Source organism: Diorhabda sublineata, chromosome 7 (assembly GCF_026230105.1).
Source record: "Diorhabda sublineata isolate icDioSubl1.1 chromosome 7, icDioSubl1.1, whole genome shotgun sequence".
NCBI lineage: Eukaryota > Metazoa > Arthropoda > Insecta > Coleoptera > Chrysomelidae > Diorhabda > Diorhabda sublineata.
In genome coordinates this window covers 16,552,488-17,054,387 of record NC_079480.1, presented here as the reverse complement: position 1 = coordinate 17,054,387, position 501,900 = coordinate 16,552,488, and the positions used below count along the sequence as shown (strand labels likewise).

Below are 501,900 nucleotides of genomic sequence, written 5' to 3'. Positions count from 1 at the left end.
GTTTACCTTCAGTCTCTGAAGACGATAGTTTGGTTATCGAAACGCGCTTCAAACAGTGTAATTATGAGTGTTGCTGTAGTGGTAGTGTAAACATTGTATTCACTATGGAAAAGTGTATAACACTTTTTTTGTACATGTTAATTTTTGAAAAATAAGTGTGTTAAGCAATTAAATAATCATGTTTTGCTTCTCAAATATAAAGCTTCAGTCATAAAGTATAAAAATACCAGAAAGCTTTTTTTTAATATCGTCGTAAAAATAGCCAGACTATAATGGAATAAATATAAGGCTAGAGAGTTTCTACCACCACTGTATAAATAAATAAACCTTCTAAATGACAGAATCAATGATAAATATTTGTTTTATTATAATATTATTGTGAATACATCGACTTTTCATTGAATAAGATACATATAGTCAGCTAAATTATCCTCCTTAAAATTATGTCATCCTCCTTTCGTTCCTGGAACAAGAGAAAATAGTATAAGTAAATTCTTATAGAGTGAAATGAATTGGAAAGATCAGTACCATGTTTAAAATGACTTGAATTCTGAAAGATATGAACAGTCTAATTTGGTAATAAACCTGGATTTACTTTTTATCAAGTATTCCCTAAATTTAAATTATTAGTTTCTGAGATATTCTGATTTTTCTGTATAATTCAATGATAATCTACCTATATTCTATCATATAATAATTAATTGTGAATTGGCTATGAATTATTTCCTAAAAAATGATATTTTATCATTACTGTTTGGTACTGTAAAGGTTGAATTGGAAATACAAAGAAAAACGAGTATATTACAAAAAAATTACAGAAAATAAACAATAAAAAACTCTCCTATTCACTACATTATATGTACACGTCTTGATGTTTACAATATGTGTTCGAAATGACATCGAAAGACATCGATGCATGCTTGAAATCATGTCATCTCTTGTTGCTGGTATTTTGTATACTTAATTTTTAATGTGACCCCAGATAACCCAGATAAATGAGTTCCTTCTATTGAAATCCGATGGAAATAGTTCATTCAGTTCACCATTAATTTAGCGTCGCACCATCTTGCAAGAGCCGCATCCTTTGACGTGTACGAAGTGAAACTTCTTCCAATACTAGAAGTGATTGGGTCACTAGAAAATCTGAATACATCTCAGAGTTTGATTGCTCCTCAATAAAATTATGGTCCTACTACATATTCTACTACAACTTGCTTTTGTAGGTTGCCGCCTTTCATAAAAAACTTTTATCATCCATAATATACTCTTGCCAACAGTGAAACGTTTTTATTGCATTCTACCAATATTCACATCATTCATTTCATCAATAGTGAAATTCATTTTTGCCCTATCAATTTTTGATAAATAACTCGCAACTAATTGGTAAATGATTAGATATAGGTACATAATCATTGTTTTGTATGAAAAAAAAACTGAGAAAATAATGTATTAGTATTTAGATTCACCCTATATTAGACTCAATTAATATTAACGGAATAAATAAATTTACAAAATCTTCAGTACCATTCGAATACTTAGCTGTAACATTCTTGTATTACTCTTACATTGTATAGGGTATTGAGTTTGTTATGATTTTTTGAGAATATTGGTTATATCTTTCTAAGAAGTCAAGCTGATTTCAAATTTGCAATAAAATATAGATTTTTCTTTTAAAAAAATGTAACTTTGTAACGTCTCAGCTAATGAGATCATAATTTTATATTATAAAAAAGGTCTTTTTGGTTTTAACCTTATTTCCATTGCTTTCACTCAAATAAATTATCATACCAAGCTGAACTAGTGAACCAATTTCTACAATTTCCAAACCTCATAATTTTTATTTCCAAGACACAATTGGTGCAATCTTTTTAGATAGAGAACGTAAATAAAGGCATTATTGGAGCATTCATTAAGTAGGAAGACAAGGATACCATATTCCACCTAAATTAGGTGAGGTCCACATCGTCAACCGACGCTCAGTATACTCGGATACTAAACAAGAAACTAAAGATGTCTTTAATGAATGTAATCCTGAAGTGAATTTCAAATATTTATGTGGTATTGAAACCAAGATCAAGTGGTTAGAAACATTAAATGATTCTGCTGTTCGTAAACGTATATCGAATATTATTATTCATCTGTTAGCTCCTGAACAAATAACTATAGGTACTCAAAAATACACTATCAAAACCCAACAATTTATCAAAGATATCAAACCATTGCTTGCTGACATGCATAATATTGATCCTGCTCGTGCCGATAGATCCCTCAAAAATAGATTTACAAGAATCACAAAAAAATTGAAGAAGGCTAGCGAGTTGCTGATTTTTTTCCAGTTGAAACTTACCTTATTTAAGACTTCTCTAGAATTTCAGCTCAATGCACTCATTACTTTGGTAGATGTGATTTTTTGAATATTTGTATGTTTCATATCGATATTTGTCCATACGTATTTCCGATAATTGTTAAGCATTCGAGTTGCTGATTTTTTTCCAGTTAGGCCTTACCTTATATGAAACTTCTCTAGAATTCCAGCTCATGATTTGTATTCAGTAGATGTTACACTAATAATTCCACTGGAAGCTGTGGCTGTCACAGCCTGTGCCCCTCAAAAAATCACAATTTGTACCATTTACATCCCTCGGAGCTACAGCCTCGATGAATATGACCTAATTGGATTCTAAACATTCATTTCAATCAGTAATGTCACTGGTTTCATGTATTATTACATTCGTCTTCTCTTCTACTGATTCTGCCAGTAGGAAACTGAAGAAAAACAGGTGAGATTCTATACCTATAGTGTCTCAAAGAAATAGTCGCTGGAAGTCACTGACTTTTTTTTATTATTAAATTCTATGGCTATCAATGATTTATTCATTTCCAATAGAGCACATTACGAATTTCTAGAATAATGATCAGCTTAAAGTACAAAATTTCCGACTTGACTGATACTTCCATTCCATTATCCATAGGATATTATCAAATGAACGTACTCCAAGGAGTAACGATCGGAAGTCTTTTTATACGTAGAATGTGCCACGGATTTGTGTGCATGAAACCAATCAAATATGTGATACGTGCAAGGCCGCTGGGCAATAAAAATTATGATTACAGTTATTAATTATTTTCGCATGTTATATTTAGTTCCCAAATTATAAAATTATGAGCTAGAAGATTCCTATGTTCATTTTATAAGTAGTTTTAAAGGACTTTCTTGGAATTACAGTCCCTATGAACTTGATTTTTGAGGGATTGATTCTAAATTTGCATTTCAGTCAAACATATTACTGGTTTCTTGTATTATTACTTTTGGTCTTCTGTTCTACTGATTCTGTCTGTAGGAAACTGTAAAAACTGAACAGGTGCGATTCTATACTTATAGTTTCTCAATATTAATTTTTTTATTATTAAATCTTGCGGCTATTAATGATTTATTCATTTCCAATAGAGCACATTACGAAATTCTAAAATAATGATCAGCTTAAGGTACAAAATTTCCGACTTGACTGATACTTCCATTCTATTATCCACAGGATATTATCAAATGAACGTACTCTAAGAAGGATCGAACAAAAGTCTGTTTATACTTGTAGAATATACCGCGGATTTATGTGCATTAAGGGACTTTTTTACAGAATAAAATAAATGTGCCAACATTTAAGGATAGTTAAGTAAAATCACTCTTGATCATATTTGTTATTATTTCCCCACTTCATTAACAAAAGCTTCTAAAAGAACTTTTCATTATATGCTGAAATACGAATATAGGTTATCAGTTCATAGCATATCAAGAAAGTTATGCTGTTTCAAATAATTGTTATTTAATATGTCACAATTATTTCCTTAAAGTTCACTAATGTAATGATTCGCCATTATTCCATCCCCTTATTATCATCAAGATACTGTTCAGATAAGTATATATGTGAATGTGACATATAAATCTAAGGGTACATAACCCCTGTCAACAAAAAAGCAGGTAAAATCACTATAGATCCTTTTGAATTCGAAAAATAAAAAAAATCACTCCCTGCTTGCTACTGTGTCTACTGTAAGTACTGACACTTCGACAATGTTGAAAAGCACTTTTTTAAGGTTCCTGTGAAGGAGTCCAACTGTTTATTCACTGACATTACTTGAAAAAGTTATCGAGAATGTTTTGGCTCATTGGACTTGAAACTGATATGTTTAAAGTTGTCTCAACGTTGAATGGGGATCTATTTTTCTATTTTACATGTGATCTATACCGACAAAAGGGAATTTTGGCTATTATGTTTTTAGAAAAGCAAACAGAAATTGACACTTGGATTTTTTCGGATGGATTATTTGTAAATTGATCGGTAAAGTCGAATAACAATCCTGAGAATTATTCTAAATTAAATAAAATGTTTTCTATAAAAGTCACTAAATCTATACAAGAAATTCATATGTTACAATTGGGAATTTTTAATATAACCTTCTAGAAGAAATTCGTAAATCTTTTTCTTTCGTAGGTATTGTCACTTTGCTTAAGACAGAGAGAAAACGCTTTATTCTCAAAAAAGTGTTTTTTCTGTAAACACACAAATAACTAAATAAATACACAAATAGAATAAAATATAAAGTATACACACTAAAACTACAATGATTATGACATTACACTTTAAAATGTACATTGTAAAAATTTCTCTATTTAATATCCACGGCAACCCTAAAATATGTTATAAGTTGTATTAAAAATCAGTATTAACATTAAACCAGTGTGTATAATGCTCGGAATAGAATATATTAGTCTTTTACACCGTAGGAAGTACTTTCCAGTGAATATTTCTCAAAATTCTTGGGAAATGCGAGAAAAGATGTTAAAGATTTCTTTTAAGTTGGCAAATTATTGTGCACTTTTTTCGAATTATACAATATTGAGCTCTTAACTAGTTCTGAACATAGATAAAGATCGTGATCCGCGTTCCTAAGTGGACAGTAGTGCAATAACCTTTCTGAAACATGAGAAATGTGCTTATGGATTAGGCAAACGGATTCAATGATGAATAAGGAAGGAAGAGTCAATATTTTGAATCTTCTAAAGAAGTGTGGGCAGTTAGTGCTACTGTTTAGTCTGATTAAATATTTAATAGCTCTCTTTTGTAGTTTGAAGATTTGCTCAAATTGAGGGCATATCGGGTTGTGATTCAAAAAGGACAAAATAAACTGTTATACAAGGTTGATAAGTTAAGTTCTTTAAAAACTGATCATAGCGCAAAACAGACAGAAGAGGCAGAAAGCAACGATATGTATTTTAAAGAATTGTCTGCAATAAGCCCTAAGAATTTTATAGATTCAAGCCACGTGAGAGGTCTTAACCTGAAAATATAGTACTGCAATTTGTTAATTAAAATAAAATCGACAAAATCGAAATCAGCGAAAGTTGTTGCAGTGGAGTGATGATTGTTTAGGCTAGTGAATATTATTAAGGATGGAGAATGTAGCATAATTTGTACATTTGTTACTTAAAAATCCAAATTGATGGGTAGTAAGTATTCATTATTTAGACAGAGATGATAAAAGATTGCATGTTCTTTGCAGATATACATTAACCTTTAGTGGACCAGAGTTTATTTTGTTTATTTTTAATACGTAAAACGTTCTAAATACAATTTGTCGTTATTGCAGATGTTAGTTTTTGTTGGCAAGTGTCGAAATTATCCAAAGAAGTGAGAAATGTTAAAATAAGTGAATAGACCGTGAGAAAGTGATTTCCTACAGATAAATTATTTTACATGAACAAGCGTATATTGCGGAGAGTCATCCAGTTTGTCAAAAATCACTTATGATACGAGAAGGCATAACCTTTGAAAATTACTCGGTGTTAATGTGAGTGTTTATCTAAAATGGGTCGTTGAATGCGCATAGGTACCTGGCAAAAGGTTCTAGAAGAACATGTTTTATCGTTCATGATTATTCTTGGAGAAGATACAATCTTTATGTACGAAAATGAACTGATAATGATGGAATAACTACATTTATTAGTTTTGCTTGCAGTCCAGGTGTCTAAATCTGATAGAACCTGTTTAGGAAGAGAAAAATTCAGGAGAATTTCGCGACATATTGATACACATATGGGAAAAGGTTCTAGAAGACCATGTTTTATCGTTCATGATTATTTTTGGAGAAGATACAATCTTTATGTACGGAAATGGACTGATAATGATGAAATAATTACATTTCTCAAGTTTGCTGGCCGTCCAGGTGTCTAAATCCGATAGAACCTGTTTAGGAAGAGAAAAATTCAGGAGAATTTCACGACAGATTGATACACATATGGGAAAAGGTTCTAGAAGATCATATTTTATCGTTTATGATTATTTTTAGAGAAGATACAATCTTTATGTACGAGTCCAGGTCTCTGAATCCTATAGAATCTGTTTAGGGAGAAAAAAATAATTCGATTTATTCGGAGGTTTAATTTATCATAAGGTGAAAAAAGCGAATTGTTGGTTATTCAGTAAATAATAGTTAGTAGGGACTAGGAAGTGAAGAAACCCGGCACTAGTTATCGGTTTCTACGTTACTGGGACAGATGGTTAAGATGTTGTTTATGTTTGAACGACGTAATAGGCAGAATCAGAAAAAAATGATAGCTTCCTTTTCAGATCTACTTCCACATTTTATCATCGCGCAAAATGAAGGTATAGTAAAGAACTTTTCGATTCACATGAGATTGGCAGATTAAATGAAAGTTGGATATGTGTGTCGTCCATCAGCCATATTTGTTTTCAAGTAACAGCTATTTGAAAAGGCATATTCTTATGGTATTGTTCCTGACCTCCTGATATTTGTTTATTTCTGTTGATTATGATTTTCTCTATTGCCACTTTGACTTCTTTATAACTGATTTCTTCTACGTGGCAATTTCATAAGTGTAAAATTCCTCACCTACCCACATCAATCCGTACAGTTTTGCTGTAAGCTTCAAAGAAGATAAATATAATTCAAAGTGAACAAAATATTATTTATTATTGTTACCTATTTGATCCATAGACAATCTTATTAAATTATACTTTATTGTATATTATCTATCTATCAATTCTTTGCTTTATCTATGAATTTTTTTCAAACTAAATATGAAAATCCACAAAGAAAACATTTCCCCCAATAATTTGCTATTAAATAACTTTGTAATATTTTTTTTTTGACAAATTGTTTTTACTGGGTGTTTACAATTTACATTGTCTTTAATACTAGGAAAATCATTTACTATATTCGCTAGTGGGATTCTAACTACTTCATAATTTTCTCATATGATAGCTTATACTTAGCTGTTAATTATGTTAACAATTATAATGATTAGTATTTTTGTTAACAATTAAAAACTGATATTCCACATTACTCAGACAATTGCTATAATTCACATATTGCTTTTCCTTTAATATAATTCCTCAGGTAAATCATCAATAAATACCGCATAATGTGTAGACATCCATAAATAATTTTAAAGATTTATAGCTTTATCATATTTCTAATTTCGAATGCTGAGGGTCGTCTCTATTATTGATTCATTGATATAGAATGAATGAACTAACATAAGATTTAAATAATTTGAGACATCTGTTTACAAGTTAATATATGTAACATGTTAACGAAAAGGGCCTGGATGAAATGCGCATCGAAAGATATGCAAAAAAGGGCACAACCCTTTGTATGTAAAAGGGACACTGCTGCCATTTGTTTCAAATGACCTTTAGACATTTTTTGTTTTGTTGCTGTATCACTCCCCTTACAGACGGGTTTAGTATCGGGATATGGAACGTTAATCTTTAAAGTCATTTAATTAATTTAGTTCTGAATATTTCAATTTTTCATTTAGTGATTACGTCGTTTAATATTTGATCATCAATTATCATATATAAATTATATTAACATAAATATTAATTCATCTAAATGTTCTTGATTTTAGGTCTCTTCTGTTTCAAAATTGGTTTTTTTGATAATTTTTAAAAGAAAGATACACTTTGACGTTTCGACTTTTCTTTAAGTATTTATCAAAATATATATTAAATATAAGCAAAAAAAAAATAATTTTGTAACAGAAGAGACCTAGAATCAAGAACATTTAGATGCATTATCATATAATATTTGTAGGTACCGAGGTTGGGTTTCATTGTTTCATAAAATTTTCTCGTCAAAAAATATGCCGTGTGTAGTAGATCTGTTCTTATCCAGGAAACAAAAAGTACCATGAATAATAATAAATAATTTATAATAAATAATAATAGAATTTTTTAGAATCATCCTGATATGTACGATTTTTTGATTCAATACTTTCTCATCAATGCGATTATAGTCATTGACTCCTAACCTAGCCTAACCTAACCTAATCTAACTCAACCCAACCTAACCTAACCTAACGATTCTTAAATTAAAAGGCTTTTCGTGGAAAATTCAAAATACGCAATTTTTCGTTTTCGTCTTCGTTTTTACGGCGGATTTACGACAAAAAATATGGGAAAAAAATTGAAAAATGTTTGTTTATTCATATTTTATCTCACTTAAAGATTTCATATGGTTTTCTGACTTTAAATGTTATCATAAACGCTCTAGAAAATCGAAAAATTATCCGATTTCGATGCATTTCCAATTTTTCAAAGATAATTTTTACTATTGTAGGTACACTTGATTACAATAAGTGATCTTAAGAATTTTTTTGTTCATATAATTTTAATGATTACTTAATAAAAAAGGTACAAGTGATTATATGGGAGAAAATTTCAATTTTAAGAGAAAATTTCAACATTGTTTTATAATTTTTTCTCAATTTTTTCGTTTTTTTTTCTGTGTAGATTATGGAAAAAAATATAACGTGCATGAGTGCATTTTCATGAACACTTAAAGCGCTGAAACCAATATAAGTTCCCATAATTTTTTTCGTAAATCCACCGTAAAAACGAAGATTTAAATAAAAATTCATCGAAATCGGATGATTTCTAGAGCCAAAAAACGAGGAGACCGCGAAAAAATAAAATTACCAAAGATCTAGAATACCGATTTGAAGTTTTTCTCCCAAATTTCAAAATGACTCTTTTTATTAATTTGCAACCCCTACTTAGAGGATATTCTCAAAATAGTCTTGATTAAGATTAAGGACAGTTCAAAATAACATAAATCGAAAAGAAAATTCAGCCAAAATTAGCATTTGGACACTCATTTTCTTAGAAACACAAACTTGAATATCAAGTAGTCTAGTCTTTGATTTTGTGGACATTTCTTAAATCCACCTAAAACCCTTTTGGAAATAATCAAATTAAAAATAACTGATGAGAAATTTACTATTACATTTGCTTTGTATATTTTCAAACTAACTTTGCGTTTAGTAATAATTCCCAATCCGAGAACTGTCAGTATGATGTCACTGAAAATTAAAAATGTTAGATTTTTAAAGCTATAATTTAGTTGTAGTTCAACTAAATTTCTAAGCACGTTTCTCGGAGGTTTTATTTTGTATTTCATTTTTGGCATTTTAATTTAATTTTTATTTCAAACCCGTCTTCAATATATACAGATGTGTTGATGGTTGCATCTTGGTAGTCGTATAATAAATATAGTTCACCTGATAATCTTAATAATTACTTTGTGCATATAGACAAAAATGCCCATAGTTTTAGCAAATTTACAAAAAAATACTCATCTGGAACTGATGAAAATGTTTTCAAGTCTGTTTGACCACCCATTCTCCCTCTTAAATAATGTCTACTCCAGCCTAAACAGCCATCACTGCACATCAATATAACTTTTTGTGACTTTTCTATTGTGTTAATCATAATATTTTAAATAACAATTTGCAGTATTACGGCTTCAGGGGAACACCTCTTGTATGGTTTAAGTCAACTTGTACAGCTTAACACAACGATGTCATCTTGCAAGCCAAAAGAACGTGGAGTGCGACAAGGTTCAGTACTAGGGCATGCTGCATACTGGTTTAAATTTGCTATGGACCTATATACTAATTATTACCTATATATTTATTTGGTAATTTTTATGTTTTTTTTTTTAGTTTTTACAAGCTTTTGTCTACATGTAACAATTTTTTGACAATAAAGCATTTCTCCCTATTTTTAGCTTTTCAATTAAATTTTTTATTTCAAACCTGTGCTTAATATGTACGGATTTGTTGATGGTTGCATCTTGGTAGTCGTTTGAAAAGTTATACACAGGTAAAGCTGATAAAAAGGTATTAAAAATATCAGTAGGAATATAATGAGTAACAATAATGAATCCTCAAAAATATAAAATATTTTATAAAATAAAGCTACTACAAATTTATTAAGGTAACTTCAAACTTACATATTTGTCGGTGACAAAAACCTCAATCATTTTTACTGTCAATAATGTAATTCATTTATAAATAAACGTAATGTGTATTGCGAAGTCGAAAATATACAAATATTATTTTTCAATATAACCTATCTGGTTCCATTTAAAATTCGATTAATAATAATTATAATATATCTTTGTTTTCTATTTCGAAATAACAATTCCCTGATGACTAATTTCACAGATCAGTTCCTCATTATGCCCCAACCGATCATACAATAGTGAAAATCCCGACAAGTGCCAAAGTAAATAATACGAAATTGCGGTTGAATCTTTCGGCAAATATTGACCTAAGACTAAGCCTAGTCGGCTACGAAAACAGTTGCGATTGTCACATAAACTGTTGAGTAGCGAATTATGGGTCACGTCAATTTTGCACGTGTCTTTAGTCGGTCCTAATGACAGTTTGATGACAGGTTAGTTGAAAAGTAGTAGAATTATCATTCAGTATATCATTATTGAAACATGTAGCCCGAAATTAAAGGACTGCCGAGAGGAAATTGAGAATATATTTCGATATAGCAGGCGTTCTGTTATAATGAAAATTAGGGTGCACATTATTATTTTTTTTTTTTTGGTAATATAAAACAAGTTGTACCATTCAATATATTTTTAGATAACTATTTATGCTTACCTTGGTGGTCCATGGCACCGAGCTGCTACGCCATGGTGTACATGATGACCATGAATGTTGTTGGACATCCGTAACTGTAAAATAAAAAGAATTTAAAATCGAAAATACCAAAAACATTCTTTGTCTTTTTATATCTGAACGAAGACAATAAAAAACGTAGAGATCAAAGGAAATCTATCGCATTTTATCATTATAACGAGAATCGAGGGTGGCATTGATGCTAAAGGGCGCGACCCTTTACAAATGCCACGTTAATAATATAGGAGAGATCAGATGCATAGGGACCAAACAATCTTTTTATCATAGCGGATAAAGACTTATTTTACAAAATAACTTTATACAATCTGCATTGGTGCATATATAAAATATACTACTTTGGTGTATATTTACACAGAAGTAAATACATTTTGATGACTCTACGATGTTGAAAGCAAAAACTGGTCAAATTTAAAAACTTCTTTATGACTATTATCAACGAAAAGGTTCGTTTCAACACATCAAAAACCGTCGTTCCCGTAACTGTCTTTCCGATACTTGGTCGATAATACTGTTACGAGAACCTTGCATAGCAGAAGATTGCTCATAAAATATCATTTAAACCTTTTCAAGAATGGTCCATACTAACAGGTTGGAACAAACCTAAACATTAATTATGTACTGCACAGATTAAAGGTCGATCAAATACTATCTTTTCAATGGCGAACGTTGTGGCAATGGTATTCCGGAAATCACTTAGATCGGTGAACAAAGTAGACAGTATAAAATGGGAAGGAGAAGTTTATAAATGGACATTAATAGATACATAATCAACACCACATGAGCCAGTTACTATCGAAATCTAAAAGTAGACAATGTATCGGTGCACCTGCATTCGTTACTTAAAAATCCAAATTGACGGGAAGTGAATATTTTATATTTAAACAGAATTGATAAAAGGCGGTCTTTGGCCAATCTTAAATGATTTTAGATAATGTGGCGCTCTAAGTACTTGCATCCTTATTCTAAATTCCCCCAAAGTGGGATGGAAGTAATTGCTAGAGATTTTTGCCATCTATTTCAGGCGCTCCCAGGTGTAGTGCTCTGGACTTCCTTAGTGTATCACACTTAAAGAGAATGTAGATAGAGGTTTCGTCCTCTGTGCAACAAAATCTGCACACCGCATTATCTGCTAGGTCTAACGTCTTCAGGTTTTTTTTAGGCGACGGTGCCTCAATAGAACTCCTGTGAGTATTCGTAGATTGTTCTTACTTAGGTTGATACATTCAGCACATCTTCTCTGCTTTTAGTTTCCCAGAAGAGTCTTTACCTATCTCAGCCTCTGCAGGTTGTCCCAATAATTGGTTTTGCTCCTATCTACCTTATTTTCCAGTGTTTTTTCCATTGTTCTGTAGCTGATACCACAGAAGGGCTCAGGACCCATATGAAAGGATTGTCTGTCCCCTCTTTATCGAACTCATTAGATATTTCATTTCCCTTCGCTCCGGTGTGTCCCGGAATTTATTGTAGGATATTTTAATTTTCATTGCCCAGCTCGTTTAATTTTTCTAGGCAATCTCAAACGATTATATGATATTGGAACTTAGAGCTTAATTACAGTTTGACTATCGGACAGGATGATGATCTCCTGTTTGCGGTAGTTCCTCTCTAGACTGCATATTTGATAGATTTCTGCTTGAAAAATTCTTGGGGTGTCTGCTCTTTTAGATCCGTCCAAATATCATTTAATGGCATTTCTGTTCATTTTTTGTATGGTGTTTTGATCCCATTTTTTTTTCACAGTTCATTATTGAGAAGTTTTTCTCGAAGCTGAACTTTTTCGATGCAACGTCCTGAGGCATGTTCCAGGGTTGGTCATTATTTAGGAAAGGGTTTTCTTTGATGATTCCGTGTCCTAACATTCTAAGTGATATTTTCTCTACCACGTTTTTAAGTGCTATGTGGAGATTTAAAATCTTTTAATGCAGCTGTTGGGCAAGTTTTCATAGCCTCAATTGCAAGCCAGTCTTTGTACCTTTGAGAGATTGTTCTTCGTGGTAGTCAGTCGAGTTCTAATACCCCAAACCACTGCCCCATATGTGATGATTTGTCTCACAGTGTCCATGTACATCCACCGTAGATTACAACCCCAATTCCTCCCTGCAAAGTTTTTGCACAACATCAGTGCTTTTGTGGCTTTGGTGATTATCCCTTTTTTATGTTTGTTCCAGAGTTCCAGTTCCAGTACCAGCTTGATGGACTTGAAGTTGATTTTTTTTCCTAGTGAAAGAAATTAGGTAGGTCTTGTTCGTATTGATGTTTAGCCCCACTGATCGACACCACCATTTTGTATAATTGAGTCGTCTTTGAGCTAAGTCACAGAGTTTACTACTAAGCTCTACATAAGTGGGGATCCGACTCCCCCTTGCAGTAATTATCTTCTAAGTAATGTTATGTGCCAAGGAACTTTTAATGAACAATAGATCTAAATATGAATATGTCAGTAAAGTTAATTAATTCATTTATTATAAATATATGATATAAGTATATTGGAAATGCGTTTCAATGTTTGCCATTTTCATTTTATTCATTCCTATCTATATTTATTTTAGAGATAACGTCTCTGTGGTGCCTTATTGTTATTATTTCCAATTACGTAAATGTGCATATTGAAAGATTATTTAATAAGATTCAATTGAAGGAAAAATAATTAGTGATTGTCCTGATGAATTATTAGATATGATCCAAACCCTAGAATTTTTTTCATTCTTATTATTGTTAAACTTATACTTATTCATAATTAGTAACCAATCTCAACCTATAAAATAATTTACTCAGGTATTCAATTCCTGACAATTGTATGCTATTATCAAGATTATAATACCCAGTGAGATGTGAAATACACGTGTAAAGGCACGTTTAAAGTGACCATTACGGCGATTTACTCTAAAAATTTCTCATTCCTAACGATAACATCTGAAATCAGTATCCATGACGGTGCGCTTTATAAAAAAAAGGAAAATATTTTTAAAAGTTTAAGGTTAACAAAAGGGCCGTTTTCAAATACGAACGGGATTAAGTGAAATCTAAATCTTATAATAACACCTTTGAGAGCGCTCTCTACTTAAAGTACAGGTGGATGAAAAAAAATACATTTTATGGATTCCTAGAATTCTAAAACAACAAATAAGATTATTTAAACTGAAAAACAGTTTTTAGGTCTGAAATCATAAATCATAACGAGAAAAATTCGAGGAGCAGACAGCAACAGATAATATTGATTTTTTACGGAAAGGAACATATTATTTGATAGATGTTGGTGGTTTGATAAAGTTCCAGAATCAGGTTATGTAGATCGATGTCCTTGCAAAAAATTGGCTTAAACTTTTTAACGTCACTGGGTAAACGTTTGCCCATATGTTTTCATCTCGGACGTGTACGTGCTGGGCACTTACCGATGACCAAATGGCTTCATTAGTCAGTATCGGGGGCTTGAAGTACCATGCTCACTGCTCTTTGTTAGCAATGTGGCTCTCTTAGGTCTCAGGCACTATTTGACTCCTGTCAATAAAATTGCCAGCCTGCAATCAGATTTTCGCTAGGCCAAATACTCCAAACATCAAATAATTATCTATATGCGATGGTCATTACTTCAAATAGTCATGCGGAAATGCCAATAGGAGTTCAATTGCTATTGAAGTCGTACGTATTGACCCTGCGATACTAAAACACGTAAGACGTCTGTTCAAATTCACTTTGCCCCATGTACATTCGAACGTCCTTCTGCATGCCCAAAGTGCACATAATCAAACCATTTGCTAATGCATTTATTGCCTCTTCTGGTGAAAACAAGAAGCTCAATCTTTTTTTGGTTCAATTATTAGCACTTTAGATGGAAACTATTGATCAAGTTAGATAGGTTGCTCTTCTCTACCCAATAAATTGGTCTTTGCCTAGTGTATTACGCAGTGATAGAATATTTTTGAGAATCTTTAAATGTTCTGGAGCTTTTCTAAAAAGCTTTCGAAAAAATTACGAGATCTCCGATTGAATATGAAAGCAGCGCATGACAAGAGAGAGTAGATATTTACAGAAGATGATAGTAGTGGACTTATGAGTATCAAGAGAATGTCAAAAGTCATTTTTCAGTACAAGGTTATAAACCTTAATTTTTAAAGTGAATAATTTGACTTTTGTATTCCAAATGAGTAACAGGTGTAGGGTTATTTTCCAGAAAAACTGTTTGGGAAAGTCTTAGAAAAGAATTGGAAGAAAGAGCTAGAATTCCGAGGTACTAATACGATAGAAATGAAGAAATCGCTGTCTTATTTCTAATAATTCAAAGTGGAAGATCAATTTAGAACTAAAATTGAATTTCAGTTGTCAGAAATAGTAGCATAAGAAGGATAATATATCAAATAAGGACAGTGGAGGAGTCGATCAAGTATAAAGAAGTGATTATAGTTCCATGAATGCTATTAGAGCGCACGTATTTTAGAAGACCTTGGTCAGACTTACCTGCCAAATTAATGTTTTCAACAGCGATACGTTTTCTATATACTACTTCTACTTTTTTGTCAATACGAGGTCCTGGCTATTAAATAATGAAACTGCGCGCCTAGAGAGCGCCCTAGACGAGAGGGGGGAAACGAGCACATAACAAAACACGTTTCTATCACTATTATAGTATTTATGCAGTAGCAATTTGAAACGAACATATCAATCTCAAATTTCTCGTTAAATTGAAAACAACTGCCACTGAGTACTATAGGCCTATGGGGACGATTCTCTATCTCTTGCGCGTGTTTTTGAGTGGTCTAAGCGCCAGGGCTGTAAATGCCTATAAAGAAACAGTTAGAAAAATTTTACACGAGGAATTACATACGACAAAAGTCTGTGTGAAGCTGGTGCCAAAACATCTGACTCCTGACCAAAAGATCTTGTGTTAATGGATCTGTTCAGATTTCCTTGAAAGATCTGCTTTGAAAGAGACTCTATTTGAATTTTTGGAAGCGGTAAAGCAAAAAACAGCAGAGCTTCTAAAGGTACTCACCAAAGAAGACTTCCAGTACTGCTCCAATGGAAAAAACGTCTGGAAAGGTGTGTGGCGAGGGGACTATATTGAAGGGGAGCATTTGAACGTAAAATAATTTTTATAATAAAAACCCTTCTTCGTTACCAATCTCGTTATTTTATAGCCAGACCTCGTATATACACGTGACATACGGACACATTCTTTCTTCATAAAAATCGAATCAGGCTTCTATTTGAGATCAATTTTTCAACCATTTAACACTTTCAGTCGCCTGTGAATTTTGTTTTCTTATCTATACGCCAGCTGTATGACTTCTTGAGGAAAAGAAGTTTGTGCACAATATATAATACCAAAATATTACAGCCGTAACGTTTTCTCCGATCATCACCCTTGATGTTAATCAAATGAATTAAGCAATCTTTTGTTGGAGTTTCGAAAACTCCTGCTCAAATAAGAATTTTGTTTTGGAATTTGGGAAAAGATGAACCTGTTACTTGCACTTACTATAGACCTATGGTTGTAGCCAGAAACATTTTTGGGTCTATAATTTAATTCGTGCAGTTTGATAAGAGATGGCGTAACTTGTATAATATTATATCGTTCCAATATTTCGAACCTGCGTTGGAAAGCAACTGTTATTGTACGTCTTTTCAGTATATATCATTAATTTGAAGCGTTAACAACAATATTTTTTTTCACTAAAATATGTCGAAATTTTTTCCTAAAAAAGTGTTTTTGCGGGGAGTACTTCTTCATTACTTTAATATGAAGAAAAATCATTGTATTTTGGTAGAAGTTTATGGTGAACATGCTCTAGCACCAAAAGTGATTTGCACGATTTAAAAGTGGTAATTTTGGCTTGGAAGACGATGAACGTTCTGGGCAGCTAGAAAAGTTTGAAGATGAAGAGCTGGAAGCATTACTCGATGAAGATTGTTGCCAAACACAAGAAGAATTCGCAGAATCTTTAGGTGTCACTCAAACAGCCATTTAAAAAGTTTAAAAACAGCTGGATATATTCAAAAGCAAGGAAATTGGGTTCCACATGAACTCAAGCCGAGAGACTTCAAAAGCCGGTTTTGCATGTCCGAAATGCTGCTGGAACGCCACAGAAGGAAGTTTTTCCGCACCCGCCTTATAGCCCAGATCTTGCCCTTTCTGACTACCAGTTGTTCCGGTCGATGTCGAACGTCCTCACTGGAAAACGGTTTACATCAGAGCAAGATATCAAAATTTGGCATGATTCGTTCTTGGCTGCCAAGCCGGCGCAGTTCTTTTGGGATGGGATCCACCAATTGCCAGAAAGATGGGAGAAGGTGATAGCTCCAGATTGGCAATACTTTGAAGAATATTATTGTACATGTTTTTCTTAAATAAACGTTCAAATTTAAAAAAAAAACGCATAAACTAAGTTATAAATCACAATACTTGACATAATACATTAGGATATATAGTACCTACATTTTCCTTAAGGAATGACAAGGATACGTCGAATAGTTCGGAAGCACTAGGAGCGAGTTTTTATATTTTCAAATAAAACACACACACAAATTGAACAGTCGAGATATTATCAGTTATTAATAGTTAAATCCCTGTGTCGTATTTGTTAGAACATTATTCTATTAATAAAGTGACACATTTCGACTGAAATACACTTACATATTAAGATTTTCCAAGTTTTTTGATGAAGAAATTCATTCAAGAAATAATGAATTGACTCGTACTACGTATATATTTATTTATATATATATGCCTGTATCCATAAATCCTGAAATATGTTCCAGAGGCGACGATCTGCGACGATAAAGCCTTTAGTCAACAATTGTCAGTAGCGTTATTCGTTATCCCTGAATGTAGCCCCGAGACAACACTTTAATGTGAACAGAATCTGTTTATTCATGCTGTCGTCTCCCACGCTGATTTCCTTTCTCCTGGGGGGATGCTTTACCGTTTCATTTCAATGATTTATCTCAGCTTACTATTAAGGGATTTTCGTTTAATCCGATTTTGTATTTAAAGTGGGTTATTCATGTTATATGCACCTGTTTGCACCAATTCACAGAACTAAGACTCTGATATTCGAAGGTAAGAACCTAAAATCTATTCGATTTTTTGAAGATAAGGGATCATTTCGATTTCACTTTGATTGTTAAACATTTTTAAGTCTTAAGTTTAACTATCCGTTCGTAACATTTGTACATTAAACTTAATTCGAATGAAGTTGAAATTAACATAGTAACAACAACATCCAATTGTGAGAAACAAAATAAGTCAAATGAATAAAAAATGGAAATGGAAAAGCGCTTATTAAAAATGATAAAAAATGAATATATTATTATCATTATTATTATGTGAAAATGATTACTGGTTGAATCTCTACTCTGCTTACGTTTGCAACTCAAATTGTAAGAGACTCTGTTTTACAAGTGTTTCAATGTCATATAAGTTTGAAACTTCCAGAAATCCTACATTTTCCCGAATTTTTGAAAAATGCAATACAATTTGTGCTTAAAAAGCTCATTTCATTCATAAATACAGTTATTTGTCCAAAAAATCTTGACTTCATGTGTACGACTTGACTTTATGTGTACGACTTAACTTCATGGGTACGACTTGACTTCATCTTTTAAGAAAAATAAGAATTTTCCTGCGTAGAGCGAGTATTAGTTACAATAAGTCACCATATGTAGCCTAAACTACCATAAAACTTTCTATTAGTGAAAGCTATGATCATTCATTTCTCATATACAAAAAGTATTACTCTCAATAACACAATCTTGAAATCATGACAAAAGTACAATTATTTATAAGGACAGCTGTAAGGATAGAAACCTAACAGTTTTTGTCGTTAAAATTTTTGCTTGGTACTTATTGCAAAAGCAGCGCCAATGGACAAGGCATTCGCTTGGAAAGGACCGTACTAGGTGCAGTTTTGACACAAGTCTGTTCTGAAGGTCACACTATCATGCGTGAACCTCTGGACCGATTTCATTATTTTTTTTGTTGTGTTGGTTATTGACAGGAGAAGGTTCTTATGAAAGAAAAAGTTTGAAAAATAGCGCCGAAAACTAGAAATTTTAAGAATACTTTTTTAAGAATACTAATTTCTAACCCAACCTTAGCGCTTTGGACAATATAAACGTTTTTAGTGTAATATTATGACGTTTGACATAGAATTGACAGAATGCGTGGGGTAAATATCATTAAAAAGGATGTAAAAAACTGAATGTCGTTGAAAACAAATGCTTCGATCGTATTTATTGATAAAAAAAACATGTAAAATAATTAATTTATTATTTCCCACATAAAGAATATAAGAAATCTGAATTTCTTAGTGTACATCACGTTTAGTTCAGAGTAATTACGCCTAATATTAAAAGTTCAATTTAATATGGAGTTTTGGTAAATTTGGATAGACTAACATGAACGTTACTTACATAATAAGTGATATACTCGGTTATGAAGGAGAATACAATAATTTTTTTTAACTTATAGTTTGAATTTTCGTTTTTGGAAATGCCAGCAATTAGACTGCGAGTCAAAGACATACAAGAGCAAGTCAAACTGATGAGCAACACGAAGCGCGGAATGAAGTTGAACGGAATCGATGGAATCGAAATAAACAACATAGAAATGTTGCGTTCAATTCCTTTCGAGCCGCATTTAATTATAACGTAGAAATCAAGTACAGTTCACAGCTCATCGTTGCTATTGGACCAATGAACGTTCTATGTCAATATTGCAAATCAATTAAGTTTAAATATGAAGCTCATGGATTTTGTTGCGCGAGCGGTCATGACAAATTGACACTATTGGTACCACCTGCTCTGGTTATTTCCCTAAAACTCCATAACATTTAGAAAAATCTTAATTCAGCCAAAACTGGCAACGCTGAGTTTAAAATTTGCGTTAAAAACGGTTGAGTGGCCAGATTCGTTTTTCAGTTTGTAGAGTAAACATGTGTCAATTTTATACTTTGTACAATTCTAATATTTGGTAAAAATATAGTGAATCAGTAATTTCTTTTCGTTTCAATAACTACAGTCCACTTAATAACACCACCACATTACATCCATTGGTTTCTGTAAATGGACCAGATTCTAAACCTTTTTAAACTCATATTCAGCAGTATAATAATTGTTTTTAAATAACTTCATGTAGTACAATAAAAGTTATTCATGAAAATTTTATGTCAACTTTCAAAATTCAGAGTCAAATATATCATTTAATAAGTTCCTTATTGCCAAGACCGAATAGTGACTAAATTTTCTTGCAAATGCATTTTATGGTCTATTCAAGTCAAGTCGATCAGCGTTGTGCACACAATAATTCGGTGAAACGACCAATTGTGCAACCACTCCGACGTTTTTTCATCTACATAACGAATTGGTTGCATTATTCATGACAGCTTTAGACCGCATGCCATCTGATAATCACAAAATTGTCATCGAAGTTGATAAGACGACAGCAATTGACGAAGTTGCTATTGTCGTCTTCTTCTTCTTCTTCGACATCCTTACCTCCTATTCTGCTTCACGGCTGTCGTTCCACCTTCGGCCCAATGGGTATTTATCGCGCGCTATCTTGACCAGTCTATTGTTATCCATACGACTTATGTGCTCATTCGCAGGTGAAAATCTAGAAAACTGAGATATTGTTTCACATCGACGTAGCAGTCAACTGCAGCGTATGTCCGAAACACATCGATCCAATACCCTATCGTATTTTGGCGAAAATGGTGAAGATGGATATCATTTTTCAATGAAGATGATGGTTGGGATTAATGAGGACAATCATATCTTAAAATGTCCGCTACTCTTCCACAAATATGCTGTGGATACGTACGTGAAAGTTGAAACTGACATTTATCAGTTTGAACAAGAAAAAACTGCGTTCTGAAGAATACATTCATCTGAGGAATACTATCAATGCTGATGGAAATGCACTGAATTTAAGTGGAACAACTATTCTCCCAGCAAACATACGTCGGAAGTCCGCATGAATACGATCAGGATATTAAGTCATATATACGCACACCAGATTTGTTTTTAACGAAATGGCTTGAACAAAATTAGATTTTGAATACAAATTAGACCGAATCGGAGCGGTAGATATTGAGATATTTAAGAAAAAAAATAGGTTTTTTGTGGAATAACTTTTAAACGGCTTTACTGATCGATTCTAAAACCAATTCGAATTCAATATTCATCGTAAAGACAAGACAATATTTGTCGGGTCAGCTAGACAGCTAGCGCTAATATAGAAAACTATATTTTCACATCTATACTAAAAATGTTTAAGCTAATATCATCAGCTATGAAAATGTAGATAAACTTGAAGAGTTGACAATTCCTAAGTATATTTAGTGCCGTCTCAGGATGTTACTACTGATTGCAGGAAACAAGGAAATGAATGGTCATCGTTACTTCAAAATCTATCACTCTTTCAATCATAATTATATCTAGATTAAAATGGTACCATAGGCTCATATTCATGAAATTGGTGCGGTGCGATCACCCAATGGCATCTAATATGATGATATAAACTATTTGTTCTCAGTCTCTTCTTTATAATAAGTAGGACAAATAGGAATATACCTACTCAATCTGATAATAAAGTTTGATATCAATATAGAAATCATTCTATTATCCCGGTTACCAAAGCCCCCACACACTTTCATAATACTTATTTGACTTTATGATTTTCCACACAGAGCTTCTTGGTGGAAAATATAGTGTGTCGCAGAAAAAACATTAACCGAATACAAGTAGTCTTTTTGTATGGTTTTTAGTGTTTTTACGATGAATACTGTGTTTTTTTAGTAATAGCTTAAAATTTATATATAATTAATTTTTTTGTTGAAACTAACGATAGCAATTGATGAAAAAAGCACTTTAAGCACCAATTAGTCTATGAATATCAATTGACATATTGAATTTTTGTTACAAAAAAGGATATTTTCAATCGATTTTTCACAAATAATAGAAAAATTTTAGAATCTATCGAAAAAACTGCGAAGATATTAAATTTAGTTTTAAAAAAAAATAGAAAAAATGTAATTTTTTTGGTCATATACCTAAAACAAATCGAGTTATGATTTATTAACCTTATTTAATGAACCGAGTTTTTGAAAAATGGTAAAGGGTCACCTTCACGAAAAAAATTTAGGAAATCTTTCTTCGAGGGCTTTATAAAACCATTTAAATGACATTTTATAAGACGTAATACAGGAAATAAGGGAGTTATGATGAAAATAAAATAGAATCCCTTCATTTCATGGAAAAAAACTATTTACAAATCACTTTTATTGAATACAAATAATAGAATCAAGCAGATTGAATGCTTGATTCTGAAATAAATTATGTTTACATTGGATAAAGCATTTTCTAATATTTTAAAAAAATTGTATATTATCAAAAATAGCTTTAAAAATATGAAAGATACGTTGAAACTGCCAGAAAAAAAGGAAGTTAGGTTTTTTTTTCAACAAACCAACTTCCATTGCGGCTTTTCTGATTTAAATAGCTTTGATTTGTGCTAATTTTCTAAATTTGTTCTTTGACTTCTTTGGACTTGGGAAATGATGAATATTATAATAATAATATTATAATTAAGTTATTATATTAACGATTCTCAATCGATAGAGTAATATAACTATGAAAGTTCATTTTATTTACGAAAGGAAAAATAGGAGTAATAAAATTATGGACAGAAGCCTTTAGATAAATTTCTGATTAAAAATAGAAATGAGATTATTTAAAGAATTCACATAAATTGTGATAAAATAATATCTGTACATTCACAGAAATTTTTGAGAGTAAAGATGGGTATGAATTTTATAATGAAGATTTAGATATACAAACACAGCAAGTTATTTAAAATATATTCGAATGTTTAAAAAAGGTAATTACTCAATAATCTGATAATACAATCATAATAAGATTTGCTGAATTAACTAGAGTGAATAAATTTTCTATTTATCGAGTTGTCACGAAAGGGGTTGCTGTGGATCATTCACAGAGCATAAAACCATGTAAACAAAAAGTTAAATCAGTTGACAAAGCTAATATGAGCAAACGCAAAATCAGAATGTAATCTGTCTACAGAGCTGAGTAAAGAAGTTGTAGAACTCGTAAAGAAACTTCTAGCAGCCGACCGCCAAGAGCTTTGGAAAAACTTTGTTGAAACATGTTATCATAGAAGATGAGTATGTGGTATCACCCTCTTTACAACCCTTAATAATTCAATCAAATGATGACTCAAGTTCAGATTATTCTGACTACCATGATTATTTAAAAAGATACTTTGGAATTGAAATGTTTTTTTCTTTTGTTTTATTTACAAAGAATTTATTTTTCTTTACGGCTTTTGCTTTTAAATTTCGTTTTCCAAAAAAAAACAAATGGGGTACAAACCACTCAGTTTACGTCTGGTACTCTGTTTAAGCCAATCGCCCTTACAGGCAGGTACACTTTACTCGTCTATCACGTTTTATAACTTAATATATTAATAACAGCGTATAATGCCGTCCAATTTATAATGATTCGATTGACTTTTAACGAATACTTTATCGCTTAAGATTAAAATTATTTACATAAATAATAAATTTATAAAATGTAGTATCTAAGCCTATGGTAGATCAAACAAAATTTCCGGCAAGGGTTTTTATAATCTGCAATTGATATTGAAAGTACTATAAGTAAACTTCAGCTCCACATCGTTTGAGGATTGCAGTTTTTGGTTATTCAAAATGTATAACTGATCATAGCAAGTTATAATTACCACTATTCGTCTCAGTGGAAATCGCAACAGCTGATATATTGGAACAATTGAGAATATAGTTTAATTGATAAGGGTATCGAATTATATTCGTCGAAATATATAGATATTACTGCACCCCTTCAAAAATAAAATACATAGCAAACAGCTCCAATTTTTATATCATACGGTTCATCTATTTACTATGATACCTAAAAAGATTTAATCCCTCTTTTCAAAACATCTCCATTGTAGGGATTAGATTTCCATTTTTTGCCGTGATTACAATCTTGAGACTGCTATAAAAATCCTATTGCTAATAGAAAACAGGAAGATGTCGGTACTTTGTTGTTTTTTAAAGCCCCATAAGTAAGAGATGTAAAAACAGAAATGGCGTTAAAAAGTTTACAATGAAAACTTTGTAATTCTACCGACTTAGTTTCGATGATTGAACATTCCTTACATAATATGTTTACTTAATGGAACTGATATACTTATATACAGAGTGTTGCGTTCGTAAGGTGTTATTTTCTCTTTCCATAAAATACATTTCTTATAATATATATATATATATATATATATATATATATATATATATATATATATATATATATATATATATATACAATGCCTGAATTAAAATATATATATATATATATATATATATATATATATATATATATATTTTAATTCAGGCATTGTACGTGTCGTGTTGTCTTCTTGTGACGTTACCTCTCCATATAGCAACGGTCATATCTTCTATCTATCTAGATGGATACGCGTAGATTGCGTACAGCCCGCCAGGATGATGTTTGACGAGAGTGAGACCTGACCCTTGGGGCAGAACCTAGACATTTTCGTGACTTTACTATAAGTATTTTGCCATATACAGATAGCTTTAACTTGTTGTGGGACACCCTGTATATTATTTGTTATAACTGTTGTGACTATTAGTTGTTAGTTACACTACTCAATGTAGTAAGTTTCATGTAATCTGAAAGAAATGATTTCTTGTTGAATTCAAATGTTGCTAGTGAACATCTAAGCCTAATTCTTGGTGATCTACGCTATCTTCACATATCATATTTCACTGCCTCAATGGTCAGGCCTTATCTCACACTTGTCTTATCAACGTGTTGGGTGTTGGACTGTGTACAATCTTCGCTAAACTCTAGCTGTACGCAATCTTCACTATAAGCAATTCTCTCGACACTAACTGGGTAATTCTTTTGCTGTTCTTTTGGTCATCCTAACTCATGAAAACTCTCCAGTATTGGGGAATTCCCCAGACGTCGTTGGCTTCAAAGCACGGCTCTTCGATTATGTCAAAACCTAGGTTTTTACCCTGTGTTAATACGAGCTTGACAGTTGCAGAAGAAATGGATTAAAATTTCCTCCTTCACTACACAAAACCCAGTGCTCTGTATAAGGATGGGGGGTCCTATCAGCGATTAAGTGGCCCTAAGCTTAGTCAATTACATAGTCCCCGATCAAGGAAATCATGAGCAGCTCCTCCGCTCTTTCGTCAGGCCGCGATCAAATTTTAATGTGGGGTCGTATATGAATGGCGTCCCGAAGACCTTCCAAGTAATATAGTATTGAATACTTCTTCAACCTAATTATACTTCCCAGGATTATAGATAGACATTTTTTTCAAATTTCATTCTCGACATTTTAGTATTCGATTTACCTTTGAAAAGTTTTAATTATACTGTAACAATGCAGACAGAAACCGAAATGTTAAATGGAGAAGAAAAAGTCCTGTATATTGTAGACGGTTTTAAATTTAGATTTGCACAAAGTGGTAAAGTACCACGATAAACATGTACAAAAATAACACGTAAAGCTTACTTTAAAAAACAAAATAAAATAATTCTAACTAACCGAACCTAATCGAATCTAACTTTACCCAACCTAACCTGATCAACCCGGACGCAACTAGTATAGACCTTAACAAGTCTGGTTAAACTCGGGACGCAGTGTTCGTCTGCCTGCTCTTAGAGTATGTTGTAGCATTCCTGAATCGGCTTTTTCCATGCTTCTACGATTCATGTAGTTGGTGTCCATTGTAGGACCAATACTTTTGACTTGGCTTGATGCTCCACCAATGATCTCCAACAGTAAACTGGATTGCATGAAAGAAATGATAACGTAACGGTAAGCAAAGTGATTCCGCTAATTAGCCGTGTCTGTGAAATACTGGAAAACATCAAACTTTAAAATGGAATAATACGTCAATTAAAGAATTAAAGAAAGAACTTTCCAGAAGATTCGATAGTTAAGAGCTTTCCTAAAATCTATCTATCTCAACTACTTTTGATCCTAGATTTAAGTTCATACACTTTACAGTTGCGGTGGCCCAAAAGTAAAGTATTGACTCACTTAAATAAATGTGAACGGGAATATAATAGATCGCTTGGAACTACAACAAGGAGTGACACCTCTGATGAATCTGATAAAGATGTTTCTGAATTTGACATTTGGAAGTACCTTAAGCAGCCGACATATTAAAATATGAAAAATAAATCATCTGCTACATCTATGCCACTATCGGGCTACATCAGAGAAACCGAGATCCAGATGTACCTTTCAACTCCTGTAACACCAATAAAAATGCCATTGAAATTGGGAAGAAATGAATTCTCTAGTTCCAAAACCAAAATCGCAATGTATCTTTGTAAAGTCTGCCCCAAGTGAGCGATTGTTCTTGGAAGCTGGTACAACCATTATTCAACAACGAAATATGCTGTTAGGGTCTATATTATATAAACTTCATTTTCTTAATTCTGTTTTAAGATTATTAAATTCAAAATAAATAATGTTTATGGAATCAAATGTGTTTTAATGTAGTCAAATACATTAATGCTAGGGTTGATAAAGCATTAAAAAAATAAAATATCGGAAATAACATTGATGTATCTCTCATATCGACGATATTTTTGCCCGATGATGTTTTTTATGCAAATATAGATGTTTTTTCAGAACGATTTTTAATCCCTAGTGACATACCGTGAGTTTGAGGCATACTTGGGCATTAGTTCCACTCGCATCCATTTAATATTGCATGAACATTTCGCTATTAAAAATATTGGTTCGCGTTGGATACTGCATAATAATCCTAACAGACGACGAATTATGGACCTATGCATATGAACCCGAAACTAAACAACAATCTGTATGGGTCGCCTGTTTTTTCGGAATAAGTGTACATGATGCCGCAGGTCCATAAAAGCAAGTAGAACTGTCAATTCTGAATGTACATCAGCATTTGTTTACTAGAAATGTTCGAAAAAATCTGGAAACCAATTGTAGAAGACGAATCATGTTCTCCACCATGACAATGTTAGCTCTCACATATCAGTTCAAACAAAAATCTTTTTAACAATCAAAACATCAATATATGGGTCCTTGTTTCCTCCAGATCAATAATAAAGTCAACGTTTTTCTACATTTGAAGAGCCGGTTGATGCGTTCAACATGTTTTGAAGGTACCTATATCGGAGTGGAAAATACGCTCCGACAATTGGTTCTATCACATGCAAAAGTGTATTGATCTTAATGGAGAAACATATCCAATTATAAATATTGGTTTTTATTTGTCAAAAATTAAGCAGCAACCCTCGTATTAATATTTTTTTGAAATTTCTCTAAATGTTTGTTCAATAATCTAATTGACTATGTTAAATTCAATCAAAATTGCATACACCGTTTTGAATTTATAATCAAAATAATCAACTCATCAACTCAAATTTCAACTTCACTGCCGCATTTCGGGACTTAGGACTGAGGTAAGTTCACTTAAAGCGGCTTAATTTGTTCTAGGGAATAGTGGTAGACACGGGAAAAGACCTTTCACAGACAAATTGTATGAATAATTTTTAAAAATCAAGATTTCTTATATTTTATTCATTTATAACAAATTTTTCGTTTTCCAGTTTGTGTACTTTGGAATAATCTGATACAGGCAGCTGACTTATCTATAACTTTCTTGGTGGGCTACCGTCGGTCACCGATCTACAAAATTGATTGATTGGTATTTATCTGATTACTTTTGTTTCTGTTTTATTATTGTTTTTATCAGTTATTATTATAAAGTACAATCACCTTTCTATAAATGAACTCACAGGAAACTACAATTAAAAATTATTAATGCACCTATGTTCATGATTTTAGGTCTATTGTGTTTTAAAAGTAATTTTTTTAATAATTTTTCGAAGATAAAATTTGACGCTTCGACTTTTCTTATGATATTGATACTGACAATTTGCATATTTATATTAATCAATAGATCACCTACATCATGAAAATCAAAATAAGAATAAAATCAAAATAGAAAATGTTCTAATAAGAAAAAAATAATTTTTCCTTAGTCCTCGCATCTTAATTATGTAGCAGTACTTAGTCAATCGAATTATTGGTAGTTTTATTAAAATTTACAAAATAGAACTATAAATTTACTCAATTTATTTAGGTCTTTTTTATCATTTATAACTTTTTCGTTTTTATGAATGTGAACCATTTCTAAAAATTCTCTTTTCCTGTATTAGATTCCGTTCCAAGAATTTTTGAATATTTATAATTGAAATTTTTTGTTGTATTGATGACCTTTTAGTCTATTTTCTAAATACTGAGACATCTGCCCTATGTAGATAGCGTCATAATTAGTACAAGGCACTTGATATATAATATTATTTCTTTGGTTTTTTGGCATTTTAGATTTTAATTTAGTGAAATATTTAGATAATGCATTATGTCCTTTATGACTTATACTAATATCATATTTATTAAAATAATTTGAATGTTGTGGTAAGGAAAAATATTTTATGTTTTGATGTTTCGTTTCTGTTCTATTTTTTAATTGATTGTAGTGTCTGTTTATCCTTTTCTTGAATATGTTGTTTATCATTTTTCCCGGATAATTTTATTTCTTTCAATGCAGTTTTTGCTTTTTGAATAGCTAAGCATCTAAATTATTATTAGTACGGTTGGAAAAAATACGTTTGAAGGAATTTATCCTCTTGAAGGTATGATCTGGTAAAATTTTTTTCTCGATATTTCCCATACCCTGCTTAGCTTATTATTCTGATATAGTCGCATATGCTTTGATTAAAATGTAAAATACAGTTACAAAAACGTGTCTAAACTTCAATCTCCATGGGAGGCTCTGTAAACACAAATATCGGCCCCCTTTTTATGATTTTTCACCTCGTCACCTTGTCAGATGTCAATGAGAGACCCCACAGTGAAGGATATTGTAGGGGAAACACCCCGGGCCCCCCATGAGGCGACTAATAAGGGCGTACGGCTCCGTTCATGTGATGAGGAATTTAATTTTGGAAAAATAGGAGGGAGATTTTTATTATTGCGACAGAACAGAGTTTATTATTTTTTATAGTAGGCATTGTATTTTCGGAATGTGCTACTTGAAATGTTTAAGTAATTAATATTTTATCATCTCAATAGTGAAATACGTTAATGATAGTGGAAATATTTATCTGCAGAAATTTTTATTCAGCAAAAATTAGGTTAATTTTTCCCACACCTGTACCAAACTTTCTGGCCAACGTATCCCGCTGAAAAGAGATCCAGTGAGAAATTAAAAAAAAAATTAAAAAAACTACTGCATGTCAATATATTCCGGTTGATTCTTTTCATTTTATTCATCATTAGATGGCTAGCACAGCCAGTTATTCACTTAATATTGGAAGGTTTGATATAGCAAATATTATTTTCTTGAGAAGAAATTCTAAAAAGTAGAAAAAGAAAGGGTAGATTGGATTGAATAGCTGCAAAGAAAATATGCGAATAGACAATACCAAATATGAACTAACAGATGGAAAAAACACATAGGTAGAAAATTGAGAATTTTGGCTATAGATAAGAAGATTGAGGAAAAGTGAAAAGAAGAAGAATGTGATCCCTTAATTCAGGAAGAAGGGTTCAACAGAGAACAGAAATAGTAGCAACACATAAAAAAGGACACGAAAACCATGTGTAGAAGATAGCGTAGCTCTAGAAATGATAATATAGATTCAGGAAATAGAACAAAGAATATGTAACTGGGAAAAACTTTAATAATAAGACCATTATATGAAAAATTTAGGAAGACGCATAGAGCCATAGTATACATTATAAGCTAGAATTTAAGAAAAAGATTAGAAGACATAAATTGAGGCAAAGATAACCTGATGAAGATATAATTATATTGAATAACGTAATTAAGAGGAAATTAGAAAAAGATCAGATATTTGTAGATTTCTTGATCTAAGAGTATCCTTTCGTAAACTAGAATGAACGAACCTTGATAAAGACCTCAATAAAGAAAGGAATAAAACAGGAAGATAATTTAAGCCCATGAATTAATTAGTTATGGGTCAATCTGAAAATATATGCATATGATTTGTTATAGATGAGAAATATTAGAAATAAGGAGCAGAAGATAGTAAAAATATGGACTAAAGTATTAGAAAATATAGAAATGGTGGTGAATAATAAAAAATTATTAATTGTGAAGAAAGGAATCAAAATATAATAAAAAACAAAGATGAAGTGGCAAGAATTACGAAGTATGGATATCTAGAAACTATATTAACAGAGGGCGGAAAGACATAGGCAAAAATATTAAATGCGGATAATAAATCACACAGGCATAGAGAAATATGGAAAAGGAAGTGAAAGAAGATCCACAATACAAAGACGATTTCAATGATGAAATTAAAAAATGGGACAATGCGAAAGAAGAATGAGACCAGCATTTAACAAATCTTGGGATATATATATATATATATATATATATATATATATATATATATATACAGGGTATCCCACGACGAGTTAAAACTATCTGTATATGGCAAAATACTTATAGTAAAATCATCAAAATTTCTACGTTTAGATATTCGGATACGATCTTTTTAACTAAAATATTTTCAAAGTTACAGTCGGCCTCCGACCGTATCTTTGTTATTTTAAATGGATACATCCTGTATATTAATAAATTTTTGTAATCTACGTAAAATTTTAGTCTAAAAACTTTTTTCGAAAAATATATACTTCTTGAGTTATTAATTTTTTTGTAAAAAATTTGACCGTCGCAGACCCTTATAATTTATTTTTTTACGAGAATACCTTTGAAGATATGAAAATGGTTTCTATTTGGTTGCTTTCAGCAAGGTCAGACATATTTGAATCTATGTTGGAAAAGTTTCCATTTTATACAAGGTTCGTATAAAAAGTTTTCAAAGTTTAGCTTTATAAATATCACAATTTTTCATTTTTTTTTATAGAGACCATCCGGTTTTATCTATTTTAATACATTAAGGGGTGAAAAATAAGGCAAATTCCTATACCTAAACCTTACCTTTATTCAGATATTAAATGTTTTCTGTAGATTTTTAGAGATGCGGGTGTAGTCTAAATTTTATTTTGACCCGTTGATACAAGCTCTAAGAAATAAAAAAATATTTTTCTTTATCTTGTCAAGGTCTGTAAAAAATTCAAATCAAATTGTATTTACTAATTTAACTTTTAGTCGTTTCCGAGATATTTGATATTTAAATTATTATTTTATTTCTTAAAAAGTATATTTTTTATGTATTCTTTTAGGGGGCTTTGTAATAAATGACACTTATTTAACTGTCATTAGTCAATTGTTGATACATTCGAAGATCGTTAAAATGGCTCGTTCTCAATTTAATAACGAATAAATAAAATTTGAACCACACCGGCATCTCTAAAAATTTACAGAAAACATTTAATACCTGGATAACGTTAAGGTTTGGGTATAAAGAAGTATATGTACATGAATTTGCCTTATTTTTCACTTCTGCATGCATTAAAATAGAAAAAACCGGGTGGTTTTATTTAAAAAAATAAAGAAATTTGATATTTATGAAGATAAACTTTGAACATTTTTTACATACAAATATCAAATAAAAAATTTTTCAACATAGATTCAAATACGTCTGACCTTGCTAAAAGCAACCGAATGGAAACAATTCTCATATCTTTAAGTAAAAAAATAAATTATAACCGTCTGCAACGGTCAAATTTTACGTAGATTCCAAAAATGTATTAATATACAGGGTGTTCTATTCAAAATAACAAAGTTACAGTTGACTTCCAGTAAAACCGGCCATCTTTGAAAATATTTTAGTTAAAAATATTTTCTCCAAAAACCTGAACTTAGAAATTTTCATGATTTCACTATATTATTATGTATTGTGCCACATATAGATAGTTTTAACTCGTCGTGGGACATCCTGTATTGTTCATAATAAATCGTCTTGATTTTATGTCTATCTTGATCGAAAATTAATTGCAAAAAGCAGGGAAAAAACTGACGTTTCCACCTATTTAAGTCTCTATCAAAATTGACTAATGAGAATGAGGATAAAAATTTGTTTTAATCACAAAAACATATTTCTACATTAGTTTTTGCACTTAAAAATATGTAACCGGTATCCAATTATTCATAGTCGCATTAAATTTATATAAAATAGAACTGTGAATTTCATTCATCTTGTTCAAATCTTTTCTTTAATGACAGATATCTCGTGTCTATATGTGAACTATTTCTAAAAATTGTCTTGAATGTAATTCCATTTCAAGAATTTTAAATTTATAAAATTGAATATATGTTTTTTTAACATTTCATAGTTTGTTATTGCTGTATTATTATGTTTTTAACTTATTGATGACCTTTTAATCTATTTTCTTAATACTGTATGTATGTTTCTTTGTTATCTCATGCTTAGTTAATGCAGTTTGATTTGTTGATTGTATTGATGACTTTTTAATCTATTTTCTAAGTACCTACTGAGATATCTGTCTTTGTAAACAGCTATTAAAATAGCAAAAAAGTCATTAAAAGGACAGAATTATCCTGAAAAAACAAATGATATATAGTCACGAAAAGGATAACCAGATATTATAATCAATTAAAAAACTAAACAAAAACTAAATATCAAGATATATAACATTTTTCCTCATAATATGTACAAAGGCTTTCCCAACAACTATGGGATTATTTTAATAGATATATTTGTATATAAATAATTAACTAAATTAAAATTTGAAGTACCCAAAAATAAAAGAATATTATATATCAAGTACCTTGTAAAGATTATTACGCTGTTTATATAGGACAGACAACTCAATATTTAGAAAATAGATTAAAAGGTCAACAATACGATAAAAAAATGAAACTGCATCAACAAACTATGAAATGTCGAAGAATCAGATTCAATTTTAAAAATTTTTGTACCGAAATTACATACAAGAAATTTTTAGAAATAATTCACGCAAGTACGAGACAGCTGACAATAATCAAAAACAGTTTAAGTAGAATTTCTCATTAATTTCAATGCAATTACGAATAATTTAATCGTTAGCTGATATCTATTTAGCATGTAACAACCAAGGAGAAATTATTTTTTGTAGTTAAAATAAACTGTCATTTCGATATTCATGTTGTAGGTGATCTACTGATTAATATAACTATGGAAAACTTGGGATGAAGTCCTTGCGAATAAGTTGTGAACATTTTATTTATGGGACAGTGGCAACACGAAAGTGTACTTTTTATAATATAGATTTCGAGTTTTCGGATACTTATATATTCATCATCCGGGAGTGGAATTATCGTCAAAGTGCAATGTAAAAATATTGAATTGAATTTAAAAATTATTCATATTAGTTAATTGAGAATTGCGATGGCCTGATATTTTCTTTTCTTTTCAAAACCAATTCATATAATTCCAAAACCAATATTTATATTGACACGTGACATAAATATGGTCTTGTTGCTATTTAAATTGTTGTGAATTTTTAATGGTTAGATTATAGATGACATCAAATTTTTATAGATTAGATTAGGTCGTTATGGATGAAGTTGGATCGGCAATTGCACATCTGTCATGATATACATATTGACAAATGTATTTTTTATTACAATTTGAACAAGGAATTTCATTAACTATGTTAGTCAATTTACTGGTTGGTGTTCTATCTTTGATTATAGTAAATGGGTAATCAATGTTACTGTTAGATGTATTATATAGAATTCGTTTCAAAAGATATAAAGAATATAAGTTTTCATAAAAGAGTTTGAAGTATTTTTATGTTCTTTTTATGAAATATTGGATTAGAAATGTGAAGGACTATTTGATAGAATTAATCTTGGTGTTACATGGATGATATGAATGATAATTGATATATATTTAAGTACTTGTTAATTTCCTATATCAGTCAATTAAAATTTTATTATCTTCGTTTCTAATAAATCTAGTGCCATGAAAAGTATTTCAGTATTTTCCTTTTCTATAATGAATTATATATGAGGATCGAAACTATTGAAGTAAAATATTAAATTATCAATTTAATTATATGTAAGGGGTAAATTATATCATCCACATAATTTTTAACGAAAAATATCTCAGTTATAATAAATTCCAAAATATAATCCATTACATCATTTGCTAATATAGGGCACATTGAAGAACCCAAAGATTTGTTGAATTATTAAAAATCAGTCGATTTGTGTTTTAAATATATTTAAGTGAACATCACTGAATTATATTACATATAAGCCTAAGAAAACATAATTCTGTGGTAATACCACGTTATTAAAAGTTTCATTAATTATGATAAGTTTTGATATAATATTCATTGTTATAAATATAAGATTTTGTTAGAATTTCACTTAACCATAGTGAAAGAGGTTCAATTGGTGTTTGAAGTATGTATTAATGCAAAAATTGGTCTAGCTGATAACATAGATTTATAAATTTTTGGTGTATTTCTACATAATTTGTAGTAATAATTATTGATAGCACTCAATATTTCTTTATAAATAAAATTAGACACGGATTTATAGAATTTAGTTGACTGTGTGGTTCAGAGGTATAGTTCATATTTGAAAAGGAAAATAGTCTTAGAATTATTAATATAGAGAATGCCATGGTATCTGGTAGATCAGGAAAATTTGTTTAATTTCGAAAAACTCGTATAAACTTATATCGAAGATTAAATATTAAAATATGAATTCTGCAGTTTGAGGTACTCGGTATCTGTTTATATAATTGATTACTTTCAGACGATCACACGTAGAGCGATATATTTAGCACCTAATTTCACTCCCAAATAACCTAATTAAAATTTTTCTGTTTATTCCAATAAATAAGATTTATTTTTATCATTCATCGGTCTAAAATGAAAATTAGCATTCAATATTGGATATGCCACCTATTTTATTAGCAGACACAATATCTGTAGTAGTAGTAATAAATAATTATTTTTCAGTCTGTGTGTTTATAATTTAAAAAAAATATGTATGCATATCATGTTCTGAGTATCTACTCACAACAAAAACATGTAGAAGGTGATTAAACTGGAAAAAATACAAACGAATGTGATGAAAAGAAAAGCAGGATCTGTTCAGAATTGTTTGCTCATTAGCATGGATCAAGCGTTGTTTTGAATATAACGCGAGGGTGTGTCATACACTATTATTCAGACGATTATGGTGCACGCGGCGCTCCTTTTCTCTCTTCCTTCGATGCCAATGAATAAATCGAGCTGCACGTTGTACGGATACGATACGTGATCTTGCAATAATTAAAACTGGTTCGTTCCGAACGAGGGGACAAAACAGTCTAATTAACTGCGTTTTCACAGTTTACTAAAAGATAATATACGACTATAAGGAAAATAATAACCAAAAAAATAGGTCTATTAATGACATAGGTATTTAGTCAAATATATAAAAATAATAATAAGTATACACAAAAATTTACTAATTGGATGAAACATGGGTAAACGCTGGACCTACTAAGGATAAGTTTTGGGTGGACTCCACCAAACAATAATTAGAAATAAAAAATCAATTAACATAAATAACTAAATTTTTATTTTATTTTTTTAATGCTGAGATGTGTGGTTTTGGTTTAACCCTTGTACAGAAGTATCACCCTCTTGTATTAAACCTTTGGATTCTTCCACTTCCAATAAACTCTTCCATCCACCATGCCGTTTTAAAACATTGATATCAGCAACAGCGTTAGCCAACAGCGTTGACAAAGTCCTTCTGAAGCAATGTACGTTGTACTTTTTTGGATACTCAAGATTGAGGAATTCAGCAGTTTTTTTAGGTGACCCTCCAACAGTGTGTCTTCCAGGCCTTTGACCTACGCATTTTCCTTGTCTGTAGCCTACCAAAAGTGCTTCTAGTGCAAGACGTTTTCGCAAATTTTTATATTTTCTGAACGCATCCAAATATTGCACCGCATTGCTGTTAATCACAGTAAAAATCCGTGGAACATGTGTTTTTGTGTGATTAATAAAAACCACACTAACTGAGAACCAGTATCCTCTACATCGTCTACTTCTAAATTATAAATGTCTTCCCTTCGATAACCTCTTTGTCTGGGGCGTCTCTCATAAATGTTTCAACTCCTTCCTCCAACTCCGACTGGTTTGGATGATAGTCTAAACCATTAATTTAAAATAACGGGAATTGTTGACATTCTCATTAACCATAATCATTGATTTGACCATCGAGTATTTATACCATAATGGAGAGCTATTTAATGTTTTTGACTGGAAATTTAAGGTTTGAAAAGATTGAAGAATTTGAAAAAATAATAATAAAGAAGCTAATAATCCACATACAGTTTTTTATTTTATTTGAAATATACACCTGAGAAATTTATTTCTTGAAAAGAACATCATTCAGGTGTGCACCATCGCGCCATCTTGTTGAAACCATGTCGTAAGATTGTAGGCCTCAAATTGTTGCAGTTACGGAAAGAAAAAATCTTACATACTACTACACCTACTTAAATTAATGTGGCGGTGGAGTGGCTCAGTAACTTCCTCCTTTCCCGTTCCGTGATGACGGGGAAGGAGGAGTGAAACTAAGTAACTGATCAAAAAATCAAAGGAGTAAACCTGGATAAAAGAATCCGCAATCCTACGTTGTTAGCCACCTTGGCTATGGGATGAATGGCTGCATGTCAGACAGTCTAGAACGGTGCCACTGGAATACCAGGCGACCTCCCAGAGTATCCAGCATTAACGAGATAAGGGCGCACTGCCTCGCCGGACCTTTTTTGCGGCACTACTCGTGGGAATCATATGAATTCTATAAAAATTAAAAAACGCCGAAGAAGGAACACGTTTTCTGGGACAGGTGCATCTCTGTCTAATGAAAATAAGAAAAAACACGTTGATGAGGAAGTTGTGTCATCGGATAACGAATTGATGAGGAAATTAAAATAGTAATAGTTAACTGAAATACCGGAAGATACCATTATTGGAAGATGGCTTAATGCGAGTACCGTAGCCAAGGTGAAGTCGGGTAAAGAAGCGATGAAAAGTTGGTTCTAGAGAAAGATGTTGTAATGATTAATTGACATTAATTAACCTATTTGAATCTGTGCTGCTTACGCAACAAACCTTTCATTAGCTCATCTTACGGCATGTAGACGAATTAAAGCTTCGGATTTGAAAAACTGTACAAGTGTTAGGGAAGCACCGCTTTCAAATAAGTGCAAACAATCTATAGTTGTGGTTGCATTTAATTATATATGTCGTGATATGAACTTTTGGGAACGAATTGTCTTCACAGATGAAAAAGCATTTAAGTATAACGGATGTATTTGCGTTTACAAACCACCAAATTCAAGAATTAAAGTATGTTGACGGTAGTAATATTCAGTAAGTTTTTGGGCTTGGATGAGTATCAATGGGTCTGGCGTTTGTTGGAGATTTGGTGGAAGGTTTGACTCTGAAGCTTACCTCAATATTCTAGACAATATTATGTTGCCATCATCAAACTTACGATGGAAACAAGACTATTCATCAACATGATAATTATCCTGAACACACCGCCCGCATATTTCATAAATGGTTTCAACAAAACAATTTATTTTTACATTCTATGGGTTAATTTACTCGCGAGTGTTAGATAATCTAACATCTATAATACCTCATATTAGGTCTATTGGCCAACTGACAGAGCAGTATTCTTTGTTTTCCAGGGCTTTATTTATTTTCTGCGTGAGGCGGTGAATTTGTTGCACTGTCAAATGTTTTTGTATGAATCCTTCTGTGGAGGAAAGTCTTCAGTTATTCTTTGTAGGAATAATTTTTCAAGGAGTGTGGACATTGTAGGTAGAAGGCTTATTGCACGGTATGATGACAATATTGAGACTTTATCGTGGCCGGCAAATAGATAGTATCCTACGTTTTCAATTATTATTATGAAATTTTTAAAACTAACTCACTTATGACGCGGCCTGTAATATAAAAGGTCTTGGGAAGCTATCTAATCCCTCCAATACTGGAGATGGATGTATCCTCCAAATCATTACAAGGTCTTTACTGAAATCAGACAGAAAAGCAACGGATTCACAGCTTTAGTATGAACTAGTACAATTTTTTCCAATGTTTTCATTCTGTAGCTCTGTTCGGTAATAACATAATAACAATAAGACCTCATTGTTTTAGCTTGTTGTTGTCCAGGTGTCGATATCTACATAATCTCTTCTAGGTCGATTCAGAAAAAGAAAAGAAAACATTCTATAGTATCTTTATAAATCATAATGGTAATCAGAATGATCTGAACTAGAGTCATCATTTCATTGTATTATGAAGGTTTATAAAGAGGGTGATACCACAAGCTAATCTTCTTTCATAACATGTTCAACACAGTTTTTCCAAAGCTCTTGGCGGTCTACTGCTAGAACATTCTTTACGAGTTCTACAATCTCTTTACTCAGTTTTGAAGACTGATTACATCAACACACATCACACAACACACATCAACCCCTTTCGTGACTACTCGATAAATGTAAAATGTATTTACTCTAGTTAATTCAGCAATTCTTATTATGATTGCATTATCCAATTGCTTAATATTTTCCTTTTTTAAACTTTCGAATATTTTTAAAATATCTTGCTGTGTTTATATTTATGTATTTGAATATTTTAGGTAAGTTTTTGAATCAGCATACATATGTTAACGGTTGTTACCTCGAGGCCTGCCATTATTTGAATATGTTTCAGTATTTTTTATAAATCTACCATATGTGTAATGATTCATGTTATTACCAGTAATTTTGTAGGTATAATTTGTCAGTTTTCTCTTTAATATTCTTTATAACTAAAGGCTATTTTGAGTATTTAATGTCAGGTTTATTAAATGTAACCATATATTTTAAAATAAATTCTAATATTCAACTTGCACTACTATATTCTCTGATATTATATTATGATTTCGATTACTGACAAAAAACTGACACATTTTTACAGAAAGTCATGTACATTGATATACTAACTCAAATTAAAAAATGTGAGCTGATTTTTGATGGGTAAATAGGTGGCGCTGATTATAGAGGGTATTCGCTTGAATTTTACGCGCTGATTTGAAAATAACTGTATAGTAATGCTTTAAATAATGCACCGTGATAATGAAATTAGTAGTATTAAAATAATGAAACGATTAACAAAACAGAATCTCGTTAAATTAACTTTATTATTTAGCTATTTATTTGGTTTAGATAATACATATATTCTAATATGAAAAAAAAGTAGAATCATGTAACAATAATGAAATAGTATAAAAAAAACATTTTGGTTGATTAAAATAAAATATTGAATTTTATCCGTAACAAATATAATAATTATAGCGATATAATTAGATCAATAAAAATATTAGAATAATAAAAAAAATATTTCGGTTCATAAAAATAAAATATTGAACTTCATTAGCAACTAATATAATAGTTATAGTCATATAAAAATATCAATAAGAATAATAAAATAATTGAAAATAAAACATTTTGGTTCATAGAAATAAAATATTGAACTCTATCCGCAACAAATATAATAATTATAGTTTTGTTCCAATATCATTGGTAATTAGCTTATGCAAGCAGGTACAGAAATATATCAAGTTCTTAATAAAAAATAAAAATCTAATAAGATATTAAGGATTGCACAGCTTTTCACATGAATATAATCAAACGTCAGTCACAACTTTGATAATTTCTTATACAGTAAGTGTTTAACTTCAGATCTCAATCCCATAGTACAATCAGCGCCACGTATTATCCCTACAGAATTCAGACCATATTTTAAACGTACCGTCCATAAGAGATGTTCCTCCTTCTCTACACTCCATACCTCGAAGCTAAAAAGATTAGTGATGGCAACACAGCATTTTAAATTGATATGATACAAATTAGTGGTACAACCAGACACTTCACATTTTTCTTCTTAAAAACTAATTTTCAGCAAGTGTTTGTTTTTTTGGGTATTCTAGTTATTACAGAGAATGTAGGGTATAAATCCATTGAACTAATCCCTTCAGGATTAGTAAACAATTAGATAAAACTCAGATTTGATTTATTTGTCTTGACATTGAAATTGAAATTAAAATTTTTTCAAATGTTGACATAGCCCGAGCTGATGCCTTGGCCAGAGAATGCCGGAGCTTAAGATGATATCAGAAGGTTCACTTTTCGGTTCATTCGGATGAATGATCACTCAATTGAATGTTTTTTCATTCCACGCTCCCAAGACACACACAAAATGAACTTTATTCGCTCATTTCCTCGAATATGTCATCAAACGAACTCGAGAGAACGTTCTCTTCATGTTCATAAGATTCATTTTTCGTTCATTCGGAATGCGAATGATTGATGCCGAATGTCGAAATCCAACATCGCTGGATTGGTTCACTAATAAATTCATTTATTACTTTTGATTCATTTAATGCCTAGACGTTTCATTCTTAATGAAAGATGCTGAATGAAAGACAGAAATGAATAAAAAGTGAAACATCTGATATCACCTTTACGGTACATTGCCGAAACGCTTGAGGTAGCAAAGTCTACCATTCACGATGCACTCCGGCGTTTTCAGGAGACTAGTAGCTACGATAGGAGGGCCGGCAATGGGCGACCAAGGGCAACAACGGCAGTAGACGATAAATTTATTACGCAGTAGGTATTGAGAGACCAACATTTAACGGTACCTGAGGTTCGGGAGACTCGAAAAACACGTCTAAGTGCAGACACAGTACAGCGGCCTCTGCTCCTGGAAAAGCATCGAAGAGAAAGGCGATTCTTTGCCGATCAGTATTCTCCTTGGACTTCGGAGCAATGGAGAACTGTTTTATTCACGGATGAGTCTCGATTTGGTCTATACCACTCAGACGACTGAGATAGAATGTGGAGACGACCAGGGAGCGATTTTATCAATGTACCATTCATGAATCACGGTCGTTGGAAATAGATGAGTTATAGTTTGAGGTGGAATTAAATTCCACGATATAATGAGATGCTATGCTCGTGGAGTACGTCCAGATTTTAATTTCTTTGATGCTTGACAGGGTTATAACCCTTAGCCGTAGCAGAGGGAGTGAGCGATACCACTACATAAATTGCTAGAAAGCCTAATAAAAATGAAGTTTTAAAAATGTGTTCATTTATCATTTTTTCCTTATTTTGTATTTTTTTGTAAATAATCAATACAAAATTAACTAATTCCTATCATAAATTACAAAGATTAATATATTTAACAAAATTATAAGACCAAATCTAAGTGTACGGTTTTTTTGTTGTTGGGTTTATAATAAAAAGGTCGGTTCAATTGAATGGCAAAAACGGCTGTATCCTGCCTAAGCAGAGTTAAGTTCTTGTTTCGCTAGGATAGCGAATTTAAAAGACAATAGGTACCTATGACTTTCAAAAATTTTGATTTTATGATTTTCAAAAAGCAAAGCGGGCTAGAATATGGCGAAATGTAAAATAATTGTTGATATCGGATACTTCCTAAATCAGTAATAGGTCATAATATTTCCACCCGCCAGGAGAGTCAAATCTATTTCCACGAAGATTCAACAACAAAGACAAGAAAGTAAAGGTCTATCAAGATACTTATGTTCGCAGTTTTCTGTCTTAGTACACGATTAGTGAATGCAATTAAGTTTGTAGATTAACGTACTATTACAGCAATATGGTACACTACAAAATATTCAACTGCAGTCACGTCATCCTTGTATTATAAAAGAGTTTGCACGATTTAATGAGCTAATCTCTGCTCTTGCTCTCTCTCCTCTCTCTCTCCTCTCTCTCTCTCTCTCTCCTCTCTCTCCTCTCTCTCTCCTCTATCTCTCCTCTCTCTCTCCCCTCTCTCTCCTCTCTCTCTCCTCTCTCTCATCTCTCTTTTCTCTCTCTCTCCTCTCTCTCTCTCCACTCTCTCTCCTCTCTCTTTCTTCTCTCTCTTTCTTCTCTCTCTCTCTTCTCTCTCTCTCTGATGAATTTTTAATGTATTTTTTTTGGATCTTACTGTTTCTAAAATATCTAGATTTTTATGATATATGTTTTCTTCTATTCCATGGTTTGTTAATGCATTTTCATTTTTTTTATCGTATTGATGACCTTTTAGTCTATTCTTTGAATATTGAGATATCTGCCCAACTTTAAGAGCATCACAATTATTACAAGTAACCTCATATATAATACAAATTTTATTTTTTAGTGTTTTAGATTTTGGGACAACAGAAATATTTTAATAATGTCCTTTATGACATTCTAATATACAGGGTGTTTAAAAAAAGTGATCCTGTATCTAGGATGGATAGAAAACTGAAAAATCTTTGGGGTTTACTCAATAAAAAATTTATATATACACATTTTTTACGATTTTGTCGCAACTACTAGCAACGTTGAATTGAAATTTTATACGAATATGTTTTGGAAGCTGATACATCCAATGAATTTGTTTTTATGCCTGACACAGGGCTGTAGTTACACGGTTTGTACCAAGTAGTATTGAACATAACTTTTTCAATATTAGACTTATTTAGGAAAAATTTCAAGGGAACTTAAACAACATTCAATTTCACACCAAAATGTACTCTTAATATTTGTATTAAATTTCAATAAAATATTTCAGCAAAATTGTGAAAAATATTTATTGAATCTTGAAAATTTTTCACTGAGCAAATCCCTAATATTGTTCAGTTTTCTATTTATCCTAGAGACGGGATCGGTCACCTTTTTTGGAAACACCCTGTAAAGTTTTCATACATACCACATAAAATGTGTTTTCTATTTCGATGTTTCGGGTATGTTCTATTTGTTAATTGATTATAGTATGTGTCGATCCTTCTTTTGAATATGATATTGATTTTCGCACAGAATTATTTTCCTCCAATATAGTTTTTTATTTCATCATTATACATTCATAAATTACAATCTTGTGAGATATGTGCATATTATATGAAATTTTTCTTCTACGTGAAAAAAAATAGAAATTGTGTTACCCATATTTTATATGATCAAATTGTCAATAATTGCTGTGTATTAGGAATATTATTTTGACCATCCGATTCGAGAAAATTTTGTCTCTGGTTTAGACAAAATATTGTCACCTATAATAACTTGAAGCTGAAAATTTCCTTGACTAGATTTGTCTTCTTTTATTGAGTAGTATGTAAACTATTAAGTAGTTACTTATATACACCAATCAGTTATGTATGAACAGAAGATAAATCTGAATCATTCTATATAAATAAGAAAATGTGAGTTGCATAAAAACAATAATCCAATAATGCATCAAATTGCTCTATCGAACTTAACGTACTTCATCCTGATAGAGTCGAGGGGTTGCGAACCCTTCCTTATATAAGTTCAGCGTATGAGTTGATATTAGCATTCCTAGGGGGTTAATTCAATAAAACACTTTAATTGAATCCAAAATATATCAGTGTACAGCCCTGCTCTTCAAAATCTCAAAAAATTCTATTCATTGTTAAAAACTTTAATAATGAATTTGGTGTAAGTACAGCAAGAATATAAAATTAAAAACATCTGTATTTATGACTTATGGTGGTACGAGGGCTGCTACTTAAGTTTCGAGATAAATGAAAACAAATATTTATAATGGGATATGGCTTTATTGTTTTTTTTTTTTTATAAATATTCTCCATTGAGATCAATACACTTTTGCATGGAGATCTGCCAAAGTGAGTCCTAGAGTTGGACAAACATACGAACTTTTGAATAATTATTATCATTAAGACAAAACGAAAAATCATCAGCAACATTTAAGATTTTCTAAAATGAGCATATTATATGAAATATTGAACAAAAATTAATAGAAAAAAATATGTTTTCTAAGAATTAGTGCATTCTAGGTGTTACATTGAAAATAATTAAAAAACTGCGTATTTTGAATTTTCCACAAAAAAACCTTATAATTTAAGAAAGGTTATGTTAGGTTAGGAGACTATGACTATAATCTTCTTTTATTTGCGGTAATAAATATTTCAAGATAAACACAGGGATTGAAGATACCGTCTTTTTACCTGCAAATGTGCGCTCGATGCACCCTCCTATATAATCTGTGTCCTTTTGCAAAAGTTTGAACCAATTGTCGAAGCAGTTTTTCCATTACGATTGAGGTATTTTTGATCTGCGAAAATAATAAGAAATCAATGGGTGCCAAACAAGGACTATACGACGGATCAATTCGATGTTTTGACTGTTCAAAAACGAACTGTTGTGTGAGAGCTCGCATTGTCGTAATCGAGAATGATTCGTGGTCTACGATCTATCTATCTATATATCTATCTATCTATCTATCTTTCATATGCATAGATCCATGATTTGTCGCCTGTCACGATCTCATAGAGGTCTGAAGCATCGCGATTAAATTTTTTCAACATTTCTTGGCACCAATCGACACCAGTGTTCAAATTTTGTTCAAATTTTTATAGGGGATATCCATTACATTATTCGGAGTCACTATCTTTGCGGATAAGGGAGGTAATTTCTCATTCGTGGGCTGGAAATCAACTGCGGTAATTAGAACAACCAAGTTAGTTGATAAAAAAATGACATTATTATCGCTGTAATATAATAATCCAAATAGAGTCAAATCTACTTAACGCAGAGAATATCAGCGAGCTTAAGAAAAGAAAATCATCTACAAACATGTGGTAAGTGTATGTCACTAAAATCAGTGAAAATATAAAATTGGATTGGTAAAAAAAAAAGAATACAGAAATATTCGAGTATAATAAAATGTATATTTCCTAGTTATTTTAGTGTACGTTTTTTCAACTAGTACGGATTGCTTATATAGCCATCATATCAACACTAGTCGCATAAACTACTACATTTATGGAGAAGTGTGGGTTATTATAAATAGCATTCAGATTTTATAGTAATCTTATTTTAGGCAACAGCGAACTTTCTAAATAATTCAAGACAATCTATTTTGTATGTAACCTTTTCAAATCGTCATCGTTCACAAATTAACACATCACTGAATACGGAAATCATAAATTTTCCTGAAATGTCTAAATATTATACAGAATAATTCAGTATCGCCTCTTTATAAAATTTTAGATGTATGGTGCTTTATAGGGCCACACTCGCCAATAAATCATCTGTCGATAGATTGAAAAAGGGCATTATGTTATTACAGTTATTTGCAGCATTGATTTCAGCATCCTGTTTAGTCAAACAATCATACAATAGGGCGAAAAAGGCCCCTTTTGCACCGGTCAGTTCGTACACAATAGTGATGTTCGGCCCTATTTATTAGAGCCCTACATAGTACAATTACTGTGAAGTTAAGTACCTATGATACTAACTGACGTTGTAAATTGAAAGGTACAAGTGATCTTTGAGCTATTTTTATGGTTCATTGAAAAATTTTCGTATATTCAGACGTTCAAAAATTGGAATTCTATTTTTTAAACATTGAGCAATACGTAAGATCTATAAAATATAATGATTTATGAACTCCAGTAATTTGGTTATTTCAAATTTATATTTTTTTTGTTTATAGGCATATTTTAAGAGTAAAAAAGTATAATTATGTGCTCATAGAACAGTAATCATTAAACATGTTAAAGGTAAATAGGATATAAACCTTAGTGATTGAAGTTTCGGTGATGAAAGTATGATTTACACCAAGATTAAATGATAATGGGTGTTTGTCCTTCAATGGGACTAATTTATTTGGCAAGTTTCAAGACAATTTACAGGTGAATATTACGTAAAAATTATATTATCAGTAAGCAATACAAGGTAGCCCAAAGAAAGCGGAATGGGAAGGTATGATTAGCAGAAAAAAATTTATTGTCATGAAGACAACTTTTGACGCAGAAAGTATATCTTTATATATTTATGTAACTCCGAATGTCTAAATTGACCTTTTCCTCATACACGGAAATGATGGGGAATATTCAAATTTTATTTTCAATTGTATTTCAAACAATTTTAGTGATTTTCAACTTGGTCTAAATTGATAGATTAAAAATTAACAATTCATAATCGAGGTAATCGAAAATTTTTACGGTTTCGTAGACAAAAAGCTGCACTGGCGTCCATAAATTGAGTGACACCTCATAATTTGTAGTAGTCTTAGAATTTTCTATTTTGGCCCGTTATTTTAAAACTTCAATTGCAGTTTACTGACTGATTAAAAGAGCCAAGAAATATTAGTCTGAAATCGAATGAGAAAGTGTTCCGAGCGAATCAAATTAGGTGATTATAGCGAAAGATTGACTAATTGTTCTGCAACAACAGCGAAGGAATGGACAGGTACTTTGACATCATAGAACAAGCCGTTTTCTATCAAGAAATGCTGTCCTTTTTTCACATCAGAACATCATAATATTGACTAGTTATAGTATCATCCCCTTTTTTTAAATAATCAATGATTACACAAATGGAATCTCGAAGCACCGTTGCTATCATCTTATTAGCCGGAAAAAGCTGTTTTTGCATTATTGGAAGCTCGTGCGTCCTTTATACTCAAATTTCAGGTATATAATCGTTTCAGCTACTTTATTGCCGAAAAATTTCACTTCACAGATTACATTAAAAGATATCGATATATTCGGTAGAATTTATAATACTAGCGACATCTAACAAACCGTCTATTCACGTGGACTCATCATCTTCACTGTTCACCAATGTGAACATCGAATCGTGAACATAAATGCATTTCTATTGATCGAAGCTGTCGGAAGGCGTCTGTACATTTTTTTCGAAATATTTCTGCCAGACAGCCTGCGATAAGCAGTGGCGTGGCTCGGTGATATTCATTTTAGTCATAAATTTCTTTAAATAAACAGAAATATGGCGTTCTTTATTCCTGTCAGCGATCGTAAAGAAGGTCCAATAAACAAATTGCTTACTGTTATTAAAGGTCTGAAGTTAGAGAAAATTTATTATATTGAGAAGCTGTGCAAAGAACAGGGTCATACTCTTCTCGGACTAGTTCCTTACTATTTCTTATTTAACCCTATAAAATTCATATGGGCAAACGTAAAATCAGAATTACGAAAATGTAATCAGTCTCCAGAACTGAGTAAAGAGATTGCAGAACTCGTACCCTTACAGGCAGATACATTTTACTCGTCCACTTACGTTTTATAATTTAATATGTTGTGGCAAGTTAACGATGTATAATAATGACTTTTTTCCAAGTCTAAATAACGGCGTAAAATGCCGTCAAATTTATAATGATTCGATTGCCTATTAACGAATACTATCTCGCATAAGATATAAAAATTTTTTAAAGTATTCATAAAAATATTAAATTCATAATCTACGCCTATGATAGATCAAGCAAAATTGTCGGCAAGGGTTTTCATAATATGCAATTGAAATTGGAAGAACTATAAACGCAGGCATCGTTGTTAACTCAAAAAATCCGTATGGTTAAAATTCCTTATTCGGTTTCTGCGTTAGTTTTTAGATTTGACAACATTATTTCAAAAGTCTCTTAGACTAAGCATGTTCTTTCGTATTACTTCTAGTGGCGTCACCAGGAGAAATAAATTTCACTTACACTCAGTACTCATTTGTTACAAGCAATGCAACACCCTGTATCTCATTGAGGACAAGGCTTATCACACATTTTTTGTAGGAACTTCTCGACTTAAAATGAAGTGACAAAGCGACCACTACAATATTTTAGATTACTTAGGAAACACTTATAAAATTTCATTTTGATCTCTAATTAGATTTTCACAAAATTTCATTTGCTTGATGTTGTTTTCGGGAAATATTTACAGTTTTTACTCTAAATATTCCAGTTCTATCATTTACTTCAACTTCTCCAGCTATGAATTTGCTAGAACCAGGCCCAGAATTTTTAATACAACAATATTAATAATAATGGATTTTATTGATGATATAAGTGACCACCAAAATATCATTTTATTATGTCTTTCCGTACATGTTATAAGATTAGCTTAAGACGCAATAAGAAAGAACCACAAAAATTTAGAATTCATTGTAGTGTTTTATTTCAAATTACACTCGTGAATTTTTAAAAATTAGTTGACGAAAGAGTTAACGTGCCGTAGTCTTTTTTTCAGTGTTGTGTCTTGTCTTCATTTTTCCTTTATGCTTAAGCAAAAGAAACAAGTGAAAAACTGTAAATAAAAGGGCAACTAAATAAAACTGCAAATTAAAATCTAACCATTTATTCGTATAAGAATTATAACATAGATTTAGGTACTTGACACAAACTCAAAACAAGCAAAACAAAAATTAAAATTTCAAGTTAATTTCTATGCATGAGCAAAATAAACAGTACATACAAAACTAGGCTAAAAACAAACACGAAACACGATAATTATTAAAATTAATTAAATATAATATCACTATTCAACTTGTAGGCATAGCCACACAATTTTCAAATATATTCAATAATCGCATAGCATGTTGATCCTAAAAATCCCTTATCTCTAGAACATGAGAAGATATAAAAAAAGTTTTAAATAAAAATATCTAGTAATCGTTTTAAGTTGCTTTCAATGTTTCGCATAGAAGCCAAGATATTTACAATAAACGTTATGCAGCATAATAAAAGATTACTAAGTTTCCAACCATATCTACAAACTGTACTGAATAATCAGAAGTACGATATTTTCTTTTAATTCATATAAGAGTTATAAACATTCACTTTTATAGAATAGAAATATTCTACTTCGATACTATTACTTTTTTCAATTTTTATAAATTTCTTAATATGCTGCATGGTTAGCTATAACTTTAAATCGTTTATTGCAAATATCTCTGTTTCTGAATTTTTATCCCTTGTTTAGGTAATTTTATACTTTCGCGGTCCCCTCGTTTTTTGGCTCTAGGAAATCTAAAAATCATCTGATTTCGATGAATTTGTTTTATAAAATATTCGTTTTTACGGCGAATTTACCAAAAAAAAAATTAGAATAAAAAAATTAATACTGATATTGGTTTCAGGGCCTTAAATGTTCATGACAATGTACTCATTCACTCATAATTGTTGATAACTTTTTTCCAAATAATCAAATGAAGTTGCTATATTTTTTTTTTCATAATCTATACAAAAAAATGTTATGTTATTACAATTAAAAATAATAACAATTTCTCTTAAAATTAACCTTTTCTCACTTATATTCGTTTGTACCTTATTTATTAAGTAATCATCGAAGTTAAATGAACAAAAACATTCTTAAAATCACTTATTGTAATCAAGTTTTCAATATCAAAAGTTAACTTTGAAAAATTGAAAATTTTCACCATTAAAAAATGGTATCATACTAAGGTTTACTGTTAGAGATAAAAAATGAATAAACAAACATTTTTCAATTTTTTTTTTTCAAAATGTTCGTTTTTTGTGTAGATTAACAAAAAAAATATATAAACTGCGTTTTATGATTTGTAAAAAAGTTATGAACGATTACATGCGAAGAAATGCCTTTGTGATCACATTCAAAGTCATAAAATTAAATGAAATCTGAAGGTAAAATATTTCCCATATTATTTTTCATAAATGCGCCGAAGATTGTAAAAAAAATCATCGAAACCATGTTTCGATTTTTTAGAGCCAAAAAATGAGGGGACCGCAAAAGTATAAAATTACCCTCGAATCAAACTTTTTTATCAAATACATGTTCTTGAAATTTTCAAAAAGACAACTTTTGGAAATTTTTATTCTTTCCACCCACCCCCAAGTTTTATTGAAATGTATAAAGACAAATATATTTTGGTTCATAAATATAGTCAACTGACAACCAAAGCCACATCAGAATTTAAAATTTTTCTAACGCAAAGGTGCATAAGCGGAGCGGCATCAGTTAATATCAATTAATACCTTGAAAAACATACCGAGAAGAGGCATGGCATTACCTACAGCCATCATCATTGGAAATGTGAAGATCAAATATTATATATATATATATATATATATATATATATATATATATATATATATATATATATATATATATATATATATATCAATTGAAAAAGCGTAGATGATCTTACTAAAGAAGAAAAGTTCCTGCATAACTACAGGCTCATTCATCTCCCCCTCCCCACGATATGACTCCTAGAACTAACCACGATCCTACCAGAAAATAGTATGGATTTAGCAAGTAATGAAGCGCCGAAGATAAGGTTCTCAAGATACTCGGAAGCACCACTCAAAGATTCAACCGGAATCAATAACCTGGAGCCATCTTTTTAGATGTCAGCAATGCCTTCGATGGTGCCTGGCACCAATGACCGATATTTAAGATAAGAGAAGCCGGATATTCCTAAATTAAGCTGTTTCACTTATTAATTCCAAGAATGTATTCGTGTCTGTCTAATATCTGTTCTCACCCCTCTGTGTGTTTGCTGCCTTGCAAGCACATTTGTGTTCGTTGTATTTACCTCTCTGAATGACAGGATTTGATGTTATCTAGACATTTAAGGTGAGACAATTATATTTTCCTACCATGATTTGATAAATTTTCAAAATTTGGTAACGTGAAACATCTTATTTCTTAATAGTTCTTCAATGAATTCCAATCAGCAACTCGTATCCAGACGATAATGTTAAGAAAATTAATAACAATTGTTTGTACAATATTATATCGGAATGGATTTAATTCGTTTAAAATCTATATGAAATCAAGATTTCTGAAAAGTGAGTAATATTTTTCTATCATGCATAGAAATATACTTATTACAAAAAATAGGTATTTCTGTGAATATTCGCAAAATTTTTGTTCAGTTAGTTTTGTTTTGTGGTTACATAGTTCTACAAATTATCTTGTATGGATACCAATGTGAAAACAGAAGCCTACAACCTCATAAATCACACTATTAAGCTAACTGTCAAATTAACAAACAAATAACCGGCCAAAAATTTTTCTATTAGAATTGTAAACATTGAGACAAATCCATGTCTTATACGATAGGAATATCAATCTTAGCTTACTAGTATAGTTAGGTGGTAACTTATATTTATTTCTTTTTCACTTAACGGAATTAATGAGAAATTAGTTATTAACCCATCCTCGCTCACGGTGTTAAATTAATTAAACGCAGATTTTGTGCAAATCTTGCCCAGACTCCATGATTGCCTCAAAGATTCGGCAACGCTATCATTTACGTGGTTGAAAATATGCATTTATTCAAAACTAACATGTCCATATGCCCCACGGGGAATAATTTACAGAAAATTCTTTGTATTATGAACATTCCTATTCTACTGGTACTCTAAGTAAAGCAACGAAAAAAATTATTTCAAAATTTTTTATTTTACAATGCGTTTCTATCAGCGGAGACAAAAATATTTATAAATACATGCCGATATCTAGGAAAATTTGGAAAATTTATAAAAAATAAAAGTAGTGGTAACAACTTCATATAGAAAATCAATTTTTCATCTACTTACTTTCATTTAAAAAGTATAGGGAAGACTGGGAGGGGTTGATAGTTTGGGAGCCTTGATACACTTTCAAATTTGGCGGTTGATTTGTTAGCGTAAAACTCATTATTATTGTTTTTTGTTTTGTCTTTGTGTTATTATTATAAGTGATGTTAGGTAATCTATATTCACAACTTTTAAGAGATCGAGCATGTATGGGAGGCTTAATAATCTTACTATAAGGGAGTGTTGATACGTATATCCGTGGAAAAGAAAACACCGATAGAAAGCCAACCTCTCCAGAGTGGGTGAAAGCGGCAGTCATAGAAGTTATATATAGATGCTCTCTAAAAACTACTGCAATTAAATAAAATGCAATTAACTTATGAAATATTGGACTACTGTAGTCAATCAATTTTTTAATTGTGACCAAACTAGTGTATGTACATATTGGCAAAATAATTACACGCTTAGAACAAAAGTAGGTTTTCAAAAGTTACAACGTTCACAAAAGTGAACGGGATCAAACGATGACCAAGCTTTGCCCTTTTAATGCACTCAATTGTATACCTCCTGGTTTTGAAGTTGGATATGGCTCAAATAATTTTGCACCTGATGATAACGATAACGAGTAGAATAATTTGAAACTAAACGTGAAGAAAAGCAATTTTTAAACGGCATTAAAGACGTAAAAAAACCTGATATATTACGTCAGAAAAGTAATTGGAATTATATAAGAATATTTGGTTATTTTTATAAGACGCGAAAAGCCTGTCTATCTCTTCGTTCCTTCTGATATCACCAACCAATCAATGGCTCAAGCTGAAGATATTACCAGATTTTGTAGATGGAACCGCAAGAACTAGCAGAAATTTAGTTAATGCTCTAAATAGATAAGCCAAAGATTTATATGACATTTTAGTTAGTTAGTGGTTTCGTACGGATCGTTTTATTGGAATTTAAAAACTCTTCAAAATTATGAAACATAAGAAATAATAAAAAGGTGTGGTAAATAAAGCTTCCCTTGATGTAGGAAACTTAATACTCCTTGCATTTTATCATAAAAAAAACGAATTGTTCAAAACCTGTTCAACGTTGAGTATTTATAATGGTTTATAATAGTACCTAAAAGTACTTATGTACTTGTTCAATTCTTACATGTATATTATTTAGAGTTTCCTAGCATTTTTGTGTGAATTGCAAAACCAACTGTATCTTCAAGGGAATTTCCAAGTCCACCAACTTGACATATCTACATAGAGAATGATAAATTATGCTTCTAGACCATTAGGTTTCATACAAGATAACTTATAAACTTTATATTTTGAAAAATATTTACACTTACATATATGCGCAGAATCCAATTTTCACAACACACAAGAAGTATGATTATATTCAAATATCATGCTCCATAAAATATGATAGATATATAGTTTAAGTTAATGACACAATAATATACGCGACAATAGAACAATAATAATATTGATACAAAAAATATGTACAATATAAACTCATTTCAAAATAAAAACATAAAAATATTTACATATTTAGAAAAGCAATTCAAATTTCAATAACTGTGAACAATAGATAATTAATCATAGTTTTTACTTGTTGATGAAATTATTTATGACTCATTATTCAAACAAATTACCAAATTATATATAAAAATATTGAACAGTTGTTTAACTGGATTATTAAAGAATGATTCAACATGTATTTGTACATAGTTATTAACTTTTCATAGTGTGTCCAATTCATATAAATTAAGTGATATGCTCAAGCAGCATCAACCGAATTTCCTGTTATTTTTTTTTTGTAAACTTTTCAAAATAAACAAGCTGCAATGTGCAGTTGGGTAATATTATACTATAACTTCTGTAAGTATAATCAAATTCATTGCATTTTACATCATAGAGACTTGGAGAGATAATATATGGGTCTACATCACATATTATAAATTGAACTTTGCGACTTGCCCTTCTCCAATTGTCTCACTAGAATCATAGCGCTTCCCCACAACGGTTGTAATAGAAAAAAATTAGATAAAAGTAATATCGCACTTCACAAGCACTAGCAAAAGATGAGTATATATGGAATATGATTTAATTAATTGTTGATTATGTTAAATAACATACAATATTCTCATTATATTCACGGGGTGTAATCTAAATACTGCCTTTTTGCAAATACATGTCCCAAACAAAATGGATTCAAATTGTAAATTTATAGTTACTTACTTGCTTCAAAGGAAACAAACATTTCTGGATTCAAAATAAGTAACACAATTTATTTTCACTATTATTTGGTACATGATGTAGCATTCTCGTTTTTTAAAATATTTATATATACAAAAACAAAAATATCACCAATACAAAACAAGTACTTTGATTATATTTCTTTTTGAGATTATTAGCCTTCTTAGATCATTGTTTTTTCTAATAATCATTACATAAAAAAAAAGTTAAATTTGAAAATGAGAATTTCCAAAAAAAAATATTTATTCACCTATAAGTTCTGCAAGTTATTTACTTGATATTATTCACTCTCTAATTACCAACAGTCAAAAATTAAAACTAGAAAATACTTGTATATATGATACTACGAAGAGTATTTTAAATTCAAATTTTGAAAAAACTAAATATATCTACGTATAATTAATTTTTTCGGTTATTTGAAATTTCACTAAATCGTCTTTATCAACAATGAAAAATAGAGAAATTTATATATAAATAATTAAAAGAGTTTCATATACTGTCTCTGCATCCCGTGACGTACCTCAAGATCCTGTTCGGGTCGGTCTGGTCTGTAGCCCCTCTGTTTATCTTCGAATTCTCTGAGTCTCTGATTGTATCTTTCTATTTGCTCCCTTAGAATTGCATCTTCTTGTGCAGCTCTCTCTTCATGAAACTCCAAACAGCCGACGCCATCCAGGCGCTCAGTGTCTATCCAACCGCGCCACCTGACGCAGACGCCATTCATAATGAAACTGGATTTGATATGCACCTGAAACAAGGGAAATAACCATTCAACACTTTCAATTAAAAAACTGTACTTGGAAATGAAAAATTAAGACAAAATATAAATACTCAATTTGCAAGGAATAAGACGCAAGTAGGTAGTTGTTCTCAATAATAAAAAAATTAAGTGATTGTGTTGAGAACTGTCTTAAAGTAAACAGGATTTTTAAAGTGTTGCATCTATCTTACATCTAACATAGACAGGGGTGCATATTAAGCAAACAACTCAATAAAAATTCGACTTTTTTTATCCAAACAATCGATTAAAAGAATGAAAGAACAATGTTAACATTTAGTATCTAGCAATAATCTTTTAGCTTTAAACAAATACGAGGTCTGGCTATTAAATAAAGTGACTGGTTACGAACAATAGTCTTATTATAAAAATTATTCTACATTCGAATGCTATACTTCAATATATTCCCCTTCCCTCGCCACACACCTTTTCATACGTTTTTTTCCATTGATCGAAGCAGTGCTGGAAGTCTTCTTTGGTGAGAGCCTTTAGAAGCTCTGCCGTTTTTTGCTTTACCGCTTCCATCGACTCAAATCGAGTACCTTTCAAAGCAGATCTTTTTTTAACCTTTCAAAGAAATCTGAGCAGACCTGTTGCCGCAAGAGCTTTTGATCAGGAGTCAGATTTTTTGGCACCAACTTCGCACAGACTTTTGTCATGTGTAGTTCCCCGTGTAAAATTTTTCTAACCGTGTCTTTATTGGCGTTTACAGCCTCGGCAATCATCCGGATGCTCATTCGTCGATTTGCACGGACAATTTGGTTGATTTTGGTCACTGTTTCCGAAGTTGAAATAGTCTCAGGGCGACCTGGGCGCTGGTCATCTTCAGTACTTTCTCGGCACTCACTAAAGCGCTTACACCAATCAACCACATGCGCACGAGATAGAGAATTGTCCCCATAGGCCTCTTGCAACAATTTATAGCACTTTAACAAGAATTATGAGATTTATACGTTTTTCTACATACATTCGTTCGTTTCAAACCACTACTACACAAATAATATAATAGCGACGGAAACGTTTTGGGACGTTCATAGACAAGATATCTAGATACCCAAGCACTACTCGTTTTTTACCTCACCCGTCTAGGGCTCCCTCTAAGCGGGACAGTCTCGTTATTTAATAGCCAGACATCGTATTAATTATAAAACGTCTTCCAATAGCAGATAATGGCACGGTACTATAAGCAAGCATGTTGGACGCGACGCATACATAAATATACCCGTAGTATACTTTTCGTATTATATTTTGTTTTAAATGCTGTATGCGTTTATCTTTAATGTCAATCATAGAATGAATTATATATTGTACAAGAGGAAAAAATTAAATTACAAATTCTTACAGATCGAAAATCAGGTGAAGATAATTTTATCATGTTTTCAGTTTTGAGTCCAGTTCTTTTTTTGGTATTCATTAATGATGTCACAGACTCACGAATTAATGGTAAATTCACTTCATTCTGCAATGGGCGAAGATCTCATTACAATTAAGAACAAATTTGGACATTCACTCAACAATACCCAGCTCTGATCTGATAACAAATTTCATCATCTTCAATGCCAAAAAGTTATTCAATCAGCCACCTTCAGAATTAAACATGGCAAATACATTTAATAAGTTCCGGAGATTGACAAAGGCATATCTGCTTAAAAAACCTTATTATTCAGTGGCAGGATTCTACACTCTACCATAGACTGACATATATCAATTTAATATCGAAACAATTTCAGAAAATAAATCTAAGTATAATCCATGTCACTTCAACATTAATTAATATTACCAGGAACTAAAAACTTTTATTTCATGTCAATTATTTCTTTTAAGATGATGCCCTTATCCCAACGTTGCATCCTTGACTGGAAACATTTATGTATTAGCCTTCTCAATATCAGGAATTGTGTGAATAAGCCTGAAGTCGCAATATCTCGTTGGTTTTCCATTAAGGACTTTGAATTTCGTGGTGCCAGGATATAGCCAGAGCCAACTTCCATCTCCAGCACTATCTAGATCTGCATGAAGACAATCAACGAAATTCAAACACTATTTCAGTTCTGTTCATGCGTCATAATACCAATTGAAGTAGATGCAGGCTGCTAAAAAATATTCAATCATACCTTGTTTTTTGAATTTGTGTTCTTATAACGTGTAATATTTTTCGAAAAAACCAGCAATACATTTCTGGTCGTCAATATGTGCTTCGTAGTCCTTTCTGTCACTTTACCATGCTTCGAAAAGGATCGTTTGTATTTACCGTTCTCGAATTTTATCCATTTATCATCGCTCGCTATTAACCTTTAGAGAAATGACATTGAATAAAAAAATATTTCACAAATATTTAATCACTAATACCACATGTGAAATGTTCATGTTGGGTAGATCGAACTAGTAGTACTCTATATACCGCCTCCAACTTTCCTAAGTTGGAATTTCTGGAACCTTTGGCGTTATTCATACTGGTTAAACTGTTCACACCAACACTCACAATTACACTGTCTGACGCGCGTTTCGATAACCAAGTTATCGTCTTCAGAAACTGAAAGTAAACTAAAATCTATCAACTTGATTTACCTATTTTATACTAAATTTTCCCACCAATAAACCATCTCCCGCGAAAATTAATTCCAGCGGGAAAAAACTCCTTGGCGGGAATATTCATATTCATTCTTTGACTATTAAACTATAGAGTGGGCCCTTTGTCTCTATTTAAGTTACTCTTACATCCATATTTCAAATGAGCTATGTGCTCTTTAAGCCGGACAATAACGGATATCTGATTCTGCCCAATATACGATTTACCGTAAAAATATTTTTAAGATAAACTATCATATATCGTTAATCCAAATAATTGATATTTACTTGATATCCCAAAAAATAACTTTTTTCCAGAGTCGCGAATTTTCTGTTTACTCTTATTCATAATCTTTAAATAAGGATTGCATTAACCCAAATGGATATTAATTTAACATATGTAACTTTCAATTAATATGACGTCAACGCAATAAAAGGCCCCGTATATAATCCAATACAATTAAGGCAAACGCGTAATAATTACTTAGAAACAATACATCTACACATACACCTAAGACGTCACAATTTTTTTCGAAGAAAAAAGCATCTGGAATTTCCTTCAGACATAATTACTATTCATATAGAATACGACCTGACGACCTTGAAACGTTCTGTCATTAGGTCACCTTTGATGAAAATGTATTTGTTTAGAACCGCATTCCGAACTGTCAATTACAGTTGGCCCAACTGGCAGTAAAGAACTATTAAGTTGTAGATATGGTTAGCGAATAGTATTGGGATAATGTTTTCATAAATGATAGAACGCGTGTTGACGAATCGAAAACAAAAAAAAAATGTTAATATTTATATACTTATAGTGATTCATGGTGTTCTTTGTAAACGGGTTTTCAGCCGTGTTTTATTAGTATGAGTAAGAGAATATGACACAGTGAAATATGCGAACAATACAATTTATCGTGTACGGTATAAAATACACTGTGAAAAAGCCAAATGAAATTATATAAAATAAATATGATATTGATAGTCGTAGGACTGTGGAAATCAAGATTAAAGTTTTAATATTTAGTCTGAAATTTCGAATATTCAGGCTTCCGAATATTGAAAAATAAGGATAAACAATATTATATTTCTGCTCCTAATTACCTGCGCACGAAATGACCGCGATTTTCGACCTTGCGAGGTCGCGGGAATTTCAAAAATATCGACGTCATCTGTAAAATTTCATTGGCGTTTTTCGGAAGTGCAGCCAAAATTACTTACATTAATTAATCGAGAATTTTAGTGTCTTGAAACCTTGTGTAAATAAGTTTTTAGATTAAAGAAACTCGAAATAAAATATTCAAAATAACACTTGACATAAATCGAGTTGAATAAATTTTTATAGGTTAGATTATGAATAAGGTTTGGAAACGAAATTTCAAAGCAAAAATTATAAAGGAAAATAAACTCTTTGCAAATAGCTGATTTCAGTTTTTTTTACATGGTTTTCGGTTCTGTGAATGATCCACAGCAACCCCTCGATAACTGTAAAATTTAGTTGCTCTAGTTAATTCAGCAATTCTTATTACGATTGTATTATCAGATTGCTGCATATTTTCTTTTTTTCATTTGAATATATTTAAAATATTTCGAAGAAATTGTGTACTTACGCCTTACGACAGCTTCAGCCAATAGAAATGCATTTATAACAAAATTAAATAAATCAAAGACATCCTGAACATATTAAGTCTCAATTGTACTTAATTTAATGAATGATTGCTTTAACTTTCGTTGAATTTTCAATGTGATTGCAAAAAAATGCCGTACATTTTAAGTGCGTGATTGCAGCTCCCGTATATTATGTTTCACTTCAAATACGATTCTTCAGCTATCATAAGCAGATAGTCCTACTAGTAAAGAAAATTCATCACAAAGTGTAAAGGAAGACCACATCGAAATTAATCAAGCTTATGAGATAGTAAGGAAGAGGTTTCTTCTTTAGCATAACATCCATCTCCAGATCCAGACGTTTACGTAAATAACTATGCATCTCCATGAAGCGAGCATCAGGTAGAAGGTACTTCATGACAGGATCCTGATGAATTGGTTAATATACTACCGTTAACATAAATGATCATTACTAAGGTCACGAAGCTGAACAGCCTCATGAAACAACATGCACATTAGACCTAGAGTTATACGTAAGTGCAAAATATGTTACATATGTTGCTTTTCGTCTTTTATCAAAGATGATATGGTGAATCTATACCAATCAAAGATCAACAGTTAGTTTTAAGTTAGCCAGAGGAAAAAATATGGTCTCGGTGAAAATGACAATTAAGAGGCTGTGTTCTAGAGTTATTCAAAGTGGAATTAGGAACCAAAAAAACAACAAGTTTGATTTTTGGGGTGTTTAAGTACAAACAAAATTGAGACGCGAAATTGTGGATTCACACACTCACAAAAAAACAACGAACCAAAGTGAAAGAGAGAATGTGAAAAGGATAAACATAAAATCACCCAGTCCGCTATTATATTCTAAATCTAATTCCCGAATCCATTTCAAGTAGAATTTGACGAAACTAGGTTTTCATAATAGTTGTAATATAATTTTGTTTATTTCTGGTTTTATAGTCATGTGTTCGTAATGTATCTTTGGTTAAATATTCTCTTAGATTTACAGATACCTAAATAATATATTTGTCGAATTTATTAAATACTTCCGATTCGGATCAGTAAGTTACCTGTGGTTCAGAAGTAATTTAAAAAAATTATTTTGGGACGCTTATATTGTATTTAGATGTAATTCCACAAAACTCTGATAAACTATAATCTACTCAAGAACCCCAAATTTTTTTAAAAATATACGTTCCTTAACTTTTTATCAACAAATCCACAATTTTTTTATATCTAAAAAAATAATCAATCAAAATTTACAAAGAACCCATTTCTATTGCTAGTTTCATTTTGAATAAATTTTGAATGCTAAAATTTCGAAAAAGCTGCTTCGGGGTTACCGAATGGTAAGTAACCTGTTTTTTTTATTTGGCCGATAATGGTCTATAGTCCAAGAAAGTTTCAATTTCGCGAACATAGTTTTTAATTTGTTTTCAAAAATTATAGACATCCACAGTTACATGAACAAAGTTGATGATTCCACTCATTTCCTTTAATAAAAATATATTTTTTATACAAGTAGTGAATAACAAAGGGCTCAAAATGCTCAAAATCGTTCCCTGGGGCACACCACATGTCAATTACTCTGTATTACTTATGTTTTTTATTCTGATCTGTTGTTCTGGATTTTCCATATAAATTTCGGAATAATTCTTTCTATGTACTCTAAGGTTTCTAGTATAATGCAATGGTAGAAGGTGTCAAAAGTCTTTTCTAAAGCACTGTTACTGATTCATCTTTGTTCGCATTCGTAAATAGTGTTTGGTAATAAATTTATTGCACTTTGACTTATCATTTCTGAACTCGAATGTGGAATTTGACTCTTATACTAGATTAGTTTGGTTTCATTATTTCTTTAACAAAACAATTAAATTACTTGTATTGAATATCTCTCTTCAAAGAATTCAAAATATTTTCAATTTTATATACATATTAACACACACAATATATATTATTTTATGAATCTCTCAGGTAAAAATTTTCCGCTAGGTAAATTTCGATTAAATTCAAGTAAACACAGATGATTCTATGAAAAGTTTTTGGGTAGGTTATGTTAAAGTTACCCCGTATAAATACCATAAAATTGCGTACATATGGTAGCAATTAAATGAATTTTTGGGGCTCAACCGGAAGTGACCATTTGACCAATTGTTACGTATTTAAACTAATTTTGAGCTTTATTGTTGTTTTTGTGTTAAAATTTTAGTTACCGTGGCGATCTGACTGTTCAAAAGATTAGTAGCCGATAAAGGACGGTTGTTGTGTTTGTGTAGGTGTTAGGAGTCAGAATTATACAACAATGAAAGACTGGTGATACATGTTTCCGGAATTTAGTTGAAAAGGGAGATACAAAATGAATGTAAAACTTTAATGAAAAAAATTTTACGAAAGATATCCTAGATTAGTTGTACACTCGTAGCTCAATTTTGTTCAATCTCATTTTAAGATTGTGTGGAATACACCGCCAGCAAAACGCCGCTTAGACCCAGTCCATGCCATTAATCATCGAATGTTGGACAAGCTACGACGAGAAAATAAATTATAATTTAAAAAAATTAAGAAGCACGCTTTTAGCAATAATTATACTGAAAAGTGAAACATTAGACTCAGATTAGTTACAAAATGATAGTGACATTTACTTTTCATTCTTATGATAAGAATTATTTTTTATTTTTAGTATACGAGGTCTGGCTATTAAATAACGAGATTGCGCGCCTAGACACGTTTCCGTCACTATTATAGTAAAAAACTCCGACTGAGTGCTATAAATTGTTGCAAGCGGCCTATCGGGACAATTCTCTATCTCGTGCGCGTGTTTTTGAGTGGAGTAACCGCTTTAGTGAGGGCCGAGAGAACACTGAAGATGACCAGTTAAAAGTCTCTCTCATTGTTTGTTTTTTTCTTTAGTTCAAATTTTTGATACGTACAGACGTGTTGGTTGGTTGGCATCTCCGTTTTCGAAAAATGTTTTGTGTTCAGGCTGGTAGCCGTTGGAAAGTCAGTTATAAACGTATGGATAAAAGTAATAAAAGCACGTTAATAAAAAGGGAATTATAGCGAACCAAGGCCGAACCATCACCGACTAGTTCAGTTCCTTTTCTTGGTAAGATACACATCCCCCAGAAAGTGTTATTTTTCCACACTTTAGCTTCCAACTTATTGGGGAGTATTTTGGGTATTTTCGAAAATATTCGTATCACTTGGCTTAATGATCTATGAGATGAGGAAAACCCGTATGAAATCCTCCCTTAGTAGGGCTTGATTTCCATGCATCGTTGACCCTATAACTTTCTTCGTCTTGTTAAAACTTCTTCGTTATCTTCTTTGATAGGAGCTGAGACATTCATCTTCAAATCAATTTCTCTGACATTTTTAATATAAGATTCAGACAGAACGCTGAGAGGATAGAAACATGGCTGTTGATCAGCGATGAAGCATGTTTTCTATCCACTGTCACCAAAAATCGTCCACGTCGAACTGCGCGGTGTGGACTTTGTGTAGTTATCTGTGTCCTGACTTTTAGATTCGCCGTTTAGAAGAAAGATTGGAAAAACTGCAAACAACTCCAAATCTTATTTCGGTGTTTTTATCTCATCTACAGTCAAAATAAAACTGGATACTATAGTTAAGTAATCCAAAAAAACTCTAGCTTCATTAAGTTATCGTTGCTATAAATTGTCTGTGTTTACTATTTCTGACAGTTTTATAGATTCAACTTCAACCCCATTAAGGTATCGTTTTCAATCATTTATTATTTAATTATTATTAATGTGACTATAATGAACCATAAATATATTTATCTAATTTTATAATTATTATTGTATAACTTAAGAACTAATATATAAGGAAGTCTGTAAAACTAATACTTCGTTCATTCAATTTGATATTCGTCTAATACGCCCCAGTCAGATTGATGTATCTAATTGTTTAAATTATTAACTCCTCAGTTTGCTAAATAAATTGTTTTTAAAAAGCAAGTTGGTGAATTGAGTTATTTAATTCTATTATTATTCTTTATCTTCCACCTGAGAAGACGATGATAACTTGGTTATCTAAATGCGCGTCATACAATGTAATTGTCAGTGTTGGTGTAGTGGTAGCAGTAAACAATATGATTCAGTATTTTTATTGTAGAACTGTTCATTAAGTCTACCAGAAAAGTTTGGACAAAGTTGACTTATGACTTCCCAGGCAGAATGATCTCTGAAGCTAATGTTATGACTAATAATTTGTTATTTTTTTCGAAGTTCTAGACTATATAGAAGAAAAAAAAAACAATTTTTAGTAGTCCATGTGAACATATTTTTCTTTTTATACCTTCGCGTTCCTTAATCTCAAAATCTAGACCAATATTTCAACTATGTACATGAAAATCAAATCCTTTCAATAAAATCCGTTTTCTAATGTTGTTGCCTGCGGCCAACCGTGAGCTAGACAGATCCGTTCGCAGTACATAAATTGCATTAAACAGTGGTTGGCTAACTAGGTTTAGACATGAAAAAATATGCGTTTGAATATTATTAAGGCATATTGAAAAATTATTTGTTCTGAAAACACAAGAAACTTCGCCGAAACTTTCGGGTTAGATTGTCAATTAAAAGCGACTAGCGTTAGTACTCAATGTCAAGTAAGATATAATATAGCGAGTTGTTATACAAATTATTTTGTTTTGTATTTCATTAACTATTCAGTTTATTCAATAAGCAACTTGAGTAATGTTATGAAAGTTAATTTTTTTTCATTAAATATTCAATACCAAAAATCATGAACGCCAAATCAAATTTAAAACTTCACAATAATGATCCAAAACGTGACAATCAGAATCAACCCTAAATACAAACCCTTTTAATACATTTTTTTATAAACTAGCCTCATCCCTTGTTTCACTTATTTTTAACAAAGTAGCTGTCTAGGGATTCAAAACCACCCTTTATTCATCAAATGCTAACAAAAAGGGTTCGTGGGTAGCCGTTGGCTATCGTGGACATTCAAGTAACGCCCCTAAAGACCCACATGCAAGCTCTTGGTGTTTTATTATGTAAAATTCCAGTTTTTATGAATTAAAAAGGGCGTTGGCACATAAATTGTTAGATAATAGGTGATGTACCGACCAATGAGCTATTTACTGCACACCGGCATATCATTATTTGAATAAAAGCATGACGTTACAATATATGTTCAATGAAGGCTATTTATTTTATTTTAATACTCGTATATGTCAAGAATCAATTTGACTAATAATTTTTGTAATTAGATAGTTTTATTAAGATTTAAGAATCAAGATTAACATGCCACAATCCTCATTCAATTAATTCCTTGATGATGATTACATTAGTATTTTACATAAGGAGCTTGGGCAGTTATACACTTTCCAACGAGTTTTGTACACTATTTTTCTTAGGACCACGTAAAAAGTTCTTCAAAAAACCTATTTTTTAAATGCGAAAGTCAATTAAACAGTATATAAACACGTTTGCTGAAAAGTTAAAAAATCCTACAAAATATTTTATAACTAAAGAACAAAAACAGAACCAGTAGAACAATAATTTTTTGTAACTATATTAGATACCTAACAAGAACTAAATTATTATTAATGAATTTGTTTTCCTTTTTTTCTAAGACGTTATAAAAGTTAAATGTAAAGTTGTTATTATAATAATTACAAAATTTCAGTGGAATTTGTAAGTGATATTGTCTACTTCTTCAGTCTTCTTAAATTTGTCGTTTGGTCCTTTGTTATTTTTTAATACATGTGTGAAATAAGCTACTTTCTTCTTAGGTAAAAATGAGTGTGCAATCTATCATTTTCATAAGTGGTCGTAGGAAAAAGTATTTTAAAGCTCGAAATGTATTGAACAGAATACACTTTAGTATGTTTGTCACACATCCACTACGAAAAAAATTTATTTTATCACTGAATTGAAATTTTTAAATGTAATTTGAAGCTAGTTACCAAACAAAACCGTAGTCAATAAACTTGATATTTATCCCAAACGTTAAATATGAATATCGATTTCTTAATAATTCTTTTAAAAGAAAAATTAATTTTTAATTTTGATTATTGTTATACCTCCATACATATTTTTACTTTGTGCTTTGATGAATGATGATGAATACATAGTATTCGAAAGCTCGGAAAGAACATACGAGTTTTGCTGCAATTTCACTATACACATATTTAAATTAAATCAAAATATTATTATATTTCGGTAATAGAGCTGATTTTTTAAATAAATACAAGCTTGAGCTAGCTGGAATCGGGAATAATATCAGTGTCAACCGATTACCATGATCCTTTATAAAAAATCATTTATAAATTCCAATATATCTCAGACATTTTGACACTTATATAGTTCACACTACGTTCACTTTCTGAGAATGTTGTAAACAACTTTATTTGTCACGAAAAAGATCTCATTGTCCTTTGTCAAAGACCCTATAAGATAAGCCGGTAAATTGACGTTTTTCGCTTGACTTTTTGTGCCCTTTTTGCTTTGTTGTACTTTATAGACAACCTTTTGAAACAGGTAGCTGTAACCTAGATGTTTTAAAAGACGCCGTAAATCAGTTTAATGGACCTATTTATAATTTTGGCAATTCTAGGATTTTGGATGTAATAACAGTAACGTACCTTCCGATAGATATAAGGGATATACCATATTTTATATCAGATATAACAAAATGGACAAAAGAAAAGTCCAATGCGAGTATAAAATATATACAAAAAAGCAAATGATTAGTACTGTTCCAATTTAACGTTGTAATATTCATAATACTATGAACCTTACTGATATAAGACATTGATTCTACCCCATAAAAGGCTAGATTTTTAAAAAATTAGATAAAGAACATCAATTTAAAAATGGTTACCTCTTCTCAAGCGTATTAATTAATAAATAACAAGACTGGAAAAATTTTTGTCATCACAAAAAACTGTTTGTTAATTAGCAATAAAATTTCTTAATCGTTGATAGTACGAGAAATATACAGTCACAGTTCTCGTAATGTAAAATGTAAATTTTGATTGTAGTTCACTGGTCCATTCTTAGTGATAATTTTGGTAAATTCTGAGAAATTTTGGAAAATAATTTTTTCGAACTTTCTAATTCCTGTTTTTGCTCCATAGAAGTGTATATTTTGAGTCTTGAAGAAGTTTCTAAGACCGATTCTTACCCAGATATTTAAAAACGTATATGTGTGTTAAGAAAATTATGCTGAAAATAAAAACACCTATTTTTCAAAGAACGTAAATAGATATTCAAAAGATATAAATTAAATCGATTTTAATAGTTATAGAATACAGAAAACAAAAATTTTAAAAGTATTGGAAGAATATATATTATTTATTTCTGTTAACCGTTGATTTCCAAAAAAATTTCTTATCTTTTTTTTATTTTAGAATTGATTAATAAACTAATATAGAATAATAAAACAAAAAAATTTATTGTTACCCAAGTTACCCAATAAATTTTTGTACCATTTCTACGTTGTGAAAGAGTTTTAAGCTCCTGTAACTCTTTAACTGACTCCAAGCATGCTCTATGGGATTAAAATCAGGTAACTTAGGTGGAAATATTATATGAAGAAAACCTATATCTTCTAAAACCTCCGTATTTCGATGTGATCTCAAATCATCAGTAAAATTGAACTGAGTGCCTATAAGCATGAAATTGTGGCGGTATGATGCTTATCACTTGATCTTTATATAACAGTCTTATAATGTTTCCAAGGTATACGGCCACTAAAACAAATTCCTATCCAGACTATAATTGCACCTCCTGAAAAGGGATGAATTTCTTGGACAAGCAAAGGTGTCAAAGATTTATCCATAATCGTTCTCGTCTACTATCTGAAAACAATCTAAATTCATTATACCAATATTGGTGCTCCAATCCAGTCTTTCTAAAAGTTTCATGGATATTAAATTGACATTAGAATTATTTTACTTATTATTGAGATCGATGTAGAAACACCTCTAGCATTAGTTTTCTTTCCAGGATTCCTCAGGTTTTACGAGTTTGTTTACGAGTCATAAGTCACAGGTAACTATCTGGGTCTTCCAATTTTTCGTCTTTTGGCAACAGGTCCAGCTTCCTGATACCGTTTAAACATCCTCAAAATGACGCTATGAGACACATTTAGTCGATTTGCAATATGCATCTGGATTGAGACCGTATCGAATAATCCAATAACCCGTGAGGAACTTAATTTTCTTCTTAAAATTATCACAATCAACTATTTGGAAATTTTCTATATCTGCTCAGTTTTTATACGAATAAACAAATCTGAAATCCGACCGCTTATCACAGATTTAAAAATCGTATAGAAAATTTCTAAAAAGCAATACAAACATTTATTTTTTTAATTATCAAGTTAAGGGATTCCCTAAATTTTGTGTCACAAAATATGAAAAAATGTTTACTATTTTCTGGGAACATCCTTAAATTATTTCTGAAACGTTATATTTCAATATTTCCAAATGTTATAATCTCCTTATTACAAATACTATGTTTGTTATTAATGTAGTATGTGTTTCAAGTGATAGTTTAAATGTTTCTGTGCTACAGATATGACCAACTGCGTGTCGTCGCTGTAACTCGAGCTATGAAACAGTATAAAACAAGTTAAGATTGTTTTTTCCCTTTTCAGTTTAAAAGCTTTTAACAACTTCTTTTAGATATTCCCAATTAAAGTTCTGACTATATTGTTTTGGTTGCAAATCAATAAGATTTAAATAGAGTCGTTTCGTCTCAAATATCCCTTTTATTGAAATTATTACTTGATTTAGACTTTAATGTATGATATTTTTTTCAATAGGTGTGCGCCAATGCCATAAATCTCGTACCAAATCTGAAATGGATTTCTCAAGAAATAAATGAGATATCTTCCAAGCGGAACTTGGGACTTTCTTATAAACACAACGGTCAGAAAATTGATTTTTTTGCTGTTCTCTCGTTCATTCAAGTTGAAAATTATAGTCTGAAGGTAATTGATTTCTTGGATATTTAGTAAGCGATGAGTGTTGCGTTGTTATTTCTGGTTTTATGATTATAATAATCGAACCGGTTTTTGCTCTGTACAGTTTCCATTCAAGAAAAGTGATTATTAGGAATATTCACCGTGAAAAAGGTTTATTAAAATGAGAAGAAAAGATTTTATTTTTTTTTTTTTCAAAAAATATTATATTCAGATGATATAATAATCCAGATTTATAATTCTAAGTAATATAGCTTTAAAATCAAAAAATAAAGTTTCACAATCAAGATATAAAGACAGTAATTTTTTAAGATTAACTGTCTTTCGATAGTTAATTTATCTTCCTCAGAGAAGGTTCTAATACTTTATAACCTCCGAAGATAACTTCACTATCGAGACACATATCTGACAGTATCTACTTTCATTTTTTCGCAATTGTCAGGAAATTCCATTTAGAAAATGCCAAAATTAAGTGCTTTTTAGGTGTTAATTGGGTGCCAAGTTCAAAAATTAGGTGCTCATAGCAACGGAATACTCAAAGCTGCGGTACTAGGAAAACGTTTTAAGGTCTTCAAATACAATAGAAATATTTCTTGACTGTCTCCTGATTATTTAGTGAGCACCTATTTTTAGTACTTAATTCTATGTCAGTTTTAGAAAGAAAAAAAACCCAAAAAGGACCTCGTACATCAGGCCTGGTGGTGTCCAGGTCTACAATCACTGTAAAAATGATATTTCTCGACTGTGCTCTGATTATTTAGTGAGCACTTATTTCTGTCAGTTTTCAAAATGGAAAAAACCTAATAGGACTTCGTACATCAGGCCTGGTGGTGTCCAGGTCTACAATCACTGTAAAAATTATATTTCTCGACTGTGTTCTAATTATTTAGTGAGCACTTAATTAGCACCTCATTCTTTATCAGTTTTGAAGATAAAAAATCATCCCCTGGACGTATTGCATAACTCATAGCGGCTCTATACCTTTTATCACCCACAAGCACCTAATGTTTCTGCTTAGTTGATACCTGATTGAGTCTTGATATTAATTTTAGAGATATCTGATTTTTAGATTTGTTATCTCACAGAAATTAATTCGTTTATTAATTATTTGGGCACTTTCACGATATTGACTCTTCGGCACCTTATTTTATTACCTCAAAAATCAATGTATTGCACTTATTTTCATTGCATTGCTAGCACCACGTTTTCCTAGCACCGCAACATTGAGTATTCCGTTGCTGTGAAAATTACAGAGCATCTAATTTTTGAACTTGGCACCTAATTTTGGCATTTTCTAAATGCAATTTCTCGACTTTGCGTTGCTGGCTAGCCTGAGCTCAATTTTTTTGGCACAAGCAGCTGGTATTAGCCAGGGCATAAAGGGGCACAAAGTATTAACAAATAAACAAAAAAGGGGAGAAAGGTGAAGTTGCAATATTCCATACCAACCAGAAAAAATCAAAAACATCTAGAAATCGCGTTTTGCGAAGAACTATTCCAAAAATCAAAAAAAGTGATGTCGAGGAAGACTTGGGGTCATAAAAAGACATCTTTATTATTGAAAGTTTGAAAAGATTTTATTATTTTGAGAAACTTTTACAGACACAACGCAAATTTATAATAAAATTTTACAGCCCTAAAGTGAAATATAGCTAGGTTGAAATATATTTACAATTCTTTTCAAATTATCAGGTAGTTTCCAAACATAGTTTATTATATAGCTAGTTTTTATAGCTCTCACTTCATATTTTTTGCCACTCTTACTTTGACACAATTAAAATATAAATTTTCTACCCTCGTTTGTCGAAATCCTGGACCTTAGACTTATGTTAACATTAAAGTAGTAAATTTTGTTTTGATGTGAGTAGGTATGAACTATAAAGTCTCTTCAAGTGATATACTCTACTCAGAAAACAGAAAAGTAACATCGAGTTAGTTTATAATGACAGATATTACAGTATATTTTTACAAACAACATATGTAATGTGTTTGCAAATCGTTCTCCAAAGAATATGAAATGGAATGCCATTACATGATAAATATTTTCAGCAATGTACAAAGAAGTCAAAAAAGGTTATTACAACAGATTATAAGAAAATACAACAACAAACACTTTTTCTTGTGCATTAATGGAAATAATTAGAGCACGAACCTTGAAACCCTAATTAATAAAGGGTAGTTTGCAAGCATTTCTATATACATAATGTAAATTTAATTAAAAAAAAAACGTTTTTGTAGACATGCCGTAGGTAGGTCAGAATTTTGAAACAACTGTAAGAAGTCGGAAATATATTGCCATATGCTGTTCTTGCATGTTACAGATCACGCAAGTTTTCAAAAATAATTTTTGAGCAATTATCTATAACACGTGTTTTTTAGTTATAGAACAAGGCCGTTGTGTATTTTGAAAAGGGTAATTTCATTATACAGAGTATTGGATACAGTGAGTTTGAAAAAATTCATCACCAAAGATAATGTTGGTAGTTCTTAATTAATTCAGATGATTCTGGTGTTCTGAAATTCAGTCAATCAAATGTAAATTAATAATTTTGAAGAACGTGGATTAATAAAGACGTGTACGTAATCATTAGATCTTCTTTATACTCAAATTTTTTAAAGAATTCTACTGAATCTCAAGACGGTTATTGGAAATTGAATACTTGACTACAAAAAGAGAAAAAATTATCTCAATGATCTCTACAGCACAAATAAGAAACTGTATGAAATAATTCAGAAGAATGAAGTTTGCGAGAGAATTTGACAGGTATTTTGTAAACAATGTGGTATAATTGGAGCAGAAAGGAATATAATTTAGGATGACATCGCATACTTTAATTTTGAATGCAATATTAAGGAACAAAAAGATTATATCAGAATGCTGAATAAATTTGTTATAGCTTCATTAATGAACGTAACTTACGAGGATATATTGAAATATTCTTAGCCTACTATAGAACCAAACAAAATTTCAATGTCAAAATATTTTATTACTCAACATATTCTCCTCTTAATTGGATATATTTATTACAGCGAACCTGCAACGTCTCTAGACCTTCCAAAAAAAATGTTTCTTCTTGCTCTGCAAACCAGACCTCCACAGTTTTCATTACCTCCTCGTTGGAAGAAAATTTATGACCTTTTAAACTTTTTTTCATTTAAGGAAAGAGATAATAGTCAGACGGAGCCAAATCTGGTGAAGGGGGGTGTTCTAGTAATTCAAACTCTAAATCACGAATTTTATGTATGGCAGCATGAGATTTGTGTGCAGAGGCGTTGTCCTGCAAAAACAAAACACCTTTGGATAGCTTTCCGCGTTTTTTCTCTTTAATTTTTTCCCGTAGAGTGGTCAGTGGTAATGTCGAATAGTAATCTCTAGTAGTTATTGTTCTACCATTTATTCAAAAAATCAATCATGGCAATCTCAAAAAACTGAATCAAGAACTTTTCCAGCAGATTTTTGGACACGAAACTTCTTAGGTCTTGAAGAACCAGAGTGTCGCCATTCCATCGATTGTTACTTTGTTTATGGATCGTAGAAATGTACCCATAGTAACAATTTGGTTTAAGAAGTCTACACCGTTTTCAAATCTAGCACACATCGAACGCGATGCTTCTACCCTTGCACGCTTTTGGTCAACACTCAAATATTTGGGGATCCATTTTGCAACAATTTTTCTCTTGTCCAAATTGACGTGAACTATATGATGAACGCGTTCGTATGAAACATTCAGTGTTTCAGATATCCGTTCAACCACAATTCGACAGTTTGATAAAATCATGTCATGAACTGCATCGATATTTTCGGGGACTGATACAGAAACTGTCCTTCCCGATCAGTCATTATTTTCAATGGAAAATTTTTCTCTTTTAAAGCTTGCAGTCCAATTTTTGACGGTTGCATACGAAGGACACATTGATCACCAAGGGTATTAAGCATACCTTTGTAAATCTGCTTACCTCTTAACCCTTTTAAATACAGGTACTTGATGATGGCTCGATACTCCAATTTTTCGATTTTCACAATTTCGGTGGACATCTTTTTTCTTTTAATTTATTGCGTAACTTTAGTTTTCTTTTTTGACGTCAAACTTTACACTGACTAATAATTTATTGTCCGTTGCTACGATAACGCAATATATTGTTTATGCATGGAACTGGTCTAGGCTAACTGGATATCAATACATCCTCGTATTCATAAGAATATATGAAACTGATATCGTCCAAAGCTATGGTAATATTGCTGCATACTGATTATTCATTTGATATAATTTGATGTTATTAAAAAAAGAGGAACCGGATAGAATAGACGCTCTTTGGAACTAAATAAATGTATTTTTGATCAATAATCTTTGCATCTACGGGTGAATAAAAATAAATTGGTTTTTTAATTAAAATTTCGAGAAATGACATTTTAGGCATTATCCAAATTTTCAAATTTTTTGCCGCCAAGAAACTCTTCTAGTGGTTGGGATTCGTCTTGCTCAGTGCATGCAATTCTGCGAGATTCATTTTGAGAGAATAACTGCTTATTGCGTTTTGAATTACCATATAAGACCCATAATTCGTGTCCAGTGAACAAGTAATCAAAGACGGCTTCACACTCTTCCGACACATGGGGTACCAAACAACTGCTCAGCTTATTTTTCCAATCTGTTGCAAATATTGTATCGGATGGCCGATGGATGTATGAGAATTCCTCGATAGTTTGACATGGCGTAAACGTTGGTATTTACAAGAACTTGAATAAACAAAAAAAATGTTTTTGGTCACAACCGTTGCATTAGTAATTAATGCAGGTCTCTCTGACCATGAAGCTGTCATGTCGAAAACAATTGGTAAGAGCTAATGGTAAATTTTCAAGTAAATTGCCAGCTAGCAGTGGTGTACCTCAGGGTTCAGTAATGATGTCATAGACTTACGAATTAATGGTAAATTCACTTTATTCGCAGATGACACACCAGTGTAACCTGGAGGGTTCCAGATATACAAGGTTTACATTCTACCATAAGCAAAGATCTCAGTACTATTAAGTTCTGGTCTGACGCGAGCGGTCTCTGTTTAAACACTGAGCTAAACTTAACTAACTAAAGTTAAACATATAAAACTCAACAGTGACTTAATGCGATCCTTAAATTCTATCAAGTTTCTTGGTCTTTACATATAGAGAACTTGTCCAAAAAATTATTCTCTGCTTGTTATGCGATTAAATCTGCGTCTGAACAGCTCGATTCTCGTACAGCTTTAACAACTTACTACTCGTTGTTCCAATCGCATCATTGGTATGGTTTGATTTTCTGAGGGTCTTGTAGTTTGCACCTCTTCGAATCTATTTTCAAATTACAAAAACGAGCTAGTCGTTATATTTTTGGTTTGAGTAGTAGAACGCATTGCAAATTCTATTTTTTAAAATACAAAATTCTAACTCTCCCCGCTTTTCTCACTTTATAATCTATTTGTTTGGTTCGCAAACACTTTCACAACTCACCTGAGAGACCCATTCATGCCTACCCTATTAGAAGAAAGAATTTTTACTCAACCACTTCTGATCTGGTGAAAAATTACATCATCTTCAGCGCCAAAAAATTATTCAATCAGCTACCAGCTACAGAATTAAAAATGACAAATACATTTAATAAGTTTCGAATATTGACAAAGACATTTCTTCTTGAAACACCTTATTATCCTGTAGCAGGATTCTACAATTTACCATAGACTCAATAGAATAATTCAAATTAGTGTGAAGTAAGGTATTACTTATATTATATCAAGTCAAATTATTATTTTATATTTTTTATATTATCTAATATAAAATTGTGTTTTCATTGTTGATAAAATTCTGATATTTCTATGACCATTTGACTCAAAATTGCATATTTTCTTAAACACTCGTAGAGCGCTTATAGACGTCCGTTTTTTTCACCGGACAACAGACCGTGTTTTTTGCCGGATTCGCGGTGGTGTCTGATTTAGAATGGATGTGTGTACATACACCGGTCTGTTGTCCGGTGAAAAAAACGAACGTCTATAATCGCTCGTATGGTGTTTGATACCAATGAAATATGAATTGGAAAATAACTAGAACTCAATTTTTCAATGAATAAAAAACGAAATAAGAAATATCCATATTTTGTTTTGATGTTTTCCGAAAAAAAGTTATTGTTTTTCTTGTTGTTTTTGTGTCTAAATTAAATTCACGGATCTATGTAAATCCTTTAATCTTCCGGAATATAGAATTACAGTAGCACACATGAGAGTGATACATTAAAAATATATAAACATCACTAATACGGTAGAGCATTCCTTGACAGCTGCCAACTTTTAAACACTTAAGAATCTTGTTCTTTTATCCCTAAATAATTCAACCAATACAAAAAGAGGATAAACGTATCCAATTATTTTTAGATAATATTGAAAAATGTGAAAAGAACAACTTGATAAAAGTTAAAGAAAATTGACAACATTTCGAGTTTATTATGACCAAACATAAAAATCTTATTATCAATTAAAGTAAAAAGGTTTTCATTATAATTTTGATATAGAAACAGAATGTTCCTACAAAAATCCTACATCTAACAAATGAGATTAGATGATAATTAAGTAGATTAAATTGTGGAAAGATGCGATGTTCTACTACTCCAGATTCATTGTTTTGTCACCTATCCAATCTTAAACTACCGTTTCCAATTCCATCTCATTAATTATACTCCACAGACATAAAACTAGCCTCTCCACGTAAAATTCAAACTTGGAATTTTATTACCTGGTCTGCATACACACATTTAGGCGCAGAGGCACATAATTTAGAAAACATTTCGTGTCTGTGTCAAATCGGAAAAATCGTTCGACAAGCGAACAAGAAAATTTGATCTGCTGAAGTGAAGGTTAGGTTAGGTATACACTGTTGAAACGTTACATGAAGTACATCGTAATTGACTGCAGTTGTTTCTAGTGAACCTTTACACTTTCCCGAACACACCTTCGGTAAATAAACTTTTCAGTTTTACGTCCAATTCGGTAATGGTGTTCATCTAATATAAGTAAAGGTTTTTCTTTGAAACTTGATATCACTTCCATTATAAAAAATTTATTTAAAAAGAAAAATCACAAAACAACCATATCGAAGACGCAAGAATATTAATATATCGGCGCACTAAAAATGCAGGGATTGAAGCACGATGCACTCTTCTGTATAATCTGTGCGCTCGAACCACTGTGCCCTCGACTCACGTGCGCTCGATGCACGTATTCGTATAAGTTATTTTCTGCGAAGTTCATGCCCCCCAGGTGCTTATAAAATTTGAAATGCCCTGTACCTCAAGTTACTATTGTTTTTCATAAGGTTTAACGTGAACTTAGGTGCATCCTTTGACTGCATCTCCTAAGTTGCATTTATGGTCTGACACCCAAATTATGGTGATTTTATTGAACAGGTTTGTCTTCTTTAGGGTATGTATACAGTCCCATCATTAATAAGATGCAAAAAAGAATGAATAATAAGAAAAAGTCATTTATACTGCAACTGCTGAAACAACATAGACCTACGAGTTGCTAGTGATATATCTTCTAGAAGAAGTGGTAATTCATCCCTTATAAAATTTAGGTAGCGTTCTCCGTTGTCAAAAATAAAAGGTCCAATTATCTGATCATCTACAATACCACACCATACATTCACCGACCATCGCCCTTGATACTGAACTTCTTCCATCCAGCGAGGATTATTCTATGACCAATAGTGCATATTATGCCGGTTAACCGTACCATCACTACTAAATGTAGCTTCATCTGACCACAAAATACAGTAAATGCTTAAAATTTACACATTTCTTAAGATATCTCGTAATACAAAAAAGATATCGTCATGCGGTTTTCGCTATTATGTTGCTAATTTGGTCTACTTTTATATCCCTTAATTAAAATTGCATATTTCCATTCAACATTTTTCAAGGATAGCTACCTTTAAAAAATTAAATAAATAGCACCCTCTAGCGTATACGTTACTCATTAGGTTGTTTCGAAATTATAACTCTTACATTGGTAGAAAGAAGCTCTCTTCAAAAAGACTAAGTTTGCATAGATAGGTTAAGTAGAACTGGCGTTTTTTCATAATAAAGTCCCCGCTTTCTCCCACCTCTTATTTGAAGAGATAATCATAGTTTAAATGCATCGTAATTAGGCGGAATTAGTAAATTATTCATTTTATAATTTTTGGTATTTAATTATGCCCTCTTGCGGTGGACCTATAACTCTGTAAATAATTTCCAGGTTTTTCTCGAGATCACTTTTGTTATAATTTTTTTCCCAAAGCTGTACTATAAACGGTTTCCGAGATATGGCCGGGAGCCATTCTTCTCGGGACACCCGGTACATTGTCTATTCGGTGAAAGGCCATGTGAACAACTGGAAAAAGTACTTTGCACAGTATTTTAATGTGCCATTCATGTAAAATGTTGCAGAGTTTTTTAAATAATTCAAATTCAGATCCAAATGTATTTAGTTAAATCATTGTCCAATAAAAAATATTCTTTTAAAAGAATTGTATTATTTATAAAATTGTGAATTTAGGTTAGGTAACCTAGGGATTTAGAAATTCTAGGTTTCAATTTTTAGATTCTCCAACTTTAGAAAGGTACTTAATTCCAAGTAATTCTCTTAATGAATCAGTTCACCTGAAATATTCCCGTCCCGAGTTGGTGGATCCTCATATCAATGGATTAAAAATTGTTGTAGCGCACCTCAATTTTTAAATAGAAGTAAAGTAAAAAGTGAAACTGATTTCAGTAAATTTCAAAAATTAAAATATTTTATAGTATACTCTTTTTAAAATAACAATGTTTTAATCAATAAAAAATATATCAGTTTTGTGATATCAAAACAATCTAATGATATATCAGAAAATGTTTTTTGGTGGAATTATAATCAACTATCTTAAATCTATCTCCAGATACTCGGAAGAGCACGAGTCAAAGAGGCTAAGGTCTTGAAATTGTGACAGGGGAGACAAATTTTGAAAACGGCATAAATTTTTTTAATAGTATTACAGTTGACAAACGAGGGTGGATTCCTTGAAAAGGTCAAAGTGAAGGGAACAACAGATGGAGAGGGGTGTTATTGTTTTCTTTTGGGGAAAGATTTCTATGTTATGTCATTTTCAAGACTGTTTGAAGTACCTAAATCGATTGGAACATCTGTTTTATTCTTATAAAAATATCGTCGAGAATAGAATTGAGTGATTTATGTTAAAAACTGGAACTAACTATTTAAATTATTTAATAAACAAAGATATCATGTTTCTTGACCACCAATAATGTTGTTTCGTCGTTTCGAATGGTTCATAGGCGAATTTGTTCAAAAGAATTTAATTTTAATTATTATAATGTTCTGTATTTTCTTACATATCTTCATTCAATAAGTTTGTATAACTAACACCTTGAAAAGACGTGTCCACACTGTATTATTTTAATTATTTTAAAAGCAATAAAACTTTCCCATTTATACCTGCTTACATTGTATGCAAAACTGTTTCAACTTGTTGTTGTCATTGACATTAAGTTGTTTTCTTCATTATTTATGTTCAACATAAAAAGGCTTTGTTGTTAAACGGAGATCATTTGATGTTTTAAAATTGCAAGTGTCGTCCATTATGTATTTTTAAAACTACCTTACGCTTTATATTCATAGACCATAATATCTACTCCTTCTCATGATACACTTTAATATCTCCCTGACGCCAATATTAACTTACGTTTCTTCTTTATGTCTGTAGTTTTAGCAGAGTTTCGTAGTACAATTAATGATATCAAAAATAAATACTCATCTGCAACTGATGAACTTTAAAAATGTTTTCGAGTCTACCAGGATCCACATTAAAATTACCTTGCCACTTTAATTAACGTTTAATTTTAAAATGGCACTTTTCCCAGTTGCCTTAAGATGGCTATTGCACTTCTTCCCACGTTATCTAAGATCGAAGAAAGATTGGCCAAAAATAGCCTTTTATCATTTCTGTTTAAATATAAAATACTCACTTCACATCAATTTGGGTCCACTGCAACAACTTTTTGTGATTTTTCTAAGGCTTTCGATTGTTTTAATCTTAATATTTTAATTAACAAATTGTAGTACTACGGTTTCATACCTTACCAACAGAAGTCAGCTCGTAAAGTTTGATAGAACTATGTCTTCTTGCATGCCAATAGCATGTGGAGTGCCCCAATGCTCATTACTATGCCCTACTCTGTTGCTTCTGTTTATAAGTAACATCTTCTATTTAGACATCGGTGGTAAAATATGTCATTTTGCAGACGATATTAGTATCTTTTGGAGTAGCCCTGATCTCACAGCACTTCATAGCACCATATCTAGTGATACGCATGGTGTGATTCTAATCTCCTGTGTCTCACCGTTTCTAAAACTGAAGTTTTATCATAAAATATACGTTGCACCCTTCTTTATTAAATAACACAACCATTGACGTTGTTGAATCTGTAAAATACCTAGGGCTTGCTGGAGACAATTCCTTGAAATGGGAGTTACATATTGCCGCCTCAAAAATGAAGTTCCTCTTGCTTAGCGCTGGGATTAGTTTTCAAAGAACTGAACTTATCCAGCTCCTTAACAGTTTTTATGCCCTTGTAGAGTCGAATCTCCGATATGCCCTTCCATTCTTGGGTACGTGTTGTGCGAACTCAGTGGAATTATGAACAATTATAATTGTTAATTGACGTAACTATAAGTATTATTATTTTATCATAAAAAAATACATAAGGAAAAAATTGAAAATCCAAAAACTATTTTTTTATGGTAAGAAAAAGATGTACATAATATTGTTCTTGTGTAAAACCTAACCTAACCTAACCTAACTTAAAAACAATGACCGACGGCTAATTCCACCTTTCATATATTGTATTTACCTCTCTCTAACACCCTCCCCCCAACCTCAAGTTAATAGGGGATGCGATAATTTTAGATAGTTACCAAATATTTTCAAAAATGACCTATTAAAGTATACACTTGAATCATGGATGACACTAACAAAAACAGTTAAGCTAGCGCTATGGTTAATGGGAACACTGAAGTAATTGAGTTTTTACATGATAAATATCTTTTAAAACGCCATTCTATTAAAATCCGAGAAAAGACAACCCTTTTTCTAATATCACCGATTATCAACGGCTATGCATCACCTGGCTTCGTTATTAATTTAACAAAAAAATGATGCTTAGTATCATATCTGTGCGATTTGTCATGCCTCGGAAGGGTGGACAAAAACCCAGTTAACACTCTTGTATATACAAGGCTTTATTCACTCCCCTTTAATATAGATACTTGATGATTGATGAAGTTTCATTTGTCACTTGTCAAAATTATATAGAATATTATTAAAGGCAGTAAATAAATATGTAAGGATAGCCAAAGAAGAGTCATTTCAACATTTTGGTATTTTATTTTTTCAACATCTCAATTTCGAAGCAAAAAATAATATTTATGTTAGATGTTAGAACGTTCATGTACCATAATATTTTTTTTTCATTCAATGATTTCTCCTAGTACACGAAATGCTGTTTTAGATCATCGAGTTTAGGGAATAATCGAGTTCATCTGGTATTTCGTGTACGAGTTGCAAACAATTTTTTTACAAACTTCAGGAATGATATATTATAAGTTATACGAATAGATGCCTAGATTTATAGTAAAACACCTAAAATTAGTAAACTCTAGTTCCTATAATGGTTATTGTGTTGAAAGAATCTATTTATACTTACAAAATATTATTAATATTATGAAACATTGATAAAACTAGGTAGTCTAAAATTTTGTACTAAATCAAATAGTTACAAAACCTTGATTATTGTTTAACATATAGAAATAAGTAGCTCGAGGGTTTTCGGTTTATTGTGGATCATAACACTCGGACAACAAGGGCAACGACGAAATTGGAATCAGCCAATAAAACAATGACTACAGAACCCATCCAACTCTGCGGAGATGGGTAGAGACTACTGGTATGACACAAGCTAAGTCCTTTTGCCTGCTCCACGTAAACAGGCGCGACCATCGTCGGATTAAGAGTAGTGGGGCTAAAATCGACTAACGGCCCACTTAAGGAAATCAAAATTTACTCTTTTAAATGTAATGGCTATTGTCGCACGAGAAAACGCAACTCTAAAAATATCTGTAAACGCCTGTTCTAGCCATCCGCGCAAGTCTTTCAGCCATGAATTTTGGCTACGGTCGACCGACCGGTTTTCCTTCGATCTTCCCTTCTATTATCAGGTGAAGAATATAATATCGCTCGCCTCTCATTATATGTCCTAAGTACTGCAACTTTCTCTCCTTGATTGTCTTGAGAAGTTACTTTTTTGATGTAGGACCTCTATGTTTCTCTTATGTTCCGCCCAAGATATCCGCTGCATTCGCCTGTAGGCGTACATTTCGAACGTATCAATTCGTTGTATTTAATTAGTTTCATTCTTTATAAAACATTTCTCGCCCTTTCACCCTTTTCAGGTATTTTACTTGTTTCCGCATTGCTATGGAGGCTAGGCCCCGGTCACACGATATCAAGATTACTATTGGACAAAGTGGTAAACACATAGATAACCACCAACCTACCCATGAATACTAACTCCTAGACTACAGATAAGAGCTGCACATCAATCAGTTTTTTCCAAATAAGCTTCCTCATCTTATCTGTTCATCTATTTTGTAATAGTTGCTTTTAAATATGCAGTAATTGAGAATCTTCTCATTGTAGTATTGCTAGAACTTTTTTTTATTGTTTTCGGCAATCCACATCAATTTGTAGAGGTTTTGCAAATAGTTCGTTGCATTTAATTAGCTTGATTCTTTATAAAACGTTTCCAGCCCTTTCACCCTCTTCAGGTATTTAAAAATCTGGTGGCGAAGGAAGAGACTCCTCCTGAGGATTGTAATTTTATAATGACAAATACTGTTAATGTTTAAATCCAGTGCAATAGAATTCCATATTTACTAATAATGATCATCATTATCCTTCCCATCAATTTTTTTTCCGGTACAACAAGCTGCGACATTCTTAATTATGAAAACAAAAGAACAAAACACCTATTATGCAATTAAACCAAGACACAAAGCGCCTGCTAGGTTGTTTTGTTTCAAACACCCACCCAGCGCGTGTGAAGTTCCCCTACTAATATTTACAAGTCATTTTCATGTCAATTATGAAAAGGACCTTTGAGAAGTACCGTTGGATGCACGTGACGCTCTGTTGTTTTCCTCTTGTTCTTAGCGTCTTTTGTTTTATAAAATCGTTTAGTGTACGACAGCGTGTGATTTTTTCTTTCAAACAATATTTGTAGACTCCAAGCTACTTACAATTATTAAAAAGTAGTAGATAATGATGGTTAAAAAATAAAAAGGACCTAGAAAACACAATAAAAATAGAAATAATACTTCAAAACGTCCACAAAGATAAAGTGATATACCTTTAGAATATCACCTAGAAATTTAACTACGACCACCAACGACATCTATAACTATCATTAAAATAATCATTTAAAAACTCATATAAAAACGTAGAACACCCAAAAGAGTGCAGATTAGCAAAATCTTTTTACACTCTTTGTTATTGTACGTGGTCTGGCTATTAAATAACAAGACTGGTTAGGCAAAAAGAGTTTCTCCTTCAATATACTTCCCCTCCCCTCGCCACACACGATTCCATACATTTTTTCCATTGATCGAAGCAATGCTGGAAGTCTTTCTTCTATGGTGAGAACCTTTAGGAGCTCTGCCGTTTTTTGCTTTACCGCTTCCATCGACTCAAATCGGGTCCCTTTGAAAGCTAATCTTTTTCTAACCTTTCTAACTTTTCGAAGAAATCTGAGCAGACCCGTTAATGCAAGATCTTTTGGTCAGTAGTCAGATTTTTTGGCACCAACTTCGCACAGACTTTTGTCATGTGTAATTCCTCGTGTATAATTTTTCTAACCGTTTCTTTATAGGCGTTTACAGCCTCGGCAATCATCCGGATGCTCAATCGACGATCTGCACGCACAATTTGGTTGATTTTGGTCACTGTTTCCAGAGTTGCAAAAGTTACATGGCTACCTGGGCGCTGGTCATCTTTAGTGCTCTCTCGGCCATCACTAAAGCTCTTAAACCACTCAAAAACATGCGCACGAGATAGAGAATTGTTCCCCTAGGCCTCGTGCAACAATTTATAGAACTCAGCCGTAGTTTTTTTCATTTTAACGAGAAATTTGTTTTTCGTCATACGTGGTTTTCGGTACGAGAAACAAACACGTTCGTTTCAAACCGCTACTGCACAAATACTATAATAGTGACGGAAACGTGTTTTGGGACGTGCATAGACAAGATATGTAGATACCCAACGCAGTATTCGTTTTTTACCCCAACCCTCTAGGCGCGCAGTCTCGTTATTTAATAGCCAAACCTCGTATTTTAATCAAGTTACCTTAAGGAATTTTACGTTGTGTGTAAAGTGTGTGAAACGTCATTGTCATTTTGCAAAATATTTTTAAAATTTTGATTGATAAAACACTGATTGTTAAACTGAATAAACATGGAAGAAGAATCTGATTGCATTCTCCTGAAATTGCCGATTTAACTCAAAACCTGCTTCCGGAAAAGTCAAGAAAAAGTCATATGGTGATTTTTTGGGTTGGTGTAAAACTGAAAAAATCAAAAATTGCACGGAAAATCTTCTTATTGTGTATTTCTAGAATTTTGTCGCAAATATGTTTATAATTCTATTTTCAACAAAAGTATTTTTTAATGTACATAAAAATGCACATAAAATATTGAATGATATATCCAAACATAGACAGTCGGAGAGCTGGTCGCCACTTCGACCAAGGTACTTTCATAAGGCTGAAACTTTTTCTTTGTGTGAAAAAATCAACTTCTTGTAGAGTTAGCGGGGTTGCAACAATATCCACTGTTTTTTGCATACGGCAAATTTTTTATTTAAAAAAATGTATCTTCACAAATCTGGCTTTCAAGTATATTTTTAATTAGACAATTTTGAGTATAAAAAGAAATTGCCAGATGATTTTCTCGCTTGAAGTATCCATACAATGTATCGAAAGTTGATAAGACGAGTAGTACCAGTGTTAAAATCCAATGAATTAGACAATACTACTTTGGGTGAGGAATTTTTAACATTAATTGAATTAAGTGTATAAAGATTTATGTGTAATATCACGTATTTATAATAATTTCTTTTTCAGAGAGCGAAGAAAATGTAGAGGACGACGATGTAATTTCGAGGGACGAGATTATTTTTGATTAAGACGGAGACGAATGATTAAGTATTGTAATTAAACAATTAAGCTTTTGTAAATGAAGAAAAATATATATGAAATTACCTGTATCATGATATTTTATTATAAAAGCCTAACTTTACAAAATAGTTTACAAGATGTAGGAATTAGATTTGGAAGATGGCACCACCCGTCTTTCGAACCATTATGTAGGTAGGTACTTGTAACCGAGCAAATCATCAGGCAATTTTTTTGTACTAAAAATTGTCTAATTAAAAATATAGTCGAAAGCCAGATTTGTGAAGATACATTTTTTTCAAGTGAAAAATTTGCCGTAAGCAAAAAACAGTGGATATTGTTGCAACCGCGCTAACCCTGCCAGAAGTTGATTTTTCTACTTTAAATATATTAAATAACATATAGGAAAAAGTTTAAGCCTTGTGAAAGTACCTTAGTCGAAGTAGCAACCAGCTCTTAGACTATAATGAAAATACTAGAAACAAACTAGAATATTATGGCATCCAAGGTGTTCCCTTAAAATGGTTCGAATCTTACCTTGCATGTCGAAATCAATAGTAAGAGCTAATGGTAAAGTTTCAAGTAAATTGCCAGCTAGTAGCGGTGTACCTCAGGGTTCAGTTTTAGGTTCAGCTCTTTTTCTGCTATTCATTAATGATGTCACACTTACGAATTAATTTTATTCGCAGATGACACCAGTGTATCCAGATATATAAGATAAGCTTTACCAACTCAACAGTGACTTAATACGATCCTCAAACTCTATCCAGTTTCTTGGCCTTTACACATAGAAAACTTGTTGGGGATCTTGTAGTTTGCACCTCTTCGAATCTATTTTCAAATTACAAAAAAGAGCTAGTCGTTATATTTTTGGTTTGAGTAGTAGAACGCATTGCGAATTCTATTATGATAAACAGAAAATTCTAACTCTCCCCGCTTTTCTCATTTTAGAATCTGTTTGTTTGGTTCGCAAACACTTTCACAACTCAAAAGAGAGACCCATTCATACAACTAGAAAAAAGAATTTGGACATTTACCTTAACTATACTTATTTCTGATCAGGTAAAAATTATTCAATCAGCTACTTTCGGAATTAAAAATGGCAAATAGTAATAGAAGTTTCTATAATTTACCATAGACTCAATAGAATGAAATAATTCAATTTAATTAGATCTATAATATAGATTATAGTAACTATATTAAGTCAAATTGTAAATATTTTTTATATTTTTATATTATCTAATATAAAATTGTGTTACATGCTTCTTGTATGCAGATATCGCTGCTACAGACGGACGGAAGTTCCATCTCCTGTATGAAGAAATTTATCTGTAGATTCTCAACATTTGTGTTGATTTTCTAATTATATTGGCTGTTAAATTTTCGTAATATATCTTTGTTTTGGTGTCTAGTGCTCACAATATTACAAATTAAAACGGTTATTATTTGGTGCTTTTTATGATTTATTTGATTGTGTTGCTTTATCCATAATCTAATGAAAATAAAGTTTATCTCTCTCTCTCTGGACGATAATATTTTTGAACAAAATTTGTGTATAGAGCAACCAACTATTAAAAATATATAAGCATGTCTAAAAAAGTTAAACCTTATTTGAAGCTAGGAATGAGAAAATTTGAAAAATTAGACTAATGGAAATTCGGAGCAACTTCTATTCTTTGGAAACTTTGAAAATATTTCTTTGTAGACATTTAACTTGGTGTTTTAATATATTACCAATAACAAAATGAGTATTAAAAAAAATTTGAATCATCCTTACCGTTTTACTTCTTATTTCCGTACTTATTTTAAATTATAATAATAAATGTATACGACTGCTCCTATTTTTCAACCTTTACCTAGTCATATTCCCATACAAGAAACAACAGTTTTTATCAAAGATATGACGTAGTGAAATATTCACAATGCCTTTTTAACATTTAACGCTTCTAGCATCTACCTTCTATTATCATTCAAATCGTAAAACAAATATTTGAACAAAGGCAAAGGAGGCTAACTCAAATTTTTTTCTTGTAAGACAAAAGCTGTGACAAATGGACAACCCTGTACATAATGGAATTAAATCTGGATCATTAATAAAGAGAACATGTCAAAAATTGACCCTTGTTAATGAGGGTATCATTCCCTCTACATGCTGTTAATCTAGTCTTAATAGGGGTTAGGACAAAAGGTTTTTAAAGGTCGAGTTTTTATACTCCCAATGGACAATGGAATAGTGACATATTTTTTTTATAATTTAATATTAGAATATTGTACTTATGTAAACATCTATTAGGTAACACCCGTAACAGGACTAAAAATAGGGACATAACGCCTAACCTCCTTTTTTTAGTTGCTGTCATATATATAATTGTACTCTGCTTTAAATTAATGCACATCTGAACATAATTATGTTTCAAATTTGTACTATATAACTATTTATCTAGTGCTAATTCATCTCACAACCTATCGTTTTCTCCTTTAAGACATTACAACTTCCTATTCGTCTAGATTCATATTAATAATACCACTTTAGTAGCCAAATCAGTCAATTCAACGGCGTTCTCAAGAGTTGGGCATCGCCAAGACCACTTTATGGCGATTTTCGTAAGGATCTTACTTTACACCCATACAAGATCAGGCTCACTCAAGAATTGAAGCCGATGGACCAGTCGAAGCGACGTACGTTCTCCGATTGGACTCTGGAAAAAATTGCAAAATCATCTTCAGCGACGAAGCTCATTTCTGGCTCAATGGGTTTGTCAATAAACAAAATATGCGGCATTTGGTGAGTGAAAATCCACATGTGCTTAATGAAAAACCATTTCATCTACAAAAGATAACTGTTTGGTGCGGTTTACATGCCGGCGGTATCATAGGGCCATATTTTTTCGTCGATGATAGTGGTCGCCACGTTACTGTGAATGGTGATCGTTATCGCAACATGATTATCGATTATTTTTGGCCCGAACTAGAATACATTCGATTTATTGAAGAACAAGTTTGATGAGCGTGTTATCTCAAAAAATGGACCAGTCGATTGGCCACCTCGTTCGTGCGATTTAACGCCTCTAGATTTTTTTCTTTGGGAATACGTCAAGTCATTGGTCTAAGTTAATAAGCTGACGACGTTGGAAGAGCTCAAAATCAACAATGAACGCGAAATAGCAGCCGTTTGCTGCAAATGTGCCCGCGGTTGCTATATGAGCGAAGTCAAGTTCCATTTATAAATGTTTTGAATGTACTTCAATTCCTTATTGGAAAACCCTTAATCATTCTTTGTATCAGCTTTGTTCTAAAAAAGATTCCCCTTTGAACAACAGAATAATTATAGTTCTACTTAGTCATTTTTGGTTCGGAATATACTTTTGTGGTTTAAGTACAGGATGTCTCATAACGATCCATCTACTTTAATTGGAAGAAAAAACATTATACCTATTTTTTTATATATTTTTTGGTATGAATTAAGAGATAAAAAAGAAAATTTTAAATGACGACCATCGTTGCCCGGCACTCCTGCTTCATTTTCAAAAACTTTTTGACGAAGTGGTCGAGGAATACTCGTGATCTTTTCTTCAATATTGTTTCTTAAATCTGTCAAATTTCGTGGATTATTCTCGAAGACCACGCTCTTAAGATAACCTCACAAAAATCACATGGGGTCAAGTCAGGGCTCCGAAGTGGCCATTCAATATCACCTCTTCATGAAATCACCTTTTCTGGGAACAACTCGTGCAAGCAGCTAAAAAGTGATGTGCGATGTTCCAGTTGAGACCCGAAAAAATTGCTTATCATTTCGACTCAGCGTGCAGAAGTTACAGTTACTGTAGGGTCCCGAGAGACCTACACGGTGACTTCTGAGTTATGCAACGTGCGTTTATGGAAGGTCTGTGGATTCTTTTCTCCCCAAAAACGACCATTTTGGCGATTTACGTATCCATCCAAATGAAAATGTGTCTCATCGCTGAAGAAAATGAAGAAATTGTTAAATATCTCTACATTGCATTCACAAAATTCAATCTTATAACGTAATCATTTTGTTTTCAGGCTTTACTTCTTATTCACTCTCGAAATAGTTTTGAGACACCCTGTATTGTGAATGTATGAATGTTATTTACTGAATACTGAAACGATACTGAATACACTGTTTACACCAACACTCACAATTACACTGTCTTTCGATAACCAAGTTATCGTCTTCAGAGACTGAAATTAAACAGTTTTCCTTTCATTCGTACAGTCCTTGTTTGGTACCCAATGATTTCTTCTTATTCCCGCAGATTAAATCATATGTTTTAGAGGTACCTTAATCAGTATGGAAAATTGATTCAAACGCATGCAAAAGTGCTTTGATTTTAATGGCGAATATTTTAAGGAACAAAACAGCCATATCAAGGTAGAAATATTTGTTTTTATTTGTCTATCTCAAAACTTACGCACCAACCCTCGAACTGGATCAACTCACCAACTCAAGTTAGCCGATGTATATTTTCATCGATCAGTTTCAACTGATTTATTATTCGGAGCTTGTACTACTATTTCAATTCATTCTACTAGGATTTCTAAGCAATGCAGAAAATATAATAAGGCCGATGGGACTACTATATGGGAGCAAGCGTGAATGCTTCAAAATCTGTCATACTAACGTTCAAGTCTTTTGCGCAGCCTCACTGTTCCAATGTGGAGCTACCAGTACATGTGGACGTCGCGTAAAAAAATCAAGTTTTCGCGTAACAAAACACCGACACAAATCAAGGAACTGGCGAAGCGTGAACGCATGAAAATTCTGTGAAAACCATCCAGTCAGTTTTACAATTAGTCTCAGTTTCAGTGGTTTGTGCCTACGTATATTCCATTCTATGCTTATTCGTGAGATAAAAAATTGAAAGTTTCATCAATTGGTACAAAAAAATTGTTGGATATGTGAGGGAAAATCGTTAATTTTAGTCAAGCATATTATATTTTGAAAATTCTAATTTTATTAAGAAAAGTTCAAGTATCATAAAATTGTTTGAAATGTGTAAGACATGCCCATTACTTCTCGATAACCACAAAAATAATATTCCCTCATTTGCTTTTGACTGCAATATTCGCAGATGTAAATCCAAAGCCATGAATACAATTGCAATGAGTAATTTTTTCGAAATTAGACTTTTTTCTATAAAATTAACTACATTATTATACCCAACATTATTTAGTTTCAGTGATTGTTCATTTTTAGTCATTTAAATCCAATACCCATTAAAAATTCAAAAGCGGAATGGTGGGCAGTTGGATACAATAGATCGAGCCCTAATTTGAAATGTGAAGTTTTTAATTTATATCCCCAGGCAAGCCTTTGTCGCCAGTTGTAAAGCGGAGAGCAATTTATTTTTTTAATGCTGTTGTAAATCTCTTGCAGCTTTTGTTCTAGTATTCAACATAGTTGTCGGGCCAGTTTCTAAATTTTATAAGAAATTAAATATATACATATGCAGTTGCTCATAGAAACCAGTGCGCTCCGATTAGGCCAGGTATTCAAGCATTTCCCCTTCGAATTCTTTAATGCAGCACCGATTTATTTGAAATTTTGACAGATGGTAGCGAGAGAACATTTTGAAGATCATCTAGTGTTCTTATTGGTGCCGAATGTTGCTGAATTTGCCATCCATTAAGGTCCGGGCTACATACAGGCCAATTCAGAGTGGGTATCTCGACCTCTTCTAAGTACTGCCGAACCATTCTAGCAACGTGTGGACAAGCATTATCGTGCATTAGAACAGAGTTGTCAACGATATGAGACATATAGGGCACTACATGGTGTTCTAGGATATTGGTTATGTAACTGTCAGCATTTAGTCTTCCATCATTCACTGGTACTAACTCCGTTCGACCCTCGAAAGAAATTTCTCCCCAAACCATGATAGAGCCACCACCGAAGCTTTCAGTTTGACAAAAATTAACCTGATCGCCTATATACTGGTACACGCCTATCTGATAAATACAGACAAAATCTTGATTCATCCGTGATTAAAAAATTGGATCAATCTTGATTATTCCAATTTGCGTGATCTCGAGCAAATTTCAATCTTGCTACTCGATGTTCTCTGGTAAGACGTGGACCTCTAGCTGGCGCTCTGGCTCGTATTCTTGCTTTTCTCGGCCTCTTTCGAACTGTTTGTAGGCTCAATCGGACATTACGAGCAGCCAACAGATCTGTTTGCAGCCTTCGAGCGGAGGTATGCCTAATTCTTAACGCCGTTAATCTCAAATAACGATTATGTACTACCGAAGTTACCCTTCCGCGTCATTGTGGGGGTCTTCTGGTTAGCTGCCCTGTTTCTTGGTAGCAAATAACAACTCAGGATATGGTGCTTTGTTGAACTCCAATTACCAATTAAGAAGATACCACCCTTGGTGAGTCAGTTCCGTCAATTGCTTAAAATTTCAGCTTTGCAGTCACTTCGCCTGGAACGTAGAAGCTCTAGTTTCCCGGAAGTTGCACGCCGATGCACCAGAAAAACGTCGGCAAAGCTCTAGATGGCATATTTATGGTTAAAGCCGTTTTTTGTAGCCTTCGAATTTCTAACTTTCGTTCTTGATTAATAAAAATGCTTTTGTAAATGTTTTTGCTTCTGTCTGTCTTACAATGAACGAAAAATTTCAGCGCCAAAATCGTAATACGAATGCCCACATCTGTTCCTCGGAAACCAAAAAAAAAATGAACCGAAATCTTATTTTATTATTCCATGCACACAGTCTCAGGCAAAATTTCGGAATGTCTTGAACACTTTAATTTGTGTAAAGCAAACATGTCCGGCCCACTTCGATACACCAAGAGCACCGCAATGAGATTGAGTTAGACCCCTCTTATGAGCTGAGGCCTCTAGTAGAAGGCGTTTGAGAGCTGCTCGCTTTGCTATCCCGAGAGAAAATGAGTTTTTCTTTGTTTCAAAACGTCTTGCATGGGTTTGTATAAGTGTGTTGGTTTTTCCTGGTATATCGGAGAAGATAAATACATGTTAATAGGATATTCAAAAGAGACTTGGAATTCCCAAAAGAAGGTAACTTGGAATTCCCTAGGTCAGGTATCGTCCAGTCAGGAGTAGAAGAATTAATGTTTTATTGAGGAAGTTATTCGACGAAATGTGTTTAGTATTATTAAATGCAAGACACAGGGCGTGGTCACCACAGATCCTCATTAAAAGATTTAGAGTCTAATTCTGATTACGGATGAGTCCTATATCGTTATTTTCCGTCACTACTTCCCCGTATGAAAAGTGGGAATTTTGTACGTATGCTGCCTTTCTTGAAAGTGATAACCGTTTTCAGAATAGAACTACGATTCCCGTTACAAACATAGTAGGTGCAGAGTCTACTACCAACATTTGAAGGGCAGATATTTGAAAGATACGTCGTCGGTGCGACAACGTGCGATCAGTCACAAAATTGTACGATTGTAGTAGAAATTTCGTTTTCTGAACAAAACATTTGTTTACTTTTTTTCGTTTAAAATAAAAATTGTTACATACAAATAACCCCTGTCATATTTTAGAAATTCATTTGCCAATAATTCAATTAAATGAAAAATTCCCTCTGAATGAAATATATAAAATCAAATTTCTTCCCTGGGGGACTCATTAGAACAAAAACTCACTAGTCCAGTGGGCACGGACCAAATCAGCATGAAATAATTTTTTTCAATTCTACCCTTCTTTCACACTGTTACTATTTCAATATAGAAAAGGCGTGCGAAAATTATGCCATTAACACTTTTTTAACAGAAGGAACATCTGTATGAAACAGAAAATTTAAGGGGTTCGAAATGGTTTCTAATAGTTGATCACGGGTGGTATCTGTCAATTCGACACCTTTGTATGTTTGTTATTATTTGAACTGTCGATGTTAATAGATATTTAGATGTGGGAATGAAGCAGGTAACAAACATATTTGAATATTGTTATTAAAATAACATCCAGCCAATGATGTAGTATGAAGACATCCTTATAAGACGGTTGATAAAAAATCAGAAAATGAAAAAAGTGATAAAACAGGTTAATTCAATGTTTAGTGGATTTTGTGAAAACTTAGTAATGACCAATCAATCTGAAATTAGTAGTTGTCGAACGCAAAGTCAGTCACTGAGAAAAATGGAGACTTTTAGTGTTTTTTTTTGATGAAAAATTTTTATTCAACGCGTAAAAAAATTGGTATATTCAGATAATTTAGCAATAATAAGATGAGGTGTAAATGCTTAAAAAAAATATTGAGTATTTAGCTGGAAGTTAGTCGAAGGGAACTGGAGTCGATTGAAGGAAAGACTCATTAATGGAAAGAAAACAAGATGTAGTCGAATCAGCAGACGGACTAAAAAATAATACAACCTAAAAAGGTAAGTGATGGAAATTATGGAATAATGAAATTTGAAACAAAGAAACTATAATCAGATTTATAAAAGCCAATGGCTGGACACACGAAACGGAAAAAAAATAGTTAAAAAACAGAAAAACTGGAGGGAAATAATGTGTAGTGAGCTTGAGTTAAGAAAAGAAGTGACATGCATTAACCCATAATACAAGATGTGTGAATGAGAATAATTAAAAATCATTTTTTTTTGATTTTGCTTTGTTTACCTGAGAGTCGTGACACTCTTTTACGTAATTTCTAACGTCTTCTTCCATGATTTTCCATCCAATGAATTGTTGATTCATTTCGTAAGACATTTTTTTGTGAAAGGTTTTTTTTTAATTCCGGAACAATTCTTGATACTTTAGGGACGATTTTTGATATCTATGTAGTGTAAACGAAATTCATACCTTCATATTGAAAGAGTCCGTAACGAAATAAATAACTCAAAAACTGATAAAATTACTGATTCTAATTTCAATATTGATGTAATTAATTGTTATAATTGTGTAATTAACAATCAAAAAATTATGTAATCATAAGACTGATTGTTATAGTATCTCTTGTAGGAGCCCCCAGATTTGAACGACGGGGCTTAGCTTGGGCCAACTCTAGGACGCCCAGCCTGTCGGCAAACCGATAATGGCCGAAGCCTAGTTGAAGTTTGGATGACTTAGCCCCGGTCATTCTATAGACAGCCAAGCCTCGCCGAACTTTATGTAAACTTATCTCGGCCATCCCATATTCACCCTAGCCTGACTAAACTTTGAATAACTATATAAAATTTTGTTCTAACATCTTATCCATAATAGGTAATCAAATATTAAAAGTAATATGAATAAAATTCTCTTATGCATAAAAGGCAATAAAAAATGGGATAAAAAATAGTGTCACCTCTATATATGTTTAATTATTTAACTAATATTTTTATGTACATTAACTAGTAGAGTGTATTAATAGAAATTTGTCATAAAATTATAATTTTATTAACAATATATTAAAAATCTATTTTTACAAGCAACCAGCCTGTCCCAGGGATGCAGACCAGTCTTGGGTTTATCTAGGCAACCAGGCCTGGATCAGGCTTGCAAACCAATCGAGGGACATTGTTATCATCCCAGAGTCCCACCAAAATAACGGCTTCAAAGCTAGTGCCAAAGTTGTACATACTTGGTGCAAGACTGGGCCCATCGTAAAATCTATATGGGATAGATAATTGTTTATTTTTTAACATTAAAAAATATTTTATAACACAATCCAAAAGTGATTGTACGTAACTTGTAGGGCTCTCGTAATCCAGCAAATTACCACTTTCTGAATTGTTACGTGGATTACTACTAAAATAATACTAATAGTGCCTCATTGTCCCTCCTGTATAAAGCTCTTACCATAAATTAAGGCATACTTTGCTATACGCTAAATCAGAGCTACAAGAGAAGAAAATTCATACAAAATTAATAAAAAACTTATTTTTCTCTAATGTGTTGATAAAATATATATTCGTTTGACCACCCTAACCTACTTCTCTGAATACCCATCTCGTTCATGTTCATTGGAAGTATTATCTGTCGATAGCGATACATATATGTGCATACTTGAGAGAACATAATACAGTATAAAGAAAGGAATATCACCCTTGGTATAGCATTACAATCTCCAGTCATGCGGAAGAATACTTTTGACGTGCTACTGCACCCGATACGGACCACCCTGTAGATTTTAAGTGGATCCAAAGGAGCATTCTTGCGATGCTTATTTTATTTTTTATAGTTTATTTATATGAGTTTATCGGTGTTGAAAATAGGATAAGCTTAGTACAAATAAATTGGAATAGCCTGAATGTTTATAAAGATAAATGGGTGAATGGTTAGATATGAGCAAAAGATAATGCATAAATAACACATTTTTATACTTCATTTCTCTCGATACGTTAGTTAAAAAAATTAAACTCGCAAAGTTTGGAATTACTTCTGGTTACTTCGTAGCCTTGCAGCACTCATATTAATTCCGTCAATTTAGACATTCGAAGTTACATAAAGCTGAAAATCAGTAAAATTGTTTAAAATACAATTTTCCCCATCATTTCCGTGTATGGAATAAATTTTATTCGAAGTTGAAGGTGAATAAAAAAATTATCATAAAAATAGATGAAAATTGTAGATCATAAAATTATCTCCAAAAAACGTATTAATACTTTCTTTCTACGAGCCACCGTTTCTGAGATATAATGATTCGAAAAGTTGTAAAAGTTGTATTTAATGGTTTCACCAATATATTTTCAGCAGTAAACTTTTCTTACAACATTGAAATGAACCAAGAGTTGTTGTGAGTATTTTAAGAAATTTCTGTTGACTGGTGGGAACTGTCATAAGTTCATCAAATAAATTATCAATTGACGAAGATGTTGCTAAAGTTCGACGATGTTGTTCTGTAGCTTTGGTATTTCTCGTGCAATCATTATAGCCATTAAATACGAAAGTAAATCTGAAACATTATAACTTTTTAAATCGTTATATCTCAGAAATGGTGGCTTGTAAGAGAAAAAGTAAAAATACGTTTTTTGTAGATAATCTTATGATCTACAATTTTGGTTCAAAGTATTTTCTTCATAAAACTTACCGTTTTGCTGAAAATTGCTTTTTTGACCTTTGACCTTGAATAAAAATTTTTCCATGCGCGGAAATGAAGGGGAAAATACAAAATTTAATTTTTAATTGTATATTAAACAATTTTAGTGATTTTCAGCTTGATGGGAGTTTATGTAGCTTCACTCTTATATTTTGATCTAATTTGATCGTACTATATATCAACAATTGCCATCATATTCTTTAGATTAATTTAATTTGGAATACTTATCAGCATATCCAACAAATATTTAACGAAAAATATATTATATTTAGTCGTCATGTGAATGATAGTCGATAATAAATATCGAAATTTGTGGTTAACAAGTAACATGTACGAAACAACAGATCCTTTTTCAGTGGTTTCCCGTTTCCTGGGAATGTTTTCATGTTTATAATTAATATTGGAGATCGAGTTCAGGTTCGCCGTTAATATCAGATGCCACCCAGGTGTGTGTTGTGTGTTGTATAAAACCAAAAATTGATGTCATTTTAATAGTAGCCGAAATCTTTCAGTCGTGTGATGAGTAATTCAATTTAAAAACAAAAAAATCTGTAAACATGTTTAATAAATCCAATAATAATGTGTTAGTTTTTTTTTTGAAAAAATAATGAGATCTGGTTGTTTTTTCAGGGGAGAAACAATGCACGTAATGTCACGATTAACCAAAACATTTGATCTAATCTGTTTATGATTGAAATATCTTTCAACAATAATTTTTCTGTTAGTTTTATAAATTCAAAAAAAAAAAAGAATATAGCCTCAGATATTAACGTGTCACACATAAATAAACAAGGAAGTTGCGGTAAATATGTCAAATATGACAATGACATCACAAAGTTCGACATTTTTAATGGAGAAAACACTCAGACGGTATTTTCATACGAATGTCATTTCAATTCAGTTATTCAGATACTTGAAACATTTAATTTGGTCAAAATATAGAATTAAATTGCGGACATTTTCGTGTTATGATTTCTTATGACTTTGACGTAGATTAAACTAACAGCGGTGTGCCGAGTTTTGGTGATGGATGAAGCACCATCTCTAGCCACTTGTTTTTCCGAATTCAATCGTGGTTGCACATTGCTACATGATGAATTTCATGAACATCCTCCAAAATTATCTGTTGTGCCAGAAATCATCGATGTTGTGCGTAAACTGATATTGCAAGATCTTCATGTGATAAACCGTGAGATTGAGGCATATTTGGGCGTTATTTCCACACGTATACATTCAATATTGTAAAAACATTTGGCCGTCAAATATATTTGTTCGCGTTAAATATTGCATAATTTCATTAAAAAAAAGCTCGTGTCTATTGGTGGAAAGAAATGCTGAAAAAATTCAACCACGGTACGTAAGAGACATTAATAAGGTCGTGGAAGGCGACTAATCATGAATCTATGCATATACACCCGAAAATAAACAACAATTGACTGTATGGATCCTAATCGCGACAAATAGCACATACAATTTAGAACACTAATTTTTCCAAACTTTTTCACAGCGTATGCGGTCGTATTTCGCCAATAACTCTTGGTTTCAGATGTTCAGTTATTTCAGGTTTATTGACGTTGATAAGTGACTATAATAATCCCGAAGACAATAATTCAACGGGATTAAACCACACGATCTTAGTGGTCATTCTTTTATTAAAATTTTCTTGGAGTAAATCAAATGTAGCGCGCTCTGTATGGCATGTGGCTTCGTTCGTTGGAAACCTCATTTCAGCAAGATTAGTGGCAGCTAATTGAGGTACGGAAAAAATTCTAATCATGTCTCTATACCGTTCACTATTAACAGTAAAATTTCAATCATCATGCACAATAGTAATTTTTTGTAGATGTAATACTCTTTCAACAAAAACTTGTGGATTATTCTCATTCGAAATGTGACATTTCTGCTTATTTACGAATCAATTCAACCAAAAATGGGCTTCATCAAAGAAGAAAATTTTCCAGGGATATCTAATATTAATATCAGTTTGGGTTTCAGCCCATTCGGCGAATTGGCGGCGCATGCGATGGTCGTTTCGCTTTAATTCTTGCATAAGTTGAATCTTCAAAGCTCTGAAGCGTAAATCCTTTCTCAAATTCCATAAAGTGGAAGGACACAATCCTAGTTTCTGAAAATGATGACGAATTGTTTGATTTTTGTCTTCAAGCTTCTCCGTACAGCTTCTTTAATCTACACTGTTTTGCATCGATCTAATGGACGATTATGTACATCATCTAAAGGAAGAAGTGCACACGTTTGACAATAAGAATCAATACTTTAATAACAAATTTCAACAATTTGTAAACGTTACTCTGGAGTAATAAAATTTCAAACCAAATTAAATGAAAAGCTACTATCACCTAATAAATATGTTATAAAATAAAGCAGTGTTACCAATTCGAGGTTGTGAATCTTTAGAAAACATCTTAATACCGTACCTATTGAATAATTGCAAATCTATTATTTCAATGGAATATTTGTTTACATATACAAGTGAATTTCTTTATATATTAATTAGAATATAAATTTCCACAACATTTTACTCCTTAAAACTTTTTATTGAGACGACGTTTCTGAGTTATAGGACTTTAAAGTTGCGAAATAAGAACTTACATTTAATTATAAGTTAACAATCCGTAACTTTCACAGGGACAATCTTTACAATTTAAAGATGGCAAAAATGAATTTCTCAATCGATTTTTTAACAAAAAGGTACTCTTTGTTTAATTCCATAAAATTCATCGTTTAGGAGATATGTAGATTTTTAGATAGTTGTGCATGATAAGGAAACTGTTCGCCATAAAGAGACATACTGAAAAAAATTATCATAAATTGTAATTATATATTGAAAAATACTTATAAATAAAACACAATCAAACATTTCTAATTGAACTGCCATATTATCGAACATTACCTACATAAGGAAAAAATGGAACAAAAACTATAATAAATGTTCCCAACACTTCTACATACTTCCAAAGTCTACGGAGGATATTTCTTTGAACTTGGAAGGGCATTCCAAGATTCTGCCTTATAAAAGTCATAATAGAACTATATTTTATCGATCATTCTGTTCCTTGTGTTTGCCGGTGTTACACATACCAAGCCATGCGAATAGACATATTTTAATTATTAATCGCCTTCATGTTTTTCCTTATGACAGTAATATGATCTTGGATAGTTTTATTTATTATTATAATTTTCTCAGAATGTTTCTTCATGGCGAATGGTTTTCTTGGCATGTACATTCAAAAATCTATATATTTCCTAAACCATTAATTTCATCGAGTTAAATGTTTCTTTTTGTTAAAAAATCGATTGAAAAATTCATTTTTGCCATCTTTAGTTTGTACAAGTAACCCTATAAGAGTTATGGATTGTTAACCATTGGGCATGAGCCGCCCCTGACCTTAAGATAGTATTGTACAATTATTTATTCAGTGAAACACCCTACATGGACATATGTAATCCTCCATTGAAAATTTATAATGTTCTAATGTAAAATCTAGAAAATATACTTAAAAATAAGATCTGATTTCATAACTTTAAATGCCTATAACTCAGAAACGGGAGGTCGTACGAGAAAATTTTTTTATATGACATGCAATCTATCTTTTTGGTAGAGGGTTGAGAAGAAGGGTCACTAAGAAAAAAGTAATATTGTTTTGATTGAATGGTTCAAAGTAAAAATATTGACAAATCAATCTATTATTGAATTTTCTTAACTGTTATAGATGAAACAATAGAAATTGTAGTTGTTCAAAATATCATCTTAAAAGCTAATGACTTTATTACAGCAGAATATGAAACAGAATGCATTCTTACTATTAATTTCAATAAAACTAATAGTAAGGAGTGAGTATGAGTAAGTAAACAACATCGTTCTTTTACTAATAATTGTTAAATGCCTTTTATATCTTCTTAATAAGAAGTAAGTCATAAGCAATAAATTAAATGTTGTCCTAAGAAGAAAATGATTTTGTGGTATCACCCTCTTTACAACCCATCATAATTCAATCAAATGATGAGTCTAGTTCAGACGATTCTCACTACCATGATTATCTATAAAGATACTTTGGAATTAAAAGGTTTTATTTGCAAAGAATTTATTTTCCTTTATGGTTTTTGTTTTGAAATTTCGTTTTCTAGAAAAAGAAAACGGATGGATGGCGTACAAAAGGGTTCATTTCACGCCTGATACCCTGTTTAAACCAAACTCCCTTACAGTTAGGTACATTTTACTCGTCTATTTACGTTTTATAATTTAGTATTCAGTTGTAGCAAGATAACGAGGTATAATAATGAGTTTGTTCCATGTTCCAATTAGAACTTCATTTAAGTTTATCTGTCTAAATAACGGCGTATAATGCCGTCCAATTTATAATAATTCGATTTCCTTTTAACAAATACTTTCTCGTATAAAATAATAAATTTATAAAATGAGGTATCTACGCCTATGGTAGTTGGATCAAACAAAATAGTCGGCAAGGGATTTTTATAATCTGCAATTGATATTTGAAGAACTATACCCAGTTTGTAAATCAAAATCTAATTGGCGTGTTGGCACAGAGTTCTTAGACGTGTTTCATATGCCATGGGTTATTGATTTTTGATAATAGGTCTGACAAATATTCTAAATATGTTGCGGTTGAAATGTTAACATACCCGGTAATTTTGATACCCCAAGTCGTCAGAAAGCTTAAACACAAGATGTAAGGATATACTTTTTGGCTATAAAAATAGTAAGAACAGTTTTGTGGCATATGTGACGGATGGTTGGGGTACACTATAAAGTGCGGCACCTCACAAGTAAAATTTGTGTATAGTTTAAAGCTTCATGTTTATTGTATCTGTGCCATACTTTGTCTTAACGAATCCTCGTAAAATCGGTTTATGATGCATCAGGCGCCTATTTAGCTCTAGATTTTTCACGTACGGCCAACAACACTAGATTTTCATAGTCAGATGAAAATAATCGGCGGTTTATCTTAACAATTATGTTTATTTTTATCGTCTCTTTATGTACGATGTTATTCGTTTATTCTATTTAAATATAGTTACTTTACATACAGGATATGGGTGATTTTTTTTTAAATTCGTACCAGGGCACCACCAGATTTCATTTTATGTAATATACAATGTCTACAAAATGGAATACACACATAAAAATTGCAAAAATAATAGATATAGATAATAGAAAAAACTGTGAGTGTGGCAGTAGTGTGAGAATATTTTTAACTAATCTATTTTAAAACTTACCATGGTCACTCATTGATACTGACAAACTTATATTTTTTCAAATTATTGAACCCTTCCCATTATAGGGTTTTTATAGAGTCATTTTAAGTAACTTAAAAGAATGAATTCAGTAGTTCTTGCGACTATAAATAAATCAGTATAGCCGTAGCCTACATTTGCATCAGTTTTTTGTTTCGCCATATCAAGTATAACATTAGAACGATAGCTTGAATTAAAATTTCAAGTGAAACTTGAAAACATACTACATATGTAGATACTGTCTTATTTACCCTACCTCTTCGTCAATTTTTCCAACTGGTTTTACATCAAAACATAATATGGAAAAAATCTGTAACCCGATCTGACAATTGGTATATCGCACGAATACTTAATTCGTGCGATTTCTGAAACTGTAGGAATTTATCAGTCCGTACGTGAAGTATTTGTATATGTGTTTATTCTAAGTAGTTTGGACACTTTCATTTACATATAAAGTTTAACATTTTTAATAGTGAATGTACTCAGAACGTGTTCACAGAGTTGTTTACAAATACTTGAAACATTTTCGTGCGATGATTTTCTATAACTTTTGATAATGAAGCACCACCTCGAGCTGCCTTGTTGCCAGAAAACATCCTCATGTGACTTATCGTGACATACAACATTACATTTGGCCATCAAAAAGATTTGTCCGCGCTGGATACCTCATCATTTGACAATCGCTCAAAAAACACTGGAATAGATTGGTGCGAAGAATTGCGGAAAAAAATTACTAGCTTCTAAAAAGTTCTATAAGATCGTGGCACACGACGAAGCGTATGAAACCGAAACTAAACAACAATTGACTGTATGGGTCTTTCAAGACGAGTCTAACCAATAAGTTGTTAGCGCACGAATCAGTTCGGACCAAAGATGAAGATGAAAGAAATCAAGCGAATTTCAAACGTCACAAATTTTGATTTTTGATATATATATATATATATATATATATATTAAATAAGATCAAATAAAGAAATATATAGAAGAAAAATTGAAATTTCTTACATGGAAATATAAATATACTTGTTGAAAGTTTATTAGTGGAAAAGCATATGCAAATTGACAAAAAACATAAACAAAAAAGAAACCTGAACAGTAGAGTGGTTGGTACAAGGTCCATAAGAAAATACATGGTGTTTGAGGTAAGTATTGAAGATAGGTATCGCTAAAATATTTAAAAACTTTCCTATATATTTAAAAAATATTTTTTAAAAAACATTTAAGCCTCACTAACTATTCATACAGACCTCAAACAAAAATATACGAGGTGTGGCTATTAAGTAAAGAGACTAGCACTGTTACAAAAAAAATACGCATGAGCCAAAGATTAGCGATTGTCATCTATCTAACCTCATTCTTACAAAAGCGATGCCTAGCGTGTCTGTAGACTAACCAGTTTAGCCGTTTCCTTCGTTTGTATACATGAAACATGTAAAAAACTACAAATAAAACTTACAATTATTGAAACAAGGGTATGGTAAAGGATATTTGTTGCGTTAGGTTATCTTGTTCCTTCGCCTAAATATTCGTTCGATTACCGAATCTATAGGAATAGACAAAGAATGTGTGCGGCAAATTTGACATGATACTGTCCGTCTATCGCAAAACGATCGCAATTGAAATTTTTTTAAATTGGAAAATGTCGTGTTCCATGGTGACGGAGCCATATAAAAAGGTCTAAGAAGTAAAAAGTTGAAGAAAACAATCATACCGTGAAAGTATAACTGTAATTCACCAATAAAGACATAAGTGACTTGGAAAATCACTCCGAAGAAATATGAACAGCTAGTTTTTTCTGAAACATTTGCATTTTTAATACTCAAAAAAACTGTTTTTGATATAAATCAAATAAAATGTATATTACTAGCAAAACTTTCGAAGACCATAAAATATTTTTTTGTTACATTTCCAATGACTCTAGCATATCTTCATAGTCCTGAACATTAAATCTACTTACAATCCGCATTAGGAATTTCATGGAATAAATGAATATTTTGTGAAAACTGTACATGCGGGGAGATTCAAGAATGGCGTCCCGGCGGCGATCAATAAGAACGTCGCGACGTCATTGGCTAGGTCTCTACAGCGTCAATATTCGCCATTATGTATGCGACGTATAACATAATTTTGATGCTGGTATCTTCACTAGACTGATGATTGAATTTTACTCCCTATGTGGATGTACAATAATATTTTTTCCACTTTACATTGCAGATGAAAGTGAATGAAATTGATATGTATAAGATAAAATCATGCAAATCAAAATAAGTGTAGTTACCAATAGAAATTTATGACGAGTATTACCATCTTCCATTGTTTATATCAAAACTCGAAAATTTTCATTGGAAATATATTTATCAAGTAATTGCTCGAGATTCTATTCAGTGATAAAACATCTAAATTCAAAAATAAGTTCGCTGAAAATTAATACCTGAAAGCGTGAACATAATTTCATCAAAATTTAGTTCCTCACTCAAAAATGCGATTAGTTCTGCCCAAAAACAACATCAAACTGATAAAATTTTGTGAAATTATTATGGAAAAAAAGAATATTTGAGAACATAATATCAAAATGAATATTTCAAACTTTTACACAATCCAATTCCAGTTATGAAGAGACTTTGGTCCAGCAAAATGATTGTCATGCTCATGATTAACTAGAGGATCAAATACTTTCAATAATTAAACTTTTTCTTCACGTGTTGCGAACAAGTAGCATCGTAAATCACCAGTTGAAATATATGAGATTATTTGAGCCCTAATTATTATATTCTGTTTTTTGTCGTTATATCAATTTTTTATTGATAAGTAAATTATGAGAATTTTATTTTCAATTCTCATAAGTTGCCATTTGTCTAATGTGAGATTAGATAACTATCATCAAACTATTCTACATGTAGATACTGATATTATTGAATTTAAAAAAATTATCTTCCAAAAATTTTCATTATTATCGGCTCTTCGTATATCTACTTGCTCTTGTTTGGATACTGATACATTTTTTCTAATAAAAAATGCTCAATTGCAAAAAAAACTGATTTGAGTTTTTTTAGATTTAAGGCTATATAAAATGAAAATTTCAATACAAAAATTCACACATCTAGTTAAAAATAGACAAAACAATCAAAAGGACAGTAATCTCTCCGGATCCTGCATTGCTACTTTCTACCAGTGTTATAAAAGTTTGAATTTGACTAGTTAACTCATCTTCATTATCGTGATTTAGCTCCTAGTAGCAAAAGGGACCCGTAGGTGTTTCAGCAGCTGTGATAATAATGAGCTCGTTATCCTCATAAGCCGTTTTGAGGGGTTCGTCCAATTTTGTTGAGAGGGCTCTCCATTTTCTGCTGCTCTTCTCTATTTATGTAGTCTCTCTTCATGTTAAGTTTATCTGTTGCAATTCTTTGTCGATAGTTCATCTTCATATTCGTACAGGTCAGCCCCTTTTTCTTTTGTCTGTTGTATTATAATTTAATGCATCTATCTTTATGTTTGTTACTGGTTTCCGCAGTGTCTATCTTATACACATCCATTTTCGCTTCGTTATTACGTTTAATTTTGTCTTCTTACGTTATGTTCCGAAGGTGTCTATTAACTAATTGACTACCAAAATAAAAGCTAATTCGACTTACTCGAAGTATTCTTTATCCTGCTACTAATTGCTACTTTCTACCAGTGTTATAGAAGTTTGAATGTAATTAGTTAAATCATTTTCATCATCGTGATATAGCTCCTAGTAGCAAAAGGGACCCGTCGGTTTTTCAGCAACTGTAGTAAAACGATGAGCTCGCTATCCTCATAAGTCGTTTTCGCGGGATTCGTCCAATTTTGTTGACGAGGGCTCTCCATTTTCTTCTGATTTTGTCTGTTTCTGTAGCCTTTTTCCATGTTAAGTATATCTGTTGCAGTTCTTTGTTGATATTTCATCTTCGTATTCGTATATCAGCCTTTTTTTCTTTTATCTGTTAGCTGCTGGTTTCCGTAGTATATGACCTATCCACATCCATTTTCGCTTCGTTATTGTTACGTTTAATTTTGTTTTCTTTCGATATGTTCAAAAGGTGTTTATTACCTATACGATTTGGCCACAATTTCTAGGCATCTACTAACTAATTAACTACCATAAAAAAAGCTAATTCAATCTAGTCGAAGTATTCTTCAACCAGCTAACTTTATATTTTCTCCTGTATACTGTATCGAATTGTTGAGATCAATTTTGCTCTAGTATATCTATCAAAAAACATGAATAAAATAAAGACATTACTAAGAACAAAAGTGCAAACTAGTTATTAAAAATGTAAATGTTATTTGAAGGTTATCAGTCTATTATCGTGTGTTATCATACTTTCAGATTCATAGTAATTTTGTATGATTCATATCATATCATAGTGCGGTACTTGGTTGCTTTTTGTTATTAAAAGCTTCGTTTGGACACATTCCGAATGTATTCTGAATATATTCTTGACGTGTCAAATGCGCATGCTTTGTTCAGAATATATTCTGAACATACGTCCCTCCACGAATGATTTATGAACATCTAAAATAATAACTTGAATTCAAAGCTAGCCCGGATAATAAAATTTATATAATTAACTGGCCGAAGGTTTATTCTTAATATTTGTAAGTACAAAGTCAATTACCACGTTTTTAAATACAATCACGTAGAAAACCACATAAGTTCAAACTGCGTATGAATCTGGTGACATATTCTACCGCGAACAAACCTTTTTTAAACCTACGTTATGATCTAAGCTTTCCTTTAAGAGGCTAGTTTCACTTTTTTCCAGGTTTAATTGCCAGCGTTACTGATTAGAAGAAAAAATTTATTCTAATATATAAAAAGAAAATCAATTCAACAAGGTTTTCATCCCTAATTTTAATATGCATACCCTTGAATCAGCGTGCGTAAGTTTATAGAACAATAACCTAGTTCGAAAATATTTAAGAATAGATAAAAATATCAAAAAGCTCATTCTATCATCGTATTATCCAAATAAACAAAAAGGCTTCTAAGAAAAATCGACCCATCATAAAATTTCATTACAAGATTTTGTCAAATAAACTAGATTTGAAATTGGAATTTTTAGGTATTTACAGTAAACCAATGAATAACAACCTTCGAGGGAGTTTTATGGTAGTACAATAAAAACGGTTCCATCAACTGAAGGTACTAATAAAGTTTATGACCTTATAGATAAATATATATTTACAAAGGTTTATTTGCTTGTAAGGATTTTGTTAGATTTTCGGTAATAACAAAGATTAAAGGGACTAGAAGAAATAAACTAACGGGTTTAAAAGCACCTTAATCTGCAAATGTCTTAAATCCAAAAGATGCGAAAATGAGTTATTGGTAGCATGGAAAAAATAAGCGATGAAATGGCAAAGGAATTAGGTATATCCAGAAAAAATTCTGCGCGGTCAGCGTAGCCAAGAACGAAAATCCTGACCGGTTAATCACGTGACGCAAATATTTTAAATTCAACAGTGTACTTGCAAACTGGCGGACAGTAAAATATTCAACTCAAGCTGAGTCATTATTTATTTTTTTTTGTTATATTTGTTAAATTATTGGATATTTATGGAATTTTAAACGTTATTCTATATAATCTATATAAAAAAACAAGAGGCTATAGAGGAAACGAAGAAAGACCTCTTAGATGATGGATATACATGGTGTTCACTATAGACCTGGAATCGTAATGCAGACCCCATTATTAAAAGTATCAACGTTGTATTACAAAAGTAAACTTGTGCATAATTTTACAATCTACAATAATAAATCAAACAAAGGCTGATGCTTTTAGTCGAGCGAGGTTAATGGAGGATTAAATGCAAGTGAGTTTGTTCCTATAATTGTTAAGTTCCTTGAATAACATGCAGATTAAGATAAAACTATCATCTTATAGTCAGATAGCTGCACCAATCAAAAGAGGGACGTTCAATTCTCAAACGGCATCATAAATTCGGTCAAACTTAAAAATTTTACCATTATTCAAAAATATCTCGAAAAAGGCCACACTCAGATGGAGGTAGACTCCATGCAAGTCGCCGTAGAAAAGATGAAGAGAAGAAGAAACATCATATCAATTCCTTTCGATTACGTTGAAATTTGTGCGACAGCCAACAAGACAAATCCTTATGAAGCTACCTACTTGTACTATGGCTTCTTCACAGATACGGAAGAGACGAGAATAGAAACTTACAAATCAATCATACCTGGAAGAAAAGCAGGATACCTTTGCGTGGTAGATACTCGTATAAGTCAGAAATACAAATAACAAAACAATTGACTCTACATATCACCATGTTTACGACTCTCTGGCGCACTTATAAAAATCAAAGAAATGAACATACTTACTTAGTTACAATTATATTGAGAAGAAGCAAACTCTTTACTAAACTAAATTTTAATTGAATATAAAATACTAATAGCTGCTAAAAACTTATGGAAAAATAGTTAAATCCCTCATAGGTACAACATGAGTTTTGGAAAATGTCTTGATTCCAAAAAGATCATAAAGAAGACAAAAAACAACTTTTTCAATAATAGAAGGGCGCCTAAGAAGTAGTCATAAGATAAAAAAAGGAAGGAAAATGCTCATAAAGTTTTTAGCTACTTTGTTTGAACAGTTTGGTCTCCCCTGACAATTTGTGGTTTTGGATTTAAGGCATTTAAACTAGCATTAATCAATGACTTTTTTCTTGTTGTCATGATTTCCTATTATTTAGACCTCAAGTAAGATGTCAATCAATTTTTGAACCATATGTTTTAATAAAGTATAATACATGATAACGTGTTGGTTTAGGATGTACTGAAATTTATAGTTATTTAGCTAAAAATTTCTAGAATTTAGTTAAAATCACATCTTTTGTGTCCTTTTTTTACATTTCGTCTTTTTAATTTTTTTTATTCAAAATCAATATCAATATCATTAAATTTAGATAGTAATTAGTTTTGATTGCTTTTGTTAAATATTTTTGTATAAATAATGGTCAACAAGGCCCATGGACATTCAATCATATCAGTTAGATGAGAGCAATAAATTAAGAAAACAACGCAACTTACCTCAAAATAATTTTATTAAAAATAATAATTTATATATATATAATAATACCCAAAATAATATAATAAATATCAATTAACAATTTAATAACAAAATGTCATTCCAACTTTTACCGTAAACTAGCAAAGTATCAAATATGATACGTTCACAAAATGTATTTTCTTAAACAGAAAATCACGATTTTTCTTTTCCATAATTGCAATCAATACAGTATTATGAAGTTAAGACAATTTACTGCATTCCAAAAAACACTACTTATATTATTTGTACAATAACAAAAAACAATTTAAATTTTTAGGATGAGACGCCATTTCACTGATGAGATGTGAGCTATCGAAGTTTTTTGTTGATAAATTTTGTTATAACTTTCGTAACCAACGCATTCACAATGAAAATGCCTTGACCTGATAGAAAGATACAGGTCCAAAAGTTTACCGCCGATTTTTAAAAAATTATTGAACAGATGGTATCATATGTGATACCATGCCCGTTTAAAGGTTGATATCGATCCGGGGTATTTAAAATCTAGGAAGCTATAACTAAATTCTCATATACCAAGTTTCACTGATTGTACATATGATTGTGTGGGAAAATGATTTAAAAGATGTTTTCAATATAGTCCCTGTAATTCCACGAGTTGGATACGTCAATTCAAATAAATTCTTTCGATCTGAATCATACTACCAACATCGAAGATTACGAGATAAATTAATTTCAGTGTAGTAGCTAACCACAGACGCCGTTTGCTTCACATTTAAAAGGCTTCGTGCGTGAGGCAGTTTTTACCGTATACGAAAAATTAATTAGGTCCCTGGCTTGCTCGAAACACCACAGTTTCAAAAGTATAATTGTTTGGGGCATCGCCAGAAGCACCTCTTTAATCTGAAGGCGAGGACCTTGTATACGTATCTAGTCCACATTACCCAAAATTTGTCACTAATCATTCACTTGCTTATTATAGTTACACCGACAAAATAATTCTTAGTTTATAATCAAATCTTCAAAAAAAAAACGAATAAACTTGCTCCTCATGGGTTAAATCGGATTTTAATTACATAATAAAGATCATAGAAGAGACCCGCTTGATAAAAATTAAGCTTTGAAGCTTGTTTTTAATGTTTAGTTTCTAAAAAACGTGAATAATAGGAACAAACTCAAAATTTAGATCTTAGAAAACACAGCGATAGACTACAATAAGATCTGAAAGGGCCCCAGTACAATAGTAGTGGAAAACCTCCTTTACTTAATATCAAATTATTTATTATATCCAATTTCAAATTAAGCGTTTGAAATATCTTGAAATTAAAGTAACGATTATTTGATAATATTCCAAAAACACTAATAGAAAATAAATATTAAATACCCTACCTTGCCCGGTTCTTTATCAAAATCGATTTCCTTCTCCGGCATATATCCCGAGGTAGGTGGTGCAAAAACTAATTGTAGGTTGGTACCGGTAGCTGCAAATGCAATTTCGGTGTGACCTTCCCTGCAGGCGTTTTGAAAACGAACCATTCGTTCTTCTTGTGGTCGATCTCGATAGCCTGTATATCGCACCTGAAAAATAATGATAATCATAGATTAGAAATACTTGTGTGTCCAAAAATTTTTTCACCACTTGGATAATTAAAGGTGGGGGAGATATGTTTCTTAAAAAAATGTAAAAATTCTGTATGAAATCGAACGTTCATTCTACCAGTAAGATTGAACGAGGAAGATATATGCTAACTTACCAATAAATAAGAATAAAAGCGGAAGAATGTGAATTTCTAGAAGTGAAAATCATGATATCTTAATATGGGAGAGATACAATTCTCAGTAATCGTCGGATCAGTGTAAACAAAAAAGTTCATCGCTTATATCACATATTTATGTACATCAAAGTTCTAATAAAATAAGAGCGTGGCAGAAGGGGAAAAAGACGAGTAAACGTTAACCAAATTATAAACACTACTCCCCCTCGCCTCTTTTTGCTACCTTCTGAAATGTATAATCAACGATTTTAAAGAAATTCATTGATTTATCATATGTAAGTTGTACCATGTAATGTCTAAAATAATGGAAATCATATGTCTCCCCCGCCTTAAATTTACTATTTGTACCCTCAGAAACAACCCCAAATTTTTTGAAGCGATTTTTGGCTGGAGCCCCAATTCTAAATAATTACCCAATTGTGTAAATAAGTTAAAATTTCCTTCTAGATTGTTAGAGAATTTTAGATGTTCCTGTAGTTTTAAACCAAATAATTCTGGACAAGGTACAAACAGAATTAATGTAGAAGGACTTAATCTTCCATCCAAACTAAAATATTTTGTAACAAGTATGCACTAGTTCATTACGCCTTTTATATAAATTTTTAACCCTTTCGCTGCGCAACACGTTTTGGGATATTGTGCTCTCTGTGCGCGTATGTTTCAATTATTGCGAGTTTATTCGTGTGGAGCAGTTTGTCGCATTTAGATGCGGCGGGTTTGGGTATGTAGATCAGTCAACAATCAGTTTTTGTATTTCAAAAACATAACTGTTTACAAACAAATACGTTAATAATTTTTTTTGTATGATAAACCGCAAAACAAGGTACAACGCATAAGGAAACATTACAGGATTCGCATACGTATCGAGATTCCTTTCTCTTTTTTTGTTTTAAACATACAATGCAACGTTTGGTTGGGTTCGGTTTCGATTCTGTTGCAGGTAGAAATGTTGGAAAATGTCTAGCTGATAACCGTAATATAGAATTGGCATCTTCTGTTTTATCAAATTCATTTGAAATTCTCCTACTGAATGTTTGTTTGCAGTTAATTCATTGTAAAGTATCAAATGTATCAAATTAATAAAAACATTCACTTATAACAAATAGTCCGACACTTACTTCACAGAATGCTAGAGATATATTATGTATATGGACACGTCTGATTTATTCTGACGGTGACGCACAGCGTCAATTCAAGTTGAAATATGCTTAAACGTACATAATAATATGTAGCGAAAATAGTCGTGTTGAGCAGCTAACTATATTAAAACAAGTCAATTTTTTTTGCGAGTATATGTATACGGTTAGAGTAGCGAAAGGGTTAAACTTGCTTAGTCTTTGATATCGAAATAGAATTAATTACGTTTAGAGGAAAATTAAGTAAAATTAATTGTAAATTTCTTCAATTTCTTAGACTTTTTATATATGTCTATGTTTCTAAATCGTCTTGATTTTAGGTCTCTTATGTTTTAAAATTAGTTTTTTTCAATATATTTTGATAAAGACTGAAAGCACATCAAACTAAAAAGTTGAAAATATTTTTTTCTACATCTGTTTTTTTTTCATTCATAAAGAATGTAATTTCTGAATCGGTCAAAAAGTGTGAAAAAAAGTGCCGTAACGGTTAATTTTTTCACGCTTTTGCGTTAAAAAAAGTGCCGAAACGTGTTAATTTTTAACGCAATTATAAAATTGTTTTATCAAAATAATATCAAAAACGCTTTTTCTCTCATATCAATTCGTTTCTCCGATAAACTGTTACACTTTTATTTCTTGATATTCGCGCGTGGAAGTCTTCAACAGTTTGATCGACTTATTCAAAACTGAAAGGTACCTTAATAGTAAATAACGACGTAGACATCAGTAAATACTAAAATTATGTAAAATGAAGTGCAACGATATTAATAATTATTATAATTTTAATTATCACGTCGATTTACTGTTATTGGTGAAATATCTATCAATTGATTAAACTTGGTAAAAATTTATAAAAAATATAACCAATGACCCACAAATGTCAGAATAGATCATTTCTTTTCGCAAGCAATGGAAAATGCAAAACCCAAGTTGTAGGTATCAATACCTTTTCAAAAATTTTCTCGTTCATCGCAACACAACATCCAAAAAAGTATGTCAATTTAAGTACCAATAGTAATGTAGTAGCCCTCTTCACTTCAAATTAAAAAAGCTCATAGTTGTACTTTTATTATTACTATTACAAAATAAAAATTGATAGAAGTTTTGTTGAATTTGTTCAAGTCTAAGGACGTAGAAGATTTTTTGTATGAAACTCGTGAGTAAAGTAACTTTTTTTACTCGTAGGCATTGTCGTCAAATGGTCCTACTCGTGAAAAAAAGTATTACTTCACTCACTTGTTGCATAAATAACTATTTTTAAATAAGCTTAAAACAATAATGAAAAATACCAGTATTATTGTGAAAAAAGCGTTGGGGGAAATTTCTCCCTCATTACGTAACCTTTTTTTTTTATTTTGTTCGTTTTAAAGTCTACTTTAAGATTATTTTGGTTTGAGGGTTCAGAAACGGCCGGAAATGTTTTTTCGTAAATCAGCCGTAAAAACGAAAATTTTAGAAAAAATCATCGAAATTGGATGATTTTACTATTTTCTAGAGCCAAAAAATTAGGGAAAGTATAATATTACCAAGTCCCCTGATACCGTGTATGTAATTGTTTTTGAAAATTATAGGAATTGAAAACGCGAGATTTCGTAAAGCCAGACAAATAATAATAAAAAAATCGATCAATGTTTGTCTCTCATGGTATGAAATGGTCTGCTTAAAATATTACATAACATGATTTTGTTTTTATTTTGTTTGTTTTAATGTCTACTTTAAGATCTTGGTTTGCAGGATCAGAAACTGCCGGCAAACCAGCTTAAAATCCATTGACTCCGACCTCATTTTCGATAAATAAAATTATGGTCAATGAATATAATCTAGAATGAATGTGGAAATACTATTTTTCTATATTGATTATAATTTTTACTTACGGTTTGCGCCTACGACTCATATTCTTCTCGATGATTAACAGGTATTGGTATACATTTTTTGTAACACTAAAGATGATACCCACTATCACTAAAAGTTTAAACTTACGTTCGCATATTTTAAGTTTTCGTCTAAAGAATGAAACGGTTTAACATTTCTTAAAAGATTCTTGTTTCAAAGAAAACGGAATAATCTTCTCCTTAGTGGTAGTATTATACATAAAACGGTTCATTCAGTATTTGTAATAATTTGTAAAAATCGAGTAGGAAAAGTTATAAAAACTACAGAAAGTACAGAAACTATCGGAGTTCTAGAAGCAACTTCATTATGTGTATAAAATAAATATATATATATATATATATATATATATATATATATATATATATATATATATATATATATATATATATATATAAATAATATATATAAAAATAATTTTATAAAAAAAGTATTAATCGAAAATTTTAATCATTATTGAACAATCATATTTCCGCAAAGAAACATTTAATCTAGATTATATTCATTGACTATAATTCTATTTATCGAAAATGAAAGAATAGTCAATAGATTTTGAGCTGGTTTGCTCGATATTTCCGGTAGTTTCTGTAGTAGTTTCTTAAAGTAGACATTAAAACGAACAAAATAAAAATAAAATCTTGTTACGTAATGAGGTAGAAATTTCCTCTCTCCTCACATATTTGACAAAAAATGCTTGCTTGACTCTACCGACCAAAAAAATTTGTTTGCGAAAATTTTTTCTGAAAGAGAATGAAATTATCTATCGAATACATTTTTTTATTAATTATTATTTTTGTTAATTTTCCTGGCTTTGCAAATCCACGCAAACCTCGCGTTTTCAATTCCTATAGTTTTGAACTATCAATTTAAAAAAAATACATAAACGGTATGAGGGGACTTGGTAATTTTATACTTTCGCGGTCGTCTCATTTTTTGGCTCAAAAAATCAAAAAACTATCCGATTTTTTTTAATTCTTTGTTTTTACGGCGGATTTACGAAAAAAAAGATTTGGGAAATGGGTTGCAAGGCTTTAAATGTTCATGAAAATGCAATCATTCACGTATAATTGTTGATAACTTTTTTCCAAATAATCAAACGAAGTTTTTATATTTTTTTTCATAATCTATACAAAAAATGAACAAATTGAAAGAAAAATATACAACAATGTAGATTTATCATGTTTTTACATTTAAAAATAATAACAATTTAAGTAATCATTGAAGTTAAATGAACAAAAACATTCTTAAAATCACTTATTGTAATCAAGTGTTCAATATCAAAAGTTAAATTTGAAAAATTGAACATTTTCACCATTAAAAAAATAGTATCTTACTAATGTTAGATATAGATAAAAAATGAATGAACAAATATTTTTCCTATTTTTACCAAAATGTTCGTTTTCTTCTGAAGATTAACAATAAAACATATGAACTGCGTTTAATGCTTTGTAAAAAAGTTATGAACGATTATATGCGAAGAAGTGCGTTTATATTCACATTTAAAGTCATAAAACTATATGAAATCTACAGGTGAGATAATTTCCATATTTTTTTCGTAAATCCGCCGTAAAAACGAAAAATTAAAAAAAATTCATCGAAATCGGATGATTTTTCAATTTTGTAGAGCCAAAAAAAACGAGGGGACCGTGAAAGTATAAAATTTCCGCGGACTTTTTAGATTTATGGCTCATGATTGATGCGATAGTAAAAAGTGAAACTAAAAAACACAATGTTAAACAACTCAAAGATCATCCTTCTTTTCAATATTTTGATATTCTTTTATCTTCGCCTATTAATGTAAGTTCTTGATGAATGAATTTTTACAAGAGATTTTTTATTTCGTACTTTTATAGTGTTAAATAAAGATTTGAGAAATTATTCTTTTTTTATGGTTCTATATCGTCTTGATTTTAGTTCTATTCTGTTTTATAATTAGTTTTTATTATAAATTTTTAAAAGACAGATAAAAATTTGACGTTTCAAAATATTTAGATGAAGATTGAAAGTAGTCGAAAGGTCAAATTTTTATGACTTTCACAAATTATAAAAAACCTAATTTTAAAACAGAAGAAATATACAATCAGGACAATTTAAAAATATATATAAATAGTCTAAGAAATTAGAAAAATTATTCTTCATCTTAATATGCATAAAAGTGAAAATCAAGGCACCTAAGTTTACTTATGAAATCAATTAGTCAAAATAAAAATTTACTACAATTTCGTTATGCATATCTTTTTCACCGCACTATTGTAAATTACCAAAATTGTGAAAGAATAATTTTGCTATATATATAAATTTAGAAAGGGAATCAAGTCGGCATTGACCATAAACTACTATAAAATATTTATTTTGTTATGTTTTCCTAATCTTGATATAATCCGATTTCAAGGAAATAAAAGCTGGTTATGGATTACGCTTAACTGATGACTAATCTTTTTGTCGACTGCGACCGGATATACTTGACATATTTTTCAACTTATTCCAATTAAATTGTACAATAACATACTTATACAGAGTTAATATATTATATAATAAATTTAGGAATGTTTGAATCAACAGATTATACTGAATATATGGGAAATTTAAAGATTCCGTCCATTCAATAATAGTCCATTGAAATGTTACAATTTAAGAACCGAATATTGCATTTTTTAGAAGACGCAATTTTATTTTTGGGGCATGTGTGGGGGTCAATAGAAGCTCAACCTCAAGTTTGTGGGGTTGCCACCCTTGTCCCCCGGTCCTCATCTTGGAAAAAGTGGTGTAAACACCTTTTCACGATATCTCGGAAACTATGCATCCGCGAAAAAATTTGTACAGACATAATTAGTTGCAAATTGTATTGCCTACAAATATGTTTATATAACTTTTTGCCCCAAATTTAAAATTAAAGAAGCAAAAAAGTGAGAAAATTTAGATGAAAACTTTTCTTTTTTGCTCTATTACATTTTTTATACATTTTACAAAAAAATTACTTCAGACCAATCTAGTAGATTATTTTTCGAGGAAAATTTTTCTGTTAATTTTTTTTAATTTCATTCATTTATAACGCTGTTACAGCGCTCCAAATTTGACCGGGTTCGTCAATGCTCATAAGAATCCGGTCAAAACGAAATGTTTAACTAATGTTTTCGATTCAGCAGCATTCAGATACATTTTCTTCAAACTACTATAAAAATATTTCATAATAAATAATAATAGCACCCGATGAGGCAATTTCAGATATCGTATTTTCTTGTCACTATTCCTAAAGAATTATCAGACTGAACTGAAATTATATTGGAACTAAAAAAACTCTGCACCTGGGTGTAATGAATTAACTGAAATGGATATAATTGACCTTAAAGACTTTATAGTAGACCCAATAGCAAAACTAGTTAATATGGCATTAACTACGGGTGTTTGCCTAGCAGAACTTAAAGTAAGTAAAGTTTGTCCAAATTATAAAACTGGCGACAAAGAATTAATAAGTAACTATAGGCCAATTTCTGTTATAAATGTTTTATTGAAAATTCTTGAGAAAGAAATTAAAAAAAAGGATGATTCAATTTATGATTAGTAATTCACTATATAAACCAAAATATTAATATTAACCCTATTCTCACACTGAATGGAGAACAAATAGAATGGGTGGAAAAATATAAGTATATTGGTTCAATCAAAGACGCTCAAATGAATCCAGACGAAGAAATCAAGATCAAAATTGAAATGGCTCGAAAGGCATTTGTCAAACCTCCACGTCAGAATAGGATTCATGGAATGTTATATGTGGTCAATACGGAATGGAAACTTGGACCTTGAAAGATCAAATGATCAAAAAACTTGAGGCATTTGAAATGTGGCTCAATAGACGCATCTTGAAGATACCCTGTACTGACAGAATCACCAACGACGAAGTAGTAAAACGCATTGGTAGCAAAGCTGTTGACAATTATTAAGATAAGAAAAACATCTTACAACAACAAACAACAACATAATGCAGAGTAGAGGGAAAGAAAGGCATCGGCGGGAAAAAGAAATCTTGGTTCCGTAACATAAGAGAATGGAAAAATCTCAGTGACGGAGAATTATTTCATATTGCGAGGGACAGAGGCACATTTAAAAACGTGGTCGCCAACCTTCAATGACAAGAGGGCATGAGAAGTAGAAGAATAAATTCCAGTATGGTTTCATACAAAAAAGTTGTACATTGTCTGCAACTTTTGACTATTTTGTAATAAAAGCTTTGGATCAAAAATAGATTGTGGTGCGGTCTCATAAGATTTAAGCAAAGCATATACTTTTAAAGAAAGTGTTTAATACGGGCTTTAGTATAAGTTTTGTTGCATTATAGAATTATATTTAAAGGGACGGAGCCATTTGTTAAATTGGGTAACACATGTAACACAAAGTTACATAATAATTTGCAGATGATACATTTGTTGGTGTGAGGTACTCAGAACTGAACAAAATTTTTAAAAATTTGTTTTGCATGATTTGCATTACATTGAAATTATTTTTCCCACAGGCTCCTCAAATGGGATAGGAAGAAAGCTGAGTATATTCTTACTCTTAAAAGAAAAATAATTTCTACATCTATAAGTGACAGGAATTCTCCGTTAATTAGTTATTCCATTTCATTTTCACCTGTGTACAGGGTCCTTCACGACGAGCTGAATCGATATGCATATGGGAATGTACCGGGACTAGTGATCTGAAAATTTGCTTGCATGGGTTCTCCGAAATGCTTGTTTCAGCTAAAACAATTTCACTTTTTTGAAACTTCTTCTTATACCCTTCGAATATACGCGAAATTTCAATATAACTGTATATGAGGCATCGTATGCCTAAAGTCCACCATTTTTTAATTATTTCACATTTTCGAAACTTTTGGACACATGCAGCCCTCCATTAAAAAAAATTTTATTTCTAAGTTTGAGTGAGTCAGGTCTAATATATATATATATATATATATATATATATATATATATATATATATATATATATATATATAAATATTAGACCAGGCTCACTAAAACTTAGAAATATAATTTATTTCATGTGTGTGTATTTTATGTGTCCAAAAATTTCGAAAATGTGAAATAATTAAAAAATGGTGGACTTTAGGCATACGATGCCTCATATACAGTTATATTGAAATTTTACGTAGATTCCAAAAATTTATTAAAAATCATATCTTTCCACTTAAAATAACGAAATTTGGCTCCACTTCCGGTATAACCGGAAGTTTCAGGAGACTGAAATTATTTTAGCTGAAACGAGCATTTCGGAAAATCCATGCAAGCAAATTTTCAGAACATTAGTCGCTGTACTTTCCCATATGCACATCGATTCAGTTCATTGTGAAGGACCCTGTACACAGGTGAAAATGAAATGGAAGAACTAATTAACGAAGAATTCTTGTCACTTATAGGTGTAGAAATTATCTACTTACTCTAAAGAGTAAGAATATACTCAGCTTTCTGCCTATTCCATCTGAGGTATCTTTTACCCATTTGGAGAGCCTGTAGGAAAATAATTTCAATGAAATGCAAATAATGCAAAACAAATTTTTGAAAATTTCATTCAGTTATGAGTATCTCACACCAAATGTTTCACAGGAAGAGTTGGAGATATTTCAGTTAGAATCCTCATTGCAACTTGAACAATGTAAACTTGTGTATAAAATATTAAATAAGCTGCAATAATCAATAATATGGTTAAATATTGACTTTATGGGATGAAGTTTGGTCATACATTGAATTGTTTAATTTAATTTGGTCAAAAAATAGGTCAAGTTGAATTTGGCCACAAATTCTTCTTCTAAGTTGCATTTATTGAAAATTTCGATTCTTTTGAGCTTTATCTGGTAAAAAAATTTTTTTCTAAGAATACGTTTTCGTTACTAGAAAGCCTTTATTTTAAATATCCTATGAATAAAAATTAGTTTTTAAACCAGGTGAAAAACTGACATTTCGAACTGAAATAGTTCGAAAAATCAATTTTTTACCTGTATTAAAATTGAAACAAAAAGTTTTTAATCATTTTATGCTCTTCCAAACGACATCAAGGTCAAATACAAACTTATATCTATCTCAAAACAGAACTATAGATTATTTCAGAAAGGTATAGAGTAATAAAACCTCATTAGGTATGCAAAGGGATCACAAAGTGACCCAACGAATATTTAAGCCACTTTCATAGTTTGGCATTGATTTCATTGTAAAATTCTTTCTTTTTATCAAGTGCAGGTAGTACCACCCGGGTTGGGGTCAACATATGGGTTTAGCCTATTGTTATCCATTCACGAACACTGAAAATAGTGTGCCAAAGGCGTGCCGGTAGGATACTCGTAAAAAGGAAAGAATTTTACTTTAACAGAATAAAAATTGCGCATTATGTACATAGTATTGGGGACACTTATTTTTTATTTAACATTATATTTAACATTAACATTATACAGACACCGAAATTGAGCCGAACTGGACGAAATTCCCCATTTTATTACTCTATACCTTTCTGAAATAGACTATAACATCGGTTGAAATAATCCTGTTCAACTCGCATCCAAAATCTAAGTAATAAAACTAAATTTAGTAGTTCTTATCAAATGTTTGTTAGAAAATCTAAAAGCTTCTTAAATACTTGTAGATGCTGCGAGAAAATAGAAATAAGTTATGTTATAAAGTACCTAGTGCGATAACTTAAGACTGTTTACTTAAGTTGATTAAGTCTCTTGAAAGCATTGATTTAAGATTCAAATAATTGTTAATACTTTTACATAGTGTTTAATTAATAAATAAAGTTGTTTCAACAAATAAATCACATAACCAAATAACAACTGAACCATTCCGGATTTTAAAAAGTGAAATCAGATAAGTTAGCTGTCGTAAACATAAACAATCAGTTTAAATATAATTAAGTCAATGAGTAGAGGTGAATATCATTGTAGATTAGTAAAAATAAATGAACATTTGTGCAATTTAAATAATACAGAATCGTCATAAATTTTGCAACAATGTAAAAGGCGAATTAAGCTTTGAATTGAGCCTACTGACAGAATAGGATTTTTAAAAAAATCTTTTTCATGTTAAATTTGTATTCTCTTATTCTAATCTCAACTTACGATAAAAGCGTCTTTTCAATTTTTTGATCAACTGTATGAATCATTTCGCAATCTAATAATTTCATTCAATACCTCACCGTTAATTGAAACAGTGTCTTTTAATTTTGAACGAGTGTTACTATTTGTATAGGTACCGTCTAAGCGGATAAGTGCTATTACATAAGCTTATCCAGTTGCAAACAGATGAGAGAACAGATAAACGACAGGATGATCAACCGTACTTGTGTGTGGGCAATATCCAACTCAGAATGACTTTCATTTGGTAAAGATTTCTATTGATTTATCGGCAGTAAATATTTATCAAGTAGGAAGAAGATATCCTTGATCCCGATGATCCCAAGCGGATGTACCCCGAGAAATGTGCTCTTTCGTTCACAAAATGATTAGATATTATGTATTTATTTTTTATTATGGTAGAAATACTGGAAACGTTCAAAACATGTGACAGTTAGATTTTGAACCCTTCTCAGTTTTCATGGCGTTTGTTAACATTTTCGGATAGTGATATACCTCCATTGCCTGAAATAGAACGGCGTAGGTCATCAAGGACAGCTCCTTCCATAGATTATACAGTACCAAGTTCTGGTATGAAGGATAATTATGTCGGATTATTAGCTAATACGAATCTAATAGACTATGACTTGTTTCTAGCCCCTAGCATTTTAGAATATATCACAGAAGAAACCAACTTATACGCAACACAGGGTCTCTTATCTTCAGATTCTTGTACTGTTAGTTAGCTTCCGCCAATATATTCCAAAGGAAAGAACCAAATATGGACTAAAAGTCTTGGAATGGAACCAATATCGTGGTAAATCGAAGGAACTCAACACAAAAGTCTCAGATAAGGTAGTACTATCTTTGGCAGAGGGTCTTTTCATCAAAGGCAGGACCATGTACACAGTCAACTATTACACAAGTGTTTCACTTGCATTGCGAATGCGTAAAATAAAAACATATTTTGTATGGACATTGAGAAGGAACTAGAAAACTGAAAAGAGGCGAAATAGCAGCTCAGAAATAGCATTGAAGGCATCGTAGCTTTGAAATGGAATGAATTACGAGATTTGCTTATATTTTCCACAAAGCAATCTGGTCTAAAAACGGCCGCCAAAAAGAAAAGAAGAGGTGAAAGCATAAGAAAACCTGTATGTATTGAAGATTATAATGTAGGTAAATCATTAATAGATGTGAGTGACCAGATGGCACCTCATGGGTCAACTTTACGTGGATTGGTTTGGTGAACGTTCATTTCTTGTAGTATACTAAAAAAAAAAACAAACTAAGAGCACAGAGTTTCGTGAACAAATTATTACATGTATGCTCGAAATATCCAATCACACATCAGTGACTGCTACACCTAGCTCGGTCAGTGCTAAACATTACGTGGTCCCGAATATGAAAGATAGATTTAAAATGAAAGCTCGTTTCTCTGAATGTTATATGAAATACGGTTGTACATGGAAAAACCATCGACCGAAAAATTCGTCCCAAGTTGTAACAAAATACTCTATTTGTGAAGTGTCCTTTTGTAAACGTTTTTTCAATGATTGCCACTAAGTTCAGTTGCTTTTAATTATATTTTTACTGTTTAGTCTAAATATAAATGGTTTGATTATTACTTGACTCTTAACCTAGAAATATCATCCTAAAATTAAAAAATCTATAAAATTTTTGTGAAATCACCGATTCCCAGACCATTTACATCGGAAAAATGCGACAGGCCAGGGCTTTCATTTTTGTGTAATAGATGTATAGAAAACATTTACAAAAAGATATACATGGCGACTAAGGTGTATATGAAAAGTGAGGAAATTTTAATTTTATGAATTCTGTTCATTTTTAGATATTATATCAAAAGAAAATATGAGATTTTTGTTATAGATATCTATGTTTGTTTTTTATTTATTTATTTATTGTTATTTTGCATTAATCCCACCAGGGCCGGGTTAAGATTTATAAGGCCCGGGGCTAAAATAATGACGGGGCCCCCTTAAGGAATTCGAAAACTCGGAAAAATTCACAAAATAATATCAATACGTTAGATTTGTGGTATCAACACATCAAAAAATACAGAATGCTTTTCAAATGATGGGGCCCTCTTGGATTTGGGGCCCGGGGCTATAGCCCCCCCCCCCAAGCCACTAGCTTAATCCGGCCCTAAATCCCACAGAACAAAGATTTATCTATACGACTTGATGATCCGGGTAAAGACAATAGGACAAATTTATCAAATTAATGTATTATCGGTTTTTCCATGATTAAGAAGTTTGGAGTACGGTTTCATGTAATTAGTTTATTATTACCGGTCCTTATTAAAAGTGAAAATTTCCAAATTTTCTATATTATAAAGTACTCGAAAATCAAGTTTATACTGATGCTAATAAAAGCGTGTCAAAAAACATTATTAGTGAGCTTTGCTTTTTAAAAACCAAGATACGATTTTTACCGACCCAAACTGTCCAGAATTGGATAAAAAAATATTTTTCCACGGCAGGTGAAGAATAAAAAACAAAACGTCGTTGAAAAGTCACTGAGCAAAGAAAGTGGGAATTTACAAATAAACAAATAAAATAATTTTCAATTTCAATTAGGGATTTTTTCCATTGCAGTAGGTACACAGTTGCACATAGTTCTAATGCTTAAAATTAAGTACATACGAAAGTAAGTTGGAATTCCTGGAACCGTTGGTGATATTCATTCTAAATACACTGTTTACACCATCACTACACCAACACTCACAATTACATTGACTGATCGTCTTCAGAAACTGAATTTACCTTCAATCTCTGAAGGCGATAACTTGGTTATCGAAACGCGCGTCAGACAGTGTATTCAGTACATACGAATGTCATTATGACACATCATAATATAATTGTAGTACAAACTGGCAGATAAAGATGAAAAACGAGGAATAGAACACAGAATGATTTAGAGTAGATTTCCAAACGAAACAGCATAAAAACAATAAAAAATAACAGCGTCTTCACAAAACAAAACGAGGAACATATACGGAAAAAAAAACAGTGAATAAAAATGTGAATGAATAGTTTTATAATCGTTTTGTTTTTACGCGGAAGCTCTGGTTTTTAATTGAGTAATAATCAATTAATAAAAATTTTTACCTCACTCTCTCTGCTCAATCTTCTAAACAGCTCATCAGATTCAAATTTGGCTTTCTGGTCTGGAACCACTCGCGGCATTTTAAAAAGGAACTTCGGTCTTGGCTGCTCGTATAAACTAATAGATTCAAAAGACATCATGCCTGAGAGTACCGAAGCAGGATCATTCATAGAATGCATGTTTCAACCACTGAAAATCACTTACGATATCAAAATTTCACTGAGAGTTTATCACCACTACACTCTATAACGTTTAGAATGTTACTGTGGTTTACACTAGGGAAAGAAGAGGCTGTTACTAGTCGTTACCGCCCGAGTAGGTGTGGTTCACTCTACTTAGACCAATAATAGCGGTGCATTACAACCTGTTTTTATTCTCAGTATTGGATATGGAGCCCTCGGCCTATGAAAAACTTTATGGTTTTTATTGGAATAATCTTTTTGATCTTTTTTGAATTGTTTGATATCCAGTTTTAAATATTTGTTTTTCAGATAATGGGTATGAAAGTATTATTTTATTAAGTACACTCATAAAGTATCTCATTCTTTATAAACTGTAGATGAAAATAAATCTGAGAGAAGACAGCTTAATCAAATCAATACTACATTTTATTCTAAAATAAAAAAAAAACGTAAGGGAACAAGAAAAATTCCATTCTAGATTTATGATCCTCACAATATTTTGAATTAGAAACTGAAAAAAATGGAAACGCATCATTTCATTTTACGTTTAACCAAAAGAATTAGATATTTTTTTCCTTGACTTCTTATCTGGAACCGTACTATTTTCCTTTATTGGAGAATCAAATAACATAATAGCTAATGCTATTCGAAAAAACATTCACCAGTGGTCAAAAGCATACCAAGTACTTGATGTCGATAGTAGTAAAACTAACTGTGAACTTTTCATTTTTTTAATTAGTTCAACGACTAAGGGTGGTTTCCAGCTAACAACATTTTGAGTTAGACCTTACAACATGGCATTTTTAAATACCACACTTCTCAAGTAGTAAGCTCTGACTCTATTTGAGTCGCTAGTGCAGGTGTTTGAAAATGATACCAAATGGGAATATTTATTCTGAATTGTTAGCTCCCCCCTTAACCTAACCTAACCCAATCAAACCTAACCTAAGCTTACCTAGCCTAACCTAACCTAATCTAACCTAACGTAACCTTACCCAAACCTAACCTAACCCTAACCTAACCTAACCTTTCCTTTTTTGCCCCGAGGTGGAGTGGAAGCTAATGCAGTTCTCACAGCGGGCGGGTGCAATGCTGTGAGTTTGTGTGGGACCACCACCCACCCACCCTCCTCCTTCCTGAATCCTAGCGTACGTCGGGAGGATAACAAGTTGTCATTACATCAGCGTAACCTAGACTTACCTAACCTAACCAATATTTTCATTTTTGTTTATTCCCATTTTTTTGGATTAATCCGCAGTATAAACGAAGATTTAAAAAAAACATTCTTCGAAATCGGATGATTTTCCGATTTTAACGAAAGTTAAAATTACCAACAATTTATATGGATTTATGTTACTATTTATTAATAAAAAATAGATAGATACTTTGAAGGTTCGCCCTTCGTATTGATTCCGATAGAAATTCGTTTTGAAATCTACAGAGATGAGATTTTTAAATTTCATGCGCGGACAGCGTTGCTTTGGTATTGATTGCGTGGCGCCCGACTCTGCGCTCTAATGAACCCCATAAATATTCTATGAGATTCGGAGCAGGGAAGGCTAGTCCAGAAGCTCGATGTAATAATTATTACGAAAACATGTTATCGTTATTCTACTGGAATTTGTTCGTATCGCGAGGTAAATTCTAGTAAATTCATGCAGTGCTCTTGGAAAATTCAAATAAGTTTAAGGGGGATTCTGGCAATTCTGCAAATTTCATTGAATATTTAGGTGTTTTAATGCATCTTCATTCCGAAGCCTTCTTGTTATGTTTAGAGAGTAATTACTTGTTCTTGGCTTAACAGCCTTTCAGACCACCTTTCTGAGATCATCTACATGTAGCCGATCAGCGATTATTTTTTTTAATTTCTACTGACACGTGACAGCGACCTCAGCAGATGTTTTTTTTTCTCTATCTTTTAATGACTTTCTCAGTAACACTATTTCGATGATTTGTGCTTTTGCGCTCGGCTCTAGGCCTATTTTAATGTGATTTGGTAATGGAACAGATCGGAGGGAAAATTTCTCACTTTTGAAATTTCTACCTGTAATTTCTCTTGCTGATGCAGAAAGTCATAATATACTTATATTCTTCTATAAAAATTGGTTTCTCTTGGCATATAACATATTTGAATTTTACAAAACAAAACACCAAAGCGCGCTGCGTCTCTATAACGGTCAGTAGTAGCAAAATGGAATAAATTTGAATGTTGCTACTTGAGTTTTCAGATATGGCAACACTGATGTGATTATGTCAAATCTGACATTGCGTTTATAAAGTTTGACAATTGTAATGGTGAATGTACTCAGAGCGTGTTGTCATACGAGTGCTATTTGAATGGTTTACATATACTTGAAATATTCATTTGGTCAAAAAATGTGTGTGCCGATCGAATCGCTTCGACTTTTGGTGATGAGGCACCACCTCGAGTCCCCGTGTTTCGCTGGTTTTCCGAATTCAATCGTAGTCGCACTTCGATACAGAATGAATTTCGTGAGGGTCGTCCGAAACCGGCTGTTGTGCCAGATAACATCGATGTGATATACCGTGAGGTTGAGGCATACTTAAGCATTAGTTCTACTTGTATACATTCAATTTAGAACATTTGGGTGTCAAAAAGATTTGTTGTTGTATAAAGTCACGACAGGCGACGAATCATGGAACCATGCATATGAACTCGACTCTAAACAACAATGGACTGTATGGGTCTTCCGAGAAGAGTAAAATCCAACGGAAGCTGCTCGCACACGAAGCACATCCAAGCAAATGGTCGCCTGTTTTTCGGAATAAGTGGAAACATCGCCATCATACAATTCAAGCAATTCTGAATGGTACACCAGCATTTTTTGGCCAGACATCATCGACAATGCGAGCTCTCACACATCAACTCAAACTAAATCGTTTTGGATTTTTTCTCATTCCCTTATATCAAAAATAATTTGAGAAGTCAACGTTTTTCTACATCTGAAGAAACGGTGGTTGATGTGTTCAAATCATATGTTTTAGAGGTACCTCAATCGAAATGGAAAAAATGCTTCGACAATTGGTTCAAATTCGTAGAAAATATTTTGAAAAACAATAAAACCATATCCAATTATAAATATTTGTCTTTAATTGTCTATCTCAAAACTTAAAAAGCAATCTTCGTATTAGTAGTAGAATTAAAATTTTTATTAAATCCGAATGTTGTATTGCTACAGCTGCAGCGTGAATTATTATTTTCAAATCTATTCATTTATCGACAAAAGAGTCCATTAATAGTAGATTTGGTTTTTTGTCATACGCAAATTAGATTTAATTCCAGGAATCTAAAGTTGATCCTTTATAGGTGAATATAGATATAGCTAAAGTAAAATGTAGGATTCCATGGTTGTGGTTAGATTTAAAAAGGGTACAAAGAAAAATCACAGTGCAAATCAAGGGCAGTGATGGAATCATTTTAAATAACGATATTAGAGCTATAAACGAACTGTTTATTTCGAGAAATTCAAACTGCAATGTAAAAATTACAAACTAGGGTAAAATGGAATTTTACAGCAGAAACCAGCTGATCCGACAGACGTTATCCTCTCTTAACGATGAATATTGAATACGAATTGGTTTTGGAATCGATCGGCAAAGTTATTCGGGAAAAACACATTTGAAAATAATTGTTCCCGTATTTTTTTTTAGAACCTGTTAAATGTTATATTTGACTCTGAATCTTGAAAGTTCGCATAACATTTTCATAAATAACTTTTGTTGCAACAAATGCCGTTATTTGATAGTAATTATTGTATTGCTGAATATGAGTGAAAAAATGTTTAGAATCTGGAAACCAATGATTGCAATGGTTTTGGTGGCGGTACCAATGGCGACAATTTGACGCGTAACACAATCGATGAGCTTCATTTTTAAACTTAAATGCCTTGCAATATTGGCATACAAGGTTCATTGGCGAAATAGCAACGATGTGCTGTGAACTGTACTTGATTTCTACGTTATAATTGAATGCAGCTCGATAGGGGTTGAACGCAACATTTCTATGTTGCTTATTTCGATTCCATCGCTTTCGTTCAACTTCATTCCGCGCTTCGCGTTGCTCGTTAGTTTGATTTGCTGTTGTATATCTTTAACTTGCACCATTGCGAGTTCTGCGACAAGTTTGTAAGTCCAATTATGCCATTTTCAAAAACGAAAATTCAAAGAAGCTCCAGACTATTATTATCTTATACATAAGGTATGATAGCAAAAAATTTTATTAGATTTATTAGATATTATTTGTAACATCTTTCAGGTTGCTTTAATATTCGAAATCGCAGGAGCTCTACGAAGGGAGGAGTTATATAAAATGAAGTGTAACGATATGAATAATACTGGAAATGTTTCAATTATCACAGTACCTTATACAAAAACTCACGTACAATGTCGATTTACTGTTATTGGTGGAATATCTGACAATGGATTAAACTTGATAAACATTTATAAAAAATATAAAAACCAACGACCCACAAATGTCAAAACAGATCATTTCATTTTGCAGTATAGAAATAGAAAATGCAAAACCCAAGTTGTAAGAATCAATATCAATATTTGAATTTATCTAATCCAAAAAACTAGACTGGGCACACATTTCGACGCTATTCGGCGTCTCTATTAGTGAATTCCGGTGGTGATGATATAATTCAACAAGAAGCACGGTCGGTGGATATCCAACACAATTGCGGAGGGTTACGTAGACGACTCAATAAAAAAACAAAATGGATTCCGCAGTGAAAATTTTAACGGGAACAACTAGTTTGACTTCAAGCAACATTGTAAATGTTCACAATCCTACCAACAATCCAATAAGTACTAATACAACTATAGACGATGTTATTTCTTTTAACTCGTTAAATGTTGCCAATTCAATTACCAATAGTAAATTCTTCTTCAATTCAAATTAATAATGCGCACAGTTGTACTTTTGATATTACTGTTACAAAATAAAAATTGATAAAAGTTTTATCGAATTTTTTAAGTCTACGGATGTAGAAAAAAAATTTTGTATGAAACTCGTTAGTAAAGTTACTTTTTTTTCACTCGTAAGAATTGGTCAAACCGTCCTACTCGAGAAACAAAGTATTACTTTACTCACATGTTGCATAAATAACTATCCTTACATCCATTTTGTGGGAAATAATAAATTAATTATTTCACGTGTTTTTTTATCAATAAATACCGATCGAAGCATTTGTTTTAAACGACATTCAGTTTTTTTTCACCCTCTTTGATGATACTTGTAGCACGCATTCTGTCAATTCTATGTCAAATGTCATAATGTTACATTAAAAAACTTTATATTGTCCAAAGCGCTAAGGTTAGATTAGAAATTAGTATTCTTAAAAAAGTATTATCAAATTTTCTAGTTTTACGCGTCATTTTTTAGACTTTTCCTTTCATAAGAACCTTCTCCTGACAATAACCAACACAACAAAATAGTTAAATCGGTCCAGCCGTTCACGTGTGATGGTGTGGCCAAGGGAAACAAATAGTGCTTCTGAAAACATATCGACCAAGTATTATGCCGTAAAAATAGAGCATTAGATTTCGAAACTAGAATTTCTCTCATAGCAGTAGTCAGTACAGGACTCCTGTGACAAAATATCTCGTCAAAATTTCGCTTGATTGTGAGAAAATTTCTTATGCGTTACCTAAAGAACCTACTACTGAAAATCTACTATAGTTAATTGGGTATTGGAGGATATTTAAAATAGTTATTCTTTACTTAAAAACAGGCATTGAAACTCCCTAATAGTTACCAGACATTTCCGAAAACTGGAGGAAACAATCTAAATAATTACAACTTTAACACTAACAAGAGACATCATGTATCGAACGATTTCCTAAAAAACTCCTTCCACATGCATTTTTTCTCGATTTTTCAGTAAACCTTGTACAACAGTTATAAGTTGCAACCGTTAAATCATGGCCGATACTGTAAAAACATACAAACACATCCTATTTATCAATTGTGATGTAAATTAAGATTTCAACAACTCTATTCTGTTATGACAGCTCTGACAAGTACACAATACCATTGAATGCGTTGTCGCCGATCGATGCTATCTTTCCCCTCTTGAAAAGATTCCATTTCATTGGTGGAGTTTATTCAGCATTTGCTGATACTACGCTCCAATAAGGGCTTTCATTTATCTAATTATAGTGTACGAGAGTGAGAGTGAGTATTGAATTTATGCCTATGGTAATAATAATAATAGTTTATAAAAGATGAAATGAATTTCACTAGATTTAACGAAATATTAGGTACATACGTTAACTTAGTGGACCAATTTTTCAAAAATTACTTTTGATTAGCTTAGTAATTGCTGTTTATTAGCCGTGAAACTCCAAGAATTTGCTGTTAGCTATTATTAGAACAAAACGTTGTCTTAACACATAAGTTAGCGATCCACATCCTAAAAAACCGCTTTCCTACATACGGCAATTATATTTGATTACATCAATAATTGCCGCTTAATTTGCCGTTCAAGAAATCACCGTTGATTTATCTGGGGCACATCGTGATTGGGTGCAAAGTCGGAAAATAGGAATAGCAATAATGTGCGATATAACTTTGGCAAATTATTTTCTTGTTACTCAATTTTCAGATCGTTATTTCAATCAATTTGGCATAAATATTCTTACAAACCACATCAACATCAGGTCTTAGCTAATAATATGTTATCAAGACCATTTGAATGTTATTTTCTTATAAGTAAAACAACTGATGTATAAAAAAATGGGTTTGATAGCAATTCTTATCGTATACGGCAAATTGAACGTCAACTGCACATTTTTTATCAATACTTCTGATGAATTTAACTATGCACTAAATTCCATGTCAAATCTCACAAAAATATATAATTAATTGCAAAAATTCAATGCATTCAATTTACTTTACATAATATCACTCAACCTCAAACAAAGAGAACAACAATATTCCGCAAAACCTCCTTGACCGTTAATATTATTACAGACTCATCACAAACATGCTATATTATGGAACTATGGAAAACGCCACATTTGTTTTCCAAAAATTGCAATTTTCATTTCTATCAAGTTCTCCTTAAGATGAAAACTTAACATTTTTAATTGTTGCTTTGATAGCAACCCCAAATCACGTACTAAATCATTGAGCTCTTGGAATAATCCAATGTACTTGCCTGATTTATAACCAAGCATTTCATTCGAGATTCCTGAAAAATCGGTATATCTCTAAACAATATCTTGCCAATCCAAAGGCGCAGTCATTAATGGTAAATCTGCATTGTGTCACGCTTTTCTATTTTCGAATAACCTCAAATTTTTGTTGTAAAACCAGTTGATTATTAGCTGAGGGAGATAATGAGAACACAAAAAATTTTGACCTCAGATAAAGATTCTGAGGAACTAAATAAATAATTAATACTACGATCAACTGTTCAATGGCATCCAATGGGATTAGTATATTATATTCGTAAGTAAATAGACCAACAATTTTAAAAATTTCTTACGCTTTTGGCTCTTTAATTCTTAGAGTAAACTAAATGATAAAATGAATTTTTTATAAAAATCTAATTGTGTTAAGGCACAAACCAAGTTGAATGACCTTTTCTATGTCAAATTTAAACTTTCCACATCAATCTTAGATTGACCCAGTTTATGACTTTTTGGAAACTATAACCTGGATTCGGGTAGATCAGCGATTAGCGGATTGCGGATTCTAGCACAGAACGAGATTAAGATTTAGTGAAAATCTCAAATTTAAAACATGATCTAGAAGAACTTTTAATTTTTGGAATCAATCTCTGATATCGATTATTTCTTGAACAGTAATTATACACGAATTGAAAAAACAGACGTACGTTGGGAAGCACTTTTTTCAAGGGGGTATCCCGCTGATTAATGCGTTAAGATAGCGAAAAATATGTATTTTAATTACAAATACATCGACTTTTCCGGTAATTATCATAATTTATGAATAGGTTCAAATATAACTGCCGTAACTAGGGAAGTGGTTTTTTAAATTATTTTAATCATTAAAATAATAAATTAAGCGGTTTTTCAGAGTGTGGCTCGCTAAGTTTATATGGAAAATTCCTATTTTCCGACTTTGCGCCCGACCCCGATGTGCTCCGGATAAATCAACGATGATTTCTTGAACGGCAAATTAAGCGGCAATTATTGTGTTCAAATATAATTGCCGTACGTAGGAAGCCGTTTTTCAGGGGTTGGCTCGCTAACTCATGATAGTAGGCCAAATGTTTTCTTAAAAAATACCTAACGGCAAATTCTTGGAGTTTCACGGCTAAAAAACTGCAATTATTAAGCTAAACAAAAGTCATTTTTGAAAGGATTGGTCCGCTAAATTAATGTACGTCAAAATATTTATCTTTGAAAGACGAAGAAAGGTAAACTGTTTACCTTCAGTCTCTGAAGACGATAACTTTGTTAGCGCGTCAGACATTGTAATTGTTAGTGTAAACAGTATATTCAATATGAATATCGCCAGAATACCGGTTCCAAAAATTCCAACTTAGTTTGAAAGACGTTAAAGTCATATCAAATCGCATAAATCTGAATGGATCATTGTATGCCACAATTTTGATAAGTGGAATTTCTATAACTAGAACCTCGTTAAGTCGAAATTCTCAGTAAGTCAAAAAAAAAATGCTATTTCTTTCCGCTGAACACCTAAAATACGCGGAATCTCGAATTATTTAGACTTTGTAACTCAAAAAAAATGTTATTTCCCTACGAAGTATTAATAATACATATTTAACTCGAATTTGAGAAAGGAAACTTTGTAAGTCGAAATAATAGCAATAAAATCCAAAATGAATGTTTGAATGGTTCTGGACATCTAAGATGTTGTTTTTGTTTTGTACACGTCTAATGAATGAATACATTTACCAAACTTTCTAAGGAATGCATGTATCGAGTGCACGTGAGTCGAGCGCACAGATTATATAGGATGGTTCATCGAGCGCCCATTTGCAGGTAAAAAGATGGTATCTTCAATCCCCTGTATTCAGCCTGAAATTATAAAAGAACAACAGAGAGTTAATACTTTCTCATCAATGCGAGTATAGTCGTAGTCTCTTAACCTAACCTAACCTTTTTTTGCCCTAAGAGGTGGGGTGGAAGCTGATGCCATCCTCACAGGGGGCAGTGCTATGCTCTGAGTGCGTGTGGGACTCACACCACACTAAACCACCCTCCTCAGCAAACACCATGGGAGTAGGTACGCCGGAAGGACATATAATGTCATATCATCAGCGTACCTCCCGTGATATAAACGTCCAACAGTATATTTATCCATAAGTCTTCCCTTTCTTTCCTTTTCATTACTTCGGTTATGTATTTTGTCACCTTAATTCACACAGTTACGTTGTCCAGCATATTCTCTATAATTTCAGTAACTGGAGGTAATTCTCCAATTCTCTTCTAGTTCATTCCTATCCCTATTCTATCTTACACATTCATACAGGACATGGCCCGGATCATCCCTTACTCTACATGTAGGGCATATATCATCGGGAGTTTTCTTTATTCTATATGTGAAGGAACCAAAAGATCCTTGTTCTGCAGGAACCTACGTGATAAAATAGGAAGTGGTTCTATGTTGGCAAGTGACCCACTTCCTTATGTCGGTGTCCTTATCCACCGTGCCTTCGTATCCAACGCATCTCATCTCTAATGTCATTTCCTGAACGTCCTCTCCCTCGCCATTCTTCTATTATTCTGCTTCCTACTGTAAAACACCTCTCAGCAACCATGAGGTCGATGGGAGGAAATCCCACGATCACCTGGGCTGCCTTAGTCGATACAGTTCTATAGGCCGAGACAATCCTAAACAATCCTTCTTTCCTTTGCGTTGCGACCATCCTTTGTATCCAGACTGGAACCGCATACAGGAGGACGCTGTGCATCACTTGACACAAAACCCCGCGATTGTAATACCCAGGTCCGCCTATAATCGGCAACAGCCTTTGATGTTGCGCTGTCTTCTTATTTACCTTCTCAGTGCTGAAGTCAATGTGGGTTGCAAAATCTAAATTTTTTGTAAACATTACCCATAAGTACTTACATCTGTTTTTGGCCTCTATTCTATGCCCATCAACTACCATCCTAAACGTCCCGGCTGCTTTCCTGGGACTCTTAATAACCACTATATCCGTTTTTTCCCTGACTACCCTGCGTCCATTATTTCATATCCATCTGATCGCTAAATCCACGGTCCTCTCAACCCTGATTCTAACTTCCAGTTTTTTGTCCCCTTCCACCCAATAAATCAAGTCATCCGCATAGGCAGCTACCGCAACTTTTGGACCGTAGTCCATTTCAACGATCCCAATTATACATGATGTTCCATAGGACCGAGCCCTGTGGCACCCCCATTGTACATTTATGTGAGATAATTCCCAAAGTAACCCTTCTGTTGCTTAGGTATACCTTATATACTTAATCAAGTATTGAATGATATTCCCTTCGTTTAAGACTTTGTCAATACTTTCATTTGTGTCTACAACCCGTGATTCTAGCTTGACGTTCCTTTATGGCTGTCACTATCGAATGTTTGAATCTGAATCTGAGTTGGTGAGGGAATTCATTTTCCTTCAATTCTCCCATTATTCTATTAGGTATCATGCGCTCGAGCAGCTTCCCAAAGAGTTTATGAAACATATCGGTCCGTAGCTGTTTGGGTCGTTTGGATCTTTTCCCTTATTTGGGAGCAGTATTACTCTCGCTTTCTTCCAGACCTTCGGAAACCATTGTTTTTCTGGTAGAGTATTTAAGTGTTCCAATACCTGCTCAGGTTTGCTTTTGATTGCCAACTTTTTTCGATTATTTTTTATTTTGAGCCCAATACCAAAAATGCACTCATTCTTAAAAAAAAAATAATATTTTCTATCAATTTTTGTTCGATATCTTATATAATATTGAACATTTGCTAATTTTGGAAAATCTTACGAGGATGTATTGATATCTAGTTAGCCTCGACCAATTCCATGCATAAACAAAATATTGCGTTACCGTAGCAACAAACAACACGTTTTAGAAGTGTCAGTGTAAAGTTTGACGTCAAAAAAGTAAACCAGAGTTACGCAATAAACTAAAAGAAAAAAAATATCCAACGAAATTGTGAAAATCGAAAAATTGGAGTATCGAGTCATCATCAAGTACCTGTATATTTGAAAGGGTTAAGAGGTAAGCAGATTTACGAAGATATGCTCTTCTTATTAGGCGTAGTCGTCTGTTTTATCTTCAACATTCTTGCCTCCTATCCTGCTTCAAGGATGTCGCTCCATCTTTTTCTGGGTCAGCCGGTACTCCTTCGGCCCAATAGGGGTTATCGTGCGCTATCTTGACCAGTCTATTGTTGTCCATACGATTTATGTGCTCGTTCCATTCTTTTTTTCTTAATAGAATCCATTCGTTGACGTCATCTATTTTGCACAATCTTCTGTTCTGTTCTCACTTCTTTCCCTGTCCAGTAGGGTTTTTCCGGCTATCTTGCGTAGCACTTTCATTTCTGCTGTTTCCATCATTCTTTTGGTTTCCGCCGTTTCTGGCCGTCTCTCTGCGGTATAGGTCATTATGGGTCTAGCCGTGGCTTTTATATTCTCGATCCCTCCATTCTGATATGTTTATTTTGCCATATGGTTTCGTTCAAACATGCCGCTATTCTTAAAGCTTGGGTTGTTTGCTCTCTTACTTCGTTGTCTACGTCTTCAAATCCTGAAATCTCGATTCTCGGTATTTGAATTTCATTACTTGGTGAATTATCTGATCGTCTACATCTTATCGGAGTTTTGGATGTGGTCATACACTTTGTTTTGGACGCAGATATTATCATATTGAAAGATTTAGCTGTGCAGTTAAACACATGTAAAGCCTTTGAAGATCATCCTCATTTCTCGCGACTAGAACGGTATCATCAGCGTAACATAATATTATAATATTTCGGTCCCCCATTTGGTAGCCCTTTAGCTTTCCTACTTTCTTGATTATTTCGTCTATAATGATATTGAAAAGCAAGGGGCTTAAAGAGTTTCTCCGGCGAATCCCTTTGTGTACTGCTATTTGCTCCGTTAGCACTCCGTTCACTTTGGCTTGGATTTTGTTGTCCATCTATGGTTTTTATCAAGTCATGGGGGATTTGTTTATCGTATACTAGATGTACTACGTCTTTTAGTAGTACTCGATTGAAGGCTTTTTGTAGATCTGTTGTATTCAATCGATTTTTCTGTGATCTGCCTGATGACGAAGATCGCATCTGTGCACGACCTTTCCTGTCTAAATCCCTGTTAATCATCTGTTAACGTGATGAGACTGTTTATTTTGTTTGTGATGACTTTTATTTCAAACTGCTACCCAGCAAACTGATTACTCTATAATTAGATGGTATTTTCTTATCTCCTTTTTTGAACATGAGAATCGTAGTATTCCAGTTCTCCAATCGTCTGGGATTTTTTGATGTGACACGATCTTGTTAATGAGAGTTGTTTGTTGCTTAGCAAGGCTTTCTCCCCTGTATTTGAGTAGTTCGTTAGTTATGTTATCTTGAACTGGGCTTTTTCTGTTTTTGAGCTGTTTTATAGCCACTTGTACCTCTGTCAATTCAAACTGTAGATCTTCGTTTGTAGTTATTTCAGGCGTGTTTGGTTCGTTTCTATTTTCGTCTTCATTCCGATACAGTTCTTGGACGTACTTGACCCGTGTTTACTTTTGTATTTGGTTTGTCTCGAAGAGTTCATTGACTTCTTTTCTTTGTCCCTGTATCATTCGCCATATCTGTTTCTGGAGGCCGTAAAAATCATTCTCCATTTGTTTGAAAATTTTTTCTCAATATTTGTTCTTGATTTCTCTTACTAATGTTGTTGTTTCAGTTAAGTTCAAAGCGGGTAAGGTTGATATGAGGAGGTCTATAAAGATTCAGCGATGAAAACGTACTACTAGGTAGTTCTCTGTTCAGAATTGATCAAATTGATAGCTGACCCGACCTATCCCAACCTTGACCTTATACTATTGTATAGTTGTAAAGTTGGTAACCATGTTCATGTTAATTTTAATTTAGTTAAGTTGGCAGGCGATAAGAAATTTTTGATATGTTCATGCGACAACGTAAAAATGAAATAAAATGGCGACAGACAAACGTGCTCCAATTTGTAATCTCAATTTGTTGCTCAATTGTTAAGTATTGAGCAACAATCCGACGATTGTTTAGCAAGAATTTTGTTAACCAAAACAGGTATTGTCAAACGATTCAAAAGGTACTTTTTGAAACTCTGTTCAATAAACTGAACATTATGACAACTTTGGATATCATCATTTCTCAACAAAGATCCCAAACCCACGTAAAATAACAACATTCTCTCAATCGGAGACTTTGCCGACTTCGTTGACTGGTGAACTAGAAACGGACCAGGAATGTTAAAAGACGGAATTGACATCATATCAACCAAAAAAAAAACAATGATAATTTCTAAGAGTGATGACAGCGAATAAACTCAATGTTTTTACTTGACACTTAGTTTCCTGAAGAAGTTTTGTTTCTTTGTTCTGAATGTAGAGTATGTAGGGATCTTGTGCTATTTAGATGACGCAATATTAACCTAACGTCAAGTTTTTTTTATAATGTTTTACACTCTTGATTGACACAATTAAGTGACTAAATCACTAAATAAACAACTAGTTTATTATTTTTTCGTTCACACGGTTTTTCATAGCGACTTCGAAGATTTCGTTCCAGATGTTTCTTCCGTGTAAATGGAGCAAAGTGTATTTTACTTTGTGGTTTTTATATTTTATGTACCTTAAACAATGATTTTATAAATAAAATGCTCCAGAACCTACAATATAGAAGAGATTTATTAAATTTGACAAAACTATAATTTTACAAGTAATAGAAAAATATATAATTCATAAACTATCATCTTCATTCTGCCACGCTAAAATAGAATTCATATTCGCGATACTTTTCGTACTCCACGGTTCTAATGGATCAGGAGAACTTATATTATCAGAATCATCACCTCCATTAGTAGTTTTAGCTGATTTACATGGTCTTTGATCCAGAGCTGGCGTAACCCTAAAAATAAGAAAAATATCAATGCATTTAAAACATAAATAAATAGTGGGGGTGTGTATTACATTGTAAATCGCATCAAAAGTTATGTTTGCCATTAAATGAATACAATATATATATGTAAAGGGTGTCCCACGACGAGTTAAAACTATCTGTATATGGCAAAATACTTGTAGTAAAATCATGAAAATTTCCACGTTTGGGTTTTCGGATACGATATAACGATCTTAACTAAAATATTATCAAAGATGGCCGACTTCTGGTTCTACCGGTAGATTTCTTATTATCTCAACATCATTAAGGTAGATGTATGTTGGTGACCGAGCTATTGCTTTGAAGATGTAAAATAAGCATACCTGGCTAGCTTAAGGCCGCTTGACATGGTTGCAAGACAACGTGAAATGAAATGCAAGGCGCAAATTTTTTTTTATCAAGGGCGCAGATAATATTTAGCTGATTGTTTCATGCAAGCTCTCGCACTTGCAACATTATTGGTTCGATTTTTATTACGTGCAAGTTTCTTGTGTTTCTTCTCATTTAATTCCAGTGCTTATTCCACCACCGCCTAGGTGCTATATCTGTCCATGAGAATGAAAAAGCAATGCAGCAGTAGATATAATTATTGCGATTGATGCACTTTTTCTTATTCACTTCACCATGTTCAAGCCGATCACAAAATATTGACGCGATGGCAAAGGACTTGCATATTGTCAAATGATATTCGTCCATTGAATTGAATGCAATTTCTTGCACATTGTCTTGCATTATGTCAAGCGGCCTTTTGACTTGTCTCTCACATATGTAACAACGGCTGGTGCCTACAGGTGGGGGAAAAGTTACAGTGATTTTAGTTCTTCTTAAAGTGGTGGTTTGACGAAACAAGAAAAATGTTAAACCAAAAATGTTATCAAAGTTATGTTTATTGCTTTTATAAAATTTTTCGTGTTATATGAATTCTTCAAATAAAATTTATGGTAGACATAATTTTCTATGACTAATAAAGTATTCTTATAAATAATTTGTGTTCATTTGAGCTTCTCACTCCAATACAAACCAGAAGGAGAATCTAATTAGAAATATGTTAGGTAATCATGATTAGAGCAGTAAAGGAACCATTTATTAGGTTATCCTGATAAGGATCTTATGAGGCAATCCTGATCAGGAACATAAAAAGTAATCCAGTATATAGATCATATAAAGTAAACCTGATCAGGACCTTATTACTGTTCTGCGTTACATCCTCATCAGATCCTTGTCAGATTATTCTAACCTACAACTCACCAGCTTGCGGAATTACCTCATGAGGTTTTTATCGGGTCCTCACAAAAAATTCTATTTGGAATATACGTTATAGATTCCCAATAATATTATTAGATGTCATATTATTGGGTCTTCTCGGCTAAATATTCTTACCGATCAAAACTTCGTAGTAAGTTTATGGATCTTACCTGTTAGTTTTTCCAGTGGCAGGTCTTTTCTTCTTTTTCGTTCTGATTTTTACGTTCCCAGATTCCGTTTCAACACCGCTACCAATACCTTGAATAGTAACTGTTTCGGAGAAAGATATTGATCTAGAACAAATTGAATTCAGTTTTATTGAGCAGCAATTTAATTAGATTACCGAGACGTATTTCTAGACGCCCTATTTAGATGAATTTCATATATCTATGGATCTTTTCCAAAAATCTTGAAAGGCAGGCAAAAATAACTGTTGGTAACTTCCTTAGTTTGATAACCCTTGTTAAATATTTTAGAAAAACGCTAGATAGCTAAAAAATCTTTATAGTTGTGAAGCAAAGTGTCGAAAGACGAAAAAAAGTCCATTTACTAGTCAGCTGTAGGTGATTAGTTGATTGTAAAAATAGCAATAAAACCAAATTGATTTATGGATGTGTAGAAAAAAAGTATTTAAGTAGTTTACCGCAGTTCTATATATTCAAATGAAGTAAAAAATTAAAAAGGGTAGAAGTAAATGTTTCTTAAAAGATTTTGGAACCATAAAATACTAATTAAAACGCGAAATGTGAATGGCCATGAAAAAAGAACATAGAGCAAGTATAAAATATAATAAATTATATATAAACGGGGAAATATTTACAGTAGAGGAAGACGTGAGAAATATCTAGGTGAGAAATAAAGTAATAGCAGATAAAACAAACACAAGAATATTCAGTGAAACAACTTCAAAGTAATGAAAAATTGAACAAAATAACTAATACTAATGAAAAAATACTAAAAATGTGGAAAAACTACTAATAAACTACAAGTAAACATGAAGCAGAAACTGATATCAGCCTATATCACTCCATGAACACACTTTTAAAAATCAATGTTGAAAAATCCTTAATATATAGAGTGAGTTTTATGTTTAGAACGTCTCATTTATCTCGGAAACGGCTTGTGATACAGCCGGTATTATGGTGGTATCTACATTGTTGTCAGATCATTCCTTGTTCCGTAAAAATAATGAACATTGTTATTTTAAATGGTTCACCCTGTATATTTTTCGCTTTTTGATATCCTTAAGACATACTTATTATTTTTTATCGAATGTTCCCTATACCTATATTACTTGATTTATAGGTTTATCTCCGTCGAAGTTAAAATAATACATTTAGGTAGCTACGACTGCTACAATAACAAATTTGACGTTCCAATAAATTATTATTGTTGAAGTTTAGTGAATCTAAGAATAGAATCATTTATCTGAAAAAGAATTGAAGTCAACAAGAAACGTGTTAGATCTTTAATAATTTATATCCTAACCGATATTCCATAACAAGATCTACTGTAAGTGAATTTAACGAAACTGGTTCACTACAAATTTTATCCACATCAGGGCGCAGGAAAACTGCATTAATTGATAACAAATCTTTAGTTGTTTGTGTCCTGTTAGAAGACGATCCACACTTGAGTACTTGACAAATATCCAGGGAACTTGATATTTCGCAAATATCCGTAATGAGAATTTTACGTGAAATAAATTCCATCTATACAAAGTAACGTTGATTCAAGAGTTGTCATATGACGATTTTGATAGACGTGAAGAGTTCACAGACAATAACAATATTCCAAACGACATTATTTGGGTACAACAAGATGGTGCCCCACCTCACTATGCGTGTGTGATGAGGCAGTACCTAAATAATGTGTTTCCCAGAAGATGGAATGGAAGGCATGGTTTTATCGAATGGCCCCCGCGATCACCCGATATAATTCCTTTAGACTATTTCCTGTGTGGTCACTTAAAAACATCGTTTATAAAGCAAAGCCTGCCAATATTCACGAATTAAAAGATAGGATTACCACAAAGATGAGAAGAATTAAGCAGTCAGGTATGTTACAAATGTATTGCAAAGTTTTAAAAACGGCATGTCTTATTGTATTGAAGTAAATGGACAACATTTTGAGCATCTGCTGTAATCGCTTCCACTGTATGTTTTCTTCAGTTGTAGGTTTTCTGTGCGTTGAACTTTTTACTAAACTGACACTAGACCTTGTTGCGAGATTTGTATTAGCACATAAATTATTAAAGAATATTCAAATCAAACTAGTTTCAGGCTGTAATCACCCTGAAGAACTTCCTGAGTCATCAGGACTACTAATTTTTATAATTTTTAATGGGTCTGACTCTACAGCAAGCTTTTTCTACATATGAAAGTATAGTACTACATGAATAGGCAATTTATTTGGACCTCGATGTCCAATTCCTCTACCATAATAGGTAGTCTCTATCTTATTACATTATAATAGAGTAAGAGAAACCGGTCTAACAAACACAAAGTATGATTTTCCAAACTAATTTTTTTGGGTAAAAATTAGAGCTTGCTACCAATTTTCTCGTGTCTACTAAAAAATAAAAAGAAATTGCTCGAAATTATACCCAGAAACATACCAGAAAATAAGTGGCTTTTTGATGTAACATGAATTTTCCTCAAGAATGGATTCTTTCAACATAAATAATAATAAATTTTCAATGTCGTTGTCATAAAACTTTTCTGTTCAGTTGATTCACGAGTTTTTGTTCTATTTGCAAAGTTACAATATTTTGTGATATTCATTATTCTATTATTATTTATTTGTTTTACAGTTTGTAGTTCTCCTTTATTCATCTTTAAATGATCATACGTCTATTTTCATTAAAACTGCAATAATTTTCCAACTGCTCTTGTTATAAAAGAACAGACTCAGTCATATTTAAAGACAAAGGATCAGCTTCGAAACCACTATTTTACACCAAATTCTTCACCTTCATCAAAAGTTCTTGAATTGCTTGTTGAGATACTATATGCTCCAGATATTCAAATCAACTCAAACATCGACCTGTTCTTTTATGACATTCTACAAATCTTCTGTACTATTTTTTAGATTCTGTACTTAGCTTGTTCAAATTTAACAGACTTATACGCAGATCCCAACGAACCAATAAGATATATAAAATTAAAGATCATTACATTATAATCATTAAACAGTTCTTTAATTTTCATAGAAATTACTTTTCATGTAAAGTATGGCCATCTATTAGATTTTGTGAAAGCATTTCAGTTCAGTGGTAGAGAACATTACGTCCCAGACGGAACGAACGAACGAATTCCCATCGTCGTCTTGCTAAATTAAATATTGACAATCGATTATTCATTCAGTGTACCTCCAGTAGGTGGCACTAGTGAATAGAGCTGTTTATAGTTTGTCGAGGGACCGCTCCATCAAGCTAGCAGCCAAATTTCCGGAAAAATTAAAAAAAATATATGACACGAAAGGATTTTCAATGCTCGTTCTGAAAATCCAAACCCCGAATTTTCTCGTTGATTCGATAAAAAGATATCAATTAAAACCGCGGTTGCAAATTCAGATTAGAAGAAATTTTTTTCCGCCCCAAAGTGTCCTCTGGAAAAATTAAAAATACTTATCAAATGCTCCTAATTCTATCGTTTCAAAAATATTTTCCTTTTTGTCTAAAGTCTTAGGGAAACCCGAAAAAAAATTAACTAATTATTCCGGATTATTCATTGCGCACAGGCCTGTGAGTTGGATGTACTCGTGCGCAGAATGGTCGTTTGTTTAGATGTTTGAATCAATTAGAATTAAGTGATTGAAATAGTGTAGACAATAGGAGATCGTTCTATTTACTAATTAAGTAACGTAATTACCCAAATAAATGAATCTCTCAAAAGTCATCGGCGTCATTAGATTATACCTGTACACTTTTTAGAAACCAAGATTCTGTTGGTTAAGGTAATGTTCGGACAATTTCAGTGAATTTCATAATAAGCAAAAAAGTAAAACAACAGCTCTTTCAAGGACTTAGGCAAAATTGTGAAAACGTTACTGGAACATGGGGCTAACAGTACAATGCCAAGGTTTAACTCCTCTACACATCACCATCAAGGCAAAGTTGCCAAAAGCTAGCCCCATGTTCCAGTAACGTTTTCACAATTTCTAGGTAATTTTTATATACTGCTAAAGGCAAAGGAGAGTAAATTTTGGCTTTTGACTTGTTCATACAACAAAGGTTGTTTGGCAGCAACTGAACTATTTTTGGATTCCTATTTCTTAGAGCGCCACACATAATTTCATAATCAATAAAACTGTCATCTACTTTCAAACAAAATTCTTCAAGTAACCCTGCATTCTTTTGTAGTTACCCGCTATCAAAGCTGATTGTGAAGTTGTACAGTTTGATTGGTTCCTGGTTTTATAATTTCAATTCTGTAAACTGCAATTGCAAGAAAAAGTCACAAAAGACACTCCTCTTTTACTTTGTTATGGATTGTTCGTGGAAATGAGTTTGCTTGGCCACCAAGAGGCCCTGATTTAAATCATTTGGATTTTCAATTTGGTCGCAAATGAAAGCATTGGTTTACAAAGAAAAAATTACTTCTCTTCCACGACTGCGACGGAAAATAGAAGAAGCCGCGGATGTAATTAAAAATAATAGACAAGGATTATTTGATATTAAGAGATCTTTACGAAAGCGGATCATAATGTGTATTGAAGTAAATGGTGGGCATTTGAGCATTTGCTTTGAAGTTTTTTATTTTTGTTGACAAATTTGTTATTGTTACATATTTAAGGAATAATAAAATTTTTTTATGAAAAAATTAAAATTTATTTAATTTAATACACAAATCAAAGAAGAGTAACTTTTTTTGTAGAATTTAAAGCTTTTTATTATATGTTTATTATTTTAGCTGTAAGTTTAGCCCAAAAAAAGTTTACTTTGATTTAATTAACACAAACAAGTGTAACTAGCGCCCTCTATTAGCAATGTTTAATTAGAGTGCAAATTATGATTCCTCATGCCAAAAAACGTAAATTCGCCAATTTTCAAAGAGAAATTGTGAAAACAAAAAATTATTGCGAAAATCAAAATTTAAATTTAAACTTAATCTCTGAAACTAGCAATATTTGCATAGGGCATGTTGAGCAGAATCATCATATTTTGAGGTCTACAATCTACAGTTCAGATATTGTACATTCTTAATGAATCACCCTGTATATATATATACAGGGTGAGTCAGTAGGAGCGCACTAAACTTTAGGAGTGTATTATAAACGTAAAAATAATGTAAAAAAACTCATATGTTCTTATCCGATTTTCATTTGTTATAGTTAGTTATAGCATATTAACAAATAAACAAATTATTACATAAAAATTTTCTTAATCATAGCGTTCTTTCAATAAATGTTCAAAAATACCGCTATTGACTTCTAAACATTTTCGGCTTCGTCTACGAAGAGCGTTTGTTGCTCTCCCAATTGATTCATTTCTTTCTTCTTTAATATGGGCTGCAGTATTCTCAATTCGTCTAATTAGTGCATCCCGTGTGTCCACATTTATTTTGTAGACTTCATTTCTCATCCAGCCCCATAAACAAAAATCTAGTGGTGTGAGGTCTGGAGATCTTGCAGGCTAATTAATGGAACCTCCGCGATCAATCCAACGCCCTGGAAAACATTCGTCCAAACGTTGCTTGACCTGACGAGCGACATGTGCAGGAGCTCCATCGTGCAGATAATACATCTGCATTCTAATATTTACAGGAACATCTTCTAGTAGGCTTTGTAATTCATTTTGTAAAAAATTTAGGTAGTTGTCAGGCCAATTAAATAACCGTCAATCATACCACACCACACGTTTACAGAAAACCGAAGTTGAAAATTGCTTTCGACTGTTGCGTGGGGATTTTCCTCCGACCATACATGATAGTTACGAGTATTATTAATGCTATCACGGGTAAATGTAGCTTCATCCGTAAAGAGTATACTCGATACAACACCATGATTATTATTTATCCATCGACAAAACTCCATACGGTCAGCGTAATCCTCTGTTTGTAGGTGCTGCACTCTCTGTACGTGATAAGAATATAAGCCTTGTTCGTGGAGTGTGTTTATCACCCTTTTTTGTGGACTTCCCAATTGAGTGGCAATTCTCCGTGAGCTAGTAGTAGCATCTTCTTCTACTAGATGCAGAATATTTTTCACTTCTATCAAACCTTGTCGAGTAGCGCGTTCAGATGATATGTTAGCACTGAGAAGCTTACCAGTCTCGTACAATTTGTTAAAAATTCTAATAAATACGTTTTTATCAGGATATCTTTAGTGTGAAAAACGTTGACGATATTCTTCAGCAACAGCTGAAGCATTTCCATTACAGAAACTATAAACAAACACCATATTTGCATATTCTAAATTTGAATAAGTATCTGGCATTTTGCAACAATAACAATCAAATAAATTCGAAATCAAACGTTCAGTTACTGTTCACTGGACACTGACAGTTCATCAAAACGTCAGAATTATCAAATGCCTTTGAGATTCGTACATGGCATACTTTGATAATGTTAAAATTCAGATATAAGTGGAAAGCTAGATGAACATTTTCAATTTTTCATTGAAAACAAATGAAAATCGGATAAGAACATATGAGTTTTTTTACATTATTACGTTTATAATACACTCCTCCCGACTCCCCCTGTATATATATATATATATACATATATATATACATATATATATATATATATATATATATATATATATATATATATATATAAATTTCTTTAATTTCATATTTCTTAGACCTTTTGATGTATTAATGTATTTAAATGTTCTCGATTTTAGGTCTCTTCTGTTTTAAAATTAGTTTTTATTTGATAATTTTTAAAGGAAAGATAAATTGTGACGTTTCGACTTTTCTTTAAGTGCATTCATGTACTTGAGCAATGCTCTCTCAGTGTATTTGATATTCTACCGCGTCTGGCGGAGTGTTAGACCCTTCTATAATTTAATGTGAGAGAGCTCAGGTACTGCGCACCTTGATTACCTGATATCTACCGAAGGCATCGTTACTCAAGGTTTGTAACCCCCAAAAATTGTTTCCTCCACTAGTGAGAACACGCAAAAAAATTTTCAGCTTTTATACTTTAACGTATGTATGGCAGGCACTGGCTCTCGTTTTAGTCTTTATCAAAATATGATATAGACACTGATAATCTAAGTGTTTATATTATTCAATAGATCACCTACATTATAAATATCAAAATAAGAATAGAATCTGAATAGGACACTTTTTTTAACAAGAAAGATTAATTTTTCCTCAGTTCTTACATTTCAAATCAGCAGTCATCAATTAAATTATTTGTAATTATATTAGAATTCACAAAAAAGAGCTATAAATTTTACTAAAATTATTTTTCATCATTTATTGCTTTTTCGATCTTATGAATGTGAACCATTTCTAAAAATGTTCTTTTCCTTTCCCAGAATTTTTGAATCTTTTTAATTGAATTCATGTTTTTTTTGATATTTCATGGTTCTTCAATGCAGTTTTATTTTTTTTCGTATTGATAACCTCTCGGTCTATTTTCTAAATACTGAGATGTCTGCCCTATTATGACGCTGCCTAAAATTTATAGCTCTATTTTGTACTACGTTTTTTAGATTAATCTTTCTTGTTAAAAAATAAAAAAAACTTTTCTATTTTGATTTTATTCTTATTTTGATATTCATGATGTAATGATCTATTGATTAATATAAATACGCAAATTGTCAATATCAATATCATATTTTGATACAGACTAAAATAAGTCTAAACGTCAATCTGTCTTTTAAAAATTATTAAAAAAACTAATTTTAAAGCAGAACAGACCAAACATTAGAACATTTAGGAGCATAAGACATTGAAGAAGTTTATTTTAATAGTATTACCTATATAATAAATTTACTTCCATAAAACACCTAGTCGAGATGGAATCCTCGTAATAATGAGGTATAGTATAGTATAGTATAGTATATAGTAAATAATGTAGGGTTTGGCAAGATCAGACTGTAAATATTGTGGCGTGAGTTTTTTCTTAGAAGTTATTATGTGGTAATGTCATCCAGAGGTTCGTGGCGCACCAGATCGCCAATATGGATGAGAGAAAATAATGTAGAACAAAAATGGTTGACTTTATTTTTTTCTACTTTTATTAAAGATTAACAAACACCAAAGTGTATTTTCTAATCTCTAAGGTAGTGGTATGATAGGAAAAATTTGGGCGGTCCGTTAATTCACCAATTTGAAATAATAGAGGGCCTTCGTTGGCCCACCAGACTATTTAAGTGTTAATTTTCAGTGCAGGACTATTATACAATGAATTTTAATTAAAAGCTAATGAAGGCCCGGCTCGGTAGACGACTGGAAAATACAGATGGTCTTTGTAAACCTAGTAGTCGGAGAGCTGGCTGCATAAAAGTCCTATGGATCAGATATGTGAATCATTTTTAGGGTACGATCAATGAAGCCATAGGTCTAGAAGTCGACACTCCTGAAGTTGCTTGATTTTACTTGCATACAAAATTATGACGTCACTTCTGGTTTGTATTTTAGGTGTAATTGTAATTTATGAAATACATCAAGAAAATTTATATCAAAACAAGTTTTTAATGATTAGAATATAAATGTCAAGGAACGACAAGCTCTATTTTTTCGACCACCATTAAAAACATTTTTTTTATTTACCTTAAGCCATCGAATACATGGATTTGATTACGATTTTCTGAAACTAGAACCTCTCAAATGACTAAAGAAAATTGGTCGACACCTTTTATTTGTCCGGACCTAATTGTCGACTTAGTTTGAAGAATTAAACAGCCTATGCTTATTCGAGGATATATTGAGAAATTCTTAGCCTACTATAGAACTAGAAAAAAAATTCAATGTCAAAATATTTTATTACTCAACATATTCTCCTCTTAATTGGATACATTTATTACAGCGAACCTGCAACGTCTCTAGACCTTTAAAAAAATTTTTTTTTCTTTATATATATATATATATATATATATATATATATATATAAATAAAATATCTTTTAAAAATCAGGCAAACCAGACCTCCACAGCTTTTATTACTTCTTCGTTGGAAGAAAATTTACGACCTTATAAACTTTTTTTCAGTTGAGGAAAGAGATGATAGTCGGGCGGAGCCAAATCTGGTGAATAAGTGGGGTGTTCTAGTAATTTAAACCCTAAATCATGAATTTTTTGCATGGCAATATGAGATTTGTGTGCAGGGGCGTTGTTCTGCAAAAACAAAACACCTTTGGATAGCTTTCCTCGTCTTTTCTCTTTAATTATTGCCCATGGAGTGGTCAGTAAAGTCGAATAGTAATCTCCCTTATCCAAAAAATCAATCATGATTACTCAATGGCAATCCCAAAAAACTGAAGCAAGACCTTTTCCAGCAGATTTTTGGACACGAAACTTCTTAGGTCTTGGAGAACCAGAGTGTCGCCATTCTATCGATTGTTACTTTGATTCTGGATCGTAGAAATGTACCCATCATCCATAGTAACAATTCGGTTTAAGAAGTCTACATCGTTTTCAAATCTAGCACAGATCGAACGCGATGCTTCTATCCTTGCACGCTTTTGGTCAACATTCAAACATTTGGGTATCCATTTTGCAGCAATTTTTCCCATGTCCAAATTGACGTGATGAACGCGTTCGTATCAAATATCAAGTGCTTCAGATATCCGTTTTAGCCCAATTTCGACGGTCTGATAATATCATGTCATGATCTGCATTGATATTTTCGGGGACCGACACAGAAACTGTCCTGCCCGATCGGTCATCATCTTCAATGGAAAATTTAACTCTTTTGAAGCTTGCAGTCCAGTCCAGTTTCACGGTCGCATACGAAGGACATTTATCACCAAGGGTATTAAGCATATCTTCGTAAATTTGCTTACCTCTTAACCCTTTTAAATACTGGTACTTGATGATGGCTCGATACTCAAATTTTCGATTTTTACAGTTTCGATGGACATCTTTTTTCTCTTAATTCATCGCGTAACTCTGGTTTACTTTTTTGACGTGAAACTTCACACTGACACTTCTAATAAGTTATTGTTCGTTACTATGGTAACGCAATATTTTGTTTATGCATTGAACTGGTCTAGGCTAACTAGATATCAATACATCCCCATATATCACGTAAATTTTTGTGCACTTTATTGTGATGTTTTGAGACAACATTCGAACTATTAAATTATTCAATGTGTACAGTTTTGAGAAGATGCAAGGTGGCTTAAAACTATGTGTGTATAATAACGAGATTATATTGATATTCATTCGAGAACCAATAGTTATCTGTAGAAAATAAAAAAAAAATAATAATAAAATATTACAAGTACGAAATTAATGGATAAATATACATGCATACAATATAAAGAATAAAATACATGAACTCACAAAGCTAAAGTCTGTCCTTGAGGCAGTGCATGGTCTAATAAACAAACAAATAATTTCCAATGAAAACATGACGTGATTTGTAAATTAATAAGAAATTATTGTGATTTTATGTGAAATAAAAGTTAATCTAAGTAAATTAAAATAGATTATTATAATTCTACACTTCAAGAGATGAACGATTGCTGGAGATATAACAAAAAGTAAAAGTAATAACAGTTCTCAACATAAAATTATAACAACTCGAATTTCTATTGTAACAAGGCTTAGTATATCCTACATGTATTTTTTTATGAAGTTTTTCATATTTTAAACGATTGAACACTCTACAAATGCTATGAAATTTTTCATGATTCTCATCAATTTCATATGTACAAAACGGAGAAATTCTAGCGCAGTGAGAAATATCGACCATTATAGTGAGAAATAAGTTCTCATTGTTAATGAGATAACACTAATCAATTGTGGCAACCACGCCATGTGCAATCGCATTTAAAAATTCGTAATACGGGTCCCCGATCAATATCCTCAATACAACGATAAATTACAAGTCACCTTTTTTAGGTACACGTTTTACAAAAAACCGACATACTTTCACGAACCCAGGTGAGACGACGTTTGGAATCGAAGAGAATTCATTCTTTCTCGGGTCAGCGCAGTTCTCGGATGCCTAGATTTCTGCGGAGCTACGCTGCTCTTAGAGATTCGGTACCCGCGAATTAGTTTCATTTTTTCATTGTGTATTTTGTTTTGTTGGTATTTATGTATAAATATATAAATAAATTGTTTCTTCACAATTCTCGACCATTAGTGTAGCGCCCATACAACCAATTATTTAATGTCAAATTGATACAACGTGACGCTGGCAATTAGCGTAGTCTATCTATGTGAACTATGAAAATATTTGCCGTCGTTTCCATAATAACACGAACAAAACACTAGATAATTCACTGACCGACAAGATTTTCGTACCACAGGTGAGACCTTTATTTTTAAAATGGAAATACCAGTCCAATAATAGAAAAATATTTATGAAGCCCTAACACAATCATTTTTCAATAGCTTAATTATCCCTGTTTACATTAGCAGGTAGGTTAATTTTATAAAGGGGCGGTTGATATCGGTAAACTTTATGGCCGAAAAAATACCTGAACTGTATTATTCAGAATAATAAACATAAAAATAACATTAAAAATTAGTATTTTGTTGAGTTTCATTGTAAGTGGTTCTCTGATCATAAAGCAAAAAGTAATTATAATGAAAATATCGAACCAAACGTGCCGCAGTTGCAAAACTTCTCGAGAGAAATTTTGCTATATTTGTGAAGAATTTATGGTGAAATAGCAAGCCAGGCCATTTTCCGATAATGTGAAAATGAAAAAAGTCTATTTCAAACATTTTGGCCCTCCACGCGTGCTGTGTTAGTTGTAGCATGTCAGAGGTGCAGTGGATGAATGGGAAGAGAGAAAACATGCCTTTTGCAATTCCAATGGTATGGCGGGAATCTACTAACCATTTTGACGAATGCTATTTTTGTCTAACAAAGACTGAAGGCTATTCTAAGAAAGGAAAGCACAAGATCGAGTATCCAAATTTGCCGTCTGCTATACGACCTATTCCCCATAACGAAGATTTACTAGTACCGATTGCGCCTTTAGATCCGCAAAATATTGTTTTAGAAGATACTGGAGACAATGCACCGACCCTATTTTTACTCCGAGTACTAGTTCCGTCGAGTCACAAGTGAATTGAATGATTTAGTACGTGATTTGGGGTTATCAAAGCAACAATCTGAACTTTCTGCTTCCCGTCTTCAGGAATGGAACTTGTTAGCCAAAGAGACAAAAATTACAACCTTTAGACTATAAATATCTGTGTACTAATATTGATGGTCTAATGAAGGAACTTGATATTGAGCATAATCCCAGTGAGTGGCGCCTATTTAGTGACTCGTCTAAATACATTTTAAAAGCTGTGTTATTACACAATAGAAATGTAAAACCGTCTATACCAGTTGCTCATTCTGTGAAGATGAAAGAAACTTATGAAAATATTCACTGGCTTTTAGACAAAATTAGCTACAACAAGAATAAGTGGTAGATATGTGGGGACCTGAAGGTGATTGGAATTTTAATGGGACTTCAGGGAGGGTTTACGAAACACTGCTGTTTCCTTTGTCTATGGGACATTCGGGCAGTAGATCAACACTATGTGAAAAAAATTGGCAAGCAAAAAGTGAGTTTCAACCGGCATCTCAAAATGTTGAGTTCATACCCCTTGTAGATCCCAAAAATGTCCTTCTGTCCCCCTTCACATTAAAGTTGGATTGATGAAAAACTTTGTAAAGGCTATGGATAAAGAGGGTGATGGATACAAATACCTTAGAAAAATCTTTCCCCATTTGAGTGTTGCCAAATTGAAAGAACACAGTGATTTATCTTCCCATTCTATGAAAAAATATGCAATTTCCCATTTAGACTGAAAAACTCTGCACTCACTATCAACTTTACGTTTTTGTGACATTATACCAAAATCGTGAAATCGTATAATCGTAAAAGCTCTAAAAAACTTGATTCTTCTTTTTGTGACACATTGCGATCGCGGGCCTTATTGATATGGCTCGGGGGCCGGAAGCGGCCCGCGGGCCGTATCTTTGAACTGACTGTAATAAGTTATTCTTAATGAACACCTACGAGGTGGATTTAAAGCAATGAAGTGGCAATCTACAGTCGCTTTATGTTTGTAGTGTGGCAAATAAAATACGAATACGAATAATTTTATATTTTCTCCCTAACGATGTTAATGGTGGAAAAGTTGAATTTTATTTATGACAAAAGCGAGTTGTGGGCAAAAATATTTTCTTTTTTTTACTTAGTAAAGAAATTATTGAGAAGTCTATTATGAAATTACTTATTTATTTTAACAATGGGGCACTGCTAGAGGGATAGATCCGTCTTTATTTCCTACTTTTAATGTTATTTTCTGCTCCTAGTAAAAATAGAAATACTATACAAACGCCTGTTAGATCCATATCAAATAAGCAAAATAAGTACCAAAAATTGAAAAATATCTTATTTGTAAGCTCTTTTCTCAATGAAATAACTGGTATGTGTTGAGACAATCATTTTTCAGAAGTGATCTTAACAGATTAAAGTTACACAATACTTACAAATCAGGTTCACCCATAGCAACATCAAGTACTTCAAGACCTGATTGTAATACTGCTGCTTCAGTAAAGTTTTTCTCTTTATTTTCTCTTGTCGATATTATCTCGGTAGTATCTGATATGCTGGAATCTGAGTCCAAGAACAGTTTTCTTTTATCGGAATTTCTAGATTTTGCTGAAGAATTCCGCAAATGAGCAGATTGTGATCGCCTAGTTCTGGAAACTTTTCCTAGAAGTGGAGCCTCTAAAAAAATGTCAAGTTGAAAAAATAGCAATATGAAAATTTAATATTTTGGTTAAAAATTTCCTTCCAATATTAGTTGATAATAATTGAGATTGATTCTTGCTATTTAAGTTTTGAGATGGAAAAATGAAAACAAATATTTATAGTCCGGTCAAATTGGATCAAAAAATAAGAGTGAAGCTATATAAACTCCCATCAAGCTGTAAATCAGTAGAATTGTTCAAAATATAAATAAAAATTCTCCAAATTCCCCATTCTCGTATCAGGAAAAAATTTTATTCAAGGTCGAAGGTAAAAAAAAATGGGATTTTCGCCATTTTCAGCAAAAAGGTAAGTTTTATGTTAAAAATACTTCAGACAAAAATTGTAGATCATAAAATTATCTACCAAAAATTTTCTAATACTTTTTTCCAAGAGGTCATCGTTTTTGATATATAACGATTCAAAATTTCTAATCGTCATAAAACGCATGCTTGCGCTACGTATATACATCTCTAGAGTTGTAGTATATAGAGTAGTATTTTTCTGTCGGTCATTGTAACTGTGGTGAATATATACATTTATACTGCTCGAAGTACAACTGAAAAAACTATTTTCTCCTTAAAACCAGGAAAAGCTCAATATGAAAAAGTTTACTACTTTTGCAACTATAGTGTCAAAATCATGTACTATTTTTACACGCAATAACTAGCTGTGATAGGACATCTGCATTTTACAGTTTTACAATTAATAATACAATATACAAACAATAATTCAACTCGACAAGAAGTTGTTACCAACGGCATTCGCTTTCTTCTTTCTATGTACGGAGCTCTTAAAAAAACTACCTGCTTAGAAAAGTATCGATATGCATGTTTCGTTAAAAATACTAAAAGTGAAAAACAAGTCCAGTTGGCTTGTCCTCCTCCAACCTCAGTTGCTACTCATCAACATATTTTTCGGGTATATTACCAAGTTCAAGTGTGGCTTGTTTATCAACCACATCCTACAGACTGGGGTTGGAAGTTGGTCAACAATAAATTAGATTCCGTTCAAACTTTACTCCCACCTGCTTCGGAAAAACTGCTGAACACATTTTTTTTGCAACAGCAAAAAGTGATGCAGTGCTAAATGTGGTTGCATAAAAATCGGATTTTTTTGTACTCTGGCCAGTCGTGCTCTAATATTGAATCACCAACAGTGAAGGATCCTTTTGATTTCAATGATACATCGCTATTGACGTAATTTACATGCACTCAGAATGAGAAGAAGAAGAACAAGAAGAATTTAAAAGTTATGACTCGGACGATTACATTTCACAACTTTTTTTAAATTTAAATGGCTTTTATCTTTTCAATCTCTGCCAATTTCAATTATTTTGCAATAGTTTCAAATTAAACAAGATCACAACAGACTCGTGGAATAGGTCTACCCGGGAACCACGTTAAAAAACGTGCTAAGTACAATACCTCATAGGTGGCGGGGAAACGTGTGCATATTGATGATTACAACTTTTTTAATTATCATATCTCAGAAACAGTGACTCGTAGGAAAAAAAATATTGATACTTTTTTTGTAGATAATTTTATGATCTACAATTTTTATCTGAAGTATTTTTATAATAAAAATCACCGTTTTGCTGATAATCGCGGAAAACCCCCACACAGGAATGATGGGGAACTTTCCAGTTTTATTTTTAATTATATTTTAAACAATTTTATTGATTTTCAGCTTGGTGTTGATTTATGTAACTTCGAATGTTCATATTGACCGGACTATTATAATTGGATTTGGCTTTACTGTTTTTCAAAATATTTTTTCATTAACATCAATACACTTTTGCATGCATTTGAACCAATTGACGAAGCATTTTTCCCAATCCGATTGAGGTACTTCCAAAACATGTGACTTGATCGCGTCAGTCGCTTCTTTAGGTGTACAAAAACGTTGACCTCGCAATTTATTTTTGACCTGTGGAAATAAGAACAAATGTTTGATTGCCAAGCAAGGACTGTACGGCATATGTCTCATCAATTCTATGTTTTGACTGTTCCAAAACGTTTTTGTTTATATAATATAGTAAGAGCTTGCACTGTCGTCGTGGAGAATGATTCGTCTTCTGCGATTGGTTTCCTTGATTTTTTCCAACACTTTTGGCAAACAAATGCTGGTGTACCATACAGATTTGATCGTTCTACGTTGATCTGATGGAACGGAAGCGACATGTCCAATTAATCCGAAAAAACAGGCGACCAATTGCTTCGAAGTACTTCGACAACGATTGTTGTTAAATTTCGGGTTCAAATGCATAGATCCATAATTCGCCGCTTGTCACGACCTTATAGACGTCTTTTGATTAAATTTGTTCAGCATTTCTTTGCACGAATCGACTCGAGTGTTTTTTGAGCGATTATTAAATTATGCGGTATCTTTTTTAGAGTCAAATGTTCATGCAATATTGAATGTATACGATCTGGCTCTATCATTTACGCACAGTATTGATGTTTTCTGGCACAACAACCGATTTTGGACGACGTTCAAGAAATTCATCCTTTAGCGAAGTGCGACCACGATTGCTTTCGAAAAACCAGAAAAACACAGTGGCACGAGTCAGATAGGTTAGGTTAGATTCATTAGTTCCATCACCAAAAGTCGAAGCGATTTGATTAGCACACTGCTGTTTGTTTAATCAACATCGAAAGTCATAGAAAATGTTTGCAATTTAATTCTATTTTTTTACCAAGATGAGTGTATCAAGTATATGTAAACCAATTAAATAGCACTCGCATCACAACAGGCTCTGCGTATGTTCACTATTAAAAACGTCAACACTAATAATGGCATTGTTAGTTTTGACATATTCACATCAGCGTTCCCATATCTCACAACCTTAGTAGCAGCTCTCGAAAAAATTACGTGTTATTCAATATTCGCGAAATCACTAAGTCGTTAAACGTTTTATTTTGAATGAGGTTATTCTTTGATCGCCAATGTTTAGTGAATTTCGTTATCCGGGTGGAAAATATACCTGGTTAATGGTCTATAGTACTTTGATGATATCGATTCCTTCAGTTGATTTTTTAATGTAACGCATTGTTACGAACTGATATAGACCAAAAGCCGGTCTTCTAATATATCAATGGAATATATAAACTTAAACCGTGCTTAACTTATGGTTGGGTATTTGAACACTTTCGGATTACTCGGATTCTCAATTTCCATGTGGAGTCTGTCTACTAAGTATAGATATTTGGCCATAAGCATTATTTAGATCCATGAATGTTTTTTGGTTCAGGTTTTAAAATTTGACTAGAAATATTTTAATTAGTGATGTAGTAGTGAGTTTTAAAGATATGTTTGGTCTCTTATCTCTAATATTGGATCTGTTGATAAATTTAAAAATTTGTGATAGTTACAAAAGAACAATGAAAGATGAGGATCATCAATATCCTATTAATTAATTTTCAACTTTCTTGTACTCATTTTATAATTACCTGATTAACCTTTCATACGTGAAGGGTTAATTTATATGATTCTTGGAACTCACCAAAACTGATCTTGCGCCCTTCTCGTAAGAATTTTTATTGATTGAAAACTCTAGCCTTATTGCTAGTGCTAGTGAACGGCGAGTTTTTCATTGTCTTCATGACAATCTAACATCATTTGACCAAGATTACAGGTTTTATTTGTTAACTAGACTATGGCGTTGAACATAATTTATAAGATTCCTCAATTTGTTGAAATTACTTATTGACACTAACCATTTAGAATTTGAATAAAGGTTGAATAGACTACAATTTCTCTGCGATATTTTTAATTAGGACTAGAACTTCAAAGTGTTTATTGTACACTAGAGCCCTGCTCATCCGAACCCCGTAATCTGATTTTTCGGATAATCCGAACTGCCGATCGGTAATCAATTATATTTGATCAAACTTTTTTCACGCTCTTAAAAAGGCAACCGTGAATTTATCTCACCAGTTGAAGCATGGATCCTTGGTTAGATGCTGTCATCTTGCGAGTCAACAAAGAAATCTACAGTTTCCTCTAAGACTTTCTAATGACCTGATCAGTAATTGTATTCCATGCCTCAGCTGACCAGTAAGCTACATCTTTCACTGACACTTTCTTGATTTTTTCAATTATAGTTAGTGTAAAATCGCCTTCAATAAGAGAAATTTCTTACGATAGGCTAATTTCGTTGCCTGGAGAACCCCTTGGTAAATAGGATGTATCAGAGATACAACATTGGGAGGGATGAATACAGTTTTGATTTCGCCACTTTGTAATTTTGTGATGTTTTGGTGAGATGGTGCGTTATCAATAAACAAAATTGCCTTATTTGGCAAGTCGATTTTTTTATTGAAACAGCCTTTATAAACTGGTTATGAAACCAGAGTTAAAATAGAGCCATGTCCATCCACACAGGAACTTCATGTTTACATGCTTATATGCCCTCAGATTTTTTTATGTACCGATTACCATCAATGGTAATTTATGATTTTTGGCTACATGTTATCAATATTCCTTGCTCATTTTAAACCCGGGTTTCCTACTGTGAAGTTAAGTTACTGATGAGAATATTCTCCTTCGGTAATAATAGCAGTGAACTTATCCAGATAAGCTTGTGCCACGGCTTTATTTGAAGGTAATTGCTCTCCAGTTAATGTCAACTGGCGGACATCATGACGAACTTTCCAACGGTTCAACCACCCGTTGCTTGCAGTAAACGATTGATCACCATTCATCACCATTTTTAGCACTCTTGCCTTCATCCAAGCGATTCAAAGCATTGAGTTTTTCTAAAGTACAAGTGTATGTGTAGTCTTGAACCACGCAGATAAACCAGCTGTAAGAAAAGGAGGTAGGAAAGGAGGAAACAAGCACGCGACGCACCATCGATGACTCAACGCATGGTCTAACGTCAGAAATACTTGGTTACATACCACGTTTTGTAGATTCTATCCATTGTCCTGTTCCTCGAATTCATTCCTCTGCATGTTTTTGGAATTTTTTAATTTTGAAATCGATTGTTGGGTTAATCAGAATTTTCGGCAAGCCCCAGTTCCAATTAGTTCGGATTACCGAGGTTCTAGTGTATTTATTAAACATTAATTAGCAGTGGTAATATATCTTCCAATGAAAAAAGAAACTAGGAAGTAATAAAGATGAAGTTTCACTGGAGAAATATTTCTTACCTCCAAATCCTTCACTGTCGCTGGGATCCAAAGCAGCAAATTTCTTTTTTAGATTTTCTTCAACTTTTTTTATCAATGTCTCTGTGCCTACAAAAATTCCTGCTAAGGCTTTAACATTTATACTAGTAGACTGACTGGATTGCTTCGGAGAAGGTTCTTCTTTTACTAAATTGGCAGCAGATAAAGCCAAAAATTTCAATTTTTCTGGATCAGCATCTTTCTCTTCACACAAAACTAATTCTCTCAATGGATCTTCAACTTTCGGACTATTTATTGGTATTTGTTGGAGTAAATTAGAGTTTACTGAAGACGCTGGGATCGGATCTGGGTGTGGAGACTGTGAAAGACACTGCGATTCACTGAGATGAGTGAAGGCGCCAAACATTGACATGTCTAAAATTAGAAAAATCATAACAAAGCAAATAACGATCTGTTAACGTATATTTTTTACATGTTAATTGATATCCAGGTACACAATGTCAAGTCAAAACTAAATATTAATCAAATTTTTTTTTATTTTGGATATTAATTATAGTGATCCCACTCTAGTTCAGCCAGCCAGCCAGCTGCATCCGCCTTACCAGTATCTTTTTCATACAAATTTTGTTGGGTTGAAATATGTATGTTAATGACGATCGCTAGGAATAAAGGCACAGATTTTATTAACAATTTCTAAAAAAAATATAATAAATGGCCCCGGAATTTCAACGACATTGATGTTCATATCGCGACTTTTGAAAGCAAAGTACACTTACAAATCATTGCAAGTAACGGAGCACTTTCAGGATAATAATCACATAACACAAACCAGAACCGGTTTCTTTCAAATTGATGTGAAATTTTGACAGATGGTATCACAAATACAAATACAAATGTATTCTCTACTTCTGTAAAATTACTTTTACTCATAAATTATATTTATCATATAAATATGTATGGGAAACATCCTTTTATTCACAATACCCTTTATATTTAAAATCAGTTTAAAAGAAATTCCATACAAGCTTCATATAGCAAGAACAATCAAAGATTATCATAATACTAATCGCTCCTAACAAAAGGAGACATCCGTTGTTTCTAGATATTCTTCTTCTTCCAGTGCCTACTTCATTCTAATCAAGGTTGGCAATCATCCTTTGGAATTCCTCATGATCTTCAGTCATGCGTATTAGATTTACGGCATCACATACATGGAACCAATCTCGAAGGTTTTTCAACCATGAAAATATTTTTCTACCTAGGCCGCGCCTGCCTTCTATCTTCCCTTCCATGATCAGCTGTAACAAGGCATATTTTTGATGTCTAAAAATGTGGCCAAAGTAGGAAGCTTTCCTTCTCTCTACAATGGTTAATAGTTAATAGTCTTTGGTCACCCGATCCGTCCATTGTATTTTAAGGATCCGTCTAAAGAGCCACATTTCAAAAGCTTATACCTTACGTATGCTGGAGACCTTCAAAGTCCACCAACACCACAAAGTAGGGTAGTCAAAACATAGTATTGTGTTATTCTCCAGCCTGTTCTCAGGTGGTTAAGGTCATTACTTGTGAGAAGCGACTTTAATTTAAAAAACGTGCTCCTGGCTATCTCTATTCTTGTCTTAATTTCCTCATCTGGGTCCCACTCGTCATTCAGTCAGCTTTCCAAATGCTTAAAGCGGTGTACTCTCTCTATAGGTTGGTTATTAATTGACAGCGACACATTATTAATACTAGTTTTCGATAATACCATGAATTTCGTTTTAATGTAGTTCATTTTAAGTCCGTAATTTTCACTAATAGTATTTACTCTGTTTAATATCTGTTGAATATCTTGAATGGTGTGGGCTAGTATTACAGTGTCATCTGCATACCTAATATTGTTTAAGATTTTTCCATTAATTTTAATTCCAAATTCAATGTCTTCCAGAGCCTCCTAGAAAATTGCCTCTGAATATATATTAAACAGGATCGGGGAAAGAACGCCACCCTGTCTTATTCAATTTGATTTTTTATTTTTTGAAATTTAACGTGAATCTCATCGCCTTGTGAATCAGTCTCATCTGCCTCCGCCATATCCGAAGGAGACGAATCGAAGGTTGGGTCTTCTTGGATTTCGTTTCCGATGGCATCTAATATGTCTGACACGTCTTTAATTCAGTTACCACCATTTTTAATTTATCATTGTTCAACTAAATATTTAGCAAAAACCATATCGAAGAAACTTTGGAGCGCTATAATTGAAAACCTATGCGTTATACAGATAAAGTTTCAAATAAAAAAGATGGAAAACATTATCTACAATAATGATCTGTACAATTTTTGTCGTACGATACGCGGTTCGCGAGATATCTGATAAAACGTGTTTTTCAAGATGGCGGCTGAAGTGAAGCCTCCCTCATGACGCCCACTTGGATTCCCACTCTGGGGACACCCTTGAACATATTCAAAATAAAAATACCTGTTCCCGTACGTGTTTGTTCAGAACCTACTTTTTTGGTTGGAGATCTTGAACTCTATCAATACATTGAAAATAACTACACCACACTAACTTACCTGGATTTGAAGTATTTTTATTGTCTAAAGCCGTCATGTTAGAATTAGTTCGATTATTAATCGGCGTAGTTTTCTCTGAATTTATTTCATTGTAACTAGGTGGTGGTATCGATGGCTTATTAGCACTTGCCAAATTCAAACCTTGCGCCGCTCCATTTATGTCAACTTCGTGAGTAAATGCCATTACATCCAGAGCGCTCGACAATGCATCACCAAAACCACCTGTTAAATCTGGTCCTTGTGGATTTATAACATAAGGATTATTATTTTTTCTGAAATCAAGTGCATATATTGATTATTTCATGAAGATAGGTTTGGGAAAGATGCCGACAAAAATATAACAGTATTTAGAGATAAAATCAATGGAATCTGAGATTTTTTGAAATGCAAAAGTGATAGTGATAAAATTCAAGACTTAGGTGGAACTAATTGAATAAGTAAAATTCTCAATAGGAAAAGAGAATAATAGAAACAGTTTATGTATAAGTGTTAGATGGATATGCGCCTTAATATGCTGTAAAAAATTCAGGGTCACTGTTAGGCGCTTGTTTGCATTGATATGTGATAGTTGAGAATATGTTTTATCACTGAGGAAAAACATATTTTTTTTGGAAAATTATTTGAGATCGTACAGTACTCGTAAGTTACTTATAGAAAAAAGAGAACAATTTTTTAAAAAGGTAATAACCAATATAGTTAAGCTTTCTATTTCTGAGAAATTTCGTCGTTATATCAATGGAAAAGTTTGGTAGGTTAGTAGATATAAGAAAAATGAACATGACGTCAATTAGGTTATACAATAACCAAAAACCGAAGTCTTCGGAGAGCGTTGAATATAAGCAATACTTCGATTTGGCGTTTATTTAAAGACATGGATGCCTGCATCGAATTCAAGTTGAGGACCGATTGACAAACCAAGATATGGATTCCAGGATTTTATAAACAATTTTTACACTCTATTGTACGATGATCCATATTTCTTGAATAACACTTAGTTCACGGACGAAAGTCACATCCACTTGCAGGCTTACAATTAGCAAAAAACTCGCTTCCTTGGTTTTGATAGGCTGACTGCTATTATCCTAAAACCATGTGACGATATGGTGCACTGTCAGCATACTCGTGTGATTGGACTGCACTTGATTGAGGATAGCACCATTTGTTTGGTATTTCAGAAGGCTTCGTGGTGCCGAAAACTAGATGTTTTAACAGAACGGAGCGATCAGTTATTTGTTTATCAAAATTGAAATAAAAAGAATGAATTTAGACGATTCTAGTGATAGTGAATTGAAAGAAGAAGAAATTGTTATAAATTTGGAAGAGGAAGAACTAGCTATTAGTAGTGAAATTGAGAATAAAGTAATTGATTCCGTGACACTCGATTCATCTTTTGTAATGTTCAAAAATTGCGAAGTTAAACAAATTATCATAGATAATTATAAATACGATACCAAGAAAGAAAACAATGTAATTATGTTCAGCATTATTTTTTATATTTGAAAAATGTGAACTGTATGTTTAATTCATGCAAAGAGAAAAATACTTTTAAAGTTTAAAAAAGATTCAAGCATTTATTCAGTGATAAGCTCGGGCCCTGCAACCCCTTTGTTCGTTAGAATAATCCAAGGGCGAACTTTTCATCCCGCCGGGAGAAAAATTAGTATACGCTCCACGGAAGAGAAGTAGGGCTATCTCGTCCAGAATTTTTGCACCCCAGCCGAAGGTGAGAATGCCCTAGTTTTCTCTGTAGGTACGTAATATACTAGTCTATCAAGTGTCAGGTGCCTGGAGGATCACAAAAAACTCGATCTTTTATTGAAAGTCACAGTTCGGAAAAGTTACGAACAGAGAAAATCATAAATTATTTGCCTAACAAAATATGCGTAAATGTACCCACTACTTTTAATACGTACCCTTTTGTTTTAATGGGGGTATTTATGGATTCTCTTCCCCACATTAGACATCTCATTTCTTCACCAGTCATTCCTTTTTTTTTCAAAGCGTTTATTGTTACTTTTCCGACCCGCTACAATAAAATATGCAAAAATATGAAAAATTTTGATCACATATCAACAAAAAATTAGATTTTTACGTGAGGTAAACAAAATGAAAAAAATAGTGCCAGAAATCTAAGAACTGATTTTTTAATGTGCAGATTTCAAATATACAACTAACAGCTCTTGTTTTTGACATACTTAATGTTAGTTAAAAGACTATTGAAAAATAAATAATAAGAGGAATAAATCTTTAACCCCACCAATACTTGATTCATGCCTCATTTTCACTCATTTTTAAAACCAGAAACTTTTTCTGGGTCATACTTTATACATTGTGTCTACTTAAGTTTGAAAACTTTTTTATTAGTGGCTTTATAAAAAAAGTTATTCCCAATACTTTGTTTGTTACAAGTTGTTACAAGAACATGTACTGCAAGATATCCAGATAGACCACGACCAAACTCACAAACTGTTAAAAGAATCCTCATCAATTTGAAGCTATGTATACGGTTCATTTGAATCAAATTTATCAGGGGGAATAAAATTTAGACCACACCTGTATCTCTAAAAGTTTACAGAAAACATTTAATATCTAGATAACGGTAAGGTTTGGGCATAGAAAAGTATATATGTATTTACCCCTGAATGCATTAAAATAGAAAAAACCGATTTTATTTAAAAAAATAAAGAAATTTGATATTGATAAAGTTAAAATTGGAACACTTTTTATACACATCCTGTATAGAATGAAAAATTTTTTCAACATTGATTCGAATACGTCTGACCTCACTAAGGGTAACCGAACAGTAACCATTTCATTTTCAATTTCTTTAATTAATAATTCAAAAAGTATACATTTTACGAAAACAAATGTATTAATCTACAGGGTGTTCTATTCAATATAACAAAATTACAGTTCGGTTCTACCGGCCATATTTGAAAATATTTGAGTTGAAAAGATCGTAGAACCCAAACGTAGAAATTTTCATGATTTTACTATAAGTATTTTGCCATATACACACAAGGTGTCCCTAACTCGAGTACAAACACTCTAGGAGTCAAATTATGTCTATTGGGATAAGGAACTTATGTCCGCAAACGCATCCTTTCCACGATACAGAATGTTAGATTTTAAGATTAAAACGACTACGCTGAAATTAACCGTTTTCGAGAAAAACATCATTTTGCGACTGCTGTGGTGATTATTTTTAAATTTGAAAAGAAAGATAAATTTTGATGTTTTGACATTTCTTTAAGTCTTTATCAAAATATGGTATTGACACTGACAATCAGCTTATTTATATTGATCTATAGATCACCTTCCTTCATCATGAATATCAAAATAAGGATAAAATGAATTTAGAACTTTTAGAAATTATCAAAAAAAATTAATTTTAAAACAGAAGAGACCTAAAATCAAGAACATTTAGATACGTTAATATATCAAAAGATGTAAGAAATAAGAAATAAATGAATATATGCACCTTCCAGTTTGCAACAGCTCCTTTTCTTTGTTTGGCTCGCGTTTTATTTTTAGATTTTATAACCATAACTCCTCTCAATTCGGTATTGGGGTCATCTCCTCCCCCAAGCGATATACTATATTCTTGTAAATAATGATGAGCATCAGCTTGAGGTATCGCTCTTTCCAACGCGATTACTATCTTTGCCCACTGCAAAAGATTACCTAAAGTTAGATAATATTAATGAATGAATTTTATAATATTTTATAATTTACATTCGTTTTTTTTTCATTACATTTTGATTGGATTCACAAAGACGTCAGGCAGTTAAGTCTTAATATAATAGTGAATAATCAGAACACTTATAATATTTTCCAAATGAAATTGCTTCCTGGATGTGTGAAAGTGAGCACGTTGAAAAATCTTATAGTATTGTGAATAAAAGATTGCAGCCATAGGCATTGAATATCTTTGTTTCCGTGTGCTATGGGAAACCACAAAGTTCATAGTTTTTAATGTGTACACGTTCATTGTACATTACTTAGAAGGAAGGTTCCCGTTTAATGGTTTTGTATTACCATATTGCTTAAAGAGGAAAGCGATGACAAATCAGTGGAAAAAAATCAGTTGAATACATTTACGATAAGAATGTATATTTGTAAATATATACTACAAAATTCACAAATTTAATGCTGTGCCCTGTTCTCGTGATTCTTGACTTATTTAAAATTAGTTTTGACTCAGATAAATACCTCATTATTGTGTCCATAAACGGGAAATCTCAGAGGCTCGAGGTTAATTCTGGTACTAAGTACATTTTGTTTCCTGTTAACGCACAAAAAACTAAATATTGCGTTTCTATCTTAACCCGTCAACGTAATTCTGGGCGAAGCGGTCGTCGTTGCCACTTACAATGAAGAGAAAATGGTTGGTGAAGTACATCTTGTTCCTCCAGACCAGGAAACCTTGCTGGGCAGGCGGAGAATACGCGACTTGGAGTATTAATCAAAAACAAGTAAACGCTGGCAAAAACATTTTAGTATTTGTAACACTCTTCTTAGAAACTTTGAGGTTTATCCAACTATTATATGAAGTTTAAGTTACGTCCAGGCGTGAAATCTTTTTTCATATGCACACAGGAAGAAAGTGAAAAAAGAACCAGATTTTACAGGTATATAATCATAATTTCGATTACACAGGTCTGCAAAAATGATTCTTTGCATGAGATATTTTTGTTGAATAATATCTATGTTTTAAGTTACGCTGATTTCCAAAATATTCCCTCACTGTCTATCACGTATAGTTTTTTGCAAAATAAAAACACAATAATGAGAAAAATCAAATATTTATTACAACAAACAAATAGCTTAGTATTTTATAAAAGCCATCAACAATTATTTCTTTTATTTAAATTTATACACAAGTCTATGTTTACTCCTTTTCCTTGTGAAACCTTATCTTCAATTCATTGATGCTTCTCCGAACTCGTTCTTGGTTTCCTTCTTTGGTTTCTCACTTAATACGTTGACCGCCATGTGATGTATGTGTGACTCGCATGGCCCTTAATAATATGAGCCGTGCCACACTACTTCTTCAATAAAATGTCTTTCTGTAGGTGAGGGCGTTTCCTTTGGTGTAATTTGAAGTAAATTTTTGGCAATTTCTTCCCTAAACTCTGTTATACTAATATTTTTGCCAGCAACTCGTTTGTACAAAATAAATGCATTTACGATTGTTGAGCCCAAGAGAATTTCGATGGCCATTTTACGGTACCATTTTATACCACGTCTAAGACAAGAAGCATATGCTTTTATTTGGTCGGATAGATCGAGGAAACTCTTATTCTCATTGTAGTCTTTGATGGCTTCGGGCTTTTGTTTTTCACAGCCACTGCGTGATCTTACTAAGCCCATATCGTTGGAATGCTTAGTTGTCAACATCAGAACTTCGCGTTTATCATACCATTTTATTATTACCACTCCAGAGTCACTTTCCTTGGCAATACTTTCTCCATTTTTCAGTTTTTTGTCTACAATTTGTTCCGGATTTCCTTTTCGGTTTCTTCTTAGGGTTCCGACCAAATGAGTTTGCCTATCTAATAACTTATGAGCAAGTTCAAGGCTTGTCTAGTAATTATCTACATATATTGTACGCCCGCTATCCAATAAATTTTTATAAAGCTCCATCACAATAGACGTGGGCACACAAGTCATATTTATAGCCTTCTTCGATACAAACTTTAAAAATTTTAACGCCAAATTTGTCTTTTGTTCTTTATAAACTGTAAAAAAGCGAGTCGTCCTCGAAAGGGCACTAAAGTTTCATCCACGCACACATTACATGAGGTAGACACAGCATCTTGAAATTTTTGGCTTATGTAATCCAAAAGTGGCTTGATTTTGTAAAGTCTATCCGATGTATCCGTATTTTCATTGTTAGAGAAATGCCAATTGCTCAAAAGAAGTTCAAATCGGTTACGAGACATTACTGATTTTACTTCATTCGAATAAAGAACACATAACAAGCTTAGGCATCTGAACTAAGCCTTTCCAGATTTTAAGTCCCAAAAAAATTTCATTTCTTAGAAGATCGTCGTCTACAAACAATGAAAAAAAATCAATAGGGTTTTTGTTTTGTTTTGTAGATCGATATTTATTATTCAAATCATGTGCATAAATAGCAAAATTTTTCAGATGGTCTCCTATCACTTCGTTCCATTGAAGATCAGTAGGCTTTACTAGAATTTCGTCAGACGAGGAATCGTTACTCCACTGAAAGCGTCGTGATAACAGATTCGATTGTTTCTTCAACACGTGTAACGCCAACAATATGTGAACTAAGCTGATAGTCCCGTCTTTCACTTTCTGGTATGTTTTGTGTAGACAGTTGATCGGACGATGTACTAGGTATACCAGCAGGATTAGCACTTATGTTTCTTGATACTTTTTGTCTGTACAGGAGAATAAGATGAATCAGAAGACTCAGAATAACTTGTGCTCACCTTGTGACTTTCCGACGAATATTCAAACGGTTCTTCATCTGATAAAATATCGTCTATCATTCCTTGTAAACGTAACTGTTCATTCTCATAATCACCCATCTCACTAATATCACTATCTATTTACTTTTTTACACAATAGAGGTTATCTTCTCGAATGACCAAGATAAACTAAGCAACTAGACGACGTAAATTTTATAACATGCATTTAAGTCTTGCAGGTCTATTCTTGTTCGCTGCGAAGCACGGATGCATCGCGTGACGCCAGCATCGAAATTTTGTCTTTAGGGCCGCGCGATGCACACTTGCTTCGCACTTAAAAAATATACTTACAGACCAAATAAAATCCTATTATGGAATTACATAGCCTGGTAATTGGGTTTATGAAGGTTTTAAAACAAAAAAGCTCCGGCCCTAGAAATGTTAAAAATGATTGCCATTACGACGGTCAACGTGTTAAGCATACAACAGTAGGTACCCAAGCTTTCATGAAAATAATCAATATGGGAGTATAAGAAGAGTTTTAGCTCATCTTGCAACCTTGAGCTTTTTACGCTGTGCTCCACGTGCTGCACAATATTTTTATATTCGGAATCCGTAGTATTTCCTAAAAACTTTAATACTATATTTTTGAAACAAGACCATCTTTCTTTATCGATTTCTCTCGTTGATTTGGGGAAGAAGGGATTAGACAAAAAATTTCTTAATCCCCATCTTTTTGTAATTATTTCACAAACTTATTTCACAAAGTGCACAGAAATTTTTTTTTGATTTATTCTGAACTTCTTCTTCCACTGAAGGGTAGGTTTTGAGGATTCGCACTTTAGTGTTGACACACTGAGATCACAGAAAGTTTTTTTTTATCGACACGATGCGTAAAAGCTCTTTCCACGACCCGCACGAATCGTAATGACTAAGCTAATTACGTGTTTTCGCAGTGAAAATCTTTTTTTAAAAACAAATTGCAATTTTATAAATATAAAAATGCAATACAGTATTAACTGAACAAAATCTTAATCAAAAGCCTCACCCAAAATCTACATCAAAATATTGACTCAAAATCGTAATTTAAATCTAAAATTCAAGTATGTAAGGGGTTTTCTAATAAGGGGTTGACAACTTTTTTTCAAAATAAAATGAAAACCATTTGAGATATTTCAAAAACTTTAGTATCGGGTTGAAGTACATTCAAAATATTTAAGAACAGAACTTGACTTCGCTCATATGGCCAGCGCGGGCACGTTTGCAGTGGTTGATTCGTTGGAACCAGTTTTCCATGACTCAGCCACACATTTTGGCGGAAACGTCTGCTATTTCGCGTTCAATATTGGCTTTGAACTCTTCAAAATTCGTGGGCTTATTAGCATAGACCTGACTTGACGTAGCCCCAAAGAAAAAATCTAGAGGCGGCCAATCGACTGGTCCATTTCTTGAGATAACACGCTCATCAAACTTGTTCTTCAATATATCGATTATAACGTATGCTGTGTGACTTGTGGCGCCTTCCTGTTGAAACCTAATGCTGTCCAAGTCCATATATTCAATTCGGGGCAAAAATAATCGATAATCATGGTGCGATAACGATTACCATTCACAGTAACGTGGCGACCACTATCATCGACAAAAAAATATGACCCTATGACACCGCCGGCATGCAAACCGCACCAAACAGTTATCTGTTGTAGATGAAATGGTTTTTTATTAAGCACATGTGGATTTTCACCCGCCCAATGCCGCATATTTTGTTTATTGATAAACCCAGAAATGAGCTTCGTCACTGAAGTTGATTTTGCGATGAAATCAATCATCTTGGCGTATCTTTTCCAGAGCCCAATCGGAGAACGTACGTTGCCTCGAATGGTCCATCGGCTTCAATTCTTGAGTGAGCCTGATCTTCTATGGGTGTAATACGCAAAATTCGTCATAAAGTGGATCATTTGCTACGGACGTTTCAACGACAGCGATATTTTCGACACTTCGACCAATTCGTAGTCTCACTGGCAAGGCAACATCACACAACGAATATGTAGACTCAAAATTTTTCAATAAACTTGTTACTGCCTGTCTACTAGGTCTAGAATTACGACCAAAAATCGGAGTTAATGCTCTTAAAGTAGCGGCCACCGACTCCGAATTTCTGTAGTAAATTTTCAAGATTTGCAGACGTTGTTCGTTCGTGTACTTCACTATGATGGAAAGGTTATGTCTACTGAATAAACTGACAGTGATGTTAAGTGAAAAAGTGCGGTCACAAACTAGATTAAAAATTGTCAAGTCCCTATTGGAAAACACTGTATAATAAAATAAATGCATCTAAATGTTCTTGATTTTAGGTCTCTTCTGTTTTAAATTAGTTTTTTTTAATAAAAGACTTAAATAAAAGTCGAAACGTCGAATTTTATCTTTCTTCTAAAATTTAGTAAAAAAAACTATTTCTAAAACAGAAGAGACCTAAAATGAAGAACATTTAGATGCATTAATATATCAAGAAATATGAAATTAAAGAAATGATTATTTTATAAGAAATTAACAATTTCCAGGTCCGTAAATCGTAGATACTTGACTAATGTGGATTATTCATATAATTAGTTTTTAGGTATTTACCTGTTTCATCCATTCCTTCTCACTTTGTTCAATAACATGAGCATATGTATTTCCCATCATAGCTATCAACATGTTTAATAGTAAAATAGGAACAAAAACCATAAATAGAGCAAAAACCGTTTTTGCTACTCCAGGGTAAGTTGTCGATCCAAGCTCTTGATACTGAAATAAATTGTAAAAAATGGGTTTCATTCGTTCAAATTGTTGGATTCACGTTTGGCTTACAAATAAAATCTTGATTGAAAACTTCATTTTTTAAATTGAGTAAGAATATAAATATAAAGTATGGAAAAAATTTCGATAAATTTTGATTCTAAACTCTACGTTTTCTGTTAATTTGTTTGTTTGCGTCAAATTTTTGCGCTCGTGAAGGATATGTAGCTTTTCTCACAGTTGTATTATATATTATAATAGGTTTTTTTTATTTGAATGAATAATTTTACTTACTTACATCATAATTTCCTAAAGTAATTTGAAACAAAGCCATCCAAGTAGAAGGATAACTATAATATAATGTGGAATTGACTCCAGGGAATCCTTTATATAAGAAGAAGAAAGATTGCGAAAATCCAAAGAGAACTATTGTATAAATAATTCCGAACGTTAACATATCTCCTGTTATCATACTATAAATCATCGTTACGAAAGGACCAGTTAAACGGACTGCTCTGAAATAATTAAGAATTAATTGAAAATTTGTTATAACCTTATAAGCTTAAATCAAAAATTTTAAATTCTGAGAAAAAATGCTAATGGATATAAAGGGTGCTCCGGGACTTGAAGCAAAAAATTTGGGAGTGAGTAGATGACGTGAAAGTAATGCTGTGACATGAAAAAAATTTTCTCATACGACCCCTCATTTTATTATATTATTATAGGCACAGTTTCAAGCTCAAAACTTATATAATTTCAATTTTCAATGTATGCCCATGTAATGTTGTGGACGAATTAAATAATTCTATACTATCTGAAAGTCAGGAGCGGCTCATCCTCAATGGTAAAATAGCAATAATTAATTTTTCAATCGATTATTTAACAAAAAGGCACTTTTCGGTTAATTCGATGAAATTTATGGTTTACGAGATTTTTAGATCGTTGTACACGCCAAAGAAACCATTCGCTATAAAGAGACGTTCTGAAGAAAATTATTATAAATTGTAATTATTCATGGAAAATACTTACAGGAGGTATTAAAACGCAATCAATATTTCTAATTGACCAGCATACTGTCGAAGAGTGTGTTACTTACATAAGGAAAAAATTGAAATGTAGAAAATTTAGTTGATTAGCCTACAACTTATCAAATAAAAACAAAAAAAACTATATAAATGCTGGAATTGGGCACCTGCACTTCTTCACACTTCCGGGGTTTAAGTTAGAAGATCATTTCAAGATTCTACCTTATAGCGTCACAATAGAAGTTTATTTTATCGGTAATCTCTCGGACCTCCCGAATCAATCCAACTATTAGTAAAAATGGTAATGGTATGGTAATGGGTTTTTACACGCCTTTGCGAATATCTAGAGGTGGGAAATCATTCTGGAGAAATTCTTAGTATCCTTGACCACTTAGGTTATTATCAAAAAAATATGGACCCACTAAATTCTTACTATTCCTGCCACACATTAACTTAACATCGATGTTGATTTTTTTTCTTTGAATTGTACCGTGAGGATTTTCATGTCCATAAATGTAAATTATGGGAATTAATAAAACTGTCTTGTGTGAAACCAGCTTCATTAGTGAACAGTACTTTTCCAACAAATGTATTATCAACTCATTGTTTATCTAGAAACCAAGGAGTTGAGTTGTGGGATCAGCATCTAATGCATTTGTTCTTAAGCTGGTTTTTGTATAGTTTATTGTTGCCCTTCACCACCTTATTTAGATGAGACACTTCCTAAAATATCATTTTATAAAAAATAATGAAAACTAGATGACTCAATTTTTGTAGACACACCTGTTTTCTGTAAGCTACAATCAACCCTCACAAAAGTTCTACAAGCCGAGTACAATTCTGCCCAGAAAGCGTTCATTATACGAGTTACCAGAAGCCAAACCATACATCAAATGCATGTCGTCATATTCACTAATGGTAGATTCTACCATATTGAAACTTTAAAATACGATGTGATAATTATTGATGACAGGTTTTGAAAATATTGACAGCAAACTGACATAAACAAATTAAGTCGCTTGCAATTTTTGATTGAATATCAAATAGTAGCTTATTTGACAGTAGCCTACTAGATAAAAAATTTTCTTAATTTCTTTCAAGTTTTTTCTTATGTCAGTAATATTACCTTCGATAGTATATTGTACAAATGTTTTTTTATTTTGTTTATTTATTCATTAGTTCTCCAAGAAACGTCTGATTTTGTTTTAATATCTCCTGTAAGTCTTTTCAATGAATAATTACAATTTGTGATAATTGACTTCAGAATGTTTCTCTTTCTGGTATGTACAACGATCTAAAAATCTACATATTTCCCAAACCATTAATTTCATCGAGCTAAATGTTCCTTTTTTCAATTATGTGAAAACCTTAATCCAAAAAATTAGAACATATAATAATAATATTTGAATAAAGTAATTGAAATGAAATGGAAATGAAGAATTGAGTTGGTAAATACAAAACACAACCACACGTCACCAAAGATCAAGCCAAAATAAATGTTACCGACAAATAAAACACTTTCAGCACACGCTTCTAAGTTTCATTCATTTTCTTTTTCTAATAAAACATTTTGGAAAAGGACAGGTCTGTAGTAACTAAAAACACTTAAAAAATACACCTTGGTTTGTGAACCTTCTTTTAACATCTTAAAGAAGCTTCTACTTAGAGACCGTTACAAATCGTTATTGGACTACTTCACTTTAATAACTAAGTTAAAGGGCCCTTTAATCTAAAAGAACCTTTAGGTAAAGTGCCAGTTAAGGTAGGATTATGAAACCGGCCGTAAAAAGTTTTAACAGACATTATAATGATTATTTTGTCTTACCCAGCAAAAAACATCAAGAGGAACCAAGACCCGGGTACCGCAAATAATAAGATAGCTTCTTCTGTATTTCTATCTCCAGATAATCTAAATGGAATACAGCATAGTATAAGAAGATTTGATAACAAAAATATCGTTTTTGGAGGAGAGTTGGACTGAAAAATAAAATAAATTTGTAAGTATTTTTTCAACATAAAAAAAAATGAAAAACGATTAGTTTTTCCGAGAGAAAAGATACAATTGAACGCTGTAAAAGCGGAATGTTTCATTTGTAATTAATTGTTTTATAGTTTTTTAAGATTATTAGCAATCAATAGATTGAAAAATGATCAAATTGTATTGCCACTCAAAGTGGCTATTTTCTGATTAGCAGATAGTACAACTTCTTTCATTCTGAGGTGTTTCAGACTTTCAGACCATTTTTGTAAATGAAACTAGGGCTGTCTTTGAGTGGTTAAGTTCAGACTCTCATTGATACACCATGTCTAAGTGATAATAGAACATCGATGGAATAGCTTGACGTATTGAAGAACGTACCTTCAATATTTATAAAATTCCAACTCTATAGCATTTTCTAGTTGTCTGATTATGCAGAGCAGATCAGTCGGCTCCCCACAAGAAGGACGATAGACTGATAGAAACGATAAGATTTAATTTAGGACCTGGATCCTCTCTCCGCCTTAAAGATGAAACTCTCTCAAACATCTCTCTTTTGGAGTACGATAACCGCACAAGCCAGATACTATAGCCCGTTTTGAGCTCACCTATTCCATTGCTATGGTCTCTTTCTGAGACTTTGTGTATTCTAGCGGCGTTTGGCATGTATTTCACGGCCTCGCAAAAGACTCGGCACGTTTTATTTTTAGATTTACACAGTTTACTATGGTATGCCATAATGGCCGCCTTATAAGCAGTCTTGTCCTTCAGTTTCCTGGTGGTAGACAATTTGTTGAGCTGTTTGCTTCAAATGCGCCAGATGGAGATTACACCAGAGCACGTCCTGGTTGGTTTTAACGAATTCCCTTAAAGGATAATAGATATTGAAATAAAAACAATCAAAAGTTGCAACAAAATGAAAAGCTGTATCTTGATTGGATATTTTGGACGATTCAACTCATTTTCGATAAAAAGGCATCGTTAAAATTAAGATAAACGGCAATGAAAGTTGATTCCCACTGAAAACTAAATCATGAGTAAGATTTTGAGAGTTAATAACTTTGTTCAATTGTGAAACATTAAGAAATTTGGTGAAGTTGCTTAAGGAAGTCACCAACCTATCATCATTAGTTGAGTCATCCTGTAGTATTCCATCATGCATCCTGTAGTATTGGGGAATATTAAAATCGCAAATAACAAGACCATCATCATTCAACAAGTGAAAATAATTTGTGAGAGTATTATAGAATTTGGGGGAAAATAAATTAAACCCAAAATACCAAACCTTTCCCAACAAAATAGTCTTGATTCCAATAACATCAACCATGGGAAGCACTGACCTAAACATTATGAAATCGTCGGTAAAAAGTCAGATTTAAAGACGGAGGAAATCAACCATGTTTCAGTAATAGCGATAAGTCGAATATCAGGAAGTTTAGTATTCATGCCTCGAACATTTTGATAGAAGATGGTGAACCGATTTTTTTAGGTGGAAAGTTAAATAGTTGTGTCCGGTCATAAGCAGAACCTCCGCTTGAGTCTACAGGACCATTCAAATCCGGTTGTAATTGCTATTTGATGCCAAACAAATCAGATTTAAATTTCAAGAGTTTATCTATGAAACATGGGCATTGTGAATCCCACAATTGGAAATGCAATTAAAACAATTAAATGAAGTTGAGTCTGATACATTACAGTCACTAATTTTGTGGTCACCAGCGCATTTGGGACAGTTTATTGCAGTTTTTAGCGAAATGCGCAAAACCACAATACTTGAAACACATCCTTAACTCAATGGCGTTATAAACTGGGCAGCAATCATATCCGACCAGCAAATTACCTTCTTGCGTAGCCTTCTTATAGGAGTTATCTTCCGACGATACCTTTGCTTGAAAGATCTTATCATTTCTTTTCAGAGCACAGATGTTTATTACATCAATAATAGAATTTTCCGAGAAAACGTTCTGATTTTGCTTAATTAGAAAACTAATCAAGCTATCAGCTCAGTGCTTCTCTGTCAGTCCAGAGATCCTTATTCGAGGATTCAGTGAACCTTAATATCATAATTGCCAGATAATTTGTCATTTGCAAGCTGTTTAAACTTTTCAAATTCATTTAATAATCGTGCACTCAATGACTACGCCACCATCTCATAAATTCTTAAGTTTTGCAAAGTTGAGACCTTTGTCAAGAGTATTCATTAGTAGCAAGATATCCGATCGAGTTTTAGAGTTAGTCAGCGCTGAATCTTTGCATTTGATCATAACATTTGAACCAGACTTCTTTAAGACCGCTGAGTAATAAGCTCCGCTTATATTGGTAAGGGTATAAATAGTACATTGAACCAAGCAAATCACTTCGCAATTGTAAAGACCTTCATGGTTAGTTTGAAATGTTCAGAAGCTCAAAAATGATGCAAATAACAAACCTGATTTGGCGCGAATGTATGCTTCTACCCCAGGGGTGAATGCCCCCCTAATTCGGGCATGGAAATTTAAAATTTCAAAATAACCGAGAATCGATAGATAATTCAATTTTATGAAGAAAATGTGGAATGAAGTTCTTTATTTAACTCAATAATTTCTGAGTTATTCGCGATTGATAATTAAAAAAAAAACACGTTTTCCAACATTTTTTTCATTTTTTCAGGAAAAACTCGAAAATTACGCATTTTCTGGAAAAAATCTAGTCTAGTCTAATCTAATCTAGCATGAAAATTAAGCGAGTTATGACGAAAATAAGTTAAGTAACTCGAATTTGAAAAAAAATGTAAATTTGACTCCATGAGCGTCAAAATTAAAATTTATCGTAGCCCATGTGAAATTATCTTTGTTTAAACCATAGCAACATGTTCCAAAAGTTTGAATGGTTTGGAACACGTATATTTTGAAAAAATTTGCTTAATGTGGAATTTTTTCTGCTTTTTTTTAAACTCACCTAGCTTGAAAATTAAACGAGATATAAGCGTTTAAAGTATTGATTTCAATGCTAAGGGAGAATGTTTTTTACCCTTTTATATTAAAATTCTCTCAAAATCGAAAATAAAATGATTTCATGCTTTCAGCCGTTTTTTAAATAACTGTATTAGGATAGTTTTTAAGGGTAGTTACATATAAAAAATAAAAATATTACTTACATTGTGAAAAAACAACAATCATTTCACATGTTTGAACATAATGAGCCCTATAACTGCTTCCATTTATTGATTTGCAATTTTTTCCATTCTGAGGGGTGGTTTTTGGTGGTTGCATTATTAAAAATATTAAGGGTCAGATTTCTTACACTTGAAGAAAAAAATTTCTTCTAATACGATACTAAATAAAAAAATTTCATGGTTTTTACCACATTTTTTAAATAATCTTAGTATAAGGGGTTGTTTTAAAGGGTAGTCATTATAAAGTAAAGTGATAAGGTAAAGTCATGATACAAAACAATCAACATTTATTATATTTGCACATAACTATAGCCCATTACCGCTTTAATTCATTACTTTTAAATTTATTGGAGTAAGGGGTGATTTTCACCCCTCAAAAATAAAAAGAATACTTTGCGACCAAGTCATGTTTCAAGAGGAGGGTAAGATGAATTTAATTCCAAATTCCAAATTTTCAAGAAGATCGATGAAGGTCTTTAAAATTGCGAGGTTTCGGTCGATTTTAAGCTTGAATGGCTGTACTAAAAGCTACTGAAAGTGGTTTGTATCGGTTAAAAAAGCAAACGAATCAATATTGAGATCACCTTCTAGGTTTACAACAAAATTTTATAGTTACCAAAACGTTGAGACATTTTTCTAAAAGTATAAAGTTTTTCACTTGTCCTTCAACGTAACATCAGAAAAAGAATGACTTCAATGATAAATCGTAAATTAAAGTGAAATGCGATGTACATCTCAATATATTTAAGCATTCTGTTGTTTGAAAAATGGAAAGAAACATTATGCTTTTTAGGGGAAATCATATTTAAACAGTAAGTAATCCTAAAAACTTACCTGTTGTTTCAGAAAAGCCCAAATGCCTTGATTTCTGATTTCATCTCCTTGTTGTAAAATTACGTAGCTCAAAACACCTAATATTGTTCCCACTTCCGCAGAATATCTACAATAATTGGTATAAAATTGATTGGCCGATATTGTAATCAAGAATATTTTCAGAAATAAGGAATGCAGAATGTGTATTATGGTCAGCTTCGATGCTCGCGGGTTTAAATCCAAACATTTATTTTATATCATTTATTTCCATATCACTTATTGATTTTTCCGAAAACATTATCAAAAAATTTATATCTTTAACTGTTAGGTAGGTAACTTCAAATTTTTATAAAGAAGTTCAAAGACAATGAATTTTATATCACAAAAATTATTATTTCCAAATGTTCCGGCAGTATTTGTTACGATTATACAGAGTGGGCTAGAGCACGTACAATTTTACAAACTTTCTTGAATTTTAATGTTATGACAGGGAGCTGCGAAGGTAATGGGGATGAGTAGCTCGGTTCTCCGAAATTTAGTGGCGATGGATCACTTCACCGGACCGCAACGTACATTCTGCATAAACATTATTACAAAAATGGCGATTCGTGCGTTACTGTTCGGCGTTTATTTCGAGATGAGTTTTAATTACATGACATAAATCAGTGTCCGAGAGAAAGTGTTATTCGATTGCTGGTCAGAAAGTTCCAAGCTACTGGTTCGACACTCAATCAAAAACCTACGGGGAGCCCAAGATCAACAAGAACAGAAGACACCATTCAACAAATTAGAGATTAAGTTCAACGTAATCCTGGTCTATCGACTCGCAAGCAATCAGCCGAACATCTTTGAGTAGTATTTTGTCGAAAGATCTGAAATTACGCCCGTATAAAATTCAACTTGTGCTGAAATTACAGCCAAATGATTTAATTTTAAGTCGAGTTTTTGTTGGAACGCTTTCAGAGTTTCAACAATATTCTGTTCTCCGACGAAGCCCATTTTCACTTAAATGGACATGCCAATTGACAGAATTGCCGTTACTGGGCTGCAGCGAACCAACGTGCAAAACATCAAAAGCCTCTGCATTCGGCGACAGTAACCGTTTGGGCAGCCATATCAGCGCACGGAATTATCGGACTCAATTTCTTTCAAAATCAAAAGGGACAATCTGCCACTGTAAATTCTGAACGATACATCGCCATGTTAAGGGATTTTTTCTTTCCGCAACTGCAACAAATTGAAGCCTATAATCTTACGAAATGGTTTCAACAAGATGTTGCGACATGTCATACTTCAAATGCCTCTTTTGCGGTCGTAATACAGATGTTTGCTGGGAAACTGATATCTTGCCGAGGTGACATTGCACGGCCGCCTAAAAATCCGGACCTAACACCACCGGATTTTTTTATGTGGGTATACCTAAAAAGAAGAGTCTACTCCAATAACCCAGCCTCGCTTAATCAGCAGAAGATCAATATCCGCGAAGAAATAGCAGCTATTCCCCGCGCAATTATCCAGCGAGTTTTAACCAATTTAAGATCTAGATTCGAGGAATGTTTGCAGCGCGATGGTGCACATTTTAATGATGTTCGTTTCGAAATGAATTTCCCAGATGTATATTTCAAATTTATGTGGATTATATTCAGATTTTTTATTATCATTTTTTAAATTCGTAAAACTGTATGGCCCTCACTGTATAAGAAATGGACCGATAATCATAAATCATTTATTTTGTATTAATATTGAACGCAGAATTAATATAACTTTGCTGTTGAAGGTTGAACTGGCAGCATTATTTTATCATTTTTTCTATATTGTTAAGATGATGATCATTACCTATATCCCGATTATGTTATAGCGAATGAGTGATTGGTTATTTTTACCTCCTTGAAATCAATCACAATACAGTGAAACTTCTCTATCTCAAAGCTCAAGGGACAAGCAATCTATTTCGAGTTAAAGGAGGTTTGAGTAAGGGAGACTTCGAGATAGAGGTGTAATAAATTTACTTCGAGTTACAGAGTTTAACATTTTTTAATGAATTTCATTCTTGTCGATCAAAAAATTTTACACAATTTAATTGAAAAAATCAGTTATTTTTCTTTGAGATTTTGATTTAAGCGAATGAAGATCTATGATATTATCGATGCTATGTAGAGATGAAAAAATATTATCACCAATTTTTTCTGATCTCTCTAAATACGTTCTCAATGTATCAGGGGCACATTTCGCATCATGAGTTGTCACATATTGTAGTAATTCGTCTCGTCATCAGAATCTTCCTCGTCTTCATCGAAAGTTACAGGTTGTTGAATATTAAAGTGCGCAGTATCTAAAGACAATTGCTTCTGAATACTCGAATTACAATCAGTTTTAAACTCTAATTCTAAAGAGGTGACATCTGCAAAACCTACTTTTTTCAAGCAATAGGCGATGGTATTTTGACTTCCATGGTTTATTTATGAACTTCGCTGCATGTAGAAGTGTAATAGTTGACTTTTGTTTTTCTTCGATGTCATAAATAATTTTTGGTTTCGCTGATTTGCCAATCAGAGAAGGCTTCAATTTTTCAGTACCACTTGCAATGGCGGCTAATAGTACTGGAACTCTTTCCTTGGTGTGCTTTCCACCAAAACATGATTCAGTCTTAAAATTTAATGCGCTGTCAGCTTGACACTTGTGAAGTAAGCCTAAATTTACATAAAAAGAGCACGAGAGTCTGTACACTTATTATTTTATTGTAACATAATTTTAAAAAAGTTATTGAACCTAGCTCATCGGCTTTGAAAATGTCATCAAAGTCATATTCTCTTATTATGGTTTGTAGTTTTAGCTCACATGTATCATTGTTTACATCGGCACTCTCACCGCAGACTTTACGAAAAACAACGCTGTGCCTAGCTCTAAAACTGTCACAGCCTAAATCTTTTGCATATTGTTCAGTTTTCTTGCGCAAGATCGCCGACTTAAAGTGCGCGAGCTAGCAGACATAATACGCATTTTAAAAAGTACGGTACATCGCATATTAACTGAAAATCGCATGTGTTGAAAAACACATTTTTGGATGTATACGTTAAAGATCATTTTGTTGCAAAAGGTACATCACAAGCTGCAGAAGTGTCAGATGATAAAACAATGATGAAAAACATTTAAAACCAGAGGGAAGGGAATCTTTTGATCAAGTATCAGATTAGAAGATAAAATCGCTTATTTGGCAATCCTACAAGATATATATTGCATATCTTATCCAAAAATTAACCCAGTTTTTTCAACAATTTTAACAATTTTTTTTTAATAAATTAATTTATTTGTTGTCAAACTAAGGGTTGAGGATTGTAATATTTAAAAACGCAATGCTGCCGGGTAATAACGCCTCTAGTTTTGTGACATCTCAAAATATACAGAGTGGTCCTGGTATCTCTTGAAAACATTTCCCGTGACAATTTTTGTTTGTTTTGAACGCCTTTATGTATTGTTTTTCAATTATTTATTATATATATATATATATATATATATATATATATATATATATATATATATTGTTATGGTATAAATATATCCAAAATAAATTATGAAATAATAATAAGATATAAATAAAGCAATAAGTTCAGTTCTGTTATTCAGTTATTTAGAGCAGTTTATCACAATAAAATAAATAACATTCTTTATATTAAGTTTTGGCCAACACTATATTCTAAATTATTATTTAATTTTGACAAATCCTGTATAATCAAAGAATTTAATCCATAAATTGACAGATAAAAACAGGAGCACCAACTTCAAAAATTTGTGTGACATACCAACATAAATTTTAAGGTTATAAATGATAAAATATAAAAATTTTGACAACTGCAATGATAAAATTAATAAAGGCATAAAATATTCAAAGGATTGATAATTAATAATTGTATAAGTGTAGTAATAAGAAATTAGTGAAAACAATTAAATAAAGTGAAATAAGTGAGAATACTCACAAAGGGACAATTTCCAAGATAAAGAAGTTGTGAAAAGGAAAAGAACAGGAGTGGAACTACAGCGGAGTATCCGTTTATTCTGCAAGGCCGTAACAATTACCAATTTAAAAAAAAATACATAACATAACAAACACTTAAGGTACTGTTCTATTAAGTTTAAGTATTTCTTTTAGTATATAATATTTGAGTTCACATTTCCATATAATTTAGTTTTATGAATGTAATTACGAGTATGAATGAATGAATGAATGTTTGTAAAATAAAATAATTGTAATAGCTAGTTAAGAAATTGTATATTTTGAATATTTTATTCATTATAAAGAACAGACCCGGTCTTAAAACTATTATCATCTGACCTTATAACCATAACAATTTATCGCAATAAAATTTTTCAATTTGACCTCACAATATAATACCCTGAGAATAAAAAAAATAATAATAACATAATAAAATAAGGAAATTCAAATAATTATTAATGGCGCCCAAATTAAAATCTGATTTTATTTAAAAAAAAAAAATTATAAAAATAAACATTACACATTATCATACCATAACAATAATGGCGCCCAACGTGGGGCATATATAAAAATTGGGCATAAAAAAAATTGGACATAACAAAATTTGGCATTGAAGAGTTTACAGTAATAACAAATTTAAACAAGAAAAATGGAAAAAGGAATGACACTCAGAGATGGGAAACAAATAAGAGCAGAAGGAGAATCAGATGAAGAAGAAAGGAGACATGGAATGGGTGATTTCCAAGTACATTATATGGAACAAGACCATAATGAAGAAACAGAGAGAACTGAAACAGAAGAAATGATAGAAAATCAAACAGCAGAAAATTCACAGAAATAGAAAGAGAGGATGGATATAATGAGTATGTTCCAGATTATGATAAAAAAATGGATGAATCTAAAGAAGAAATAAAACGAGAAATGAATACAAATAGTCAAAGAATGGAAGAGAAAATAGAAGATAGGAGAAAACAATTGGAAGAAGTAAGAAGCTATGCTGAAAACAAAATACAAGAGACAAAACAAGAAATTCGAGACGAAATGTTAGGAAGATTAATGGAAGTGGAAGAAATACAATCTAAAGAAATGGAAAATAATAAGAAAAATGAAAATGAATTCAAAATGGAAATAGGTGGGAATAGTAAGAAAATAGAAATAAATACTGAGAAGATAAAGAAATTAGATGGAGAAATAATGAAAACGAATAAAAATATACAAGATATGGAGGAAGAGATGAACAAAGAAATAAAAATGAATTTTAAGATAGCAGAAGAAGAGAATTATAAAACAAAAAGGGAATTTAAAATGGAAATAAAGAACATACAAAGAAAAATAGAACAAATTGAGAAAAAAGGAATGAGTATGGAATATGTTGGAGGAGTAAAAACCATTTATGGAGCAACTAGTCAAAAATTTGATGGAAATATTAAAAAACTGCATCCAAAAATATTCATAAGAATTTTGAAAAATCGAATAAGAGGAATAAATAATATTGAAAACATAAAGGAAATAATAAGAGATCATTTAGAAAATCATGCGTTAATATGGTTTTCTGCCAGGGAAAAAGATATGTCGGAATTTCAAGATTTTGAAACGGCATTTTTACAATATTTCTGGGGGGAAAATACTCAATCAACCATCAGGGAACAATTATATTTCGGAAAGTTTGATGAAAATAGAAGCCATAGTTTAAACAATTATGCAATCCAACTACATGCGATGACACAATATCTGGAACCACCAATCCCTGAGGAGGAAATCGTTATGTTCATAGCAAGGCATTTGAAGGCAGAATTGGCTGAGACCATTGCAATACAAAATATAAGAAAATTGGATCAATTATCTATGTATCTACAAAGAGTAGAGAGAAATTTGATCAGACATGAAAATTCACAACAAAATATAAGAACAAATTGTAGAAACAATGAAAATAATCAGAGAAACAACAATCAAAATAACAATTGGACAAATAATAGATTTAATAATAATAGAAATTATAATAATAATGCACAAATTAATAATAACAATAATTATAATAACAATAATTACAATAACAGAAACTACAATACTAATACTAACAATAGAAACAACAATGATTCATACAGACAAAATAATTATAATGACAGGAACAATAGACAATATAGAGGACTGGAGAGTAGAAATTCTGAAGGAAATATGTAAAGAGGAAATGGAGATCAAGAGACAAGAAGAGTAAATTTTCAAAGAATCAATCAAGATAGAAGAAATAGATCAGAAAGCAGAGATGATGATGTAACAAATATAAATGAAACAAGATTACATACAGCACAAATATATAGGGAAAATACAAGACAGACAACTGAACAAATAAATGACAATGAAAATTTTTAAATACGCACACATCAAATAAACAAAATCTATATATTTGTAAATATGAAAATCCAAATGAATTTATAAAAATAAATAAAAATATAGACACAGATGGGAATAATAGTTTAATTATTATAAATGGGCTAATTAACAATTTAGAAGCTAAATTACTTATTGATACTGGATCAGAAGCATCAATGATTAATCAAAATTTTGTTGATAAATTAAATATTCCTACAAATAAAATTATTAAAATCCCAAAAATAAATTTAATAGGTGCTAATTCAAAGAAAATATGTGAAATTAATAGATTAATAAATATAAACGCTAATATTAAGGGAAAAGAATTTAATTTACAAGTATTAATTGCTCCAGATATTGAGACAGAAATAATAATAGAATATGATGAGCTAGAAAAACATAAAGCCATAATAGATATTGAAGAAAGAAGATTAAAATTGGATGGAACATGGATTAACTTTGAAATAATAGCTTTGAAGGAAGAAGGTAGAGTAGTTAATAATATGTACAAGGAAGAATTGAATAAAAATTATGATGATGAAGAAAAAGGGGAATATGAAGTTATAATGGATTGTCCAGAGGACAGAAAAGAAGAAATAAAAATGTTAATGAATAAATATAATAATTTATTTTCAAAGGAAAATAGAATTGCGGAAGATTATGTACATAAAATAGAAGTCAATGAAGATATTAAGAATTTCAAAGCTAAAACTTATCCTATTCCATACAAGTATAAAGATCAAGGGAGAAAATGCATAAAAGAACTATTGGAATATAAAATAATAGAAAGAAGCAACTCACAATACATTAATCCTATTGTTGTGATATTAAAAAAAGAGCTGGAGAAAAATTTGTTAAAAGAGAATCAAAAGAAATAAAAAGAAGAGTAACATTTAAGAAAGGAGATCTAGTAATTTTGAAAGCATTACTAGTACCAAATAGAAGAGACAACAAATGTGCAAAACTACAATTGCCATTTGAAGGACCTTACGTTATTAGTAATGAGGAAGGAATCAACAGTTACATTTTGAAAGATCCCATTAGTAAGAGAATAAGAGGAATCTTCCATGTTAATCAGTTATATAGATTTTATACATAAAACGAAAGGACTTGACTGATAAATTTATTGATATTTCATTAATACTAAAAAAATTATAACTGGGAATTTATCACAAAATAATTATTGGAATAAAAGACAATAGCTGAGAACAACTTATAAAGAAGAATTAAAATTTGGTTTTCTTATTTCTTTTATAAATAAAATAAATCAAGAAAACAAATTTTGCGAATGTTGTTATGGTATAAATATATCCAAAATAAATTATGAAATAATAATAAGATATAAATAAAGCAATAAGTTCAGTTCTGTTATTCGGTTATTTAGAGCAGTTTATCATAATAAAATAAATAACATTCTTTATATTAAGTTTTGGCCAACACTATATTCTAAATTATTATTTAATTTTGACAAATCCTGTATAATCAAAGAATTTAATCCATAAATTGACAGATAAAAACAGGAGCACCAACTTCAAAAATTTGTGTGACATACCAACATAAATTTTAAGGTTATAAATGATAAAATATAAAAATTTTGACAACTGCAATGATAAAATTAATAAAGGCATAAAATATTCAAAGGATTGATAATTAATAATTGTATAAGTGTAGTAATAAGAAATTAGTGAAAACAATTAAATAAAGTGAAATAAGTGAGAATAAGAGACAATTTCCAAGATAAAGAAGTTGTGAAAAGGAAAAGAACAGGAGTGGAATTACAGCGGAGTATCCGTTTATTCTGCAAGGCCGTAACAATTACCAATTTAAAAAAAAATACATAACATAACAAACACTTAAGGTACTGTTCTATTAAGTTTAAGTATTTCTTTTAGTATATAATATTTGAGTTCACATTTCCATATAATTTAGTTTTATGAATGTAATTACGAGTATGAATGAATGAATGAATGTTTGTAAAATAAAATAATTGTAATAGCTAGTTAAGAAATTGTATATTTTGAATATTTTATTCATTATAAAGAACAGACCCGGTCTTAAAACTATTATCATCTGACCTTATAACCATAACAATTTATCGCAATAAAATTTTTCAATTTGACCTCACAATATAATACCCTGAGAATAAAAAAAATAATAATAACATAATAAAATAAAGAAATTCAAATAATTATTAATGGCGCCCAAATTAAAATCTGATTTTATTTAAAAAAAAATTTATAAAAATAAAACATTACACATTATCATACCATAACAATATATATATATATATATATATATATATATATATATATATATATATATATATATATATATATATATATATATATATAATATATATATATATATATATAATTATAATTCGATGAATATATTTATATGGGATGAGGTAACTTTGTCGATTTTTTCAAATGTTTGTACCTACAGGTATATTGTATTTATATTTTTCGATTACATTTGGTATGAACATTCATTTAAGCAGAGCATTCCCTATAACAAATTCCATCCTTTACCAAAATATTATCTCGAATCCTGTGGTATTTCATTAATAAAAATTCACATATATGACTATATCTATCTTTATTTAGGCATATGAGTCTTCTGTACGTGTACTTGTAATGGAAATCCTTATAAACGGCTGGACCGATTTTGTATGTATTCAAGGGAGTTCGAGAATGGTTTAGATTCACAATTCGATCAACTAGATAATGTTTTATCTATGAATTTATTTATTTTTAAATTGTTGTTGATGCTGGAACGTTTTCTATAGAATTCCAGCAGATTGCGCTCCATTCGTGTCAGATATTCAAAAGTATATTTGAGTGTCAGTTGCGCCTGTTAGATGGCGGTGAGATCAAATTCTAAGTTAGCATAAGTATAGTCTAAGCTATGGAGACTATAGACTTCATGTATATGGTGTATAGTGTCTAAACCTTCATACTTCTATACTACTCTATACGATACATATCAGAATGAATATTCATAAAGGACAGTTCGGCTGAACACATCTGTTACTTCTTGGTACATCCATTACTTTCTTCTTACGGATATTACTTAAAACTATTTATTTTGAAACTTGTTACTATTTTGAAGTACATATTTTACATAATTCTTCATAAAATTTTCCTAACCTACAAATTTTTTTTGTAATTTATATATTTCAGAGATACAATTTCAAAATTATCTCTCATTTTGAATTATACTGTACTGGAAAAAGAGAATATGCAAAACTAAGAAATGAAATTATAATTACAAAAAAATGCCACGTCTTATTATTGGTCGACGTTCTCATAACGGTCCATAACCACCGACTGAACAGAACAGTAGAGGAACACTTGACAACTAATGTCAATGTAAGAGAACAACTAGCAAACTCAAGTGCAAATGAGAATTCAGAGCAACGCAATCAACGTCTTCGTGCTAATACTTTAAAGCAACGAGAGGCATGTCAACGAGTGACCGACACAGAATAAATGAGCGACAGCGGGTGCGAACTAATCGAGCACTGACACGAGCATCGTTTGATCGCCTTGCGTTTGAATATGACTCTGTAATAGACTATTCATCACATTTGCTAATCATGATTGGTAGTATGGACAAAGAATATCAATATTGTCATGCTTTCAAATACAAAGGTGAATCAGCCGGTTTATGTTGCGCATCTGGAAAAATTTCACTGTCATCACTAAATCCGCCACCAGAACCTTTGAAAACGTTATAAGTTGGAAACACATCTCAAAGTTGTTTTTGCGTAAAATACGTAAATTTAATTCTTGCTTCTACGTTGCTTGCTCGAGAGTGGGAAAACCATCGAATATATTTGTTTATACCTCTCAAGGATTAACCAAAAATATTGTACATCCAATGGCATTATGATAATTTCTTCAGTATTTGTATATAATTAACTCTAAACATAAATACCCTATATAGAACAGTTTAAGATTCACAATTTCAATTAACACGACAAGTTTTTATTGAACACAGCTTCTACATTCAACATCTCTGAAAGCATACTAATACACATACTCACACGCTATCGATTGGTTGAATTGTGATAAATATAAAAGGTGAGTCGCACCTTAACGTCAAGTTTTTTGCCCAACTTAATTCCACATTTCTTTGTTTCAGTGTTTGACAAATTCAACCACGGAGAAGTAGATACACAATTGAGCAGCGCCTTAAGATTGTTGAAGTCTTTTACGAAAATGGGCGTTGAAATCAAAATGCATTTCGTGCATTTCGAGATTTTTTTGGTCAACATAATCGACCAAATGTGTCCACAATCGGGAAAATTGTGCGCAAATTTCAGCAAATCGGGTCTGTAGGAAATGTGAAAACACCTGCGCATGCTAGCCCGAATTATCTTAATATTTTTTATAATGATATAGTCGGGAGCTGGCTACATTAAACTGTACCAATAAAGTACACGACGTTTGAGTTCGTAAACCCCTAGAAAATAGTTGTGACGTTACCAAATGGCTGTTCTGCCTGTTCGGACAGGAAGCATATGAAAATGCCAGCCGAGTTTCCACGTCGAACAAATGTGCCTAAAAAACCGATGAGGTAAACGCGTGAAAATTTTTTTATAGGTTTTTATAGAGTCAAGTGAGAGCCGTAAAGCAGTGGCAGAAATGTAGCCGTTCAGAAAACCTCCGGCAGAAGCGATAAAGACTGTCGGAAAACTCATGTGAAAAAACCGATGGGGTACACGTGCCAAAATTTTTTACGTGCTTTTAGGGATCTCAACTAAGGTTTATATGATAATGGCAGAAATTTAGCCAGCCGGAAAACCTTCGGAAAAATTCAAAAAATGTCGACGTACATGTAAAATTATATACATTCGCAGTTGTTGCATTCAAAACCTGTTTTTTATGATGCCATTCCAAATATCTTTTTGTTCTACCCCAAATTGAAAAAAAAATCACCTTGATACACTGAAAACTCGCTGAAATATCATCATTTATAACAGAGCGCTCAATTTGAAGCAGGTTTCTCCGTTTCTGGCGCATCGCGCAGCCGCCGTCGCTGGCCTCTCATCTCGTAAACGCGGAATAAAGGAGTCTGCCCACTACATCGTATCATACCATGACCGTAATAGGAACGTGTCAGACAAAAAAATATTCTTTGTATAGAAAAGCATGGCACTACGTCCACTAGACCGTTCCGTCACCGATCCGTACCGTCGCGTGCCATGCACGGAGCGTTGATAATTGTCGGCGAGAATATTTTGCCGGTGCCGATACGCTCCGCGCATGGCACGCCACGTTGTCCAACCGATGCACGCAGGCAGCAAAAGGGTGATTATACGGGTTACAACCACATATGAGGACCGTTATAAACGCGCCTCAAATGCCTTCACTGAATTTGGTTAGTCACAAGTTGCCAGTTGAACAGGACGCACGTATCTATACGGTGTGAAATGGATGACGAAAAATTAATTGAATTGGTCCGTAAATATGAATTTTTATATAATCTACAACACCCGAAATATATGGATACTGCAAAAAAGGAAATGGCTTGGAAGGAAATTTCGGAAGAACTGAAACAATCAGGTGTGTTTATTAAATTATTATTTATTTGAATAAGCAATTTGATTACATGGTTATCCAGTCCAATTGGCCTTCAATTGTTTGAAAGAAATCCGCAAATTGATCGCTTACTTCAAAAGCGGTAGAAACTGCATTACCCTCTTGGTGTCTTCGGTTCTTAAGTTGTACGGGAGTATTTGTTTCCGTAATGTGTACAGTTTCTCCGCGTCTTATAAAATTATATAAAATACAAGTTGTTAGTACAATTTTCTCCGCAAATTCTGGCTTCAAATGCAAACGTCTATTATAAATACGAAATTTCTGGCTTAAAATACCAAAGGCATTTTCCACTACGCGTCGTGCTCGGCATAGACGATAGTTAAAGTGACGTTTCTTGTCATCGTTAATCGATTGTTGTGATGGATAAGGTCTTAGGAGATTATTTTTCAAAGGGAAACCTTCATCTCCTAATATTACACACGGTGAAGTTATATTACTCCCCGGGAAAAGTTTGCTACTCGGAATATTAAATTTATTTTCAAAAATAGTTTTGCCCATTTTTGATTTTGACAAAATACCACCGTCACTATCTTTGCCGAGAGCTCCTAAGTTAACGGCTATGAAGTTATAATTAGCATCAACCAAAGCTGAAAGTACAATAGAAAATGTCCTTTTATAATTAAAATACAAAGAACCACTGTTAGGTGGTGCTAAAATAATGACATGTCTATAGCACCTAGGCAGTTAGGAAAATTCCATTTATTCCAGAATTCTTCTACATTTTTTTCCCATTGTTCTCTGCTAGGCGAAGGAATACATTCTTGCAATAAATTTTTTATTATAGCATCACATACTTCCAACACGGCACGTCTTACAGAACTGATACCCATACGATAGCTAAAAGCAATAGTTGTAAACGAATCACCAGTTGCCGAGTACCTGTAAACAAAATATTATTTGACTAAGTAATTATTATGTATATGTTGTAGTGTATAAATGTATTTATGTATTTATGTATGTTTGTCCATCGATTTTCCGAAACTATAAGTCCGAATGCAAATATTCTTTTTGTGTTGGGTTAGGGTATAGTTCAACTTTAGGAGCAGTGGGTATATCAGTATTATGTTTTTTAAAATGTATATTACGTTTTTTTACAGCTGCAGCTTGTAAACAAAGATGGCAAGGGCTAAGAGATGCATATAGAAGAGCAATAAATAAGAAAAAAGGCAAAAGTGGACAGGCAGTCAAGAAAATTAAGAAATGGAAATATGAGGATGAGATGTCTTTTGTGGCTTCATTTTTGGTCGCAAAAAAAACTTTAGATAGTGTTGACCTGTCGAGTGACGATGAAAAGTCTCAAGAAGAAGTTACTGAAGTCCAGAACCCTAACTCCGGCAATGAGATCAACAGTACCGACGCTGTGGATGTGGCTGCTCCTCACGATACTGAAATTCGGAGTGAAAACGACAGTATTGTTCATAATATATCGTCACAACTACAACAGATTGAAGTAAAAAAGGCAAAGGCAATAAAGAAGGCGAAAGTTCAACCGAAACAGTCAGCATCCGCTGTTTTGATGTCTAGATTATTAGACGAGCAAATGAATGTTTCACGACAGTGTGACCACGACGAACTCGATCGTTTCTTTTTGAGTATATCAGCAACAGTAAAAAAATTTTCACCTTACCTACAAGCAATAGCAAAAAATAAGACATTCAGTTTCATTTCTGAAATGGAGCTACAGCAGCTCGCACCAACTAGGTTTATTACAACTACACCTCAATATACGGACACCCCATCTCCAGCATCGAGTTCTTCAAGTGTTTAAACAAGTGCTACACCTATACCTACGTCTCCTTGGAATACGGCTGGCAACGATTGGAATAATCGGTCTGAAAATATGTTTCAACAGGTCTCTAATTCATTTTTATACATAATTGAAATAAATGTTTCATTAATAATATGTAAAAAATTTATTTACTTACCGTAAACACACAGCAAGCTTTTCTTTAGGTGACAGAGATTGTCTGAAGTTGGTGTTTCTTCTGAAAATGTCATTTTCAATTTTTTGCAGCAACATATTAAATTGGTATGTAGACATTCGGAAATACTGAAAAAATTTTTCTTCATCTTCAACTAAGTGCCTGTACAACGTCCAATATTCTCCTTCAGTTTTCCGTTTTTATATAGTCTCGTAAATCCAGTAGCGTCGAGTGGGTTTTTGATTCTCTTCTTCTTCCTCATCCAATATTATGGCAATCATTGCCAGTTGTCTCACAGTTAATCTTTTAATAGCCATATAATACCTATTTTATTATTTTAAAACTCGATAACACTCCCCAGAGGTCCAGGCAGTACTGATACACATGCGAAAATGAAACGACTTCTTATCAATTTTACGTCATAAAAATTGCGGGTGGGCAACATACGGGTTATATACGGACACCAAACCGGCATCATACGGGAATTAAACGCCGTCGATTCGTTTCAGTGGGCAAAGCAAGCCGTATCGTATTGCCTTCCGTGCTTGATACGTTCATAGCACGGTCATGGTATGATACGGTGTAGTGGGCAGAGTCCTTAGGTATCGATTTAAATACTGCTTTATAAGCTTTATAAGTATACGTTTCTGTTGTTGTTCATGTAGCAATACTCTTGATTCTTTCCCTTTCACGTTGTGTGATATACGTATATTTTATTTTATTTACATAAATAAATGTGCAATTCATAGTTTTATTTTAAACTATAACAATCAATTTATTATTGTTTTCTTTGGCAAACGATCGAGTTGGAAATAATTGAAAATTGAATAAGCCCGCTACGTCCGCGTTTCCGAGATGAGAGGCCAGTGACGACGGCGGCTCGATGCGCCAAAAACAGAGAAACCTGCTTCAAATCGAGCGCTCTGTTATAAATGATGTTTCAGCGAGTTTTCAGCGTATCAAGGTGATTTTTTTTTTCAATTTGGGGTAGAACAAAAAGATATTTGGAATGGCATCATAAAAAAACAGGTTTTGAATGCAACAACTGCGAATGTATATAATTTTACATGTACGTCGACATTTTTTGAATTTTTCCGAAGATTTTCCGGCTAGCTAAATTTCTGCCATTATCATATAAACCTTAGTTGAGATCCCTTAAAGCACGTAAAAAATTTTGGCACGTGTACCCCATCGGTTTTTTCACATGAGTTTTCCGACAGTCTTTATCGCTGCTGAACGGCTACATTTCTGCCACTGCTTTACCGCTTTTACTTGAACTCTATAAAAACCTATAAAAAAATTTTCACACGTGTACCCCATCGGTTTTTTAGGCACATTTGTTCGACGTGGAAACTCGGCTGGCATTTTCATATGCTTCCTGTCCGAACAGGCAGAACAGCCATTTGGTAACATCACAACTATTTTCTAGGGGTTTACGAACTCAAACGTCGTGTACTTTATCGATACAGTTTAATGTAGCCAGCTCCCGACTATATCATTATAAAAAATATTAAGATAATTCTCAGAAAACTTTTTGCTTTATTTAGAATTAACATCATGCATTTTGGTCGGACCACCCTTTATATGAATGACGTTAGGCATTGTAATAAGTTTCTGATAAAAAGTTTCATCGAAACGGTCTAATTGTTACAGATAATTTCCAAAAGTTTAAATTTAAGATGTGGGACAGGACAACGTCTGTCGGGTCCGCTAGTATCGATGATAATATGACTTTTTTCCTATGATAAATTTTAATATATTAAGAAATCTTAAAAAATAACTGTCCCATTTATAGAAATGGGATTTGAGTTAATTTTTTGTATAAATAACAATGTCTCGTAGAAAATATGTGTGCTTAGTAGGAAGAAAGATAAAATTCAAAAATTTTTACCTAGCAATAGTGGCTGGATCATCAGACCACTCTAATAAAGGCACATCTGGATCGTCAGGTCTCATATACACAGCCAATGACAAGAAAATTAAATGAACTACTAAAATGAGAAGCCTTTTAAGAAATTGATTCTAAAAAAATTTGAAATTAGTCAAAATAAAATTTGTAAATTCACTTTCAATTATCAGTTATTTATAGAAAAATTTTATTTTATACTACCTTACCCTTGCAAAAGTCTTCCATTTTTCCTCAAGTAATCGTTGAATAATACCACCATCTAACATGTCCAAATGTGCTTCTTTGGTTCCATTCAAAATAATAAATAAGGCGGAATTCCAATCTACAATATTTTAGGTTTCGTAAGGAAAAATCACTATAACAAAAAATAATTAAACAATCTGAGATGTAGATGAATTTCACTAAAACGAAGTTAATTGAAATATTTTTTGGGTTTTTGAGATTTTTTTTGGTCGACGTGAATAAAGATTCCTACTGTATATAAAATTTTATAGAACCACATATCTATAAAAAACTTACAAACTGAATAAAACATAATCGTTTACTTTCAGTTAAAGCCTAAAAATATTATTAACGTAATGTTCTTATATATTTAACAGTTGTTGAAGGGCAGGGTGAATTTATACACACTGTGTATCTTACTTAAGTAATTCATTTATAAACTAACATTAAATACACTAAACTATTCACTAATTCTTGATACACTAGTTTAGTTTTGTGTGTGTGTGTTTTTTTCATTCATTTGCATTTATAAAGAATGTAATTTTCTATTTAATTCGTTTCAGAACGTACAACAAGAGTTGATGAAACAAACATTCGATTTAAGTTAAAGGGTTAAAATATTAACTGGTCAAAAAAATATTTTGAAAGTTTTGTCTGTTTACGTGCTTTCTTATGAAGTGAAAGATTTTTCCGATGTTCCAACCTCGAAATAACCTACAAATTTAATTAATTTAAGAAAATGCTTCAATTACTTGATATGGCCATCTCCCCGGACAATCGGAAGAGATGATCATAGTGTTTTTCAATCCTCATTATTTTCCACATATCCCTAATCGAGACAAGACAAGAAAGCGGCTGCTAATCGAAGTACCTGGATTGAAGACGATTTAAAAAATGCCATAGAAGAAGTACAAAATGGCGGCATAACTGTTTAAGGGCCTCTTTAATTTACAATTATCTACGAAAATACTAGAAAGAAAATTAAAACAAAGCAATTACATAAAAGAACCTATGGAACCATCATCAACCTTAGGTGTAGACATATAAAAGACACGCGGTCACAAAGCTTTCGTTTGATTATAAATGATTTAAGAACTGTTCCTTTGTAGTAGTTAGGAATTAAACACAGATTTAATAATACATCAGAGAAGTCAGGCTATGAAAAGGTGTTTTTGAATCCTTTTTCCGATATTTAATTGAGGAAATCAGAAGGGGTATCAAAAGCTAGATGTCATCAAAGGATGAATAAAGCAGAAGTAAGCCCTACTTTGAAATTTTTAACTGACTCTCAGTGTCGATAACTAAATACATAAACCCGGCCATATTTACAACATGGACGAGTACAGGTTGCAATTAAATAATCAACCAGGTCATGTTTCTGATGAAAAAGGCTCCAAGGCTGTAGCTATATAAACTTCCACAGAAAAAAAATCACAATGGGTTGTTGTAATGCTGAAGGTAATTTTATGCCTCTGGTATGAAAGGACAAAGGGAAAAACCGGAATATAAAGATGGACTGCTTTCAGGCTCAGTAATTTATATGTCCCAAAAATCCGCCTACGTAACCTCAGATGGCAAAGTGCTTCTTTTGCTGGATGACCATTCTACGCACAATAATTCAGTTACAGTGCTAGAGTTTGATAATGATAATGACATCATCTTACTGTCGTTGCCTTCACATACATCCAATCATCCTCAGCCAATGGATGTTTTTGTCTCTAAAAACCTACTTCTATGAATCCTGTAGGCTATGGATGAAACAGAACGCCATCTAAAAAGAAAACAGTTTGGCTTCATAGTAAATCAAGCCTGGGGAAAATCAGCGAGAAGTGGAAATGCAATATCAGGTTCGCGGTAGCAGGAGTTATCCCGAAAAATCCAGGAGTTATTCCGTAGTATCTTTTTAGAGAAAACATTGAGCATCGTATTGAGAGAAACATAGGACATGCAGTGCAGAACCAATCATTTTCAGATCCAGGCCCAAGTAGATCCAATCAGACGGTGAACCAACCAGCACCTGTAGAATTAAATCAAGCCCTTAAACGAGCCAAACACTAAGCATTCTTTTGACATCTAAAGATCATATTGGAAAACGGAAAATTAAGGAAAATGAAAACGAAAATGAAGAAAGAAATTAAGTCTGATAGACTCAAGCATAGAAGACTCTTAAGAAACGAAAGGTAATTCCTAAGTTCTATTAGATTAAATACGGTGCAATATTTTAATGCTCTGGGTAAATAAAAATTGTACCAAGTTTGAGGTTTGCTCTTATTGCGGTAATAAGATAGAAAAGCAGTTAAAAGATCTGATGGACAAGGTAAAGGCAAAGTAAGTACTTACCATACCCTGGAAGAGATGGCCGATCCTAGTTTTTTTTAAAAGGTTAGAATGATATATTTTTCATTTATTAAAGAGATTTTTCTTTGATTTTTTATGAGGGCTCAATTTTCTGTAAAAATTCAATGTTTTATTCAATAAGTCTTAAATTTACTGGGGTCAGCTCCCCCGGAATTACCCTATACCATTCTAAAAATTACAATACGATTCTCGATATCAGCGACAATGTCAATTTTGAATGATTATATAACAGCAGAAATATCGTTCTTCATATTCGAGATATCGTTCTTCATAATTGAAATCTTCTCATCCATAATAGCAGAAATATCGTCCATCACGGTCAAAATCTTATTGTCCATATTAACATCTTCAGCTCTTCATATCAGAAATCGTGTCATTCATATTAGCAAAAAATATCATTTTAATAGACGAAAACTTCTTCTCCGTGGCAAAAATCAACGAGATTAAGATGTAAGTCTCCTCTTTGAATAGAAATATTTCTTGATCAGTGCCAATTTGTGTCTATCTACTAATTTACTCTTCTTACCGGACGTTTTCAACTCGCGATTTTTCATTTCTGATTTTAGTTCTGCCATTTTCAAGTCAGCTAGTCTCTTGTCCATTTTACATAACTATTTATCTATGATATTTTACTTCTAACATTTAATGTTCTTATTTATTAAAACAGTTTTTAAACGGCGAGTTGTATTTATATACACGGTGTATCTCAATTACAAAAATTACTCACACTAAATACGCTAAAGTGTTCACTATTCACTATATTATTCACTAGTACTTAACACTACTTTAAAATTTTTAACTTGAAATGTATTTTTTAAAAACATTATTTCACACAATTATTCACTTAATCGCAATCAAAAAAATAACTAGAATTGATTATACTGTACCCACTGTTTACACTACCACTACACCAACACTCACAATTACACTGTCTGACGCGCGTTTTGATAACAAAGTTATCGTCTTCAGAGATTGAAGGTAAAAAACAGTTTGATAAGTGTTGGAGTAGTGGTGGTATAAACAGTGTGTTAAGAATGAATATCACCAACGGTTCCAGAAATTGCAACTTATAATTTATTATAACTGACTGCAACTGACTAAAAATGTATGAGAAAATATTTTTATATAAATGAAAAACGCTGATGAGGTCTCCGCACTGTGACTCCGTGGAAACAGTAACTCATCGGTTTCTGTAGAAACAGTCGAGATAATTCAGTAAAATACTCACTAATTCTGAACACCCTAACATCAAATTATTTATTGACTGTCACAGCTGCTAGAGCCTATTAGTATTATCCCATTCCAAAAATTTCAGCTACTGAAAAATTCTAGTTTTCCGCAAACAAAAAAATCTCCTTAGACATTATCCATACAAACAGTTACCACTTAATGTAAACAGGTTATAAAAGCAATAGAACGAAATTGCCACCTTGTAGGAAATGTACCCGCGCAGCCGCCAAACATTAGATTCTAGTTATACAACATAACCCGCTTCACGGTCTATATCAGTAGGAAAGTTTGTAGCATTATGATCAAATTGGTGTCAAGGAGGTCAATGGGAATGGCAATGATATATTGAGATATTAATAAATGGTCCTGAATACGGATGTTTTGGGAAAGCATGTAGATATGAATTTTTTGCATATTTTTCATTTCTCACGAAAAAATAACAATATCGTTATCTAAATTTGATAACTCGTATCTAAGTGCAGTAATTACACACTTTTCTCTCCTCACAAATCTCTGGACCTTTTCTCGGGATTATATTTTCAGTAACTTTATCAACCTAAGACATAATACCTACTCAAAAAATAATCCCTCCATTTCATTTTCAGTATGGTTTATTCGTTTCTTTTATCTCATTTTAAATGTTATCAATTCATCGTTAATATTGGGTGGTCAAATTAAAATATTTCAGGTTTGGTTTAAATACCAAAAATGGTCAATTTCAATCTGGGCAAATTTTAAACATAGGTTCCAACTTATATCGTTCATAATATCACTAATATATTTCAGGAAGGATAACGTTTAACGAGTCTAAATATGGACAGAAAGCACCCACTCAACGTCTCTCCCTTCTAAGGCAATAAAATCTTTATTTTCCTCTGCAATACGTTCACTTAATAAAGAATACTACATATTTTCTCTACTTTCAGAGGACTACATAAAATAATTTTCCTGAGAAGTTCGTAGTATTCGTTAGATGTTGCTTGTGTAAAAACATTTTTGACAATTTAGAATATTTCTTATGAATTATCACATTTTAATCAGCATTTAACTACTAAACTACAACTGGCGTTCACATTGCTGTTGCTCTGATAATAATTCGACTTACTTGTGCTGCCGTCAGGTAATAAAGTATCTAGAGCATTAAGGGTATATGCAGAGCAAGTAATATTACTGTATCGCCAAAATTCTTTAGCAGAAAGCTCTAACATTTCCCTGAATACTTCAGCCCGACCTAGAATACATAAAATAGTTCACAATATAAACTTTTAATGATAATTTAATATTATATGCTTGATTACAACTTAAGCCAATTAAGCATTTTTATATTTATTTATTTATTTGATGAAATAAAAATTCTGTCAACAGTTGGTATTTGGCACATATTACCCCACAAAATTAATATACTTGCAGTTCATAGTATATTTATTTGTACTATCTAAAATGATGAGTTGTTATTTTAAAAAAATATTCATTGATTCTAATTTACTTTTTTATTTTAGGAATAATTCATTTTTGCGAAAAAAAAAAAGAAATAAATTCGAGACTCAATCTGTTCTGACAAAAGCAGCATTGCCATATTTCAATTTTATGTTTACAATCTAACTTAATTATTAATAGAAAGACTGAGGGCCCCCGTAAGGGCTACTGGCGGCTGTGTGTAAAAAACTATTTTGGCATTCATAAGGCATTTTGGATTATTTTTGTTTAAAGTAGATAGATAGGTAGGTGCTCGAAGTAAAGCAGAAAACTGATCTTGCATTACTGACGTACCAAAAAATCAAATTGAAAATATATATATATATATCCCCTTTTATAGCGTTATACGCCTTTGGGTTCCTAATCTCCAGGCCTGTCTATCTTGCCAGTCGTCGACTGCTAGGTTCCTTTCGGACATTGCTCTAGTGATTCCTTGTAGCCATGTTCTAGGTGGTCTTCCCCTCTTTCTTTTTTCTGTGGGGGTCCATTCTAATATTATTCTTGGTTGTCGTTCTCTTCCCATTCTCTTAACGTGTCCGTACCAAATCAACTGTTTCTTTTCTATATCTTCTACTAAAGTTCTTTCTACTTTCAATTGTCTTCTTATTTCCTCGTTTCTTATATGTTCCGTTCTAGATATTCTTGCTGCTCTCCTCCAGAAATCCATTTCCACTGCATTTAAGTTATTTTTTTGCTTTTCTGTAAGTTGCCAAACCTCGGAGCTATATGTAATTATTGGTTGTAAAATGGCGTTGTATATTCTCTTTTTTGTTTCTGGTCTAATATTCTTTTGCCACAGCACTGAGTTCAGGGCTCTTATTACTTTTCTTCCTTTGGTTATTCTGTCCCTAATTGTTTCCTCGTTTCGTCCTGTTGTTGTTAGTTTTACACCTAGGTATATGCATTCCTTACAGTTTTTAATTATTTTTCCCTCTAGATCTAAATTCCCAGGGGAATCTTCTGATCCTATACATATGTATTGTGTCTTCTCCGTGCTAACCTGTAGACCCCATTTTTGGTATTCTTCTATAAGTTTTCTAGACATGTACTCCAGATCTTCTTTTTCCTGTGCTACCACTACCTGGTCATCGGCATAGTGCAGTGTATACAAGGTGCTCTCCCCAATAGTTAGTCCCATTCCTTTACATTTTTTTTCCAAACTCTTAGGGCTTCATCTATGTATATGTTGAACAGAGTTGGGGATAAACAACACCCTTGTCGCAAGCCTTTGGTTGTTTTGAAAATATAAAAAATTAAATTCTTATCATAAAAAACTTCAATTCACAATCGAGGTCGAGCAAAATAATAGAATCAATTTTCTTGATGCTACATGATATAAAATTAACAATAACATAAGAAGAGAATGATATACGAAATCAACTTGGTCCTCAAGATATTTAAACTTCAATTCGTATCATAATAAGTTTGGCTGATAGATCTATCCAACTATCAGATGCTGAATTTAGATGTTCAAAAAGCAAAAACTGCATTGAAAGAAAATAATTATGCGGAGAAAATGATAAATAACATATTCAAGAAAATTCAATACTACTCTCCACTTATTTTTTAAAAATATGCAGATACTTCTGATGAAAAATACCTAGGTAACTTCGTTACAAAGTCCAAAATAGTACAATAGAAAAATTAAAAATAGCTATAGTAGTAGCGATATTTTCCGAGACTTTGCTATTTCAAATTCATTAATAACATTCCTAGAATTCATACCATCAAAAATTTCTTGTTTTAATGCTAATATCGTTAGAGCAGACAATCTTTCTTGACACATTGTCGATCTTAAATAATATTTAATTTTGAGAAAGATCGCTCGCCAGAAGGTAAAGGAAATGCCAGAAGAGTTCTTAGTGAAATGCCTACGTTTGGAAGGGTGGAAATTAAATTGTTTTAAAATATATATCGTAAAATACTTGAGTGAGGTCAGTATCTTTAGGTAATGAAAACAACTTTAACGTTTTAATTTCATTATCCAAATCATTGGAGTCTATATCCTTATTATACTGATCTGTCAGTCGTTCTTCAAGAAAATAACGTTTTAAAAGATCGCTGTCTCTCAATTTGAATCCGAAAATATTATCATACTCATTTAATAAGTCAAATCGTTTTTTTTTAGAGAGCTTAAAGTTTGATTTATAATTTTTAAGAAAAGCTAATTTTAAAGGTGGTAAGTTTTGGTTTAAATTTTCTCCTCGCCGTTAGTAACGGTGGAAATTATTTTTTTTACCCTAGTATTGGCGCTTCCAAAGGATGGCGCCCGTGTGCATTGCATATAATAGCGGTTGCCCTCGAAAAACTACATTTAAATATGTATTAGAAAATTGAAAATAAAGCCAAAATCTGAGTCCTAGTTAAGCTAGTAGGTAATGTCGTCATATAGTAACGAAAAAGGAGTTGAGTATTAATTTAAAAATAAGTGGATATAATATTAAGTATTCATGCTATAATCACTAAAACACTGTTGTGAGAAGGCATTGAATTGATTCTAATTTTGATAACTAAATATTACGTTCACTTATATTTTTTCCTCTATTATTAAGATTACTTAAAACTGTAAGTTCTCCACTCTTACACGCCAGCATTTTACAGTATTGTTACGAGAGCTGCTACATAAGTTTTGAGATATGGCAACACTGATATAAATATGTCAAATCAGACATTACCATCATTAAGTTTGACATTCTTAATGGTGCTTTACACTGTTCACACCACCACTACACTGTCTGACGCGCGTTTCGATAACCAAGTTATCGTCTTGAGAGACTGAAGATAAACTAAAATCTAATAACTTTTTTCCCGCTGGAATTAATTTTTGCGTTAGAAGGTTCATTGGCGGGAAAATTTAGTATAAAACAGGTGAGTCAAGTTATTAGATTTTAGTTTACCTTCAGTCTCTGAAGACGATAACTTGGTTATTGAAATGCGCGTTAGATAGTGTAATTATAAGTGTTGATGTAGTGGGGATATAAACAGTGTATTCAGTATGAATATCGTCAACGGCTTCAGAAATTCCAACTTAATTTTTAATGGCGAACATACGCAGCGTTGTCATACGAATGCTGTTTGAGTTGCTCACAGATACTTGAAACATTCATCTTCATCCAAAAATGGAAATAAATCGTGAACGTTTTCGTGCGATTATTTTTTATGATTTTCGACATGGATTAAACCAACAGTGTACCGATCAACTCGCTTCAACTTTTTGTGATGAAGCACCATCTCGAGCATTTTGCTACAAAATGAATTTCGTGAAGGTCGTCCAACATCTGCTGTTGTACCAAAAAACATAGTTTTTTTCCTATTCCAGAATTACCTATAATGTTAACTCTACCGCCGAGAGCATTTCTAACTACCTAGTTAGCTTTGCATAACCGATGCTACTACGTGTCAAATAGCTGGAAAATGGTTTGGAGACGAAGATAGGCATATTACTATGCGTACAGTATATCGTTGCCTTGGAACCTTTGGGGTGTTGTATTAACTGCACCGCAATGATAGTCAAGCGTGCTTATTAAGGATATATGAAGATGGAGAAGCACGAAGAAGACCAGTCAATCTAGAGGTGCCACCAAACGTTAAGATAGGCTTTTCAAGCAACTATTTCCGTCTTTTACTATGGATCAAATTGATGACCTATAGATTGAAGAACCAATACCAAATGTCGAGTCATTTTGTTTTTTCGTATTTTATTCTTTCCTCAAATTTTCAAGTTAATACTACGGGCGCTCCCAAAAATCACGCAAAGCCCAGCTTGGCAGGGTAATTTGTCCTAAATCAAGATCATTTCTCATAAAAACTATAATCCGCACAAAAATGTCTGTCTCTTCCAATAAAATTATCGTAACGATTATATTTTTTTAAGAAATGACCTTCATTTAGGAAAAATTTTCCTCTGCACGGCTGGGTTTGGACTGATTTTAGGGATAGTCCGTAAATTTCCAAGTCAATACATAAAATGAATGATGAATTTTAATCACATAATTCCAACATGACAGACGTACAGAGTAAGCTGAGTATTTTAATGAAAAATTAAATTTTAGATTTAGCTTCAATAAAATTATAAAATTGAAAAGTATTGTAACATTAACTACAGAAAAAGTTGTAATTCAAATTTAAAGAATGTACAACAAAAGTGATTTATTTCAAGAGAATAAATAAAAGTGTGTCTTACCCAATTTGCAAGCTAACGTCAATGGTGTCAAACCAGCTTTATTAACAATACCATTACTAGCTGGAAGTTTGGGATGTCGTAGAGCATAACCAAACATATCCTGAAAATTATATGAAATAAATTTAAAGAATAGTTCGATGATTATGTTGAATACGTTTCCAAAACAATTAAAGTCATGATTGGAATCAAGCTCCGCCTAGCAATTTGCCTTTATAATCACATTATCAAACCCCAAAATATAACTAAAACCAAAGAATCTCATGATCTCAAAATTTTGAAAGCAGATATATCTAATTATCTAATTATAAAAACTGTTATTATGAAATCAGAAGATTATAATAATTGAAAGATAAAATTATTAAAAGATGATACAACTTACAAGAAAATTAAACAAGATCCTATTCTTATCAAAAACAAAATAATAATCTAATTCGATCTTGAGAAGAACAACTGTTAATTTCGCCATCAGATGCAAAGAGATCCATCTTTTTATTGCAAGGTGAAGATACTGTAAATGTAGCTATAACTCCAAAATGATTGTATTTAGGTATAGAGAATATAAGATAAAAAATAAACTGTATGTGTCAAGGATATCTAAAAACATAAAATACATAGGGTGATCCATTCGAAATAACAAAGTTCGTTATGTTTCCGGAAAAAGAAAAGATTTGACCACAATGTAGATACAAGCCGTTTCCAAGATAAATGAGGCGCTCCATACGTAAAACTCACTCTGTATAGTCCTAGTTTATGAATCTATCACAACTATAGATTGACATATGTCATAAATCTCTTCATTCTTTGCGACTTTGTCAATAGTTGTAGTAGTTTGAGTTTCCATTTTTATAGCGATCGCCCACTATGCCCACCAAGCTGTTCTCATCTTCTACTTCTACTATTCGTCTATTAGAACTTCGGTAGCCTTTTATCTGACTCAAATAATCTTGTCGCTATCGAACTATCCTTGACGATTCGGTTATTGCCATCCGTTTATTCAAACCTTTGTGTTTAAAACCACCAAGCCACGCCACTGCTTATCGTAGACTGTCTGGCAGGAATATTTCAAAGAAATTCAAAGAAATAAGCCTTCCGACAAACTCGACCAATAGAAATGAATTTATTTTTGTTTACGATTCGATGTTTTGATTGGTAAACAGTGGACTGACGGTTTGTTGGATGTTTACCAAATTTTATACGGGGAGTAAACATTATTTTTCATTTCTTAATTTGGTATGAGTGCCGTGCGTATTTATGAATTATTTATTGTTATTGTTGATATTGGAAGAACTATAATTATTAACTGCAATGTAGTTCACTCTCAATTCCTGTGCGCCAAGCATTTCAATTATTTTTTTCAGTCAAATCAAATCAAATTTCAAAAAGTTGAAATACATTATTTTCCCTGAAAATTAACTAGTTAGAGACAAATTATATTTTTGATAGTTCTTTTCCACGAATTTATTTTATTTCTGTTATTATTTAAGAAAACGAAACAAAAATAAATGGAAGAGTAAAATGTAAATGAAAATATGAGACATTAAGACTTACCAATTTATCACAGACGACAACCATATGTAAAATCATATTACCAAAATTATCTTGGTAGTCTGGGTTAGCTCCACTATCAAGTAAGAGATTATAAACACTCTCATTTGCGCAACAAGCTGCCCATGCTAAAGGATATTCTCCCAAATATGCCAAACCTTCATAATCAGTATGTTTAGCTGGTTTAGGTCGTTGTTGGTCCCTCGGAAGAAAAAAACTGCCTGGAAATGATATTAAAATAGAACAGTGTTCACAAATTTGTTGTTAAGCTTAAATATACTTAGTCACATTAGAAGTGTTACAACCAGAAAGAATAATTTCTTGACCTTGTTTTTTTCGAACATCAAAACTGCAGACTGAGAAAATAATATTGACATTATATCTTTGACTATTGCCACAAAATCACAAAAATGTATCAAAATGTCACAAATATAACCATAACATTTTGACCAAGGTGAAAATTGTGGTCTACCGAATTTTTGCTTCTTTTATCGCGAAATTATCTATCATGTATTAACTGTAGTGCACTAACGGCTATACATGTTGGCAGAATAGGGTAGAGAAGCACGAAGAAGACCAACTAGTCAATATATTCATACCGCCGAGAGTCAAGGCTTCAAGTAGGGATGCGAGATCGTTTGCCATTACCCGAGTACGAATCCTGTTCGTAACACTTAAGCTAGTGCACATATTGGCAGTAAGATTATCGTACAAAAATTCGTCGTAGGAACCAACGTTATATTTGTTTTGCTGTTGAAAAGCATGTGCTCTGTAGTTATAATTTGGGAGACTTATCCAATCACCACTTGTTTTTATTCGAGGTCGTAAGAGAACTGAGTGTTATGTTGATGATGTCCTGCACATCGCTTTACTCACGTTCACATATTGCACCGACCTTCTTTAAAAAATTATCATTAATGATTTTCCATGGTCACTTCGGTGACAAGATTAAAATCCCATTAAACAGGTGTGGGATGACATAGCACAATTTGAATAACTCTCCTGATAATCCGTAGCAGTTAATTTACAAAATTGAAGTTGCTTGCTATACACAGACATCAATTACCTACTTTTCTGTTCTCCTAGACATGAATTAAACCAGTGGTCGCAAAACTTTTCAGTTGGTGAGCATTTTTAAACCTTTTAGTGAGCTACCTGGAGATATGGGGCCAAAGAAAGTACGCAAAATGGAATTTAAACTAGTTTATTACAAACGAACATTTATTTCTAGTATTAATCAAAAGATGTAGAAAGTATAAAAAAAAGTTTAAATGTTCATTACAACGATTACATCTTTTGGGTCATCAAGTATTTTCTTTAAATTTGGAAAGTATGTTGTAGCTGCCTTTCTGATGCAGTTGTCCAAATGTTCATCAATCAATCTGTTTCTACATTTGTTTTTTATGAATTTCATACATGAAAGAGATGCTTCACGCAAGTATGTAGAACTGAACATAGCTTTCAATCTCAATGTAACTCGAACCACAATTGAATACTTTTCTTTGAGGACTAGAGGCCAGACATTAACAGTTGTAGAGAGGGATTTTAGATACAGGTCATTCTGAAAATCAACAACATCTATTTCAACGGCAGCTTGATCTCTACCAAAATATTTTACAACAAAAACTGAAAAATCTCTGCATCGATCTCTACAAAGGGAGAGAGTTGACGAAATATGCCACAACTAATATACTTTTAAAGTCTTGGAATCATTGATAAAATTATCGTTTTAAATCTGAAAGAATTTTCACGTATTCTTGGTTATTTCTGGGGTGTTGTGGAGGATTTTGTTTGTCAACGATCTGCTTCAGACTAGGAAAGTGCTTGAATTAAAACTGACATATTCTTTTCCCACAACTCGAGTTTGTTTGAAAATGAAGTTACATCTGAAATCACTCCGCCAATGTGCTTATCTTTGCCTTGAAGCTGCAGGTTTAAGTCATTCAACTTTTCAGTTATATCAGTGGGGTCAGTATCTCACCAGTTCGGTTAGATGCTCACCCCGATCTTTCAAGAATTTCACCAGTGCAGGTAGCAACTTTTTGAAACGTTACATAACTCTGCCTCTACTAGCCAACGAACTTCTATATGAAGCAACAGATCACCATACTGGCATTCTAACTCTTCAATTAGTTCTTTAAACAGTCGTCTTTGAAGTGCATGTGCTCTTATTTTATTTAATATTTTGACAACTGTTTTCATGACATTGTTCATACTTAAGAACTTTTGCACACAGTTACTGCTGGTGTATAATGCAATGGTAAGACAAAAATGTTGGTATCTCACTGTCTTCACGACACAAGGCAATACATCCTTTCTCCACGCCTACCATTGCAGGAGTTCTATCCGTAGCTTGGGCCACCAACTTCTTCACAGGAATGTTTTTAGATTAATGAGCTTTTTAAATGTTAAAAATATATCATTTCCAGTTGTATGCCCAGTAAACGGCACAACATTTACCAGTTTTTCTTTTGTTTCAAATACCATTTTTACAAAAATAGCCAACTGAGCTGTATCAACTATATCAGTTGATTAGTCAAGTCAATAATTACAACGACCAAAAAAGTTTTAAGCTGTAAAACTAAATCAGAACTTCAACTATTAGCATTACTGTATTAGCAGAAAGCTATACAGATTTAATAACAGACATGATATCAGCTTTGTTTTTGAAGTTATCAAATAATGTATCTGCAGCTACTAAAAATGCAGTGGAAACCCAAATGACGCATCGCTAGCTGTCTTTTACTTGTCTAGTGTTTTAAAAAAATTTTACTGTTGTGCATTTAGCTGAGATTTTAACTGCATCACCTTCTCTCTTCTCAGAGCCGAATTCAGCGGATAATCTTTTTTTCAATTCCACTGTGAACTGTCTAGAAATGACGCTCAACATTTCCTTTCTTTCCAACTCACATTACAAAGTAAGCTCACAAATTTATCTTTAACTTGCTTAAAAAAGTAATCGGTTTCCCCCTCTGCATGTTAGTGATAGGTTTTAGGCTTTTTGCTTGAACTAACCATAGTCAAAACAAACAAGGAAAGAGCTTAAACGTGTACAAGTGAATTAAATATATACGGCACAGACATAACCTCATTCTGGCCACACACGTGACAATAACAGTCTGCGAAACAAAAAATTGTAACTCCGCCAATTACTAATCGGCTGCAGCGCTCCTAGGTACTCAGTGTTTCCAACCCTCTGAGCGTCACCGCGAGCTAGCCAAAATTACCCCGCGAGCCCCCGGTGGCTTGCGATCGAATGTTTGGTGACCACTGAACACATTAGCAATTTTTTCCAGAGTACCTACAATAACTTTGTCTATTACATTATCGCAAAATCAGAGTTGAAATTGAGATTATTCCTTATTAGTTTAAGCAGTACTAACATCACAGAGTATGTATTTTAATACATTTTTAATATTTTTGAAAAATTTTGTACTGAAAAAACAGTATCGATCGTGGCGAAAGTTAACAGCAGAGCCTGAAGAATCGGAAAAAATAAAAAAAAGAAATCGTAGAATGCAAGGACAACTATATCCTAGATTGAAATAAAATTCAGAGATTTGAAAATAACCGAAAAATTAAAAAAAAAACGGTGTTTGAAGAATTCTGGTCAAAGATGACGTGGGATCAAAGAAAGGTTCACGTGTATTCTAATCTGCGAAAACAAATTACCAAAGTGAAGACAAATGATGCAGAAAAACCCAAGGTTCCTTCCTGTATTTCATCGATGATGGCCAGAAAACAATCAAGTTTGAATACATTTAATCTTGGGACAATATGATTCGTCAGTAATGGGTAAATTCAAGTAAATGTGTTGGAATGCATGAAGTTACCGAAGTCAAATTGTTGCCAAAAAAAGTTGAAAAAGAAGACAAAAACCAATATCGTTATTTTGACGAATTTTTCAACATCCTTCCAAAACTGCCATCGCATTATGTGCGGAAAGATTCAAGCAAATTATTTTTGGAGCCTTAGTTTCAAACACTATCTGACGTCTATAAATTATACAAGGAAAAATGCGCTGCGGATAATAAAAATCCATACAGCATTAAAATATTTAAACAGAGATTCAAGCAGAACAAATACCGCCGCGCCGTGAATTATTATAATACATTTCTAACTATTGAGAATTGACTTTTTTCTATTTTTTTACTAAGAATTGCGAAGTGTTAATAAGTTGATATTTTTAGTAGTAGGCTTTGTATTGGATGTTCCTTTGTTAATTGAAACTAAGCATAAAAATTTGATCCCTTTGTTCATTCAAAACGTTGAAAATTTAGTAGTTTTCAATTTCAAGATGACCTATCTGCAATATCTAAGTAACTTACATCGAAATAACAGAATCAAACTTATCACATTATTTACATTTGATTATATTAAAACTTTTTCCAATATGAAAAAAATATCCAGAAGATTAGACTCTAAACGGTTTTTTGACGTTTCATGTTATTATCCTATTAATAATAGGATTTATTTTATGGAATATAATTTTCAATTTTTTAGATAAATTAATTAATTGTAGACTGAGTCGTTTGTTTTTTTCTAGTAGAATTTTGGTGGAATCTTCAAAATGTTTAATTTCAAAATACTCACCAATAGCTCTTTGATTAACATTCGCACCAGCTTCGACTAAATCTTGAACTAATTCGTTATTATTGTATGCTATAGCCAAATGTAGAGCACTAGCCCCTAAAATATACAATTGTATGATACATCAAAACAATCAATTATGTGTATAAGAAATTATTGTAGTTTAGTGAAAACCACAAATATTTAGAATTATGGATCACATAACTAAGAACCCTTCCTCACACTCTCAAAAATACTCTCGCCAATAAATGTATTAGCTGGGAAAGTTCCTTTACATCCGCGAAACTATGAATCATTTATTCCACTCCGATGCATATAAGGAACGAAATTGTTAACAAATTCAATGTGTAGTTTTTAAAAAATCGTGTGGTTATTACAAGCTTTGATTTAGTTCCAACTATGTGTAAACAAATCTTGCAAGTTAAATTTGATCCACTTCCCGGTCTCCGATTGTGCTAGAATTTTGCAGGCATGTATAAATAGGATGACAATGGAATATTATTGTGATCTGATCTAATGATGGGGAAGATGGCCATAGGAACTCGGAAATTAAATTAATGACGCAACCCCATCGAGTTTGGGCTTATTCCATTCGTCTAAACGAGTACTTTGTTATCAGATGGTAATCAGGGTCTGATGATGAGTAAGATGGCCATAGGAACTCCGAAATTAAATGAACGACTCAACCCCATCGAGTTTGGGCTCATTCCATTCGTCTTGACGAGTACTTTGTTACTAGATTGTAACCAGGGTTTGATGATGGGTGAGATGGCCACAGGAACTCGTATGTGGGTTTATAAGTTATATAAGTTTTAGTATAATATAGAATTATGAAGTTATAAAGTGTTATATTTCTTATTAGTGTTTATTTTTAACTTTTTAGTTCATTCTATTAACAAATAAAAGCTTATTTTTAAAAAAGGGCTTTAATACAATATAATTGATAGGCGATAGAAACCACAAAACCTTCATTGCTAAAATCTGTTCTCCCACAATCTGATTAAGTGTCCATGTTCCACAGACATATTTTACTGTAACTGTTGTTCTTGAATGGAACGGAATACGAATATATTAATTTCGTACCCCAATTTCTGTCATAGGAATCGATTTTTATATCAATCGAAAATTTTAATTTTTATAGCATAAAAAAATATTTCAAACCTAAATATTCTTCTCCTTCCACTACATCCAAGGCTAATTTGGGGAAGCACTTTATTAACGTCCTAGCTAGTCTAGTATGGATCTTCGTATCACACATAATAAGGACATGAAGAAGAGTTTCTCCAAGTGATCCTCGATACTGCATCTGCCAACAAGCTTCGTGGTCCTCCCATTTGCCCAGTGGATCATATCTAAAATAATAAAAAGAAAAGAATTAATTTAAAAACAAACACTTATAATTTAAAATGAAATCATCCCAAAATTACTGGATAAAATCAGCCCATAGTCACTGAAGGTTAGATCTGCAAATTATGGTGAGTTCGTAGTCCAATTAATTTAATTTGACCTTTATGTTTATCTCTTGGTTAAAGAGAAGTGGTTTTTTCAAATATACGGGACTATCTCTATCTAAATATTCATTTTCTATCGGTGCAATGAGGTATAATTCCGGTCATTGTTATTTGTTTGTCCCCTTTGCAAATAGCACAAGAAAAAGTTATTATTAAAATGTAGAATTAAAGATCTTTGTTCCTTGAACGACAAATTTGAAGGTTAAGGACTATAAAGTAAATCATGGGTGAACATCAGAATTTCATTAAATCGGATTGTGAGACCTGTACAGAGATATTACTTCGTCATCTCATTAGATTATGGGTACAAGTTTACTTATAAATATTAAGTTCGTGGGTGATCACACTCACTCTACAAAAAGTGTTTGTATTATAGCTCTTTTTACTGTAATTACACAGTATTTAAATTCCAATATAATATAGAGTTTATGTACTATGCAAAGGACATCCATTCGATGTCTGACAATATCTTGAATTCAAATTAAGTATTCCATAAAAGCTGAACCATATTTGTACTTTAAGCAATTTCAATGTCTATCTTTCATTTGTGGTATTTTTGTGATAATTAATAAAGAGTAGTAAGAGTAGTTAAATCAACATGTACGTTTGGTTTGAGCAGAGTCGAACCTAAGTCCAAATTACACCAAAAAAAACTAGAATATTACAGGTTGTCCATATTATTGCTAGTATTTATTTTTCTACCGTTGAGTATTTAGATTCTGATTCATTGTAATACCAATGGTTCATAAATACGAGAGCCGTTGTTTTTTCAGCCTCCGATCGCTCCGTGCAGTCGCTACTCGGGAAAAAGACAGCGGGCATGCGCTATAGGCGACTGCAAAACTCTCGCACTACACTCTCCTCCATTGTTGACATTCATGCGTCAGTCGGCATTGTGCTATAGCTACGTAAACATGTCCGCCTTTATTGACGTTACCGCCAAGTGTGATTGTTTTCTACAGCCTGAATGCCATTGTGCTGCAGAAATCCATCAGAGAATGAGTCGTATATATGGGAAAAACTTCATGAGTGATGGTGTTGTGCGTGAATGGTGTCGAAAGTTTAAAAATGAAGGGGGCCAAGGACGCAAATCTATCGTTTGATGACCTGGTTCAACGAGTTGACAGAATGGTTTAAAAAACCGCAGATTCGCCGTTTCTGCTTTGTCTATCGAATTTCCAGAACTTCTGTTTTGTACTTTACTTGAAATCATTGGGGGCAACATTCTTTGAAGAGGGTATTTGAAAGATTGTCCACGGATATGACAAATGTCTCAATCTCTGTAAGGTATTTGGATATTGAAACAATTGACCGTTGGTTAGGAGATTCTCACAGGATGTATTTTAGAGTATTCTTAATTTTTGTTTGCTTCTTTATGCACGTATTTCCAAGGTCTCATTAATTCAAAACGGTGTGATTTGATATAGGAAGGAATTTCATATCGTGCCTGATATTTGTGAGGGATGTTTCTGACATTTGTAAATATTTTGTATGACTGTTCCTACTTGTTCTTCTGGATTAAGATGATAGGCTCTCAAAATATATTCAGTATCTTTCTTCTATTATTTTTTAGATGTAATATCGGCTGTATATATATAATGATATAAATTTGAGTTCTGTCTTACGTCACTTACTTACAAAAAAAAATAGTTTTTCTGTGGCTCTATGTTGCATTTTTTTTCATACGGCATAATTACTTGAAGGTAATTAAATTAAATGGTCCCTATTTGTAGTAGCTCAGAGCTTCTCCTAACACCTTATAAAAAACAATTTATTTAACATCCTCTTCTTTCAACACGTCATTCAAATAAACTATTTATGGTTTTACATTGTTTGATAATTTATTAATGATATTATATTATTAAAAGAATAATTCTGTTTATAATACAAAGAGGCTATTTAAATAAGAATATCATGTAATAAGAATACAATTACGTACAATTTAATTGAGTATCAGAAGGGAAGATGACACTGCAGTCGGTATCAAGACTATTTATCTATACTGCAACTAAACGGCTGGAACGATTTGAATGAATTTTGGCATTCAAGTGCGGGCCTAGATGATTTAGATTCTCAAATTAGCCCAGCAGATGACGCTGCAGTCGGTATCTAGATTATTTATCTCAGGTTTTCCTCTCAAATTTAGGGGGAAAAATGTGGGATGGGGGGTTTTTAGGTATATTTTTAGGGATTTTTATATATTCAATTATCGATATTTCACATTATAAAAAATAAGCTGCTTAACAGAATAAATTTGATTGAAATGTTATAAAATTTGATTACAGTTCGAACCACACTGAAACGGAATGGTGAATCATGCACAACATTTCAACCATCCGCAAAAATTTTGAAATTATTCTTGTCAATATGTATGATTTCAAAAAATCAGAATCTGAAGAAAATGATTTGTTACTTGCAGTTTTCGATAATTTATGAATAAAGAATTTGAAAAAAATGACCTTACCGAATGAAATTATTTATTGACTGTTTGAAATTTAATATTTATTTAATGTTATTTTATTATTTGTAATGTTATTATCTTGAAAATATTTAAATATTTATTTTATAAATAATAAAATTTCTTAGTAATTGTGGTAATTTGAAGGATTTCTGATTAGGGTTATAGGGTGATAAATTATTGAGAGTTGGTAACACTGATTTATCTATACCTACTACCACTCAACGGCTGGATCGACTTGCTGGTACTATTTCAAGTTTTGAGTATATTGATTATATTTCGTTTATTTTTTGACATTTTAGTGTATTATATTAAATTTGTTCAGTTATTATTACATATTACATATACGTAAATATTGAGCGTATTATACTCAGATACAAGTTAAGTGCATAGGATTTCCTTTATTTTTCGACATTTTAATTTGATTGTATTATATTAAGTGTTATTTCGACAATTGACAGACAATTTCTGCAACATGGTAAATACGAAAGATGCTTTCATTGTAAGCATATTTTCAGATTTACAAGCTAATTATATTAATCATGCGTGGCTTTGTGAACGAGCTATTTTGGCCACAAAAAATATCGATGTTGACGCTATTAGCTTCAATTAATACAAAATACAACAGTCATTGCCCGGCAATGAGATATTGTTCAAATCGATCGACACTGTTACCGATCCTGAGTCAACTTTCCTGAAACCACTTAGCTTGCGATTAAAAATTGGTTTACCTATAATTTTGCTTCGGAATTCAAATGCACCTAAGCTATGCAACGGTCATAAAATTAGTAATAAAAAAAATTATGGGCAATGCTCTTGAGGCCACAATTTTGAATGGCAAATTTGAAAGTAAAGTTCTCCTGCCAATGATTCCTTCAAACACAGCCGTTGCATTCAGACGTCTGCAATTTCCAATTCGCTTGGCATTTGACATGACTATTAATAAGTCACAAGGTCAAATAATGTCTTTTCACATGGCTAATTATATTTGGCGTGTTCCGCGTTCAAAATCGTCAAGTTTATTAATTTATACTCCTCATGAATTGACTAAAAATATTGTTTGTCAACTCGCATTAAGATAGAATTAAACAATCATTACTGATTAGAACGAATTGCTTGTAGAAAATTTGATGTTATTTCAAAATAAAGAATAATGAAACTTTTAATTATTTGTCTTTCATTTCATACTTTGATTAATGGACAACGTCTGCCTTGTTATTGAGTCTTGTTGGAGCATCCTGCCAAAGCACCTCGCTGCGCGCTTCCACGGCAAAGATCCAGAACTTTCGAGAAAAAAGCTTCAAAAGTAAGTATTTCTACAAAAAAATTTTATTTTCAGGTAATAATTTTAGTGCTTATTTTAACCAATTATTGTGGCCAAAATGGCTTCTCTTAATGAAAATAGAATATTAAGAACCAAAAATACATCTATTAGGATATTGAGGATTTACTCACAATAAGAAAAACAACAAAGCAGAGTGAAGAAAAGAAGGTAAAAAGGCTGTAAAAGTCCACTGACATTTCACATTACAAAACAATTGCCATAAATTGTCAAAATGGAGCACTATATGAAAGATGATGGCTGGGTTCTGTATGATAGAATAAAAGATAATTGTAGCTTGCGACAAATCATTTACCAAACATAATTTGGTATACAGAATTAGGTTAGATCCTTCGCAACTTAAATTTCTAATAAATTTACTACTAAATAAAAAAAATCATGCAACTTTATTCACCTGCTTAAAGAAGCTTCAATAGGTAATGTAACCTGTTCGTAGTCCCTAAACTTCCATCGGAGGTACTCGGATCGGTTGATAATTTGACTTTTTCCTTCTTGGTACATCAACTGACCAAACTGTTCTCTGATCAATTTCTCAACTTCAACTTGTCCTCCTTGATTATATGCTTCAATCAATTCTCCACCTAATTATTATAAAATAGAATTTAGAGGAATAAGGTTGTATGTGTATACCATGATTGCTAATAAAAATCCTATATTTAATTAACCCTGAGCAGTAGCTATCTAAAAGTGCATCGCGGGATCAATCGGCACCGTGCTCTTTCCTTAGTTTAAATGTATTCAGCTTGCTGATAATTTATTAATTTCGGCATAATCAATTGTTTTTCCATTCCATAGATTTAGGTCAGTATACCATTAGCAGGACATAACAACTTTTAATAAAACTCACACTTTTATTTTTATTTTAATATTTTTACATATAATTTACAAAAAACATTTATTTAAAAATAATTAGTAGTTGAGAAAAAATACAAAAATACAAATTGAATACAATTAAACAAATACGATAATTGAAACAGTTATATAAACAATATAAACAGTAAGAAATAATAACTAGGGTATTGATACGTGTCTATCATTGAAGCACGAAAGACAAAGAGCTGGCTTCGTATAGCACTCCTCACAATATGTGCGAACTTTTCTCACTTTGCTATCAATTTCTTTGGAGGTCATGGTTTTCCTGAGCTTCTCGTAACACCCTGAATATTTTTTTCTCTTTCTCTCAACGTCATGAACTAGCGTATGGATGCGTTTAGGCGTCCTGGACCGTTCCAACATTTCTTGTTCTCTTTCCTGAGCGAATGCTTTCGACAATACCTCCTTGAACTGCAGATGTGGTACGGATTTCCCTGTGCATTCGTTGAACACAAGGCATGCATTGGTGTTTGCTAATCCAAACATTAGCTCTAATGGAACTTTTCTCCACCAAGTACTATGATAACATTTGGTCACTAAAGTCTACTCCTTTTTTGGCTCTATTATAATCTAGTAATGACTTTCTACTGTACTCATCATAAGGACATTTTGTCTTCCTGAGTTTGAATCAATATAAATTCACAAAAAGCAATTCTTCTTTGATCGTCACCTGGCTTTAAATTTTGTACCGACGAAATTGAATACGGATAGAACACGTGATTTTAAAAAATCCTATCAATACTTATCCCTGATATTCCCAAATCTCTTTCCGCATCGGTTAATGAATTTTCAGGATACACGCTCTGAAGTATCCCAAGATTGTAATTTCATTGGCGTCATTGCCTACGACAGGTTTCAATTTGCTGCCCGTGTAAGTGTATCATGGGTGGATCGTGGTCTATCCGGATATTGCAAACGGAAAGTATCGCAGGCTCGTTTAATAACCCTATCACATTCCCCGTATATTACCTGCATATTGAAATAATCTTCATTAATAAATCATAAACGGTAGAAACTTTTGCAACACTTAAACGTCAAGCTGTTTTCATTGTTTGTTTGTTTGTTGCTTTGTTCGCTTCAGACAACCGACAATTAAAAACCATGAAGATTTCAGTTTTTTCAAATTTCTACAAAAACCGTTAATTTAAGATATATGAATTTACTGCAGAAATCCCCTTAATTTAAAGCGTAGAATCCAATGGTAAAGAGAAAATTGGGGGTTGCCATTGGAAAAAATTAATTTTTGGTTAAGTTTTTAGCTCAAGCGAAATTCGGCATCATTTTCTGAACCCCTTATATAAATTTTTGTCAAGGTTTTCACAGATTTTGAAAGCTGTAAGTGTTATTTGTCCAAATACCTAACTCATTTAAACTTAGAAATAATTTTTTTAATGGAGGGTTGCACGTGTCCAAAAATTTCTAAAATGTAAAATAATCAAAAAATGATGGACTTTCTATAAATGGACGACTTTATATAAGGCATATGATGCCTTATATAAAGTTATATTGAAATTTCGCGTTGATTCGAAAAATTTAATAAAAACTAAAGCATTCCGTTTAAAATAACGAAGTTTGGGTCCACTTCCGGTATAATCGGAAGTTTCAGAAAACTGAAATTATTTTAGCTGAAACGAGTATTTCGGAAAACTCATGCAAGCAAATTTTCAGAACACTAGTAGCAGTACTTTCCCATATACATATCAGTTCGTCGTGAAGTACCCTGTACATGTACTATTTGAATATATTTTATCACTCACTTTCACTCGACTTTTATCTATACTTCACTTGTATATTCGTTAATGCGTAATAATTATTTATTCTAAAAATTAAACGTAATAAGTACATACGAGGATATATTGAAAAATTCCTATAGAACCAAACAAAATTTCAATGTCAAAATATTTTATCACTCAACATATTCTCCTCTTAATTGGATACATGTATGTATTACAGCGAACCTGCAACGTCTCTAGACCTTTCATAAAAAATGTTTCTTCTTGCTCTGCAAACCAGACCTGCACAGTTTTTATTACCTCCTCGTTGGAAGAAAATTTACGACCTGTTAAACTTTTTTATAATTGAGGAAAGAGATGATAGTCGGACGGAGCCAAATCTAGTGAATAAGGGGGGTGCTCTAGTAATTCAAACCCTAAATCACGAATTTTTTGCATGGCAACATGAGATTTGTGTGCAGGGGCGTTGTCCAAAACAAAACACCTTTGGATAGCTTTCCGCGTATTTTCACTTCAATTTTTTCCCGTAGAGTGGTCAGTAATGTCGAATAGTAATCTCCAGTTATTGTTCTTCCTTTATCCAAAAATCAATCATGATTACTCCATGGCAATTCCAAAAAACTGAAGCAAGAACTTTTTTTGCTTTGTTTCTGGATTGTAGAAATGTACCCAAGTCTCATCCATACTAATAATTCGGTTTAACAAGTCTACATCGTTTTCAAATCGAGCACAGATCGAACGCGATGCTTCTACCCCTGCTCGCTTTTGGTCAACATTCAAACATTTGAGGATCCATTTTGTAGCAATTTTTCTCATGTCAAATTGACGTGAGCTATATGATGAACGCGTTCGTATGAAATATTCAGTGCTTCAGATATCCGTTTGAGCCCAATTCGACGGTCTGATAAAATCATGTCATGAACTGCATCGATATTTTCGGAGACTGACACAGAAACTGGCCTTCCCGATCGGTTATCATTTTCAATGGAAAATTTACCTCTTTTGAAGCTTGCAGTCCAATTTTTCACGGTCGCATACGAAGGACATTGATCACCAAGGGTATTAAGCATATCTTCGTAAATCTGTTTACCTCTTAACCCTTTTAAATACAGGTACTTGATGATGGCTCGATACTCCAATTTTTCGATTATCACAATTTCGGTGGAATTCTTTTTTCTTTTAATTAACTGCGTAACTCTGGTTTACTTTTTGACGTCAAACTTTACACTGACACTTCTAATAAGTTATTGTTCGTTGCTATGGTAACGCAATATTTTGTTTATGCATGGAAATGGTCTAGGCTAACTACATATCAATACATCCTTGAATTTCTTCTTAGGTAAGAGAATGTACTTCGGCTTATATTACTTACTCATTACAACCACAAATTTTTATAGTGCCTGAATACTGAAGCAAATTCCTACATCTTATAAATTCCAAAACACTTACATTTAGAGACAAATACGCATATTTCTTCATATAATCCCATCAAACCAAAGAAACTTTAGAACTATTATCCCAAGCACATCTCTCAGTCAAGACGGTTCATAATAAAAGATAAAATTAACAGCACTCACCTTTTTTATAATTTGCAAGCTTATATAACAAACATTGATCTTGATTAGAAGATTGACTGATGACTCTATCGAGGATGGATCCTCCTTGTAAATTTTTTTTCTTTTTTCTGCAAGGTTTGCAATTACTACCTCCCATGCTTGGGGAACTATACACACTGTTTTTGTATACATCTCCTCAATCAATAGAGGTCATGGTGAAAAAATGTATGTCAAGGTGTACATTAATGGAGGATAAAGTTGGTACAGCCTGGTACAAGACGTCAAAAGTGTATGAATGACTATTATATTGGATATACAGGTTGAATGATTAAATATATAAAGTTTATGTGCTCAATTTTTGCCATATAAACGGAGAAAATTTTCACACATGATTGCAAAATTCCAAAATAGTGAGAAGCTCTTTTATAAATATCCGACTAAAATTTTCCATCCATCAGTTTTAGAAACAATGAAGACAGGCGTGTAAGTATCCACATTTTAAATTATGTAATCAATTCAAGTCTCTTGATATAAATTAGTATATGTGTGTATTCTCATTCAAGCTGCAGTGAATGTCGAAAGGTATTTAAATTTTAAGTTTAAGTAGCTTGTTATATAGTAAAATTTCAGAACTATGTTTGGACCTTAACTTAATCATGATTTCGTTTTAATTGCATATTTAAGTCACGTTCAAACTCATTACCTTGCACGAACTTGTTCACACAATGATTAATAACCCCCTCAAGCTAACAATGTTTACGTTCGGAACCATTCCTTCTGAGCTGGAAGTAAATGTCTTTTCACTAGTATAGATAACTGTGTACTTGATTTGATCCATTGTTTTAACACAATATTCATCATGAACTAGCAGGTAATCATATGTGATCTATACATACCTAACCAGTATGTAATTGAATGTATTTAGGTCACAATTTATAGGGAATACAAATAGACAATTTTTTCAAACTTTCTGATAAACAGTTCCTTGATTCCAAACTTCATAGTCAATGGCAGCCAAATAATACGATTTATATTAATGAAATTATTTCTAAAAAAAGTTAATAATGTATTGAAGTGTTTGTTAGTCACTAAATCTTTCTTTTTCAGTGCTGTGATCTCAATAGAAGACAAGAAGATGGCTCTCACTACCAGCTCATTGATAGGTCCTACCACCATCAAATTCAGTCGAGGATAGTCACAGGAAGGAGTGTCATAGCCGTTACTCTTGTAAACCTTACTTGACAATTTCTTTACAAAAGAAGTAATTATTGTCAGAGGTGGTATAAATAAGAAGTACCTATAGTCAATCCTTGCAAAAAACACGTGGTCAACTTGAGACGACCCATTGATGTAACAGTCACAAGATAACTGTAATAACAATTTCAAAATAATTATGACAGGTAGGGAAAACCGAAAGGCAGATATACCCATACATTCAGCTGCAGAGCTGCAGCCTGGTATGCAGATGGCTCAAAGCAAGGTATAGGAATAGAAGTAGTGCTGCTTAAACAAGGAATCACTTTCCCAGTAACCCAGTAATGTGATAATACCACAATTTTATAGGAAGAAATTACGGGATCCATTACTGTAAGGAAAAAAGGCTATGCGGAGCATATATTTCGATTACTATCTGAACAAACAGGAAAACAGCAATTACTTGATTTTGTATAGAATAATTCAAATCGTTGATTGGATTTTGATAACTAAAATGATCACGAAAATGGATGGAGTACAACTCTAGGATATAATAGAGCGATTCACCTGATCATAAACAAGCGAAACGGTTTATATTAAAACAAGACAGACCTGATAAATAAGGACAAGAAATTATCAATCTGTGGAAGTCTGTTAACACGACATTGTAAGTTATATAGCAGTCTGGTCTGGTCTTTTGTTTGTACTTACTTGCATTATTAATTGGATGCACATCTCAACGACTCTGGCGACTTTTTCCAATGAAATTTTTATATATCAAATACGTAAAAACATACGGATCAAATTTGAAAGCGGCACGCGACAAGAAACGCTTGGATATTGTTTTATAAAATAACGCTGCGTTTCTTGTCGCCCCCTGAGTAGCGACAAAAAAACGCGTGCATAAAAGAGGCCTTAGCTAGAGTTTTGGTGTGACGTAGAAAAACAATACCCGCAAATTGCCAGAAAAGCGTTACGTGCGTTGATACCGTTTGCTCCTTCCTACATTTATGATGTGGGCTTCTCATTTGTGGCAGTTATAAAATCAGAGTACAGAGCAAAGTTAAAAAATGATCAAGAGATACGTATTGCAATTTCAAATATAACTCCAGATTTTGGCGTATTAATTAAAGGAAAACAAGACAAAAAGACTAGAAAGGTAATTTGTTCCCTTGCCTCTGTTTTGCTTTCTTACTACAACTATTTATATTGAAAATAATTTTGTTGTGGCTATTCACGATCAGACTACAGACAAATATGTTACCAATGTTAATTAACTATTTTGGAAATTTTAAATTTAATATATTTTATTGTTTTCTATTTAAGAAAAGAGAAGAAGGGCGTGTCACTGAAACCTGTATAAACGTGAAAAGAGCCTAGAGTCTGAAAAGTTTGTGAAGCATTGGGCTAGGGTGAGGTGGACAAATGCGGATAGAAAAGGATTATTTAGGAAACACCTATTTGACTGCTCGAATGAGGTCTTCTTATGTTCCCTCCAAGGAAATATACCATTTCTAATCCAGTGGGAGAAGTTTCAACCCCCTTTTTATCAAATTATTTGCCTTCTACTTTCCTTATATACCTCTATGTGTTGGCATTAAAACAAATATATTTGGTTATCCTGATGCATTTAGTGTTTCCATATTTTTTATGACCAGCTTTGACTTGATTGTTTTTATGGTTGATTAACTGTCCTATCGCAGTACTGTTTTCTGATAGGTCTTGTTCAAATTTAATTGTACTCAAAATCTAATAGCCTGGAAAGTGATACGATAAGTTCTTATTGATTCAGAATATGTAGCTCTTGACCCTATTGCTACCCGTACGCAATAGTTCATTTTCATTCAAGAAAATAATATCTCAAGTGTTTTGATGCCTAACTCAATTACAGTATTCTCAAAATCTTTCACGACTTGCTAAAAAGGTCGAATATGTGGTATTTTTGAAAAAGTAGTTAAACGACCTTCAAAATGAGATATCAGTCAACCTTCCCTCTATTAAAGCTTTTAAAGATTCGGTTCGTTCTTCCTGGGGTGGTTGCGTATAATCTGTCTCCGTTAAAAGTGTCAGATGGCTTCGAATATTATTGGAATTGCTATAGAAGCCAAATTATTCAACTCGGTAGCAAAAAACAGTCGTATACTTAGTATGAGGGTAAGAAAATAAAACAAAAATATTTTCGATAATTTTTTATGAAATCGCAAAAGTCAACATACAACTCTTAACAAATTCACACAAACCTCAACCTAAGAAATGGGGTAAGGGGTGACGTAACAATTGTAAAATCTATAGTGAAATATTTTCATGGGAAAAACTGATAAAAGTAAATATAATGAAATACATATTGCAACATTACTATTAAAATTATTTAAAACTTCAACAACTTTAACATTCTACAGTTTTTTAGTAGTACTTTACTACATTTTTATTGAAAATATCGATAGATATTTATTTTGATAAAATGGATTGTGTATAAAATAAATATATAAGAATATGCCAATTTCCAGATATATTAACTGGGATGGGTGAAAATATAGCAAGCAATCAAATATATAAAGTAAATCTTGGAAGTTGTTCCTAAACATTATGATCTATTCAAAAGACAAACAGAAAGTTTTCCATTGAGTAATAAATTTGTATAATTTATGATCATGTCTTCTATCTACCCGAGGTTATAGGGCTTTATATATTTTTTTGACTCTCTCCTTGTATGAACTCGTTCAATTTGGTGTACCTCTAGTTTTTTATTTTAATCTTTTTCATTCAAATTTTTTGATTATTTTAGTTATCTCTCTATATTCATTTTCCTTTTTCTTTTTAACAATTTTAAATTATTGCGCTATGGAAAATAAGTCAAAAGTAAATACAATAGAAATAGAATAACCAGAAAAAGAACGTGAGTCAAATTAAAAAAGGATTAAAAGTATCAAAACAATTATCATTAATAAAAAAATATAAACAAAAAAGAGCTGCCGATTATTATGAAGTCAAATAGATTAACAAAGAAAATAATAGAAGCAAGAAAAACTACTAAAGAATGAAGAGGGAGACCAAATAGCAACTTAACAATTTTGAAATTATTGCGATAATTAATCAAACAGCATGGAAAGTAAGTAAAGTAAAATACAATAGAAATAGAATAACCGGCAAACTACTTGAGGCAGAGTAAAATAGAATTAAAAGTACCAAAATAATAATCAAAAATAAAAAAAATATAAAGAAGAAAGAGCTGTCGATTATTATGAAGTCAGACAGATTAACGTGGAAAATAATAGAAGCAAGAAAACAACTAAAGAATGAAGAGGGAGACTAAATAGCAACTAAGAACAAATAGATAATTACTTCAAAAGTGCTGACAATTGTTAATAATCTGTAGCTAGTAAACGATGTAGCTGAAGGAATTGTTCAAATAACACAAGATTATATCAACAGATTAACTACTCCAGAAGATCAAAAACAATATTTGATTAAAGTTGTAAGTAAATAAAGATCCAAATATTCTACTGCAACTAAAAATATTTGACAAAGAAATATTAGAGGAAAATTATTATTTATAAGCAAAAATATACTTTATTTTGGACTTAACGTTACCGTTTTGTTTGCTATAAATAAAAATTATTGTGGAAATTCAATTAAAATCGATGAATACAACTTTATCGTTGAATAACTTTTGAACCATAATTTTAATTTAATTTAATCGACAAAGACATTCAGATCTTTTTTGTAGAGCGTTAAATTTCCTACAAGAAATTGCTGTTTGAGTATTTTTAGCTACATTTGTTTTAGTGGAAAAAATTAACTGTAAAAAATGCAAAAATCTCATCTTAATCAAATGTTTTGGGTATGATTTTTTTGGTCATAACCTAAAAATTTGAGGGGCGTTTGCAGACCAAAAGTGAATTCGGGAAAATTGGACACCCTAATGATAATGGTATTTAGCTAACAGTGAAACAGGGCAGATTTCATCTCATCGTAATGTATACATGTTATTTCGTTCTTGAACAGCACATTAGGTTATTCATTATTTCTTCTTCCATCAACCTTCTTTTATCTCAATATCTTTATTTCAATATATATAAATTTGTTTTTTTTTCAAATACAAAAATACTTTACATTTATTTCCCATTTAACTTATATATAAATTGCAATCTTATTCATTTTTCCACTTTTCTTCTTCTTCTGTACTATTTATGTTATTACACTTCATTGTCCTTACCCATTACAGATTTCTTATCACTTTTTTTGTTTTGATCATTTTTCTCACAAAATATTTCTATTCATATCAAGCACTGAGGTTTGTTTTTCAACTAGAGGCAATTTCTGGAAATATCAATAATATTCTATTTTAATTTTTTCATTTCTAAATTTTACAAATGTCGATAATGATTAAAATATATTATTTATCCTAAACTTTCTGGTGCCTCAAATATTCATATATTTTAGTCGACTATACCTGATAAGAAAGAAATTTAAATAATTCTACAATGTAGTGAAAATTAGTAACTTGCTAAATTTTCAGTAAAAACTCTGGAAAAAGGCTTTAAAAGAATAAATATTAAAACACTAAACAAAGATAAATACAATAAGTTATGAAAGCAAAAAAAACATCCATATGATACAAATTGTTCGAAAAAATAAAACTTTTTTAGTGACTAGTTTGTTCAAAATAAAAATGTTATAATATAAAACGTTTTATCTATTTTTTCGAAAAATTTTCAGAAAACCTATACAAACAAATTTATAAGATATGTTATTGCGTTTATATTACGTAATTGAATTTTATTTAAAGATTTCTCAAAATTTTAACAATATTCACAAATCAATCAATTTAAAATTAACAAATAGAGAGCTTAAAGTAAAAAACCTCAATTTAACAGAATCCACAAAAAAACTACTTGCTGTCAATTTTGTTTTCAATAATACTAATTTGAATATTTACTACCTACTTTAAAAATTAGATAAAAAGAATGAAATAACGATTTCAAATGCATAAAAAAAATTATGGAAATATATTTCGAGACTGCACAGAAAAAATAATTCAAGGTATTGAAATAATACTATCACTCATACTTTGTATAAAACATATTTTCAACAAGCTGATTATAACACTGCCTCATTACTACGACTAGAACTGAAAATAATCAAATTTGAATACGTTAATTTTTCATGTTGTAGAATATTGTGAAAAAATTTACAGGATATCAACATAAACTCTTTGACCAATCACAATATCATCGCTTAAGTACACCACGTAACTCCAAAAAATACTTCTTTGAATTTTGAATGTTTGAGATTGAGAATCGAAAGATGCACCTCTAAACAACTGATTTTAAATCGATCTATGTTTATAAATTAATATATAATATATAATATATACATATATATATATATATATATATATATATATATATATATATATATATATATATATATATATATATATATGAAGACCTTAGAGCAATACAATGGTGAGCCACACAAAAGGCGAAAACTATGTTAAGCCACTAAAAATTTAATTCGACTATATAGCAATAGCAAATTTCATCATCTTTTCGCGTAAAACATGGTTAGCCTTATCACAATGGCGTCGATTTCCGATACACGTGCTCGTTCAAGTGCCATTTTTAGTGGAAGCAGCAGTTCTAATTCTGATTTTTTTGAAGATAGTCATGACAGTCGTGCCGACGACTTTGTACCAAGTAGCGATAACATGTCATCAGATTCTACTGAGGCAGGCTATATTTTATTTATTTTTAGGCTTACAACGCTTTTGTGTAAAAATATATTTGAAACAATTTTTGCAAAAATATGGTATGCCATGTGGCTTCACAATAGTGGCAATCGTAGGAAGCAGTCGTGTTTGTTTACGTTTATTGCGTTGTCTCTGTCTGTATTTAATGTTCCGGGACATATCGGAGCAGCGTTTTCCTTATCATCTTCTGTTAGCTGAATTCAAATGGATGAAATTTATCTATTTGAGTTTTCATAAAGACAGTTATGTGACATTATTTTTACGTTTGCTTTTCTTCTACACATGATAATGTCCATGTACTTTGATTTTTTAATTAATTTTGGAAACAGTACCTTGTGAAATCTAAGTGTCAGAAATTGTTCACTTATACATGGTGCACCATCTATTAGTTTGTTCATTCGAATTTTTAAAAGCACCCTTTTATATAATGAAGAAAAAATTGCACCGTCTGTTTATTAAACGGTGGGTTTCAACTGGAAAAAATATGGGGTTGAGGTGAATATTTGGTTTTATAAGCATTATAGAGACTATTCTTCATGAAAATCAATTATAATTAATTGCTGCGAGTTATTGTGTAAGGACTCACAACAATCATTAAGTCTAAAGAAACCATTATTGGATCGTTCCATTAAGAAAATCATGAAAAAAGAAAATCTCTTCCGCCAAGATGATATCGGCGTGCAGGTTTTGTTGCACAGAGGACGAACATTCTCTCGAAGTGTGAAACACCTGGCAGCATATGAAATAGAAGGCGAGGATCTCTGGCAAATAAAGCCATCCCACATATTAAAAGGAGTGGGATTAATGGATCAGCTATAAACACTGGGATCTCCAGTATCGCAGTAAGAAAGGGGGACACAATAGATCCTTTGGGTCACAGTGTATACGAGACCCTAAATCTATATAAACATATACATACATACAAATGTTGGAAATAACCCCCTCTAGCCAAAATGTCATAGATGGCCGTACACGTTTAGAAAATAAAACAAAAACTGAATTTTTGTCCCCACCTTTTAAAGGATGATACCTCGGAAAGGGGTAGTGTGAGGAAATTTTGTTATAGGGAAGACCCATCTTAATTTCATACGAGCCATCACCTCCTGAATTTTGTCGCATTAATTTAGAAACACCCTTTATATAGAAATTTGATTATTTTCCTGCCAACCAAACAACAAATTCTATTCTGTTCGATATTATTTGTGAACAGGATAATGTCTGAGGTGGGTAATCTAAAGCTAATTTAACATCTTATTAATCAAAACCTGATTTTAAACACTTGGAGATCCATATCACAACTTTCACTGATTATTATCAAAATCGAATTTGCAAAGCTGAGATATTATAATTCATAAAAATGTATACAAAAGATGAAAAATGGTTACAATTGCTTTAAAGAACGAAGAATCCAGGATAGGTAAACCGAAAACCATATCAAATTGAAGAAGTTTCGTGATTGATATGATATTAAAGAATGAACTTTCGTTTCATCAAGACCTGATCACAATAAACATGAAATTTAAAATGATTGGGGAAAAACTTTTGGTCATATAATTAATTATTCATGTAGTACTTCAAGTGGCATCCCTTATCACCAGAATTATCTACAAATAATTTTGTCGTTTGAGGCTATTTAAAACAAAATAAAAAAAAAATAAATCAGCTTTGTTATGGAGTTACTACAGTTGACCATCAGACAAATATAAGACTCTTTGTAGAATATATTTGGATTTATTTAGCTAATTTATTCGAGACTTTATGACAACATCTTGTTCAATATTATTTTCCTTTTCAATTTTTTTTAAATTATATTTACGGAATTCCTTTTTAGAATCGAAATTTTTTTCGAAGCCAGTATGGCAAAAGATGCAATGTTTCTTTTAAGAGTTAAATTACTGTGTGTATGTTTTATAACAAATAATCTTTTCAATCTGTGGAGTTTGCGTTTACTGTCCCACTCTTGTTTTATTACTTATAGATTTCGATGCTAATAAAATTACAGATAATTAAGATACTCAAAGAATGGAGTGTGAATCCAGTGGAACTGTTATAATTATACTCTATGGATCAATTCTAAAGAAAAAAAAATTTGGATATGTATAAAAGGATAAATTAGTTATTGTACAATAGATATTATCCTGAAATAATTTAATGAAAATACAGTATAATAACGGTTACTAAAAATCGGCTTGATATCGTATTCAGAAGTAGAGTAGACAGCAACTAGATTTTTAGAAATATTTTTTTTTAGTTTTAATAGTTTTGACAGTATCAGTTAGGTTCTGGCATATTTGGCGGTATCAACGAGGAAGACGTATGACTAAGAAAATATTCATTAGAGGGAGAAACGGATCCTCGACTCAATCTGGATGGAGGTGTTGATAAACTGTAACTAAAAAAATATATATATTAACAATATAATTTTGCTTATAATTCATATACAAATATTACAAATATACCTTCTATATGTATTTTTAATTTTCTTTATTTTTTACTACTTATACCTTTTTATATGTTTTTTTGTGGTAATTTGTCTTGAATTTAGATCTCTTTTTATAGAAAATCAGTTTAAAATTTACGACTTTATTAAAATATAGCTTGACATTGACAATATGCGTTATTATATTAATCAATAGATCATCTGCATCATTAATATGAAAAAATAAATTGATTCAAAATAAAAAAATTATTTTTCCTCAGTTTTTACATCTCTAAAATATGTAACTGCAATCAATTAAATTATTCGTAGTTGCATTATAAAATTTATAAAATAAAACTTTAAATTTAACGTCATTTATTTTGGTCTTTTTATCATTTACAGCTTTCTCGTTCCTTGTGTATAAAAATGTTGTTTTTCGTGTATTAGATTCCGTTTCAAGAATTTTTGAATCTTTATAATTGAACTTGGTGATATTTCGTGGTTTGTTAATACAGTTTCATTTTTTTTATCGTATTGATGGCCTTTTCATCTATTATTTAAATACTGAGATGCCTGCCCTATGTAATTAGCGTCACAATTATTACAAGGTATTTTAAATAAAATATTATTCTTTTGTCTTTGGGTGTTTTAGATTTTAGTCCTTGTACATATGGTAAGGGAAAATGATTTATATTTTGATATTTAGTTTTTGTTTTGTTTCTTAATCGATTATAGTATATATTTATCCTTTCCTTGTCTGTTATTTATAATATTTCCGGAAAATTATTTTCTTTCAATGCAGTTTTTGCTTTTTAAATAAATAAGCACTAAATTCGGAATCTCACTGATGGATAGATCTATCAGCCAAGCTTAATATCACTGATCTTTTTGTGATATAGGATGACACAAATTGAAGTTCAAATATCTTGAGGACCATATTGTAGTGCGGGAACCAGCAAGAGAAATGCAGGACCAAATTCCTTTTAAGAGGAAGTAAAATGCATCAGAAAGTTGTATAATAAAGTCTAGTAAACGTCAGCTGCGATTGGTGGGTGAGATGAGATGAGAGAAAAAAAAAGAAATTTAGTCATTTCATCCCAACTAAAAATTTGTGAAACTGTAACTATCCTAATATCTCGAAGAAACAAAATAATCAGCTGACTATACCATAATGTATTACACGTTATGTGTGAAAAGTCATGATAATTGACGCACAGATAGATCTTGATGAGATCTATCGAGCAAAGGTATCCATGGTTCGATATCTGTTAACCTTCCTGAGATAATGCCCGCTTCCGGTATATCCGGAAGTAAATGTTACCGCATAAAATGGATATGATAAATCGATTTCTCTTAATACCAATAGTCTATGTATAGAGTTTCATGATAATATTTGTGCGGTCGCTAATCATACTTTCTTTTTTTATATAATTACTATAATTAATTTATAGGTTATATATGATTGTGTTATTTTAAAAGTTTAAAGTTTAATGTTTATTCATTCACAGTTATAATTAATTTTATGTAGATTCAAGAATGTCTCTATTTTTGTATGCTAATGTTATATTTCATCATTGCAATATATATATATATATATATATATATATATATATATATATATATATATATATATATATATATATGTATTATATACTTTTTTATCCAAGTATAAGTGGTTACTTTCACCAGACACTTTTTTCTTCTACAACCACAAAGTTTTCACTTACTTTCTAGGTTTAGCAGTTGTCAGCAAATCATCAATTGTATTATCCTCAGAATCGGAATATAAGGAAGAAGCAGGCCTCCCAATTTTGGAACTATAAGTCTGATAACGATTGGGAACGTTCACATAGTCGTTTAATAAAGAAGAGCTTCTTGAGTAAGGCCGATTATAATTTCTAGAAGGTTCTTGAGCAGAGGCGATGTAACTAGGTCTACAAAATTTATGAAAAAATTACATGTCATAAATTTAAGATTTTATTTCAATCATTACGTACCATTTTTAGTTATTTATTAAATTTTTCCGCTCTAACTACATGAAAAATGTGAGATTCCATGTTACATTGATGAACATAAGTAATTAGAGTCTAGAATTTTAATAAATATCTAAAATTTCTACATAATGATTAAAAAAAATTTGGGATGCGAATTTTTTCTTCTTATTTTTTGCCTTTTCTGAGAAAGTTTACCATGGTTGATGATAATATTTATTTACACCAACAAGAAGTAGAGATTTCAACGAATAAAAATCTCACCAACTTTTTCGAAAAAGCTAATATTTTGACGGCAGGATTTTCGTTCCAAAATTAGAATACATTTTTGATATTATGTCAAAATAAATTACAGTGTATGTAGGACATAAAAAGGTAACTTTTCATAAAATTTGTTGAAAAAAAATGTTTTTGTAACAGACAAAAATTAAAAACGAAAAAATTGTTTTTAATTTTTCACATAAATTTTGAGGTTATGTGAAAAAAAATGTAAATATAAAAGTAGTCGATCTTTTTACTACCTACAACTTTACTATTTTTTTATAGAACTTGTAGTTTTACTAGGAATCGAGATAAATCGTTTTTTGCCCTTAAAAACTCACCCCCTTTCCGTTCCCGACCTTAGATCGCTCGTAAATTATTTTTCCTTTTATTCTTGTTATTTTTTTTTCACTTTTTATTATTTTTAAAGGCTTCTAACTTAATCTATCAGTGAAATGATCTTGCACGTTAAGAAAATAACCTAAATATGGTACATTACGTGCGAAACGCTTTTAAATTTGTATAGAGTCCAATAGAAATTACTTATAAAATAATTAATTAAAAATTCAATTGCTTCTGATAATAAATTATAAAATTCAAATTATACGTAATTCCAAGATACCCTTTCATAGAAAATTCTAACAATATACAAATTCGTAGATAGAAGTTATATCTGGAGAAGAAGAAGAAGTTATAACATGTACATATGAATAAAAAGAAATCCCTTTTATGATATATGTATTTTTCTAAAAAACTACCCATCCTAGTTTATATAGATCGGATCGTTTTAATTAAAACGCTTTGTGTGCCTTATTTATAAATTAATATTTTCAATTTTTTTCGCAGACTAGCCCAAATTTTTTTTTAAACGCGAAACTAAATTTTAGAATTTTAAAAGTGGGTATACTCGAATGTACAGTAAATTATATTTTAATATTATCAAAAACTTACCTACGAGTAATTGATGATCTGTAGTCATAATTTTTCCTATCTAGGGAACTATAATCCGTTGGACTCTTATATCCCAAGTCTAAGTTATAATTATTCGGTTTTCTCATTCTCTTTTTCTCGTTAAATCTGGTATAGAAACTTTTCCTTCTAATCCTATCGATCACAGATTCATTTTCATCCCCGGAATATAAATAACCATTAGGAGATAATGGCGAATGTAGATCATTGACGTTAGGATATTCGGACATCACCGACCACGAATCGCAGCTCTGATAATCATCAGAAGGTGACAATACAGTTGAGCTGTCGTCAGTCATCGCTATAGAATTTCTATTGTCGTTAAAGTTATCATCGTGGGTACTAGTACTAGGAACAGGTTCTTTGATCACTATCGGTTCACTTCTGCTTTGAACTTTTGAAAAATCGAGTTTTAAATTTGCTCTATCAGGTTTTTCGTTGTTATTTACGGAATCGGACATATTATCCAAATTTAAACTACGTCTGTAAGAATTAACTGGTAATTTTGACTTGGGTTTACTATCTTTTTCAGTAGTGCCGTTTTGGAAATGCTTCATCTTATCAATTAGTAAAGATTTAGGTCTCTCTTTTTTAATGGTACTTTCAGTAGAATCGTTTTGATTCTCATCATTGGAAATCACAGTTTTGTTATCATTATCACTTTCTTTCTTGGTATTCTTATTTTTTTGTTTCTTCAAAAATTTTTTCTTTTCTTGTTCCTCATATTTTTTGAAAAGTCCTAAAATTTTAGTAACTGATTTTCTCGAAGCTTGTAAAGGTTTATTACTACATGATAAGTCTTCTACTGATACAGCTCTCTTTATCAAACCGGATTCGGTACAATGTTCCAAATTTCTTGGCAAACTTTGTTCTCTTAATCTTTTAATTGCATTTTCAACAGTAGATTTTTTCTCTTGTATGACCTGTTGGTCTTTGGATGTTCTGAATTTCTCGAATTTCTTCTCTAAACTTTGCAGCAGCTTATTTTTCTGCACCTTTTCATCCTCATTTGTGTTTTTGGGACTTTCACTTTTATCTTCTTTAGTCTTTTCTTTACTTTTACTGAAACCTTTTCTTAATTTACTTAGTTTGGATTCTTTTTCAGGAGAAACAGTTTCTTTACTATTTTCTTTGAGTTTCTCTTTTGAAATACTTTCTTTGACTAAATTCTCTGTTGGATAACTTTTTGGTCTTGCTATTCTGGATGGCTTATCTTTTTTCGTTAGATTTTTTGGTGCTTTAACATTGACATAATCGTGTATAATTTTATCCGTATCAATTTTAATATTATCTAGAGAATCACAGTTATTAGTAGCACCAGCAATATTAACATAATCATGTATATTATTTGCATTTTCCAAATTTTTGATACTGTCAGATACCTTATCAAGAATAACGTCGGTTTCTTTGATCAATTCGTCTTCAGATTTTTCTTTTGAGGTTGAACCTTCTCTTTTAGAATATAGCCTGCCCTTCCTTTTATCCCTTATTTCTTTTAAAACTTTCTGGGTTTCCATTTCGCGCTCTTTTTTATCTCTTAGGTATACATGTTCGTCTTTAGGACCATCAAAAAAGTCCGGTCTTAAAAATCTTGAAAGTTTCTTTGAAGAGGACGGTTTTTGTAGATCAGTCTTACTATCGATGGTATCCAAGGATTTGTTTGGTGAGTATCTACTATATAGAGATTCTGAAGAATATTTTGAATATGGTCTTGATGCTGAAGAATCCGAGATACATTTTGAGCTATCGTTTTTGTAGGAAGTGGAAATACTTTCGGATATACTAGAATCTGGACTTTGTAAATCAGTTTTCGAATTATACATTCTGGGCTCACGGAGTGAAGTTGATTTTGTTACTCTAGGTTTTCTAAGGAATCTACTATCACATCTAGGTTCAGCGCCGATACTAGATGATCTAATACTAAATTCAGAAGGTCTAAATTCTTCTCTTTTAACGGGAAGAAAAGATTTTACCACTTTAGGCTCTTTAGTGCTATCTACGGTTTCTTTAAGAATATTATTCTCGGCTGAGCATCTTCTAGATAATGTAGATCTACCAATTTTATCTTCTGGAGTACAAGAAGACATTGTTCTATGCAATTTTCGAGCTTCGGATGGAGCTAGTTGGGCAAGCAGTTGTTTTTGGATGCGTTTCGAAAGACCAGGCGTTAAATAAGAAAGTGCCAAAGCATCTTCTTCGGAGAGTTTTAATTTTTTTAAATCTAGATCTGCTAAATTAAGGTTTTCGTCCTTAGGTTCATCTGAAAACGGATTTAAGTATTAGAATAGTGTATTCTACTACATGAGTTCAAAGTTTTATGTTTACTGTCAAACGAAAATCTAAATTAAATTTTTTTTCTATAAAACTTTGAACTTTAGTGAATTTTATTCAATTTTGAAATGAAAGTTGGATCTTCATTTTCTAATATTGAAAAATAAGTCAATTTCTACTGAACAGCGGATGAGTACTATACTGAACACTGCCTGGCGCCCACATCAAGTTATTATTTTTGGTGTAGTGGTAGTAAACAAGAAGTTAGGTATAAATATTACTAACAACGAGGATTGAAAGACCCAATGAGTCTCAAGTTACTCAATTACTGTTATCCTTAGAATTGAAACGATAATTGATAATATGTAAATAGGATATGATTGACACCTTGTGGTTGATACAAGGTATTGATGTTTGCAATTATTAAAGATCTACCCCGGAGCTGTCACATGCAGAAAATGGATATAGCAACAAGAACTTTCAAAGGGTTCAGTTTCTGAGATATAGAGAGTTTTAAGTTGAAAATCCCTTAAAAAATTCTGTCCTATCAGTATTTTAATAAATCTTTTTATTTGAAAACAATCGATTATTTTGAAAATTCCAAGTCGCAAGTCACTAATTATGCCGTTCGTGAGAAATTCAGACGTAGGCTTTCTCCGCCATAGTTCTAGTCTATGTGCACATTAATTCAGTGCACGTGTAGATCGCGAATGTAACAGTTGGTATCGAAACGGAAATTTTGATAATATAACGGATATTAGAGTGCAATATTTAAGGTTAATTAAATTTTTCTTTCTCCCCCTTAGTGGAAAAAAATAAATGTTGGGCGTCCGAAACATGTAATAATTGTAAACGTAATTAAAATAAAAAATCGCGAATAACAGTCTTTGCTCTTTTCCATGTTTATTATTTGGAAGCGATGAGGCCACAGATTGGCATTACATGTTTAAAACGAATAAAAACTTTTCATAAATGTACAATGGGTGAAAATAGGTTAACTGCCTTCGCAAAGTGTAAATAAATGTTTGAAGGAACCCAAATTTTAATTAAAATATTAATTGATTAATTCATCTCGAAAAGGAAATATTTATTTTCAATTTAAAACGTGTTATAACTAGAAAGACAATTTTTTGGCGAGGCAAGTACTCCTCAAGTAATATTTTTGGGCGTGGGCGTATGGTAGCAAATTTACCTTCCGTTATAGCCCCTAAAATATTGAACTACGTGTCGTCGCCGAAAAAAAATAAGGATAGAAATGAAGACTAAATTGGAATTTCTGGAACCGTTGGTGATATTCATACTGAACACACTGTTTACACTACCACTACACCAACACTCACGATTACACTGTATGACGCGCGTTTCGATAACCAAGTTATCGTCTTCGGAGACTAAAGGTAAAAAAAACAGTTTACCTTCAGTGTCTGAAGACCATAGAAGCATAGATTTGCAGGTGATTGTTCAACTCTTGGAGGATATGAGTTTATGGTTCAAGGAAATTAATATCACTGGTAGTTAGCGCTTTTCTATGAGTATTTGAGCGTTAAGCAATACGTAACATATGAGGAAAAAAGCTCATAACAACCAAAAACATTTAACAAAAGCACTAGAGCTTTGTGACATACACCTTATATCAACATTTGTAGCATCTTCGTTATTTTTTTTCTTGGCAACAGCTGAATAAAATTAACAATACAAGTTATACTAGAATACATTTTTGAAATGTAGTAGATCTAACTTCCATATATGTTTAAAATTAATTGCATGCTGTTTTGGTGACAAAACTTGCAAATATTAAACGAAACCTACCTTCATAAATTAATGAATTTTTGGCACACATTATCTGCTGCAGCTTGAAATAAAAAACACAAACAACGAAAATTAGTTAAATAAATGATAAAAACACATTAGACTCTCATGCAAAAAGATATATGGACTATAATTTTGAAATTTACAATTTATTTTTGAATTGTAACAATGAAAATAGTGAGCCGTATAAAACAAATATCCAACAAGAGGATCAGGACAGTTTTTGTCTATTAAAGTTAGGACCGTTTTTAATCTTGAGAAGCAAGTAATATTATAGGAATAATATTTTCAAGTGAATATTAGTTCCATAAATATTTTATTATTCTTTCTGCTCTACCATGTCGATTTATTTGATAAAGCAGTTACTAAGAGGGTTGTTACTAAATTTTTGAGATATGACAACATTGTTATGGATATCAATTTTTAATGGTGAACGTTCAAACGAGTGTTATTTGTGTTGTTTACAGATATTTGAAACATTCAAATTGGTCAAAAAATGTAAAGATTGTATTGAATCGTGCTCGCACTTTGCTAAGGTTGAATTTTTTAAAACTCATTCAAAATCAACTGTTGTGATAATGCAAGATCGTCATGTGATATACCGTAAGATTCAGGCATACTTGGGCATTAGTCAAAAATATTTTTTCGCGTTATTAAATTGTGGTGCTTCTAAAGACTCGGGGCAGCCGCCGAATCATGGATCTATGCATATGAACCCGACAATAAACAACAATCGAAGCAGTTCGAAGCAAATGTATTTTCGAAATAACTGGACATATCGCCACAGTTCTATTAGAGCAACATAGAAAGGTCAATTCTAAATGATACACCAGCATTTCTTTACCAGAAATGTTCGAAAAAATCAGGGAAACGGAGCAATAATTCTCTCAAACAAAAACGTTTTAAAAAGTATCTTTAATAATATCTTTTAAATTAATAAAAAAATTGTTTAAAAAAATTTTCAATTTCATTATAAAACGTTTTTTGTCATTCCTGAAAAGTAGTAGTTTTTTAAATAAGAGGTTTCGTTAGAAAACCATCGCTATGTATTTTGCCGTTTTAAATGTAACAAGACAATTATAAAAATTCTTATAATTGCACTTGTCCATCATCAGACGGACCAATGAACGTCCTTTTAAATGAGCGATGGAAAACAATATTAAAAATAATAATTAGAGAAAAAATGCCAGATAAAAATAATGCAGTTTCTTCAATATTTTAAAACAATATACCATCATTTTGAAAAAAATACCATCTTTTACTATTTTGAAAAGAATTATAAATCTGAAAATGGTATTCTTGAGAACTTTTATTGTACAATTTTTTTTTCAATGAAATTTTATAATAAACTGTAAGCGTACATTTCTTCTTAAACATCAAATACATCTAATTAATCAATCAGTGATGTAATTTCTTTTTTTTTTTTCAGGTAGCATTGTAACCATTTATTTTTAATAACGACTCACTATTTACCATTATAATATATACATGTTTGCACCGTTAGGAGACTATAGTTAAACAGTTAAATTCTCAAACTAATTTTGGTAAGAACTGTACATTTGGAAGGAATCGAATATATTAGTTAAAAGATGAAAACAATAGATACAAGAAAGCTTCGAACTTGCCCAATAGTTAAAATAATCTATGTGAAAACTTATTACTAAAGTAATCATCAATAGATTAACTACTTAATTTGATAAATGCTATCCTCCGACAAAAGTAGGCCTCCACAAAGGCTATAGCAATATCAACACAATTCAGAGTTTCATTTCAAGCAAGGAACAACGCCATAGTGGATTCCAGATACCAATCTCAAATATGGAAAAGTTCAAAGAGAGGTCAAATGCGGAGAAAATTTTGCCTAAAAATGCCATTGGAACTGTTAAAAGCTTCAAAAATAACAGGCCTAATAATGAACTTGACGAAAACTTCCATCCTGGACATATCTTTAGATCTTTGGGATCTAAGGATATGTCTACCTAGGTCACAAAAAGAAACTAAAGATAAAAACAAACAAGATGAGATAGAAGAGTCTGTATGACTTCGGCCTCTCCTGGCAAGCTTAACTATACACTTTAAACACCTATACTCGTAATTCCTATCATCCTTAAATCGAAACTTTCAACCAGTATGTTATCATGTTGCGCATATCCGAGACTACATAAGGTTTATTCTTGGTAGCTGCACTGGCAGACTAGTTCAGAAAGTGTACACTAAAGCGTTCTTTGTAGCAGAACCACCGCTAGTGTCGCTGTTCTTAGTAGCAGTGCGAAAGTATTAGTTCACTATACTGCTTGTACTAGGTCTATAATCAGTTCAGTCAGTGTAGTACAAGACAGTGCAATAAGTGTAATCTGGAAACGTTGACACTACATCTTCGTCAACGGAAGAAAGTAAAATATCAAAAAGTACTCAATCGTTTTCCATTATTTTTAATACTGCAAGACCTGAATCATATCAAATAACCTCAAATACATCAATCAACAACATGCTCCATTGCTCTCTGCACTATACTGTTCTTTGAATCCTATCGAACTAATTATATACACTCATAAACTGGCTTGCACTGGTCCAGTTCAGTACAGTTCCAGTGCAGCTACCAAGAACAAAACTATAATAAAAGGAGAAATCAGATGACGGATAAACATGGAGAATTTAATAAAAACGAATCGAAACGGACTCTGGTAGGTATTAAGGTGTAGACGTAGACGAACACAACAGTGAAAATGGATGAACACTGACTTTATTGACAGTAGTTTTAAATCTTTTTACGCAATGTTATATAACTTGAAAAAGAGAGAAGTAATAAAAAAGTCACACCAAACTGCGCGGGCGCGGTATCATCTTATTACTGCTACTACTGCTACTTCTAAATTTACAATGACACTGCTTTCACCATGACAGTCACAACAGCAGGACAGTTGCCACACAAGGTGATACTAGTTTAACAAACCATGCATGCAACGTAATCCGAAACTGCATGAAAGTCTAGCATCCTCAGGAGATGGGTGTATGGAATTAAATAGCTGGAGACAGAGAATAAAACAGAAAATAAAATATCCATTACAAAAATTAATATGTTATATTAAGGTTGGAGTGGCACAATCCATTCAAAAGTGGTCGACTAGTGGTAGAAGACTTGTTTTGCTCGTGCCAGACTTCTACATAAGCACACAATTAAAAAGGAGAAGATACCCGAAGAATTCATTATCAACTGACCCACCCGAACGTGATGGGTGTCTTGGATTATCCAAGTAGATGAAAAGAAATTTCGCTTAATCGGGTGGTTGGTGTGTGGTTAATTGCTTAAGAAATTGTTGTTAATAATTTGATTTGACATTCAACTGATCATAATTAGAACTCAATGACTTTCAGATGACAAACTAAAGCTGAATATGAACGCATATTTAATAGTATTAAAAACTCAACTGTTTAGACATATATAATAACGGTGACTTACCTTGTAGTTGTAAACGTAAAATATAAATTATTAGTAATTATAATCAATATTTCAATCATCATAAAAACAAAAAATAAAAACAAAAAAACAGGCATTTAAGCTCTCTCGCACACACAAACAAATAAAATTTGTTAAAATCAAACTTCTGAAAAAAAAATAACAAATTGTAGACATCAAAATTGAACAAACATGAAAGGGTATTTTTCCTGCATATGATAATATCATTTCATGACAAGATGGGTACCAATTATTTTTCTTAGTGTGTGAACAGTAGTACATGATCTTGTTTGATGTGTACAACTTGTTAAAAAAAATAATAAGTGTCAAATAAGCGCAAATTAAAAAATAAAAAACATTGTGATTAACTTTAACAAAGGGTAAAATTACTGGTTGCATATAATACTTTTATTTTTATTAATTATATTCAGTTTCATTAAATATTCTTTTTTTCTAATTTGAACTATAGTTTGAAAAATATATTTATTAAAATAAAAGCACAATGCTGGGTGTATTCAATTAGTTGTAATACAGGCCCTAACCTTAGATATGTTACTTGTCTTGGAGTCATTAATAATTGGGAGTGGTATTTCTCTTGCACAACTATATTATTCTTTTTATACCCCCTAAAATGAGTTTGAACGTTTTGATTAAAAAATTGAGGTTCCAGTCTTAAACCAAATCTTATCAAAGAATTTATATAACAAATCAACATTTTTCTAAAACTTACTTTTTCCTGAAAAGCTTGTTCACAGATATGACAAATGTTATAGCATATCGGAGGTTAAAAAAAACGGCCCTCGTTAATAAGTCTGATTCATATATTTTTAGTTGTATTTTTTCCAATATATTTGGAACCCCTAACATTCTAATTTTGTTAAATATCCCAAAAGCTTTCACTTTTACTAGAATACGGTTGAATGCAATATCAATTTTTTCTGCGGCGTGATATGATTTCATAATTTTTCCAGCTATTTTATAAATATTCACAATTAGATACTGAATTTATTCCACGTGGTAGAAGCCTGTTTAAACCTGATTTTGTCAAAGATAATCATGCAATGTCTTAGTTTTTTTCCATAAACCTATTTGTTGTAAAAATCAAAAGAAAAACACCCAAATAATTTGTTATAATATTGCGATGAGGTGAAAATATATATTTGACCATAATTTGTTAGTTAAAAGTCTCCAATTTTCATATAAGGAACTTTATAGATCCATACCACTGCTAAACATACATAATGCAAGTGTGGAAATATTTACAAATAAAAAATATGTGTTCATAACTTCAACTTTTGTTAGATTTCTCAATTAATATTATCATTTTTTTAAACAGTACACTCAATATTTTCAGTTTTTCATAATTTATTAAATTACAAACATATAACTGTCAAGCCAGTATAAATACAACCTTATTTATTTTAAAGTTATCGAAAGAAAAAGGTATAGAAACGTTTTTTATTTAGACTTATATTACTGACAGGAATAAATAATTTAATCTTATTTGAATAGAAGTTTAGATCGTTAGCTTTCTTTTATAACAGGGCTGTCCAACTGGAGTCCCGCTGAGTTTTATGTAAGGAACGCCTCAATTTTCTAGGAATATTATGTAGGTATCTACATTGTTGTCAGATCTTTCCTTTTTAGATATTTGTCTAGTACTCAAGTGTGGATCGTCTTCCAACAGGACACAAACATCTAAAGATTTGTTTTCAGTTGATGCAGTTTTTCTGCGCCCTAATTTGGAAAAATCTTTTACTGAACCAGTATCGTTAAACTTTTTTACTAATTTACTGACAGTAGATTATGGGATTTCGGTTAGGATATAAATTATTAAAGATATTACACTTTTCTTGTTGACTTCTACGCCTATCACTATATCCTAATATGATTAAAATATCAATTCAATCAAACTTCAACAATAATAATTAATTGAAACGCAGTCATAACCACCTAAATGTATTATTTTAACTATGGGGGAGATAATGCAAATGTAGCTATAACTCCGAAATTATGACATTTAAGTATAGGGAACGTATATAAAATAATCAGTATTTCTTCTAAAAATACAAAATACATAGAGTGATCCATTAATTTTCCGTAGGAAGGAAAGATCTGACAACAAAGCAAATACCACAATAATACCGGCCGTATCACAAGACTCTTGTACACAAAAATTTATAAAAATCGTACAAGCCTTTTCCAGTTACTTCCAGTTTGTATGTAATGATGACATTTTTCAAATGTCACCTTTCTTTGGCATAGGAAAAATTTATTCATTTTTGTGCTATTCAACAATTATATTAATGTACTGTTATGAACACTAACCTTACCGACTGATACGGTGGTAAAGTTAATTTTACAGTTAAAGTCATTTTACACATTTTACTATTTCATTCCCTAAAATTTTACCTCCATGAATTCATAAGATATTTATGAGAATCTATAAATTTTCTTCATGTTCTCATTGATAATTGGTCAAGTTGTGATTGATATTAAAAGTTTTTAGGTACATTTTACATGAAGACAGTCGTTTATTTTCCTCTCAAGCTAATTTTATTCCCCAATAATTTCATTTTAAAAAAAATGCTAACGTCATGATTTCAAAATATTCTATACTAATCAATTCTTATAACATTTTTCCATATTTCTTAAACTAAGAGCTTTGAGCCATGATTTCAATTCAAAGTTGTTGAACACGCCTCTTCCATGACGGGATTGTTGTAACATTTATTTGGTGTATGTTTAGTTTCCATTGATGCGCCAATTTCAATAGACTTTCTTTAGATAAAAGATCTCCATACTTTATAGGAAAAGATTGATCTTTAAGGGTACATAATTCATTTGGATTAGAAACAATGGTCAAATATTTATAAAGGGAAATTGAAATAAATTTCGGAAAGAATGGATAGATGAATTAGTTGTGCATGCAGCCTACCGAATCTGTGTCGTAGCAGTTTGCCAGCAGGCTGTTAGTTGGTACCCTTCTGATTGGCTGGACCGCAGGGCACATGCACCGTAACACGCACGCGCGCTGCAATCACACAACCATGCTTTGTTTTTTATCTTTTCATTTTCTATATCTAAATTGTTTACCAAAACGCATTCTGATGTGCTAAGGTTGAATGAGATCGAGAAAAATACGGAAATCTTTATATTAATTTTTTAAATACATGAATAAAGAATAAATAAATATGAAGTTTTGAAATTATGAAATAAAAATTCCTAAATGGTAGCCTTTACTTCGCAATTTATACAAGTTAGGAAACAGATACTTTTCTTTTATGACTACATGATTGAGGCTATGAAATTGTAGTATAGTTTTTCCAATATCAATTGCAGAAGACAGTTATGCGAGGAACAATCAATATTTCATAAATACCCACGGCACTTATACCAAATTAAAGAATGAGAAATAATGTTTACTCCCCGTATAAAATTCGGTAAACATCTAATAAACCGTCATTCCACGTGGACTCATCATCTTCACTGTTCACCAATGAAAAATCGAATCGTAAACATAAATGTATTTCTAGTGGCCAGAGCTGTTGAAAGGCGTATGTACACAATTTCTTCGAAATATTCCTGCCAGACAGTCTGCGATAAGCAGTGGCGTCGCTATGTAAGATTCATTTAACTCATAAATTTCTTTAAATAAATAGAAATATGGCGTTCTTTAAACCATGGGCGAATGAAGACAATGAAATTGCACAGTGTAGTGAAAATGAAGACAGGTATGAATTTAATAATAAAGATTTAGATACAGCAAGTTATTTTAAATATATTCGAATGTTTAAAAAGGAAAATATTCAGCAATCTAATAATGCAATCATAATAAGAATTGCTGAATTAACTAGAGTAAATAAATTTTCCATTTATCGAGTAGTCACGAAAGGGGTTGTTGTGGATTATTCACAGAATCGAAAAACATGTAAAGAAAAACTGGAATCAGTTGACAAAGCTACTAAAGATTTTATACATAGGACAACTTATAGTTTATATAAGAAGTAGAGACATTAGAAGTAATACAGAAGCAGATTATCCTGAATACAATTATACCAGTTTAGAAACATTGCGTCAAGTTTTGTCAGCATGTGGTTTCAAACACAAGAAATTGAATAAACGGATGGCAATAACCGAATCGTTGCGTTGCGACTTAGTACTTCTTCGTTGGTGATTCTGTCAGTCCAGGGTATCTTCGTCCATAGAGCCACACCTCAATGCCTACTCCGTACAGCAGTACTGACCATACATAACATTCCATGAATCCTATTCTGACGTGGAGGTTTGACAAATGAAGTTTATGACTGAACCAAGATACTTATATTTTTGCACCCTTTCTATTTGTTTTCCATTCAGTGTGAGAATAGTATCATCGGCGAATCTTAAATTGTCGATTAATGTTGTAGAGAAAGAACGCATCCTTGGTGAACTCCCTTTTAAATTTCGATTTCGTCTGTCTCCATGTCCTCAACACTCACTACTGCCGTTTGATTGTAATAGATATTTTTGATTAATCGTATATCGTTTGGATTTAAGTTAATAGTTATTAAATTCTCTATAAGTTTATCGTGTTAGACTTTATCAAAAGCCTTCTTGAAATCAATGAAACAGACATAAATGTTTTTTTTGTATTCTCTGCACTTCTGTAGTAGTACTGTGATAGCGAATTATTGCTTCTCAGTTCCTAATCCTTCTCTAAAGCCAAACTGCGTTTCATCTAGTTTTTCGCATTTTCTGTTGAATTATTGTCAAGAGTACTTTTAGTGTGTTGCTCATCAAACTAATCATCCGATATTCGTCACAAGACTTAGGATTGTTCTTTTTAGGCAATGTAATGAATACTGATTTAAGCCAGTCTTTTGGAATCTCCCCTGTTTTAGATTTTGTTTAACAATTTTGTAAGATGGGTCAAGTTCCTATCGTCCAAAGCCTTCAACCATACTATTGAAATGTTGCCAGATCCGGCCGCTTTTCTGGTTTTCGAGATTTGTATGGCATGCTCCACTTCAGACTTAAGAATACATAGATCTTCCGTCTATCCGCTTTCTTCTCCCGCGTCATCTCGCTCTGCTGCAAATAGGCGCTTGATGTAATCTTCTTAAGTCCGTTTTTGTCATCTTCTGTCAACTGGATCTCTCCTTCGGTGTTCCTTGTGATCATTTTTCCTTTTCAGATTCAACCAAATGACAGAACACTTCAATATAAAGGTATATCTCCCTACGTTTGTGAAAATAAGTAAAGACCCAGTATTCTGCAAATTAGCGGTAGACGATAAAATCATAGAACAACTATGTTCTATAAAATCAAACAATGGAAACCTCTACGAGAAAGCGCATAAGCATACAAGCAAATAAGACCGCCAAAATCACCGAGAGTTTGCGCGATTTATTTCTCTGAAAAACAGAAAACATGATTATCCTTAGATCAATAGCTGGAGTAACCCTCTGGAACAGAAAACGCAATTCCGACACTAGACAAATCTGCGACCAAATAACAGATGTAGTCAGATGGGTAAGTAGAAGATCAGAGTGGAAAGCACTAGTTGATAGATGTATTTTACGTAATCGAGAATATGATGTTCGAGAGCCGTTTTTTTTTTCAACCTCCGATAGGCTATAAATAAAAGACAAGTTCATATAAACAATAATTTTATTATCAAAAGATTGGTACACTTACGGTTACTTTTCGACATAATCACCGAAGGAATTGAGACATTTGTCATTTCATGTTGACAAGCTTTTCAATACCCTCTTCAAAGAAAGTTGTCGTCAATGTAGCCTAACCGTTCAGTAACAATAGAGAACAAAACAGACCTTTAAACTTCTGTAAATTCAGTAGACAAAGCAGTAGTGGTGAATCTGCGGTTTTCTTTAACCATTCTGTTAACTTGTTGAATAAATTCATCTGAAACGACAGATTTGCGTCCTTGGCCTCCATCAATGTGCACGATGTTGAAACAAAGCGACAATCGATGCAATGAATCGCTCAGAATCAAAAAAGCAAGGATGTCCAAATCAAAATTCAAGGCAATATTGATCGTTTTTTTCGACATTAACGGTATCGTGACGACCGAATGGGTTCCAGAGGGTCAGACTGTCAACTAGATTTACTATTTGTCAGTTTTGGCAATACTGCGAGAACGAGTTCGTAAAAAACGTCGTCCCGAATTGTGGAAAAACAACTCATGGATTTTGCACCGGAGCAACGCACCTATTCATAACGCGCTATCTGTGAAGCAGTATTTGTCCAGTAAGCACACTCCAGTGCTTGAACACCAGATTTGGCATCGTGCGACTGGAGTCATACAGGGTGAGTGATAACAAGAAATTGATTATATATTATTATACATTTGACAGGGGAAATGCAATTCTCACTTCACCCCTTTGGAGGGTTTTATCTTTTGTTTTTTTTGTTGTACTTTAGACTTTAGAAAAGGAATGTATACAATTCCATTTCACCTTGTATATTTGCTGGTATACGGCTATAAATTGATATTAAGGAAACATATATTTGGAAAAATTAATTTTTAGGTAAAGTTACAAATTGTGAAAACTTATAATTATAGAATTAAAATAGAAAACTAAATCAACAAGTTATTGAGAATTCTCATTTTTAGTTTCACAAATTTATTCTATTAGTAGGAAACAAATATTTTAATGTATTGTACTTAATCTTTATTGACATATAAACTAAATCGTTGGTGAAGCGCATCAGATTACGTTGGGGTATATCAAATAAATATCAAAAATACATTTCAATTTACATGATTAACTATTGAATTTTCAAACAAAATTTTTATAGTTCTTCGAATCAAATCCAACTGAGTATCATACAAAAAATATTGAAACAATACTCATACAACCATATTAAAAATAACAATCGAGAGATTTATTTGCATCAACCGGGTTGCAGGAAAAATACCCTACAAACTACCAACTAGCAAAAAAAATGGTAAACATTCATCTACTGCACATCCGTAGATATTCTAGATACGAATAATTGAGAAATTTTGACAGATTTAAAAAATAAAAATATAATTTCTAAATATGAAAAATTTGGTAAAATCAAACTTGGAAAATCAGTATTTTCCTTTGATGAATCCATTTTTTTCTCTTATAGTTTGGTAAATGTTTAAAGCCCAATAGAATAAAATTATTTGGAATTGAAAAATTATAGAAAGAAAACATTTAGAGAATCTGAAATATTTAAAAAAAATCCCATATCCTAAAGAGAGTTTTGAATTTGAATTCACTGGAAATATATATTATTTCATATATCAGTTCTTATTTATTATTAAGTACAAAGCCCTAAACCTTGGAATCATATTCCATGCAGGTGGATCGACTCAAATAAAATTTCATCGTCACTACTAGGTAGTAAAATTTTCACTTTCACTGTCGGATGTAATATTGTCGAATAAAAAATCGGAGTCTGATTCACTGTCACTCATGATTAGATTTATAGAATTTATTGCAGATATTTGCATAAACAATTTAACGAGGACTGTATTTCAAACCAAAACTTGAAACTACAATACTCGCATATCCGAACTTTAATTATAAATAAAATTAAAAACCATTGCCTTTCCAGCTAGGCTGAAACCGGCCGCTTATCAGACCAATAAGACAGTGGAGAACTATTATACTGGAATATATAAACCGAAGTCAACTATGGAAGAACTTGAAAATGTAATTAAGAAGATGAAGAATGGAAAGTCTGCTAGAGAAGATGGAAAATCAGTGGAATTAATAAAGTACGGTGGGAGACCAATGATGAAGTTCCTCCATAAAATAATAGTTAAGGTCTGGAGCCTGGAAATTATGCCCAAAGAATGGAAGGAAGCAATGATGTTCCCATTCATAAAAAAGGAGGTATACTACAATGCTCAAACTACGGGGTGATAACTTGATCTAAAGTAATAATAAAAAGATTAAGAAAATATGGAGATGATAAAATGGGTGAGTACCAAGCAGGATTTATGAGTGAGAAATGAACTACTGACCAAATATTTATTATGAAAGAGCTGGCTTCAAAGTATTGGGAATATGATAGAGATTTATTTATACTATTTATTGACTTTAGGGAGGCTTATGAAAGCCTAATAAGATCAAAAGTATGGGATGTGCTAAGAGAATATGACATACAAGAAAAGATAATAAGACCTGTAAAAATGTGTGTTGAAGGCTCAAAAGGAAACGTCATACTAGAAAAAGAAGAAGACAAGGAGACGGGTTGTCCCCCTTCTGTTCAACCTTGCTCTAGAAAAAGCTTTGAGAGCAACTGAAGCTGTTCCAAGAGGAGCAAATATAGGAGGAAAAATAAATATTTTAGTTTGTGCTGATGATGTGGCTTTAACAGCGGACAGTAAGAGTGACATGAAAATACTGGCACAAGTATTCTTAGAAGAAGCACGAAAAGTAGGATTGGAGGTAAATGAAGATGAAGACTGAATATATGAAAGTGGGAAGATTTGCAAAGACCAATCATTCACACGCTGGACGTTATGGGATACAGCTTTAAAATTACTGAAGAATTTAGGTACCTAGGATTTACTAATAACAGCAACAATAAAATAGAAGAAGAAATACAGACGTGGTTAAATGCAGCCAATAGATGTTTTTGGAGCCGATAGAAATTACTTAAAAGTAAACTGCTATCGAAAAATACGAAAATAAGAATATAAACAGTCATAATACATCCAGTTTTATTGAATGGAGCTGAGGTGTGGACACTAACAATACACACTCAGAACATTTGAAAATATAATATTGAGGAAAATATATGAGCCAGCTTACGAAGGAGTATGGAGAATACTGAAGAACGGAAAACTTAGGTACCGGTACAGACGACCAGATATTGTCACTGTGATAAGAAGTAGAAGAATTCGGTGGTTGGGCCATGTAAGAAGAAAGGATCAAGAGATGACAATAAGAATAGTGTAGAGAGGTCAACCAAAAGGGAGGCGCCCACTGGGAAGACCAAGAGCAAGATGGAATGACCAAGTGGGTAAAAATATGAGGAGACTTGGTGGAGAAGTAGATATGGTTGAGGATAGAAAATTATGGAGGCAACTTTTTGGCGAGACCAAAAATCAACTTGGATTTGAGTGGCCAAGCCAACTCATACGTACGTATATTTATATGCCTTTACATTTTCGCATTTCGAGTTGCAGAGGCTTGTGATCGTCGCTTCGAGTTATAGAGGCTATTGAAAAATAAACGACTTTGTCGGTTGATCAGACTTCGAGTTACCGAGGTTGTGATTTTACATTAATTTTTTCGAGTTAGAGAGGATTTCGTAGGGGACAAAAATTTTTTCGAGTTGGAGAGGTTTTAGAGTTAGAGAGTTTCCACTATACAAATATACAAATATTAATAGTTGTTGATAAATAGTTTTTCAGTGTAAGCAAAAAGTTAAAATCATAACAACGTATATTTAACGTACGGCGTACGTCCTGAAGTATAGCAAGTAGACGTACGTCGTACGTCCACTGGTGCTAAAAGGGTTAAGACAGATTGTATGTTATATGGTGTTAAATAAAAAAAAAAGATTCATTTTTGTTGAAAATATCACAGCACAATTCATATGATGCAAAGTAACAGGTGGCCAAAAAAACTTTCTCAGATAGAATAACGTTTACAATCTTTACAGCATATAATAACACATTTTGGTACAGTTTTTCGACGAAAATTCCGAAATAGCTAGTAGAACTGTTTGGGCATTGTACACTACCTGTGTATATATGTGAATATATGTGAATAATTTTCCCAATGAGAATTATTATTTGATCAAACTTTTTATCTATTAATAGGCGACCAAAAATCTTTCAGCACATTACTTTCTTGTAAGCTTAGTAGTCAATGTGAAATAGTGAATCGAGTGAATCAAAATTTTTCAATACTGTTAGACAATTCTAGAAAATGGTATTCAAGAGAACCGAATCAATATAAATAAACTTCAGTTAAATGAAAACAAATATGACAAAATTCATTCCAAGTATTCTATGGTAAAAAGATACAAAATATTGCTATATAAAACTGTCAAAATTTTACAAATATCCTCAGTTCTAGAACATTCTCGTAACACAACACAAAAATGCGCGTTATTATATTAGTATGCTAACCTGCAGGGCGTGACGATGACGGTGTATTCGAATTTTTGAATACATTATCTATATCTGAGGCCAAATCGCGACTAACACTCCGCCTCCATGGAACACCAAAGCTGCTACCTACTGTAGTTTTAGTGATAGGCCTGCTAAATGTTCTACCTAAAGATGAGTGCCTACAAACGTAGAAAAGTTAGCGCACATATTATGGAGAACAGAGGTAATGAGAACCATCACGATATGTCAAAAAATATATATTGAAAGGGAGCAAATTAACGTGACGCTTTAGTAGCAAATGGAAAACTTTTAAAAACGGCGCCAAAAATTATTAGAGGACGCCAGTATATCAAATTCTTATTTCAACATCATAACTATTTTGATAAAACTATCCATCCGAAAATTGTATAAATAAAATATAAGAGGGTCGTTTTTTTTCAACCTCCGATCGCTCCGTGCAGACGTTACGCGGGCAGAAGAAAGCGGGTATGCGCTGTAGGCGACTGCGAAGCTCTCGCACTACACACTCCTCTATTGTTGACATTCAAGCGGCAGTCGGCGTTGTGCTACAGCCACGTAAACATGTGCGCCATTATTGATGTTCCCGCTAAGTGTGAATTGCGAAGTGTGATTGGTTTTCTACAGTTTGAAGGCCGTAGTACTGCAAAAATCCATCGGAGAATGAGTCGCGTGTATGGGGAAAACTTCATGAGTGATGGTGTTGTGCGTGAATGGTGCCGAAAGGTGCACGATGAAGGGGAACAAGGACGCAAATCTGTCGTTTCAGATGACCTGGTTCAACAAGTTGACAGAATTCACCATTACTGCTTTGTCTGCGGAATTTCAAGAGCTTTTAAGGTCTGTTTTGAACTCTACTTGAATTCATTGGTGGCAACTTTCTTTGAAGAGGGTATTGATAAGCTTGTCCACATATATAACAAATATCTCAATCTCTTCGGTGATTTTGTCGAAAAGTAACCGTAGGTGTACCAATCTTTTGGTAATAAAATTATTGTTTTATATCAACTTGTCTTTTATTTATAGCCTATCGGAGGTTGAAAAAAAAAGCGGCCATAGTATAATATATGGATAGTTATAAACAATATTTTTCAAAAATTTTGGCAAATATGTTATTCCATTCCTATAATTTTATACAAATTCCAATAGTAGAGGATCCGAAGTAAAATCGACCTTCACCCATATGATTAATGGATGAAAATAATTTTATAAGTAATTTAGGATGTTAAAAATCATAAAAAATGGGTTGTCTGAAAAAATCCTGACCAGGCTATAATTAATTAATTTTTTTTTAATTTCTACCGAGAAGTTTAATGAAAAAATTGTACACCATCCGTAAGTATGAAGCCTATAGAATATGCAAACGTAAGGTTGCCTATATTTTTCCTGGCTTACCAGGTGAAAACAGGTATTTCGGTCTTAATGATTTTCACTTACCTGTTTATTCTATAAATTGAACTTAAAATAAGCGCTGTTTTATTGTGACCACAAGTTGAAGTAGCGCACGGTGCGACCGCAGGATGTAATAGAATGCGCATGCCATTAGCTCATACAATAAAAAATGATAGCGATAGACTAGTAAGCGGCAATATTTTGAAGGAACTGGTGGTATACGTATGAAAGTATAGTTCTTCCAATATCAAATGCAAGCCAGGAACAATCAATATTTCATAAATATGAAAAATAATGTTTACTCCCCGTATAAAATTCGGTAAATATCTAACAAACCGTCAGTACACGTGGACTGATCATTTCCACTGTTTACCAATGAAAACATCGAATCGTAAACATAAATGCATTTCTATTTGCTGAAGCTGTCGGAAGGCATATGTACACAATTTCTTCGTAATATTCCTGCCAGACAGTCTGCGATAAGCAGTGGCGTTCATACATTTCTTTAAATAAATATTAATATGGCATTCTTTAGACCATAGGCGGATGAGGACAACGAAATTGCATGGTCTAGTGAGATGAATTTAATAATAAAAATTTATATATACAAACACCGCAAGTTATTTTAAATATATTCTAATGTTTAATATAAGAAAATATTTAGCAATCTGATAAATCAATCATAATAAGAATTACTAAATTAACTAGAGTAAATAAATTTTCCATTTATCGAGTACTCACGAAAGGGGTTGCTGTGAATCATTCATAGAACTGAAACTCCAATTTATAATAACTTGATTGCCTTTTAACGAATATTTTCTCACATAAGATCTACATATTTTCAAAAATATTTATAAAAATAATAAATTTATAAAAGAGGTATCTACGCCTAGTAGATCAAACAAAATTGTCGGCAAGGATTTTTTTAATCTGCAAGCAATATTGGAAGCACTATACAAACAATATAGTGTTTATTGGAATGCGGTACCATTTACCTCAGCTTCATAATACTGTATTGAATGCAATTGTGGAAAGGAAAAATCCTGATACATATTTGTTACTTTCTCCAGTTACGGTGTCACAGCTGACAAACAAATATTCAGTGTGATAAATGTAAATTACGTTTTTACTTGACTAGTAAAAGAAATTGTTTCTTTGATGATCATTCTTGATATTTAGTTTAATTATTATCTAACTGATAAGATTGAATGGCCATGGTCTTTGTTTTACCATTATTTGAACAAAAATTCTGTTCTCATATAACAAAAGCAATCAAAACTAATTACTATCTTAATTTAATGGCTAGCACAACATTATTGTTCATGAAATTATTTTGGGGATCTCCATCATACATTATATCTATTAAGTATAAAGTAAAAATTATTGATTTTTTTACCAAAAAATCAATAATCTCTTATGATTGGTCTGTTTGTGACAGTTTTTTTCACTTTTTCGAAAATTTCTTGAGTTGGGATTGGCGGATATTGATGTAGGCGCCTCAAATATCGAATCAATTCTTTTGCCTTTTATTTATCTTGATTTAGAAACAAAAAAATGTTGATTATTCAAAATTAAATTAATAGTTAGAAAACAACCTTGGATGTTATATTAGAAAATAAAATATAATAATAAAATACTTTTTTTTTATTTTCAAATTACAATTACAAAAAAGTTAAAATTTAAAAAATTGCAATCAATACACTCTTTGAGTGTAAACTTATAACTTTGGAATGAGTTGAGTTAGCAAACAATCATAAGAGACTTTTTTGTAGATCATCCAATTCTCTACAAAATTATATATTACTCTTCTCAATTTGTTGAGTAATTAATTTCAAACTTAAATAATGTTTTCTCACCTGTATAATAGAAATTTTCAAATATGCGCCAGTAAATTAGACCAGAGTCGATAATTTTTGAAATAAAAAAAATAACAGTTAGATGATATCCATTTTAAAAGGTGGAGAATATGATAATAATAAAATGAAAAATAATTTACGGGCGACTGAGGTCGGGAAGGGAAAGGGGGTGAAAAACGGTTTATCTCCATTTCTGGCAAAACTACAAGTCCTATGGAAAAAAGTCAAGAGACAAAATTATAGGTAATGAAAAGTTCTACAACTTTTATAATCGATTTTTTCACATAACCTCAAAATTTATGTGAAAAATTAAAAAAATCATATTTTTTGTTCTTAATTTTGATCTTTTACAAAAAACATTTTCTCTACGAAATTTTGTGAAAAGTCACCTTTTTATGTCCCATGTGCACTGTAAAATTATTTGATTTGGAATATTCATTTTTTCACGTTATTTTGACATAATATCGAAAAAGTACCCTATTTTTAATATAATAATAATATATAAAATAAAAATCTCACCGACTTTTTCAAAAAAGCTGATATTTTGACGGCAGAATTTTTGTTGGAAAATTAGGATGCTCTTTTGATATTATGTCAAAATAACGTGAAAAAATAATTATTTCAATTCAAATAAATTACTGGGTTTATGGGTCATAAAAAGGTGACAAAATTTCGTGAAAAAAATGTTTTTTGGAAAAAATAAAAAATTTAAAACAAAAAAATTTATTTTTTAAATTTTCATATAAATTTTAAGGTTATGTGAAAAAATTGTGGATACAAAAGTGGTAGATTTTCTTATTACCTACAACTTTCCTATTTGACTTTTTTCGATAGGACTTGTGGTTTTGCTAGAAATCGAAATAAACCGTTTTTACCCTTAAAAACTCACCCTATCCCTTCTCAACCTCAGATCGCCCGTAATTTATTTTTCCTTATATTTTTATTATATTCTCCTCATTTTCCAATAGGTTTCATTCTACTATTATTTTTTTTCCTTTTATATATATTATTTTTAAAAGCTTCTACCCTGGTTTGAATATTAATATTAAAAGCTTAAATTTCCACCATATTAAACAATCTTTTTAAGGTAACTATTGAAAAAAAATAGTCAGCTTATTTTGCCCACCCTAATAATAACATATACATACAAATTGAAGAAATAACAATACTAATTATATTTTATTTATATAATTTTTAAAATGAAAGTAAGAAAATTCGAAATTAAAAACATTCGTAAGATTGCTTTTGTAAACATTTAACTGTTAGTGCAGGCAAATTAGGCGATTTTGAGCTAAAACCTTAAATTAAATTAGGAGGTTTTGATTTTCTAGATTCTGGGAGGTTTTGGGATACTGATCAAGTCTAACAGCTCTTAACAAAATTATGGGCACAGATTTTCGAAATTTTGGGACTTGAAACTCGAATAACTTGAAAATTATGAAGAATTCGAAAAAAAACTGCCGTAACAAAAAATTTAGTACAAAATTATCTAAAAAATAGTATCCCAAGTATTTCTGCCTAACTTCAAAATTTTCACTTTAAAATGGGTTTATACACTCAAAAATATTTTGAATAGCTAATAACTCGAAAACTGAGTGATTCGAATAAAAGTTCCCGAACAAAAAATGTAGGGCACAAAATTCTTTACTGATTGGTCTTCAAGCATTTTTCCTAACCTCAAAAGTTTCAAAATAAAACGGGTTCATGTACTTAAAAACATTGTAAATTGCGGATAACTCAAAAACTGTGAGGACAAAAAAATGTGGAGCTCAACATTTTGTACAAAAAGGTTTCAATTTCACAATTTACACATTTATGAATCATCTGGGATCTATAACACGAACGATAAATTTCTCGTTGAATTTGCTTGATTATATGGCGAGTGATGAAATATATCCATTGAAACTTCAAGTGTTCATGTGACCAATACACCTCTTGATCTCGCAAGATTTTCGAAAATTTCATAAGTCGAATATTCTATTCTAGCTTACCTAAGTAGAAAATAGAGGTCTTTACAACCATGATGCATTTTGATTATCTGAAAACGAAGTAGTTTTCCAAGAGTTAGAGCATTTTCCATGTGCGCCTGAAACTTAAATGACTGGAGATCTTTTTTGTAGAAAATTGTGTACTTCATATTTTTGATTCAGGCAGTTTTTTTCGAATTCCTCTTAGTTTCCAAGTTATTCGCGTTTCAAAATTTTTTTGAGCTACAAGTTATAAAATTTCGAAAATCCGTGCCCGTATTTTTGTTGAGAGTTGCTAGGCTTGCAACTGAAAACCTCTGATAATCTAGAAAATCAGAAGCGCCGAATTTAATTCCGGGTTTAATCCTTTTTTACCAGTATTATGTACAATAACATTAATTTGCAAACACTAATCCAGAATAGTAATTCTGTATTTTATCAGTATAACAACGAATATTTTAAATTTTATGTCAATGATTTGGCTAAATATATTACAGTCACATTGAAACTTCCAACGAAAATATTTTAAGAGTAACTTGGGTGCTGTGACTACTTGGATGTTATCAAATTATTTACAACTGCGGTTTCTCCTTATTTCTGTATATATTCACAGTTTTCCCAAAGATATAAACTTATACCAGGACAGTTACTATACAAGTTAATGTTTGAAGGATAAACTATTTTTTGGATTAGAATTTGTTATAAGAATAAAATTACCTTGACAAAGGATGTTCCAATCTATTAAAGAAATTTGTTCCATGATCAAAATGACTAAACAATCTACTAGACGGGAAGCCAGGTCTCATTCCTCCCTCATCCACATTTAACCTTTGAGTTAAATCACGTACCTTAAAATGAAAGCAGATTTTTGTACATAAACGAATTTAAATAATAATTTTGTCTTACCCTAGAAAGAAGAGTAGAAAATAGATTTTCAGCTGTAAGTATTTCGAATCCTTCGTCGTCATCCTCGTCGCCAGAGCTTACGGAGTCGGCGTGTTCTAAATTAGACTTTCTAGTACGTGTGGTCCTATAAATTAAAAAAGAAATATAATGTAAATTATACAGTAACTAAATTATTGTAGGTTTTCTAAATTAAGATTTTGAGGCTATTGTTTATGTTCAATAGTTGGCAACAATTGAGGTTTTGTAATATACATGTTATTAGGTAGATGAAAACAGCTTATATACTCACATCTCCAAAAGTCTTTTCCCCTCTAGTTATTTAATGAAAAAATATTTTGTGAAACAAAAAAATTTAAATTTTCGTAACCAAGAATATACACTAAACCAAGTAACGAAAAATGAGAAAATTTTTATTTCAAGAAAAAGATATAATGTAATAAAAAAAATTAATAGTTCGTTCTACCGCCTCTTCTTGCAATCAATTGGCCAACGCGTCTCAGCATCCCGAGTTATCGATAACATGGTCAGCCATATTGTCCCAATCTTCTTGAACGGCAGTAGTCAGGTCTTGAATGGTTACAGGTGGGTTTTCTCGATTGCATACTGTTCTGCCAATATAAATCCACACAAGTTCAATGGGATTCATATCTGGCGAATTCATTCTTTGGATATCTCCTTCCTCTAGGATGTTTGGTACCATTTCCGTGTGATGTGGTCTGGCATTATTATCATCTTGAAAAATTAAATGTACCCCATACTCATTGCGCAAGTGCTGAACTATCGGTCTTATAATGTTTTCATCCTATGTGGTACCTGTCATTGTTCACTAAATGACAATAAGTGGTGTACAGTGACCATACATTATACCTCCCCAAAACATCACAGATACGCCGTGATAGGGAACAACGGTAAAATTGAGTCGTGGAAACCAAATCGGGACTCATCGGAAAAATAACGTTACGCCATTGTTGTAAAACCCAATCCCTGTGCTTTTGAGCCTATTGAAGATGGGCAACTATGTATCGTCGTGAAAAGCTAGGCACCCTTAAAGGTCTTCTTGTCCTGGATTAGATTGGACAAGAAATTGCACACATAAAAAACTGATTGCACGAACTTTGCATGTATTTTCCTTTTAATTATTGATGTACCAACTGCTGCAAAAGGTTATTCCTTAATAAAACAACTATTTCTTGAATGGTTCCTGCTAACTTTAGGGCAACATCTTCTCTTAGAGTTGTATTTTGATTTCTACCTGCATCTAGTCCGAAATATAGGTTCAATTCATATAGAAAAGCTATTGTTGAGGGCTACTTCTTTCTTTGAACTTAGACATAGCCTCATCGATACTTTGGAAAGTACTCTCACTTCTTGCTGCAAGAAAAGTGTGCTTCAAACACGAAAGCACTTATTTTATATGATAAATTTTATAGTCGCCATCTGGATTTCCATCTGGAGTGCCATGCATTCACACGGGCGCGGTTTAAACAACTGGGGCAAACCCCACAACCTGCCTAACGACATCAAAGTGTTCAAGCCGAAGCGCCTGATTGGCTTCACAAAGGACATCGGACTTTGGTAACGTCAAGTGGGGCACGACGGGCCTATCTGAAGGCCTATGTGGTCAACGGCTTCAAAGACCGCCCACACCTATGAACTATGAGGTAGGAGCCGTCCGAGATATAACGTTAACGAAAAAGATCTATTGGGAAAATTAATTCAAAAAGAAATATAATGAAAGTAGATGCGGGTCGATATATAAACTCTTGACGCAAAAAATGTAATGTGAAAATTTAATTGAAAATAGATGTTGTGAAAGTAGAAGCCGTCCGAGTTGTAACATATTAAAGATGTATGAAAATAGTTATAGTAAAGAATAAAAGTTATTATGAAAGTTCCGAGTTATAACATTAACGGAAAAGATGTATTGTGAAAATTTATTAAAGAAGAACAATAATCAGATTATAGATAATGGCGCAATCTCTTCGGTAAACCAAGACGTTTTTTAATATGATATGCTAACTTATCACCAACTTTTATTTTTATTTCAAGTGTGTTCTTTTCTGTGAATTTTGTTTATCTATTTAAGCACGACATTTTTATACAAATTGGTGTTGATAAAGAATTTATAATATTATTAATGTTAAAGAATTTCTTGAGTATTTGTTTGGTGAAAAATTAATATTAAAACCAAACATTCATTTAGAAGTTATCCGATTGAGGCTCAAAAAAAACACTTTATGATCAACGAAAAGTGGTAGAAGTTTACCTAAGTCTATGGAAAGCGTCCTTCCTAGAATCTTCATTGTCGCTATCTCTAGGGTGATGGAAAGCTTGAAATGGTGAAGACTCATCTTCCGAATCTCTATCGCTGAACAATGAACTAAAACAATGAATACAATATAAAGTTTATAATACATTTACTGAGTTGTGACTAAAAAAAGGTATGCAATACTCTAATAAAATTTTTAAAATATTTGACTTAACTTGTTTCAAATTTGACCAAACAATACTTTGCATTTAGAGTTTTCCAATGTTTAGTTAACGCTTAATAAACATATTGATGGGGTTCACACTGTTTTGTGAGGCAATAACCTGCTGCCTGTTTGCCGAGATGGATACTGAATTTAATGAAAAAGTGAGTAACATCATTTTCGATTCATACTATCTCATTTAGAAAGTCAAAAGGAGTTGTAGGTGTAATTCTATCTCTATACCTACACTTCAAAATAAATTTTGTTTTGTAATAATTTTTCCAATTCTCTTTAGTGAGGTGAGTTCCCAACTTAACAAATGTTTAACTAGCACGGAAATATTTCAAATACACTTTTTAAGAATTCAGATATATAGAATTTTATAAATGACACAATGAAATCAAAGCTAATAATAATTTATCTAAAATTGCTTTGTTAAATTCTGAACCAACTTGGTTCAGATAAAAACCAAATAGAAACTTTAAAAAATTGGGTTTATAGACTACTCTTACGAGTATCATGACAGAACACCGAACCAAGGTACCCCTATTACAAGAAATTGATCCACATACAAGGCTGCTAACCAGAATAAACAGCATGTATCTGCAGTATCTGGGACATATAGCTAGAGGATCAAGAACAATGGAACGATTAATCATTGAAGGGAAAGTAGAAGGAAAATGCCCAAGAGGTAGATCTTCAACTAGATGGGTAGACCAAACAAAATCCTTAATAAATTTGAGACTGCATCATGCCGAAAAGATTGCACAGGACAGGCAAACATGGAATCAACTGCTGTGTGGGTTTTCTTCACTTGAAGAAAATTTTTCACAAAATAATCGTTAATATTTTTGAAAACTACTTATGTAATGAAAATAAACTCCATCATATTTAGATGGAGAACTGGAAAAAGTAAATATTGTGCTCAACATAGAAATATCAATGAAAAATCTTCAACAATATATCTCAGCTGTTTAATTGTCATTCTACCACAAAGTTGAGGTATTTTTTCCCTTAAATTATTAGGTTTAGTAAATTTTTCAAGCAATGTCGATAAATATTTGAATAATCTCAAAGAAAAATATAATTTTGAGATAAATCTGGTAATCTGGAAAGTCACTTGATAGCAACCACAAGTAAAAATTCTTTATGAAAAGTATACCAAAAAAAATTCAACATTACATTTGTTGGGAGCAGGACGGCTGAAGTAGGTTTTTAAAAAATTTTTTTGGTTTTGGATCAGTATCAACTCTATCTGCAAAACAAAAGCATACTATAGACAAATCAGATAGAACATTCTGGTGAAGTAGATTGAGAATCCAACAGTAATTGAGTTGTTTAAAGATTTCACAATAATATTCTTATGTTACCTAAACTTGTTTCCGGTACTATATGTTAACAATTTATATTTATTGGTTTATATTGGAAATGCCTCAATTATACTATGCAGTAATACTAATTTTTTTCAAAACTTAGATCTTTTTAATTCAATTTTCATATTATAGATAATCTGATATATATATATATATATATATATATATATATATATATATATATATATATATATATATATATATATATATATATATATATATATATATATATATATATATATAATCTGTGACAATGATAATATTTATTGTTTATTTTTTGACAAATTATTGTATATAAAAACAGTTGGGAATGTTAAAAATGTAGACTATAGGAAAAAACTAATTGGTGTTTACTATTATTAATAAAATTCATTCTTACTTGAGTCTCCTGGTTCCTCTTCCAAATTTGGTTTTGCTCCTATTAGTCATTGTACTTGTTGTACTAGCCGTATCGCTCGGTTCTAAGCTTCCTGCTCTTGGAGTTACATAACCTCCACCTTCAACAGCTATCGGAATAATATATTCCCTAGGAGATTTTCTTATTGGTTCGCCACTTGAAGCAACAGTTTCTGTATCGGATTCTTGGGTTGATTGCCTTGACAAATTGGATCTGGAATTCAACCATGTATGTTAAAAGAGTTATAGGATATATTATAAATAAGCTAGACATTTTCTAAATTGCTAGTAATTTATATATTTCTAAAAATGAATCCTTGAATAACAAATAAAATTTTGAAGCCAGCTTTCCTAACCCACATTAGTTGTGTTATTTAGACTTTGCACTGTAGCCATTCTTCCCACACAAACGTGAAAATCACTGTCTATCATCACGACAGCGGCATTCACAATTACATAATTACGTTTGGTCTTTAAAGAAAATACAAACCCTCCTCAGACATAGTAATTGTTAGTGTTGGTTTAGGGACGATACACCATATTCCAAAAATGCAAAGCTATGGTACAAATAAGAAGATTGTGTAAGAATTTAAAAAAACTTTGAGTCTAGGTGAAGTGGTTGTTAAAAACTGCTGAAAAAGAAAACCAAGATTACAGTAAAGTATCTGGAAAGGTGTAAGTAGGGACTATAATTAAGATGAAAAATACTATAGCATATACCTACTTCAATTTTTAGCTAGATAAAGATTAAAGGTAGCATCTTATACAAAATTTGATCTTAAATAACTTGAAAAACATAAGTAGAAACTACATGTCTCTGCTTTAATTAGGTTGGGGACAATAGCAAAATATTTTGTTGTTGTAATCAACAATGAATGTCTAAAGGTCATTATTTCTAGAGATTTTCAGAAATACAAACCAGTCTATGGAGGCAGAAAAAGGGTAAGCCAATTAAAAAGGAACCTGGGATCCATTCCCTATATAATCAAAATAAATTGAGAAGTGGCTCATCTTTCAGTTGTCCAATCTATAATAATAAAATTAATTTTTAAACAAACCAAAACTCAGGATCTAAGTAATGCATGAAGACATAGTAGATCGTGAATTTTTATGTTAAAGTCTAGTATTTCACGCACAAAGGAATGTGAAAATGTTTGAGAACCCACTAGAAACGTTGAATATACACAAAAATTCGGTTAAAAAAAATGAATTCCTCCATGATTTTAAAAATAAACGATGCCCACTTCTATGAGCTTTTTAACCAGGTTTGAGCTGTATATCAAGCAAAGTCAAAAGTATGGCATCTATCCATCTGAATCGTTTTGCTACTACATGATACAGAGCTCCGGACTTCAAACCTAACAAACCCAAAAAACCATGCTATGCTAAACTATGCTTAATTAACCTCATACAGCCAGACCTCTCGAGATAAATCTAAAAGAAAAACAATTTGCACGTTATTGAAAGGGTAAACATATTAAAACGATTCTTTAAGAACTGCTTGATGAGGGAAAATATCGGAACCTCTGAAATGTAAAACGTCAAAAGTTTAGTTATGATTCAATTTTTTAATTACAAAAAGTGGTTAAAAGTTTCATATTATTCAGAATTACAAACTCTAGTCGAGAGATAATTTCTCATTATATTTTTGTACCTTTATTATAAAGTTAAAGTACTTCAAATTTCAATAGGTTGTTCAATTACTTAGGTTATACTTCTTTCTCTCCTGTAACTTTACTGGTGTGATTATACAGTTATCAAATATTCTTAAGTGTCTTTAAGTGCCCCAGATTGCTTTGACTATGTTTGAAAAGAATCAGATTGGTGATAAAAGCAGGTAATAAAGAGAAACCTTTGTCTTTGTCAAGAAGTAATATAGAGCCCACAAGGGTATATTATAATTATAGCTACTTACTTTTGAGTTGGGTATGTTCGTGGTGCAGGTGGTTTAGTTTGCGACGGGCTTTGAATAGACTCTTGGCTATCTTGTTTTTCAAAAGCTATTGGTATTATTCTTTCTCTAGATGAATTATCCAATTTTGGTCGCGGCAAAGTAACATCTGCGACAACTTCGGTTCGCTGGGGATTATAACCTAAAAAAAAGAGGGGCATTTTCAGCAACAATAAACTCGGATTTATGGTTTTTGCTAAGATAAATACACTTTACAAATAGTAGTTAACTCAGTATAGAACAAAAAACAATTGTACAAAAGTATGGAAAATCATAGTTACATTCATTCGTTTAACTCAGTCATAAGAAAAATAAACATTAGAGCCACATATCTAATTCTCCAACATTCAAAGAAAAAATATTACGTACATATAAAGTGCTATTGAACTGAAATAATATAAAATAAGATAGAAAAGCGAGAAATGAGAAAAGAATCAAGATAAAAATGACTTGTACAAAATATCCAACAAAAGGGTTTACCTAACTTTTCAACAAGAAATAAAAGAAATGATACTCCTACTAATAAATCTAGCAGCTGATAAATATTATGTAAAAGAAAAACGAGATTCTAGAAACTACAACACAAAAATTTTACAGGATGAATAAGATGTCTGAGAGAATTTGAGAAAAATATTAAATTGAGAAATAAAACACTCGAAGGAGACAAAAAATTCGAGAATGTGACAGGAAAGCTTTAGATGTTGAGCCCAATCAAACTTGATAAACATTCCCTTGGACCCAAACATTTTTTCTTGTATTGTTACACTCTATATGGGGTGTTGATTTAAGGAAAAAATAAAGGGAAAATTATTTGAAATAAAAAGTTCACCTCTAAATCTTTTCCCAACGGCTTAGAGCAGTCCTATGGACTGTATACAAAAAGCATCAAATTTTGCACTTTTCACTCGAAATAAATCTTTTCATTATATTTCTTTGAATGTTGTAGTACAAAAATTTTGTGTTTTTTATCTTTTGGACGATGATATATACTTTTATGGAAAGTGCACAAAAATATGCGATGTGTAGGAAAAAATATTATATGAGATCAAGATAATGAAGAGTAATTGTAAAAAAATCCAATGGATCAAGTACCCAGGATGATCCAACCAAAATGTAAAACATATTTGAATCCAGTCCCTTCAACCGTGAGAAGATTTAAAATAAAATACGTCGTGCAATCCACATGGACCACTTTGGGCTATAGGGAAAGTTCAGTTGCGGGCCTATGAACCGCAACGGGGCCCAACGTTTTAAAAATTTTATTTAAAAAAGCGGAGGTTGTAGTAAAAGATGACATTGAAAAAAACTTGAATTGATCGATCTCAGAAACAAAAAATATAAGTACAAAATATACCTAACCTAACCAAAGCAAATTACAGATTAAAGAAATAGAAAAATCTACAGAAACGATCACTTAACTAAAGCTTACTTAGACCAGAAGACTTACAAATAGAAGAAATATTTATAAAAGAAACAACTACAACAAGAAAAACCACTAAGATTGGAAAGGAAATATCCTGAACATTGAAAAATAAATAATAAGCTTATGGAAGAAGTAGTAGTTGTACTACTAAACAATAACCTCAGAAGCCATACAGAAAGTGAGCGAAAATAGGAAAACCACTTAAACAAGTTAATATGGGATCTGAAATAATAGAGAGCATAGGAAAAAATGAAAAATAATAGTTCCTTCTTATATTAGATGTCAAAACCCCAAAAAATACCCATGGATCCGAGGACAGGATTTGCGCAAATTTCAGAGGCATCACATTGACTAGCATATCCAGTTCCAGAAGAAAAATAGAAAAAAACTCAAACTAGAGTTAACGTTGGAAAAACCTCAAGATGGATTTAGGAAGGAAAGGAACATGCCAAACTTAATATTTATACCGAATAGAAGAACACTTATTTGAAGAAGGGAAAAGAGATGCAAATATGTTTCGTAGATTTGAAAAAGGCTTTCGACAAAATTAGAAACGTCTATGGCGGTAAAAACATTGTCACAACATAAACGACGAATAATATGGAATCTACAGAAATCAGAGCATTAAATGAATTTAAATAAGAATGCATGCTGATACCTTTCTATTTTTTACAGATCCTTTACACTGTAAAAAAAGATGAGTTAAAGCTCAACATTAAATTTAGAATTTCTATTTGCTGAAGATATATGGTACAAATAAGTACAAAATTAAACTACAATACCTAACCAAAAAGAATGTACGAGTATGTACAATATATTATTAACATTTCATATGAATGTATTACTTTTTATTTGTCTTATTCAACTTTGTTTAATCGTTACTTCTTTATTTACCATCAATTAATTGACAAACAAATAAATGAGAAAAATTATTATGGAAATCAACAGAGAAAAAAGTAAAAGTATGATTCTATCTTTGAAGAAGAAAAGAAAAGATCAAAATCGAAGGAAAAAACAGAACAATTGATAAGATTCAATTATCTATAGAAGAATCGGGAAATATGGTCGAAGAAATTAACCATAGATTGAAAAAGCTGGAAAACTCTGTAACATTGTAAAGTCTACAGTTTTGGGAAGAAAGTTATAACACATGAAATAATAACACCTGTACAAAAAGAGGTTAGTTCATCAATAATATACACCAGTGATCTTGGAGCCTAACAAAACAAACATGAATAAAGTGTTAGAAGAAAATAAATGAAAATATTGATTAAATGAAGAATTAAAATTTACACGAGGAGGAGTACAAAAATTATAAGTTAGCTCGCATTTATGAAACAAAAGAACTTCTTAGACATAAGATATTAAAGATCAATTTCAAAAAATGTATTATTTGAAAGTATGAGCGGAAGTATACAGTATAAACACATTTCGGAGCAATAATGTTTTTAATGCATAGTGAAATTTCAATAATTACTATGAAATTATGAAAATTTTCTTAGTTTTGGTGTTTTTGTGTGACGAGCCCTGAAATATCACATTATCTAAATTAAAATCTAAATTAAGAAAATGTAATGATTAAGTTTGTATTGAGCATTCTTTTTTACCTTCAACGTTATGTGCCATTTCAGTCTTGAAGCCCATAGCCGGAGGTTTAGGAACTGGGTAGTTCAATTGAATCTCAGCCTTGGTGGTCTTTCTCCTAGGCAACGTTGCCGATTTGAGAGTTATTTCCGCAGACGACACTTTATTTTCTTCCACATCTTGTGGTTTGTCTTCAACTTTCTGGACATTTAAGTTATCGAATTTGGGTGGCACGTAAGGTTTTGGCCCAGGTGGTGGAGATAAAGGTTGCGTTAACATCCCTATATTGCCAGACGCTGATCTACCACTAACTCCGAAAGGTACTGGTGGTTTACGTTCAATACAGGGACGAGATTTCGACTTTCTTGCTCCTTCTTTGTCTAAGGCACTTGAAATAATATTTACGGCATTTCGAACGCGTTCTTTTTTCTGATCATCAGTCTCAGTTTTTGGTTTTTCCGCTGGTTCTTCTAATTGTTCCTTTTCTTCAGACTTTTTAACTGGTATTTTTTTATTTAAGGCACCTAGAAGAAGACATTAGAAGTAAAAATAATTCCTAACTAATGAAAATCTTTACCTTTTACTTTAATGGGAGTTGATGTTAGGCTAGCTTTTCTTTCGAATTCTTTTTTAAAACCATCTACGCTTACCCCTGGTATAAGTATCTTCTTTGGTTTTTCGGTAACTGTAGGTTTTGATTCGGTTGGCGAAATTAGATTCTGGAATTTTTCCGCGGCTTCGAAGATTCTCGATTTTCTTCTCTCTATTAGTTTGGAAGGCTGCTCTGGCTCTGGTTCTTTTGTTTCTAAGCAAAAAAAATTAACCTCAAGCAATTATTAAGTTTATTTCTGATAATAAAGGCAATTCCGTGCAAAAGATATAATTCAATTATGCTATATGCTTTTACAACTCAAGCTCATGGTATTTGCTGTGGAAATTAATTATAGGTAAATAAAAAACCAATTGTGCAAAAGGAAAGAAAATTATAGTTACATTCAATAAGAAATAGAAAAATTAAGTTATCCTACAATGGATTCAGGGATTCATTATCTCGAAGTGAAAAACACTATGGAAGTCCAGAGTACTACATCTGGGAGCTTACGAAATGGAAGACAAAGATCTCTTGCATCTCCATCCCACATTCTGAACATTCTAAAAGGAGTGGAGCTGGACGTTGTAGTAAAAGATGACATTACAATTTTTACAAGCTGATGTGTAATAAAACCATTAGTGTCTTTCTGAGCATATCTCGCTCAGCCCACTAAGTTAAGTTTTAAGAATTTCATGTTTCCGATTAGAACCAGTTATATTACAATTCATATTCAGCAACCCTGATTTATTTAGATAACACTAACAGTAGCTCTGGGTGTGATTTTTCAAAGAATCGTAATCTTTAATTTTATTGATTTATTAAACTTGGAACTCTAATAGTATTTTCACTCTGGTGTATAGCTGCCAATCTCCCATCCAGGGAGTGCATAAATCCATAAGTATTAAACTTGCAGCGGTGGGAAATATAAACCACGATTATCTGAACAAGTGTACGGAATTTGTTTTCAGTAACACAGACACAAAGATCCAAGTTCTAGTACCGAAGCTAAACGTGAACAGACCAAGAAAACAATCAACCAGGAGAGAAAACCCGAAGAACGAGAAAATAATTGTTAAAACAAATGGCAGAGAGTACGCAGGCGCGTTAAAAGCAATTACAATTAAAATGACGGCGAACGGAGATTTTCTGTTTAAGTAGATTATGGTTTTCTATCGAGATTATTCAATTTTATGCTCGTACAATTTTTTACACACTTAGGAGCTGATCGATTTCAGGTAATCAACTAATAACGGTGAGAATCGAACTTTTACTTATTTTTTAGAATCTACTTAATTTCCATACAATTATAGCATCACAAATATTCTTTTGATTTTGATTTTATTAAAATTAAGAAAAGTGGAACAACCAAAGAGTGGAGTGCGAATGCAATAAAACAGTTAAGTTTATTAAATTTAGTGCGAGGTTCTATTGAAACTGTCACTGAAGGACTGGAATTGAGCAGTTTAACGATTTTACGTTGATATTCCTGTTCTTAAATCCATTTTCCAATACCATATTCTGAAGATCGCAAATATTAATCAAAAATTAATAATTATGCATATCAAAAATATATTTATTGGTATCAAAAATGAATATAAACTCACCTTTTTGCGGAGTTTCTTCCTTTTTGGGTTTCTCGGATTCGCCAACAGGAGCTTCTACAGAATTTTCATTTTTATCTGACAACACTTTCACTGCCTTCTTTTTTGTAGGCGCCTTGGACTCAGATTTTTTAACTTCACTTTCTTGTGGTTCTTTTTGTGTAGTCTCCTCTTTAGTAGGTTCAATTACGTTTTCTTTATTCAACGATTCTGCTACATTTTCCTGGCTAGGCATTTCGTTAATATTTTCTAGAATATTATTACTAATTGTTTTTGTTAATGACTTTTTGAGCTTCTGTGTTTTTTTCTTTTCGGCTTCCTCGATGATTTGTGTACAAGCTGCTCCTTGTAAATTAGGATCTACATCTTGTTCAATCTCCATTTCTTTGGGTGATACAGTTTGTGTTGAATTTTTATCTAAAGGTAACGGTTTGATTTCTTCCTGTTCTTCAATTTCTTTGTGCGCCCCATGTACTGTAATATCAGCTATGGTGTTTTCTTTGATTATCTTTTCTTTTCTCTTGTCCAAATTGGCTCTATCTGTACTAACAGTCGTTTCTAATTTTCTCTTTGGGGTAACTTTATCATCTAACAACATATTGAGTATTCTTCTTTCAGCCGGGTGAGATAATTCCATAAGACTACCAACAGATTGTGATCTAGTGGGAGCAATCGGTTCGGTCGGTTTTGACTGCGTGTTTTCATCTCCAGTTAACATCAATTTTTCGCTTTCTAGCTGAGGAGGAGGAGGAGCTAATGCCAAAAGAACATCTAAACGAACTGGAGTTTGATTAGCCAAATCTTCGGATATATCTAGACAATTATCGCTGTAACCTTCGTTTACCCACCAATGGCTACAAATTTTTTCTACGTCAGCACGGTTTTTAGGATTTACTGTAAGCATTTCTCTTATCAATGGAGATGCAGCTGCAAAAAAAAAGATTTACTGAAATTTTCCACTTTCTTGTGCATTCAATTTCTTGAATATGCGTGCTATAGATCTATTTTTCCTTTTTTAGTATTTCGTGGTTTGTTGAAGCGGGTTTATATTGTTTATTACATTGAAGACTTTTTAATTGATGTTCTAAATATTAAAACAATCGGCCTGTTACATTATTGGGTCAATTTTTTTTTCTATTTCGTTAATTAATTATTATAACGCTCTAATCGCTCCTATAATAATCATTTTCAAGCTTTAAATAAATTTTCAACCTCCCACTCTATTCAAAATTTCAATAAACACGGCATCTATACAACTATTCTATTCTATTCTATTTAGTTGAGAAATATAATGTAGGGAATTGATTTGTGTAAGGTTTTAGTTTTAAAATATAAATTTAGTTTTTGCATAAGCTCCTTTTTATACAGATCACTTCCACCTACTCGTTCCCGCTCTAGTAGTAATTAAATGTATACAAATTGAAATTAAATGAAAGTGAAACTCTACTTTACAGAAGAGAAAACCTTGTTTTCTATTTTCAGTTGTTGTTGATGTGAGAAATAAGAAAACTGATGATTTTCAGAAAGTATTAAACTCAACTGTGTAATTTGCCTGCACATTTCTTATAGCTGCAAATATATTATTTTACATATTATTTCCTATGTATCTGACAATTCATATGTTGAAATATTGTTCTTATAGATATTTTAATATATTGAGAATAAGCGCAGAAAGTACATGCACTGAATAGGAATATATAAAAATATATTCCAGTCCATAAATGAACAAAATAGAAAAATCCTGAAAAAATCAGTTTGAGATTTCGTTTGTATAAATAAAAAACATTTTATCTAGCCGTTTTATCCACTCAAAAATAGACCCACCAATTGTTTTCTGCCAACAATAGTGTTGAATGAGAAATAAATAAGAATCCTAACCTAGAACTTGACTAAAATAATAAAAAAAATCAACGAATACCTATATTCATTTTCATTTTTAGAAAAGCAGAAAAATTTCATAAGTTCATTACTAATTTGAGTTTAACATAAATGTTTTCATAACTAAAGGCCACAAAATTCAAAAAAATTATTTTAGTTTCCGGATCATAACTTCTACTTACTACATTAATTACAATCATGAAATAAGAAAATTCACTGCTAGGAAAAAACATTATCACCAATTGAAATAATGAAGTAAAATAAAATTAAAAATCTAGAATTTTCAAATAATCTTTCATTTAAAGCTTTATCATTTCTGTTTTTCCAATAATAAAATGAGCGAGTCTATATTGTGACTAACATACTAATTCGGAGTTTAATTATTACGTAGATTGTTTGAGCAGTAGTTTTGGATTTTAAACCGCTCTGCACCTATACCTAAGAAATTATTTTGTATTTGTTCACAAAGTAGATATTATTTTGCTTACTTGCAGTATATACTGTTGTCCTCCTTTGCCAAGGCTCCTATCGCCTTGAGGTGATATTTGACAGGGCAGTGACCTGGTTACCTACCAACAGTTTCATATTGTTTTTAGACATCTCGAGAAGTTCCTCGGACTTCTCAGCTGATATGGTTACGAATCTTTTGAATTCTCTCATGCCTGGACTTTTTCTTTAATAAGAGTCCATCTGGTCTTGTAACCATCCACTCCTGTTAGAGACTCTCATTGAGATACATTGAGTGCCTTTCCTAGTAGTACAGACAGATTGCTTTTTTGATCTAAAAATCGCTCTATGAGCTACCTTCGAGCCATGTGTACATCAGAGGGATGCGTTTAGAGATTGCAGAAGATTGTTATTGACCCATGAATGGTGATCATCGATTAACACTTATAACGGGACGTCTATGTATTTGGTCCATTCATATGTCACTGCTTTTTAGCTTTATCGATTCTAGAAATCCTGTTAGATTCCCTGTCTATTTTTTTCACAACAACAAGAAGGTTTAGCAGCATCTCTAAGGCTGTAGTAGGACATCTTGTTAAGTCTCCTGTGATAACCAAACATATCAGCCTTTGATTCGGTCCACATAGTCGCAGTAATTTGGAAGTATACAGGATAACTTCTGAATACTTTACTTCAATGGAAAGTTTTAGGCCGTTTGTATCCTGTCAGAGATTATGCCATGATTCTTTTATCTTATCTTACTACTACCAGATCATTAGCATAACCTAGGACTGTGAATACAGCACTGCTAAGTCTAGTTAGAATTTTTTCACTACAAGTGACCAGAGTAAAGATGATAGGACTTCGCTTTGCAGACAGCTGTTCACTGAATTAATAGTGGAAGTGTGGTAGTGGTAGTGTGCTACACTGTGTGTAGCAACACCTCGGTTCATTTGAAACTAGGTTCTTCTAATGCACTTTTGATGGAATTATGTGAGATGAGATTAGTTAATGAATCGAAATTTTAGCACGAAATGTTCCAAAAATTTTGTAATCATGAATATACTATTTGAAGAGAATAAGAGAAATTCTTATTTTATGAATTTCTTCTTGAGTGTCAAGATGACATACATTATAAGTAAATGAATTCATTAAAATATTGTAATAAAAATTTATTCAAAGAAACAAAAATTACGGATTCAAATTAAAAACTACATACTCCAATTTGGACAATATCTCTATAAATAATTGTAAAGCAAATTACACTTGCAGTGAATATGCTACAGTAAATGAGATGCTAGTAGGTTTTCGTGGCAGAAGTTTTTTTAGGCAGTATATCAAGAGTATACCTCGTAAATATGGTACCAAGATTTTGTGCCTCTGTTATTCCAAAAATCATTATTTACTTAATACCTTCATAACATAGGAAAAGAGTCACAACAACAATATCTGCACCTACCCTCAACATTCTAAGACTAGCACGACCTATACTGCTCTCAAACCGAAACATTACTGCAGACAACTAGTTCCTATCTATCGAGCTGTTAAACAAACTGCTCGCAAATAGTTTGACTCATGTCGGCACTATCCGAAAAAAATAAGGGTGAAATAACCCACCAGTTTTTGTCAAATAGGTACCGAATAGAAAGGTCTTCAGAATTTGGATTTACAAGAAACCTAACCTGGTTTCATTCGCACCTAAAAAAATAGAAAAACCAGAGAAAATCGAATTATATAATTCAACTAAATCAAGAGTGGATTTACTTGATCAGAAATGCACTACTTATTCTTGTCAGCGTAGAATTCGTGCAATATCGTTAAGGAAGAATCTTCTAAATGACCACATGAAAAAAAAAGAAGAAAGGATATGACAGAATTTTCTAGAGAACTAAAAGCAATAATTTCTAAAGTACTAGGCGAAAATACCAATGAGAGTAGAACCCAGCAAAATACAAATATGGCCAGACCTGCACCAAAACAGAGAAGATGTAACTTCTGCCCAAGGACAAGAGATAGAAAAGTGAAGATAGTTTGCCAAAAATGCCAAGCAGCAGTTTGTAAAGACCATTCAATTGACAAAAAAATTTATTTGTTCATTTTTATTGTATTTTTTTGTTACGGGATGCAGTAAGAAAATTATACTGTTATGGTATCAAATTGGAATGCATCTTGGATATTTTGTTATTTTATTATTGGATCATTAATAATTAACTATATTTTTTCAAGTCAAATTTGCCATGGTGGTTACTGTTTAAGTTTATTTTTAAATTTAAGAAAGAATTCTAATTTTTTCTTATGAAATTGTTATTTTGAAAATATTGTTTTAAAATGAGGTGTTGAAACATCCCAGGATACCAATTTCGTGACTGTACCAGTTGAGGATCAAATCCAATTTTTTTACTTTTTGAGGTAAGTTGAAAAATAAATATATAATTTAAAAATTAAAATCTATAGCACTTACGACTGGGTTTTGATGGCTCAAAATAATCTCCTTGTGAAATTTGTTTGACTAGTCTCTTGAAATTACTACCATCAAAAGGCATTGCTCCGTAGACTAAAGTATACAGAAGTACTCCAAGAGACCAACAATCCACTTCAGGACCTTGATAGGGGGTTCCTTTAACTATTTCAGGGGAAGCGTAAAGAGGTGAACCGCAAAATGTATTTAGTAGCCTTTGATCGTCGAATACGTTTGATAAACCAAAATCTGCTATCTAAAATTATAAAACATTCAATTAAATACGTTCACAATAGACAAGTTACATATAAACCATTAATTTTGTTGCCTTTCAACATACTTTTGAAATTTTGGAAAAGAAAGAATATTTAGACATATAATGAATATTCCCAACAGTTCATATATTCCAAATATCATCAGAAGTGATCAGACACCATTCAATATACCAAAGCTTTTGATTTTATTTATTAGATCAACTTCGTAAAATGGAAATTTTCGCTATGTACAGGGTATACGACTAAGAGTTTAGTTTCAGTAAAAATATTTCCAGATGTTTACACCACGTCCATTTAAATCAGAAAGGGATCGCAACTTTTTTTATTGGAGCATCAAGTTCCTTTTTGCATTTTTGGAATATATGAGAAATTTCAATATAACTTTACACTTTACACCACTTTTGTGTAAATAAAGTGGAGTGAAAATTTTCCAGTTTTTTTTTTTGAATGATGACTCCTGAAGTCAAAAAAATTATGGATCCTTTTAGGCATGTTTCGAATAAAATTATATTGAAATAAATCATAAATTCTAAAAATACAATAGAAAATACAGTGTTTCATTTACAAAAATTTTGGTATAACATAGAAAGTTTTAAACGAAATATTAACTCAGCTTATCATGATAACTGTATTTCCGATCTAATTGTATAAAGGGTTTCTAAAAGTTTAAGACATGACATTAAAAGTTTAAATAATAATTTTACTGAATAAGAAATTAGACTAATATTTGATTTTCATACCTTTGACATGGTGTGTTCTGTAACCTTATATCAAGTTTTGAGACTTCTTCAGAAATATTTTTCCTATCGATGTAATTTTAAATAACACCAAAGTTTTATTCACAAAAAAATAAAATAATGTAGTATAAATGTATAGTTTTCTAATGTTAATTCATAATAATTGTTCAAAGTGGCTACCAATCCGAGAATGTATATATTGAGCCCACCCAAAAAAAAAATTCTTTGCAAAAATTGAAATAGTATTTTTTGTTATTTTTTTATGTTTATGAACTAAGCACATAAAAATAAGGTAGTGTGTCTGTGTGTTTATATTTGGAAATTACCCTGTCAAAGAGGCAAAAATTTCACCTGTTCAAATGTATATAGACTGTTTTTTTTATGACATATTATAATATGGTTATAATACTATATTCTATGCCATAACAAATTGACAAAATAGTAACAATTAGGGAGGAAATTATAATTTTCTCATAACTTCCTACAGTGATAATAGAAACAGCCTATTTAAAACTATAGAACAAATTAATTATTTTTAAAAAATGTTACGTATAAAAAATCTTTGGTGTCTTTTTTGTAACGTTATAACTATATTAAATATGACGCCTTGGATATATTTTTTAATGGTATATATTTTTTATATTGCACTTTAATTGGTTATAATTTCAAAAATATATGACTCATGCTTGATTTACCTATAACAAATTTGTGAATAAAATCATTTTGTTAAATTAGTACCAGTAGTAATATAAATATATTTAACTCAACAATGATCTCAGTTTTAGCATTTCTATATTATTTTGTGGTCAATCCAAAAAGTATAAATAGATAATACAATAAATAATATTTTCGATTATTTAACTTTTGGCTCTCCAATGTGAAACCAAGACCAGTCCTGGGTTAGTTGGTGTACTTATCGGTAAGGATGAGGCCATTGTATAAATAATAAATCTTTACACAATGATAAAAATGACAAAACGATTATAAGTAGGTATTTTAGTAGTAGTTGATAGGACAATTTTTTTCTTTATTAGAAAGAGTTTTTTTATTTATTGGTCTTATCCAAATTTTCGCATTGATCCGTAACTTTCAATACAAAGCCAATGAATATAATATTTATATTAAAATCAGATTATTTAAATATCTTTGGTACGTATATACTTATTTGTATATTTTTTATTTCTGGTTTTGTTACAATTATTTTGAATAGTCTTTTTTGTTTGATTTTAAAAACCCTTATTAAAGATAAGTATGAGAGTGTTTTTACCATTGTTGTGAGCAAACCAAGAAATTTGAATGATGTGTAGTTGTTTTTGAGAATGATACACAGGTATTGAATTATCTGAACACAATTCGGGAAAATTCTGTCATTCCGACGATGATATAAGATAAAATTAAGGAAATTCCAAATACAGGTACTACTAGTCGTTATTCCATTTATGCCTGTTATAGAAATAAAATAAACTCAAGTTTTTGAACATAAAAAAATACTTTACTATAACCATTACAATACATATGTATGTTAACATTGATGTTCCTGATCTGCAGCAAACATTTCAGTGAAAATATTAGTCAATCTAAAAGATTGCCTACTACTGCTGTACCATTCCGCTACAAAAATGATGAAGAAAGTGAATCGGATAGGGAAAATTTGGATGAACAAATAATCCAATTGAATGTTTTCTCACATCCACAAACATATTCAAATAGTGAGTTTATTGCCCCGATTCATTCCAGAAACATTGACATGTCAGATAGTTCTATCAGTAACCATGAAGATGAAGAGTGGTTGAAAGAGTTACAGAACCTTCCATCTTGTTCTATGGGAATTGGAGGTAGGAAGCAGTCATTGCAAGAAGAAAATGAACTGTTGAGAAAGGAACTAACCAATGCTAGGAAAAAGTTGTTGAAAATAGTGCTGTTTATTTCAGATGGCACAATGCTAAGGGTAATTTTTATGAAGAACGAGCGTACAAGTAACTAGATGGCATGCAAAATTGCCTCAAATGGTTTTAACATTGTCACTGTTCTACTATCCTATTCTGAAGATTCTAGATTACAGAAGCACGTTTTTTTTAACAGATATGTTTTTTAAGTTATCATTTATTTGTTAATGGATTTATTCATTAAAATTAGTTCCTGTATACAAGTGCTGGTGGTTTTATTTGGATGCTGGTTTTAAGTTTCAAGAAATATAACAATAAAATAAAATAGAAATCAACAGTAATATTTATTAATAAATAATAAAATTATTGATAAAAAATAATAATAATTTGATAATAAGTTTAATTTGGTTTAAAATATTTGTTAATTAACATTTGACGAAAGCTCCTTTTTATCTTCTTTGCTGCTATATCACGAATTCGTTTCAGCTGTAGTAAACTCACAGAATCACTCTCTGTTTGTTTTTCAAACCATTTGAGAGCTGTTTCCAGAGCCTGATGTGCTTGAGATGGTCCTACATCATTTTCCACATCTAGATTTTCTTCTGTTTCATCTTCTTGCATTTCCTGCTGTCCATTAATCTGCAATATGTTTTCTACGATTTCGTCATCCGACATAATCTGTAAGCCTTGATCATTATTGTCACAAGTGACCCACTCTTTGATATCATCATCATCACAATCCAGGCATATTTGTATCTTTAACATTAGCTCATTCATATCCTCCAAAATAAAATCATCCGTACTGGTTATTGAATTTTCATCCTCCCGATTAAGTATTCTGTTTCTAGCCTTGTTTACAGTTCTCCCTTCAATCAAATCACATGTAAAAACACTCCTTTAAATTCATTCCCTTAAAAATATGATAAAACGATTTCTAGATCATCTTCATCACAGATAACAACCTACGTAAAAGTTGTTTTTTATTAAGTCGTCTCGATAATACTTTGATCCATTGGTTGTAGCAAGAATGTTACATTAGGAGGTAAAAATTCTACTCTAAACTTTCCATTTTCTCTAACAATGGAACCGAAGGATGGGTTGGCGCATTATCCAGTAAAAGTAATACATTACCTTGTTTGCCAATTTCGTTTTTTTTTTTTACTTCTGGGATAAAAGTGTTGTCATACCAGTCAATGAATATTTCAGAGTTCATCCGTGCGCTTTTTTGATTTTTATAAATTAAGGGCACTATAATATTATTAAAACATCTGGGGTTTTTTTATTTTTCGATGAGGAGCAAAGGTATTTTATGGGACCCGGTAGCGTTAGCTCTTTGTTAGTTTTATATCCTGGAGCTGAATTCTCTCGCCTAGAAACTAAAGATTTTGAAGTTAATGATTTTCAGTTTAATCCACATTATAAACAAAATCCGACTCATAGTTATTTCCATCCAATTTCTTCTTAAAATCATCTTTAAAAAAGATGCACCTTGTATTTCCAATTCATGAACTATATGACGAGATTTAAATCTGTATAACCAGCGGTTAGTTGCGACAAACTATTCAACACCACCTAATTTTTTATTTAACTGTAATGCTTTTTCACAGAGTAAAGGGCCAGATATCGGTTGATCGTTTTTGTAAAATCCAACAATACAAAGCGACTTCTAAAAGTTCGTTTTTCGGTTTCTTCATCATTTTCCGATGTTTACTCCCGTCTTCGCTATCTAATTTGCAGGTGTAAAACAAAATTGAATCGGCATTCTTTTTAATATCGCTTATCGTGGATGTACACCATACTCATCACTCTAACTTACGACCGGTTTCTACTTTTTTTAATGAATCAATAATATTTATTTTGACTTTAAGCGATAACTCCACTCTCTTACGCTTTGACATTTTCAAATATTTAGACGCGACACGCACATCACAATTGCTAACTAATTAAAACAGTAACGAAACGCGTGGGACAGCGATCCGTGGGGCACGGGCGAGGTAATGCCAGTTCCGACTCGTTCGTGCTTGCATAAATTCGACTTTTAGTACATATGTTAAACATATTGTAACTCAATATTACTTAATTATTTAACTGGTCGCAATTGATAGTCCGAATAATCGCGAATCCGTATAACTGAGTGCCGAATAATCGCGAATCCGTATAACTGAGGGCGGATAATCGTGAATCCGTATAACTGACGGCCGGATAATTGCGAATTCGTCTAACTGAGTGCCGGATAATCGCGAACCCGTATAACTGAGGGTCAGATAATCGCGAATCCGTATAACTCTGAGGGCTGGATAATCGAGTTTTCTACTGAATGTAAATAAAAATGTTCTGTGTGATAATCCGATGTTTTTCGCGATCCGACCACACCCTTAGTCTCGAAGGTGATGGATTAGAGAGGTTCTACTGTATCTCAAATTATTTTGAAAGCATCTCAAGTTTATCATCACGTTTTCTAGAAATTTTTTCTATTCGTCTTTCAGGTACATCTTCTCCTATTGTTTATATTTGTCTAATGTCTAACTGCAGATGTTTTTTTGGGTCTGGTTTTCAACTGTAGACTTTTCGCATATTTTTTTAACATACTAGTTTTCTCTAGGTCTTTTGCTCCTCCTCGGATATTGTTATAGTTTTCTGTTGTGTATTTCGATATTGATAACACATTGAATTATTACTATAGTGGTAAACAGGCGTTTTAAACTTTCTGATAGTAGTTTTTGATATTTCACGCACAGTAGTACCAACTTTATACCTATTAATTTTACCTATCTTGGTTCAATTAGTGATAATTGACTAGAAGTACTAGTAGCTCTCGATACTAATAAATGTAATGGTAGTTCAAGACCAAAATATTTCAGAAATGTACTTACCTTTGCGTTGTTATATTCGTCAAGTAAAATATTTTCTAATTTGAGATCTCGATGACATATTTTGTGTTTATGGCAGTAATAACAAGCTGTGGCTATCTGCCTAAATATCCTCCTAGCTTCCTCTTCGTCAAGTACTTTACGTTCAGATAAATAATCATACAGTTCACCACCTGCAGCATATTCCATGACTAGAACCATCTTTTCTCTATTTTCAAACACTAAAAAACAAACAGAAATAATAATTAATGGCATATTGCTAATTTGAAAAGAAATACGAGGGTTGCTACTTAAGTTTTGAGATATGGCAATACTAATATAAATATGTCAAATCTGAAATTGACACCATAAAGTTTGACATTTTTAATGGTGAACATACTCAGAACGTGTTATCATACGAATGCTATTTGAGTTGTTTGCAGATACTTCATTCATGAATACCAATAAATGGTATTAAAACTGGAAAATTCTCTCTTTTTTAAAAAAATTCATATCTCCGTCAATTTTTGACGTGGAGAGCCGAAACTTCGCAGAATGATAGAAGAACATATGCGCTTTATGCATGCAAAACCCTGTAACTGTGCGATTATTAGTTTTGCCGTAACGGTTGTTTAAACAAATTAACGCGAAATTTTCCCGAGTCTCCTAGTGACACACGGATCGTTTAAATTCAATTATGAAAACGGATTTCGAAAGAATGCGACCTCAGCTACACAATGTATATTCTGATTTTTCCAAAAAAAAAGAAAAACTGTTTCAAATCCGACGTCAAAGATGACCGTTTTTCTTCGCGCGCCGCGAAATAGTCGAAGAGTGGGGGGAGCAGAGGCGGAGGAGAGCAGCGCATATATAGTAATAGCTGCGCGCTGCTCGCGGCACACGTATATTTGTAGTTATCTGAGTTCGCCCATTGATTTTTCGTAATAAAGATGTTGTTATTTTTTTGTTTAATGCATGCAGTTATAATTAACGTGTAAATGCGCAAATTCGATGGGTCATGGAGGTGAATGGGAATAATAAGCACAAACTGTTGTTTTAATGAACTTTACTGTATTTTTACTATTGTACATAGTTATTTATAAATTCGGAATCATACAAAAGATATATAACATTTATTTACATGCAGGTACATATATTATTTCGTCATATTCTAACTTAATAAATAATAACGCTAACATTACGACGCTTTTTCTTTATTACGAAAAATTAATGAGCGAACTCAGATAACAACAAATATACGTGTGCCGCGAGCAGCGCGCAGCTATTACTATATATGCGCTGCTCTCCTCCGCCTCTGCTCCCCCCACTCTTCGACTATTTCGCGGCGCGCGAAGAAAAACGGTCATCTTTGACGTCGGATTTGAAACAGTTTTTCTTTTTTTTTCGAAAAATCAGAATATACATTGTGTAGCTGAGGTCGCATTCTTTCGAAATCCGTTTTCAAAATTGAATTTAAACGATCCGTGTGTCACTAGGAGACTCGGGAAAATTTCGCGTTAATTTGTTTAAACAACCGTTACGGCAAAACTAATAATCGCACAGTTACAGGGTTTTGCATGCATAAAGCGCATATGTTCTTCTATCATTCTGCGAAGTTTCGGCTCTCCACGTCAAAAATTGACGGAGATATGAATTTTTAAAAAAAAGAGAGAATTTTCCAGTTTTTCCGGGTTTTCTCAGCTTCTAATCAAGCTACGAAGTCGCGCGACAGCTCATTTTCTTCGTTATCCAATTCTCTACAACTTTCGTATTACAACCATAACGATTCCTACAAATCTTTCGGATTTATAAATAAAAAACCAAAAAAAGTCCGAAAATTTACAGTTTTTTGTTAATAACAAACAAACGCGCGATTTTCTCTAGTTTAAAAGTATACTGTTTTGATGGGGGCAACTTACTCTATCGATTAGCACCACTCGCTACCTGTTAAGATTTGTGTCACAAAACCCTACATACAGGCTGCCCCGTTGCTTGGCCTATTTAACCATAAATTCTACACAAATATAGCAAATTTGTCAGAAAAAGTTTTGTAACTGCAGCGCGTTTGACTCGACATTTTCGTCTTTATAATCACTTTTTGCAATCTGAAACTATGAAACCCAACAGAATACTAGTTTTTTTTATGTTTATTATTCTGAATAATACAGTTCAGGTATTTTTTCGGCCATAAAATTTACCGATATCAACCGCCCCTTTATAAAATTAACCTACTTGCTGATGTAAACTGGGATAATTAAGCTATTGAAAAGTGGTATGTGTTAGGGCTTCATAAACTTTTTTTATATTATTAGACAGGCATTTTCATTTTAAAAATAAAGGTCCCGCCTGTGTTACGAAAATCTTGTCGGCCAGTGCTATTAAAATTCACTACTTTTGCCGTTAGAATGGGTATTGTGAGCGCTATCTCTGGTATATCAGTATAACTGTCAGAAATCTTTGATACTTTTTATAGTTCTTTAAGTAAGAACATCGTCTTTATTCTCACTACACTGTGCAATTTCATTGTCTTCATTCGCCCATGATCTAAAGAACGCCATATTTATATTTATTTAAAGAAATTTATGAATTTAATGAAACTCACCCCACTGCTTATCGCAGGAATATTTCGAAGAAATTGTATACATACGCTTCGGCCAATAGAATTGCATTTATATTTACGATTCGATGTTTTTATTGGTAAACAGTGGAGATGATGAGTCCACGTGGACTGACGGTTTGTTAGATGTTTACCGAATTTTATACGGGAAGTAAACATTATTTTTCATTTTGCAATTGATATTGGAAGAACTATAAGTTACTATACTAGCAGACATTTTACAAACATAAAAATGATTTCCAGCAATTCCGTTTGGTCGTTCTCATAACAATAAAATTTCCGAAATATCGTCAATCGGTACATTCAAATGAAATACACAATAAATTGATTCTAACTTTCCTTGTATATCGACAATCCTCAATTTATTGACTAAAAATTTTTTCGTACATGTGTCAGCTTCCAAAAAAAAACAATTTATGTTGCTCTAGTACATCTAACAACACTTAGGATTAACCCACGGATTTTTTTGTTCGGTCACTGAACTAAATTTATTTTTAAAATAGTCTGTGTCTAAATATTTAATCAGCGTTTTTGATAAGACATTAGAAAGCTTAGAATTTACTTCTCTTATTAAAATACTTAATCTACTCTATTTCTATAGAATTTCAAAATCAATATTTGGCCCTATCTCAAATTGAACTACTGACTTCAGCTAATTACGAAACAATACATGACTTTCTACAAAATAATTTATTATTTACTGGTAATTAATTAATTTATTATAACAAGACAGTTTCTACATTCCATTTACAGATGACGTAGTAGTATTTTATATAAATATTTTGTTGTTACAAAACAGTGCAACGGCCTAGCAGTTACGTCACTGACTTCCAATATCGAGGTTGCTGGATCAACTGGATATCTACTGGATATCATTTTTTTAATTTTTTGACAATTTTAACATAATGATTCGATGTTGTAGGGGTAAAGTCGTCTCTTTCTAACCTTGAGGGCATTGGATTAATTTCCAATGAAAATACAAAGATTTGAAAATTCTAATACGCCATTTTTTCTTAAATTTAAACGATTTTACATCTAAGAAGTGTATCATAAAGAAATTTCTTCCAATTAATGGAATAGGTTGTCACATCTTTCAATGACCAGCAATTGAATAAGAATATATTAATAAAAAAACTCAACTGATATGTGCATAAAAAATTGAATAATTTATTATTTAAAAAATTAAAAAAAAATCATTTAAACGTAAATTAAAAAGTAAAATATCCAAAACTTGAGTGCTAATTATGCTGGTGTGCAATGGCGTCAAAGTCAATAAAAAAGAGTTGAAAATAATTGAAAAATAGAAAATTGTCAAATATGACGAATACACTCATTTTTCTCAAAATCAAATTTTCTTGAAAAAAATTTAACAGTCGTAGTAGATGCGAAAAAAGAAAACTCGTATCGCCAGCAAGCAATTAGTTGTGTATAGTGAAACTTTTCTTGTTCATGGACGAGAAGGTTTCAACTATTTCTGCTGATATAGTCGAGAAGATTTCAACTATTCGGCTAATGTGGACGAGAAGATTTAACTATTTTTACTAATATGTTCAAACAGATGCCAACTTTTCTTGCTGATATGGATGAGGAGATTTCAACTATTTTTGCTAATATGACCGAAGAGATATTAACTTCTCATCATTACGGCTATCTTTAAATTTTTACACACCATTCACGCACAACACAATCACTCATGAAGTTTTCCCTATACACACGACTCAATCTCCGATAGACTCCTGCAGCAATATGGCCTTCAGTCTGTAGAAAACCAATTACACTTCGCAATTCAAACTTGGCGGGAGCATCAATAATGGCGGACATGTTTACGTGGTTATAGCACAACGCCTACTGACGCCTAAATGTCAACAATGGCGGAGAGAACTTCGCAGTCACCTACAGCGCATGTACGCTTGCTTCTGCCCGGGTAGCGCCTGCACGGAGCGATCGTAGGTTGAAAAAAAAACGGCCCTCGTACCTTTTATCTCATTATTTATACCAACAGAAATTAGGAAAAAATTTGTTACGTTATCAATTGAATAACTTTTTGATGATGATAAAACTTTTTTCCAACGATTCTTTCAAGTGTTTTGATACTATTTTCAAATTTTTAAAACGACATTTTATTATATAAAAACTTATTTGATAAACTCTCTTTAGTGGCGGTACGCGCATGTCGTTATTGTCGCGCGGAGGCATATTTTCAACCTCAAATTAAAATTATCATAAATAGATAAAGAAATTTTCTCCTTTTAACGAGTTTTTCGAAATTGCTTAAATATTGAGTTATTGCCGAAAAATGAAATACCTTTTTCATCTTATTTTCTTAATAACATGTACAATTTTCTACCTTGCATCAAAATCCTTCAAAAACATGAGTACCAATGAGCTATCACTTATATTTTTAGGACCTTTATCTCTATTTTCACGTTTTCGATCTTGTAAACTGGACTCAGATAGCATTGTATTATGATGAGCCCAAGCATTAAAAATTAAAAATATCAATAACAAGGTGAATGTTTTAAATTCCCATCAATCGTTTCAAAATCATCAATAAAATAATAAATACACATACATTTTTGAGAAACAAAGAAAAGCAACGATTAATTTTTTGGTGGCTTAAAACGAGATGGAATTGGAAAGAAATTGATACACTTACCTTCATATATATGTATGATATTGGGATGTTGAACTGAAGACATGATTTGGATTTCTCTTCTAATTCTAACCAAGTCAGCTTCAGTTTCTATTTTTGATTTCTTTATAGTTTTAATAGCAACCTCTTGACCTGTCTCTTTATTTATTCCTAGCTGTACTTTACCAAATGTCCCTTGGCCTAATTTCTTTATAATATCAAATCTACAAAAATACACTTTTTAAATTTATCATCGTAGTAATACACAGAAAGTATTAGAATTATTATTTCTACGGGGTGGAATGCAAAGGAATCATAAATCTTTATGAAAATAGTTTTAAATGAAATTTAAGCTAAAATAAGTAAGTATTGTTTTTTTTTGACAGCTTTTATTTAGTTTCACCAGTCCAACTTCCCGGTTTCCGAATAAGCTGAAATTTTGCACGCATTTATAAATCGGACGGCAAGTCAATATTATTATGCTATAAAGCTGATCTGATGATAGACCTGGAAGGTGTCCATAGGAACTCTGAGTTTGGGCTCGTTTGATTCGTCTTGGCCAATATTTTGATACTCTAGGGTAACCAAGTTCTGACGATGGAGCTGGAAGGTGGCCATAGAAACTCCGCAATTAAACGACGTAACCCCATCGGGCTCATTTGATTCGGTTTTGACGAGTATCTTGGTTGGCGTTAATATGCAACTTCAACAAATTTGAGAAAAAAAATTCGTTCCGTTTGTTATGAATGTGGATTATGTCTAATTGATTAGATGGATGACCTAATACCAAAGTGAGCACGTGCCGAGTGCTGAATGGTATGAGGATGTTCAAACATTTCATATCGCTAAAGTTGCGCCTTGGAGTACCAAGGCGAACCCTGTTGTACTGAAGAATTTATCTCTTTACAATGGAACTCTAGGGGGATGGACCGTTTTTGTTCTATACGCGTGGGAACAGCATGACCAAAAAAAATCTGCTACATATAGAAAACGACGTTTAGAGAAGGCGAAATTGAAGCGACAGGAGAAGATTGCTAACGAAAACGATGTCCACAAGCGGCAACGATTAGAAGTTAAACAATTGCTAAACACAGAGAAAACGAATCATTAGAACAACGCAAAAATAGGCAAGATAACGATAGAATCTATACAGAAGAGAGAGAAAAAAATTATCTACAAGAAGAACAGACTCGAAACGAAGAGAATGCTCCGGCAAGCAAGTCAGTTAACACAAACAGCAGAGGAACGCATTGTAACAGCATAAAATGAACGGTAGTAAAAGTAAAAAACTAACCAGATGAATTTCCAGCGAGGTAACGTTGAGTACTTTAATAACGTGATAAATACATTTTGCGAGAAAGTATGTAATATTTGCAAAGAGATATTATCACCATCAAGGGACCAAATTAGTGCTACTTCTCCTACTTTTATTTCACGAGAATTATGCGAGAATAAAGAAAAATTGATGCTGTGTTACCGATGTAGCAATTAGCAAACCTTCTAAGGCATATTGGAACCTGGGCCTATACCTCACGTCATACTCGCAATACGAATTTCGTGGTCAAACAGTCAAAATCTTTTCGAGGTTACCGAAAAACTGCCACATCGCAAAATATTGTTCAAAGCGCGGTCCAAAATAATCAGGACTTTGTACAAATTAATGACATTTCTCGAATTTTACAAGCCGAGTTAAGTCTTTAGCAGGTATTCGAATCGAAGAACTTGACTGCTCCAAGTTGATTTCGTACAAACGTTGTAATGTTGATGCAGTAAAAGAAATGGAGAAAATGAAAAACGTTACAAATAACTGACTAGTGTTTACATAACTAATTTGAACATTATTTTACCCTACTACAAATATGAAAAATAAGAGAAATAAGATAAATGTAACTTCGAATGGCTAAATTGAACGGATTAATAAGAAGCTGGTGACAAATTCAATCCAGATTTTAATGGTCATAATACCTCAGATCTGTACAGTTGAAGATATCAAATTTAATTTAATTTATCAACTCACAACACAAACAGAGTTTCGTTATATGTTTAATTGTACGGACCACAATAAGCTCCAATTATTTGCAGAATTTATATTTTCATTCTATATTTTTACCTGATGTTCCAGCCTTAATAAAAGGGCATAGACTGACCAATTAAATTTACTGGTGCAAAAAAATATCTAATTCATAGAAAAATTAAAGAACAAATGAATAAAGTGAAATCGGGTGTCTAAATGCAGTATCCTACATTTGAGAGAATAGGCTATAGAAAGTACTCTAATTGGATTAATAACTACAAAATTTAAAGGACAAAATCCCTTTTAAGATACTTTATTTTTAATATTATTCTGGCAGTTGGAATTTCCGTGATTTTTTTTAAAATTTATTTTAAAAGACTTGTAGGGTGTTGCATTTAAATTCTTGAAATGTACATATTATACCAATCTTATAATAATTAGTGTATAACTATTATATCTGGAACCAAAGTTGTCAAAAATAAATAGTTTAACTTGAAATGCCTTTTTTATATCCTATCCACTACATTCTTCGACAAAAAGGGAAGAGAGCATTATTTGTAGTTGGAGAATATGTAATCCATTCAACTATCTCATCTCTATCAATTTAAATGAAACACCATATCATTAATCAATATGGTTATTAAGTAATTATATAAAAGGTGTTTCATTTTAATAATTCCTTTGAGTACCGCAGTAGTGTGGCAGTAATCAAAAAGATTCACCAGGGAGACTCCTTAAGCCCCTTGCTTTTCAATATAATTATGGACGAAATAATCAAGAAAGTAAGAAAGCTAAGGGGCTACCAGATGGGGGACCGAAATATTACAATATTATGTTACGCTGATGATGCTGTTCTAGTCGCAAAAAATGAGAATGATCTTCAAAGGCTTTTATATGTGTTTAACTGCACAGCTAAATATTTCAATATAATAATATCTGGGTCCAAAACAAAGTGTATGACCACATCCAAAACTCCGATAAGATGTAGACGATCAGATAATTCACCAAGTAATGAAATTCAAATACCTAGGAATCGAGATTTCAGGATTTGAAGACGTAGAAAACGAAATAAGAGAGCAAACAACTAAAGCCTTAAGAATAGCAGCATGTTTGAACGAAACCATATGGCGAAATAAACATATCGGAATAGAAGCCAATTCCCATAATGACCCACACCGCAGAGACACGGCCAAAAATGGCGAAAACCAAAAGAATGATGGAAACAGCAGAGATGAAAGAGCTACGCAGGATAGGCGGAAAAAACCCTACTGGACGGGGAAAGAAGTGAGTACATCAGAAGATTGTGTAAAATAGATGACGGGTTCTATCAAGAAAGAAAAATTGGAATGAGCACAAAGTCGTATGGATAACAATAGACTGGTCAAGATAGAGCGCGATAAATACCCATTGGGCCGAAGGAGTACCGGGCGACTCAGAAAAAGTTGGAGCGACATCCTTGAATCAGGATAGGAGGCAAAGATGTCGAAGATAAAACAAGCGACTACGCCTAACACACGGAAGAATAATAAGAATGTTTTAATAATGAAGGTATGAGATAAATCTTGTTTTAAAACAGAGGTATATTTTGAATATACCGGCAAATCCAAATTAGTAATGACTCCGCTCGCAGTAGCGCTAAAAACGAAATTTACGCAACAAGTTGCCTATCTACCTTTATATCTTTTATCTATGGACTAAATAACCCGCACAAATGACGATGCCAACGCTGACTCCACCCGCCCCGCTGCTCAATGGTTACTGAGAAATTCGAAATTCAAATAATGATTCTGCCACCGAACACCCGTTATTATCAAAAATAATGATATTACCTTTGCCTGAGTTTCTTTTTGTGATTATGTTGTTTCACTGTTCCTGTGTTTTCTATACCCCCCATAATGTTATTTATTCCTTCTCCTACAACCATTTTGGAATCTGAAAAAAAAACGATTCCTTACTATTTTTGATAATTCCAAGAGTAATCAGTAATATTTCATTGATTCCATTCCATTTAAGTTCCTTAAAAAAATGTTTAAAACCCAAAATGAAAAGGTTACAGGTTAAACAAACTCTCAGAAATAAACTTAAACTTAAATTTAAATTATTTTAATATTTTTTTATTCATATTTACATATACAAACATATGAGAAAAAGACTTCCTTTGTTGGATAATGACTATCTTCTCTTATTCTTGTCCCTTACTGACCCAGGTATTAATCAACTTTAAAAATATCAATTCCTTGGTACCTAATTCTTCTTCTTCTAGTACCATACCCTTTGCAGCGTGTAGGTGTTCTCTTGTTCAAAAGTTCTAATCTATTATCTAAAGGCACGCCTCTTCTGAACGACGAAAAATTTGTTGCCACACCAGTCTCTTATATTCTGTAACCAGGAATGTTGTTTATACCCTGGACCTCTCCTTACGTCGATCCTTCCAGTTAGTATGAGCTTGAGAGTAGAATATCTCGGTCCTCGCAGGATGTGTCCCAAATAAGATACGTTTCTTTGTTTAATTACCACGATCAGCTCTCTTTCCACACCCGCTCTCCTCAGTACTTCATTCGGCATGTGCTCGGTCCATGGGATCCGCAGAAGTCTGCGCAACAACCACGTTTCCATTGCTTCTATTCTGTTTAAGGATCTCACTTTCAGGGACCACGTCTCCACACCATACAAAAGGATTGGTCAAATATAACATTTTATCACCCTCAATCTAAGGCTTCTCGGCCGATTAGGAACTTATCTCACATTGTAAAAGCAATTGCAATTGTTATCCGAGTTTTAACTTCTTCGTCGCAATCCCATTTCATTCATTTAACATTCATCCAAGGTATTTAAAGTTATTGAATCTCTCTATGTTATTTCCATTGACAAGTACCTAATAGAGATATTAAAAGATTCAATAGTTTATTTTTATTAACAAGAGAGTAATAAAACCTATTTTCTAATGCAAAACTTAGTACCGTCATTTTAAATATTATTACAGACTAATCTAAATATTTCCTTAAGCTTACATTTACCTAAGCAAATACAAGTTTTCCGTCTTTTATTAGTCTTTTATAAAGTAGAATAAGCTGTAAAGAACAATAGAAAAATGTTTTTAAAGGCCAAAAACTATATGTATTAAAGATCATATACCCGTATCATAAGATTGTTTTTCAATAAGTAGGTATAGTTCTTCAAATATTAATTGCAGATTATAAAAATTGGTTCGAAACTCTTGCCGACAATTTTGTTTGATCTACCATAGGCGTAGATACCTCATTTTATGAAGTTATTACTTTATAAATACTTTTTAAAATATGTATATCTTATGCGAGAAAGTATTAGTTAAAAGGAAATCGAATCATTATAAATTGGACGGATATTTTGAAAAATTCATTAATTGTAGTCCTACTTGGGACATGGAAAAAAATCATTATTATAGTTCGTTATCTTGTTTCAACTGAATATTAAATTATAAAACGTAAATAGACGAGTAAAATGTACCGGCCTGTAAGGGCGTTTGGTTTAAACAGGGTACCAGGCGTGAATTGAGCCCTTTTGTACCCTATTCGTTTTTTTTTTCTGGAAAACGAAATTTCATAGCAAAAACCGTAAAAGAAATTGAATTCATTGCAAATAAAACAGAAGAAAAAAACATTTCAATTCCAAAGTATCTTTATAAATAATCATAATAGTCATAATCGTCGGAACTAGAGTCATCATTTGATTGAATTATGAAGAGTTGTAAAGAGGGTGATACCACATACTCATCTTCTTTGATAACATGTTCAACACAGTTTTTTCTAAGCTCTTTGCAGTTTGCTGCTAGAACTTTTTTTACTAGTTCTACAAGCTCATTACTCAGTTCTGGAGACTGATTATATTTTCGTAATTCTGATTTTACGTTTGCCCATATTGACTCTATAGGGTTAAATATGTAATAGGGAGGAGGTAGGATGCGTTGCCCATAACGATTATTGACTGTTCATTAAACCACTTTACAAATAATTCTGCTTTCATATCTTCATGATAATCAACTGCACAGTTTTTAATTTTTTAGTAAATTTTAATAATATAATACGTTTCCCTTTAGAACATCGCCCATTCAAACAGCAATTTTTACTATTGTCAACCCAACCGAAATTTACTAAATCGTGTCTATTAGAACTTCGGTAGTCTTTTATTTGACGCAATTCATCTTGTCACCATCGAAAGATCCTTGACGATTCGGTTATTGCCATCCGTTTATTCAGTTTCTTGTGTTTAAAATCACATGCTGACAAAACTTGACGTAATGTTTCTTAACTGGTATAATAAATTGTATTCTGAATAATCTGCTACTTTTTGCTATATTACTTGTCTTCATTAGCCCATGTTCTAAAGAACGATCTCTATTTATTTAAAGAAATTTATGAATTAAATGAATCGTACCAAAGAAATTGTGAATATATGCCTTCCGACAGCTTCGGCCAATAGAAATCCATTTATGTTTACGATTCCACGTTTTCATTGGTAAACAGTGGAGAGATGAGTCCACGTGGACTGACGGTTTGTTAGATGTTTACCGAATTTTATACGGGGAGTAAACATTATTTTTCATTTCTTAATTTAGTATGAATATGGATTGTTTCTCGCATAACTCTCTTCGGTCATTTATATTGGAAGAACTATAAATTCTTTGGTGTATGATTTTCAAGAATGTTTTTGAGGTATGACTTATCAGCCTTCGATGTACAGGTTTTTTCAAATAATAATTGGACAGTGATTATAGTCTATAAAAATGGGTCATCAAATGCGATTTTTGTGTAAACTCCTGAATTTTTAATATAAGTTACATTTTCAATAAAAAAAGGTAGAAGTTGGGAAAAATCATTCAAATTAAAGTTGTAATTTTTTTTATTCTACACAAAAACTGTCATTCGATGTTTTTCGCTATTAATGATATTTACAAAAGTTAAGATGTTTAGAGCTGTTTAGAGTTACTAATTATATATTTAAAAAATTATAACTCTAAAAAGTGTTTAAAAAATTATTTTCAGACAAATTTATTCAATTGTTTATAATAAAGAGTTTGCTCAATAAAACTTTTTGACTATTTTATGAATTATGCAATAAAAAGAAAATTTCCATCAAGTAACATTTCAAATTCATAATTTTTTAAACAAATTCGATATTTTTTTAGAAAAATTGCCATTTTTATCGATTTTTTTAAAGCTGTAACTATTATCTATAAACATCATTAATGGAGTGTGACTTCAAACGAACATTTTTGTGTAAAGTTGAAAAAGCTACAACTTTGATTTGAAGTTGTGTTTTTCAAAAATATACGAAAAAAAGGCAAAGCATTTTCATTTTTTATATTCATTTATTTAAAAAAACTAATAAAATTTGACTTTGTTAGCCTCGTCGAGATCTTTTATTAAGTTATCAAAGTCAACATTTTCGGCAATTTCATTCTCGATAGACAAAGTTGCTGGAAAATAGAAGAATGTCAAAATTTAATATGGATTCAATTCAACCTTTGATAATTTTTGAAGGATTGATTATATCAAAAAATTGTTAAGAAGCTTTTGTGAGTATAGCTGCTTTTTTGTAGAGCGTTAAATTTTTTACAAGAATACATCTTGACAATTCCAAAATCTCGTGCCCATCGTGTGTTGCAAAATTTCAAATTCCAAAAGAACGTTGTTCATAGAAATAGGAAATAAAAATTTGGGATTGGGTACCTCTTAAAATTAATTTAAAGAGCTCTAATTTGAAAGGTATTTTTCCAATAACATTTTTTTAAACAGTCTTGTGTTTATCTCTAGTTGCGGATTCCCGTCCTTCCTGCCCAGCTCTCTTTTCGAAAGTTTATGTTAAAAAAAAATAGATAATGTGTTACTGAATAATAGAATATGCCCCTTAAAATGAGCTGCATACAGTACAGCGATTGGATAATACGTTCCATTCTATTGTTGCTAAAATAACGAACTGTTCGCGGAGTTTTGGAAATTTTCGTTCGAATATCTCGCCAACCGCGCCCCTTTAAGCCTGGTGCTCTGGGCGATCGCCCTACCGCGCACTATCCCATCGCCGCTTCTGATTCTTAGTTAGAAAATATCTAGTGCCTCATTAAATATGATGACAATATACAAGGTTTAGGCTAGATTACATAGATTGATAGTATGTATTTTTATTTTTAGAATGTGACTATTACTGGCACCTGTTGACATTTGGATTTATGTGATTTTCAAAATATTATGACTTTGAGAAAATTGCAAATATTCTTAACATGAAAACCATTAAAAGCATAGCCTAACTTTAAAAAACCTCAAGGTAATTTCAATTCACATAAAATCAAAAGTAAATCGTAGACGGGTTTTTGTAAAGTGAAGAAACAAATATACAAAACAGTCGATTAGAATCCATTCATTTGAAAAAAGTACATCCATAAAAGGAAGATACATTCTCATACCTAAGAAGAAATTCAAGGATGTATTGATATCTAGTTAGCTTTTACATTATCATAGCAATGAACAATAACTTATTAGAAGTGTCAATGTAAAGTTTGACGTCAAAAAAGTAAACCTGAGTTACGCAATAAATTAAAAGAAAAAAGATGTCCACCGAAATTGTGAAAATCGAAAAATTGGAGTATCGAGCCATCATCAAGTACCTGAATTTGAAAGGGTTAAGAGGTAAGCAGCTTTACGAAGATACGCTTAATATCCTTTGTGATCAATGTCCTTCTCATGCGACCGCGAAAAACTGGACTGCAAGCTTCAAAAGGGGTTAATTTTCCATTGAAAATGATGAACGATCGGGAAGGCCAGTTTCTATGTCAGTCCCCGAAAATATCGATGCAGCTCATGACTTGATTTTATCAGACCGTCGAATTGGGCTAAAACGGATATCTGAAGCACTGAATATTTCATACGAAAAATTCAGTATCATATAGTTCACGTCAATTTGGACATGAGAAAAATTGCTACAAAATGGATCCCCAAATGTTTGAATGTTGACGAAAAGCGTGAAAGGGTAGAAGTATCGCGTTCGATCTGTGCTTGATTTGAAAACGATGTAGACTCCTTAATCCGAATTGTTATTATGCATGAGACTTGGGTACATGGTTCTGGTTCACCAAGACCTAAGAAGTTTCGTGTCCAAAAATCTGCTGGAGAAGTTCTTGCTTCAGTTTTTGAGGATTACCATGGAGTAATCATGATTGATTTTTTGGATAAGGGTAGAACAATAACTGGAGATTACTATTCGACATTACTGACCACTCTATGGGCAAAAATTAAAGAGAAAAGACGGGGAAAGCTATCTGCACACAAAACTCATGTTGTCATGCAAAAAATTCGTGATTCAGGGTTTGAATTACTAGAACATCCCCTTATTCGCCAGATTTGGCTCCGTCCGACTATCATCTCTTTCCTCAACTGAAAAAAAGTTCAAAAGGTCGTAAATTTTCTTCCAACGAGGAGGTAATAAAAGCTGTGGAAGTCTGGTTTGCAGAGCAAGAAGAAACATTTTTTTAAAGGTCTAGAGACGTTGCAGGTTCGCTATAATAAATGTATCCAATTAAGAGGAGAATATGTTGAGTAATAAAATATTTTGACATTGAACTTTTGTTTGGTTCTATAGTAGGCTAAGAATTTTTCATTATATCCTCGTATAAGTAAATAACAAAATAGAAATATGTCAGGAAAGAAATGTTAATGTCATTGGCAAAGTACCTTTTTACGAAAATAATTTTCTCACTTCAAACCCAATTTTTTTCAAAAATAAGTGTTTTAAACGGGTCAAATGCTCAGAGCACCCGAATAAAGCGAATTTTAAAGTGGCAACGACTTTTTTTCAAATGGGGTGAAAGAGAGGGCGAGATTATCACTATTTTTTGAAATAGAAATAAGGTTTTTTTAAAGACTTTCTATTCTATTCTAAATTTCTATAAGATTTCCACAAAAAATGCATTGGTTTTCGGTTATTTTACGTAGAAACTTCCCATTTTGGCGTTTGAATATACCAATCAACTTTCAATAAGCAATAATTCCGTTTGTATTGGGTCTGCATAAATAGTAAATACACGATTTTCTTTGTTTTCTTATAAGTCTCTTATTGGTCTTATTGGTCTCTACGTGTTTTTCGATTAAGTGCATATTTTTCCACTTATTCGCGAAAAACAATCTGAAAACCGACAAATAAGTCGAAAAGTATTGACTTTCAAAAAAAACTTTATACAACAAAAGTTGCTTAGAATTAGTCAATTTATCGATCTCCGTACTTATTTTCAATCAAAAATTTTTCATCCCCGAAAAAGGGTGTAGAAAGAAAGTAGAACGTAAATGCGAATTTTTATACAATTCGGTACTGTATGAGTTTACTCTTGTTTATCGTCATTGATTGAACTACTTGAATTCTTCGATTTCCTTCATTGTTATTAGTTCTTCTCTTTCATTAAACTCTGTAAATATTATTTCTTCTTCTCTATCTTTCTGTGTATATTGATGATTGTTTGGTAATTTATGGAAATACTCTTTCTAACGTGGCATTATTTCCTGGTCATCTGATATTACTTCGTTGTTTTTTCTATTTACTTGTTTTGTATCAAAAGGTTTGTTTTTCTCAGCCTTTTTTGTTTCATAACATAACTTTTGTATATTCCTCCATTTTCCGTCCAAATTCCTCCATTGACAATTTTTTAACCTGTTTGACCAGCTTTAATGCTTCGTTTCAATTTTCTTTATTGTTATCTTTAATTACATATTTTTATCCGTTGTATATTACATTTCCACTAGTAGTACTTTCTTGCTCAATTTTCTCACCTTGTTTATTTTTCATACACTGTTCACAAAATCTTCTACTTCTTCTTTTAATAGGTTTTGGTTTTTTGTATAAAGTTCCAATTTTGCATCACGGCATGATTTCTTCTTTTTGTAGATTATCTACTCTATTCTTTTTTCGGTTTTTATTATTTGTTGTTTTATGCAATATTTTTTATTCAGTTTATTTTCTTGTCTTAGTTCTGTTATTGCTTTCCTTTTTTCTCTGTTCTTCCCACAGTTCTTTCGCCATTATTGATAAAGTTTATATCATTTCAATTAAACGTAGAAACTTCCCATTTTGGCGTTTGAATATACCAATCAACTTTCAACAAGAAATAATTCCGTTTGTAGCGGGTCTGCATAAATTGTATATACACATTTTTTTTATTTTTATAAGCTACAATTTTGGTCTGTACTGGTTTTTCGATTAAGTGCATATTTTTCCACTTATTCGCGAAAAACAATCTAAAAACTTGTTTTTTGCATTAAAACCGACAATTTCACTCGTGAATAAGTCGAAAAATATTGACTTTCCTCCATTGACAATTTTTTAGCCTTTCGGTACATATTGTCCGTTGTGTTTTACATTTCCACTATCTTGCTCAATTTTCTCACTTTGTTTATTTTTCACACTCTGTTCATAAAATCTTCTACTCCTTTTATTAGGTTTTAGTTTTTTGTATAAAGTTGCAATCTTGCATCACGGCATTATTTTTTCTTTTTCTACATTATCTACTCTTTTTTCGATTTTTATTATTTGTTGTTTTAACGCAATATTTTTTCTACTCTAGTTCTGTTATTGCTTTTCTGTCTTCTTTGTTCTTCCCACAGTTCTTTCACCATTATTGTTCAATTTTATATCACTTCAATTGCTTTCTCTAATTTGTCTTCATTTTCTGTAGATTTCGAAGATATTGGACAGTTTTTTACTCATTTTCGAAAGCTGTTCTGCTTCTATTCCTATACAGAGTGAGTTTTATGTATGGAACGCCTCAATATCTGGGAAACAGCTTGTACGATTTTTATAAATTTTTGTGTAAGAGTCTTGTGATACGGCCGGTATTATGGTGGTATATGCATTGTTGGCAGATCTTTCCTTTTTTCCGAAAATTAATGAAACTTTTATTTCAAATGGACCACCCTGTATATTTTACGCTTTTCGAAATTCTTAAGAAATACTCATTATTTTTCATTGAATGTTCTCTATACCTAAATGCCCTAATTTAGAAGTTATAGCGTTATCTCCGCCAAAGTTAAAATAATACATTTAGGTGGCTATAACTGCTACAATAACAAATTTGACGTTTCAATAAATTATTATTGTTGAAGTTTATTGAAAGTCACAATGAATCGTTTATCTATACAAGAACGATTGATATTTTAATGATATTAGGATTTGGTGATAGGCGTAGAAGTCAACAAGAAACGTGTTAGATCTATAATAATTTATATCTTAACCGAAATCCCATAACAAGATCTACTACCAGTAAATTAGTAAAAAAGTTTAACGAAACTGGTTCAGTAGAAGAATTATCCAAATCAGGGCGCAGAAAAACTGCATCAACTGAAAACAAATATTTAGATGTTTGTGTCCTATTAGAAGACGATCCAAATTTGAGTACTAAACTATCCAGAGAAATTGATATTTCGTAAACATCCGTAATGAAACTTTTACGTGATTATAAATTCAATCCATACAAACTAACGTTGGGTCAAGAGTTGTCAGATGACGATTTTGATATACGTAAGGAGTTTGCAGACCTAATGATGGAAAATTGTTAGAATCAAAACGATCCAAATTTTCTAAGTAATATTATGTTTTGCGATGAGGCTAATTTTGTATTAATGGAAACGTAAATCGGCATAATTGTAGATACTGGTCACGTAACAATCCTTGTTGGATACGTGAATCCCACACCCAATATCCCGAAAAACTGAATGTATTAATAGGCGACAAAATAATTGGTCCCAAACGACAACATTTGGCTATAACAAGATGGTGTCCCGAGTGTGTGGTGAGGCAATACCTAAATAATGTGTTTCCCAGAAGATGGATTGGAGGCGTGGTTTTATCGAATGGCCTCCGCGATCACCCTTTAGACAATTTCCTGTGGGATCACTTAAAAAACATCGTTTACAGAACAAAACCTGTCAATATTCAGAAATTAAAAGATAGGATTACCACAGAAATTAGAAGAATTGAACAGTCAGGTATCTTACAAAATGTATTGCAAAGTTTGAAAATCGCATGGCTTGTATTGAAGTAAATGGACATTTTGAGCATCTGAACAAAGTTCATTATGTTTCCAGAAAAAGGAAAAATCTGACAACAATGTAGATACCATCATAATACCGACCATATAACAAGACCAAGGCGTTTCATAACTAAAACTCACTTTGTTTATATATGATATACCTAATTTTGAGAAATCACTATTATGAATTATTGTGGTTGTTCTAGTTTTCACATTCTTCTAAGACAAGTTATTACAATCTCTAAGAAAATTTTTTTAAAGCAATATTCTGAAATAATTGAGAACAAATTTGAAACAACTCAGAACAATATTTAAAATAGCGATAGATATAAAGTGAGGTGCTAGCTGAAAAAGTATTTTCTCGAAATTTGTGAGAAATATTTTTTGAAACGTTATATTTAAGAACGATATAGATCAAACCTAGAACAACACAAAACAACTGCCACAATCACGATACCTGGATGCTAGCTCAAAAATCTTTTTTTCCCAATTTTTTCTAAGCGTTTCTTTCTCAGCCTAATGCAATTTTAGAACAAAGTAAAACAATCCTAGAAGAACCTTCAATATTTTTGCAACTTCAAAGCGCAACTTAAAATTAAATTCCACATATTTTTATTTTCCCTGAAGTCAAAGTTAAAAATGAATAACAAAACATACTCCTCTACTAGTTTGGGCTCACCAAATTATCCTTGTGATCAAAAAGTTTTCTGTAAATTTTCTTTAATTTTTTATAAAATTTAGCAAGGACATTAAAGAAAAATCATGAAACAGATTGTTCGTTGTAAACCTGACAGAATAACTTGTTGAAGTTAGATATTCATCTTTCAAGACCAAACTAGCAATTTCCAATAAAGACAGCTTAACCACTATTGATGTACTTCCTAATATTTTGCAAGATTCATTCATAAAAATACCATTGAAGTTTTTAGAAAGCCAGGTGTATGACCTCTTGATAAATTAGTTTTTATGGAGGAAAATTCTAATGTATTATCTTTAGCGGCGAATGTAACTGAAAAATGAAGCCTCTACAATCAAATCAACCAAAAAAAAATCCTTGAAATACTATTGTGTCTATTTATTTGCCTTCAACATCCAACTCTCTCGTTAGAGTGTTCCTCAAGTTGCAGCAACTTTGGAAGTCCAGCAAAAGCCCAGAACTATCAGAAGGGGTTTCCATAAGTTTATTTATAAAACCTAGGAAAATCTGAGTTATTTTATTTGTCCTTAACATGGCTATTCCAATTTAAATTTATAAACATAAAGACCAGATGTAGCAGACAGAAGGACAAGTCAAAACTTAACCCCAGAAAAAGATAAAATTTTTCAGAAAACTGGCGATAGAAAGCAAATAAAAAGTAAACTGAGGTCAAGTCAAAACTTAAACTCAGAAAAGGATAAAATTTTTCAGGAAACTTGCGATAGAAAACAAATAAAAAGAAAACTGAGGTCAAGTCAAAACTTAAGCTCAGAAAAGGATAAAATTTTTCAGGAAACTGGCGATAGAAAGAAAATAAAAAGTAAACAAAGTTCAGAAAGGAATATACATAAGAAAAAACTCTAAAATATTTTAAAGTTAGTTATGCCAAAATTAAAGAATGTGGGGATCAAGAGAAACAAGAAAAGGCGTGATAGCCCTGAGTGAAATTGATAGTGAAGGTGAAATGCCATATACGGTCATAAGCAATGTGGAAACATTTTCGTAAGTTGAAAATAAAGATTCTATCTTGCTCTGTAATGAAAATTATACTCCATATGCTATAATATAGCTGAACTTAAAATAAGTTGGCAATGTTGGCAAATCGGATATTCAGAGTTTCTTCAATTTATGAGAAGATAAGAAGGAACTAACTTCTAAATTTCTAACACATTATCTGCAGATATTAATCATATTGTTTCACAGCTGTATATTCCTATTACTTACTTTTAGTACATATACATTGTATTCTACCATTTTTTTCATTTTGACACGAATTTCCTCAACTTCAATAATGACAATTCTTTGGTATTGTTCAAAACTACACTAATCAAAACCATCCCCCGTGGTAATTAAAGGAAATTACATTTTTTGATTTGGTTGCTTTTCTTAATAAAAATTTAGGTGGTTTATTTTATCAATTATCAGATAATAGTATGTATTTCAAGTGACTTACAATTGGTTCATCCATGGTTCAACAACCTTGATCATTTCAATGAATTAATAATTCTTCAAAATTGCACATTTTTAGTTTACATCGATTACATTTATTTTATAAAAGACTAACTTAAAGAAGAATAAGACAACTTAAAAAGTAATAAGACTCACAGTCTAAGAAAGTTCTGTTGTAGGAATACCCATTAGTGAAAGACCAATAAGACACTACAACAGCCAAGTGACTTTTAGACTTGTTAACCTTAGTTCAGCCCTACCAACAAATAACTTTATCAGCTACCAAATTTTGAGCACAGCCTGCAGTACCTACTAATCGATGCATTGGAGTAGATGGAAACTTTTCACAGATGGAAGGGACCTACAATGCAATTGACTAATCCTATATTTAGGGAATATTAACAAGAGATGGAAACTCTTCACAGATAGAAAGGACCTACAGTTCAATTGAAGGGCCAATCATCTAGGCAGAATATAGTCGGTAATTTGCCAACGCCTATTAGAAGGTGGTGCAGCATCTTAGATAGCTTGGACTCTGTAGATTTGTGAATTATTCCAATATATATGAAGTCTTAAGTTGCTTACTATGTTTTTTGACAATTTTCTTCTAGAGCTAAATATGAATGATCTGAATAAGGAACTAATGCAATCACCAAAAAAAATAAAAAAAAATGGAGAAGTAAATCTATTTCAATACTATACAAGGCGAGGTTATTAAATAACAAAGTACTATTGAATGAATATTGTTGTTATCAAGAAGTATTTTCTTTTAAATGTAGCATTCTATAAACAAATCAGTTTAGTTGGGCATCAATTCACTTTAGTTTGTTTTTTTTTTTGTTATTTAGTTAAAAAAATGTTAATTGTGATGAAAGACTACGAAATTATTGTCAAAATCTACTCAAATTTGGGAAAACTCAAACAAAACTTATAATAACTTATAATTTGTTGGAAGAAGTGAATAGTAACGAAGGTTGATTAGTAATCTGGCTTGATCTGATCATGACTGACTGCTGGAACTGCACAAAGTAAAGAAAGAAGTGTTCATACAGAACATTTGTAGCAAAATACTGTCTGAAGTTCTTCTGTTTGCATAGACAATATTAGAATATTTGGATTAAGATGTCGTAACATATGACAGGGCTCTCGCGTAACTTGAGAAAAACCAGAACAATTCATATTTCACAAAATATTAATTTCTAAAAGTTAACGGGTATTACAACAATATCATTGCTATTCGTCATCTACTTACTAATCCACAACACAAATCTTTCTAAAATTTCTGTTTGTTTTCAACACCTCTCCAAAATCAAAATATAATCATCCCACCAGCACCCTACTTAGCTTTTAATGGAAATTTGTACCAATATATGGAGATACCCTATGAACCAATGAGCTAAGAATATATACACAACAACTACTTCAGGAAAACTTTATGTGAATAAAGAACTAAGGCTAACCAACAAAGAAGCCCCTTGCTAAAGAACACTTGAGATAGTGGTCCACAGGAGTTTTCTGGGATGACTCCAAATTTGTCTATAAGGCAATAATTCACATTTGCAGTATACAGAAAAAACTTGAGGTTTGTGGGATATTGCATACAACCAAGGAATGTGTATAGGGTCAGATGAGTAATGGTATGGGGTGGCATTCATATCGAGGGAAACTTCTAAATTTTGAAAAACTTGGATATCATATTATAGGCTATTTCTACCAGCCTTGTGATATAGCAATAGAAACACTTCTTCAAATTGGAAAGGAAGGGGTATCTGGTAATTGATTGATCATAAGTTACCTACACAGTAAGTAAGGTATAATATAGCAAACACAATAATTACACAAAAACTTTATGAAAATTAAGATGCTCTACTTAATTTTGAATTCAATAAGATACCATTCTGTATTTCAGCTTTGAAACACACTGACAAAAACTAAAAACACTGATCTAAATATTTTTTTTATTTTAATATAATTTACTAAGTACAAGTACTAGAATATCACTGTTTTTGTAATTTAGCACCCCACTAGTTATAAAAAATGAAGTAATGAATTATAATCATGGTATTATAGATATAAGATTACAGATTCCAACATTCAAATCTACTGAGAAGTATTGAGAACTGATTCTAATGCCTCAAAATGTCTAACGATTGCTATTCTGATCACACCAGATCTTAAACCTTAATTATAGGTCTTTATTTTATGTATAATGATATTTTTAGATACATTTACAATCTCAATTTTACCAGGAAAATGTAGAAATTGGAACAAATGGAAAAAGAGACACTTATAGAAAACTCTGACCAACAGTCTTCCAAATCTATACGGTTCATTAAAAAATGAACAATACACAAGGCATCATCCTATCAGCTGTGAGTTGAAAATACTTATAAAAATTATTTTAAATATATCTACCTACACAAAACTGTTGAAAAAGAAATTAGTTGAAAATTTTTAAGAAGGTAGCAATGACATCATAACATTATTTTATTTAAATATTCGTCGTTTTCTCAAGAACAATCTATTCCCGGAAAAAAGTTCAGCAAGGTTTCAATATACTTTTACCCACATAATTTACGTTGGCGAATTATGCATAAAAATGCCAATTGCTATTTTAACTCTGAATACCGAAAATCTGAGATGTTTTTAAATAGAAAAAAATTATAGGCTAAATTTTTTATCTAAAAACGTCTGAAGTGCAAAAAAAACTAAAATCCGTACGTTTAAAATGTTGTAACCTAATTATAAACCGATTTTTAAATATAGCAATTTGACATAACAATCATGTAAATATTCGTCATTACTGATAAGATTATCGTTCAACTGTTTTACAGATAGACACATATACATACATAAAAGAAATCCAATAATTTTTCATTATTAAATGTGAATTTAATAACAGCAGACTCACCAGTTGGAAGAAGTTTAAATCCACCCAAAAAATTTACGGTCGAATTCAAGCACTACTTAGAAAAATTATTCCTAAACTAAAATTTTAAACACTTTTTCACTATGGGCACTATTATTTGCTTTAATTTACATGCTTCAATTGTGCAACTTTCGAGTATTTTTTATCTCCGATAACTTAAAGGCTCGTCGGATAATGTCCGAACACCGCCATGTTTCTTCTATGTTTAAAAATAGTATATAAGGAATGTGTCTGTGGCGTACTTCTATTTTTTTAATCTCCTCGTTTGATTGCTAGAATCCATTTTGGTTCTTTTTGAATTATTTGCTTTCTTAGAAGCCATTAAGCTCAATAAAATGTTGATATGAAAATACACAACCATATAAATTATTGTGTATATTATTAATAGGTTTAAATTTGATATGATTTTCACTAAATCATCTATACATAAGAAATAAATTGAATTAATTCATATAATATTCTAGTGTTTGATTATAAGTTTTTCTGTTTCCCGTGTACAGATATCAATTAAATTTATTACATAAATATTATAATTCTCTTGGTTTTTCTGATTAAACGTAGACTAAAAATTTTCTTCCACTGGCTGGGGATGTCACGCTATTAGTAAAAAATCGAATATAAAACAGAAGAAGTATATTGTGGATGAATTTGTTTAAGTTTTTTACTTTTTTTATTTAAATAAAAACTTTTTAAAATAGACTTATTATGTGTTCTTATAGATATTTTTTATATTTCGCTTACATTGGAAAATCATTTCGGTATTGTGTACTCTATCTCAAATGTTTGCATATAACCTGTAATATTCATGTTTTAGAGGGTCTCAACGACAAATAAATAGAAATTTATCCAAAATTGATGATCCTTTATCCATCCAAGGAAGATTAGAGATGGGTTTAAAATTACTTAATCCAACAAATGAACCTATAGTAATCATGTCTTCCAGGTAACCAAGTTTTGCTTCGAATGAACGTGTCATTTTATTAATTTTTTATTCAATATTTTTACATAATATAGGACTGATGCCGGTGTTAACGCTTTTGGTAGTACATGTCACGTAGATTTAATTAGAAACAATGAAATAGGCTTTGACCCTCCAACAATAACATTATGTTTAAATAAATATTTTGAAAGAGAGGATGTTCCTATTCGTATCCTGAAGACATATAACGTACCGGAAACGTTTCATTGTCGTTACAATGCATTATCTAGAACATACTTGTACAGATTAATAATTGCTCCTGCAAATGCTGAAAATCTAAATATCCATTATCGTTATATCCCTATTGAAGAGTGGAGAAGATGTTTATTTTTCTGGTAAGATTTACAAATCGGTTTAGTCGTTTTCAAATAACAGTATTATTTTAGAAATGAATTAATTTAGGAATTTTTTTACGTTTACTTAATTAAACTAACCTCCTTGTTCCTAGTAATTTTTATTTTATTCCAAGTTTGCCATAATTCATTTGGAATGTTGCCAACATTACATGCTAAAGGTAGACTTATGCTCAGAATTCAAATATTTCTTATACTTTGCCTGTTTGTTTGAAAGTAGGCTGAGAAATAAAAGTGGTGTGAAAGTAACGTAATTTTTTTTTAAAGTTGAAAAAATAAACATTTTTAGCACTGACACTTTTGATATTGAAAAAATGAAAGAAGGAGCCAAATTATTTGAAGGTTATCATGACTTTAGAACTTTTATGGGAAAAAACAAACAACCGGGTTATAAATTGACTAGAAGAGAAGTAGAATATATAACAATTAAAAAAATTGAAAGGCCTGGTTATAGTTCCTACAGTTGGCCACCATTTACTGAAACAGAAAATTATTTATTTTTAGATGTGTACATGAAATCTAAAGGCTTTTTATATAGACAAGTAAGAAAATATACAATTTTTATTCTAAATATATTGAGGGGTGGGGCGCAAATTATATTTATATCATATATCTTTTTATTTTTACAACGATTTAAATATATATATTTCTAATATATAAATTCTCAATTGCCTGGTGCAGCTCCGTGAAAGCTGCGTTTATTTGTGCATGTGTAAACCCACCTTAACGAAACGTGACTAGTGTTGTGGTAACGTGTGAATAACAATTGGTAACATTGATTAATGACAAACTTCCTTTCGCTAGAAAGTTCTCTTGATGTGCGTTGTAGAAGAGTGGTAAAGTAATATTTTAACGTATAGTTTTTGATTGTTTACAAAGTCATCTAGTTATATTGTGCAGGACAAGTATCATATTCAGAATCAAGTAAATATTTTTTTATTATTTTTTAATGGCTGAATGTATTTTTATATATTTTTATTGAGAATTTATATGACACGTTGCTTAACCTACAAAGTGGCCGGTGGGCTTGGAGGGAAACAATATCAAAATGGCTTCGGATGAAGCCGTTTACAAGGTATGATATTATTTAGTACAAATGGTTTTTTTTTTATACAGGTTCGAAGGACAGTTGCTGCGCTGATCGCTTTGGCACGAGGTAAAATTGAAATTAGGGACATAAAATTTATGCTAGAGGTGCCGTCTCGTTATTCTTGGTATCCTCAGATAAAAATCTTGCCTGCTTACGGTCTGTATCTTTGTGAAGTTGAATACGGGAAGGACGATCTGGATACATTTAGGACCGAGCTGCCGTTAAGTACATAGATTTTAGTTTCAGGATGGTCGGATCTAGGGTTTACGTAGGTGGGCTGCCCTATGGTACAACAGAGCGGGACCTGGAGCGCTTCTTTCGAGGATATGGGCGTATGAGGGACGTTCTCATCAAAAACGGGTATGGCTTTGTTGAATTTGACGATTATAGAGATGCTGATGATGCTGTATATGAATTAAATGGTAAAAAACTTTTAGGGGAGCGAGTGACGGTTGAGAGGGCCAGAGGCACCCCCCGAGGTCGAGACCAATGGTCATCGGGTAGCAGCCGAAGCAGCAGAAATAATGATGACCACCGCTCCTCCTATAGTGACAAGTATGGACCCCCAACCCGCACCAACTACAGGTTGATTGTGGAAAACCTCTCGTCCCGGATCAGTTGGCAAGATCTGAAAGATTACATGCGTCAGGCTGGGGAAGTCACATATGCAGATGCTCACAAACAGCACCGTAATGAAGGTGTTGTTGAATTTGCTTCATATTCTGATATGAAAAATGCTATTGAAAAGCTTGATGATACTGAACTGAATGGTAGAAAACTCCGTTTAATTGAAGACAGAAAGACCAAGAGCAGACGTTCTGCTTCTTATAGCAGTCGTAGCAGATCCCGTAGCCGTTCAGCTAAACGTTCGAGGTCGCGTAGTCGTAGTTCTCGGTCAAAATCCAAGAGTAAGTCGAGGTCTAGATCACGCTCAGCAAGTGCTAAAGCAGACCGAGAAAAATCCAAATCTAGGTCTCGTTCAAGGTCCAATTCTCGTAAGAAGTCAGATCGTTCCAGGTCAAATTCTAGAAAGAAGTCCGCTGATCGTGACCATTCCCGCTCTAGATCCCACTCCAGGACACCAGACAAGCGCTCCCAATCCCGCGAGGCTTCCAAAGAAAGATCAGTTAGCAAGGAAAGAAGTAAATCCAGAAGTCGATCCGGATCACCCAATTAATATCGCTTCATATACAAGCTGCAACCTGGTTATAGTGTTTGCAATTTTATGAGTAGAATTTAATATACAAATTTTAATATGTAAGCTCTATATTAAGTCATTCAAATAGTAGATTTAAATTACAGTATAACAACTCATTATTTTGAATTTGTTGAGTGGAATAGTTGTACAGAGTGGTGTAACAATTGAAATTCTTAAGTAGGTACGTACATGAAAAATAATTCATTTTTGTAAAAATCTGTTTACTTTGAGAAATTAAATTTTGCTCTAATAAGTATGGTAGATTTTGTATAAGTTACCCCACTTTTTTCCATCTTCAGTTTTATTCTGTGAATAAATATTTTGAGTAATTTATTAGGGTTTTATTAAAATTTTAATTATATAAATATGAAATGTATAGAAATACGAAATTTTATCGAAAAATTCAATAGCAGCACTTGAAAAAAGACTTCAAAATTAAATATATAGGAAACAAGTTGGAAAATAGATTAGTTCTTGAAACTTCAAGGTAGTAAAATATCTTTCTTTAGATTGCTCCACTTTTCAAAAACTGTTCAACAACTTTTTTTGGTTTAATTTTTTTACCATTTTTCTAGATTATTTACATACATTATATTTAAAAAGTAATTAGAGTAAAATCAAATAGTTTAATTTGTTTTTCTATGGCAAATCAGAAAACATTATAAATGGTTTTAGATTATTTGAATTATGAAGAATCTGTTCAGAAAAAGTATGAAAGAGCTTCAATGATTTTTTAGATACAAATTCTCTTAATGTTCCAATTTCTGACTCTACAATAATAATTCAAATTACAAATAATATGGAAGGTTGTAACTTGAGAAAATAATTTTATAGGAATGATGAAAGGTAAAGAAATGCTTTAACCATGATGTATTCGTGTAGGATACATTTGCTGATGATTAAAAATTAATGAATAAGAGTAATGACAATGGAATTTGAATTTTATTTCATTGAATGACTTTTTGCCAACAATGGAAAATATTGTCTCCGTCTATTGCAACTCATTTCTCTGCTCTTACAATAACATTTGTTAACAAATCAGGTACTCAGTCTCATCGCCTGATTCCCAATATGATGAGTCTGCGGTAGTCGAGATGTTGATGTGACTGGACTTTCTTTACGGAAAATATACTTTAGGTTTGACACTTATTATATTGTTCTTCTTATTGTTTCCCTCGGGTGGATATTTCTTTTTTTTTTAATCATTTTCATTTTTTCATATCTTTAATGATAGTATCTGTTATCTCATAATCCAAAATAGAATGTTGATATTGGAGAGGTATTCTCACTACTATTGAGATATTTCATAGTGAGTTTTGTAAAAAAATTACTTATTTTGAAATAACCAGATTGGCATTAGCAACAATAAAATTATAGGGGTAAACCAATTTTTTTTAAATTTGAATACCACTTATATTAAATATTTCATGTTTATTTAAGGTATGTTAATAATTTTAATATAATTCAGAATTCATGGGTTCTACAAATATGGTTCTTACTTATTCAGTTCATTTTATATCTCAAGTAAAATTTTCTGGATTTGATTTATAAGCAAGTGGCAGTTGTAGATTTAATTTTTATTTCTTATACAGGGTGTCCCACGACGAGTTAAAACTATCTGTACAAAGCAAAATACTTAGTAAAATCATGAAAATGTCTATTTTGGGTTTTCGGATATGATCTTTTTAACTAAAATATTTTCAAAGATTGCCGACTTCCGGTTCTACTGTAACTTTATTATTTTAAATAGAACACACTGTATATTATTACATTTTTGAAATCTACGTAAAATTTTAGTATACATTTGTTCGAGAATTGCATACTGTTCTGTTCGGTTGTTTTTATCAGGGTCAGACGTATTTGAATCTATGTTGAAAAAAATTTCATTTTATACGGGGTGTGTATAAAATTTAGACCACACCTGCATCTCTAAAAATTCACAAAAAACCTTTAATATCTGGATAACGGTAAGGTTTAGGTATAGTTAACATAAATTTGCTGAATGTATCAAAATATAAAAAACTGGGTGGTTCTATATAAAAAATGAAGAAATTTGATATTTATGAAGTTAAACTTTGGAACACTTTATATACACCCCGTATAAAATGAAAAACTTTTCAACATACGTCTGACCTTGCTAAAAGCAACCGAACAGAAACCATTTTCATACCTTTAAGTGTATCCTCGTGAAAAATAATTTATAAGGATATGCAATGGTCAATTTTTTTACAAAAAAAAATAAAACTCAAAAAGTATGCATTTTTCGAAAAAAGTTCGTAGGTAAAATTATACAAAAATTTTACGTAGATTTCAAAAATGTATTAATATACAGGGTGTTCCATTTAAAATTACAGTCGATTTCCGGTAGAACCTTTCAATATCTTTTAGTTATTATATATAATTTAAAAAAATCGTATTCGAAAACCCAAACGTAGTAATGTTCATGATCAAGTATTTTGCCATATTTTGAAAAAATACCAGAATGGTATAAGTTTGTTCCAATTGGTTCTTGTGTGCCAAGCTCATTAGCGTCGAGCCCATGAGTTTCGTGTAAACAGTGTAATTAATTGGGAAGCTTAAAATGTCGTTTTCCAAATTATGACTGTTTCATCTCATAATTCATGTTTAGTTTAACAGTGGACACTAAAGTGGTTTGGTTTGTTATAAACGAAATTTCTATTTGTTTAATGTGAAACACCAAGGTAGGTGTTTCAGTAGTGGAAATTCTTCAATAGTGTTCAAGTAAATACATTCAAAATCAATCAAGTATTTCTAGTAAACGTATTAAGATAAGTATCGGTGTTTGGAAGTATTCTTTAGGTTTTTTAACGACAAAAAATTTTAATTTTCATGTGAAATTTTCCTTCTTTTGATACCTTTTTAAGAAATCTTTTGACTTCTTCAAAGTCATTTAACAAATAAGTAACATTTTTTAGTTTTACATATTTTATTTTTTTAATGTATTTCATTTTGTAGTAAATCGTTCAATAAAAACAAAATTTATTTTTTTGTGTATATGTACGTATAACTCCTGTTGATCTGAGTGATATCGAGTGGTTTGAATATTAAACTACTCTGGGTAATTAATTTCTTTGTTGCCCGCTATATATATATATATATATATATATATATATATATATATATACATATATATATATATATATATATATATATATACTTCAAAGAAGTTTTCTTGATCTAAATTTGCAAAGTAATTTTTCAAAAGATTTCCATAGAATTCCAAAATAAAAATTTTATAACATTCTATATTTTAATACAACTTAGTTATTTTAATAAAGGGATGCTGCTAAAAACACTATCTAGATATCAGTAAACAGTATCTAGATATCTTGTCACTATTATAGTATTTGTGCAGTAGCAGTTTGAAACGAAAGGTGTTTTTTTCTCGGGCTAAAAACCATGTGTGATGAAAAACAGGAGTAGCGTACCAATCTCAACTTTCTCGTTACATTGAAAAAAAACTCCGACTAAGTGCAATAAATTGTTGCAAGAGGCCTATGGGGACAATTCTCTATCTCTAATGCGTGTTTTTAGCGATGTAAGCGTTTTAGTAAAGGCCGAGAGAGCAAATCAAAATTCAAGTCAATTTGGATCAACATTAACGGTATCGTGATGACTGAATGGGTTCCAGAGAGTCAGACTATCAACCAAACTTACTATTTGTCAGTTTTGGCAACAGTGCGAGAACGAGTTCGTAAAAAACGGCCAGATTTGTGGACAGAACAACGCACCTGCCCGTAACGCGCTGTCTGTGAAGCTGTATTTGGCCAGTAAGCGCACTCCAGTGCTCGAACACCCGCCGTACACACCAGATTTGGTGCCGTGTGACTTTTTTTTGTTTCCGAAGATGAAATCTGCTTTGGAAGGGACCCGTTTGAACGATGGAAGCGGTAAAGCAAGAAAGATCTAAAGACAATCACCAAAGAAGACTTTCAACACTGCTTCGATCAATGGAAAGTGTGTGGGGAGGGGAGTATATTCAACGGGAGCATGCGAATGTAGATATGTATAATTTTCATAATAAAACCATTTTTCCTAACCAGTCTCGTTATTTAATAACCAGACCTCGTACATATATTGGGAGAAAGTGAATACAGTAAAAGCTCTTTAATCGCGGATTACATAAATATACCGCAAATACAGAAACCGTGAATACGGAATGGTAATTTATGTGGGATACGTTCCTAGGTGATAATATGAAAAAAAAACAAAAAAATCAGTTTAAAGTTTTTAAACATTTTGATCAATTATCTTAAGTCTTAGGTAATGGTTTGAAAAATATTGTAATTTTCTCTTAATTGGCTGTTTTTAAAGGCAATTTAAATTCAGACTGATACGCAGCAGTCGCATTAGCAATTTGCCTTTGCAATTCAAAAAATTCCTGTTACTTGATTCTATCTGTTCGAACCCATCTCGTACTATTCTATTCGAGATTTCGGTTGCGTTTGCAGTCAAAGTTTCATTTTACCCATATTGTTCGTCATTTTCTGCAGTCGGAGTAGGCCACAGTTTTTTCCAACATGACTTCAATGTGTGTGGTCCCAGTTATTCTTCTTTTCTGTTTACGATGCATCTTGCTATGTCAAATTTCTTCCAGCACCCTATAACATTCATTTCAGGATTACAATCCATTTTATCCAATATGATTTCGAAGATTCGTCTAATGCAATAGATCTTAAACCCTGGATTATTCCTTGATGTATAGTTTGAGCAAAAGCGTCGTGTTTGGAGGTCAAAATGTCATTTTTATATTTGGATACACAGGAGTTTCAAGTTCGTGAGGATGACCTAGTACATTGTCCAAAACTAGAAGTGCAAAGTCTAAATTTTGTTTTTTAAATAAGTTTCAACTTCAGGAAAAAAATTCCGGAACTAGTCATAAAAAATAGCGCATGTAACCCATGTTTTCTTATTTTCTTATTAGTGCGCCTAAATACTGGCAGGTTATCCTTGTTTTGATTTTTTAAAGCCCGATATAAATGTAGTTAATTCGACGCGAAATATTTTCATCCAATGCAGGTATTTTTTCAATTTCTTTAGTAGCTTCTTGGCTAATCATTTTTGCTTACAGGTAAAACTAAAGTTTTAGCAAGAGAGTGCGGCTTTTTTGCTTTAACTAAAATGTTGGCGATTACGTAGCTTGCTTTTTGTGCTTTGTCTGAGGTTTCGAAAGACAAACTCATGAAATTTACCTGCTTCTTCTATTGGTCCTTCAAATGTTTGCCTTTTTAGGCTACTGATGGATGTTTATTGGTTAAATGTCGTATTAGTTTACTTGCAACAATCGACAAGAATCGTGCAATATGTAAAACTGTAACTTTTGTAGCTTTCCTCATATTTTCGATGAATAGGATTAAACGATCTGTAAAGCAGATGCATCAGAAAATGGCAGCAGTGTAACTCTATCCTTTGCTGCCTTAAATCCAAGAACAGACTTTTCTCTTTTAGAAATGAATGTTTTGTTTGACACTCTCTTCCAAACCAGTGCATTAAATACTTTCTCAGGTTTGTATTCTCCATCAGCAACCAGGTTTCCAAATCCTTCTGGATATCGTTTTGCTGCAGCAGTGTCTGCTGATGCTGCTTCTCAAACGATTTCAATGTTATGCATTGATTGTCTCATCTTAAATTTATTGAACCAACCCTCCGATGCTTGAAAGCCTCCATGTGTACATTCACCACTACAACTACCATCAGGTTCTTTAAAATGAGCGTAAAGACGCTTTATCTTCTTCCGGACCATTGGACCACTTAGGGGCACCCATTTTTGGTTGCAGTCTTCGATCCATAACGACAACTCCATTTTTTCTATTGCTGGATCACAAACAATTTTCGCTGACAGTTGAAGTTGAAGCTACAAACGACCTTATTTTATCCTCGAATTTTTTCATCGATCGTACAGTTGATTCGTGGACATTTAATGAGCGTGATATGGATGCAAATGACTGTCCAAGGTGTAAACGATCAACCATTTCTATTTCCACTACCACTACAGCGGTACAGACGTGTTACTCGATCACAATTTTTGTAACAAATGTGCAAGATAAAACAATGAAACATGCAAATCGGCTTTATCATAGAACGGAGCAGCAGGATTAAAAATTTACTTTACTTATGTCAGTGTTCGGCGATATCATTTGACAACATACTTTAGGCAAAGTTGCAATAAGATCAATTTTACTTTTTTTATTAGTCCATTTGACGGTATTTACAAATGATTTTGGTATATTTATAAGCGCGAATATAGGAATGGGATCATATTTTTTGTAATTCGCGAATGAAGGAAGCGCGAACAAGGAGCTTTTCCTATACTTCTATCCAATATTTAAAGGAAATTTTCATTTCTTGCTTTACTTATTACATACTAAATTCAAATTATACGAGCAACTTAATATGTGACACTCCTTTACTTCGGATTTTCTGTCAAGCAACGATAGAAATTTGAACAAAAGGAAACTAGTACATTTCTGTTTAAAATGTGGAAACCTAAGTCATATTCTTTTTATCAGATAATTTACGAGTTTTTTAATTTTCTCGTAGTTGTAAATTTTTGTGATATTCATCATTCAATTAGTTCGTTGCTTTCACATTTGGTTTAATTTCATTTGAAGATTTTATTGATTCGAAATGACGTCTCCACGCAATGGTTTAAAGCAGTGTTTCGCAACCTGTGGTCCGTGGTCCCTTGGGGGTCCGCGGTGTCATCTCTAGATCATACATAAATGGTAATTTACGCTTACTTAGCACGGCGAACGTACAAGATCGCCGCATATTGAATACAGCCCACGCCCACGATTTGTACCCAAATCCCCATTAGCCAGCAACTTCTTCTCAATCTGGAGTCTGAATCTGAGAATGACAAAAGATTTATTATGTTGCAACAACCAACAAAAAAAAAAGAAAAAAAAGTAAAAAAAATGAGTATTTGCGAAAAAGAGTGAGCTACGGAGAGTTCAAGTTATCTGGTGAAATTCCAGATAATATGTTCAAGGAGGCGTTTCGGTTAAACAGAAGACAGTTTAGTGAGGCTTATAAATTAATTGAAAATTACTGGTCAAGAGTGCAACGCAAAAAATTGGGAGTGAAGAAAAATTAGCAGTGTGTTTGAGGTAAGATTAAAAAAAATAATATTTATAAGAAAAGACATTTTTTTTGAAAAATATTTATTCAGTGAATTTATAAATGCTATCATAACTCAAAAAATGTTCTTGAGGAATCGTCTTCATGTCCTGAGCAGTTTCTCTAGAAATGTTGAAATGTTGAGCTTGATGAAGAGAAAAATTCAAGAAATTCTTATGTGCAGAGAACAAGAAAGTGCAGTATAGGCTGGAGGGTTGATGAAATTGGCTGTCTGTTACTCTGAGGATTCTGCTCAACTACACATTTTTCTGTATTTTCATCCTCAGCTTTATCTTCGGCATCAGACACTGCTTGAAACTATGGAGAGAACCGTGTCGAATATTGTATCTGAAGAATGTGCAGCTCTATGGCGACGTTTACAATCCATCTACATGCCTGAACCAACAGTGGATTCTTGGAAAAACAATGCTTTGGATTATGAAAGAAAATGGCAGTTTTATAACTGTTTAGATGCTGTCGATGGCGAACATATCGCCATTCTAGTGGGTCTTCTTTCTATAACAACAAAACAATACTTTTCCATTGTTTTGATTGCAACTGCAGATGCAAATTACCGTTTTACAACCGTAAATGTTGGTTCTAAGGGTAGATTTATTGATGAAATATTTTCACATTAGGTAAAATTCTAAATAGGAGGTCTTTACAATTGCCTGAGCCAAAACCGCTACCTGGGCAAAATACGGAAACACCGTTTGTCTTTATCGGCGATGAAGCGTTTCTTCTAATGCCACATTTAATGCGTCCGAACCATAAGGCGTAAAGACGTACCATTGAGCTTAAATGAAAGATATTTAAATTGCATAACTTCTATTCCCATAACTTCCATCAAATAATACGTATTTTCCCTGATTTTTAGGTCCAAAGTTGACCAAAAGTTGAAATTTCACTTTTTTGGAAAAAATTAGCAATTTTTGAAAGGCTGTATCTCAGAAACTATAAGAACTACAGAGCTACACTTAGTCTCGTTTTGTAGCAAATTTTATCTAGTTTAAATAATTATTGAATAGCAATTTACAACAAACGCATCGTTTTAAAGTTATAGCGAGAAATCCAGCATAACGGCAAAAATTTTGAGGTTTTTGGAGTACTACGCAAGAAGCACAAGGTTTTCATTCCTGAAAAATTGGATTTAGACTTCCTTAATAGTTCCAAACAACATATCCAAAAATCAGAACTAGCCGTTCACTTGCGATTTTAATGTACAATTTGACTGCGTATTTTTCAGCGGCTGCCTCTCGGAATATAAACTTATTTCTTGAACTTGAGTGTTATGACAGTTCAAAATACTGCTTTCGTGTTATTTGCCGTTCCACTTCCTCATATTTTTTCAGTGTTTTCATCTCCAACGGTTATGTGAGCTTCTAAAGGGTTCACTTGTTAATTCTCATACTTTAGTTGGGCTCGGGACATTGGGCTTTATTAAGTACTGTAGCAATAACTTTATTTGTATTATTGTTTCATGTATCGAGAATACTGAAAAAATTATTTATTCATGCAAAAATTATAAATCCAGAAATGATACAATACACAATTCAAACTCAATTTTAGTCAAAAGTTACATATAAAATATTGTAAGAGTAACATTATAACAAATTTAGGTTTATCACAAGGTCCAAGGTTATCATATACATAGATAACGGTGATACGAGATAAAGCTATGAAATAAATAAATCTGTAGATTTCATAAAACTGAACTTTGTACCCTGAAGTTGAAATAACAAATATTGTAATTTTTATTTATCTGTATTTAATTGAAATTTTTGTGATAATATACTAATAACTTTAAAAATCAAAATATTAACAACTCAACATATAATCTGTCTTCAGCTCGAAATTTCTAGAAACATTAGTGATCTTTTAGACTGCACATACTTACTGTTAACATTACACCAATACACAATAAGATCCTTACATTTTTTTATACCTTAACTACGTTTAGTATATCGTTCTTTATCACACACTATTTTAAAAATGTTTCAAACCGGTATATTAGTTCATAATAAAATGAATAAATTTAAATACCTAACCGACGCGCTAAAACGCGTCGCATGACTGAGTGCGACGTAGAAAGTAAGTAAACAGACTTAAGTGAGGTGCATTGTACCAGAATACAAACACTAGCATAAAAACACCAAATAAAGTTTTCCTGCAAGTCCTTCGAGAGAAAAAGCGACGAAATCAATAGTTTCAAGCTATAAGAAGGGATTATGCGATATAAGACCATTTCAATGTAAGTTTTATCTGTTGGTATTTAAAAAATGTTAACTTATTGTAATTTTTTATTGTAGATTGAAACAAATTTGGAAAATTATATGATGTGGAAACGAACACAATGCAAAAAATGCTGTTCCAATCAAATTTGATTGCCAGAAAGATCGGAAAAGGGCATTTCGTGAAACACCTCGTCCGTTGGTAATAAAACGTCAAAAAACATGGAAAGCTATCATCTTTATGACTACATTTTAAAAAAGTTCAAGCAAAGAAATGTGTTAATGACGTTACTATAAGAAAGTCTTATAAGTAGTATTTATATATCTACTTTTATTCCACCTATTTCAGCCGAAGTGAATAATTGTTTATTAGCAAAGAACTTAGCATCTATTTTAGGTGGATTGTCCGATTTTGCTTCGATAAATCCTATTTCGGCCATTATTTCAATTAGAATAATTTTTGAACCTCCTAGAAAAACACAAATCGCACTAAATAACCAATGCCCTCCACTCACAACAACAGAATGGTGTTTAAAAAGCGACACGCGGCGACCACGTTTCACTTTTTACTTACTTTCTACGTCACAACCGCAGTAAACAATAGAAACATGTTTTCTGTCACGTTTTATTCAAATTATCATCAATTTATATTTGCGATTTATAATATTTTAAGTTAATAGAATTCAACTTAATTGGATACATAAGAAGAGATAAATTTTTAATGTTTAATATGTTAAATAACAAATTACCGACCACTGCAAGGACCCTATCGCACTGTATATGTAACTTGAGTACGAATTGTTCATCTCGTAGATTATAATCTGTTTTTTCTTCTAAGAAAATTTTTACCTTCTTTCGTAGTTCCACTAATCATGTTAGCACTTAGCCACTGTGCAGACTACACATTTCTTCACAGTTTTTGAAACAAACGCACTTCTAAGGGTCTTGTTTTAATACAATTACAAATTCTTATGCTTTTGAAATTAGTGCTTCTCGGTGAAACCTCCAAAGACTTTCCTCAAGAAAAATCATATGATTTTAGAAAATAATGGATTTAGATCAATATTACAAAACAAAACAAAATAACCACTGAAAGCATATGTCAATATTTTTAAATAATGCTTCAAGGTATTATTGCTTGAATTCAGCATTCAAACTTTATTTTTTAAGATAAACTTGAAATAGAATTTAATTTTAACATGTTTATTCAACTAAAAAGTTCTTTTCAACGGAAAAAATATATAGAAAGTAATTCGGAAAATGAAAGATGAAAGACACCTTCACCGAGCTTATAATAAAATAAAACTAATTTTATAATAAATTTGGTATGTTAGAAAATATATTAAAAGTGGGTTTGATAAAAAAATCCTGGACAGAATATATTTATTCATTTTTCAACAAATGATTTTTCATTAAATGTTGCAACAACAAAATATTTTTCCTACGACCACTGATGAAAATGATATATTGCACACTCATTTTTACCTGAGAAAGTAGCTTATTTCACACATGTACTAAAAAATAATAAAACATATATGTATTGAAATGCTTCTTTTTCTTATTTTATATATGGTCTCGAGCGATAGAGGGATTGCGCGAATACAATATGAATCTGGCTGGGTACCGAAAGGCAAACAGCCAAATTTAAGAAGACTGAAGAAATAAATAATATGATTTTTTGTGGTTATATCAGTGTTTAGAATAAAAATTGAAAGTTTGTTGTGATTTGTGTTCAAATACATACTAGTAGTTGAATGAATCTCCATAGCGAAGGAAAACATTCTTCATGACTGTCTTGATTTTACTAACAGGTTTATATACCTTTTAACATATGTGTTGAAATACTTTTCAACACATTTGTGATATTGTTTAATTGACTTTCTTATTTAAAAAATACGTTTTTTTAAGAATTTTCTACGTGGTCTCTTTGAAAAGTGTATCACTTTCCAAACTCATTATGTAATACACTATTCCTGACTTCTATCTATTCCTGTGACACACCACCAAATATTTTACTATCGCCGCAGAAGATATTTTGATTTTACTTTAACGTAAATCGGTTAAGTCTAATTACAAATTATAACATAACCTCTTAAAGCTTTCGCTTTCTTTTTTCTTTCTGCCATTCGTTATTGTTTATATCAACGTTCAAAACGCCTCGCAACCCAATCCACTTGGGTTTACGACTATAACGCTCTGGAGTAAGTGGAACGGGAACGTGATTGTCGTGAGATATTCGTTGGTTAAAGTTTGGTAGGATAAGGATGATTTTTGTAAGGAATGTGGTTTGTTGGAATAGGCCCTGATATAGGAATAGCTCCTCTGCAGAGTTGGTTGGGTTGTCGTGGTTGCGTGGGATTGTGCTTGCCTAACTATTTCTGAAGGGAGATTTTGGCCAGAATAAAACGAAAATGAAGCTTTTAAGCAAAAACGGCTCTTCTCGGTTTATTTTTTTTATTTTTGAAGAAATTTTTTGGTTTCTAGAAAATTTTGTATTTTTTTGTTTATTTTTAATTTAAAAGGGTACAGCTGCGGTTGCATTATTCCCTAACGTCGGCCATTTAACTAGAGAACCGGTTCACCAGGTTGCAAGGAAATCGCAGAAAACCTGCAACGCCCACTATCGACAAAGAGTGTGTAGGGTGGGTGTGGGGGGGTCGGAGTTTATCTGATTGTTATGGGGGAATTATCGAGAAAGTAGATTTCAGGTCATCGTACGCTGTGGCTAGCAGTCGAAGGGGCTGATAAAGGAGTTTTTTCTTGGGTTTTGAGCCGAGTGGCCGCATATTGTTGACCCAGGAAAACAGAATGGTTTCTTTTGCAGCGGAATTAGTTTATTCGATGGTACGAATCACATAGCGGGCTTGGAGGTCATTTAGGCGGCTTGGAACGGGGGTTATGTCGGTATTGACATAAACGGTGTGATAAAGGGCTGAAGACGTTTTCCCTATATTCGAGAATGGGGCGGATGAACGTTTTATACGTTTGAGGTAGGGTGAGGGGGTGGGTTCGTCCGAAATTTCCTCTAAGCGCCTTGATGAGACAGACTCATTTCCGTACTGAGAGTGTGAGTGAATTTCACACCCAAATAGACGGCTTCTCTGCGTATATCGGGCCTATCTCCCCAAAGCCTTAAGTGGAAGTTTTGGGGTTGATGTTTGCGCACGTAATTCAGATGTGAGAAGAGTTTTTTGGGAATTGACGTGAGAGCTTAGTGGAATGCACCATATATAAGTGTATGTGTAGCAAAACTCGAAGCTTATTGGCTGTTTTCAAAAAATCAAATGAGCGACTCTTTACTTTTAATAAAATGGGAACGTTTATGAATGGTTTTAGTTCATAATTGATTAATTCGAGATTTTTAAGCATGAAAATTTCAATATGACTAGTTTGGTAGACGCGGGAGCCTCCACCTTCTATCAACGTGTTCGCAATAAATAATATCTTGAAGGAAATTAGCCGACCATAACAGGGCGGATTATACGTCAGCTGGCTGCTCGAATAGGAAAATAAAATTTATATTTTCAATGATTTCCTCTCAACTTAAAATTAATCTGGTGATAGTTTATATGTTACTCTGAATGAAAATTAATATCAGCTTGCTGTATCTCAGTGGAAAGTTCGTCAGTTGGTAACTTGAAATGTATAACGTAGCAGCTTCTATCACCTACTGAATCTTATCAGCTGACGACTTTTCCCTTGATTTAGAGTTAACTGATTTTTTTTTATTATTTACTAGAGTATATTACTTATTCTCTTATACATTTTCACTCGGAAGGGAATCATTTTGCTCTAGTTGTTTGGCAGTATACTTGATTTGAGTATGTTGATAATAAATATGATGTTTAATAATGAAGGAAATATAGGTATAACTAAAGTAATTAATCAATAATTTATGAACTAATGAATTCTTATTTTATTATAATGAATACAAATAATAATAAGAATTATTCTCGCTTTGGCTTGAGTCGCTTTCAATTCTCTCGAATTCACTGTCAGTTTCGCTGTCAGAGGAATTATATGCGATCATCATTATCATCTGTTAAAAGATAAAAAAATTATGAATACGCGTGTCTAGTAAAATATGATCAATATGAGAAAAGAATTGATACCTTTTTCAGGATGAATGTTTATCTCCTCAATCGACTTTGGTAACTGAGTCCCAGAAAACTAATGAAATTCAAATCGATTTTCTTCCCAACCAAAATCTGAAGGTTTTTCAGTTGTAAGAACTTTAAGGTGTGCGTGAGACCAAATTTTGGCAATGTAAGACGCCCTTAAATATTGGTTATAAAGTTTTGATTGACATGAGGGTAGCGAAGAACCGTCAATACCTTGTTTGGGCAACTTGAATTCATATGTATTGTCCAAAACTTATAAATTTTTTGGGACATCTTTTTCAACCGATTGAAGTTATACATTTGGCAAGTAAACTCTTGAATTTTGGCAAATAAATCTTCCCTGTTCATCGATGGCTCTGATATTTGAACAAAACACTCGGTAAAAGCTTCAGATTTTGACATGATGGCAAATGGGCGCTTTTTGCCTTTTCTAAAAAATGCAGGGTTGAAATCACATCCTGTAAATGCATGGAATGCCGGAAGTGCAGCATTTAAACTCGGTCCTAAAGTTTTGTAAAGTTGAGTAACATTTATGAATCTAATATGTTTTCCAACGCCAACTTCCATAAAAACGTTAACATCGTTTGAAACATGAACCACATTAGCTAACATTATAACTAATACATCTGTGTCAGAACAACGCGTTAAGTTTCCTTGAAAATCGATTTGGCAAGCGTGAAAAATCATTTTTGTGTTCGCTTCTTCATGAGCTGGACACGAAAATTCATTCTATACAGTTTCTAAAACTTTTCCATCAGTGACCATGTATCTATAACAAACGTCCGCATTCACAAAAATAGTTTTGTTGCTCATATATGGTGCCATATAATCCTGCTACCAATTTTCAATAATGAACTGAATAAGAGCTGCCTTGAAATTAATATTTTTCAGCTCAATTGAAAATTCTTTTCGTACTTGATCAGGACCATCGATACGGAAGTTAGATTGCTCCATACCTCGAAGTTTGTGCTCGGTATCTTTGATCGATGGAAATATATATCGATCAAAAGCAATAATGATTATCTTAGCCCTGTTTGCACAAGTTATTTGTAAAAGTTTTTTTGCCTTTATTGCCTTCTTTCTCAATATTGGGTAAGAATTTCTCAATATGTTTGGGTGCTGCTTCATCAGTGGAAATATTGTATAAAAATTGTTTATCCAAACTCTCATCAAACGGGTTGATATTACGATTAATACCGTCAATGAATCTTTACAGATGCTAGAACTAGAGAAAAGTGATTTTCTCCCGAGTGTCTCAAGTTACCAGTTGACGAACTTTCTTCTGAGATACAGCAAACTGACATTAATTTTCATTCACAGTAACATATAAACTATCACCAGATTAATTTTAAGTTGACAGGAAATCATTGAAAATATTAATTATTTCTTCATATTCGAGCAGCCAGCTGACGTATAATCCGCCCTGTTATGGTCGGCTAATTTTATTTTTCCTTCAAGATATTAGATAAACTATTATTGGAAAAAATTTTAGAATGGGAGGAAATGACCAAAAAAAATTTGTCTCTGGCTCCCGGACTGCATAAGGCATTTTTAAATTGATTGGTGTTTTGAGTGATCCTTGGGTATTTTACAATCTAATGTGTTCTAGAATTGTTGAATGTAGTTTGTCAATCGAATCTTGAGATTAGGGATGTTCCGGACAAGAGAAATGAATTTTAATTTTATGCAAATTCAAAAGTTCTAGAATTACAGAATTTTTTAATTCAGTTCATTTGTCTGTGAATATTTGTTCGGGAATGCCATGGTGAGAGAAAAAGTTTATAAGGTTATTAACGATTTCGGTGCTAGATAAATTGTTTAACGGGTATGCTTGAGCATATTTTGAAAATGTGTCAATAATTGTGAGAAATTTATTTCCTTCGAGAGCAAACGTATCTAAGTATAAATATTGAAATGATATTGTTGCTGTTGGGACTTGATTCATTTTGATTGCTACGAGGTTCCTTTCATATTTGCTTTGTTGGCAAATATCGCATTTATTTATGTAAGTTTGTATAGAATTTTCCATTTAAGGTCAGAAGTATCTGTCCTTGAGTCGCATGATGGTCTCATGTTGGTATCGTCCATCCCTCTGTAGGATAACTTAATTCACAACTATCTGTTAACATAAAATATAAATAAAGTGATTTCAAATAATTTGACTACTGTTCTCGTTGGATGTTAAGGATTTATATGACAATCTATGCAAGTTTCTGCTCTCTTAAATACTAATTCTATTGTATATAAAAGTATAATTAATTATATTCATGGTCCTCACGTCACATCAATAAAATAAGTAATTTGATAAGTTAATGGAACTTCAAGTGTCTAAGGCACATGTGGAACCGCTTGTGAAGACATTGAGAACGGTCAGTATACAATAAATCTTACAATACAAAACGAATACAATAATAAGTAGGTAAATTTATGATTCTTCAGTCACAGTAATATTAGACAGAAATTAGATAAATGGAGCATAAAATAACTTGTATAACTTAATATATAGTTAACAGATCTTAAATGGTTCCCATCAGGAGAGGTGAGATAATTCATTGTTCTTTCTATGTCAAAATCCAATAATTGTTTATCATATGATTCCAAGACTCGTCGACGCAGAGTCTTTTGCTTATTACGGATTCAAAATATGAAAGTGGCCATTTAGTCACTTTCTGTTTTATCAGGCAGTATAGTACAGATCTGCTAGTTCAAATCTCTCTTTTTTTCTAAATAATTTAGTCAATTAAATTATACTCATAATTAGGTTCATTCAAATTCAATCAAAACATTTTAAAATACCCCGGAAATGAGGATATACCTACATTTATAACGTTAATGAACGAATTATAATGGTCGAAATTGATTTTAATCCAATGTCTTTTCAATATAGTTCTAGTTTATTCGTAATTATAACATATTAAGTATAAAGGAAAAATAACTTTTAAAGTAATCGTTTGATACATCTTCACGGCTGCAGAAAATCATTTCTTGCCACCTAAAAAGAAAAAATATTAATCTTTTTGATATGCAGGCTATTCTTGTAGTCTTTACATCGTGGGGTTGACGAGTCATGCGGGCTGCATTTTTTGCCCCTGTAACGCTAGCGCCATATAGCGGTCAGATACGACAACTGAGTGTCGGCCATATCGTTGATGCGTTTTTCATAAACAAACCAGGGTGATCATAATACCGTACCTTCTTCTTTCAATTCTTTTAAAAAATTACTGAACAGATAAATACCTTGTCAGACTGAAAATTGAGTCGTGGGCGCGTGAAATTTCTATCAACAATCCGACCACTCACATATTATATTAACTGACCTATTAACATTAGACCAAATTTCATTTTTTAGTCTTTTCAAAAGCCTAGATTGATGGAAAAAAATGTGAAGGATAGTACCAAAGACTAATTACCCATATTGCTTCATTTACATCTACTCTACACGGATCATCAATCCATATTTCCGATGAAAACGTTCAACATAATATAATAGAGAAAATTTTACGTTTTTCGCATAGAAAATAATGAGACGCCGTAAAAGACTGGAAATATCGAAATGTCAAAGATGATCTGTGACCCTGAATTCATTAGTTTGATATCTAAATATCTAAAAAACATCTCAATTACTCCTAGGGACGTAAGACATAAATTTTAACAGGAAAATTGGAATAAAGTGGAAAGAAAAAAACACTATTCAGTATATTGTTCCATAGAAAGGAAAGACACAGGGACACGCATAAAATGATTTAGGAGAATTGAAAGCAATGAAAGTGAGAAGAAAAGATATTCGGACATTAAGACAAAATGTGCTAAGAGTTAATTCCTGATTCCAGAAGAATAAGAACACTATGATGCCGCAAGCACAACAAGTGGAATACAAACCTTACTAAGCACTTTCACACGAGGAGGAAATACAAGGTTAGAACTAAGGAAATTTTGATCTTCTAAATTCTTTTAATTCTTCATAGCATCTTTGGTCGTAAAATTCGTGCGGAAAACTAGGTACTACAGTCTGTCAAATTCGGCCACGCGTGGCCACTGGTCATTATCTTCTTCCGTATCTTCGTACCGCAACTCAAAGGGGTCACAACCATACTCCTGATCTTTCTTCTGATAGCGCTTACGGTCATGATGAGTCAATTTCTCACTATATTCCGTAGAGTCATACGTAATCAAACAATAATCACTAGCAATGTTCCGGTATGTCTTCTCTCCTTGAAACACATCTACAAAATGGCCGCCCCTAGTTGCCATGAGTGCTCAGTAGATGGCGCTAGCGTCTCGTCGCCCTGCCGGAACACCCGAAAGATATATGACGATATTCTATTGGATGCTGATGAAGAACGGATATCTGGATATAATATTGATATCTAAGTTAAAAGTTTGTGATATGATTTTAAAAATCTATGGGGCCTTAATCTATCTACTCCTTGTGTCGATGTGTTATGAGTTTTAAAGAACTCAATTTGCTTACTACCTAATATCAAAAGACTGTTTTAATTAGGATAGTCTTGATCTGCTTACTCTTTGGTGCGAATTTGAGTATACCGGGTTTCAATGTGTCATGTTAGAATGAAGCGGAATTTGAGTTTCCACTGTCGTTTATATTTGATAAGAGTCGTATATTGTCTATTTTAACCAAAATCTATAGAATGGCTGAGATGTTGAGTTAATGTGGAAAAGGTGTTTTTGATAAAAGTGAATGATGGTATAGTCGAAAATTTATTTTCTTATTTCCCTGATGTAGAAGTGGAAACAATAATAACAATGGATTTTATAAGCACCGTTGTTTCTTTGAGAGTTCTGTCCTTCGTTGATCTAACTAATTGGTATAGTTTCTGGTTATAAAAACGACTTTTTTGACGGTTTTGAATATTGGGTTAATTCAATCAGTTTCACCTCTAATGTAAGGAGAAAACTTTTGCGACGAAGAACTTGATTAATAATTTGGAGCTCGAAATGTCTGCTGCGTGGATTTGTTAACCAGATAGAGCGCGATCTCACTGTTTTTACCACTGAATTAAGTTGGAAAAGGAGATGATGTGATTTTGTGATTAGGTAATAATTTGTTAGTAGGTTTTCTGCATATAGTATATGGAATACCTTGTTTAATGTTGTAGGTCATTTGTATGTCTAGAAACGGAAATTATTCTGTATCTGTGTCTTCATCTTCATCGTAAATATATACATAGAATACACAGAAAATTTCTACCATAAATTTAAAGTGTCATCAATATATCATAACCAACAGATATTTTGGGCTCAATGGAAGAGTTCATTTTAAACTCTTGCATATTGGCAATAAGTGGGTAGAGTGGAAACCCCATTGGGACGTGACCGACAGAAATTTTGGTCTCGATGGAAGAGTTCATTTCAAAACCTTGCATATTGGCAATAACTCGCTAGAGTGGGACACTTTTCATTAGGCAATAAAATAATGGCAATATGCAGAGTGTATTGGACATAATACGTTTTATAAGAAATTGTGTTTTTTCTACAAAACTGAGAGTAGTATATGAAAGCTGTTGTCTTAATTGTGAGGTTTAAGTTTTAATATATGAAGAAGACGCAGGGAACAATTTAAATAATTCATCGATACAAATATATTCTGTTTCAATTGTTTAGGTGCTCTAAATCATTTAAATGGTAGATAATTGAAGATAAACGAAGTGACAAAATATGCCGAAGTCTTAGAACTAACAGTAACAGTAGTTATGTAAGCTCTCACCTTTTTTTCCGCCTCCAACTTTTTGCGTTGAACTACTGTTATCTTTTGCAGCAGTCTTTTCTTCGGTTTTTGGATTGGTTGCAGCTTTTTTCTGAAATAACATAGTAACTACAGGTCATTTTAAATTTCAATTATAGAATAATAGGAATGATGAGTTACATGGATAATCTTTGCGGTGTAGATGTAAGGTTTGGTGCAATATTTACTTAGAATAAACAGAAATGTAAGGATACCAATCTTTAAAAAAATGTGGCAATGGCAAACTATAGGAAGTGTTAATGCTTAGATAGCCTTTCAGCATAGTCCTGCTTCAAGGGTGAACTGTAGATCTCTTTTATTTTTTGAAAATGAAGAGCACATACTGCGAAGTTGCTGAAGCTCGCAGTATCGACCCTAACATGGTTGTGGTAAATGGTTCTCAGTTATAGTACTACTAAATTAACTACACTGATCTCGATAAATTACAAATCCATCATTGATAGGTCATCATGTTTGTGTACAACTTTCCAACTATTTTATAAGAATAAAAAATTTTTATTCTGTTGGTCTGCATAAATGAATAATTCCATAAAATCAAAATTCTCATTTCTCACGGATTAAAATTTCTCCCTTCTTTTTCTTTCCTATTTTATTCCAAATATTACTTAGCCCTTTTTTCAAGGGCTAAGCTCCAGCTCTCATATCATCTTCTAATTGAACTGCGGGATCTTTGTGTGTTTGGTTTGTGTTTATTTGCTTATTTTCCCTATCTGTTTTCTGGTATTCTTTCGACATGAAGCCTCCAATTTCGTTTACATTCTCTAACCGATCTAACCATATTTTGAATTCCTAGTTTTTCTCTAATATTCTGATTCTCCATTTCGTCTCTGGGGCTCTCTTCCTTAATTATTCTTGCTTTTATTTCAGTCATTATTATTTTTTTTGTTGTTGATATTCAGATTTTGATTCAAATGTACCTTGTTTGCAATAAAAACGTGGAAAGTAACATATTATAGAAGACTACTTCATACGAATTTTATGTGAAATAAAGATATAGATCCCATTCTCGTTGATTTTCAGAGATTACCACCAGAATGATAATAGGGCTTATTAGAAATTTTGTTTTCAATCTGAAAGGATCTCCAATGGATCAGCAATTCTATAATCGTAGCAGCTTCCTGATTTGAAAAATAGTGGATATCTTTGGAATCTTTTTCTATAAAATTGCTGATGTTAAATTCCCTAATGGGTGCTCTGAAGCCGCTAGAGTTCAATCTTTACACATAGTGCTAAATTGTTATCATGATAATCATGTTTTCCCATATGAATTCTTCACTTTTCAAAGCTATAGAGAATAAGTTAATCGGTATTTTGCATATCTAGATTAACTCCAGAATTACATCATTTTTACATGTCTTGCTTCTTTTTAGATATAGATTATCCGCATCAATATTTTTAGAGTCGGCCGTAACTTCATCACTTAGTACGGATTGGCCCATGTAGAAGATCCCTTTGGGATTAGTTTGCTCTGGAACACTAAGATATTTCCATTATTCTTTTACTATAAAATCCTCCAAACATATCTTTGAGTATGTAATCACAAATTTTATTCCAAATGCCTTCATTGGCCTCTTAAATGTAACTAAACGTTAGATATATCAAATGACATAACCATGAATTGTCAGAAATTGTCACAAATTTTGGTTAATCAGTTGTACTTTTTCTTTACAAATACAACAAGAGCGATCGATGGCTCAATCACTTCTTAGTTACTCATGTCATGATCCTCCATCTTGTTGCTTTATGTTTAAAACTTGATACGTTTCTTCTGTACATTCTTGAGGATATTTGACATGTCTATAGTGCAACACATATCACTTATAAAATCACACACTATAGGGAGATAGGAATTTTGCTCCAAGTGCATACTTATAAAATGATAGAGGTTGATATCCTTAAGTCTACATCTTTTTTCATTCTGGGCTGCCATTTTGCAATATTCGTCAAAACTGGTATGGAATTTTAAATAAGGCACCACCCTTTATCTCAATATTAAAACCTAAAATGTTAATCTTTTGGGTTCACAAAAAGTATCTTGAATGTTAGCGATAGAATGTAGCAAAATTTGTTATTAGCAAATAACTGTTTTTGTGGTTTTTTAAAATTTCAATTTTATGCATATTTTAATGTTTCTTTCATTCTATTGTTGTACCAAATTGTGGACAGCAGTAATTTAAGTCAATCAAGGTTAAAGTCGAGACTAGTTAAACAAAAAATGAATATAGTTAGGTAGTGAAGTGAACTCAAAGCTGAGTTAGTTGGACAGGGACAAAGTTATCGTGAAGTGTCAAATCTGTTTGGCGTACACCACACAACATTGGCAGATTTATGCAAAGATTTCGAGAGACCGGTTTACATTCTATAATAGGCCCTACAAGGACGTCCTTCAGTTTTAACTCCTCAAGATGACCGTTTTTAAATTTTTAATTTTAAAACTGAGTGAATGGCTGAATTGTCTAGCGAGCTTAAGATGGAATAAGTATCAGTTATTTAATATCTTTCTAATGATTTATATAATACATTCTCTATTTTAAATTATGAGGATGGGGAAGAGTTTGACAAATCTGTCGCAGAATATAATAATAGTCTAATTAATACAACCAAATAAAGTGTACTATTTTCTGTGGTTCAATCCGTATAACTATTGAAAATCTTAAATAAAATATGTTGAAACACTTACTTCTGTAGTCGCAGATGCTGTAGCACTTCCTCCACCACTTTTTCCTCCTTTTTTACCTTTTCCCATTCTCTAATTTTTTAACAGTTCAATGACAACTTTTTGATTTTCGTTCAATAATTAATGACGTTAGGTTGTTTTAAACAAATGAGCGGTACGACAATTTACCATTTCGATTAAGCTGCCAACATTTTTAATGTCAAAGGCAATTATTTTAGCGCATCCTAAATGAAGTTTCTGCCAAAACATAATGAGAACCTATAATGTATCAATTATAACAGTGATTCTCAACTTTTTTATTTGTGGAAATATGTCTTTAATCTATTGACCTTTGATCATCAAATCGTATTAATTTTGGACAAATCTAATTTACTATTTTTTTAACTAGCGCATCCAATCAACATGATAACCAAGTAGTTTTTATTTCCTAAAACAATTTGTAACATCGGAATTCCGAGTTGTCAATAACATTAGACACCAAAGTCACATATCCAGGTCAAATATCAATAGAAATCATTAGGTAACTGATGGAGAAGAAAACAGAAAATTAGAATACCAACAATATTATAAGAAAGACCTAGATTTTACAAAGAGGTTCATAAAAAATCAGATGATAGTTCTACATTAACCTTTGATTTGAAAAATTTATTTGCCACTTTTTTCTTTAAAAAAGGAAAATTATATATCCCAATTTTGATCTTAACCTAAAACTGAGGTTTGTAAAGTGCTATTTTTGCTATGGAAGGCTGGACATTGAAGACGACTGCGATTAACAAGTTGGAGGCTGCACCACAGAATCCTTAACCCTAGAACGACCACGCTTTGACACTTAGTGCCACCTTGACACATTTCTTTTGTATCTCGTTTAAATTTTCAAGAAAAAATTCTACATTGTTTCTAGGTCGATACTATTTCTACCAAGTGAACATAAACTACGTAGTGCAACGTCGTACTTTTTTAATCTCAAAATCGGTTGACTAAAAAGTGCCGTGCCTTGGTCCAACACGCTTCTTCCCAAAGTCGTCAGCTGATTCTTTTGTTTTCGTAAGTTCTGTTCAGTTTTTAATTTGAAATCCGTATTTTTGGGTAGCAAATAATAGTAATAATAGTTTATTTTTTATACATTTCTTCAAACAAGTGCAATTATGAGTCGACATCTCTCTCAAAACGAACTTGAAGAAGAAGTGGAAAATATTTCGTACTTTGAGGTTATGAAGTGCCTTGAATCCTTAAGTGATAGTGATGAGGAAGATCATCTTAGTGAAGTAGGTGAAGCTACGTCTAGTGTAGAAGAAGTGGCTCCAGATTTATTGTCAGACAACTTTAACAAGACACGATTTGTTGCGAAAAATGGTAGGATGTATATAAAAGATGTACTTCGAATTTCACGTCGTTCTCTGCAGAATATATTGCGTGAAAAACCAGGTTTGCGGCGAAACGGGAAAGTACAAACTACATTAGAATCATTTCAAAAGTTTTTTACTAACGAAATTATGAGTTTTATCGTCATGCACTCTAACGAAGAGGCAATTTGACTAAACATTCCTCTTACGAGTACTACCGAGATGTACACTTTTATTGGAATTTTGATTCTGATGGGGGCTAATCATGATACCAAAATGGACTACCACGATCTTTGGTCGAGTAATTTTGGAAGGTCAGTCTATTTTAGTACAATGTCCCGTAAACGATTTGTTCAACTTATGAAAACAGTTAGATTTGATGATAAAGACACATGCAGAGAGCGCAGAAAAACCGACAAATTTGCCCCAATTCGTAATGCTGTCACTTTTTCGAGGACGATGCTCGTTGAAAGTTTTCATGAAAGAGAAGCCAAACAAATACGAAATTCTCATTAGAGTGTTGGCAGATTGTGAAAAAAAAATATGTTTTGCGATTGGTCATTGGATTTCATGGGGGGGGGAGGCGTGAGCTCTCCTAGAAAAATAATAAATAAAAATAAAGCAAAAAATTCCGCAATTAAAATTAAAATGCCACAATTAAATTGTTTACCAGCGGCAAAATAGCTTTGGAACGTCAACGCGCTTCGTCCTTTGACCTTAGCTGGCTTTCCCCACATCTGCATTCGAATTCGTGTCGGTGGACAGTCAGTGTCTTTGCGTCTGCGTTATATTTTATCAGTTTGTCGTTTGTTCTGCTGACACTTTTGCTTAATATTCGCTGTTGCCTGTGCTTGTGGCTTGTTTAAATTAGAAGTACATAGTTTGTTTTGAATATTAGTTCTTAGTAACAGTAGTAGTTCATCATAGTAGTCGTTAGCAGTAGTATTGCGTAGTAATAAAGTAGTTCGTAGTGAGTACCTAGTTTATTTGAGTAGAGTGAAAATGGCTAAAAACGCACCAAACAAAAGACAATATTCTGATGATTATATTAAATATGGCTTTTCCTTTGTTGAGAAAAGGGGAACTCAATTACCGCAGTATATTATCTGTCAAAGCGTTCTGAGCAACGATGCAATGCGACCTAGTCGTTTGGATAGACATTTGTTTACGAATCATTTCGCTGTGGAAGACAAGCCGGTTGATTTTTTTATAATGAAAAAAGACAGTCTTGAGCGCATGAAACTTGATGCGACTGGAAGTTTTCGATTAAACAATGATAAAGCTGTTGAGGCTTCTTACATGATTGCCTTGTTGATAGCAAAAGATAAAAAGCTTTATACCATCGGTGAGTCACTTCTAAAACCTTGTTTGATTACCGCTTGTAGTGATTTACTCGGAGACGACAGCTATCGCAACATGGCCAGTTATTGTTTTACTGAGGATTTATTGAGGAAAAAAATTCGTTCAGGAAATATTGTTTTCAAAATCACTGGAAACAACCACCAAGGCTATTGATATATTTTCTGCACTTGACAATTTTTTAGTAGCGAATAACCTTCCATAGGAGAAAGTTATTTGAATATGCACTGATGGGGCACAAGCTATGACAGAATGCCAATCAGGATTTATTGAGTTGGTTAAGAATAAAAACCCCAAGATCATAGGTTTTCATTGTATCATTCACAGACAAGTTTTGGCTTGTCGGACGCTTCTAGAAGCACTGAATTCTGTCATGCCCATAGCGATTAAAGTTGTAAACAATATAAAATCCAGTGATTTGAATACCAGACTTTTTAAGGTTTGTGTCAAGAATTGAGCAGTGACCAAGAAACTCTTCTGTTTCACACTGAGGTTCGGTGGCTGTCAAAAAGTAACATGAAGTTATTTAACTTAAAAACAGAAGTCGAAATTTTTTTAATGATTTCAAGCAAAGAATTGTACTCCAAGGTTACAGATGACAATTTAGAGAAAAATTCAGGATTCTAAGGGGGCGTGGAGCAAAAAAGGTTAAGAACCCCTTCTCTATTATACTCAAAGGAACAGAGTGTGCCACGAAAATCAATTGGAAAATTCAAGGTTAGTTAAATAACTTAAATCACAACGTTGAAAAATTATTAATTGACATAAAATATAAATAAATAAAGTGGTTTCAATAATCTGACTATTGTTATCGTTGGATGTCAAGACTATATAGAACAATCTATGCAAGTTTATGGAACTTCAAGTGTCTAAGGGATATATGGAACCGCTTAAGTAAGACGTTGAGAACGCTCAGTCTATAGTTAATCTTGACGAATATAATAGTAAGTAGAAATTAAATAGGTAGATTTATGATTCTTCGTAGTCACATTAATATAAGACAGAAATTAGGTAATCCGAGACGATACGTTAATGGAGCATAAAATAAGAGACATTGTATAACTTAATATATGGTTAACAGATATTAAAAGGTTTCTAACAGAAGTGGCAAGACAATTAGTGCCAAATAATGAAGAACTCGAAGAAACTGAAAATTTGGGATAGGAAAGTGAAATGATCAGCAAAAATTATGTTACAAGTGAAATTGAATCTCATCCTACGATACCAGCGTTTTCTTCTGCAACAGATAATAAATTATCCAACTATTGAAAAAGCTATAGAAGAAGAAAAAATTGCATACATCAAAAAAAAAAGGAACAAAATAGATACAAAAGAAAACGAACTAGATGAAGATAAGCAGGGCCGGATTAAGCTAGGGGTTTGGGGGGGCTATAGCCCCGGGCCCCAGGTCCAAGAGGTCCCCATCATTTGGAAATCATTCTGTATTTTTTAATGTGTTGATACCACAAATCTAAAGTATTGATACTATTTTGTGAATTTTTCCGGGTTTCCGAATTCCTTAAGTGGGCCCCGTCATTATTTTATCCCCGGGCCTTATAAATCTTAATCCGGCCCTGAAGATAAGGCATTTTTTAAATGTATAGTTCCATGTAAAAGCAATGTATAAGAGAGAAGAGAGAGGATTGAGTTTTTAGAGAAGGAAATTTTCAAAAAAAAAAATAATCAATTTGTTTTAGAAAGAAGAGTTTTAGTGACGTACCCGTCCAATTAAGTTGCCAGGTGTAAATAGGTATGTCATGCCAGTAACTTTCACTTGATTGGATAATAAAAAAATGTACAGAAACGTGAAAAAATTGATAAAAACCGTGATGATCCAGAGATTTTTCAACTGAATTAAAAGGCATAAGCTAAAACTCACAAAAGACAAAAACAAGCAAATCCATTTAACACGCTTACAACAAAAAAAAGGTAAACGCACAAAATGATAGAATTTCGACTAACTCGAAACCAAAAATTCACATGGACAATTTAAAAAGGCCTCTGCAAATTACCTATGATTTTCCTAATTAACCTTTATTCTTTTCAATTCAATTCAATTACTTGGAATCCTCGTATCCCTGTAAAATGAAATCACCCTAAAAATCCTAGATAACAATTTAATACATTATTACAACCTTAACACGCTTATTAACGAGTTAATTGCACTACCAAGAAATTTAGAAAAATATTAATTACTATTAAGAATAAAATATATTGCCATTTGGAAAAATTATAAAAATTGATAGTTATATTTCTAATAATACATATCACGAATACCTACAATTTTAACCAAAATTTCGATTACTATCATTGATGTGCAATAACAATAAGTAAGATGGATTAAAAACAGTAATTCCTAAATAACACTTAAAAAACCAGTTGTCACAACTTATTTATGAGCAAACCCTGTCTTAAAATTCTATCCGATGAATCAGTACTTCTGCAAGAGCATCGAACTACAATATATTCACCAAGAGGAATTCAACGCCCAATGTATGGACAATAATTATTTATTGTCCTCTTATTCTAATTGGAAGAACCTTAGTTAGCAAGAAACTTCATCCCCACTCCTGATGGGAACCATTTAAGATCTGTTAACCATAAATTAAGTTATACAACTTATTTTATGCTCTATTTACCTAATTTCTGTCTTATATTGATGTGACTGTGAAGAATCATAAATCTACCTACTTACTACTGTATTCGTTTTGTATTGTAAGATTTATTGAAGACTGACCGTCCACAATGTCGTACTTAAGCCGTTCAATGTGTCCCTTCCCATTAACTTACCAAATTACTTATTTTCTTAATGTGACGTGACGACCATAAATATAATTAATTATAACCTTTGTATATAATAGAATCAGTATTTAAGAGAGAATAAACTGGCATACAGGGCCAGATATAATAGTAATATCCAACGAGAACGGTAGTCAAATAATTTGAAAGCACTTTATTTATTTATATTTTATGTTAATAAATAGTTTTTCCAAAGATGTGATTGTATGTATGTTGATAAATAGTTTTTCCAAAGTTGTGATTTAAGTTATTTAACCAGTGGGTGTGTTTTAAACAGAGGGCAAAATTAACTATATTAGCAGAATTACTTTAAATCTAATAAAACTAGGTGAGTTTTCTATTTTTAAAAGACTGAAGAAAAAATCGCGGTTTGTAGACATTCTTTCTTGGTTTTAAAAGCTCAAATGATAAATTATGATATTAAAACGGGTAAACATAAGGTAAATAATTTTATTATAATATACTTGCCTACATAGAAATCAGCACACTGTAAATTTTCGACTTTAACTATTTTTTTAAAATTTATTCATCAGATAAAAAAAATATGCTGTTTGAAAAATGCAATCGCAATGTCGTTCCATCTCATGGAATTACTCAAAAGTATGCATAAGAAGAAATGAATTTGGTTTATTCTGCTTGTCTAAAGATTTTTATTGACTTCAAACATAATTTGAAGCTATTATCAACATAGTTACGTACATTGCCAAAGGTGGATACCACCTTTATTATTAAAACTGATAAAAATAAAACCTCAAATGTACCTCTGTAACCTGAAAAAATGAATATTGCCAATACTTTTTATGTTAATGTTTCAAAATAATGTAGTGCTCTACTGTTCTGGTTTTGTCAAAACTACATGGTAAATAAATAGTTTCAGCATATTGAATTTTTTGGTACTTTTGTATTATACAGGGAGATTCATGGGAGCCGGATGTTTTTAAAATAATGATAAAAAATTAAATGTTTACTTTAAAAAAGATTTATTGGTACAGAAACACTTATTGAATCATATCATTTGTTACTTACTCACGAAAAATTATGTTCAGTAAGTGATGTCCATTTGTACATTGTTGTAGCCTTCAACAGAAACTGGCCTCAATTCTTTGCAACATGTCTACATCAATCTGGGTGTCGTGTCGACGAATTGCGATCATTAGGTCCTCCAAAGTCCGAAGTTTATTGTTGTACACACGACTCATGAATAATATCAAATTTTCATTTTCTTCAAAAATGGTAAGCACTTGACAAAATTGTAATCGCTGCTGAGAATTTTGCTGCACGACGGTTATCTTGTAAGGATGGAAATTTAGGTCTGTACGCAGAATTCGTCTTACCGTACTTGTGCTCATTTGAAGTGCTGCTGAATGCCTCTGAATAGAGTGGCGTAGGCTTCTGACAAAGGCTTCCCTTACTCGTTCAATGTTCTCCGGAGTGCTAGCTTGTTCGAAGATGGTTTACCCGTCTCAATATTGTGTTACGAGAAGAGACGCGTGCATTACAATGGATATTAACTATTATTATTAACTGACTGCGTAAATCTCGCTGAACAACAGTTACAGATTCGTCATTTCGCACAAAACTGTCATATAAGCGTACAAGCGTTGGTTTAGCCTCCACGGCTCTATCTCAATGACTGAAATGTAAATGCTACGAACAAAGGAAACGCTAGATACCAGTCACGTGCCCCTACCACCATGAGCGCCCGTGTACAACCCACTTCAAAAACATCCGGTTCCCGTGAATGAACCTTGGTCACCCAATAAATAGTATAAGAATCTATAAAAGTAGCAGATTTACTTATGATGATGAAGAATAAAAGCAATAAACAAAACCTTAATATGTATTTAAATAAATATGAAACAATTTTCTTAACATAGAATTAAACAATATATTCTATAAATTAATATATTACAAGTTGATGTTTCATACATACTGAAAATATTGAAAATTATCAATTAATAAGAAGAGAAATGGTCAGAGTCAAACAAGAATAATCGACAAACATGAAGCGATTTTGTTTTTTATCAACTTAACATAGAATACCAGAGAATTTCAATGTAGAAGAATGTTTTTCACAGCTCAGTATTTTTGATGACATTTTGAGGTTTCAATGTATTGTAACAAGTTGAGAAAGAATAGAGTTCTGCAGATCCAAGATTATGTGCATTTTGTTTTATCAAGAATTAGAGAGAGGCATTAGAAATTTAAATGTGCTATGTGTTGTATCTATGATTTAAACAAATTCAGCTTTTAATCAGATATATTTTGAACATCTATAATAAAAGCATTTTTTATGTGATCAAGCTATGAGATATGCAAAACGTAGAAAACACAACTTCATTATAATACTTCAAAAATATCAATATTCTTGTTTGTTATAAAATTTCAAATCTAAACTCTGAGCCAGTACATTTGTGATCTAATAACGTTGTAATCGGGTAATTGTTCTACAGGTCCTACACCTGCTACTGCTGGACATCTATCGTAAATGTATTTATAACAAACATCTTTGACATTTTGTGCCGTTATACTGTTGATACGATGAGCTAATTCATGAGGTGGAAGTCTTCTGCCATAACAGAGTAATTGACGACCTGAAATAACAAAATTTTAATCTCTTATTTTGGGATGTTATAAGGTAAATGTTCAAATAAAGATTGTGCTTTAACTATCATATATTATCACACTTTTGACCGGCTTGAATGAGGTGACTTGATTGGATTATTCATCTGTACTTTATTAATAACATATTAGACTGTATATGGTGAACTGCTAATATCTTTCTGAAATTTTATGAGTTTACCAGTTCATTTCAGTTAAAACAGTTGTCTATAACATTCGGTAGCACTGCCTTTTTTTTATTGCACATTTAGTCTCTAGGATGGATTCCATTATTTAACCAATGAAACATTAAATGTCTAAAGGGATCCAATATTCAGTATTTGAATTGGTTTTTCAATATTTTGACAAATGGTACCCTTCACAAAAAATATTTTTAGAAAGACAGAAGATGAAAAATTTTTATAATTTGTCTGAGTAATCTCGTCGGAAGCTTTCTAAATCATAATTGGTACCAAATTCGCCTATTTCCAAAATTTTATAGCTCACTTTTTTAAATACAGTCGACTCTCGTTAATTCAAACCTACGATAATTCGAACCTCTCTATAATTCAAAGTTATCATTAGTTCCCTACAAAATCTCTTTATATTTCAAACTGAATCAATACATTTTTATGCACTTGGTGAATCGAATGAAAAAATCATTGCTATATAACAAAATGACGCGTTAATTCGAACTCATTGGCGTCCAACATTAGACAATTCAAATTTGCAGAGAGAAAGAGGCGGAAAGATTGTAAGTACATTTTGCGACAAGTTCAAACTTGTATAGACGTACACGAGCCTTTGTTTTTGTTACGATAGTTTGACTATTTGACACACCCTTCACGAAAGGGTTTGTTTAGTTATCATTCAGTTACTGTTACACTTTTGTTGGTATACAAATAAAAAGTTTGTCTTAATTATGAGCCATAGAAAGTATAAATGTTTGACAATCAACATTCCTCTGAGTATTCTCTCAACCATAAAAAAGCACAAGGTGAAAATTAAAGCTGCTCAAACTGCTGGAGTACAGAAAAGAGCTACTAAAGGTGAATTTCCTTGTCTGGAAGAGAGCCTGGTCATTTGGCTAAGACAGTGTAAAGGTCAAAAAGTGTATTAGTGGAAACTTGTTGAAGGACAAAGCAAAGAGTTCGCGTCTGCTCTAAGCATCAAAAACTTCAAGTGAAGAGTGGCTTACAAATTTTAAAAAGAGAAATGGAGTTGTTAAAAAAAAGTTTGTGGGGAAAGTGGAAGTGTTGATGATGCAGTGTGCTTAGATTGGTACGGTAAATTAAACACCTTGATTGAAAACAATGATGCCCTAGATATTTTTAATACTAATGAAACTGGCCTATTTTTCAACTGTTTACCGGAGAAGACGCTTACTTTTAAAGATGAAAAATGTCAACACTGAATAATTCGAAGTTTTATTTATTTTCTATTACATTTTGAACCATTTGAAAATATCAAACACTCAATAATTCGTTAAACATTTTAAGAGTCCTTCGAGTTTCGAATTCACGAGAGTCGACTGTAGCCCATTTTTCTCAGAACCCCCCAAAATTGGGGAGTTTATTAGTTACAACCATATATCTAAACTAAACGGTTTTGCAGACAGTTGGAAAACCAAAATGTCTGTGTTGTGATAAGATACTATTTATGCTTTTTCGAAAATTCGACAAAAAGTAAATGCTGGAGTGTCTGTTAACAAACAATATTTGCAAATAATTTGAGATTTAGCATCACATTTTCCATTAATTTTGCCTAATTCGCCCAATGACTTTTTATAAAAAATGTTTAATTTTCTCAATTTCGATTAATATGAATCTGCAAACATCATTCCTCATTGACGGTCACTTGCTTTTACATTTTAAACTGATGAAAATGAATACAGGCCATAATTATTTTTTTTAGTTTTTTTCTGCATCTACTAAGGGATTGTCTAAAGGATGCCAAGAGTGTAACTCTTATTATCTACGATGAATTGACTTTTTTATACTTTTCTAATGTGTTTTGTAATTGCAAAGGAGAGTATAATGAGTAGGTATTGGTGTATCTAAATGTAATTGTAATCTTCTTCACTAAATCCTGAATGCTGGAATGTCAAATATTAATACGGAAATTTTAGTTTCTACAAAAATCGTTTAATACTGATATATGTTGTAAGCACCTCAAGATAGCTAAAAAAAAACTAAAACCTCTTACGACATTTGATATTTTACATAAAATTATATTGAAATTCATCATATATTTTAAAATTGTAATAAAAAGCGGGGTATTCCATTACTACAGAAAATAGTAATAATATCTCCTTATGCAAAGAAAATTATAAACAATGTATTATTTCAATGATCACATTATCGTAGGGGTAAAATTAAGACTTGGATTCCAGATTGAGTTTCTGTCTATTAACATATAATCACAATTTTATTCTCTGAGAAAAGTTATTGTCTAAACAGTTTTTTTATCAAAACGTGGCTCAAATCATGAGTGTTGGTATAGTGGTAATAAATAGTGTGTTTAGATCAGAAATATCTACTTTTAGATTTGTATGGTTGGAAAATAAAGATAAATTATTTGTTAACATAAAATATTTATCTAAACTAAAATTGTGAAAAAGTAAAAAAATTATTATATCAATTGAAATTATTGTGTAATTGGAAATAAAAGCTTACCAATGTCTTCACAAACAGCACTTGTAGTATCAAGTTGTAGAAGTGTATTGGCAGTGAGTAGAGCTTTGGCTCGTTCGACTTCGTTCTCAGTTACTGAAGTACACAATCTCATAAATTCCTGTTGAATATTGAAAACCATATCTTCTATTTTCATAGGATCTGAGACGAAATACACACCCCATAAACCAGTATCCTTAAAAGAAAATCTCCCATAGTATTTTTCTATATTGATTCTATTTGAATAAAAAAGTTCAATTTCGTAACAATACCAAATCTTTCTAAATAAGCTATGAATACAAAATACTTTGAGGAGAACTTTGCCAAATTTTGAATAAAACTAATGAAAATATCATTGTAAATAACACACATGATTGAATGAAGGGCAAAATAACTGGTTTTATTCAGTTTAATTCAAATCCTTTTCCTTTTGAATTTTATTTTATCAAGTTAAATGTTCTAGCCTTCTCGCCATCTTTTTCTATTTCAAATTCTTCTGCTACTTTTTGTCTTTTTTTTTGGTATTGACACTTTCTGTCCTGTTAACTATTCTATTGATATTTTCTTCTTATTAACTTTGTATTATATATTCTTTCTCCCCTTGTTTTATTAATTTGACAGTTATTGTATCTGTTCCTGCTACTTCGTTATTTTTAACCATTGATTTAATGTTCTGTTATGTCATATGAATAGAAGTTGAGTTTGTATTTCAAATTATGCAATATGGTATTTAGTATATGATCATACTAACCTTGTAGCAAGTATTAAAACTTTGGTAGGAATGGCATAAATCACCTTCACCACTAGCCCTAGCTAAATTTGTAGCATTCTGTTTGGCTGATGCTTGAGATCTATCCCAAGCACCAAGTAGAGTTGATGCTACCATTAATGTTAAAGTATCTGGATCAGTCCAACCAGCACCTTCAACGGCAATAGCGATATGAGCTAATGGTAAGGAGTCGTCTCTAACACGAATTTCAGATCCAGTAAAACGACAAGGTGCGATTACTGGAACTTTGCCTGGATAATTGTTATCTGAAATGAAAAAAAAAAAAATAGAAATTCAAGTTGTACAAACATATTTAAATGGACAGATATATTTAGAGAATAAGATAGAAAGAGGATAAAAAGTTAATAAGGGAAATAGTACAAATGGAATGAAGCTAAACAAAAAGCAAAAGATAGAAAATATTTGAAGTTCGAAATGGCTTTTACGATATGAAATCTTCTTCGTCTTCGTTTTCAGTTCGATAAAATAGACTCAAAATATAAAATTTGAGATAACATTTTGGATAAGTTCCTTTAATATTTTATTCACAATGTTCAAATGTAACTGATTGTATAATATGCAATAATTGATTACTTATTAAATACATATGAATAAAAAACAAACATAAAAATAAAATATTATGGCTAAATATCTTATTCTATCAACAATAAATATCACAACCTCGATACCTAAGCACTAAATTAAAACTTTGGGTATTTGAATTTTGTTAAGTACACTTATCACAAATGTCCAAAATTGCCAATTTAATGTGAAGGCTTTTTATTGGATTGATATTCACCTCATTTGATCAAAAATGCATAAACACAAATATACATTAATGGAAAAATCATAAACTGTAACATATCATCACCTTAACATTGGTTTGTTCAATATCCACTTCAGCAATATTGCAGGAGTGGACTGTGAAATAAAACATGCAGACAATATAACTTTTTTAATTTTCAAACTGTCTATTATGGTATTGTAAAACTTTTAGCAGTTCCATACACTTTCAACATGTCGCTTACATCCTTAAGTTTTCTTACTGAAATTGTTTTCTCTTTTTTCAACATAGGCACCTGAATTACTGTCCTGTTTTGTTCTAAACTGGTGTCACTTGTATTGTCCTTTCCCCGTTTTGATGACTAAGGAGTTGTTTGTCTGTAACATCCTGAGAGAATCTGATTTTAAACATTATTTTCAATAATGTATCATACATTATTTGTTGGATTTTTCATTTTTTATTTCTAATACTTTTCTTAGAACGAATGTTCATTTTTATTCTAATAAGTCCTAGAGAACTATTAATACATATCAATGTTCTTTATATTTCTCTCGATCACTGAATTGATAGCATCAACATCTTGCAGATTACAATGTCCTGGCTCAGAAAACTTTTGCTCTATATGTTCTAGATTGCTATCCGTATTTCAAATGCAATGCATTTGAACTAAACTCCTAATGTTATTTTTATTTTGTGCGACACAACTGTTTGACCACAAAATAACTTCTTTCTGATTTGCCAAATCTTAAGTCAATACCTCCAAAATATGTACTACTACACTTGAAATTGCATTAGAATCCCGCCCTGTTAGGAATTCATGCCATATGCAATGTTCATTATGTTGAATCTGTTGGTCTGCAGAAGGGCTTAGCATTTGTCACAAATATCTTTCTTCTGGTGAAAAGACGAAATTGAATTCATTATTGAATACTTTACTGTAAATAGCATGAGTAACAGGATTATTGTGTTTGGTTAGGTTAGGTTTTTTTGGAATTAGCAAGACAATTGTGAGAATCCATAGTTGGGAACGATTTGATGTGATTTCGTACTTCATCTAATTTTTCTGTAAGAGTGACGTGTATTAAAACATTTTGTTTCCTGCTTTTTTCTTTCTTAGTACGCTTTCAAACCGGTTCATCTTTCCAATTTCCAAAATTGATTGTGAATAGTTCTTCTATCTTCTTCGATAAGTCTCTCAAAGCATTTAATACTACAACAGGGTCTACACGTTTCACTTTTGACTTCTATTTTTTTCATTACCTTTCCTTTAATGTTGGTGTACTTTTCTCTATGTTGTCTTTGTTCTTTCTAACATTATATTTCCTATTCTGACGATTTTTTTTTTCTTTTTTTGGTAGGTGTCTTTCTGACATATTCTGTTATTTATACTGAGAGCTTTGTGCTCGTTGAGTCAGATTCTTCTTGTGAACTTTTTATGTTTTCTTGCACATTTTTAGTCTCAACCGTCGAGGAGCTATTATCAAATAATATGGTATCCACGTCCTTATTTTCATTTTTGGTGTGTTCTAGTGGAAATATTATTACATCATTTGCATAAGAAATTTATAAGGATTTTAGTTGGCTACCACAAATACATCTTTTGAAAGGCTTAAAGGCTCTTCAGAAGGTAGGTAGGTACATCGAAAAGAGTTCTCTTGGTGGTGGTTTGTTGCTTGATTATTATTGGCATTTTACTCAAACTTCTATGCTTTCAATAATCCTAAAATTGTAAATAATAACATTTAGAATAGCTGAAGAAACCAAAAAGATTATAGGACTTACCGCTTTATATTGTTATCTTCAATATTAGCCATGTGTTCGTCTTGTAATTTATATCTGTTTAAATATTGTCTTAAATTGACGTGTAAATAATATATTTGATGGATATCTAATACTTTAGCTTTGGTGTAAAGCTTATCAATGGGATACTTGTTATTCTTGTTCTGGAGTAATTACAAAAATTTATTTTGCGAAACTTGTAGTGCCTTATAGTTTGTTAATTTTAATTGAAATATAACAATTTCAATTTATTGTTAACGGAAAATAATATATTGTAAAATCTGTAGATACATACTTAAAGAACCAAAACTAGCCTCTGCAAGTTGTAGTAGGTCCTGGTGACTAACTCCTCCTGCTCCAGCAACAACAATTCTGCTTGCTTTGTAGTGATTGTCTAAATAATTTCTAAGGTCCGTCGCATTGATTGTTCGGATGTTAGCTGTTGGACCTACACAAATATTTGTGTAAAACATTATTTTTGCCAATAATTAAATGTAATTATTAAAAATTTCATTAAGTTGTATTATCTACTCGAACAACATAAATGTAACAATCGCAGTAAAATTCATGCATATTTTTGCATAGAAAAAACTAATAATTTCTCTAAATAATTGGATGAAAAAATGTAATATAATAAAAAATCCGTGTTGCCAGATTATGTTGAACAACGTAAACAGCACCTAAACTAATAAAAAATTAAGAATCCGATTATTGCATAATTATGGTATATATAAATAATTCAAATCGATAATTTTTTATTTCCGGTATTTCAACACTTAAATTCTCACAATTTAAAATGGAAAATCTTTATATGGTTGAGCTATATTGTATTTGGAGATTGATCTAGTAATTTATAATGTCAAATAACTGATATTAAAATCTTATTACTATGTATAAATTGGTCCAACTTAAAAGATAGGATAGTTTGTACCTCGATTATTTATTTCAATATATTTGTATTTAATTCGTATAAGTTCCCAACAAAAGATGCTGTAATTTAATTTAACTCTATATTAATCTAGAATTTGAAATTTTGTTGGATGATTACTGGAGAGCATGTTTATATAGAATAGCTGCAATGTTGCAAAATAGTTCAATTCACTTGAAACATTTAATGTAACTAAGCAAAATTTGAAAGGTAACAATAAACTTATCAATGAAACTGTTTTACTACTGTCTGGTAACATTAAGTCATTCACATTTCTTAATAAGATTCAAGCATGTTTAAAATAATATTTTCTATGAGGAAGTGTTAATTGACTTCAAATATGCAATTGCAAAATCTATATTTTATAAAAAATCATAGTCATAAGAAACGGTGAAGTAGAACTTCATTTAAATACATGATACACCAAATTTCCATACAATTTCTGCACTATTGTTGAGATAAAAAGTGAAGTAATCAATAGTGTCCTTTAGGTCATATTGAATAATTACATAGGTCATAATTGACTCACTAATCATGTTTTTCTAGATACAACAGCTGTTACCCAGTGATACACTGATTTTTAGCAACTGGATTTTTAAATTCTCTGGATATTCCAGGAATCCACAACACATTTTTCGTTTGAGGATTGAGTCAGATTATTCTTCATTATAATTTGTAAGAAACAATTTTGATAAGAAATTTTACAGCAAAAATTATACTGTTCCAGGTGTTGTAGTCACTATGCCAAACATTAAATGTCTCCCGAACAAGTATGGAAAAATCATGGAATGTATTCATCTCATATGCATAATTCAGGGTGCCATATATACTGTGACCCAAAGGATTTGTAGTGCACTAATTAGCAATAAGAACATTATAAAAGTGTATTAATTTGAAGCAATTGATAAAACAAAATCAATGTTATCTACCTCATGCTTAACATTTAATTTTTACATATTCATAATTTACTTAGTACTTATAAGTCATTGAAAATAAATTATACATCCCCCAACAAAACTAATGCATATGTTACTTAATTATTTACTAACTCTAGACTTCTTTCACTGACTAAATTTGTTAGTGCCCAATAATTTTACCAGAAATAAAGTTATTTAAAAGTTATGTAAAAGTACCCAGTGACACAGTGACTTTGCACCCCTGACACATGCTCTTATTAGTGGTAGCAGACAATTTCCATTTCTGGTTATCTCTTTGATTTAAGCAAACACATTTCTCAGGTGTTGATGTGCTCTCAAAGAAGTCTCAAAGAAGAGACTAAATGCTGATTTTTCATTTATCCTCTTGTGTATAAGTAGGTAGTCATTGTCTGCAAAATTCGAGATTAAAGTAGATATTCCACAAGTTTGTCACGTTCAAATCATGTCCACTAATATTCTACATACAACTGAAAAAGAATATAATTGTCGAGGCATTTATACACCATACATGGATAATTGTTAAAAGGTTAGTTTAAGCTGTAGAATAGAAAGAGCCAGAAAAAGCCTGGAAATATTTCGAAAACTGCTGTTGGCTCTCTTGTAAACTTTGATAGATATCCTAGCAGTTCTACCTGTTATTTTTGCCAGAATGCTGAAAACCTACTTCAAAAACAGTAAATCTGAGAGTAGGCTTAATTGGCTGGCTTCACTTTCCATCCACAAGGACATTATTGTTAGTGACAAGGAAATTCTTGATAAATATAAATACACCAAGAAACCTGGAATTTTCTCTGTTAATATTGTGGATATAGGTCAATATAGTAAATCAATTCCATTATTAAATATGTATCCAATGTATGTTAATTTTTTTATGTACAATTTTTGTAAACTATCAGATTTGCTTCATTCAAACTACTAAACAATAGTAAAATAATCTAGTTGTAATCCACCCACTGAAATCCACATTAACAACTGGCATAAATCATCAAGTGCAAAGTGTTTCAAAAGAAAGTTCACCTTTGTACTGCTTACTGCGTGGGGAATTTAGTTGCTAAGGAGCGTTCTTGGGAGCGGACCATGCGTCGTGTATAGTTGACTGATTGGAAAATTGGTCAATAAGTTTAAGGAGACTGGATAAACCAAAATCCGAGCGTCCAACATCTTCTAGAATAGTAGAAAAGGTAGCTAGTGTTACTCTCTCTGTTTGTGACAAGCATGACTTGTGTATTCGGAAGGGTGCTGTTGCTTTAAACATGCATAGATCATTATTATTTCGCATTTTACACAAAGATTTGAGGCTGCAACAATTGAAACCTCAGGAAGCTGATCAAAGGCTTGACTTTGTAAACCAGATGCATGAACACTTTCCAATATTTACCAATATCTTGTTTTGGAATAAACTCTTAATCAACTTAATTGATACGTCAACAATCAAAATTGCCACTACTGGAGTGCAACCAGTGCAAAACACAAACATCAGAAACCCCTAAATTCACTTAAAGTGACCGTATGGGCTACAATGTCAGCGCGAGGAATTATAGGCCCTTATTTTTTTTAAAATGATAAGGGAGGCACAATTACAGTGAATTTAGAGAGTTGGATGACATCTTCCTGCCTGAACTGCAAAACTTTTATGGTTATAACCAAAGAATAAGGTTTCAGCAGGGCTGAACAACTTCACACACATTCAATAGATCTCTGCCACGAGTTCTTGAAATTTTGATCTTTAGGAGAGGTGACATACGTTATCATCCACGCAGTCTCGATTTAACACCTATCAATATTTTCCTGTGGAGTTATGTCAAATCTAAAGTTTACCCAAACAATCCGACTTCACTGGCACAATTAAAAGAAAATAGGCAATTTTAGTGCTTAATTAAATGAATGCCGTGAGCACAAAAGTTTCAATTTAGACAATATTATATTTTACAAATAAATTCCATAGCAATGTGATTTAATAAGTAACAAACATTTTTCAATAAACTCCTTATTTATCCCAAAATTGTTTTTTTAATGTCAATTTTCTTTTGACACCTGTATATCTACTTTCTTACTCAAAGAACATAATATTGGTCTTGGCACCAACCTAGTACACCCCTCAAAATGTTATATTTTCCACTGAAATATGATAAGTTTGCCAGGGAATGAATTTAATTTTATTGATTTGTGCCTAATTTTATCTTTGAAATACTTCACCATTTCAAATTTTGATGTTAAAAACATTTCATTCTCAATTCTGCATATTTCGAAATTGATGGAAGAATAAATTTTATTTAAATTATTACCTAAAATTGTGTTAGCAAGAGGTGTTCCTTGATAAGCAGTAGCATGCAAGTGATCAAATACAACTTCTTGCAAATTGGATTCAACCTCTTGCATTTCTCGAAGAATAACGCCTCTTTCTCGTTCAATTTCAGATTCTCCCAATTTGGCATTCTGAATTATATCTGCCAAAATTTCAATAGCTTTTGGTACATCTTTGCTCAAACACTTAGAATAGTAAACTGTCTGTTCTCTGCTGGTATACGCATTCAATTGGGCACCTAAATCTTCAATTTCAATTTCTAATTGACTTTGGCTTCGTTTACTTGTACCCTAAAATGAAAATAGCTATTGTAGTTGCAGATTAAACTTGATTTACACAAAGTGAGGCAATAATTATAAATTACAAGAAACATTTTCTACAGGAGTGTTAACTTTTTGAAAAATATTCTATAGAGTATGAATTTACCTTAAATGCCATGTGTTCCATAAAATGAGCAACTCCATTATTCTTATCATCTTCATATCTACTTCCAGCATCAATCCAAACACCTACAGTGGCAGTTTGTGATCCCCAATCTTCAGTTGCCACTCTAATTCCTAAAGATGAAAGTATTTTAAACAGTTGTAAACAATAAGTAATGTGTAATCTATCGTCATTCTTTCTGAGAAGTAGCATAACTCGAAAAAATTACATTTTTCATGTTCATAACCAAACTAGACAGAAAAAAAATTAAGTGCATCGTTCTAGATAAAAAGTGTAACTATGAAAAATTTTCCCACTCGAGAGAAAATGATTTAGTTAATAGGCATATCTCAAATGGTTCTAGAATATTTGAGAAGGCACGTAAGTCGCTTAGTCCTGTACATTTCCTTATCCTCAATCCAGGTGAGTTATTTTCCTTTTTTTGTTACATTTCCTTCAGATTTTGTGTCAATTTCTTAATATCTTAACTTCCCCATAACATCAGAATGTGAAAAATACATTATTACTAAATATTATTAGCTTTAGGTCTCCTTATGTATGTAAGTGCATGGATTTTGTGGCGATTTTAACTGCAATATGAAATACACCTCAATTAGACCAGGAAACAAAGATGGAGACCCAACTATCAACAACATCAAAAGCGTACAACTCTACAATCCAAGTGGAGAAATAAAGTTAAATTTTGACGACGAATTTGTGGACCTCCCAGAAAAACGTGGAATGGAAAAAAAGGATGAGCCATTATTAAATTAATTTATTTCATCGAATGATAAACCAATTAACATTAGCCTCGAAAAATATAATCATTTGTAGCAGTTGAAGGCTGTTATTCCAGCTAATATGCGTTCTTTTTATGATGATCTTTCCCATAAGTAGAGCTTATAGCTTTTCACTCCAATGAATACCTCCTAAGCCATTGCCTACCTTGTCTTTTAACTTTTTTTATGTGATCAATTTGTGCCTTTATTATTTATACATAACATAATAATTTTTCAAGTGTTTTACCTTCTCTAGTCGATCAAAATTTTTGATAAAGTTATATAAGATTTTGTATTATTAAAAATTAGTTATTTCTTGAAATCTGTTCCCAATCTATTGATAATTATTATGACAAAATCTATATTAGTAGGTAAATAATTATTTCTCAATTTATAATAACATTAATATGAATAGTAATTATTAAAATACATCTTTTGAGTAGCAACCTTTGAGTTACGCCACTTTCAGGAACAATGACATTTTTTTCTTCAAATGTGGAGATCCAATAAAACTTCAAATTTGGACAAAACATGAATTGTACTAAATAAATATGAAATGTGACTGCTTATATTAAATAAAAATTGTGTAGACGATATATGATAAAAATTGCAAGAAAAGGAATACATATTACTCTGATTTCAGATGACAATGACATAACACATAACCTTAACGATCTAAATTTTTCTTACCATTTGGTAATGTACTAACTTTCGTAGGTGGAACGTTAAGAACAACAGTTTGTGATTCTGGCTGACTGGCGGCTCCTCTAATTATATTTTTGCTATAAGCCTGAAAAAATGTACATTTTATTTGTCAAATTTGATTACGTAATAAATGTTGAACCTCAAAATTCAGTTTTTATAATTAAAGTACATTATTAAATATGAATAAAAACAACTGTAGGTACTTACGTTGAGTACATTTTCATATTTGGGTAATTTTGCAAAAGATCGTGAAAATTTTAAGATCGAAGCCATGTTGACAGTTTTTGAATGCAGTCAGGTTCACCACAACACTAATTACTAAAGTAAAATAAATGTGATTACTTGAGGCATTTTTTAGTATACTGTTCATATAGGAGTATTACATATATGGTCGTGACAGTTATATCATTCTATTTTCATATTACATGCTTACACATTTCATTACAGTGTACATATAGAAAACGTTTCTCAGTGTATTCTGATGGGTCATTCTTGCTTACAAATTTTGCGCTCTCAGATATAAACATTTTTTGCAACCATTTCTGTAGTATATTTATATAATGTTTTATCCACTGCACCCTTGTAAATATTTCTCAGTTTTAAAAGGTTGTCTCGAAGAAATTTTTTTTTTATTCTCTACTAGTATCAAGGGCGTCGCCAATGGCCCTTGAGATCAAATGTAGTTAGGCGCCAAGCGATCAAAGTCCTAAGGCCCTGCGAGCAATTGACTTGCTTACCTGTTAATAAATTCCACATCGCATGACAAAGTTCAAGAAATCTTTATCGGATTCATTGAGCTAAAAGATTTGGATCAGAAATCGATTGCACATAGCATAGATGAGTTTTTGACAAAAGAAGATCTAAATATAAATAAATGCGTTGGTTTTGGTGGTTGTTCAACAATGTCAGGAGAAGACGGAGGGGTACAAGCGATCTTACGCAAAAAGAACACCAAAGCCCTCTACTTTCATTGCTCGTCCCACAAACTGAATCTAGTTATCAATGATCTAAATTCACTTCCTGAAATTAGAAATACCACGGGAGCCACCAATACTATAAACTTTTTTCGGGAATCAGTTTTTTGAGGAGGAAGTTAATACCTAATATTTCCAGACTTTGCGAGACAAGATGGAGTGAGAAACGTGGACTCTCACACCGCAGACATCTTGTATTTTTTCCGAACATTCCTACTACCTGGTCATTTCCGTTATAGTATATCTCGACACTGTTTCAGAGAACATCAGTTGTGAGTTTGAAGTGCAACGATGATATAGTGTTAATTCTATAAATAAATGCGGACTGAGAGTCCGCCGCCAGCAACAAATAAAGATTTTGAAACTTGTTATTTTTAACTTCATGAAAGGTAAGACGCCGATTTTCACATTTGTACGAACAAAAACAGGACAGACTAAACAAATTAATGCTAGAGTGTTTGAGCGAAGATGATGCAGACGAAATAAATAAGGACTTGCAAGATGACGATAATGTGGAAGAACAATTTGAGAATTCCGACACTGAACAAGAAATTTCAGATGATGAAGTGGAAACAATGGAAATAAGTAAGGAAGAATATCATACACAGATACCTTTTTTCACTGGAAAAGATGGAACTAAATTGCTTAAACAAGTTCCTGCTTCCACCAAAACCCGTTCAGAGAATTTGATTACACGTTTAACAGGCCATAAAGCACCTGTAAAGACTTTGAAAACCGCTGTTGACATTTGGAAATGCGAAAGGAACGGATGCGGCTGAAATTCAGGCATTGATTAGCTTACCCTATTTGGGAGGAGTTCTCAAGTCAAGTCGTTTAAATGTCAAATAGTTGTGGAACAACAATGGAACTGGTATTGAATAATTCCGCCTTACAATGTCACAATTTCGGTTTAGCTTCCTACTACAACATTTACGTTTTGATGATATAGATACACGGTTGGAAAGAAAATCTACGGACAAATTGGTTCCAATCAGGGATATCTTCGATTATTTTGTTGAAAAGTGTAAAGCTGCATCCACGCCACTTCAAAATGTGACAATCGATGAAAAACTGGAGGCGTTTCGGGTGCAGTTTTCGACAATACATTCCCAGTAAGCCAAATAAATATGGCTTGAAAATTTTTGTAATGGTGGATTCTAAAACTTTTTATACGAGCAATTTGGAGGTTTATGTTGGCAAACAGCCGGATGGACCTCACTCTTTGGACAATTCTTCTTTAGCCCTTGTTTAAAGATTAGTTGAACCAATCAGACATTCTAGGAGAAATGTGACATGTGATAACTGGTTTATCAGTACTCCTCTAGTCCGTACTCTGTTTACGGATTTCACTCTCACCTTTAGAAATTTCGAATCCAACAAAAAGGCCAATAGGTTCAAGTATGTTTGCTTACAATAAAAATTTAACGTTGGTCTCTTATATCCCCAAGAAAAACAAAAACGTCTTACTAATATCAAGTCTTCATCATGATGATAAAATTCACGAACTAACAGGAAAACCAAAAGTGATTATAGATTACAACAATTCCAAGGGTGGTGTACATAGTCTAGACAAATTGTGCTAGAAATACGAAACGATGGCCGATGGTAATTTTTTACTCATTACTCAATATAGCCGGAGTGAATTCAATGGTACTTTTTCATTTACAAAACGTTGGCCAAAAAAATAACAAGAAAACAGTTTTTGCATATGCTAATTTCTCAAATAGCCGAAAATTATCTTCGTTGTCGAGCAGTACAGACCAATATTCCCAAAACTATAACGATTAGGCTAAAGGAAATATTCGGAATACAAAATCTCCAACCTGCAAATAATGCTGACTTGTGGCAAGTTCATGTGTCTGGGACATTTAACTTGTATTTGTAGCGAATCTAATTTACCTTAATTTTCAACTTTATATGCAATTATCTTTATTTATGTTTTCAAATTTTTCAGAATTAAAATGTTTTATTTGTATTTTATATATTTTATGGTTTAATAAATATTAAAAGTTTTTTATTGTTATTCTTTTTTAATCTGATGAATATTGTATACAACATTCTCCGTGCGACAGAAACATATGCGGAGTCACAGTCCGCCGCCAGTGGCCTTACCCAGAATCTGAGCCAGTTCTGGAAGGTTAATAAGAATGATGTTGTAAAAAAGATTTTTTTCTGAAAAACTGCGTATATTCTGCTTAAAATAAAAACAAAATATAAAACTACAAGTATAAAATCAAATAACAAAAATTAACACTAAAATGGCTTCATTTGCTGATGATGTAGCTGTTTTAACTACAAATGACGACCCAAATGGTACATCAAATGGCCCATCAACCCAGCTAAATCAGAACAAGTCACCTTCACCATGCGTCATAATATATGCCCTCAAATAATTAAAAACAACATATGAATACCCCTAGCAACTGAAACCAAATACATCTCGGCCTTCATCTAGATCAGGGACTTACTTAGAAAAAACACATTGAGGCTAGGAGAAGATATTAATTCAAGTCAAATGTACTGGTTCGTCGAACGGATATCAAAATTGTCAATAACCAAAAAATTGCTGATATACAAATCAATCTCAAAGCCGATCTGGCTGTATGGGATCCAATTCTGGGGATGCCCTAAATCTACTACGATCAACATAATACAAAGGTTTCAATCTAAAACATTAAGAAACCTGGTGGGTGCTCCATAGTATGTCAGTAATCATACCCTCCATTCAGATTTCAACATTCCTTACATCAAAAATGAGATTCAGATTATGGCCGTAACATACAATCAACAGATGTCAAACCATGACAACAAGCTAATAGAAGAACTATCCAATAATTGTGCATGCACGAGAAAACTACGTAGGCCTCAAGACCTACTACAATTTTGAAAAATAGTATATAAGGATCAGCATTAATGAATGCTTCCCTTCCAAGTTAAATACAGACCACTAATTTACTTAATACTCACATGTGATGTAGATTGTAAATATGCAAATATTATAATAAAAAAAGTTAATAATAAATTTACAATTTTCAGTAGAATTCTTAAATAAAAAGTTACCAGAAGTAACAAAACAAATTATAAATATTTTAATAGCTTCATTCACTTCTCTGAAGTTGCCTTTTTTCCTAATTCTTGAAAGAGTTCATCATTTCTTCACACAATATCAATTTTTTTATTTCTACCCCCCATCTGTATTTATTAAGATTATGATTTTTACTAATCACCCTATGACATGGAACAAAATAAGCAATATTATTTTTAGATATCGCGTTTGCTGCAGCCCTAGACCCTCTAGGATTACCAATACCTTTAGCTACTTCTTCATATGAAACTGTAGATCCTCTCTGAATGCTTAGTAAATATTCCCAAACTTTCATTTGAAAATTAGTACCTTTAAGTTGCAAGTGAATAATGCCAGTTGCATTCATTTCAAAGTAATGAACAAACCTGCCAATAATTTGATCATTAAGAGTATAATTTGATAGAGGATAAATGTTTTTCAATTCTTTGAAGCCTAAATTATAATCTTCACAGAAGTATACAAAGCACAGTTTTTCTTCATCAGTAATTGCAAGTAAGCAGGGTCCATATTTTGTTATTATTTTTCCATGTATAATAAGATTTGGATTCTGTCCATATTCATGTGATGTAATTTTAGTAACTACATACTGGAACATTATTTACACAAAAATTTATTACCTCCAATTTGAATATTATAGTTAAACAATAAACACAACTAGCTTTTAAAAATTTTTCAATATTTAAAGCTAATATGCATAAATTTATACTTCTCACATCACTATAGACCATATATGTAATACTCCTATATGGACAGTGGGTATGAAAAAAAAGCGTTCCTACGTTACGGTGCCGATAATATTAATCTTCTCTTTCGTTCGAGACACTTTATCTAAACTTGGGAGTGCGCAGAGCCGAGATGTAACCTCATAGGATAGAGAAATCGTTACCATTCCGTATTTCTTGATTGGAACAGCTTCCTCTTATAGAAGCTATCCATATAGAAGTATTACATATATGCTATAGACAATGTGTTAAATTAAGTTTTCGGAAACAAGAAATAAACTTATGTCTGGTCAAACGAAAAAGTGGAAGAAGGCCATAAAAAAGAAGAATATCTAACCCCTCAAAGTGAGTAAAACTAAACATTAAACTGGTATTTTCAATAATGGAAAAAAATAAGGAACAAACATTCATTTTAAGCTTAAACGATTTTGGACAAAAGATTTGTACATCTCAATCGGAACCAGGGAAAAAGTAGTATATATATTTATTAAAAAGTAATTATTGAAACTAAATATTTTTATTTTTTTCAGGTATATTTTAGATGATGAAGGTAATATGTCGGAATATTATCCAGAAACAGCTATTTGCGCCGTTAAATTAGATTCCCATTTAAATAGCGAAGACGATAGTAATGGTACAAGTAACAGTGAAGTACAGCATATTAACTCATTAGAAGATCCTACTCAGTTAGGTAAACATTCGACTCCTACATATATGTTTGTAAAATTTCAAATATACTTACGAATAATTTTACTTTTAAGGTTTTTATCTATCTATATAATAATTGTTAACATCACATTTATTGTGAGCAGAACAATTAACTTTGTTTAATATTGTCCTTGAGAAATAGTTGAAATAAAAGGTTGTAGAGACTTCTTTTGTACATAGAAAAAAATAAGTTTTATCACAAATAGTCATCACTTTTCTGTACCTTGTCTATGGAGAATTCTTAACCGTAATTAGTGAATTCTTATATTATTTAAACTTTCTTCTATACACTCAAATGTTCCAATATTCCACATTATCTTCAATATCTTTAACTGCTCCTTGTTATTCTTTAAACTGTTTTTCAATTTTGATATTTTGACTGTTTTATTCTGATGAATTTGATATATTACCATTTCCCTAGGTGTTAAATTGTTCTTACTAGTTCCAGCTATAGTTAAAAAACCCGATTTTTGATTGTTAAACTGCTAAATTTCTCTGTAAAAATAGCATCTGCAAATTCATTTGAAAATTCCATTGGCTGTTCTATAGGTAAATTGACAGATGTTGAGGCATGAACACACAGACTACCAACTTGATGTGTGAGTCAGAATTGTTCAAAAGGTCTCCTTCTCCCCTACACTATTTCTTCTCTGTTGAGACAAAAGAATAGATATTAAAGATTTATTCACTATCTTATAATATACAAATTTTCTTTAAAAGAAGTTTGATTATATATCAGAATATTAGGATGTTTCAATTTTGTAATTATCCTAATACTATGCCATCTACTTCTGTGTTAGTTTTTGCTAGTAATAGAACCATATTAAATTAAGAGTACAAATCATTGTAAACTTCTCAAACTTGTTAATTACATATATATTGGTAGCAGTTTTTGTCCCAATTCCCTTGTACCTGTATTTAGGCTTCTAAAATGACTTACTCTGATTATAATTTTTCTTTTCCTAGTTGTTGATTTATTGTTGAAGTCAACAGGTACTTGACATCTTGGGATCATTAGATTCATAAGATTGATTTGAAAATATGTATTCATTATATAATAGGTGTGAAGTCATTGTGAAATGAATTTTTTCTGGAGACTACAAAACAATACAAATAATAAACTGATTTGAAACGTGGATAAAGTGGATAAAATATTGACATCGCAGGAGACATTTGTGGATATCGTTTTTTCAAAGATGATTAGTTGACTAAATCCTCATTCACTGTGTATATCTAAGAAGCCTTTAATTTATGTAACAGCCAAAGAAAAGAGAATTTAGATATTTTTTTGAATATTTTCTAGCTTTCAAATGTCCAAAAACAGTCAAATTAATTTTAAAACAAATCAGATCTTTGTTATTTTCAGGTATAATGAATTCTTTAGATGGAGTTTCAGAATTTGAAGAGAACCTTATGAATGAATTAGATTCCGATTTCATGAACATGGTACCTAATCCCCAATCGCAACATATTATGCAACATATGGATATAAGGGAACCTTTGACTAAACTTCGAAAACTTATAGAAAACAGATTGGGAGTAGGACTACAAGGATATGTCTTTGCATTGCAGGGTGTTCAAATTGTAAGTATGGATTTTAATTTGTAACATCGATTTAAAGATATTTATTTTTTTGAAAAACGACTTGATGCTCAATTTTTTGTAATATATAATAATTATTACAAAAAACAAATTTTACTATACAGTAAGAAATTGTGTACTGTAACAAAATACAATAATTAATTATCTTACAGCTACAGGCAATATCTAATTGAACTAGTTTTGTCTGAGAAGCACACATATCACATTTCAAAATTTGGAACACTATTTGCTGATGACATCATCAGAAACTGGGAATGGGAAGTATTTTATATCGAAGGGTTTGCATGATACAAAGATCTGGTTTACTACCAACAGATTGTTACAGAAAAATGCAAGAAATCATATTTTTTTCCACGCATCAACCACACAGGGTTATTAGCGAGTAATTAAGATTTAGATTAAGATTAAGATTTTACTACTAAAGGTCGCTTGACATGATATAATACAAAGTGCAATCAATACAAGTCGCAATATTTCTTGATCAAAAGCATGCATAGATAGGTTCACCTGATTGTTTCATGCAAGATCTGGCACTTCAGTTTTGTGCCATTTTTATAGCGTGCAAGTTGCAATTCTAGGGAGAAATTTAGTTATTTTTGGCTTAACAACCAACCAAGTGTCAGTCTCACATCAGCTGACCATAAAACTAATCATTTCGACAAAAAGACAATTGCATATGTCATGATGGTTATGGTATAGAATTATGGATACATTTTGGAGGGTTAGCAGAATAATAATTTCATAGTGTACACTGTCAATAACACTATCTGCATATCTGAAACATTGAATTGCATTCGTAAAAATAATTGTGAGACATATTAAAAAATCATTGATTATTGTATAATATTTTGTTCTCTTTTCCATAGTAGAAAGTTTGAAGCTTTTATCAATTCCAAACTCAAAAAGTATTATTTGAGACCTACTTTATATGTGTAAAATAGTGTATGAAAGTTTCTTCTTTATTTGTTCAAAGGTTCTAAATTAAATATATCTTACATATTTTAATCAACTGTAATATGGTATTTAAAATATTTTGCAAAATATAGAAATTTCAATGTAAAATCCCTCCCAACTTAATTTTAATTATCATAGTAGAATGTCTTGATAAATTATAATAAACTAACTATTCCACTGGATCCCCTCAAGTCATTCCTCAAAAAAATTGTTAGATATTTTTGTAAACAACCAATTATCCACACTTTTAGATAAAAGGACTAGTCATAGTTTTACACACATTATAGAAAGAATTTTATTCAATTTCTTTCATTGGTATAATATTTTATAGATATTTAATTTTTTCACTTTTACTTCTTCAAACTAGCTGTCGATTTGTTTTTTAAACACATTTTTCCTACTTGGAATAAGAATTTGGCAAATTCTTTATGTCTTTTGAGAAATAATCTGTACCATTTATCACTTGGTCTGTCATTGTTTTCAAAAACTTTTACTTGATTATAAACACTAAACACGAGATATATGAGTTCCTTACGTTTATACCTTATTTCCATACAATATACACACAAAATGGATTGAAATAGACTCAAGAAACAGAAACAAATTGATAGAAATAGTGTTTTGTAATCTGTAATTCTAAAATAATCTTTCAAAAAGAATAGACAACGTATTGTGCAAATTAAGTATCATGTATGTTCTTATTTTAGTTGGATGATGATAAAAATCTGGTTGAACAGTGTGTTCAAGGCGAAGGACTAGTTCAAGTTAATGTACAGGTTCAAACAAATCTTAAAAGAATCAATATCATTGATGTATTGAAACCCGCAGAAGATTACGTTCATATAGGTATGTCATTATTTTAATTATATTTATCAAATAATTAATTAATAGTTTTAATTCTTCTCTCCAATAATACAAACATCCATTCAAATGCTTAATGATCACAAAACTAGTGGTTTCTATTTAGGTAATTTATATTTTTCAGCTATTAGTTTTAATAATAAATTTATAGGGCCAAATTGATAAAATTTAAACATATTACCCATGTATATATGTATGGATTTGGGGTCTCGAATACATTGTGACCCAAAGGATCTATTGTGTCCCCCTATCTTGCAGTGATACTGGAGAACCCAGTGTTTACAGCTGATCCATTAATCCCACTCCTTTTAAAAAGTCTAGAATGTGGGATGGCCAGAAATCTTTGTCTTTTATTTCATGCGCTCCCAGGTGTAGTGCTCTGGACTTCCTTAGTGTTTCACAGTCCTAGAGAATGTGGAATGTACGCCGCATTGTCTGCTAGGTCTAGCATCTTCAGGTGTTTGTTGAGGCGACAGTGTCCCGATAGAACTCCGAATAGTATTCGCAGATTGTTCTTATTTACATTCAGCAGATCTACTCTGGTTATAGTTTTTCCCAGAAAAGTATTTGTCTGCCTCAACCCCTGTAGGTTGTACCCATAATTGTTTTCACTTGCATCTACCTTCTCCAGTGCCTTTTTCATTTTTCTGTAGCTGATACCACAGAAGGATTCGGGTCCCATGAAGGGCTTGTCTGTCCCCAATTTAGCGAGCTTAAGGTCTATTTCATTTCCCTTCGCTCCGGTATAACCTGGAATCCATTATAGGGTAAATTTATTTTTCTTGTCTAGCTCCTTTAATATTTTTAGGCAATCCCAAACGAGTTATGATATTTGAGCTTAGAGCTCTAATGGCTACTTGACTGTCTTCTGTTTGCGATAGTTCCTCTCTAGATTGCACTGAATATATTTTTCAATTGCATAAATTTCTACTTGAAAAATGCTTGGTGCGCTGATAAGACTTTCAGAGAGTTTAGTTCTGGGCTCGTACACTCCTTCTCCAGTTTCATCTGCTATTTATGATCTATCTGTATACCATTCAATGGCATTTCTGCTCATTTCTTGTATGGTGTTTTGATCTCATTTGCTATTATAGTTTATTATTGAGGTGTATCATATTACCCATCCCCCTCTAGCATAAAAATTACAAAAATTCTATAAAAACTCAATATAACTCTTGTAGTGGAATTCATAATCTACAGTATCTACTAAAAAGATGAATTTACATAAATGACAAGATGGATATAATGTAGATAAAGCATTAACACAATTGATCTGGTACTACTAAATACTGGGGAATCCATACATATCATTAAAAATGAAAAAACAAATCTGCTGTGGATCTAACCTTTTCCTCATCTAACATTACTGTCCATTCAAGTTGTAATTTCTGGTGATATTCATACTGAACACACTGTTTATATTACCACTAAACCAAAACTACTATACAGTCTACTACAGGCCTATTCCTCCACTCTATAGTTTAGTAGTTGAGGAATGAATGTGAAATTTGCCGCCAATGAGGTTTTCTCGTTGGAATTATTTTTCACGGGAAGTTCATTGATGAGAAAATTTAGAATAAAATAGGAAGGTCAAGTAAATAAGTTCTAATTGACCTAGACGATAACTTGGTTATTTATTATAGTGTGTTCAGTATCCTATCCATGTTTTGGGCTTAGATCTCTGGGAACGTTGGCAACGGTACCTCCATAGTACAAAAACATTTTTTGCTTATAAAACGACAAGAGCTGTCAGGATTTACTCCGATGCTCTTCAAGTGGTACTCCAACCAACAGTGTCCAGTGAGCATTTTTGTTGAAAAATCGTTTTGATTATAGGTCTCTTCTGGCTTTTTAAAGAGAAATTCCATTTAATGCTTCGATTTAATTTCAGTTTTTATCAAAAAAAGTATTTTTTTGGTGAAAGACTGGAGGTCATTTAATGTAAATTTTCTCAGGGCAATACAAAAAGAGAAATTATTATCTTCTATATAACTAACACAATAAATCTAATTGTATTCATAATTTTCCTCTTTCGACAATGTGTATCTTTATACGTATAAAAAACATTGTAAACTCTTTAACCCAATTAATTATAGTCTACTAATGTAACTTAACTCTTCCACTAGTTTCTCATTACACTGGTTTAATAGGAATGTGTGAGTGAGGATTTGCCTTTATCTGGCTTTTGCTTCCACTGATTAATTTTAAAGTTGTGCTCAGATATTGCAATTTTAAAAAATTTATATAATGAATGAAAACATTGTTACCGTCAAACAGATGGAGTTTCATAAAATAATCAGATGAAAATAAAATTTTGAAAATTATCTTTTCTCTATGCATTAATATACTGTTTCAGTAGAATGATCTTCTGACAATAAAAGTGAAGTTTCAAATTACTTTTAATAATAGAAATATTTCTTGGTGTGGTACTATTCCCAGATCACAAGATTAATCTCCAAATGTTTCTATTTTCGGAATTATTTAAAATAAAATATTTATTGTCATGGATTTCTTTTTTTTCTTAACTTTATTTTCATTTCCTTTTAAATTATCGTTAAGGTTATTTTTGTAATATTTCTTTCTTTGAATCTACTAGTTGTCCAAACCATTAAGGCAATAAGACAAAAGTTGAAGTAATTGCGACGTGTCTTTACTTAATTAAATTATCATTTAAGAATTTTCATTTTCGTGGACTTATAAGGAGACGTTTTATTGAAATATTCACTAGTAGACTGGAATTGAGTTGTTATCGATTTTACATTGATATATATTTATATTTTATGTGCTATTATAGCCACATATCTCCATAACCTTTAGTTTTAATGTCTACTTTTGTCTTTGTATATGAAATTTATTTTTATTATTATGCATTATGTATGGCTAAGTAATGAAAAAACTTTTGGTTTGCTACAACTCTTCTTCAGAATAGAAGGATATGAAATTTTTTTTGTAGAGGATACCGATGTAGAAGATATTTCTACCAAAGAAGAATCTGAGCAAGTAAAAGCTACAGAAACAATTAGTAAATCGAAGAATATTGTTCAATGGCAAGTCGATGCAAATTATAAAAAGGAACAAGAAAGACTGAAAATTCCATCTGATCCAAAAGAATGGTAATATTTTTTATTAGATTACTAATTAATTAGATCTCATTTTTTTACATTTCCAATTCTATTTATTGTGAAATATGAACTGTAACCCACAATATCTCTTTGTGTAATTACTTGTTTGTATTCTTATTATTTTTTCTAAAATCTTAACATTCCATCAGTTATTTATCCCGCCAGCAAGAACGGAAAATAAAGAGAAGTATCCATAATTATTAGCATTCAATTGAGTTACTAGTTGAATTCTTAGCTGTTATTCCTTTTGCCAGTTCTTACCTTTGCGGGTGTGATTTTTCTGCTATTGCAGTGATGCAATCCAAGTATAGAGCAAAGCTTAACATTGAAATAGAAATTCAAGTGGCTCTATCAAAATTTACTCCCAGATAAAATGCACTCATAAGAGACAAACAAGCGCATCCTTCCCATTGAAACAAAAACATATGGACTTTCTGTCTGATTTTTTGCAAGTTGGCACTTCATTTATGTTCAATTATGTTTTAGAATTTTTTAAAAGAAGGGAGGTGTGTTTTCCTAATTTTTGTTCCAAGTAGATTTTTTGGCAGTATATCATGTATTATTACAACTCTTGTATGTTGTTAAATGTTACTTCTTGACTTTGTAAGAACAAAGTAAACCTGGAAAACTTTGTCAGTAACTAAACAAGATAAGTTGAAAATCCGAAATTTTCTGTTGTTATAAAAATAGTAACAATCTTATATAATATGTTGTGTAAGAATATATTGACAATTAACTATAAGAGAAATTAAAAATATAATGTCATGCAATGCAAAATAAGTAAATTACTCCAGGTGCGCCTTCAATGAAATGAATAAAAGGGAGCCGAGGGTTGAAAAAGTTTGGAACCTCTGCTCTACACCATTTGAGTTTCTTGCGAAATAATATATGTTTAATAATAAATGTTGCTTATCAATTTTTCTAAATTGCTTCTCTACTTATTATTTTAGGACTACTCTCCAAGTTAGACATTGGGTACAGTGGGCGGTGCGCCAATTCAATTTAACTAATATTAAATTGAGCGATTGGTTGATGGATGGTAGAGAATTGGATGCATTAACCATACAGGATTTTCAAAAAATTGTTCCTAGCGATCCAGGAGATGTTTTTTGGACACATCTCGAATTATTAAGAAAAATGAAAGTTGTAGGTAAGATTACATAAAATTATATAAATTTATTTGTTTGCATTGCAAAAGAGGGATAAGGATACTTCTTTTTATACTTATCATTCTGTTATATCAAATGTTTTTTTTATTACTTTATGTTTGTCAAAGCTTATGTAATTTTTTTGAGTATTCTATATGCACATAGTTTTTCAATCTTTCCAATGTTTGTTCATAGGAAACTATATAGTTGTTGTTTTCATTTTAAAAACTATCGCTTATTTGAAAAATTTTATAGATATGATGTAGATGGTTTATCACAATGAATCAAGTTGACATGTATCTCATAAACTAATAGTAATATTTTTCTGAAAATTTGAAAAATTTTCCGATAAGCTCATGTGGGTTATAGTAATTTTTGTTAGTTGTTGCATATGGACAAAACATTCACTCAAATTACCGTTAGGTAATTCATATGAATTTTCATTACGACTGAGTTTTTTATGAATATTGAGCAATATTAGGTTTTTCATAAGTAAAACTTAAGGCAAATATGTTGGAATATTTATTTCATTATATTTTCTACTTTTATGCGACAATCTCTACGTACAAAGGTATGGATATCATCCTCCATTTATGGAGTAATAACGGTGAATGACAATTCTGTACTATCAGCATAGTTTGTGTTCATGTGCCACTTTTAAAATTATATATCGACAACAGAACATTCCATGGTATGAAGCACTTTCTTTTATCAAGTTTTCTTCGGTTTTTTCTAAGAAAAAATATACAATCATCATTTGATATTCTTTGTTCTCCTTAGTAATTCAATAATGAAAGGTATTGAAATGAATCGATCTGTCAGATTTATATAAAATAAGAAATACTTCAAAAGGGAGGCTTAATACAAAATATTGTACAGTTATAAATGACATACATATGATAATACAGACTTCATTGTTTCCCATGTAACATTAGACAGTAGTAAGTACTGAACCCACTGTTTACACTACTACTACACCAATTTTCCATAAGTTATCGTCTTCAGTGACTGAAGGTCAACTAATTTTTTTAATTGCTTAATTCTTCACTTCACTATTTAAAAGATCAATTAAGCTAAATGCAAATATTTCTGTGGTCGTATATAACATAATATATCACACTAAGTTATGTTATACACTGTGAATTGATGACACTTCAATTTTACTTAAAGCAGAGAGCACACATATCATTTGGCAGCTTGAATATCATCCTTAAACGCTTTGATTTATCTACAACACTTTTTACCTTGTCAGTAACCTTCTCTTCTTTTGCACAATCTTTCTCCTTCTGTTCTTTTACTCATCTGTTGATAGTTTATTTTATTTTTAAAAGCCATACAAGTGGTACAAAAATCTCGAGGTTGAAAATGTCAAGATTAATTGAATGCACTTTTCTTAAAGTTAAAACCCATTTGGTGAAACTAGAGATGTGCCCATACCAAAATTTTTCGATTCTCGATACTGATACCTAAAAAATCGATTCTCGATACCGATACCACCATATTAATAATTTGTTTGAATAACCTACATATTAATTTTAAAATATCTATGCCTATACAGGGATAAATGAGGCAATTTCGCAAATAAAAACAAACAATGGGTTTAATAAATGTTCTGAAATTAAATTGAACCAATCCTTAACAGAAGGAAACACATGATCTACATTAAGCTCTTTGGTTTTTTGGTTATTGTATCAAAAATCAAAATCATTATCCAAGTTATTTTAAAAGCAGGATTTTTCTACACTTTACACCTAATATATCAAAGACGATATAGAACTACTTTGTCGGCGCAATAAATGTACCGAGGCAGCCTGTTGTTTAAACAAAGACAAATATTTTAACAAATGATTTTCCAAAATATAATAATTTCATTTTGATAACAATATAAACTGGATTAAAAAAAATTTTTTCCGTACATTTAATGGTATCGGTATCGATTTTTTGCGATCGATTCTCGATACCGATAACAATGTCCATGAATTGGTGGTATAGAGAACAGTTTCATATATGTTCTTCCATATATTTTTAAAATCACAATAAGCATTTTGGACAGACTTACATAAATTATCCAAATACATTTTGAATGTATCTTTTTCACAGTAGTTTGATTCCATTTTCGGTTTGATTAAAAAATCTGTTTGCATTTGTTTTTCTTTAATATTCCAATCTGTTTTTGTTTTCTTTAATTTAGTAGTCTCTAATAGTTTATTGCTATAGCTTCTTCTTACTAAGTTTAAAATTTATCCACCTAAACCTAGAGTATTCTTGCTCACTGATAATAATTATTAACTAAAAGGTAATATTAAAAATTAAAATCTTTGGTAAGAAGAGAAATTACATTTGTACGGAATCTTCATTTAGAATAATTATTATAGGATAAGGTGGAGAAGCTTCATTTATTTTATTTTATTTCAAGTTTGGCTAAATATAATTTCGTTGTCCTCGAGATGAAACTGATTTCTCTGAACCTTCCACAAATTTGTAAACAAAATTTTCTTTTATAGTGCATTTAATCGGAACTAATATTTCAAATCGTATTTTTGTTTTTGGTTTATTTTCATCTAAAGCTACAAAAAAAAAACAAAATCTAATGTTGATTGACTGTGACAATTCGACGTTATTTGTTGCTAATGTTTTTCGGTTAAATCTCAAAGTCGCGAATTACGAGATTGCGACGATTTACCAGAGCATATCCATGATCATTGATCCTTTAATGCAGAGTATACAACTGTAAAACATTCTTCCAAAAAAATCAAATAAAAGAAATCCATTGAAGTATATCAATGAGGAAGCCATTGATGAGGTGCATTGTTCTCTATTCAACAATGAGGTAGGGCTCCGTAGTGGTGATACCACAACCGATTCTAGCTCAAATTTAATTTATATAGACACTTTTCTGAAACGAATAAATATTTTTTAATATCATACTCCACTCTCACTTTTCAAATTTTCATTATAAAATGTGTCACAAGAAAACAATTAATGTTATGTCTTGTTGACATGATGAAGACGAAAACTGTACCATGGTGGAACTCCACTGTAAATCAACAGAAAGTTGCACTAATTCATACCGTAGAAACAAATCAGTAGAAAATTTTATTAATCTCAATGAACCAGAGCCAAAACCCTTTATATTATAAAAAAAGGGAAGTATCTTCCTGTAGAAATTATGTGTGATCCATAAATGTGAATACAAGTTCAACTTAGTTCAGTACAAAATTAGGCAAATTTCATGCCTCACGTATAACAATACTGCTCCTCTTGCCTCTGATGATGCTCCCTGTCCATACCTAATGACAAAATTACAATATAATACATTTCTCAACTGCCATTTCTCCTATTCAGAACTATCCTCAGGTCTATCAACCTGCAAAAATACTGCCTCCGGATCTGGTGATATCCCTTATGTATTTCTTAGAGAACTTTCCAAGCTTTTAGAATGTTACGTTTTAATATGGTCCACCCACCAATTTTCCAATCAAAGGCTGACTTCTACGATAATTCCTATTAAAAATTCCGACTTAGCTGCTACTTCTCCCAACTCTTTCCGCCCTAATGAGTGTCTCCTCTGGTTTCTTGATAGGATCACTTCAAGATAATCTAGTTGCTCTAGAATCCCATATATCTGCGGCACTAAAAAAAAACAAGAAGTCATTTCAGTGGTATTCGATATTATTGGTGTTTTTGATACCATAAGTAGACAATCAATTTTAAATAAACTAAAATCACTCAATATCCACGGTCACATATTTCATTTTATTTAGAATATATTTTTCAAAGTCTAAGCTAATGCACTCTATCGTCGACTTACATCCAAAATGACGTTGTCCATCAAGGGTCCGTTTTAAGTCCCATTCTATTTAATCTAGCTGTTAACTATCTGTGCTCTGGTCTCCTTTCTCTCATTAAGTATGCTTCAGATGCAGACGATCTTATAATTTTCAGTCATGGCTCTTCCATTTCAACTCCTATCCTATCAGTATAATCAGTCAGCAGTAAATACTCTAACTTAGGACTAACTTTATCCGTAACAAAATCCAAAATTATTAAATTTAGCAAACGACCACCGATAATATCCACAATATAGAAATGTTCTTTGAGACACTTTTAACTTTTTTTAAAAATACTTTATTTACAATAAACGACCTATAATTTCTACACTTAACAGACAAATCAATACTTAAACAATGAATAATAACAAAACAATGAATGAACTCGAATTTATTGCAATGAACTTATATTTATTTGATCCGTGTTCTGGAATCCTCTGACTATGTGAATATTATTTATTGCTCTTTGGAATCCGCTGATCGTATGGCAGTGTTGGGGACCTTTCGCATTTATATATACACCTGAGTCTTTATTGCCAACACCCGCCTTCCCATTGTCGATCACTGTAAAATTTTGGGCCTAACATTCGACTATCTATTTACTTGGTAACAACATATCCTAGAAATCAAAGGCAAATGCTATAAATTATTAAGCAGAATCAAAATCCTCTCACATTACCACTGGGGAGCTGACGAAAATACTCTTTAAAATCTACAGAGCCCTAATTTGCTCAAAATTCGATTATGGTTGTCACATATGAGACCGTCAGCGCAAAAGTGGCCTAACTAACAATTTCCCTATATTGAAGATCAGTACATAAACTAATTCAGTAGTGTCAATATTTTGATGCAATAATGGCCTAATCTCATGTAACTAAGACATAGCGTCACTAAATATCTTTTTCCATAGCAGTAACATCTTGTGACAAAATCGCAAAAGTGGTCTAACCTGGTTAAGCCATTTTTGCACACTAGCAACTCTGTAAGTGGGCGGTATAGGTTGACAGTGACATTACTACATTCATAAGACAATAAACCGCAAATAGTTATCGCAAGATTTGAATTTGAGTATTTTGTATTCTCTTTACCCTAAAAGACTTGAAAATCCAGCATCGAAGTTTATTTTTAGCAAAGTATTTAATGAACAATTTAACCTGAGTTTTCATCTCCCTATAACAGATTCAACCAAAAAGTGTGATGCATTTAATATTAAAATTAAAGCGGCTGATAATGATTAAAAAACATCGACTTGAACAAGAAAGAAACTTGCATTTGATCAAGGCAAATGCTGAATGAGAAGGCTTAAAAAAAGATAGAAATCTATAAAAATGATGTATGTATAACTAGCAGACCCGGCCACGCGTTGCTGTGGCTGAGTGATTTGATTTGAAATAAATCTAATGACAATACAATTGCTCTCTCTTCTGTTTGTTCAATGAAATTATACTGGCATCGAATTGCTACACGTTCTTCATAATTGCTCATAAAATAGATCTGAAGAAATTTTGGATCTTCATTTGGCATTGGCATCAATGATCCAATTTTATGATATACCTGGCTTTGAATTTTGAATGTTGTCTCAAAATTACGACCATCAGGTGACAAATCACAAACTTTGGATGCTCCAAACGACGTTATTTGGAAGCAAGATTTAAATTTTCGTGTCTTACGCAAAAATAATTTTGATTTATTTGAAATGCCAGAAAGAAGGGATTTTAAAGGTTCAGGTGGAGTAGGGAGTGGTGATAATATAACTTTTCCTGATGCGCAATACATGCAGGGTGTTTCATTGCGAAATTTTAACGCCTGACAATAATTGCATATTTTGTCCATCTCACCAATAGTAACTTTGGAATCAGCCTAGTAATTGATGTTTGGTTCATAATTAAATACAAGAAGAACTGCGTGGTTGGTTCGATGACTTTCTCGATTTTGTTCTCTATATGAATCTATGTGTTGTTGACGTGCCATCTTCGTTCTCAATGCATTTTCTTATCGCTTACGCTGTTCTCGTGCACGAAGGTTGGATTTTTTGGGTGGCATTTTACTAAAAATAGTAATTGAATTTTTAATGTGAATGAATTTCGCTGTTTTCTGAATAACTGTAAGTTAGAAGTAAAAAAAATATTCGAAGTAATGTACGCAACGAAGACAAAATGAATAATGATTTGAAAGAAGCGACGTTAAGTGGTATAGGCAAAATAAGTATAGTGTAGTGTATAGTGTGTAGTCAAAGAAAATATATCACATTAAAGTGTGGCACCCTCTATGAGGTGCAAATGACATAATTTTACAGTTCTCTGTAAAGAAATTCGCTTAAGGCGCCATCTGTTCCAGACTTCTGGAAACTACGTTTAATAACAACAATCAACGTTGATGATCAGTTTATGATTAATTATTGAGACCATTAATTCATATAATAACACTATCCTATCATTTAAGATGGACCAAATTACATATATATGCCAACTTTCATGAATATCAGTTGACTCGTTTTTGAGTTCATTCGGAACATACACACTGACACTGAAGTTTTATATATTAAGATTGGCTTCGATCTTATGAAAATACTTCCAGCCTCTGTTATCAGCATAGGAAGATGTTATTACAAGTGTCAACTCTGGACACACTGTTTAGGTATTCATAATATAAAAAATGAAGAAGTGTACATGTTTTTGTGGGATGAAATTATAACATCCAGAGGTCCCCAAGAAATAGCTTCCTGTCTATTGTATTTCTTAGAAAATATTCTAAAATGAAAACATCTTATAATGGACTTTGATCAATGTATAGGGCAAAATAGGAATATCAAGATGGCTCTTTTCTGTCAGTTTATTGTTTCTAGTTCTACTGAATATGTTATTTATAAAATTGACCAAAAATTTATTGTGAGCGGACATTCATACATATCATGCGATCAGGATTTTGATTAAGTGGAAAAACAGAAATGGTTTATCAAAAACATCTATGTGCCTGAAGACTGGAGGCAAGTTATTTTAGCGGCTATAAAGAGTAAGCCGTTCAAAATAATTTCAATGACAAAACATCTATTTTTTTCTTGCAAATCTCTAAAAAAAAATATTATGAATCGTAAACTATGTGGAGATAAAGGCAAAGTTGAATGGTTAAAGATGCAATGGCTAATATTTTGTGAAGTGCATCTTTTTAAATTTTATTTTAAATATTCTAATATTAACAATGTTCTCTTTCGTAAAGTTGACTTTAAAAAAAGGAATTATTGTCTAACATATTCCCAATTCATCATAATTTTTACAGCAATTTGAAAACATTTTCAACAGCTATTGATGAGATTTTCATTGACAACCTCGATAACCAAAATGATTGTTTTTTTAATTTTTATTGTTGTATGGTGTAATAAAAATAAAAATATCAATGGTAATATTAATTTTTATTCCTGGCCTAACCTTATAAATTGATATAAGATAAATCATAAACCATAATGCAAAAGTGCCCCAACTCACAATAACCGTATAAATATTACTTTTTTTGTTTCTAAAATAATTCTATCTTAAAAGTAAATTAGCTAAAACAATAAAAAACTAAAAACACAATATATTTTCATTGAAATTTAAATCTGACAAATAAGTTTCAAAGATGCTATTTTATGAATATTAATTTTTCCACATCATTATCTTCTAGTTTAGGGCACTTCTGCGCTTGCGGCCCCATATATTTCTTTGCTTCAAAATCTGACATCGACCTTTTAAACTCTTTAAACTTTTAAACGTCTTTCTTTCTTTCTTTCTAGGTGCTTTCCGATCTAGCCCTATTGAAGCCTTAAATATGAAGGTAACGGGCCTTTATTTGGGATTAAACAACTGCACCTTCTTTCTTATGCTGCCTCTATATCATATAACCCCTTAAGCCCTGTCTACCGTCTATTTATAACTACTACTAAAAATTTATACCATCCACCAATTTCCACCATTTATTTTATCACAGCTTCTTGATGGCTTGGACCTCTCACAAACAAATCCTTCTTCTATTTCCACTACCCCACTATGGACTATTAGGTTAGGTTAGGTGACACATTAGGTGTTCTATTGTCTCTTCCTCTTCACTGCATTCTGCACAGAGATCGTCGGTTCTGATACCCTGATACCCGATACCCAGTCAGTTCGTGAACAGTCGCTTGTCCTAGCAGATTCTCAACTTCTTTTCTGTTTGTTTAAAATTTAGCTTCTATTTTGTTGTTTCAGTTTCATCTTTTGGCTTACGATTCTCAGATTCTTTAATACATCGGGTTGTCAAATGCTTGATAACAGTTTGAAATGTTTCCGGAATCATGCAATTATCATTTGGTCGAGGCATATCCCGCATTACCAATGTCGAAAGATTCACACAAAACACATTTCCATCACCTTTATTTTTACTGACCTTGCGTTTTAAGTAACTTCTTACAATCTTACAATGATCAAATATGGCAACTAACTCCATATACAACAGAGGTTTCAAATACTGGAATTCACTATCACATAATGATAAATATTCAATCTTCATTATCCCATTTTAAGGTAATCACAATATGCGTTTGGCTATCATTTTTTTTGAGTATCCCTTCGAAACTTACAGTTTGGATTTCATTTTCATCGCTTCTGTTCAATTAAACTTGACTAAAATTAGTCGATATGTTGAATGACTTCGAAATAAGAACTATAAAGATTATTTGGTCTATCCCTTAAAACATCTGCTGAGTTTTGTTGTTTCAAGGGCTGGAAGTCATAGACAACTGAAAATATTTAAACTATAACGATTTCTGTATATAAATTTTCAGAAAAATATTACATGTAGTTACCAACATTTATATCTACTCAGCTCAACAGGGTATACATTGTACCTAGTGACAAACTAAGCGATGTATGTAAGGTGTTGTATTTTCGATACTGTTCAACTTACGACCTTTCGTTACAAATTATTTTTAGGAAGGCAGCATAAAGAAATTACTGCAAATTAATTTCAAGTTTGTATAATGTCTACTAGGGGGTGTAGCAGAATTGAAATTACAAAAAAGTTTTTTTTTAATTCTCATATTTAAGCTATAATGAAAATGCCAATAAATTTGAATCTGTAACTTTGGCATAAATTTTCTCCCTTTCTCTTTAAGTATAGAGGTTAGGATGGATCGAAAATCGCGCGAACAAATGTTGAATATTTTTTTTTCAAAATTTGAATTCACAGAGAAGGCATGAAGAGAAATTTTTTTGTCCTTTGCCGGCTATTTATCATAGAGTAATGAAAATAGTACATTAACACAAAAAAAATTATCTCGCCACTCCTGATGGGAACCACTTAAGATCTGTTAACCATATATTAAGTTATACAATATGTCCCTTATTTTATGCTCCATTAACGTGGCGTCTCGGATTAACTAATTTCTGTCTTATGTTAATGTGACTGTGAAGAATCATAAAACTACCTATTTAAGTTCAATCAAATTATCAAATTACTTATCCTTATATTTTTATTGATGTGACTGTAACGACCATAAATATAATTAATTTTAGCTTTTGTATACAATAGAATTAGTATTTAAGAGAGCAAAAACTTGCATAGATGGTTATATATGGTCTGGACATCCAACGATAACAGTAGTCAGATTATTGAAACAACTTTATTTATTTATATTTTATGTTAATAAATAGTTTTTCAAAGTTATTTAACTAGTGTTCTGTTGCCGATATTTTTTCTTATTGAGTTGTTATTTGATAATTAAATAATATCATGTATTAGGTAGGACCTATAACAGTTTGAAAAGAAGAAGCAAAAAATTAGTTAGTCATAAATAAACTTTATTTTAATAATTTCTTGCGTTTATTGAGGGGCCCATGTAGCCTTCGGGGCCTTAGCTAATACGCAGAAACTCACGACTAAATATTGAAAATAAGCTGCTTCTCTACATATATATCGTAATTTTAAAACCCGTATGGACTTATGACATTGAAATCCTTCAAAGGTTTGAGAATAAAGCCCTTAGAATTATTGTGAAAGCCCCGTACTATATTCTATCATCGAAAGAGTTCTTTTAGTGCCTTTGGTAAGAGATAATGCCAAAATAAGTGCCCTCCCTAATGTACTAGTCAGGAAACTATTGAAGATGTTGTCGTAAAAAGCTTGTTTAAGTTAGTGTAGGATACTTCCCCATTGCCATCTTTAACCCAGTACCAAATTTTCAGTTTTTGACTATTTATTTTGTATTCTCTCATTATAACTCCGAAAATATGTTGGTTATTTTAAATTTTAATACCCAATTGGGGATCATGGGAGAATACATTGAATATTTTAAATAAATTTAAAAAAATTATTGTATCTCTATATTGGTTACATATTATGGTGATATATTATTATTTTTGAATGGAATATGGGAAAACATTCTACATGGACACCTATACCACATTCGGCACATTGTTTTCTCACGTTTGTCTTCCATACTCTACATTTTCTTTGCTTTCCTTCAAAAGTTCTTGTCAAATAATGAATTTCGCTGTTGCTGGTCCGTACATGGAAGCTAATATTCTGCGTTTGAAGTCTACCCGCGGATCTGACGTAGAAGAGACTTTCCAATAGTGCATCGTTATTTTACGTCTAAAATCCAGAAGTGGCATGTTACCATTCACAAGACAAAAAAGCACATACGCATTTATACAGTAAAGTACAATTTTTTTCCATGTATTTTGGTTCTATAATTTGAACGTTCCACTCCAACAAATCTACTCCTCCATAAACTTATTATATTCCGAAATCAAATATGGTTGAGGAATACTTTTTTTTCGCTTTTTCTGTTCTGGACCATCTATAAGCTTTTGACAGATTTACAAAATTATTATCTTTCCATATTATCCCTAAGACTTTAATTTTGGTGTTAAACCAAAGTCGTATGCGCTTTGATCTTCTTTTTTCATATCTTTCCCAGACTTTATTGGACAACTATTCATTTTATCAAATCTATATGTGCCTATTGCGCGAATGTTCATTTCTAGAAGTTTTTGGACCAACGAAAAACTTGTAAAGCTATTTAATCGAGGATTTTCAACTTCTGAAATCAACCTAATTACGACGTCTCCTCCTAGTCTATATGATACTTCAGGTTCTTCAATTCTTTTTCCTTCATAAACCTTAACATGGTAACAATAACCACTAACTGAACAACATAGAGCTCACATTTTCAACCCGAATCTTAAAGGTTTTCCTCTGATGAATTATTGATGTAGTGGCGTCCGAAGTATCTTAATATTTGCTCATTAATACTTAGGTCCTGGTTGAATATTCCAAAGGTCATGAACTTCTTATTTAGATGCTCAATTAACGGTCGAATCTTGAACATTTTGTCTCATTGTACCTTGGGAATATCCTTTATTTCTACATTATTTGCAAAATGGAGATTTTTTTTATTTCAAGATAGTGATTTCTAGATATACATTTTTAATGACTGGTATACAAATATCTTCATCTTCGCTCCAGTACTTTTTTTCTTGTGATAAGCAGTGATAGCCACACGACAAAAGAATACACAAGAATTTTTTTCAAACAGTTGGTGGACAAAAAAAATTGGTGATTGTTATTTTGAGCACCAAACTTTGAGCTTTCACTGACGATGTGCTCCAAAATTCGAAAATTTCATGAGGACTTTTTCCCTTCCATTCCATTTTTATAGTGTTGTCAGTACTTTCAGGGATTGTTGACTTTCTTTTCTTACTTTGATGAGGAGTGGATGTATTCGAATTCTCACCAGACTCATGTTCTGAATGGACATTATGTATTTCAAGATTACGAGATTTTTTTGCCATAGGTAACGTTGTTTTTGTAGTTGGCTGTTAACCCGAAGTACTCGGACCATCATCGACAGTATCTTATGCATGATTACTGTGAACTTTAGGTGTCTGAGGAATTTCTGTGGGGGTTACATCTTCCAATAGATTTTCGTCACAATCCTTACAATCTGTGACTTCATCTACATCTTCTGGTGGTAATTCAACAATATCAATGGTATTGACGTCATTTTCCCAAAAGTTAGGATCATTTAATATATGTTCAAAGTTTCTTACATACCTTCTCGATAGGCCATTCCTGTGAAAAACGTGTTCAAGTAAGAAGAAAAAGAAACTGACGATAAACGCATATCCGACTTACGATTTCAACATGATATGTATCACGATCCCTAAATGGAGGTCAAGTAGAAAAATTCGTATAACTATACGAGGGGACATATTGATAACACATCAAAATGAAAACAACCAGAACATAACAAATTTTCATCCTATTATGTTAAAATCAGAACATAACCTCAAAAATAAATAACAACTAAGATTTTATCAACTCAGGTTGATTTTAGTGCACTGTACTTACTCCTTTTGTTTAAAAATACAGAATTCACGAATTCAAGTTCAGATTTCTATTTCGAAAACCGAAATTTATAAGTGGCGCAGTCATTCGGATTAGTGCGGTCGCGAGTTTTACGCAAAGTGCGATAAAGTTCCGGCTAAGTACTTCAGTACCTCAGCACTAGACCTACGTATTCAACGAGGGACAGGACTTCAGATAGCTGTAAGTGCCAAGTTTCCTTATTATTTTTATTCCTTTTTATTATCCATCCTTATCAAAACGTTGAATAAGGAAGAGATAATTTAATAATTTTGAGAATAATTTTATGAACGATTTAGATAAATTATTAAATACATTCAGTAATTTAAACTTAAAAGAGAATCCAGATTATATAAGAATGGCAACTTCAAGTCCAAAAACCCTAAATTGGGAATTGTTCAAATTAAAATTAGAAAACATCAAACCATACGACGGAAATAAAAATACGTTAAATAAATTTATAAATCGATGCGAAAACTTAATAGAGACGTATTCAGTTTATAACGATCAAGACATTAATAATCATGTATTAGAATGTATACAAGAGAATTTAATAGATAAGGCTGAGTTAATGGTAGGGAATAGGATTGAACTAAATACCTGGTTCAAACAAAAGGAAGCCTTAATACAATGCTTTGCAGATAGACGCGATTTAGACTGCATACTGCAGGAATTAACGAGAACACGACCATTTAAAAATGACTATACAAATAATTAGTAATAATTTAAACTTAGGAGAAATTGATAAAAAATGCCAAATCAATGATTGTGAGAAAACAGCCTTGAACACCTTTATTGCGGTATGTTCAGGTGTTATACGCAATAATATGTATTTAAAAAAGCCTAACTCTTTAGAAGACGCTAAGGCTTACGTTGATGAATTTGAAAATTTCGAAAAACTTTATGGCCAATTTTATGAGCCTCGAGTTAAGTGTAATAATAATAATAATAATAATAATAATAATAATAATAATAATAATAATAATTTTTAAACTAACTCAGTGAAAAACAATAGAAATAATCAATATAATAATAACAACTCCTACTATCAACAATATCAGCAATATGATAATAATTATAATAGAAACCAATTTTATAATAATGAAAGATATAATAATAACAATAATAATTATAATAGTTTCCCTAGTCAACCTATAAACATAAATCCTATGCCATAGAGAAGGCAAAATTACCCAACGAATGCACAAGTTTTTGGTCCTAGGAAAAATGTTTTCCTCCCGAACCAAATACCTATAAACCGTCTACCTAGACCAGAACCGATGTCTACGATATCGAGAAATTTTTCTGACAGACCTGGTAGACGTGTAAATAATAATAACAATTACAATAATAATAATACAAGCAATAATAAATATTTCAAATCACGAAACGAACCAAATTTTACATCCGAAGAATTATATAATAATAATTATAAAAATAGTTAAGAAGAAGAAGAAGAAGAAGTAATTGATTTCCAACATTTATTTGAGTCAAACGAAAATAATGATCAAACCGTAAATTTTCGAAAAGAGCCTCGGGAAAAATAATCAAAAACAGAAGAAATAAATTTTACTCCTAATGATCCATTAACATATTTTGAAAATTTCATAGAATCTAACGAATCAAAACCCAGTGAACAAGTAATTGAAATAAATTTCACATCTAATAATTCATCACCAAAAATTCAAAAATTAATAAAAATGAAAGAATCAGAATTAAATCATTGTAAAGAAATAAATGAACAAGTAGAACTAGATCTTAGTAAATTATTTGATGAAGAAGAAAAAGATAAATTAAATATAACAGAAAAGAATTCAGAACAAAATATTATAATGGTAGAACAAATGAATAATAATACAAAAAGAGAATTATAAGTAGAATTATTTGATAAAGTGGAATTAAACTATACAGGATTAGATAAAATAAAAATGAATGAAAATGATAATGAAAGTGAAGTAAAAGAAAATGTAATAGAATTAAACAGAAAAATAAATGAAATAAATAATGATATGACAATGGAAGAAAAAGATATAAATGATGTCATAAAAATGGATAATGATATATTAGAAAAAGAATGTTATGTTATAAAATCTGAATTAAATACAAATATATTGGACACACAAAATAAAAATAATATGATTAATAAAAGAGACATGAATAATGAAAATGAGAAAATGGTTATCAATTATGAAACAACAAAGAATTTGATAAGAATAATAGTAATATAAGTTAAAAATATTTAAATAGAAAATTAGATGCTATACTAAATGAAAGTTTAATTGAAGAACTATTTTGGAAACGTAAATATTATCATTCATTAAAATGGTACGCAATTCAAGAAATTATAAAATGGATTTTTATACAAAGACCTTTCTTTCTATTTTATTATTATGTTATAAGAATAGATAAGATTTAGAATTAATGGATAATAAATAAGTAAAATGTAAAAAATAAAATTAGTAAACTTTTAGAAACTATAATAATAAAAAGTTATTATTAATTAGAATATATATAAGAAACTTAATAATGTAATTCATAACTTTGTTTATTTAACTAATGGAAAAAGAAAATAATGAAAAAAAATTAAATTATAATCAATGTAACACAAATGAAACGTTTAAGACAATTTATAGAATTTTAATGAACCTCTTAAAGTCCAGCCATTTGAAACAAACCAATATGAAATTCACAACTTTAACTATTCAAAAGAAGATAAAAAAAATAATTAACGAAAATTATAACTGGCGCAAATATAAAATAGAAAACTTTTTTAATAATTGCGAAACATGTCAAAAGAATAAATATGATAGAAATCCACCAATAATAAAATTCAATTTAACCCCAACAGACACCTTTAAAATAGCAAATCAGTCATATTTAACCATAATAGATGCTTTCTTTCGTTACTGTCAAGCATATTCAATGTCAAGTGTGAATGGAACCTCAGTTGTTGATAATATTTTAAATTATGTCACTCATCACGGTTTACCTTACAAAATAACAGCTGATTGCGGTTCAGAATTTAAAAATAACGACCTACAAGATTATTGCAAACTGCACAAAATGGAACTACATTATACAACGTCTAAAAATAGTAATTCTAATTCAACCGTCGAACGTTTTCATTCTAGTTTAATTGAACATTTTAGATGTATAAAAGAAAATAATAAAGATTTAACTCCCAATCAATTAATAAAACATTCAATATTAGCATACAATAATTCAATTCATTCTGTAACGCAATTCACACCATTTGAAATTATTAAAGGTCATATAAATAACCCCGATCCATTTGACTTAGATGATCATTTAATAATATCTAACTATATACAAAATCATAAAGAAACATCAAAATTATTATATGAAAAAATTAAAGATAGAAACGCTAACAGAAAAAAATAATAAATAAAAGAAATGAAAATAGAAATGATCCACCCTGTTATGAACATCAAGACATAGCCTATATCAGAACAAAATTCCGAGACAAAAAATTACCGAAATTTAAAAAAGCTGAAATTGTAAAAGACTTGCATATTATTAGAAACAGATAAAGTAACTTATCATAAAAATATAATTAGAAAACCTAAAACTAAAACTAAAAAATTGTTGCAGAAAGATAAGGTTGGCAACGATACTAATATTACTATTCATTTACAAGACGACCAAGACAGAAGACATAACAGTTACAAATGTAAATAACTTATTATTACCCATCAATTTAGGAATTAGTAACCTTATACATGCTAAACATACTTTCATATATTATATAGATTTAGAATTTATTCACAAACAAATCAATAATTTAAAACAATATTATTATAACTTAAGAAATAATTTATCTCAAGCGAAAGCAACAAATCTTATTTCATATCATAACTTAGCTGAACAATCATTGAGTAGAACAGAAATTTTAATTAATACTTTAGACAAAAAATCAGAAAATATTTATCCACATTTAAGATTGAAAAAAGGATTAATAAATGCTGTAGGCAAATTAGATAAATGGCTTTTTGGAACTTTAGACTCAGACGATGAAGAACGATATAATGATGCTATAAATGTTCTACAACAAAATCAAAAGCAAATAATTCACTACATAAAAAATTAATTGATCATTATAACAAATCGATTACGACTCTATGGGTTAATCAACAAAAACTTTCTGATAATTTAGAGAAATTTCACATTTCAATTGAAAATAAAATAATAACTTTAAATAATTTTACAACATTTCAAAGTACAATTTCACAAATTAATCTGGACTGTCAAAGTTTAATTACACTAATTGATAATATTGAAAATGCAATAACGTTTTCTAAATTAAATACAATTCACAGTTCAGTTATATCAAGCCAAGAAATTTTGGAAATGATAAAATATCTAAGTATCATTTACAATAAAGAAGAAATACCAAAATTTAATAATATTTTGACATATTATCTCTTTCTTGGTCCACAAGTAACCTTTTCCAAATCCAAAATAATATTTGCTACCCATGTTCCTATCCTAAAACCCAAAACCTATGAATTTTTTCATTTATACCCCGTAATCCAAAATCAGACAATATTTATCCCTCCTCAACCTTACTTGGCCAAAAGTCAAGAAGAAGTTACTTTTATTAAAGAAGAATGCCCCGAGTTAGAAGGAAAACATTATTGTAAAGAGACTTTCAAATTACAAGATATCTGTAATATTGAACTGTTAAATGGACATTCTGGTAAAAATTGTGTTATTAGTGAAATTGATCTTCAAGAAACAATATTGGAACAAGTAACAAATGATGAACTTTTAGTAATTCCAAATTTAGAAACTGACGTAATTTCTAAATGTGTTTCGGACCGTTATTTTAAAATAATGTATCCATGGATTATAAAAATTCCAAAGAATTGTAGTATTCAAATAGGAAGTGAAATTTTCTCAACCAATGTACAAATTAAAAAAGGAAAATCAATAATATTACCGAAACTAAACTTTAAATTTTTAAATAATCAAATTTATAAATCTCCTAATTTAACCAATATAGATTTTAATAAATTATATGAAATTAATAACATTGCTAAAAACATAAAACCAATTCATGAAATTTATAATCTGCAAAGCCATGTATCGATAGGACTATTTACTATAATAATAATAATAATTTTAATAATATTTTGGTTAATTCGTAAATATAAATATAAATTTGTAAGAAAACAAAAAATCGAAGAAACGAAAAATGAAGACATCGAATTAGGAGAAAGAAGGAAACAAGGGATGAAAAATACCTCCGTCATTTTTCATTCTTAGGGATGGAGGAGTTACATGTGAAGAATTCTTGAAGGACATTTTATAAACAATGCAATTGTATCAAATATCATAAACATGTATCAGCATTTATTTTACTATAAATAAGATTTTTGTAAACAACTTGATGATATTTAATGTTTATAATTAGTTCGATCTTGAGATTAATTGTATTCATTCAAATATTCAAAATAAATTTTTTTAAAATAAATTTCGAAAACCGAAATTTATAAGTTGCGATTCAGCCGCTAACTCGCTTATTGGTCATTAGGTATATTTAATTCACTCTGCACATGTCATCTTTTTTATTGTAATTGGAAGTGATTAATTAATGTGATACTAATTGGAAACTTGTCGAATTAGTCTGTTAAATAATAATTTTTTAAAAATATATTTTATTTTTTAGCAACAAAGAAGGAAGAGTCAACGAAAAGAATCATACCAAAAATTGTGAAAGTCAATAAGGTACAATCAATATAATTCCAGTTAATAACTTATTTTATTTATTGAATATCTCGTAACAATGTCGAATTGATTGAAGAATTATATTAAGTAAATATCAAAACAATGATATTTGAACCGTTGTACTATTTCATATTATTTATCAGTAAAGCAATTTAGCTTTCTTTTATTCCGAGCAAATTCGATAATACATAAGTTCTTAGTTCAATTATTGAACTTTTTAGTTTGAAAGTGGCCCAATTCTATTTTTACTTAAATTTTGATATTTACTAGTGATAACGTCGGAAAGCAGTGATGGAGGTAGAGATGTAAAATACCCGGGTATTTAAAACTGTGGGTAAATACCCTGGGTATTAACCCAATTTGGGTATAAACTTGAAGGTATTTATGATAACTTTCAACGTTATGACCGCTATGAGATTCATTGAAAACTTATTTCAAGTAATAGAACATTATGTTACTATGAGTAGAAGGCTATCATTATTGTTGAGCTCCGAATATTTATTAATTGTACTATAAAGGTGCAGTTTTGTATATTGCAGTTATTTAAATTCAGGCCACTGTCACCGCTTTCGGCTTCGACATTCACAATCTTGTCATTTGTGTACATCAGTGGTCACTAAACAGTTGATCGCGAGTCACCGGTGGCTCGCGGGGTAATTTTGGGTACTTCGCAGCGACGCTCAGCGGATGACAACACTGAGTGTCTGGTAGCGCTGCAACCGATTATTCATTTTCGGGGTTTCCCATTTTTGTTTCGCAGACTGTTAGTGTCACGAGTGTAGCCAGAGCTAGGTTATGTCTGTGCCGCATGTGTTACATTCACATGTACACGTTTAAGCTCTTTCCTTGTTTGCTTTTACTATGGCTAGTTCAAGTAAAAGTGGGAGAGTGAGAAACCGATTACTTTTTTAAGCAAGTTAAAGATAAATGTGTGTGTTTACTTTGTGTGAAAGAAAGGAAATGTTGAGCGTCATTCCAAGACAGTTCACAGTGGAATTGAAAAAAAGATTATCCGCTAAATTCAGCTCTGAGAAGAGAGATGGTGATGTAGTTAAAATCTCAGCTAAATGCACAACATTCAACTTTTTTTTAAAACACTAGACAAGGACAAGGCAGCTACTGATGCGTCATTTCCGTACAGTATGAAGATGGCGAGTTGATTAAAACTGCATTTTTAGAAGCTGTAGATACATTATTTGAAAACTTCAAAAACAAAGCTGAGATCATGTCTGTCATTAAATCTGTTCAGCTTTCTGTCAATACAGTGATGCGAAGATTTGAACCTATGAGTTCTGATTTAGTTTCACAGCTTAAAACTGTTTTTGATCGTTGTAATAATTTTTCCTTACAACTTCACTAATCAATTGATATAGTTGATACAGCTCAGTAGGCTATTTTTGTAAGAATGGTATTTGAAACAAAAGAAGAACTGGTAAAAGTTGTGCCGCTTACTGGGCATACAACTGGAAATGATATATTTTTAACATTTAAAAAGCTCATTGAATCTATGTCATGTCATGAAAACAGTTGTTAAAATATTAAATAAAATAAGAGCACATACACTTCAAAGACGACTGTTCAGAGAACTAATTGAAGAGTTAGAATGCCAGTATGGTGATCTGTTGCTTCATACAGAAGTTCGTTGGCTTAGTAGAGGCAGAGTTATGCAACGTTTCAAAAAGTTGCTACCTGCTCTGGTGAAATTCTTGAAAGATCGGGGTGAGCATCTCACCGAACTGGAAGATCCCACATGGCTACAAGATTTTTCCTTTCTTATTGATATAACTGAAAAGTTGAATGACTTAAACTTGCAGCTTTAAGGCAAAGATAGGAACATCGGTGGAATGATTTCAGATCATTTAAAAAAAAAGATTTTTCAGCTTGTGTTGTAAAACATTTTGGTAGAGATCAGGATAGAAGTTGTTGACTTTCAGAATGACCTGTATCTAAAATCCCTCTCTACAACAAAAGTATTCAATTGTGGTTCAAGTTGCATTGAGATTGAAAGCTATGTTCAGTTCTACGTACTTGCGTGAAGCATCTCTTTCAAGTATAAAATTCATATAAAACAAATATAGAAACCGTTGGACAACTGCATCAGTATGGCAGCTACAACATACTCTCCAAACTTTAAGAAAATACTTGATGGCCAAAAAGAGTTCCACCCTTCTCATTGAAATGAACATTTATACTTTTTTTGTTACACTTCCTATATATTTTGATTAATACTATAAAAAATGTTCGTTTGTAATAAACTGGTTTAAATTTCATTTTGTGTATTATCTTTGGCCCCATATTCCTAGGTAGCTCACTAAAAGGTTTATAGATGCTAGGATGGCTCCCTAACTCAAAAGTTTGGCGACCACTAATGTACATGTTATGATTAGTAAGGTGTTTGTCTATATTTATTATGTTGGAAATATTTTCATTTCAAAGGTTTCTTTAATGTAAATCTCTTGGTTGCTCTACCCAATCAAGTATTTTTTATGCAGTTTGTTTCTTGCTGGACACAGAATCTTCTAAGTACCCTTCAGCACTATCACTAGTGGATTTCCATCCATCATGTGGTTTCAAAGCGGTAATGTCCCCTTCGTTGTCAACTAAAATAGTTATAATATAATAAATAAAAAATATAATAAATTTTCGCCAACTTTAGATCTTTAATCACATTAAGCAATTCTGTGTTAGTTGAGCCTTTTTTATGATTGCTGACAGGGAATAGGAATGTTTTTTTAGACATTAATGCTAAATTTTGAGCTTTGTTACTACTACTATTTGGTATCTTAAGGAGTTTCCACAAGTGATAGGATGCGTTGTCCATAACGATTACAGACTGTGGTGGAATGTTAGATAAAAGTTGTTCATTAAACCACTTTTCGAATAATTTTGCTATCATATCCCCATGTTGATCAGCTTCACAGTTTTCAATTTTTTTGCAGATATTAATTAAGCATTAGGTAAGAAGCCTTCTTTGCTTCCAGCGTTTACTATTATAATGCGTTTCCCTTTAGAACATGGCCCATTCAAACAGCAATTTTTACTATTGTCAACCCAACCAAAATTTACTACATCGTGACTGTCAAACCATGTTTAATCTAAATAAATTATGTGTCTATTAGAACTTCGGTAGTCTTTTATCTGACGCAAATAATCTTGTTGACATCGAACTATCTTTGACGATTCGGTTATTGCCATCGATTTCTTCAGTTACTTGTGTTTAAAACCACATGCTGACAAAACTTGACATACCACTGTTTATCGCTGATTGTCTGACAGGAATATTTCGAAGAAATTGTGTGCGTAAAGCTTCGGCCAATAGAAATGCATTTATGTTTACGATTCGATCTTTTCATTGGTAAAGAAGATGATGAGTCCACGTGGACTGACGGTTTGTTAGATGTTTATCGAAGTTTATACGTGAAGTAAACATTTTTCTGTATGTGCTAACAAAATATTCAAGTTTTTATTGATAGAGACTTATTTTCATACTTCTCGTTGTAATAATTGTTTAATTGGACCAAGTTTATCACCATTTGATATTTATTCTTTGGATTGAAACTTATTTAGTGTCAAATATATTATCTTTCTAGAAATTTTGATGGATAATCGTGATACCATGATGTAAAATTATATTTCTTTCTAGCTACCCTTTCTTATGATTCCGGCTATTTAGATTGTGAAGTTATTTCTTGTTCAACTAATGTTTTCAAATTAATTTTAGGGATCAAAAAAAGATCTAAAAATAATGAACTACTCTACTAATGTACGATACTTCGATCCTGCTAGTTATGCAGCGGGTAATAACAAAAGTGGAAATAATGGTCAAATACAATTATGGCAATTTCTTTTGGAACTTTTAACAACTAGAGAATACAAGTCCATTATCCAATGGATCGGTGAGTATTATAAAATTTTTGTATCTACATAGTAGAAATTTCTCTACAGTTCGGCTTCCATTTTGGATACATTATCAAGGTATGAGGGTTGGGATGGTTATTTGCTCATTTTAAGAAGTAATCTTATCATTGGTGTCAATGTACCTATTTACCGCAATGAATTACCATTTTTTGACTGATTACATTGCATCAATTTGTCTATTATTAGAACTCTATATAAAAAAGAGAAGGTTCAAAAATAAAAATAATAATAAAAGAAAATATGCTTACCGTTGAGAACACCATGGACATTCTCTCTACTAGCTTTTGACCAACCCTTCATTTGAAGTTTTTCTTAACACATCAAAATAGTTTAAGCTATACATTTTTAATTCGTGTTTGTACAGGGTGGTAATTAACAACGGGCCTCGGCTTCATCTCAGGAACGTTAACAGTATCTAGGAGTCCAAACTGTAACTACTAATTTGACATTCATTACAAAATACTGTACAATTCGAATTAATTTTGAGAAACAATGCAAAAAGTCAGATATAAAAGAAAGGCCACCATTGAAGGGTAAAAAACAGAAGAAAAATATAGGGTGCTTCTATTGAAGTATTAAAGTAATTGGACCAAGTGGTCTTCAATATTTGAATACCTTATTATGAAATAACGGAATAACAAACATCAAGGTTCCTTAAATCATTGTTGTAAACTTCGCTTGTCTAAGTTGAATGGATTCTTCGGGATTAAACTGCTATGTAAACTCTGCATTTCTGCAAAATGGAATAATTCAAGAACGACAAAACCTAAGTATTCAAAAGTAATTCAAATCTATGTCGAATTTAAAAATTTGATCATTTATAGGGCTTTTAATTATCACTCGTTTTTCTCTACTTTTATTGTCCTAACCTCAACATAAACATTATTACATCCGTTCCTGTTTTGGTATATCGTTCGACACACGGAGGTTCGATTTTCTATAAACTTCTCTATCGATTGAAAAATATCACAATTAGAATTTTTTATAGTTTATTTCAACATCTTTCAAAACAAATTTGTAAACCAGTATAAATTACTCTCTTTGAAAATAGCTTTCAAACTACTATAATTTTTTTTCTACGCCCATGTCTGTAAACGTCAAAAATCACACTTAATCTTCTTGGTTTAATTAAATTACAATCAAGTTTTCATTTACGTAAGACTTTATTTGGTCTATTTACACAAATTTAGTCAATTAACAAACATAAAAGCTTCTAGCATTATTGAGATATATTTAGGATTGAAAGAGTGATGCCCATAAATGTAGGCAGCACATTATGCAATTTCACTAAAAATAGGACACGTTTTCTTAAGTAGCATGTATGAATGGGCGCTGCGCGGCTTCGTGCATAAAATTTTTCACTTCGTGCGTAATGAGTTACTTAGAATTCTTTTACGTAATATACTATTACATAATAATATTACTGTATTCCCAATATTCCTGTATTGTTACATAATTGTTCGACTAAGATTAATTTCAACTATATACATAAATAAATATTATAATTTTTAGGCAAAGAAGGAGAATTCCGTTTAAATCATCCAGAAGTGGTGGCGCATTTATGGGGAGAAAGAAAAAATAAACCGATGATGAATTACGAGAAACTTTCCAGAGCATTAAGATATTATTATGATGGAGATATGATTTCAAAAGTTCATGGGAAGAGATTTGTGTATAAATTTGTATGCGATTTGAAACAACTTTTAGGTTACAGCGCGGTAGAATTGTCAAATTTAGTGAAACATGGAAATCCAAATGATTTAATTGAATGTTAAGAAGAATAATTTCAAAATTTGACAAACAACAAGAACAATTCCAGAATTTTCAAACTGTGATACTGTTTTATCTTAAATAATTGTGTTGGTTGAATGAAATTTACTGTACAGGTGGTTTTTTGTATCAAAATTGTTTTTTGTTTAAAATTAAATAATAAATTATTTGAAAGGCATCACTTTGTTTTTTCAATATAAATAAAGTATCTACCCCGATCTTAGTGTCTCTAGCCTGGCTTTGTAAAATCTTGACATGATGCAATGCAATTCAAGTCGCATTATTTCTTTATCAAAACCATGCAGATCAACTGACCTTCGTAAACTTAGCTTCGTTATTTTCATTTTTAAACTATGAACAAAATCTTAAAAAAGCTTAAACTTAAAAGTTTAAAATATACTATTGAAAATTTCGAATATACAAAAAATCGCTTCCAGTGGCACCGCTTGGCAAAGCTCCAATTGCAACTGGCTTTTATTGATAAGAATTTTTAGATGAAAATGGCACCAACAGAATACAGTGAGGAAAGTTTGTTATATTATGTACATTGCATTAAAATAACTAATTCTCAATGTGAAATTTTGTAAATAAAATACAAATATCCGAATCTATTAAATTTAACAATGTATCTATATAATATTTTGCATTATATTTGTATTAAATAATTTCATTAAATAACAGTCCTTTATTTAACTTAAGTATCTTATGATTGCTTTTGTCTGTCAAGGTACGTTAAACTTAAATAAAAAAATATTTTCACAGTGTAGCAGTTAATGAATTTTAGACTTAAATAACGTCATTCTTTTGAAATTCAGTTACTCAATGCTTTTCGAAGTGAGTTGTCATTTCTGTGTTATTCTGGAGCCGCTTTAAATTTGGGGTTCATGATAGACTTAATCGAAAGTTATGTGAAGCTTTTACTTTCAGAGAAAGCTTGGAGATAATATTTTATTAGGAAATCAATAGCCAATCTTTTTGAATTCGCAAGGAGAATTGGCACAGTTCATATTTAGGTTAGTGGGCGGTCAAGAACCATTGCTTACTAGTCATTATGATAGACCTGTGGTACCTCACTTAAAATGACCAAACGCTGATGTCATTTGAAAAGCTAATCAGGCATCAACCTTTTTACTTCACTAGGTAAACAGTTGAAGATTATTTGGTCTGCAGTTTCTTCCGATCATCCGAAATGCCTATATGATGGAGATGGGGTCTTACATAACTGTTTTCGGTTGAAATACCAGTCACTAGCTGAATTCCGCGTCTGTTTAAGTGGAGCAGTTGATTGGTAAAAGAAACAGAAGGCACATCTATGCGTTCCTTAGCTCATTTTGGGCTCATTGATGGTTTTGAATATCTTATTCTGGCGAGCAAATTAGCCTCGTCTTGGCTTTGTTGTTCTAGTCTTCGGGCAGCCTAACGAGCTAGGCCTTGCAACGATCACTCTTTACATATTGTAGAACTCCAATACAATTCACGATTTCTGCTTTTATGGTTTTTATGGCAGCTCTACTGTCTTTGACAGATTGAGATTACTGTATTCCTCATTCCATCACGACCAATAGATCGGCTTGGAAGTAATAAATTTTTACTTGTAGAAACTTACTCCTGCCAAGTCAATCATCTTGAGGCCGTCTATGTACCAGGTGGCACTATTATTTAGTACCTAGGATTTGGAAATATCCATTCACTGTTCTATGACAGTGTACCACCAATCCCTTATCATATATGGTAGCAACTGCATGTGGTATTAAGACATGTAAAGCACAGAGCTCTGTGCAGGTGGTTTTTACTTTTTCCGTATAGGGCCGCTACACAATGGCTCCATAAGTATTTGTCTGAGCATTGTAGTGTATATCCAATGGAAGACCGTCTATGAAAGATCCTATGTATAGCCGAAAGCATACCTAGAGTTTGCAGATAGCCTTCTTTATATCATTGTTTAATTCGGGGGACACATTGCATTGAGAGAGTATTGCCCTTATCCATCTTATCAGAGTCAGTGCCCGACAAAGTACTTCAAATGGTGTAGTCGCATCTCATCGCACCCCATCTTATCGTAAATAATGTTTGTGAATAGTTACTTCTGCGATTTTTGAGCGATTATCCGAAAAGGGAAAGATGAAGTCCGAATTAATTTCAAACGCTTATTACTCGATAGTTTGTTTTTGGCTTATGATACTATTTGAACGGAGGTATGGATTGTCGAATGACCCTTTAATATTTAAGAATGCCACCAGAACAACCTTTCCATTGCCCAATGTACTCTCCACCCTTCGCACCAGATAGTGTAGAGTCAATTCCGTGAATTTGCCAGTCAGATAAACATATTGTGGAGCATTTTTGGTTTTTTGTCCAACATGTTCTCTTTCAAATATCGAAACATCAAACTCTCAATGGTTTTCAGTAAAAAGCTTGTAAAATTTATAATTGGTGTAGTCGTCACTTCCTGGTGAAAATAAAGTGAGGAGTATTTCCAGTAGTTTTTTTTGTGTTTAGATTAATGAGGTGCAGGGGGAACCTTCAAAAGGTACTCGCTTGGATGGACCTTCTACCTGCCAGGCGAGTTATGTGGGATTCTTACCGCACTAAACCTTCCCTAACACCTCTGACCCTGCTCCTGAAACGGTGGTTCCCCGGCGGCACTCTTTGTAAATACTACTTCGCCGGGGCGTTCTTATATGATATTACTATTACTCTTCGTACGTGGTGCGGAGGTCCTTGATGATGGTCTCCGCGTACTCCGCTACCTTGTTCTATGTTGCTTGGCTCTTCAGCATGTGCTCCACTATATTTTCTGGATTGATGGTGTGGTCCAGGTACCTCTCTAGTTCCTCCCGTGTCTCTTCATAAGAGGGGCACTGAAAGAACACGTGCTTCGCATCCTCGGTCGCATCGCCGCAATGACGACAGTTTGGGGAGCCACTTCTCTTGAATCTGTGTAGGTATGCCCGGAAGCACGAAGCACCCGGAAGTCAAGAGCTGGGTGATGTAGTACCCGACTTCCCCGTGCTGGCAATTGACCCATTTGATGATATCTGGGATAAGTCGATGTGTCCACCGACCCTTCGTTGAGCAGTCCCATCTCTCTTGCCAGAAACGAAGACTCTCAGGCCTCTCCTCGTCGAAGAGGACCTTCCACTGCTCTTCCTTTTTCCTCCTATGTTACCGTTGTCGTTCTCCTGCCAAGATGTCAATAGGCGGGCATGATGCAACGACATTGACCGCGTCGTTTGATACCGTTCGGTATGCTGACGCCACTCTGATCGCTGAGAGCCGCTGGACTGATGACATTGTCTTGCGGTATGATGTTATCTCCAGCGATTTTGCTCACACTGGTGCTCTATACAGCAGGTCGGAGCTGACTACAGTTGCCAGTAGTCGTCTCCGGGTTTACCTGGGGCCTCCGATGTTGGGCATAATCCGTGAAGGCGCTCCCTGGACTGCTGATGCCTTCCTGCTGACGCTAGCTATATGCTCCTTGTATTTTAGTCGAGCATCCAAGACAACTCCAAGGTACCTAATAATGGGTACCTACTGGATGTCGTGGTCGCCTACTCTAATGGTGATGGTCAGCTGAACGCATCCACTATCTTATCCTCTTGATGGTTGTGGAGAATGCTGCTTGTAGCTCCTCCAGATGTTTCGCCACGAGTACGACCGCCACGTCGTCGGCGAATGTAACAAGTGTTGTGTTCTCTGGTAATTCTAGGTGGAGAAGACCGTCGTACATCACGTGGAGTATTTCCAGTAGTAGGCGTGGATATATGCTATCTCTAGTCAGTGATTTCTAGAGAGAAAGAACATAACATCCCATATCACCCCTCATAATTTATGTGAGACAAAGACATAATTTTAATGAGATTACATACGATCAAGGTTGCCAGATCCTTGGTTGCTGAATACGAGACAATCTACCACCCCTCTCTCCCGAAAAGCAAATGCGAGAAAATCTTCATAGATATAGAAACATGAGGTTAAAAAAATATGTAAAATGTATTATTTGGACCTTAGTATTAAATAATTAATATTAATTTTTTAACCACATTTTAATCAAATTATTAAAATATAATAATATATAAAAGTTTAGTTTGAATCAAGTTGATTATTTAAAATTACGATTTGTTTAAAGTTCGTTTTTTTAAGCGAAAGCTTTCTTTTACAATGCAAATACAAGTACGGTAATAAGGACAGTAACGAAATAGCTTTTACTCATTTTCTTTTCTTTGTAATTTAAAATAACAAACTAATAGTATCATAGCAATATAACTTTACATTGTGGTATACATTAAATTCATATTTGTTGTCAGATTTCATTGCTTCAATAATGTTTTTCACATTCTTGTTAACTCTACCATTTTTAAAAAAATCCGAACGGCTCTCATCAGATGAATTAACTGCTACAATTAGCTCCGCCTTGATAAGTTCAGGTGTGCATCTGTTTCTAACATTTGTCCACTTTAAGTCCATAATAAGAAACAAGCTTAAATATATTTGTTACATCCGCGGTGCTTTTCTCAAATTTACTTAGAACCAACATGGATTTCTTTCTGTTTTGTTAAATATTTGAGGACGTCCTTTACAATGGAAAATTCCTCATACATATTGTCGACTACCATGTCATTTTCAATATGAAGCTGATCCACAATTCTAGTTGCATCATCAAAATTAAAAATCATGTTTTAAGCTCATTGGTCTTATGACGTAGAATGGGTTTTATTGAGAAAAATTAAACCATTTTTTCAAATAATTAGCAGCTGTTCGGAGGAATTCATTCAGCCCATTTATCATGGTTAGCCGCTTGCTATCACTGAGCTTCCTTAAGGTTTTTGAAATAAAGGACCCATAAAACTTCCCTGATTTCTAGCTGTTTGATCAATTTAACCATTAAATCATAAATTTCACCCGCTGTTGTTCCTTCATTTTCTTGCTGGCAGCTTCAAAGAGCACCGACACCGACATATTAGTGTAGAACTATTGTAAGTTCATTTAGTTCAATACTTTCAATAGAGTTATCTTCTGACGAAAATAAAATATTTCTCAATGTTTTTGGAAGATTGTTCTTTTCTGAAAGGAAATATGCCATCAAAGCTGGTCATTTTTTAATAATCTTATCAACAGGAGTTGCCAAATGTAATCACCTTGTAATAACATGTCTAAGCAGATCCTTATAGCTGTATTATTCATCAATGTATTCAAATAAGTCTTTGAAAGAATCTCGCTTTACAGCAGATGAAGAAAAATGTGAATACATTTTTAAGACTACTGCTTTAACATCAACTTCTAGCGTGTCAATAGCTTGGCGGAAAGCATTATGAATAACATGGCATAAACCCGTGTTTGCATTTATATTATGAGCAGTAAAAGCGGAAACTTGGCTTAAACTGAGATTATGTTTTGTCAAGCAAGTCTTAATACAATTAACAATGGTATCAGAGGTTTCATGAGTGTTTTTATAAAGTCAAGTAGTTTGGTGCAAATACCCTTTTCTTTAGTGATATATTGCACGCACACTGGATGGAACTTACTTTTCCTGTCCCTAATATCCTTAATTTTTTTGATTTTGTATACATCGGATACAGTACATTTTTTACAATAGCTTCTACGTTAGCTCTTCCACAAGAAACTTTTGTGGCTACTTTTGAATCATCATATAGTTTAGGTAAAAGCTTGTGACTATAATCCATCGACATATAAGATTAATTATGTTCAACTGTATGAAATACAAATTTTAACTCTGCCAAAGCCCGCCTGTCACTTTTAGGATAAGTTTTAGTTGCAAAAATTTCTCATCGAAGAATTGAAAGCAACAGTAACTTTATTTCTTTTGTATTCTCCACTTTGTGAATATTGAGTAATATCACTACGGGCTTCAAGAGCAATAGAAAAATCTTTTATTGCAATATTTGCATGTGGCACTCCTCCCTGAATACGCACAACCTTTTCTTTGGTATACTTTCAGTACTGCAACTTTTTCTTTTTTTAATTATTCATTGTATGTATGAAGAGTCTAGCAGGACCGATAGCCTAAATTTACTATATTATAAAAGCTTTTTAAAACCTACTCAAACAGTATATAAATTAACAACCTCACTAGGTTAGAGCTTAGCACGTTGACTGCCAACTGCGAAATAACTCGTAGTTTGCATTCTTTTCTAGGACGCCAACTGTTATTTCGTCCGGTGTTTACTTGCCATTTTTGTGCAGCTACGACTGAATATATAAGTGCTAATATCGATAGATGCCTCCTGGGAAAAGAACAAAAAATCAAAGCTGGCTTGCATGAACAGAAAATTTATTAAAAAACGAAGAAAAAAATATAATTATAAAAATTAGTTCAAATTCTCAAAATAAAATAATATTTTATTGTTTGTGGAACTTCTTAAAGCAATCTTTCAAACAAAGGGCTGGCTTTTCTTTACATGTTGAACAGAAATAACGCGTTTCTCTACGTTTTTTTGCTTGGGTACATATACGACGTGGCTTTGTCGGACGCTGCCTTTTTTCAGTAAGTGGTAGACTCCCTAAATAATGAATCCTTTGCAATTTCATTTTTTTCGAATCTGGTTGAATTTCTGTCCACAAATTATCATTCGCATTTGATGTTGCTTGGGAATCATTATCTTCAGATTCGGGATCATCTTCAGGTTCAGAGATTTCATCTTCACTATCACTTGAATTCTCAGAAGGTTCATAATCGCTACTGTCGTTACCATCCTCGCCAAAAATCTTGTCTAATTCGGAATCACTCAGATTTGCGTAGTATTCAATTTCATTTTGAGTCAGTGGTCTTTTCTTATCCATATTGGATTCTTGATAATTTAATTATAAGAAAAAACACTCAAGAAAGATGTAAATGTAATGCAGTTGACAATATTTGAGAATATGGACGCGTATATATGATTTAGCTTTAGAGAAGCGACAGGTCGAATCGTGTCTGTGCGTGTCTGCGTACGAATGAACTCGTAGTTGGCTTCCGCGAAGAGATTTATGTTACAGAAGCCAACTACGAGATAATTCGTAACACCTTTTTTTTAAGAAAAAAACACATTTTTTATGCTTTTTATGATAACTATGCACTAAAATTTGAGTTTTTAATAATATAATGTAATTAAATCAAATTGTCATTTTTAAACGGAATTCTGAATCTTGTCGTGGCAGTCAACGTGTTAACTCGACTGCTGTGAACTGAACTGAGTAACTATTGGTGAAATGGATGACATGGCATGGCGGGGTAGTTGCACCAATATTAATGTTCTTTTTTGCGGGATAATATAATGTTTACTAAAACATTTTATGTAACGTTTCACTTAAGTTTTTAATTTTGTCACTCGTGAAAGTAAAATACAGGACAAACAGCTTCCCGTTTCACTTTGTTCCAGGACGCGGGACAAGTTAGAGAAATGGGGAACTGTCTCTTGAAATCCGGTACGTCTGGAAACCCTGCGTACGATACAGAAGAATGGAAAATATTTGTGGTTTGAGAGTATCTTTAAAGCAGCGATTCCCAACCTTTTTTACGTCACGAGACATAAACTTCAATCCTCATTTAGCCACGGTGTACTTGATTAGTGTATTTCAATATTGCGTTTCATTATATTATACATACTGTTATATGATTTGGTAATACTAAAACTTGATAATAGCAAGTTTTATCAGGAAAAATTACCAATGAAAACTAAATAAAAAAACTAAAGTCAAGTAAACAAATATTATACTATTAAGAGAAAACATAATCATTACAGGACAAAATAAAATTCGATAAAGTTTAATTAGCATAATAGGTGTGAATAAAAACTAATGGGATATTTGCGCCTGAAATTCCTTCATTAGAAGATCCTTTCTTGGTTGAAAAGTTGACAAGCACACCCTCATGTCGTCTATCTAATTTTTTAGCAGTGAACGGTTTTTTGCCTTGATCGCATTCATAGATGAAAAAGCGGGCTCAGAGATGTACGAAGTTGAAAAGGGAGTATCGCCTTCATTGCTTTCATTGAGATTAACGGATACTCATTTATTAGAGGGATCCAAAAGGATGCAATATCTACATTTACTTTAGTTTTCTTTAATTTTGACTTGGCTTCAGTTTCTTCAACTAATTTACAGTACTGTTCACTCTCTTCATCAGTACTAAGAGATGCAGTTTCATATGCAGAATCAATAAAAGGATTTCTCACCTAGTCCATTGAACATACATCAAGAGATGGAAAATATTTGTTTATGATATTTTCAAGCTGACAAAGAATGTTCAAAATGATATTGAAAAGATTAAAGTCAATGCGACAATCTTTTGTCAGCTCAAACTTATCCCATGTTTCTTGTGTTTATATTTTAGATATCCACAAAGAAAGTTTTTGTGGGAATGAATTGATTTTGTCTATAGACGTGAGAATGTTCTCTCGCTTTTCTTAGATGGCTTTGTTCAAAACATACAATATCTTAAATATATCAGCTAAAACGCCACTTTAGTATACCAGGAGTCATCACCAATAAAACCAGCATACTCAGACTTTTCACAGATAAAAAATACGAGTAACTCCTCTCTGAGTTCATAGATTCTCTGCAGGTCACGACCGAGGGATAGCCATCTTACTTCTGTGTGCAACAACAACTGGGTATGCTCAGCATCCATAGCAGAACACAGATTGTTAAATATTCTAGCTTTTAAAAGCCTACTTTCAATAAAGTTTACCATTTTCACAACAGTTCTTAAAAATTCTTCATGCTCAGAGACCAAAGACTTGGCAGCCTGAGCTTCTCTGTGAAGGAAGCAATGAGTAAATATAATATCTGGATTTTCATTCTTTACTAGTGAACTTTACAAAAAAAAAATAGTTCAATTACTTTGTTTTCGTTTATAAATCTGACTAATGCTAAAACCTGGGGTTTCCCAGTTATATCTGTGCATTCATCCAACGGAGAGAAAACAAATCCGCTGTTTTTAGTTTCTCATTGACTTCTGTCTCAACATCTTTGGACAAGTCTTGTATACGCCTACTTGTGGTATTATCTGACAGAGGAATTTTCCTTATCTCTTTTTCACATTCTCCTCCAAACATGATTTTAATAATTTCCAAGAAGATGTCTTTTCAACTTACTTGGTATCATTACTTCGTTCGATAGTAGTTCGCCACAAATTAGGCATCGAGGTTTGGGGTTTTCCCCACCAAATAACGTGAAATGAAAGGCTACATAGCTTTCATGATATTGAAGAAAAGTCCCTGTCTCACTATCGCTATGTCCACATCGTTTACGTTTATTAGACATACTTTCCAAACAATGAGTCTTCGCACTAACAGGAAGATTATTTTCACTCGAACTCGTACAAAGTAATTCATTTTTCTTAATTACGAAACGATCCATTTCAACACAGAAAAACAAGAATAGCACCGACTACAATAAGAACTTCACTGGCACTGACGTAGTGACGTGACGTGGCCTGACTGACATTTGGCTAACGCTATGCAGCGCTGTCGCCGTCGTAGAGGAGACATATTGCACTACTAAAAGTGACTAACAGAATGCTGCATTCTACACGGCTGAATACTGAACTACAAACATTGTTATAACAGAACACTATTATTCAATGAACAGTTGTAAGACTATGTTCATAAGACTTAAAATTGTTTATGTTGCAAAATTTTCGCGCCACACCTTTGGAGGCTTCGCGGCATGCTGGTGTGCCGCGACATATTGGTTGGGAATCTCTGCTTTAAAGTAAAGGTTGATTCCTTATTTCCTTTTAATTAAATAAAATATTGCTTGGTGTTGTTTATAGTATTGCATCTGCCAATTATAATTCTTTGTTACTTCTAAGTCAATCTGACTGACATTTTATCTAAATCTTAGGTAATAAATATAACAAAACAACTGTCACTGAAAATGATATATAGTTGTCATTCAAATTTGAATATACAGATTTTTTACCAGGATTCAAATCTTTTGTCTGTTTTTATGGACAATAATAATCACACCATGATTGAATATATACAGTACATTTGCAACCAGTTACTTGTAAAGTTAAGAACCTACTCCATGTATGTACAAAAAATTCATAGCCAAAAATCACTTGCATCCTCAATTCGACAGGACACTGAACATTTTCCTTACCATTTTGACGTAAAGGATGAATCAGAAGTTTCTCCGCCTACATCAGAAACAAATTCCGCAAATGGTTCAGCGACTCCTACAGCAAAACGGATTAATCAAATTATTGCAATTGATCCTGTTATAAAAGAAGCAGTAATGCGTCTTCCACTTTCAATTGAATTAAAAGATCCTTTGATATCATGGGATAGACAATATCCTTGGCAGAATTTTAATACAAAAAAAAGTGAACTTTCAAAATTCCATTATTTGAAATCTGTCGATAATTTATCTTTAGAGTTAATAGTCAATAAAAAAATACATCTCAAAAAATATAAGCCATTCCCACAATAAAAAAGATTTTAAAACTCAGTTCTTCATCTGGTAAATTAGTGATTTTTTAGAGATTATTAAGTTGAATACCCAGAAAAGTATATTTTTCTTTATGTTTTGAAAATTATAGAGGTGGAGAAAGATATATCCTGCAATAGGATCATGATATTTTCAAAAATATTTAGTGATTGGGAAGTTTCATAGAAATGTATTACATTAAATATACAGTGAATTTAGGATTTCCAAATAACTTGTGTTGTTGTTCCTAGAATACGGTAAGGTAATCAAATTCGTACGGATAAATATTTACAGAGTGAGTTTTATGTATGTAACGCCTCAATTTGTGGTATGCTTCCAATTGCAGGTAACTGTTTTTATACTTGCAACTAAAATTTTATTTATTTTTTACTTATAAAGCTCTAACTTATTAAAAAACGCACTTGAAATATAATTTTTCTTTGGTGTTACAGAGTGTTTCGAAAATAGATAATCGGAAGATGACTCATCAAGCTGTTTCATATTGTACGGGTTAAAAATAAATTACCGTGTTTCATAAATGGAAATAATAGTTTTTTCTACGACCGTGCGTTTTAACCCACTTTCCCGCACGCATTTTAGTTTTGAAAGTGTCACTTTCCCGCAGTAGTGCGGGAAAGTGACATTCTTCAAAGGAGAAACAACTATCAAACCACCCGGGTTTGATATCAGTTGCTGTGACAACCCAAGCGTGTAATTGTTACTAAAACGTCAAAGTTGTTCAAAACGTCTTGGAAGTGACCGAATAAGAACAATCTTCTTCTAAATTAAACCACATTAAACCGAATCCGATACAATAATATTAATGGATTCATCCGACGAAGAACTTCCCGAAGCCATTTTGAAGGCTGCAAATGAAGCTAATTCCGAGCTGTTACCTGCCAAATGCAGACTGAAGTATGAGAAGCAATACGACCATTTTGTTACATGGTATAAGGAGAAAGGGGCCAAAACTTATAAGGAAGAGGTATTTCTGGCGTATTTTTCAGACCTAAGTAAGGTTTTGAAATCTAATACATTATGGTCCCGCTATTCGATGGTAAAAAGTTTCTCTGTTCTACAAATGACTTAAAACTGTTGCCGTCACCGTCATCGTCATCTTTATGCGACCTGCAACCGATGCCATCCTCACCGACGACATCTACCTTCCAGCTGAAACCAAATAACTCTACTGGGCCGGTAATTCTTACTAGTCTACAGAATACAACAAATTGTGTTTTAAATATAAAATATTTATAATAATTAGTAGTTTTTAGTTAAAATTTTGTATATTATTATGTTTGTTGGAATAAAATAATATTTGAAAAATGGGTTGGTATACTTTTTTGTATATACGGTCGTAGAAAAATTAATGTTTCTAACTCATCCGTAAAGTGTCTTTCCCGCACTTGTTAGGAAAATAACTATTTCGAATGGTATTTTGAATATTGTTCGTAATTTCATTTAAAAAGAATATGTAAATGGTTGTTTTTGAAAATTTTTTTGGTTATTACTGAAAATGGCGTCGAAAATACTTTAAATGGTCTTTTGCAATTGGACTTTTATCCACGCGATTATGATCTCCATAGAAGGTTTGAGTTATAGGGTAAATTATCCAAGATATAACTATAAAGTCAGAGTTTTGACGTTTAGTGTCCGGTATCTTGTGATACGGCCGGTACTATGGTGGTATCTACATTGTTGTCATTTCTTTCCTTTCCGGAAAAATAGTGAAATTTGTTATTTCAAATGGATATTACAATATTCACTATACCTAAATGCCATAATTTCAGAGTTATAGCTACATTTACACCAAAGTTACAATGAATATACATTTAGATGGCGACGATTGAATAAACTCGTTTAATTTGAATATTCTCCAATAATTTAGATAATAATACAAATCTCGTAACAAGGTCTAGTGTCAGTAAGTTTAACCAAACTGGTGTAGTAAAATTTTTATCCAAATAATGATGCAGAAAACCTACCACAACTTAAGACAAATCTTTAAATGTTTGTGATATGTTAGAAGTAGATCCACATTTGTGAAGCTGAAAAATTACGAATTTTAGAAAATATACAGTGAAAGCGATTACAGCAGATGCTCAAAATGTTGTCCATTTACTTCAATACAACAAGCCATACGCTTTTTAAAACTTTGCAATAAATTTTGCAGCATCCCTGATTGCTCAATTCTCCACATTTCTGTGGTAATCTTATCTTTTAATTCCTGAATATTATCAGGTTTTTTTAAGTGACCCTACAGGAAATAGTAAAGGATTTATGTCGGGTGATTGTGGGGACCATTTGATAAAATCACGCTTTCCAATCCATCTTCTGGAAACACATTATTTAGGTATTGCTTCACCATACACGCATAGGGAGGTGGGGCACCATCTTGTTGTAGCCAAATATTGGCGTTTGATATATTGTTATTGTCTGGAAATTTCTGATAATGAATTTTCTTAAGGTTATTGAAAATACTTACTTGGATTTAGAAATCTCCGAGCTAACTCAGTTATAATACTATTTTGCAATAAATCTGAATCATTTAAGTTACCGATAATGAAAAAGAGACCAATTATTTTGTCGCCTATTATTCCAGCATTCCAGCATCTGTAAACTCTTCACGTTAATCAAAATTGTCGTCTGACAACTCTTGCATCAAAGTTACTTTGTTTGGATGGAATTTATTATCACGTAAAATATCAAGTTCCCTGGTTATTTGTCTAGTCCTCAAGTGTGGATCGTCTTCTAACATGATACAAACATCTAAATATTTGTTATCAGTTGATGCAGTTTTTCTGCGCCTTGATTTGGATAAATCTTTTACTGAACCAGTTTCGTTGAACTTTTTTACTAATTTACTGACAGTAGATCTTGTTATGGAATTTTGGTTGGGATATAAATTATTAAAAATATTACACGTTTTTTGGTGTCTTCTACGTTTATCACCATATCTTAATATCATTAAAATATCAATTCGTTCTTTTTCAGATAAACGATCCATTGTGACTTTCCCTTGTACACAAAAATTCCTAGATAATTGATGCGTTCCATACATAAAAATCACACTATATATAAACTTTTCAACTATTTAAGCTGGTAATTAAAAACCATCAATGTTGATGAAAAGAACTCCAGACTTTTAGCCATTCCGAAACAACAAAACTGTTTCTAGAATACACATTATTTTTTGACATTGAAACTATATAAACTATTGGGGGGTTTAAACCGGAAAGTAATATCATTTCTGAGCATATTTGTTTTCCATTTGTAGAGAAGCTAGATTTGAAATCATGTCAAATACATTTTTAGGTCATTAGGACTTGTTCAGTTCTAAAGAATAAAATAGATTCACAGCAATTATGATCAAAACCATTTGATATGTTTTTTCAAGGTATAGACGTTCGTCATGCAAACGTTGGTTCTATGAAATCAGATTTGGTAATTTTGATCGGTCTGAATCCTGGGCTCTAATTAAAGCTTAGGGTAAAAGCACCAATTGTTGACACTAATCCAACTGTTGATAATTCAATTTCAAAATGTGAAAATAAGGTATTGGGCCACTTTAGGTATTGGCGTCATTTTGCTGATAAGAATGTAGTTGTATGTATGTATGGATTTGGGGTCTCATACCATCAATCCCACTCAAGTCTAGAATGTGGGATGGCTTCAATTGCCAGAGATCTTCATCTTCAATTTCATGCACTTCCAGGTGCAGTGCTCTGGAGTTGGTGCGAATGTAGCTGGAGATTGTAAATTGAAACCTCTCTTAGTTTTTCGCTCAGAAAATCCAAGAGTCTTAAAAAATAAACCCAAAACTGATTTGCCTGTCATTTGGAAATCTAATGCTAAATCTTGGGTGGCAGCTCCTCTATTTGAAGACTGGTTTGGCAATTATTTTATTACTGAAGTCGAACGTTACTGCCAATTAGAAGAAATCAGTTTCAGATCCTGAACAAATCGATAGCATAATATAAGAAGTGGTCGATATCGCCAAACCATTGAATTTAGAGGTCGATAATGATGACGTTCAAGAATTGCTAGATTCACACAATCAAGAGCTAACAATTTACGAGGTTAAAGAAAGGCGTAAATATGAGCAAGACATTGAACAAACTGATTCGCTAGTTGAATCGGTAAATCAAATGATAATTGCAAACTTAACAGGACTCAAAAAATAGATTTTAACGGAGAACGCGTTTCTACTACAAAACGGGGAATAAAAAAATTACTGGTATGCTACGAGGAAATTTTGCGTGAGAAGAAGAAAAACTTAACTCGTCAGGCAACATTGTTACAATATATAAAGCCTCCGACATCAAAATAACATCGGCTTAGGTTACTTTATTCATAACAATGTAAATTGTTTTATTATCTTACACTTCATTAAATATTTTTCTTCTAAATTATTGTTTTCTTTAAACTCTGATCCCGATTAAATATATTTTATATGTATTTATATGCAAAGTTGAACCCCGACTTACGCGAATTCGACTTACACGGAGTCCGGAGTATTACTGTAATGTAACTTCTTCGTAACTTCAAATTAATAATGCTCACAGTTGTACTTTTAATATTACTAATACAGAATAAAAATTGATAAAAGTTTTGTCGAATTTTTTTAAGTCTACGAAAGTAGAAAAATTTTTGTATGAAACTCGTGAGTTAAGTAACTTGTAGGAATTGCCATCCTACACGTGAGAAAAAGTACTTGTTACATAAATAACTATTACAACTTTTTTACTAAGCAAACCCCAAATATTTCTATCTATCTTAGAGACGGTATCACGTTTTTTCAAAACACCCCGTATAACAAAATTCAATTACAATCAACTATTAAATACGAGTTTGATGTACTTTAATTTAATCGGTTTTACTTCGTATTTTATGTACCATATGTACCATATTCTCAAATATTTATATCACTTTTTATAGGTCTCGAATCTTCTAGTATAAACTATTTGATACACTACTAACAGTTATTTAATTCTTGAGGCGGTTATTTATGGTAAAAAGGCATTCGAAGACGATCCAAGTAATCGAATCATACTGATTCTATTGACATTGAAAGACATTCTAGAAACAATCATTGTGGTTGTCTGTCAAGTTGCACATCATATATAATCATACTTCAAAATTAAAGTACAAACAGATTCATAATGTATAAATTATTATCGCGTGGTGTATCAAAATATCACAGTGGCACCCTTAACTTTACTAATATTTGTAGAAAAGTGTCTGAAGCTAATAATAAATCATGTTCGGTCCTTAAAAGGTCCGTGTCAAACATAAGCCTTAAATCAGAAAATGCAGCAGAAGAAGCTAAGAGCGAACAAATAATTGAGGAAATAACAGGTAAGTCTTATTTAAGGAAGTTTAGGTAATAGTTATAACTATTTTAATTTCCTCCTTCATTTTGCGGACGAATTGTTTGTTTTAGTACGAATTTGAAGGTTCAAAATAAAGAATAGTGTCACGATTCTTGATATCTGTCATGATCCTGCAGTATTAGTGAACACTAAACATCCTTATGCAGCACAGCATTCATGGAAACTTGTCAAATACTTTATTTTATCATAAAATTCCACGGGATCCGTGATTTTAATTTCATTGTTATTAACTATAACTTGAGTATAAATATGTGTTTCCTTAAAATGATTTTAAACTTAACAACGACTTTATTCTGTTAATATCTCTATAAAAACTGCAAAGCTCTGATTAGTCTATTGAACATTTGTTGTAAAAGTGGGAATTGGAGTGCATAGTACACGACACCGATAACTTGGGTAACAGTATAGAACTGAATATATATATACGATTTAATTGGTGATCACAGCATTCATTTGATAGAAATTTTTAGAAAGCTTGAGTTATGGCCTCAAATGGTGATAGACTTTCTAAGATATATGTGAGTAACATACCTTGGACTGTAAGTCACAGAGAATTGAAAACGTATTTTAGAAATTTGGACACACATAACAAGCTTCAGTAGTATTTGATAAAAAAAACATGCTTATCAAAGAATTACGTGTTTGTAACTTTTAGTAAATATGAAGGATTAGAAACCGCAACCAAAAAAAATTGCAGCTATTGAATAGCTCCAACCAATAAAAATTGCAGAATCAGTAGATAAATTTAGCGATTTAGAAGAACTAGGAATAGATATAAGTGATGTTGATACTTTAACTTTTTCATTTAACAAGGTCGCCTGTCAAGTGCAAAAATTAGTAACCGCTTTGGATAATCAAATATTGCTCACTCAAAAAGGGAAGCTTGGAATAGTTATCAAGAAGTATATAGAAACTGTCAAAACTGTAGATCCCACTTTTGATGAAGATATTGAAGAAACACCATCTGAACATTGGATTAAAGTTTCTTCAACGCTTGTTGACAAATATACTACAATCGGACTTTATTGGTCACATCAGAAAAAATTATATAAAACAAGTAAAAACTCGAAACAAACAAATCAGATTTTGTCAGTAAGGGGTTATACTTAATTCATTGGGTAGCTGATGCGGGTAGTCTTGATATGCTGAAAACCATTATTGATGCAGGAGCTGATATAAACATAAAAAGCTAGAAGAGTTTTTGTGATCGAACGGCGATACCCTTGTCCTCGATGTTGCCAGAATGTGTGTTTTCTCTTCAATAGAACTATTTCATAACAATAGGCATGTAGCATAAATTACAATTGTACATACGGACAAAATAATGGAAACAGACCCTTCAGCGTTTTAGAAATGTTGGATTTATGCGTTTTTGTGGAAATTTTTGGAGGAATTTGAAACAACAAACCTGTCGGATAAGTACAACGTCAACTAAAGATCAGTGTTGTACACAAGAGTAAGGCAAAATAATATTAGTCTGAAAGCGTTCAGAAAACGATGAAAATATGTGGTGAATTTTACACGTAGAACCCTACCGTAAAAGGATAGATGTACGTAGTAGACTCAGGCCCAGTTTATCAATTACACTTTAACTGTTGCTTAAATTGTGAGTTAGTTATAGCTCTTCCAATATTAATAGCAGATTATAAAAACTTACCTACAATGTTGTTTAATCTACCATAGGCTATCTTCTGTAATTGATATTGGAAGAACTATACGTCTTACTTCCAATTGTCAGATAGGCCAGTTAAACTTGAAGATAGTCCATACAACAGCAATTGGCATCTGAATCTAAATATTGATTTTTGGAATATATTGCTTTCTGATATGTGTAAGCTTTAACAATTTTAACTGATTTATTGTGAGCGAAATTTATTTTGAAGAAATGGAAAATATTAACACTAAGAATCGAGACAGCAATTTCACTCTCGAAGAGAGAAATTTACTGATGTGACTTTCTAGCAAGAAGAAGCATATAATAGAAAATAAAAGAATTGATCGGATCTAGCATGAAAATCATGTTCATGCCACTTCTCAAAATTTCCCTTATCACATAAGGGCATCTTTCGTATTGAAGGAATTCCACAAAATCAATATCCTCATCACTATCCAATAAGTAATCAACAAAATAAATCATATCAAAATATAAATTAAATGATGATCAATAAACCAGAATTTAAATAAAATTTCATAGCATACAATATGTATATTGGTGTATGGAAAAAATACGCAGCCAATCAAGTATATCTATTTATCACTATTGCCTTTGCATTTCTTATCTGTCTTATCAAGTGGAACTTTATAATTTTTAAGAGCGCAATCATTTCGTTTTTTCTACGTAGGCTTAGTATCATAAAGGCAATATTGTTGGTTTCAAACTCACATTAAAGTTTATATTTCATATATTTTTCATATATCAGTATAACATTTATGTCTAGACTAATGCTTATGTACTGAAAAAAAGTAAATTCTGATTTATTTAATTTTTTTAAATAATATTTCATTTCAGATTCGCGTTCAACTTCAATCTTTGAAACAAATTATCAAATAATGAAAAAATCTATTTTTGCTGGAAGATCAAGAGATTTAATTCAAACCAGGAAATTTCGTACATCTTCAGTCACAAGTTTTTTCTCGTCTGGAATAAATTTAAGTAAGAAACCTTCCAAGAGAGAATTTCCCAATACAAATTTTAAAAAGGTACACATTACAACTATATCATACTTTTTGTCCTCACGGTTCCTCCAAACTTTAATTAGAATATGCGTATCATTAAAATTTTATTTTAAAATTTACTACAATACTGAAACACTGACTTCATTAGTAAGAATTGATCCGATTCCGTAGTATCAATCTGCCTACTTCACGCAACAAATCACCCCTTTTTCTTGGTTGATTCCAAGACCTCAATCTGTCTACTATGTACTTGCAATTTCACCGAGAAAATGGAAAGCTGAAACAAAAACATACAATGATTGAAATAGAGAATAAAAATAATATGCTTACTATCAAAAACACTGTTGACACTAACTGCTGGGCTTGAGCTAACTGGGGAGCTAGTCGCCTGGACCTTGTAATTATAGGGGTTTTGGCACACGTGGAAAGTATATTATAGGTGGGAGGGGTAATAAATGTGTGGAGATCGGCTTCCTGGGGGGCTTTAGAGGAAATGTTGTTGTTGGCTGGAGTGGTATTGGAGCGAAGTGGATGTAGAAGGTGTTTCGAAGTTGCCGGCAATCTCTGCCTTTCGTCCCTTGTGTTCAGACAGTTTTAACGTTTTTCTATTTCGATAACTCCTCGAATAATCCTGGACGTTCTATTGATACGATGTTGGGCAAGGGTAGAGGAAGTATCGTAATTAGTGACAGATAACAAGTGTTTATTGGCTTTGATGGAAATACGTCGATTTATTTGGCCAATATAGGAACGGAGGCAATCTGAGCAGGGGAATTCATACAATCCATGGTGTTCATTGGTTATTTTGTCTTTGACGAATCAGATTAGGTGGGAGAGTTTTTGATTGGGTTTGAAGATTGTGCAAATACCTTAGGGAAGATTCTGCAAATTTTGTCTGTTACACCTTTGATGTAAGGAAGTTGATCTTTCAAAACAGTGGAGAAGGATGGAGGAGTTGGAGATGAAAATTTGTGGATGCTCCTAGAAATTTGGAATTTGTTGTAACCAGTCCGAATCAATGTTTGTCTCTAAAAATTGATTTCAGATTGTCGACTGAATTCTTCAGTTTTCTAATCGTGATGTCAAGAATGGAAGAGATGACTCCTCCTCCACATCCATCGTGAACTGTATACAAGTATATACGTCATTAAGATGGAACAGGAAGGGATCTAAAGTATCTCTTCCGTGGGGCCAAATGACAAAAGTGTTATCAACATATCGTAGCCAACAACTTGGTCGGAGAGGGAAGGAGTATAGTGCTTTATTTTCAAATGGTCCAAGAAAATGTTGGCAATGACGGGAGAGAGAGAGGAGATCCCATGGGGGCAACTTTGAGTTGTCGGTAGAATTGCCTTAGAATATGGAACAATCTGGGGCGATGTGGTGACTAGTTTCTAAGATAGACAAAGACAATTCGCTGAAGAATTTCGGCAAGATGTCGGACTAGGAGTTGGATGGGACCCTTAAATGCACTAACAATGGGATGTAGTGGAAGATCGGACTTGTGAATTTTCTAAAGACCGATTATACGAGGAATGCGGGATTATTTTTCTCGAGGTATGAGTTTGGTTTTGATGTCGGAAGAAAGTTTGGTTAGATAGGAGCTTTTGTTGTCTTTTCTAGATATGTGACGGTATTGAGGACGACCGCGGCATTGCCCTGCAATATTAGGATTGTTATAAATATCTTTGAGACTCTGTCGTTCCATGGAGGTCAGGTTGGAAGGAGGAAGTTTTGATGTTCGGAGGACCTTGTCAACATCCTGCCTGATAATTTCGGCTTGGTTGCAAGGGAGTTCGGGGATAACGTTCTCTGTTTGGCAAATGAGGGTTTCTATTAGTATGGATTTGGGCGTGATAACGTTATTGAAGCCTTTGGTAAGAGTCTATTTGGCACATTGGGGGATAGGGGTGTCGGAATACTTGTGAGTAAGTGTGTCTATATCAATAGTATTTGGAGGAAGTTTTTGGAGCGAAATAAGTTTGGATAGTTTGACATTTTGGGTTTGGGTCAGATTTATGCTGGGCTTTCTGGTTGTAGTTTCATTAGAATTTAAAAAAATAGAGTTATAAATGTAACCTTAATTATTTAGGTCTTTTTTATCATTTATAGCTTTTTTGTTCTTATGAATGTGAATCATTTATAAAAGTTCTCTTTTTCGAGTATTAGATCCCTTTCCAAGGATTTTTGAATCTTTATAATTGAATTTATATTTTTATATTTCTAGCGACAAATACCTTATGTAATATTGAATGTAACACCAATCATCTAAATAACGGAATTCAAAATAAAATAATATCAAATTTCAAAATATCACTAAAACCAAAGAATTTATCAAAAGAGATATTTCAAAATTTTGAAAGCAGATAATCTACTAAAACGGTTATTAAGAAATCAGAAGGTTATAATAATGAAATCAAGAAATTATTAAACGATGAGACAACTTACAAAAAAATTAAACAAGATCCTATTCTTATCAAAAACAAAATAATAATCTAATTCGATCTTGGAAAGAACAACTTTTGATTTTGCAAAAAATTGAAAATTCCCAATGCCTTACTTCCTAAAATATATAGTTTACCAAAGCTGCATAAGCCTGACATTCTCCTTCGACTGATTGTTTCAAGCATTCAAACTTCTCTTACCCAATTATCTAATTATTTAAAAATAATTATATACCAAAATAAATACTATATCAAAAACACATGGAAGTCCAAAGAAAAAATTGAAAGTATAAGTCCTAACGGATATGTATTTATTTCGTTAGATGTAGTTTCTTTATATACAAATATTACAATTTCCATTGTGAAGAATATATTAATAAAAAAATGGTACAAAATTAGAGCATATACAGAAATATCTCAAAACGAATTTATAAAAGCTATAGAACTCACATTTACAACAACGTACGTACTTTAAATATGAAAATGAAATATACAAACAAATGGATGGTTGTGCTATGGGGGCTTCCATTTCAAGTGTTTAGCACAATTTCTAATGAACGATCTTGAGGAAACTGTCTCAAGCAAACTTGATATCAATATTCCATTCTGTTTCCGATATGTAGATGCATTACTGCCGTCCCGAAGAATCAAATTGAAAACATAAATAAAAAATTCAATTCTTGTCATAAAAAACTTCAATTCACAATAGAAATCGAATAAAATAATACAATCAATTTTCTGGATGTCACACTATATAAAATTAACAATAACATAAGAACAGAATAGTATACGAAACCATCTTGGTACTCAAGATATATGAACTTCATTTCGTATCATTGTATGTCACAAAAAAGATCAATGATAATAAGTTTGACTGATAGATCTATTCAACTATCAGATCCTGAATTTGGAAGTAAAAGCTACATTGAAAGAAAATAATTAAATTCAAGGAAAGAATGAAAGATACTTTAATCAATTGAGAAACAAATCAGAAGCTAATGTCAAAACATAAAACATTATTCCTTATCATATGTACTTACGAGGACTTTCACAACAACTATTGAATCCTTAAGATCTTCCATTGCTATTTGTGCTATACTAAGTAGTCGAAACTTCGATATTATATGCATTTAAATGAAATTTAAATTGATAGAGACCTAAAATTTAGATAATTTAGCAACAAAATATTGATAACTACATGACAAATATTTAAAATTCAATAACATAATTTATTTATAACTATTACATAATATATGGATTACTGAAGCAATATTGATAAACAATGACGGTATTTTTCTTTTTAATTAAATGAGATTGATAACTCGATGGCATTCAATCATCATATAAAATTTTATCATAGGTATTTCGGCGCAAGTAAGTGCCGCGCGATTGTTATAGTGTATACATTTGTTTTAACAAAAATTAATAGTGGCGTTTTATAAATTTTTTGAGTTTCTATCGTGAGTTTAGTTTGTTCTGCGTCTAATATTAATTTATGACTAGTACGAGTGCTTTTGATGATGTCGTAATGCGTAGCAGTACTCCTCTCAACAAAATCAAAGAGAAAATGTAATGCCCCATATAAGATGTTTATGGAACATTCGTTTTACGAGTATTTTTCTGAATAGAACAAGAAGTAGAAGTCCTTACTATTTTTACTAAATGTTAAAAAGGACCCTGAAAATTCACCGTAATCTTTTTAACAATCATATGAATCTACAAGCATTCCTAAAACGCCAGTTTGAAAGCTATTGTCCACAAAAACCAAGACTCTCACATCGGAGGAACTGAATAAATCCGAATTAACAATATCTGATGACCAAAACAACTCCTCAAATATAAAATTTTGAAATATTTCAGTGCATTAATCATGGATTTATTGAAAGCAGAAACTCTTATAGTCAATAAACCTGTAACCAAAACCAAAATATTTTGTCAGACGAATTTTAGGAAATTTGTAGAAAATATGTTTAACCTTTTCACTCTTCATTTCGGTGATAATCTGCAATAAGTTTGAACGAAGAAGAAAAATTGTGGAAGTGTTAACAATATAACAAGTAGAACTATCACATAAAGTAATATTTATAATATGACGGGTAAAGGAAATCAACTTTTAATAAATGCAGTGATACAAGGATTGCTACTCAAGTTTTTATTATTTTTCAAAGTATTCTTCATAATTGTTGAGCAATTTTTCCATTCCGATTAAGGTACCTCCAAAGCATGTGATTTAAACATATCTCAGATGGAGAAAAACGTTGACCTAGAAATTTATTATTGATCTGCAGGAATAAGAAGAAATTATTGGGTGCAAAACAAGGACTGTACGGCGGATGATCCATCAATTTGATGTTTTGACTGTTTTGACGTTTTTGTTTGAACAGATGTGTGAGAGCTCGCCTTATAGCGACGGACAAGTACTTTGTGTGTGAATAACTTTTGTTGGATTTGGGTCGTCTTGAAATACCCATACAGTCGATTGTTGTTTAAATCCATGATTCTTCGCCTGTCTTGATCTTATAGACGACTTTTGAAGCACCGCAATTGAATTTTTCGAACATTTATTCGCACCAATCGTCACGATCTTTGTTTTGAGCGATTATCAAATTATGTGGTATACAACACGAACAAATCTTTTTGACAGTCAAATGCTCATACAATACGACGACATTCACAAAATTCATCCTGTAGCGAAGTGTGAGCACGATTTAAATTTGGAAAACCAGCGAAACACGGAGGCACGAGATGATGATTCATCACTAGAAGTCAAAGCGAGTTGATATGCACACTGCTGTTGGTTTAATCCACGTCGAAAGTCATAGAAAATTATCGGACGAAAATATTCGCGATTTAATTCCATTTCTTGACAAAGATAAATGTTTCAAGTATGTGTAAAAAACTCAAATACCACTCGTATGACAGCACGTTCTAAGTATACTCACCATTAAAAATGTCAAACTTTATAGTGGCAATTCTCTATCTCGTGCGCTTGTTTTTGAGTGGTGTAAGCGCTTTAGTGATAGCTGAGAGAGCACTGAAGATGATCAGCACCCAGGTCGCCTTGTGAATGTTTTAACTCTGGAAACAGTGACCAAAATCAACCAAATTGTGCGTGCCGAGGCTGTAAACGCCGATAAAGAAACGGTTAAAAAAATTTACACGAGGAATTACACATTACAAATATCTGTGCCAAAAAATCTGTCTCCCGACCAAAAGCTCTTGCGTCATCGGGTCAGCTCAGATTTCCTTGAAAGGTTACAAAGGTTAAAAAAAGATCTGCTTTGAAAGGAATCTCAGTTGAGTCGATGGAAGCGGTGAAGCACAAAACGGTAGAGCTCTTAAAGGCACTCATCAAAGAAGACTTCCAGTAGTGCTTCGATCAATGAAAAAAACGTATGGAAAGGTGTGCGCTGAGGGAAGGGGAGTATATTGAATGGGAGCATTCGAATTAAGAATAATTTTCATAATAAAACCCTTTTTCGTGACCATTCTTGTTATTTAATAGCCAGACCTCGTATTCTATTGGCGAGTAATAGCTATTACGAATTAATTACGTGATATAGATATAATTGAGGCAACCTATACTAATAACCCCACTTAATTATTTATGTTCACATATAGACATGAGAAAGATGATATTTTAAATAATATCAGGTTCCAATGTTCACTGTGTTTATCGAATAATTATGGAAAAAAGCGCCTCATTATTCGAAGTACGACCTATCGAGTTCTACTATATCAATCCAATATTCAGAAAAGTCTTCGAGACCTCTGGTCTTGGATCCAAAAAGTTTTCGCAATGCATTTTCAACATTTTCTTCGGATTAAAATTTTTCCCACGCATGAATTTCGCCATGGATCTTAATAAATAGTAATCTGATGGTGCAAAATCCAGGATAAATGCTGGATGTGGCGAAAGTTCATACCACTGCAAAAGTTATTCGATCTTATAACGCATAACTTTTGCAGTATATAGTTTAGCATTGTTTTTGTGTAAGAGAACCTGATTTAGGTTAACTGAGTATCTTTCCAATGACAACTTAAACATTCACATCAGCTGTCCACTATACATCTGATGATTTGGATTCATAATTCCACTAGACACGTAATGAATTATCTTTGCTGCGGGCTCTAGTAATTTTCCTTTGGCCAGCCACCGATTTTCTACGTTCGGATTGTTTAGATAAATCTATTTCTGATTGTAATTACAATGCGTCTAATAAAACGATCATATTTCGGTAGAGCAAGGAGTTTTTTACGCACCTTTACTTGACGTTTTGCTTGAATCTTGGGAGTCCGATAATCGGCAAGTGCTAGTAGAAGATTAGTTTTCTACCGCTTCTTTTGTAATATCAATATCCCACGCAAGTGGACGACCTGAGCAAGTTTCAAATCTCCATTATTAAATGATGAAACCAACACTGTGGTTTCATCGTTTAAACGGTTGCTTCAAATTTTTGTTTCCAATAATGTCTTAACTATACACGAATTTCATATTTATCATACTATTTATTATAAAATGTCGTCGATAAACTAAGCGAGAATGATTATTAGAAAGTGACTCATTGTACCTACTTTTCATAGAATTAAAAACTAGTCATAAAAGGTTGCCACATGTTTAAATTGTTGTGTAGGAATTGTCAAATATGGAAGACATCACTTATGAGACACCCTCTGTAATTTTCTGTAAAATTTGTATAGAAATTTATTTTGTCGATTCTAGGCTATGGAACAATGTTTGAAAATAAAAAAGCAAAAGAAGCGAATTGATCATCCATTTATCAACGAAAGTCTGTATCCGAAACCACTTAAAGTTGGAAGCATGGTACATGAAATTATGAAAAATACCGCGAAAATAGAATCGAATGCAAATTTTCCGAAGAAGAGGCAGGTTGTAAACTCAAAACAAACTATTCAAGATATGACAAGGTATAAAAAAACCATTGATATCGCACATCCGAAACTTAAGGAGCCTTTTAAGATAGTATATCCTATAAGGAATATTAAGAATAAAATAGGATTCTCTGTTAAACCAGATAGCAGAGCCAAGAATGTAAAAGTTGATTCGTTGGACAAACAAGAAACTTCTATTTCTCACAAACTTCAACCAAAGGTACTAATAGACTATTCAAATAAGAATATTTTGTTTACAGGAAAAGATACTAAATACACAGTTTACACCACAACTACACCAAGATTAATAATTAATCTGTCTGACGCGCGCGGCGCGATTCGATAACCAAGTTATCGTCTTCAGAGACTGAAGGTACAAATTACCTTCAGTCTCTGAAACGCGCGTCAGACAGTGCAATTGTGAGTGTTGGTGTAGTGGTATTGTAAACAGTAAATATCGCCAACGGTTCCAGAAATTCCAACTTACAGGAAAATAGACGAATCAACAGGCATAATCCATGTATGCAAGTTTGTGTGATTTCAGGGCACATATGACTATTACCATTTCACATTTACTCTGACTTAAGTTGGTTTGAACCAACAGAAATAATATTCGCAGCTGTCTTTGATTCCTGTCAATTGTCAATTTTTGCCAGGTATATTTTTTATACAGGGTGAGTCGGGAGGAGCGCACCAAAATCTAGGAGTGTATTATACACGTGAAAATAATGTAAAAAAACTCATATGTTCTTATCCGCTTTTCATTTGTTTTCAAGTTATGGAGTAATTAAAAATGTTCTACTTATATCTGAATTATCAAAGTATGCAATGTACGAATCTCAAAGGCATTTGATAATTCTGACGTTTTGATGAACTGTCAGTGTCCAGTGAACAGTAACTGAACGTTTGATTTCGAATTTATGTGATTGTTAGTGTTGCAAAATGCCAGATACTTATTCAAATTTAGAATATGCAAATATGGTGTTTGTTTATGGCTTCCGTAATGGAAATGCTTCAGCTGCTATTGAAGAATATCGTCAACGTTTTCCACACCAAAGATATCCTGATAAAAACGTATTTATTAGAGTTTTTAGAAAATTGTGTGAGACTGGTAAGCTTCCCAGTGCTAACATATCAATGAACGCGCTACTCGACAAGGTTTGGTAGAAGTAAAAAATATTTTGCATCTATAGTAGAAGAAGAGGCAACTACTAGCTCACGAAGAAGATTACGCTGACCGTATGGAGTTTTGTCGATGGATAAATAAAAATATACTCTTTACGGATGAAGCTACATTTACCCGTGATGGCATTAATAATACTCGTAACTATCATGTATGGTCGGACGAAAATCCCCACACAACAGTCGAAAGCAATTTTCAATATTGGTTTTCTGTAAACGTGTGGTGTGGTATGGTTGACAGTTATTTAATTGGCCCTTTAATTTTGGAGAATCGTCTCAGAGGAGACAACTACCTAAATTTTTTACAAAATGAATTACAAGGCCTACTAGAGGATGTTCCTATAAATATTAGAATTCAGATGTACTATCAGCACGATGGAGCTCCTGCACATGTCACTCGTTAGGTCAAGCAACGTTTGAACGAACGTTTTCCAGGGCGTTGGATTGGTCGTGGAGGTCCCATTAATTGGCCTGAAGATCTCCAGACTTCACATCACTAGATTTTTGTTTGTGGGGCTGGATGAGAAATGAAGTCTACAAAATAAAAGTGGACACACGGGATGCACTAATTAGACGAATTGAGAATACTGCAGCCCATATTAAAGAAGAAAGAAATGAATCAATTGGGAGAGCAACAAACGATCTTCGTAGACGAAGCAGAAAATGTTTAGAAGTCAATGGCGGTATTTTTGAACATTTATTAAAAGAACGCTATGATTAAGAAAATTTTTATGTAATCATTTGTTTATTTGTTAATATCCTATAACTTGAAAACAAATGAAAATATTGAAAATATATAAAGGCTATATTGATTATTTTTTGTTTAGTTAATTGAAACGAAATTATTAAAATTAACGAGTGTTACATTATCAGTGATACTTTGTCAAGTTTCTTTTAAAAAAATTACGATATGTACAGTTACTCATACACTATCATATTAAAAACAGACTTTGTAATGCAGAATGAAATTATGGTGGACAATTCAATGAACAATTTTTTTTCCCCATTCTCATGACCGAATTCAATCATTTGTTTTCTAAAAAGGCTATAACTTAACGTTGGAACACAGAACACAGTTAATTTAACAAATTTCTGGTCTGGCTCTGTCTCAGTTATGTTTATTTTTCTCACGTTTCATTTCTGCTACCGCTACCTAGCATAAATTAAAAGCGCTTCGGAATATGGCGTCTGCTTCAGAACGTGTTGAGTTCTCCACCGAACGATTCTACTAGTTCTTCGCTCCGTAACCAGTTGATGACCTATTTAAGATATACAGGTGATTGATTATAGTGTGATACAGTTCAGTGCCTTCAGTCCAGTGTCCTTTGAGATATCAAATTGAAAGTTCCAGGGGTAATAGCAATTATTATTCTTCATATTAACAAAATTATTAACAATCTTAGAAGATAACTTTACAATTTAATGAAATGTTCAAAATAACCAACATTCACATCTTGACTATAACCGAGGCGATTTTGGAAAAGGAGGTTTGTGAAATTTTTAATAATAAATACCCTGGTTAATACGTTTTGCAGTCTACAGTTAGTAAAATTGAAAAAAGTTTCGTGAAATTGGACATGTGAAAAATATTGAAAAACCAGGTAGAAATATTCAATTTACTGATGAAAAAAGTTAGATGTACCTCTAGAGATTGTGGAAAATCCGCATAAGACAACTCGAAAACTTACCGTCGACAATGATGTAAGTAAATAATTTATTTTACATAAAGAAAAAAACCCCCCAACAAAGTACAGTTGGTTCAGGAGCTAAATGAAGATGATTCTGATAGAAGACAAGAATTATGTGAATTGATGATGGACAGAATGAACGCAGATTTGCGGTTCATAAACAAAATAGCTTTTTCTGACGAAGCGACGTTTCATTTAAACAGAACGGTTAACAAACAGAAGTGTAGATATTGGAGCAGAGAAAATCCTCACCGCATGTGTGAGGCTCACACTCAATATCCTGAACGTTTGGGCTGGTATCACTAACAATATAATTATTAGCCCTTATTTTTGGATCAGGTGAAGGTAAGGTTTATCTAGATTTGATGATTAATTTCTTAGTGGCCACATTACGAATACTTTTGCCTGATGTTAATTATCCAAAAGAGATATATCGATCTATTCACTACCAACAAAACGGAGATCCACCGCATTTTGCACGTACAATTACAAATTATTTGCACGAGGGTTATACAAAATGCTGTACGAGAATTCCAAAATTGCCTCGGATATTATCAAGATGGGAATGTTGGTCATTTTGATCATTTAATTTAATTGTATTGGAATATACATTTTTAATATTATGCGATATTATTATCTCTATTCTACGTAAAGTTTTGTGATAGAGATATTGCCAAAATTTTACACCTTGAAAATAAATTTCCTCAGTTATGATTGCACCAAATTAAAAAAAAAACTTTATATCGCTGTAAAGAGGACTAAAATCCTTTTCCAATAAAGTGGCACATGACCCCTTTTATTATTTAAATTTTCAAGGGGGTTCTTAAAATTCAGAGGGGGTACTGGAGAGGGATAATATTTTCATACTGGAAATTATCAATTTAAGATCAAAAATCGACCTGTTTCAGGTGTTCACATAGTACATACAAATATATATTGAAAAATTCTTAGCCTACTATAGAACCAAACAAAATTTCAATGTCAAAATATTTTATTAGTCAACATATTCTCCTCTTTATCCGATACATTTATTACAGCGAACCTACAACTTCTCTAGATTTTAAAAAAAAATGTTTCTTTTTGCTCTACAAACCAGACCTCCACAGCTTTTATTACCTCCTCATCGGAAGAAAATTTACGACATTTTTTTCAGTTGAGGAAAGAGATGAATAAGGGGGTGTTCTAGTAAGTCAAATCCTGAATCACGAATTTTTTGAGGGATTTTTTTCCCGTAGAGTAGTCAGTAATGTCGAATAGTAATCTCCATTTATTGTTCTACCCTTATCCAAAAAATAAATCCCATTAAACTCTGAAGCAAGAACTTTGCCAGCAGATTTCTGGACACGTAAGTTCTTAGCAACCAGAGTGTCGCCATTCCATCGCTGACGGGTCTCCGTAGATAACTTTATGAGGTCTTCTGAACAGCATCTTTTCAATCTTCTCTGTTCCATTAGATCAGTGTAAAGCTTGGATATTAGTGGATTTTCGTGGCTTTCGTTGCGATTTTTGTTAATTGTCGCCGATGTCTGAATAACTTCCTTGATGGTTGGAATACCAAGGTCTGTGTGTAATGTATGGTTGCTTAAAAAACATGAGCATTATCTATTATGCGAAGTATTTCAGATTGAAAACTCTTCAGTATCTTGGTGTTCTATGGTTTACTGCAGCCCCATAGCTCTATGCCATATGCCCATATTGGTTTTAGGATGATTTTGCACGTAAGTATCTTATTTTCCATTATTAACTGCGATCGTCTGCCGATAAGCCAGTTCATATTCTGAAGTTTTAGTTTTAATTGTGTTTCTTAGCTTGTATGTGTTTCTTCCAAGTTAATTTTTGGTCCAAGTGTAGTCCGGGGTATTTGACTTCTGTTTTCACTGGAATCGGCATATCATTAATGGTCACTTGCGGACACATACCTCGTTTTGTGGTGAACGTGATTTGTGTGGATTTGTCAGTGTTGACTTTCATACTCCACTAATGTAGTCATTCTTGTAAAACATTTAGGTGATATTATAGCTTTTCTGATGCTCTTGTAAGGTCTGTATCTGAAGATATTATTGCAGTATCATCTGCGAAAGTAGCGATTGTTAATGGGATAAGGAGGTTTGGACTTTGACTTATATATATATATATCTATTACTTAGGTAGGATTTAGGTAAACGGAAGATATGATGAGGTAATATTAGTTTTATTTTAAACAGTAGTCCTTGATGCCATATTTTGTCGAAAGCCTGCTGGATATCTAAAAATGTTGAAGCACATGATTCCTTTTGCTCTAGTACTTGCTTGATATTGTTCACTAATATATGACACTGTTGGATTGTCGAGTGTTGTTCTCTGAATCCAAAATGATGTGTTGGAAACAGTTCTTCTTTAGGTATAATTTCGCTAATTCCACGTAGAAGGATTTTTTCGAAGAGTTTAGATAGTTGTGGTAGTAAAGTAATTGGCCTTTATGAGCTGGGTTCATGGTTAGGTTTTCCTTGCTTCGCTAACATGATTATCTATAACTACTTCCATTGTATTTCATAATGATTAATTTGTAGTATTCTTTTGAATATTATGGTGGTTAGTAGGATGGCTTTCCTTGGAAGATGTTTCAAAACTTTCCCGGTAATGAGATTATACCCTGGACCTTTTTGTAGGCTTAACAACTGAATTTCTCCGTACACTTCTGATGGGGTGATTGCTCTTAGGGGAATTGATTGTTGGTTGGCAGATCTAAGTAGGTTTCTATATCTATTATTGGATTATTTGATGGAAGTGAGGTGAAAACTTTAGTTAAGTGTTCTGCAAACGTATTGCTTTTTTCATCATTTGTGCGAGCCCAGTTTGCATCGGGTTTTCTTAAAGGGGTGATTGACACAATGGGCCTCTTGAATTTTCTGGTAGCTTTCTATAGTGTATAATCTTGTGGTGATAAGTTAGAGATGTAGTCGTTTCTGTTTTGAATTAGGCGTTCTTGATACGTTGAATTAATCTGTTCAGAATTGCAAGCAACCAGGAGTCGCCAGCCATTTTTTTCTGGCTTTCCTTTTCTCACTAACTAGTATCCTTATATACTGGGGCATATTGTGTATTTTAACTGTTTCCTTTTGAATTATTGGCGTTGATTTCCCGGCAACTTCTTGTATAATATTTGAAAAATATTTCACAGCTTCGTTGACTTATTGTGGATCCTGTATTCTGTGGTTTAGGTTTATATTGGTGTTTATTATGTGTTGAAATTGCTCTTAGTTTGTTCTCTTGTTATATAATTTTAAAAGCGGTGTTCTTCAGATAACGTTTACAATTAGTGTTATTAAAATAGCTGTGTGATCTGAATCTAAGCATAATTTGCTTTCAATATGAGATAAGCTGATAAGCCCTTAGTTACTGCAAAATCTATTAGGTCCGGTATTTTGTTTAGATCTATCGGCCAGTATGTTGGTTCTCCAGTTGATAAGGTTTTTAGGTTCAATAGTTGTATGGTATATGGTATAGTTTATTCCTTTTGGAGTGATTAATCTTGTTCCTCACGAAGTGTGTTTGGCGTTCCAGTCGCTGGCAGATAAAATAATGTATCAGTATTTTCACTCTCTATCCCATATAATGAATACCAACGAAATAAATAATTTTCCAGAACTTTTACTACTATTTAGATGCTTGGACTACAATTGATCATTTTTGAATTTCTATTACATTGTGCACGGTATTGAACTTGTTACCATTTTTATGGAAAAACGTATATAACTTTTTAAACACCACGTACATATGACAACGTCTTATTATTGTAATGAGAAAGTCGAGCTGATACCAAATATGCAATAAAATATAGGGTGTTTTATTTTTAAAAAATGATACGGTACAGTTTACTGAAACACCCTGTAAGATTGTGAAAAAATTTAAAATGTGGAGTCTTATCATGCCCGTAGCCTCTCAAACTTCCAAATTGATATCTCAAAGGACAAAGGAGACACTGAACGGTATCACACTAATCAGTCCTGTATAATCTTTTTATTTTTATTATTGTAAAGAACCCTGCATTTGAGGGGATGACACTAATATCTCTATAATTTTTGGTCGCTTCTTTATTTTTTCATGTATGGAGGATTTATATCATCATTATCAAAATTCAGTTAATATCTAACCGTCAGTCCACGTGGACTCTGTTTACCAATTAAAACATCGAATCGTAAATATAAATGCATTTCTATTGCCCGAAGCTGTATGTACAAAATTTCTTCGATTCAGTGTTGGATCGATATTATCAAAGTAAGGGATATGGTCATGTGGTTAAATCGATGTAATAACTCTCCCATCTCAGCCACAGTTACGATGTTGTTGTAAATAGCATGAAATATATATTTCACGCTCGCTCAAACTGTATCCCTTAAGTACACGTACATTCCTAAGTAACTGTTATGAAACAAGAATCATCCAGATATGCGACAAGGATTTCAGAATGTGATAATGTAAGAAATTTGGAGATTATGGAGAAGATATTACATTAGTTTATCAGATTAGATTGAACATGTGTACAAGCTAAACCTCATCCTATTTTCTGTCATCAAAAAACGCTTGTAATTCCAATAAATCCTAGAGTTTAAAATTCAAAATAATTCACATCTGGAATAAAATATATGAAAAAATTTTGTATGAATTTTTTGATATAATTTTAGATTTATAGTAAGGAGAAGATCTCAATTGCTTTATCAGTGCCCTCTAAGACAGACAACAAAAAAGATATGGTAACCGGACAAGAAAAACAAAATCAAAATGTAACCAACCCAAAAATTATATTGAATCGTTATGCCATTAAACGTCAAGCACAGGTTAAAGATGAGAGTAAATTGGAAAGAATATCATCCGGTCAGCTTGGTAAGTATGACGTTTTACATGGAATGAAAAAGCATTATAATGTTTTCAATACGAATTTGTAGGGTTATTATTGATTTTTCAGTATGTAGTATAAGCATTCAATAGTCTCATAAAATCTCCAATGGTTCGTAATTCCAAGGAGAGGCTCGTAATCTCAAACTAATTTCGACGTTATTACGTCTCATCAGAATGGTATAACAAACTCTCGTTAGGAGTAGAGACCCGAACTGGCGCCATTCTCACTTCCAACTGCGATACTACAATATCGCTTTCTATTGAAATACATTTTATAGATGTTTTCTTCTCAGCGAAAATATTTCTTTTGAAAAGTTTTCATACTGTGCCTCAATTTATTTCAGGTTTATCCTTATCATCTCGAATCGTAGCAAGAACTTTGTCTACTGTCGAAAATTTGTTTCTAAATAAGAAAACGTGCACTTTCCTTCGAAGTATGGAGGGTAGAGGTGAGGAGAACCATCTCTGTGCTACAGAAAGTGTCCATCAAATTATTTACGTTAGGGAGGCGCTACTATCGTATGAGTGTAAATTTTAAATAAAGCGCTAGAAATTCAAGTCTAAGGACAGAGAAAGAAAGAAATGATAATTGACACTCTCTTTCTAGAAATTTACAATAATTAATTAACATTCAGCGTTATCTCAAAGTAGCTTTTCTACGTTATATTTACAAAATTATTTTGTACTACGTGAATAGTTTAGATTTTGTATACCAATATTTAATTAACGACTATAGTCATTTAAAAATTTTTAACACTCTATCTAAAATAACTAAGTTCATATGATATTTGGACTGGAGCGCCATTATGGTCAAATTTTGAATTATAATTTATCGTCTACAAGCGGACAGTTTTTAAGCTAAGCCTCCATATGAGATGGTCCTCCTTACCTCTACCCTCCATACTTCGAAGTCTTTCATTCGAATGGTTGCCTATTTGAAATTTTGGTTTTCCTAAAACTTTACGCGCCGTTTGAAACTACTCTTTTCCAAATATAGTACTTTGTCTTTGGGATTACCCAACATTCTATTTAATGTATTGTTGGTTAGGACAATGTGAGTATTGGTTTCTTGGTAGTGTGTTCTGTATGAATTCATAAATGGTTTCAGAAATTTCAGCTTTATTTGAAGTAATCGGCTGTTACATCACACTGCGGACATTGTTGTCCGGTCTTTAAAATTTGATACTCAACTGCATGATGAATCTAAACAAATATTAAACTGTGCATTATATCTTACTCCAGCTGTCAAGGTCACGCAAGTGATATGGTGACGATTACATAACTATAAAATAATATTATTGCGAGTGTTGACAGAACAGTTCCTTCTTAACTTGCTTTTTTGATCACAATGTTAATATTATCAGCAGACATGTGTGTAGACGTCCAGTTAAAACAATAATTACCATCTAAAAATATCATATCATCATATATTTTATCAGCATTCTTGTTTTTTTTTTGTTCTACAATTCAAGAAAATGCTGACTTCGTTATATCGCCAATTGTTGTAATCATGAAAATTTTTAGTTTTGACGTTTACCTCGCGTTGTTTGTCAATTATTATCTAGTGAATAAGATGCTTTTTTCTGTAATAAATTCAGGAAATCTGCTTTGAGTATTTGAATTAACATTGATTGTTTTGTATTCTTTAAGGCATTACTGTTGTGGTACAGAATATACAGGGTGGTTCAACGAAAAGTTTGCTCCTAGCTTTTCTCTTTTTTTTGTAATTAAATTCAAAAATGCTCGAACACGTCGATTTTGCTTTTGAGAGGGGCCACATTTTAAACATATTATTCGATCGGCGCCTTAACCCTCTAGCGGGGGTGAGTAACAACCCTAAAATTTTAAATGGAAAGAGATATGTTATTTGAAAGGGCACAAAATTGTCTTTCTACTGATACCCTATTTGTTGAATTTTACTAAAACAGTTAATGCGAAAACGGCATTAAAGACATTAAACCGAAAATTTTGGTATTTATGAAAAATACAAATAAGTTTTAATTTTGACGAGTGAAAACAACTGCAATCATTAGAACATTCCAATGTTTGTTATTTTTAACATGCTTTGTAAAAAAAAGTAAACTAGCCGTTAAATTGATTTATCAAAACCTTACATTAACAAATGTTGAAAATGTGACCCATTTTGATTCCATACAATAATACATATTTTGTTCAAATCTAACATTTTGTAGCATATCAGGTGTTATGTTTTTGCACTCTGCTGTAATCCGTTGAAGAAGATCTTCTATGGACTCGGGCTTCGTGGCAAAACATTTATATTTTAAGTGTCCCAAAGAAAAAAGGGTAATTATACACTTTCACGGTCACCTGGTTTTTTGGCTCTAGAAAATCGAAAAATGGATGGATTTTAATGATCTTGGTCTCAAAATGCTCCATTTTACGGCGGATTTATAAAAAAAATTAGTAGAAATAGCTGGAATGAAAATTTCTTATAGTTTTACTGTTTTAAATCGTAAAAAAAACGGTTTTGCAAAATAATCCTTTACAAAAAATTATCTCATTATCAGATAAAGTTCTTATATTTTTTTTGTATTCTACATAAATTAATAAACAATTTAAAAAAAAATCCAAAAATAATGATTTTTTCAGTTTTTATAGCTTAAAATGAAATCGATGAAAAACAATCAATTTTCGTGAATAGTTTCGTACTATATTCTATATTCTATATAATCTAACCTAACCTAACCTAACCTAACCTAACCAAAAAACCAGGTGACCGTGAAAGTGTATAATTATCAAAAGGGTAATTACCAAAAGGGTAATTATACACTTTCGCGGTCACCTGGTTTTTTGGTTATGCTAGGTTAGTTTAGGTTAGGTTAGGTTGGCCCTAGAAAATCGAAAAATGTGTATAATTACCATAATTTTTTGCAAAGGATTATTTTGCAAAACCGTTTTTTTTACGATTTAAAACAGTAAAACTATAAGAAATTTTCATTCCAGCTATTTCTACTAATTTTTTTTATAAATCCGCCGTAAAATGGAAAATTTTGAGACCAAGATCATTAAAATCCATCTATTTTTCGATTTTCTAGAGCCAAAAAACCAGGTGAGCGTGAAAGTGTTTAATTACCGAAAAAAGTCTAAAGGCGATAAATCCAGTGACCTGGCAGGCCATTCAATTGGGCCCCTCCTTTCAATCCACCGTCCAGGAAAACGGTCATCTAAGAACTGTCTTACAGGAGCCACATAGTGCGGAGGTGCTCCATCTGACTGAAAATTAAGCCAATCAGCAGTATGATTTTGATCATCTTCAATTATTTGTGTTATTAAAGGATCAATTGTATCTTCAAACATGTTTAGGTAGACTTCACCAGTTAAATTTCCAGAAATAAAAAACTAGCATAACTATTATTTTGAAAATAAAAAAAATTGGAAAACAATTTCAGCTCGTTCTGGAACGGAATAAATCATTTTGTACCGTGAAATTAAAATAACTTGAAAAGCAACCAAACTGAATCAATGAGGAGACTAAGATAAACTGTATAAATTCTTTTCCTACATGTATCTGCAGTTTTTATTTCAACAAAAAACGCAAACGATTAGTGATGAGTTCAGTTCTAATAAATAATGTCGTGTTTTCCTTTAAATTAAATAATTTAGAGATTATTGTAGTTGTTTTTACTCATAATAATTAAGACTTAATTTGTATTTTCCGTTAATACCAAAATTATCGGCTTAATATCTTTAAAGCCGTTTTCGCTTTAACTGTTTTAGTAAAATTCAACAAATAGGGTATCATCAGAAAGACATTTTTGTGCCCTTTCAAATAACATATCTCTTTCCATTTAAAATTTTAAGGTTGTTACTCACCCCCGCTAGGGAGTTAAAGGCGCAGATCGAATATGTTTAAAATGTGTCCCCCTCAAAAGCAAAATCGACGTGTCCGACCATTTTTGAATTTAATTACAAAAAAAGAGAAAAGCTAGGAGCAAACTTTTCGTTGGTCTACCCTGTATTTAGGGGTTATGTTTCATCTCCCAATTTTACTTACTTTTTTGCGGTCTGATTTATAATCTCCTGTTTTATTAAATGCTTTATAACAAACAATTTAAAATCAGTATTTACCATCAAGCATCAAATTATCACCCAATTGCACTCCTTCCTATGTTATTTAAGATCATAGAAAGATTGGTCAAAAAGAGGGTTTTGTCATTTGTTTTTCGCTGAGATCAGTTTCCAAAGAACTAAACTTATCCCCCTCCTTAACAGTCTATAACGCCCTTATTGTGTCGTATCTCCGATATGCCCTTCCCTTCTGGGGTACGTGTGGTGCGACTCTATTTGAGCGAATCCCCAAACTGCATAAGAGAGCTGTTAGATATTTACTCGTACTAAACAGCAGGGCTCACTACAGGGACTTCTTTAAAAGATTTAAAGCTACCCACTTAGGAACTCGGAGCACGACCTTCACCTACCTACTTCACGTTCAGAATTAGTTAATGGCTCAATATTTTACAATGCAAAAAATGCACAACCACTTGCCAATTGAAATCAAATCGATATAATCTTTCCCCGCATACCGCAATAATTGGAGGGCATATTTACTGGAAAGTGCTTCCTATTCTTTTATTGTAATAATAATATTTAATTCCGGGCATGCAGCATACTGGTTTAATTTTTGCTATGGAGCTGCAAACTAATTATTAATTATTACTATTACCCATAATTTTGTTACTAATTGTGGTTTTTTTCTGTATATAAAAATTTCATTTTATTCATTTATCTTTATTTAGTTTGTAGTTTTTATAAGCTTTTGTCTACAAATTGTAACAATTTTTTGACAATAAAGCATTTTTCTTTCTCTGTCTCAAATTTCACATTTTTCCAGGAATAGGAAACAATCTAAAATACGAACTGGAACCTGATAGTGAGAAAAGAGTACCGAAGAAAAAGGATGTTATACAAGGCCATCCCATACATTTTACCGAAAAATTAAGTCAAAATCTTGATGAGAATGATGTGCAAGACAATAATACTAAACATTCAGATAACGTCTTGAGTCAGAAATCTAACAAATATGTATTAGAAGTTACGGGGTTTAAGCCTACAAAGGATGACAATTATCATCAGTCGAGTAAAAAGACGATAACAACAAAACCGAAGGAGATGTCAGAGGGACTCGATACTTATCAAATTGGAAGCAATATTGGTGAATTGTTAAAAGGAAACACCAAGATAGACAAATTTGAAGATAAAGTATCTAGAGATATGAGACATTACATAGAAAAGTTGAATATTAAAAAACAGGTTCAATTAGATAAGTTTGATAATAATAAGAAAAATGACGAGGTCATAAACAAGGTGCATGTACAGAATGAGCTTGGAAGTAATAAATCTATAAAAGCGCTTGATACTAGCAAATTTTCTCAATCTACTTCGAACAAATTGACTATTAAACAAAAGTGCGAAGACATTAAAACTAATAACGATGTATTAGTAGAAAAACGTACAACTTCAACAACGGGATATTCTAATATGAATAAAAAAAATCTTTTAGAGAATTTTAATAAAAATGTTCCTAAATCAGCGCAAGTATTTGATGGTAAAATAGAGAAATTGCAAAAGATACTTTTTAAGTATAAATGTGAAAATAAAGAACAAACTGTAGAAGTTCTCTATGAAAAATCTGAAAAAACTCCTACTCAGAACTCTGATAATTCCAACGAACGAAAATCCAGTCTAGGAGATGGAGCCGACAAAACCTTATCAGGTTTGCCAAATAGACCTGTAAGTAAGCACATAAGAAAAATCAAGGAAACCAACATGAAAACTAAGAAAGAACCCACAAGTAAAATAGAATCACTAATTTCAACAAGGGCATTATTGGAAAAAGTGAGAAAGGCCAGTGAATTGAAAGGTTCAAAACTCACGTCTGATGACAGTTCTATAAAACAAAATACAACCACAAGTGTATTTTCTAAGCCAGATATTCACTCAAATGTCAATATTTCTGTAGCCAAAGAAGAATTGAATCCATGTGTCAATCAAAAACCTATTGAAGTTGTCGCACCTACTTTATATCAAAAAGTGAAACTAGCGGAAGAGATTAAATCTAGAATGTCGAATTATAGAGCGGGATCTACCCTTGATACTGCAAATAGAGAATTTCAAAAGGACAGTAGAACAAGGAATATAAGTGAAGAAGAGCCAAATAAAAATATAGATAAGTCTATTTCTGATGCTGATAGTTACAAATTAACATTCCCATATAATGAAACGGTTCCTCCAAAAAACGATTTGAAGGAAAATAAAGTAACATCCTGTGATAAAAAACAAGGTATTAATAATTCTCAAGAAAATGAGAAAGGAGCTCCGGAAGAAAAAACAAAGAGAACTATAAAGAGTGGAATATCTTCAACGGTGAATTCGAAAAATGAAGTTGCAAAAAGTGAATTAGAAAGTTTGAATAAATTACAAGAAATTAACGAAAAAGAAGAGCAGATATTACCATTGGAAAAAACATTAGACGTATCTAAAGCAAATGAAACCGTAACAAGAGAATTAGAGAACTTACTTGTAGATCCTATGAATGAAATTAATCTTACGAGGCCAGATACAACAGTGGTGGAATCTAAAGCAAACTCTCCAAAAAAACGAGGAAAAATGCAACTTCGTACTAAAAAATATGATAACCTAAGAGCAAAAAATCTAAGAAGAAAAAGTTTTGGTAATACTCACAATATTACACGGGATGCAAATGAAAACAAAGATAATTCTGAGGAAATTGATGCAAAGATCAAATCGGAAGAGAAATATGAAGATAAAGTTGAAGATGAAATACGTGACTCAACCGAGATAATGTCTGGGAAGGAAGAAAGTGGAGTGTCGAAGAAAGAAAAAATACGATATAGAACGTACAATGATTTGCATTTATCAAAAGTGGCTTCCAGAAAGAATAAAGTCGCAATAAAAGATAGCAAACAGATTTTAATGCCAAGTAGATCTGTAGGTCAGAGTGAGCGAGAACAAAAGAATACAAATAGTAAACAAAATAGGCGACTTAGGAATAACAAAGAGCTTTCAGAAGATAGCGTAACGAGCAATAAATCTGATATTGTAAGAGATAAAAGTATTGATAAATCAGTAAAAAATGAAGAGATGAATATGGTTAAATCTAACATAAAAAAAGTTGATGGAAGTACTGACATTTTGAAAAAAGAAAGTCAAACATTCTCAACTTCTGCCTCAAAACCTGAAATCAAAATTTGTTCTAATGTAATAGGAGATTATAATAAAACAAAATTGCTAACTGCCGATGAAACTATATGTCATACCTTTAAGACTCTCGATGATTCTTATTTTGTGAATTTAAAAAAAGGAAATCGAGCTCCGAGGCATGATAAAATTGTGGGATTTCAATTTAAAGAAAATATAACAGAGCATGTACAAGAAACAAATAATGATATTAGTGCAACCATGGATATTGTGGATCATTTTCAATTATTGAAAGAAATTTCTAACAAAGCTAGGGAAGGTCTCAAAAAACAAAATAAAATGAATATCCTGCAGAATAATACGGAATATAAACAGAAAGATATGGATTCAACGATTTCGGATCAAGTGAATTTTGTGAAAGATTCCAATGACATGGAAATCAAATCACTTATCAGAAATAATGATGATGCATCTTGCAGTACAACAGGGAAAGATAAAAGTTCTGATATATCAGTGGAACAACCGTTTATAAGAAAAGAACTTCCTCGACCATCACCCAAACGAGATGATAAATCAAAGAGAGATCCTCCGAAGACAAAAACAGATATAAAGCTGCCTCCTCCAAAGAATCAAGAAGGATCCAAACTAGATGATGAAATTTATAAGGCAAAACAAACGCCAAAAACAAAATCAGAAATAAATATTGAGGACAAAGGCAAAGAACAATGGTTCAAAAATAAATTATTACCTAAAAATACCAAGGATGTACGGAAATATATTTTAATAAAGAAAAGTGAGAATATGCGAGACCAATTAAAGTGTGCGGAAGGCTCTATTGTTGATCTAAAAAATAATTATAAAGTTAGCCCTGTTCCGAATTTAATAAAACAAGCAAGAGTAAGCCACATTGATAACAAGAAAACAAGGTTAGAAAGTGTTGCTCAAAAAGCAAACTATCCATTAAAAGCATCATCCGATGTCACTTCGAATTTCACTAATAGTAAAAGTCATGTTGTATTACGAAAAACGCAAGAACGCATTTTGAACAAACAGAACGAATTTATGGTAAGTTTGTGTTTTTGTACTACTATATAAATAATGAAATAATGGTGATTTGGTAATATATAAGCACTCCCTTAAGCAGTTGCTTGCTTGAAATGGGTTAAATCTTGAAAAGTCAATGTATCTCTTCCCAAAGTGTGATTAGCATTTGGCTGGAAAAGCTAATGCAATAAATTCTTTTGTTTTAATTCACACTGTATGGTATTTCTGAGCTTAGTTTGACAATTTTCTTAATTTTGGAAATTGTCATCTGAATCGTAATAGTAACTTTCTTTATCTTTAATACAACACCTTATATATTTTTGTAGTTTTCGGTAGCATTCAACATCCATTTTTTAATAATTTATTGCACTATTACTGGGTAAGAATAGGTGGCTATGCACCAGCTGTTTATTTGTATGACAATAATAGTTAATTTGTCATTAACTATTATTTTCTGGGTTATACTGTAGCTGTGTATAGTTTTTCCAATATCAATTGCAGATTATAAAAACCGGTACTAAACACTTACCGACTATTCGATTTGATCTATTTTTACAAATACTTTTAAAAATATTTATTTCTCATGCCAGAATGTATTCGTTAAAAGGCAATAGAATTATTTAAATTGGAAGGCGTTGTACGCCGTTATTTAGACAGATGCACTTAATTGTAGTCCTACTTGGAAAAATCATTATTATACTTCTTTAACTACAACAGAATATTAAATTACAAAATAGACGAGTGAATAGAAGTGAATAGACGAGTAAAATGTACCTGCCTGTGAGGGAGTTTGGTTTAAACAGGGTACCAGACGTGAACTGAGCCGTTTTTATACCACATAGTTTTTTTTTCTAGAAAACGAAATTTCAAAGTAGAAAATATAACATCCGACCAATGTGTAAAGAACGCCATATTTCTATTTATTTAAAGAAATTTATGAATAAAATTAATCTTACCAAGCCACGTCAATACTTATCGCAGACTTTCTAGCAGGAATATTTTGAAGAAATTGTGTACATACGACTTTCGACAGCTTAGGCCAAAAGAAATGGATTTATGCTGACCATTCGAAGTTTGTTAGATGTTTACCGAATTTTATACGGGGAGTAAACATTATTTTTCATTTATAAATTTTGGTATGAGTGCCTTGCGTATTTATGAAATATTGATTGTTCCTCGGATAACTGTCCCCGCAATTGATATTGGAAGAACTAAAGCTTGTCGTTCTACTTCTAAAAATCTGAAAATTTCCTCTTTTTGAATAATTATCACTGGAATCGTCTAAATATATGTTTTAAATAACAACTATGTATTTTCACGCTATAATAAAAACTAGATGTCATGTAAAGTCAACGGTCATTCAGGAAAAATGTCTCTCTAGCTAAAAGCGAACTTATTATATTGGGGACAATGATTGGATAGTTGCTAACAATAGAGATCAGCTCAACTATGAATTAGTATGGTTTATTTTTCAGGTACAAGAAACGCCCCATAAATATCCTAATAGAAGACAACCATTGCCGATACATATTGTCAGAAAATTGATGAAAATAAAGCGACAAAGGGACAAAGGAAAACAATATGATCGTATTGCTGAATATGAGAAGTTCTTCGACGTTGTCACAAATCCACTAGAAACAATGATTCAAAAACCCGATTGGAAGCCAAACCATTCAGAGTCGAGTCTGATGAAAATCTATTTATTAGAAGATGATTCTAAAACTGAAGAAACTCCTTATTCGTCTAAGAAAGTTAGGGAAATTGAGAAGGAAGGTGGAGAATCAGATATTTCAGAAATAAAAAAACCGAATGTATCAGCTTCTAAGCAAGTAATGAGGTCTTCCGAAACCGAGACTCCTGTTGAAGATGTAGATAAGTATTCAGTTGAAAACGAAGAAATTAATGTGTGCTCTACAACATGTCCTTCGAACGATAAAACAGTTGAAACCAAAAAGAATATGTCTGTGACTATAAAGGATAATTCTTCAGAAAAAATTGTTGTTGACTTCTCTGACATGAAGCAAAAAAAATCTTTGCTTTTGATTTTTAACGCAGAAAAACCGGATTCCAAATCAAAACCAGAAAATATAAGTGATGATAGACTTGATTCTAAGCAAAACAGAAAAGACAGAGATAAAATTAATTTGGAAGAAAAAGATGGGAGCTTGTTTCCGGGTGGAACAGAATGTGGAAGGGAAAGTGTAGTTTTCGTTCTTAAAAATCATGTTACTAATGAAAAGAATACAATAAATGCAAGTCACACTATGCCCATGATCGATGATAGAGAAAAATGCGAAGTGATTGACAAGGAAACTAACAAACTCATGGATGAGAACGAAAAAGCAAGCAAAAAACCTTTTTTTAGCAACTCTACAGGAAAATACGATAATACAATACATAAACTAGAAGAATGTTTCAAAAGAATAATTGAAAATTTGAGAAAACTGGACGAGAAAGGTCAACTTGTTAAAAGTGTGTCGAATGTAAATGGAATGGTGTCTAAGTGCACGAACAAATTTTTGGAAGAGCTGCTAGAGAAGAAAGCGGCATATAATCAGGAGCAAATAGAACTTAAAAAAAATCAAGATAAGCAAAATAAAGACAAATATAAGAAACAAGTCCTAGAAAAAACTACAACAGGTTCCGAAATAAATGAAAATAATGAAAGTGAAGCAGCACTGCCAGCTAGCCAGAAACTCAAAATTGAGACATGTAGCGCCAATCAAATTCTTCCTAAAGATGAAATGGTTGAAAGAAATCAATTATTTTCTCAACTAAAGCAAGAAGTTCGGCGTAGTAAAGAGTTGATACTGGACAACAAAGAAGATAAAAATCAAACTATTATACAAATTGAACAAAATAATTTTGAAAAAGAGTCCGACAAAGAAAGTGAAGAGAATGCAAGAAAAAGTGCAACTGGCAATGATAATTCAGACACAGATGTAATGACAGCAATAGAAAATAGCTTACGAGCAGATGATTTGCTCAAGAAACCAGGAGACCATATCGACAAAGAGACCAATATTATGTTGCAGAATAATGAAATTCCTTCCCAGTTGGTTGAAATTATAGAGGAAACTAAACCTAGTGCTCGAGATACTGATGAAATTGAAAATTTCGGGAAGTTGAGATCAAGTGAAACTAATAAAAATTTGGACTTTTACAGTTTTAAAGATAGTACAGAGAATAGCTCGACAAAAAACACATTGGAAGTAAGAGAAAATATGATGAATCACTATAAAAAAGCGTTAAATAATAAAAAAATAAGAAAAGATACCGGTTCACTTGATTCAGAACAAGATAATAAGACCATTCAAAGAATTGGGGATACGTTGTCCCAAGATAATGATAATACCGAGGTTAATTTAGCTTCTTTTGGAAATAAAGAAATTATGGATGATGTAATTCAGCAAAATAAGGTACAAAAAATCCACAATACCACAACACAACATATCGAAGAAATTAATTCTGATGTAGAAATGGATGAGGTAAAAGTTGTGAAGGTGCAAAATAGTTCTGGGACGAATAGAACTTTGAAAAGTAGCAGTAAAAAAGATAAAACTAAAAAGGGTGCTTCAATTTTAACTGAAAATAACATTGTTAAAATTATTGTTCAAACTCAGACTGCAAACATAGTAATGACTAATAATGGAGGGTTTGACACCAAAGCATCGGAATCTAAGGGATCTCTTGACTTAGAAGTAGCGATAAAAAGACTAAACAAAGACGCGGGAGAAGATATGGAAAATAATAAGATGAAATCATTGGAGAGTCTATTCAAAGACGTCGATTCAATGAAAAAATTAGTTAACAAAGTCGAAGATATGGATATTTCCAATAAAGATTCATTTAGAGATAAAAGCTTCCAATCTTTACAACAAAATACCATCACTTTGACCAAACTAGAGAAGCACGATGTAACTAAAATGTGCCCTTCATACAACACGAATCACAATAATTTGAAAATACAATCTAAAGAAGATGATGGCGCTCTTTCTGATATTCATAGTAACGTTAAATCTTTTTTCCACGAAAATACTTCAAATTTAGAGAAAAGCAAGATAATGGAAACGTGCAAAAATAATTCTAGAAGTACCTTTTCTAAAACAGCTGCTAAATCGTTGGAACAGCTCAACAAAGAAGAATGTACTAGATATTGCTTCGCTGAATATGATTATAGTTATGCGAAAAGGAAAGCGAAGAAACAATTAGAAAAAAAACGTGGTAAACTAGATAGTGATGAAATTTGTTTCAGAGCATATTTTTCAAGCATAGAGAACAGATTGAATAAAATCCAAGACAGATCACCCTACATTCAAGGGAGAAGAGATATTGAGAGGAAATTTGGTCTAAATGACACTAATTTGAATTTGAATAGAAATTATTCTGCTACGTCAAATGCAATTATATCACATAACATCTTAACATTCAACGATGTAAATACGGAGAAAAAACTTATTCATGTGTTATACAGAGAAAAGCTTGAAAATAAAGACACCAAAAAAAACTGTAGAAGCACGTTGGGAAATGAGGATAAAATAGTTCCAATATTATCAGGTAAAGATGATGGTGACGAATCTAGTAAATCTACTGATAATAAAACACCCAAAAAAGGTGATAATAATAAAAAATCTGATAAAGCTTCCAAAAAAGCTGTATTCAGAATAGTAAAAGCACCGAATATCCACCGAAGTGGTAGGCGCTACACAAAATCAGTCAAATTGAAGGCAAAAAAACATAAAAGCAAAGATTCTCAGAAGCCCGTAAAACCAAACTATCAAGGAAGGAGGAATGTCATTATATATCTATTACAAAATCAATTCAATAACAGAATGAACAAATCAAATTTAGAAACAAAAAATAAAGTATCAAATCCCAAGGAAGAAATAGAGAAAACAATAAATAAATTTAAAGTTGATATTACCCATGACAATGATTTAGATTTTCATACAGTATCTATAACTGATGCCGAATTATATAAAGAAAAACGTTCTAGAGACAATGTCTACAGAAGCGATATAGTCAATTCCAAAACCAAAACAGTGAGAACCTTTGTAAACGATTTCGATAAGAAATCTACTGATCCGTCCAGCCACGAAAAAGAAGTCAATACCAAAATTAATCTTGGAGGTACCAAGGAAAATAAGATATTACAAAATAAAGATGTGCATTCACTTGAGAAAAGTACCGATAAGCGTATTTCATCCTCTAAATATTTACTGGAAAGACAGGCTTTACTGTATAAGAAACATTCAGCTGAATATAAAAATCCACAAATATTAAATACACCAAGTATATTAAAATCCACAATCTCCCAAAAATCAACTTCCGAGCATACAGTTTTTTCTAAACGTAAAGCGTCTTCCAAGAATGAGAAAAGTGGAAATAAAACTACAAACGATAAAGAAATTGAAAATAACAAAAGTGACGATAAAGAAACACCAAAAGCCACTTTAAATGAAGACGAGTTAAAAAATTTCAGAGGAATACTAAGCGATGAATTAGAAAATATATTCGGGAAAGGTCCCCAGAAAAATATGAATTCTGATAAGTTAGTAGCCAAAGTGGAAGAATTTGTGGATAATAAAGACATGAAATTACAAAAATTCAACAGAAAATTACGTGGTTGTACGGATTTGCATTCGACTTTCAAAAGCAAAATTGACTCACAGAGTGTTAAATCGAGAAGTTTGGTATCCAATAACTCCACAAAACTAAAATCTGTAGAAACGAAGGAATCAACACACAATTCAACTAGTATCCAGAATTTAATGCATACAAAAATAACAATTGAAAAAGATATTGGAAATAAACGAAGTACTAAAGTTCGTGAGACATTTGTTAATGCTAAGAAGGAATGCGAAATCGTTAGGATTCCCCCCAAAAGTTTATTCCAACTCTTCCATTCATTACCAAATGAAAACGATACTACATTGACTAGAAAAAGAATTGATAAAATAATATCAGTGCGTAAATCAAAATTTGGAAAATATCCTCGGGTTAAAATAACCTACGTTGCAACAAATAAAGGAGATTCAGGTAATTTTGAATTATTTTAAATTAGAGAACAATTCTCCATCTACACATATTGCACATATAGCATACATTTTCGGTACCAGATTGACTTCTTAGAACACCAGTGTTTTTTAATTTTTTCATGTCAAACACTTACTTCATTGTGTGTTTATACCTTTAAAATCACATACAATCTCATCAACTTTTACTTGACATTAATACGAGCTTTATTCTTTCTGGTTACTATTCAAATCATTATAAATTTTCATTGGTTAGATTATGAATGACATTAAAGTTTTTTTCAGATGACATGTTTTTACAAAATCTAAAAGATATGCATATTTTACACTAAGATTATTTAAATCATTCTTTTATTAATAGACTAATCATCTTTGGCAATATAGTTTGTTTCTCAAAACAGGCGCTTTTTGTAGTAGTCAAATTACGAATCTGCCAAAGTTTTGAGAGTTGAAAGCAGCTACAAAAAACGCCTGTTTGTAGAAACAAACTATTTTGCTAAAAATGATTTTCCTATTGAAAAAAAACTGATTTAAATAATCTTAGCACATCTTTCAGATTTTCAAAAAAAATTCTATAAAAAATTCAATGTCATCTGCAACCAACTAACCTTACCTAACCTTAAAATTTAACTCCTTCAAAATATAATGTTCTCACAACAGCTTCGAGAATAATCGATTATTTTATAAGCAACGAGACTTAATCTGCAGGAAAATGTGCGTAGCTCCAATGGTGAAAAAATAATCGATTATTTTTGATTTCTCGAGAGGTATTGGTTACGATGCTTACAGCGGAGGGCCGATTGCTTGGTTACTTTCTCGATATCAATATCAATAGTTTTTGAGACATATTACGATGATTTTTCGTAGACACAAATGGAGAATTGTTATTATTAGTTTGTCTTTAAAAACATCCACATCACTAGATTTAGAATGCTTCCATAGTTATACAGGGTGCGGCAGCATAACTTCCTTTTTTCAAAAGTTAATAAAACTTATTGTATGAATCAGAAAATTTTTATTCGTTTTTTATAATACAGGCACATACATAAAGTTTTGTTTTACTGAGTTTTGAAGATCAAATCAGTTAGGTGACGTCCCCCATTCTCCATACACTGAGTAAACCGATTTCTGGCGTTTGTCATGACTCTTGCCAGCATAGCAGGCGTTATGTTGGCAATTTCTTCCTGGATGTTCGACTTCAAATCTTGTAGGGTCCTTGGACGGTTCACATACACACGGGATTTCAAAAAACCCCATAGGAAATAATCACAAGGGGTCAAATCGGGAGAGCGGGCTGGCCACTCCAAATCGCCCCTAATTGAGATAAGGCGCTCTGGGAAGTGTTCCCTCAAAACAGCCATCGATGTTCTTGAAGTGTGTGCCGTTGCTCCGTCTTGTTGGAACCAAGTGTCCCCTAAGTCCAACTCATCTAGCCGTGGGAAAAAAAATTCCTGTAACATGTTTACATACCGGTGCGAATTCACTGTCACTGTGACTTCATTTTCCTCAAAGAACCAGGGACCAATAATTCCACGTGAGTAAATTGCACACCACACTGTGACTTTAGGTGAATGCAAAGGCCGTTGATGCAATTGTCGAGGATTGGTATCAGCCCAATAGCGCATGTTTTGTTTGTTTACGGATCCACACAAATGAAAATGGGCTTCATCACTAAAAAAAACAATAGCGTCCTCAGGAACGACTTCCAGAAAAACCTCACACGCGTTCCTCCGAGAATTGAAGTCACGTTCAGAAAGTTCCTGCATAATTGCCATCTTGTATGGATGAAAATGAAGATCATCATGAAGTATTCTCCTCACAGAACGATCGGAAAGTCCAAGGGCAGACGCATGTTTGCGCGCAGAACGCCGTGGTGATCGCAACACTGAAGTTCTAACTAACTCAATGTTCTCCGGTGATCTAATGGGCCGAGGGACTCCAGTTCTTCGTCTTGTCACCCTTGCAGTTTGTCTGAACGTAGTGACCCACGTAACAATTGATTTCCGGTCCGGGACAGGGGCCAAGGGGGCTAAATTAAAGCGATTCCGAAAGGCGCGCTGGGTTGCGATCACAGAACATCCGCTCGAAAAGTAAACCTCAACGGCAAACGCACGCTCCTCACTGTTTCAACGCATGATGGCGACTGAACTGTGCCGGGACAAAACTTTATAGTCCCCCCTCTCGAACGAGACCACTAGCACTCCGTTACGACATCTACCGACTAAATGGCGAACTTTTTAAAAAAGGAAGTTATGCTGCCGCACCCTGTATAACATGAAGCTTCAATACTAACCAAGCCAACAGTGATAAAAAAACCTATATCAATATCAATTGAAAGAATCGAATTACGCTTCAGGAAAGTATATTTGATATTTACGGTCAATTGCAGTGACATTATTTATTAATAGTGTATTGTAATATTTTTCTAATTTATTTAAACAACTTTTATGCGGTGGGGTAGATATATATACGGTGTATGTTGCTTACTTACTTTTTTATTCATACCCTTGCACTAATTACACTAAACTATTTACAATTCACTTTACACTAAGATTTATTCCTGAACACTTATCTGATTCTTAATATATTAATTTATTTAAACATAACATATATATATATATATATATATATATATATATATATATATATATATATATATATATATCTCATTTCTTGACAATTCGGTGTAGAATTTAAACAAAAAGGACTTTCTATTTTATATTATTTTATAGAAAACTGCCCTAACATACTGTAAATACGTTTGCCGCTTTATTTCTTTGAAATTTGCACCCGGCGCCTACACCTCTTAGATTATATGACATACCGGCTTCACGGTCCATGTCGTGGACGATTTCGTTACAGTATTATGACTATAAAAAAGAAATATGAGGAGAGAAATTGAAATAAGACATCCGTTAGGAGATATATAAAGAAATGTCAGGGAGGTTTGTAGAATATTTAATTTCAGACACGCATTGCTCTAGAATGAGCTAGGATGTGCTGAGCAAAGTAGAGAGAGGATATAATAAAATCGGTCAAGATGAGAAAGATAAATGCTCATTTATATAAATATATACTCCTAGTATAGGATACTAATTGAACGAAATTATTAGTCTTGTCGTTTTACCGGAAAATATCAACTTTTGAGATATTTTGAATAATACTTTTCCAGTTGAATTGGTGATCAAATCATTACGCCAGAGATGTGGGGCAAAGGGCGAGAAAACATTAAACATATTAACGATTTATAGGCCGTGGTAGTCCGTTGATAGATTGGCCATCCGGATCAAAAAATTTAAGTTTAATAATTGACAAACAGTTTACAAATTCGTCCAAGGGATACTGAGGAATGTGATTGGAAACATTCACAAGCTTCGCAACTGTTAGTTTGGAAGTTTTCACACTAAGTTCTCATGCATTTGTTATAATAATATATTATTTTTGTGGCATTTGGAAGCATTATAAATGCAGCATCGCAAATACAATCTCTTAATAGTTAGGGCAAGTCCCGTGAGGGGGAAATGTTTTAATATTCTTGGTAATCTCTAACTGACGTCCTTTGTGTTTAAACAATTTGGACGTTTTTCTATTTAGATGGCCTCTCGAATTATTTTGGATGGACTTAAGAAACGGAGTTTGGCGATGGTTTCGAAGAAATTGATTGTGCGCTGGTATGCTTGAGGGAATTTGTAATATTCACTAAGAGTTCCTTTGAACTGATGGGGATACGTTGAACTACTTAGCCAAACAAAAACATACATTTCATGCTGTTCATTAGGAATTTTTATCTCTGGCAGATATAATTGAGTGGATGAATGAATTGAAAATTTGTGGATGCTCTCAGTGATTTGTTGTAACCATTTTGAATCAACCTTTGTTTCAAGAAGTTAATTTTTGATGGCTTAAAGAATTTAACAGACAGCGAAATAAATCTTAATACGAGTATATTAATGACGAAATTAAAGCGGAATTATAATGGGATTGGGCATTGATAAAATGGTTGTCGCGATTGGGTTAGGAATAGATGGATAGGAAGAAATTTTTTCGATTTTGATGTCAAGAAATAGTAGATAAATGTCAGAAGTAACATCAGCATCGTAATCAAGAGTTAAGGTCGGAGAGAGGAGTAGGGTACTATTGAATTTCGAAATGTTCGTACTATTGTTGCTAATGACTGGAGAGAAAGAGGGGATTGTCCTGTTTGGGCACTTTTCAGATGTTTGTAGAATTTTGAAATATGAAGTGGCTATTGAACAAACAGTGTCTGATAACGGAAATGCAATCTAGGGTAATGTGGTATTTGGTGTCTAGAATAGACAAAGAAATAATGGTGAATAGAGAGACAATATCAAACTTAACAAGGATATATTTGGAAGAAATAGCGGAATCTTCGAGGAGATCAATGAAATGGCGAGAATTTTTGACGTAGGATTGGATTGTTCAGTTATTAGCAGCAGTTTTGTTTGATCAATATTACAGGTATCTACACAGCAGGCACTACTAGAATTTTTCGAGTCTAATATGGTTTACCCTTTACCCTCTTTTTGCTTTTTGCATACAAAAGACTTCTCTAGTAGTGTTGATCACTGACGTATTTGTTAAATATGCCGTCATATTGTCATTGTAATCAATAATTTTAGATGGTAGGGGACACCTACTTTGACTTCCAGAGCAGAGCTGTGATCAATTAAATCGGTTATTATAATTACAAGCCCTGTGTCGGGATCTTCTTCCTCGTATGCCGTGACCGTTATAGATCGTTGGCTCCTATATTAACTATTATATTGACTATTATTGCTTTATTCCCTGCTGCGCAGAATAACTGGCTGTTTCCCAAACCATTGACGAAGATTTTTATGCACGATGTTGTGCGCCGACCTAAGCTTCTACCTACTATTTTTCGTTGCATTCCTAAGTGGAAAAATTGTATTTCACAGGGTTGCGCATCACATGACCAAAGTATTCTAATCAACGTCGCTTTATAGTGTTGACTATTTCTAAGGTTTTGTTCATGTGCTTTAAGACACGGCAATAAATCCACATCTGAAACCCTTCCAAACGTCTGGAAAGATTTTATGTGAGTGTACATGTCTCTGCGCCATTTAAGAGCACAAGAAAGAAGTAATGTCGTACTTGCCTCAAACACTGATCAAGGTTAAGATTACGGCTGCTTGCTCTCGCTTTAGCTATTTTTGTTCGTGTCTGTACGCTAGGATCCCATTTATTGTTTATTACGGTTCGCAGGTACGTTATTTTCTCTAGTTGATTCATTTTGATGTTACTAGGTAAAATTTCTTCTTCTGGTGCATTTTGTTGTTCAGTTATGACCATATATTTACTTTTCTTTGTATCAAGCCTTAGTCCGTAGTTATGACAGACAACAAGACTATCTAGGAGCTCTGTAGCTTTTCAAATGAACTGACTATTAAAAGGATATCATCAGCGTAGCTATAACGACAAAATGTTTCTCATTAACAAAAATTATAAAATATGATTAAAAGGGATCAAAAGTAACATGTCTGAAGAAACTCACTAAAATCAAGAAAATATTTTTTTTCTCACTTTAAGTTCTGCAAACTTTTTTATTGTGTCTTTCATGTTCATTAGATCAGTTATTTCATGCTTATTAGCCCAAATGGTCAGATCGTTAAGACGATTTTGGGTGGTAGTGGATCGTAAGATGGACTTTATCAATATTAATTTATAGAAACTCCTTTCCCCACTTGCTACAGTTACTGGTATAGTAAGCAATATTCTTAAGGCGAAATATTTATGCTTGATTTTTTCCCCAAAAGCGCAGGAACTTCAGAAATTTCCTTGGTTAATTCTATGCCATTTATGTCAACTGAATCGGCATCAGTTGAATGCAGTGTATGAATAGAATTTCTTTAGACAAGCTTTTCAAGTCGTATATTATACAAGAATTAAAAATAATTCCTACGTTTATTAAGATGTTCAAATCTAATAACCAGTAAATTCAGTGATTGATCAATTGTAATATGAAAGGAGGCTATTTTATACTTTATTTAATTTCATTAAGGAACTCTTCCGATCTTAGATCCCTAAACAATTTTCTGCAGTTTTGTGAAATTTCAATTGAAGATATTAAATCGTAATCTTTTGTTTGTAACAGATGGTTTATTGAATAAATACAGTTTACTTAGTCCGGTCTAATTAGACGAAAAAAATAAGAGTTTAAATCAGTAAAATTGTTTAAAATGCAATTTAAAATGAAATTTGAATGTTCCCCATCATTTCCGTGTATGGAAAAAATTTTATTCAAAGTCAAAGGTCAAAAAAAATAGTTTTGGCGATTATCAGCAAAACGGTAAGTTTTATCAGGAAAATATTTTAGACAAAATTGTGGACTATAAAATTATGTACAAAAAACGTGTTGATACTTTTTTTCCTATGAGCCACCGTTTCTGAGGTATAACGATTCAAAAAGTTGTAAAAGCTTGTTTCAGATTAACTGTCGTATTTAATGGCTATAATGATTGCACGAAAAATATCAAAGCTGCAGAACAACATCCTCGAACATCAGCAACATCTTCGTCAATTAATAATTTATTTCTTCAATTTCTCAGACCTTTCGATATATTAATGCATCTAAATGCTCTTGATTTTAGGTCTCTTCTGTTTAAAAATTAGTTTTTTTTGATAATTTTTAAAAGAAAGATAAATTTTGACGTTTCGACTTTTCTTCAAGTCTTTATCAAAATATGATATTGACACTGACAATTTGTTTATTTATATTGATATATAGATCACCTTCATCATGAATATTACAGCTGTACCAAAGAATCAAATTGAAAAAATAAATAAAAAATTCAATTCTTATCATAAAAAACTTCGATTCACAATCGAGGTTAAGCAAAATGATAGAATCAATTTTCTTGATGTCACATTATATAAAATTAACAAAAAGATAAGAACAGAATGGTACACGAAGCCAATTTGGTCCTTAAGATATTTAAACTTCAATTCGTTTCATCCTGTCACAAAAAAGATTAGTGATTATAAGTTTGGCTGATATATCTATCCAACTATCAGATCCTATCAGATACCTAAATATTTCACTAAAATAAAATCTGAACTACCAAAAAACGAAAGAAGTAATATTATAGATCAAGTGCTTTGTACTAATTGTGACGCTGTCTACATAGGGCAGACATCTAAGTATTTAGAAAATAGACTAAAAGATCATCAATACGATAAAAAAATAGAACTGCATTATCGAACTATGAAGTATCAAAAGAACATTATTATCAATTATAAACATTCAAAAATTCTTGAAACGGAATCTAATACACAAAAAATGGAATTTTTAGAAATGGGTTACATTCATAAGAACGAAAAAGCTGTAATAAACGATAAAGTAGATCTAAATAATTTAATTAAAATTTTGTAAATTCTAATAAAACTACGAATAATTTAATTGATTACTGCTATATATTTGAGATGTAGGGACCAAGGAAAAATTAATTTTTCTTATTAAAACAAAGTTCTCAGTTAATTTTATCCTTATTTTGATATTCATGATGAAGGTGATCTATAGATCATATAAATAAGCAAATTGTCACTGTCAATATCATATTTTGATAAAGACTTAAAGAAAAGTCGAAACGTCAAAATTTATCGTTTAAAAATTATCAAAAAAAACTAATTTTAAAACAGATGAGACCTAAAATCAAGAACATGTAAATGCATTGTTAATTTATTTGATGAGTTTGTGACTGTTCCCACCAATCAACAGAAATTTTTTACAAATACTCACAACAACTCTCGGTTCATTTCAATGTTGTAAGAAAAGTTTACTGCTGAAAATATTTTGGTGAAACTATGGAATACGACAGCTTTTACAACTTTTTGAATCATCATATCTCAGAAACAGTGTCTTGTAGGAAAAAAAATTAATATGTTTTTGATAGATATTTGTAGATAATTTTATGATTTTCAATTTTTGTCTAAGGTATTTTTATGATAAAACTCACCGTTTTGCTGAAAATTGCGAAAAACTCATTTTTTTGACCTTTTACCTTGAATATTTTTTTTTCCATACACGGAAATGATGGGGAACATTCAAATTCTATTTTAAATTGTATCTGAACAATTTTACTGATTTCCAGCTGGATGGGAATTCGAATGTTCAAATTGACCGGATTAAATATGTTATACCATATAACTACTGAACACAAAAATTTAAACTGTTTTATACAATTTAGTAAACCAGAGCCTTCGTCTTTTATGAAGTTATCAATTTCTTGGTTTTCGTGAATTCTTAACAAGGCATCATGAATCTCCTAAATGAAACGTTAATTGCTTTAAGGCCTCTTTCCTGCTGTTCCTTCTAGTCTCAATAGTTAATCCTTTAGCATGCTTTAAAAGTATTGCCCATCGAAAAGTAGAAACCGAAAAAATAGATTGTAGAAATTAGCGGCTTCAAATGACGTTGTTGCCATATCATTACCTATTAGATTGAGAGAGTGACTACGACTACTACGTGGAACGTAGAGGGCTCGCAAATTTAAATTTATAATTTTAGATTGTACTCCTGCTTTATGGCCTCTCATATTGGCCCCATTGTCATATCACTTAAGTCCGTTGAATTTGTGCATACTAGTAAAACAAATAAAAAAGGCAATTATTATTTTCTTCAGAAGAAATGATGATAAATACTTTATAGAAAATATTGAACCATAAATACAAAATATAGATTTATGTTGATTTTAATTGAAGGAAAATTAACAAATATATATTTTGATTAACTGATTATCAATATTTTATGTCAATAACGACCAAATTTCCGCCCTTTAGATTTGCCGCCCCAAACAAATGACCGGATCAGCCTGCCCCAGAGCGGGCGCTGGTACGAAGTACTAAAAATTTCTCACTTCTCATTTATTATTATTCAAAGGTTATTGAAGATATTCCAATCTGTATTTTAGATACGCCTTTGGAAAATTTCTCGACTCTTACTACAAAAACTAATTTGTCGGATGAGACTGTTACACAAAGTACTCTCTCCGTAAGATACGAGCTTCTGAAAAAATTACAAGATGAATTCAATAAACAGCAATCTTTTAATGATATCTTGGAAATGAACAAAACAAAACTGAGTTCGAACGAAACCGAAGGTCATGTTCAAAATTACAAGGATGGCGCGTCTCATACTACAGGTAGGAATTAAAAAAAAATGATTATTTATAAAAAAACTTGACAATTCAAATACTTCTAAAATTTATTATTCCTTCTATCAAACTTTTTTCACTTAAAGTTCCAAGCATATCTGATTTTCTTGAATATTATTATAATATGGGCAAATGATCATAGATGCATTTAAATTTATGAGATAGAATTTTTGATTTTTCGAAATTGAATGTATGTTTCTAGGATATTTCATGATTTGTTAATGCTTTTCTATTTTTTTTATCGTAATCTTTAATCTAATGTAAGTAATATAATATTCCTTCTTGTGTTTCTGAGTACTTTATGTTACTCTTTAGTGAAATTTAACGAGAAAGTATTTTGTTCTTTATCTTTTTTCTCTGGATGCCCTCTTCTAACGAAGGTTGGCGATAAGCCCAGCAAAATCATTTTTGTCTCTGGCCCTTCTTATCAGCGTCTGTGAGTCTAAGCCGGTCCACTCGCGAATATTCTTCAGCCATGAGGCCTGTCGTCTGACAGGACCACGTTTTCCCTCGATTTCTTCTTCGATCAGAAGCTGCAAAAGTTTATATTTGTCATTTCGATATATGTGTCCTAGATACGAGATGTTTCGAGTTTTTATTAATTCTATAAATTCACTGTCGGTGCCTATTCTTTTGCATTACCTCTTCGTTACTGATATGAGCGGTCCAGGGAATTCACAGAATCCTCCGAAAGACATTTCTTGTTTGCTCGATGCGTCATCTCATTTTTATATCTGGGTCTAGATCTTTTGTTATTCAACAATCCAGATATTTGAATTTTTCGACATTTTCGATGATGCTACAATTTACGTTGATAGGCCTGGGAGGATGGTTGGATGTTTTGGAGACAAACATGGTTTTCGACTTTTTGATGTTGAGGTTAAGGCCGTAATCTTCTCCTATAATTTCTATGCGATCTAATAGTGCTTGGAGATCCTGTTCACTGTCTGTAACTAAGACCGTGTCATCAGCGTACCTTATATTATTAAGAATTTTTCGATTGATTTTAACACCTTCTCTTGCTTCATCTAAGACTTCTTCTGAATATATATTGAAGAGTAGAGGAGACAACACTCATCCCTGTCGCACGCCTCTTTTGATGCTGTATGGTTTTGTGTCACCGGTTTCAGTTCTCACCACAGCATTTTGGTTAGCATAAAGCGCCCGTATAAGTTTGAGGACATGAATTAAAGTTTGAATATTTTGAGGACCAAGTTGGTTTCGTATACATAAAGAGAATTAATTGTACTATTTCGTTCAATCTCAATTGTGAATTGACTTGAATGCCCTCCCTTCCTATAGCACAACAATCATTTTGTTTAGATATTTCTTTTCCAAATTTAAAGTATGCTGGAGGTGTTGGTTATATATAGTATGGGACCGTGCAAAATTGGACTGCTTCTTCATCTTCAATTTTCCATTGAAAATGATGACCGATCGGGAAGGTCATGAGAAAAATTGCTACAAAATGGATCCCCAAATGTTTGAATGTTGACCAAAAGCGTGCAAGGGTAGAAACATCGCGTTCGATTTGAAAACGATGTAGACTTCTTAAACCGAATTGTTACTATGGATGAGACTTGGGTACATATCTACGATCTAGAAACAAAGCAACAATCGATGGAATGGCGACACACTGCATCTCCAAGACCTAAGAAGTTTCGTGTCTAAAAATCTACTGGAAAAGTTTTTGCTTCCGTTTTTTGGGATTGCCAGGGAGTAATCATGATTGATTTTTTGGATAAGGGTACAACAATAAATGGAGATTGATATTCGACATTACCGACCACTCTACGGAAAAAAATTAAAGAGAAAAGACGCGGAAAGCTATCCAAAGGTGTTTTGTTTTTTCAAAACAACGCCTCTGCACACAAATCTCATGTTGCCATGCAAAAAATTCTTGATTTAGGGTTTGAATTACTAGAACACCTCTCTTATTCACCAGATTTGGTTCCTTCCGACTATCATCTCTTTTCTCAACTGAAAAAAAGTTTAAAAGGTCGTGAATTTTCTCCCGACGAGGAAGTATAAAAGCTGTGGAGTTCTGATTTGCAGAGCAAGAAGAAACATTGTTTTTTTGAAAGTTCTAGAGACGTTGAAAGTTCGCTGTAATAAATGTATCCAATTAAGAGGAGAATATGTTAAGTAATAAAATATTTTGACATTAAAATTTTGTTTGGTTCTTTAGTAGGCTAAGAATTTTTCAATATATCCTCGTATAATAAATACATTAACTTACCTATTAACGGAGGAAAAAAATATATAAAATAAAGATTCAAGAAAAATATTAAAAGACGACAATGAGACGAAAAAGGAGTTGAAAGTTGGAAAGGATATAGGGAATAGATAAAGGAATTTCAAAAACTGGATAAAAAGGAATTTCGGATGATAATAAGCAGATTAAAAGGAATCATAAGAATGAAGCAGATGAAGATAGATGTAGGTCATGTTCTAGAAATATGGAAACAATTTTATGCAATAGATAAGTATGATATTACTACACCTAAATAGAACATAGAAAGGAAAGAAGTAGAAGAGGAGGAAGATTACCAAAAAGGAAGTGTAAACCTCAATAGCTGAAATAAAAACTGGAGAATTTTGCATGGAGGATGAAATTACACGGTAAATATACAGTGGATGGGTAAAGAAGGAGAAGAATGGCCGTGGAAAATATGTAAAAAAGCAATATAATACTACCCGTATACAAAGAAGAAAGGACAAGAAAGTTGTTGATATTTTGGATAGATATGTTTGATACAAATTCCATGTAATCTATTTCAGATTTTTAGGAACAAGATTTGAAACTATGTAAACCATGGAAAGAGTAAGATCACGAAGACAAGGATTGATCTTATAAAAGCAATAGGACTAAATAAAAGGAAAACTTTGGAGGAATTAAAAGTACTTAGAAGTATTTGGCCAAGGATAGAAAAGCTTGAGAAGGATGATGGAAAAACGACACGAAAATCCAGTCTGACGCCTAAAGAGACATAATGATAAGGCAAAAAAAGATCGATCTATTTGGAAAAATAACTGACGATCCAACAGGTAGACTTGTAGCTAGTTCCATTGCAATGGACACAACCACCATATAATTTTATATTAATACCAAAAATCAGACTAAACTTACCATATACAAGGTATTGCTATTAAACAATGAGATTGATGACAATTTTATCTATTATCACCTCAATATATAACCTTCCTATAACCCTAAAATACTCCATGGAAATTTTTTTATACCACTTTCTATTTCAATCCTTCAAGGGACTGAAATCATGTTCCTTCTATTGCAAATCTGTCACAAGCAATCATCTCTTTCTATGAGATTGTACCATAATCAGTAACTCAATTTGTTATAGTTTTCTGATTTTAAAACAGAACTGACGGACATCAATTCTGATATACCGTCGCTTAAGTTCTGATGTTATTCTATAGAGAATCGACAGATGCACCTCTAGATAATTGATACAAAAATCTACAAATCGATTTATGTTTATGAATTTTCGAAAAAATGTATGTATCCAGAAGTTGTCATTTTTAACTTACGCGGTGTTAGAACTTAAGAGACGATATCTGGTATTTATATATTAAGTTTTATTTTTTGTCCTCAGATTATAGCTGCTTGGAAAAAGGAAGTAATCAGAGTCTGTTTGACGATAAAATAACGTCCGATGCTCCATCCAATATGCATTCCATTGATAGAGCTAAAAATAGTTTGGAATCTTTTTTAAAAAACTTGATTAATAAGTTTGGTACTGCTCATCAAAGAGATGAGAAGGACCCTAAGAAGTGAGGTTAGTAGAAAAGTGAGCTCATTTTTTCTATTTATCATTAAAATAGGGCGCCATTCATTGGTTGAATAAATATAGTGACGACGGTATTTAATATCTAGTTCCTCACAAAGCCATGCTAACGCTCCTTTTATATTAAAAGTTTCAACTGACTCATCATTCTGAATTTCAGCGAGTTCTTCTGATACTGCATATTGATATATCATACAAATATACTTATTTTGGCTGCAACATCCCTGCGAGGTTACTTTTTTTATAGGTGTCATTGGAGCGCAAATTCTTTTCGAGTTGCATCAGCTTACCTTGTTCATTGGTTGAAGATTCAGATGCTAATAACTGCGTTGTTTAGCGAGATTTTAAAGCATCCGGGGGTCCACTAGGAGCCTGCCGTCTGCCGTAGTGAAGTTAACTTGACGACGTCAAAAATCTAGTTGATATTTTGATATCGCAATTATTTGAAAATTTGTACTTTCCTTCAATTTTGGCTTCGAAATCTAGTATTGCATTTAAATGACCCAGAGCGAAAGGGTAAAACTCGTGTCGAGTCAATTATCGAATCTCCCTCTTTTATAATAAAATTGATCCCTGTGGGGGCGAGGACCCTAAATTGGGATACACGTGTATAGATCAATTTCAGTTAAAATCGAGCAAGTAAAGTGAAATTCATGACACTTGTTTCCTTCAAAATGATCGTTATTAATAGTAGTTTGCTATATCTCTTTTGAGACTTAATGATCTAAAACAATATATTTACCACAGGTGTTTTCGTTATTATTAGCAAATCGAAATTTTAGCTAACTTGTTGTGTTCAAGTTTTTCTACCTGCTATTCATTCTCTACAATGGTAAAAGTAAATCTTAGTCGTTCAATGAACAGTGAACAATTCACATTGAAGTGAAAGTTGTCCCTTGCCCTTCATAGTACATCTAGCGCAAATAGTATTTTTATCAAGAATTTGGCTCAAGATTTAATCCAAGAACAGTTTGCTAGGCCAGACATAAAAAACCATTGATGTAATAGCATTTCTAAATCTTCCTTATTGGAGAAGAGCTGTTGAAGACTACTACATCTTCAGATGCAGTGTCCAATTAAAAGCGGCCAAGAGGTTTGCTTTATGGATAAAACCAAACACTATAAAATCGTGAGAAAAGTGTGGGAAACGTTCCAAAGTAATATGACAAGATTGTTTTAATACCATGGATGTGTAATACATTGTGTAATTAAAATATGATCTTATTTTCCACCTATAAATGCAAAATCTTATAGTAATAACAAATAAAATTATCATTAAAAGTGAATTGGGAAGTGAAATGAAACAAAAGTTTTACGCCGTTCAGAGTGCAACCATCAACACAAACATTAAGACACCAGGAAATAAAGATGATAAATAAATAACCCACGATCGACAAATAGGCAGTGTTGCCAGATAACACAAAGAATGAGCATTATTGGTAAATTTATTTAACGTAAACTAATATAAAGTACGTAGTGACAAAAATTGCAAATTGAGAAGACGAATGAAATGGAAAGTGATGAGAACTTTTCAGATATAAATGCATCTACACTTGCTTATCTTCATAAACACGTGTAGCGTGGAATGGGAATGCATAACTTGCTATCGATAACCTGATCATAATTACTACAATATATAGTAAATTTATGAAATTAATTTGTAGCATTATCTACATAAGTTTATAACTTATTATGAACTAACCTTCTTCAATACAAAGACAGAGGAATTTATAGAATATTATTTGTTGATATTTTAGATAGAGAGATATGAACTTTTTTAATTGAACTATCTGTATTTTTATCTACGACCACCATTAAAATTCAAAGACTCCTATAATAGTTCAGTCAATTTAGGTATTTTAAATCTCAATCTGCGGAAAAATCCCTAGTGAGCTGAATTTTTCTATACACCTTTATTACGTTGTTGTGATGAATATGACAAAAATGGACATAGATATCGTACCTGCTAAAAAAGTAGGATAAAGGTCAAAATGTCACAAAAATTAGTTGTTCGCATATATCTCGCTATCTATTGCTCGAAGGTCAATATCGGTTATTATAAAAATTGTTCCTAGTAGAGTTATCAACGAAAAAAGGTCTTCTGAATTTACCTGTAAAAGTAACCGTTTTCGGAGTATTGCGACTAGACTCACATACAGAATATATACCGTACAACAAGGCGTATTGCTTTCTAATATACTTTTTTCTAAGTCCATGTCTGTAAACGTCAAAAATCGTACTGTCAACAATCCTTGTAAATGACATTTAACAATAACATGCACATAATGAGATCTCAAAACATAATAATATACGTTTTCAAAATGAAACTTAAATTTCTTGGTTTAATTAAATTGCAATTAAGTTTATATTTACGTAACAATTTATTTGGTCTATTTACACAAATTTAGTCAATAAAAACATGAAAACTTTTAGCATTAGCGAGATATATTTAGGCTTGAAAGAGTAATGCTCCTAAACGTAGGTAGCACATTATGCAATTTCTTTAAAAATAGGGCACGCTATCTTAAGTAGCATGCATGAATGGGCGTAGAAAAAGTATAGTACGTTACACGAGTTGTAAGCCCATTACGCACCCACTTCGTGCGTAATGGGTTACTTACAACTCTTGTTACGTAATATACTATTCTTATCGAGTTTTAGGAGCTTAGTAAAATCTAGTATAACTTATCCAAATGATCCTCACTGGCAGATTTTTTTTATGTAAAAAGCAAGCACAAGTGGGTAAACCCTCAAGTAATTCGAGTAGTGCCTGTCGTGTGGAAATGCCAAGTTGTAGTGCTCGGGAAAGACATACCTTGTCAGCTGTTTCCACAGGTTTGCACTTCTTCAAAGAAATGAGTCCCGATAAATTGAAGTTCTGGTTGTCTGTAGGCAAAGTCGGTGTTCATAAGACACGTCTGTCTATCGAATAGGTGCTGCAAAAACTGCTCCAAATGGGATTATGTTAGACAGATCAAAAGAGCATTTGGCGTGGTAGTATCGGTATAACAGAGTCAGGTCGGCGACCTTTCATTTATGCTCTAAACTCTTTAAGTTTCTGATCAATTCTGGGTTGCCTATAAGTCTTTTGTATTGAGTCGAGCATCCTCAAGGTATTCTTGGGAGCCGATGGACGTTAGCTTAGAGAGGATTAGATGTTCTGTATTTCTCTCACTCAAAAAATAATTTTCAATTGAACTAGTGTGTCAAAAACGTTATTTTAGTTGTCTCCTGCTCTAAAACAGTTTTTATAATGAGTGATACATGCACATAAATACTTGATCAACCAACATAATTTTTTTATAAACCAGATCAAAAGCAATGTATCAAAAATATACTCGATTGTTTGCCTGGAAAAGTATCCACTACATGCCATGACTAGAACTTTTTGGGATAAGAAAATTGAAAGTCTTGTTGTTTGAGAAAAGACCCGATGTAAACAATTGTGCAAAAATATTCCCACAAGAGATGTCATTTTCAATGCTATAATAAATTTTCCACTAGCAATATACGGTGCTTTAAATTTAGAACAATCGATAGATAATTACAGATACTGTAACAAGACAAAGTACAGCTGTGAAATTTCCTTTATCTTACTTCTTCAGCTGCTAAACAACAGATTTATTGAGTATATTATGAAATACGAATCTGGCTAGGCAGAGAAATTGATCCAGAACAGTGGCGTTGGGAGTTAAAAAATGATATACTATAGTCAATAACTACTTTATTATCACCAGCATCCGATGACCTACTGAACACCATTTTTTGTACGAAAAATTTGGCGGCAAATGTGGATGCAAACAAATTAGATTGAAGTGAGTCCACTCGAGGTATTGTCAGCAGTTATTACTGATAGAGAAAATGAAGACATTGTCAATGAATAAAAAAATATATTAAAATTTATTTTTTGTATTTTACTAAATTCGAATAAAACATTATTCATTCTTGAATAAGAAAACTTTTTATTGAATATTATGGTTTATACGTAAGGGGGAAACCATGTAAAAAAACGTGCTTTGAATTCTACCTCGTAGGTGGTGAGGAAACGAGTGCATCGTCATGATATAATCGATTTCTCAGCTCTCTACTTTACGATAACGGTTGATTTTTCAGAAAAATGCAAGCAGCATTTTTTGTAGATAATTTTACTAGGAACAATTTTTAAAATAACTGCTATTGATCTCCGAACAATATATTACGAGATAGATATTTGCGAAAAACTTATTTTCGCGACCTTTTGAACTTTTAGCCGGCACTATATGGATATCGATTTTTCACACATCTTAATAAAGCTGTGTAGAAAAATTTAGGTCACTAATAATTATTTCGTAGATAAAACCTAAACTGACTGGACCATAAATACGTGAAATTACATATTATACAATGTGATAATCATTACAACACTCTTTTTTATATGTATATTTATCAAGTTGTGTATTGTGTCAAAAGTTCTGTAATTGTAATAATTTTTTATTGTCATTAAGAAGTGTGAAACGTAGATATATTAGAAGTTAAATGACACGGCGCACACTGGAGTAAAAAGTTCCTATTCCTGGCAATAAATCAGGAACTCTATAAATATATGCCAATATATACCGCATTAACACGTGTTATAGAAATATCTATTACGTTATTTTATATAATAGATCTATGCATATTATTGTCATGTGTCGTCAGAGACCGACAACACGCTTTAACACGTTATAGCGCGTGTTTTTAATATCTACGTTGGTCAGATTTTTGTCAGAAGTGTTACAAAGTGTTGTAGCTTATATTCACCACCTGTGCCGAGTTTATTCTGAGCGTGAAGTGTTTCCTTAACTATATTCGTCTCCGTAATATATCTATAATTATCTTTATGTTAATCGAGGTACAATTTATAGAAGAGGTAGCTACGAAAGTATGAGTTTCTGTACAATTTTCGAAATAAAGACTACCGAGACCAACGAAAACGAAAATCTCAAACCAATACTTTTGTTTCAGAAAATACTCAACGAAGTTCCTTTTCCGATACATTGATTAATTTTACAAATTTATAAAATGTTAATCTACTTTTCCAAAAATAATATTATATATAGTTTTATAATAATTTTATACTCGCTTGTATTTATTGTATTTAAGAAAATTTAATATAGTATTTTATTGTTTTCTACCATAAAGTTATTAAAAGTCGTTCCTCTGAAGATATTGCTTCTCTAAAATTTGTATTTTGCTTCTTTAATTCACTTTCTAGTAAATTGCAAACCACGGCGAATTCCTTCTTGGTCATCCCGATATACATTTTACATCTGTCATCGTCATTGCTAATTTCGGGCCACAGAACATGATATTCGCCACATTCGTGCCTACGTTGGTTTATGGGATGAACACAGTACTCCCTAGATTCATATTGTAGCACAAGCAATGCTGCAGTTACCCCAACCATTTCCTCTTCTTCATCCATCTCTTCTTGTAGGTTCTACATTATATTATAAGATCAGGAGGATTGTGATTGTGTGTTGTGTGTACCTGAAGGTCGAGGATACTACTTAACAGATTAAAAACATCAAAATGTCAGCTGGCACACACGTTTTATAACACACATATGCGCCCGGCCTATCCGATGTGTCGCATTGTGACATGTCGTGTTGATACGTGTTAACACAAGTTAACACGTGTTCTCAGCTTTATTGATAGGTTAATGTGTTATTACTACAAATAAAACAGATAGTTAACATTTTGAGTTTTATTTCAATCCAAAAAGATATTATCGTAAGATGTAAATAATATATGTTCTTCTAGTTATTTATTTACGGGATTACATATTTATATAAATCGTCATTAATGTTGTCAAAACCACAGAGTTGCAGAAGTCCCGGTTTTAATAAATCCCTTCTTTAGGAAGCCACATTATTTTCTTTTGAAATTCCCTTTTACTGGTTATTATGGGATCAGAACTCAGAAAAAATAAATTAAAAATATCCTGGTTTCTCCAGTAGCTTTTAAACTCATTTAAATGGCATAATTTACTATATTTATTAATATAGACTTTGTCAACTGTTTTGTTTTTAGTCATTTCGTTCGCTCGGAACTAGATTCAAATGTAATTTCTGGGAAGCCTTTTTTCCTTTGAGGAGTCTCTACATATTCTCTTATTGTAAATGAAATTGATGTATCAAGCATTATTTTTGAGAAACCTTTTTACTATCCTGAACGCTTTTCATCCAGCGCGATTTAAACTGTAATTTTAAATATGATAAAGTTTTATTTGAGCACTCTAAAAGCTCTTCACTTTTACATTTCGTTCGCTTCATTATTTAATCTTTTAAATCTTTTAAATAATCAAATTGTTTATCAATTTCATTTTTATTTGAAATTCTGAGAGTATTAAAAAGTTCTCTTCTTGAAATAAACATGGTGTATGATTTCGTTGCTGAAATAAAAGATTGATAAAATCAACACATTATTCTTACACTATCTCATTTCATTAGTACACAGACAAAACATGTTTTTTAAAGAAAAGTGCAAATAAGAGCAAAAAAACTAAACAATTTTGAAAAACTAAAATATTACCAATTATAAAAAAAATTATTCGAAAACTTGGATTATATTGGAACCCAACTAAAAGCTTACAAATATTTTAAAAATGTTGAAATAATATTGTTTTATCTTGTTGTCAATAATATTAACTAAATATATAAACTTTTCTGCGGATATAATTTTAGTAAAATATTGTTACATACCTGAAGTCGAACGTTCTATGTTGAAATTCAAACAGAAACTATGAAAATATAGCTTTAAATCCACACAAAAACATTTAAAATTCAAATCTACAACAGTACACGTACACTATCCATAGAAAATTATTACTTTATTACAAGGATTGGTAGTAAACGATTGGGATTAATGATAACATTTACCTGTGTTATAATGAAGGAGATATTGGTTTTTCCAGAAATTATGAAAAGTAGGCTTTCTTTTTTCATTACTTTTTGGATTTATGGCCAGGTATAGGACATTCCTGCCCCACCGTGCGGCGGGTGGAAAGAAGGACATCGAAAATTCTCTTCACAATAAAAAAGAGACGGTCAAAAAAATTCTAATGTTAAAAGCCAAGAATTTGAAGATAGCAGATACTTCTGCACCGGAGGAGCCAGATCCTAAATCGACCCTTATCGATTTTCTCGTTACTAAGGCGCCATTAACCTCAAAAGTAGTAACTAGGTATAACGTCACAATTTTTGAGTAACGAGGTTACAGTGAAAAAATAGTGATATAAACAACTGTCCAAATTTCACTGTAAATATTATTTTTGAGTAATTCGAATCAGTTTTTATGTTTGTTAGATTATATAACTCATGTTGTAGAATTTTGTCACAAATATATGTTTATTATTCAGTTTTCCACAAATGAGTTTCTACTCTTCGCGTTCAACTATTGGATTTACATAATGTCCTTTTCAAAATAAGTTTTATATCATTTTTTAGGTTTCCTTTAAAATGTTTTATTTATGGGTTACGAAGTGCTAGAAGTAAGTCGACGATATGTAATATGTAATTAAGGAATAGTATTCTTTAACGTGGTCGTAGACAAAATATTGTATGATATCCGTGCGTGAAGTACTTTTTCGTTGTAAATAAGTATCAATTCTCGCATAAATAACTATTTTCATTACTTTATTTCTTTAATAAAATAAAATAGTGTTTTGAATAAAAATTTAGATTTGCTACAGCTTACATTAATTGATTTTCTTTTTTCTCGGAGTTTTGAGATCTTTAGTATGGAGTCGTTTTCAAATTTCTATATAAACTTAATTCCTTGTTTCAAATTTATTGTGATGAGATGGATTCGACTACAATGGTATAGTTCCTCCAATATCAATTACAGATTATAAAAACCCCTGTCAACAATTTTGTTATGCACTTTTAAAGTCTAGTTATGTTTAAAGTCTAGTTATGTCAATAGTCAGTTCAGGTCGACAAAGTTTTATATTTTATATATTGATATGACTTTACAAAATTAATATATTTTTATTGTTTCAGATAGACAGATCTTAACTTAGTATCTTACCAGAAAGAAGGTGTATCGTCGTAAATGTATCAACTCCTCTAGTTGAAAAAAGACACACATTATATAAATTTATGATTGTTTTTCATAATTATGTTTGAAACTGGGAACATCTGAGGTTTCGCATTTGGTGTTTGTTAGTCATTAAATAGAGAGCAACAATAATGTGTATTATTATATTTTCTTAATATCTTTAAAGAAGTGACAGGAAAATGTTCCATATTTATTCAACTTGTAGCGAATTTCACTTCAAGATGTAGGATTAAAATGAACAAGAGTACTAACAATAAAAATTCATTGATTAATAATCAACAAATAATATATTGAAAAATTAACACAACATTGAGAGTAAAGATTGATTTTAAACATATATTAAATAAGAATGCAAGTATTTTCCAGTAGTACTCATAGCCATCAGATAATTGACTTCTTCATTTGATACTACAATCTTTTCACCAGTAGATTTGATGATTTTCAGAATTTTATTTGGTTCTTTGAAAATTGTGAATTTGATGTGGCGAAATTCGTATTTTTTTCTAATTAAGAAACGATTCATTTAAGCTTTTTTGAAACCAGAAGCTCTTGTAAAGCTTGTTCTCAGAAAAATGTTTGCAAAATGATAACATCCAGTTCTTCCACTCCATTTTCTTAAGTTCATTAAATTTGTTGTTAATGCCACTTCTTTCTACATATTTGAAGACTAATGTGTACAAAGATTGAGCCTTTAATCCATTCTGCTTCATTCTTTGCACTAATCAACTGAGATAATTTCATATAAGTTGATGTCAATTGCCCAAGCGAGATGATGGGTATGAAATCGGTTTTTATCCATTATATTTGTAAAGTATCGGTTGAGTTCTTTTATTGTGTTTTAAATGAATAGCCACCACTTCTCTCATTTCTAAAATGAAGAGCTTTGTGAGAAACATTAGAATAATTGATATTCTCTATGATAGACTATTCATTAGAAAACTATATTCTTAGTGGGGAGCAATCACTATTTAGCAACTTGTTAAAAGTTTATTCTATCAGCTCTATATAAAAAATCGTCAACATAGAAATCCCTTTTGAATTATTTTAGATATTATAGGATATTTACAATCTTTACACATCAACTGAAGTTTGACCATACGGTACAATATTGAGTTCATATCTTCTTAAATCCTGATCTGGTGGTGGGTCTCCATGAAATTCTTTACAAATTGCGATGTTTTTCGTAAACGAGCTCTTGTCGGTACATTTCACAGACGTCAACCGAAATTATATATTTGAAAAATCTGAAGCTTCAAATTATGTAAATTAAATCATCTGGTATTGTTGGGCCAACTAGCTGAATTTCATTGAATGAGACAGCTGTGCTAGTTGAGGCAGAGCCATCAAAAACTACCTTTAACTTGGTTGTTAAACTATTTGCTTCTTATGAAGACTGCGTGATGTGGTATGTAATACATATAAGACAATAATTGTGGACCTTTAAGAATAGTCATCAATAGGTGTAATATGTCCCAAACTTCTCAAATCCTTGTTATTTTTCAAATTACGTTCTAAAGTGCAGAACCCTTTTAGAACATTATCATTATAATCACCAAGGGATTGTTTTAAGGGCAAAGAAACTACGAATCTTCCAATTGAGTTTCGGAAAGTATTTAAAAAAAAACTGTCATCACATGCCTTTTTTTCTACAGAAAGTATTCTTTCCTTAAAGCATTCTTCGATTGGTTTTGGGTCATTTCATTATCGCGGGTGCAACATTTAGACACATGTTTTAATTATAATTCTTCCAATATCAACGGCAGATTATAAAAACACTTGCCGACAATTTTGTTTGATCTACCACCATTATTATACCTAGTTAACTTGAATATTAAACCCTTTCTGTACCCCACTCGTTATTTTTTTATGGAAAACGAAATTTCAAAACAAAAAACCATAAAGAAAAATTAATTCTTTGCAAATAAAACAAAAGAAAAAAATATTTCAATTCCAAAGTATCTTTATAAATAATAATGGTAGTCAAAACCGTCTAAACTAGAGTCATCATGTGATTGAATTATGATAAGTTGTAAAGAGGGTGATATCACATACTCATCTTCTTCTTTGATAACATGTTCAACACAGTTCTTTCAAAGCTCTTGGTGGTCTGCTGCTAGAAGTTTCTTTACGAGCTCTACAACCTCTGAGATTATGAGTCAACGTGGACTGACGGCTTTTTAGTTGTTCACCGAATTTTATACGGGGAGTAAACATTATTTTTCATTTCTTAATTTGTTATGAATGCCGAACGTATTTATGGAATATTGATTGTTCAACGCATAACTGTCTTCTGCAATTGATATTAGAAGACGTATACATGTAATTGAATAAAAAACATTTTTTAATCATTTGAATTTTGAAAGATCACATTTTTCAAAGTTCTAATATTCGATCACAAGAATTTCAAAATAATTGAGGAAGATCCAAATTTCCATCGCGGGTTCAACATATTTTGTCCAATCATTTTATATTATAGACAAAAAACTCATAAATCTGTTAATTGTTATACATTAAATATATTATGCTTTGATATTCCTAAGATGTTTACATACATATACGTTAAATTATTTCCGTTCCTTTGACACTTCCAATTTCGCGACATATCTAAAATTGCACGTTTGCTATGTCATTTGAGATTTCTGTGAAACGTTTACCATCAATCGTCGTAATAAATTGTATTCTGGTTTTTCATGTTCATTTATATCGCAGAATGTGAGCTGGTCTCTCATTATAAAGAATATTATTGGCCACAGATCTTTTGGATTTTTTTACCAAATGCTTTTCGAATGCTGATAATTATTGATTTTTTTTAATTTGTAGTTTCGTATCGGAATTGGACTTTACTGATTTTACATCTTTTATGCCTGCAAATGACTTCCCTATTATGAAAATAACAAATCAATTCCTTTCCTTCCTTTGTTCACATTCGAGGCGCTGCTTTAGGGGCGTCATATTTTCACATCTACATATGACTCCATTTTTTATTAAATAATTTTTCTCCGTTTTGAATCACGAGCCGTTCATAGTTCTTCCAATAACAATTGCAGAAGACAGTTAGTTTTGCGAGGAATAATCAATATTTCATAAATACGCCCGGCAATCGTAAACATGAATGCATTTTTAAGGGCCGAAGCGTATGTATACAATTTCTTCGAAATAATCTTGCCAGAAAGTCTGCGATAATTATTGGCGTGGTTTGGTTGGATTTATTTAATTCATAAATATTTCTTCAAATAAATAGATGAAATTACACACTGTAGTATGAATAAAGTCAAGTATGAATTCATAATAAAGATTTATATACAACCACAGCAAGTTATTTTAAATATATTCGAATGAATATAAAAGAAAAATATTCAGCAATCTGAAAATACAATCATAATAACAATTGCTGAATTAACTACAATAAAAAAAATTCCAATTATCGAGTAGTCGCGAGGGATTGCTAGTTGATAAAGCTATTCAAGATTTTATGAATAGTTTGTATGAGGAGTACAGAATACATTAGAAGTAATACAGAAAAAGGTAGCAAATTATCCAGAATACAATTATAACAGTTTAGAAACATTGCGTCAAGTTTTGTCAGCATGTGGTTTTAAACACAAAAAACTGAATAAACGGATGGCAATAACCGAATCGTCAAGGATAGTTCGATGGCGACTAGATTATTCTGATCAGATAAAAGACTACCGAAGTTCTAATAAACGAATGAGGTATTGAAAGGGCTCAATTCATGTCTGGTACCCTATTTAAAACAAGTTCCCTTACAGACAGGTACATTTTACTCGTGGATTTTCAGAATCCTACAAATGATTATTTTTATAATATTTGTTTACAAATTTGTTAATGTTGCATATTTGAGGAATAATAATTTTTTTTTATGAAAAAATGTAAATTTTTTAGAACCAAATAACTCGATACCGATTGAGTTACACAAATCAAAGAAGAGTAACTTTTTTTTGTAGAATTTAATGCTTTTTAATATTTGTTTTATTATTTTAGTTGTAAGTTTAGCCCAAAAAAAGTTTATTTTGATTTAATTAACACAAACAAGTGTAACTAGCGCCCTCTATTAGCAATGTTAAATTAGAGTGAAAATTATGATTCCTCATGCCAAAAAACGTAAAATTGCCAATTTTTAAAGAGAAATTGTGAAAATATAAAAAATTATTGCGAAACTCAAAATTTAAATTTAAACTTTGAACACCCCGTATCTCGGAAACTAGCAATATTTGCATAGGGCATGTTGAGCAGAATCATCATATTTTGAGGTCTAGAATCTACAGTTAAGAGATTGGACATTCTTAGTGAATCATCCTGTATAGATTAATATGGTTAAAACGTCGCCGTCTTCCGACTCCCAGTTTCCATCTTTCTCGATCTTTCCAAAGATCTTCTTCCAATCATCTTTCTCGAATATCCTTCTCGATACCATCCCTCCAACTTAATCTTGGTCTTCCTCTATTTCTTCTTCCTTGTGGTGTCCAATTTATAATTTGTTTGGGTATGCGGTCTTAAGGCATTCTTTGGACATGTCCGTATCATCTTAACTGATTCATCCTAATATCTTCTGTAATCGTATGCTGCACTTTCATGATTTTCCTGATTCTCTCGTTTCTCATTTTTTCACATCTTGAGATTTTTGCCACGCGTCTCCAATAATCCATTTCTGTGGCTTCAAGCATTTTTACTGTTTTTTCTTCTAGCGGCCAGACTTCGCTACTATATGCTGTTATTAGCAACTAAAATAATATTGTTAAAAAGCACTTTTCTAGATAATAAGTTTTGAGGTAGATAAGTAAAAACCAATATTTATAATCGAATATGACTCTATGGTTTTTAAAGATATTCTTCATCAAGATCAATACACTTGCATGCATTTGAACCAATTGTCGAAGTATTTTCTCCATTCTGATTGATGTGTGAGAGTTCACATTATCGTGTCTGGCAAAAAAATTCTTGTTACCATTCAGAATTGACTGTTCTACCTAGCTCTAATAGAACGGTGGCAACATGTCTAGTTGTTCCGAAAAAACAGGTGACCATTTGCTTTGAAGTGCTTCGTGCGCGAACTTGTTAAATATTGTTCGTCATACAGTCGATTGTTGTTTAGTTCCGGGTTCATATGCATTCATTCATGATTCGTCACCTATAATGATCTCAAAGACGTCTTTTGAAGTACCGCTATTGATTTTTTCAGAATTTCTTTGCACCCATCGTCACGAACTTTTTTTGAGCGATTGTCAAATTATGCGAAAGCCAAATATCAATACAATAATGGATATATGCGAGTGGAACTATTGCCCAAGTATACCTCAATCTCCCGGTATGTCACATGACTATCTTGCAATATCAGTTTAGGCACAGCATCGATGTTTTCTGGCCTATTTTTGACGAACCTTACAAAATTCACCAGCTAGTGAAGTGCGACCACGATTGAATTCGGAAAACCAGAGAAACACGGTGGTTCGAGATAGTGCTTCATCAAGCGGGTTGATCGGCACATTGCTGTTAGTTTAATCCACGTCGAAAGTCATAGAAAATCATTGAATGAAAATATTTGCGATTCAACTCCATTTTTGGCTCAGATGAGTGTTTCAAGTTCTAAGTACGTTCACTATTAAAAATGTCAAACTTTATGATTGCAATCTCGGGATTGAGATATTCAGTGTTGCCATACCTCAAAACTTAATTAGTAGCTCTCATAGTATTAGTTGAAATGAGTATTCTTCCCTAAAGCTTCAAATAATGCTCTAGGTAATAGATTGGATGAGAATCTTTGGGTAGTCAACGAAGTAGAGTCTGCGATTATGTGGTTATTAGTTAATTCCTTCTCATATTTGCAATCCACTTTATTAATAACGAAACATTATAGTCCAAGAGCCAGTGAGAGATCGATCTTCACCTATAAGATAATTTGATGAAATATAATTTATCAACAAACTTGACTATGATAATTTGCCTATCGAAACGTTTTCATAGCAATATTTAATTGAATTAATTTTAATTAGTTTTGTTTTATCACCTCCACTCTTTTCATAATTGAATGAATTTCATCTTAACTGATAGTTGTTAACATACAGAATATGCCTAGGTAGGTTTGTCAACTATTTCTGTGTTTGGTTACCGGGCAAGCAGATTTGAACAGGTAGGTTAACGTAAGTATAGTTCTGCCAAAATTAATTGCAGATTATGAAAACCCTTGCCGATAATTTTGTTTGATCCACAATAGGCTTAGATACCTTCATGAATTTATCACAGTTCTGTTCCCCTCACTTCAAATTGTCCTACGTATAAAATCTTGAATAGCTGTGTCAACTGGTTTAATTTTTTTTATATGTTCGTCGGTTCTGTGAATGATCCACAGCAACCCCTTTCGTGACTACTCGATAAATAGAAAATTTATTTACTCTAGTTAAATTAGCAATTCTTATCATGACTGCATTATAAAATTGCTGAACATTTTCCTTTCTTAAACATTTGAATATTTTAAAAATAACTTGCTGTGTTTGTACATAAATCTTTATTATTAAACTCATACCTGTGTCTAATGTCAATACACTGTACAATTTCATTATCTTCATTTGCCCATGGTCTAAAAAACGCCATATTTCTATTTATTTAAAGAAATTTATGAATTAAATAAATCTCACTAGCCATTCCAATGCTTATCGCAGACTGTCTAGCAGGAATATTTCGAAGAAATTGTGTACAAATGGCTTCAACCAATAGAAATGCATTGATATTTACGATTCGATGTTTCCATTGATAAACAAAGGAGATGATGAGTCCACGTGGACTGACGGTTTGTTAGATGTTTATCGAATTTTATACGGGGAGTAAACATTATTTTCCATTTCTTAATTTTGTATGAGTGCCGTAGGTATTTATGAAATATTGATTGTTCCTTGCATAACTGTCTTCTGCAATTGATATCGGAAGAACTATATAAGTAGTTATTAAAACTAGAATCCACACTTATTGAATATTTGTGACGGAGAAATGATTACCATTACACCAACAGCTATCTTTAACTGTTGGTAAAAAATATTAGTCTGGTTTTTGGTATTCGAACGGCGATACCCTTGTTCTCGATGTTTTCAGAATATTTTTTGTGTTTTTCGTTGATAAGTACAATTTCATAACATCGCGGTTGTTGAAATTTCATTTGTTAGTTTGTTTAATTCACGTAATTACTTAGATTATTAGTTTATATTCGCGATATTTGTTATTTTATGTAATGATAGAGTATAATAAACATTGATAAATAAGCCCAAAATATTGTTGTCGCTTCAAAATGACTTAAGACGAAAACAAGATGATATCTCAGACCAATATAAAAAATTATCAGTTCACTTGGCCTTCCACTGCTTTAATGAATGTAATGTGCTCGAATAAGAGAGAGAGAGAAAGAAACAATAGCTTTTAAAAACTAAAGAACAAACATAAAAATGGCTAAATAAAGATACGGATAAAATGAAATTTCAATATATGGAAGAAAACCACAATGAATTACAAAATTATGGGTAATAGGTAATAATTAGTAGATAAGTCCATAGCAAAAAACTGGTATGCAGCATGCCCAGAATTGAATATTATTAGTAGAAGTCGTTTACAGAGTAGAAGGCACTTTCCAGTAAATATGCCATCAAACTATTGCGGTAGAAGATGATATCAATTCGATTTCAATTGGCAAGTGATTGTGCATTTTTTTTTCATTGTAAAATATTGAGCCCTTAAGTAATTCTGAACGTGGAGTAGGTAGGTAAAGACCGTGCTCCGCGTTCCTAGGTGGACAGCCGTGCAACGATCTTTCTGTAATTGGAAAAGCGTGCCTACGAATTAGGAAAACGGATTGAAAGATGAAAGAGGAAGGGTCAGAATTTTCAATCATTTAAAGAAGTCCGGGCAGTGAGCGGTGCTGTTTAGTCCGAATAAATATCTGATAGCTCTCTTTTGTAGTTTGAAGATGATAGACATGATAGACAAATATTTCTATTGAGGAGTAGAGGTTCATGTTACTCTGATTGATCTCTCTCTCTACAATCTCCAGGAGCCGTTGTGTTTTGGTGTCATAAAATACCATCTTTTGTAATACCATATCTAAAAGTTTTATTATGAAATATGCATATATGAAGAAATTAAAAATAATGATAATTATTTGAACCATTCAACAATGTAATTCAATAAACCTTTATCAATATATTGACCTTTAGTAGAAATGTATTTTCGTTCGATAATTTCAACAGTATTAATAGAAAGCAGAATGGAAAAGTGAAAAGTGGCGAAAATAATTTTTTATTCCCATTGAAAAATTGTTTTGAAGCTTCTTGTATTTTTTTCTTATTTTCTATTAACTTCAAATTACAGATGTTTTTTATTTAAAGCGTAGAGTTTTATTTTGAGACTACCACGCTCTCGATTTCTGTTAAGACCGTCTAAGATCCAATTTTGAATAAAGAAAATAATGATTATCCATACAGTAACAGGGGAAATAAAACACGAAGATTTAATGTGAGAAATTAATATTCCTCTTTACCGAGATACACAAATATTCCAAGATAAATCAATATTTTTCTCTGATCGCCATAAAGAGACATTCTGAACAAGATTATCATGAATTGTAATTATTTATTGAAAATACTTACAGGAAGTATTAAAACGCAATCAAAAATTTCTAATTGAACTGCTTACTGTCGAACATCGTGTTACTTACATAAAGAAAAAATGGAAATGTAGAAAAATTCAGTTGAATAACCTACTAGTTATCAATATAGGCTTCGGGAGTCTACGAAGGATATTTCTTCTTGGAAGAGCATTCTAAAATTCTGCCTTATAGCGCCACAATGGAAGTTTATTTTATCGTTCATTTCGTTCTTTATATTTATCAGTGTTGTATATGGTTTCTACATAAACAATGAGTTGATAATACATTTGTTGACAAGTACTGTTTACTGATGAAGTTGGTTACACACAAGATTTTGATTTCTTTTTTGTGCTAAAATTTTCATTTAGGTTAATTATGACAGAAGGACGCTTAGTTTTCGAAAGGTTAGCGTTCACTACTCAATATCGTAGAGCCATCGGCAAAGTCACATGACACCATAGATACAAGTTTTGTTGAAGGGTACCTCAGGATTGCTAAATACTACTACTGTAAAAATAAAACTACTATAATTGATTCAATGAATTTTCAAAGGGTTCTCCGTTCAATACAGTTAATAAAAAAACTTCCTTCTAATCTTGAGAAAGATTTTTGGTTGATTTCTAATCAAATTCACAGTATTTCTTACTTGTCGATATAATAACATAAGGATTAAAATCATAAAACCGAGTAAACTACGGAAACTATTTTCCTCGCCCTATCGATCTATACATTGTGTCATTTTGCACCACCAAGGAAAAATGTTATGTTAAGCATAAACCAAATATTTCTTTTGGTTTTAAAGGCCACTCTTCTAATACTTTGAGAACTGTATGTTTGATAAATACCTATATACCTATAACATAAATTGTCATCAAAATTTGGGGGTAATTCAAATGAACCTCTATAAATTCGATAAAAAAATTAATTTTCAGTTATGTGATTGGTGATAAACGTTTAGTATTTAACGGAGGTTAATTAGCAGTCCTTCTTATTCACTATATTATTTTTGAATATCTGAGATCTCACTTTTGATCGAATTTCCGCTAGCCGATTACAAACCCTATAATACATTTTCCACATTTAAAAAATTATCACCTCACTATTAACCACATTATCTTATTCTTTTCATTGTGGAGTTGATAATTTCTCAAAATAGTAATTACATAATTACATGAAAATCCAATTAGAATTACCAAAATCTACCAGCAGCTTAAATTTAAAAGTAAATAACGTCAATCGAGCTCGAGATTAGCAACTTTTAAATGATAATAACTTGATAACTACCAACTCGCATTGAGATAAAAAAATATGTGACATAAAAAAATATCTACGAGCCCTCTCTTCTGAGTTATAGGCCTCCGAAAATGCAAAACTAGAACTTATATTTGAGTACCTACATTTTTTGAATTATACATTTGAACATTATGAATTTTTAATGGATAATTACATCTGTCCATGTAGTATGTAGGACAGAATTAATAATTCCACACAACTATCTGAAGGTCATGGGCGGCTCATGCCCAATGGTTAACAAACTTTTACATGGACATCTATCTTCACATGTACAATGTAAAGATAGCTAAAATTTTTCAATTGACTTTTCAACAAAAAGGTACTCTTCATTTAGATTGATGCAATTCATGTTTTAGGAGATATGTAGATGTTTAGATCGTTGAACAGGTCAAGCAAACCGTTGGCCATAAAGAGACATTCTGAAGAAAACTATCATAAATTGTAATTATTTATTGAGAATACTTACAGGAGATATTGAAACATAATCAAAAATTTGTGATTGAACTACCATATTCTCGAACATCGTGTTACTTACATGAGAAAAAAATTGAAATGTAGAAAAAATTAGTTGATTAGGTTAGCTTATCAAATAAAAATAGGAAAAAAACTATAATTAATGTTCGAAGTGGGCACATTGCACTTCTACACACTTCCGGCGTCTTCACAGAGTGAAGAAAGTATAAATACCTGAGTGTACGTATTTCGAACACTACTTAGATGATACCGAAAATACGTTCTTCTCGTGTAACATATGGAGGGGTTTGGGAAAGGAAGTAGAGAGGACTGTTGGCAGTCTAAAACTTTACAATATTGTCCAGGTGAGATGCTGAACAAGGTAGAATAGTGGCAACTGGTTACCATCTACACATAAATAATTCTTATGCAAAAGAATGTAATACGCTGCCTGGTATAATGATATTATAGAAAACGAACAAAAGGAACAACATATATAGACAGACCCCCAACTAGAAGTAATATCATCATATTTCCTGATTGAACGGAGATGACAGAAGATAGCGGTTTAGTGGGTAGCCTAAGGGAGTCCCACATATCCATCGGCTTCTCAGGTGGAATCCAATACTAGGATTCCGCAGCTTCTTAAAAAAAACTTCCAAGCGTGAGTTTCGGCTCAACATTCATCTGGCTGAAATTTTGTGGTAACAGAGCCGTTCATGAATTATTTGCTCAATACTATCTACGCTTATACCAAATTCTTCAGCCATATCGCGTACCATATTACGTCGATCTTCTAAAATGAGTTTTTCTATAGCGCCGATGTTCTCATCGACAACAATTATTCTAAGGTGCCGTGTCTGTGGCAAGTTTGTCATAATTTCTCGGCCTTTTCGGAAAGCGGAACATAAGTCATACTCTTAAATCTTAGAGAGGCACTCATGTCCGAAGTGGTCCAGTGATTGACGATAAATTTCCGCCGGATTTTACATTATCTTTGACCAAAAAAACGAATAATGATGCGTTGCGCAACAGACACTGGTACATCCTTCTTATTCATGGCTATAAGTACATCAAAAATCGGGTTTCGCGCTCTCGGCTCATCTGTGCGCAACGTAACAGCCCATTCTCAGATCCAGTGCAGCCAATTTAACGACACTACATTTTTCGCGCTTTTATTCAAAAAATCCGGTTTATATTTGAACCATCCTCGTAGCTATAGCAGCACATGTTTTCTAGCAATTGATAAATAAATGATCATTAGAAAGAAGGAACGAGTTTTTTGTTTGAGCTCAGCCCAAGAGACCGACTGAGACTGACAGAGAACGAAAATCTTCTATAAGGTATCTATCCATTCAAATGCCATATTGGTTTAAAGGAAAATTTTCTCCTCACATTATGACAGACTTTTGGGTCATGGTTACAATATATTTTTTCTTTGGTAACCAAACGAATGGAATACTTTTTTTGGTAATTATTTAGATTAGGTTACACCCCTCTGATTTTGTTAAAATTTTAGTATGTTATAGAGAAAATTATGCTGAAAAATTTGATATATCTGTAGAGCGCGGAAATCATTCCTTCACATAGTTTTTCAGCTTTGAAGTTCCAGAAAAAGAAAAATAATCAAATTTTTCAGCATAATTTTCTCTATAACATACTAAAATTTTAACGAAATCGGAAGGTTGTAACCTAATCTAGATAATTACTCTTTTTTTTAATAATTAATGAGTTCTCATCTTATACTGGAGCTGCTGTCAACTACTTTTTAGTAGCAGAAATATAAGAATTTTTCTGCAACAGATCGCTCGACATTTTTAATTTAATCGACGCATTCAATTAGGTAATCAGGTAATGCTGTTATTAAAAATATTGTAGCTTGTAGGTTGTTTCATTTTGCTTTTGTTATGAAGATTGTTGTGGCTGCTTATAATATATAATAGCAATGGAAATTTTAAAAGTTAAGGAATGTGGAAAAGAAGTTTTGATTGTCTTCGCCAAATTTACAAAAGACGAGGTGAGTGGAAATATGCTATACGTTCATGTAAGGCGGGAGCATAATCAAATTAAAGGCAGGCAATTAATAAATAACGATAAAAAGCCAAAAAGCTACAGAGGATGCAGCGGAAATTCCATACATTCTGTGTGACAGTGAACAAATGTTAATTGATGAGTTGTACTATATTTGACATAATTTGAACAATAACCAACGGAATAAATATTAGAGCAATTAGAGAAGGAAATTTGTTTTTAATCAGCGACAAACAGGCAAATATTGTTGTGTTTTCCTGCATACCAAATATTTTCTCTTTGTGCAGCAAATGAAAAATCTATATGAACGGTACATTGTGCAAAACATTTGTTTCACTATTCACACTTTATGAAAATGAGTTTTATACCAAAAATGATACGATATGGTGGGGCAATGGGCTAAAAACTTTGTATATCGGTAAGGTAGATGTTTTAGGTGTAATCTCCTTGGGTACCACTAATAAATAATGATCAAATCCAATCAATCTCCACCATTCTTTATCAAAATTCACAAAATGTTTTATATTGCAGCAATCATATTATATATGTGATATCCAATACCACCCTCTTTGAGTATTTTAAGCCATGTTCCTCCAATACACAAATGAAAAGATTAGCGTCTAGAATCTCAAATAACACCGTATGCAACTTTTGTCGTCTTCTAAAAGCACAGTATATTTTGAAAATACCTCAGATATACATATACAAGATTCAGTATACCTGTAACATAAATTATATAATATACTAGGATATATTGAAAATTTCTTATCCTACTATAGAACCAAACAAAATTTTAATGTCAAAATATTTTATTACTCAACATATTCTCCTCTTAATTGGACATTTATTACAGCGAACCTGCAACATCTCTAGACCTTTCAAAAAAGAAATGTTTCTTCTAGCTTTGCAAACCAAACCTCCACAGCTTTTATTATCTTCTCGTTGGAAAAAAATTCACGGCCTTTTAAAGTTTTTTTTCAGTTGAGGAAAGAGATGATAGTCGGACGGAGCCAAATCTGGTGAATAAGGAGGGTGTTCTAGTAATTCAAATCACGAATTTTTTGCATGGAAACATTAGATTTGTGTGCAGGGGCGTTAGACACATTTGGATAGCTTTCCACGTCTTTTCTCTTCAATTAATCTCCAGTTATTGTTCTACCCTTATCCAAAAAATTAATCATGATTACTCCATGGCAATCCCAAAAGATTTTTGGACACGAAACTTCTTAGCTCTTGGAGAACCAGAGTGTCGCCATTCCATCGATTGTTGCTTTGTTTCTTGATCGTAGGAATGCACCCAAGGCTCATCCATAGTAACAATTCGGTTTAAGAAGTCTACATCATTTTCAAATCGAGCACAGATCGAACGTGATGCTTCTACCCTTGCATGCTTTTAGTCAACATTCAAACATTTTGGGTCCATTTTGCAGCTATTTTTCTTATGTCCAAATTCACTGGAACTATATGATAAACGCATTCGTATGAAGTATTCAGTGCTTCAGATATCCGTTTTAGCCCAATTCGACAATCTGATAAAATTATGTCATGAACTGCATCGCAATTTTCGGGGACTGATACAGAAACTGGCTTTCCCGATCGGTCATCATCTTCAATGGAAAGTTTACCTGTTTTGAAACTTCCTGTTCACGGTCGCATACGAAGGACATTGATCACCAAGGGTAGTAAGCATATCTTCGTAAATCTGCTTGCCTCTCAACCCTTTTAAATACAGGTACTTGATGATGGCTCGATACTCAAATCTTTTTTTTTTCACAATTTCGGTGGACATCTTTTTTCCTTTAATGTATTGCGTGACTTTGGTTTTCTTTTTTGACGTCAAACTTCACACTGACACTTCTAATAAGTTATTGTTCGCTGCTATGGTAACGCAATATTTTGTTTATACATGGAACTGGTCTAGACTAACTAGATATCAATACATCCTCGTACAAGGACTGTAGATTGTGGTTTCATCGTCTAATTAGAATCCTTAAAAGAATACAGAAACAACTACGACCTGAATATTTGTCTGATGAAAAGAACTACTCATGAGAAGCCCAATCTGATAAAAGTCACTAGCCTTTTGAAGAGTATATTCATTAGATGTATTAGTACGTAAATTACGATATACCTGTAAATACATAAAACAACAATTTTCGATCAAATAAAATTGTGATTAATTCCTCACTTGCATTGAAAAAATTCAAATTCTGTGTCTTTAACGCATAAGCCCTGCAGCTTGCTTATCTCAAAATTTTTCTAATGTATACGTAAAATTTCAGTTGATCCAGTGGTAGTATCTTATAGGTGCGATATCTTATTTTTAGTGACATATTTTCTGATCGTTTACTTCTTACTACCTATGTTGAGGCTATTGCTGCACTTACATACAATATGAGTCCAAAATTTGAAATTATTACCATACTTGGAATAATATTTTTTTTCTAACAATGTTAGTACTTTTAGGCCAATTGTAAATTAAATTTAAAAGTTTGCTGGAACTGCAAGGTTATGTGGGATGTTTACCCACTAAAGCCACTCTTATTTCAAAAGATAAGTATAACAGAACAACCAAATGGTATTACTTCATCATACTGCTTGGACTTATCTTGGTCCACATAATAGATCTTTCTGTGTTTGAGTGATTGTCTTTGTCACCATACCAGATAGGGTAGGAATTTTCTGGTGTCAGTGAGCTGCCAATTTCCTGTATCCTCTTCTCAAGCAAAGAAGATGTTCTCTACAGTATCTTCTACGCTTGTTCTGTCAATATCAATTGCAGATTATAAAAACCGGTTCTAAACACTTGCGGACAAAAGAAAATAACATTTCAAATCCAAAGTATCTTTATGAATAATAATTTTTACTTCTAGATTCTTTGCATGAAGACTGGTTTTAATTGCCTTCTATTGCCAAGCAAGGTCGATATACCATCTGATAGCCTTAACGTAGAGGTTTCCAAACTTTTGGATTGGCGGCGCACCTAGAATAATCTACCTATTTTGTATTGCATTACATTATATTTTTGATTTCTCTCATAGTTTATTGTCATTATATTCTCACATAACATATTAAATTCTCACATAATATGTTAAATCACACTCGCAAAGATAAGAGCTTAAATAGGAATTGAGACTGAATTTTCACATTCAAAAAGGTCGTTTACCCACTGCTGCGATTTGATTTCATCTTCTGACAGGTAGTTTTCAGAATAACCCTGTAATTCAGACAATGCTCAGTCAACATTTTTCTCAGTTCTCATTTCAGGGTTAAATTGTTTTCTTGTAGGTATTGGTTCAAAAATGAAAACATCGAATAATCTCTAGTCTTCAAACTATTTCCCAAAGCATGAATTTCTTCCTAAATGCTTCAACTTTACCAGTCATGAAAAATATCTGTATTGTTCCCCTGCAAAGATTTGTTAAAAATGTTCCAAACGTTCCAAAATATCTGTCGCCAGTATCGAGCACAAATGCAATTGATTACGACGACAAAAACATATAATCGCAAAACTTTTAGTAGGCCTTTTTGGTAGACAACGGCAACGCCCCTGGCACAGTTTGGGAACTGCTGCCTTAACGTTTATTTTACTTTTTAAGCCAGTCCACTATACGGCAATAATATTTTTAAGCTTGGATTGAGCCTTTCCGTTGGATATTTTTATTTTATATTATTCTCTATAACTTCCCACGAGTTTGCTTCGAACTTCAATAATTAAAAAAAAATCTTACATAGTATTGAATCCTGCTACTGTATGTTGAAAAGTTAACTTTATATTTCAAGCATGTAGTTTAAAAATAGAAAATCACGCGACTGATAGTACATTGAGACTAAGGTGATGATGAAAGATGCATTAAATGAAGGTAAACTGCAATTTCTGTTATTGACCCATACATATATATCATATAAATATACCATTAAGATAAAAATATCTGCTACATGTTTCCATTTTGATATAAATATTCAATTTATAGTCAAAATAATGAATTACTGCTCTTTATCATGCAGGGTCAGATAATATGAGATATTCAAATAATAAAATTAATTACAATTCTTAATTTACAATTTATTTATGAATGAAATTTTACATATACGATGGATACAAGGTAATCGGAGGTATTTATTTGATAAAAATTCTAATTTTTCCACTGTCTTATAATATAATTGTGAAATACTAATTCTGTTGTATCTGATGCGTATTATAAATAGTATTTATAAATATTTGTGAAATGTTTTTATTTCAACAATTAATACTAATTTTATTGATAATATTTATTCATTTGGAGATATAAAAAACCAATGACTTACAATAATTCTAATGAATTCTGACGGAATTTCTAATCTATAATTCTTGCAAAATATACATTATAAAATGAAAAGTTTCAATATTTGATCTGCGAACTGAATTCCTAAATTTCGGGAACATATAGAAAAAGTGTAAATAATGTTTGGAAATCAAATGCGTGAAACCAGCCTTCTGTTCGGAGCATCTAGGAAGAACTTATGTTTAGCATATTATTTTCTGAAGTATATATAAGCTTAGTACAGTTTTTTAGGTATAATTAGCACTGCAGATCGAGAAGGTTCATGATTTCATGGATTTTATTTATTTCGTCCTTAGCCGTCCTCATCCTAGACTATGATTATAATTATATTAATTATCCATCTTGATCTGTGTTTTTTTGTGGTGTTTTTGGTCCAAGTTTCACTAACAAATAATGTTTTAGGTCTCATAATTTGTATCTTTCTACCTTAGCACTTCTAGATAATAATTTCGTATCAGAAACATTCTCCAGCTTAAACATACATTCATTTCCCTCAATTTCAATCACTTTGGCTTTTTCTATATGTCCTTAACAATAAGCGTATGATAAGGCCTTGCTTTAAAGTTCACATCGCCTTTTTATCTCATAGAATTTGTCAGCCATAGAGGAAGCAAACAGATAATGTGATTGCCGAGCTTCAAATGACTGGATATGTGTTTATCAAATCGTTACAGGCTCCAGTATTTTCTCTTTTATCGTGTGGTGATTCACCTTGAAGCAAATGATTATTTTGTAGTCATCGTACTCTCCCTCAAGTAACACCAAATATGCTTAAAAAGTCTAAAAGCACACTGGATATTCTTTGCCTTCCAATCTTATCTTTTAAGAAAACAATGCACTGTTACTAAACGATTTCATTCTGTCATTTCCTTCTTCCGCATTTGGTTCATCATCACTTGTATCACTAACTTTTCTGGCGAAGCGGTGTCGATTATTCTTATAAATATTTTGGAAGCACTTTAAACGCGAACACCCAAAACAGAAGATCTACCCAATAATAACATGAATACTTAGAAATATATTCAATTTTTGACATACCTACAATCAGAGCCAGTAACTCTAGCCGGAACTTGTTTTCGAACATGATTTATATGTACCACACCAAGTATTTTTTTTCCTTTATAACTGTTTCTTTCTGTACACATTTTTTGTTCTTTTTATGCCAATTTGTAACATTATTTTCATCACAAATATCGGTAACACTCGTCATGCTTACTAATCAAGCAGACCGGGACAATGGTGCTTTTTGCAGGAATTCGGTTAGACTATGGCTGTTTTTGTAGGACTACTTCACCTTTTGTAAATTCGTACTATGCTTCTTTTTGTAGAATCTAACTTTACCGGTTAAATAGGTGGCCCCTGATTTATAAGTGTCAATTTATACCGAGAAATCCGAATTTTAGGACTATTGTCGTTTATGTAAGAATCGCCTCAATTGTTAACCGAGTCCAATTTCTCTTCATAAAAGGAGCAGTTTGCATCAACACGAAGGTATATTTATTACAATATGCATTTAAATAAAAAACGTAGATTTAATTAACAAATAAGTTAAAAATACATCTATCAAGCGACACGGAGTTGTGCAGTGATTTATTACTATTTTATTACAATTTATCATCGCGAAAAAAAATTCATTAGTCTAGCCCCCAACCCTGCCTCGCTTAAACGTTGAGTTCGCGGGGTAAGGATTCATCTTGCGATCTATTATGGATACCCCTATAAGCTCAAAACTGCCAACATCGTTCCCATTATCAAAGCTAATGAACAGCCATGCTATGTGGATAGTTACAGACTTATATCCCTGTTAAATAATATTGCGAAGGTGATAGTTAAATTAATTTTTAAATGATTAAAAAACTTTATAGAAAAACAAAAAATTATACCCCTCGAGCAATACATATTTAGAGGTGGACATAGTACGACGGCTCAAATAATAAAAGTTTTCAATTAGAGAGAGCTTCCAAAATAGAAACAAGTCCATCATGGTCGCTATCAACATCCATTTAACATACCAAATTATTTTATTAAAATTTTGCATTCCTATTTAACCAACAGGAAAATTCACGTTAAAAATAATGAAAGCATGGCGGGACCAAACCCCATAAATGCTGGAGTTCCGCAAGGGTCCGTTTTATCACCTTTGTTGTTTTTGACATATGACCTAACCACTTCCTACAAATTCTAGCAGCCATAAACGCTGACGACACTTGTTTTGTAGCATCCCGATCATTGCTAAACAAGTACAAAAAGCTAAGATTGCAATGGGCAGACTTTACCCTCTCATTTGTGAACACAGTAAACTCACCTCACAAAAAAAACTTTTATTATGTGAACCAATCATAAGACTCATTTTAACAAACGCAGCCCAAGTCTACTGCACAGGCTCCAAACAAAATTTCCGCACTTTTCAGGTGGTACAAAACAAGTGCCTCCGTATGGATATCAAATACTATGTTACCCAAAACTTCCTAAACTCTCGTGGTTACATGACATAGCCGATATACCCAATGCCAAGATTTCTCATCAAAAATTACAATTACTGTAATTTGAGAAAAACTCAAAGACGCAAATCGCACGGGAGATATCCACGACAGTGGGTGTAGGCTTCTGCATGGTTCACTAATCACATAGTTAGGTCGAAAAAGTCTTTCAAATTCAATTAGTACCAAAATTATCATAAATTAAAACTTCCACAATTTAATACGAATTATAATTAACCAGCCATGTAGCCTTCTCGAAAACTAAAGCCCCGATCGATATTTGAAACCCTATTTTTCAGCTGCTTTTCAGGGATATTTCAACTGTAAGATTTTGGGAGTCACAACTATATACCAGGGACAGAGTAATTGTACCTACATCAAACTTGTGGATAACGCACCGTTGCAAGGAACCACAACATTGCATCCTGACGTACAGTGACATCTACGGATCGGCCAACATATAAACTCGTGGCCATAAATAACGCACCACCCTTCCAATATCAAAATCTAAAATGTTGGGTTCCCTTTTTTCTTTAATAAAAAGTGTACCAAAATTTTTTATTAGTAAATAACTGTGTTTGTGGTTTTTAAAAATTTCAATTTTATGAAAATTTTTTTAATGTTTCTTCCATTCTATTGTTGTACCAACTTGTGGACAGCAGTATTTAAGTCAATTAAGGTGTGTTAAAGTCGAAACTAGTTTAACAAAAAATGAATAGAGTTAGGCAGTTAAGTGAACGCGAAGCTGAAAGAATAGCCGATTTAATTGGGCAGGGACAAGGTAATCGTAAAGTGGCAAATCTGTTTGGCGTACACCAAACAACCATTGGCAGATTGATGCAAATATTTCGAGAGACTGGTTCACATTCTAGGAGGCCTGGACAAGGACGTCCTTCGGTTTTAACTCCTCGAAATGACCGTTTTTTTGCAATTAAATTCATTAAGAAATCGGTCAATGACAAGTGTCGAGCACAACACCCTTCTACCAATCCGACATGTAAATCAATAAGACGACACCTTCAGAATGCTGGTCTACACAGCAGAAGAGCTTTGTTAGCAGCAATTACATACAGAGGCGGGAATACACGCTCTAAGAGCGTTTTAAAAATAGGAACATTATTGTTTAGAATGCAAGTTTTATTTTTTAGGAAAATTTGGTTTTATTGCAATATTTTTATTTTTATTTTTTTACTCATTAAAAATTACTCAAATTTACTACACATTTCTAATTATTAAGTTAAACAATAAGCAATGTTAATTGAAATTTACTAAGCAAAAAAATATTTTCAAAAATCGGAGAGGTGCGTTATTTTTGATCACGAGTGTATATTTGTTAATCTATTAGATGAAATGTAATTAAAACAGAATATAAAGACATTTTTAATAATAATAACGACATTTTTAATAATAATAACGACATTTTTAATAATAATAACGACATTTTTAATAATAATAACGACATTATTTTTCCCTCACATGGGGGGTTGACTTTGGCTATTACGCTTTCTATGCTCTAAACAGAAAACACCATGGCTGCAGCCCTTAACGGGGGGTGAAAACTTTTTTCGGTAATTTTCGGTAAGTGACGATGTTTTAGATTGTAAATATTTAATGACTAATTTATTACCACAAAAAATTAATTGCTCGGACCCCTAATCTATTAACCCTTTGCATTGCCAGCTTAAACGTTAAGTTTGCGGGGCACATGTTTAGCTTACGATCTAGAATAGATAACGTCATTTTTTATGCCTCGCTATATTAATAGACTTAACCTACATACGCAATCTGGCAAAGATAACTTTTTCTTTTTATTCATTCAATATAAAAGTTTCTGGGTTTCGTTACTTTCTCCTAGCATTAATTTATAATATTTTATCACTTCGCTCACCAGTAATTAATTTAATTCAACCTCAACTTGATTGTAGGTTGGGGTTATTAGTTAGTGGGGACATGAACAAATAATAGTTCAATCTTAGACAAACATGGAAGAATATTTGTCATGAAAAGTACATAATGTATGTAAGTGCAGCAATAGCCTCAACATCGGTAGTAAGAAGTAAACGATCAGAAAATATGTCACTAAAAATAAGATATCGCACGTATAAGATACTACCACCGGATCAACTGAAATTTTACGTATACATTAGAAAAATTTTGAGATGAGCAAGCTGCAGGGCTTATGCGTTAAAGACACAGAATTTGAATTTTTTCAATGCAAGTGAGGAATTAATCACAGTTTTATTTGATCGAAAATTGTTGTTTTATGTATTAATATCGTAATTCACGTACTAATAAATATAAGGAATATACTCTTCAAAAGGTTAGTTCTTTTCATCAGACATCAGACGTCGAATGTCACAATACATATTGTAATGGGTATGACCAGAAGTATAGAAAAAATGAACTAGATTCAAGGCTTGGATCACTTTGGAAATTCTCTCGTTGTTTTGGCTTAGGTGGCCGATATGAAGTGATCCGATTTCGCGCTCCAATCTGCCTACTCTATGCAACCAATCTTCCCTTTTTGGTTGGATTGAAACCAGCAGCAGTGATAGTGTGAGTGTCCACGGTATTCCCTATAGTAAGCATATTTTCATTTTGATTCCTATTTTTAGTTTTTCCAGCTTCCTTTTCCTTGGTCAAATTCCTCGAAGTATACAGATTGATGTCTTATAATAAACCAAACATATTCGGCTTATCACTACTGGCTTAGCTCTAATTAGTGATGATTGAATAAAAGTAACTTAAAAACTAATTGACACCAATAATCAATACGTTTTCGGAACTGTCCGAAAGCAGCCTCAATTTTTTCGCTAGTAATTGATCGTTTTTTTTTTAATATATCACTATCGATCGGAATGTATTTCTCATAAATTATTTGTCTTATCCTTTTCTATATAGAAAAATTATTTATAATAAGGTCTAGGAATCTAGCAGACCAACATATCACACTCATTCTTTCAAATCATCTCACCATTTTGCTCTAAACTGATTACCTGGCCAATCAGTAATCCTTTGTGTAGAATGAGCAGGGTAAACGTCATGGCGAAAGAAATGAATGAGTATTGATTATTTAAAGCAATTTCATTAATAAATGTTTACTGTTGGGTGTTTGATGCGATTTTTGATTCCAACAATTTAGGTAGCTTTATGAAGGACTTTAAACATCGACAAAAAGACAATTCTTCGTTTGTTAAGAAATAATCCAGCTTTTTCAAACTCACGAAAAAGTATCAATTGCTAAGTGTTTGGTCTTGAAACTCATTAAATATATTTTCCAAACCTATTCGCTTTTTTTACCGTCAAAGTTTCGCTAATAAAAACATTAATAAACAGTTTTGAAATTTCATTCATTTACTTCGAATGTGAGCTGGTGAGCCTATTTTCAAAACAATCAAAACATACCTACTGACGGTGAAATTCTATTTGACTAAATCCAATTAAACCCATATTCATATAAGTTTATCATTAGAAACAGCAAATACCAAGACTGATGTTCATATCATTGGCTAGAATAGACATTTTCCTTCCAATATTTTATTTCATATACCTCCGCGTACTATTAAATGATCGTTTGGTGCAAGGTCACGATTTTCGCTTTAAGGAGTAGTTATAGCAAATGAGATTTACGGACGTTCTCAACCATTTACTTAACTTTTCCTGGCTTAACCCTAGAACGACCAAGGTTTGGCACATAGATCCACGTTGAGACATTTTTTCTTGTATTTTCTTCAAATTTTCAAGAAAAAATTCTAGGTCGATACTGATTCTACCACGTGAACATAAACTGCTTAGTACAACATCGTACTTTTTTAAATAAACTCAAAATCGGTTAGCTAAAAAGGGACATGCCTTGATCCAACACGCTCCCTTGCAAAGTCGTCAGCTGATTCTTTTGTTTTCGTAAGTTCTGTTCAGTTTTCAAGTTGAAATCCGCATGTTCGTGTTGCTGACTCATTTTTGGATAGCAAATTTGCAAATAATAGTAATAATAGTTTGTTTTTCATACAATTCTTCAAACAAGTGCAATTATGAGTCGATATCTTTCTCAGAGCGAACTTGAAGAAAAAGTCGAAAATATTTCGGACTTTGAGGTTATGGAGTGCGACGAATCCTCAAGTGATAGTGATGAAGAAGATCATGTTAGTGAAAAAATGGCTCCATATTTATTGTCAGACATCTCTAACAAGACACGATTTGTTGCAAAAAATGGTAGGGTATTATATATTCCCTAGAAGATGTACTTCGAATTTCATGTCGTTCTCTACAGAATATATTGCGTGAAACACCAGGTTTGCGGCGCAACGGAAAAATACAAACTATATTAGAATCATTTAAAAAGTTTATTACGAACGAAATTATGAGTGTTATCATGATGCATACTAACGAAGAGGCAATTTGACTAAACATTCCTCTTACGAGTACTACCGAGTTGCATTATCAAGATCTTTGGTAGAGTGAGATTGGAAGGTCCGTCTATTTTAGTACAATGTTCCGTGAACGATTTGTTCAACTTATGAAAACAGTTAGATTTGATGATAAAGACAAATGCGGAGAGCGTAGAAAAATCGACGAAATTCTCATTAGAGTGTTGGCCGATAGTGAAAAAGATATGTTTTGCGAATGGAAGTATATGCTGGAAAATCTGAAGACACTACACCCGCATCAAGAGGTCCAACAGCGGTTGTGAAGAGTTTAGTAGAACCACTAAAAAATTCAGGACGTAACTTGATCACTGACAGGTTTTATACATCTGTCGAATTAGCAGAAGACTTGTATTAAAATTTTGGCATTACGGTTGTAGGCACCATGCAGAGAAACCGAAAAGGAATCCCAGAGGAGTTAAAATTAACAAAAAAAAGAGAGCCACATTCAAATGCTTTTGAGTTTACTAATCCTGCACCAAGGCAACCATTTAGTATCATACATCCCTCGTGAAAAAACAAAAAAGGTGTATATTTTTTTATCTACTCAACAATCCGACGCAAAAATCAATGCTGAGTTGAAAAATAAGATGGCAACCAATAAACCGTGCAATATTCTATCAAACCAAGATCTAGATTAAAGTCACAAGTAAGTATTGTATTTCAGAAAATATAAGTTTTTCATAAAATTCCAATTTATTGTACCGAAATTATGCTAATTTTTTTTCTTACTCAATGATTCCTCAAGCTGTTAAGCATTCATATTGGAAATGAAAGGTTTATAATAATATGATTACTTGTTATTTCTTATTTTGGTGAGGTTAGGTTAGGTTAGCAAAAAGAGTAAGTCACAACTCATGCGGTAGTCATCATGAGAACTGAGCTTTAATTTGCATATCACAATTGCATATATAGATTTGATACAAATAGAAATAATAATTATAAAAGAACATGTTATAATTGTATATATAAGTGTCTAAAAGCAGAAACTGAAACATTTCTTGACTTCTTAGTGGCAAAAACCAAACTGTAAAAAACGTCATTTGAACAATCATTTATGTGAAAAATAATAGTAAAATATCAAGTATCACCTGAAGTCCAAATATTACACCAAGGTCCTTGATGCCTGTAACTTTTAATGGAAAAATGGAAATGTCTATAGGATTCTGAAAGCAGAAAGTGAAAGATGGTCAGAAAGCACTCTACAAAAAGACTAACAAGAAGATGGCCCATATCTGTATTTTTGCCTATACATTGTTTATTGAAAGCATTCCAACTTGGAATAACAACAAAACAAATCGGAGTCTTGTCTTGTAAAACCATTAGTTGAGTAAAGATCAGAAAATATAAATGGGAATGGAGTCAATACTTGGTAAAAAGTTGCAGCTCCAGAGGCAGGAACAACAGGTCGATGTCATATTTGCTGGCAAGCGGTCAAGTGCGGGAAAGACACTTTACGCGTGAGTTAGGAACCTTATTTTCTACGACCGGTTATACAAAAAAGTATACCAACCCATTTTTCAACAATTATTTTATTCCAACAAACATAATAATATATAAAACTTTAACTAAAAAGCACTCATTATTATAAATATTAATATTGAAAACACAATTTGTTGCATTCTGTAGACTAGTCAGAATTGCTGATCCAGTGGAGTTATTTAGTTTCAACTGGAATGTAGATGACGTCGATGAGAATGGCATCGGGTGCAGGTCGCATGAATATGACGATGACGGTAACGGCAACGGTTTTAAGTCATTTGTAGTACATAGAATTTATTTGATACTTTTTTCTTCTGATACTCTGAGTCCTCCAAAAAGCCCTCAGCGACAGTAGTAGACTTCCAGCCACCGAGGCGCTTTACGTTGGTTATTTCTTCACCGGAGTCTGCTAGGAACGTTGCCGAAGAACGTCTGAAACTGTGTTCTGTATAACTTCCGGATTAGGTAGGCATATTTATGCAGCAATCTCGGCTGGCATCTAACCAAAAGTGTTCACGCCAACGCATTGAACTGAGCATTTTTTATTCTTATAAAGAATAAAAAATTGGCGGTGTGGAGTGGTAGGTGGTCGTAAATCTGCGTACTTTCTGTACAGCGTCAAATAGGTTTCATCATTTATTTATTCAGATAAAGCAAATGATCTTGACGAATGATTTTTGGAATCGGAAATTTTCACAACAATTAGGTTGCCTTTATCTTGAATGTCGTCGACAGTGATATTTACAACCTCAGATCTGCGGAGAGCGCCAGCCAGTGCAAAAATGGTATTCACCTCATCGGGAGCTAGCATAACCCTAGATATATTTTGTTTGGTAAAAAATTAAGCTTTCTGTGCTCGAAAACCAATATTTTTTTTTAAGAAACGACGTTAACTTATGGAAGTTTCCTATATCCAAATTTTGTTTTATTTTCTCTAAACTTTTACTATCGAATAGCGGGACTATAATGTATTAGATTTCAAAACCTTACTTGGGTCTGAAAAATACGCCAGAAATACCTCTTCCTTATAAGTTTTAGCCCCTTTCTCCTTACACCATGTAACAAAATGGTCGTATTGCTTCTCATATCTTAGTCTGGATATGGCAGGTAACAGCTCGGAATTAGCTTCATTTGCAGCCTTCAAAATGGCTTCGGGAAGTTCTTCGTAGGATGAATCCATTAATATTATTGTATCGGTTTCGGTTTAATGTGGTTTAATTTAGAAGAAGATTGTACTTATTCGCTCACTTCCAAGACGTTTTGAACAACTTTGACATTTTAGTAACAATTATACGCCTGGGTTGTCATAGCAACTGATATCAAACCCGGGTGATTTGGTGGTTGTTTTGTGACACTCCTTTGAAGAATGTACATGGTTAGGTTTTATAAAAAGTATCTGTATTATTTTATAGTTTCAAAAAAATTAAAATGCTACAAAAAGCTAGAAAAGATTTAAATTTTATTTGATGGGCTATTTCGCAAATATTTATTTACCTTTAGTAACAATAGTTATGACCTCCGAAGTAAAAAACTATCTAATAAGGTCAAAGTTTAAATAATTTTACTTTCCCGCACTAGTGTGGGAAAGTGACACTTTCAAAACTAAAATGCGTGCGGGAAAGTGGGTTAAAACGCACAGTTGTAGAAAAAATACTTTTCATTTGACGTATTTGTTATTTATACATAATATTTCACTACTTCATACAATCTATAGAAAGCTGTAGTACACACAAAATAGTTGTAGGCGAGCGGAACACCCTGATTTTATTGGTGGCACTTTTTATCCAACCTTGGTACAGGATGTAACTAAAAATAGCTTGGTCTTCCGAGGGTTCATTTTCTTTCAACTTTAAAAATAATGTTTAATTAATACTCTAAATTATTTTTCCATCAAATTCACTCTACAATGAAAAAAGTTATTTAAATTGATATCACACATAATAACTGTATATAAAATTAACCGTATATTTCAAATGGAAGTAAAAAAACCGGCAGTTATTTCTTATCACCTGTCATTTTGAACTCGACGAACTAAACGTTGATAAATATGTTGAAAACATATAAAAAAAAAATCATTGGCATCAACATCGTACGATATGTTAAATGGTGTTACGTCTATTGAAGACGTGAAAAATTATGATAACGTCCGATTCAGTAAGAAGCTGAGTTATATATATATATATATATATATATATATATATATATATATATATATATATATATATATATATTCTTTCATAAGAGTCATAAAAGATAAGAACATTTTAACGCTTATAAAACTGCCCACAATCATTTATTTCACCCATTATCAGTGTTTATCGAGCTAAAGTAACTAAGTAACTTTGGTCGCGCCAAACTTTGAAAAGTAAATATAAATTTGTATCACTGATGATGTATCCCAATGATGAAACTTTGCGCGCAGTTGATAGTGAAAATGGATTGTTTGGTGGTAAACATTCATATTTAGAAAGAAATTGTAATCAAATTTTCATGAGAGGTCCAGCGTTAACAAAAGAAATCTTAGAGAAAGTTCAAGAGGAAATTGTACCAAAAAAAACTTATATTTTTGGTCATGAGTACAATACAAAGCGGATACTATGTAAGTTATATTTTTTAAATTTTTGTTACGAAAACTATTGAAGTGTGGTATTGCATATTCTAGTAGATATGGATTATCAGAAGTTTTTATCGTTAGTAATATCATACCAGAAATTAATTGAGAATAACTTGACGGAATTAAACATGATAAAGTGTTTCATTCGATTTGTTTTTCAAATAACATTCACATAAAAATTACTGTTAACCCTTTCAGACTTGATTTTTTGCTTTTTGGATTTTGTTTGAATCGATTTTATTCATGTTATGTTAGGTACTATTGAGTATGGAAATATTAAAAAAATTGATATGTTTTCATTATTTTCCGAGAAAATTGATGTTTTTTTATGTGCTGAAAAGTGAACATTCGGCCTAAGTGATTATAACAACTAATGTAGGGATTATATGTAAATATATAATAGATGATCATTTCATAACGTTTTTATTACAGAAAATATGGAAATGTTTTACAAAATTAAATTCCAGCTCAAAACAAAAAATAAATCTTGTAAAACAATGAAAAACGTAATAAATCTTCTGATAAAAATAAATAATAAACTGTGGGAAATTTAGGTATGGAAACTTTTGTTTTTGTTTAAACACAAATGCACTTTGTATTTTATGCACTCGATGCGGGATTTTACTTTGCATCCCGGTAATTTGCAGTACGTTCCTGACCCGACGTCATGAGCTGGAAAGTGACCAACGCTACCTGTAGCTATTTTAACTGACGGACGCAGTTCTCCCGGTCTTCTTGGAACAATTACTGGTAAAATCTTATTTGAGCCAGGTGTTGGCGAGGATGAAGAAGTGTAAGCCGTTTTGCTTTGGGTATTCCGAGCAAATTGTTATTTGTCTCATATTCACGATAGGCTTGAACGACTGCCAGATCTGAAGCATGAAAATAATCCGCCACTTCTTCGACTTTATGAAAGTCCTATAACGGCTCATAAGTTGGTCTAATAGATCAACACCTCCCATCGCGTGATTGTACTCTTTGACTATTTCAGGCGTCTCAACTTCTATAAATCTTTTTTCTGTCTTTGACCATCTTCTCACCATATCCTTCTCTCCTATACTAATAAAGTTAGATGTTAAGTTGGCTGGCTTTTTATCTAGCCATTTGGCCATAGTAACATCCCCACCGGCACTAGTAATCTCTTCAGCAAAACTAGGTTTCTTTTTTATATCTTTATCACTGACCAGTAGTGATTTTGCAAATCTATTGACACAAGCTGTGCAAGTAGCCATAATACCTTTGTGTTTCAAAATTTGCATCTTATAATAGGATGAGAAGTAATTATCACATGGCCACTATTCTCACCAACTCTTTTTATTAGATACAATATTACCGATGCGCCAAAATCAACTTCTTGTCTAATTCTGGAATGGAGTTTTGATATATCATAAAATCATAAGCTCGGCCATTCTTGCCACACAGGAAGAACAGTTTGATTCCCTATGGACAAGGTTTGCCTTTTACATATTGTTTAGCAGAATGCTTCCCAGTAAAAGGAACTATTTGTTCATCGACACACAGTTCTCTCTCTAACGGCAGTTCTAAACAACGGCTTCGAATTGCATCGTAGATTGGTCGTACTTTATAAAATACATCTTGACAATTTGGAGGTTTTTTCAAATTATCTACTAAATGTTCATTGTTAGGGAGCGCAAAAAATCTATCTCTTGACATACTGTTTATAAAAAGAGAAAAACTTATGTTATTTTCTCAGTACATTTTCAGAACTGGATATTGAATATTCCGGTTACCATGTGTAAGCCAAATAATTTCCCTTTTTAATTGCTGGACGTGGATTTTCCTGACTGCACAGCATATAAATTTGTCATTTCAACCATCTGTATAAAAAGCTGTGTAAGAACATATTTATAATAATAATTAAGAGAATCTTGAACAACTGGATCAACTGTTATTGGTGGGAGGAAATCCGTCGGTATAGAGTTATTTATTTGTTTGTGTCTCCACTTGCTGTTCGGTTTTGCTGTAAGATGATCGAAATTCTCTACATTCAGTGCAGCTAGCTCTTGCTAGCCCTCTTCAATATCCAGCTCCTCCGACTCTTCGGTCTCAAACACAAAATCTGAAGCTGACATATCTCAGTCTTTATTTTTGTCTTCATGTTCATCGAAGGGGTCAGGTGGGGTGTACTCTCTTTGGTTCTGTGTTATCACATCAGCACCCAATCGAAGATGTCTCGTACAAGGATATTACTATTTCCTACTTCCTCATCATCCGAAGACAGCTCCAAGTCCGATAGGTGTCCATGTCCAAAATGTTTCAAATTTCATAAATACGCCTGTAAAAAATTATACGATGCTAAATTTATTATATCAATGTATTACACATTTATCAAATAATACTCTTTTTGAAAATAAGTATAACTTTAACAAGGTATTCAATAAATGTCTATGAATGTTTGGAAAAAAATATCCATCTATGAATTACGTGTTATGTTATGTTACAAAGGCGAAGAACATCGTATTTTACAAACAATTATTCAGTGTTTTGTATAATAAATTGCGAATATACGTTATGTCTACAAACGCGGACATTAGGTTTTGTTTGGATATTTTTTCCAAACATTCACAGACATTTATTGAATACCTACCTAAAGTTATATTTATTTTCACAAAGCGTATTATTTGATAAACGTGTAATACATTCATATAATAAATTTTGCATCGTATTTTTTTTATAGGCGTATTTATGATTAAAAATCATGTTCTCCCGAATTTTTTGCATCAAGTCAAGGAATATAATAATAATCATTGAAAGCTTGGTTCATTTCTCTAATTATTTCTGTAGCAATTAAATACTTTTATATACAGAAATAGAGTGTTAAATGGATAAATACATTATTTCACAATTTCCAAGTTACACTTCTGATCACCAATCAATTTTTGGCTTTTTCCAAAAGAAGAAATTATTTATTATAGCTGGAGCAAATTTACGTATATAAGGATAGGTATTTGACAAGTTTTAAGGGCACAAATCTGATTTTTCTGCTGATTCTTGCATTCTCAACTCACTTATTCCATTCACGCATTTGTATTGTAATTGAAAATAAAAACAAGTTTCAAGATGAGCAGTTCGATTGAAAATAGAGATAAGAATCACGTGGATGCTATAATAAATGCAGAAGGATTACTTGATAGATCCGTAGATTCCAACCATAAAACCACTTGCTATCAATCTAGAACATTGATTAGAAAAATTAATAAAATCATGAGACGCAACAGAACTGTAAAAAATACGTAAATCGCCATATTTGATTTGAATTTCCTTGATAGTGAAAGTTTTTCTTTTAGCCTATCCCAGGTTAAGCGGAAAATAACGTTTTGAAATGTCGAGATGTCGTGCTTTTATACGAATGTTTACATCAACAAGTCTCAATCATTTGTCTTATTAATATCTCAAGTTTAAAGGACACAAACATTGTTTGAATGTGGAATTTTTGTATTTTGTATTAAGTAAGATTTAAATTTGTAACAATGGTTGAACAGTTGAAAATATTACGATTATATGCCATTTAACTAAGCGTTTCCTATTGAATTGTCATTGTTCATGAAGCCGTCAGTGCCGCATAGATAAAATTAACAGTGAATTGACTTTGTTATTTTTCGTTCACTGTAAACTGAAAAAAAGCTTTTTCTTCAACCCTTATCACAGTTTATTTTTTTTTAAAGATAGTAAATTGATATAAAATATTGTTTATTCAGTTTATAACAAATTTAAGCATTATTTGATGTATGTATGTATGTATGTATGATCACATTATATCCATTGTATTTTTTTGGGTGTTCCTGAATTGATTAATATTTGTTATTGAAATGTTCACTACTACTATTATTGAAATCCATGAGTGGATTTGGTTTAGCAAACTTTGATATTCTTTTTTTTACAATGAAATTTTTTATCTTGTTTCAATTAATTAATTTGAAATGGTTGTATTTTCCAAATCATCTTTCTCACATCACTCAAAAATATTTTCGTTTTTTTGCTCGTATCAAGTCTAGCCTAGAAATAAATACATTTAACTTAGTAAACAAACACACGATAATGTCATATACGGTGTGTACATTTTTATATAGTGAGCTTAACAATTTTATAAAATATACTAAAATATACTCTACTTAAGTTGGAACCATATGGAAAACTTTTTTATTAGTGGTTTTATGAAAAAAAGTTATTCTTGATAAAAAGTTTTGTAAAGTCCAAAAGCTGGAATGCACCCAACAGACATCAATTTTTGGAAGCAGTTTACGAGGTAAGTTAAAAAATTTGAATTTTGTGCAAGAGTAAAGTATCTTTATTTTTTAAAATACAAAAAATTTCTTAGAATAAAATTGTTTTGAATCAAAAGTTATATTCAAATATGCGATTAAGGCCATTTATTATGAAAATTCAGGTTTTGTGATTATTTACTAATCATTCCGTATTAATTATTCTGGTGGGATACAATTTATATCTCTTACCTGTTAAAAATTTATTGTAGAAATTGAAAAACCCATACAAAGAATATTTATTAAACAAAATAAAACATAATTAAATTTTGATGCAATGCCCTACAGCTTCGATATATCCATCTTCTCATTGTAAACATTCAATTGTTCTTTTATCAAACTCTTGTATCACTTTCCGTATCATATTTGGAGTAATTTTTTGGCATTTTTCAAAAATAATCCTGTCCAAATGGTCTACATCATCAAATGGTCCTCGCCAATAAACCTGCTGTTTCAAGTAACCCCATAAAAAAGTCAAGGGAATCACCTTCCCATTAAACATATTTTCAAGGAGTACTCTAACGTTAAATGTATTATGGATGGAAGCACCGTCTAGTTGGAATCAAATTGTCATACATTCTTGTAACGGAAGGTCGTGCAAAAAATCACTTACTTGATTTTCTAATAATTGTGAGGCATTTAAGGAATGTCGAAAAAAAAGGTCGAACTAATTTATTTTTGTACACACTACACCATACGTTCGTTTTAAAAGAATATTGGTTCCGAGTTTTTATTACAAAGTTTGGATTACTGTTAGACCACCAGAGACAATTTCGGGATGAGACGGTTCCGTTTAAAGAAAATGTTGCCTGATCGAAGAATTCTATAATTCTTGTGAAGAACGGGTCTTCATCCAGCTTTCCTTGAATCAGAACGCATAATTCAAAACAAATATCGTAATCGCTTGGTAGTAAAGTGTGTAAAAATTGCAGTTTGTAAGCATGATACTTATTACCTTTCAAAATATTTGTCACTTTATCTTCACTTGCTAAAGTAGTTTGGATTGCAGAGACCCTTTTTCTTAATGACATTTTTGGGTCTTCTACGACAGAAAGCATCACTTCAAATTCAGTGTCTTCATTCTTCTTAAATCTATTTTCTAAATTTTTGTAACTGTTGAATGCCTAATGCTTCTATGCAGATGTATATCATTAAAAATATTTGCGGCCACTCTATATAATTTTAATATAATTATAAACTCACGATTTAGTAAATTTGCCATTTTTATTGTAATGTTATAAACTCACTCGTGACATTCATTGTCACATTGTGTTAAATTTTATCCCGCCAGAATAATTAAGACGGAATGATTAGTGAATAATCACAAAACCTGCATTTTCATATTAAATGGCTGTAACTGCATATTTGAAAATAACTTTAAATTCAAACCAACTTTACTTCATAACATTTTTCTGAATTTTAAAAAATAAATATATTTTACTCTTGCAAAAAATTCAAATTTTTTGATAAACCTCGCATACTGCTTTTAAAAATTTTTATCAAGAATTACTTTTTTTCATAAAACCACAAAAAAAAGTTTTCCCTATGGTTCCAACCTAAGTAGACACACTGTATATTTTCTAAAATTATTAAGCTCATTATATAAAAATGTTCTCCTATAGACAAAAATCGGCGTTAAGTGACTTCTTGGACAACTAGCTTGGAAATAGATGTTACAAAATTTTGACGTTCAAAATTTCTGGAAAAATAATTAAACAGAACAATTTAGAATATATTTGAGATCTTGAAGAGCCGGCTACGCACTTAAATTAAAAAAGCAATAAGTGATCTCATTCAATATTTTTAGGGCACAAACCAAGTACATTAGTTCTTTATGCGGTCTACTGTATCCATAAGTTCTAAGATGAAATAATTTTTTTTCCAGTGTCGTTGTAACTTGTGTTTAGATGTATATCAGCAGGAATTTTCCTTCAATTGGTACCATTTACATTATAACTTGTTGCAGAACGACGTGTAAGTTTAATAATATAACCTTCTGGAGATCATTCCAAACGACAGTTCAAGATGAACTATTACGAGAATTTTTTGTTTTGGCGCCACAATTATATGAATCGAGAATAATTAATAATAATGATAGCACATGTTTAATGTCAGTACGTAGTTTTTTGTATCGGTATTTAAACAAGAAATAATCTTGAATAATGTGGATATCGCAAGAATTCACAAACTAGCGATTAGAGGATAATTTATATATTAAATAAATCAGGTACTATTAGAATCATTATTCAAAACAGCATTGATCAAATTGAAAATTTACTTGGGTTGATAATGTTACCAAAAAATTTTATTCAACGAGTTTTCCAAAGAGTAACAAATCCAGCACTAATTCAATCTAAATTGCGGAATATTCCTGAATGTATTTGTTAATTTGTTAATCCGGATATTAGGAGCTACATAGTCGAATTGTAAGCATAAAATAATTACACTAAGACAGGAATATGTACGTAAAATAAAAGGGGATTATGACTGTAATATATTTGACCAAACTTAGTTTGAAATCCATATTTTTGTTTGCGAGGGATAAGCTGTCGACACAAATAGGCTGTATTCAAGAGGAAAGCTCGCTTATGGGAAGGTTAAAATGGTTTTCTACTACTTTATCGCGTTGCTATTATAGCTCTTCCAAAATGAATTGCAGAAGACAGTTATGCAAGGAACAATCAATATTTCATAAATTCGCAAGGCACTCATACCAAATTAAGAAATGAAAAATAATGTTTACTCCCCGTATAAAATTCTAAACATCTAACAAATCGTCAGTCCATATGGAATAATCATATCCAATCTCAACCAATGAAAACATCGATTCGTAAACATAAATGCGTTTCTATTGGCCAAATATGTCGATAGGCGTATGTACACAATTTCTTCGAAATATTGCTATCAGACAGTCTGCAATAAGCAGTGGCGGTATTTATAATCACAACTGATATTGGAAGAAGATGTTTGCCTATAATATGACAAAGCTGCCGATTAACCTGAAGATACGATAGCGTATTTGTTTAGAAAATGGTTTGCTGACGGACAATGGGAGGTATGATTCTATTGACTATTTCCTTCGAAAAATTTAAGCCAACCAAAAAGCTGTAATATTTTATGTTTACCTAGCAACGATCAAATTTCAGCGATAATACTGCACTAGTGCAAATTATCGATAATTTGAACTAGTGCCAAATTTTCGTCTAGGATTAATAAACATCATAAATTATCGACAATTTGACATGCACTCGGGACATTAATATTGACTATTGAATAAAATATCCAACAATATAATTGTAACAATTCTACTAAGTTATTGAATTAATTTTAACCAGTTCTCATTAGGCATCTTTAAAACCTGTTTTTCTGTTTACGCATTTGTTGCGAGTATCTTATTTCACAAAACCAATAATAAACTTCAAAAACTTACGAAAATGTCCGACACAATCATCTTATATTTCTTTTTTTTTTGAATAGAACATTTTTTCTGATTTTCTATATAAATTTCAACAAAAAAAAAACATTTCATCATTCATACGCTATTGGGCAGAGTTTGCAATCAAAAAATTAAAAACCTATCTCTTCTCATTGGCTGGCTACTCCAAGAATGGGCTCTGGGTCAATAATTGGCGATTTCAGTCTGGCACGTTAACCGACACCGGCCACCTAAACGAGCTAGACCTTGCAACCGTAACTCACCAGGACTTTTTTCATTTCGAGAGAAGCCTAAAGTGCACCAGTTCAGGCGTTTTGGCATTTATAGTAGCTATGTTGTCTTAAAAGATCGAAATATGTGATTCTATGGTGTCAGCTAAGTATTGTCCACATCGTAATTAAATCCAAATAAATAGTTAACTGTGAAACTATCTATTTACTAACACTACACCCACTCAACCTCGTAGCGAGTTTTTGCAGTCGATAAATTGCTTATAGAAAAATGCTTCACATAGGATAAATGTGTGAATATAGGTGTTTAAATTTCTGTTTATATGGGTAGTAGTAAGCAATGGGTTCAATATAAATATCACAGACTATTCCAGAAATTCTTTTTTTAGTAATTACTAAAGAAATTGTTTCGCATTTATAAAAATTCCTCGAATAATGATAATCTTGATTGAGATTTAAGACAAAGTTGAGTATGTATTCCTCGGCTAACAATTTACATTGTAGTTCACAATGCATTCGTTATTTTGGTTTAGAACTTCAAACCGCTACTGCACAAATACTATAATAGTGACGGAAACGTGTTTTGGGACGTGCATAGACAAAATATCTAGATACCCAAAGCACTATTTGTTTTTCACCCCACCCGTCTAGGACGCCCTCTAGGCGCGCAGTCTCTTTATTTAATAGCCACACCTCTTAATGTAATGAGATATTAATTTAACGATTGTTGACGTAGAAATAATATTCAAGACTTATTACTATTACTATTACCGATCTATCAATATACATTTTTTCGAAGACTGTACACCATAAACTAGTAATTTTACAATGTTTATAGTTTTATATACATACAGAGAGTTAATTTTATGTATGGAACCTCAATTATCTCGGAAACGGCTTGTACGATTTTCACAAATTATTGTGTACAAGGCTGGTATTGTGGTGGTATTTACATTGTTATCAGATATTTCCGTTTTCTTCGAAATTCTCAAGAAATAGTAATTATTATTCTTCCAAAATTCCCTATACCTAAATTCCATAATTTCGGAGGTACAGCTACATTTGCGTTATCTCCATCGAAATTAAAATAGTACATTTAAGTGGCTTTGACTGCTACAATAACAAATTTGACATATCAATAAATTATTATTGTTGAAGTTTATTGAAAGTCACAATGGATCATTTATCTGAAAAAGAATTGATGGTTTAATGATATTAGGATATGGTGATAGCCGTAGAAGTCAACAAGAAACGTTTAATATCTTTAATAATTTATATCCTAACCGAAATCTTATAACAAGATCTCTACTGTCAGTAAATTAGTAAAAAAGTTCAACTAAACTGGTTCAGTAAAAGATTTATCCAAATCAGGACGCAGAAGAACTACATCTGAAATTGAAAATAAATATTTGGATGTTCGTGTCATGTTAGAAGACACTTGAGAACTAGACAAATATCCAGGGAACTTGATATTTAGCAAACATCTGTAATGGAAATTTTACGTGATAATAAATTCATAACAAAATATATAGGATGATATGTTTGAAATAACAAAGTTCACTATTTTTCCAAAAAAAAAGAAAGATCTGACAACTATGTAGATACCACCATAACACCGACCGTATCACAAGACCCTTCAGCACAAAAATTTATGGAGATCGTACAAGCTGTTTCCTAGATAATTGAGACGTTTCATACATAAAACTCACTCTGTATAATGAATCATATGATCTAGATTTCTGCCACGCTGTATGTCTGTCACTTAAATGGCGAGGTAAGAAAATTAATTGCGTAAATTTTTATTCGTTTTCAATACCGCAGCTGTTGGTTGAGAGTAGTCTGTTTATTATGTATACTTGAAACTCCATTGCTGGTTATAATTATCACTTGTACAATAACCTGTTAAAGTCATTGACTATTTATATTAAAATGTAATATTTGTCACTTGTAACAAGGGTTAGGGATGTAAATATCATAACAACTTTTTATATGTATAGTGTATTATTTGACAGTATTCAAAATATGGATCTACCACTAACTATTAGAAAGTATTGATTGATAAGGTGATATCAGATAAACGAGATTATCGCTATTTTACAACGCATGAAAAAAGTGGTGTGATTTGTTATGTCAAAAGTTTATCAACCCAGACTGAATTTTGCCTAAATATAACCAAGTCGTTCCACTCTTATCTAAGAATAAATATGGACGTCACAACACAAGTAACCTTTTATCAATATGTGTTGTAACAATGAAATAATAAAATTTGATAAATTAATGAATTCTAATGCTTACAGAATTTCCTTCACTTGTATCAGGAACATATACTGGAAGCAATAAATATGAAATTTATTGGGTTTTCAAATTGAAAGTTTTTCCATTCATTTCATTGTCGTCTATAGGGAGTTTCAAAACCTGTCATTTGGGATCAGGTAGATTACTTATGAGTTAATTAGGATCATAGCCTAGAACGAGACTACTAATATACAACCATAGTTATTTATGTATAGTGACTTAATATTTGACATATTTTTTGTCCCGAGGCTGGTGATTAGTTGCCGATGTAACTAACTAGAAGAGTGACAAAAGGAGACTCTAGTGTCGCGTTACATGTTTTTTTCGAAATCGCTCATATTCAAGAATAGTTACAAAAATGTTTGGAATTGATGCGAGCAGAATATGTTATGAGTGTCGCGTTCAGTTGCACAGTTGAATAAAATGATTGTTTTTTAAAAATTGGCATGTAAATCTTGTTTTTTTTGTCATTTATTTATATTAAAGGTAGCAGAATAGTTTAAATTATTCGTAATGTTAAAAAGTTGTAAGCTGGTTGAGGTATAATCGACTACTGTCGATCATGAAGCGGTTCCTTCAGCGCCTAGGCACTAACAAGCGATTTTTCTGACAATTTCTATCGACCAATCGCCATTAATGTTTCACTTTATTGCCGATTACGAAAAAATATATTTCATTCGAATTTAAATTGGAATTATTCCAGTTTTCATCATAATAATAGAGCTGAATTTATATCAACATGAAGTTTAATAGCATAAGAATTTTGTAATGTAATGTGAAATATTTTGTCATGTCGGGGCTCATTTGATTTGAAATGGGTGGAAACTATATGAGCTCGACTATAGTACTAGTTTTCTGCTGAAGATTGCTAGAAAAAAAGAAAATATCTGTTTAATGCCCCCAAAATATGCTTAGGACTACTCTGTATAATTTTACTTTAAATGTCCGTTTTTAATTCAGTGTAAATTTTTTTTTTCGAGGTTCGAACTCAGTCTAAACTTGCTCTAGACAGAAAGGTTATCAGCGTTACTATTTGTCAACATATTTACGATCTGGTAAATAACTATTTTCGTCTGCCTTTTCTACTAGATAGGGATTTTGAAAAGAGAACTATTATATCAGTATTTGATACTACATATTATTAGCTATGGATTTTACGAAAATCATTTCAAACTGTGTTACGGCTATTTATTTTCTTAATAATTAATCTCATGTGTTGTTTTCCAGGAGAAAAGACCCAATTCTCTTTCAAATAACTGAAGCTAACATTGTAAATAATACTTACTGTTCAAACTATAATTTAGTTTGTATACTGGTTTTACCCGAATATATTTGAGAGCGGAAGAGAGAGAGAGAGAGAGAGAGAGAGAAATCCTTTATTATCAAAAAATTGTTACAATAGGTAGACAACAGCATGTAAAAACTTGAAAATAAACATAAAAATAACTAAATAAATATATAATTATAATATAATTTCAATACACAGAAAGAAACCTCTATGACTAACAACATTATAGGTAAAATTAGTAAATAAGTCAAAGCAAAATTAAGCCAGTATACAGCATGCTAGGAATTAAATATTATTAGAATAGAAGTCGTTCACATAGTAGAAGGCACTTTACAGTGAATATACCCTCAAATTATTGTGGAATGCAGGAAAATATGATATCTGATATGATATTTGATTTCAACTGGCAAGTGATTGTGCAGTTTTTTTGCATTGTAAAATATTGAGCCAAAAATAATTCTGAACGTGGAGTAGGTATGTAAAGGTCGTGCTCCGCATTCATAAGTGGATAGACGTGCAACGATCTTTTTTGAAACTGGAGAAGTGTGTTTACGAATTAGGCAAACGGATTCAAAGATGAATAAGAAAGAAAGAGACAGAATTTTTAATATTTTGAAGAAGTCTCTGCAATGAGCCATGCTGTTTAGTCCAAGTAAATATCTAACAGCTCTCTTTTGTAGTTTTAAGATTCGTTCAAATTGAGTCGCACACGTACCCCAGAAGAGAAGGTCATATTGGAGATGCGACTCAATAAGGACATAATAAACTGTTAAGGAGGTGGATAAGTTCAGTTCTTTGGAAATTGATTTCAGCGCAAAACAGGAGGGACTTAATGTTTTAGATAAAGCGGCAATATGTAACTTCCATTTCATCAAGGAATAATTGTCCACAACAAGCCTTAAAAATTTTACAAATTCAGCGACGTCTAAAATGATGTTATTTAATAAAAAAGGCGGCAATGTATTTTACATGATGAAACTTTAGTTTTAGAAACGTTGCAAAAAGACATATTTTACCACTGATGTCTAGATAGGCAATGTCGTTTATAAACAGAAGAAATAAAGTAGAACCTAGTACTGAGCCTTGGGGCACTCCACATTCTATTGGCTTGCAAGATGACATCATTGTATCAACCCTTACAAGCTGACTTCTGTTGGTGAGGTATGACTTAAGCCATGCGAAAGGTGTTTTCCTGAAACCGTAGTACTGCAATTTGTAACACAATCAAAAGCATTAGAATAATCACAAAAAGTTAATGCAGTGGACTGATGGCTGTTTAGTCTAGAGTAATTTTTGAAGAAGAAATTATCTGTAATAAATGAGATGCAAAATACTGAATTCTGACAACTCATTTTTTTTCTTGGAATGAAATAAAATATCGATGTAGAGACTTGACGTTGATACAATTTTACAAATTTGCAATTATACTGTAAAGTTTGACAGTAGAATTTACTACGATCTCACCATTTAATAACATCTTTCTACTAGGGTTTCCAAAATTTAACTTCTTTTTCATTTACTGATAAAAAATGGAGAAGTAATTAGGTGAGTAGGCTATATATGTGATTTTCGTTCCCAATTTGGGTGCATTGAAGTCTACTATAAGCGTTATATATTTCTCACTTGAATTAATATTTGTTTTCGAAAATTGATTGAGTATAACTAATTCATAACTCAGAGAAAGTTATGTGCATACTCTTAGGCGACCTAACCCTATTATACAGTTGTCTTCGCAGCAAATCAACTCATATGAAAAAACCTCAGAACCGGGACTTCGAGCCTGGTTATTATATTAATATTATTGGATAATCGTTAATAATACAGGTATATTTTAAGAACTAGTTATAACATTATTTTGAACACAAAATTTGAAACCATTAAATACAAAGTGTTCTATGTACAATGACGATAAATAGAAAAAAATTCATTGAAACATATTTCAAACTTTCACTTAAGTTATAAATATTTTTTTAATTACAGTTATTTCTGGATTGGCTGTACTTTTTCTCATAAGTCTAACTGGAGCTGTTCTCACATGGTTTACAAATGCTTTTGACGATCTAGTATTATCGGTAAGAACATGTCACAACTATTCAATATTTTTTAAATTCAGATGTTGTCATTCTAATGGATTTGAAGTTGAATTCCGAAGAACGGCACGTCGAGCGACATTTTTGTCAATATTGACACCTATCAGGTATTCAAACACAAAGAGGATTATTCCATTCGATTGATTCCAGTCTGCTCACTGAAACTAAAAATCACACGTTACACAAATGTGTATTCTGGAAAGTTTTTGGTAAAAATTACTTTTAGAATAGATGGATGTTGTGATTCGAGACAGTTAAAAACAAGACAAATTTCTTCAAATTATGTTTGAATCAATTTCTATGCGAAATCACCATAATGGAAATCTAACGTACATACGCATAAAATAGTTATTTATGCAAGTGTGTGAAGTAATGGCAAAGCAATTCCTACGAGTGAAAAAAAAGTTACTTTACTCACGAGTTTCATACAAAATTTTTTCTACGTCCGTAGGCTTAAAAAAATTCGACAAGACTTTTATCAATTTTAATTTCGTAATAGTAATATTAAAAGTACAACTGTGATCATTATTGGCAAAATTTAACGAATTCAAAGAGATAACATCGTCTATAGTTGTATTAGTACTTATTGGATCGTTGGTAGGATCGTGAACATTTACAATATTTCTTGAAGTTGAACTAGTTTTCCCGTTAAAATTTTCACTGCTAAATCCATTTTGTTTTTTATTTAGTCGTCTACGTAACCCTCCACAACGGTGTTGGATTTCCACCCACTGTGCTTCTTTAGTTGAATTATATCACCATCGGAATCCACCAATAGAGACGCCAAAAATCGTCGAAATGTTTGCCCAGTGTAGTTTTTTTGGATTAGGTATATTCATTCATTCATATGTTGCGATAAGCGAGGGAATTTTTGAAAAGGTATTGATACCTACAACTTGGGTTTTGCATTTTCCATTTCTATATTGCGAAAAGAATTGATCTGTTTTTACATTTGTGGGTCGTTTTATAAATGTTTATCAAGTTTAATCTATTGTCAGATATTTCCCCAATACCGGTAAATCGACGTTGAACATGAGTTTTTGTATCAGGTACTGTGATAATTAAAACATTTCCGGTATTATTAATATCGTTACAGTTTATATAATTCTTCCCTCCGCAGAGCTCTTGCGATTCCGAATTTTAAAGCAACCTGAAAGATGTTACAAATAATATCTAGGCTCACAATAAAATTTTTTGTTGTCAATGCATGAGATAAAGATCATCTGGAGCTTGCAACAGAAACTTATTAATTTTTTCATGGGCAAATGTTTTAGATTTTTTGAGTTTACAGCCAAATGATTTATTTTTTAAATGTGCAATGAGTTGCGAGTATTTACTAATGTCTACGTCGTTATTTACCATTAGGGTGCCTTTCAGTTTTGAATCAGTCTACCAAAGTGTTGAAGAGTTCTAAATTTTGGATTTAGTTTCAAAATAAGCTGGTAACACTCTTTCTGTGAAGCTGTTTACGCCTTTTTCTAATAAGCCAATCCATAAAAGAATTATACTCATTTAAATACTGTTCCCTGAATTTCTCAGGGAGAAGATTCATAGTCGCTGCAGTTGCCGATTCAACAACATCTTCTGGTGTGCAGTTTAAATTTTCATCACTATAACTTTTCATCACAAACAATAATACTACACTCTTTTTAATTAGACACAAAACGGATTTTCTTGAACGAATATCAAGAAAAGAAAGCGTTCGCAGCCCACTATTTTGATAAAACTATTTTATAATTGCGTTAAAAAATAACACGTAACGGCACTTTTTTTAACGCAAAATCTTTTTGAGCGATTCAGAAATTACATTCTTGATAAATGCAAATTAATAAAAAAATTTGAATATTATATGGGACGTAGAAAAAATTAATTTTTTGGTACTGAACAGAATGGCGAAGAAACCGTTTTCAAAGAAATTGAACAATAAATAGTCAACTATTGCGGAATCCTAGTACTAACCATTATTAACTTAGGAACTAACGTTTAAATTCTGAGAAGAAATTAATAGCATTTACCAAAATAAGAATTTAACCCCATATTGAATGTAAATATTTCTTTTAAAATTATTTGATAATATCAAAAAACCAATTCTTTTGTACATAATTGGTTTAATTTTTTTTAACTGTTTCTAGACAATGTTTCAATCGAATTGTATCTTTTTGTCGAAGTAACATTTTGATTTTCCTTTTTTTTAAGGAGGGGGTATCTCCACTCCACATTCATTTTTTTTACTGGTTATTGTTCACTAATTATATATTCAATACAAATAATAAATGAAGAACTTTATAAACATTGTAAGAAAAAATCCCAAGTAGGCAAAACTTACACTATATTATGAATGAAATTATATCCAGATGTTGCAATTTTCATCAAAAACATTTTAAATTTCTGGTACCTTCGCTTATGAATTTTAGTATTTATTTATTCGAGTTATGTATATAGGCTAATATTTATTATCAATACAGTATTTTCTTGTTTTCAACTTAAAGGAATGCATATATTTTTTGTATTTTGAAAACATTTCAGTTAATAATATTTTTGTTATATTTTAGACTTGGAAAAATTAGAATCGTAGGCTTGAGAGTTTCATTCTCACTCAAAAAAAAATATTGTTGACTTATTATTAAAAACTTAAGTGAGCATTCCTGCACTTCCATTCACTGTTATATTTTAACAAACAGTGCTGTTAACTAATATTAAAAATAGCGATTCGAATATTCTCTTTTGTCGAACAGTGCACCAAACTTTCAACAAAACAACAGATAATCAAATATATCTACAGACAATATAAGAATTGCTTCAATAAAAGTTCATTATATCTGTAATATTTTCCGAAATATTACATTCAAACGCCTAAAAAATTATTAAATAATTTCTGACAAAAATCGTATTTTTCAGCAAGTAGTTCTCAAGAACAATAGTAAAGCTTTTGATATGTGGAAGAAACCCCCAGTTAGACTTAGATATAATGTCCACTTATTTAATTATACAAACGTTGACGATTATAGAGATGGTATTGTCGAAAAACTACATCTAGAGGAAATTGGACCATATGTTTATGAGTAAGTTCTACACTGCCTATTAGTTATCAAATTACATTAGTAAAGTAAACAAAGTTCTTTTGATACGTTGGGCCCCATTCAAAATTGATAAAGTTTCCCCAGGGCCCAGGATTGTTTTTACACTCCATATGGGGTGTAGATCCAAGGAAAAATAATGAAAAGATTTATTTCGAATAAAAATTTTGCAAAAAATGATATTTCTTTGTGTGTATGATACCAATTGGGAGTTAGCTGGAAAGCTGCAACGAAACCAAACTCATTTATTGGGAACATTGCGAAAAAATAGGACTATCCATAGATATTGTACAAAAGAAGCTGAAGAAATGAAATTATTAGCAAAGAAAACGATGAAGAAATAACGATACTAAAATGGAAGGATGACGATGCTTTCTACAAAGTATGCTGAAGAGACAATAATCAGTTGACAGAAGATTTGGAATGGTTGTAAAGCCTTAAGCCATGGCCAAATGGAAAGTTACAATACTTCTTTCAGAAGTACTTTGAAGGGGCACACAAATTGTAATTGAGCTGTTATTTGGTACAGAAATGGTAAATGTCCATATTCTTTAGAAAAGAATAACGAAATAGAATATAGCAATTACTGATTCTCAAATCAGTGTAACAAGGAAATTACTGACGAAAGAAACTACGGCTGTTGTTGATTAAGAGATAACAAAACCAAAAAAACCCATTGCCTAGTGAAGAAAGAAGGTCCAAGTCATAAGGTTAGAAGAGATTATGTAGGGTACAGTAAAAAAATCGTGAAAAAAACAAAAGGACCAGGTGTGAGATAAAGTTTCAAGGACCCGGGGAGGAGGTTCGAAATAAAATACTTCGTGAGGTCGATAGGATCGGTCTGGGCAGTGGGGAAAGTGCAGTTGCATTAACCGCACCGAAGCTCAACGTGTTAATGTTGATTCAATCAATCAGCACCGTTAATAACTGTGAAGATAATAACTTTCAAAAAAGTAGTTAAAAAAATCGCCCTTAATTTCGAGAGAAATATATTTTTCACAAATGGTAGTAAATTGAAACATTAATGGCGATTGGTCGATAGAAATTGGCAATAAAATCGCTCTGAAGTAACTGAACTGTCATCTGTTTTATCTTCTACAGCAGCCTATTACACGTCAATCACCTTATAACCTTTTAACATTACGAATAAATCAAACTAATCTGTTAAAGAATTATTGAGACGTACCGAAGCTCAAGCAGAAATATGATGTATTTGAACGAAATTTGGTACGGCGTAGTTAAATATATCTTAAATACTCCTTGCTCAAAAGGATAAAGCAAATGCATTGATTGTTGATTTTATCAATTAATAACATTTCACAATCATATGATGATCACCACTGTTGTCTGATTAGTTTTTACTAAATTCCGCCATTATTATATTTATAATATGAAGTTGATACTATTATTTAAGAGATCTGAGAACATAAATTTCCCTAAAACGAATCAATTATTCCTTTTTTGTGGGAATCAAGTTTTATTTTGACAAAAATGAAGGTTTTAATATTATTGGCAAATTTTGAGTATAACCAAAGAAAAAATACGTGAACATCATCGTTTACTTACTTTAAGTGCGGTAGTCAGTGAGTTATATTGGAATTTGGATATTAAAAATTGTGTTGGACAGGTAATATAGGAAGAAAATGATTGTTTTATTTCACCTTGTTGGTTGGATTTTTCTTTAATATCAATAGATATTTATATAATAAATTATAAAGTGAACGCCGTAGAATCGTTTGTTTTTTCACTTTTTTTATAACAGTTATTTCTACAAACAAAAATTAAGAAAATTCTGTTGAAATGACTTGTTTTGAAATTTTATTTTTATTGTGATCCTGTTGAGTAGACAGGCGATGTTATAGTAAAATGTTTCCCATTTATAATCAATCTAAATTGTATACAATGGAAATTCATTTTTTTGTATTCATATTTTGTATTGGCTTGAATTATTCAGTGTTTTATATACTTTGTGACTTATTTTGATTTCATTTCCACTCAAGTAATATCCCCAGTATATGGTAACGACAGAAGTCCTAAAATTTGGGTTATTTTCTACAATATTTTGGGAAATAACGAATGTTGAAGTATTTGTAAATATACAGAAAAGCAAGAAACTATCTATAAGAAAATGTTTGGCATGAGTATTGGGCTGTGGATAAGCCAAATATATAACAATTTACTTCACATTAGTCGAATCGTAAAACATATATATACAGTGGATTTGAGGCATTTTCTCTCGTATATTTTCAATATTTGTTGTGATTACTGTACTGACTTTCACAAAATAATTTACGAAAAATACTTTTGAAAAATTACCAATTCAGTGCTTATAATTGTTGGATATCTATAATAATTATCACACAATTGATTATTCATGTTATTCCAATGCCAGAAATGAATATAGAGCTGAATGAGTAATTAAAAAAAAACAAGAGCAGAACTTGATTCTATTTCGCCAGCAACTCACATAATGCCATGTGGAAATTGATGATCTTCAGCTTTTTTTAAGAAATTCTTCGCCATTTTCTAGAAACACACGAAAACAGAAAATTTTACAGATTTTTGTAGTTGTCACAACTTTCTCGGAAAACCAGAAGGTACTTCTAAAGTGTAATTTGGAGCCTTCGGGGTGATTTATAGATTTCCGAGCCAGGTTAGTTGAGAAAAATTGAAATCAAAATTTGATGGGTTAAACTGGTTATTTCAATTGTTCTTTGTTGTATTAAAATTTATAAAATAGAATTATAAAGTCTACTAGAATACTAAAAAAAAATGTTTTTTATCATTGATAGATTTCTTGTTCGAATGACATTTCTCAAAATTCTCTTTTTTGTGTATAAGATACCGTTTTAAGAATTTTTAATTCTTATATTCATTCTCATTCGGGTAGCCGACGAGTGCACACGCATATTGTTCTATCTGGATAAATATTGTTATCTTCGTGCTAATTTCATATTAACGTTTTTATTCTACTGAAATCTATTGAAAACCAAATATCAACATGTGATCATTAAAATTCAATTTGCGACCGTTTATTTATTTTATTTTGTGAAACTATTGGCTGCAAATAAAACAAGAAATCCACCAGTGTCGTAGGAGTGCAAAAGGTAACTGTTATTTTCCTACTATTTACTCCACAGGGTCCTTCTCGGACGCCTATTCCTTTCTGAACCTGAAACTTGTAGCTTTGGTATCCAGAGCTACTAGCAAAAATGACTACATTGAATAAAATAACCCAATCATCTTTATCTTATCAAAACTCATCTCATGGTCCAAAATCATATGTTGATGCAACGTTAACAAAGCCTCCCCCCCTTACTTTTCCTAAACGCGAGCAAGCAATTATTATGCATTCTATCCCCAACACCGTTTTATTCGAATATATAAAATCTATAGGAGATATCGTTTCCCCAAAAAACATTACATTCGCATCAAGAATTTCTAACAACCGTATTTGCATATATCTCTCCTCAACAGCAATTTTAGATGATCTTCTCAAAAGTCACCAGAACATTTGCATCAACTCTACAATAATTCCTATTCGAAGACTAATTTCACCAGCTAAACGCATTTTAATATCGAATGTATCCCCTACTATCCCACACTCTGCTATCGAAAATGCTCTCAAGGACATCGGACTGCAAATAGCTTCTCCTGTTTCATTTGTGAAATGTGGCGCGCAAGGAGATGAATACGCTCATATCATGACTTTCCGTAGAATTACTTACGTCATCCCTGAAAATGATAACTTTAGCATAGAAACCTCGATTCTGATTACTCACGATGGTACCCCGTATCGTATATTTGTCTCTACTGATAAATTGGTGTGTTTTCTCTGTAAACAGAGTGGACATACTGCTGACTCTTGCACCAATTCCACACCATCTGAACCTCAAAATGACATATCCTGCCACTCTCCTTCACTACCACAATTACCAGCTTCTACTTCACTCAGCGGTACCTCCTCTTCCCCCCTGTTATCTTCTGAACCTCTGTCGAATAATCATTATTATCAATATCTGATCAAACTAATGCTGAATCACCATCTAACCCTACACTTCCTCACACCCTCAGTCAGCTATCCCCCACAGAATCTCCATTACCAACAGACAACCAAATGCCCCCCCCCCATCATATAAAACATCACACAACACAACTAAGCCTTGTAAGAAAAAACCTAAAACGCTAGTCTCCGAAAATCCTAAACTCACTCTCATTTCTCAAATCTCTATTCAGAACCTTTATAAGAACAATCCGTCCAATCTCACGCTCTCTGAAATCCAGTTAACGGCATTTTTAGAAAACTCGTACGGTAGTTCTGATCCTCTCAACGATGCTTTAGAATTTACTCCTAATATCCAAGGACTGTTAAATGATTTATCACTTCTTTATGCCGAAACAAAAGAGCGATCTCTGAAAAACCGTCTCACTCGACTCCTGAAAAAACTTAAGAGACAACTTAATCCTGAGGATCTATCTGATAACAAAAGCGTTTCTTCGGATAATCAAACAGATGATGAATACCCTAAACTATTAACTCCCTAAGTCCCCATTCAAAATTATTCAATGGAATTGTGATGGGTTTTTTCCTCGCCTGGAAAGAATCCAACAATTAATATCAGATATGCGCCCTGAAATCTTGTGTTTACAAGAAACCAACTCTAAAATAGATAAACTCCCTAAATTAAAAAACTATGAAGGATATCATTATGTTCGCACCAACTGCGCGAGAGCTAGCGGTGGCACCTCTATTTTCATTTCTAGTGAACTATTTTCCTCCCCTCTCCAAATCGCTATAGATCTTAAGGCTATTGCAGTTTCCACCTGGTGCCCAAATAATCTTACTATTTGCAACTTATATATTCCTCCTAATTATCCTTTAAAAGAAATAGAACTTTTCAACCTAATCTCTCAACTCCCCCAACCATACATTCTTGTAGGTGACTTTAACGCCCATAATACAATGTGGGGATCCAATATTACCATGGGAAAGGGAAAAACCATCGAAAACGTGATCAATTGTACTGGCTCATGCTTGCTAAATACTGGATCAAATACACACTTGAATTTCTCATCTGGCACCTTCTCATGTATTGATCTTAGCTTTAGTGACCCCAAACTTGCCCCTTCACTAAATTGGCATACCGCTAATGATCTATATGATAGCAATCATTATCCTATTATCATATCCTCCAGTATCCCTAACCAAAATGATACTTTATCCAGAAGGTTTTGGAGCTTAAACTCTGCCGACTGGACTAGTTATACGTGTCAAACAAAGTCCAACCTATCGGAATTATCTCTCACAGATGATATAAACAATAACATACTGAGGATTACAGATGCTATACTTTCAGCTGCTCATCAGCACATTGGTAAAAAAAAATATCTGTCCTAAACAAAAAACTGTCCCTTGGTGGAACTCCAGCTGTGAAAGTGCTATAAAACAACAAAAAATAGCACTCAATTTTTATCGTAGTCATAAAACACAAGAGAACCTTATCAATCTGAAGAGAACCAGAGCCAAGGCTAGATATATTATAAAGCAAAGTAAAAAATGTTCCTGGAGAAACTATGTGTCTTCCATAAATGTTAATACAAGTCCCACCCAACTTTGGAATAAAATAAGACAAATTCAAGGTAACAATTCCAATTTAAAAATTCCGACTCTCTTATATAACAATAAAATAGTGAGTGAAAATGAAGAAATCAGCAACATTCTGGCCAAAACTTTTGAATCAAAATTTAAATGTAAAGTTAACTTCACACCACCCTCTATAGACAAAACTACCTACCCATGCTCTACGACTATAACGCAAGATATCACCTCTCTTAACTGCGCATTCTCCTTCTTAGAGCTTACCTCAGCCCTCAGTAGCTGCAAAAATACTGCCTCCGGTCCCGATGACATCCCGTACATATTTCTTAAAAAACTCTCTAATACAGGTTTACGCAAGCTTCTAGAAATTGACAATTTTATATGGATCACCAATCAATTCCCTAGCCAATGGCGTACTTCTACGATAATTCCTATTAAAAAGCCTGAACAAAATGTTACCTCCCCGAACTCTTTCCGGCCCATATCACTTACCTGTACCATGTGCAAATTATTAGAAAAGATGGTTAATAAGCGGCTTCTATGGTTTCTCGATAAACATAATTTATTCTCAAAAAAACAGTCGGGATTCCGAAAACATAGATCGACCCAAGACAATCTGGTTCTTCTCCAATCCCATATTTCTGTTGCCCTTAATAAAAAACAAGAGGTCATTGCAGCTATATTTGATATCAACGGTGCTTTTGATTCTGTCAGTAGACAGTCAATTCTAAATAAACTAACTTCACTAAATATCTCCGGACATATATTTCATTTTATTCGGAATTTCTTAACTTCAAGGACATTCAAAGTCTTTGCTAATGGAATTTTCTCGTCAACCTGTGCCCAGACTGATGGTGTTCCCCAAGGATCGGTTATAAGCCCCACTTTATTCAATCTAGCAATAAACGTTATTTGCTCTGATCTCCTGCCTCTAATCAAGTATGCTTTATATGCAGACGACATGGTTATTTACTGTCATGGCACATCTACTCCTACTACAACTAATCTAATTCAGTCATCAGTAAACACCCTAAGTAAAAATATAATTCACTTAGGATTAACTTTTTCACAAACAAAATCCAGAATTATTAAATTTAGTAGACGACCATCTACATTATCTCCTACTATCCTCATTAACAATGACCGCCTTCCTGTTGTTGATCACTGTAAAATACTTGGTCTAACATTCGACTCTCGGCTCACCTGGAAACAACATATTCGAGAAATCAAAGGCGAATGCGGCAAAAGATTAAACCTTATTAAAATCCTTTCGCATTACCACTGGGGAGCAGACGAAAACTCCCTTATCAAAATTTATAGGGCCATCATTCGCTCGAAATTAGATTATGGCTGTCACATATATATCTCGGCCACAAAATCTGATCTCGATCTCCTGAACTCGGTGCATAATACAGCTTTACGCCTCTGTTTAGGTGCTTTTCGATCTAGTCCTGCAGAAAGCATTTACTGCGAAGCTAATGAGCCCCCTCTTTGGATCAGACGGCAGCAAATTCTGCTTTCTTACGCAGCGTCCGTATCGGCTAACCCCCTCAATCCTGTCTACTCGCTTTTCACATCAAATTCTAACACGTTACACAACTCCTCAGCCTTGCCATTATCAAAACATATCCCTTTAATTTTATCCCAGCTGCTTGACGGCGTCAACCTCAAACAAACTAGCCCCCTTCCTATCCCCTCTACTCCCCCATGGACTATCAACATTCCTAAATTCAACACATCCCTTATGAGATACAATAAGCATGCAACACCCAAACAATTAATTATAAATGATTTTAATGACATAATAATGAATAACCACTATGATTTAGTGTTATACACAAAAATGAAACAGGAGTAGGCTGCTCTGTTGCAACGTCACAAATTGCAATAAAATCTTCCCTTATCCCATCAACCTGTAACGTTCACACAGGTGAACTATTCAGCATTCTACAGGCCATCAATTCAATCTCTCCACCTTATAAGCTCGTCGCCATATGTACAGACTCACTTGCCTCTATTTTATCCATCCAAAATATATTTACCGAACATCCTATTGTCCTACCAGCTTATCTCATCCCAAGGAATAGCAGTTACTTTAATTTGGATACCTTCCCACATTGGCATCGAAGGCAACGAACTAGCAGACAAACAGGCAAAAATTGCAGCTACATATACCGTCACCGACAATGTAATTATTGGAAAGGATTTAAAATCACAGTTCAAAAGAAAATCCAGAGTTACATGGCAGCAGCATTGGGACACTATTAACACATCCCTACGTCAAATACAGCGTTCAATTGGTAACCAACCTATTATCTTCGCTGGTCTCTCAAGGCAAGACTTAACTGCGATTAGAAAAGTAAGAATTGGCCATTCAAGACTTACTCATGGATATCTTATGACTACTACTGCCAGACCATTTTGCTCCAGCTGCAACTCGTACCTAACCATGAAGCATATTTTGACCGAGTGTCGCAAATATACCGTCGAAAGACAACAGTTTCGGCTTAGCCAGAACTACAATGAAGTCCTTAACAACTCGGAACAAATTACCTCTCTACTTTAGTTTCTCAAAGATGTACAGCTGTACCACCAACTATAGAACAATTGTGTTACTGTGTATTCATATTGTATACTTGTCTCAATGAACCATTTCATATTTAATGTATTATAACCGCTCCCGTGCAAGTGGCCATAGTAGCCGAGCACGTTAATTTTAAATAAAAAAAAAAAAATTCTTATAATTGAATTTTTTTTTTGATATTTCGTAGTTCGTTAATGCAATTTCATTATATTTTGATAAAGAAAAAATTATCAATTATCAAAAATAAAAACTAATTTTAAAACAGAAGAGACCTGAAATCAAGAACATTTAGGTGTAGTAAAATCATTGAGTGATTGATTACCAGTTACTCAATCCCTTTTTTTGGGAAATTTCGGATGGAAGGGATATAATTTGCCACCTTTGCTTTCTTCCCTATTAACCAAAAGACGACTTCACTGAAGTGATTTTTTCTCCTCATTTTTGAGAGTTTTTGATGTTGTAAGAGAGTGGCAAGAAAGTATATGTATATTAAATTGAGATGATACATGATGGGAAAAAAAGAAAAAAAAAATGTTGTGAGATAAAAGAAATGGTGCTTATTTGTGTTTAATATTATATGTACTTAGTTACTTCATTAGAATTAACAAGACTGG

The 501,900-nt window shown here is 32.1% G+C and overlaps 11 protein-coding genes and 2 long non-coding RNA genes across 15 annotated transcripts in view; 5 read left to right on the top strand and 8 right to left on the bottom strand.

Moving 5' to 3' along the window:
* Positions 1–347: 347 nt before the first annotated feature.
* Positions 348–121,569, bottom strand: LOC130446758 (protein big brother-like). The gene is made up of 5 exons (XM_056783186.1): positions 121,307–121,569; positions 107,662–107,850; positions 54,243–54,470; positions 10,979–11,052; positions 348–463 (listed from the first exon to the last, which is right to left on the bottom strand). Exons 1-5 carry the CDS (start codon positions 121,481–121,483, stop codon positions 442–444), a joined length of 690 nt encoding a protein of 229 aa, XP_056639164.1. The 5' UTR covers positions 121,484–121,569; the 3' UTR covers positions 348–441.
* A 9,576-nt stretch (positions 121,570–131,145) lies between these two features.
* LOC130446925 (uncharacterized) lies at positions 131,146–132,877 on the bottom strand. The gene is made up of 2 exons (XM_056783453.1): positions 132,768–132,877; positions 131,146–131,683 (listed from the first exon to the last, which is right to left on the bottom strand). Exons 1-2 carry the CDS (start codon positions 132,875–132,877, stop codon positions 131,146–131,148), a joined length of 648 nt encoding a protein of 215 aa, XP_056639431.1.
* A 2,535-nt stretch (positions 132,878–135,412) lies between these two features.
* Positions 135,413–215,653, bottom strand: LOC130446539 (transient receptor potential cation channel subfamily V member 6). The gene is made up of 20 exons (XM_056782857.1): positions 215,518–215,653; positions 211,729–211,915; positions 207,185–207,375; positions 206,027–206,122; positions 201,437–201,654; positions 199,889–199,988; positions 195,335–195,460; positions 190,626–190,741; positions 190,402–190,532; positions 174,643–174,748; positions 170,502–170,653; positions 167,950–168,166; positions 167,499–167,660; positions 161,918–162,106; positions 160,350–160,462; positions 158,585–158,708; positions 155,905–156,241; positions 150,487–150,727; positions 137,027–137,149; positions 135,413–135,581 (listed from the first exon to the last, which is right to left on the bottom strand). The coding sequence occupies exons 1-20, from the start codon at positions 215,651–215,653 to the stop codon at positions 135,413–135,415; spliced, it is 3,234 nt and encodes a 1,077-aa protein (XP_056638835.1).
* Positions 215,654–218,866: 3,213 nt separating this feature from the next.
* Positions 218,867–297,791, bottom strand: LOC130446952 (uncharacterized). Its single transcript, XM_056783511.1, has 17 exons — positions 297,155–297,791; positions 282,880–282,982; positions 279,061–279,260; positions 273,812–274,029; positions 268,044–268,296; positions 263,261–264,184; positions 261,642–261,869; positions 261,088–261,588; positions 258,022–258,199; positions 256,090–256,320; positions 254,133–254,246; positions 251,867–251,990; positions 251,678–251,808; positions 245,746–245,906; positions 228,065–230,342; positions 226,589–226,795; positions 218,867–224,834 (listed from the first exon to the last, which is right to left on the bottom strand). Exons 2-17 carry the CDS (start codon positions 282,972–282,974, stop codon positions 224,714–224,716), a joined length of 5,964 nt encoding a protein of 1,987 aa, XP_056639489.1. The 5' UTR covers positions 282,975–282,982; positions 297,155–297,791; the 3' UTR covers positions 218,867–224,713.
* A 12-nt stretch (positions 297,792–297,803) lies between these two features.
* LOC130446953 (serine-arginine protein 55) lies at positions 297,804–303,792 on the top strand. 2 transcript variants are annotated; one of them, XM_056783513.1, is made up of 6 exons: positions 297,804–297,930; positions 297,987–298,115; positions 298,187–298,486; positions 298,794–299,428; positions 299,621–299,954; positions 300,032–303,792. In XM_056783513.1, the coding sequence occupies exons 1-4, from the start codon at positions 297,878–297,880 to the stop codon at positions 299,155–299,157; spliced, it is 846 nt and encodes a 281-aa protein (XP_056639491.1). In that variant the 5' UTR covers positions 297,804–297,877; the 3' UTR covers positions 299,158–299,428; positions 299,621–299,954; positions 300,032–303,792. The 2 variants fall into 2 exon arrangements, with proteins under 2 accessions (XP_056639491.1, XP_056639490.1); XM_056783512.1 differs by lacking the exons at positions 297,804–297,930; positions 297,987–298,115; positions 298,187–298,486 and having other exon boundaries at positions 299,255–299,428; positions 299,621–303,792.
* Positions 303,793–317,159: 13,367 nt separating this feature from the next.
* On the bottom strand, positions 317,160–322,907 carry LOC130447077 (uncharacterized). Its single transcript, XR_008910209.1, has 3 exons — positions 322,729–322,907; positions 320,010–320,100; positions 317,160–317,276 (listed from the first exon to the last, which is right to left on the bottom strand). It is a non-coding gene; the product is annotated as an uncharacterized LOC130447077 (long non-coding RNA).
* Positions 322,908–325,070: 2,163 nt separating this feature from the next.
* LOC130446924 (zinc finger BED domain-containing protein 5-like) lies at positions 325,071–326,591 on the top strand. Its single transcript, XM_056783452.1, has 2 exons — positions 325,071–325,413; positions 326,509–326,591. The coding sequence occupies exons 1-2, from the start codon at positions 325,071–325,073 to the stop codon at positions 326,589–326,591; spliced, it is 426 nt and encodes a 141-aa protein (XP_056639430.1).
* A 3,462-nt stretch (positions 326,592–330,053) lies between these two features.
* Positions 330,054–343,268, bottom strand: LOC130447075 (mitochondrial-processing peptidase subunit beta). The gene is made up of 8 exons (XM_056783733.1): positions 343,117–343,268; positions 342,895–342,994; positions 341,429–341,559; positions 340,983–341,292; positions 337,127–337,279; positions 334,251–334,534; positions 333,503–333,695; positions 330,054–330,820 (listed from the first exon to the last, which is right to left on the bottom strand). Exons 1-8 carry the CDS (start codon positions 343,180–343,182, stop codon positions 330,618–330,620), a joined length of 1,440 nt encoding a protein of 479 aa, XP_056639711.1. The 5' UTR covers positions 343,183–343,268; the 3' UTR covers positions 330,054–330,617.
* Positions 343,269–346,915: 3,647 nt separating this feature from the next.
* Positions 346,916–347,645, bottom strand: LOC130447076 (bifunctional transcriptional activator/DNA repair enzyme Ada). Its single transcript, XM_056783734.1, has one exon. The coding sequence runs from the start codon at positions 347,561–347,563 to the stop codon at positions 347,012–347,014; it is 552 nt and encodes a 183-aa protein (XP_056639712.1). The 5' UTR covers positions 347,564–347,645; the 3' UTR covers positions 346,916–347,011.
* Positions 347,646–347,814: 169 nt separating this feature from the next.
* On the top strand, positions 347,815–380,423 carry LOC130446680 (DNA-binding protein Ets97D). Of its 2 annotated transcripts, XM_056783063.1 has the most exons (10): positions 347,815–348,035; positions 348,108–348,161; positions 348,221–348,381; positions 349,765–349,982; positions 351,662–351,800; positions 354,769–354,928; positions 355,888–356,087; positions 373,984–374,042; positions 377,764–377,938; positions 379,473–379,977. In XM_056783063.1, exons 3-10 carry the CDS (start codon positions 348,246–348,248, stop codon positions 379,733–379,735), a joined length of 1,350 nt encoding a protein of 449 aa, XP_056639041.1. In that variant the 5' UTR covers positions 347,815–348,035; positions 348,108–348,161; positions 348,221–348,245; the 3' UTR covers positions 379,736–379,977. The 2 variants fall into 2 exon arrangements, with proteins under 2 accessions (XP_056639041.1, XP_056639040.1); XM_056783062.1 differs by having other exon boundaries at positions 347,880–348,161; positions 379,473–380,423.
* A 17,700-nt stretch (positions 380,424–398,123) lies between these two features.
* LOC130446626 (uncharacterized) lies at positions 398,124–401,806 on the bottom strand. The gene is made up of 2 exons (XR_008910170.1): positions 401,721–401,806; positions 398,124–398,513 (listed from the first exon to the last, which is right to left on the bottom strand). It is a non-coding gene; the product is annotated as an uncharacterized LOC130446626 (long non-coding RNA).
* A 4,745-nt stretch (positions 401,807–406,551) lies between these two features.
* On the top strand, positions 406,552–440,566 carry LOC130446920 (uncharacterized protein PF3D7_1120600-like). The gene is made up of 6 exons (XM_056783443.1): positions 406,552–406,684; positions 418,174–418,791; positions 418,843–421,565; positions 423,020–427,373; positions 436,528–436,758; positions 440,385–440,566. Exons 1-6 carry the CDS (start codon positions 406,552–406,554, stop codon positions 440,564–440,566), a joined length of 8,241 nt encoding a protein of 2,746 aa, XP_056639421.1.
* A 35,470-nt stretch (positions 440,567–476,036) lies between these two features.
* LOC130446682 (scavenger receptor class B member 1-like) overlaps positions 476,037–501,900 on the top strand; it is a 46,031-nt gene continuing 20,167 nt past the window's right edge. Inside the window, exons 1-3 of the mRNA XM_056783066.1 lie at positions 476,037–476,389; positions 489,917–490,008; positions 492,925–493,088. Of these exons, the coding sequence (XP_056639044.1) occupies positions 476,179–476,389; positions 489,917–490,008; positions 492,925–493,088 (467 nt within the window). The 5' untranslated portion in view covers positions 476,037–476,178. The remainder of the gene's footprint in view (positions 476,390–489,916; positions 490,009–492,924; positions 493,089–501,900) is intronic.

Coding starts and splice junctions, on each gene's coding strand:
- LOC130446680 (XM_056783062.1), top strand. CDS start 348,073: ATGGAAAAAAATAAGGAACAAACATTCATTTTAAGCTTAAACGATTTT. Junction 348,162..348,220: donor CAATCGGAACCAGGGAAAAA/GTAGTATATATA, acceptor TATTTTTTTCAG/GTATATTTTAGATGATGAAG. Junction 351,801..354,768: donor AGAAGATTACGTTCATATAG/GTATGTCATTAT, acceptor TTTTTTTTGTAG/AGGATACCGATGTAGAAGAT.
- LOC130446924 (XM_056783452.1), top strand. CDS start 325,071: ATGGCTAAAAACGCACCAAACAAAAGACAATATTCTGATGATTATATT. Junction 325,414..326,508: donor TAAAAAGCTTTATACCATCG/GTGAGTCACTTC, acceptor TATGGTTAACAG/ATATTAAAAGGTTTCTAACA.
- LOC130446952 (XM_056783511.1), bottom strand. CDS start 282,974: ATGGTTGTAGGAGAAGGAATAAATAACATTATGGGGGGTATAGAAAAC. Junction 268,297..273,811: donor ACGAATATAACAACGCAAAG/GTAAGTACATTT, acceptor TTATAATTTTAG/ATAGCAGATTTTGGTTTATC. Junction 251,809..251,866: donor TTTCTACTCTTCTTTCTAGG/GTAAGACAAAAT, acceptor TTTCATTTTAAG/GTACGTGATTTAACTCAAAG.
- LOC130446953 (XM_056783512.1), top strand. CDS start 299,842: ATGGTCGGATCTAGGGTTTACGTAGGTGGGCTGCCCTATGGTACAACA.
- LOC130446758 (XM_056783186.1), bottom strand. CDS start 121,483: ATGCATTCTATGAATGATCCTGCTTCGGTACTCTCAGGCATGATGTCT. Junction 54,471..107,661: donor TTGATAAAGAACCGGGCAAG/GTAGGGTATTTA, acceptor CCCTTGTTTCAG/GTGCATATCAAATCCAGTTT. Junction 11,053..54,242: donor GACCCGAACAGGATCTTGAG/GTACGTCACGGG, acceptor TTTATTTTACAG/TTACGGATGTCCAACAACAT.
- LOC130446920 (XM_056783443.1), top strand. CDS start 406,552: ATGGTGTTTGTTTATGGCTTCCGTAATGGAAATGCTTCAGCTGCTATT. Junction 418,792..418,842: donor CGATGTATTAGTAGAAAAAC/GTACAACTTCAA, acceptor AAAATCTTTTAG/AGAATTTTAATAAAAATGTT. Junction 421,566..423,019: donor ACAAACAGAACGAATTTATG/GTAAGTTTGTGT, acceptor TTTATTTTTCAG/GTACAAGAAACGCCCCATAA.
- LOC130446925 (XM_056783453.1), bottom strand. CDS start 132,877: ATGGACAACAATAGACTGGTCAAGATAGCGCACGATAACCCCTATTGG. Junction 131,684..132,767: donor TCCTTGAAGCAGGATAGGAG/GCAAGAATGTTG, acceptor TAATGGACGCAG/GGTAGTCAGGGAAAAAACGG.
- LOC130447075 (XM_056783733.1), bottom strand. CDS start 343,182: ATGGCTTCGATCTTAAAATTTTCACGATCTTTTGCAAAATTACCCAAA. Junction 342,995..343,116: donor AATATGAAAATGTACTCAAC/GTAAGTACCTAC, acceptor ACATTTTTTCAG/GCTTATAGCAAAAATATAAT. Junction 333,696..334,250: donor GTTTTAATACTTGCTACAAG/GTTAGTATGATC, acceptor TTTTCTTTTAAG/GATACTGGTTTATGGGGTGT.
- LOC130447076 (XM_056783734.1), bottom strand. CDS start 347,563: ATGTTCCAGTATGTAGTTACTAAAATTACATCACATGAATATGGACAG.
- LOC130446539 (XM_056782857.1), bottom strand. CDS start 215,653: ATGGGAGGTAGTAATTGCAAACCTTGCAGAAAAAAGAAAAAAAATTTA. Junction 199,989..201,436: donor TTGTCGTCTGTGATAAATTG/GTAAGTCTTAAT, acceptor TATAATTTTCAG/GATATGTTTGGTTATGCTCT. Junction 137,150..150,486: donor GCTATGGGTGAACCTGATTT/GTAAGTATTGTG, acceptor AATTTGTTCTAG/ATCAATATCTTTCTCCGAAA.